Here is a 576,716-nt window from a genome sequence, read left to right on the forward strand (position 1 = left end):
GATCGATCCAAGAAGAAGATATAACAATTGTAAATATTTATGCACCAAACATAGGAGCACCTCAATACATAAGGCAAATACTAACAGCCATAAAAGGAGAAATTGACAGTAACACAATCATAGTAGGGGACTTTAACACCCCACTTTCACCAATGGACAGGTCATCCAAAATGAAAATAAATAAGGAAACACAAGCTTTAAATGATACATTAAACAAGATGGACTTAATTGATATTTATAGGACATTCCATCCAAAAACAACAGAATACACATTTTTCTCAAGTGCTCATGGAACATTCTCCAGGATAGATCATATCTTGGGTCATAAATCAAGCCTTGGTAAATTTAAGAAAATTGAAATTGTATCAAGTATCTTTTCCGACCACAATGCTATGAGACTAGATATCAATTACAGGAAAAGAGCTGTAAAAAATACAAACACATAGAGGCTAAACAATACACTACTTAATAACGAAGTGATCACTGAAGAAATCAAAGAGGAAATTAAAAAATACCTAGAAACAAATGACAATGGAGACACGACGACCCAAAACCTATGGGATGCAGCAAAAGCAGTTCTAAGAGGGAAGTTTATAGCAATACAATCCCACCTTAAGAAACAAGAAACATCTCGAATAAACAACCTAACCTTGCACCTAAAACAATTAGAGAAAGAAGAACAAAAACATCCCAAACTCAGCAGAAGGAAAGAAATCATAAAAATCAGATCAGAAATAAATGAAAAAGAAATGAAGGAAACGATAACAAAGATCAATAAAACTAAAAGCTGGTTCTTTGAGAAGATAAACAAAATTGATAAACCATTAGCCAGACTCATCAAGAAAAAAAGGGAGAAGACTCAAATCAATAGAATTAGAAATGAAAAAGGAGAAGTAACAACTGACACTGCAGAAATACAAAAGATCATGAGAGATTACTATAAGCAACTCTATGCCAATAAAATGGACAACCTGGAAGAAATGGACAAATTCTTAGAAATGAACAACCTGCCAAGACTGAATCTGGAAGAAATAGAAAATATGAACAGACCAATCACAAGCACTGAAATTGAAACTGTGATAAAAAATCTCCCAACAAACAAAAGCCCAGGACCAGATGGCTTCACAGGCGAATTCTGTCAAGCATTTAGAGAAGAGCTAACACCTATCCTTCTGAAACTCTTCCAAAATATAGCAGAGGGAGGAACACTCACAAACTCATTCTACGAGGCCACCATCACCTTGATACCAAAACCAGACAAGGATGTCACAAAGAAAGAAAACTACAGGCCAATATCACTGATGAACATAGATGCAAAGATCCTCAACAAAATACTAGCAAACAGAATCCAACAGCACATTAAAAGGATCATACACCATGATCAAGTGGGGTTTATTCCAGGAATGCAAGGATTCTTCAATATACGCAAATCAATCAACGTGATACACCATATTAACAAATTGAAGGAGAAAAACCATATGATCATCTCAATAGATGCAGAGAAAGCTTTCGACAAAATTCAACACCCATTTATGATAAAAACCCTGCAGAAAGTAGGCATAGAGGGAACTTTCCTCAACATAATAAAGGCCATATATGACAAACCCACAGCCAGCATCGTCCTCAACGGTGAAAAACGAAACCATTTCCACTAAGATCAGGAACAAGACAAGGTTGCCCACTCTCACCACTCTTATTCAACCTAGTTTTGGAAGTTTTAGCCACAGCAATCAGAGAAGAAAAGGAAATAAAAGGAATCCAAATTGGAAAAGAAGAAGTAAAGCTGTCACTGTTTGCAGATGACATGATACTATACATAGAGAATCCTAAAGATGCTACCAGAAAACTACTAGAGCTAATCAATGAATTTGGTACAGTTGCAGGATACAAAATTAATGCACAGAAATCTCTGGCATTCCTATATACTAATGATGAAAAATCTGAAAGTGAAATCAAGGAAACACTCCCATTTACCATGCAACCAAAAGAATAAAATATCTAGGAATAAACCTACCTAAGGAGACAAAAGACCTGTATGCAAAAAATTATAAGACACTGATGAAAGAAATTAAAGATGATACAAATAGATGGAGAGATGTACCATGTTCTTGGATTGGAAGAATCAACATTGTGAAAATGACTCTACTACCCAAAGCAATCTACAGATTCAATGCAATCCCTATCAAACTACCACTGGCATTTTTCACAGAACTAGAACAAAAAATTTCACAATTTGTATGGAAACACAAAAGACCCCGAATAGCCAAAGCAATCTTGAGAACAAAAAATGGAGCTGGAGGAATCAGGCTCCCTGACTTCAGACTATACTACAAAGCTACAGTAATCAAGACAGTATGGTACTGGCACAAAAACAGAAAGATAGATCAATGGAACAGGATAGAAAGCCCAGAGTTAAACCCATGGACATATGGTCACCTTATCTTTGATAAAGGAGGCAGGAATGTACAGTGGAGAAAGGACAGTCTCTTCAATAAGTGGTGCTGGGAAAACTGGATAGGGACATGTAAAAGTATGAGATTAGATCACTCCCTAACACCATACACAAAAATAAGCTCAAAATGGATTAAAGACCTAAATGTAAGGCCAGACACTATCAAACTCTTAGAGGAAAACATAGGCAGAACACTCTATGACATAAATCACAGCAAGATCCTTTTTGACCCACCTCCTAGAGAAATGGAAATAAAGACAAAAATAAACACATGGGACCTAATGAAACTTAAAAGCTTTTGCATAGCAAAGGAAACCATAAACAAGACCAAAAGACAACCCTCAGAATGGGAGAAAATATTTGCAAATGAAGCAACTGACAAAGGATTAATCTCCAAAATTTATAAGCAGCTCATGCAGCTCAATAGCAAAAAAACAAACAACCCAATCCAAAAATGGGCAGAAGACCTAAATAGACATTTCTCCACAGAAGATATACAGACTGCCAACAAACACATGAAACGATGCTCAACATCTTTACTCATTAGAGAAATGCAACTCAAAACTACAATGAGATATCATCTCACACCAGTCAGAATGGCCATCATCAAAAAATCTAGAAACAATAAATGCTGGAGAGGGTGTGGATAAAAGGGAACACTCTTGCACTGCTGGCGGGAATGTGAATTGGTACAGCCCCTATGGAGAACGGTATGGAGGTTCCTTAAAAAACTACAAATAGAACTACCATATGACCCAGCAACCCTACTACTGGGCATATACCCTGAGAAAACCATAATTCAAAAAGAGACATGTACCAAAATGTTCATAGCAGCCCTATTTACAATAGCCTGGAGATGGAAACAACCTAAGTGTCCATCATCGGATGAATGGATAAAGAAGATGTGGCACATATATACAATGGAATATTACTCAGCCATAAAAAGAAATGAAATTGAGCTATTTGTAATGAGGTGGATAGACCTAGAGTCTGTCATACAGAGTGAAGTAAGTCAGAAAGAGAAAGACAAATACTGTATGCTAACACATATATATGGAATTTAAGAAAAAAAAACGTCATGAAGAACATAGGGGTAAGACAGGAATAAAGACACAGACCTACTAGAGAATGGACTTGAGGATATGGGGAGGGGGAAGGGTAAGCTGTGACAAAGTGAAAGAGCGGCATGGACATATATACACTACCAAACGTAAGGTAGATAGCTAGTGGGAAGCAGCCGCATAGCACAGGGAGATCAGCTCGGTGCTTTGTGACCGCCTGGAGGGGTGGGATAAGGAGGGTGGGAGGGAGACGCAAAAGGGAGGGGATATGTTAACATATGTATATGTATAACTGATTAAATTTGTTATAAGGCAAAAAATTTTAAAAAAAAATAAATAAAATATATATTAAAAAAAAAAAAGGTCTCTTTCTACTCAGTTTTGCCTGAGTAGACAACCTAAACTTAAGAAATTAGGATTTAATGTTTAAGGCCATGATTTCTGTACTGTAGGAAGAATAAAATGCATGACAATCCCCTAAAAGTAAGATACTTCCTAACCTCAGCAAAGTAAAGAGATACTATTTACAACAAAATTTTAAATCTTTACATAATGTTATTATATATTTAAAACCTCGAAAGCCTTGTTATTTATGTTGCCTTATATAATTGAAAAGTAGTAAGAGAGAATGGCATGGATAAACCTACCAAATACTGCACCTGCTGAAGTTCACCTACCAATTTAAAGTAGTATAGCTCCCCCAAAAGAAGCCAGTTCTCTATATGTAATCCACCAAAGGAATATAATCTTAAAATTTTATTCCCTAAGGATTGCATCAGGGATAAAAAGAAAACTTTCAGCAAAAGATACTATTTCTACTGATCCCATGCACTGTTATATTAAAACAGGTGGAACAAAGGTAAATTCTGCATTTTATACTTATCACCTTTGTTTTTAAATTGAAGTACAGTTGATTTACAAGGTTATGTTAATTTCTTCTGTACAGCAAACTGACTCAGTTATACAGATATATACATTCCTTTTTATATTCTTTTCCATTAATGGTATATCCCAGGATATTGAACATAGTTCCCTGTGCTATACAGTAGGGATATATCCATCCATTCTATATATAATAGTTTGCATCTACTAACCCCAAACTCCCAGTCCATCCCTCCCCCAACCCCCTCCTCCTTGGCAACCACAAGTCTATTCTCTATATGTCTGTGAGTCTGTTTGCATTTTATACTTTTTTTTTGTTTTAATGTCGACTGACTGACTGGCTGACTGTGTTTTTTTTTTTTAATTTTATTTATTTTTGTCTGCATCGGTTCTTCGTTGCTGTGCATGGGCCTTCTCTAGTTGCGGCAAGCAGGGGCTACTCTTTGATGCAGTGCACAGGCTTCTCATTGCTGTGGCTTCTCTTGTTGTGAAGTATGGTCTCTAGGTGCATGAGCTTCAGTAGTTGTGGCACATGGGCTCAGTAGTTGTGGTTCACAGGCTCTAGAGCGCAGGCTCAGTAGTTGTGGCACGTGGACTTAGTTGCTCCATAGCATGTGGGGTCTTCCTGGACCAGGGCTCGAATCCGTGTCCCCTGCATTGGCAGGTGGATTCTTAATCACTGTGCCACTAGGTAAGTCCACATTTTATACTTACCAAATCTAGAAATGAAGATTAAATTCTATCTGACACAAAAGTAAGCAAAATTTTCTTTAATTCTTAAGACCTAGTAATCTAATAAGCCTTCTAAATAGAGAAGTTAAGCAAATCTAGAATGTAAGTTTAATATAGTAGAATAAAATGCAGAAAAATCAACTGAGTACATGAAAATCTGAAACAATATTTTCAATGCAAAAATAAATCACTATGCATTTAAATTCCATTTTCATTTACATATTGGATAAGTAGGAGCTTCAGAGACAGGAAATACTAGACCATTATTGCCCAAAGGCAACAGATAGACCCTTCAAGTAGCTTGTGGTTCTACTGTTCTAAGAACACATGTGATGTCTGAATTCTATTTGGGAAACACTGTGGTCTTGGAGGTGATATTTAGAAAGAAATATAATCTGGACAGACCTAGAGATTATCACACTACGTGAAGTAAGCCAGACAGAGAAAGACAAATATATGATATCGCTTATTTGTGGAATCTTAAAAAAAATGATACAAATGAACTTATTTACAAAACAGAATAGACCCACAGACATAGAAAACAAACCTATGGCTACCAAAGGGGGAAGGGGGGGGGACAGATAAATTAGGAGTTTGGAATTAACATATACACACTACTGTATATAAAATAGAAAACCAACAAGGACCTACTGAATAGCATAGGGAACTACATTCAATATTTTATAATAACCTATAAGGGAAAAGAATCTAAAAAAGAATATATGTGTGTGTGTGTGTGTGTGTGTATATATATATATATATATATATATAGCTGAATCACTGTGACATACACCTGAAACTAACATAACATTATAAATCAACTATACTTCAATTTTAAAAAAAAGAAAGAGGGCTTCCCTGGTGGCGCAGTGGTTGAAAGTCCGCCTGCCGATGCAGGGGACACGGGTTCGTGCCCCGGTCTGGGAGGATCCCACATGCCGCGGAGCGGCTGGGCCCGTGAGCCATGGCTGCTGAGCCTGCACGTCCGGAGCCTGTGCTCCGCAACAGGAGAGGCCACAACAGTGGGAGGCCCGCATAACGCAAAAAAAAAAAAAAAAAAAAAAAAGAAAGAAATATAATCCAACAATAACTACATAGTCATTTAGTTTTACTTACTGGTTTACTGCTTGTTGTTTCAATGTTTAAGAAAGGAATGTTTCAGAAGGCATCATTGATTATAAACAGAAAAGCATGTCAGTCTATCTATTTAAAATCTAAATGTAACACTAACTACAAATGGTGGTTAGATAAACGGTAACAACCAGATTTGTCTTTTCACCATTTAGTTCTGGTCTCAGTTCTGCCACTAATTAGATCATTAGATATGTAACCTTGGATGAGTCATCTAACCTGTGTGAGCTTGAATTTCCTAATATGTAAAATGAGGATATTGGACTAGATGATTCCAGATGAACTTCTAGCTATAAATACGATAATCTTATAACTATAGTCCATTCACTTATCAGACATTCACTGAACATCAGTTATGTTCTAGGCACCAGGCTAAATGTTGACTCTCAAAAACCAGTTCTACCATTTATTAAGGGTTTATATGACAGGCACTGTAGTAAATGTTTAACATATATTTTCTCATTTATTTTAATCTCTACAATAGTCTTAGAAAGTAGATGTTATTATAACCTACTTTAGCAAAAAAAAAAAGAGAGAGAGAGAGAGATCTAGAGGGTTTAAATAATATTGTGTTGGCCAAAAAGTGCCTTTGGTTTTTAAGTAAAAATAAAAGACACATTTTTCATTTTCGCCAAGAACTTTATTGAACAATGTATTCACCCTTTTGTTCCACTACCATCTGCCAATTTTCAGGCAACTTCATAACTCCTCCCTCCTAAAATTTTTTATCTTTTTGAGCACAGAACTGTTCCAGGTGCCCTTTACAGTCTTCCAGCGAATTGAAATTTTTTCCATTAAGAGAATTTTTGAAGACCAAAATAAATGGAAATCCAAAGGTGCCATGTCTGGTGAATATGGCAGATGAATCAGAATGTCCCAGCCAAGCTGTAACAGTTTTTGCCTGGTCTTTAAAGAAACATGCGGTCTTGTGTTATCCTGATGGAAGATTATGCGTTTTCTGTTGACTAATTCAGGATGCTTTTCATCAAGTGCTGCTTTCAGTTGGTCTAATTGGGAGCAGTACTTGTTGGAATAAATCGTTTCATTTTCCGGAAGGAGGTCATAATAGAGGACTCCCTTCCAATCCCACCATATACACGACATCACCTTCTTTGGATGAAGACTGGCCTTTGGTGTGGTTGGTGGTGGTTCATTTCATTTGCCCCATAATCTCTTCTGTTCCACATATCGTACAGTATCCACCGTCACAATTTGTTTTAAAAACAGAACATTTTTGTTAGGTTTCAGTAGAGAATCACATGCAGAAATATGGTCAAGAAGGTTTTTTTCACTTAACTTATGAGGAACCCAAACATCAAAGTGATTAACATAACCAAGCTGGGGCAAATGATTTTCAAAGCTTCATTTGGATACTTTGAGCATGTCGACTATCTCCCGAGTGGTATAATGTTGATTGTTCTCTATTAATGTCTCGATTTTGATCACTATCAGCTTCAGCTGGTCTACCCGACCACGAAGCATCATCCAGTGAGAAATCTCCAGCACGAAACTTCACAAACCACTTTTTTTTGTGTGTGTGTGGACCATTTTTTTAAAGTCTTTATTAAATTTGTGACAATATTCCCTCTGTTTTTTTTTTTTTTTTTTTGGCCACAAGGCATGTGGGATTTTAACTCCCCAACCAGGGATCAAAGTCACACTCCGTGCATTGGAAGGCGAAGTCTTAACCACTGGACCACCAGGGAAGTCCCACGCAAACCACTTTCTACATGCTCCATCAACTCATAGCACCTTCTCCACAAATCAGTTTTTGCGTTTCAGTTGCATTTTTACCTTTCTTGAAATAATAAAGCATAATATGCCAAAACTGTTGCTTTTTCCCCTCCATCTTCAATATTAAAATGGCTACACAAAAATTCACCAATTTTGATGTCCTTTTTTAAATGCATGCTGATATGACAGCTGTCACGTACAATCTAACACAATTGTTTCAAATGAAGTTAAAGACAACTAAGTGCTACTAGAGCCATCTTATGGGAAAAAATGAACAAACTTTTTGGTCAACCCAATAGCTAGTAAGTATAAGAGCCAAGATTCAAATCCAGGAAACTGTGACTCCCAAACGCATGTTTAACCAGAACATCATGCTGCCACCAAGGAGCTTACAGTCTAATATTTCTCAAAAAGTAATCCGCAAATCACCTGCACCAGAATTACTTGGGGTGCTTATTTAAAATCCAGATTTTTGGGCTCTATTCAAGTTCTATTGAAATCAGTATATCTGAAGTGAAGCCTATATATTTTTTAAAGTGATTATGCTCAGATGATTTTTTGTTGTTGTTGTTGTTATTGTCGTGCTGGGTCTTAGTTGCTGCATGTGGGGTCTTTAGTTGCAACATGGCGGCTTTTTTTTTTTTTTCAGTTGCAGTATGCGAACTCTTAGTTGCAGCATGTGGGATCTAGTTCCCTGACCAGGGATCGAACCCAGGACCCCAGAATTGGGAGCACAGAGTTTTAGCCACTGGACCACCAGGGAAGTCCCTCAGATGATTCTTATACATACTAATTCTAAGCCTACTCTATCGTTGATAATGTCTACATTCATTAATTAAATATTTAATGAATGTCTACTATGTATAAGTGCTAGGTGTTCATTAGATATATAATACATTGCTAAGAAACATTTGTGTCCAATTGCAAGCAAGGGACTTGAGAATGAGAGACATACAAATACCTAGAGTACAGAAGCTTTGTGGAATCTTTGCCATCTTGCCTTAACAGCTTCAATTGCTGCTCTGTATTTGCTTTATATTGTTTTATTTATGCATGTACTATCTTCATCAAACAAAATGTGTATCCTTTGGAGGCTTCTATTCATCTTTTATTTTCATTTTTCTTCTGACAAATATTTATTAACTACCTACTGAGTGCCAAACATTATGTAGACACTAGGACTATACTGATAAGCAAATATCAGACTCAGTTCCTTCATAAGAGTTTTTGGTCTAGTATGGGGAAATCCATTAATCAAACAATCAGACAAATGTAGTAAATGTAAATTACTACAATAATGCATGATATAAAGAAAAGGTACACTTAGCTAAAAGAACTTATTAAAAAGGGAATTTGGTCTGGTCAGAGAAGTCAGGGAAATCTTCCCAAAAGAAGAAACTTTTGAATTAAGATCTGAAAGATATGTAAGCACTAATTAGGTGAAAGGGGAGGAAAGAGAAGGAAGCATCCAGGAAAAGGATACAGCATGTGAAAAGGCATTTGTGGCAGATAGGTACATGGCAAGAACAAAGGGCTGATAAGCTGCAAGTAAAATTGGAGTGAAGAGAATGAAAAGATACTGATCTGGTCATCAAGGGTGAAACTGTGTAGGGCATTGTAGGCCATGTAAAGAATTTTGTCTTTATCTTGGAAACAATGGCAAAGCAATGAAGGGATGTACTGTTTATTCTCCATTTGCTCTGCCCCACCACGGACCCATTTTCCACCTGGAGCCCTGTTTGGCTGAAACCACAGACTGTATCACCCGGGCTCCTTGTCAGATGGTTTCTGCTTATTATTTGGTCAGTAAGAAGCACCAGCAGGAGATTGGCAGGAAGAAAGAAAAGAAAGTCCGGGTACTCCTCCATTCTCATCCTGCTATGGGGCCCCAATTCCAGTAGTGGTTGCATACCTAAACAATGCTTCCTGCCCAGCAGATCCTCCTCTAGGGCTCTGGGCTCCAATAACACTGTTTCATCTTTTGGTACCTTCAGGCCTGAGGATGTTAATGGCATCCTCCTGTTGCTGGTCTCTGGGAGCCTCAGCATTTCTTATGGTTTTCTTAACCCTGCCAACAATCTGAAGGTGATCATTTAATTAAAGCCTTTTCCTCTGAGTGGAATTGTTTCATGGAAGAACCACAGTGAGATATTCAGTCCCTAAGGCCTGGTAAAAAATCTGTACAAAGTGACAACAAATATCTAGCAACCAAATAACCAGACTAACTTACTCCAGTCTTAGGATACTCTATGGAATTTTCTTTTGCCTCTTCATAGTGGCAAAAGGCATTGCAGCCTTCCTCTAGCCCCTACTCTGCATTTCCACTGATTACTTTTTCTTAGTAATTGGTCTTCTTAATTACTAAAAGATTCCTGGAGGACTGTAACCATTGCCACTCACACAAACAGGTTTCCTGCCATCCAAAGGAATTAGGGTAAATAAGACCTTCATAGTACAGCCATTAAAAAAAAAAGTGGACTTGGGTCAGAGAGGCCTGGATTTAGTTCTTCACTCTGCCACTTAATAGTGGTATGCCCTTTGGCATGTTTCATAAACACTCTAAATCTCTGTTTGCTATGTAAAATGGGAATGTTAATACTTATATTGAAGAATTCTTGTGAATATTAAGTAAAATAATGTGAAGGGACTGGTAGAGACGAGGCACTTAATAAGTGGTAGCTACTATTACTATTACATCTATTTAATATGGATGAAAAGGAAATGACAAGTTCTTAAAATTGACATATATTCAGGTATTTAAAAAACAGTATGGAAGAATATAAAATAAAAGCCCCCATTTCTTTCCCTCACTTCCCAATTCCACCACTCAGAGTGCTGTTAAAAGCTGGATATGGGGACTTCCGTGGTGGCACAGTGGTTAAGAATCTGCCTGTCAATGCAGGGGACATGGGTTCGAGCCCTGGTCTGGGAAGATCCCACATGCCGCAGAGCAACTAAGCCTGTGCGCCACAACTACTGAGCCTGTGCTCTAGACCCTGCAAGCCACAACTACTGAGCCCACGTGCCACAACTACTGAAGCCCGGGTGCCTAGAACCCGTGCTCCGCAACAAGAGAAGCCACCACAACAAGAAGCCCCTGCACCGCCATGAAGAGTAGCCCCCACTCGCCACAGCTGGAGAAAGCCCACGCACAGCAACGAAGACCCAACCCAGACCCACCCCAAAATAAATAAATAAATAAATTTATATTTTTTAAAAAGCTGGATATGTATCTTTATAGTCATTTCTATACATATACACTGCATATGGAGAATGAAGAAGACAAAATCACACATGTTGGGAAGAGGAACAATCAGCACACCTCCTTTCTTATTGAGATATTCAGAGAAGTGTGTGCATCACAACAATCCTACAAAATTCAGACACCACCCTAATATCAATTCAGTTCACAAAAATGTAAAATTTTGAAAATAGAGTGAGCAAATTGTTATTTCTATTTCTATGGCTGGATAATCACTTGGACTAATTTAGGACAGGATGGTAAACACTTCTGATTCTCTTTTTTTTTTTGCAGTATGCGGGCCTCTCACTGTTGTGGCCTCTCCCGTTGCGGAGCACAGGCTCCGGACCCGCAGGCTCAGCGGCCATAGCTCACGGGCCCAGCCGCTCCGCAGCATGTGGGACCTTTGCAGACCATGGCACGAACCCGCGTCCCCTGCATCGGCAGGCGGACTCTCAACCACTGCGTCACCAGGGAAGCCCACTTCTGATTCTTAATACCAACACTACAGGGAGCTGAAGGAAATAAAAGGAGACTGTCCCAAGAGTACTGAGACAATAGGGAAAACACACTGTCAAGAATGGTTCTGATCATTCTACTCAGAACCTAGAGACTCAAGTATATCTTATCAGCCTATAGAAAATTTCCAATCGCTTACTATAGAAAAAGTAAAGCATCGACTTGCCATGAGTCAATACATATATTTAAGGCAATGTTTTTCAAAGTGTAGTCTGCAGACCACATCTGCATCATAATCATTCAGCATGCTTATAAAAAAAGACACACCTCTAAATCAGAATCTCTGGAAAGAAGGCCCAGGGATCTCCCCTTTAACATAAGCCCTAGATCCTTAAGCAGTCTAAAAGACTGCAAATGAATTCTTTAAGATAAATAAGAAATAGTAGGGGTGTAGCAAATACCACATACACATATACTTCTTTGAATGTTTAGAACAAAAAGAAAAATTCTCTCCCTTCTCCCCACCACTTTAATTCCTCCCTCTTCCATAGGATACAAACTAATCATTAATCATATTTTATTGTTTCTTTCTAGTCGATTATAAATCTATGCCTTCATTTCCACTCCTACTGCCATATGCCAAGTCCTTGTCATCTATAATTTGGATTACCTTTTCCTTTCTAATATCTTTTCCTCTTCCAAGTCATTCTGTATACTGGATTGATGTTTGTAAAATCCCACTGTTACCATATCTTTCCTTTGTACAAAAGCTTTCAACAGCACGCAAATGATTATAAAGTTCATGATGCTTAGACTGTCGGTCAAAGTCTCCCAAAATGTGACCCCATGCTAAATTTCCAGGCTTACTTCTCATTGCTCTCCCACACTAACCCTCCAAATCAGCCAAACTAGATTTATTGGCTTCCTGTGTATGAGAAAGGCTGCTAGGTGATCACAAAATATCCTTCCTGAGCACAGTTAGACTACATTTCCTAGCCTCCTCTGCTGTTTGGAGTATGTAACTAACCACATAACTGATCCTAGCCAATGGAATGTAAGCAGAAGTGATAAAGCCCATTTCTAGGACAAAACTTTAATTACTAGATATACTGTTCCACACTCTCCCCTTCTGCCTGATCTAAGGAATGGTTGAGCCACAAAAGAGCCTAGATTCCTGAATCACTACATGAAAGAAAGCCACTCACCAACCAGGACCAACCAGACCAGGACTTAAGACTGTTTTACGAAAAATCAGTTTCTATTGTGGTTGAGATATTGGGCATTTTTGGAAATAAAGGCAGTTACTCATAACCCCCTGGAAAGGAAGAATCTACAGAATACAGGATTAATTAGCTAAGGGAAGTAAGGAAGAGGAAGGAATCAAATATGGTAGAGAGAAAAGCAGGCAAAGGGGCAGAACTCTTTTGTTCTAGACTTCAGAGGAATGTGTGAGTGTGTGTGCTATTTGTTACACAGCCTAGCCTAGCCTCATTAATACAGTATCCAAACATACCTGTTGATTCGTACATATGATCTTTGGCTCATAGAATCTCCTTACTAGAAAGTTCTTTCTAACATACCCAATCTCAGCTCAAGTCCCTTTCCTCCTTAACTTCTTCAACCACTCAAGCTCACAGATCTCTACTTCTATTGAACTTCTACAATGCATACGGTGCTATACCATTTATTACACATTTAACCCATATTATCTTGCATTTTTTGAGTTGTAAGGATGTAATTTTTAAAAAATATTTTTCATTGAAGTACCATTTATGTATAATATTATATAAATTACAGATGTACTATATAGTGATTCACAATTTTTAAAGATTATACTCCATTTATAGTTATTATAAAATATTGGCTATATCCCCTGTGTTGTACAATGTATCTTTGTGGCTTATTTTATATAGAACTTGATTCTACCTCTTAATCCCCTATCCTGTATTGCCCCTACTGCTTCCTTCTCCCCACTGGTAACCACTAGTTTGTTCTCTGTATCTGTGAGTCTGTTTTTTTTTTGTTGTTATATTCACTAGTTTGTTGTATTTTTTAGATTCCACATATAAGTGATATCATAAAGTATTTGTCTTTCTCTATCTGACTTATTTCACTTAGCATAATACCTCTGAGTCCATCCACATTGTTGCAAATGGCAAAGTTTCATTCTTTTTTATGGCTGAGTAGTATAACATTCTGTGTCTGTGTGTGTGAATAATATATCACATCTTCTTTATCCATTCATCTGTTGATGGACACTTAGCTTGCTTCCATATCTTGGCAATTGTAAATAATGATGCTATGAACATTGGGATGCATGTATTTTTTCAAATTAATGTTTTTGGGTTTTTTGGATATTCCCAGGAGTGGAATTGCTGGGTCATATGGTAGTTCTATTTTTAGTTTTTTGAGAAAACTCTATACTGTTTTCCACACTGGTTGCACTAATTCACATTCCCACCGACAGTGTACAAGGGTGCCCATTGCTCCACATCCTCGCCAACATTTGTTATTTGTGTTCTTTTTGATGATAGCCATTCTGACAGGTGTGAGGCAATAGCTCACTGTGGTTTTGATTTGCATTTCCCTGATGATAAGTGATGTTGAGAATCTTTTTATGTGCCTGTTGACCATCTGCATGTCCTCTTTGGAAAAACATCTATTCAGGTCTTCTGTACATTTTTTAATTGGGTTGTTTGTTTTTTTTAATGTTGAGTTGTACGAGCTGTTTATATATTTTGGATATTAACCTCTTATCAGTCATATCACTTGCAAATATTTTCTCCCATTCAGTAGGTTATCTTTTCATTTTAATAAAGGTCATATATGACAAACCTACCACTAACATCATACTCAACAGTGAAAAGCTGAAAGCATTTCCTCTATGATGAGGAAGAAGACAAGGATGCCCACTCTCTCCGCTTTTATTCAACATAGTATTGGAAATCCTAGCCACAGCAATAATACAATAAAAAGAAATAAAAGGAATCCAAATCGGAAAGGAAGAAGTAAAACTGTCACTGTTTGCAGATGACATGATACTATACATAGAAAATCCTAAAGGCACCACCAGAAAACTACTAGAACTCATCAGTGAATTTGATAAAGTTGAAGGATACAAAATTAATACACCAAAATCTGTTGCATTTCTATATGCTAACAATGAACTATCAGAAAGAGAAATTAAGAAAACAATCCCATTTATCATCACACCAAAAAAAGTAGGATACCTAGGAATAAACCTACTTAAGGAGGTAAAAGATCTGTACTCGGAAAACTATGAGATACTGATGAAAGAAATTGAAGACAACAGAAACAGATGGAAAGATACATTGTGTTTCTAGATTGGAAGAATTAATATTGTTAAAAAGGCCATACTTCCCAAGGCAATCTACAGATTCGATGCAATCCCTATCAAAATACCAATGGCATTTTTCACAGAACTGGAACAAATAATCTTAAAATTTGTATGAAAACACAAAAGATCCCAAATAGCCAAAACAATATTGAGAAAGAAGAAAAGAACTGAAGGAATCATGCTCCCTGGCTTCAGACTATACTACAAAACTACAGTAATCAAAACAGTATGGTATGGGCACAAAAACAGACACAGATCAATAGAACAGAATGGAGAGCCCAGAAATAAACCCATACACTTATGGTCAATTAATCTATGACAAGGAGGCAAGAAAATACAATAGAGAAAAGACAGTCTCTTCAATAAGTGGTGCTGGGAACACTGGGCAGCTACATGTCAAAGAATATTAGATCATTCTCTAACACCATATACAAAAATAAACTCAAAATGGATTAAAGACCTAAATGTAAGACTGGATACTATAAAACTCCTAGAAGAAAACATAGGCAGGCCACTCTTTGACATAAATCATAGCAATATTTTCTTGGATCTGTCTCCTAAAGCAAAGGAAACAAAGCAAAAATAAACAGGACCTAATTAAAATTATCTTCCATTTTTAAGCTTTTCATGTAAAAATATCTTTTTTTCCTATTCATATTACAAACTCATTAATGGCAGAAATTGTTCTTCAAAGACCTGAACATTTCCCAGAGTTTCTATATCCAGCTGAGCATTAGCGCTTAATAAATATATGTTGAATAGACCTAACTGATTCACCTTGAAGAAAATAACAGAAAAATATTCTAAGGAGAAGTTGCCCTAAATCATTATTAGAACAAGGTAGGAGTATATACAAACTTAAAAATAAAATAAAATACAAACATAAATATATAATATACATATACTTCCAAAAGGAAGTCTAGTTTGATCTGAATTTCTCCGTCCCAACCAACCCATGGTCTTTCCTTAGCATATAAGAATTCAAGGCATTTCCCCCAAACTAATAAATACTGGGAGTTCTCTGGACTGGTAGCACTAGCCCCAAGCCCAAAAATAATCCATTTGACCAAAGCAGATATCAACTTACATGCCTGTGATAGAATGATATACAGTAGGAAATCTGGATTATAGGTTATACCTATAATGTCCCTTGACCACTAGAGAAATCAAGACCATTTGAGCACCTAGATTAGTGCTGTACAATAGAACTTTCTGCCATGATGGAAATGTTCTATATCTGTCTAGCCACTAGCCACTTGTGACTATTGAGAATTTGAAACATGGTTAAGTGAGACTAAGAAACTAAATTCTGAATTTTATTTAATATTTGTTAATTTAAATAGAAATTTAAATAGCCAGATGTGGTTAGTGGCAACCAAATTGGAGAGCATATACCTAGATGCTTTGATTTCCTTGAAAAAAATTTTGATTTTTTTATAAACTTGATTGTGAGAGTTTTCTAACTTTGTACACTATTATTCACTTTCAATTAATTACTCATTATGCTGTAGCTTTTAGTGTGAAGTTTACTTTAAAAACACAGCATTCCTCAAAAACCTAACCAACTAAAACTGAGACCTAGAGAGTTACTTCCCTAATGTAGAGCAAAGACAAAAACCTATGTCTTCTATTACAATTTCAGAGCACTTCAAACTATATCATACTATGTTATCATCTTCTACATTATAAATTCTAAATAGAGAATATACTTTTCAGATGTGACATATTTTTTCCCCTATTGTTGACTTTAAAACACACTTTTCTAGTTCCTGGAGTTAGTCTAAATTTAAATATTTAAAGAATTTAATTATTTTAAAGTGTTTATGAAATGAAGAAAATAGTTTATTAATAATTTGAGAAAATTCACAAATTATTTACAAACTAATAAAAGAATTGATGGATTATCTGTCTAATTGTATTTTTTATTATAAAATATCAATTACGTATGCTAATGTTCATGCAATTTTGCTAGCCACTATACATATTTAAAACAAACTCCCAAATTCTTATCATCTAAGACTTTATATTCTAAAGAAAAGCTTCCATGTATTTTTTAAAAACACTATGCTGGTGTTTATTAGAAGAGATAATTTCTCTGAAGTGCTTTAACCCTTCTATGAAATAGAGCCTATATCCCTGTACCAGCAATTAATTAATGAGTATGCTACTTGAGGAAAACACATTGACTATGTAAACTGTTAAATTTACTCTATATGACTTTCTGAGTCAGACCATTGGAAAACACTTCTACAAACATCGGAACCTTCCTCTTACAGACCTTTTTCCAGTCCAAGGACACTGGCTAGCTCTGAAGTTCAATCACTTTTTTCCACTAGTATCCTTCATTCCCTCTAGGCATGGAGAATTTGGACGATTCCCTATTCCAAGCCCACTGGCCAGCCTTCTTGTTTTCCTGAGTCCCCAATCTTCTGAAGGTGTTTGATGTCCCAGACACCTTCAGAAAGCCTGTGTTGTACTGTAATATTTTATGAACAAGGAAAGAAAAATCCTGAATGTTGGATTTTACATCTCAACTGAAACAGTCCATGTCAAAGAAACTACCTATGCAATAAACATATATATAAAATTCTTCTCCATACATCTGTTTAAGGAATAGGTTTCCCTTGAATGTTTAGCAAATAAATAAATAATAAATAAAACAATTATTATAAGGTCACAAATGGCATGAAATTTGAATTTACTTTCCTGCAACATTAAAAATGTACCTTATTTGCCTATACTTTAATAAGTTACAGAGTGTGTCCATAGAATGTGTTACTACATGATCAAATCACACTGATCAGTGTAATATAATACATGGAAAATATATAATTCACAAATATGGATTAATGACCATGAGGGTGTCACAAAATATTTCATATGTTAATGTTAAATGATTAAATTATACTTGTAAGCTGGTCATTGTAAGATTTTCTGAACACCTGGTAATGAAACATTTAATTATTTTATAACTGCCAGAAACATTTTTTTAAATTTTGTTTGATTAAAAAAATGGCTAGTGAATATTTTTTATGAAAAAAATTATTCAAGATAGAAAGAGACCTCTGTGCCAGGTTCCAGCCCAGAGGAATTTTTAACTACAAAGACTTATTTAAATTACGAAGGCCTTTTTCACTTTTGAGTTTCTCAAAGTGTTTCATAATAATATAAAACTAGAAATATAAGCTGGAAAGTAGAGGGGAATGCAAATGGAAAGCTTGAGTGCTATAAAATAAACTTGATATATGTTTTGCTTTTACTTCTCTCCCCATCAAAAACAAACTTACTTTAAAAAATGTATTTGTGCTTAGTTGTTTATTTCATCTTTTTTATAACGTGCTCAAATCTGATAGCTTATGCTTTAAAATTTTACCCACGGAGCATCACTTGTGAATTATAACACAGAGGAATTTTTATTTTGCTCAAAAGTATCACTCTGTGATACACCTTGCAAATAGCTGTCATACAACTATAATTTGTCTCTTTTTCTCTCACAGCAGGTACTCAGTAAACACTTGTTGAATGAATGAATAAATCTCAATGAAGTGCCTTAACTTCTCTTGCCAATTATAGAACTTCCACTTTCACCTCCCACCTTTAAACAGTTCCATGTCAAACAAACAAGTCTAATTTGCTATGGAAGGAACCATCAATTTTACTCAGATTGAAAGGAAATAAACAAGTTGTAATACTGAAGAATAGGAAGAGAAGATCCCAGAATCTCAGATAACCTACAATCTATATGTATCCTTAAATTCCTACCACTTGAAAAGGTAAAATAAGAGAAATCTTATAAGCATGAGTGCTTAGATAATAAAGAATTCATTAAAACTCTGACTCTAATCCAACTAATATCTTCAATTTTACATAGATAGAAAAAGGGGGTAACATTTAGATAACATTACATTGTTTAAAAGTACAACTCTGTAACCCAGACTGATCACCTAACTTCAATAAACTAAATTCAGCCCCTTATTTCTATAGATAAGGCTCAGATATAGCATGTACTTTGTTTTTCTAAAATTATAAACTTTAAATTGTTTTAAATTAAACCAATGAAACATTTTATTCTTTTTGATAAATTATTTAGCTGTTTTAAAATACTTTTTCTATTCTTTCAATTTATAACATACCATTATAAAACCATTTTTTTCCTACTACACCTGGGTGACCATAATTAATTATTCCAGGCAAAAATCCTCTTGTCTGTGCATTGATTCTTTGTCAACCTCACTGTCATTCCTTTTTCCACATTACTGGTTTATTTTGCTTCTGGGTTTTTTTAGTTTCAGAAAGACAAAATACACATTGGTGAACAAATGTATCTTTCCATAGACTATTACCACTTTAAAAAAACAAAACAATTCAATAAAAGATGGTTCTTCGTGTTTACATCCCAGTTCCTTACTCTTTCTCAGTACTGCAAAATAAATGCTAAATGAAATCCTTAATTTGGAATTTCAATTTAAACACTCACAAATTGCACAAAGTGAGTGTTTTACTTAAAGTAAGTCACTTTTTCCATTTTTTGTTTCTGCCCTAAGAAACGAGATATAGTTAATTTTAAATGTAAAACGTTGTGCACTATGCAAATCATGTCTGTGTGTCTAAGAAAATAACAAACTTAATGAGGAATGTTAAAAAAAATCAGAACCCATTAGTTTAAAGATACATAGAAGCAGCCAAAGATGACAAACACGCATAAAATTCAAAACAGTGGGAAAAGGGAATAGGCACTGAAACACATAAATCAGTGTTTTGAATTCTTTTTCTCTGTGGGTATAATTGTACCTTAGTTTCTTATAATGATTTATTGAGGTAAATATTCTGTATGGTTTAACAGCTACAGCTTCAAAGTGTCAGGCACAGGCTCTCCTTTATTCATGAGGCAGCTGAGTATTGGGATGTGAATTCACTTCTGTATTCTGGGACTTGGCAAAGTTTGTTTTTATGGTCCTTATAAAGAATTCATGTTGATGCAGTCTATTCAAATGTGAAAAACACTGTGTTGTAATGAGTGAAATAGAAAATCTTTACAGTAATTCTGGAGAAAAAAGTAAATAAATTGAAATAAGCCACACAGAATTACTTTCAGCAAAGTAAAAAATGCCCCTGAGTTCATTTCAACCATTTTTTCAGGTTTAGGGATGCCTATAAACCCCATCATTGGATGGGCTACTAACCTAGATACTAAATCTAATGTCATACAAAAAGAAAATGGTCAGAGAGAAATAAACATTTAAGTCTCAGTTTGTAATATTCACGTAAGGAAGTCTTGAGGGTTGATTTTCAATTTTCACATGCTATTGCTCTGGGATTAAGGTCTAAACAACAGAAATCAGTAATAACAGTTGCACAGTAGATTATTAAAGTTACCATATAGCAACTTTGTAGTTTGGAGGGGGAAATGAATAATTTACCAAATATATTTCTTTTGAAAGCATCATGCCAAAAGAAGTTACACCTGGATATTTAAGGCACAGAGCCCTATCTTGGAACTCATTGATCTTATGCTTGTCTATGCCAAGATTTTGGCAGGAAATTCAGATTTTTGCCAAGAAATACATGTGCCTTAGATGTATAAGTTCAGCGTGCAGTGGAAATTCAACCTTCCTGGACAGTGGTTCTCTGGTACATGCATACTCCTACCCAGAGTGGCTTTATGATTCCCCACAAGATTGTTTCCCAGTTTAGGGGTTTAGATGTCAACTAAAAGAAAATTTTAAAAAACTTTTTTTTTTGTAATAAGATTTTCTCATTTCCAGTTAATATAAACTAGGCTTTCAAATTTTGTTCACTTGAGAGAACATTTCACATTATTAGAGAGAGATGACACTAAAAAGTGGCTTTGCTTTTTCACGATTTTTCCTTTAAAATTAAGAATTACCTAAAAATTCTGCCTGCTAAAAGCCACTCATTAAATTATAAACTTTTTAGTTATCCTCACAGAGTCTAACATAGCCATGCCTGGGGTAGATGATCAGTAAATAAGGACTTAAATCAGACAGTAGCTTATTAGTTTAAAATGGCTCTAAAAAAGTGTTATTTTTCAAATGACATCTTTTTTTTCCCAGAATAACTTTTTCACCCAAAAACACACTAAATAAATATACCATAAGACGTGATATTTTGATATTACACTTTCAGGCAAAAATACTCACTAGTTTACCAAACTTAACAATTTCTAGTCAGACAATATCATCTGGAAAATTCTGCATTTTGTACCATGACCCAAAATGTTCTGCCTTGCTAATGAACAATGAAGATGTAGCATCTTGCAAAACTCTAAAAGTGTGCCATATGTTCATATTAAATTCATGTGAAGACAAGATAATTATGAGCCCCTAAAAGGCTAAAAAGTTGATGGGGAAATGGTACAGAAAGAACATACCTTCCAAAGAATGAATACCTCCTCTTCCACCAGCCACCATCCATTATCCATTCTTCTTCTCCTCCTTCAACAAATACAATAAAACTTTATTATTTTATAGTTTATGTATAATCTACATTTATTTGCTTTCAAATGTTATCATTTATACAAACTTGCTTTCATTGTTCCTCAAATAATATATATTTTCTATCTGTAAAGAGCCTGGGTATCTTGGGTTGGGATAATACATATCATAATTTTTACCATTAAAATTAATGGAAATATTTTTTATTTTATGGCTTTTCACTAAACAGCAGAATTTTCAGAAACAAATTAACATCTTTAAGCAAGGTATAGGTATGCTCTATTTAAATTTTCAAAAGGCATCACACACCTAGAGAAGAAAGAAATTAGTATCAACTGAGCATCCCAGATTTGTCAGGCACAACTCCAGGTAGACATGTTAGTTCATCATGTACTTTACAAGAGCTGTGTGAGAGAAGTATTGTTATTCCCCTTTCCAAAGAAAATTGAGACTCGATAATATGAAATGAAGTGTTCAAGTTCACACAGATAGAAAGTAGCAGAGCCAGAATTCAAATCAAATGTTGCCAAATCCAGTGGTCATTTCTCTGTGCTCATCTTACTTGCATTTCTCATCAGCATTCAACACAATCAACACCTCCTTCCTTCTTGAAACACTGACCTCTTCACCTATGAATACCATACTCTCCTGGTTTATTTCATCCTCGCTAACCACTACCTCTTAGTCTCCACTGCTGAATCTACCTCTTCTACCTGACTTGTAAGTTCTAGGGTTCCTCAGACCCAGGCCAAAGTCCCCTGAGACTTGTCTCTTTTCTTGGAATAGTTCACCCATTCCCATGGATTTAAATACTATCCTTATGCTGATGACTTCCACATATGTATGTCTAGCTCTGACTTATATGAATTTCATATTTGAATATTTAATTACCTACTCTGTTTCTTGACATCATCACCTAAACATGTCAAAGACATTGAAAACTTATTGTGTCCAACAAAGAAATAGAAAAAGAAATCATGATACCTACTCACCCAAATCTGTTCATCTTCCCCCATCTGAGTAAAGAGAAATTCTGTCTACCAATTATTCAAGTCAGAAACCTAAGAATCATCTTGTATTCCTTCCTTTCCATCATCCCCAATGTCCAATTCATCAGAAAGTTCTACGGTTTCTAATTCTAAAATATATCTTAAATTTTTCTACATCTCTCCATCTACACCATACCACCTTAACTCAGGTCCTTGTTATTTCTCAACTGGACTGTGCAAAAGCTTCACTTCTACTCAAACCTCCTTTAATCTATTCTTTATATTGTAATAAGAGTTAGTTTCTTAAAACATCAAATCAATCACTCTTCTGCTAAAAACCCTGCAAAGGCTTAGGATAAAATCCAAACTCCATAACATGATCTACAAAACCCTGCCTATCCTTCCAACCTCATCTTATGCCATTCTCCTATCTTTTCACTACACTCTAATTCACAATGCTCTTCTTTCAGCACCCAGAACACACTAGGTTCTTCCCAGCCTCAAGGCCTTTTCAGATGCTGTTCCCTCTACCTAAAACACTTCCCTATTAATTCTAGCTCCTTTTCCTCCTTAGCCACAACCTCAAAGAAACAGTCCCAAACCACACTGTCAAGAATCCCTTGTTTGTTTCCTTATGGTACTTATTAAATTTTGTAATTGTTTTATGTACTTGTCTTTTTGTTGTCTACCAAAACAGAACATAAGCTCTATAAAGATAGAGACTAATTAGTTGATTGATTTATATTGTTAATTAGTATTTCCAGTGCCTGGCACAATATAGCTCTCAATAAATACTTGCTGAATGAATGAAAACCAAATGTGTCTGATTCTAAAACCAATATTCTTTTCACTATATCATGCTGTCATCTTAATGGATCTTAGAAATTATCTAGTCCAAACTTCTCTTTTTACACAAGTAAAAACTGTGATCCAGAAAGACAATTTATTTACCCAAGATCACACCATAATAAGTGACAGAACCACAATAACTCTAGGCTTTCTTACTTCTGATTCAGGCTTTTTCTTCTAGACCACACTGCTTTATGCTGATAGCCCCATCCAAAAATATGACTAAGAAGTTTTCCACAAGGTGGCCAAAAATACCACTAAAAACTTTTGCAACCATTTACAACATCAGATAATACAAGAAAGGAATAGATATACATCTATATATTTGTACATACACATACGTATATAAAATAGTGGTACACAAAACATTGATTGTCCAAATCTTTTACATAATTGTTTTTGTTTTTAAAGAAAAATTTGAAAATATAGACAAATGGTTCTCTATTTTACATTACATAAATCATTTACTTCACAATATAAATAAAAAGTTTTATTTCATATGGATAATACATCTAGAATAAACTTTCTTAGGGAATCATACTTTGTCCCTTAAAATTTACTGTAAGTTTCCCCAATAGCCAGTAACTCTCTAAAATTCCTGCAAAATATAAAATTCATGTAATTTTGAAACTAAACAAGAAACTAAGCAAAATATCCACAGTTAGTAATAACCACAGATAAAAGAAGAAACAATCAAACCCAGGAATCCTATACTGCCTACTTCTGGAATCTAATTTCTGGTTTGTAAAGCATTTAGCCATATGTCTACCTACTCAGTTCATGAATCAATGCAGTTGACACAATGCATTATGTGCAGTATGTCACAACTATATACTACCTCCGCTCCTTCCACTCCTCCAGAACCCAAATCAAATAGCTACTAAACCATCTCAAGCTGCGATTGTCACCTGGAGACTGATGGAGAAAACTTTGATCCAACTTTCCTCACCAACAACTTTTACTTCCCTACTAAACACAGAGTATCAATACTCACTATTCTGTTTACTTGTGTATATATATTTAAATTTCCATGATAAAAATTTAGAAAAATTAAGCTCTATCATTAACCATTTAGTCCTTAAAAACAGCTTTGTCATCATCTACCTCCTTCCTCATCTTCTAAAGAATTCTACATATGGGCTTCCCTGGTGGCGCGGTGGTTGAGAATCTGCCTGCTAATGCAGGGGACACGGGTTCGAGCCCTGGTCTGGGAGGATCCCACATGCCGCGGGGCAACTGGGCCCGTGAGCCACAACTACTGAGCCTGCGCGTCTGGAGCCTGTGCTCCACAACAAGAGAGGCCGCAATAGTGAGAGGCCCACGCACCGCGATGAAGAGTGGCCCCTACTTGCCACAACTAGAGAAAGCCCTCGCACAGAAACGAAGACCCAACACAGCAAAAATAAAATTAATTAATTAATAAACTCCTACCCCCAACATCTTCTTTAAAAAAAAAAAAAGAATTCTACATAATTTTTCAAAAGTATTAAAAACTATAAAATATAAATCTTTTACTTTTAGCATTATAATAGTATTTATTACTGCAAATGATAAAATATTACAGTTAAGATAGATTTATGTAGGCTATCCTAGTGAACAAGACATTATTTATAGCATTGTTCTCAAAAAAAAAATCTGCTTCTATGGAAATTTTGTTTGAGCTCCAACTTCCCTAAAGTTACTATGCTAAACTTTCAAAGTTTCTCTTAGTCCATTTGGACTGCTATAACAAAAATACCATAGACTCGGTGACTTAAAAAACAAACATTTATTTCTACCAGTTCTGGAGGTTGGGAAGTCCAAGATCAAGGCCCCGGCAGACTGGTGTCTGGTGAGAACCCACTTCCTAGTTCATAGATGGCTGTCTTTTTGCTGTGTCCTCACATGGTGGAAGGGTCAAGGGAGCTCTGCCCTCATAACCTAATCATCTCCCAAAGGCCTTACCTCCAAATACCATCACACTGGGGATTAGGTTTCAGCATATGAATTTGAGGCGACATAAACATTCAGTTTACAGCAAAGTTATTTTCATATAGTTAGTCATGTCTATTGTTTTTCCCTCATTAAAATTTCACAGTTATTATATAACCTTTGTTATTTACCTTCCAGTTGCTCTGAATGTTGTGTCTCTTAGTCTTCTTTTTTTTTTTTGGCAGCGTTGGGTCTTTGTTGCTGCACTTGGGCTTCCTCTAGTTGCTGCAAGTGGGGGCTACTCTTCGTTGCAGTGCACGGGTTTCTCATTGCGGTGGCTTCTCTTGTTGCGGAGCACTGACTCTAGGCACGTGGGCTTTAGTAGTTGCAGTGCACAGGCTCAGTAGTTGTGGCGCATGGGCTTAGTTGCTCCACAGCATGTGGGATCTTCCCAGACCAGGGCTCCAACCCGTGTCCCCTGCATTGGCAGGCGGATTCTTAACCACTGTGCCACCAGGGAAGTGCCTGTGTCACTTAATTTTCATTAGGTCTTTTAAGTCCACCAAATGTCTCTCTTGCTGCTGCTCATTCGTATGCAAATTACTTCAGAATATACTGGACTCCTATAGGTTCAAGGTTCTGATTTAAGAGTTGTCATTTAAACTCTGGCAAAATAGTCCTGTTGGAAAAGTTTCAAAAAATAAATTTCAGTGGTAGAGTTCAGAGCTCTTTCTTATTCACTTTAGAAACTCAAAATCCTATATCTCAAACATAAACTAACAACCCACTATTAGTATACATTATAGTGCAATATAGCCAAAAGCATGAGTTAATAATATCAAGTTTGTACAGCACTGAGCACTCTCCGATTCTATCATGGAAAGCCCCAAACCTGTGCTGTCCAATATAGTAGCCAATAGCAACCTGTGGCTTATTGGGCTACTGGAAATGTGACTACCCCTAACTGAGATGTGCTGTAGTATAAAGTACACACTGGGGACTTCCCTGGCAGTGCAGTGGTTAAGAATCTACCTGCCAAGGCAGAGGACACGGGTTCAAGCCCTGGTCAGGGAAGATCCCACATGCTGCAGAGCAACTAAGCCCATGCACCACAGCTACTGAGCCTGTGCTCTAGAGCCTTCGAGCCACAACTACTGAGCCCACATGCCACAACTATTGAAGCCCATGCGCCTAGAGCCTGTGCTCTGCAACAATAGAAGCCACCGCAATGAGAAGCCTGCACACCACAACAAAGAGTAGCCCCTGTTCACCACAACTATAGAAAGCTGGCACTCATCAACGAAGACCCAACGCAGCCAAAAATTAATTAATTAATTAATTAATTAATTTTAAAAAATAAAGTACACACTGGATTTTTGAAGACTTAGTATAAATAAATAATGTTAACTATCTCAATAGTTTTTATATTGATTGCATGTTGAAACAGTAATATTTTGGATATGTTGATTTTCATAAAATACATTATTAACGTTGTTTCTTTCTACTTTTTTTAGTGTGACTACTAAAAATTTTAAATTACATACATGACTCATATTTGTGACTACTTTTTATTTCTATAGTACAGCACTGGCCCAACTGTAATAAACAGAGTTCTACTGTACCTAAACTGTTTATCCCTCCTCCTCTTACAAAAAACTAAATTCTCCTTATGGTGATGATGATCATGATCATGATCATGGTAACACCTTAAATTTTACCATGTACTTTCAAATACAACATTGTATAAAAGAAGCTAGATATAAAATTATACATACTGGATGGTTCTATTTAAATAAAACTCAAAAACAGGGAAAATTAATTTATGCTCTTAAAAGTCAAGACAGCTATCTTTGGGAAGGAAGAGAAGGTAGTAAGTGGGAGGGAAGACTTAAGGGGCACTTAAAATATTTTATCTTTTTTCTTTTTTAAGTTTACCATTTTATTTATTTATTTATTTTTGCTGTGCTGGGTCTTCGTTGCTGCGTGTGGGCTTTCTCTAGTTGCAGTGAGCAGGGGCTACTCTTCATTGCAGTGCACGGGCTTCTCATTGTGGTGGCTTCTCTTGTTGCGGAGCACGGGCTCTGGGCGTGCAGGCTTCAGTAGTTGTGGCACACGGGCTCAGTAGTTGTGGCACACAGGCTCAGTAGTTGTGGCTCACAGGATTTAGAGTGCAGGCTCCATAGTTGTGGCACACGGGTTTAGTTGCTCTGTGGCATGTGGGATCTTCCTGGGCCAGGGATCGAACCTGTGTCCCCTGCATTGGCAGGCAGATTCTTAACCACTGCACCACCAGGGAAGTCCCAAAATGTTTTATATCTTGACCTGGGCAGTGATCACATAGATATGTTCATTTTGTGATAACTGAATTATATACTTAGAATTTGTACACTTTTCTGTATATCTATAGTATTTCTATAAAAAAAATTCAAAAAATAAAATTCTGTGGTCACACTAAAATTTCATTTTATATTACTAGTTAAATTAAGACATCATCTGAAACTTAGGAATCTTTTTTTTAATTGAGATTTGCTTTTTAAAGAGGATTTTATCCTTAACAATGCTTTCACAGGTTTTAAATTCACAGAATTACAGAGCTTTGCAGATGGAAGAAAAATAAACTAGTTTGGCTCTAAGAGAGTTTAGGTGACATGGCCGTGATTAAATTGATAGCAGTGATAGGACTAAAATTCAGAACTTCCATATTACATGGAAGGACTTTAAAAGTTTTTAAGTAGAGTTAGACTCCATTAGAGAGACTTAAGAGTCCCTCTATAATCTTGATGGTTTATAATGCTAAAACAACAAATACTACAAGTCGGTCATTCATTCTTCCATTTCTGTTATAATAAAATAATGAATAAATCATAAAACAAGGAAGGAACGTCATACTCAGCCTTCTGGTGAGGAACTTTATAAGAATTAGCAATCCATGTCCTTTGAACATTTTTTTAAAACTTACTCTTTATGAAAACATACAGAACATTTGTGTTCAACCAAATACTGTATTAAAAACAGAATAGTCTCAATGCACATTGCCTCTTTCTCTTTCACTTTTGTAACTTGTACATAAACCAGTTTAGTAGCAACAAAATCAAAAAGTGTTGATTCCTGCTGGAAATGCAGCTACATTTGAGCTACCAGCAATTCACAAGATTCAAGGCTATAACCACTTATTCTCTTTGTTTCCTTCAGACTTTGAAGCAATTCTTCGTCTTTGTTCTTTCTTTCTTTTCTTTTTCTTTCTTTCTTTCTCTTTCTTTCTTTCTTTCTGTCTTAAGAAGAAGCCATTCTTCTGGCTCAGAAATTTAAAATAAGCTATGGTAACATCATTTATGTCTGGTCTTTTCCTGTTTAATCTCTTTTATTTTTTAAAACTATTTTGTTTTGGGGGAAGGGAAGGAAGGAGAGTTCTAAGAAAAGCTTTCATAACAGGTTCAAAAGTATAAAAGCCATTTCAAGCTCCAGACATTTGTAGCCTTTATTTCTATAGTCATTGAAAGGGCTTTTTAAATGTTAACAGCTAGGATAGGACTGCTTTACTACACTGATTTTCCAGCCTTCATTTCCTTTGTAGTCTTGGGTTCTTCCCCACCCTTAAAATCCCCCAATAACTTCCATGCCAGCTTCTTTTCTAAAATAAAACAAAAACAATTTTTAAAAAAAGATTTCATTCATCATGGTAATGTGGATAGGCAGACTTCTGAGATCCCATACAGAGTGACCATCTCTCAAATATAGAGTATTAAAATATTTTTGCTTTAATTTCTTCTGTATTTGGTGCTTTTATGTGCCTACTTAACATCCTTTCATTTCTAACATAATGACATGTCACCTGCAAAGTTATTAGAACTAAAATTGCTGACAAGAAGCTTTGTTAGCTCCCTCTCCTTAGAAATGCTGAAATACAATCTTCAAAAACTAAATGCTAAAAAGGTGCTCATTTATATACTCTTAAGTTAAAAAAAAAAAAGGCTTAAATCATTTAAATCAATAAGGGATACAGGGCTTCCCTGGTGGTGCGGTGGTTGAGAGTCCGCCTGCCGATGCAGGGGACACGGGTTCGTGCCCTGGTCCGGGAGGATTCCACGTGCCACGGAGCGGCTGGGCCAGTGAGCCATGGCCGCTGAGCCTGCGCGTCAGGAGCCTGTGCTCCGCAGCAGGAGGGGCCACGACAGTGAGAGGCCTGCGTACCGCAAAAATAAAAAATAAAAAAAATAAGGGATACAATCTTTTTTTTTTTTTTTTTTTTTTTTTTTTTTTTTTTTTTGCTGTACGCGGGCCTCTCACTGCTGTGGCCTCTCCCGTTGTGGAGCACAGGCTCCGGACACACAGGCTCCACGGCCATGGCTCGCGGGCCCAGCCGCTCCACGGCATGTGGGATCTTCCGGGATCGGGGCACGAACCCTAGTCCCCTGCATCGGCAGGCGGACTCTCAACCACTGCGCCACCAGGGAAGCCCAAGGGATACAATCTTATCCAATTTTAGAAAAAAAATTAAATAAACACAAAATATAAGTCTGAAACACTGAATTCCAAGGTCATAACAGTTATTATTTCTGGGTGGTGAGATCATAAATGTTTTTATTTTTTAATTTTCTTCTTGCTTATGAATATGTTTTAATTTATCTTAAGTGTACATGCATTGTTTGTAATAAGGGAAAATGCTGCTCTTAGTTTAAAAAATAAGAGCTGTTTTAATACTTCCAGCACATATGAATCCTTCTTAAAAATTCATATACATATATGCGTACATTTAACTAATTACATGTGCATTTTATAAGTAGTTAAAAATTCTAAAGTATGATATCCAAAAGGGTAAAATCATGACTCTCATATGAATACAAACAACAAGAACAGCAATCATGAGTTAAAATGTTAAGTGCCAGGGATTTTATTTAACATATTAACGAGGAAACCAGTAAGAAGTGAAAATCAAAATCCAAAGCTGAGACCCGGGAGCTGTGAGAACAAAGAAGAGAAAGGGAAATCTCTCCCAGCAGCCTCAAAAGCAGTGGATTAAAGCTCCACAATCAACTTGATGTACCCTGCATCTGTGGAATACATGAATAGACAACAAATCATCCCAAATTGAGGAGCCAGGAGTGCTGTGCCTCTGAGGGGGGAGAGCCAACTTCAGGACACGGGTCCACAAGAGACCTCCCAGCTCCACATAATATCAAACAGTGAAAATCTTCCAGAGATCTCCATCTCAACACCAGCACCCAGCTTCAGTCAACGACCAGCAAACTACAGTGCTGGACACCCTATGCCAAACAACTAGCAAGACAGGAACACAACACCACCCATTAGCAGAGAGGCTGCCTAAAATCATAAAAAGTCCGCAGATACCCCAAAACACACCACCAGACGTGGACCTGACCACCAGAAAGACAAGATCCAGCCTCATCCACCAGAACACAGGCACTAATCCCCTCCACCAGGAAGCCTACACAACCCACTAAACCAACCTTAGCCACTGGGGACAGACACCAAAAACAATGGGAACTACGAACCTGCAGCCTGCAAAACGGAGACCCCAAACACAGTAACATAAGCAAAATGAGGAGACAGAAAAACACACAGCAGGAGAAGGAGCAAGATAAAAACCCACCAGATCTAACAAATGAAGAGGAAATAGGCAGTCTACCTGAAAAAGAATTCAGAATAATGATAGTAAAGCTGATCCAAGATTCTATTTCCAAGATCCAAAATCTTGGAAATAGAATAGACAAAATGCAAGAAACAGTTAACAAGGACCTAGAAGAACTAAAGATGAATCAAGCATCAATTAAAAACACAATAAATGAAATGAAAAATACTCTAGATGAGATCAATAGCAGAATAACTGAGGCAGAAGAACGGATAAGTGAGGTGGAAGATAAAATAGTGGAAATAACTGATGCAGAGCAAAATAAAGAAAAAAGAATGAAAAGAATAGAGCCCAGTCTCAGAGACCTCTGGGACAACATTAAACACACCAACATTCGAATTATAGGGGTTCCAGAAGAAGAAGAGAAAAAGAAAGGGACTGAGAAAATATTTGAAGAGATTATAGTTGAAAACTTACCTAATATGGGAAAGGAAATAGTTAATCAAGTCCAGGAGGCACAGAGAGTCCCATACAGAATAAATCCAAGGAGAAATACGCCAAGACACACATTATCAAACTGTCAAAAATTAAACACAAAGAAATCATATTAAAAGCAGCAAGGCAAAAACAACAAATAACACACAAGGGAATCCCCATCAGGATAACAGCTGATCTCTCAGCAGAAACTCTACAAGCCAGAAGGGAGTGGCAGGACATAATTAAAGTGATGAAGGAGAAAAACCTGCAACCAAGATTATTCTACCCAGCAAGGATCTCATTCAGATTTGATGGAGAAATTAAAACCTTTACAGACAAGCAAAAGCTGAGAGAGTTCAGCACCACCAAACCAGCTTTACAACAAATGCTAAAGGAACTTCTCTAGGCAAGAAACACAACAGAAGGAAAAGACCTACAATAACGAACCCAAAACAACTAAGAAAATGGGAATAGGAACATACATATCGATAATTACCTTAAATGTGAATGGACTAAATGCTCCCACCAAAAGACACAGATTGGCTGAATGGATACAAAAACAAGACCCATATATATGCTGTCTACAAGAGACCCACTTCAGACCTAGAGACACATACAGACTGAAAGTAAGGGGATGGAAAAAGATATTCCATGCAAATGGAAACCAAAAGAAAGCTGGAGTAGCAATTCTCATATCACGCAAAATAGACTTTAAAATAAAGACTACTAGAAGAGACAAAGAAGGACACTACATAATGATCAAGGGACTGATCCAAGAAGAAGATATAACAATTGTAAATATTTATGCACCCAACATAGGAGCACCTCAATACATAAGGCAAATACTAACAGCCATAGAAGGAGAAATCAACAGTAACACAATCATAGTAGGGGACTTTAACACCCCACTTTCACCAATCGACAGATCATCCAAAATGAAAATAAATAAGGAAACACAAGCTTTAAATGATATATTAAACAAGATGGACTTAATTGATATTTATAGGACATTCCATCCAAAAACAACAGAATACACATTTTTCTCAAGTGCTCATGGAACATTCTCCAGGATAGATTATATCTTGGGTCACAAATCAAACCTTGGTAAATTTAAGAAAATTGAAATTGTATCAAGTATCTTTTCTGACCACAATGCTATGAGACTAGATACCAATTACAGGAAAAGAGCTGTAAAAAATACAAACACATGGAGGCTAAACAATACACTACTTAATAACGAAGTGATCACTGAAGAAATCAAAAAGGAAATTAAAAAATACCTAGAAACAAATGACAATGGAGACACGACGACCCAAAACCTATGGGATGCAGCAAAAGCAGTTCTAAGAGGGAAGTTCATAGCAATACAATCCTACCTTAAGAAACAGGAAACATCTCGAATAAACAACCTAACCTTGCACCTAAAGCAATTAGAGAAAGAAGAACAAAAACATCCCAAAGTTAGCAGAAGGAAAGAAATCATAAAAATCAGATCAGAAATAAATGAAAAAGAAATGAAGGAAACGATAGCAAAGATTAATAAAACTAAAAGCTGGTTCTTTGAGAAGATAAGCAAAATTGATAAACCATTAGCCAGACTCATCAAGAAAAAAAGGGAGAAGACTCAAATCAATAGAATTAGAAATGAAAAAGGAGAAGTAACAACTGACACTGCAGAAATACAAAAGATCATGAGAGATTACTACAAGCAACTCTAGGCCAATAAAATGGACAACCTGGAAGAAATGGACAAATTCTGAGAAATGCACAACCTGCCAAGACTGAATCAAGAAGAAATAGAAAATATGAACAGACCAATCACAAGCACTGAAATTGAAACTGTGATAAAAAAATCTTCCAACAAACAAAAGCCCAGGACCAGATGGCTTCACAGGCAAATTTTATCAAGCATTTAGAGAAGAGCTAACACCTATCCTTCTCAAACTCTTCCAAAATATAGCAGAGGGAGGAACACTCCCAAACTCATTCTGCGAGGCCACCATCACCTTGATACCAAAACCAGACAAGGATGTCACAAAGAAAGAAAACTACAGGCCAATATCACTGATGAACATAGATGCAAAAATCCTCAACAAAATACTAGCAAACAGAATCCAACAGCACATTTAAAGGATCATACACCATGATCAAGTGGGGTTTATTCCAGGAATGCGAGGATTCTTCAATATACGCAAATCAATCAACGTGATACACCATACTAACAAATTGAAGGAGAAAAACCATATGATCATCTCAACAGATGCAGAGAAAGCTTTTGACAAAATTCAACACCCATTTATGATAAAAAAAAAAAACCCTGCAGAAGGTAGGCATAGAGGGAACTTTCCTCAACATAATAAAGGCAATATATGACAAACCCACAGCCAGCATCATCCTCAATGGTGAAAAATGAAACCATTTCCACTAAGATCAGGAACAAGACAAGGTTGCCCACTCTCACCACTCTTCTTCAACATAGTTTTGGAAGTTTTAGCCACAGAAATCAGAGAAGAAAAGGAAATAAAAGGAATGCAAATCAGAAAAGAAGAAGTAAAGCTGTAACTGCTTGCAGATGACATGATACTATACATAGAGAATCCTAAAGATGCTACCAGAAAACTACTAGAGCTAATCAATGAATTTGGTAAAGTTGCAGGATACAAAATTAATGCACAGAAATCTCTGGCATTCCTATATACTAATGATGAAAAATCTGAAAGTGAAATCAAGGAAACACTCCCATTTACCACTGCAACCAAAAGAATAAAATATCTAGGAATAAACCTACCTAAGGAGACAAAAGACATGTATGCAGAAAATTATAAGACACTGATGAAAGAAATTAAAGATGATACAAATAGATGGAGAGATGTACCATGTTCTTGGATTGGAAGAATCAACATTGTGAAAATGACTCTACTACCCAAAGCAATCTACAGATTCAATGCAATCCCTATCAAACTACCACTGGCATTTTTCACAGAACTAGAACAAAAAATTTCACAATTTGTATGGAAACACAAAAGACCCCGAATAGCCAAAGCAATCTTGAGAACGAAAAATGGAGCTGGAGGAATCAGGCTCCCTGACTTCAGACTATACTACAAAGCTACAGTAATCAAGACAATGTGGTACTGGCACAAAAACAGAAAGATAGATAAATAGAGCAGGATAGAAAGCCCAGAGATAAACCCATGCACATATGGTCACCTTATCTTTGATAAAGGAGGCAGGAATGTACAGTGGAGAAAGGACAGTCTCTTCAATAAGTGGTGCTGGGAAAACTGGACAGGGACATGTAAAAGTATGAGATTAGATCACTCTCTAACACCATACACAAAAATAAGCTCAAAATGGATTAAAGACCTAAATGTAAGGCCAGACACTATCAAACTCTTAGAGGAAAACATAGGCAGAACACTCTATGACATAAACCACAGCAAGATCCTTTTGGACCCACCTCCTAGAGAAATGGAAATAAAGACAAAAATAAACACATGGGACCTAATGAAACTTAAAAGCTTTTGCACAGCAAAGGAAACCATAAACAAGACCAAAAGACAACCCTCAGAATGGGAGAAAATATTTGCAAATGAAGCAACTGACAAAGGATTAATCTCCAAAATTTATAAGCAGCTCATGCAGCTCAATAACAAAAAAACAAACAACCCAATCCAAAAATGGGCAGAAGACCTAAATAGACATTTCTCCACAGAAGATATACAGACTGCCAACAAACACATGAAAGGATGCTCAACATCTTTACTCATTAGAGAAATGCAAATCAAAACTACAATGAGATATCATCTCACACCAGTCAGAATGGCCATCATCAAAAAATCTAGAAACAATAAATGCTGGAGAGGTTGTGGAAAAAAGGGAACACTCTTGCACTGTTGGTGGGAATGTGAATTGGTACAGCCACTATGGAGAACGGTATGGAGGTTCCTTAAAAAACTACAAATAGAACTACCATATGACCCAGCAATCCCACTACTGGGCATATACCCTGAGAAAACCATAATTCAAAAAGAGTCATGTACCAAAATGTTCATAGCAGCCCTATTTACAATAGCCCGGAGATGGAAACAACCTAAGTGTCCATCATCAGATGAATGGATAAAGAAGATGTGGCACATATATACAATGGAATATTACTCAGCCATAAAAAGAAATGAAATTGAGCTATTTGTAATGAGGTGGATGGACCTAGAGTCTGTCATACAGAGTGAAGTAAGTCAGAAAGAGAAAGACAAATACTGTATGCTGACACATATATATGGAATTTAAGAAAAAAAAATGTCATGAAGAACATGGGGTAAGACAGGAATAAAGACACAGACCTACTAGAGAATGGACTTGAGGATACGGGGAGGGGGAAGGGTAAGTTGTGACAAAGCGAAAGAGCGGCAGGACATATATACACTACTGAACGTAAGGTAGATAGCTAGTGGGAAGCAGCCGCATAGCACAGGGAGATCAGCTCGGTGCTTTGTGACTGCCTGGAGGGGTGGGATAGGGAGGGTGGGAGGGAGATGCAAAAGGGAGGGGATATGGGAACATATGTATATGTATAACTGATTAAATTTGTTATAAAGCAGAAAAAAAAGTGAAAATCAATTCATAATAGAATCTGACTTACAGAGATTTATATTCTCTACTGGAAAAAAATTGTTTTGCATTGCCAAGAATAGGAATCAATTACATTGTTATGGGCAGGAAACATTTGCATTGTTTTCAGTTTTCTACAATTTAACTTTTATCCCTACAGAGCTGTCAAACATGACAAAAAGTACACACTCATATAGAATCAGATAAACCCTCTAGGGCCCCTAACGTTCAGCATTCCCTTGAAAAGAAACTCAGTGATTTTTTTTTTTGTCCATTTCCAAGTCTTCGACAAATTTTTCTGAAACATTTTACTAATCAGTAAACTAAATTAAAACTATCACAATTAAAATTTTAATTTATTTAATTCTCTTTCTTATGCATCCCCTAGAAATGTTTAGTAAAGTGTGCTGAATTTAATTTGTACATGGTCAAGGTATATCACAAAATATTTGAGGTAGTACAAGCTTTAGAAACTTCAGACCAGTCTAAATGATAAAACATTAATAAATTATAAAACATCATGAAATACTGATATACAAAATGGGAAAAACTGTATAAAGAAATGATGAGTAATTCAATATAAAATCATAGTCCCAAACACAAATGTCCATAGAGAAACAAGCTGTCAAATAAAGCATGATCAACTCTGTTTTTCCATCGGTAACTTTTCTAAAGTTGAGAAAATTTTAAGGGAGAAAATCTTAAAACTGAGAAAATTCCATCTGCTGAACTAAATTCCCCTTCTCAACTAAAAAATGATTGTCATCATCTGAGTATTACAATGGAACAACTAAATCCAAATCATAGAAGCATAGTTTGACTAAGAAACTGAAACCCGAAGTATTTCAGTGACACTCCAAGGTCATATAACTACTTAGATATTCAACAATACTTGCTGTTATAAAAATTATAATTCACAGTAGTCCTACCTTACATAAAACATAAAATATCATAAAAACATAAACACAAAAATATTTTAATAATTACTCGACAGGGTAATGAATGAAGTGATTAACTACTAGACACAAGCACATTGAAGGAATCCTTGATTTTTTAGATTATTGTCTTGAAAGAGAACAATTATTTCTCGGAATTGAGCATCACAAATTTGTAGGAAATTGATTATTTGCAAGTTTTCATTCAATAAATATCCTGTATGCCATGTGTGAATTAACTCTACATGTAGCAGCATAACATAGTGATTAAGAACATAAACATTACAGCCAGAGCAAGCCATCAGCTCTACTGTTTTTAGATACATGATCTTGAGCACATTATTAACCTTTATATGCCTCCATTTCCTTGGCAAGTTACTTAATCTGTATATGCCTCAATTTCCTCACCTGTAAAATGAGATATTAACATATATAGAACACTTAAGGAAGAAACTGGGCACAAAGGAAGCATTACCAACATGTTTGTCAAATCACTGGTTCTAAACATGTGGTCCTCAGACCAGCAGCAGCATCCAGAAACTTGTTACAAAATCTTCTGATACATCACAGTCCTAACTGATTAAGAAACTCAGGTAGGGCCCAACAATATAAACTTTCACAAAAAATCTTCCAGGTGATTCCAATGCGCACTAAAGTTTGAAAGCCATTGGTGTAAATTAATAAGATTTTATCTCTTTCTCTCTGGACTTTAATACAATGTCATTAGTATACATAGCCATTGGTATACTTGGTGTTTTGCACACCTCATTTTTTACCACAAAACATCTCAAAGATTTGGTTTCAAAACTGAAGGTAACTTCACATCTACTATGATAGCTATAATTAAAAAAAACAGATAATAACAAGTATTGCCCAGGCTGTGGAGAAACTGGACCCTTCAAACATTGTTGGTGAGAATGTAAAATGGTGCAGTCACTTTGGAAAACAATCTGACAGTTCTTCAAAAAGATAACCACTGAGTAACCTCATGACGCAGCAATTCCACTCCTAGACATATACCTATGAGAACTGAAAACATGTTCACACAAAAACTTGTACATAAATGTTCATAACAGCATTATTTATAATAGCCAAATAGTGGAAGCAACCCAAATGCACATGAAGTGATGAATGAATAAACAAAATGTGGTATATGACACAATGGAATCCTATTCAGCTATAAAAAGGAATAAAGTACTGATACATGCCACAATATGAATGAACCCTGAAAACGTTATGCTAAGTCAAACTTAATCCCAAGAGACCACATATTGTATGATTCCATTTATATGAAATGGCTAGAATAGGCAAATCTATAGATTCAGAAAGTAGATTAGTGGTTGCCTAGGGCTTGGGGAAGTGGAAGGAAAAGCTGCTGATGGATACATGGTTTCTTTAGAAGATGATAAAATTGATTTTGGTGATAATTGCACAACTCTGTGACTATATTACAAAAATATTTAATTGTGTACTTTAAATAGGTGAATTATGTGGTATGTGAATTATATCTCAATAAACCTGTTATTTAAAAAGCCTAAAGGCTATGCCAAAATATTATTGATGGAAAATATCTGTAAAATAAAAACTGATGCAATAACAAAAATCTGTACCTAAATCGTAAATTATATTATCCTAAAAGTGAGGGAGGGAAGAAAAGGGCAAAAGGAAAAGTGTTAAATTCTTCACACATTTGACAGGGGAGTCAGGAGACGCTGAGATATTGTTTTAATCTTGATTAGAGTAAAAACTAAAGTATAACCATTAATAATATTGAAAACAAAATGTATATCCTCCAAATTAATAGAAAAAAGAAACTAGAAGGATTTACATTTAGATGTTAACTAGTTACCTCACACCTATGGCACTATGAGTGATTTTTATTTCCTCTTCATTTTCCACATTTTCTACAAAGGGTTGTTTTATCTTCGTGTAAGTCTGCTTACCTTTGTGACTCTGACTTTTTTAAAATCTAATTTTATTTACTTATGTATTCACTTATGGTTAATTTTTAATATGCTAATAGATTCAGGTAATTTAAAATTCAAAAGATACAAAACGGATGGTGAAAAGTCTTGCTGCTACCAGTGCACTCAGCCCCCAGCCACCACCACAAGCATGGAGTCTACAAATATTAGCAGTTTACTTCTTGGGTATCTTTGTTGACATATTTGATACATATATATCAATTGTTTTCTATCTTTTTAATACAAATACAGTGTAACATATACACCGTTTTGTACCTTCCTTTTTTCATTCAACAATGTATCTTAGAGATTGTCCCATATCAGTACCTGCAGAGCTTCCTCTTTCTTTTTAATGGCTACATGGTAGTTCACTGTATGGATTACCATAATTTATTGAGCCTCATATTCACATACTACTTTTATAAATGTCAAGAACAGCAAAGTGATTTTGGAGAAAAAACTATCTTTTAATCTCAGGCTCTTTTTCCTCATTCTACTTTTTTTTTTTTCCTTTTCCAAGTAACTGTCTTCTACATGTTCACTGGGTGAATGCAATCACTCTACTAGTTTGCCCAGCATATCTAGATGGGTGATTTCCACATTTTTGGCTCTCTCCGAACTTTGAAGCCCATATTTCTAACCGTCTACTAGACAACTTCACTCGGTATTCCACTAATACTTTAAATTTAACATGTCTAAAATTAAAAACTTCTTACCACATAAACCTGCTCCTCTCTCACCACATCCATTCATATATTAATACAATAAAATTTTATTGAATCATGGTTTATACACAAGACATGATGCTAATCTTAGATCCTATCCAAAAGAATCTTAAAGCCTAGAATAGCCAGCAAGACATATATCTTTGTTCATACCTCTGTGATAGCACATATATTTTTGTTGTAAACAGTGATGACAGACTAACCAAGATAAATAAAAGGTAGTAGTAGAAAATAAAATTGGAATGGATGTTGAGGTCAGAATATAGACCCTTAATTATAGGCTTAATTATATCAACTTAAATCTGTATAAAGTGGAAAGCTCCACAAGTTTTTGAGCAGGAGAGTGTCTACATTCCATTTTCAGATGATGGATCCGGCCATGATGTGTAAAATGGATTTAACTGGGGAACTATTCAAGGATGAGAGAAGGATATAATAAATCTATTAAACAGATGATTTGAACCTGAACAGACATAGTGGAAGACTGAAACTCAAGGCTTTGATCAGGCTGGCTTTGATCAGGCTACAGAGTTTTGCCTCAGAATATGATACTTTTGCGCTTATCAGGTTTCAGTCACACAAGACACTAACCATTCCCAAATACATGCCCCACCCTGCCTCCACTGTTTTCAAGGCCTACCTCAAAAACTTTGGGGGAGGAATTTCTACTTTTCCCTCAGCTAAAATGAACTGCTGTAACTAACTGGTGCCACTTAACCATTCTTCCCCCACCAAGCTGTAAACTCCTTGAGGTAAGGGATTACCCATTATTTATTCTGGTTTTCCAGAAATTTAGCACACTGCCTGACACATACTAAGCACCCTATATAAATGTTGAGTTATACTGGCACAGTGGAAAGTGCATGGGTTTTTGGAGTTTGACAGACTTAAGGACTCGATCACAGCTGAGCCACTCGCTTGGTAGCTCTATGATTATGGGCAAGTATTTAACATTTCTGAAGCTTCATTATCTATAAAATAAAAAGGCTTGCAAATTGTTGTGAAGCTTTGAGATCAGTTATTTAAAAAGCACCTAACAAAGTATATAGCACATAGTGGATATTCAATATATAATAGTTATAATAATGGCTTCAGGAATTTTTTTTAGTCTCAGGTAGAACAGCAGATTTTTTTGTAGAGAGCTTTTATTTCTTCTTTAGGTTTGTTAACTATGCTCAGTTATGACTCCCCTTAGTTGAGGGATATCAATGTATGCACTCAACAAACATTTATGAATGCCTCCTACATGCTAAGCATTGAGTATATAAAACTGAGGAAGGCATGGTCTCTATACTCAGGAAAATTATTTTAAAATCCTATTAGTAACAGGGTCTCCTCTCCTTGTCTTTACTACCCAAGAAAGAAGGACACTGCAGAGTTTCTGGGCCTTATATGAGATACAACTCTGTTATATTGTATAATTTCATATTTCCCATATTAATTTAAAAAATAGGGCTTCCCTGGTGGCGCAGTGCTTGAGAGTCTGCCTGCTGATGCAGGGGACACGGGTTCGTGCCCCGGGCCGGGAAGATCCCACATGCCGTGGAGTGGCTGGGCCCGTGAGCCATGGCTGCTGAGCCTGCGCGTCTGGAGCCTGTGCTCCGCCACGGGAGAGGCCACAACAGTGAGAGGCCAGCGAAATGCAAAACAAACAAACAAACAAACAAAAACAAAAAAAATATTAACTACCCTGTGGCAGGCATTGTTCTGTAAGATACAGAAACAAAAAAAACTGAAGACGGAACAGTTCCAATCCTGAAGAAGGTATTTTAGAGTAGATTCTTCTTGTTTTGAAAAACAGGGAAGAATGCACCCAACATAGGACCACTTCAATACATAAGGCAAATACTAACAGCCATAAAGGGGGAAATCGACAGTAACACATTCATAGTAGGGGACTTTAACACCCCACTTTCACCAATCGACAGATCATCCAAAATGAAAATAAATAAGGAAACACAAGCTTTAAATGATACATTAAACAAGATGGACTTAATTGATATTTATAGGACATTCCATCCAAAAAAAACAGAATACACATTTTTCTCAAGTGCTCATGGAACATTCTCCAGGATAGATCATATCTTGAGTAACAAATCAAGCCTTGGTAAATTTAAGAAAATTGAAATTGTATCAAGTATCTTTTCCGACCACAATGCTATGAGACTAGATATCAATTACAGGAAAAGATCAGTAAAAAATACAAACACACGGAGGCTAAACAATACACTACTTAATAACAAAGTGATCACTGAAGAAATCAAAGAGGAAATCAAAAAATACCTAGAAACAAATGACAATGGAGACACGACGACCCAAAACCTATGGGATGCAGCAAAAGCAGTTCTAAGAGGGAAGTTTATAGCTATACAATCCTACCTTAAGAAACAGGAAACATCTCGAGTAAACAACCTAACCTTGTACCTAAAGCAATTAGAGAAAGAAGAACAAAAAAACCCCAAAGATAGTAGAAGGAAAGAAATCATAAAGATCAGATCAGAAATAAATGAAAAAGAAATGAAGGAAACGATAGCAAAGATCAATAAAACTAAAAGCTGGTTCTTTGAGAAGATAAACAAAATTGACAAACCATTAGCCAGACTCATCAAGAAAAGAAGGGAGAAGACTCAAATCAATAGAATTAGAAATGAAAAAGGAGAAGTAACAACTGACACTGCAGAAATAGAAAGGATCATGAGAGATTACTATAAGCAACTCTAGGCCAATAAAATGGACAACCTGGAAGAAATGGACAAATTCTTAGAAAAGCACAACCTGCCAAGACTGAACCAGGAAGAAATAGAAAATATGAACAGACCAATTACAAGCACTGAAATTGAAACTGTGATAAAAAATCTTCCAACAAACAAAAGCCCAGGACCAGATGGCTTCACAGGCGAATTCTATCAAGCATTTAGAGAAGAGCTAACACCTATCCTTCTCAAACTCTTCCAAAATATAGCAGAGGGAGGAACACTCCCAAACTCATTCTGCGAGGCCACCATCACCTTGATACCAAAACCAGACAAGGATGTCACAAAGAAAGAAAACTACAGGCCAATATCACTGATGAACATAGATGCAAAAATCCTCAACAAAATACTAGCAAACAGAATCCAACAGCACATTAAAAGGATCATACACCATGATCAAGTGGGGTTTATTCCAGGAATGCGAGGATTCTTCAATATACGCAAATCAATCAACGTGATACACCATACTAACAAATTGAAGGAGAAAAACCATATGATCATCTCAATAGATGCAGAGAAAGCTTTTGACAAAATTCAACAGCCATTTATGATAAAAAAAAAACCCTGCAGAAAGTAGGCATAGAGGGAACTTTCCTCAACATAATAAAGGCCATAAATGACAAACCCACAGTCAACATTGTCCTCAATGGTGAAAAACTGAAACCATTTCCACTAAGATCAGGAACAAGACAAGGTTGCCCACTCTCACCACTCTTCTTCAACATAGTTTTGGAAGTTTTAGCCACAGCAATCAGAGAAGAAAAAGAAATAAAAGGAATCCAAATCAGAAAAGAAGTAAAGCTGTCACTGTTTGCAGATGGCATGATACTGTACATAGAGAATCCTAAAGATGCTACCAGAAAACTACTAGAGCTAATCAGTGAATTTGGTAAAGTAGCAGGATACAAAATTAATGCACAGAAATCTCTGGCATTCCTATATACTAATGATGAAAAACCTGAAAGTGAAATTAAGAAAACACTACCATTTACCATTGCAACAAAAAGAATAAAGTATCTAGGAATAAACCTACCTAAGGAGACAAAAGACCTGTATGCAAAAAATTATAAGACACTGATGAAAGAAATTAAAGATGATACAAATAGATGGAGAGATGTACCATGTTCTTGGATTGGAAGAATCAACATTGTGAAAATGACTCTTCTACCAAAAGCAATCTACAGATTCAATGCAATCCCTATCAAACTACCACTGGCATTTTTCACAGAACTAGAACAAAAAATTTCACAATTTGTATGGAAACACAAAAGACCCCGAATAGCCAAAGCAATCTTGAGAATGAAAAATGGAGCTGGAGGAATCCAGCCCCCTGACTTCAGACTATACTACAAAGCTACAGTAATCAAGACAGTATGGTACTGGCACAAAAACAGAAATATAGATAAATAGAGCAGGATAGAAAGCCCAGAGATAAACCCACGCACATATGGTCACCTTATCTTTGATAAAGGAGGCAAGAATATACAGTGGAGAAAAGACAGCCTCTTCAATAAGTGGTGCTGGGAAAACTGGACAGGTACATGTAAAAGTATGAGATTAGAACCCTCCCTAACACCATACACAAAAATAAACTCAAAATGGATTAAAGACCTTTATGTAAGGCCAGACACTATAAAAGTCTTACAGGAAAACATAGGCAGAACACTCTATGACATAAATCACAGCAAGATCCTTTTTGACCCACGTCCTAGAGAAATGGAAATAAAAACAAAAATAAACACATGGGACCTAATGAAACTTAAAGGCTTTTGCACAGCAAAGGAAACCATAATCAAGACCAAAAAACAACCCTCAGAATGGGAGAAAATATTTGCAAATGAAGCAACTGACAAAGGATTAATCTCCAAAATTTACAAGCAGCTCATGCAGCTCAATATCAAAAAAACAAACAACCCAATCCAAAAATGGGCAGAAGACTTAAATAGACATTTCTCCAAAGAAGATATACAGATTGCCAACAAACACATGAAGGAATGCTCAACATCATTAGTCATTAGAGAAATGCAAATCAAAACTACAATGAGATATCATCTCACACTGGTCAGAATGGCCATCATCAAAATATCTACAAAGAATAAATGCTGGAGAGGGTTTGGAGAAAAGAGAACCCTCTTGCACTGTTGGTGGGAATGTAAATTGATACAGCCACTATGGAGAACAGTATGGAGGTCCCTTAAAAAACTAAAAATAGAACTACCATACGACCCAGCAATCCCACTACTAGGCATATACCCTGAGAAAACCATAATTCAAAAAGAGTCATGTATCAAAATGTTCATTGCAGCTCTATTTATAATAGCCAGGACATGGAAGCAACCTAAGTGTCCATCATCAGATGAATGGATATGAAGATGTGGCAGATATATACAATGGAACATTATTCGGCCATAAATATAAACGAAATTGAGTTATTTGTAGTGACATGGATGGACCTAGAGTCTGTCATACAGAGTGAAGTAAGTCAGAAAGAGAAAAACAAATACCATATGCTAACACATATATATGGAATCTAAGAAAAAAAAAAAGGTCATGAAGAACCTAGGGGTAAGACGGGAATGAAGACACAGACCTACTAGAGAATGGACTTGAGGATGTGGGGAGGGCGAAGGGTAGGCTGTGACAAAGTGAGAGAGTGGCATGGACATATATATACTACCAAACGCAGAATAGCTAGTGGGAAGCAGCCGCATAGCACAGGGAGATCAGCTCGGTGCTTTGTGACCACCTAGAGGGGTGGGATAGGGAGGGTGGGAGGGAGGGAGATGCAAGAGGGAAGAGATATGGGAACATGTGTATATGTATAACTGATTCACTGTTATAAAGCAGAAACTAACACACCACTGTAAAGCAATTATACTCCAATAAAGATGTTAAAAAAAAAACAAGGAAGAAGAGTATTACCGAGTTTTTCTGCCACATATGCAGTTCCATTACACTGCATAATTTCATCCTTACCTATAGCCTTCTGTATATGAAACTGAATAAAATCTGATGAAACGATCCAGACTATTATCTCCTACGTTACTTCTTGGATTTTAATCTTGTTTTATGATAACTTGAAAATTTAGCCATCCAGGTACCAACAATTCTGGTGAAGAAATAAAGGTCACTAGCTCATTAAACTTTTCTGGACTTTCATCAATTAGTAAAGTTAGAATTATTTACTAACTACTAACCTTATTGACGGCCGTTTATTTCAGAATTCTTTCAGAAGTCTACATTACCTATTCAGCCATCCTATTTGTTTATTGATAACAAAAGTAAGGATTCTAAATTATATATATTATAGTCCGTCAAACCCTTTCAGTATGAACTGTAGTCCATCCTAGAAAATTCTGTAACTTAACTGTATTTCATTGTAGTTATGATAATAGAAACTTGGTAGAATCATGGAGTTAAGCAAAATATTATAAATAATTTAATTAATAGTAAAGAGCAAGCAACCACTTCCCAAAAATACCTTTTCTCCTCATGGGTTTACTCTTCTCCTCCTTGATTTAAAGTTTATTCTTACCACAGAACTAATTGATAAAGATACCCTTGCTTGGTTATAAAATATGACCCTACCTTAGATTTTTAAAAATATTACCCTAATTAGAATTGTTATTCCTTTGCTTCCAAAATAAAAGAACAAAATTTGAATACATGACTGCATAAATTAAAGAAGTGTCTTCCACTAGTCACAGTTCTATAAAAGATTCAGTCATCATCTGAAATCTAGGAAAGTAATACTATTTCTGCACAGGCAGTCAAACTAGAGTAATTGCTGAGATCAGAAGCTAATAGTTAAGTAGTTTCACAGGCTGCTCTCAGTACCAAAACGCACTCTTCATCTGTATTGTCTGTACAGACTGTACTTACTTTTGTTTTAAAACAAAATTAAAATTCTGAACAAGGTCAGAAAGCTTCAGAATAAGTAAGGAAAAAGGAGGTTCATGTTCAGGCCTAGTTAAAACTTCAGATACTTTGACACTCCATGAATTAAACTCCAGTATCCTAGTAACACCTATAGATTCAGTGCTTTCTTTCTGACAGTGGTTGGTGGGGAGAGGGGAGAAGGGGGAAGGTCTGCTTAATGGGTATTGACAGTTCCTTTTGGGGTGATGAAAATGTCTTGGAACTAGGAAGAGGTAACGGTTGCACAGCACTGTTTATGTATTAAGTGCTACTTAACTGCACACTTTAAAATGGTTAATTTTGTATAATGAGAATTTCACCTCAATTTTTTTTAAAGTAAATATTTCTTAAAAAGAAAAGAAAAAGATACAGGGCTTGTTCGCAGAGTTGGACTTCACTTTGCTAAGGCCCCCAAATTACAAAGCCTACATACCAGCAGCGAGGTTGAAGAGGGTCACTCCCACTTCACATAAAGCCGCGTGGAAAGCTTACAGGATTCCCTCGTATGAACCCTAGTTACAATAATGGCCAATTAATTGGCATTTAACACCAATATGAACTCATTTAAGTGAAAATGAGAAAGCGGGAAAACGTTTGTCGGGAGTGTGTTAAAAGCTGCCCCACCGATTTAGAAATCACCTACGAGCAATAGAGAACACCACGGTGGAAACGGTAGGAGCCATATTTTTTTCTGAAAGGTTTTTGTCTTGCGGTGACTGTACTCGTGAGGATTCAATAAGCATTAAACATTACTTTTAAACCTAGGTGCTTAACTATAACGAATGCATTTGTCAGTGGGGCAGCGTCTCACAGGGAAATGCGAAAACCCAGCCTGAGCCTCTTTCTGTAGCGACGAAGCTTGAGCCCCAGGCTCACCGCCATATCCACCCGCGGAAAAGCTCCCTCCACCAGCCGAGGAAGACGCAGCTTCGGCGGGCACTCCCGCCACACAGCGCGAGCTGCGCCGCTGGGCTTCCTGGGATTTGTAGTTTTAGTCAACCCTCCGTCTCCTTTGTTCAGGCGGTATGTGGTGAACCAGAAAACTACAACTCCCAGAGCGCTCCGGGGTGGAGAGCGCACGCGGCGGTGACGACAGTGGCGGAGAAGACCCGGAGAGGCTCTGCGTTGTGGAGTGGCGCTGCTTGTGCTGGTGGCAGACTGCAGGCTGCTGGCGCCGCGGCTGAGGAGAACGGCGAGTGGGTTCGGCATTTCCCGTTGGGGTCTCCGCAACGATGAGTGCTGCCAGAGAGTCCCATCCACACGGGGTGAAGCGTTCAGCCTCCCCAGACGACGATGTAAATAACAATGGCGGAGTGGTGGAGGGTTGAGGCCTACTAAAGGCTGGGGTAGGCCGGGAAGGGTGGATGAAGACGGAGGAAGCGCCTGAGGTGACCTGAAGGGGGAGGGCCGAGGGGGAGGACCCAGAAGAATGGGAAATATACCTTTTTCTTAATTTGAGTTGGAATGTTTGAAGAGGTCCGCACGCTAAGAGCCGGAGGCCTGCGTAGGAAGGGGAATCGAGGAAGGAAATCCTGAATGGTTGAGAAGTGGAAGAGCTTAGTCAAGGGACCATGTTTGCCTGTTCGGGGGCTGATGAAGCTTCTTTATGGGGCCTTTCTATTCAGTAGAAACGGCAGGATTCCTGTTTTAGGCTTAAAATGATCCTGTGATAAAGTCAAGATGTTCATGCAAATTTGGACAGATTTTTCTGGCCGGGATTATTTTTGCAATGTACTATTAAGAGTTAAACTTAATTGTACTATTAAGAGTAAACCAAGAAAATATTGAACGGAAAAATGGTACCAGGGGAATAATTTGGTACTGGCGCACCATGCTGAGGCCTAAGACGTTGAGACGTAGAAGCCCGTTTCGATGTCAAGTACCTCTCTTCCCTCTCCTCCCTCCCCCTACAGTTGCCAGTTTAAATTGCAAAGCATTCATTCCTTAAAGTAAACCATTAAATATTTACTGCTGTGCCAGGTGTTGGGAATTCAAAGATGAATAACTGGTGTTTATCCTAGGCCTTTTGTGTATTTGTACTAGCTCCTAGCGCGGTGTCATGGACGCTGCAGTAACCAGTAAACGTAAAACTAGGTCCTTCATACAATGGATAAATGCCATGGAAACGTTGATGGGGAAATGGGGGGGGGGGGCGATGGAGAGGTCATAGTTAAGAGTGATGAAAGGAGGACATCTAGTTTTCTTTAGGTTGTTTAAAGTGCTGTCAATTTCTGAATGTGTAGAGTTTATTTTCTGTAGTGCAGTTGAGTGCCTTTCATAATATTTTACTTTGCGAACCATAAAAAGCTCACAACACTGTTAGTGCATCAGTTGTAGCAATGAGATGATGTTAAGACTCATCCCTCTTTGGGTAAGTGGTGGGGTTAGGTCCAGAATAGTAAGGCTCTTTACTGAAATTGATTTTAGCTGTGCAGAAAGATTAGTAATCAGTAAAGATTTGGAGATAAATAGTTATATAGTGAGATTTATTCATTCCCGCTGTTCCTCCCTACAACTGGCTTTGAGAACTTTCTTGTTAATATGGTAGGCCAGTACCTACCAGGAATGTATCTAGACTTTTGAGTAACCTGGGTGCCCTTTTAAAAGCTATTACATTGTTTTCCTCCTGGTATTTAACTGTGACTTGATTGCTAGAATGTCAAGCACCTGTTTTGCTAGAATCAAAAAAATAATCTTTTAGTTTGACACAAAACTGTAGGTGATAGTAGGTAATTTAACAAAGTTAAAGGGATTAAGTAATTAAATCTCTACAGCTTTTGATGGGATCACTTTAAACTAGATGACCTTTAAGACCTTTTCCAATCCTATAAGCATTCTCTTTGAAAGAGGTGGTTACAGTTGCAATTCAAGATTAGGTCCTAGGACCTTCACACATTATCTGAAAAGGATTATGTTGCTAATTCTATATTTTAGTGCAATACAGTAGTAACTTGTCCCTTGACAGTGATTTTATTTTTTTAGTCAGTTTCTTTAATATTAATTTTATTTTTGTTGGTAATTGGGAGTTATCTTTAAGTGCTTGTGTTTTTAATCTTTTAAGTATAATATATATTTTTTAATAGATTTTATTGATTGATTGATTGGCTACGTTGGGTCTTCGTTGCTGTGCGCGGGCTTTCTCTAGTTGTGGCGAGCTTTGCGGTGCAAGGGCTTCTCATTGCAGTGGCTTCTCTTGTTGCAGAGCACAGGCTCTAAGGGGCGCAGGCTTCAGTAGTTGTGGCTCACGAGCTCTAGAGCGCAGGCTCAGTAGTTGTGGTGCACGGGCTTACTTGCCCCACAGCATGTGGGATCTTCCCAGACCAGGGTTCGAACCCGTGTCCCCTACATTGGCAGGCGGATTCTTAACCACTGCGCCACCAGGGAAGCCCCAGAATATTATATATTTAAGTTTTTTAAATATATGTCTACGTTTAGAAAATCAACCAATTATAGTGTGTACTTGGTCAGCAATTTCTAATGAACCTCTGCATGTAAAAGATAATCAAAGTTTTCTTTGCCCACTGACCTCACACATTTAATGGGGGTAACAAATCATTGAATCCAGTTGTAGGAAAATGCTGACAATGGTAGAAATAAATTCTAATAGTTGCTACAGTGTGTATTGAGGAGGAGGTAAATTGACTGTTTCTATAATAAGAAACAATAAGCTGTTCTATAATAAGGGTATTAAGGATGAAGCCAACTCAAAAATGGTTTCATTGGTTTGATTGGAGGAGAGAATTGAAAGCTATCTTTCAGGAAGTAAGAGGAATGGGGAGGTTAATTTTAGTAACTGGTGGAGAATCTCTAAGAATGTATCAGGCACCCATGTGCTTTTTAGAATGCAGCACTTGAGCAAGGTACTTGCTACGCTATGCCAGGTCCAGGGAACAGTGATTTAGTGAGAATCAGAACTTAAGCTTCACTGGTACTTTGTTTTTTGGTTTTTTGTTTTGTTTTGTTTTAACTGTATTGAGCCAGAAACAGTTAAGAACTAACTAGTCTATGAAAAAATATGAACTGTCAGATGGAAAGAAGTAGAGATTTGGAACTTAGGTAGACAAAAGGAATAACCATAAATGGGTGTCCAGTATGGTACAAATACTTCAACTCTCATATGCCCAGGAGGGATGGTCATCATTGTTTGATATATATATTATTCTATTAGTCTTTTATGAATAATATTCAGAAGAACAAAAGGATAGTAAAAACAACTTTATTAGAAATTTTGATATGAACTTAACCATAGCAAACCTAGTTTTCTTGATTTCTCTCTCTCTCTCTCTCTCTATATATATATATATATATCCAAAATGTTTAGCATTCTCTGAATATAGCTAACAGCTTATCAGTTGTCATGTGTGAAACTGAAACATATAATTTCAGATTTCAAGTCTGTTTCTAATAGATTTTAGCTTTATTTTACTTCTTGGATTTGCATCATCAAAATATGATACTTGAAGAATTTTTTTGAAGCGTTTTCATTGCTCATTGTTTTGTGTCAAACGGGGTTTGTCTTCTTTGCTCTATAATTGCAAAACATTTTCATTTTTAGATTATAAACTCAATTAGAATGATCAATCCAATGAATGTTTTCATTTCTATATTCCTTCTAGTCACCTGCCCTCAGCACTTGTCCACTTAAAAACCATATCAAGTAAATTTTGGTGTACAAATATCATAAAAGATGATATTAAATAGTCACATACCTCTTTAGAAAAACGGGATGGTCCAGGCTGTTGTAGCAATATTGCAAAATATTGCAAGATGAAGTTCTTCCTGTTGAATGGCTTTCTAGATGAAAGTACCATATTTTTTTGTTTTTTTGTCTCTCATTGACTCCCGGTTGGAGAAGTTATCTAGTATTTCATCATCCAAAAACTCATAGTTTAATTGCAGTTAAGTTTGCCATTATCATTAGTTTAGACAGTACCTGTCATTTTGCATTCACCTTGTTATTCGTCTAATAATTGTGAAATGCCTCCTGTCAGTTTTCAGTTTTTTACTCGGTTGTCATTATGAGTAGAAATTAAAAATTTCAACTGGGTCCAAAGAGAGCTAGAAGCATACAACGGAGGGGTGATGTCTTCTTGAAAGATGATGCAGCACTTTGGACAACACGATGAGAAAACTTTTCTGCCACTTTTTCTATCTTATTATTTTAGTCATTTTTAGCATATTTGGGAATGATTAATGGATTATAATGAAATAATTCTTAAATTTGTTTCAATATGTAGGGGGAAATATCACTAGGATTCCATAATATATATTAGATTTATAAAAGGGTTCAATAGACCCATTTGATAATTACAAGATAGAATGAGCTTTAGTCTATTCTTTTTTTTAAAAAAAATTAGTAAATTTTCTCTTTATTCTTTGGAAGACCTTTAAGTAAGAATAAAAGTCCTAACAGGGACTTCTCTGGTGGCACAGTGGTTAAGACTCTGCGCTCCCGGTGCCCGGGGCCTGGGTTTAATCCCTGGTCAGGGAACTAGATTCCACATGCATGCCACAACTAAGAGTTTGCATGCAGTAGCTAAGGAGGCAGCCTGCCACAACTAAGACTGGGCCCAACCAAATAAATATTAAAAAAAAAAAAAAAAAAAAAAGTGCTCACACATCAGTCCTTACAATAAGGAAACTGTTCAAAAAAGAAACTAAAATTGGGTCCAGTTGACTCTGATATTGTACTGTTCTTTAGAATATCAATATAGCCAGAGTTTTAAGTTCAGTTAACAGCTGTAGCAGCCTTCTGGGTGCAAAGTTTTAGGTACCCTAGGGCCCTGCAAGGCTCTAAGGCAGTAGGTCTCGAAGTGTGGTACCCTACATCAGCAGCATCAGCATCTCTTAGGAATTTGTTAGAAGTGAAATAAATCTTCAAGCCCCACCCCAGACCTGCTAAGTCTGAAACTCTTGAGGTGTAGCTCAGCAGTTTGTGTTTTAACCAGCCCTCCAGGTAATTCTTATAGTATAAACATTTGAAAACCAGATCTCTGGCTGCAAAAGAACTACAGGACTTTCCCTCAAGGTAACAGAAAAGGAGTATATTCTAATTCGGATATTATTCATATGCTTAACTTCCTAAGCAAGAGTGAGTCCAGTTTATAGTGAAAACTGACGGGGAAAAAGCTTGGGATTTACTGGTAGACTTTAAATTTTTAAATATTTGTTACTATACAAAAAAGATTAATTGGCTAATTTCTTTTCCAGCTTGGATCTAGCAATTGGGAGGCAGCAGACTTAGGTAATGAAGAAAGAAAACAAAAGTTCTTGAGACTTATGGGTGCAGGAAAGGTAAGCATCAGACAGAATACGTTTTTATCTTTTCTGTGCAAATAATGCCCTTTTTTATGTATGTTAAGTGAGAAGGAGTTAATACACTTGGATCCCATTTTACCGTTCTGCATGACTACTTTAGGCTTTCGGAAATATAGCTGACCTCACTGAGCTGCTTCTAGGATTCTCCGTGCCACTGGGTGGTAATATTTAGAGACTGCATAGAGAAAAAATTTGGTTTGAGGAGACTCCTGTGGAAGAAAGAAAACGTGAAAGTTCATGATTTGCCATCTGTTAGCCTGATAATTTGATACAAGGTACTTCTGGAAAGACCATTTGGTAGGTCTTTCATATTTTATAGCTCCTTCCAGCCCTTGAAGTAGTAGCCAAGGGAATAGCCTTTGTCAAAAACTTAATTTTAAAAATGTTCAATATATTCTGAAATCTTTTTCAGTTCGATTAACGTAACAGAAGATATAAAATATAGGTACCAGGAAACATCACCTGTTGGAAAAAACTCTTGTTCCTAGCAATTAATTTTTACATGCAAATACAGTGATCTCTAAATACTGATTTTTTTTGTAAGCAAGTACATTTATTTTCCTAACACTGTCCCAGTAATCTTTCTGCAGACCTGATGTGGAAGAAAAAGGAAAACTTTTTTCTCTTTTAAGCTCTTTAGAAATAAGTTCTGCCCTTTGTTTTTGTTATTTATATGGGAATGCATTTTACCAACAGCTATTGACTATCTACTACATGCCAGGCACGGTACTAGGTCCTGGGTAGGTGGTCACATAGATCAGTAACATAAGTTTGGAGCTATCATGTGCTGGAGGAAACCAGATAATAACAATATAGAATTATAATTGCTATGGAAGAGCTATGCACATAATGCTGTGGAATCAACAGGCAAGGGAAGCTCACTCTGGCTTAGCAGCACAAGAAAGCTTCCCAGAAATAGAATTGATCTGAATCTGAGGGGATTAAGAGTTAGCCAGACTAGAACAGTGGATTTGGGCATAGGGAGAGATCATCTAAGATGTTAAGACCTATACAAAGGAAGCATTTGTATAATATCACATTAATCCAGATTTCCCAATAATTTGTGATTTGTCATAGAAAGTAGTCTGAAGTTTCTCTTGGTTCATGCAAATAAAAGATTTTGCTAAGGATATATAAAGTAATAGTTTAAGGGTATGCTCAACGTAGTAGGATCACATTTAAGTACCTAGGAAGAACACCCTAACAAAAATGTATGAAATTTAGCTACCAGTAGTCAATTATATCTCAATAAAACAGGGTGGGGGTGGGTGGAGAACAAATTGAACAATTAAAAAAAATGTGGCTGCCGATAAATGGGCCTAGCATATGTTAAATTCTTTGCTAACAAGGGCAAAGATCATAGCTTTGATCTTTTACGTAGGCTGTTTAGATTTATGCTATTTTGTGGCCCCAAAGTACATTCCTAATCCTAGCCACTGAGTATTTTATTGGTCACAGGGAGAACCAACTGAGAAAGTATGATAGACCAGTATAATACTATCATCTTAGAATAACTTGATGCCATTATGTATATTCAGATCTTGTTATGAGGTGTCTTCTGCAATCTAAAGGAACAAACTACTGAATTATTGATTTGCTTTTGTGCTAATAACATGTAAGGCAATAAGCATTAATGCTTGAACCTTTTCAGGAGTATCATCTTTGGGTATGGAGAATGCGTCATGATTTCACAATAGGGTGATTTGTTATTTACTGTATACACAGATAATTGGTTAAGATTGCTTTGCGAAGTCAAATTTAATCTCACTTTCACTCAGTTTTAGTGAACAATTTCCCTTTTTTTCAGTTTTTTTTTTTTCTCAATTGAGGTATAACTGATTTACAATGTTGTATTAGTTTCAGGTATACAGCGAAGTGATTCAGTTATGCATATATATAGATAGATAGATATTCTTTTTCAGATTCTTTTCCATTATAGTTTATTATAAGATCTTGAATATAGTTCCCTGTGCTATATAGTAGGACCTTGTTGTTTATCTATTTTATATATATATATATATATATAGTAGTTTGTCTCTGTTAACCCAAAATTCCAAATTTATCCCTCCCACCTCCTTTCCCCTTTGGTAACCATAAGTTTGTTTTCTATGTCTGTAAGTCTGTTTCTGTTTTGTAAATAAGTTCATTTGTATCATAATTTTTAGATTTCACATATAAGTGATATCACAATATTTGTGTCTTTCTGTCTGAGTTCACTTAGTATGATACTCTCTAGGTCCATCCATGTTGCTGCAAACGGCATTATTTCATTCCTTTTTATGGCTGAGTAGTATTTCATTGTGTGTGTGTGTGTGTGTGCGTGTGCGTGCGTGTGTACCGCTTCTTCTTTATCCATTCACCTGTTGATGGACATTTAGGTTGCTTCCATGTCTTGGCTGTTGTAAATACTGCTGCTATGAACATTGGGATGCATATATCTTTTTGAGTTAGTTTTCTCTAGATATACCGCCAGAAATGGGATGGCTGGATCATGTGGTAACTCAGGGGTTTTTTTGTTTTTTTTTTTTGCGGTACGCGGGCCTCTCACCGCTGTGGCCTCTCCCGTCGCGGAGCACAGGCCCCGGACGCGCAGGCCCAGCGGCCATGGCTCACAGGCCCAGCCGCTCCGCGGCACATGGGATCCTCCCGGACCGGGGCACGAACCCGCACCCCCTGCATCGGCAGGTGGACTCCCAACCACTGCGCCACCAGGGAAGCCCAACTCTTAGTTTTCTAAGGAACATCCATACTGTTTGCCATAGTAGCCGCACCAATTTACATTCACACCAACAGCATCGGAGGGATCCTTGTTCTCCACACCCCGCTCCAGCATTTATTATTTGTAGACTTTTTGGTGATGACCATTCTGATCAGTGTGAGGTGATACCTCCTTGTAGTTTTGATTTGCATTTCTCTAGTAATTAGTGATGTTGAGCATTGTTTCATGTGCCTGTTGGCCATCTGTTTGTCTTCTTTGGAGAAATGTCTATTTAGGTCTTCTGCTTGTATGTTGATTGGGTTGGGTTGTTTTTGTTCGTTTTGTTTTGGGTATTGAGCTATATGAACTATTTGTATATTTTGGAAATTAATGCCTTGTTGGTTGCATCATTTTCAAATATTTTCTCTCATTCCATAGGTTGTCTTTTCATTCTGCTTATGGTTTCCTTTGCTCTGCAAAAGCTTTTAAGTTCAATTAGGTTCCATTTGTGTATTTTTTTATTTCCATTACTCTAGGAGACAAATCCAAAAAAGTAATGCTGCGATTTGTGTCAAAGAGTGTTTGGCCTGTGTTTTCCTCTAGGGGTTTTGTAGTATATGGTCTTACATTTATGTCTTTAATGCATTTTGAGTTTATATTTGCATATGGTGTTAGAGGATGTCCTAATTTCATTCTTATGCATGTAGTCCAGTTTTCCAAGCACCACTTCTTGAAATTAGTGGTCTTTTCTCCATTGTATATTCTTGCCTCTTTCATCGTAGATTAATTGACCATAAGTGCATGGGGTTATTTCTGGGCTTTCTATCCCATTCCATTAATCTCTGTCTGTTTTTATGCCAGTACCATACAGATTTGATTACTGTAGCTTTGTAGTATAGTCTGAAGCCAGGGACTGTGATTCCTCCAGCTCTGTTCTTAAAATTGTTTTGGCTATTTGGGGCCATACAAATTTTAAAATTATTTGTTCTAGTTCTGTGAAAAATGACATTGGTGATTTGATAGGGACTGCATTGAATCTGTAGATGGCCTTGGGAAGTATAGTCACTTTAACAATACAGAGTCTTCCACTTCAAGAACACGGTGTATCTTTCCATCTGTTTGTGTCATCTTCAGTTTCTTCTATTAGCATCTTATAGTTTTCACAGTACAGTTCTTTTGCCACCTTAGGTAGGTTTATTCCTAGGTATTTTATTCTTTCTGATGTGATGGTAAATGGGATTGTTTCTTTAATTTCTCTTTCTCATATTTCATTGTTACTGTATAGAAATGCAGCCAATTTCTGTATATTAATTTTGTATCCTGCAACTTTACTGAATTCACTGATGAGCTCTGGTAGTCTTCTGGTGGCATCTTTAGGATTTTCTATGTATAGTGTCATGTCATCTGCAAACAGTGACGGTTTTACTTCTTCCTTTCCAATTTGGATTTCTTTTATTTCTTTTTCTTGTCTGATTGCTGTGCCTAGGATTTCCAATACTATGCTGAATAAAAGTGGCAAGAGTGGACAGCTTTGTCTTGTTCCTGATCTTAGAGGGAATGGTTTTAGCTCTTCACCATTAAGTATGATGTTAGCTGTAGGTTTGTCGTATATGGCCGTTATTATGTTGAGGTAGGTTCCCTCTATGCCCACTTTCTGGAGAGTTTTTATCATAAATGGATGTTGAATTTCATCAAAAGCTTTTTCTGCATTTATTGAGATTGTCAACTGAAAAAGTGCACAACCTAGAAGTTGAGAATTATGTTTTATTTGGCGGATTTTCTGAGGACTTAAGCCTAGAAGACAGCCTCTCAGATTGCTCTGAGGGACTGCTCCAAAGAGGTAAGGGAGGAACCAGGATGTATAGGAGTTTTGCAATAAAAACCGGATAGTTGGAACATCAAAAGATTACTGTTAATTAATGGAACTGTTAAGGGAAACCAGACATGTCAAGTTAATGAATTTAACACTTTTCTACATGTAGGAAGATGCAAGACTGGACTCATTGAAATCATTCCTTTGATTTGCACCTTAACTATCTAGGGCCAGTATCCTTCTTTTCTCCATTCTGAATCCCCACCGGGTGCCCGGTTGGGGGTAGCTGCAATGGCTGCTGGTTTGATGGCTGCAACATCCTTTGTTTACTGATAGGGCAGCATTTTTCATTCACAGTGCTTCCCCTTGATCATAAATTCAACCAACGTTTGGGAGGCATTTCATGACCAATTTTGTCCCACAGTGCTAGGAAGGCTCATTCCTAGATCAGGCAAAGATTCTGTTGATAGGCCACTCAAATTTTTGGATTAGGACCTGTTAAAAATCTAGAACTCTCTGGATCACCTATCTTACTAGTCTGCTATGATCTAGAAAATGTTTTCTCTTGTTGCTTCTTTCCATACCGAGAGTTGTACTGTTACAGTTATCCTGTGTAGAGTCTTTTATATACATATATATATATTTGTGTGTGTGTGTGTGTGTGTGTGTGTGTGTGAGTATGAGTATGATCAACTGTTTCAGGACCTTTAGCCGTCATTAATTTTTTTGGAGACCTGGTTACACATTGGGTAAGAGACAATCTTATAAACTAGACAGGATAATTAATATAGTCAGTAACATTAATAAGGTCATAGTACAGCAGAGAGAGACACAGAGCATAAACAATTCAGGAACAAAGAGAACAAATTAAAACAATGATTAATGGAACCTGCTGTATAAAAAAATAAATAAAATTCAAAAAAAACCAGTGATTAGTATAACTAGTTGTAATCTGGTCCCAGTAAACCATCAAGTCCATAGGAGAGCCAGGTGGAGAAGCCAAATATGGAAGGATCAGGTAGAGAGGAAAAAATATGTTTTATTTTTGTTTATAAAAGAATACTTGATCAACTTGTAGGTCATAGCATAATAGAGGAAACGTTTTTCTGGAAAACAAAGAGGAAAAGCCAATATATTTCCCTGAAAAAGTCATAAAGTTATAAATCATATTTACAAATTCATTCAGTCCCGTGTAATTCCTGTTGATTTGGATGAAGTAGTCAGGTTTTGCATTAGAGTTTTGTCATTTCTTACCCAGTTCAGTGGTATGATCTAAAAGTTATCAGAAACTTATACTTGTTAAAAAGTCCTTTTTATGAATCTTCTTGAAGATCTTCCTTTTATAAAAGCATCAGAATAAAACAATGACTATTTATAAATGACAGGACTTAAAATGCCATGGTTAAAGATCTGATTACAATGCAGTTGACAAGGAACTTGGATATTTCGATAATAACTAGAATTATGATTGATAACATTATATCAGCGTTATCTCAGATTTTAGTAATTTCATATAAATTTTGGAATATCTGTATTAATGACATTTATACATACAATATAACATAAGGTTCATCACTAGTTACTTGGCAGTGCTTTGCAAGTATTGGGTTGGCCAAAAAGTTCGTTTGGTTTTTCCATAAGCTGTCTCTAGTAGCACTTAGTTGTCTTTAACTTCATTCGAAACAATTTTCTTAGATTGTATTGTGACAGTTGTCATATCAGTATGCATTTAAAAAAAACTTTATCAAAACTGGTGAATTTTTGTGTAGCCATTTTAATACTGAAGATGGAAGAAAAAAAGCAACAACTTCGGCATATTATGCTTTATTATTTCAAGAAAGGTAGAAACGCAACTAAAACGCAAAAAAAGATTTGTGCAGTGTATGGAGAAGGTACTGTGACTGACTGAATGTGTCAAAAGTGGTTTGCAAAGTTTTGTGCTTGAGATTTCTCGCTGTACGGTGCTCCGTGGTCAGGTAGACCATTTGAAGTTGACAGCAATCAAATCAAGACATTGATTGAGAACAGTCAACGTTACACCACATGGAAGATAGCCTACATAGCCAGAATATCCAAATCAAGCGCTGAAAATCATTTCCACCAGTTTCGTTATGTTCATCGCTTTGATGTTTGGGTTCCTCATAAGTTAGTAGTAGCTTTAGTAGCTTTAATTTCATATTTAAATTAGAATTCTCAACCCTTAAAAACTTTGATTTCTAGTGAATACTAAGTAAGCAATTATGAACTGTCTTTTACATTAGCATTCTGTAGATTGGTGAACATAAATACCAATTTTTATAAACTTTCATCTCAATTCTGCCAACTTTTACACCTTTGATGTTAGTTTCTCTTAGGACCCAATCAACGAGTCTCGGTATTACAAGGAGTCCTAGAAGCTTTCCTTTCTTTTTTTCTCTTGACCATTTTATCTATTTCGTATAAAAGGCTCTGGGGTCCCCAGTGAGGGGTTGAGCCAACTGACTCAGGCCCTTTTGTAAACTTGATTAATTGGCCTAATTGTTGCCCCAAGTAATTGTTGGTCAGGTACCTCAGTGTAATTTTCTTCCACCATTTAAATATATATATTTTAAACGGGTAAATAGAGCGGACTTGCTTGGGGTCCTTTAATGTTGGGTACCAGTACAATGGAGAGGGGTTTCCATTTGGCCCATTGAACCTTAGGTAATGTATCAAAACGTTTTGTTTTAATCCCATTAACATTCATTTTATTTATCGCATTTTAAAGTAATCATTTATCTTAAGATTTCTTTATCCATTTGGGATATGTTCCTTTAAAAAGTTTACCTTGTGGGGAAAGAGTCTCTAGACTTTAGGTTTTTCTCTTATTTTTCTGTTAATCAACCTAATTAATATTAATTATTCTGATGTTTTTATTAGCATCTGTAAGATCTATTGAGGGGAAGCAGAAACCACAATAAGGTTTCCCAAACCAGTTTTTTTGGTTTGTTTTAAACTAAGGGAGTTCTTAAGTTAACCATTATATATTTTTTTCCCACCTTTAATTTTTTTTTCCCATAGATATCAATAAAACACCTGTTTATAATGAGAGTTCTCTAAAAATTTACCAATTTAGAAGTTTCTCGAATTTAAAGGCTCTGTCATCTGGCCATTAATGAGATATATGTTAATAGTGACTTAAACCAATAGGATGCAAGAGGCTTCCCCACAGGAGAGTGTGAAGGATGTGACCTAAACAGATCCAGAAAGTTTACTCCCAAAAATAGTCTAAGAAAGTAAAGGCCCTCACTAAACAGGCTGACGCAATGAAGGTTAAGATGGCAAAAATTCAGACAAAAGCCTGCTCAGAATCTCAGTCTATTCGATTGGCTGCTAAATGTACACCATATGTGTACCTTTTGGATGACAGAGACCAAGAACTTAAAACACACAAACACTCAAAAGGCCTGAAGATCAGACAAAACATTTACATCTCAAAGACACAGGAGGAGGAATGCAGCTTCCCCCTAGAAGGGCTTTTGTTTTTTTTAACATTAGAATTCTGAAAATATGTTTTTATGAAGCCAACTTTTTCTTTTCTTTTTTTTTTTTTTTTTTTTTATTATTAGCCAAACACATGCAGGGTACTAAGACCTTCATCGCACTTAACTCTTTTTTTTTTTTTTTTTAGATGTTGGGGGTAGGAGTTTATTAATTAATTTATTTATTTTTGCTGTGTTGGGTCTTCGTTTCTGTGCGAGGGCTTTCTCTAGTTGTGGCAAGCGGGGGCCACTCTTCATCGCGGTGCGCGGGCCTCTCACTGTCGTGGCCTCTCTTGTTGCGGAGCACAGGCTCCAGATGCGCAGGCTCAGTAGTTGTGGCTCACGGGCCCAGCCGCTCTGTGGCATGTGGGATCCTCCCAGACCAGGGCTCGAACCCGCGTCCCCTGCATTAGCAGGCAGATTCTCAACCACTGCGCCACCAGGGAAGCCCCCCAACTTTTTCTAACATAGCTGCGTATACAATAAAAGAGCTCCATTTAGTCATTTTCAGGGCAAGATTTCCTTTATTTACTTGCAGGTATGAGCTCTGTACGTACATGAATCTGGCTGGAGAGTTAGTTGGAGGTTGGCTTTCTGACACCCCTCATTTCTCTGAGAGAATCTGTTTCCCATTTGAACTTGAATTTCTCAGGCATAAAATTTTATTCGTGTACTTTTATCCCGACACATTCTTGTCAAGATAGCCAATTTGAGGAAAATGTCAGGTAAACCTCTTACCTAACCAACCGTTCAGCTGAGACTGCTCAGTATCTTTCAAACTGAGGAAATCCTGGTGTCTTTCAATTGAGTTACCCTAGTATCTTTCAGGTAGGGGACACTTTCTCCCAGTGTCTGTCAACTGGGCTCCCCTAGTATCTTTCAACTAGCAGGGGCCACTCCCCAATATCTTTCAACTGGGGAGCCAGGTACCTGTTAGACACCGCCAAATAAAACTCAGGATCATCAGCCAGTAATCGGGAGATCCAAGAACCAGGAGGGACTCACCCAAATTCATCTGGACTCTCTGCGGAGCCGGATGGGCACAACAGGCCTCTGCTGGTACCAAGGCCCCAGTTCCTTTTAGAGTTCAGGCAAAGGAGAGGTGTCTGCTCTGAGTCCCTTCCTGGTCACCAAAACTGTCAACTGAAAAAAATACACAACCTAAAAGTTGAGAATTATGTTTTATTTGGCGGATTTCCCGAGGACTTAAGTCAGCCTCTCATATTGCTCTGAGGCACTGCTCCAAAGAGGTAAAGGAGGAGCCAGGATATATACGCATTTGGCATCAAAAACTAGGTAGTTGAAACATCAACGGATTACTGTTAATTAAAGAAACTGTTAATTATGGAAAACCAAACATGTCAAGTTAATGAATTTAACACTTCCACGTGTGGGAAGATTCAAGAGTCTGGACTCATTGAAATCATTCCTTTGATATACACCCTAACTATCTAGGGCCAGTTTCATGCTTTTCACCATCCTGAATCCCCTCAGGGTGCACAGTTGGGGGTGGCTGCTGGCTTGATGGCCACAGTATCCTTCGTTTACTGATACAGCAGGCCACATTCCTCATTCACAAGATGATCATTTGGTTTTTATTATTCAGTTTGTTAACGTGGTGTATCACACATTGATTTGCAGATATTGAAAAATCCATGCATCCCTGGGATAAATCCCACTTGATGATGGTGTATGATCTTTTTAATGTTTTGTTGGATTCGGTTTGCTAGTATTTTGTTGAGGATTTGTGTGTCTGTGTTCATCAGTGATATTGGCCTGTAATTTTCTTTTTTTGTGTTATCTTTGTCTGGTTTTGGTATCAGGGTGATGGTGGCCTCATAAAATGATTTTGGGAGTGTTCCTTCCTCTGCAGGAAGTTTTAGAAGGATAGGTGTGAACTCATCTCTAAATGTTTGATGGAATTCCCCTGTGAAGCCATCTGGTCCTTGTCTTTTGTCCGTTGGAAGTTTTTAAATTACCATTTCAACTTCAATACTTGTTATTAGTCCCTTCATATTTTCTATTTCTTCTTGGTTCAGTCTTGGGAGATGGTACCTTTCTAAGAATTTGTCCATTTTTCCTAGGTTGTCCATTTTACTAGTGTATAATTGGTTGTAGTAGTAGTCTCTTATGATCCTTTGTATTTCTGTGATGTCAGTTGTAACTTCTCCTTTTTCATTTTTAATATTGATTTGAGCCCTTATTTTCTTGATGAGTCTGGCTAAAGGTTTATCAATTTTGTTTATTTTTTCAAAGGATAAGCTTTTAGTTTCATTGATCTTTTCTATTGTTTTCTTATTTCTGCTCTGGTCTTTATGATTTCTTTCCTTCTATTAACTTTGGGTTTTATTTGTTCTTCTTTCTCTAGTTGCTTTAGGTGTAAGATTAGGTTGTTTGAGATTTATCTTCTTTCCTGAGGTAAGCTTGTATTGCTATTAACTTTCCTCTTATAACTGCTTTTGTTTTCTGTTTTTTCTCATTTTGTTTGCTTATATATTTTTTATTGAAATATAGTTCAATTACAGTGTGGTGTTACTTTCTGGCATTTTTCTTACAGCAAAATGATACTTTGCTGTACTTTATATATATTCTTTTTCATATTATTTTCCATTATAGTTTACTACAAGATATTGAATATAGTTCCTGTACTATACACTAGGACTTTGTTGTTTATTTTATTTTAATTTAATTTTTATATTATATTAGAGTAAGGTTGATTTACAGTGTTGTGTTAGTTTCGGGTGTACAGCAAACTGATTCAGTTATAGATATACATATATCTATTCTTTTTCAGGTTCTTCTCCCATATAGTTTATTACAGAATATTGAGTAGAGTTCCCTGTGCTATACAGTAGGTCCTTGTTGATTATCTATTTTTATATATAGTAGCATGTATATATATTAATCCCAAATTCCTAATTTATCCCTCCCCTCCCACCTTTCCCCTTTGGAAACCATATGTTTGTTTTCAAAGTCTGAGAGTCTGTTTCTGTTTTGTAAATAAGTTCATTTGTATCATTTTTTTTAGATTCCACATATAAGTGATAGCATATGATATTTGTCTTTTTCTGTCTGGCTTACTTCACTTAGTATGATATTCTCTAGGTCCATCCATATTGCTGCAAATGGCATTATTCTATTCTTTTTTATGGCTGAGTAATACTCCATTGTATATGTGTACCACATTGCAGTATCATATGAGATTTCTCTTTCTCTGTCTGACTTAACTTCACTCAGTATGACAGTCTCTAGGTCCATCCATGTTGCTGAATAGGGCATTATTTCCTTCTTTTTAATGGCTGAGTAATACTCCATTGTTTACATGTACCACATCTTCTTTATCCATTCCTCTGTCGATGGGCATTAGGTTGCTTCCCTGTCTTGGCTATTGTAAATAGTGCTGCAATGAACATTGGGGTGCATGTATCCTTTCGGACCATGTTTTTCTCTGGATATATGCCCAGGAGTGGGATTGCAGGGTCATATGGTAGCTCTATTTTTAGTTTTTTAAGGAACCTCCATACTGTTCTCCATAGTGGCTGTACCAGTTTACATTCCCACCAACAGCGTAGAAGGGTTCCCTTCTCTCCACACCCTCTCCAGCATTTACTGTTTGTGGGGTTTTTGATGATAGCTGTTTTGACTGGTGTGAGGTAATCCCTCACTGTAGTTTTGATTTGCATTTCTCTAATAATTAGCGATGTTAAACATCTTTTCATATTGGCCATCTGTATGTCTTCTTAGGAGAAATGTCTGTTTAGGTTTTGTATTGCTGTATTCTTTTAGTTTTCACTTGTCTGGGAAATTCTTTATCTCTCCTTCTATTCTAAATGATAATCTTGCTGCATAGAGTATTCCTAGGTTGCAGGTTTTTCCCTTTTAGGACTTTGAATATATCTTGCCACTCCCTTTTGTCCTGCAGTGTTTCTATAGAGAAGTCAGCTGATAGACTTATGAGGGTTTCCTTGGAAGTAACTCTTTTTCTCTTGCTGCCATTAGAATCCTCACTTTAACTTTTGCCATTTTAATTATAATATGTCATGGTGTCATGGTGTAGGTTTGCTTGGGTTCATCTTGTTTCGGACTCTCTGTTCTTCTTGTACCTGGATATCTGTTTCCTTTTGATTTGGGAAGTTTTCAGCCATAATTTCTTCAAACGCATTTTCAATCCCCTTTTTTCTTTCTTCTCCTTCTGGGATCCTGTTATGTGTAGATTGACTCGCTCTATTTTATCCCACAAGTCTCGTATATTGCTTTCTTTTTTTTTTTTTACTTGTCTTTTTGTCTGCTCTTCTGATTGGGTGATTTCCATTATTCTGTCTTCCAGACCACTTATTTGTTCTTCTGCGTTATTTAGTTTGCTATTTATTGCCTTTAGCTCAAGTTTGTCTCCACAGATGAGTTTTCTATATTAATTGGCTCCTCTTTATAGTTCTAGTTTCTTGTTACAGTGATCTGCATTTCTTTTGATAGTCTTTGTTAATTCCTTTAGTATTTTTATTACCTTCTGTTTGGACTCGGGGTCTAGTAGACTGGAGAGGCGTTTCATCGTTTGTACTTCCAGGGGATTTCTCTTGTTCTTTTAGTTGGGAGCAGTTCCTGTGTTTCTTCATTTTACTTATGTTTCTCTGACTCTATGACTTTAGGAGAAACAGTTATCTACTGTGGTCTTAAAGGGCTGTTTTTATGTGGGAATGTCCCTGTGTAGCCTAAATGAGTCTAATATTTTTGGTGCAAAAGCTGTTTTTAGTATGGATGACTGCCATGTCTTTCCTCAATGTGTGCTTGCCCTTATGATAGGGGGTGTGATTGGTGTTGTGGTGACTGGAGCCTGCACTGGATGTTGAACAGGGGCCTCCACTTTGCTCTGTAGCTGTCACAGCCCTGCCAGGGGCAGGGTTTGCTCCCCAGGTGTTGGAGTAAAAGCTCTCAGATCCGTTGCTAAACTGCAGTGTGAGGTAGATGGGACTAGAGTGCTCCCACTGGGAGAGGAGCCACTGGGTATTCCTCCCAGGAGCTGTCCACTGGAAAGTATGCTCTGTGGTGTCTCCTGTCACCTGTCATGAGTACTCACAAAGTACACTGTGGTTGGCACTGCTCTCGGCCCCGCTTCAGCTGTGGGAATGCAGTCAGTTGGCCCAGATGCCCCTCAGGCGCAGTTATCAGAAAGCAACCAGTGCTCATCTGCCAAAGTCAGGCACCATGACCCACCATGGGAGCTATGGAATTAGCCCTGGACCCTCCCTAATCACAGAAACACCAATAATCTGCTTGGATATCCCCCAGGTGCCAAGCTTACAAAGGCACCAGAGGCATAAATCTGCCAAAGTCTCAAAGCTGCTGGCTGGACACAGCTCATATTTCAGCCCCACCTCTGTGTGTAGGCAACCACCAGGGCTTGTCTACTAGCAGAGCTCATAGAGTCAAGAGTCGTGCCCACTGTGAGCACAAGGAGAATGAGGCTGCTGTGGTGGGGTCCTGACCCTCCCTTCATGAGCACATTACCAGTGGGGCTTCTGTGGTGGACCCAGGCATTATCCTCCCCACACCTTGTGGCCCGGGCCATACTCCAATACATTTTGGCTGTCTCCGTGCAGTCAACCCCAGTCCTCTCCCCAGGTCTGTCCCCTAAAGCCTGAGTTTTAGCACCCAGCCCCCTCGCACCAGCCGACACACATCTCAGGCTGGGGAGTAAGTAGAGCGAGGTGGCCAGGACTATCAGTGCTGGTCTCTCTTTGTTCTGCCTGCCTAGAGCCGGTTGCTGCACTCCTCTGAGCTAGTGAAGCTCACTTTCTGTCCTGGCTGATTTTTCCCAGGTGGTGAAGGGGGTTCCCATGGTTAGAGAACCTTTCCTCTTACACAGCTCCCTCTCCCAAAATTGTTTTCGATTTGTTTTTGTAGGTCTTTCACCTTTTGTTCTCTTCTCTTGTGATTTGATGACTATCTCTAGTGTTGTGGATAATTTTGTGTGTATATCTATTACAGATTTTTAGTTTGTGGTTACCATGAGGTTTTTGTAGAGCAGTCTATATGTATACGTGATTGTTTTAAGTTGCTGCTCTCTTAATTACAAATGCATTTTTGAAATCCTGCGTTTGTACTCTCCTCCCCTCACAATTACTGTTTTTTTTTTTTTTCTTTTTTCTTTTTGCGGTATGCGGGCCTCTCACTGTTGTGGCCTCTCCCGTTGCGGAGCACAGGCTCCGGATGCGCAGGCCCAGCGGCCATGGCTCACGGGCCCAGCCGCTCCGCGGCATATGGGATCCTCCCAGACCAGGGCACGAACCCGTATCCCCTGCATCGGCAGGCGGACTCTCAACCACTGCGCCACCAGGGAGGCCCCACAATTACTGTTTTTGATATCATATTTTATATCTAATTGCTTTGTGTATCCCTTAACTGCTTATTGTAGATACAGATAATTTTTCTACTTTTGTCAGTCAACCTCCCTACTAGTTTGCATGTGGATTATTTCCTACCTTTATGTTTGCCTTTATCTGTGAGCTTTTTCATTTCTTAATTTTCTTGTTTCTAGTTGTGGCCTTTTCTTTTTCACCTAGATAAGTTCCTTTAGCATTTGTTCTAAAGCTAGCTTGGTGATGCTGAATTCTTTTAGCTTTTATTTGTCTGTAAAAGTTTTGATTTCTCCATCAAATCTGAACAGGAGCTCTGCTAGGTAGAGTATTCTTGCTTGTAGGTTTTTCCCTTTCATCACTTTAAATATATCGTGGCACTCCTTTCTAGTTTGCAGTTTCTGTTGAAAAATCAGCTGATAGCCTTATGGAATTCCCTTGTATGTTATTTATTGCTTTTCCCTTGCTGCTTTTAATATTCTCTCTTTTATCTTTAATTTTTGTCATCTTGATTACAGTGTGTCTTGGTGTGTTCCTTGATTCTTTGTACTTCCTGGACTTGAGTGACTGTTTCCTTTCCCAGGTTAAGGAATATTTCAGCTATTATCTCTTCAAATATTTTCTCAGGCTTTTTCTTTCTGTTTTCTCTTTCTGGGACCTCTTTAATGCTAATATTAGTGTGCTTGATGTTGTCCCAGAGGTCTTTGAAACTGTCCTCATTTCTTTTCATTCTTTTTTCTTTTTTCTGTTCAGTGGCAGTGATTTCCAGTACTCTGTCTTCCAGCTCACTGATCCATTCTTCTGTATCACTCAGACTGCTATTTATTCCTTCCAGTGTATTTTTCACTTCAGTTATTGTATTTTTCATCTCTGTTTGGTTGTTCTTTAAATTTTCTAACTCTTTGTTAAAAACTTCTACCTTCTTGCTCTGGCATCCATTCTCCTCCCAAATTCTTTGGTCATCTTTACAATCATTATTCTGAACTCCTTCTCAGGTAGATTGCCTATCTCCAGTTAGTTCTTCTGGGGTTTTATCTTGCTCCTTCATCTGGAACATATTCCTCTGCCACATCATTTTGTCTAAGTTGTTATTTGTATTTTTATGTATGTGGTAGGTTAGTTACATTTCTTGATTTTGGAGAAGTGGCCCTCTAGGATGTGTCCTATGCATCCCAGCAGTGCACTCCCTTCTCGCCACCCAAGCTATATGCTCTAGAGTTTCCTCCTAAGAGGGCTGTGTGGGTCCTTCTGTTGTGGTGGCCTGACTGTGTGAGTGATCTGGTGGGCTTGGTTGGCCCCTAGTCTGGTTGGTTGCCAGGCCCTGCCTCATGCGGATGCTGCTGGCTGCTGTTCAGCAGGCCCTGGTCATGAAGTGGCTGCTTGCACAACCCTAGGGGGCCCCAAGGCTAGTGCTGGCTGCGTGGTCAGAGTCAGGTTCATGAAGACTCTGGGGCTGTTGCCCACCCATTGGCAGGTTAAGCCAGATTCTGGGGGCAAGTGGGCAGTCAGAGCTAGTTCCTGGAGTCTGGCTGCAGGGCCCCTGGATCCCAGAGCACATATAAGATTTGGGGTTAGGAGGTCGTTCTTGACACAGTTGATTATGGGGTCCAGGGTGTCCTGAAGGTTGTGTTGGCCTGCTAGTGGGTACGGTCTGGCCTGCTGTGGGCAGGCTTGGTCTGTAGTCTGCGGGAATCATATTTTTCTTGCATCTGGTGTCTGCCCCCTGGGTGGTGAGGCTGCTCTAGAGGCTTGTGCAGGCTTCCTGGAGGGAGGGGCTAGTGTCTGCCCACTAGTGGGTGGAGCTGGGTCTCAGTCCTCTCATGGGCAGAGCCATGTCTAGGGGGCATATCTTGAGGTGGCTGTGGGCTCAGTAAGTCTCTAGGCAGCCTGTCTGCTGAGGGGTGGGGCAGTGTCCCTGCCCAGTTAGTTGTTTAGCCTGAGGCGTCCCAGCACTAGCACCTACAGACTGTTGGGTGGGATAAGGTCTTGGAACTAACGAGCCAAGGTGTCAGCCACCAATAGTGTTCCCCAGTATTCTGCCATCAGTGTCTGTGTCCCTAGGGTGAGCCGCAGTCCCCCCACCACCCCGCGTCTCCAGGAGACTCTCCAAGACTAGGAGGTAGGTCTGGCCCAGGTGCCTATCAAATTACTGCTTTTGCCCTGTGTCTGGGTGCATGTGAGATTTTGTGTGCTCCCTCGAAGAGTGAAGTGTATTTCCCCCAGTCCTGTGGAGCTCCTGCAGTTAAGACCCAGTGGCCTTCAAAGCCAAATGCTCTGGGGGCTCATCTTCCTGGTACCAGACCCCTGGGCTGGGGAGCCTGATGTCGGACTCAGAACTCTCACTCCTGTAGGAGAACCTCTGCAGTGTAATTATTCTCCAGTTTGTGGATCACCCACCCCAAGGGGTATGGAATTTGATTATATCCAGGTTGTTGTGGTTCCTTCTTCATGTCTTTAGTTGTAGAAGATCTTTCCTGGTGGGTTCCAGTCTTTTTCATTGATAGCTGTTCTGCAGATAGTTGTGGTTTTTGTGTGCTCGTGAGAGGAGGTGAGCTCAAGATCTTTCTGCTCTGCCATCTTGGCCAGTCTCCCGAACAATTTATTTCTTTACCTTGTGAAACTGATGCCGAAAACTCGGCCTCTGTGCACCAGTATGGAATTGAATCTCAGAGACAGAGTTTGGGATGAAGTAGAAGAGAACAGCTTTATTGCTCTGCCAGGCAAAGGGGGACACAGCAGGCTCAGTGCCTCTCAAAACTGTGTGTCCCGACCCGGAGGGATTTGGTGAGGAGTTTTATAGCAGTGGTTCAAAGGAAGAGTTGCTGATAAGGATCAGGGTGTGTGCAGGGCCTGGCTTCAGGTGGTCTGATGAGTTTCTGTGACTCCTTAAATCTGGCCTCAGATGGTCTCTTGAAGAGCTCCTCTGGTTCCTTTAATCTGGAATAAAGAATGCTAATATCTTACATTTGTTGGGGGTTTTCATTCTGTAAAGAACTCATTGTTACCTGTATCCCTTCAGGCAGAACCAGGACCCTATCCAAAGGCTACCCTGTTGTTTCTTGACTGCTCCTCCCTTGTCTCTGCATCACCTCCCTTCCCTGTTAAGCAACAGTTCGAATCTGCCCTTTGGAACTCAGGGAGTGTCATGGAGGCTGGAGTCTGTTCCCTATAAACAAGAAACTGGGGACACGGAAAGGCTTCCATGCCCAGGAGCCCCATGGGCTCATGCTCGGTTTCAAAACTAAATATGAACCATGAAGAGTGGATTGGAACTGATAAATTGAGAGTAATTATGTAAGCTGATCAGTTGGTAACTTTGAGTCAGATTTATTTTTATGTTTTATAGAACTAGATTGTTTTAAGTTCTGTGCTTTTTGATAGTTTGAAAGTGGGTGTTTATTGTAGTCAAAAGTAATGAGCTAGCTATTTGTGGTATGTTAAATAGTAATGGTTATTTTTATGTTCTATATTTTAAATTTCGATCACTTTGTTCATTATAAATCTCATTTTTATTCAGTTAAATAATCTCATTTGCTTTCTTTCCATGATATATGCCTGAGACATCAGAAAGAGAAGGTGGAAAAATTAAAGCAACTCATTTAACTGGCATTTTAGGAAAGAAAATGTTTAGATTGATCCACTTTTCTAGCTATCTATCCCATTTAAAATTCCAGCTTGAACTCTACATACTTTCTATCCCCTTCCTCTGCTTGGTTTATTGTAATTACACTGCCTTCACACATACTATAATTTACTTACTGATTTTGTGTCCCCTCCCTATCCCTATCCATGCAAGAATGTAAGTTCCATAAAGACAGGGATCTTAATTTAGTTCTTTTTCTTCACTGTATCCCATAAGCCTGGAATATTGTCAGGCACATAGTAGACACTTAATAATTATGTTGAATTAGTGGTCTCAAATTCTAATAAATTTCCTGCCTTCTTACAGAAAGAACATACTGGTCGTCTTGTTATAGGAGATCACAAATCCACATCTCACTTCCGAACAGGTAAGAAAGTAAAATATAATTAAAGTGGAGGTGCTAAATTTGGAATATGAAATATTTGTACATATTTTGGGATATTCTAACTTCCGTGTATAATTGTTGATTAGTTCTAGTGATTAACAAATATTAGAAATATATGTAGTATATGTAAACATGTTACGTATATCATTTAACAGTATATACTTTCATAAAAGATTTGAGTATATATACATCAATGATATTCTAACCAAGAAACTGACCAGTTTCTGTCTTCATTTTTACTAACTCACAACATGTAGTATTTTAATTGTAGTGAGGTTTTATGCCTCATCTTGCCAACTATAGTATCTAGAGTTTACATGTATTTTGTAAATTATTTAATATACAGTGTTATAGTTGGCATATTATACTGGTTTTTAGTTTATTCACTGAGTTTTGCTCTGATATCTTTGAAGAGTATAGACTCATTGGAAAGCCTGAAGAAATTAATTTTTCTTTTAATTTTTTGGGGAAAAACTTTAAAAGTAAAAACTGAAAATGAATTAGAATTTGGATTTGAATTCAGTCTGCTGAAAAGTAAAGTTTTATCCCATTTAAAATTGGCTCTGGGGCTTCCCTGGTGGCGCAGTGGTTGAGAGTCCGCCTGCCGATGCAGGGGACACGGGTTCGTGCCCCAGTCCGGGAAGATCCCACATGCCGCGGAGCGGCTGGGCCCATGTAGCCGTGGCCGCTGAGCCTGCGCGTCTGGAGCCTGTGCTCCACAACGGGAGAGGCCCGCGTACTGCAAAAATAAATAAATAAATAAAAATTAAAAAATAAAATAAAATTGGCCCTGATGATAGACATTAGAAATTAATAGGCGTTTCATATTTCTGGTGTTGAACAGTTATTTCAAATTGATTTGCACTGCTACAAAAGGCAAGAGTCCCTGAGCTTTGGCAGAATGGAAATACATTTAACTGTTGCATTCATTCTTTTAAAATATGAAATTTTTCTTGTATTTACAAATTAAAATGTCATGTACAGAAAGCTTCAATGGTATTGGTAATGTTCTACTTCTTGGGTGTTAAGTTTATAGGTGGTTGTTTAGTATTCTGCTTCATAACATATATAACAGAATATATGTTAACATAATTTATATATCAAATGTTGCATGATAAAATTACAAATAAGTTTATGTTGGTGCAGTAAACTGATATGCAAAGAAAGGCATAAAGGGAAGCCATTCCAGGGTCATTTTATTTAGCCATTCTCTGAACAGAATTTTGTGCCTTTTCATTATTTCTGTTCAAAGACAGAAGCTTTTGTTTGTTGGAGGATTTTTTCTACATGGCTAGGAGGAAACTTTCAGGAGAACCATCATTAGACTATAAATAAACTAAAACATGATGCCCAAAGTTCTTAGTAATTAATATTTACAATATGTAAATTTAAGCAGTTCTGAGATTCCTGTATCTGGTTTGAATTATTACATGGGAAAAATTAAGTTTTTCATCTTTAATAAACAACTTGTGCTTCAGGGGGTTGGTTACTAAAGAAGTAATCATGAATACATCCTTCAATTATTTTATCTGTTGGGTAACTACCTATGGTTTATAAACCCATCCACAAAATTCACTGTAAAATTAGTCACAGTTAGAGAAATCAGCCCTGAATATAATAGCATCTGTATTGTGGGTTTTTTGTGTAATCAAATATTTTTATTAATTTGACTGAAACATAATCAAAGTACACTGGACATACAGGGGAAGAAGACAAGAAAATTAATGAAGAACTGGAGTCTCAATATCAACAAAGTATGGACAGTAAATTATCAGGAAGATATCGACGACATTGTGGACTTGGCTTCAGTGAGGTAGTAATTATGTATTTTCATTAAGTGGGAAGATAATTTCCAATTTGATTATCATTTATTTGTGTTAAATTACTCTAGCAATCAAGAATCCTATGTAGAAAGCTTTCTTTATGCAGTTACTTAAAATATTTTTACATTCCAAACTAGGTCTTTGTAGATAATGAGAATAGATATTTTTGAGAATTTTAGAAATATGTTTTCTGATACTAGCTTAATGTAAATTCTGCTTAGATAATCATTAGGGCACACCTTAATTAGGCATGAACAACATACAAGTTACATGAAATATTTCATGTAAATACCGGTTCAGGAGAGTTTTCTTGGTTGTTTCCTACGTCATCTCTTTTCATATAATAACTATTGGTCCATTACTCCAAAGTAATGTAATATGCAAAAAACATTGATAACTGTTTAAGTATTCCCATGGATCAGTGGTTAACTTGCCTTATTTACTTAAAATCATACTGTTTCCATCAGGAAGATAATAATATATTATTTTCAAACTAGGGGGGAGGGGAGAAGGTGAGTGGTCTTCAGAGCCCTTTCTTAAACCCAAATCCTGCTCAAGTCCCAGTGTATAAAACACATGGAGGTGCCTGAGTCCTCATTTCTTCCCTAGGCAGCCTCTGATCTTAAACTGTTAATTTAATGGCTAGGGAGTGAGACAAAAATTTTAGGGTCTTTTCCAGTTTTTGTACTGGATAATGTATTTTAATAGCTGTTGATTGATGTTTTTAGGTAGACGATCATGATGGAGAAGGTGATGTGGCTGGAGATGATGATGATGATGATGATTCACCTGATCCTGAAAGTCCAGATGACTCTGAAAGTGATTCAGAGTCAGAGAAAGAAGAATCTGCTGAAGAACTCCAAGCTACTGAGCACCCTGATGAAGTGGAGGATCCCAAAAACAAAAAAGATGCAAAAAGCAACTATAAGATGATGTTTGTTAAATCCAGTGGCTCATAACTCCCAAACACTTAGTCTTTGTATTAAAAGTAAGCCTTATTGTTATAATGCACAGTGGAGGACTGCTTATAGAGCACAGACCTTTGTATTATAATTTTTAAAAAGGCCCTTTTAAATAATTACAAAGAGTGTTTGCTTTCAGATGCCATGGGTTACACTTTTATGGGCATGACTATAACCATTTTTGTAAACAGTAAGAGTTGTATAAAATAAGAAATAAATACAATACTCAACTTCCTTTCATGTTAGCATCATCAAACTTCTAATACTACCTTTTTACCCCTTCAAATACAGTTACGGGGGAAACTATTTTTTGTGTGGTAGCTGTTTATCTTTTTTTGTTCCTTCATGTTTCTCTCTTATAAAAGTTTATCTGGTACTGTGATGTGTTCATAAAAATATTCTTTTATTATACTCTCTTACAGTAGAACTATTCAACATGGATATTTCTGCTGCCAGTAACAATCTAAGTTAATGCTGGCAAAAGATGAGGTACTTCGTTTACTCTTACTGAATCAGCTCTACTCTTTTGGACCAAAGCAACATGAGAGCAAATACTTCTCACGCCGGTTAGGATGGAGTTGCAGTTGTCATATATTTGGAATGTTATGATCCCAAGCAGTCTTTACATAATTTGAATGACACTGTATGTTAGATTTTTGATAAAATTGGCCAATTTTTACAGAAGAAATTTTTTCTCTGAACATTTGGTCCTATCTATTTAGGAATATGTAAAACTGGACTTTTTTTTTTTAAGGTAATATGTGACCAAAGTTAATTTTCTTCCTAACACCTAAATAAAGAGAAAGCAGTTTCTCATACGTGGTTGTGATACCTTTATCCTCATTATCTGAAAATGAGGAATAGGCTTATTGAACAAAAAGCTGAAACAAGAAATTCTCTTCATTTTATCCCAGTGCTGTTATCCTGATTATCTAATTACAAAAAGGAGTATTGTTGTATGATTTTATCGCCACTTCTGTTGGAGTAAGATCTGACTGTTGTTATGTGGTTAGTTTGTACAGCAGATTAACACAAACTGCATTATGGGCTAGTCAGTGATCTTTGAGTAACTGGGTTCAAAATCTTAATGTTTAAGTGACATGTTCAAAGGCTTTGAGTTAAACCTTTTTGTTTGCTGAACTGTTACACATCTAGATACTTAAGTATGTGTTTAATGTGTTGGATTTTTTTTTTTTAATTCCTGTGTCGTTTTGAAGTTTAGAATGTTCAAGGAATGTAGCAAATAGAACAAGTGATTTCTGGATTATGCAGTCCATCCTGAAATTTTTTTCATACATCAGACCCCCAACATTTCATTTTTTCTTATTTCTCACATTGTTTTATAATAGGTGCTACCCTATATAGTAAAATACTGAGTCAGTGACTAGTAGACAGAATGTGTAACATTTAACAAACAGTATCTGGTTTAAACAAGTTTGGCTTTGTTTAAATTTCAGTTTGGCCACTGATTGTCAAATAGCTAGTCTGTAGGGTTGCTTATTACAACTAATTTAAGTAGAAAGTGAAGACTGATACATGTTTAAGAATGGAGGAGGGAGAGACCAGTATTATGTTTCAGAAGGTATTTTCATCAATTTATTTAAATATGCTCGGTTATTTATAAGTCTTGGTTCTTATATGTAAATAGGAGAGCCTCCTTCTAAAATAACTACACTGGAAGACCTTTTTTCTTCATCTTCAGAGAGAGAAATTCTCATTCCAATTCATATATTATTGGACATTAACAAAATTCAGGCTTGGAATAAATTTAGGTCTGTTGGTCCATGTGGCCTAGTGTCCCAGCACCACATTAAATATCATGGCTGTCTTTTAAGCATGAACATTGGGTTGGTTTTTGCTTTTTTTTTCCTTATCAAATTGTGTGTGTGTGATGGGTGGATTAAACGAGGAGAGATGCCATGGCATTTTTATATCCCTACTGAAGTACCAGAAGGGAAAACAATTTTTTTCGTGCAGTGAAACATGGTATTGACGGGAAAGTTGAGTGGCAACTTTTTCTTACTATTGATAATTTCTTACCTGAAATACACTTCTCCCAAGTGCTTGACTATACCAGTGATCCAATGATCTTTCTATTGTAAAGGTCTTCAGGAACACAGATTCCAATTTTGTGTGTATTGATAGGTAAAAATCCTCTTCTCAAATCTAATTTCTTAAATCCGGATGAATTGCAGGTACAGAAGAAAGTCTGAAGTGATTGCTGTTCTGATTAAACAACAGTTTGAGAGCAGAAAGATAGGTCATATTCTTTGAGTAAATTTTGAGGAAATAAATTGCAACTACCTGGTTGACATCAGTGGCCACTTATGGGGCTTTAGTTCCATTACTGTTGTCTCCACAGCAGCCACATCTTGGCTACTTTCAATATCCCAAAACAACTTTACCTCTGAAATCACAAATGTAGAAACCTCACCTCTGACCATAACAGTTGTATCCTTTACACAAGTTCAAATCAGGTCATTATCAGTCTGTTTTCACCGGTTCCATAAGCCCTGTCGACTTTTAAGTGATCTGTCAATTCAGTGATGTTGTCAGTGTCCCAAATAACCCTCCCCAGTGTCATAACCTTTCTGGAAAATACAGCCCTAGATGTATCCAATTTCCTGTGGATTATTTCTGGAGAAAGGCCACCAACTGTACAAATCAATATTACTAAGTGTTAATTAACAACACTGCATGTTATCCTGTTATCTCTCGTCAACTCTTCCTGTTCTTAACTGTTGAAAACCCCTGTTCTCAAATTGTGACCCTGTCTTTTCTCCTTCACTCTTACAACATGTCCTTGCTTTCTGGCTTACATTAAAGAGATTTTATCAGGCAGAAATTCCCTGACTACCAACTTAGTGATAAACTCAGTGACCTTGGGCATAACTAAATCTGAGTCTCCTTTCCTCATCTGTAAAATGAGAATATCAACAGCAACCACGTTGCATGGTTATTGTGAGAATTAGTTGAAACAGGTAAAAAGCTTTAGCACACTGATAGAAAAACAGCTCAGTAAATGCCAACTACTGTTAACCCTTTGCATCATCTTGTGAACCTAGTACTTTTGATTATCTTGTTTTAGGAGTCTTCAACCTCTCCCTTAGTCTGTTGATGCTTTTTTTGTCAACATTTCTCCCCAAGTCCCTAGGTTATTTTACATCTTTTTAAAAAGATTTTTCGGGCCTCCCTGGTGGCGCAGTGGTTGAGAGTCCGCCTGCCGATGCAGGGGATGCGGGTTCGTGCCCCGGTCTGGGAGGATCCCATATGCCGCGGAGCGGCTGGGCCCGTGAGCCATGGCCGCTGGGCCTGCGCGTCCGGAGCCTGTGCTCCGCAACGGGAGAGGCCACAACAGTGAGAGGCCCGCATACCGCAAAAAGAAAAAAAAAAAAAAAAAAGATTTTTCCTAGATACCATATACTTCAGCTATAATCCTATCTCCACGTTTTCAATATTCAGCTTTAATAACATTTCTATTACTGTCTGCTTCAGTACCATCCCCTTCCCCCTCAACCCACTCCAATATAGCTTCTACCCAACTTTTTTTTTTTGTTTTTGGCTGCGTTGGGTCTTCATTGCTGTGTGCAGGCTTTCTCTAATTGCGGTGAGCAGGGGCTACTCTTTGTTGCGGTGCACATGCTTCTCATTGCGGTGGCTCCTCTTGTTGTGGAGCACGGGCTGTAGGTGCTCGGGCTCAGTAGTTGTGGCTCGCGGGCCCTAGAACGCAGGCTCGGTAGTTGTGGTACAGAGGCTTAGCTGTTCCATGGCATGTAGGATCTTCCCGGACCAGGGCTCGAACCTGTGTCCCCTGCATGGCAGGTGGATTCTTAACCACTGCGCCACCAGGGAAGCCCTACCAACTTTAATACAGCTGTATTGAAAACTAGTTTGATCAAATCAACAATTCTTATTTTCCTAAACCGTATTTTAATTCATTCCTTGCTTGACCTGATATAGCAGTGCTTGGCATTGTTAGCCAGTAGTCTTCAAATGAATATACACTCCTGGGATACATGAAGGGGTTCAACAGAATCAATTTCCCGACACTGTACATTCATATGTACTTGTTCTAAATTGATCTCTGAAAACTACTATTCCTTTCACTGTAACCCTTCACCCGTTAGAAAAAAGGAAATACCTCTCATCCATTCCAGAACTCACTGTGTTTATCAGTAAAGCCTCCAAACAAAGGGACAATTTGAAACGTTGATGTTAAGGTCTGAATGACTCCTTTTGCAAGTCAGGTAGTTTCCAGTTACATGCCCTCAATAAAATTGGTAGAGAACTGAATTGTCAGCTGATTCATCAGACATACAATTTGAAGAAAGATCACTATGATATTTGGCCTAAATTCCAAGAGTTCAGAGGATTAAGTGATGTTTCTAAAATCTATTACTTCATGTGAGCAAGGTTTCTCAGTGCTTTTCATCTATAAAAATAGAAAATAGAAATTTTCTCCTTTAGAAGCTCCAATTATGTGCATGTTACATCTCCTATCTCCATGTCATTTTTCTTTATTTTTATGTTTTCTCATCGTGATTGAGCACTGTATACTCTATCATTCCAATTTTGTACTTTTATGATTATGTAATTTTTTCCCTTGAATTCTGCCAGCTCATGTTTCTTCTGTTGTATTTCTCCTCTTGTATTTCTGATGTCGGCACTTTATCGAGATGTTACGATATTAAGGTTGTCATGAGATCTTTGATTATAGTTTTCAACCATCTCTTGAGGCAACATGTTTCTGGTCAGTGCTCTTCACCTGCCATGTATTTTTCTTGATCCTTTTCTATTTTAATCTCCTCCTCCAAACCCTGTGCCAGTTTTTTTTATTGTTTGGTCAACTGCAAATATTTTCTCAGCACCTACTATGTGCCAGGCACTGTTCTAACCACGGGGAATACAGCAGTAAACAAAATCAGTCCCTCCTTTAATGACGCTTTTACACTCTGGTGGAGGGGAGACAAACAATAAACAAATATATATCATTTGTGATAAATATTAAGAAAACAAGGTAAAGGGATACAATGAATAATAAAGCTGGGGCAGCAGAGGGTTGTGAGATGAGTTCAAAGAGGTAGCAGGAATAAGATCATTAGAGTTGTGACATGAACTTCGGATTTTATGCTAAGGAGAGTGAGAAGACTGGAGAGTTTTTATTAGAGTGACATGCTCTAACAAAGCTTAGGCAGCTGTAGGGAGTCAACTATAAAAATGGAGAGCACAATTATGAAATTATTGCAAGATTCTAGGTGAGCACAGGGGCTCGGACTAGGGTAGTCATAGTGGAAGTAATGAGAACTAGATTCTAGATTGGATGTAGCATATGAGAGGAGTCAGAAATGAGCTCTTGGAAGAAAGGAATTTCTGTTTACCTGGATGGGGAAACAGATGACTTGTCTTTAAATGAAGTTCTTCCCGGGTGTTGCAGGGTTTTCATGTAGGGGAAAGGTCAAGCTGGCAGAAAAATTTATCATGGTCCAGAGTTATGTGTGTGAACCATTGTAGCCCTGCCAGTGAAGATCAGATGCCAAAGGGCTTTTCACATCGCAGGGGCCCTCTTCCCTGCTGCTCTCACAGACCTGTCCCACAAATAGCCTCACGTTAAAGAAGACACTAGCTAGGTTTCTCAGATCCTGCAGAGGCAAGCATATCCCCCGTACTCTCCTTTGACATTTACTACTTTTTCAACTCTTTCACCCATTTTAGAGTTAAGAGTTTCAGATGTCTCCTAGTTTCGTTGAAGCTGAAGTCAACTTCCTTTTCTCATTCTCCTTACTGCTTCTGGGTGATTTTCAAGAGAGGAGAGAAAGGACTTAACTCTCCTGTCTCCGAACTTGGAAGTACACATTAACTTTGAATACCCAAATTACTATGCCTTGAACCCCTACTCATCTGATTTCTGAACTTCAGCTACTTACCCCACTCTCAGACAGCATTCCACAATTATTGCGGGCCTGAGAAAAAGCAAAGGAATACCTCCCATATGCTCCCCACAAGATATGCCACCCACAGTTACCCAACAATGCCTTCCCCCTCCTCCCCAACTCCCAAAACCTGCCCTCAAAGCTGGCCTCAAGTAGCCTAACTTGCACTACTGCAAATGGTGCCTCTTGTGCCATTACCAGTACCAAGATGTTGCCTGCTAAGGCTTTTTCATATGGAGACACTTTACCTGCTGGTCTTTTCAAATTATGTGAAGCCATTTCCTAAAAGATTGTTAAGTTAGAAATAAGATCACCCTAACACCATACACAAAAATAAGCTCAAAATGGATTAAAGACCTAAATGTAAGGCCAGACACTATCAAACTCTTAGAGGAAAACATAGGCAGAACACTCTATGACATAAATCACAGCAAGATCCGTTTGACCCACCTCCTAGAGAAATGGAAATAAAAACAAAAATAAACACATGGGACCTAATGAAACTTAAAAGCTTTTGCACAACAAAGGAAACCATAAACAAGACCAAAAGACCCATTCTCAGAATGGGAGAAAATATTTGCAAATGAAGCAACTGACAAAGGATTAACCTCCAAAATTTACAAGCAGCTCATGCAGCTCAATTAAAAAAAAACCAAACAACCCAATCCAAAAATGGGCAGAAGACCTAAATAGACATTTCTCCAAAGAAGATATACAGATTGCCAACAAACACATGAAAGAATGCTCAACATCATTAATCATTAGAGAAATGCAAATCAAAACTACAATGAGATATCTCACACCGGTCAGAATGGCCATGATCAAAAAATCTAGAAACAATAAATGCTGGAGAGGGTGTGGAGAAAAGGGAACCCTCTTGCACTGCTGGTGGGAATGTGAATTGGTACAGCCACTAAGGAGAACGGTATGGAGGTTGCTTAAAAAACTACAAATAGAACTACCATATGACCCAGCAATCCCACTACTGGGCATATACCCTGAGAAAACCATAATTCAAAAAGAGTCATGTACCAAAATGTTCATTGCAGCTCTATTTACAATACCCAGGAGATGGAAACAACCTAAATGTCCATCATCGGATGAATGGATAAAGATGTGGCACATATATACAATGGAATATTACTCAGCCATAAAAAGAAACAAAATTGAGCTATTTGTAATGAGGTGGATGGACTTTTAGAGTCTGTCATACAGAGTGAAGTAAGTCAGAAAGTGAAAGACAAATACCGTATGCTAACACATATATATGGAATTTAAGAAAAAAAAATGTCATGAAGAACCTAGGGGTAAGACGGGAATAAAGACACAGACCTACTAGGGAATGGTCTTGAGGATATGGGGAAGGGGAAGGGTAAGCTGTGACAAAGCGAGAGTGCCATGGACATATATACACTACGAAACGTAAAATAGATAGCTAGTGGGAAGCAGCTGCATAGCACAGGGAGATCAGCTCGGTGCTTTGTGACCACCTAGAGGGGTGGGATAGGGAGGGTGGGAGGGAGACGCAAGAGGGAAGAGATATGGGAACATATGTATATGTATAACTGATTCACTTCGTTATAAAGCAGAAACTAGCACACCATTGTAAAGCAATTATACTCCAATAAAGATGTTAAAAAAAAAAAAAAAGAAAAATGATCAGTCCTGAAAACTGAGGCTCACAGTTAATGTAGTAAATTAGAAACTTAGCTTTGAGCTTCCAAACAGCCAAAGTCAAAGGAACACACAGCTATGTCTCTAGTTTAACCGGTGATGTGCTTTCTTTCACAAAGCAGGCCATTGATATTGTTTGAAGTGGGTCTTTCTCGTCTGGAGTACCATCCTTAGACTAATGGTTGTCAACCAGGAGGGGTTTTGCCCCACCAGGGAACATTTGGCAATATCTGGAGATATTTTTGCTTGTCACACTGGGAGGTGCTACTGATATGTACAGGGTAGAGGCCAGGTATGCTGCTAAATATGCTACCATGCACAGGACAGACCTTCACAACAAAGAATTATTTTGCCCAAAATATCAGTAGTGTTGAGATTGAGAAACCCTACCTTTAGACCCAGGTAAGATGGGCTCCTGCCTTGGGGCCTATGTGTTAGAGGTCCCTGCATATCACAAATAGATTTTTATCAAAGAGCATGTGGGTGTCTCAGTCACTCAGAATTTGCCACTGAGGACTAGCATAATGCAGCCTATAACCTTAAATATTTAACCTTTAACCAGGAAAATCCTCCATGCCTTTTGCCCTATATCCTTGAAACAAAAAGTGGCCATGTCCCAATTCCATGAAGGTTTGTGGGTTATGTCAGAGACAGACACTGCTTCTTAGTACAGGGAAATTAGAGTGGCAAAAGCATTTCAGTAAGAGAAATGCTAGTTGATTTGTCAAATCCTTTTCACATGGATGTAATGGATTCTTGCATAATAAGATATTGTTTCCCAGGAATGGAAAAAGAGAGTAAAAAGGGTTAGAATTCATATAATTGGAGTCCCTGAAAGAGAAAAGAGAGAGTATGGAGAAAACCAATTTTCAAAGAGATAAAGGTTAAGAATCTTCCAAAAATGACAAAAGATACCCACACATAGATTTGAGACCTACAAATCCTAAGCTGGATAAAGACAAAACCACATCTAGGCATATTACAGTGAAAGTGCTGCGACCCAAAGAAAAGAAGAAAACAAGTACAGACAGAGAAAAAAAAAAAAAAGGACACATTAACTTTAGGGGTGCAAGAATAAGACATTTAACTTCTCAACATAAGCCAAAGAAGCCCGAAGACAATGTAATGATATCCTCAAAGCACTGAAAAAAATAATCACCAATTTACAATCCTATCCCGGTGAAAATATCCTTCACGAATAAAGGTGAAGAAATCCGTGGTGGCCAACCCATATAGGGCTTCTAGTCATTGAAAGGGAAGCACACGCAATGAGTCCCACATTCCACCCAGATTTCTCCCTGAGGTCATTTTTCAACCACAGTAAAGGAAACAAGCACAAACAGGTGGCAGACTCGCTGGGTGGAAGAAACAGACAAGCACACGGGGCTGACAAGAGATTGCAATTTGGAGGGAAGAGTACCAGAGGCGAGAAAGCTGTAGAGCCCCCAAATCTACATAAAGATACTCCCCTGGGTCCTTGACTGACTCCTAAGCTGTACACAAACATAGTGAGACTAGGACAGTCTATCAAAAAACAGCTCAGGCTCTCACAGCCAACAGCTTTTGGAATGGACAATTCACTTCAGGAGGAAAAGTGATACCAAATGTTGACCTCATGCTTCCTATTTTTCCTCCTTTCCTCTGGATCTTGGCTCAATAAATTTTCACAGCTTTAATAGCTCTCCATTGCCTTCAAATACGTATTTTCAAAAATATTTTAGCCTCCTTTTCCATTTGTTCTCAGTAGGAAAGTTGGTTCAAAGCATCCTTGTCTACCATTGCTAGAAGCAGAATTCTTTTCTTTTTTTCTATAAAATATTTTGGAGAGAAATATTTAAAGGTTTAAATAAATGAATTTATCATATTCATAATTAGTACACTCATATTGTAGAGATGTAATTCTCTCCAAAGTAATCTATATGCAATGTAGTCTCAATAGAAGAAAAAATCCAATGGAGGATGGGGAGTAAAACTTGACATGTTTGTTCTAAAATTTACAAGGAAAGGCAAAGACCAAAAATAGCCAGGATAGTTGTGAAAAATAAGAAGAGAGACACATTGCTTTTCTGTGTGTCAACACTTACTATAAAGCTCCACTAATTAAAATAGTGCGATATTGGCACAATGATAGACAAACAATGGAACAGAAAAAGAGATTCATACGTATACAGATACTCGATTATGACAAAATGGCACTGTACAGCAGTGGGAAGGAAATGATAGATTCTTCAATAAGTTGGGCATCTATGTGGAAAAATGAAACCTGATGCCCACTTCACACCTTACTTAAAAACCAGTTCCAGGGGCTTCCCTGGTGGCGCAGTGGTTGGGAGTCCGCCTGCGGATGCAGGGGACACGGGTTCGTGCCCTGGTCCAGGAAGATCCCACATGCCACAGAGCGGCTGGGCCCGAGAGCCATGGCCACTGAGCCTGTGCGTCCGGAGCCTGTGCTGCGCAATGGGAGAGGCCACAACAGTGAGAGAGGCCTGCGAACCCAAAAAAAAAAAAAAAAAAAAAACCAGTTCCAGGTAGCTTGTAGATCTGTGAAAGGCCAAACAAGAAAGCTCCCAGAAAATACGAGAGGAGAAGATTTTTATGACTTAAGTACAGGAAGACTTTTTGAATAAGATGCAAATCACCACAAACTACAAAGGAAAAGACTTACACACTTGCTTACCTTAAAATTAGTAATGTCTATTCATTGAAAGTCACTGTGAAAAGGCAAGCCCGAATGGGAAAAGACATTTGCAATGCATATCATCTATAAGAGGCTATGTGTCAGATATTCCTTGTGCTCCACTGCACATCCTCTTGGCACCCATTTTATTCTAGATATTACTGCAGTAGGATCTCATTTTAGCCACACCTCTCACGTGATGCCCCAGGGCTTCTTAGTTGCCCCAGTGTGGGCTTCCTATGGGAATCACTCACACGTGTGGGATCTGGAGATGTGAAGGATTTAACACCCCATGGGGAGCCCTTGGTCAAGGGGGGGCCCTGAGCTAGAAGATAAATGCGCTTCTCTTTTATAACACAGGTGGATAATTTTGAGGAACATTTTACATGGCTCTTCAGAAGGTCCCAATGAGAATGAGCCCAAGTTTCCCACAACAGTGACCAACTTGAGAAGGCGTGCTTCTATTGGTTTCCCCTCCTTTCCTTTCTACTTCTGTTCCTTGGATCATTTCCCAAATTAACTCTCTGCCTGCAAGCCCTTGCCTCAGGCTCTGCTTTCTAGGGGTAGCCCAGGCTAAGACAGGCTTACATCTAGAACCCCTACAAATCAACAAGAAAAAGATATATAACCCAACGGAATAATGATAAGAGTCCTGACAGGTACTTCACAAAAAAGGAAATCCAAAAGGTCAACAAACATTTGAAATGGTGCTCAATATCAATAATGTCAGGAAGATGCTAATAAACCTAATTCATACACACTGAAAATGGCTACAATAAAAAAAAAGTCTTGTTGAGTATATTAATTATCTATTGTCATGTAACAAATTACCCCCAAAACTTAACAGCTTAAAACAATAAACATTTATCTCAGTTTCCATGAATCAGGAATCTGGGCTCTGCTGGATGCTTCTGGCTGAAGGTCTCTTACAAGGTTGTAATCAAGGTGTCAGACAGGGCTACAATCATCTCAGGGGTTAACTGGAGGCTGGGAGGACCCATTTCCAAGCTCATTCATGTGAGTTCTCAGGTCCTCACTGGCTGTTGGTCAGAGACATCTGTTCCTTGCCCTGTGGGCCTCCCCACAGGTTAGCTCACAACATGGTCCTCACAGTAAGCAAGTGAGAAAGCAGAGGACGCCCAAGACAGAAGCTATAGTCTCTTTGTAACTTCATCTTGAGAGTGCCATCCTGAACTTTGCTGTACAGAGCACAACATTGTAAAACAACTATACTACAATAAAAAAGAAAGAAAGAAAGCAACACCCTGTTATGTTCTGTCACATCCTATTCATTAGAAGGGAAGTGCTAGCTCCAGCCCACACTTAGTGGGAAGGGGCTTACAGAGGGTGTGAATGCAAGAAGGCGGGGATCACTGTCTCAGAGGCTGCCACCAGAACGAGGATGTGAAGCAACTCACATGTTCATGGTAGGAGTATAAATTAGTACTACTTTGGAAAACAGTTTGGCATTTTCTACCTAAGTTGAAGATATGCTTACCTTATAACCTAGCAACTCTACACGTAGGTATATACCAAAAGAAATATGAGTGCACGTGGATCAGAGATATGTTTAAAAATGTACATAGCAGCATTATTTGTAATAGCTCCAAACTGGAAACATCCAAATGTCCTTTAACAGTAGAATGGATAAATACTCCTCGAATATTCCTACAGTGGATACTATACAACAGCAAAATGAATGAAACAGTTACATGGATGAATATCATAAACAATGTTCAGTGAAAAAAAGCCTGGCACAAAGGAATGCATTATTATTCCATTCTATTATTCCATTTGTACACATTTCAGAGAATAAATAAAACAAAGAGTATCTGATGATGCCTGATTAGATAGAAAAACTATAAAGAAAAAGCAAGTAAGGGACTTCCCTGCTGGCGCAGTGGTTAAGAATCCGCCTGCCAGTGCACGGGACATGGGTTCGAGCCCCGTCCAGGAAGATCCCACATGCCACGGAACAACTAAGCCCGTGTGCGACAACTACTGAAGCCCGCGCACCTAGAGCCCATGCTCCGCAACTAGAGAAGCCACCGCAATGAGAAGCCCGTGTACCGCAACGAAGAGTAGCCCCCGCTCGCCACAACTAGAGAAAACCCAGGCGCAGCAACGAAGACCCAATACAGCCATAAATAAATAAATAAATAAATAAATAAATAAATAAATAAATTTATTTTTTAAGAAAAGGCAAATAAGCAGTAGCAACAAAAGTCAGGAGGGTGGTTATCCTTCGTGGGAGAGGGAGGGCCTACTGAGCAGGAAGGGGCACCAGCAGGGCTTCCTGCATCCTAGCAAACTTGAATTTCTTAACTAAGGTGGTGACTGCAGAGGTGTTTGTTTTCTGATCATTTACTGAGCTGTGTGCTGTTATCTTATATACCTTCTACATGTATGTTACATTTTACCGTGAAGAAAGCTTTCACAAAACTACACACATACCCACATCCTATTATTGAATTGCGCACAAAAGGGGGCCCAGCAGAGGGCCTGGCCTGAGGTAAGCGCTCAGTGTATGTGAGCCAGTATCCACTTCCGGGACCCCTTCGGGTGGGAAATCCTGTCTGCCCCCTCTCTTTGACCATGCCAGGCCCTGGAAGGAAAGAAAGGCAACAGGGCTGTGCCTCCTGGAAGCCCCGCCATGTGCAGCAGGGTTGGGCCTGGAGGGGCCGAGGCCCCTCTACCTGTTAGAGGGCCCAATCTTCTCCCACGTTCCCAGCAGGAGGCAGGAGTGGGGCTGGCTGGGGGGACCTCGGGCCAGGGGTCAGGGACCAGGAGCCCTTTTGGAGCAGTCACTGGAGCTCAGCTCTAAGACAACCTGCCTGCCCCATGTGACTTCAGCGAGAAGACGCAAAAACCCTCTCTCACCACCTCCCCACCCCCGCCCCCAAACACACACACACAGGACTTCAATGAAAAGGTCAAGGGAATTTTCCTCCCCTGTAAGTGGAACGAATCTTTCTTGGGCCCAGAAAGAATTATTTATCAGGTGTTCATGGCATTCCGAGTGCCTTTACAGGGCCCGGCTGTGCTCTGAGGCACAATAGACAACTTTCTTCCTGAAAGCTCGGTTTACAGGCCAACTTCAAAGCCCATGTCCTCAGGGCAGGGCACGAGGCTCCAGTGTGGGAACTGACATCAAAGGCCCCCGCAGCACAGGTTGATCTGATGTCGGGTGGACAGCCGCAGGGCTGCCAGGGGAGGCCCCAGAGGACTCGCCTGTCCTCAGCCCCTGGAGAATTCAGGGAGGCAGCCTGGTGGTGGCACGGTCCTGTGAGCCCAAACTTCAAAAGCCCTGGGCCATTGCTTTACTTGCTGCAGGCAACTGTCTAAAATGGCAGACGGATGGTGGAGGGCAGAAGACTGGGGTGGGCGAGAGCAGCTGGCCGCAAACCCGTTTATCCTGCCGAGCCGGGGAGAGGAGACAGGCTTTAAGTGTGGAAGGACTGCCTGGAGCCTTGCTGTTTGTAAGGATCATACATGAGGGCAAAGCAGCATGGTGACCACTGGCTGGGTGTCCCTGCCAGGGATGGCGCTTAAAGATGATCTCCTTTAGTCCTCACATCACCCACGTAAGGTAGGTGCCGTTATTCCCATCTTTCAGAGAAGGAAACTAAAGCTTAGGGAGGTTCAGGGACTTGCCTAAGGTCAGAGTTAATAAGAGTGGATTTGCATTCCACAGCTCCTGCTCTTACCGACTACTCAAGGAACTTAAAAATAGGGTACTAGGGATGCTCTCTGGGGGCTAGAGTATAAAAAATGCAACAGAGCAGAGAGAGGCAGAATCATCTGAAAAAGAGAAGCCTCCCTGGGCAACAGCCCTTGACTTCTTTCTTTCTCTCATTCATTCAACGAATTCTTTCTCTTAGCAAGCTCATATTCTTGTGAGGGAGACAGGCAATAAACAAGTAAACAAAGAATGAGAATGTGGTATGTGTTAAGTAATTATAACTTAAGTGTAGGTAAATGAGAACTTATATGCCATATTTTTTCTAGTGCTTCCTATGGGGCCAGGAACCATGCTTAGCATTTTCTTTAAAAAAAAAAAAAATTCTTTCTTTCTTTCTTTCTTTTGGCTGCGCCAGGTCTCCTTTCTATGGGGTCAATCTCCTAAAAAGGGACTGGCCAGTCATGGTCACAGAGAAAGGCAGCACCTGAGGGTCAGTGCCATCTTATTCTATCCTGAGAGAGGAAGCCCTGGCCTGGAAATGTGGGCCCCAGGTCTGTGGAATGGGGGCATCCTGCAGTGGAGGTGGGACCTCGGGCTGCTCAGTGTGCTGCTCAGTGACACCAGGATTCTTCAAGACTGGTCCCGAGACTGCCAGGCCACCTTCCAGGGAAGACTTGGCCCCTGGAGCAACAGGGGTGGGGGCAGCGTGTATGGCAGTGAACACAGTAACTTGGCAGTTGGGCTCTCACTCAGTTTCCTCCATGTGTCTCCCGAGCCCAGTCACTGTGAACACAGCCCTGAGAGACAGCCCTGCTCTTGGTGGTGACAAATCCAGTTTCTGAGCTGCAAAGCCCGGGGACCAATGGCCGGGTTAAGTGAGCCGAAGTAATGCCCCTTCATGGGATCCCCAGGCTGTCAAATCATGGCTGTGGGCACAGCTTACCTTCGCTGAGCTGAGCACCTCCTGCTCACCAGGCACTGTGTTAGGCGCTTCCCTGTGGGTGTCTCTTCATGCTGTCCATGAGCTCACTGTCCTCACCACAGACAATGCTATTTCAAGTGACCCAGAATCCAGACCCACAGGACTGTCCTCCCCCACCATCTCCTCTTCCCAGGGTAACAGCAGCCAATGCAGTGGTTAAAGGCTCTCTGGAGTCAGATACAAGCTCCAGCTTCAACTCAGTCTCTGACTAGTCACGGAACCAACATGCCTCAGTTTTCTCATATGTAGTACGGGGATAATGATACCTACAACCTGGGTAGGCTAGATTATGCAACAGTAGAAAATGAAGCCTAAAGTCCCAGGGGATGAATACGTCAAAGTTTATTTCTCACTCATGCGAAGTGAGCCGTGGGCCTCGGGGCCTCTGCTGGGTAGTCCCCTTCCAAGTGGAGATTTAGGACCAGTCGGCGTGCATCCTGTGGTTACTCCATCCAGAATATGTGGCTCCCAGGTGTCCACTACAGGGGAAGAGAAAGCTGGGGCGACTGCACTGGCTGTTAAATGCTTCAGTGGCTGTAGGAGAATGAGGGTGGAGTCCTGTGGTAGACAGTCTCCAAGACGGCCACCGTCCATCCCCTCCGTCTGCACGTGCATGCCACTCCACCCATCAAGGGGTAGAATCTATTTCCTTCCCCTTTAAGCTGGCTGGCCTGTGCCTGGCCTTGGTCAAGAGAATGTGGAGGAAGTCACCCTGTGCCAATTCCAGATCTACGCTTCAAAGGGCCTGGCAGCTTTGCTGCCCTTGGAAGCCAGCTCAGGTAAAAAGTCCAACTACCCTGAGACCTTCACGCTGTAAGACGGAGCAGCCACGTGGGGAGGCTGTGTGGAAAGACAAGAGATGCCCAGCCAGCTCCCAGCTCCCCAAGCCATCCCAGCTGGGGTGCCAGACATGTGAGCGAGGAAACCACCCTGGACACCCCAGTCCCCCCTCACCACATGGAGCAGAAGGCCTGCCCAGCTGAGCCCAGCTCAGATTGCAGAATCATAAGAAATAACAAATTGTTATTTGGGGTGAGGGAGGAGGAAACAGAGAGAAGGTGCCTGAGCCCCACAGACAGGGGACCTGAGCAGAAGCTTGAAGAAGTGGCTCTCCCCAGGGCTCTGGGTGAACCAGAGCACACAAAACCTGCTCTGGGACCTGAGAGACACAGAATTAGGGAGCACAAGTTCTCCTACGTGCATGCAGACTGCGGCCTGGGCTCGGCCAGGGAGGACTTGCGGTGAGACACACTCATCAGGCACTTCGAGGGTCTGCAGCACCGGGAGAGGGCTGTGACCTGGGCAGGGACGGTCCCCCTGGGGCACAGGCAGTGGCTTCATGGCTTGACGACATCCAGGAGCTGCAAGTGGAAGAACTGCAGCTTGAGAGGACTGTGGTGAGCTCACGTAAGATATGCCTGGGGACCCCAGAAATGACTGGGGAGACATGGGCACAGGACCTGGACCCTGATTGTGAGCAGAAGGGGGCAGCGGCCATGAAACCTGAGTTTTTACTGTCAGTGGAACTTCACTGGTGTCCACTGGGTAGTGTGGCCTCAGGAAACACAGACAACAGCAGGAAGGCCCGAAAGTGTCAGCCAAAAACACTAATTTCAGAATGTATGTGAGACACCCTTGGGGGCTCCCACAAGAGGGAGGAGGAATCTGAATGGGGCTGGTGTCCCCAGTTGTGGGCAGAGAAGACTGGGTATCTTCTACCATTTGTTACTGCGATTCTGACACCCCATTTTGACCTTCCCAGGCCAATCTTCTAGGCTGGAGATTTGGCAAGGACACTGAAAGGATTTTGCTGAGATGCCCAAGTCCTGGGTTCTTCCAGTGTAGGACCTGCTTTTCCAGCTCCTCCCTGGGAGGATTCTGCCTCTGATCTCAAATTCTGGGTCTAGAAAGGAGGTGCTTTCTAGATCCAAGAGGCCTCCGGAGGCAAACAGACCCTTGAAACTCATTCAAAGGCGGCGGCTGTGTGCCTTCAGTGGGCCAGGAGAGGCCCCTTGTGTGGAGGGAAAATGCGACTCTGGATGCTTCCAAGGGCCCAGGCCAGGATGGCAAGAGGGACCACTGCTGTGGCCCACACAATCAGCAAAACGTCCTAAGACGTCAAATCAGTTGAGGATTGGGATGCAGCTCAGGGCTCAGCAGGAAAGCAAGCACCTGCAATTGTTAAGTGATGTCAAGGGCTGAGGACAGTGGCAGCTGCTTTTCTGGCCCTGTGACCTCAGCCAAGGGGCTGTGCCTCTTATTCCTTCTCAGTTCTAAAACACAGTGTAAGAGAAAGCGAGTGGCTGAGTAAGGAGCCCCTTATTCCCAAGGACAAAACCCTCGCCCATCAGAAGGGGCCCCTAGCATGTACTTCTCAGCTCTCCACATAAAGCCTTTGAGAAGCTCAGCTGGGAACCTCTTCCTGTCTCCTAAGCTGTCCCCAGTGAGCTCAGAGAGATCCTTTCTGGGGTCTGTGTGTGCTGCCCCGCAGGCTCGGCCTCTCTTCCCAAAGCTTAGCCCTTCCTGGGCTGGCCTGCACCCTCCAACCACGACCTGCACCCTCCGCTGTGTGGGCACGTCCACCCCACGGGTGCCCTCGCTCCATCCTCATCTACATTTAACATCCCGTGTTGGGCTGTGGCAGAGAATACTCAACAGACTCGTATTAAAAATGCCCTTTAAAATTCAAAAGCTTTGAACTAAAGAAATACCTCGAGAAGTTTTCATGGAAAGTTCAGTTCCGCTGGTTCAATTCACTACACTTAGATGCACCTTTTCAAATAATAGGAAAAAAATGTAACAAGGTCAGACCCAATCAATATGCTTGTTCAAACAGAATTGCGGGGACTGTGATGTGTGCACATTTTGTACTCTGCCTTTGTACCCTGCCACTCGCTCTGAAGAAAGGTTTCTTTGCTCGGTGAGCAATGAAAGTGGTAGCCTTTGGAGTGGGGATGGCAAAGCAATGGCGTGTTTACTGGGCCGGGAGGGGCTGCCATTTTTCACCTCCCCCCCAGCCTCGTCTCTTTGTTCTTTTCGTAACGGCACGCAACCCACATGGGCAAAGTCCCTCATGTGCCCTGGTGTCTGATGCTGAATTGGAAGCCGAGGGCTCCCAGCATTTGCCTGCCTCATCTCAGAGATGTGATCTGTGGATGAGACAAATAATTTGCCGCTTCTTTCCCGCCCTTGGTGCGAACACAAAAGGATTTGCCATAGAGTTCTGTACCATAGCCGGGGGAAACTCCCAAAGCCTAAAATGGGCTCTTGTCCAGCTGAGTCAGGGTCCACATCCACTCCACCCCCCATGCCTTCTATCTCCAAGCTGACCTTGGGCAGATGGAGGTTTCCCTGGCCTTAGGCTGCAACTTACAACAGCCAGGAGAATTCTGGAGAACCCAGCTTAAGCGAAGGTGGCCAAGGGGTCAGAGGGAGAAGGGACTAGTTGCAGATCCCATCCCCCCAGCCAGACACACAAAGGCGGGCAGAAAAGTGAATGAAAGGGAGCAAACAAAAGGCCTGCTTTCCACATCCGCATCAGTCTGGGCACATCTGCCTCACATGCACTCACAAATGTACACACATCTCAACTTCAATCATTTAAACAACACCCTGGACATGTTGAGAATCTGGGCAGTTCAGAAGGGTCAAGTGGGCATTAGGAAACGATTATTCCCAACCCCTGTTAATACTAGATCCTAAAATCTTCTTGTTGGTTCTTGCTAAAATAAGATAGACATCCTGGGCTCGACTGGGACCTGGGTTAGAGTTAAAGTCAGGAATGGATGTCAGCAAGGGTGCAGAAGCATGCTCACGCCCCCTCTGCTGACTGAAATCCCATCGTTTCAAACTCTGCTCAGGCTCCGTGGGTCCCGGAAAAGAAGCAAAGCCGAATCGTTGGGCCACGTGGGGTTTCCCAGTGGCCCCCCACCTGGAGGGTCCCTGGTCAGCCAGTCCTTCCGCAGATGGCATCTTACCTCAGGTAACGAGTCCTCTCCAGGGGGCGGAGAAGGGGGCCGGGACATGCGCCTGCTCACACGTGACATAGCCGGAGGGTGCCTTTTCCAGATCACGCGTGCTCTCCGTGAAGTCTGAGGTGAGGGCCTGTCACGCTCTCTGTTTGAAATTTGGGCCACGATTCTTACAGAACAGGCTACCCCTCCTCCCGGCTGGAGTGGAGAGAACAGTCAGGAGTCACCCTGTGGGCTGGGCCGGGGGGGCCTCCTGTACCTTTTTTCTTGCCTTGCACTCAGTTATGGACAAACCCTCCTCCCCACCGCCCCTGCCTCCCTTTCATCGGTTATGGAGATAGCTCCAAGTAATGCTTAAAACCAGAGAGTATTTTTCATTTTAAAATTCAAAAAGAGAGCAGTAGCTAAAAAAGCAGCAGCGTTCCCTCTTTGGAATGCCTGGGTATCTATTTTCTCCAGTTTAACTAGTTGGAAAGTCACTCTAAACTGAGGGCGCCCTTCTTGGCAACAGAGAAAAACTGCCATAGCAACAAACTTGGAAGCGCACGCATCCCTAAACTGAACTGGCTCTTGCCTTCTGTTTTAAGCACATATCACAAGTCAAAACGAATTAAACACAAGGCCAGTTTGCAATGGTCCGTCACTAACCCGCCTCATTGGAACGAGACGGAGGCGTGTGGGCTGGAAGAGGGCCTGCGGAGTCCCTCCCTTTGTCTGGGATTGCAGACCGCCTGCCAGACCAGCCCTGCACAGGAGTCCACAGCCTGGCGGCCCCTCAGCCGGGCGGGGGTGAGGTGGGGGGCCGTCCTGAGCGGCTGCTGAAACCCAGCCAAAGGCCCAAGTGCGCAGGCCTTCCTCCCTCAGGCCTCCAGAGTCAATCACGTGTCACGGAACTGTCATCAGGAGAGACTTCATAGGTGAACATCGCAGGATCCAGGGCTGACACTGGGGGTTTTCCAAAGAAACGGAAAAAAAACGAACACAGGCCACTCAGGAGAATATAGCCAGCAAAAAGCAGGAAGCATATCAGGTTAATAGTTTAATCTGTACATCACATTTTTTTTTTTTTGCAAACCATTACAGTTTTATTTAAATTAACTTTTTCTTGCAAAATAGTCATTTCATTTTTTCCAACAAAATCTTATAAAGGCAAAAATAAAATCTTATTTTGGCAAATGTCATGAAGTTGATACTGGCAGCATATGGAGTTAGTTAAAAATAGACGGCAACTTCTAAATATATTCAAGATTATTTTTCTGACCATAGTCAAAGACAAATTTTCATTTAAAGTGTGGCTCCACCCAATGGAGTTGTTTTATGTTTTTTTTTTTTTTAACTTCGTTTTCCGAACGCAGAATATCATGAGCTCATGACTTACATAAAGGGCCACAAACACTGCACCTGGCTTAACAGAGCCCTCCCCATTTTAGGCTGGAAGTCAAGTCATAGTCCTGTCATCATGGCCCTGCTGGCCATCAGGGAGGGTAGGGGTCCGCTGCCTGCCCACCTGCCACCTGACCCAAGTCCTGGGTAGGCTGACCTGTGTTCTCAGGGGCCAGCCACAACAAGCCCAGGATACCTATCACAGCCTAGTGCGGACTCGGGGAGTTGTAGGTAGATGCCACCCAGTGTGACGTTTATTGCTTATGATACAAATCAAAGGTGTTTCTTCTCACCTTTTCTGTATTTCAAAGTGTATTTTTTTTTTTTTTAATTACAGCGAACTGTTTTTGTTTTGTTTTTTTTTGAAGAGCCCTTTGCTGAGAGAACCTCATGGGCAGGTTGGGAACCAAAGTTCTTGGACACACCTTTGGGCCTAAGCCAGACCCAAGGCCGAGGCTCCACGTGCCAGCTCGGTGGAGTTTCACCCTACAGAGCTGGTCATCAGGCCAGGTCAGGGTCCGCTGATCACTGCCCTGGACAACACACCAATGAGCCCAACACTGGAATCCACTGGAAGTACATCTCCAGTCCAACCTCACCTGAGTTCAGCAGATGCTGGACTGGCCTCTGCTCACCCTGCCCTTCGGCTCCCACCCACACCCACCACCCAAACGGTACCTGAATCTGTATGTGCAGCTCCAAACTCCTGCATCCTCACCTTCTCAGCCACTCAGCCCTTGAGGTGAACAGTATAAAACATAACCTGATTCTAAAATACAGAGTCAGTATTTTACAGTGTGTATGAAAAGTGCCTTTGTCACATGTACAAAGGAGTCTGCACTACACCAAGCGTGGGTGTTCGGCCCCAGCCCTGTGGGGGATGCCCCACCGCTGGCGGCGCTCTGTCCTCCAGCCTGAGCCCCGGCTCAGCTGGAAGGGGAAGGAGGATCAATCTTCTCGGAGGAAACTGGTTCCACTGGCCCCTGGCTCCAGACTTCTCTGCACGCTGGATCACGGGTCAGTCACTGCCTGGGCTGGCAAAAAGCACAGGAGACAATGAGAGGCTGGCAGGACCCCAGCCCACGTCTGGGGAGCAGGCGGTGGGCATGTCTGTGCACACGTGACAGGGAAAGGCAGGCTGACAAGACAGAGAACAGCAGAGCCGGGGGCTGGGGCAATGCGGCCGCTGCTGGGGGACCCTCGGCTTCAAGGACTAACGGGTGTCCCACCTTTCCTCCACCCTCACCACTTCTAGGAAGTTTGCCAGACACATGCTGGCCCCTAGACTGGGTCCCTGCTCTGATAGGGCAGAAGGCCTGAGCAAAGAGGACTCTGGGGTCTAGTTCTGGCCCTGCCCTTCATTTGCTGAGGGACTCTGGGTAACTCTCTCAGCCTTCATGGGCCTCGTTTTCTTAATCTAAAAACAGGGTGACTGTACCAATCTCCTAATGAGGGTGCTGGAAGGGTACAAGGAAGTGTGTGTGTGCTCTGAGAAGAGCATTAGAGGCCTATCTCATGACCACAGGGGCACCAAAGCAGAGAGGAACAGAGCCTCTCCTCTGCCTCTCTGTGGCCTGGGGTGGTGTCACCACACTCGGATCTCCAGGAGAAAACCGTACACCATCCCATGGCCCCAGAAGACCCTGCAGCCTTTACAAAAGACCTGGCTGGAGCATTCCCTGGGGTTCCTCAGTCACGGGGTCCCTACTGCACATCTCCCGAGAGCCTGGCCCAACAGGCCGACCTCCTCCTGCCACCCTCAGGACAGCGAAGCGCCCAGGCGGGTGGACACTTGCCCAAGTCCATGCCTCCGTCCCAACCACACACCGCCATCCCTCACTGCACTCCCTTCTCCAAACATCTAGAGCCCCGGGAGTGGCCCAGGTGGGCCAATGGAGGTGGCCCAGGTGGGCCCAGGGTGGCGATGGAGAACGGAGGCTCTGAACTCGTACAGAAGGGGTTCGAACCCTGGCTCTGACACAGCCGCAACTCCTTGGGCAAGTCCCTCAGGGTCTCTGAGCTGTGCTTCCTCATCTGTAAAGTGGGGTGAATATCTCCATTGGGTTGTTGTCAAAGGAGATGATTAGCGTGATGCCTGGCACGGAGTAGGCGCTCAGCAACGTGCGTACAGAGGGATGAGAGGAGAAGCCCTACACAGTCGTACGAAGTGGAACATCAGGGAAAGGGCTGCTGAGACTCCTGATCCGCCCTCCCCGTCCAGGTGAGGCAACAGCCAAGAACTCAGAACAACAGCCTGGACTTGGCCCCGGCCTCCCGACTCTGGTCCAGCACTCCCTCCCTACTCCCACGCTGCCTCCTCTCACCAGTAAATGCCCTCGTGGGGAGAACTCAGAAGGGCTGGTGCTGGAATGTTCTGCAGGGGTGAGGGCCATCACCCCGGGGCAGCCTCCTCCTGAAGCTTCCCTTGTGACTGGAATGAGCCCCCATCCCTCACAGAGCCCATGTCCTCATCTGCAAAACTGGTTTTTCTAGGCTTCTTCAATTTCTTTGGTCAAAGCCCTGACGGGGAGAGGCCATGATCTAATTCTTCCTTCCCAGCCAACGCCCCCCTTCCCAAGCTGGCCGTCTGGCCTGCCCTGGTCCCCTGGGGCACTGGGCCGCCTGCAGGAAGGACAGCGGGGCGGGAAGGGGCGCAGCTCTGCCTCCTGAGATTTCAGGGAGCCAGGGGGCTTGGAGCACACAGTCCCTACTGTATCGGAGCCGCCGAACACTGAGTTCCTAAAAATCATCAGCCCCCCACCTGCCTACCAGTCCAGGAGGGGTCTCCCCAGCGGCCGCTTTGCCCATGGAAGGAAGCGTCAGCAGGTGGCACTGCAATCATCTCAGCAGCAGAGAGGAGGGGACATGCTCAGCGCCAGGTGAGGGGCCACGCCAGGAGGGGGCTCTTACTTGGAAGGTGTTAGACAAAGGTGTAGTGGAGTCCGTTGCTTAAGGGGGGGTAAGGTGGCACCGTCCTGGAGGACAGGGGGGCTTTAGGCGGGAGGAGGGCCAGATGCTGCGCTAGACGGGCAGACAGGAATTAAGTGGTGTGTTAGGTTCCTCGTCTGCCCCTGCAGCACCAGACGCCCTGCGCGGCAGGACCAGGGTGCCGTGGGCCCCACTGCCCACCACTACCGGCCTGGGCTTGCGGGGGCATATCCATGGGGCCTGGCCAGGGGCCTGACCTGCAGTTCCCAGAAATGTCTCTGAGCTGGAGAGAGGGAGCAAAAGTGAGGAAAGGTGGCCCCTGAGCAAAGGTGGCCACTGAGCAGGGACGTGACTGCGGGGTGTCAGGGTGTCAGGTCTGGGGCATGCTCGCCTGCTGGTGGTTAAGGAAGCCGAGGACAGTAGGTCCACATAGGTAGAGCAAGCACAGGCCAGAGAGGAGGGCACTTTATGGCAGGGAAGGTGCCCCTGCTAGAGCCCTGGACATGGGAAGGAATTCAAAATCGCCACGATGGGCTCAGGGAGCCCCAGGATCGTTACGAGGAGGGGCCCGGGAAAGCCATCTGCTGTCTCCCCAAGGAAGACCCCCTCTCGGCCCACGCACACGTCCTCAGGGGAGTCAGAACAGCAGGGACTTCAGTGACTCTGTACGGGATCCGAGCTGGGAGACAGAACAGGCTGCCCCTTGTCCTCGGTCATACCCATGGTTCTGCTTCCCAGGGCCAGCCACTTCAAGGTCCAGCAGGCCCCACCCGTGGTCACTTCTAGACCCTTTGGCCAGGGTTGGAGGACTGGTGGGGACTGTGACCCCACTTCAGGCTCTATGACCACCCCTCTCACACCTGGCCAAGGGCACCACCTAGACATGCAGTGGCGGCTGCATCTGGGGAGAAACAGCACTAGGTGAACTGTGAGAGCTCACACAGGGAGGGCACATGTGGGTGGGGAGAGGAGCCAGGAGTCTCTTTCCTGGCACGCACGCACGCACGCACACACACACACACACACACACCCATCCCATGGTGCTGTTTTTTTCCCACTGGACAGCAAAGTCCCACTTCCCAAGTCCTGCTTTCTGGCACAGGCCACTCTGATAGGTGAACAGTGACTTTGATTTGGGAACCAAAGCAGGGACCCCAGGGAGGGTTAGAGGGGCCCCATTCTGCCTTGTCCCAGTAAGAAATCCAAGCACTAAAAGGCTTTCCTGCCCCTTCCTCGTGAGGCCAGAAACCTTAGCCTTGACCCCTTAGCTCAGGAGAACAGGAAAAACCTGTTCTCAACCCACAATCTCAGAGAAAGCGGAATAGCAGTACCACTCCCAAGATTTAAGAATGAGCTATACACCCTCTCCTGGGACACTCCTGAGCCCCAGTCCCCCTCGCAAGCCCTGTAGTGCGCCTGGGACAGGGGAACATACCACTGTCCCTCAACTACCGAGCCTGACGCCTGCTTTTCCACTGACCCCGACAGGCCATGCCAGGCCCTGAGCCCAAGGAGCAGGGGGTGGGGCCCAGCCTCAGAGGCTGTCCCCAGGGCCTCACCTGCCACCTGCTTGCTGCGCTGGGAGGCCTCTGAGGCCAGGGCGTAGGAGATGTTGATGATGCGCTCCTGCGCCTGCAGCTGCGAGTCCAGGTCGGCCACACCATCCCGGTCCTGGCTGGACACCGGCTGCAGGTTGCACATGCTGTGGGAAAGCCAGAAAGCAGGCTGTGGGCCTCGCCACCCCCAGGCACCTGCCTCAGGAGAGCAGGGTCTCCCTGGCCGGAGGATCTCACCCTTTTGGGGGCATCAGATAAAAACGGTGCACCTTCTCTCCAAAGGGGCACATGCTTCTCCCCAAACACCTAGTCACAGCTTTGTTCCTCCTTTGGCGAATCACAGACCTCAAGATAAGAGTTCCAGCTCTAAGCTCCTATTAAATCCAGACGGGAAAAGGGTAACCAGTCTCTGAAAGGGAGGCCCCCAAATAGTCAGTTTATGTTTCTGAGGCTACAGAGTCTGATGCGACAGGAAAGCCACTTCCCGGGGTCCCATCCCGGCCTCCAGGGATGTGGGCAAGGCCTCTGGCACCTCAGGACAAGGCTGGGCCCCTGGCTCTGGTCTGGGGATCTGTGTGAGGAAACATGGGCCCTAAGGCTGGGAGGGCCGTCCTTGGGGCCTATCTCCAGCTGTGTCCACTTCACCACCACACTTGGCTCCACTCCCCACGCTTGCCAGGGCCATGGGACACAGATTTGGGGCCAAGGGCCTAGGATGGCCCTCTGAGTGCTTTAGGACCTCCCAGATGACCTGGGCAAGCTTCTTGGCTGATCTGCAGCTGATGCGCTGAGAGCTGGCCTGCTCCTTGCCATGAGCGGCGCTGGTCTGAGACGGAGGCCTGACAAAACACATTCCCCGGCCAGCCCAGCCCAGGGCCCATTCAGTTGCGACACCCCTGGGGTCAGCCTAGCCGGTCATCAGGGCTCAGGCAGCATGAGGGCTGACCTGGACCGGGCAAGGATGTTACGGATCTTCTCGGCCTTGCGGTACCGCGCCTCCAGCTCCTCCAGGCTGGGCGGCTCTTCAGGATCCAGCTCCACATAACGCTCGGGGATGGAGACCTTCTCTGGTTTGGAGAGCTGAGGAAAGGTGGTGGGAGGCACAGATGTTGGGTTTGGGACCTGCTCCCCCCATCCTGTCCCCAGCCATGAGGTAGGCGGAGGAGCCCGCAGACTTCAGCGATTTGCTAAGATCACAGTGGCAGTTCACTGTGCAGTCCCGATCTGAATCTGGGTCTGACTCCAAAGCCCGTGTTCTATCTACTGTACCAGGCAACCTCCTACAGGCCAAGGGAAGGGAAGGGGGAAGGCAAAATAACTAGACCAGTAAGCCCTGAGGATACAAATGATCACCCTAAAAGCTACCCTTGATGTGATCTGACCTCTCCAGCCACACTGACCCACCTCGGCCCCTGCTCTTTCCTCTGCCTGGGATGCTCCTTCCTTGGGCTCCATGGCCTCTTTCTCATCCTCCCAACCTCACCTCCAGAAGGCTTCCCTGACCCTCCTTCTCCCAGCCACCCACCCCTGCCACTCCCTCCCATTTCCCATTTGTTTCTCCACTGTCTAGAGCAGGGACTTGGTACTTAGCAGCCCTTCAGCAAACACTCCTTGGATGGGTGGCTGGGGGGCTGGGTGGAGGGATGAAAGAAAGTGATAGTGCTTTCTGCCCCTACAAAAGACCCAGACAGGAGGCAGCCACATTGAATCTACTGCTCTCAAGAGGAAAATGACCCCAGCTCCTCCCCTCACCAGGCCCTCACACACACCCAACAGCAACCTCAGCTTGGTGAACCTTTACGTGGGCCAAGAACGCTAAAGGTAACTTTTGCACACACCTCAGGGAATATTTTTCTTCCTTGAACTACATTAAAATGGGGTTGGTTGAAACTTCCAAAAACAAGCTAAATCCAATCCCAGGGCAAATCTGGACTTGAATTTAAGCCCATGCAGACCTTTCATTCTGGTGAAAGATGGCAAGAAATAAGTTCTTTTCTGTCATTTCCCATGAGGGCAGATGCAGAGGAAGGAAGCAGATTACATTGTAGCAGGAGGGATTTAGGTTAGAGATAAGGAAGAACTTTTTCCCCTGGCTGGCAGGCCAATTAGGACACCGCAAAATGCACTTCCATTGCCAAGGCAGTGTGTAGAAGCTTCTTTTGTGGACCTGAGAAAGCACGGACCTTTGGCTGTTTCAGAGGTGCCAAAGGGAAAAGGTCTGAAGGCAAGGGACTAACCTCGTTAAACCCTGGAGCCCCAGCTGATCCCAGAACCCAGCAGCTCCACAGGCGTCCATTTGCCCCCATCCTGTCTCATCTATCCTTCATGTGGTGAGAGCATTTCCTCTCATGCAGTTTCAGGCCAGGCCAAGTCCTCATACAAATATGTTTGGGATATCTGTGGGCCACTGTGCACTTCATTCAACAGTCGTCATTCAGCAAATATTTACAGAGCATCTACTGTGTGCCAGGCCTGGTGCTGGGTGCACAAAGGTGAACCAAACAGCCAAAGACACTGCTCTACAGAGCTTACAAATGGCACAACATAGGCCACAGGAGACCACCCTATGTCTTGAAGACCCTAAGTCTGTCACGCTCTGACTCCCTTTCTCTTCCCTTGGGTAAGACACGGTCCTGACTGAGGTTACTTGCTTTTCTGGGCCCGCCCGGCCATGACGCGTTTGAGCCACCAGAGGGCGAAAGAACCCAGACCAGACCTATCCAGGTCTCCTAGCTCTGCCATGGCTGGATATTTCACCTGTGATTTCTAAACCTGCCCTGCCTTTTCCCCAAGTCTGACTGCCCAAATTGGCCTGACTGGCCAGATGCAAGACCAACCCCTGGTTTTCCAGGGAACATATCCTAACAATAACAACTACCTCATCACATGCCTACTATGTGCCAGGCCCTGTGCTCACAGCTTTCTGATCATTGCTAATTGTTCGGGCAATGTGCTGAGTCACTTAACCCTCCCCACAACCCACATTACTGCTGAGGAAACTGAGGCACAGAGAAGTTAAATGACTTGCCACAAATTACAAAGAGAGACAGATCTGAAACTGCATCAAAATGCCTGGTCTCCTCTTACTACCTCCAGGTGCTGTTCATCTATCCTCCTGGGCCACACTGAAACCGAGCCTGTCCCCATTCAGGGCAACAACCCCCAACCCCACCCCAATGCCCCTGGGAGGGTTGGTCAGGCTGGCGTCTGAAGGCTGGGCCTCCTGGGGGCAGCGTGAAGGAAGCCCCTGCCCTCACCTCTCTGCTGATGTCCACGTCATAGTCTTGTGGTTCCAGGTCCAACTCAGTGACAGGCATAGCCTGAACCTTCAGCCAGCCATTCTCCTCCTTGTCCTTTCTGTCCCCTTGTACGGCCCGTTCCAGCAGCTGCAGGTCAAAGTCCTGCTCGCGCTTCCACTGGTAACAGAACAAGAGGGTGAAATGTAGTCACTTCCTGGCTATCCCTTTTGGGTAGGTCTTGCAGGCACTGGGGTCCTTGGGAAGATGGGCCTGTGACTCATTAGGGAAAAGCTGTGTGACCATGGACCTCAACCTCATCTCTAAAACAAGGCAGCAGCAATCCTGGGACACGGATGGTCTCTGCTGTGTTCTGAAACTCTGTGACAGAGAGAACAAGACCTCTGCCCCTTTGATGCAGCCGGTCTCCAGACCGCTGATTTCTCTCTGATATGGGCCCCAAAGTGTCCAAACCTCCCGGGCACGGGTCTAAGATCCACGACTTTAGACTCACAATGGTCCCCAGGGATACAGGAGGCTCCCAGGTCCAAGGAGGTGACCCTAAAACAGAAGCTGGGACAGAGCTCAAGAGAAGAGGTTTGCCGTTTCTGTCGCATGACAGATCACGGAAGCCCTCCTGGTTCAGGAGCCATGTTGTTCCAGCTCAGAAACAATGGGCGAAACAAACCCTCTGAGGCCCTGGTAAGCAAGTGGAATAGCCAAGAGCCTCTCTAGCGGGCAGTCCCAGCAGGACACAGTTAAGGGCAGGGAATAATGCCTCCACGGTGGGACTGGGGAGGTGCAAGCAGGAGCAGCTTGCGGCCAGGAAGGCAGATAAGCTGCTGCGTATCACGCAGCTATTTGGGGCAGATGTTTTAAGTTAGAAAAACCAAACACATGTAAAATTTAAATGCTAAATCAAATGCAACATTTCCAACTCTGTAACAAGCAGGCTTCACAGAGGGAAACTCTAACCCAGCCACTTTAAGATCCCAGCACAATGGTTTGGCTCCGCCGCAGCCTTCCTAAATCACCTGTGGCCTGCATCCCCACAGGTCTCGACGCTGAGCAGGTTGTTGAGAGGAGGGAACGGGCCCAAAGCCTCCCTTTTCTTGAGCAGAAGCCAAGCAGACACTTCTCCATCCCAGGTTGTTTTCTCCTTCCCACCCCACCCACCTCACAGCGCCCCAAGTGGTCACCGTTGTCTTTAATGCCCCCTCAAGCCCGCACTCACCCAAGCCCCAAACCCACGGCCATAGCAGCACATTTCACCCATTCGTGCACAAGCTCTCCATACTGACTCTACGTCAACATAATTGCTTTTAGGTGATGGTTTCCAATTAAAGTGTAAAAGGATTAGGCAGTTGAAAATTCAGGGATGAAAAATTAATTTCATGATTCACAAAGAAAACACACATTTTCTTACACGCTCACCAGTGCCCCAAAGAGAGACAAGACCTCACATAAACCCAGCCTGATTGTTTCCACAAACAGAAAAAGTTCACTGGACTCTACAATGTATCCTGGGGAAGAACCACGCCAATCCATTATCATTAAGCAACACGTTTATTGGCGCTGAGGCAGAGACTTACAGAAGTCTTTTTTCTTAAAGAGAAAAATTACAAGGTATTCAAGTTACGATTTTTAGATCATTTTTCTACATTTGAGACATCAGGTTGTGAAAAGTCAGTTTTACCTCATATGACATTTACTTATAAAGTTTAAAAGTTACTGGCTTTGCAGCTTTTCAGGATATGAGTATCCTGGGTCTTACCCCTTTGGTGTCTGAGCTAACAGCTGCAGAGAGGCCCTCTGAATACAGATCATAATGTATCTTGCTACCCGTTCAAGTTATTAAATACTAGAAACACAAAAAGTTTTCCGTAAGAAATTGTGCCGATGGGGCCGGAGGAATTAAAACTGAACCACCTCAGACTTGGCAGAATTTATTCCAACATGCAATCTCTGAAGTCTGTGTCTACTGTCCAGATGTGAGGCGTGGACTTTGATAAATTCATCATGCCCAGACCTCTGACAATGACCACGGCCCTCAGGCAGTGGGGCTGGCTCAAACTTTTGGGGCAGCTTTTGGGATAAGGGAATTATGAGTCAGTAAGCCTGCATAAAGGGGGCAGCAGAAAGGTGAGTCACACATGGGAGTGCTCGCTAGGCTATGGAGAAAAGAGCTGCTATTATAAGCCTGGTAACAAGAGCACAGGCCAGTTAGAGAATGGTTGATGCAAATTAGAAGCGTCTGTAGACACAATCAGGCAGGATTAGAGAGGCAATGAGCGGTAACGCTAAAAGCAGAAGAGCTTGTGCAATGAATTAGGGGAAGAGCAGTCAGGCTAGAGGTCTAGGGAAACATTTGATTTCAAACAACAGGGAAAAGTCAAATGGAATGTTTCCAAAAGGGACCTAAGGCGACTGTGGGCAGGGTGCCGTGCCTGGAAGCACCACCAGGGGGCAGCAGACGCCCCCGGCTCTCCTGGGGCAGGGGGAGGCCCGTCAGCACCGCGGCAGTGGGAGAGCCCCAGTCCTCGGAGGTGAGGGCCACCACCCTCTGCTCCGCTGCCCCACAGGGCACCCGCTTGGAGGTCTGGGAGGCTGGTTGGCTTGCACTCCTCCTCAAATCACAGCACCATCTTTCTCCTCCACTCCTTGAACCCTGTACTTCCCAAGTCCTTGGTTCAGCTGAGAGACTCCGAATGCTTACAAAGGCCTCCCTCAAGCTCGACTGCAGAACTGACTGTGGACGTTCTCTCTGGCTCCTGGGCTCCTGCAGTGACATCCTCGTTCCTGCTCTAGTTCCGGGGCGCCCTCTGACCAAGTCACACATGCGTCCCGGCTTGTGGACACACAGCCCGTGGGGTGTTCTCTGAGCCATCCAGGTGGACAGCCTCTCTCGGGGCTGAGAAGTGCTCGTGTCTGGGGGACTCGGGGAAGCTCTGCTCCCTGTCCCAGCCCCGCCTGCCTGGACCCTCCTAACATACTGAGCCGAGATCTCCAGGGAGCGGTTGGCTGAGGTAGCGGGACGAGGGCAGACCCGTCCTCTCTCCTTGGCTCAGCGTCCTCTTGCGCTCCCGGACCAGCGCCTTCTGGTGCCGCTTCATGCGCTCCAGCTGCTCCTCTGCGCTCATCTTGCCCCGCTGGTGGTCCCCTGAGTACAGGCGCTCCAAGGCACTCCTGGGTCTCTGAGGGGCAGGAGGGACAGACAGGGCAGCTGGGCTGGGAACACAGAGGGCAGCCGCCCCGCTGGCTTCATCCTCCTCTCTCTCTCTCTCACTCTCTCTCTCTCTCTCTCTCTCTCTCTCTCTCACACACACACACACACACACACACCACACACACACTCTCTCCAGATGGGCTCCTCCTGGCCACTGACAAGCACCTCCTCTAAGCACACTCGTGGACATGATACCGCTGGCCCTCGTGGGCTCTCTGGGCAGCACCCAATTCTGCAGATGCAGACACTGAGGCCCAGGCCTGTCCAGTTGGGCAGAAGCACATCATGGGCCACAACTCAGGGTGTGACTCACTGGGCGAGACTGGGGAGAAAGGTGGGAGCCCCTTGGGAAATGGGGAGGGCAGTGTGATGCCCTTCTTGGTGGGCAGTGGTGAAGGCATCATGAGCACCTGGTGACACGGAATCTGAGCTCTGGAGGGGTCACCTGGCAGGATCACCAGTTACCGTCTACCTCGGGGCCCTTCCCTCTGTGCATGAGGGAGCAGTGAGCCCCTCAAGAACTTCTCAAGGCCACTCACAGGGTAGGTCACCTTGCTGCTTTCGGCATCTAGACCCCTCCGAAGCGTGACGTAGGGAGCAATGGTGGACGATTGCTGGAGCCTTGATGTGGACCCCGAGAGCCCTTAGTGAGGAAAGAGAAATGCAAGTGGATTTGTGGTGAGGAGGACAGGCTACCAGCCCCTTCTTGATCATCTCCCACTCCCGTGAGGGGACCACGAGGGTCCAGCCAACAACCCACGCTTCTTCCTCCCCAGGGCCTGGAAGAGCAAGGCCCCAGGTAGGGAATAAGGGGCCAGCCCATGGGTGCCCTCTGTCCCCAAAGGAAGATCTGGGGACTACCCTCGTCTTCCCTCACATGCAGAAGACCTGGGCTGCTTGGCAGGAGGAAGGGATGGAGGGCGAGGAATGCCCTGCATCACTTCCTCCTGATGAACTCCTATGCATCCTGTGTGACCCAACTTGGGTGCCTGCCTGTGAGAAGCCTTCTCAAATGCTCCAGGCAGAATCAGTTATTCCCTGTATTCTTCAGTATATTCACTGGATACTGCACTGACCACAGTGTCAACATGCCTGTCTACAAATTCAACAATGCCTGGTTGAATGAATAAATGACTGAATGAATAAATGAAGAATGGAAAGAAGAAGGCACCAAGCATTTACTGAGTACTTACTATATAATAGGCAGGCATCGTGCCAGGCATTTCATATAGATTTTGTCCCGCTGGCCCTACAAAGTAGCATTACCTAACCACTGTGGAGATACACAATCTAAAGCTCAGAGAGGTTAAGCAACTTGTCCAAGGTCACATGGAACCTCAGCCCGTGCTTTCTCCACTAGCAACATTCTTATCAAGGCTGGTCCCTGACATCTGGAAACGGGCATCACACTGAGGACTCCACCAGCATTTAGTACATAGGAAAAAGAATGATAAACGTCCTGCAACGCCAGAGACTCCTAAGCAACAAAGAACTGTCCTGCCCACAGGCCACTAACACTGCCATTGACGAACACCTCTAGGCTGTAATGAATGAAGGGAAAAGGGTCCCCAGGCACAGTGCCAAGGGTTGTGTGGCCCAACTCAGCAAAAGCCAGTCCCCTCCAGGGACCAGCTCAGGACACAGCAAGCCTACACAGCATCGTGGGCTGGGAGTCACATAACCCCATAGGAGTCCAAATCATGGCGGTGTGGCCTCCTGTCTTCACACCCTGTCAACGGGGGAAAGCACCTGACCTCCCACCAAATGAGGGAGTGTGGTCAGGCTGCTCTGGGGTTCCAGATGGCCTCCTTTTAAAAGGATTTCAGAAAGAGGATCTGGCTATGGGGGAAAATAGGGCATGGGTGAGCCTAATGGCCTAAATCAGTTCCCACCCCCATCTCAAAGGGATAGGGGAGGAGAGTGAGAAGACCTAACTGAGGAGAAAGGTGTGTTTGTTTCAATAAAGGACTCATTGAGTCTTAGAGTGACACAGAAGAGGAGAAAAGCCTCTGGAAGGCATGAGATGGGATGGCCAAGCTGATGACAGTCACCCAACATCCCAGCCTGCAGGGTGGGATTCTGGCTCTATCACTTATTGGCTAATTGGCAAGTTGTTTCATTTCTCTGGGCCTTGGTTTTCTTATCTCTAAAATGGGGATAACAATAGTACTTCCCTCACGGGATTATCATGAATCTTAACTAAGTGAATATAATAAAGTGCTTAAAACAGCACTGGGCTTTATAGTAACTGCTATTATCATTGTTCCCGGGGGCAGATGTAATAAAAGAGGATGAAATCAGGATGTGAGCCAGAGGCAGGAAGGACAGGCCCTCCCTACAGCCCAGAGTCCGCTGACAGCTGCTACCCAGGCTGAGGCCCCAAGCTGCAGGCAGAAGGGTGTGAGGACGGGTTAGGGCTGTGGAGCAGTGGTGGGGATGCCCAGGAAGACTCCATGGAAAGTCTCGCCTTACCTCTGCCTGGCAACGTCTGGTACCTGCTCTCAGAGCCCACGAGTCCCAGGGAGGGAGGGGCCATGTCCCCACTGAAGGTCGCCAGCTCAGGCTCGCTGACGTACGACCGGAGTTCCACCTGTGGGCAGAGTCTGAGGCCGTCACACCTGCCCCACCGCCGTCCCTCTCCCCACACACATTGGGGCAACCCCAGAGGTCCCCCCTGCTCACCCTTGAGTCCCCGTTCAAACACTGCCCCTGCTCCCGGTCTCGCTTCCTCTCGTCTGACTGCCGCTTGAGGCCCCTCACTGAAGTGTGCCGGATGATGGTGGCCTCCCTCGGTAGAGGTGGCACGGCCGGGGGCTGGTCCTCCGGGCTGTAGAGCTCAGGGAGCGGGGGCCTGGGAGGTGCCTCGTCTTCCTGCTCAGAAACAAAACCAGAACCAGTGCCCGGTGAGAGAATGCTCAGTGGCACCATCACAGTGGTGGCCCAAAGGGAAGGAGCAGGCCATCTTGGGTCTGCAGGGAGTGACCACTTCAGCCCAAAGATGCCAACGTTTCCCCTGGTTGAGCTGTGAGGTCGGGAGACGTCTCTGCTCCAACCCCATCCTTCCCTTTGATTCACACATCTTCCATTTTTCAAAGTGTGATCTAGACACAATCCAGAACTCAGGACACGGGTCCACACTCTCATTCCACTGGCTCGGAGTGCACCGTCAGGGGAGGCAGGCTGGTAACTCTGTGTTTACCTGTATGTTTATGACAGCACCCCACCACCGCCACCCCATCCCACCATGCTCAGACGGAGCCAGCCCGCGGTCCCTGCACCGTCTCTGGATCCTTCAGCAGGCTGGGGATCTGAGCAAGGACCATCTACATCCTCCTGCCCTTTCTATCAGAAATGCACATGGTTACAAAATATTTCCTCCTTCCTGACTCAGGCACAGAATAGGCAGTCAGGATGGGTGACTCACTGCCTTCTCCACAGCCCACTCCCTGGGCTGGGATGAATGTAACTATTTTCCTTGAACCCCCCTGTCCACAATGCTCTCTGAGGGCTGTGGCCTCTCTACAGACTGACAGCCTGGCCCCTGACTGCCATGAACACCCACTCCTGGCACAAATGACCATCCAGACTCCTTCCTCCTAACCACCCCCTTTCTTAGCCTCATTTTGCTTTGTTTTTCAGAGTTCAGGAAAGGGTGCTGTAAGCTTGTTTTGCAAAAGTTTATCAGCACTCTTCTAAAGCAACACATTTCATTATTGTGTGAAGTTTAAGCTGCCTACCTAAGATACCCAGAGGCTCTCTGAGCATCAGTGGTTTCCAAACCCTGACAAGATCTTGGAATCACCAATTCCTAAAAAAGCCCCCCAGAAAGATAAACGCAAACCACTGACTGCCTTTGATTGAAGGGAATAGAATGTCTGGAGACAGAGGGTGGAAGGGAGACATTTTATTACATACTTTTTTATATCCTTTGATTTTGTACCCTTTCAGAGTATTGTTTAATTTTAAAAATGACATTAAATTTAAGAAAAGCCAAATAAAAATGAAAGAACTGGGCTTCCCTGGTGGCACAGTGTTTGAGGGTCCGCCTGCCGTTGCTGGGGACACGGGTTCGTGCCCCAGACCGGGAAGATCCCACATGCCGCGGAGCGGCTGGGCCCGTGAGCCATGGCCGCTGAGCCTGCGCGTCCGGAGCCTGTGCTCCGCAACGGGAGAGGCCACAACAGTGAGAGGCCCGCATACCACCAAAAAAAAAAAAAAAAAAAAAAAAAGAAAGAACTATAGCTACATGCAACAATATGGGTGAATCTCACAAACATACTGTTGAAAGGACGCAAAATATGAAAGAATAAATATAGTATTATATATGGGCAAAATAGAAGTGTTTCGGATGCAAATATAGGTAGTGAAACAAAACAAAACAAAAAAGCAAGGAAATTATCAAAAAAGTCAAGATAGTGGTTACCTCTGGGAGAAAGAGAAAGGGCCTACACTGGGAAGGGACCCACAGGCCCAAGGGCTCCTGATTGCTGGCAAAGTCCTATTACTTAGTCACAGATGTAGAGAACAAATGTATGGATACCATGGGGGAAAGGGGGTGGGGTGGGAGGAATTGGGAGACTGGGATCGACACATATACATTATTGATACTATGCATAAAATAGACAACTGATGGGAACATACTGTATAGCACAGGGAACTCTACCTAATGCACTGTGGTAACCTAATGGGAGGGAAGTCCAAAAGGGAGGGGATATCTGTATGTATCTGGCTGATTCATTTTGTTGTGCAGTGCAGGATAACAACATTGTAAAGCAACCATACTCCAGTAAAAATTAATTAAAAAAAAAAAAGTCCTATTTCTTGGTCTGAGTGTTGGTATGAAATGGGTAGTCTCTTTATTATTATTTACTAAATTATATGTCCATGTTTTTTTGTTTGTTTGTTTTTTGCGGTACGCGGGCCTCTCACTGTTGTGGCCTCTCCCGTTGCAGAGCACAGGCTCCAGACGCGCAGGCTCAGTGGCCATGGCTCACGGGCCCAGCCGCTCCGTGGCATGTGGGATATTCCCAGACCGGGGCATGAACCTGTGTCCCCTGCATCGGCAGGCGGACTCTCAACCACTGCACCACCAGGGAAGCCCAATATCCATGTTTTATGTCAATTTCAGGATGGATATCATTGTTTCACAGAAAAAAAATATAAAACAAGTAACCAACAATAAAAATGGTAAAACTGGTGAACATATATACAACTAGGAGGGGAGAGAAGACCCACCCACCTTGGTGACCCTGATGCTCAACCAAGTTGAAAAGCCCTGCTTCTGAGCCACAGCAACCAAGCTATGAAGAGGAGCCTCTGTCTTCATCTATTTCAAGCTGCTTGTTCTGCACAAGGGGAAACTGAGGATGCTCAGAGAGGGTATGGGCCTTGCCTGAAGACCCAGAGACAGACAAGGGCTGGAATCCAGGCAGTCCTGCTCACAGGCCTTTTTCCCTTTGCTCCTCGTCCCAGGGGGCAGGCATCTTGCATTATATTAGCACCTGTCTGTCCCAGCCATTCCTGCTACTTGTTTTGCTATTTTCTACCTCCTGTTTTGTGGCTGGTGCTCCATGACTCTTAGATCTGGGAGTGGGAAGGAAATCTCAAGATAAAGAAGTTCACAATGACCCTGGTTCCCTGCACCTGTCTTCCAGCTCTGGGCTCTAGACCATGGCTGGAAGCAGGTGAACAGTGAAGACCAGGTATAGGAACTCGTGTGTTTTAGCCAGCACTGTGCACTGATCTCGTCAGACGTCCTAAGCATACACGGTGCCCAGGCAAAGCTCCTTCAAGCCCTTGTTGGCAAAAACCTAGAGGTCTCCATTCCAAGGTCCCCTCTGCTATAGCTTCCCTGTCACTTGGACCAGGCCCCTCATGCTTTCCAGCCAAAGCTGGCCTGCCCTGGAAACATGAGCTATCACAGTACCTGACCACATCTTTTATTTCCTTAGAACCTTCTGTGCTCCCAGACTCAGCCAAGGGCTTGGCCCCTCTCTATGCCAGGCAAGCCAAGGTGTTGGCCCAGGCAACCACATGGGGCACATACCTAACCTGAGGACCAGGGCTGAATGTCCAGTTACATGTCGGACGGCACAAAGAATGGTCAGGAGATGTGGATTGGATTCACTAACTAATATGGAGACCTTATGCAAATTTTAACACCTTGGGCCTCAGTTCTCTTATCTGTGGGAGGGAGATGCTGACCTTCCTGTCTATACTCCAAGAGGTTACTGTGAAGATCACATGTATCCTCACAACCCAGCACAATCCTCAGCTGCAGATGGAGATATGGATACTCTTCTGCTAAGATGAGCTCACTGCCCAAACCGCAGGTTTGCACGGAGCCCTGCGTGGGGCAGCCACACACTTCTCTGCACGATACAGATCACAAGTTCTGCCCTACTCAGCGCAGTCACTGCCTCTTGCTAGGCTTCAGTTTTCCCAGCTGCAAAATGGGAGAGATGGGCTAGATCGCCTCTAAAGGCCCTTCCAGTTGTGGGAGACTAAGCACAATAATGGCAGGAGCCCCTACCTCTCCTTAACTGCTTATGGCTCAGGAACCCCTCAGGACTCTGGTTGGTCTGTCTCCCCAAGCTTCCCTAAAAGCTTCTCTCCCAAGAGAAGAGGACCTGAGGACAGAGAAGGACAATCATCTGCCAGAGAGGAAACGACAGCGCCCAGCTCCTGGTCATCAATACTCACAACTTTGGGCTTCGTCTTGGTTGGTGACTGAAGGGGAGACGTCACCTTCCTCAGCTGGGGCAGGTGAGGTCGGTACGGCACGTAGGTTTGCAGCTGGGGGAAGAGTCGAACCTCCAGAGGGGTCCGCATGGGGCTGATGGGTGGGCTGTGGGGCAGGAACGGCTTGCTCTCAGAAGAGGAGATTGAAGGCACAGGCGGGTGAAGAAGCAAAGGCACTGTTTTTCTCTCTGAGGGGTGTGGAGAGAAGCAAAGGGTGCGATGAAACAAGGAGGACAAGGGGAGTGACTGAGGCCACGAAGACCCGACCTCCCCAGGGGCCATCCCCCAGGCTCCAGACGCTGGCCTCCACCACCCCCACCCCCAGGAAGATGGCCCGCTCACCCGGATTTTTGACCGATTCCACCAGGATTCTGAAGTTCTCTTTATTTGCACTCAGGCCTGCAATGACATCTTCGATCCTCCAGAGATCCTTCTGTATCTGCGATTTCTCCTGAGGAAGATGAGGCAGTGGGTTCACTTCCTTCTTACCTCCTCACCAGAAGTTTCTTCTTAGGACTTCTGCTGTCATTCAGACAGAGCCCCTCACCCTGGGGGGGAGTATCCCCTTGGAAACCCCACCAGGTCTAGAGCCAAGCCTGCTTCACGGCTTCCTGGGCAAGTGCAGACATGAAAGATGCCCAAGGTCCAGGGGAGAAGCTTCAGAGAAGCTCTCACAGTCTACCTTTCCTGTTTCCACCTCATTTAAAAATAGACTCCCTTAAATACTGTATGATTCCACTTATATGAGGTTATCTAAAGTAGCCAAATTCAGAGACAGAAAAATAGCAGGGTGGTTGCCAGAGGCTGGGACCAGGGGGAATAGGGATTGTTTTTTTAATGGGTACAGAGCTCCAGTTTTGGCTGGGGGGAGGGGGGAATGCAGATTGTTGTTTAATGTGTACAGAGTTGCAGTTTTTCAAGACGAAAAAAATTTCTGGAGATTGGCTGTACAACAATGTGAATACACTTAACAGGACCAAACTGTACACTTAAAAATGGTTAGGTAAATTTTTGTGCTACATACATTTTACAATTTAAAAAAAGACTGTCTTAGGCAACCATGGCAGAAGGGAAGAGAAGGCAAGGCCTAGAGGTTATACCATCCCTGGAATATAAAGAGCATCTTTTTGAAGACAGAGCTGAATCTTGGGATTTGGGATTTAGTATAAGGGGCAGTGGATATTATTTGGCAGTAAAAAGGAATGAAGTACTATGTCTGCTACAACATGGATGAACCTTGGAAATATTATGCTAAGTGAAAGAAGCCAGACACAAAGTGCCACATACTGGGCTTCCCTGGTGGCGCAGTGGTTGAGAGTCTGCCTGCCGATGCAGGGGACACGGGTTCGTGCCCCGGTCCGGGAAGATCCCACATGCCGCGGAGCAGCTGGGCCTATGAGCCATGGCCGCTGAGCCTGTGCTCCGCAACAGGAGAGGCCACAACAGTGAGAGGCCCGCGCACCGCAAAAAAAAAAAAAAAAGTGCCACATACTGTATGATTTCATTCATACGAAATGTCCAGAATAGATTAAGTCCATAAAGACAGAAAGTAGATTAGTCGTTGGCTAGAGCAGGGGTAGAAAGTTGGGGTGGGGATGGGGAGTGACTGTAAATGGGTACCAGGTTGCTTTTGGGGCTTGATGGAAATGTTACACAACTGACTGTGGGGATGGTTACCCAACTCTGTGAATGTGCTAAAAAAAAAAAAAAAATCAGTGAATTACATACTTTAAAATAGTGAATTTTATGGTATGTGAATTACACGATAAAGCTGTTATTTTTTTTTTTAAAGTACGATGGGAAAAGAGGCAGGCTACACAACCATGCGCAAACTCTGAGAAGCTACACCCAAACCACCAGGGAAGAGGCCCTAGAAAGAGGTGAGCAGGGTCTGCTGTGATTAAAGGGTCGTGGGCACCTTTTTTTTTTTTTTTTTTTTTTTTTTTTTTTTTTTTTTTTGCTGTACGCGGGCCTCTCACTGCTGTGGCCTCTCCCGTTGCGGAGCACAGGCTCCGGACACACAGGCTCCGCGGCCATGGCTCGCGGGCCCAGCCGCTCCGCGGCATGTGGGATCCTCCGGGATCGGGGCACGAACCCGTGTCCCCTGCATCGGCAGGCGGACTCTCAACCACTGCGCCACCAGGGAGGCCCTCGTGGGCACCTTTTAATCGAGTTGTGTAAACATCAGATATGGTATTCTTTTTTTAAAAATTATCATGGTCCCACCCCATGGACTTAAAAAGGAGGCTCCACACCCCTATCTCCTTTCCAGGTACATCGCCGGCCTCAATTGGAAGAGTCCTCACGTGTGTGATATTTATGGACCACTGCTCCTGGATACATCCCCACAGGGCTGGGCAGTGAGCAGGTTCTCAGGACATGTACGCTGAATAAATAAAGGACCAATCACATAAAATTCCCTGATCAAATACTATCTAACAGGCATAACAACAGACATCTGAAGCCTCCCTCCTAAGGGGAGCTCACACTCTCATACTCTCTCCACCCTTCCAACACCAGTACACATCCTCAGGGCTGATAAGCAAGTAACAGGCTTAATGTTCAGTTCCCCACTAAAGAACGAGTGTCCTAAAACAGACACGTTACTGAGCTAACAGGATTATCTCTAGAGCTGAGGTCCCCAAGCAGAGTGCTGGGAACAGGTAAAGAAGGAACACGGGGTTAAGATCCTCTCTCCCTCTCTCTCTTTCCTCCCCTGGCAGTCTACCTGGCGTACTTCTACCTGTCGGTTCACAATCCTGCCCCCATTTTGCCTGTCACCTCAACATGTAAGAGAAGAGCAGAGAGAAGCAAAGGCCAGAGAACTTCAATCCAAGGACGATGGAATTTCAGAACTTAACGACAAGGTGAAGGAAGCTTTTGGGGAACACGAGAGTGGGGTTTCATACCTGTATCCTCACATCACACCAAGCAGGAAGGCTCCAATGTACTACATTCAGCAAAGGCTTGAACTCACTGTCCAGAAGTAGGGACACCTACACATAGCCTCATCTCTCACTGACTCTCAGGGTTACCTGGAAGTTCTTTTATCCTCTGGTTTCCCTGCTTGGGTGGCCATGAGGATCTTCATAAATAAAGCTACTCATCTTTACTCAAAAGGCTATGGGTTTTCTCACAGCCAACCCTGGCTAAAGAGGGGTGAGTTTCCAAGCCCCATTACTGAGAATTTGCATATGGGGCTGCAAGCCTATCTCCAGCGTCAATGATTTATTCAGGACTCTAACAGCTTGCCTGGCCTAGAATTACACCAAAGAAGTTAGCACAGAGCCTGCTCAATGAAAGGCTTTGTGAGCTTCCCAGGTCATTGTGGCACTCAGGGAAGGCATAAGCAACGCCACTAGGCTAGGTGGAAATCAAGCTGCAGGGACCAGGCTTCAAACTGGCCTATCTCCTAGTAACTTATAGGGCTAAGTTCTCTAGGAAGTCTGTGACAAGACCTATACATGGCACCCATTTGTTTTTTGGAGGGAAAAGAAGGATTCTGGGCCTGCTGTATGTTAAATTACCACGAAATAAGGCACAGTAGAAATACAAATAGCCAATAATCATTTAAAAAGATGTTTAACCTACTAGTAATTAAATGAATGCTAATAAAAACATGATGTCCTTTTTCAGCACACAGACTAGCAAAAACTAAGAAGACTGATAACATCAAGTGCTGGCAAGGATGTGGGTAAACAGGTTCAGTACTCTCATGCACTATGGGTGGGAGGGCAAATGAGTGCAGCCTTTCAGAGGGTGATTTGGTGGTATATGCCAACATTTAAGATGTACACTCATGTCAACCCAACAAGGAGCCTATCTTAGATAAATGCTCATAAACAAGCTCTAAAGGCAGTTACATAGATGCTCACTGTGATACCATTTATAAAAGCAAAACACTGAAAATAACTTAAATGCCCATCAGAAGAGGAATGGCTAAATAAAGTATGGGATATCCACACTATGAAATCTGTAGCATCAAGACCAACAATGTCTAATACAATTTCTGAGATTATGTAAATCTTCCATAATCTGTGCTGTCCAATACAGAAAGCCAGTAGCCACATGAAATAATTCTGGTGTGACTAAGGAATATATTTTTAATTTAGTTAATTTTAATTAATTTATGTTTAAATTTAAATAGCTACCATACAGGGCAGCATAAACTTGGGGGTATCTTTCTTGGAAAGATTTCCATTACATAAAGTTATGACAAAAAAAGCAAGTTACCAAACAATGTGTAAGTATGATTCCTGTTTAAGTAAGCCCAACTCCCTCTCCCAAATAAATTATATGATACTATGTACGTGCATACATTTGGAAATGCACAGAAAATGGTCTGGAAGGCAACACTGCAAACCGGTGGCACTGATTACATGCTGGGAAGGTGAGGGACTGGGCAGAGAAGGGAAGGAGGGAGGAGGATCTTTTGTGTCCTGTTTTGGTTTTGCTTCTCATTGTTTGGACTTTTCAGGGAGATGCATTTATGTGTTTTCTGTATAATTAAAGAAACATAAGGAATGAAAAGCTAAAAAAAAAATTATGGCTGAAATTAATGTGGATGGTTGAAGTCCAAGAAGATAAGTCTAATGAGACCGAACAGTTCAAGGAACTAGTAACTAGAAACAATTGTTTAAAGGACTTTGCCAACAATATTCACTTATTTATTTTCAAGCCACTATGCTAAATACTGGGGATACAAAAAGAAGAGGAAAATGTTAGCTCAAATTAAGGGAAATTATGGGAAAAACCCAACAGCCAAAGGAGACAGACAAGTTCTGGGTGACCTCACAGGCCAACCCTGAACTACAGGCAAGAGTCTCCTCCACATGCTCCTAGACCAGGCTCTCTAGGACCAGCTCTAAAGCAGTGAGTGGAGGTGAGTGGAAGCATAGCAGGGCCTGGGAAAAGCCTTCTAGTCCACAAACCTAAACCTCCTCCCGAATTCCTTCGGTTTTCTGGGGTGATGCTGATGTGAAGAGAGTCAACACATTCATTAAATCACTTGAATGAAGAGGCCTGGCTAGAACTAGTTCATCAATTAGCAAGCCTAGCCCCCAGACTGGCCCAACAGGCTGCCTTGTACACAAGAACCCTCAGTTAATGCTTGCTGAATTCAAATAAATAGAATCTATGTCAGGGTCCTGAAAGAAGAGATACAGATCTGAAGTTAGGTTCAAAAGCAGGTTATTTTCCATTTTCAAAACTTTGAGGGTGGGGTAGAAGCCTGGTTGGGCACCCAATGGGGGAACACTGGCAGCTGGAGGACCCAACCTGCAAGAAGGAAAACCACACAGGGCCTTTCTTCCTCTCAGCTTTGGAGGCAGAGGAAGCCACCAACGGGGCAGCCTGGTTTTAGGGCAGAGAAGGCAGGGCTCTAAGGCTGCCTTTCCCGAGTGAGGCAGGGGCCACAGCAATGGGTATCACCCCACCTGGCCTGAATTCACACTACTGATCAGGTGAAGGCCTGATAACATCTATCCTCAGGAGTCCGGAAGGGAAGGAGGCGTGGCTTCCTGCTGCTAAGTGAGTAGCTAGGAACCCAAGGCAGGGCCAAGAACCAGGAACACAGATCACCCTCAAGTATCTGCAAGGTTAGGTCACTACTGTCTCCCCTTGGGGCTGTTTCCCCAAATGACCAGTAGTAAAACCCTTAGAAAAATGCCCAGGAGCTTGTCTTTGAGAGCAGAGAGGCAGGGGGAGCTGAGGTGAGGCTTCTCACGACAGCCTGGCTGGGGCAAGGGTTTCCCAAGGGAGCGCTTGGGGTGGTGAGCAGGCTGAGTCCGGGTGCAAAAAGAGAAGGCCCCTGGGTAGGGCTAACATCCCCCACAGGTGAAGACTCCAAGAAGAAATCAGAGCTCAGAAGGGATGAAGAACCCTTGGGTCACCTGGAAAAAGAAGGCTCTTCTGTGTTGCTCCTGCAGGGTCTGCTTCAGCTGCTCCACATCTCTCTCTAACTTCAGGTATTCATTCCAGGCATTTTCCATCTCCTGTTGGCCAAGGAAATGCTTCTGATTCTGCGTTATGACATGCCCACCCCTCAGAAGGCCCCACGAGCACCTGTGCTCCTGACCACTGCTGACCCGACAGGGGAAGAGGGAAGGGGAGCCTGGTGGGTCTCAGGCAGGCCTGGGGAGAGAGACAGGCCACCTGCACCATCCCCTCTCCCACCCTTGGGGATGCTTTGGTTCCCAGCTCTGGCAGAAAGGGCCTGTACCACATCAGACAGACAAATAAAAGAGCAGAAATTCTGACGTCTCAGAGTTAACTGCGCACAGAGCAGGGGAACAGCCTTGCAGGCTCTGCTCTCAGACATCTGACCCCTTGGGTGTCACTGTAGCCACCCAGGAGCCACTGAAAGAAAGCACCTTAAGGCACCGGTAGAGACAAGGTAAGCTACTGTGAGGAGGCAGCCTGGAGGCGTTCTGCTCTGCCAAGACTCTCGCCCCCGGCCACCAACTCCACTACAGCTTGGGACGTGAGGAAAGCAGCCCCCCGGCCAGCCCATGCTGGGGGGTCAGGGGAGCGTCTGCCACCCTCCACACCCTCCACGCACAGTGGACTCTCTGGAGAGCTCTGCCCGGATGTGGACAAGGTCCTCCTGCAGCAGCCTCTGCTGGTAGGCAATCTTCTCCAGGTGCTGGGGCTGGTCTCGGTACTGCTCCATCTGTCTGTGCAACACCTCCAGCACGGATTCCAGCTGATCCTGCACCAGAGAGACCGGGGCCAAAGAGCCAGAGAATGGCAGAACATTCCCGGGAGGCTGTCCCCTCCAACCCCGCCCCGCCACACCAGGAACTAAGCAAACCTGCTGGATCTAACCGAGGCTGAAGGGGCCAGTGCCCAGCTAGGGGCCTGAGAGTCAAGGCCTCTGATTCCAGCTCTGACTCTGTCCGTTGGGTGGCCTCCTGGGACAAATCACCTAACAGCTCTGTGCCTGTTTCCTCATCTATAAACTAGGCATTAGGCCATCCACTCCTTAGGGGATAAACTATGAGGCTAAATCAAAGAACAGATGGAAAACTCTGTAAGCACTTGAATAAAAAGGCCATGTTAGGGCTTCCCTGGTGGCGCAGTGGTTGAGAGTCCACCTGCCAATGCAGGGGACGCGGGTTCGTGTCGCAGTCCGGGAGGATCCCACGTGCCGCGAAGCGGCTGGGCCCGTGGGCCATGGCCGCTGAGCCTGCGCGTCCGGAGCCTGTGCTCCACAACGGGAGAGGCCACAACAGTGAGAGGCCCGCGTACCGCAAAAAGCAAAACAACAACAAAAAAGACCATGTTATTTATAAACCTTGAGCATCACAAATATAATGCCTTGTTAAAATGTGGAAAAGACAAAATTCACACCAAGTGTCTAAGAGACCAAACATCAGTGGCTACCAGCCCATTCGTCCCCTCCCAACCAGACTTGCTTCACCTAAGGCCCAGATCCTTAGAGGAAAGGAGCTTTAGGAAGTGAGAGCCTCTGCCCTGCTACGACTCTGGCCACTTTCTCCAAGGCAGCCGCCACTTCCCTGGGGTTCAGGAGCCTGGGGTCGTCACGGCAAGCCAGTGGAGCCGCCCTCTCCCAGGCTCACCTCACAGGGCTTCCACGGAGAGGTGGGGGTGGCCCAGAGCAGAATTAAGGTCAGGGAGGTAGTACTTGGAATAAGTAGGCTGAGGTCTCCCTGGAAGGTTTCCTCTGGGTTCAGACAGAAACCCCACAAGAAATACCCTTTAAATTCAAAGACATTGTTCTGAATAAACTAACAGACATCTGTTGTCCAGTACTAACATGAGAGTCCAGTCTATACTGAGGAAACACAGGATGACAAAACCCCTGCCACCCAGCCCAAGACTACGCAAAACCGATACATACTTTGTTCTCCTTAAGGGCTCGTATCTTGTCTTCCAAGTCCTGGAGGATCCTGTCTTGTTCACAGAAGACGCTCAGTTTAACCTGTGAACAAGAACAGGTTGGAGAGGGCTCCCCTAGTGGCACAGCAGGGGACACGGGTTCGTGCCCCGGTCCGGGAAGATCCCACATGCCGCGGAGCGGCTGGGCCCGTGAGCCATGGCTGCTAAGCCTGCGCGTCCGGAGCCTGTGCCCCGCAACGGGAGAGGCCACAACAGTGAGAGGCCCGCATACCGCAAAAAAAAAAAAAAAAAAAACCCAACATGTTGGAGAGGGCCTGGGATGATGAGAAAAGGCCATGGCTTTGGAGCACGATCCAAAAGCCTTTGGCTATAGATCCATCCAAACCCTGCCTGAAGTTGTGGGTCTGGAGGCAGCAGGCAGGTGCGGGGTCAGCCTGTCACTCTGCTCACTCACGTCAATGTCACTCTCGGCAATCTTCACTGGCTTCAGACTTCGGTCCTTGAGAAGATCCCGGCCTGTCATCTGGGAGGTGAACAATTTAAAGAAGGTTTAACCAAGGGGTTCGGAATCAGATGTCAAGAAGGAAAGTTACCCCTACAACGGACAGGTGTGGAAGTCTCGTCAGTGGCAGGTAGGGTCACGGCATGGAAAGGGCAAAAACTTGGGCAATACCTGCTTTTTTATGCTTATTTCATTTCAGGGAAAAAAGAAAACCTCTGAGATCTTTTAGTAGTACTTGTAAATTTCTCAAATTGAAGAAAACACAGACTTTCAAGTTACAGTATCATCAACTGTAAAGGCTTAAATTTGCTCCAAGTGAGTTCAGTATGAATCTTGGAAGATTTGCCACTGATAAGAGAGTTTTGCTACTAAACCTGGGGTCAAACATAATTAACAGAAGTCCACGACCCCGCCCAGGGCCATAGGATGGGTGGACCAAGAAGAACTAGCAAATCCCTTGGGCATCGTTGAGCCTTACTTCAAGGAAGTCTGAACAGCCCACCTCCCCATGACTAAGATCAGCCTTCCTCACTCTTCTGCTATTTGGGAAGAGGATCTGGTCAAGAGAAGAAACCTGGATTGTTCCTGGCTGAGGTTTTCAACTGATCCCTGAATAGCTGTACTTGCAATACAAGTTACAAGCTACCCTGTCCTCTCAAGAAAGGAAACCACAAAGCAGTAGACAAAAATCACCCAAACTTAGAAGCCAGTGGAATTTCACAACATTTGCCATCTTTCCCTAGACCCAGCATGGGCGACACGTTGCCCATCTCTCACTGACCCCTACGAAGTTAAACACTAACTCTTTTAGTCCATGTTTTCATTTCCTCCAAATCTTCTTCGTCAAAAACTGTGCAGGGGCAGGGGAACCATTTTCACAGATGTACCCCCGTGGCCAAACCATAGCCAGGTCAAACGTGCCCCTTGTAGGGGAGGCCGTCTGGCTGAACTCCATTTTGCAGATCTGACCAGAGAAATGGAGGATGGAGCTCGCCATGGCAGAGTCACTATGCAGAGGGTCCCAGTATGGAGGGACACACAGCTGCTGGAGAAATGGCCCTCACTTTCTCCCTACTCCATTAAGTTTGTGAGTGTGAATCAGAAGCAGAGATATATTAGCAAACATTCCCCTCAAAACTCAAGCCAACCATGTGCCCAAATCTAAAGGTCAAGGTGAAGGTCAAGGGAGAAGCCCTCTCCACGCCTTGAGCTGAAGGCTGAGCCTGGGCTGCAGACCTGCCCCCACTCATTCCCCTGCTCCCTTTGGCGGCACAGTAGAGGACAGGGACCACTGTCTTCTTTATCTTGGTAAAGTCAGCCCCGAACGGAAGGCCTGGCACACTAGAATGCACTCGGCAAATTGCTTATTGCCTCACAGGTAGGTGAAAGGGAAATACATGTAGGTCAGTCCTAGAAAAAGTAGAACTCCAGCCAAATTCTGCTCTTCAAACTGGCAAATTATGTGTACATACAACCATACACACAGTCACAGAACACACTGACCACAGCAACAATCCACAAAAAATGATGGCTCCTGCAAGGGTAGGGGGCGCAGTGGGGGAAGCGAGGAAGGGGAATTAATCCTGGTGAACCACCAACACCAGGCAGGTGTTGAATTTCCCAGGCAGGACTTGGGACCCTAGCAGGTAGAGGGAGGGGAGTCTTCACTCTGTGTCACAGTCCTTTGCCAAAGTGAGGAGCCATAAGCTTGTCTACTCTCCAAGGGGCTGACCCTTGCCTCACTTCCTAGGAAGAAATCATTTTCAAATTGAGATAATTCTTTGGGGACTTCTCCTCTTAGCAAAACTCTTCCCTTTATGTTACTGAAGCTTCTTCCAGATGATATGTTTTTGATACTGAAATAGCAAGGCAGAGAGTCTAACAGCAATGCCTCATTTATCCAGCACCATCAGGCAACGAATGAGGTATTTCTGCACAAAAAGGGCACTTTCAGAAAGCTGTCTTTTAAACTTTTTGATGGAAAGCTTTCTAAAAGTATGTCCTTTACTACCTTCACAGAACACTGAATATAAATTCAACCTTTTGGGGGATGAATCAGAGTCATTACAAAAATCAGTAATATAGAATTTCTTAGAAGTTCCTGTTTAGGACTATTTGCCTATCTAGCTAAATGCTCCCAAATTTCTGCGCTTTCATTTCCATTTCAGATTGACTTATGTTTCTTCTCTCTCTCAGGATATGAGCACTCCCTCTTTCCTAAGAAGTAACTTTGTCTTTGTCCCCTTTTAATGTGCTGCTTTTAAGGTGCTATGAATTAGGAGCTCAAATGACTGAGTCTATGAGGATTAGAAACTCAGCAGAAGGGACACACTTGCTGCTCTTCCCTGTCTCCCTCCCTCCATCTGGGCTTGGTACCCACCAAGGGACATCCTCCCACCCCTTGTGTCTGCCACTATTATGGGCCTTAGTAGATGATCTGTTCTGTCTTCCCTCACTTGACAAGAACCTAATTAGGAAGGACTGTGGGGACTGTGATGCGTTTTCTCTGTACCCTCAAAGCCCAGCCCAGGGCCCGGCGTGAGAAGCGTTTGCTTAGTGAGTCTGGGAATGTGACAAAACGAGGTGAGCTGGCTGTGCTCAGGGCCTGAGACCTCTTTCGGTGGAGTAAAGGTCACAGGGTTTAGAGCAGGGGCTTCGTGACAGTGTTTACACAACTCACAGGCCCTTTAAGCTTCTGAATTTAGCTTTGTTCCAGAGAGCTGAGGCTTCTAAGACACAGCCACAAACAGTATATTACATCTCATTTTCCTTTTAAAATTGCACTTTGTGATAGCAATGTTTAAATCCATTCAAAACATCAACTATGGGTCCCTAGCACCTCTGTCACCAGAAAAAGTGAAAGTTAGTGGGTACTCATCCATTTGAATGAGTCTCCACATCGGAAGGCAATTAAAGGCCTCCCAGGCATCTTACTCCCCCCTCCAGCACATCCCAAGACACCTATATGCAGGGCTCAAGATGACTGGACACAGCTCCTGCTTTCCAACCTGCAGCCTCCCTTGGAATGCTATAAAAGCTGGTCACGTTTCAGGCACTACCTCTGCATCTCTCAAAGGGGTGGATGGTGGGGAGGTGGGTGTTTTGTTCTAGTCCAGCTCCAGAATGTTTTCAAACATCAACACCCTGCCCTGAAGAAGAGCCACCCTAATCCCAGGGTCACGGTGGAATCTCAGGACACCCCAGCTCCTCCAAGGTGACCAGGAACTGCTGCTCCCTCCCAAGGAACCCAGGCTCTAGGGCAGCCCTCACCATGAAGGCAGACGAGCGAGAATGGGGACACAACACAAGCTGGTGGCAAGCTAGGCAAGCCCCACCACCCCCGCCCCCAATGGCAGCACAAAAGATGGAGTCACAAAACACTACGGATGAGAGGCTCAGCCTGGTGCACCAGCCAAAACGCTGAGGGAGCTTCAATAGACAGAAAATAAACCGAAATGACTCGCGGGAAGCCTGGAGGCGGTCAGGAGAGCCCCTGGTGAAGCAAGTGATGGAGTCGGCACTGAGCCAGAAGCAATGGAATGGCCCCGCCTGGAGATGCAGATCAGATCATCTTACGCTTCTCCGGGGCCGACAGCCCCGTGCTGACTTCTTCAGCACTTTGTAAAGCACGTTGATCAAAGGTTCATTATTTTTTATCTGTTCCAAACAAAAAGGCAAATACAACAAATCGTAACAGGTAAGACATCAAATGACATTTGAAGGAGCCAGAATTTGGAGAACTGGCAAGGGGAAACCTTAAGGAGGATGTGTGTTGTGCAGTTCAAATGAGTGTGTCTCAGTCTGGTTATGCGGCTTCCCAGCCGGTGGACCTTTCCAGACTTCAGTTCCCTCATCCGTAAATGGGGGATCGTAAGTGCTGCCTGATCTTCGTGCAGGCTAGTTTACGTGGGAGTGCTGATTTCAGTGCCCATGTCCTTCCTGGTTCTGCCACAGAAGGCGAGAGGGGACTGCTTCTTCCTCTGTCCTCCCCCCATCACATAGTGTAAGATACTGAACCTGTAGTTTAGAGTGGAGCCATGCATTAGTCTCAGCCCCACCCACCTTTGGTCCCTCAGACTCTCGCCTCCACACCTAAACCATTATGTCTTACCCATGATGCCAAATGCCTCCAGCTCCTTTGAGAAGGAACTGTCCCCACCCACTAAGACACTGGATCTCAACCCTGCCTCCACCACTGAGATCACCCAGGAGCTTTAAAAGACTGATGCCTGAGTCCCACTCCAAGAAAACTTGGATATAATTGGTCTGGGGTGGGGCCTAGGTACTGGGATTCTTAAAAGCCCTCCTGGGTGAGTCTGATGTGCAGCCAGGAGTGGGAATCACTCCACTGAAAAATGGTTCTCACACTTGAGCATGCTTCAGAATCATCTGGAGGGCTGTGAATATACAGACTTGCTGGGCCCCACCTCCAGCAGCTCTGGGGTGGGAGCCAAGATTGCTCATTTCTAACAAAGCCCCAGGAATTGCTGACACTGTTCATCTGGGATCACACTTTGAGGACCATTGCTTTTAAACCACGTTTCTCAGCCATACCTACACATTAGAACACCTAGGGAGTGTCTTTCTTTCTTCAAGAGTAATACCTGAGTATTACCAGTTAAATCAGAGTCTCTAAGGGGTAAGACCCAAGCATCCACATTCATTGCTCTAGTTCACAACCAGCGTTAACAATCTCTCTTCAGAATAAAAGACCTCCGCTTACTGTGCACAAGAATCACCCCAGAGCTTGATTTTAAAAACACAGAATTCTGGGCATCATTTCCAGTGGTTCTAATTCAACAGAACCCTCCAGATTTGCAATTTTATATCAAGCTCCCAGATCATTCTGAGATAGATGGTGTTCCAGACCATGACTTAAGAACTCTGTTCCAGAAGCTAACTGGAAACAGACTGCGAACAGAGAAGCCTAGATCTCAGGCTCTGTCAGGAAAAGTCCAGAGGCCAGGCACCTGGAGCCACTGATGACGTCCCTCACTAGGGACAAGAGCCCCTTTGGGGCTGACGTCAATCTGCTCCACCTAAAAGGCACCACCTGTGTGGTTGCAGGTGCCCTCCCCCCCACCTCACTTTACCAGCTGTGCTTCCCAGATGCATAAAAACAATTCAAGCCGTAAACAACAGCGAAACTTCATACCCCCTTTTCAGACCTGGCTCTGGTGTAGGGTTCTGAAGAGCAGAGCATTAATGCCAGAAATACAACTCAGCGAATGCAACTTCAGGGCAGATGAGGTACATGGCACACGGAAGAAAGGAGGCAGGTGTGAAGTTAGTTACAGGGTTCGAATCTCAGCTTTGCAGAAGTTACCTCTCTGATACACGGGTTCCTGATTAGTAAGGTGGGGATAATAATTCTTATTTGCTCAAAGGTGCTGAGAGGATTAAGTGAGATAATGAACAACAGGTGCCCCCAAATTGCCAGGCAAGAACAGGTGCTTAATCAGCGTGAAATCCTTTCCACCCTGGCACTGCCAAGTAAAATGCCAGGAAAGTAAACATTTCCAAAGAGAACACTAACACAGAGCATCTTTTAAGAGTGCGGCGTCTGCTTTTATTTGCTCATTTGGCACCCCAGCAGGAATGCTCACTTCAGGAGACCAAGCTCCACAGCATGTGGGCAAACACCACCAACGGGTTCTGGAACCCAAGCATCAGCTGATGGAGGCGGAGGGGACATGGGCTCTGGATCCTTAAGTCTGTGGCCTTTGGGACAGGGACGCAGGGGACTCTGTGCCAACCTGGTGGGGGCAGGGAGACCATCCTTCTCCAGAGAGGCTTACCTCTCCCCACAAGGACCAAGGAGGGACCTCTCACAAGAAGCTGGTCACAGCGGGGCTGTGCTTGGCGCCATCTCCACGACCAGGCTGGGCTACACCGCCCATTCAATTGTGTCTTCCGAGGCCCTCGTCTCAGGGACCCCCACTGGGCTCGCGGCAGCTCATCTTGTCTAGCACGTCACAGGATCTCAAGAGTCAACGGGCCTGAGGGTTTTCCTGATCCAGTCGCTCATCCCACTCAGTGCTCACCTGGCCTCAGCTGCACCCCAGTGATGGGGAGGTCACTGTGACCTGTGGTGGCCCTTTTAGAGAAGTCTTTCTTCTACTCAACTAAAACCTGTCCTTATAGCTGTGATCCACTTGTCTTAATCGCCCCTCAGAGCCACGGAAGACACATGGTGCCATTTTAGAGCTTTATAGACAGTCTCTATGTCTTGCCTGCATTGCCTCTTCCTCCTTCAACCAACCACACTGTAGCTGGGCTGCCTGCTGCTGTGTTTCTTGTTCCTGTCCAGTCTGCTTTCCATCAGGGAATCCCCCACCCTTCACTCCACAGGGAGGCTCGGCTGGGATGAAGCCAACATGAGTGTGCAAGTGGCCACCTTTCTTCCCTGGCCATGTGGAAAGTAGAACAGTTGGTGGCATGGCCTGAGCTCCTGGAACACAAGCCCTGGCTACGTGAACCAGTATATTCCCCTTGTGGCTCAGCAGGCTGATCTGGGTTTCAGATACCTGCCAACAAAAGCATCCGCCTGATACACTCCTCAGCCACAGTTCTTGCAGCCCCTCATCACCTCTCCTTTGATTCCAGCCCTTCCCTCGTCTGGATCCTGAAGTGAAACGTCCATCTGGGAACTCTACACCCCAGCTGGGTCTGAGCAGAGCAGGCCCACTGCCTTCCTGATTTGGAGGGAGGCCAAGGTGATGTCAGCCTTTCTGAATGATGACTCACACACAACACAAACCCCAGCATCTTTTCCCACCCATGTTGCTGGTAAGCCAAGTGTCTCTCACCTGCTGGTGCTGTTATAGGGGGACTGGTTCTCTAAGAGGAGCTTAGCAACTGGAGTAGCAGCTATGAGACCAGGGAAATTCTGGTATCAACACAGCTGTTTTTCAAGATAAACAGTGACAACTTCCAATCACTAGTTAATGTTTTGGTCACATACGGCTCCTAGCTGGTGAAACACCCCAAGGATGCAACCTTGTCTCTATCACAGCATAAACATTTCCTGGCAGAAGGACCCCAGTTCAGCTCCATAAAAAACTTAATACCTTTGGGTCCACAGTAGTAGAAGCAGCACTGTAAGAGCGGCTGGGAGGCAGGGTGATTAAGAGCACCAGCTTCAGGGCTTCCCTGGTGGCGCAGTGGTTGAGAGTCCGCCTGCCGATGCAGGGGACACGGGTTCGTGCCCTGGTCCAGGAAGATCCCACATGCCGCGGAGCGGCTGGGCCCGTGAGCCATGGCCGCCGAGCCTGCGCGTCCGGAGCCTGTGCTCCGCAACGGGAGAGGCCACAACAGTGAGAGGCCCGCGTACCGCAAAAAAAAAAAAAAAAAAAAAAGAGCACCAGCTTCAGAGTCAGCACTGCTCCCAAGAACTGGCTCCCCGGTAACTACTTACATGGCCTTGGGAGGGTCATTTACTTCTTTGAGCCTCAGTCAGTGAAAAAAAGATAACACCACCTCCCTTATAGGGCTACTGCCGCGGGTACATAATTTAACAGAAGTAAAACATGGTGACTGACACACATTTTACCCTCTGTTGTTATTCCACTTCTGTTGGCAGTCAGGACACAGACTCCTGGCTCCACTCTGCTACCCTATGCCTCAGTTTTTCTCTCTCTCTAAATCCCTTTTATTGAGCTCAAGTTCTATAATCTTTAAAAAGACCAACCTGAGCTGGATCTTCTCTCCAGGACCAACTGTGAGGTCGGCTATCTCACACAAACAGGAATCAGAAGACAGCTATTTCCTGTTACCCTGGCTCAGGCACTTTATTAAGTTCCCTCGCACCATGCACCAAGCACTCTGAAGAGTGTTTTTTGGTACACCTGTGCTGCTGTGAGCCACACCTCTCCCACAGGCCTAGGTACATCGTGGATGCTCTACAAATACTTCTGTGTCACCTGCATGGCCCCGGGCATGGTAAGGCCGGGGAACAGGGACATGGTGGTACACAGGGCAGGTGGAGGCCGGGGGCTGCTCCAGGTCAGATGGGGGAGGTGGGCATGGTGGAAGGACCTACCCAGGTTCAGAGTGCAGGAGGGAGGGCTGGGCTGCACATCTGGCCCACACCACCACGTCTGGGCACTGAGGCCTGACTACCATACTCACTCACTCATGCTCTACGTGACCTGAATACCATGTAAGCTAGAAAACGTCCTGGTTTTGAGAGAACCCTCCTTGTTTTGCTCATGTCTGAAAGCCAAGTCTGACTTTTCTTCACTACACCTTCCTTCCTAAAGCCTAGAAAGACTCCAGAACCTGGACAATCTGCCCCCAGTTTTCCAGCCACACCACCCTCACCCTGGCTCTCCCTGGCTCCCACAGTTCCCTTCCCTTTAACGTCAACCAACCTAAACCCTTGGCTCTTCAAGGCTCTGGACACACGCCACCTCCTCCAGAAGCCTTCCCAGCACTGCAGCCACAGTCATCCTCACTATCTCAGCTCTAAGCACTGGGCCAGACAAATCTTTATACGCTCATTGCAGAAAAGTCTGTGTTATTTCAGGACGCTTTCTTTCCCCGACCCAGAACATCTGGAAGTTTCTCAAGGCCAGAGAGCCTCGATTTTTCTCTTCCATCCCCCCTAGCTTCTCCAGAGCTGGATACAGCACAAGTGCTCATTACCAGATACATTAAGTTAACTGAGGGGTTCCTAATCAAAGGTCTTGATCTTGCCTCAGAGTGGGGAGGCCCCTCCTCTGCTGCCTTAGGACCTAATGTTCATACCCCTGCTTCTACAAGGCTGGGTGACAACCCCCAAGTTAAAAATATCTCAAGCCAGGTACACTGGGGACCGAGGGAGGCATGCCCCCCGCCCCAGTCACCTGGGTGTCCTCCCGCAGGGCCCGCTGCCCGTCCTCTCACACCCGCAGTTAATTAAAGGTCACATTCCTTCAGTCTAAGTCATGGCTCAGGCATAAGAAGTGCTTTTCACAGTGGGAGCTTTCAGAGAGCTGTGGGAACAGAACAATAGCAGCTCTCTTCCAGGCAGAATGCCTCTCGCTTCTCTAGCAGCTTTCCCGGCTGTCTGTGCTGTGGAGGCTGATTTAGAGCCTGAACTTCATCACCTACAGGGAGGGGCCCGACGTTCATCTCCTAAACACGGATGGGAGGGATGGGAGGCTCTGGTACCCCTCAGAGCCACATGATTCCATGTGGCACTTGCTCCCCCCCCACTACAAAACCAGACAATCCACCAAACTGCTTGTGCCTGAAAACCCACATCAGTGGCACCCTGTGAACCAAACCCATCCCCGCCCCACTGGAGGCTCTGAAGAAGCAACTGGTTATTATTTGGAGGAACCTTGTGGCTCTAACCAAGGACAGGAAGAAAGCAAGATCTCGTGCCCTCATTCTGTAAGCCAGAGACCTTACAGCAGAATTCACAAGAAACTGAGAAGAGCCCAGAGTCTGAGGCTACAAGAAATAAGACTCTTCTAAAAGGTACAAACTTCCAGTTATAAAATAAATAAATCATGAGGATGTAATGTACAGCATAGTGACTATAGTTAACAATACTGTATTGCATATTTGAATGCTGCTAAGAGAGTAGATCTTAAAAGTTCTCATCATAAGGAAAAAAAAAATTCGTAACCAAGAATGGTGATGGATGTTAATTAGATTTGTGATCATTTCCCAATATATACAAATATCATTAAGTTGTACACCTGGAACTAATACAATGTTATATGCCAATTATATTCCATTTAAAAATGAAATTTCCAAAAGCCACAGCAACCAAAGAAAAAAATCAAAAATCCCAAAACAAAAAAAATCCCCCTTCTGATTCAGACAGGAGACATCTTCATTTGAAACCTAGATTTGTAAGACCTGCAAGGCCTTTTTGGCTTTGGGGCTGGTCTCCAATGAGGCTGACACTCTCAGAAAGGTAAGTGTCGCAGGAAAGCAAGACCCCTGAGGCCACTCACCTTTAGGTCCAGATACTCCAGGTCTTTCTTCAGCTGGAGGTAGGTATCGTCAGCCTTCAAATGAAGCAGAGAGAGAGAAAAAAGCCAGTTATGAACACCAAAGGTGTCCACAACTCAGGGCTTCACGCGTGACTCATTTACACCTGTGCAGCTTCGGGGACAAGAGACCACAGCAGACCAACACATCCAGGCCACAGAGGAAGCACAAATGTCTCGGTGCAGCTCAGAGCTCTCTCAGCATGGTGGATCTCCCAGGTCTACCATGTGGGGAAAGCCAGCTTGTTCCCCCCATTGGCTGAGGACAGTTTGATGAGGAGGACGGAGACAGCACACATCCCACCAGGGGACCAGGACAGCAGAGCAGCTGAGGCAGAGGCGAGCTCCTGAGACAGAACTAGAGAGGTCTACCTGGAAGAGGACATGCCACACTCCAAACCTTTGCACTGGGCCACTTCACATGCATGAGGGAAAATGACCCCCTGATGGGTGTGGATGGATGCCTGGAAGAGGCATGGAGATGACCTAGGTGACCCAGGGAGGTTCCCTTTTGACCTTGGGTTCTAGAACGATAAGCACCAGTAGCTGCAGAAAGTTTCCTGGAAGTTTTGGCTCCGTTTGCTGAGCGTGGGGCCAAGGTGGCTGGGTCAGGAGCCAGATAAGGAAGGTCCAGGCAGACCTGTCTGCTTGTGTCATCTCTGACAGTCTGTTGAGTTCTTCAGTATAATTACCAGAAACAGTGAGCATAAGGAAAAGACTCTTTGATGTCCTAGAACTTGTGCTTCCTATGTAATGGATCACAGAAGCTAACTGTGAGGGAGAGGGGCTACGAAAGCTTAAGAAAAACAGTCCGGGCACTTTCTCAGCCAACGAAGAGGCCTCTCAGCAAGCCAAAGCAAGCCAGGGCTAGGAAGGTGGTCCAAGTTTAGAGCTCTGGTGTAAAACAAACAAAAATAAATAATGCAAAACGTTCAGGCAGTGCTTTTAAGCATGAGAAGGCCTGAAGGACCACTGCCAGGGACACCAGTGGTTTGCAAGATCTTATTTCTGTCCCTAAACTGTCTCTTTACCCATCCCTACTTCCACAATCAGCCCAGTCCCGCAGTAAGAGGGACAGAGAAATGTTATTAAAAATCACCCAAATTCACAAATTAGGATTTTGCACGTGCTCCCTTATATTCATTTTTCCAAATACATTTCCTGTATCTCTCAGGTCCCACTAAAATAGGACAGGTAAGGATAGTGACAATTCCCTCAACCTCCTCATCTGTCCTCTGCCTACTTCTGTGCAGCTCGGGGGACCAGGCTCGTGTGGACCAGCATCTTCTTTAAGATGCTCGGGATGCCCAGGAGAACGACTGTCTGGCTACTCCTCGAGGAGCTTGCCTGCAACCCTTCATGTCTCGGAAACAGTTTAGAACACTGTGCCAGACAGGACCTGGAATCTGGCTCCAGCCTGCAGGCCACTAGCTGAGGGATCCTGGGGAAGCCACTTTCCCACCTGTCCTACCTAACCTCTCCCAGGCTACTGTGAAATTCACTGGGATAAGGGGTGTGAAGATGCTCTGACAGTCAGCAGGGCACTGTCCAGATGAGAGGGCACCATGCCTTCTCCCTCCAGGCTGACACACACCTCTCAGCATCCCAAGGAGTACCCAAGGTGGCAACAGGATGACAGCTAGCACAGCCCTTGGACACGACCACACACCAGCCTTGCAGTCATTGCTCACAGGCAGAGAAGGCACAGTTCAGGTCCCTCACACTACATGCAGCCTCCACCCCAGCAACAGGGGCGTGGGCCCCATGACGGCTGCACCGTGTCTGGCAGTAGCATCCAGAAGCAAACAGGCAGGAACAAGGGAGAGAGCCAGATAGCAGGACAGACTAGAGCACGGGCACGAGGGAGCACAGGCCAGCATGTCACTCCCCTGTCCCCGGGGTGGCCCCCAGCCCTGAGAGCCCACCAGCGCTGACCTGGCAGGTGGGAAAGGTCAGCTCGTGCTGCAGTAACTGGCCGATGGCGAAATTTCGCACCCTGGCCAACTTGGCCTGGTGCCGCCGTAACCGGGTGAGAAGCAGTGAGAGCTCCTCCAGCTGCAGGTGTGTAGACACATCATGAGGAAATTAGCCACCGCAGGAGCACGACGCTATAATTACTCTTCACCCCGGTGCCGGCACAGCACTGATGTGACACCATTAAGTAATTATTGCATTAATTCTGTCATTAGGACAAGTAAAGGCACCGGCAGAGAAGGGGCTGCAGGAAGTAGTTTTTATCAGGAAACAGCCACCAGCAGTGCAACCTCACCCAGACTCGAGTTTTGAAGACAGTGAACTAATCAAAGCAAAGACCAGGAAGAAAGGAGAGGAGTTAACCGGAGAAAAAGGCAGGTGGCTGGAAAATGCTGCAGACTAAATGCTGCCCAAGAGAATAAACACCACAGTCTCCTCCACTTCCCCCCACCAGGCTCTTCCGCTGACCTCAGGAGGTCCCAATGCCAGCGGGATGGGCCTGAGCAAGTCATTCGACTTCTCTGAGCCTCAGTTTCCTCACCTCTAAAATGGGGATTGCATCTGACTGGCTCAGGGAAGAACTCTGATGAGATTAGCCCTTTGAAAGCTGGATAAGATCAGTCACCTGGAGGGGGAGAGGAGGTGCTGCTTACCGATTTTCCATGTAAACTGGGAGCACTGACAGTGTGGGTCATGTAACCCATGGAGGGCATGGAGCGTCGGTCCACATGAGAGGAGTTCTGCAGGAGGGGAGACATGAAGTCACACCGAGAGCTGGGTGTGGAGGGGGGCGGGGGCCAGAGCCTCTGCCACTCACTACCAGGGCAGCCAAGCACAGGGCATGGCACCTCCCTCAGCCTCAGACTCTTCATCTGTCAAATTAGGATACACATCTTTCTCACCAGGTTATGACGATGACAAACTGTGAGAGCCCCTCCGGATTTAAAACGTAAGTCAGGTTATTATAAATAATTGAACTAGTTAAACACAGACATCTTTCCCTGCCTTCCAAGCTGCAAGGAAGCAGACTTCTAGTTGTGTGACCATGTGCAAGTAACTTCATCCCTTAATGCCTAAGAGTTCTCATGTGTGAAATGGGCACACGGGTATCCCCTGCTTTACAAAAGTTCGCTTTATGCCACTTTGATTTTACAAAAGACCTACCTTTAGCCCCTGTTTTTGATAACCGAAATCCAAAGGCGATTTTCACTTTCACAGAAAATGTAATTGCTTCTTCGCTTTATGCCACTTTGGCTTACTAAAGGTTTCATAGGAACACTCTACCTTCAGATAGCGGGGAAAACCTGAAATAATAGCACCTACCTCATAGGGGTGTTGTAAGAATTAAAGCCTTTAGCGCTACACCCAGCACTGAAGTACAGTACTATGTAAGTGTTACCTATCATTATCCTACATTGCTCAAGTTTGTGTTCAAACCATGTGAGGCTCCTAACGCCCTAATGCTGGGCTCCAGCAGTCTGGCAGAGCCTCCGGAGTCTCACCTTGGTGGTGTGGCCCCACGCCTTCCTGGGAGAACCGCTCAGCGAGATGTCCACACTCCTTCTCTGGTCCGGGGGCTTCACAGTGACCCGCTCTGCTGGCGTGTGTGGCCGCCGGGGTGGGAAGGCCCTCAGGGGTCCCAGGGGAGGGATGTCCGAGGGAGATGGAGGCACGGAGATGGAGCGGGGCACCTCTAGCATGCTCCTGCTTCGGCCCTGGTCGGTGAGCTCTGGGGAGCCGGCACAGATGGGCGCCGTGGGGCTGCCGTGCCGGAACTGCTGGCGCTGCTGCCACTCGTAGAGCTGCCACACGGTGCCATCCCGGTGTGCCCGGCGCTCCTCACTCGACATCTTCAGGTGGCTGGCTCGGTCCTGCGCGTACTTGTAGTCACTCGGCAGGTTGCGGGGAGGGGGTGAAGAGCCCCCTGAGGGGCGTCGGCTGCTCTTGGGAAGAGTCTGGTAGTTTTCTGGGAAGGACAGGGATTGGCTGGGACCCTGGCGAGGAAGGGTCTGGTCCAGGGGCAGGCTGAGGAGAAAGGAGAGGACAGGTAAGAGGACCAGCAAGGGGTCTGCTGGGCTTCTGGAAACACAGCTAGACAAAGCCACAAAGCCAGGCACGTGAGGGAGCTCTGTATGAGCCCCAAAGAACAATCAATGCAGACACCCAGGACTTCAGTCACTTCTTCCCTTTGCAGAGGATTCCTAAACCACTTTATCCATCAACTTTGGAGTGTCAACCCCGCTACCAGGACGACTTGGCTGCCCCACTCCAAGTACAGCATGATTAAACCTGCCTCTCTCTCTCTTGCCATCAGTCAGCTTTTCCATCAGGTGTGCACATCTCTAGGAGATGTCTCACGGTCACCAAGACGTTCCCCAGCACCAAGTCCTGGAGGTTCTTAAAGGAAGTGGCTGGCATCAGTTCTTTTCTTTCCCTATTACTTTTTTTTTTTTTTTTTTTTTTGCGGTTCGTGGACCTCTCACTGTTGTGGCCTCTCCTGTTGCGGAGCACAGGCTCCGGACGCGCAGGCTCAGTGGCCATAGCTCACGGGCCCAGCTGCTCCGCGGCATGTGGGATCTTCCCGGACCGGGGCACGAACCCGTGTCCCCTGTATCAGCAAGCGGACTCTCAATCACTGCGCCACCAGGGAAGCCCTATTACTTTAATCCAGATCCTGATTAACTACCTCCACCCAGACAACTCTGAGACCTTCCTAACTAGTTTCCATGCTGTACAGAGCCAACTGCTTGGATCTAATCACTCCTGTGCTCCAAAACCATCAATGGCTCCCTAATGCTTATGAAATAAAATGTAACCCCCTTCTCCTGATACTCACAGCTCTCCAGCACCTGACCTCAACCCACCTTCCCTTCCTGCTGTTTTCTCACTGCTCCACCTACCCGGGCCAGGATCAAATTGGGGCAAGTTGGCTGTCAAGGGTCCAACATTTAAGGAGGCACCCCCCTCTCAGGTGCACCCTTGCACTTGCTGGAGCCTGAGTGTGAGGGCCTCACCCTAATATTGCCTGGCCTCCTACACACTTGGACAACTTTCTGCAGTAGAAAAAGCAGAGGAAGTCTGACCTAGGGTTGAATCCACTGGCTGTGTGACCTTAGGCAGCTTACCTGACTGCTCTGAGCCTCAGCTTCCTTACCTATAACATGAGGACAGAACTACCTGCCTCCTAAGGCTGCCTTGAAGAATAAATGAGACAGGAAGAGAACACAGGCTCCTTGCCTAATACACAGGCGGTACCTTCACCAGTGGGTGCTCCCTTCCCACTTCTCTCTCCTTATTCTCATAATACTGTTCCTCCTTCCCCTACCTGTATGGGCTCACCTTGCCCTATCACCAAATCTCACTCATTCTCCAGGACACTGTCCCATGCCTCTTCCACAGAGGCCTTCTGCAATGCCACAGCCCTCAGGGTTCCTGCCCTGCTCTGACCTAGTTACTGTACAGTCCGTAACTTTTCCAAGGTCCTGTATTGATGTAACCTTTTCCTACTCGTAAGCTGTCTCTTCCCCAGCCAAGCTGTAAATCCTTGCGGGGCAGCAACTCTGTCTTACATTCTGCGGTGATGTCCGCGGTCTGAGAAAGTGCTGACACATAACCAGCCCTTCAACAAATACTCCGGCACACAAAGCTGGATGGGATGGTGAAAACTACTACCGACCAGCCATCTTATTTTCTGAAAGAAACATTCAGCAAGGGCCAACTACCGTTTTATTAAGTTTAAAAAGTCTAACCTGAGAGGCAGCAGGATGTAAAACGGACAGGTTCTGGAGTCAGGCCTGGGCTGGAATCCTGACTCTGCCTTTACCTAGCAATTTTATCTAACAAATCTTTATACAGCGGCACTCACCAGACCTTGTTCTAAGCTCCAAGTGTAGTCCAGCAGCATCAGCACCACCTGGGAGCTTGTCAGAAATGCAGGTTATCAGGCCCCACCTGAAATCAGGAACCCTGGGGGTGGGGCCCAGCCACCTGTGGTTTAACAAGCCCTCCAGGTGGTTGATGTTTGAGAAGTGCTGTTCTAATTGTTTTTAAACTCATTGTATCACTCTCCTTACGGTAAAATGGGGCTACTAAGAACCATTTAATAGATTGTTGTGAGGACTAAAAGTAGTTGTCATTCAAAAAATGGTGACTTTCTTCTCCCTTTTTATCTTATCTTTGCAATTACGGGAGGTAATTTTAAGATCTCTTCAGCTTGCCCAGCTTGTCTCCTTGCCACCAGGTGGCAGGGTTTGCTATGGATTTCCCAGAGTCAGAGGGGAATGTGTCTCTGAGGAAGGGCAGTGCCTGAACCCTCAAACAGCAGTGGTGGCAATGGCAGAAACCAGGCTGGGGACTTACCCCGGGGAGTTCATGACTTTACTAACCATGGCTCACTCTGCCTGAAGCAAAATGCAAACGATGCAAAGCACGTTCCAGCCATGCTCGCTCTATACATCCCTTCAGTCTGGCTCTGCAGCCCACTCCCCATGCCTGCCTGTGGTGTTCAGATGGTCAGAGCCCACCGCCGCCAGGGCAGTGCCCCAAAGCCCTCAGCTTATCCTCTAGCCTGTGCCCTCTGCTTATGCACTGCTGGCCATCCCCCCAGGGCTGGCCATTTGGGGGTGACCCCAAAGACCCCAGGGCAATGGTGAGTCCTGGTGCCAGAGGCCAAACCACAGTAACCAACGGATGGTGGAGGGAGGGACACAGGAGGTAGGGTTGTAAGATGAGGTAAAGGTCACCCGGGAGCAGGCAGGAACGCGCAGAGCAGCTCTGTCCTAAGAGCAGATCCATTTGCTGGCCCCCAACCCCAGCTTTATCCAAAAGAAGCCTCGAGGTCTCCTGCCCTCAAATCCCGCTCTGTGCCACTGGGGGCTCCCTTTCCAAAAGGCACCTATATATGCTGATATAGCCCCTATAAAATGGTCATATCGAAACGTGAAATCAAGTTGTATAACCAATTACTTATGCAGCAGGCAGTCCTCACCTGAGCTTCCACATCGGCTGTGCAGGACTTCCACGTTTTACTCTGTTCCTCGTGGTAATGTTTGCACCCCTGACTCGACACCCCTGCTATTTTATTTTACAAGTATGCATTACTTTAAACACCAGGGAAAAAATGGAAGGCTAGAATTTCGAAACAACCTCATTGAATGTGGTAAGATTCTAAGGGTGTATCAGTCTGTGTTGCAAACCATCATTCTAAAGGAGTTTAAAAAAGTGAAATATAATATACATCTCCAAGTACTAAAAGAACAATTAGAAATAATTCCCTGTGTTGGTCTAGAGCTGAGAATATGAGATCATATTAACAGTTCAAAGAACCCTCCTTCCAATGTCTAACGTGCTCCATCTAACGAGATTAGCACAGTCTCAATCATACACAGAGCAGGGATATCCCTCTTCTGTATTATCAACAGGAGGAGGTTCCTTTATTAAGCAGCCAGAACTACTTATTACTTGACTGTAAGAGATTACAAACACATCTTTAAGGAAAAAAAAAAAAAGATAACTCTGATATGCAATATGCAGTCCTTCCCAGCTACAGGTGAACGATCCGACGTTGAGCACTCTGCTTACGCAGAGGCAGACAGCTTTCTTCTCAAAGGGTCGTCTTCAATCCCTCACGTTTACTTTTCAGCCCCCTGAGAACTACTTCTGTCATTAGACTGAGATTCCTCTTACTGAGTGCTCAATGACCTCCAAGGCCAACAAACTGTTTTCATTTAGACCTAATGTCTCCCTGCCCCTTAGATAAGAAGGGCTCGAACTCCCCCCTCACGTTCTAGGGACAGTCCGACGCCTTCCCCAACCACCTCTTATCTCCTTGCAGTTGACTTCTCATCCTTTAGCTTCCCATGTGCCCCCAGCCCCCATTATGTGTAGCAGAATAACGTAGGTCTGTGGGCTGCCAGAGTTATGTAGAGACATTTCACAACCACAGCTTATAACTTACATAACGTACAACTTACACCAGCGGTACAGCTTTGCAAAGTCCTTTCTGCACCCCTGCCACGAAGCGTTTCTCAATGGCCACGCCTTCCTTCTGGTTCCCTTTGGCCTTCCCCTCGCATTACTCTGCCTCTTGACTTAACTTCAAAATTCTAGTTCTATTAAGGTCTACTCATCTAAGCCCATCAAGAAGCTCAGTGGAACCAAAGGTCTCTGCTACTGAGCATGAGACCAGCAGAGAGACCCTGACATTCCAGATTCTCCTTCCGTGGTACCCAGCCTCCTCAGAAGGCACCACATCCAGGGAGCAGTCTCATGCTGCCAACTGGACTCCTTCCAAATGAAACTTCCCTCACCACACTCCGGTTTTCCTCCTCCATCTTCTGCTAGACTTCTTTATGCAGACTCTGCTTTTGCCCACCCCCTTGGACTGGAGATCCTCAGGGTTCTGCCTTTGGCCCTCTGCTATTGTTCTAAGCTAGTTATTCTCAACCCTGATTACATGCTACAGTCACCAGGGGTAGGGGGGATTTTGAAAACTCCTGATGTCCAGGCTGAAATTCGGATCATCAGAATCAGATTCTCCAGCATGGGACCCAGGCCTCAGTAAATGTCAAACCTCTCTCATATACTGGTATCACCTGGAGAGCTTTTATTTATTTATTATTATTTTTTTTACATCTTCATTGGAGTATAATTGCTTCACAATGGTGTGTTAGTTTCTGCTTTATAACAAAGTGAATCAGTTATACATATACATATGTTCCCATATCTCTTCCCTCTTGCGTCTCCCTCCACCTGGAGAGCTTTTAAAACAGACTGATGCCCTCACCTTGCCCCAGACCAAATAAGGCAAAATCTCTTGAGCAGGGCCTCAAATGACCAAATTGTGCGGCCACGATTAAGAACCACTGCTCTAGGGCTTCCCTGGTGGCACAGTGGTTGAGAGTCCGCCTGCCGATACAGGGGACACGGGTTCGTGCCCTGGTCTGGGAGGATCCCACATGCCGCGGAGCAGCTGGGCCCGTGAGCCATGGTCGCTGAGCCTGCGTATCCAGAGCCTGTGCTCCGCAACGGGAGAGGCCACAACAGTGAGAAGCCCGCGTACCGCAAAAAAAAAAAAAAAATCACTGCTCTAAGCGTTCAACCCTCAGTGATTTTGACTACTGCCAGGGCATCAGTTACCACCTCTAGGGCAATGACTTCCAAATCTCTCCCTAAGCTGAACCCACATTCCCTATAACCTACTGCTTATCTCCACCTGGCCACTCCACAGGTACCACATTCCTCTTCAAGCTCATTTCTTTCTCCCATGCTCACATCTTGTGCACAGCGCCACATGCACCTATTAACCAAGTCAAACTTGAATGTTAACCTCAACTCCACCTGTGGCCCTCCTCACCTTCCAGCCCTGGATGAATCAGTTTCCCAAGCCCTATACCTACCCAATCTCAATGTCTAGGTATCCTACCCATCCCCTCCTCACAATCCTCACCATCTTTACCACTTTTGTTTAGGTCTTCCTCGCCTCCTACCCAAAATATGACCACCTCACACTTGGTCATGTTCTTTCCAGACTCTTCTCCATTTAACCATCTTCTATATGGTCACCAGAGCAAGCAGTTAACCTAAAATAGTAGTTTTCAGAGATGATGTGGGGTGGGGAAACAGGGACACTTGGTGGGGTATAAACTCAAACAGCATTGCTGAAGGTCAATTTTGTAATATCAATCAAAATTAAAATCACATATATCCTCTGACCTAGTTATTCCACTTCAAGTAATTTGTTCTTCAAGTGTAACTGCAGTTGTTTGCAAAGACAATTAAGCACGGATATTCACTGCAGCACAGTTTGTAATAGTAAATGTTTATAACCAACCTAATTAGCCATCAATAGGGAAATTGTATAAAGATCACTGTAGATGCATACAATGCAATACTCTGCAGCATTTCAAATTAATGTCTATATGTGCTGATATAGATAGCCAAGATATCTTAAAATATCTATCGATATATTTATTGATATATTAAGTGGAACAAAGCAAGATGAAGAACATGGATTTTAGTTTTGTTTTTAATATAGTGGTTGGTCTTTGGGGAGTAGATCTAGGTTTCTGAAATAAAATAGGAGGACATTTATTTTTCAGGATTTACCCATTGGTCTTATTTGGGTGTTTTACCTTGTAAGTAGATTACTGATTATTTGAGGGTACTGAGCAAAGAGAGATTTACACATCTAGCTATGAATTTGGTGATGAATTAATAATGGGTACAGAGAAAACTAAGCAAGCTATAAGCCTGAAAATTATCAACACCAGAAAATAAAAAATTGTACCACAAATGAAATTTAATTATTGTATACTACATGGCCCAGCTGTGAATATTTATACTTCACATTATACAATTAATGTAAAAACTGACTAGTGATCTAAACAAAAATTATGCTATAACTATATTATGAAGCTGGGATAAGGCTAAGTGTGTCTTTGGAAAGGAAAGGTAGAGGGGGGGAATAAGAGACTTGAATCTTTATCATCTAGAGTAGAATGTCGATAGATAACTAAAACTGAAAACATACTGCTGTTTCTTTAGTTATCTTATTTGGAAATATAGAGATAAATACATAAAACTACTAAAAGAATTGAAAGTGGTTGCCTCAAAGGTGGTGGAATCAGGAATAGGGATGGATGGGGTCATACTACTTAAATTCTTAAAACTATATAGAGGTATTACTTTAATTAAAAAAAGTTTTTTAAACAAGGGGTAATTAAAACTGCCATTCTCATTTTGGGTGGGGTACATCAGAAGAGCCTGGGAAATTTCTTCACCATATTCATGGACCTGCTGTGTGAGAACTGAGATGAGGTAAGGAATATCTAGTCTGAAAAATCTCCTGAGGCCTCTTCCCTGCCGACACCCTTCAAACCACCCTCCTAAATATTAGAAACTATCATGCCATGCTCCTGTTTTAAGTCCATCAATGGCTTTCATGGGCCTTCAAGATTAAATCCAGACTCTTCAGTAGGAAACACAGGCTTATCAGGGCCAAACTCATGCCCTTTCTATCTGCTTCTATTTCTGGTTTCTCCTGCTTTTACCTGCCCTAGTCAGCCCCATACCGACTTCAGTTCCTAAGAGTTGCTATCAATACATATAAAAGGAAACAGCTAACTTATCACGAGTAGCTTCTCTCTGACACACTGTCTCCTCTACTGGATCCCCCTTCTGTTGCTAACATCCAAGCTGGGATACCACTTATGCACTGATTGCTCCCAATCAGCATGTCCAACCAAATGTCAAACCTCCACACCACAATCCATATCCAAGTGCCTAACCTAACACCTCCCTCACTGGATAGTTAATAGGTTTCTCAAACTTAAAAGTCCCCAAAATGGAAACCCCGATTTGCCCCCAAAACTTGTTCCTAAGCCTTCCCCATCTCAACAACCACCCGGTTGTTAAGTCAACATTTAAGGGGTCATCCTTGTTCCTCTTCCCTTTCTCTCATCCTGCACATCCAATTCACTGACAAGCTTTTCTGTTTCAACCTCCAAAATGTACCTCAAATCTATTTCTTTCTATTTCCATTGGCACCATGCTGGACTACTGCAACAGCCTCTCCCCTAGGCTCTTATCTTCTTTGTGAATCAGATCACATCATTTACCTGTTTAAAACCTTCCAGTGGCTCTCCCTATTGCTTTTTCAAATAAAATCCAAATTCCTTACCTTAGACTATAAGGACCTGCACGATACAACCCCTGCCAGCTTTCCAATCTCACTCAGCAGTAAGGTCACTTAGAACTACCTCCTAGGAGGTCCACCTAGCCCAGCACCAAGAATAGCAGCTTCCCTCCTTTGTGTTTTTGGGCAGTAGCTATTTTCAATAAAACACAAAATCTGATCAAACAGAACTGACACCTGGTCCGTCCCAGGAGGGAATGGGAAGGTATCTTAGCTACAACACAAAGGGCCTTCCTTCTCCTAGTCTGACCCACAGCAATGTCTACCAACTGCTTAGGGAGTTTCCATTAACTCCCAGTGAGTTCTCCACCACCTAACCTCACAATAGCCCACCTGGACCAGATTAAAGAAGCTACACAACCCACACATGCATACGACACCCACATATTCACAACAGCCCCACCCACCTAAAAAGAGGCCTAGCCTATTCCCCTTGGAGCACCGCCGCCTCCAGACCCCACAGTGGAAAGTGTGGGCCTCACAGCAGGGAGAATGGAGAGCGGCACTTTAAACCATGTGTATCAGGCCTGTGGCAGACTTGGCCTGAGCTCTGACACATCCACTGTGGCCCCTCCAGCCCTTGGCGGGCTTTCTGAATGCACCACGACTTTGCTATCTCGTCTCCAGTCTGAGGTTTGTTTTAGAAGCCTGAGGATGGCGAGGGAGATTTGCTGTCTTCAAGGTGAAGACAACACACAGTGGCTTCTAAGGACAATGTGGAAACTGAGTGACCCTGAATTCTTCACATTCATAAATGTGTCCTAATTAATCTAAAGTTATAATAAAATACAGATAGTGCTTTGCAAATAGCAAGAGATGCATTCCCTCTAAATAATTAAAACCACTTCTTGAAGGAATGGGTATAATAATGCTTAATGTCAACAGTGCCTGAGCACTTCTCTACGTGCCTGGAATTAAACATGGATCTGTATTTACTCTAGCTGCTACAGATATTTCCCGGATGCAGAGAAGTAGCTAAGTAAGAGGAGAAGATCAGTTACTGTCTACATGCCGACAGTCTCAAGGCACGCTCCCTGGGGAATGGGAAACCCCTACCCCCGATATAATCTCGTGTGCACATGGGAGGCTCACGGACTGAGTCTAAGCTCTGTCTTTGCTGCTTATCTGTGTGCCCTGGGCAGGTTCCCTCACTTCTCCAAGCCCCAATTTCTTTGTTTATAAATTGAGGCTATCGCCCCTCCTTGCAAGGCTGTTGCAGGGATTTATGGAGATAACAGAGGTAGAGTTTAAGGCCGGCATGTACCAGCATGTGCTGGGTAAGTGATAGCTACTCTTATGACATTTTTATGCTCATTAGCGGCAGTGATCCTGAGTCCATTACTGACCTCCTGCCGTCCACCTTCTGGGCCTTTGCCCACTGCTCCACGTGCGCCAGGCTGCTCTTCCTCTGGCTGTGCTTCTCAGCGTTGGTCCTGGAAGGGAAGGCCCGCTGGTACCCGCCAGTCCCGTTCTGCTCTCCTGGGCCAGATGTGCCAGGCAGCACACCGTTCCTCTCTGCCCTTTGGGGCTGAGCCTGCTGGCCTCTCGGGCCACAGGGTAAATCCACGAACAAGGCATCCTCTTCAGCGGGCGAGTATGGGGACCTGGCCTTGCTCCTGTCCCGCTTGCCCTCCAGTGGGTCCCTCTGGGAGCGGTACCGGTCTTCCTCCTGCTCCCGCCTCTCGAATCCAAAGGAATCCTCATGGTTGCGATGAGAACAATCCCTTGCATGTCCGGGTCCCACGCGGCCACATTCTCGACAGGACTCTGTGTGGTTGGCCTGGGGGACCGCCTGCCGCTCCACCTTCTCCATGTCCCTGCAATGACAGCAGCACGTTCAGCCCGATCCAGACTGGAACCCCCAGCCAAGACTTCCCAAAGGATACACTTTACACTCCAATTACCTCCAGGCCTTTGCATGGGCTCTTCCCTCTGCCTGGAGCTCCTTTCATACCTATTCCCTTACTCTGCGGGCCTAACTTCTACTCCTCTGGGATCTGGCTTAAACATCACCTCCTCCAGGAAGCCACCATACACACACACACCCCCAGTCTAGATCAGGATCTCAGCTGACCCCACTATCACACTAATCACACTGGACCATAACTGCATGTTTACTCATCTAGCGCCCAAGTAGACTATGAGTTCCTTCAGGCCAGAGGCCCAGCTGGCCATTCATTGTATGCCCAGACCTTCCATGAAATAACAGTACAGAATAGGAGCTCTATAAATACCAATGAACAAATAAATGGTACATGTGGTATTCTCATGCCTTTCCCTTTTGCTGTTTGTCCACCTGCCTGTCAGGGGCAGGTCAGCTTGGATAGAAGGCTCCTGAGCCCAGGGTCTCTCCCACTGGCATCCAGCACAGCCCAAAGTACAATTAGCAGCATAATTAACATTCTTCCAAGATGGTGAGTAGAGAACTGGCACAGCAATCTTTTTTTTTTTCTTTTTTCTTTTTTTGTGGTACACGGGCCTCTCAGTGTTGTGGCCTCTCCCATTGCGGAGCACAGGCTCCGGACACGCAGGCTCAGCAGCCATGGCTCACGGGCCTAGCCGCTCCGCGGCATGTGGGATCTTCCCAGACTGGGGCACGAACCCGTGTCCCCTGCATCGGCAGGCGGACTCTCAACCACTGCGCCACCAGGGAAGCCCAGCAATCTCTTTATATGACTACTTATCTATCTTGTCGGGGAACTGCTCAAACAGGAACGCAAGAACACTGACCTGACAACAGTTCTCTGAAGAATTATTAGTCAGATTTCAGAGATAAGGAAACTGAGGCACAGAGAAGATAAATGATTTGCCCAAGACCATACTGTTGGGAAAGAGAGACACCGGGGCTTAATCCCAGGCAGACTGCAGAGCCCATGTGCTGTAGCCACTGCTCTCTACTGCCTCGCCAAATGCACGTCCATGATTTGCACGTACGCAGACCTGGAAGCTGCAAAGGAGAACGGGGTGGGGATGACAGGGGAGGACGTGAACCGAGGCTAAAGAGCTTCTGAGGCATAGAGAAGGGCAGGTTTCTTTCATGGCCCACCTCGCACCGGAAGCTGCCTTTCTCCCCACCTCCTTGGGTCCTAGTTCTGTCTGCCTCCTCATTACTTGACACCAGAGAGACAACAGCAGCAGCTCCATGAGCTCAGCAGAGCTTAGACTGGGGAGGCGGGGGGACCCACTCCAGCCTAGCTCAGAAGGACCAGGAAAATTACCAGGGAGCCTTGAATGGGCAGCTGGTCGACTTGTGCTCCGTGGTAAAAAGGTCCTGGTCTAGACATCCATCACTCCTTGAAATGGCCAAGCCTGAGGGTTCTCCACTTCAACAGGAGAACGAACAATGGAAATGCTGCTGCATTTACATCTCCGTGGCCAGACCTCAGGTGTCCCTGCAACATACCTCAGAACCTCAGCTACCAATAATCAGCACTGATTCAGGGCAGATCAATCCAGTCAGGGAGCTGGTTAAAATGTCAATGTAAAGTGAAAATACAAACCCTAACACAGGTCTGCTTCTTAGTGTGTGCAGGCTGAACTGTTGGCCTTAACTTAGGCATGGAAACTGAGAAAAGCGATCTCACATCTCATGTCCATGTACTCGTGACTTCTCCATGAAAACCCAAAGCTTTGGGGTGGGGGGGAAGCTTGTTTGGACCTCCTTCTATCCCTCACTAGGGGACATCTTCCCCCCCATCTCCCACCCCTTCTTCTAACAGTGTTTCAGTTTTCATTTGGGGATCACCCTCCCCCACGCTCAGTCCTTGTGGTTTAAAAGGTGCTGCTGACTCTACAAGTCCTTGTGGAGCTGAGGCTCCAAAGTCTCAGTGACTGGCTCAGAGGCTGACACATCACCCAATCCAGGCCAATCAGAGTGAGCTCTAGGACTCTGGTTGGAGCTGGTCTTGAGCTGCTACGACTACATGGGAAGCAGCTACTTGAGAGTGAAACCAACACCAAGAAAAGCAGACGGAGAGAAATAGAATCTTAAAGACTTGACCTGAACTCCTAGATTTAGCCATACCTAAACCAGATATATCCTTGGACTTTTTGGTTGGGCATCAATATATTCTGTTTCTCACTTAAGCTAGTCTGAGTTTGGTCTCCATTACTTACAGCAGAAGGAGTCCTATTACATCATTTTATAATGACATATTTAGATGGTGATCTCCAAGGACCCTTCCATTCCTAAAGTCCAGTGAGTCTATAAGCTCAAATAGTAGAACATATGGGAAATATTCAGGGACCTGCACTTTAAGAAAAAGCAATTCTTACCGTAAGTTTTTAAAGGGACAACTCCGTTCCACAATGAACACATTACAGGTTTTAACTTTGTCTTTCTTTTCTTCCTTTAATCCTCCCTCCCATCACCACATCAGTGTAACCCCAGCCTTCAAGTCATCTAAGTTGGCCTTTATCTTCTCTACTGTTTCTCAAATTCAGGAAACCACCCCTTAGTGGTGTGCTTAGGCTGCTGTCTAGAAGATTAAAGCTCTGGCTGCCCTCTGGGTCACACCCCAGCCAAGATACTGAAGCTTTATAACCTGCTTACTCCAATTGTGAGACCGAAGTAACTGTACCTCCTTGTTATTCCCACCACAAAGATAAACAGCCCCTTGTCATAAAAGCCATGTAGTAAAACGAGTATGCACCTAAATGGATGACATTAGAATTGAAGGGAAAAGAGGGTTTCTTCAATCGACAGATGAATGGATAAAGAAGATGTGGTACATATATACAATGAAATGTTACTTAGCCATTAAAAAGAATGAAATAATGCCATTTGCAGCAACATGGATGGACCTGGAGATTAGCATACTAAGTGAAGTCATTCAGAAAGAGAAAGACAAATACCATATAATATCACTGATATGTAGAATCTAAAATATGACACAAATGAACTTATCTATGAAACAGACCCACAGACATAGAGAACAGACTTATGGTTGCAGGGGGTGGGGAGGTGTGGGGATGGATTGGGAGTTTAGGATTAGCAGATGCAAACTATTACATATAGAATGGATAACCAACAAGGTCCTACTGTATAGCACAGGGAACTATATTCAATATCCTGTGATAAACCAGAATGGAAAAGAATATGAAAATGAATGTATATATAACTGAGTCACTTTGCTGTGCAGCAGAAATTAACACAACATTGTAAACCAACTGTACTTCAATAAAATAAATTTTAAAATAAAATAAAATAAAATAAGATTTCTTCAACCTTAGAACCCGGGGGTCGTGGGTACCATGTCTTAGCCAAACCAACTGTAACGGGGATTTTTCTTTCTTTACCAATCAACTTCCATGTATTTATTGAGAACCTATATATCCCCACCGGTACAGGCACTAGGGGATATAAGAAAGTAGTAGAGAAAATAGCCTCTGCCGTCAAACCCAGACAATCCTAAAGCCTGATTTAATCATGGTAACCACATTTAATACTGTTTTCATAAACTGACCCCAAATCATGGAGTTTGCCAGTCTTTACTAACCTTGGAATTAACTTGTAACTATAAATATTAGTCCCTACTGTGTGTGTACATATGAGTGTACACACTCCAATACATGCCAACACGTCCTGAATATAAAGTTGATTGAGAAAGATAAACCCTTTTCTCAGATTGACACCAGCATTTACTGCAAAACAAACCTTTAGAGGATGGCTAAAAGAATGGTAGTCTGGGGCCTCCCTGGTGGCGCAGTGGTTAAGAGTCCGCCTGCCGATGCAGGGGATATGGGTTCGTGCCCCGGTCTGGGAGGATCCCATATGCTGCGGAGCGGCTGGGCCCGTGAGCCATGGCCGCTGGGCCTGCGCATCCGGAGCCTGTGCTCCACAACGGGAGAGGCCACAACAGTGAGAGGCCCACATACCGCAAAAAGAAAAAAAAAAAAAAAAAAAAAAAAAAAGAATGGTAGTCTGCTTGCTACCTGGCAGCTTTCTAGGCCCTAATACTCGGGGTTATGAACAGCTTCTATTTCCACAGCTGCTGGGACTCACCTCAGAGAGTATGCCTTTGTGTCCAAAACGTTCAGGCTCTGGCTGCAGGTAAGAAAGGTGAAGGGAATGTTCCCGACTCCCCCACCTTACCTGACAAACATTTAACTTAGTAAGTTACAGGATTTAAGGCAAAAGTGTCTTTTGGTCTTCTCCCTTTCTCCTTGCATTCCCACCAATGTAACACATGACTTCTCAAATCAGGAGATCTGTCACAACAGATTTGCAATGCTCAATTTAGCACAGTGGTGGGAAAGGATGAAGTATTCCTTGGCTTTCAGCGACGGTTTCAACTTCAGAGAAGCTGGCCATGCAGGACACAGATGTTCAGCTAAGATGACACAAGCCTTTCTTGTGCAGGTCATTACTATCGTTGTGAGCACCCGGAATCAGTGACTATTCAAAGACACAGGGAATTCCTGACATTTGGTGACCATTTTGGCCACGTGTGTCACTTCTCAAGCTTGACAAACCCAGAGTGCATAGGATTAGAGCCAGTCAGACCTGGATTCAAGAGCTGGCTCTGGCCCATAGAAGCTGGGTGACCTTGGGCAAGTCCCTGACCTCTCTGGTCTGAGGTTCCTCATCTGCAAAATGGGGACAACCCCTGCCTCCTTGGGTCGTTTTGAGGATTAAAGGAGACAATGCACAGAAAGAGCACCGCACCGGGGCTGGCACATAGCGTGTCCTCAAATGCAAATGTCTTGGCTTCCAATATCTATTCCCTCCTTCTTCCTTGCCCCAGTTTTTTCAAAGTGGCAATGTACCCAGCAAAAAACTTACATTTCCTAACCTCCCTTGGAGCTGACGGTGTAACATAAATCTGGCCAATAAGATGTGCACAGAAATTGCTGGATGGGTCTTCCAGGAAAGCCTTTAAAAGAAGGAACGCTTAGCTCTCTTAGCTAACCCTTCCCTTCTTCCTGCCTGGAATTTAGACTCTATGCTGGATTGCAAGGTGACAAAAATGAGGATGAAAGCCACCTGCCAAAATCTGGGTAGAAAGTGAGAAAGAGCCTGGGTCCCTGACAGCATCATGGAGCTACTATATTAGCCCAAATTAACTGACTCTGGATCCCTGCTAGTGAGAAAACTAAAACCCAATTTGATTACGCCACCCTAAATTGGGTTGTTCTATTACTGGTAACCAAACACAATCCCTAACTGATACAAGGGGCTGAGCCCATCATTGGCAGGGACTAGGCACCCCCATTTTCAGCACATCACAGCAATGCTTTATGTCTGCTTAGAGAAAATCCTTGTTTTCTCCTGCAAGTGGGAAGAGCACCTATCTCAGACTGAGGATACTTCTATCTTATTCCTGTCCCTCACAAGAACTTGGAAGTAAACAGATCATACCAAGCAGTTGTACGCTATTATTTTATTCTGCCTACAAACCCTTTATCTCACCAGGAAATAAGGAACAATATTTACTTCTATCTTAATGTTAAACACACACACACCTGAAATCTCATTCAAAGACTTGGGTGAGAAAAGGAACAACAGCTTGTAGGAGCTTGGCTGGACCTTGGTCCTGTTGGCAGACACAGTCTTTCTGTTGCAATCCCACTGGAGGATCCCTCCCTACTCACCATACCTAAATGACCAAACTAATAGCCCAAGAACAAGGGTCAGGCCACTGATATCCTTAGAGAGTTTGGTCTGAGCCAGGTAAAGGGCAGAAGTTCCTGAGCACTGACCCCAAGGCTCAGGACAGTGGGCTCAAAAGCTAGAACCCACCCTGAGCACAGTCCATACACTTGTATAAAAGGCTGAAGAGAATGGGTCCAAAGTCTCTAGGGAGCATGAAGGCAGGCGTGCTCAGTTGAATTAGTTCCTAGATTTGAGGAAGGAAATAGCTGGAGAGAAATGGAGACAGGAATTGGTTTCTACTTTTCCCCAGAGTTAAATAGGGCAGTTCCCCTGGGATGGGGGAAGATAACTTGCTGCCTTTCACGCTCTGCTCTAAATAAACAAGAAGAGGGCCTGTCCTCCCCCAGAGAAGAGTGAGACTGAAGGATAAATGAAACACCAGACTCCTACCTGAGGCTGTCACTTGCCTCAGCAGAGTGGCTATTGGCAAAGTCCCCTGTGAAGTTTTAAGAACCTGACAAACCAGACGAAGAAGAAAGGAAAGATATATAATGGCTGCCAGGTGGCCTCACTTTGTTCATTCCTGCCCGGAGAATCCTTCCCTCTTCCTTCTAGCTGGGTAAGTAACGCTCAACTGTCACAGCCCAACCCGAGCCCGTCTGGAGCTCTGGCACGCACCAAGCTCACTCACTTCCCATCTCTCTACGGCAGTTACAGTCTGGGTCATTCATTTTTTGTGGCCAATGCTTGGTTATTATATGCTGCGTCCCACTGTGTGCCAGGAACCTGACATAGCCATCTCTAATCCCTACAACAATCTTGCAAGGTCAGTACTGTCAAGCCCAGAGAGGCTGAGGGCACTCACATGAGCACCAGGTTACTTACAATAAATTGTCGCTACTGAAAGAGAGGGACTATGGTGAGCACTTACTAACTGCAAAAGTAAGTTAAGCTAAGCACTTTAAATACATTATCTCTTCTTATCATTGCACAAAGCTAGAGATATTATTGTTTCATTATAGGTAATGAACGTGAAACTCAGAGAGGTTAAGCAACTTGCTCTGAATCATGCAACCAGTGACATAAGCAGGACTCAAATTCCATCTGATCCAACCCCAAAGCCCTGCACCTGGGCTGAAAACATGTCTATAAATTACTTCTGTCAAGGGTCCAAGGGGCTTGTCCAACCTCAGGTGTTGTCCTGCCACACTTTAACCAAAGTGATCAGAGTTTGGAAGGCCAAAGATTCCATGCTCTGAAGAGAGTGTAGATAGCCAGAAACGTGTGGGCCACTTCTGAGCAGGCTGATTCCCCACAATCAATCACACAGCAGAGCTCAGACTGCTCTCAGACACCCCAAGTTCTTATCTGAACATCTTACAGGTAGAAGTTTTCTTCATCCATCCAACCACCCACGTGCCCAGCCAGCCAAACATCCACACACCCATCCATTAACTGAACGCTTACTATGTGCCAGGACTATTCTCATTTTCAAGGAGCGTACAGTCTAGCAGGGTGACGGTGAGAAAGCAGGTCAACATAACTTTAACATGAAAGTTCTATGCATAAGGAACGAAAGAGTGCTATAAGCAGAGGCATCTGACACACTGAGGGTCAAAGAAGGAAGAAATATGCATAGGCTAGGACCTGAAGGCTGTGCTGAATTGTCCTAATAAGGGTGAGGGCCAGGGCAGCAGATGAGCAGGGCCCAGAGGGATCCTGGGCCTCACGATACGGACCTCCATCTACCTGCCAGAGCTCACCACAGTCTCTTCTCCCCCTAGCTCGCTTTGATTCGGCCCCAACTCCCTAGCTTTCTGTTCCTTGAATAAACTGGGCTCATTCCTGCCTCAGGGCATTTGTAAGTGCCATACCTTCTGCCCAGAACACTCTTCTTCGAAGTTTTACATATGCAACTTTCTTGCATCAATCAGGCCTCACCTCCACACCTTCCCCATATGGAGGCCTCCCCCGACCCCCCAAACAAAAGTGGCTACTCCCTGCCCCTTAGTCCTTCCCCATCTCATCACTCCATTTTACTGCCTTCATGCATAGATCATGACAGAAAATCATCTTGTTGATTTGTTTGCCTGGATACGGTCTCTCTCCCCCTCACCCACCCAAGAATGCATGGGACTTTGCCTCTCTATTGAAGACTGCTGTATTTCTCAGTATCCTTAACGGTGTCTGTCGCACAATATGCCCTCAATAAATAACTGTAGAATTAAAGACTAAGTGGACAAAAGTACAGACAAATGCACCCAATTCAATAATTTGAGTATGGTTGGGGCCGAGAGGATAAGGAATAGCATAATGTGAGCCAAAGGCATCTGCAGGGACCAGACTCAGGCAGGGATCCTACTAAGGAGATTGGATGTTATGCCAAAGGTGACTAGGCTATAAGTTCCTTCAGTCCCAAGACAGGACTATAGTTACACCACAGACCACCACAGAGAGGTTTGGAAACTGATAAAAAGAGATAAGTTGTCTTCCGATAGCCCCTCCTGTCTGAATTGCTTGTCAGTTTTGTGAACTGTAACGACAAGCTGACCTCCTTGCTTAGTGCTTTAGCTTACTGGAAAGAACAAGACATCCTTAGACAAGAGAAGAATAACCAGTTCAACAGGGGGGAACTCAGAAGACGAATTTCAAGGAGGCTGTAGAGAATCAAAAACCAGAATCCAAAGTCTGGTAAGTGGAAGAACATGGAAATAGGGGAGAAGAAATTATGGACAGAAGGAGGTAGAGGGGAGGCTCTGGTAGCAGTGCTCGGTGCTCCTTACAGCATAGGGCTGGGGTCTCAAGAATACTTGTCTATCAAGAGACCCTGAAGCCTGTGTAGGAAACAAGAGGACAAAGGCAGGAGGTGCAGCAAGGGTGCTCAGCGCCCTCTGTGGTTAGAGGATGTAGGAGGAGGCTGGAGGAGGAGAGCGGCGAGGGGCAGGCTGAGGGACAGCGCTGGAGGCAGCCTGGATTGCTGAGCCACAGCTCACACTGCTAGGGGACGGGCACATCCTGGCAAGGGAGAGAGTATGATTTGCTCACAGGCGATTCATCATCAATGTAATCCAGAGGGTTAACGATGAACCTGGAAGGGTGCAAAGGAAAAAGACCCAATGACATTGTTAAACCAAACCCTATGGAAGCTAGCATAGCTGAGATGGAGTATCAGCTATGTCTTAGGCAACGTGCGAAGTAAGCACTTTATACACTCATTTAATTTAATCTTTGCAAAAATCCGATAACTTAGAAAAACTGAGGTTTAAAAAGCATACCGAAAAAAAATAAATAAATAAATAAATAAATAATAAATAAATAAATAAATAAAAAGCATACCGAAATTGCACAAGTGACACAGCTAGAAAGTAGTAAAGCTGGGATTTAAACCCCGGTCTACCCAACTTCAGAGACTAAACTCTGGGAGGAGTTAGTACTTAAGGCAAGAGAAATTGATACAGTAGGAGGTGGCCTGGATATTGGTTGCCTGCATCTCGTTTACCACATCCCATCAAGTCATTTCTCCTTCCTCTGCCCATAACTCTAGTATTACTTGGAAATCCACCCCTACATGGCTCTCAGTCCCCATGGTCTAGTTCTCAGAAGTGAAGCATGTATCCCAGGTCTGTGCCAATCAGTACATGCATTCCCTAGCCACAGTATGTGATTTTGGGAATCAATGTGACCTAAGCCTGTCTAATCAGAATAAGACCTCAGAGCTTCTGGATAAGACTCTGGCTCTTTCCTGCTGAACTTAACTTGGACAATACAAGTCTGGGGCTACTGCAGCTATCTAGCCACCAGGTCCTAGATATGCCAGGGAACTCCACATGGAGTTTAAGAATGAATCCAGCCCAGGCAGGCAGAGCCTGAGAGAATTACTTGTAATGATACTGTCTGAGCCTTGAACCCAACTGTTTCTAAAGCTAGAAGCTATCCTGAACTTTTCATTGACATGAATCAATAAATTCCTCCCCCTTTAAGGTAAATTTGCATTTTCTTTTACCTACAGTCAGAAGTCCTACTGTACCACATTCATAAAGAAAGCGTTTGCCTGTATGAATAAGGATAGAAGCTTTTGGGTGAGAAACAAGGAGGGAGAGAACAAAAAGCTATGGTTGGGGCCACCCACGTAACAGAGATGGAGGTTTTGCAGAGCAGATCACCAAAGTGGAGGAGAGGCAAGATGTAGTCCTGCATGATGAATACTTCTAACTAACCAAATGTCTGAACGTCTTATTCTGGTAAAATAGAACATTTAATAAGTCTGAACTTCCTTGGCTGACAATTTCATCTCCAGAAAATTAAGAGGAAATGTTATTCTGCTTTTCATCTGCGTCAGAAGGTATAACAAGTTGTTTTTTTTTAAATGGGGAAGAAACCTTGGGCAAAGATGATTATGGGATTTTAAGAGTTTATTAAGAGCATAGTAAGAACACATTTTAAAAGTTCAGAAGAAAGCTAGGGGGCTTCCCTGGTGGTGCAGTGGTTGAGAGCCCGCCTGCCGATGCAGGGGACACGGGTTCGTGCCCCGGTCCGGGAAGATCCCACATGCCGTGGAGCGGCTGGGCCTGTGAGCCATGGCCGCTGAGCCTGCGTGTCCGGAGCCTGTGCGCTGCAATGGGAGAGGCCACAACAGTGAGAGGCCCGCGTACCGCAAAAAAAAAGCTAGGGACAATAAAAATGGCCTGAGATCTGGAAGGCAGCCCAGTGGAAAAGGGAAGGAGCCCCTCTAAAACAAAAATCTGATAGTTAATTACAAAATCTTCAGGTAGGAAAAAGTAAAAAAACAACAACAAAAAAATCCTAATCTCAGCTAGCAAATTCATCCTGAACGGTTCAAGGCAGACATCACTTATCAATCACAGCACTTTTTCCTATTAAGCCTGATCTCATTCTCAAGTTATCTTTGACCCAGTGCCCTAGTCAGGCACGAAGAACTGAGCAAAGCTGGGACACAAGAATGAACCCATTTAACATTGCTGGTAGAAAGAAACCAATGTAAAAACACAGGGAGCTCTCAGAGCTCACGTTATAAAAGGACACAAGAAATGCATCAAGCAGAGATAAAATACAAATCCAGTGGAATGGGCCTACATGAATGCCTACAGAAACGGTAAAGTCTAGAAGGGACTGAGGTTTGTTTATTTAAAGCAAAGTAAAATAAAACAGAATTTTCTATTTTCTAAGAATTAAAATAAAGAAGGAGAGAACTTTAAAAAAAATATGAGACATAGGTATCTCTGCTTGGGAAGATGACCACAGCACAAATAAAGTTGAATTCTTCAACTTCTGGATTTAGTTCCTTATCTTCATCAAGATGAATGAACTTCATCATGAATAAGAGAACAACCTTGGTTAAGAGAGACTGAAAGACCAAGGTGGGGAGGAAGATGGAAAAGGCCCAGCTGTTAGCACACCAGGGCCCTAAGGAAACTCGGAGATGGGCTCAAGAAACCTCTCAGGTGATCTCTGAGGAATCCAAGAGAACAAGGAAAATGCCAGAATATTACAGACTAAATAACAAGACTGGAGAGCCTAAAACCAACCTCTGCAATAGGCTAAGCTGCATTCCTAACTGGGCAGATATCAGCACATGTAGGAAAGGAAGCACCGAGGAAAAGCAAGCAACTCGGTAGAAAAATGGGCGGAGAATAGGTACCAGCAATTCAGTGCAGAGGAAATACAAGTGGTCAATAAATATAAAAGGTCCCTACCATCATGAAAATACACATTAAAATAACCAGATACCATTTATCTACACAGCAGCTCAGCAAAAATGAAAAAGATTGATAATATCAACTGTTGGCAAAGATGTGGGGAAATGAGCGCTCTCACTAGTGGAATATACAGCTTTCTTTAAAGGGCAGTTTGGTGGTATTGATTAAAATTAAAAATGCATTGTATATTGACCTAGCAATCTGAAAGCCTCACACATGCAGAGGCTTGTAGAAAGTTTTTCATTACACAACTACCTACAACAGTAAAAGAGGACAAAAAATAAACTATCCAAGATATGGCACATGCTTAACTACATTATGGTACCTCTGCCTTATGAAGTATCATACAACAGTCAAAAACAAAGGTAGCCCATATACACCGAAACCGAATGATTTTCAAGATCAATATCATTCATGCTATAAAAAAAGCACAAAAAAACCCTCTATATTTATATAAGCACATATATGAATAGAAAACAGTTTAAAAGGATCCCTGTTAACTTGGTAACAGAGGTAACCCTGGGAAGGTGACCAAGGATATTTCTCTTTATTTTCTGCATCTTTTTTTAATTGTTAATTTTTCTTGCCTTTATTGTGTTGATTTTTTTTTTCTTTTGGCCGCGCCACGTGGTATGTGGTATCTTAGTTCCCTGACCAGGGATCAAACCTGTGCCCCCTGTATTGGCAGTGTGGAGTCTTAACCACTGGACCGCCAGGGAATGTCTTCACTTATTGTATGTATGTACGTATGTATGTATAAATAAATAAATAAATAAATTTTTTTTTAAAAAAGAATGAACAACAAAAACTAGGAAACACTGAGCATGTACACTAGGAGTAAGTCGTGTCAAACCTGCCCAGTTTCCTTCTCCTAGGATGAAGGTGGAAATGCCAATGTCACTCCGAACAGAGTGCCTGCAGGTTAATGGCACAGGCTTTCATATCATCATTATGGACACAACAGAAAAATTCAGGCAGGATGACAATGCTAAGAAGCAGAGGCAAACCTGACTGAATACCTGTAGTTAAGAGTTACTGATTCAGGGCCCACAGGGAAACCTCCAGGACAGTCTTTGGTCCTGTTCTGTTCAACATATTCATTCATTCTTCCAATCTCTCACTTACTCACTCAACAGACACTTGAGAGCTTACTATATGTCAGGCGTGCAGAATATACAAAGATGATTCCCACCTGAAGCCTAGGATACTGAAAAATAGACAGAAAAAAAAAAAAACCCAGCATGACAAACGCTTGACTGAGTTTCTAGGAAGCTCCAAGGGTAAAGCCTGACCCAAACCTGGTCTCTTGAGGGAGGTCACTATCTATATCAAAGGTCTGATCGTCTCAGGAAAGATATCATGAAGCTAGGAAGTACCACTGACACCAAAAATCGCATACACAGGAGTTGGAAAAGGTGGACAATATAAAAACATCCATGTGAAACCCATTTGCAGTTACTGAAGAATCTTGTCTTTAGGTTGCTGGAGGACACTACTCTTGTTTTGAGGCCTCACTAACAGATCTTTTTCAAAGAGGCCTCTAAGCAGAGCAAGGTGTCCAGAGAGTGAAGAACGGGGCTCATGTCAGATGAGGACTGGCCAAAGGCACCCTGACTTTCCAGGACTACCCCACCTTCTCCAAGCCCATGACTCCACTCATGTTTCTCCTCTGCTTTCTCACAGGGAATCACCCACAGTCAACAGACTCAGGAACTTCAAGATCCCTGATGGTACCCTGGTTGGCCCACTCGAGGGAAGAGGCAGCTGGAAGACAGCTCCCAAGTCAGCTCCCAACCACGAGGTGGGCCGTCGGTGGCATGTTTCCAGTTTGCAAGATCTTTCTTGTCTGTCCGCTCCCTCCTCCCCAATCTTAGCCCCAAGGGTTTCCTTTCCACCACACTCAAGAGAAGAAAGACTGAGAAACATACAACCAGGTACCAAGGCTGTGTATCCCAGGCAGTCATTTCACCCTCCCAGCCCTTCCTGTTTCTCTGTTTAATGAGGACAGTGGACTAGATAATTCCTAGGGGACCTTCCAGCTCTGCCGGCAGCATGTGCTGGCCCTGTAAACAGTCTCCTCCTGGAAGAAGTCACCATTTAAAAGGTCTTCAAAGAGAGGGCAATGCTTAATAAGAGTGAGTGAACGGTGGAATTCTGGGCATCCTAGAGTTCTTATTTGGGTTCCCCCACCTGTGCAGGAAGCGCTCTGGCAGGGACCCTCCATGGGGACTGACCTCTTCAGTGACGATCGAGATAGCACCTGTGCAGCCTGGTTCATGGCCCTGACCCAAGCGTTCATGTCCTCCTGGGTGTCGGCACTGAAGTAGTAGGTCCTCATGCCTGACTGCTCGGCCTGAGAGCCCCTGGTGGAGCTATTATAGATGAGTGCTCGCATCCCCATGTGCACGGCCTGGAGGGAGAAGACGGAAACCCAGGTCAGAGAGGTTAGTGCGCGTCTCACTTCCAGGAGCAAAAACCAGAAACGCCCCGGCCAGGTTCTCCCTTCTTCCAGACTAAAAGCCCATGCACCACCCAGCTTATTTCCACACCTGGAAAAAACGTCACGGGCTGGATTCCCTTTTCTTGGTGAAGCCAGGCCTAGGAACAGCTGTGTCTGTTCCCCCACAGCAAAAGCCCCGTAGCTGTACCTGTTTCCTACTTATCTTACTCCCACTTAGGGAGGGGCACACAGTCAATTCAAGTTTTGAGAAAGAGATTTTTTTTAAAAACCCTCATTCCATAGAAGCAGACTCTCGGGAATCCCTGTTTTGGTTCTTCTGAAGCACCTGCTGACTGGAATTGATTCAAAAATCAGCTGCTCAACAGCAGGCAGCTCGGTGCAGATATTCACTCTGCTTCCTGCATGGGCATGAAACATGACGTACAACCATCAAGGAAGCTGCTCTTTTGTCTCGCCAAAGAGGCAATACAAAGTTCAGCTGAGCAGTCTAACACTTGACTGAAGACCCTGGCACACCTACTATACGTCAGGAAGCCTCAAGGTGCTTTCACATGTTCCACAGGTACTGGGAAAAGCAACTGCAATGGACTGCGAACAAGAGGTTTTCCCCCTTGTGCTCTGATAAGCAAGGTCCTTTAAATTTGCAAGGAGAAAGCTCACCAAATCCACATAGGAAAATGATGTGGAAATAGGAAGATTTACAGAGTGCCTACTATGTGTCTCCTAGGTACTTCCGTGAGTTTAATCTCATTTTAATCCCAACAGCCTTATAAGGAAGGAACAGAATCTCTTTTACAGATGTGGTAAGTGAAGCTCTGAGAAGTTAAGTAACTTTCCTAGATTTCCACGCTTGGTCACAGATTCTTCACAGCACCTATTACCTGGTATTTTTTATTTTACATGCTTGTTTATCATCTGTCTCTTCCCTGCAGAATATAAACTCGATGAGAGCAGGGACTCTGTCTATTTTGTTCACTACTATATCCCCAGGAACAGTGCCTGGTACATAGTAGGTGCCCAATGAATATTTTTGGAATGAATGAAAAGTTGGAGGCAGGATTCACACCTAGGAACGTCTGACTCTGAGTCCAAGCTTCTCTGTACAGTGCTCTCAGGCTCTATCCAGAAATGAGTCTGATACAGATCACTAGTCTGATAATCTGGATCCAGAATGACAGACAGACGCCATGCAAGGACCAGACAGAGAAAGCAAAATGAGAGAACTAAACAGAATCTGGAAAATGACATGTTTCTAAAATCACCAATGGTCATGGATAAAACCTCTCAGATGAACTGTCAGCATTCACTTCTCCACTCACATGCCTAACATCCAGGTCCAAAAACGATATTAAATACAGGCCTGCTTGTGACATTCACATATCTGAATCCATCTAGCCCAGTGCCAAGGGAGTCCAGGCAAACTCGGCCTGCAGCTAAGGGCTCCACAGCGGGTTCTGGGGCAGGCGTTTACTTGAGTAAGCTAAGGTGATTCAGTGAACAATCACTGACTTACAGAGGACTAAACATGAAACAGAAGTAAGCCTGAACTGACCTTAACTTGGGAAGTATAAGGAGTGTCATTCACCACAACTCCTACTACACATGACTGCTCCATGTTATCTGTTTGCAGAATGGGACTAGCCCCATCTACCCTGGCAGAACTAGCTGATGGTTAGTTTTCCTGGAGAAAGCTCTGAACGGGTAATCAACCATTTATAGTGCAGTGATACCAGACCTGTGGATGTTCAGAAGAAAAGTACCTAACCCGAGGACTCAAGGAAGGCTTCCTGGAGGAGGTGGCCCCTGAGCAGACACCTAAAGGACAAGTAAGTAAGAGTTGGGGAACTCTTCAGGGCATTCCAGGCTGTGACTAAAGCTCAAGGGGGGTGGGGGTGGGGAACGACGGCTCCTAAAGGCCACCGAGAGCCCTGCTTGGCTCGTCCTGCAGACCTAGCGGAGCCTCAGGGTGCATCTAGCGCCCTGGCTCCCTGACAATGCCTAGGAGCTGCCTGGCTGTGAGTACAGTTAGAGAAGACAGACAAGAGAGGCCCACATGACCCTTTAGGCTCTGCCTATGTACCACTACAGATACTCTGAACAATCTCAGGCAAGGTGCCCTAGCAACAGTCACAGAATTTCAGCTCTGCAAACTGAGAAGAACTGACATCAGAGGCAAGCATAAGGCCCAGGACACAAAATACTGCACACTCCTCAGGATGCCCAAGAACATGGATCCTGAACTGTCCCAGGGCCCATCCTCAGGTTCCTAAAAGAATGACACTGCAGCCCGAAGGGAAGGGAACCCTTTCACACTCAGGAAACCACAGCCCTGTCTGGAGGACCACCTGAACATCACCCATTCTGTCTACAATAGCTTTTCTCCCTTCTCAGACCCTGAAGACCCCAACCATCCCCCCAAACATGCATGCCTTCTGTCTCACAGAAAATATATTTAGGGAACACTCTTGGTGAAGCCTATTTAAAAAAAAAAAAAAGAAGAATGTACGACACATAAAAGATGTTTTCCTAGAATGTATTTTCACACCTCCCAATGAAGTGTTAAGATGAACTATATATAGTTATTATAATCAGTTACTCTGAGGATATCCCAAACGCTGTCCACCCCACCCCCCCAAATTCACATGCAACAGCGTTATCCCAATTGTTTGCCCAGTAGCAACACTAAACCCTAGAAAGGAAGGTTTTTCTGAGGAAGGCTTTCAGGCTGCAAAAGACCAGTGTGACACCCATCGAACAAAATATTTTCAGAGCCAACAATAAGCAAGAGAGGCTCTGAACAATTTAATAGAACAGTATTCCTAAAATGATAACAATAAACATTAATTGAAACCACCTCCCACCTCCTGCAATGTGTATACGGGTGACCAGAGTAAGACATGGAAGAAAAGCAAAGAAGAAGAGAAAGAAATTGTCCTCCCTCCCTGTAATGCAACTGAAAGAGGACAGAGTTCAGGGTGGAGATCTGCCTCCATCATCTTCCAACTTTGAGACTGTGGGCAAGTTTTTTCAGCTCTCGGATCCTCGTGTTCCTAATCTATAAAATGAAGCTAATGATCCTGACCTCATAGGCTCCCGACAAGCACCAAATGAGGTAACATGGGCAAAAGTAGTTCTCAGTCGCAAAAGGTTTTACAGAAATAAGGCAATACCATATCATGCAACATGAAGCGAAGGAGGATCCAGAATCTTCAACCCACAGCAACTCTGGAGTCACCGAGGACAGCGACAGTGGTAAGAAAGCATGAGGAGGGCTGTGCTGATACTAGTCACAGAAATAGCAACAGGAAAAGAGGGGTCTAAATACTTAAGCTAGGCTGGAGGACTCAAAAGCTAAGATACAAATGAAAGTACTGTGATGTGATATTGTTTGTTCAAAGAACTTATAACTTTGTTAACATGAGTCTGAAACGCTCAACCTCTTAACTTCTTCCCCCCAACCCCCAACAGAAACAACTGCTTTTGTGAAGCCATTCTGGGGAACACAACATTTCTTAGGATGGAATTGCTGCACTGGAGGAGCGGGGGCAGTACCTTAAAGGAATACTTGCGACTTATGCGATCCTCGGGGCCCACTGTTGAGATCACGTAGCTGGGCAGAGGGATGCTCCCAAGGACCACTTCTTCTCGGCTGTCTTTGAACGGAAATACAAATCAGAATAACCTTCTGTGGCACCTTCCTTGGGCTGGTCCATCCCACTGCCCTAGTTCAAGGCTCCTTATCTCTCCCAGGATGACTGCAATCACGGATCGCCCATTCAGGTGCTCTGGGGACCTTTGTGCTAGTGCTGGAACTACACAGGTGAATCAGACAGGGCCCTCTCCCCGAGGAGGGGGACAGGCATGTAAACACGCTCAGCTCGACCTGCTAACTCCTGAAATACAGAGGTATACCAAGTGCTGCGGGAACACACAGACAGGAGTGGCACACAGCCTGGGGAAGTGGAGAAGGCTTCAGAGGGTGATATTTAAACTTTTGTAAAGGATGGGGAAGGGAATTCTGGGTGGTACACACCTCATAGGCAATGTTAGAGCAGGTGTGAAATATCCTACCTTTGATGTCTATTCTCTTCCTCCCCCAAACCGTCTCCGTTACCAGAGGTAACTTCCTAACGACAGAATTGGTCCCACTGCTCTCCCACCCAAAGGCACTTGCTGACTGTCCACTGGATACAGAATGAAGCCCAACTTCCTCTGCCTAGTGTCACAGCCCTTTTGCATTTTGGCTCTTACCCACCTCCTGAGCCTTATCTCCTAGTGTGTGCTCCATGCAAGACTCACTCTGGCTTTGTAGGTCTGTCATTCCACTTTCTTCTGCTTCTAGAACTTTAATCAAGTTGTTTCTTCTGCCTAAATGCCCATCTTCCCCCTACACATGGGCAAAGCTCTACCCATCCTAAAAAGCCCAACTCGAGCCCTAATTCTTCTGAGGAGCCTGCCCAAGTTCTCCAATATGGAATTGGCTTCTTGTTCCTCTTGAACTGCCTAAGCACTCTGGATGTCTTCCAAAACCTAGTCTTGTCTTAAAATTAGGCTATCTCTTCCTCCATATTTTGAGCCTTACTTCCTTCTCACCTTTGCACAGCCCCTAATTCTATGTACTGGGGCTCCACAAATGTTCATATGGCCAATTCAATTCACCAGTTGCCCATCCAATAACAGGGGATAAATCCAGATAACAGGTTACAAAATATAATGTTCACCTATTCTTCCCATCTCTCCAGATTGAATCAAACGTGTGCCTGTGCCCCAAGTGGGGCAGAAGCTGGAAAACCTCCAGATCTTGAGACCTTAAGTAGAAGGCAAACCGGATTCTATTATTTTAACTCAACAAATGGCACTTCCAGTGCTGGGACTGGTAAAAATGAAATCACCAACCATGCACATATGTAAAAGTGAACACTTTGGCAGGTTAACAGGTTATCAATTAGCTCAGGCCACTGGTCCATTCACTGGATTTGAGAAGACCACCATTTGCATCACCTCACCACCCACTTTGGCACAAAGACCCCTCGGTGACCTGAGCCTCAGCTCACCTTTATAGTAAAACAAGCAATAATCAGCAAGCACAAACCACCTCCTCTTCCACAGCCTCATCCCAGAACTGTCCTGCAAAGCAAAGGAAACTAATCAGGGCAATATCTGAGCATACTGTTCCCCCTCCCCAGTCATGTACAACCTGATTCTGGAACCGAGACTTGCCCATATTCACTTTTTCTTTCAATAAATTAATAAGGGGCTTCCCTGGTGGCGCAGTGGTTGGGAGTCCGCCTGCCGATGCAGGGGACGCGGGTTCGTGCCCCTAAGTTTTGGGGTTCTTTTTGCGGTAGGCGGGCCTCTCACTGCTGTGGCCCCTCCCGTTGCGGAGCACAGGCTCCGGACGCGCAGGCTCAGCGGCCATGGCTCAGGGGCCCAGCCGCTCCACGGCATACGGGATCCTCCCGGACCGGGGCACGAACCCGCGTCCCCTGCATCGGCAGGCGGACTCCCAACCACTGCGCCACCAGGGAAGCCCAAAATAAATTAATAAGTTTTTACTGCATAGCCATTCTTTGAATAGGACATCAAAATTTAGATCCAATGATGGCTTATCCCCAGGAAGTTTTGTTTCCTATAAACAGACTAGTATATCATAAGCATCCTCCTTTTAGAAAGGAAGATATGAATTCACAAATACAGTTCTTGGGCTTCCCTGGCAGTCCAGTGGTTAAGATTCCATGCTTCCACTAACAGGGGCACGGGTTTGATCCCTGGTTGGGGAACTCCCACATGTCACGCAGTGTGGCCCACAAAACCCCAAAATACAGTTCATCCATTAAGAAAGAAATCAGTTTTTAACAAAAGGGAAGTTATTTATTTATTCCTTCCTTCCTTCATTCACTGATTCAGGTGCTACACTGTAAAATACTTTCACTTATACTGATTAGAAAATTGGTTTACATAGTATGAAACAAAGAGTTTAAGTTAGCTAATTCATCAATGAGGCAAAGTTCTCATTTGACTAAGTTCAGTTATCTACCACAAAGGACTGATTTTGCTGTGTTTTTCCTTCCTTTCAACAGAAAAAGACCTGGATTTTCTTGTGAAAATTTTTTAAAAATATGGCTAGGGTAGGAAAATAGTAGTTTTAGGGTCCCTTTTCTCCCAAACCTAGGAAAATTCCAGAGCCATTTTTAGCTGTTAAAATTGTCTTCCTTCTGCAAAAGTTTTTGAGAGGCTTAAGTTTAAAAAAAATTTTATTCATTCTCCATTTACTAAAGTGTTAAAAACTTGCTAAGCTCCTGCATTTCTTGGTTTTATCTTCTGCATTAACCAGGTGATCTGGCATATGATACTTGCTTTGTTTGAAAAGCTCTTCTCCATCCTTCCACATCTGCTTCAAATGTCACTTCCTCTGGAAAGCCTTTCAGGACTCCCCCAAGCATAGCTACATTCTCTCTGCTGTGTGCCCACAGCACTGTACACAGACCTTGGTTACAGCTACAGCACAGCCAAGGAGCCGAGGGGCCTGGGCCAGGGGGTGTCTGTTGGGGAGAATGATTATTTACAATACCTTCCCTCTACCTCCACATTTCAAAGGAGCATCCTTTTGTTTAACGGAGACGGGGATGCAAGTGGGAAAAGTCAGAGGGTTAGATTACTCAGGTAAGAAAAGAGAATGAGAACAGAGCTGTGAGGGAAGAGGGAATCATTAAGAGAGGGTGGTGCCAGAGGAGTACCGGCCAGAAGAGGCTGGAGAGCTGTGGGAGATTTCAAGGGGACATTTAGGAATTTATTCTGTGTGGTGTGAAAGGTAATGTCTTCCTCTGTTTTCCCACAAAGTCTTTAGTAAAAATGTACATCATTGCTCTCAGAATTTGTGTTTTTTTGGATAATATGCTATGTGAGAGACTGTGCTGGATGATGACATGACACGTGAGAGGTGTTTCTATGTTTCCCCCTGCAGACTATGACATGAGTTTCTCAAGGGCAGGAACCACATGTTACTCATCTCTTTGTCATTGCTGTGAGAGCACTTAGAACACGGCAGGCACTTGGTGGGTGGGTGGGTAGATGAATGGATGGATGGCAAAAAGAGAAGGAAGGAGACAAAAGGGACGTGTTCTCTGACGCTGGGAGCTCACAGCCTATCCAAGGCCAGAGGACCAGAGGCAGAACAACTGCCTCTGGTGAAGCTGTGGTGAAGTGTGGTGAAGCTAGAGATGAAGGATGGCCTGTGGGAGAAGGAGCTGGTGATGGTGCTGAAGCTTCTAACCTGGGTGCCTGGGAGAATGGTGGTACCCCCACCAAGATCCAGAAAAAACAGTTTAGGGGAAAAAGACAGGTAAGGGGTGAGGAGACAATGAGCTGAGTTTGGCTGATTTGGAACCTGAGGTGCTAGGATGCTAGGTATGTGTGTTAGACTGGGGGAAAGGAAAAGATGGGATTTTTCAGGCAAATGATAACAAAGGCTCTTTCACATCAGGAAGGCAAGTGCTGGCAGAGAATTGGCGCTAAGGCTGGATTCATACTGACCCACCCACACTTGGGCCCGAGTCCCAGGACAGCCAAGAGCACTGGGAACCAAAGCGGTTAAGTGGGTTTGGGGAAGGAAACTGCAGCCACTGAGCAGACTGCCGACTCACAAAAACGAACAGCAAGTCGCTTAGCACAGGGGGCAGAATCTACTGGCCTCAGACAAACTCAGGAACAGAAAGCTTATTATGAGCCTGTTCCCAGTTCCCGGGGGTCAGGGTAAGGAAGGAATTCAGCAAGAACTACCTCCCTGCCACCCCTCCCTCCTCAGTCTCCTCACCTGCTTGTGCAACCAGCCCCTCACCACCACTGGAACATTGGGGTTCCTCCGAATGGCTTGGTCCCTCTTCCCAAAGCTGTGGACTTTACTGCTGGACTTTATGATCTAGGAAAGAGCAGACTTGAACTCTAGCAGCAGGGGGGATTTGGGGAGGCCCCAAAAGCATTTGCATGATAGGAGGGCTGTAGGCTCCCTGTGCCTTCATCTATGCAGCAGTGCCCTCTGATCAAAAGAACAGCAAGAAGACAGAGAATGGGCGTGCACACGGCCGCAGCATCCTAATTAAAAGGCGGGTGCAAGAGCTAGCAAGCTTCCTGTTTGGGTCACAGAGGAAAAAAAACGTAAAGGGATTTTTCAATCAACTTTCACCAGCAGCTGCTGGCCCTAATATGTCCTATGGCTTTCTGGAGCAATGCTACACTCTGGTCACAGCATTTGCCAATTTCCAGATATTTACCCCTCCTACCTGGTTCACTCCTCAGCACCCTCCCCTTCTCTACAATGCTGGTTCTCTTCCCTGCTCCTCAGTCGGTGCTTCCATATGGTGGGCACAGAAACCTCTGGGCCCTTCTGTTGTGAATCTCACCATGCGGTCTTTGACACACATGTGAACAGAGGTGTGGCCCTCCAAAGACACGACAGGAAAATGAAGAATGCGGCCAAGGCCGTAGATGTCAGTCCTGGTTCTGTCAGCAATCACCTGTTTTCTTGGACATGTGACATACCCCAATTGGCCTCAATTTTCTGATCTGTCATCTGGGGAGAATACTTATTACATGTCTCCCTCACAAAACTATGGTGAAGATCAAACGGGTTTCTGGCTACAAAGGGGCCTGGCAAAATACAGAAGAGGGGAAGTGGCCAGGAGTTCACCTTGGGGCCAGGCTTGGCCTCCACGGTAGAAGGGGTCCCGGCCGTGGACGTTTCACTGACCATGCTGGACGGTCTTTGGTTTCTCTCTTGCTTTGACATAGGTGGATTTGGCCTGTGGGGAGACAGAAGGGAATCCAGTGATTAAGTGGCCAGGCTGCAATGGGAAGTGGAATCTGAGATTTATTTCAGGTTAGAACTGGTTGATGGACCTTAAACAGCCCAGGACAGATCTTCTAGACACCACCTAACTCCAGACTACCGTTAGAGGGCCACAACACCCAGCCTACCCACGTGCTTCAGGGAATCAAGAGCATGACAGATGGGCAATCTCCACAGCCTGACACCCTACGAAGGGGCCAGGTCACTGCTGCCTGCTGTCCCAAGGTCCCCACCTTTATTTTCTTACTCGGGTGTTTGTGGCAACTGCCCCATCAGATGGGCACACACGGTTTACCCCACTCTTTACAGCAAAAACAATCCACACTCCTTACACACAACACACACACACACACATACACACACACACACACACACACACACACACCTCCATTTCCCCTGGCTCCCAAAAGAAGCTGTTTCTAATTAGTAACAAGAAACCACGTGCGCACACATCCACACCCCCCAGATACACAGAATCGCTTACATAAATGCCAGTGGGGCTTGCCTCCCAAAATAGATTACTCAACAAAGAGTCTTATTCTAGGAACACTCCATTAGCCCCAAAATAGAGCCCCTGAAGATATTAACCCCTTGTGCCATGCCTGGAGAGCACGAAGAAATGAAGCATGCCTGCATCCTCAGTGAAGTTCCCCTTGATGTGTCCCCATCAGCATCCAGCAACATCATGCGTCCCACCAAGAAGGTCCACCTGCCCTGGGAGGGCCAGCGCCCTGGGAACATCGTGGTATAGCACTTAAGAGCCATCACAGAGAACCCTTCTTACCTGCCTCCACGGAGCCCCAGCATTTGCCAGTTTTTCAAAGCAGCAGCGGCAGCAGATGACTACACAATCCAATCCCTATCCTTAAACAGCTCAATGCTTGATTCCCAGACCCTCCTAACTCTAGGATCTGTAAGCCTTCCTCAAAGTGTAAGTCCCAGCATGCTGTGGCTGGGTTGTCTGCTGCTCTGATGGGCAACAGGATCCAGGTAGCTGCAGTAAACTGAGGCTTTTGGCTTGAGGAGTGGAGAAAATCCGATTTGGAGGCCTGGGCCAGGGCCCTGAGGAGATGGAGATGGAGAATCCAGGCAAGACACAGCTGAGGAGGACACACTCTGGATGTCTGTTCGCCAGGCTCACTTTTACACAGGTGCTATGAGGGAAAATCCTAGTTTCCACCCTGGAGACATGCTGCTTCCTTCAAAACCACTGCTGCTCAAAGGATAAGTGATCCTTCCCACACCCCAAGACAGAGACCTGACACCCTGTACCACTAGGGAAGTCCTTGGCGGAAGTAGCTGTGACTCCCGTGCTCTCTGAGTTGTGCCAGCAGCAGGACCACTGCAGCGGGCACCAGCTTCCCAAGCGGCTGGGCCCTGCTGGATGCTTGGCAGCTGGAGGTGCAAGTCCCACCAGGCAGAAAGATCGCTGGCTCCTTGTCAGCTCAGGCACTCACTCCAGATTCCCCGCCCCCGGCCTCCATCCCAGCCAGACTTTTGTTACTGCTCCCCACTCAGAGAATGTCACCACACTTAGAGTCCGCTCACTGTTGGCAGAAGCTGTGTGCAGCAGAGATAATCGCCAACTGGGGGTGGGAAGGAGCTCTGAGAGGCTGCCTTGTCCAGCCCCTGCCCCCAGACAGAACTATGCCCGAAACGTCTTCCTGGAACCTGGTCTTGCCTGACTTCAGACTTACAGAGGTTGAGACAAGGAAGAAGAGTTCTCAGGTTATCTCAGTCACGGCAGCTGTATCTCTAAGCCAAAATTCAGGACACAAAGTCCAACAGTAAGAGAGGTTTGTTTGCGATTTTATCAAGTTTAATTGGCTCCCATTTAAGACACTGATATGACGGTTATTACAGAATACTTGAGAAATATAAGAAAAAAGCTAAAACAAAAGAAAAAAATCACCATAGTCCTGTTACCCACAGAAAAATCATTTTTAATACCTGGTATATTTACTTTCATTCTTTTTTATATGCCTGTGTTTTTTTTTGGGGGGGGGTGCTTTTTTGTTTTTATATAATTGTGATCATACTGTGTTTAGGATTTGGCATCTTGATTTTTAAACTTATTGTAATATAAACATCTTCTCCTTTCTTCTTCTTCTTCTTCTTTTTTTAAAAATATTTATTTATTTATTTGGCTGCACCAGGTCTTAGGTGCGGCATGTGGGATCTTTAGTTGCAGCATGCGGGCCCTTAGGTGCAGCATGGGGGATCTAGTACCCTGACCAGGGATTGAACCCGGGCCCCCTGCATTGGGAGCATGGAGTCTTACCCACTGGACCACCAGGAAAGCCCCTCTCCTTTCTTTTAAACTCATCCATGTCATTTTAAATGACTGCATCACATTCCATCAACTAGATATGCCATCACTACTCTGTGGGACAAAGAAGAGACTATCTGGATTTGTGATTGCTCAGGAAATCCAGGACAGATGCCCACCACTTTTGCCATTTCTGCACCTTACAATCTTGAGCTCTAACTGTAGTCATTTTCCTGTATTCTAACCCCATGTCCCCTCCCTACACTAGCTTCTGGGATGCTGGCTGGCCGGGAAGCTCCTCCAGCCACAAGTGCAGGAAGAAAGATGACTTCCTTGCAGCCTTGGGTAGGTGAGGAAAGAAGGTACGACTACCACCTGGAGAGCCAAGTATGAACAGATTTCAGCTGGAAAAGGACTGTTTGTGGCCCCAACACTGAACATTAGTGAGGGACGGGACAGGGGTGGCGGGGTGAGGACAGGGAGAAACACATGAAGACAACTTCATTCTCCATGGCTATAGAGACCTCTGCTCAGCAACATCCAGAGAAAGCTGCCTTATTAGCAGACACGACTAAAGTCCAAACTAAATCTGCCCCACAGAGGGGACCATGTCATCTCTACAAACAGGGAGCATGTCTTCACCAGGACTTCCCACTCAAGCAAAAGACTCAACCATTACCTAGCAGTCCCTAACCTGACTCTTTGAAAGAACAAGGCACACACAGCTACCCACTTGGCCAAGTAACAAGATCTGCATTCAGAGGATGTTCCTCTGAATCTCTTCAGCATGGGCAATGGTCTCTTAGGTCCCTCCAAGGGTGACTATCACTTCTGGAAATCACTAGAAGTTACCTGGAATTTCAACTGGTTTAAAACCAAAAAAACCCCCCCAAACGATGGTGGTCACGCTTGGGACACCATTTGGTATTCAAAAATGAGGATATGAAAAATGTCTCAAAAACAATTTTCTCACTTGGCTGAAAAGCTGGCTCTGATGGAAACTTCTAGAGGTCATTTACCACATTATTTTGAGCAGTGGGGACATCAATGGAGCATGTGTGTAGCCTCCTGAAGAGACAACTCTGAAAGGAGCAACAGTCACTTGGATGTGGGCATTCTGGCGCATTTGCTTCAGCCAGTTACGTCTTACAGGTGTGTTCCCCACTTACAAGTCTGACAGGGCAGACACTGATTTGTCCTCAACTCCCCAGACTCCTGACAGGTCTTACTCAAGAACAGTGCCCTCCCCCAGAGAAGAGAAGAAGAAGAGCCTGTGCCCCTGAGCTGAGCAGCTGTGAAGGTGGTTCAGTTCCCAGCAGCATGCCCTCAGGCACATGAGTCACACAGATGCCGGCAGAGGCGACAAAAAACTGCACACACTAGGGGAAGGCAGACTCTTAGTGTCATTCAATAAAATCTATTACCTTAAAAGCCTGTTTGCCAGGTTTCTGTGCTATCGTGAATCCCAAAGTACAGTGGGATGATTTGAACAAAGACTTCTCTTTCCTGGACTTGGGCTACATGAATGCTGATTATTCTGCTGGAGGGATGTGGGCTGAAGTTCAAAACAGTGAGCTAAAGTTTTAACTCAATTGCCTCCCCTCTGAAAAGAACAAAAGAAGTCAGAACCACACAAAAATCAGTCTGGAGAAGCCCAGGAGGAAAGTGACCTTCATTCTACTCTGAACTTCCTCAAGGATGTGTCAGGTGAACCTGGGCAGGAAGTCATTTTCTCTGTCCCTCAATTTACCCGTCTACAAAAGGAGCTGCTTCTGCTTCCTACATTTCCAGGAGCAAATGCATATAACACTGTCAGACGTAGTAAGAGAGAGAAGTTATAAATTCAGAAGCCACTCCTTTCTGCTGGGTCTGAATTTAGGTGAGTTTGGTTAATGGGCTCCTCAGCTGCCTCTCAGTCAACATCAGGAACTGGAGCAGACTGAAGCGGCGGCACAGCAAGACCCTATTGCTGTTGCAACAGGTAGGTCACCAGGCCAAGTATCACCAACCCTTAGGGACGGGTACACAAGGTCAAGCAAGCCCAGGGACCAGGCTATATTTGTCCAGTACCTGCTGTGTCAGGCACTTTGCCTGCATTATCTCACTTACCCTTGCAAAGCCAGTTTTACCTTCTCCATTTTGTCAAAGAGGAAACTGAGGCTCAGAGAGATTAATGACTTGCCCAAGAGAGAAGCTGGACTCCAAAACCTAGGCTTCGCCACAGAGATACCATCCCACGGCAAGTCCCAAGGTCTGACAGAAACAGGCTTTTGCTCTTCTCAACCCCAAGAGCAACCCCCAAACCAAGAAGATCCTGGGGTGGTGGAAAGACCATGAGCCCAGAATAACGGGATCTCAACAAAGCTCTGCAGCTTACTGACTCTCCAAGAGTCACGTCACTATTCTGGGCCTCAATTTCCATTTTTGCAAAATGAGGTGAAAAGAACTCTCGTCTCACAAGGTTATGGTTATGTAGACTGAAATGACACTTTGAAAACCACGAAGCACGGCACTCAACGAAAAGCACCGTTTGTCCCTGTTACCAGTGGAGACTCCAGCATTTAAATCTCAGGTATACTTTATTTTTATTTCTAAGGCACTTCTCTCCAGAAAGCTGAAGGTACCAGACCATTAACTTCTGAACAGCAATCATTTCCTATAAACAGCCCTATAAACACCTTCGCTGGGGCTTCTTTAATGTGTAATGACCCTGTGGCTGGGGGGTTGGCCTCCCTTTCTTTCTCCAGGAGAAAGATAATGTCAAGAGTCTTCAAGGCTATGATGGGAGGTTAGGAAGCTATGAGAAATCAGGAATCTCTTACGAAGAAGATATCATTAGATGACATCTGTGTCCCATTAATTCCTAGAAAAATAGGTACCCCGGGCTTCCCTGGTGGCACAGTGGTTGAGAATCTGCCTGCTAATGCAGGGGACACGGGTTCGAGCCCTGGTCTGGGAAGATCCCACATGCCGCGGAGCAACTAGGCCTGTGAGCCACAACTACTGAGCCTGCGCGTCTGGAGCCTGTGCTCTGCAACAAGAGAGGCCGCGATAGTGAGAGGCCCGCGCACCGCGATGAAGAGTGGCCCCCGCTTGCCACAACTAGAGAAAGCCCTCACACAGAAACAAAGACCCAGCACAGCCAAAAAAAAAAAAAAAAAAAGCCAAGCATTTGAAGCCCTTTTTGAAAAAAAAGAAAAATAGGCACCCAAATTCATGCTGTATCCTCAAGGACTCTACATGGAGAACTCAGCTGAGATTACTGGGTGCGTGAGAACAGGCACACTCACAAACAACCAGCACAACCAGCATTTTTTAAGGCGCTCACACCCACTACCCTAAGGGCTTTGGGGAGAGCAATACACAATGAAAAGCAGGAATAAAACAAAGTTCTTGTCCCAAACAGGCAGACACCTCCACACCCCCTCTTCCCAGAGAAAGAGACACACAGACGGACCACCAACGCTCCCTGTACACACTCCCAACACCCCGGGGGAGGCTGTCTGACAGGGGTTTTCATTCAGCGACTGTGGCCTCATTACTCAGCTAAGGCCTTCTGCATTCCTTCCCCTTCACCCCCAGCTCCTCTCTTGAAGCTCCTCTCACAAGCTCCCATTCCTCCCCCGACTCCACACCATCTCAGGGGCTGGAAACCAGCCCAAACGGCAGCCCTCACCCAGCACAACAACAACCCAGCGAGCTTCGAGGGCTCCTCTCTCCCACCTTCAAACCCAAGCACTGTCCTGAACTTGGCCTGAGTCCCGCTCTGCCGTATGAGCCTGGTCCAGTCTCTTCTGCTGTCCAGGCTCCATGTCTCTGTCTATGCCGAGGGAGAACCAGACTTTGACCTCTATTGTCCTCTTCACCTCTGTTCTGCTGTTTCAGAGATGCTACAATTCTAACCCCGGCCTTTGGCAAGCCCATTTCTAGCATATCCGCTCCTCCTGGATTACCAGGCAGCCACTTTACACATTAGAAAATAGCCTTTTCTAATGGAGATCTGGGTACTTCCAAGACCAGGAGGAGGTAAAAGAAGAGGACAAGGAGGGCAGTCACAGGAAGACAAAATCACTGTGCAAGCAGCAGCTTCCTTTCCACACACAGCAAAGCCACCACTGCAGCATCTTCCTCAGCACAGACAGCCGGAGACGTGCTTGCTGTGTGGCAACGACTACATCCCCAGCACCAATGCCCTTCGAAACATCAACATCAAAAGCCAAGCCAACACCCAGGTGTCTGAATGAACTAAGGACACCATCATCACCTCTTCCCTTACCTGTGACTGTCACCAACACCGTCTCTTAGACCAGGAAGGAAAACTGAACAGTCAAGTTTCTGCATCTGCTTGCCAGGTGTTCCCATTTTTCCTCATTTTTCTGCTGCCATGGCAACCAAAAGCAACAGGCAAAGCTAGCCCAAGACTGCCAGTCTGGAAAGACAAGGTGCTGGCTGTATCAGCCGCAGACAGCAACACATCAGCCTCACAGCCCAGGGCTCAGCAGGTGAGCTACAGGACAGACTCCTTCTCCAAGCTCAGAGTTGTAGTGCACCCCCTCTGCCAACCTGGGCTCTTAATCTCTCACTTCGAGCTTTCACCAACTTGAAACTGCAGGAAGAACGGGAGACAGCCATCTCTAGCAGCAGGAGATACCCCACCCCCAGGCATAATCAGCATATGCCTTGGAGAGTCTTGCCCTGCAACCTGCAGCGTGAACCCCCAAAGAGGTCAAAGGTCAGGAAGGTAAGTCTAACCTTCAGCAAGATAGTATCTTTTAAAGTCTTATCCTCCAAACACCACTCATGAAATTCTAGGCAATTCCAACTGTGGTTTTTCTCTAAGCAGTCCAATGAGAAAATGAAGGGCTGCTCAGACCTCAATGGAAGGAACAAGCTAAACTTCCTAGGTTGCCCAGAAAGACAGGCCAGGCAAGGGTCCTCTCCCCTAGTTAGGAAACTCCAAGGTGATCCTGGGGGCCTAACAGCTGGCTTCTGAGCAGAGCAGGCTTCTGAACTTCCAGAGCGCATACTCTCTCAACTAGGCCCCACCTCGTCATCAAATGTTTAACAGAGCCTGGGGATCAGTGTACACAGCCTGCTATCAGTCAGCTGCCAGCCTCCCGGCTCCGGAATGCTTCTCTCCTCTTCCCCAAGAGCTGCAGAGGCGTCTGTCAGCGGCTTCCTGGGCATCCCAGCACTGAGGAGTAAATGCTCCTGCGCACAGCACCAACCACAAAAACCAAAGCCTGGGAGTTCTCTGTGCCAAGGCTTCCGCCTTTATGAGGGCCCCTGGGTGTGGCCCTTTAAGCCACAAGCTCCCAATTCAAGAAAATCACTGAGAATCAGGAAAGAGGCCTTCAGAAGAAGAGACCAAATGATCCAATCACTGTAACTGAAGCCCTGTAAAAAGGCTTGAGGATGTTTTCTGAAGAAGAGACTACAGAGGAAGCTGGCGCCTTTCAAGCAAGCGTGAAGTTATTAGATCACATTTCATTACTGCAAATACAATTACAATTAAAACTTCTAAGGAGCAGTAGCCTACTTAGTCAACACATTAACGCCTAAGTACAGCCAAGGAAGGGGAATGTCTCCTGAAGACCACTGAAATGAGAGGCAGTAGGTGTAGTAGTTAGAGGCATAGCATCTGCGGCCAGACTACCTGGTTTCAAATCCTAACTCTGCCACTTATTAGCTGTGTGACTTCTGGCAAGACCCTTAACCTCTCTGTGCCTCAGTAGCCATGATAATAACATTATCTTCCTCAAAGGACTGTTGTGGAAATTAATATATGGAAAGCACTTAGAGAAGTACCTGATAATAAATCATAAGGACTCTAAGTATTAGCTATACAAATAATAATAATATCAATATTATTATTAGTGGAAAAAGCCAACTCTTATTCTAAGAAGTAGACTACTTCATTTAATGTTAAAGATGAAATTCTAGATCTTGAAACAAGGGATGATAGAAAATCTCCTTCCTAGAAAATTAGAGACTGAGCTGAAATTTGCCTGTCTTTTACTTTTACTCATTGATCTGATGCCTGCCTTTGGCAGCCACGTGATAAACATACCCCACTTCCACCTGCCAGCCCTTCTTGAAGACTTACAGCACATCCTCCTTCATCTTCTCTCCTACAGACTAAACATGATCGGCCATAGGACAGGGTTTCCAGACCCCTTTTCATAAGGGGATTCCCCTCCTCAGGGATATTTCAATTGCTCAACATCCCTCTTGAAATTTAGTACCCAGATCAGAGCGTCTGGGGCTTGGCATGTCCTTGGGGCTCCATAAACTCAGAATGAATTAATGAAGTAGCCCACAAACACCATGGTATACCAGAACTATTCTCCCCCTTTCTCTACACATTATATTTTTATTAATGCAGCCTGGGCTTATATCAGCTCTTCCAAGAGGGATTTCCACACGCTTGTTGGCTTGGGTATGCAGGGGTCTCCCCTGGGGGTCAAGGCTGCAGGACCTGTTGACTGATACCCACCTGCCTTGGGGGTTCTGACAAAGAACTCAGTAGCATAACAGAAAAGGTGAAATGAAAAAACAAACACTAGTCATGCAACAAAAGATGCTCGTCGGGCTTCCCTGGTGGCGCAGTGGTTGAGAGTCCGCCTGCCGATGCAGGGGACACGGGTTCGTGCCCCGTTCCGGGAAGAGCCATGGCCGCTGAGCCTGCGCGTCCGGAGCCTGTGCTCCGCAACAGGAGAGGCCACAGCAGTGAGAGGCCCGCGTACCGCAAAAAAAAAAAAAGATGCTCGTCAGCGACAGTCTCAAAAGGTCCTGCTTCCCTTAATAAATATGCACTGTGGGTTATTAAGCATAGTCATTAGTGCTGACCAACAAATATTTCTGATTCCCTTCCCAGATGCCTGGTAGAAAAGCACTTCCCTGACACCTTGGAGTTAGCAGTGGTCATGTGACTCGCTTTAGCCAATGAGATGTGAGTGAAAGAGCCAGTGCACAATTCACCAAGTTTCCCTTTTCTGGCCTTTGGCAATCATGGAAGCACAGAGATGCAGGTCCTTCAGTAAAGGTGACAGAGCTGAACCCCTCAGGGGACCTATGATGGACACATGGGGCAAAAGTGAGAACCTTAATTGTTCTAAGTCACTGAGATTTTATTTTTCGTTGTTATTACCAGAGCAGACCCTAGACTATCCTGACTGAACCTGTATTACTGAAACAGAAACTGGAACATTCAGAGTTTATGTCCTCTAGATCCACCAGATCATAGCTTTCACATTATTTCTCTTCTCCATGCTTCTAATCAGTAAGATGGGAAACAATCTTTTGGTGGGCATGCACCTGGTACACCAAACAGCTGAGGTGAGCCCCACCTGCCAGCTGTGCGGGAGATGGGTTATCTGTTCACATCAGTAATGCTCTAAAGGAAGTCACCATGAAGAATGTTTTTTTTCTTCTCACAGGATAAGGAATCCCAAGATTATCTGACTAAAATCCATGAGATTGCCACTGCAGCCCAAAGAATGATGGGTTATCTGGAGGAGACTTAAGGATAAATAGAAGAATCTGGGAGTAATTCAGAAGGGATGGGAACAGCAGGTTGTTTAAATCAGTGGTTCTCAAACTCTTACCAGAATCAGAATCACCTGAAGGCTCGTTAAAACACAGTTTATGGGGGTCCTACCTCCAGAATCTCTGATTCAGTAGATCTGGGGTGGGGCTTGAGAATTGCATCCCTAACAAGTTCCCAGGGGATGCTGGTTCAGAGACCACACTTTGAGAATCACCGCTCTAGAAGTGGTGAAACCGAGGCAGAGGCTCTGGCTAGAGGAGTCAATGTGACCGTAACAGACCTTTGGAGAAGGAAAAGAAAAAAGCCAGTTTTCCTTTTTCTACCCAACACATTAATCTGAGAGCTGATATAAAGACACAAACGGGGGCTTCCCTGGTGGTGCAGTGGTTGAGAATCCGCCTGCCGATGCAGGGGATGTGGGTTCGTGCCCCGGTCTGGGAAGATCCCACATGCCGTGGAGCAGCTAGGCCCGTGAGCCATGGCTGTTGAGCCTGCGCGTCCGGAGCCTGTGCTCCACAACGGGTGAGACCACAACACTGAGAGGCCCACATACCTCAAAAAAAAAAAAAAAAAAAAAAGACACAAACGGTCACCTCAGCCATTTTTTTTCTCACCACATAATACACTACACAACAAAATTAAGCTCCTCTAAGGGAACAAAGTGGAAATCATATTCCTTAGCACAGTTTTAAAAAATGGTTCCTGGGAAGGCAAATAATGCCTCACTCACCCTCCAGAGCTCCCCCAGGATTTACCTGGAGGAAAAGCCAAGTCTATTTCAGGAGGAAGCCATTTGGATAATTGGCTGCAACCTCCCTCTCCAACCTTATCTCTCCTTCACAAACCTCCATTACATGTCAGTCTTCTTCTGGAAGACTGCCTATCTCCACTTTATTGAGTTGTTTTGCTGGGGTTTTATCTTGCTCCTTCATCTGGTACATAGTCCTCTGCCTTTTCATTTTGTCTATCTTTCTGTGAATGTGGTTCTCGGTCCACAGGCTGCAGGACTGTAGTTCTTCCTGCTTCCGCTGTCTGCCCTCTGGTGGATGTACAGGGTAATGCCTTATTTCTGCTAGTGTTGGAGGGTCTCCTGCAGAGGCGGGAGGCAGCTGTGGCTCACGGTGGGGACAAGGACACTGGCAGCAGAAGTTCTGGGAAGTGGCATGTCAGTCTTCTTGCCAAGGCTGGTCACACGTCCCTCAGCTGTGAATGACCCTCACACTCGTGCACACTTATCTTCTCTTATCTAAATCTTCCCCCTTCCTCCAGTTTAGGGCCAGACACCTCAAGAAAGTCTTCCCTCTCTTTCCTCCCCATCACAGCCAATCAATCACCAAGTCCTGTCAGTTTTACCTCCCAAGTATCTCCAGAATCCACTTGGTGCTCTTCGTTTTTCATTCTAACTCAACTAGTATAGATCCCCCATGCTCTCCCCTCTCCGTCTTTGCACAAGTTGTTCACCTTAACTGGTCAGGTCTCAATTTAAACAACATCCTTTCCCAGCATGGAGAGGCCTTCCACAATCCCTGAGCCAGGTTAGAACCCTCTTTTATCAACTCCCATTGAACCCTATACTCCCTCTATCCTGAACATTTATCACATTTGTGATATCTTGTTTAATTATCTTCCCTACTCAACCGTAAGCTCTTCACAGACAGGACCACATTTGTCTTGTTTGCTGCTATAACTGCAGAGTCTGGCATAGCCCCTGACACATGGAGGCACTGACTAAGTATTCAATGAATAAGTGCAGCAATCACCACATCAGTTCATAGGAATCATCCTTTTCTCTCAATGCCTAAAGCACATTCTGTCTGCTTCAAGGAATGTCTGGCCATACAGTTGTACCCATCATCTGAAATGAGCAAGCACCCCTTATGACATTCAGGAAACGGGATCTAGAGGGAAAAAGTGACCCTTGAAAAGAAGGAATATCTTTTCCTTGGAAACTGGATGGAATTGAGATTAGCTGCAGAGATATTTTGGTAGGATAAAGAGGCTACCTTCTCAGAAGTGGTCAAGGGATAAAGTCTTCTGTTAACAATGAGAAAAAGGATGTATGTGACAGAGGTGTTTAGTGATGGAAAGTGTGCATTTCTCCAGAAGCTCTTATTAAAGTTGGTAACTTCTCAAGCTAAATGTTCTGATGGATTCTACATCCAGACCTTTAATAATGACAGGCGCCTGTGTCTCCTGGATGCCTAAGGAGGGGGGCTGAACTCAATAACCTCCCAAGAGCTTCTAACCTTCAGGATTCTATAAACAAACTCATTCCAACCTGGAATTCGGAGAATCCACATTCTGGCTTTGTCTTTACACAGCAGGTCTTTTTCAATGTAGGAGATAAGACAATCTTTACCTTGCATCCCCTCTTTCTCTAATAGTATTAATGTTTTCAAAGTCAAACATCCCCAACCCCCCACAAGCCCCACAGTCTGGCTGTCATGTCCTGTGGGCCACGAGCACCAAAATAACTGAGTAAACAGCTTCTGACTAGGGCAAGGGTTAAACCTGACCAAAAAGAGATCAGGCTGGGATGACATCCTGGCTTTTCTACTTCTAGCCAGGCAACTTTGGGCAAGTGACGTGACTTCTTTGGGTCTTAGTATCTTCGTCTCTAAGATGGTGATGATGGTCTACCTCTCAGGATTATTGTATTAAATGAGATATGCATATAAAATCCCCAGCACAGAGTAAACATGCAAGGAATGTCAGTATGATCACAATTACAGATTTCTAGATTTAAAAGTTCTGTTGGATAATGATTCTAAGTTGAAAACACTATTGAGATGAAATAATATGTTCGGAATTTGCTTCAAAATAATCCAGGGGTGAGGGGGAGGGTACAGATAAAATAAAATCAGTCATGTTTGGAAACTGTTGAAGATGGGTAATGAATATATCGGATTTATTACTGTATCTCTCTACTTTTGTATATGTTTGAAATTTTCCATGTTAGTTTAAAAGTTTAAGTACTGAGAGAGGGAAATGTTGTAAAAATATAAATACTGATAATTTAAGATTATATTTGAACATATCTAGGTGATTGAACAGAAGAAAAGTGATTTGAAGGGGGAAAAAAAATCTTTGGGAATTCCCTGGCGGTCCAGTGGTTAGGATTCCGCATTTTCACTGCCGAGGGATTGGGTTCAATCCCTGGTCAGGGAACTAAGATCCCACAAGCTGTGTATCGCGGCCAAAAATATATATATACACATATATACACACACACACACACACACACATTATACATATATATGTATGTGTGTGTATATTTTTTTAAAGAAAAAAAAGAAAAACGCTTAAAGCCAATGTCTCTATTAGTTTCTCAGACAGAATTGTTTTCTTCAAACAGAACTGTCTCAAATGATCAGAAGGGAACACAGACACTTGCACACATTTCTCTGCCTTCATTTTTGGCAGAACACCTCCCCAAAATGTATGCGTGGGCTGTACCTGCATTTTTAAGCAGACAAGCCCTGGGTGGTACAACCTACCTCTGAGCACCCCAGAGGCCCTGGTGAAATGGGACTGAGGGGCAAGACGGTGCCCGTGTTAGGGAAAGCAAGCAGAAAGGACTCAAAATGTTCAGGGACAATGGGTGCCACCAGCCCTCCTCTCTTCTAAGCCCTGGCTTTGGGCTCTTATATGAGGCCTCCTCAGGAGGTTGGTTCAGCTGGACCTGAGGCTGTATTTAAGGTACTCTCACAACAGGTGAGTGGGTCCTCTCAGAGCACAGCTAGTGTGTTAGGTGATGCTTGAGGGGAAAGGGATCATTCGGGGAAAGGGAGCTATGAAGAGGCTCAATAACCATCACGGCATATCCCCATATCATCTCCCCGCTTCCACATCTACCCGCTGAAAGAAGTCTAGAGATTGACAAACAAAATTCTCGAGTTTCACCTTGAATCAAACAATCCATGCCAAGCCCCTATGTCTGAGAGAGAAAATAGTCCAACAAGCTTTGTTTTAAGCAAATGCCTTTAAGCTCCCAAGCTCTGCCTGGAAAAGGAGAATATACAAATGTACTTACTCTTCTTGAAGAATAAATTCGCTATTTTCTGGAGAAAACTGCCCACTCACAGGATGCCTGAAGGCTGTGGTCTGCTGGTTATGGCTAAAGAGAGAGAGAGATAATGAATGAGAAGTCCTGTGAATGGAAAGGCTCACAGACACAACAATAGGTCATTAATGTCTGAGGATCCCTGGTCAACACAGACTCCTCCCAGGGTAAGACCACTCCAGAACCCAGCTGCACTGAAAAACCAAAAACTTCCAGCTCAGGCGCCAAAGCCCACCTAAGATGTGGGGATTTCAATTCTAGGCAAGTCTTGCCTCCAAGACAGCACTGTATCTTAGAGAGACAGTCCATGAAGGGCTAACTCCAACAAACTGACTCACTCAGCGAAAGTTACCTTAAGATGGCACGAGCTGAAAACAAGAATGAAGGAAAGCAGAAGGCACTTTCAACAGCTTCCAAAACCCATGAACCAGGGAAAGAATCCTAAGAATTAACATCCACCCAGAAAAATCTATCTTCTTAAAATTCTTCTCCCTACTACAAAATGTCTTCACTTCAGTGATGGGATATAAATGTATGGGCATGTCTCTGCAACGTGACCTGTACAATTTCAACACTGTGGAGTTTCTATCACCCTTTTGAAGTGAGAAGGGATCAGCTTCCACGCCGAGTTGACAGACACAACTGAAGTGTGTAGGTGTTTTGTGTATTCATAAAGGCTGCCTGGTTCTTTGAAAGGAAGGAGGAGTTGGCTCTAGAGGCTGCTGCTCTGATCCACGAATAAACTAACCTAACCTCCTTTTTCTATTCTTTAAAGAATATGATTTGTGTTAAAATGTTTTTCTCAACCGCGAAATCATAGTTATTTTAGAAATTTTAGAAAATATAGAAAGAAAAAAGGTCACCCATGATCTCACCACCTAGAGATATACCTGGGTATCTTCTCCTTCCTAGTTTTCTTTTTTTTTAATCATTTTATTTAAAAAAATATGATTTTACTATATTTAGAAATCTGTATCCTGCTTTTTTCACATCAAATTAACATAGACAATTTCCTATGTCATTAAGATGTCTTCATTTGAAATAGGTGAATAATAAATAGTCTTATCATACAGATGTAAAATTTTTTTCATATAACTGTTCAAAGAATGTTTACTGGCCATCTGTGTGCCAGGTACTGCCTGAGGTGCTAGAGATACAGAGCGAACAAAAAAGTCCTTACCCCGCAGTGCTTACATTCTAGAAAGATTTACATTCTTCTAATGCTGGACATTTTAGGTGCTTCCCCTACCCCACCCCCACTATTATAGTCAATATATCTTTGCATATATGGGCTTTTTCTTCAATTCGAATTATTTCCTTGGGTTAAAGTCCCAGAAGTAAAATTACTAAATCAAAGGGCATGGTCATTTTTTAAGGCTCCTTATACAGACGGTTAAAATGCTTTTTCTTGTCAGAGTCAACATATCATCTCAGTTCGATAGTGCTAAGATATCAGCCCCGTCCCCAAACTGAGCCCTGACTCACCCCAGAGATTAGTAGGCTTAAATGAGCATAGCATAAAGGTTAAAAAATAAAAAACCTCTAAGCCTACAAAGTTTGTCTTACTTTGCCCTGGGGCTGTCAGAGCGTCCTGCATTCTGGTGTCTGGGTAAAGCTGGCACTGAGGTCTGAGCAGCCTGAATCCTAATAAGCCCTATGTGAAATAGGCAGAGCTATCAGGCCAGTCTGCTCCCTGGCCCTGCAACTGCACACCACCCCTAGCACCCTCTCAACCCTCCCAACCACTGCCAGCCTCCGAATTCCCAGCTCCTGGTTCCAGGCAAAGCCCTTGGAATCCTATGACCTCATCTGGCAGGCAGCAGACTGTTCTTCCCCAAAAAATAGAGTTGAGGAATGAGCATCTGGATAAGGATGAGAAGCAGGCCCCCATAACACCTATTTCAGAAATCCTTGCATTGTGTTCATGGGTTAGGCTTTATTTGCACCCAGTTTCTTTTAGCCATCTCCATTCACCAGGGAATTTGAAAACACTCTACCTAAGCCTGCCTCATTTCTACCTAGAGAAAAAAAAAAAAAAATGCTCTGCTCATAATGGGAATAACAATAATTCCTAATCACGATTACCTCTACAAAGCCTTTTCTTACACATCTTAACTATCAACACCGTCGACCCCTGTTTTATGAATGAGGAAATGGCTCAGAGAGGTTGAGACTTGCTCAAGATAACTTTGTCAATAAGTGATAAGACTGGGACATGAATCCAGGTCTTCAATTTCTAAATTCGATGCTCTTTGCATGATAACCTGCTGTCCCCTTCCCTTAGGAGTCTGTGGGGCTGGCAGCTTCCTGGTCAAGATCAGAAGTCCCTAAAGTCAAGGCACCTGAAAAACAGCAGCATCTACTGCTACTCCCTCTCCCTCCCCTTATGCCCAGGGCCAAATTTCTGAATGACACTACCTGTGTGGCACTCAGTAGCCCCCAAACAGCCTTTGGTCCTATCCCAAGGTCAGCCTGGTGAATCTCTGGTAGATGTGAGCAAAGAGCAAATCTTCTATGTGCTTGGAGCAGCATCCGGCATCCAGCAATGCCTTCATATACACTGTACAACCTGAATAGCAACTCCTGGGCTCCCCACACCCAACCTGTACCAGCTTAAACAAGCCCAGGGTCTTGGGTAAATGAATCCTGAGCTGGAAGGTGCAGGCACTGCGATGATTTTCACATTCTAACATTAGAAGAAAGATAGTGTTTTAAAGTGGGCAAAAATATAGCTGTCACTTGATCAGACCTAGAGGCAGCTCCTCAACCTTCCTTCCCTAATATGGATGCTGCCCTTGTTGCTAAAAACAGTTATCAACCACAGCACCATCACCACCATTTCCTGCATTTACATGAAGTTTTAAGTGTGGTCACATTCATTATTGTATTTGACCCTCCCGAGTACCCACTGAGGTAGGCAGCACAGATATTTTTATTCCTATATTATGCAAAAAGAAATGAAGATGTGGGTTACGGGATGTTATTGGAAGACTAAGTTAAAAAAAAAAAAAAGGACTCAATACATTGAGAAAAGAGATGAATCAAAGCATTGCCTCCTGGGGGACTTCCCTGGTGGTCCAGTGGCTAAGACTTCGAGCTCCCAGTGCAGGGGGCCCAGGTTCGATCTATGGTCAGGGAACTAGATCCCACATGCCACAACTAAGAGTCCGCATGCTGCAACTAAATATCCCACGTGCCGCAACGAAGATCCCATGTGCAGCAATGAAGACCCGATGCAGCCAAATTAATAATAATTAAATAAAAATTTTAAAAAGTAGTAATGCCTCCTGAATACTGAGGTCTTAAAATTCGATGGTTTCTGGATCAAACTCGCCCAGCTTGTTAATGGCAGAGCTTCTGGTTCAGCACTTTTTGGCAAAGGAAGAAGAGTTAGGTCCTTGGACTATTTCATTCAATCTGCCTAAACACCCAGGAGGGCAGGCTGTGTTTCGTTACATCAAGCCACAGGTGAGGAAAGGCCCAGAAAGGGGAAATGACGTGCCCACAACAGTCAGCTCCTGTGTTCCTGCACCCACCACCTTTCTGATCTCTTTCTACCACTCCAGGCTCACCTTCACCAAATGGAGGTTGTCTATTGAACGCTGGATTCCCCCACCCATTGGGAGATTGCAAAGTCCTCGGACTTTTCCTGCTGTCCTCAACCCCTCAGCCCAAAAGCCCCCAGCCTGCCCCATTTCCTGACTTTTGATTTTCTAAAACCCATGAAGAATCTCATGTCCTATCACCCTATCTTAAGATGAAGTTAGCAGGCAAAGACAAATCCCCTGAAATACCTGTTCTTAAACCTGAATTGCCACCTTGCTCCCTGGCAGTGATGTAGGTGACCCGGCCGGGAGCCAGGTGGCTGGTTTCAACTGAGCACAGAAACTCTCGCTCCTCCATACAAGGGCTTCTGTTGCATTTCAGACTACTGAGAAAGTAACTCGGCAGATGAGGTGGAGCAGAACCTAGCCTTTATCTTCGGATCCCACTCTTCCTGCCAGGAGCAGCCCTCCAGGCTGAAGGGCAGCCAGTCTCGCCTGTGAGAGGACCAGGGAGCACGGGTGGAAGATGGCAGGGAAGGACAAGCCCCATAAAGGGGGGCCATGGGTAACCATCCATGTAAACAAGGACGTCTTCACAAGCCCTGGGCTGGAAGGACTTGGGTTAGGCCCTAAAGAAGTAGGACAGCCCACACAGGAGACTTGGTAAGAGAACAGAGTGAGGACCAGGGAGAACCGGAGACTGATTTGAGCTCACTAGAAGGAAGAGCCCCACCTACAGCCACAGACAGGGCTAGTCAAAATGTAAATGAGTCCTACAGGTTCTTGCAACATTTTTGCAAGATTAATTCTTCCATTCATACAGATTCTGACTATAATGTGAACAGTGACTCTGGTTGGTTAAACATAAAGGTTCCAATTTACTTAGCACAGCCATTTTTTTTGGCATGGCAAGAAGTTCTGGAGTTATGTGAATGGTGCTCAAGAGTGGAGGTCGGAGCAGCCTGATAAATCTGCTTTTCTGATGTGGTGGTATTGGTATGCCGAGAGTGTGACAGATCTGCTCTATCAGCACGAGCTCTTATCTGGCCCCTGCTATAAAGAGGAGAAGAAACAACTTAAAATGTAAGGAAAGTATCCGGCCTTGAAGCCCACGGAGGGACTCTATCAAGGCTCTTCTCATTGGTATGCTTGGCGGCAGCTGCCACTCTGGGCCTTCTGGCTCCTCAATACAGCTCTCAGAATGCTGTAAAAGAGTCACCCTACAGACCTCAAGCCACAGTCTGCACTGCCTCCAGACTTGTTAAGGCACTTACTATCTCTGTTCTAAATCCCAGTGTCTCCAGAAAGCCAAGGTTCCAGGTAACCTACTAATACTCCTAGTTAGGTCCCCAAATTAATAATCCAAACTCCAAAAACACAAGAAATTGCCTCCCCCCTTCAGCTCCCATGTGGGCTGCAGAGTAAAGAGGTAGCGGCCAACAGTCGAAATGGCATCTCTACATTCCCCCAACACTTCTTAAGAAACTTTTGTTTTATTTTACTTAACACTTTTACAAAATTGCTCATTTAGTACAAAGTGTCACCGCTATTCGTGTGGCATTTCCTAAGGGGGCTGAGGACGTTACTGAAGTGGTCTTTGGAGCTTGCACTATTTGTAAATGTCAAGCAGCTCGCTGCACACTGGCATTACTCTGACAGGTCTTTCTTCCAGAAGCATGGGAATCAGGCCTTGGCGAGACAACATATGGTTCCCATCCTCTCTCCAAGTGAGTGCCATCAACACAGTATTAAGCAGCCTCCTTCAATATCCACCCTGGGCAACAAGTCAGCCCAGAGTCCTGGGGTCAGAAGATCTGGGTTCAAACCAGAACAAGCCACCTCAGGTCTCTGAGCCTCATTTCTTCCATTGGCAAATAGGAAATAATAATAATATACTTCCAAAAGGTTGTTGTGAGGATATATGAAAGGGCATCACACAACACCTAGCATACAGAAGGTACTCAATTCATGTTTGTTGAACCTGGCTGTGTCTTTTTTTTTGTTTTGTTTTGTTTTTTGGTTGTGTTTGGTCTTCGTTGCTGCATACGGGCTTTCTCCAGTTGCAGTGAGCGGGGGCTACTCTTCGTTGCGGTGCCTGGGCTCTAGGCGCACAGCCTTCAGTAGTTGTGGCTCGAGGGCTCTAGAGCGCAGGCTCAGTCGTTGTGGCCCACAGGCTTAGCTGCTCTGTGGCATGTGGGATCTTCCCGGACCAGGGATCGAACCCGTGTCCCCTGCATTTGCAGGTGGATTCTTAACCACTGCGCCACCAGGGAAGTCCCCTGGCTATGTCTCGGCAATGGCAATGACCAAAAGCCATCTAAATTTTAACAGGGCAAAACTAGAATGAATCTCCTCCCCTCACTCCCACCAAATCCAATTCTCCTCCTCCAGGTTTCCCTATGTCCGTTATCAGCATCGCTATCCAACAACCTAGGAGTCATCCTCCACTCCTTTACCTTAACCGCTACACATCATATGTTCACAAGTCCTGTTGCCTCCATCTAAAAAACATACTCTGGGGGCTTCCCTGGTGGCGCAGTGGTTGAGAGTCCGCCTGCCGATACAGGGGACGCAGGTTTGTGCCCCAGTCCGGGAGGATCCCACATGCCGCGGAGCGGCTAAGCCCGTGAGCCATGGCCACTGAGCCTGCGTGTCCAGAGCCTGTGCTCCACAATGGGAGAGGCCACAACGGTGAGGGGCCCACGTACCGCAAAAATAAATACATAAATAAATTTTAAAAATATAAAAAATAAATACATACTCTGAACTCATACGCTTCTTTTCATGTCTACAGCCAGCACACTAGTCATCACAACAGCCACCTAACTGCTCTTCCTGCTTCCACCCTGGCCTCTGTACCACCCATCTTCCTCATCAAAAGCCTGATGGATCTTTTAAAATGTCAGTTAGATCACACACACTCCTCCTTTCAACCCTACAACAGCTCCACATCACACATAGAGTAAAATTCAAGCTCTTACCTTGGCTTACAAGATCCTAGATGATCTGACCCCTGCCTAGCTCCATCCTCTTCTTGCACCACTCTCCTCCTTCCCCATCCTGCTCTGGCCACATCGGTCTCCTTTCTGCTCCCTGAATACCAAGCTCTCTCTTACTTAACAACCTTTGTACTGGATGCTCTTCCCCATACTCTCTAACTGGTTCCTTGTCATTCAGACCTCAGCAGAATTATCATCTCAGAGCCCTTCCCAACTACCCACTGAAGTAGGCTCCCAGTCACTTCATATCACATCACCCTATTTTAATTGCTACTGTTATTTTTCTTACTTAAGTCTGTGTTTGATGATCATCAGAACCCCAGGCTAACAGTGTATTCCAGGAGAGCAAGGACCTTGCCTGTCTTTTTACTGCTACTATCAGCTTGTAACAGAGTCTGGCTCTGTGATACGTGCTGAATGAATGAATGAGAAATAATGATTAAGGAGACTCCTACTTTAAAGCGAGGCCATGCTTCCAAATAGGCTAGCTAACCCTACCGAAGTCTGGACTTGGGTCACAAAGAGACAAAAACAAGGGTCATAAGCCATCAAAAGGCAGTGGCTTCTGCTCTTACTACCTGAGGAAGGAAGCATCAGACACCAACATGGTAAGAATGCTTAATCCCTGTGACAAAGCGAGAGAGTGGCATGGACATGTATACACTACCAAACGTAAAACAGATAGCTAGTGGGAAGCAGTCGCATAGCACAGGGAGATCAGCTCAGTGCTTTGTGACCACCTAGAGGGGTGGGATAGGGAGGGTGGGAGGGAGGGAGATGCAAGAGGGAAGAGATATGGGAACATATGTATATGTATAACTGATTCACTTTGTTATAAAGCAGAAACTAACACACCATTGTAAAGCAATTATACTCCAATAAAGATGTAAAAAAAAAAAAAAAAAAAGAATGCTTAATCCTTGGCTCTCTCCCAACTGTGTTACAATATAATTTGGAGAAATTAACCTTCCCCTGCAACTCCCCTCCCCCTCACTGCTGCAAAGGAGAGGTAGTACACTCGGCAGAGAGAATCAAAGAATGGAATGCAAACACCCTAGAGGCAATTACTGAGTGATTAAAAACACACAGGAGGGGCTTCCCTTGTGGCCCAGTGGTTGAGAGTCCGCCTGCCTATATAGTGGACACAGGTTCGTGCCCCGGTCTGGGAAGATCCCACATGCCGCGGAGCCTGCGCGTCTGGAGCCTGTGCTCCGCAACAGGAGAGGCCACAACAGTGAGAGGCCCGCGTACCGCAAAAAAAAAAAAAAAACCAACACACAGGAGGATAATACAAACATCACCTGTATCTCCTTTTTGTGAACTTGGCAAACATCACCTGTATCTCCTTTTTGTGAACTTGGAGAGTATTTGGTGTGAAACCTACGATTTGGTGACTGGCTATATGCTCTCACATTGCTCTCTACTGTTGCATGTGTGTTTGCTCTCCTCCCCCTCTCCCCCTACCTCCAGTAAGATCCTAAGTTCCCACAGGGCTGGGGGCAGTCATTCACTGATTTCTCATGTATCTCCTGCAGCACAGAACAGCAATACCATGGAGCAGGCACTTGAAGTCCTTTCTCAACAGCCTGAGCACAAACACACGCCACCTTCAGGGATAGGTTGTGCAGAACCACTCTCATTTTCTGATTTCAGCAGCCCAAGTATCACACATGCCCCAGAGAGAGTTGGGGAGGCAGGGGCCCCCAGGTCCTGATAAAGGATCCTATACCCAGGCTAGGAGACTCCACCAGGCCTGGGGAGCACGGTGCAGACCAAGGAAGGGCCTTCCCCACTTCCACACTGTCCACAGCTGACTCACTCACACACCCAACTAGGCAAAGACACTGAAATCCAGCCAAACCTCAGACCCGCCACCCAGAGGGGCAGTCAGTACCTGTTCTCCTTGCCCAAAGGTGCCAAAAGGGGCTGAGCCTGGCAGAGACAGAGCTGGGCTCAAGGGAGTCACAGAATTAACTGAGTGAACTGGAAGCTCTAACGTCTTGCAAGAGGGAGGTCTCTCCTTTCCAAACACTGAATTTAACAGACGGAAATCTTCCATCATGATCTGAAAAGATCTATGTTTCATTAGGCTCTCCACTCAGTGGCCAACTCATTTCATAAATTACCTCTTCTGACCCAGTAACCCACACTGCAAGCCTCTCTTCTCCCCAAGCCCCAACATGGGGCTCCAACACTTAGGATTGATAGTTAATAGGAAGTTTTAATTGTGGCTCCACAGGACTTCAATAACCATGAAAAGACTAAAGCCAAACTCCTGACTGAATGAGGAAAGCAAACCCAGAGAGCCTCCCCTCCCCTAACTTTTTTTTTTTTAAAGGAAGTTGGCAGAGAAGCAATGTAACAGGAGCTGAGGTACCAGCTCTGTTACTACCAACTAGGTTTCACACCCCTGAGCAAATACACAACCTCTCTGGGTCTTAGTTTCCTCATCTGTCCAATGAGGGGGTTAGACTCTGCATCAAGGCCACACGCAGGCTTCAAAGCATGAAGCCCAGGCTATTCAGTCATACAGGCTGCATGCAGTTCAAAGCCCAGCTCTGCCGCACGCTGGCGGTACCCGACCTTGAAAGAGTTAATGACCTTTCTGAGTGTTGGTTTCCTTATCTGTAAAAAGAGGAGACAATTCCAACCCTGCAAGAGTACCGATAATGTGCCTGGCCTATGGCAGACACTCAACCTTCAGTGTCTGTTATATTTTTCTTTTGCTAGCTCTAAAACTCCACTCTAATAGAGTTGTTTTGTCTTTTTCTATGTTGCAAACTCCCATATTATTAGCCTGGCTCAAGAACACATTTTCTTCCCTTTGAGTTAAGGCAAAACACTCAGCCTCTTGTTTAAACTTAGAACTCGCCTGCCAGGCAAAGTAGTTTCAGATCAATAAACACCTTCCTTCAGCCACACTTCTGTGCCTCATTGGGTCGAGGCCCATGGTTCAGAAAGTGCAGCCCAAGAAAAAACAGCCTTCCCAGCAGGCTGTGCTGAGCCAGGGACACACACTCTTCAGAAGTTTTAAAACTTCATGGAAACATTTTCGACCTCTGAGAACACCCAGTTTTATGCTTCTCTTTAATGCTCTTCAATAAGTCAGGTTCCTCAAGTGTAAAATGAGAAGGCTAGACCAGGTGATGTTCTAGGGATCTTCCAGCTGTAACATCCTGAGACACTGAGGTTCACCTCAGACTACTGCTGGAGCCACAGACTGAAATGTAACAACACTGCACATAATTGAAAACACAAAGGAAGGAGGCAGAACAGCTGTCCTCCCCAGTCTCACTTGCCAACAGAATATCCTTTGTAATGACACCGGGGAGGTGTAGTTAATGATACTTTTGTCCTGTTTATTCCCAATTAAATTGGGTTCTTCTTTTTTTTAAACTGCAGACGCTCCCAGCCAACCCATCAAAAACTCCCTTTCTTTGTCATTACTTGACTTTCATGAATCGGAATACATCACGGCAAACTGAATCCCAGTATAGTAACCAGTATAGGACTAACCTGCTCTCCAGCTCTGTTCTCGCTGGGAAAGGAGGCAGACACACTCACTCTCTCCTCGAGCTCCCTGCTGTGTCTTCCCAGCACGGGGCCTTATGAAAGACCCAGTTCAGGTCAGACTGGGAGGGAGGGCCCGGCCACCTGCAGAGGTGAAGCAGAGGCTCCCAGCCCGCCTGTTGTCTTTCAATTTCGGTTCTGGAGCAGCTGCCTCCCAAGGTGTTACAAATCCAGCAGCCACTTGCTCCTACTCATTCATTCCCCTTTCTCCTCGCCCACCCCCACGCAAAACCTGGCAACTACGCAGGAGCGCAGTTCCAGCTGTGAGTCACTGCCGCGCTGTGGCCAAGTGGAGCACTGGCTGGAGGTAAACACTGAGGCAGGCACTTTGTGTCTCCAGGCCCCAATTCTTCTGTTCTTTGAGACCATGGGGTTGGCTGCCCCTCTGGTAGCAGAATATAAGAAACACCTCCACTTGTGAGCCCCGGAGTCAGAATGAATTGCTCACTCAGTTCTGCTCTGTCACACTGTGGCTGAAATCAACCCCAAAGCAGAGAGCCTTTGGTGGAGAAATGAAGGCTCCTCTATCACTGTCTCTCACGGTCATGGCCAGGAAGAGGCTGAGCAGTTACAAGCCATCATACTCACTCCCAAGTCTATGATTCTTTCATCACTGCTCGGGATGGCTACCAAGAAGGGCAGGGGGTTAGAAAGGCAGAACTAAGGTATCCAACTTCCTTTATCTCCACGGCCTCAGAGCAACACTGTGGCTCTTCACTGCATCTATGTAGGTCTACAAGTCACGATGCAGGTGACAAGGATTTCTTTTTTCACAGCTATGTTCCAATGCCTACATATGCCTGGCGCATAGTAGGTGCTCAATAGATATTTGCTGAATGAAAAAAAAACCCAAAAAACATAAAACAATGGGGTTTTGTTCTGAGTCTACTTGGAATGACAGCGTTACTAAAACTTGTATCCATTAACATCATTTTTTCCCTTTTAGAAACTTCCATATCCTTCACAACTCCCACCCCTGCCTGTAGGGAGTATTCTATAAATCTTTAAATGCAGAGATGATTTATTGTGAAACTAAGGAATTTCAAGTATTAGGGCCCCTCACTTTCACAAGCCCCTTCCAAGGCCCTAGAAAGGGGCCTAGCAACGTGTGTACATGCTTTCTACAATTGCTTATATTTTTAAAGAAGACCTCCCAAATTTTATAAACATCAAGCCCCACAAAACAGATCTGCCACTGTAGAATGAAAGAATGAAGGACTCAACAAGCCATCCTGACATATCATCCTAACAAAGGCATTTGAATTGACAAAACTTGTTTCAACCACAGAGAAGTTAGGCTCTCAACTACAGATACACCCTAGTTGATCCCAAGTCAACTGTTTGTAAAGGCTGGAGTAGGTTTAAGAGCACAAACTCCATTCAGCCAACACACTACTATGTGTTCTGCACTGAGTGTTTTGGGCTAAAACAGTGATTAGAACATAATTATTCCCACTGAACTGGAGCTTACAATCCAAAAGAACAGACTGATATAGTCATAAATAGATGCAGTATTTTATAATATTAAACATAAATAATATAAATATACATAACTGCAGATCAGAGTGAGTACCACAGTGTAAAAGTACAGCAAGGCCCACCAACTTGCTATGTGTCAATCTGCTGGGTACAACGACCCTAGAAGGTAAATCGTTTTATCCCCATTTTGCAAACATGAATATGGAAGCCCAAAGGGGTCAAGTGCCACCTCAAGGTCACATAACCAGTAGGTGACAAAGTCAGACTTCAAGCCCATATCTGCCTGACTCCAAAGTATGGGCTTGTTCTTAGCGGCTACACTTCAGTCAATGGCCAGTTGCTCCACAGAACCTCCAAAATGTCTGGGGAGACATGCTGGCAGCAGAGGTACAGGAACCACATCGAGCACCAGCAGAGGCTGGCCAACTACCAAAGCCCACACTCCTGAGAGTGGAGAAACGGGAAGTTCCATGAGCTTATTCACCAGGTATACAGCTATAACCTTCATTCACCAGGCAACTCCCTGGCAGGGATCAGTGACAGCTACCTGGGAGCCCAAAGAGGCCACATGAGAGGCTCCCACCCTGTAGTCCTGCCTCCAGACTCCCTCGTCCTCACTGCCAGACTGATCATGCTGGAGCACCACTCTCGTTCCATTATCGCCTGGCACACACCCTCCGTGGCTCATCACTGCTAAAGCCTCCTTCTCTCTCACCACTTCCCTAGACCCTCAGTTCCTACCAAATTTAAGTGTTTATCAGTCCCCACATCACCCCGTCTTTCCCACCCCTGGGCTTTATCTCCCGCAGTCTTCTTCCCTAACGAATTCTACCCAATCTTCAAGGCCGCTTCTCTTCCCAGTAGTCCTTCCTGATCACTCCAGACCACTCTGTCTTCTTCCTTCCTTGTACTCTCAGCACTGAAGGCTTACACCCTTTTTTTGCGGTACGGGGGCCTCTCGCTGTTGTGGCCCTCCCGCTGCGGAACACAGGCTCCGGATGCGCAGGCCCAGCGGCCATGGCTCACAGGCCCAGCCGCTCCACAGCGTGTGGGATCTTCCCGGACCGGGGCACGAACTCGTGTCCCCTGCATCGGCAGGCGGATGCTCAACCACTGCGCCAGCAGGGAAGCCCTAGGCTTACACTCTTTATACGGCAATTATGCTTCCCAACAACTCTTTTCATTTTACCCCACAAAAATTAAGTACAATTGTCCCTTGGCATCTGTGGGGGATTGGTTCTAGGACCCTCCCCAATTCCAAAACCCACAGATGATTGGGTCCCTTATATAAAATGGCTAGTACAGTGAGCCCTCCTTATCTGTGGGTTCTGCATTTGCGGATACAGAGGGTCAACTGTATTCCGTGTTACAGACAGGTATAAACTAAAAAGCAGAAGTTCCCTTTCTTGCCTTGAATTCAGTGTCAATCTCAGAGGCAACACCTTTACCAGTTTCTTGTGTATTCTTTGTTTTTGTTTTTCGCCTTTATGAAATGTTTATACATTTAAAATTTATATACACATCTTTTTAGAAAAAAATTTACATAAACAGAATAAAACTGTACACATTATTCTTTAACTTGCTTTTTACTCTACGTATCTTCAATTCCTTCATATCCACATGCAAGGATGAACATAAGCGGCCCCCTCCACACACAGCTCCGCTAGGACCCCCCACCACCAAACCAGACCAACCCAGAGATGACCCAGGAGCCCATCCCATATGCCAATCTGTCCCAACATGTAGAAGAGGTTTCAAATTGATTACCTGCAAACCAATTTGCCCCCAGAATTCATTGTATTTGAACCACACATTTTTAAAAAATTGAGCCCAAGTTTAACAACAGGAAATTTTCATACAAAAACCCAGCTCATCTTGGAAAACCAAACACTGTGGCAACAGCGGGCCCCCATGAGAGGTGGGATGGCCCTTCTAGTTCACTGCAGTCCCCACTACTCCCTACTGCTTCCTGATGTTGAGGGTGTACGCCTTGTGCTATTTGTCATCACACCTTTATTTCTAATTTCCCTACAGGACAGAAATTTCTTCATACCCATATCTCAACCAGAATTAGGGAAACAAAAGATAAACAGAGAGGATAGAGTATTCCTAAAACAAATTGGAGAGCATACACACAGTCTGGTGTTTTGTTATCTGCTAAGCCTCTACAGACATTTGAGTTTGCAACACCTATCTTGTACCAACACCATTGATTCTAGAGAAGCTCCTCCTTTTACGAAGGCGATCTGTTTCAAAGAATAGAGATTTCTTACATAAGAGTAAGAATGGAAAGAAGACAGCAAAAATAGGCCAAAAAATTTCCCTCTCACAAAAACACTTAGAAGAATCTTCCCAACAATAATGGCAAGTGGACTCGCCTTTAGCCTTCCCTGACTGGTCTCCTGAAAAGGTGAACCCCATGACAGCCAGCAGACTGTTTCTTGCACAGAGTGAAAAATCCAGAGAGGCACTGCCAACAGTCTGACCCTAAAAAATGCACAAGAAGAGTGGTGTCAGTGGCTGCAGCTCCTTACAGAGACACACAAGGGCCACTGAAGGCAAGCAGGGCCTCCTGCAACAGAAAAGCATCTGGCCAGGTTCTGTCTGGAGCAAGATCACAGACCTACCCCAAGCTGAAAAAGGCAGTCTCCTGTGGTGTTTAGAGCACAGGCACTGGAGTCCAGCCCTCACAGCCGCCTATTTCACAGATAAGGAAACTGCTCCAGAAAGCAACTTCGAAACACTGCCACCATCTTTTAAAAATAATTGCTTCTGGGTTGGGGGGAGGAAAGAAATAGGTGAGGGAGATTAAGAAGTACAAATTTCCACTTGCAAAATGAATGAGTCATGGGTATGAAATGTACAGTGTGGGGAATACAGTCAATAACTAAGTAATTCCTTTATATGGTGACATATCGTAATTACACTTATCATGTTGATCATTTTGAAACGTAAAGAAAAAAATCACTATGTTGTGTAACAGGAACTAAGGTAGCACTGTAGGTCAATTATACTTCAAAAACAAACAAAAGCAAAAATACAAACAAACCTACAGAGAAAGAGATCAGGTTTGTGGTTACCAGAGGCGGGGGTGGGAGTGGTAACAGTAGGGTGAGTGAGTTGGGGGTGGGGGAATTGGATGAAGGTAGTCAAAAGTTACTATGGGGCTTCCCTGGTAGCGCAGTGGTTGAGAAACTGCCTGCCAATGCAGGGGACACAGGTTCGAGCCCTGGTCTGGGAAGGTCCCACATGCCGCGGAGCAACTAAGCCCGTGTGCCACAACTACTGAGCCTGCACTCTAGAGCCCGCGAGCCACAACTACTGAGCCTGTGCACTGCAACTACTGAAGCCTGCGCGCCTAGAGCCCATGCTCCTCAACAAGGGAAGCCACCGCAATGAGAAGCCCGCGCACCGCAACGAAGGGTAGCCCTCGCTCGTTGCCAACTAGAGAGAGCCCACATGCAGCAACGAAGACCCAATGCAGCCAAAAATAAATAAATAAATTTATTTTAAAAAAAAAAAGTTACTATGAACTTCAGTTATAATATAAATAAGTACTAAAGATGTAACGTACAACATGATAAATATAACTAGCACCGCTATATGTTATATATGAAACTTGTTAAGAGAGTAAATCCTAAGAGTTCTCATTACAAAAAAAATTTTTCTATTTCTCTAATTTGTATCTAGAAGAGATGATGAATGTTCACTAAACTTATTGTGATAATCATTTCATGATGTATGTAAGTCAAATCACTATGCTGCACACCTTAAAATTATAGAATGTTATATGTCAATTATATCTCAATACAACTGGAATATAAATAAATAAAAATAATTGCTTCTGCTAGGAATACACTCGGGAGGAATCTTAACAGGCCCACAATTACTAGATGATCAGACCTGAATGATACTGCATTACTTGCTCCCAATAATGATACATAAGTATATTCGTTCACTCATGCAACAAATATTTAAGAGCCAACTAGATGCCAATCCTGTAGAGTCTCATACTACATGAGTAATCGAGAAGAGGGAGGGGGTGTGTCACAGCTCAGACTCTATATCCTGTCAAAGGTGAACAGAAGGACAGGGTTTTTCGGATTTTCAGATTCATGAATGATTGTCTTCTTAGTCAAGAGCTGTAAATTCTCAATCCGTTTAGTAAGGCAACTTGAGCCCTTTTATCACCAAGGGTAACCCTTGCTTTCCAGAAATCACTGTATTAAGAATTTTAGAGTTGAAAATGACCCAGAGGTCACTCACCTCATCCAATCTCTTTGTTTTACACATGAGGAAACTGAGGTCAGGGAAGGTTAGAGAATTGCTCAAGGTCCTAGCTATTACTAACCATAAATTAACACTAGGTTCCTGAAAACAAGGATTATGGAAAGAAAAAAAAACAAAAAACAAAAATCATCATCACCACCCTGTTTTAAAATTTACTTCCTGCCTTAAAAAAAAAATCCATCTTCCAGTGACTAATTTCTGCTATCAAACATGAAAAATATATTTTAGAGAGCTGGGAATCCTCGTGTCCAGTCAAAAGAAGTTGCACAGAAATCCAGTGCCACTGGTCTGGATTTAAGTGGCACATAAAACACATGCAGGGAGAGATGGTCATGTGAAGCCAGAGGCCAAGAGTGAAGCGATACATCTACAAGCCAAGAAATGCCAAGAATTGCCAGCAACCACCAGAAGCAAAGAGAGAGGCATGGAATGGATTCTCCCTCAGAGCCTCCAAAAGGAACCAAGGCTGCAGATGCTGTGATTTCAGACTTCTGGCCTCCAGAACTGTAAGAGGATAACTTTCTGTTGTTTTAAGCTACCAGGTTTATAGTAACTTGTTACGGTAGCTCTAGGAAATAATACAGAACTTGTATTAGTTTAGTGATTTACCACAAACCCAATTAGTATGGAAAAGCTGTCACAAAGCCACTAAGACCTTGGGACTCACTCAATAGTAGTACAGAGTCTAAGACAAAGGAGGTAAAAAATGTTCTATTTTTGAGGGCTTCCCTGGTGGCGCAGTGGTTGAGAGTCCACCTGCCGATGCAAGGGACACGGGTTCGTGCCCCGGTCCGGGAAGATCCCACATGCCGCGGAGTGGCTGGGCCCGTGAGCCATGGCCGCTGAGCCTGCGCGTCCGGAGCCTGTGCTCCGCAACGGGAGAGGCCACGGCAGTGAGAGGCCCGCGAACCGCAAAAAAAAAAAAAAAAAAAAAAAAAAAACAGTTCTATTTTTAACTGATCCAAATATTGTATTCACTTCTGGTAACCACACCTACAGGCCAGAAGTGGAAAGCTGGAGCATGTCCACGAGCGAGAAGCCAGGGCTGTGAAGGGTCAAAGCCACATCACTGAAGGAACTGGAGTTTTATGGCCTGGGAAGACTCAGGGCACGTGACCGTTGTCATTGCCTCTGAAAGGCTGTCATGAGGAAGAGTAATTTGATTTGTTCCCTGAGGTCCAAGACGGCAGAACTAAGATCAGTGGGTGGAGTCACTGGGAGGCGTATTTTTCAAGGAATCAAGTGTCAACAATGTCACAGTCAGAGTGGCCTCTGAACACCAGACTGGCTGGCTGGCTCCTGTTGGTGGATGTTTTCGAGCCCAGGCCAAAAAACCCATTTGGCAACATGTTGCTAAGGGAAGAACATAAACCCCAAGCCTGCAATCTGCCAAGATGACCTTATGTTCCTCTCTAGCTCTGTGAATCTATTAATTCATGAAACACACCATTTAGCAATTATGTGAGTCAAGAGATTGCTGAAATACATGGGTAGGATGACGAGATTCTGAGCATGAGGAGATACTTTGGTGGGAAAACAAAGAAACAAGGCCCTGTACGGAGCTATGGCTGAGAACCTATGCCCAACTCCCAGGAACCTGGCCACAGGAGCAGGTGGTCACAGTCCTATAGTGGAGGCTGGGTTAGGTTCCTTAGCCCCTTCTCACAGGAAGCTTACACTGAGATTGACAATACCTATGTCAAGCTTTTTCTTTCAGATCCACAGCTTGCATAGTTCAGTACAGCCAGTATCCATTAACAAACCTACTGGGGCTATATTCAAAGTAACCGTCACCTTTTCCTGAATACCTACCACTGTGAGTAACTGCCTGAGATGCTTGCATGTATTACCTCTAACGGTCATTTTAACACTGCAAGGTATTATCATCTCAGGCTGAGGTTAAGAGGGGTTAAGTCATTTGTCCAAGGCCACACATTTCAGGATTTAGGATTCCCGCTGGAATCCAGGTCCAGAAGCCAAACTCTTTTCCTGCATCATGATGATGTCTTCTCTGCATCCTGCTTCAGGCATTTAATTTGTTCAAGGTAAACAACAATACCACGCAAGGGGGAAGCAAGCAGGTAGCTTTCCCTCTCTGGGCCTCAGGCCTCTCGTCTGTAAAATGGGAAAAGGTTGGAAATGATGAGGAGAGGGAGCCCTTCCAGCTCTTGACACCTGGTGCTGCTCGACTAGATTCCTTTACCCCATGTACCCTTCCAGGCTGCGAAAGTGGTGACGGGCGAGGCGGTTAATCTCTGGTACTCACAACAAGGGGGACGTGGCTAGCAATGTTGTTTTGCATGCTGCCTGGAGGTCAGTGCACTGATGGAAGGAGGAAACCAAGAACAGGCCCATAGTCAGTTGTATGAGCTCATGCGCAGGTGTGCAGTGAAGAATGGCCCACATAAATCTTGACATTTAGCACTTCATTCCATAAACCAGGGCTGTCCTGTAAAGTATCAGCACACAGATCTGAGGGCTATCTGTGCCAGGACCCAGGGGATGTCCATGAAGAATTAAAGCCCAGGGTCTTTGTTTGGAAGTTGTTGGTGGGGGGTGAGAGTTAAAGTAGTCCAGCCACATTCCAGGGGGAGGGGCCTCCTGCAGCTGCTCTGCACAGCACAGCCTCCATGGATGCTGTCCTGAATCAGGTTAGGACGCCCGTCCACCCTCCACAGCTGCTTCCTCACATGCCCGCTCAGGACAGCCTAAGGCCACCTATTTCCCAGCTGTCCCTCTGGGGTCTTCTGGCAGTGGTATTAACAGAGCCAAGGGACTCCGGACACCTAATCACACAGCGTGACTGGCCCAGCATCCCTCCATGACCCAGGGAGGGGGGACCATCCCAACTTCAGTGCTGGAGTCGGGGGCAGGGGGAAGGACTTCAGACATCCGGTCAGGGAGGGGCTCTGTCTGTCTATCTCACTTCTAGAAACCCCCCACCCAAACCCATTTCCTTCTCAATTTCCTAGTGATGCCCATTCAGGAAGGGAGTGGAGCCTCAGGTCAAGAAGCATAGCAGGAAGAAGGCACCTAACCCACAGGACCCCGAGTACTCAGACTTTCCAGTAAGCACACCACGGAGCCCAGACAGAATATCCTGACAGGCCTTTCTGGTTCTATTCTACTGTTTATTTATTGCTTTTCTTTTTTGGGGGGGGTGGGGGGAGGGGGCAGGGGCAAAGCAGGCCTGAAAGGGGAGAGGGCAGGGGAGAGACATCCAAGTCAGTGGAAGACTGTGGATTTGGAGTCAGAACGGGTTCCAGTTCCAGTCCCACACTGCCAGTGTAGGTTCTGTGAAAGACCTTCTAAATGGTGTCTGACATCAGGAGGTGAACAATAGGGTAGCTGGTCTTATCGAGGTCCCCTCTCCCTAAAGAAAACCTACTAGCTCTCCACATCCCCAAACAGAGGACTCACCATGCCGAAGGGCCAGGTTTCTGCAGATAGCCAAAAAAGTGTGCGGAGGGGAGGGGGGTGGGAGAGGGTTGTAGATAAAGAACCACATAAGATGAGAGAGATCCGTAACAGTAACTGCAACAAGTATATCATATATCATATCATATGTTCCAGGCACTCTGCAGGTATTCTATATCTCATGCCTTATTACAATCCTAGGAGGTAGGTATTATTATCTTCATTTTATAGATGTGGAAACTGAGGATGAGAAAAATTAAGGGGTTTGTGTTAAGATTACACAGTTAGGTAGGGGCAGAGCCAGGATTCAAACCTAGGTCCTCTGACTCCACTCTGGAGAGGTGGATGACGAGGGGTCCACCAACTGAAGTGGACCCTGGAGTGGAAGGACGGACTATTCCCCACGAAGGCAACATGGCAAAACTGGCTCCTTATATTTCCGAGGGAAGAAGAAAACTTTGGTATAGGGTAAGAGCTTACTAGAAGCCAATCTTACTAGAATCTTCACACTCTGAAAATAAATCACCAGCCCTCCACATCCCGGTCTGAAGTCCCAACCCCCTGGCATGGGTACTGGCTGAAGGCCTGAAGGTTAGAGCCCAGAACTTGTTATCTTTAACCTGGAATGACTCCTACATTTGAAGAAGGTAATGTAAAGGAAATGGGAGTGCAAAGCCTCTTGGACCCCTTACCATCCAGCTCTCTAAGCACCCCTACTTCGGAGACAGCTGCACATCACTGAGTCTGAATCACACATTTAAACTGTGTTTTGCCAGATTCAGACTCAATCCCCCAACATCAAACTATGGCAGCAGGGAGGGATGCAGACATCAGAGAAAGAGCTCAGTGAATCATTTTCTCTGCTAGCGATGGTATCTGATGCATGTTAAACATCTCCCTGCAATTCCTCAAGTGTCTATTAATCAGTGAACCAAGAACACAGAAGGCACCAAGGAAAAATCTGCCATTGCAGGGAAAAAAGCAAATCATGAGAAGCCGCCTTACTAACGCACAAAGACTTCTAAACCCAAGGTGAGGCAGTGATAGTAACAGCCCGGTCACTGAGACGCTTGGACCAACTGGCCACAAAGGAAGACATCAAAGAGTCCTTCAAAGCCAAGGGGCAAAATCCACTTCTCCCCAGCCTCATCTGGACACTGGCTGGGCCAAGGGAGAGAATCTGCCAAAATTGATAAAAAGAGAAACTTGGAAATGTCATTTGCTCTTGCAGAGCTTCAGTTTCCTCTTCCCTGTAGACCCTGGAATACTATCTGTCCTCTCCAGCACACAAGATTAAACAAGATACATGATGGTCCCTGAAGTCCTGCCATCCACCTGCCCCTTCTCATGGTAAGTATCCTCCCTGGGAAGCTCCTCGGCTGCCATGGGTATGACTCCTGAAGCTGTACTTCTAGTGCTGTCCACTCTCTTGTGCCCTGGATCGCTCGATCCAACTGCTTACACTTCTACCAACATGTAAATCAAACATAAAATCAACATACTCCACAATGGAACTCTTCCCACCCTATTTCTCCTCTTTTACTCCCCATGTTGGTGAAACCACCATTTCATGGTTTTGAACCAGGGGCATTTGGAAAAACTACAGTGACATTTTTGCTGCCACAACAACTAGGGAGCATTTAGTGGGCAGGGAACCCAGGATGCTGAATGATACTGTCCGGCACAATGAAAATCTGTCCCTCCCAAAATGCCATCATCAACACCATTTAGAAATGCTGAAAGTCATCCTACAGCTTTCCCTCATGCCCTCTCAGTCAGAGACTTGTCAAGTTCACTTCCTGTTTCACCAATCCAGTCCATCTTCTCCATCCCCATGGCCACTCTCACTGGGATGACTGCAGTGGCCTCTAAGGTCATTATCCTATCTCTGTACTCACCCACCTATTCCCAATTAACTTTCAATAATCCTCCACACAGCTACCAGTTGTATTTCTAAACTTACAATTGTGTCACTCCTTGTCTTAAGATAATCTATCAGCTCCCCCCACCTCTGGATAAACACCAGCCTTTATCTGTTCCCTGCCTCATGGTTCACTGCTCGCTAGGCTCCAGTGGTGCCTCCGTGTCTTTGCACATACTGTTCCTTCTTCTTGAAGGCTGTCTCCCCGTCTCTCTGGCTAACTTATACCCATCCTTCAAGACTCAGTGCAAGGGTCACCTCCACCTAGAAGCCTTCCCTGACACCAAGCAGAGTTAAGTGCCTGCTGGTGCACACTGGAATCACACATTTCCATCTTATTCTTTTTTTTTTTTTTTTTTTTTTGGCTGTGCCGCACAGCTTGCGTGATCTTAGTTCCCCAACCAGGGATTGAACTCAGGCCACGGCAGTGAAAGTGCTGAGTCTTAATCATTGGAATGCCAGGGAAGTCCCCCCCATCTTATTCTGATTGTTGTTCTCACCCTGCCTCTCTGTCGACTCTGATTCTCCAGCACAGAGCCTAGTGTACAATATGACCTTAATGAATTAGAATGTACAGCTTATACAGCACATACAGCTGACAAAGCATCATCTCAAGCAATACAATGACCTGGAGAGGGAGTTACTGTCAATGCTACAGTTTTCTGGAAGAGGAAACCAAAGTTAAGCTCTTGCCCAGGTTCACGGGGCTAGCTAAGAGGTGGAGCTAAGACTTGAACCAGGTTCTCTGATGGCAAATTCTTTGCTCTTTGTCACAACACCACTCTACGTGACAGGTTATAGAAGAGCTGTCCAGTTGGGGGTGGGAGGTGTCACAATCCTGTCTTCTTCACACCTGCAGACAGAACTCTGGAAAATCCATCCATATTACCCAACCCCCCAACATCATTCTTCCCTACCTCCCCTTCCTACCCCCCAATCACACAGTGCAGAAACCCCAAAGCCAGTAAAAGAGCCTGGTTTTACTGTCAGAAACAGCCACACTCTGCCTGCATGCAGCCTGATGGCTCCAGTGTGCCGGCTGGGTGCAGGGCGGGGAGGACCGGTGGTAAATGGCAGCATTTAAAGTTGCCAGGCATTAAGCACAAGCCTCGTTCAATGGGCTGTCCACAGAGAAGGTGTGTCAGGCAAGACTTCTGAGTGCCTGGAGGGGGGCAGGAGGGCTGGGACAGGGAGGAAACCTCCCAAGCTGTTCTGCTGTGCCACGTGAAAGGCTGGTAGCTCCTGATTACTTTCTGAGAGTTTTCATGAGCACCTCACATATGCCATTTTGCTTCAGGAGCACAAAGTAATTAGAAATGGGGTTTCAGACTTTACGACTCTAACCATGGCTACAAGCAGAGCTCATTCCCTCACATGCGCGCATGCACGCACGCATGCACACAGCTGGCTCAAATTCAAATTTAAGGCGATTAAGGAACTGTGCAGTTTGGTTCTGCAGGCCTCTCAGGGGGCAGGGAAAATGATAAATGCTCATTTCAGGGCTCTGGATGGCAATCACTACCCACTTTCAGCAATGTCATTCAGACATCACCATGACAACCACCGAAAGGCTTCCTTCCTCTGTGGCAAAGACAATAGAAATTTTAATTAAGGCCATTCTTTTTTTTCTTCTGACCAATGGATGAAAAACATCAACAAAATGTTACGCAGAAATACATGACCAAGAACACTTTCTGAATTCAAAATTCCTTCTGCTTTCCACAGAGTCACAGGATCTCCATCCCCAAAGCTGCCCTCCTGCCCTCTCAACAACTCACATTTTATAATCTCATAAATTCCAACTTGCCTGGATCTTTTATCAAACATTATAAAACTAGGTAAACATTCCAGTTTAATTTTCTGACTATGACTGCAAACAGTATTTTCATCACTTTTATTTCAGTCATAAAATTCAAAAGGTCTAGCACATTTCCATGAAGTACGTCCAATGAACTCTGAAACAACCCGAGATTACACAAGTGTTCAGTGGCCTTCCGACAGGAGCAAATCTAGATGTGAACGAGCTTGGTTCCCCTGGGTGACCTTGGGTTAGTTACTTAACTTCTCTGATATTTAGTTTCCTCACCTGGAGGATAGAAGTAATAATGCCTACTCTGGAGCTTTGTGAGGAGAAGTCATGAAGACGGTAACACACCAGCACTTTGCTTGGTACACAGTGAGTTATCAACAAATGGCAGCAAGTGTTATCTTCTTCTGCCTTCTTCTGCCCTGAAAGAATTAAGAAGGCCCCGTCCGCTCTTCCTAGGAGATGTCACTGGCATGTCTTGGCTCCTCTCCCTTCTCACAGTCCTAAATCCAAGCTTTCGTCTTATCTCACCTCTTCATTGACTTCCCTGCTTCTAGACTCTGCTCTCTCTTGGCCTCATGGCCACCCAACCAATATCCTTTGGTCTGTGAATCTCTGATAGGACTTTCACGGAGAAAATATGGGTTTACTGAAAAACATGTTAAAAGGCCTAAGTGAAAGGAGAGCTGGAGAACCCCAATGTCATAACGATGTTGCTTCTTCCCTGAATTAATCTATAAATTCAATGTGAAACCAATCAAGATCTCACAGGGTTTTTCATGGATCCTCACAAACCGATCTTAAAATCTAAGTGAAAGAGTAAAAGGACAAGAATAGCCAAGAACATTTCATTATCATAGAAACTTCTACTGGACAGGTTAATCTAGAGTAAACTATTTTTTGTTTCAATGGGTTTTATTTTGGAGAAATGTGTTCAATATAGACTAAAATTTAGCACAAAAATAGGTAGGTGGGGGAGAAAATATTTTAATAATACTGACAGGGGGCCTCTGGAGGTGGAGAAAACTGGGTTACTTTCTCTGCCAACCCAGTGTAGGAATCAGGTGAGGGAAAGGGGAGACAAAGAAGAAAAGTGGATTAGGAAAGAGGTAATGATCATTAAAGGCTTAATGTGTCTCAGGCACTGTGCTATGCATTTTCCATATGATTTTCATTTAATATAGGCATACCTCGTTTTATTTCACTTCACAAATATTGCATCTCTACAAACTGAAGGTTTGTGGCAACCCTGCACTGAACAAGTCTATCAGAACCATTTTTCCAACAGCATTATTTTTAAATTAAGGTATGTACATTGTTTAAGACCTAATGCTATTGCACACTTAACTGACTACAGTACAGTGTAAACATAACTTTTATATGCACTGGGAAGCCAAAAAACTCGTAAGATTCTCTTTATCGCAATATTCGCTTTATTGCAGTGATCTGAAATTGAACCCGCAGTATCTCTAAGGTGTGCCTGCATCTGCCATGAGCATGGAAGGTTAGGTGGCACTATTTCTATTAAAGATTAGGAAAAGCTTAAAAAGGATAAGTGATTTGTCCAAAGGCAAAGAGCTCTTGTAAGTGGTAGAGTGAGGACCCAAACCCTACTCTCTGGGATTTCTCTTTCTACCATACTTATGAGCTATTCCATGCCTGCTCTTAAAGGTCCCAGGTGTCTGCAGGAAAAGAGAGAGCCTGGGTGCCAGGGGGTGTGCCGAAAAGTGCTGGCAGGTTCACTGGGTAAGGTGGGGGTCAGGTGCCTAGCAGACCTGCTCCCACTACCCTTACTCCTCACACCCCTTTTACCTGGAAGGCACCGGGACCTTACTTGCAGACAAACACACGTGCACACAGTAAACGAGAAGACCTCAGGGCCCAAAGCTTGCCACTTCTAGCCTGAGAAATCCAGGTCATGTTCCAAGTTGCCTACTTAATGTGTAATGGGAAAAGAACTCTCCATTTAAGCCTCTCATGGGTTGTAAATCCTCAGCTTTACTCTGATTGCTTGACAGCAAATTCTGCCCTCAAACATACAGCTGGATCTCAATACATTTCACTTCACTGATCCATAAATCCTGTTAAAAAACAAAACAAAACATACCATGGTCTTATTAGCTCACGTAGAAAGGAGGGGGCTACAGTGAATTCCCCTTCTGTGAAGGCCTTGTAACTTTCATGAGGTATTTTACTGGGTTACGAGTAGACTATGAAATGCTGGCATCAGCAATGGAACAAATTACCTAAGGGCCCAGACCCCACTACATTTCTTCCTTTTACTCATATTCAATTTGACCATCCATCACCACCACTCCTCCCCCCTCTCCCCCAATCATCTTTCCCTTGTAAGGAAAGTTGTGCACAAAACTGTATACAACACTGTGATCATCAACAACTTGGTGGTCCTTGGACAGGCACAAAGAGCAAGTGAGAAATGAGAGGGTGAAAGGCAGGAGGCTTTGAGGAGTGACTGGATCCTGATACCAGCTCAATTCAGGGACACACACTTGTGGTACCTCTCACTTTTTTTTTCCCCAAAAATACTTTTTCTAGGACAAAAATAATCAAACTAGTTCAAGTGGCACAACATGTAGAAGTCATGATGTTCTTTTTGCATAACCCAATGGAATACATATTTCATGACATACTTTATTTTGGTTTCCTACTTATAAAAAGTAATACATATGCCTTACGGACTTCCCTGGTGGCACAGTGGTTAAGAATCTGCCTGCCAATGCAAGGGACACGGGTTTGAGCCCTGATCTGGGAAGATCCCACATGCCGCAGAGCAACTAGGCCCGTGAGTCACAACTACTGAGCCTGCGCCCTAGAGCCTGCGAGCCACAACTACTGAGCCCGCATGCCACAACTACTGAAGCCCGCATGCCTAGAGCCCATACTCCGCAACAAGAGAAGCCACCACAATGAGAAGCCTGCGCACCGCAACTAAGAGTAGCCTTGCGCACAGCAGTGAAGACCCAATGCAGCCAAAAATTAATTAATTAATTATTATTTTTTTAAAAGTAATACATACGCCTTAGAGAAAAACTGAAAAACCCAGAAAAGTAGACAGCTGAGGAAAAAACCACCTCTAGGGTCCACCAACCAGACAATCAACTGGGAACTAAATATTTAAGTTTGAGCTAAATTCCACCATTAGCAATTTGTTTCTTTGGGTACGAACTGTCCTTCCCAGCTTTTCTTCTTTTTTTTGGTTTGGTAACAACTTAGTGAGACATAATTCACATGTCAAACAATTCACCCATTTAAAGTGTACAATGCAATGGCTTTTAGTATAGTCACGGTTGTGTAACCATAAGCCCACTCAATTTTACAACATTTTCATCACTCTAAAAAGAAACCCCATACCCTTTAGCCATCATCCCTCCCAGCCCTAGAAAGTAGATTAGGCAACCACTAATCTCCTTTCTACCTCTACAGATTTCCCTGTTCTGGACATTTCATATAAATGAAATAATACACTATGTTATTTTTGTGACTGGTTTCTTTCATTAGCATAATGTTTTCAAGGTTCATCTTTATAGCATATATCAGTACTTCACTCCTTTTTTTTTCTTCACTGCCAAATAATATTCCATTGCATGGATATACCAGATTTAATTTATCCATTCATTGGTTGGTGGACATTTGGGTTATTTCCACTTTGGGGATATTATGAATAATGCTTCTATGATCATTCACATATGAGTCTTTATACAGATATATATGCTTTCATTTCTCTTGGGTATATACCTAGGAGTAGAGTTCATGAGTCATATGTGGCTCTATGTTCAAACTTTTGAGGACCTGCAAACTGGTTTCCAAAGTGGTTGCACATTCTCACCAGCAGTGTATTAGTGTTCTAATTAGTGTATTAGTATCTCCACATCTTTACCAGCACTTTTAAAATATCTGTCCTTATACTACAAAGCTACAGTAATCAAGACAGTATGGTACTGGCACAAAAACAGAAATGTAGATCAATGGAACAGGATAGAAAGCCCAGAGATAAACCCACACACATATGGTCACCTTATCTTTGACAAAGGAGGCAAGAATATACAGTGGAGAAGACAGCCTCTTCAGTAAGTGGTGCTGGAAAAACTGGACAGCTACATATAAAAGAATGAAATTAGAACACTCCCTAACACCATACACAAAAATAAACTCAAAATGGATTCAAGACCTAAATGTAAGGCCAGACACTATCAAACTCTTAGAGGAAAACATAGGCAGAACACTCTATGACATAAATCACAGCAAGATCCTTTTTGACCCACCTCCTAGAGGAATGGAAATAAAAACAAAAATAAACAAATGGGACCTAATGAAACTTAAAAGCTTTTGCACAGCAAAGGAAACCATAAACAAGACCAAAAGACAACCCTCAGACTGGGAGAAAATATTTGCAAGCGAAGCAACTGACAAAGGATTAATCTCCTAAATATACAAGCAGCTCATGCAGCTCAATATCAAAAAAAAAAAAAAAAAAAAACCAAACAACCCAATCCAAAAAGGGAAGACCTAAATAGACATTTCTCTAAAGAACACATACAGATTGCCAACAAACACATGAAAAGATGCTCAACATCACTAATCATTAGAGAAATGCAAATCAAAACCACAATGAGGCACCACCTCACACTGGTCAGAACAGCCATCATCAAAATATCTAGAAGCAATAAATGCTGGAGAGGGTGTGTGGAGAAAAGGGAACCCCCCTGCACCACTGGTGGAAATGTAAATTGATACAGCCACTATGGAGAACAGTATGGTAGGTCCTTAAAAAACTACAAATAGAAATACCATATGACCCAGCAATCCCACTGCTGAGCATATACCCTAAGAAAACCATAATTCAAAAAGATACGTGTACCGCAATGTTCACTGCGGCACTATTTACAATAGCCAGGACATGGAAGCAACCTAAGTGTCCATCCACAGATGAATGGATAAAGTAGATGTGGCACATATATATACAATGGAATATTACTCAGCCATAAAAAGAAACAAAATTGAGTTATTTGTAGTGAGGTAGAGGGACCTAGAGTCTGTCATAGAGAGTGAAGTAAGTCAGAAAGAGAAAAATAAATACTGTATGCTAACGCATATATACAGAATCTAAAAAAACGGTACTGATGAACCTAGTGGCAGGGCAGGAATAATGATGCAGACATAGAGAACGGATTTGAGGACACGGGGGAAGGGGAAGCTGGAACGAAGTGAGAGAATAGCACTGACATACACACACTACCAAATGTAAAATGGGTGGCTAGTGGAAGCTGCTGCATAACACAGGGAGATCAGCTCGGTGCTTTATGATGACCTAGAGGGGTGGGATAGGGAGGGTGGGAGGGAGGCTCAAGAGGGAGGGGATATGGGGATATTTGTATACATATAGCTGATTCACTTTGTTGTACAGCAGAAACTAATACAACATTGTAAACCAATTATACTCCAATAAAGATGTGGAAAGAGGGCTTCCCTGGTGGCGCAGTGGTTGAGAGTCCGCCTGCCGATGCAGGGGACACGGGTTCGTGCCCTGATCCCGGAAGATCCCACATGCCGCGGAGCGGCTGGGCCCGCGAGCCATGGCCGCGGAGCCTGTGTGTCCGGAGCCTGTGCTCCGCAACGGGAGAGGCCACAGCAGTGAGAGGCCCGCGTACAGCAAAAAAAAAAAAAAAAAAGATGTGGAAAGAAAAAAAGAACTACCATATGATCCAGCAATCCCACTTCTGGGTATACATCCAAAGGAAATGAAATCTGGATCTCGCATAGATATGGATACTCCCGTGTTCACTGCAGCATTATTCAAAATAGCCAAGATATGGAAATATGGAACAATTTAAGTGTCCATCAACAGATGAATGGATAAAGGAAATGAGGTTTTATATATATGTGAATATTATTCAGCCTTCAAAAAGCAGGCAATTTGGCCTTGAAAAGAAAGCAATCCTGCTATTTGCAACAACACAGATGAACCTGGAGGACATTATATGCTAAGTTAAATAAGCCAGACACAGAAAGACAAATACTGCCTGATTTCACTTATGTGGAATCTACACGAGTCAAACTCATAAAAGAAGAGAGTAGAATGATGGTTGGCAGGGGATGGGGAAAATTAGAAGATGTTGGCCAAAGAGTACAAAGTTTCAATTATACAGTGTGAATAAGATCTGGATATCTAATATACAACATGGTGACTATAGTTAATAATACTGTATTGTATACTTGAAATTTGCTGAGAGAGCAGATCTTAAGTATCCTTACCACAAAAAAACAAAAAAGGTAACTATGTTAGGTGATGTGTGGCCATTCTTTCACAATGTATACGTATATCAAAACATCATGTTGTATACCTTAAATGCATACAATTCTTACTGGTCCATTATATCTCAATAAATCTGGGGGAAAATAAAAAGTCAAGGTCTTTGCTATAAAAAGCACAGCAGGGCCTCCCTGGTGGCGCAGTGGTTGAGAGTCCGCCTGCCGATGCAGGGGATACGGGTTCGTGCCCCGATCTGGGAGGATCCCATATGCCGCGGAGCGGCTGGGCCCGTGAGCCATGGCCGCTGGGCCTGCGCATCCGGAGCCTGTGCTCCGCAACGGGAGAGACCACGACAGTGAGAGGCCCGCATACCGCAAAAAGAAAAAAAAAAAAAAAAAAAAAAAAAAGCACAGCAAATAAACTTAAAAATAAATAAAGGTGTATGATCCAAAATAATGTAAAAAAAATAAAATATTTGTCTTTTTGAATATAGACATCCTAGTGTGTGTGAAGTAGTATCTCATTATGGTTTTGATTTGCATTTCCTTGCTGTCTAGTGATGTTGAGCAGCTTTTCATGTGCTTATTGGCCATCTGTATATGCTCTTTGGCCCAGCTTTTGTTTTAAACTGCAAGTATCTCTGGACAGGGATACTGCCTGAATTCAAATGTACTTATTCGCTGAATCATCTTGGGTAAGTCACTTAACTCTTATTAACTTCAGGTTCCTTATCTGTAATGTGGAGGTAATACTACTAAGCATGTAATAGAGGATGTGAGAATTGAGAGAAGGCATATAAAGGACTTAGCACACAGCTGGGCACTAAGTAAAAGGGCAGCAAATAACAGCTATTATTATTAACAATGGACTCGACCATTAACACTTCACAATCCATTAATCGCAGAAAGGAACAGTCTAAAATCTGGGACAGAGAAGTTGGGAGCAGGGAGCAAGGGGAGTTCAAAAGAGGGAGAAAAAGGAAAAAGAAAATGTTACTCGTGAACCATTTTCAGAGTCTTGCTTTAGGAGCCACTTCCACAGGCCAGCTTAGATCCTGCTCCTCCACCCTCCCAATAATGATGTAAGCACCTAATCCACTGTATTCAATCCATGTCTGTTTCGAAGAGCTAGTTTCTCATTACTGCCATTGAACCCTGACTGAAACAGGAAGGAAGTCTTAGTCACAGCTGTGTCACTGCAGCCTTGACACTGCATGACGTATAACATTAGGTGATCGATAACTAAAGTGAACCAAATAGAATAAATGAGTGAACGGAATGACTAAATGGACAAACAGAACATGTACGGGATGTATGCTCGGCCAGGTGAATGAGGACTCCCTTCCCCAGAGGGTCCTAGGAAAGGCTAAGAAACAGCACAATAGGACCCAGCAGCCGAGCTTCTCCCTGCCCATCCACAGCCCATCACCACCACACAGATGTCTACATGAGAATAATTTTCATTTCTTTGTTGCCAACACTCAGGGATTATAGAATCTAAAGAATGCTGCTTTCCTTTATTTCTTGAAGTCGTAAGTGAGAAGGTGGAAAGGCCTCCACTTGTGCTTTCTGGCATATAAATAGCTCACAGTGTAAAGAAAAGGGGAGTCAGTTGTTCCAAATTCAAAATAAAGACAGGCTGTTCTGACAAGGTCCAAATTACAGAGCGCTCCAGGCACAAATAGAGACACTTTTTAGAGAAATTCTATTTTCCTATCCAATTCCAAAAGAGAGAGTTAAGCCAGGAAAACCGTCGCAGCCTTCCACAACTGATTTGGTTTCAGCAGCCATTTGGGCAGCACACAGTCAGACAACAAACCATCTTTAGGCTTTTGTCCTTCTTGGCATGTTCCCTTCCTTCAGAAACTGGAAAAGTATCAGTGTCACTTGATCCTTCAACGTGGCGCAAAGACAGAGCAGCTCTACATTCCGACTGTACAATTTTGCAAATCACTGTCTTCCCCCAATTCATTTCATGGCTGAAATTGCAGAACCCTCTCAAAAATCTTGAAGCTATCAGGATATGACAGGTTTGGATTTTGCAGTCCATCCTGAGGTCCCTCTTGACAGGCCTTCACTGCTGTAAAACATTCTTTATTCTTTCATGTTATCATTTATTGAAATCATTTATAGAACACTCCTTCACTCATGTCCCCTCATTCACTAAGCACAAGCAACTGCTGCGTGCCTGCTGCATACCCATCCATTGGATGATGAATTTTTTTTTCCAATTTTTTTTTACTGTGGTTAAGTACACATAATATAAAATTCACTGTCTTAACTTTTTTTTTTTTCCTTCCCACTTTTGGCCATGCCGTGTGGCTTGTGGGATTTTAGTGCCCCGACCAGGGATCAAACCCAGGTTTTCAGCACTGAAAGCATGGAGTCCTAAGCACTGGACTGCCAGGGAATTTCCATGAGTACCCATCCACTGGGAATAGAATTCCTCTAATCTCTGGACTGATTTTTTCAGGGTTGACACTTCCAAATGCTGTATTTACTTAGTTGTTCATCCTGGCATTATTTTAACAGTGAAAACTGGAAGTTACTTAACTGTCCAATCATAAGGGAATGATTAAATAAAAGTGTTTCTACTTGATAAAATAGTCTACGGTTATTAAAAACAAAGTTTATGAATAATTTAAGCTTAATAAATGCTTATGTTAAATGAAAACCAAGTAGGACCCACAACAATATAAAATATAATCTCAACTATGTTTATAAAATGCAAAGACTAAATAGTCAATAAAAACAGGCCAAAATATTAGTTCTAAGATTATGGACAATATCTACTCAGCATACTTCTCTGACTATTCCTGCTCATTGTAGAAAATTTAGAAATAAAAGCATAAAAAATAAAAATAAATATGTCCAGACAAAACTATAATTCAAAAAGATACATGCACCCCTATGTTCACAGCAGCACTATCTGCAATAGCCAAGACATGGAAACAACCTAAATGTCCATTGATAGATGAATGGATAAAGAGGATGTGGTACATATATATAATGGAATATTACTTGGCCACAAAAAAGAATGAAATAATGCCATTTTCAGCAACATAGATGGACCTAGAGATTATCATAATAAGTGAAGTCAGAAAGAGAAAGACAAATACCATATGATATCACTTATACAACATAAATGAACTTACCTATGAAACAGAAACAGACTCACAGACATAGAGAACAGACTTGTGGTTGCCAAGGGGGAAGGTGGGTGGGGGAGGGATGGATGAGGAGTTTGGGATTAGCAGATGCAAACTATTACATATAGAATGGATAAATAACAAGGCCCTGTTGTATAGCACAGGGAACTATATTCAATATCCTATGATAAACAAAATGGAAAAGAATATGAAAAAGAATGTGCATATATATATATATATATATATATATATAACTGAATCACTTTGCTGTACAGCAGAAATTAACACAGCAATATAAATCAACTATACTTCAATAAAATAAATTTAAAAAAATTTTTAATAAATAAAAATGAAAGTCACCTGTGACATGTCACCACTGTTACAATTTGGTATTTTGCTGTCCACTTACGTAAGAATAAAAATTTTATGTATATTTTTGCACATATTGCTTGCAAAATTTTTAAAACCTTTAAAATGGGGAAGAATAAGACATTTAGACATGTGAAGATCAAGTAATGTTGACTGAAAGAGTCAAAATCATATGTATGGGGACTTCCCTGGCAGTCCAGTGGTTAAGACTCCGCGCTCCCAATGCAGGGGTCACAGGATCGATCCCTAGTCGAGGAACTAAGATCCCACATGCCACACAGCACACCCCTCCCCTCCCCGCAAAAAAAAAAAAAAAAATCATATGTATGAAATGACTAAAACCACGTTCTATAAAGACTTAATTTCACTGCTTTGTACCCTGTCGAATGTGTGCCATGTTACATATACCTATTAAAATAAATGAAAATTATTATTCCTCCACCTCCCCGCAAAAATCCAGAAGAAATACATTACGGTGAAATGAATATGAGTGCTTTTTACCTTCTTCTCTATTATCCAATTTTTAAGGTAATGTAGTTATACTACCTTCGTGATGAAAAAAATTTTTTTTAATTTTCTGCTTTCCTCTAGGTCACCATAATCCAAAGTATCTATTAGCAATTTCCCTTTAAACAACCCAAGTCCGCCCCCAAGCAGCCCTCTCTACCCCAGGGAAAAGCAGGGTGGGCCCCGTGGCGAGTATCTGCAGGGGGACCTACAGGAGCCCCTAGTCCTCCAACAGTGCCTGTGATCACTTCCTCCAGAGCAGGTAGGGAAGCAGAAACACATCCACACAGGGTGCACTGGCAATGCATGAAGCAGGAAGGCTGGGTGAGAAGGCCTTTAAAACGGCTGGCAAATGGAGATTAGCTTGCTTCTTCTTCCCCAAAGTGTCCCTATATTTCATTCCCTTGAACATTCTCCCCCAGGCTCCCACTCGCCTCTCCTCTGGAATCATGATGGTGATGCACCAGGTGCTGAGTAATCATTAGTCTCACAATCCCACCTAAACCCAGAGTTTATAAACACTTTCAATATGAAGTGTCTAACACTCTCAAAAAAAAAAAAAAGAAAATTGTGAGACAGGAATTGCCTCCACTTTATAACCAAGGGAGATGAGGCTCCAGAAGGTTAAGGGAACCATCCAACCAAAATCCAGGCCTTAGTCTCTAAAGGTTGTGCCTCCCTTGCCAGCTGGCCTCTAGGTTCCTGAGTCAGGGACAGCTCTTTTCATTCAGACTCTTGGCACAGCCTGAGAGGGAATGCTCGGGGGGCAGGTGGAGAGCCACTCAGTCAGGGCAGCTCTAGAGGTTCATACTGGCCATCTGAAGCAGGTCCTCGAAGGCCTCGACGCTGGCTAGAGAGGAGGAGCGGGCTGGTGGGGTTCACAGTAACTGCCCCCAAGGGAGTCAGGAACTACAGATCAGGAACGAGCCTATTCAGGTTTCATCAGTTGGAAGGGTTTGAATCTCAGCTCACCCTCCCACTCTGTGAGCTTGAGTAAGTTCCTTAATCCGTTTCCCATTTATAAACAGAGACAGTTATAGTACCCTCTCAGTCGAGTTTTTGGTTGGATCAACCGAGATGTGCATTGTGGTAAACACTTCACAGGCACTGGCATACAGGAGACACTCAATAAACAGCAGCAAGTATTAATAACACTAACAATTAATATCAGCAGTGATGATGATATAGGAGCACATCATAGTGGGAGAATATGTATAGCCAAGGGATGGTGTTCGAAGTGGCTGAAGAAACAAGCGGGGCTTCAGTTTCTCAGTCTTCTTCGTCTTCAATATGTTTACAGTGAAACTGGTGCCTTTTGCCCTCAAGATGTACTGCCGTAAGAATCAGCAGAAATCATGCTGTGTACTGTGTTGAATTCCGGTGAAGTTCCATCCATAAGCTACTGAGCTAAAAGAGGTGATCTCACAAGACCTATCAGGCAATATCTGAAGTAAAACAGAGGGCAGCCACAGCACCCTGGATATGGCGTGGGGCCTGCTCCCCCCACACCATCCAATCAGCAGCCTGGACACGTGTGAACATGTGCCGAGAGCCTCGGCCGGCACCTGGAAAGCCTGGACCACAATCTTATTCTGCCCCTGTGACACCTCAGACATGTTCCCTCTCTGGAATCAGTTTCCTTGTCTGCAAAATAAAGTGCTGGACTAGCAGCTTTGCTGTGACAACAGCTCAGAGACCTTTAATCTCCAAGTTCATTTGCATGCAACTCTTTACAGACTGATGCTGGCTTCACTGCCTGCATTCAGGCTTCATGTACCAATTACTATGGACTTCCCTGGGTGCTGGCCATGAGGGAAAGGAAGGTGACACTGGTTTTGATTTTCATAAACTATTTGACGGCCCTTCTGAAACCTTACCATGAAAAGAACCCGGCTTGGGCTTCGCTGGTGGCGCAGTGATTGAGAGTCCGCCTGCCAACGGGTTCGTGCCCCAGTCCGGGAAGATCCCACATGCCGCGGAGCGGCTGGGCCCGTGAGCCATGGCCGCTGAGCCTGCGCGTCTGGAGCCTGTGCTCTGCAACAGGAGAGGCCGCAGTGGTGAGAGGCCGCGTACCGCAAAAAAAAAAAAAAAAAAAAAAAAGAACCCGGCTCTTGCCAGTCACAGGTAATAAACTAACAACCAATCTTGCAGAGGCAATGACCCAAAAGAGGTATTTCAACGGCCAGTAAGAGGAAGGAGATTAAATTTAAAGTGAGAGGGGGAAGATTAACTTTATGGGCAGAAACACGACAAGGGTAACATACTTGGCCAAATACAAGTCTAGAATTGATTGCTGTGCTGAGTTCCGCACTCTTGAATTTGAGAAAACCTCAAGTGCTCGTAATTAGACCTGAATCTTATCATCATCACTTAATATATGAATAATGTTTTATAAACACTTCCACATTCAAGGTGTCACTTAATTTTCATTCAAAACAAACATTTATTTCTATCATAATCAGATGAGGAAAGGGGCTCAAGACGGCAAGCGACTTTCCCCAAGATCCCACAGCTAGGACATGCAGGGCTGGCAGGCAAACCATAGACTAGAGTCCAAATTCAGTGGTCCTTCCAAGCTTATTTATGTCTTTCCTCTGCAGGCCAAAACAGAGGAGGAAAGAGCTTATATTCAGCGTGACTTCATTAATGTGTGCAATTCAGCACAGTAGCCAAGTCGGGTAGAAGCCAGCTATGCAAATTTAAAAAGTGAATCCCTAGATATAAAAATAAATGCTGTAGGATGCTTTTAGGGAACATCCCTGACACACAGCTTTTGCAGCTAAAGCTGTGGTTCTCACCTGGGGTGATTTTGCCCTGCAAGGACATTTGGTAATGCCTGGAGACATTTTTAATTATCACAACTGGGGGATGCTACTGGGATCCAGGGGGCAGAAGCAAGAAAATGCTGCTAAAAAATCCTACAATGCACGGGACAGCTCCCCACAGCAAAAAGTAATCTGGTTCAAAACAGACGATGAATGACACTTTCCATCTTAGCAAACTAGAGGGGCAGAAAGATGGGCTACGATTTCAAAGAACAAAGGTCTATACAACTATGAGGTGATGTTAACATTCTGGACTTGGCTTAGGTTCTTCCAGCTTGGCTCCCAGCCCAAATTCATTGAGTGATCCTGGGCAAGTCACTTAACCACTCTGTGTCATATTTCCCCTGTAAAACAAAAGGGATGACTTTTTTTTTTTTAATTTTATTTATTTATTTATATTTTTGGCTGTGTTGGGTCTTTGTTTCTGTGCGTGGGCTTTCTCTAGTTGCGGCGAGCGGGGGTCACTCTTCATCGCGGTGCGCGGGCCTCTCACTGTCGCGGCCTCTCTTGTTGCGGAGCACAAGCTCCAGATGCACAGGCTCAGTAGTTGTGGCTCACAGGCCTAGTTGCTCCGCGGCATGTGGGATCTTCCCAGACCAGGGCTCGAACCCGTGTCCCCTGCATTGGCAGATTCTCAACCACTGCGCCACCAGGGAAGCCCTTTTTTTTTTTTTTTTTAACAAAGTGATTCTCAAACATTCCTGTACCTGATAATGGCCTGGAATTCTAGCTAAAATGCAAATTCCTAGGTTCTAGTCCCAGAGATTCTGCATTTTTAACAGGCACCCCAGGGGAATCTGTTATAGACAGCTAGCAAAGCTGCAGTTTGAATAGCATGAGAAAACTAAAAATAAATAAATAAAATGTGTGTAGCTTTTTCTAAGCAGGATTTGTAAGTTTGAGGAACAGTGCCATCAGCACCCCAGGGGTTAATCTAGAGGCCACCTCACCTCTGATAAAACTACACGGGGCTCTCTTAAGGGAGCTCCAACTTCTCTAAGGATGAGAGGGCCTGGCAGTGGCCAAACCATGAAACAGAAGTCAAGGAGCAGCTGAAACCACAAAAGCAGCCCCTCAATCTGAGAGGATGCTCATGGAACAAAGCCCCAACCACAAACACCACAAAAAGGGTAAGGGAAGGTACAGGACTTAAGACGTCAAGTCAAATGCATTAGTCAACAGGGGCATAACCATCCTCGAATCACGTAAAGGAACCCACAGGCAAACCCAAATACCCTTGGTGAAGGGGCTCATTCACTCATGGCAATAACTTGGTATCCTATTATCTCCTCTGGGAAGAGGTATCTACAACATTCAAAAGGAAATTAGCATAAGTGAGGCCTTAGGGATCCCAGCCTGCAATAGGTAACAGAGAACCATGAAGGGTTGAACATTCACTGCAGGAACCCACTGCTTTGACCTCTCTGTCCTCTAGCCTGAAACTGAACGCCATCTTCTGCCATTCACTCACAGCCCTGTTCCCCATCCATCCCGTTTGCCCCATGTTCCAAACGTTTGAGAAGAAGGTGAATCCAGGCCCTGGCTAATGAACTGAATATAAACAGGCTCATTGCCTGTTTGTTCCTTTTTATCTTCCACCTTAACTAAAACATCCTCCTCCTACCCAGGTCCCCTGCTTAATTACCAGGCAGACTGACAGCCAGAGCACATCTTGGTAACAGAAAGGGATGCTAGGTACATCCACAGGGACTTCCCATCAAGCTAATACCACCCACGAAAGCCTGTCACAATCCTCTCATTCATCATGTTATCCTTTCTGCTTCCATAAAGGATGTGAGCAGCCTACTGCTGCAGATATCACAGGCTTCTAACACATCTTTCCATAAAGTGAAACTGCTGACAGGACAGAGCAGGAATGAACATCTTACTCCTTATTCTGGGAAAATTACTGAACACTAGAATCACCTGTGGAATGTTTTTTAAAACGATGGTGCCACAAAAACAGAAATATAGATCAATGGAACAGGATAGAAAGCCCAGAGACAAACCCACGCACATATGGTCACCTTATCTTTGATAAAGGAGGCAAGAATATACAGTGGAGAAAAGACAGCCTCTTCAATAAGTGGCGCTGGGAAAACTGGACAGCTACATGTAAAAGAATGTAATTAGAACACTCCCTAACACCATACACAAAAATAAACTCAAAATGCATTAAAGACCTAAATGTAAGGCCAGACACTCTCAAACTCTTAGAGGAAAACATAGGCAGAACACTCTATGACATAAATCACAGCAAGATCCTTTTGGACCCACCTCCTAGAGAAATGGAAATAAAAACAAAAATAAACAAATGGGACCTAATGAAACTTAAACGCTTTTGCACAGCAAAGGAAACCATAAACAAGACCAAAAGACAACCCTCAGAATGGGAGAAAGTATTTGCAAATGAAGCAACTGACAGAGGATTAATCTCCAAAATTTACAAGCAGCTCATGCAGCTCAATATCAAAAAAACAAACAACCCAATCCAAAAATGGGTAGAAGACCTAAATAGACGTTTCTCCAAAGAAGATATACAGATTGCCAACAAACACATGAAGCAATGCTCAACATCATTAATCATTAGAGAAATGCAACTCAAAACTACAATGAGATACCATCTCACACCGGTCAGAATGGCCATCATCAAAATATCTACAAAGAATAAATGCTGGAGAGGGTGTGGAGAAAAGGGAACCCTCTTGCACTGTTGGTGGGAATGTAAATTGATACAGCCACTTGGAGCACAGTATGGAGGTTCCTTAAAAAACTAAAAATAGAACTACCATACGACCCAGCAATCCCACTACTAGGCATATACCCTGAGAAAACCATAATTCAAAAAGAGTCATGTACCAAAATGTTCATTGCAGCTCTATTTACAATAGCCAGGACATGGAAGCAACCTAAGTGTCCATCCACAGATGAATGGATAAAGAAGACGTGGCACATATATACAATGGAATATTACTCAGCCATAAAAAGAAACAAAATTGAGTTATTTGTAGTGAGGTGGATGAGTCTGTCATACAGAGTGAAGTGAGTCAGAAAGAGAAAAACAAATACCGTATGCTAACACATATATATGGAATCTCAAAAAAAAATGGTGACAAAGAACCTAGAGGCAAGACGTGAATAAAGACACAGACCTACTAGAGAATGGACTTGAGGATACGGGGAGGGGGAAGGGTAAGCTGGGACAAAGTGAGAGAGTGGCATTGACATATATACACTACCAAATGTAAAATAGATAGCTAGTGGGAAGCAGCCGCATAGCCCAGGGAGATCAGCTCAGTGCTTTGTGACCACCTAGAGGGGTAGGATAGGGAGGCTGAGAGGGAGGGAGATGCAAGAGGGAAGGGATATGGGGACATATGTATATGTATCGCTGATTCACTTTGTTATATAGCAGAAGCTAACACACCATTGTAAAGCAATTATACTCTAATAAAGATGTTAAAAAAAAAATGATGGTGCCAGAGCCCCAACTGAGACTAAATAAATCAGAATCTCTGGCGTTGGGTCCCAGGCATCAGTATTTTTAAAAAGCTCTCCAAGGGATTCTAACAGGCAGCCAGGGATGGCATTCACTGGGCTAAGGCCTCACAGTGGGGACACTGGGCTCCAACTTGTCAAGGTAAAAGTACCAGCAATATTCAGCTCCAAAGTGCACAAGGGATAACAATAAGGTGAGGCGGGGAAAAAACGCTCCCCCTCTTCAAAAGGAAGAAAAACCATCTGACATGGAATTTTCAATGGGGGCTGAAGAGCAGAGAACTAGCTTTTTTACTGAGTGCATAACACCACTGGGTTTTGCCTCATAAATGCTTCTTTCATTTCAGTCAAGCACTAGCACTGTACCAGGCACTAAAGGAAGGAACAGCAAACAGGAAACAAAGCATCTCATCTTAAGAGTGCAGACCTTCTGAGGAGGTAAAGCTGGAACATCAAGCAGTTCGTACTGAGGCAGGATCTCCTGGTGCTGACAGGGAAGGGACGGCAAGGAGCTGGAGGAGGTCAGCCAGCCTGGGCCGGGCCCCAGGGACACTTCAGGCTCCAGCCATGCTCAGATACTCCCACAGGTGCTGCAGGACTCAATCCCCAGTCTGTTTCCTGTACGACTTGGTCCACTCTGCTGGCCTATTGCCAGCCAGCTCTAAAAGGCCTAAGTGAGGGACACAAGGGGCCTCTTGCTACCCATGAAGTTGCAGCTATATTCATTTCCCTTCCAAATTAACATCCTACTGCCCCATAAGAAAGCTGTCAGCTCTCAACAAAGGACTCTGGCTAAGAAAGGTAGCCGAGGCTCTTCAGGTGGAGGGCACAGCAGTTACTTGATGCCAAAGGTGGGAGGCCCAGGGTGGGACCCTACCCTTTCCACACTGACAGCGGGCTCCCTCATCACCAGAATGCACTCAAATGCCCCTCCCTGCCTGGCTGAACTCCTTCACTGCAGTTACCACTTGGCCAATGCACTTGGGACTGAAACACAATTAATCCCTGCTTTAGCCACATTTCTTTTTTCCCCGAGAATGAATCTGATAGACCCGCAGTGTCAATAGGAGAGCACCACTCTGAATGCTAATTGCCCCCACGAGTTCTGCAGAGGGCACGGGAGAGGCCGGGATGCTGGCCTCCACGCCATGGGCACTCCCAGGTTTGGAAACCCTACCTGGTGTTATCGGCAGCAACTCGATGCAGGGACCGCCCTCCTAGTCGTGACAGCAGTAGCCAGAGACCTTCAAGTTTCCTCCAGGGTAACATAAGGCTGGTGGCCGGAGCCGCGGTGGTCAGGCAGTGGGGAGAGAGGCGAGTGGGCTGCCTGCAGAAGGTGCACAGATCCGCTCCACTTTGCTCCACTCCCACTGAGGGGAGTCAGCAGCGGGTGAGGATTTTAAATGCAGCAGATGAGATTTAGGTTAGATTCACAGATGAACTTCCTGACAGAGAGGGAAGCACTGGAGAAGCTGACCGATTACTTAAATTTCACTGGGGAGCTACAAGGGGCTGATTGTACTGTCTGCCAGGAAGTGAGTGAGCAGTGAGGAGGCAGCCTCCTGTGCACAATGGTCAGAAGCAGGGACCTCACCCAGCTGGCCCACAGCCGCCTGACACGCCATAATGTTTTTGCTTTAAATATAAGGTAAACAGAACAGTCCGATAATCCCCACCAATATGTACTTTTAAATGTACTGATTCTTTGGTCTAGGAATTTCCAGTTCTAGGAATCTAAGAAGATAGTTTAAAAAAAAAAAAACCAACCATAGTCAAATATTTTTACATATTTTAGGGGAAAATACGTATTTATGTATTTCAGTAGTTGCAATCTAAATGCCCAACCTCTGAATGGGGAATGATTAAGAAAATTATGGTACATGTACCCAACAGACTATTATGCAGCAAATTAAGATGTTTCTAAGGAATACGTAATAATCTGGGAAATGCACATGATATAATGTTAAGTGAATAAAGCATATTCAACTCTGTATCTTGAGAAAAAGTATATGTTCATTTCAAAAAGAATGGAGGGAAATACACTAAAATGTTAGCAGTAATCATCTCTGGGTGTGGAAGTAAATGTTTTTATTTAAAAAAAATAATTTCCAAATATTCTAAAATAACCACTACCTTAATAACCAGAAGATGTAGACATTCAAAAAAAAAAAAAAAAAAAAAGGAACAGTCTATTCTTTGAAATACCTCAGCGCCATAAATCTACTTTATCTGCACGGCCATTATTCCCAGAAAGCAAAACAGTGACACTCAATCCTGTACTTGGCAAGATGAACACAGTCTCGCTTCCAAAATGGCCCAGCAGACCCACTGCAGCCACCTGAAAACCACCTGTCACCATTTCTCGCTGGGAAGCACAGGGTCTTCCCCATCAAAGAGTCATGGGTCTCTCATTCTGTGGCCAGACCTCCGTTCACATCCAATTACAATGTGCCTAAGTGAGTCTGAAAGGCAAGGGAGAAAAGTGGAATTTCTGCAAAGAACTGGAATCTGTTGGATTAACCCTGAGAAGTCTCAAACTGCCAGCTTTACAGATGGTCCCTATTTACTGAATGTCCGCTCTATGCCAGGAACTGGGCAGGATGCTTTCACATACTTTGCAAAGTAGGAATCATTAGCTCTATTTTACACATGAAGAGACTGAGGCTCCAGAACTCACATCAACTTGCCTCAAATCACTAAATGTTGCTCACCCAACTTCCAAGTCAGGAAAATTTCCCCCTCAGTCACCTCTAGCGTTGGTATCTTTGCAGGGAACACAATGCAGACTACACTTCTTCCTTCCAGACTTACATTCCCACTCTCGGTACCCTGAGACAGGCCACTCCCTGTCTCTTGCCCACTTTCTATCTCTACCACCACCCACAGATGCCAACACTCTAGCCCCATGTGGACACGTCAATGATCCACTGTGGCCAAATTCCCCAACCTGCCTCATGACCCTTAAGGATGACTAGTAGTGCAAGATAGGGCTCACTAACAAGGACCTTTCTGGAGGTGTCTGAAACTCTGGTGAGAGGAGAGGAGTTCACAGCGAGAACACATTCCTTCAGCATCTCCTTTAGGCTCACAACATCTCTGAAGCAGGCAGGCCTCTTATCCCCTTTTACAGATGGAAATACTGAGGTTGAAGAGTAGATTGACCTAAATCTAGTAAGAAGCACAGCTAGCACTAGATCTCAGCTCCTCTGATTGCTGACCCAGTGATCTTCCTACCACAGAGGAGAATACTAAGAACGTGAGCTCGAAGGCCTGAAGGCCTGGATTCAAATCTCAGCCCCACTACTTACCAGTTATGTGGTCTTGGGCCCATTACTTAACCTCAATTTTCCTCAGTTGCAACATGAAGAAAATAATAGTCCCTACCTCTCACAGTTGTTGTGTGGATTAAATGGGAAAATATATGTGAAAGACCTAGCAGGTGCCCAAGATGGTGTTAGGTCTATCATCACACAACCCTGAAGGCGTAGCACCAGGACTTTTCCATTTTAGTTCCCACTGTGCAAGGCTTTAGTCTGAAAACAGGGCCATGAGGACCTGCACCAACTTAAACCAGCTTTCTGCCTTGGAAGGCCTGGCCAGTCGCCTCCATCTAGTTTTCAGATCTTATTGAGATGACCTTGAATATGCTCTTCTTTCTCCATAAAAGCTCTTCCCAGCCTCCTTCATCCCCTAACTCCAACTCTCCTTCAGTGGCACCTCTGAGGTCAGCTCATCCAAGAAGGTTTTCCCCAGGCTGAATTCCCTTATCTCCCACAGATTCCAGAACTTACAGCCCTAACGGGATACTTATCACTGTTATCAAAATTGGCTCTGTACTTGCCTGTCTCCCCCACTGGACTGAGCACCACTGAAGGCAGGCAAGGACTGTGCTATGTTCATTGTTTGATCTTCAGTACCCATCTGGTATCAGTTTGTATTATATTTGTGGTGTAACAAATTACCACAAATTTAGCAGCTTAAAACAACACACATTTACCATCTTACAGTTGTGAAGGTCAGAAGTCCAAAATCAGTTTCACTGGGCTAAAATCAAAGTGTCAACAGGGCTGCATTCCTTCTGGAGAACCCATTCCTTGCCTTTTTCAGCTTCTACATTCCTTCCTCACAGGCCTGCATCACTCCAACCTCTACTATAGTCATCACATTTCCTTCTTTTCACTCTGACCCTCCTATAAGGATTCCTCTGATTACACTGGGCTCACCCAGATAATCCAGCATAATCTCCCCATTCCTCACTTAATTACACCTGCAAAATCCCTTTTACCACATAAGGTAACACTGACAGGTTCCGGGGATCAGAACATGGACCCCTTTTGGGGAGGGAGCCATCTTTCAGCCTACCCCACTATCACAGCTCTTAGCGCATAACAGATGGGCAGTGACTGACTGCCTCCTGCAAGAAACCAGGCTCCATGTGGTCCTAAACCACTGAGACGTAGAAGCTTCTCGACAGGTTTAGGAGGGACCCAAAGCCTATAGAGCCCCTGTTCTAGCCAAAATCTCCCAAAGGAGGTCTTCTCTTCATAACCTGCAACTCTTGAGTCTCTTCAGCTAATGTGGAAGCAGCCCACACACCTCTACCCTAGGTAAAAACCTACTGGTTGATTCTCTGAACTCTGAAAATATGGATAAATGAATCAGTCTCAAAAATCATTCGGTAATTGCCCTTTAGATAGACTGACAGGCACAGTCTGTCTTCCGGGAGCTCACAATCCACACGGCGTCATCATAATGTGTACAGAAGCCAAAAGGCAGCAGGATAAGGATTTTACCACTTACCAGCATGAGTCAGATTTGATAAATACACATATTATAGATACAGCACATTCTGTGAAATTCTATCAAAATCAAGCTTTAAATTAGCAGGCTACAGCAGCAACCTAGCAACCCAATCACATTCATTTCCACTTGAGCCTGGTGCCTGAACAAGAAAGTGTCAGAACCCTGGACAAGGGCAGGCTGGGTGCAGGGCGCACCCACCTTGTAGAATGTGGCAGGTGTCAAGGAGGGGCAAGGGAAGGAGCCCAAGCTGGGATCTGAACTCTCACTCTCCAGTCTACCCTGTGTGACCATGGGCTTGTTAATCAACCTCTCAGAGCTTTCTCAATATACAATATACACACAATGAACCCATTCATACTGACCGACAGGTAAAATACCTAGTAGGTAATATGCTTCCACTAGGGTCTGGCCCCCTTCTTCCTGCTCCTAAAAGAATCAAGTTGATAGGGCAAGTAAATCCTCTCAGAGAGTACAACTTGGTGTATCCGCGCTGTTTCCCTAATGTCATCCACGCATTGCCCTCACACTGCCTCCATGATTCTGCCACCTCGCTGTCCAACCTGTACGTCCACTTTTTCCTTTAAACAGACAGCACAGACTTTAGACACATCCTAAGCAACAGTAGCTGCCAAATGATGAGTTCAATATTCCAGTCATATTTCACATGAAAAAATCATATACTCAGGTGTAAAACTATTAAAATTTTAAATACTCACCCCTGTATTATCCCATATCCTGTTACATTTTGGGAAACTCTGGTGAAAAAGCCTGAGTTCTGGTCCTGACTGCGCTAACAACTACTAGGTATGCCCACGTCAGGTCCCTTCTCTGAGACTCAGTTTCCCCCAAGTAAGAAAAGAAAGAGAATGATGTAGACAACCTTTCCATTTCCTCCAGTTCTGAGGTTATGAAATTTATTATCAAGTGGTCCAGATAAGCAAAAGAATCCAAGCAGGGAATTTTCGGAAAAGGTAATGAACACCACTCAAAATAATTAGAATCATTTATCATAAAAGATGACAGAAGAAAAAGATGAGAGAGAATGACAAAGAGATAAATGCCATACCTTCCCTCATCTTGAAAGACTCAGACTTTGTGCTTCTCTTTTAAGGGATTTTCAAAAGAGAGGGCCCTTGGTCTTAAAATGGGACAACCTGGATTTGAATGTCAGCTTGGATGGTTGTTAGTTTTATCACCTTAGGCAGGCCATTTAACCTCACAGTTTTTCTACAACTGTAAAATGGGTAACACCCCCTTCACAAGGTTGTCTGGGGATTAAATGTGAATTACTTGTCTAAAGCACCTGGAACAGAGCTGGATACAGTCGCTGTTTGCTATTACTATTACACCTGGACTAACTGGTGGAGTACACATCTGCCTCTCCCACTTAATGATAAACTCTCTAAGGGCAGGAATGCCTTGCTCATCTTTCTCTCCCCCACCGTGCCTAGCACGGTGTTTCACATAAAATAAAGAACTTGGCCTGAATTTGTAGGGAATCAAAGCTCACAGAAAGTGCCTGCTCCAAGGCAGGAAACTGGAGATGCCCAGAGATGTGTAAATAACAAGCAATTCTTCCCTGACAAAGACAAACGTTCCCTTCTTCCTAAAACAAAAGTCTTTAGAATTCACCAAGATGTACACAATGCTTGGGCCATGATTCCCTGCTTCGATCTTCCTTTATAATATTCTACATTTTCCATCATGTGTCCATAATAGAAAAATTATTAAAATTGTTACAAGGATAAATGAGACTGCTTGCCTCTGACTCAGAAACTCAGAGACCTGGGGTCCGGTCTCCAGCATGACATTATCTGGCTACCTGACCTCAGAAAAGTTACTCCATTTTCCAGTAAAATGACAGGAACAATACCCCTCTGATGACATCACCAGGCTGCTGTGGGAACTAAGGCACCCAGGTCCGTGCTGTGAAAAATCTCTGCTAACGAGAACTCTGGAATCTTCTGAGTATGCCCGGAGTCCCACCAGTTGCTTTTCACTTTTTATTCCTAACAAGACCTTTATTCCTTTATTTGTGTTATACGCCCATAAATGTTATTCCTGTCATAAAAAGAAAGAATAACCCCCAAAGCTGCAGCCTTTTTCTTATCATATAAACGTGCTACAAAAGTAATGAGAATAAATTTGAGGCTGTGATCATAACTCTCTGTTAATGAGCACCACCCGTGTTTGAAACACCACCAGCCGTGAGTCCTTATTTTCACAGGGTGTTTGTTTCTTTCTTCCCTTTTTTTTTTCCCTAACACATTTAAAACTTCAGACCTGAGTGCTCACTGGCAGCTGGTTTGGAGCAGAGGGAAGGACTCAAAATAGCTAACCAGAACCAGTAGAAAGAAAGATGGGACCTTGAAAACTCCAAGCCTAATGGTTGGCTCTAAACCAAACATTTCCTCTGCCTAAAGTCAAATCAAGCTAGCAAACTCTTTCTTTCTTTCTTTCTTTTTTTTATATCCACAAACATTTAGTTTATTTACATGAATTACACTCAAGTCAGAGGAGATACAACTGATCCTCAGTACCTAAGTGTGGCCCAGCATTAAGGCAAGCTGATGTACAATCCTTTTTATATATCTTGTATTACTATCCTAATATCAACTATCTTTGATCCACCAGCAACCTCGTTCTTAAAAGGTACCACTAAGTGAGTGAGCCCAAGAGGGTTACAGTCCCACACAAATGACACTTAAAAGTAACAGCCAAGAAGGTGCTGTGTCTATAAGCTCCACAGAGCCTACGGATGAAAGGCAGAGGGAACAAGAGAGGGGCACCGAAAAACCAAAATGACCACTAAGGACCTCTTTTACTCATTTTACAAACATAGCCAGAGCTAGCTGGAGATGTTAGAATAGGTGGATGGAAGAAAGGCAGTATGCAAATGTACTTGCAGAAACTTCAGTTTATTCTTACTCTGGGAGGCAGAGATCTTCAGACGCATGATTTCCACAAGGTCAACCACACAACAGTAACAATTCCTAATAGTCAACTTCCTCATCAATAAAATGCGGGCAATAATTAACTGCACCATAAATTGTTGTGAGGATTAAATGAGATAATATACGAAAGCACTTAGAACAGTGTCTGGTACATAGTAAGCTGCATTACATTACTGCATTACACTTTTGCATACACTATTCCATTTAATCATAAGAGGCAGGCTTTATTACTCTCACAGAATACCGGTTCAAAGAGACAAAAGGACTCGTCCAGAGTTACAGAGATAAAAAGTGCCAGGTGTCTGGTTGTTCTTGGGACTAACAATCCACAATCATGGCTGGACCAGAGATGGCTGCATTAGCAAGAGTTTGAGGCTGCTACCCTTCCAGCTCAATTATGCTCTGTGCCTGCAGTCAGGGATTCACAGGTCTCCAAGGCCTCTTTGAATAATTTGAGACTGGAAAACAGACTTACTGTGAAGGTCAGAAGAAACTCTTCCAGGACAGTTCTCATATCTGACCCTAGGAGCCCAGGTATGGCCTCTGGGGTGGACACAAAATGATATTTCTGACATTCTCATCTTCTGTAAAATAAAACAACCCTCTCAGCTGCTGCTCCAAGGATCCTCTAGTTACCTTTAATTAAAAAAAAAAAAAACCGGGCCTCCCTGGTGGCGCAGTGGTTAAGAGTCCGCCTGCCGATGCAGGGGATACGGGTTCGTGCCCCGGTCTGGGAGGATCCCATATGCCGCGGAGCGGCTGGGCCCGTGAGCCATGGCCGCTGGGCCTGCGCATCCGGAGCCTGTGCTCCGCAACGGGAGAGGCCACAACAGTGAGAGGCCCGCATACCGCAAAAAGAAAAAAAAAAAAAAAAAAAAAAAAAACCTACCAATTAACAAGCACTGTGTTCAATCCTTTACAAACGTCTTGTATAATCGTTACAATTATCTTACTGGGGGGAGGGGGTGAAGAGAGGTACCCTTATCCCTGTTTAACAGGCAAAGAAACAGACTCAGAGAGGTCCACAAACACAAAGCTAGTAAACAGCAGAGACTGAGTTTGAACCCAAGTGGGCAGAGAAAGTGCCACAAACCATATGCCTCAACTAACTCCTCATCATTCTCTCTCCCCTCACCTGGAGACGCAGGGGGCCTAGGCCTGGAATAACTAGCCTCTTTTCTCTTCACCAGAGACAGTACAAACCCTAGGGAGGAATTTTGTATTTTACAAACCAAGACTGCAGAGACTGCCAGGGTCTTTACTGTTTCTCCTCTTGATCTTCTGTGATTCAGAACAAGTCTTCAGGGCACCCTTCTCTCTCTCTCTCTCTCTCTTTTTTTTTTTTTTTTGCGGTACGCGGGCCTCTCACTGTTGTGGCCTCTCCCGTTGCGGAGCACAGGCTCCGGACGCGCAGGCTCGGCAGCCATGGCTCATGGGCCCAGCCGCTCCACAGCATGTGGGATCTTCCCGGACCGGGGCACGAACCCGTGTCCCCTGCATCGGCAGGCGGACTCTCAACCACTGCGCCACCAGGGAAGCCCCCAGAGCATCTCTCTCTTAAACTGGGTACCTTCTCCAGCTGCCCGTCCCAGGAAGAGGCTCCCTGCCAGAGCTGGGGCTGAGGAACACAGTAACAGCCACCATTAAACCCAGCACCTCTGTTAAGAGGGAAGGGAGAAGTCTAGGAGCTGCTGTACAGAGAGAAAGACTGACCCTTTTCCCAGGTGGCAGTGGCAGTCAGGTCCCAGAACAGAGGCCTCAGCTGATGCTGGACTCTCCACAGCCCGCTGTGCCCAGCATGGACATTAGGAACAGGACACATGGGGGAATCTCCAAACCAGCCCTGCTCAGCCCTCTGACCCTACCACTCACAGTGACTCTGATCTCCTCCCGTTCACCCCACAATTCCCACAGCCTTTATAACAGCTGCCTCACTTTCCCCACAACATCACAATCCCTGATGACCTCCTGTTCGTTTCAGAGTGCCCCCAGGGACCCACCTACTCTTTACAGAATCACCTTGAGTAGCTTCCCAGGCAGTGGCCAGGCCATTATCAATGAGTATTCAGCTATGACCAGTAGGCTGCAAGTGAGCAAACATTAGATGGCAGACTTCCCATAATCTAAAAAAAAATTGTTCTTAATCAGGAACATCTCCAAATCCTTAACTCGCAGAGTGCCAGCAGATCACCAGCAGCTCAGGGCACTGCTGGAGAAGGTGGCACTCTAAAAGCATGTGAGTTGGGGGAGGGGTGCCACTGAGTGCACATACCACAAACCCAGTGGGAAGACAGGTGGCACAGACTCCCCAGTAACCCAGGGTGTCAGGATCAGAGGCCTCTCCGAAGCCAAGCCCTCCTCCACTCATTTCCTCCCCAGAAGGCTGGGGTGAGATGGGGACTAGGTGTCCCTGGGCAGCCATCAGAACAGTCCAGCCCTGGAGACCAGAGCCAGAAGGAACCCAGTAAGCCAAGCCACTGAGGTAGGGGACAGACAACTGAAGGGAGGAATGTAGGTACTACAGCAGCCTGTCAGCGAACAGGCTCTGATACAATTCACAGCCCACAGTTAGAGCTAAAATCCCCTTCCCTGCACTGCTCACCCCTATGAGCCCATCCTCCTCCCCACATTCCTCTCCCCCCCCACTGCCATAAGCCCAGCCCTCAAGTTGACACCCTCAAGAGTGTCAACTTCCAAGGCAAGCTCATCTTCTCATCACAGATCTGCCAACCCTTCAGTTTACAAGGCTGAGTCCTCTATCCTAAACTGACAAAGAAAAAGCAGTGTCCCAGGTCTCGAAGGCACAATGCTGCCAGGAGGGCTGAGTTTGACAATCCTCCTCAGGCTCCAGCTGGGGCAAAATCTCAGCCCTCCAGCCAGCCCAATCTGCCAAGCCAAGCCTCATCCACAGCCGTCCACTGAAACCTGGGCCCTCCCATTCTTATTCAATAGCACACACAGAGCACACCTGGTGAGACTACCAGTTTTAGAATCCACCTTCTCCCAGCCAGCTGGGAGGGAAACTGAAACCAGAGCAAGAACTCCGCCCTCAGCTCTTCCCCAACCTTGACCTCCTCCTTCCTCTTGGAGCTGAGGGAACTGGGAGAGGCAGGTCAGGTGACCACCTGACAGACACTTTTGCCTCGGCCCATAGTCCTACAGAGCAGGGGCCTGAAAATATACCCCAGGGCACTTGTTGAACAGGGCGGAGGCACTGAGGCTGGGACACGGCAGCTCTTTTCAGAAGGCTTCAGACTACCGGCTGAGGGCTCAGGTCTCACACACCTGAGCCTGGAAGCTGCTCTGAGGCAGGGGGCGGGAATGAGGTTGGTTTCAGAAGGCAAAGGAGGTAAGGTATGGGCCGGTTCCAAAGTAGATAAAAAAACAAGAGCTGCTCCCTCTGTGCCCTCCGGGGGGAGATGGGGCTGTCCCACAGATGGGGAAAGGGGGTCCCTTTCGCAGAGTGCCGGTCACTGGGGGAATGCCAGCATCCTTCTCAGGAAATAGGCTGCAATACCCTGGGCTTAAACCTTGATGGCCAACGCCAAAAAAGGGAAAGAAAAACCTGCAACCCACCAATCTCATTTCCAGATTCCCTCCCTGCAGCCTAGACACATTAATAATTAACTTGCCTACCCGGGAGCTCGCCGGCGTTGCTGTAAAAGATGAGTAATGGCACTGGAGTCCCGGCCCGATGCCCGCGGGCTTCTGGGCTCGGGGCTGGGACGGGCGCTGAAACAAAGCCTCCGCATTCCTCCGGGAAGGTGTGTCTGAAACTAGACCTGTCAATGGCGAGAAGCTGACCCCCTGCCTCCCCCATAGCCGGCTCCCTGCGAGAAGGGGTGGGGGGAGGGGCCCGCGCCCCGGCGCGCGGGGCGGAACGGGTGGACCGGTCTCCTTTGCCCACTCCCCTCCCCCGCACCCCGACCGACCGGTGCCCCCAACCACAGCCGATTTCGGGAAGCCGCGCTGTCTGCTGAGAGATAATCCCGTTACCATGAATGCAGTCTGTACTTGGAGACCAATTCTCAAAACAACAAGGCAGCTCCCTCGGCGCCCTTCCCGATGAGTAACCCAAAGCCGGTCGCCGGCTCAATGAATTCTCTCGCTGAAACTCCAGCGGCGAGCTGCGGCTCCCACGCGGATGGCCGGCCGGGGACGAACCGGCTCCCAACACGCCAGCGCCCAGACACAAAAGCACCCCTAAATGCTGCCCGGGCACCCTGAGCCCTACCCGCCCAACAGCCCGCAGCCCCCCGAAAGTTACGGCGCGTGGACACACCTGCAGGCCCCCCGCGGCGGCCCCCTCCAGCCCCCCAGGGCGGCGGGGCACGCGTCCCCGGACTGGCAGCGCCGCGGCTCCATGAGCCCGCTCCTGGAGCCGGGGCCGGCTACCGGTCAGCAGCGCGGGGCGGCGGAGCGCGCTGGGGCCTCAGCGCGCCCGCGGCGCATCTCGCTCCCTCCTCGTCCTCGCCCGGCCTTCCCTAAGAGCCCACACCCACTTGACATCAGCGCGCATCAAAGCACTTGGCGCAGCGCCAGACGGCAGACCCCGGCGGTCCAGAGTGCGACCGGGGTGCCGCCGCTCGGCCAGGACAGCGCGTCCGAGCGCGGCACGTTCCTCTCCTTGCAGAGGATGCTGCAAGCAGGAGTGGGCAGGGAGACGGAGGAGGGGGAGGAAAACCGGCGGAGGGGGCAGGACCTGCAGCCTAACAGCAGCGCTGCTCTGGCGCCCAGCCAGCCACCAGCAGACCTTACAGCCGTTGCCGCAAGCGCCCAAGACTGTGAAGACCAGGTCGCAGGTGACCTGGGTTGCTGTCCTCTCCCCGCCAAGGTGAGTCCTGACCTTGAATTCTCTTCCTCAGAATGACTCAAGGAGGCTCCTCTCCAACCACCTCTACGAAATTGCCGGGCTGATTCTGCCAAGCCAGTAGTAAATGCTTGATTGGATGTGGGTGCTGACCCCACCACCCAGGAGGCCGCAATGGGGCACCCAGGGAAGCAGACCATACCCTCTGGCTTGTGGCTATACCAGCAGCCTCAACTGGGTCTCCTTTTTCTCTCTCTCTCTTCTCTCATTGCCTTTGGCAATAAGGGTCAGCTCTCCTGGTTCTGCAGGCAATCAAAAACAGCACCACGCAGCAGCTCACACACACTTCTAATTCACTCATTAGCATCCATCCAAACAGTCAAACATTCGAGCACTTATTAAGGCTTAGTATATGCCAGGACCAACAGAAGATAAAACAGCATTCCTACACTCATAGAGCCCTACACTCATAGAGAAGATAATCTAGTCACCGAGAGAGATATTAAAAATAAAGCAAGGTAATTACAATTGTGACAAGGATATTAAAGGTAAGAGGTGCTACAAGAATGTACACAGGGACCCTAAACTATCTTGGCAATCAGGAAAGGCTTCCCTAAGGAAGTGACAGTTGAGCTGATGAGGAATGAAGAGAAGTTATCCAGGGGAAGGCAAAGTTCAGGCAAAGACCCTGGTTATTAAAGTGTAGGTCTGCTCCCATTCACAGGTGGAGATAATCAAGCAGACAGTGAAATGCCACGCCCGAGACACCTAAGTCTTTGTCCAGGAGGGGCGTGAGGCAGCTCCCAGGCCCTGGAAGAGAGCCTGGCCATCTGTCCAAAGAGGCCCTATGTCTGCTTTCTCATCTCCCCCTGAACCAGGCTGGCCCACCTCATCATTGAGCTCTGAACAGGTAGTCGGGAGCCTTTACTCTGGCTCCAACTCCATCATCAATTTGCTGTGTGGCTCTAAAGAAATCCCTTCCAACTCTCTAGTTTCAGTTTCTCTATCTGAAATGAGGGTTTGGATTAGAGCAGTGTTTCTACACTTTTTTTTTTTTAAACCATACTCCCTTTTGGATAAACATAGAACTGTCGTTCCTGTTCTGTAGTATCTATGATGACAAGACATCAAATCATTTTCCAAATCAAAAATTATAATATTGAATGTGCTTTTAAAGCTATATATTCCCTTTAAGTATTCACCATTAAAAGATCTCTGCTGAAGATAACTTGGAAGCAGGATTAAAGAAATGGTCTCCAAGCTCCCCCTTTTCCTGTTATCTGTCCCCATTCCTCCAACATGAACCTAGCCACAAGCACTTATCATCTCCAGCCTCGTTTCTTTTATTCTTTCCAGGATAAATTGGCCAGGCGATGAACAGAAGCCGTGGGTCATCCAAAAGGCATGCTGTGGAAGGCTCTTTTGAATGATAATTTCCAGTGATGCTGGGAAATAGACACTTTGAAGGAAGCACATAATGTTCCTGGGGACAGATTAGCTATATGATTTAAAAGCCTTAAAAATGTACTATCCTTTGAACCATCAATTCTCCATCTAAGAATTTATCCTCAAGACATAATTATGGATGAACACAAAAATTTATACACAAGGATTTTTATAACAGCAAATGATCGGTTAATAAACTGTGGTACATCTTTGCAACTGAATATATGCAACTTTAAACCTAATATATAGAATATTTGCTGTTGAATAAAACAAAATGAAGGTTACAAGACAAAGGATCCCAATTGTGTGTGCATGTGTCTGTGTATAGGTTTGAGAGGGGTGGTAAGCACCTATGGTGGAATGGTACTGTGTTCATTTTTCTTAGGATGACTCAGAACCTACCCCTTGGACCAAAACGTGACATCACTATAGCTTGTCATCCTCACAAGTAAATCTATTAACCCATATGAAAGTTATAGAAGTTTAATATTAAAACAGAACAGAATAAACCTTACAGACAGGCAAGAACACAGTTAAATTCTCCACCGCCATCCACTTACCATTAGGGATTTGATAGTAATCTTAAAGGTAGAATGGTTTTTCCCCCAGACTTTTCATTTCATATAGATTTGTTTTAAGTTTTTCTTTCCTTGAGTCTAGTTCAATAGTTTCCAAATTTCAGAGTGCATAAAATTTACTATCCATGGTGGTTGTAGGGTAATCTTGACTTTGGGATTCTTTTCCCTTATATTCTGAGTTTAGAACCTCATCACTGTATGACAGTTCAGAAAAAAAGACTACCAGAAGGATATTTAGCAAAATGTTAAAATATTGGAATTAGAGTTGGTTTTTATTTCCTTCCTTGGGATTTTCTGTGTTTTCCAAGTGGTCTGACAATAAATATATATTACCTTCATAATCAGAAAATAAAATGCTGCTTAAGTGGGTTAAAACCCCTCCAAAAGATAAAAGAAACTATGCCTTGACTTTAAAAGGGGTGACTCTGACCATGCCTTTCACATGCCTTCTCTCTGCCAAGTTCTCGTACTGCCCCAGTTGGTGCCCCAATACCCAAGGACAGACAGTACATTGTCGCTAGGATACCACGCAGGAAAAACTGGCAAGAAAATTATTTTTACATTTACCTCCTGGGGTGTGCTTATAATAATGCTTAGAAGCTTAGACTAAAGGGTCCAAAATGAAGCAGCCACGACCATCCACTAATGGATCTCCTACCCATGAAACTCTCTACCAAATAGTCTAGGTTCTTAATAAGCTGAGAACATATAAGGCATATAACCTTTGGTCCCAAGGACCAAAAACTATTCAGCTTGCTTTTCCCAGACCTGACGGTGCCACCAAGCACACTGGCAAGGACCAGCAGAAAAAGGACAGGCCATAAATCAGACTGGGCTCAGCCAGTAACCGATGAGTGATCTGTGCCTCAGTTTCCCCTCTGTTAAATAGCCTAATAAAGGCTCCACTTTTCTTTTAAGGGGTGGATATAAAAGCATTAGGATAAAGTGAACAGTAGTATCTCAGTGTAGCATGTTATTATTTAATGAAAGTATATGCTAGGGCTTTTGGGAGGAGAAGGAGCTGGCTAGTTGTGAGTTCTTTGGCATAAGGGCAGTAAACTGCAATTTGCCTCATATGTCAAGCTTTCTGAGAACCTAGAGTGCTCACAAACCAGATTAAGGACGTGAGGTGGGAAACATAACTGTGCTGACTTTCTCTTGTGGCATAACTCATGAACTCCTGAGTCAAGGACAGAAGGTGAGCTAGATGAAAAATCCAAGCTGGAGGCCCAGGTTTCTCAATACACAATAGCCAAAAACCATCAGGGCAGCATCTAAAGATGAGGAATGCTCATATTATTTGGCCACTTTAATTCAATAATCACTAAATCCCCCACCAGGTTCAGCAACTGCATTCTCTGCTCAAAATGAAGCACATGACTTCCAAGCCAGACAGAGATGCCATTAGGTTACATTTTAAATCCATCTAGAGTCTAATAAAGTTAATTTTACTGTTATGGCATCTATTAAAACATGGGGCCTTTGTTTAGAGAGTAAACAGAGGGAAGGGAAGCACAGATGTGAAGATCTGGGAATTTTGATTATTCCAGAATCGTTTCTGGAAAGGAGGTAACAAGAACAAACTTGATTTTAAAAAATAATTTTAATGGGACCAAGTGTGTAAGAAGGGCTGCTCTCGTACAACTATCCAGCCCCCTTGAGAACAGACCAGCCTCCCCCACCACACACAGCCAGGCAACAGCTCAGGGACAAAAATGAGGCACCCTGCTTCACCCAAGCAGGAAACACTGAACACACTGACCACGGTAGCCAACTTGGGTCTGGAACTTGCAGCCTAGGAGTCATTAAGAATGGGAAAAATGCTCCATGGTCAGAGACTAAAAGCCATGCAAATGAGTTTTGATAAAATGAATAATTAATAAGCAAATATACAGCTTTACACATCTTTTAAAAATCAAGAACAAAACCAAATCACAAAACACCTAATTAGTTAGAATACATGTCTATGACCAGTGATCCTCATACATCCATTTAAATCAAAATAACCTTGGTTGATTGTAAAAAAGCAGATGCCAGGGGTCCACCCCTAGAGAATGTCATGCAACAAGTCTAGGGTGAGCCCAAGAATGTGCATTTTAGCAAACAACCCAGGTGATGTCACTGTTTGTGGTCTAGAGACCACACTTTGAGAAATGTGAAGCTACAAGGCCAGGAGGGCCTAATGCACCTGGCTCCACTTACCTTCTAGCAGGTGTCACCCTCCTGGACATGAACCCTCCTGGACTTGAATCAATTCATAATGGAAGCTGAATGAATACAACTGATACATCTTGTGAAACCTCAACAAAATTGCAACAAAACTAGGGCATGATGAAGAAGGCCAGAAAAAAAGAAAATAGGAAGCACTTAGCACATAGGAAGTGCTCTAAAACTGTTACCTTTTAGAAGAATGAGGATAGTGAAATTTTGATACCTGTTTAGTCTCACCTTGTACTCATAAGCCAGGTAAAAATCCCCTAAATTCACTAGTGTTATCACCAAAAAACTGCACAGACTCAGCCAGACATGAGTTAAAAATCCGGGCTCACCCACTTGCCAGCTGGGTGGCCCTGGATAAGTTTTTTCTTCTCTGAGTCACTCTATCTGCTCAACTCTAAAATGGGTTTAAAACAAAATCTATCCCCTTAATGTTATGAGGAAGAAATAAAGAATTGTGAAAGTGCGTGGGACATAGTAGGTACTAAATAATTGGCAGCTATCATTACTTAGTCAATGGATAAACATTCATTAGGGCCTTTTATAAATCAGGCACTGTCAGCACAGGTGATACAGTAGTGACAAAAGAGACAGAGGGACAAAAATACAGATAACAAACAAATAATTTCAGAGATTGATGTCTGCTGTGAAGAAAAGAAAACAGTGATGTGACAGAGTGAAATGGTGGTTCACAGTATGTATCAGGAAAGGCCTAAGATGTGGCATTTAAACTAAGATCTTGTGGAGGAGCACTTCCGGCACAAGACCAGGTGGGAACAAACCAAGCGCATTCCTGGGAAGGAAGGACAGTAAAGCTAGAACTCAGTGACCAGTGGGATGGGCGGTAAAAGAGGAAACTAGGGAGTCAGAGAGTGAAGGTTATGGAGGCCGTGTAATACCTAGTGAGAGTTTAGATCCTCTTCCAAATGGCAATAGGAACCATAGAAGAATTTAAAAGAAAAGATTCTGCCAGGGAAGAGGCATGATCTGATTTGCCTTTTTAAAAGACTTTTGTAGCTGCTATTTGGAGAATGGCTTGGGGGTTGGGGACAAGCCATTAGAACTGTCTTAAGAATGTTACATGTATGATCTCTTTTAATCCTCATGAAAACTTAAAAATATATTTTTTTTATTTTTGGCTGCATTGGGTCTTCATTGCTGTGCACGGGCTTTCTCTAGTTGAGGCGACCGGGGTCCACTCTTCGTTGCAGTGCACGGGCTTCTCATTGCAGTGGCTTCTCTTGTTGCGGAGCACGGGCTCTAGGCACGTGGGCTTCAGTAGTTGCAGCACGTGGGCTCAGTAGTGTGGCTCGTGGGCTCTAGAGCACAGGCTCAGTAGTTGTGGCGCACGGGCTTAGTTGCTCCGTGGTATGTGGGATCTTCCCGGACCACGGCTTGAACCCGTGTCCCCTGCATTGGCAGGCGGATTCTTAACCACACTGCTACCAGGAAAGTCCCATGAAAACTTTTTGTATGAGTACTATTATCATCCCGATTTTACAGATACCAAACCCAGGCATAGAAAGATTAGGTAACTTGCTCATCACAGTAAGTGGAGGATCCAGTATGCAAACCCAGATGGTTTGACTGCAGTGCCTCTCTACTGCCTTTGAAAAGAAGTAGGGAGAACTAGCAACACTAGGTAAAGAGACTACTGCAGGAGTACAGGCAAGAGAGGGTGGGGGCTGACCAAGATAGCAACAGAGAAAATGCTGAGGGGGATTCAGCTGTGCAAAATGTCTTGGTAGCAGAGCCAACAGAACTCACTGATGGGATTTATGACAGGGGTACAGCAAACAGACAAGCAAAAAAGACTCCCAAGTTTTTGATCTGAGCAACAGAGTACATGGCAGTGCAGTTTCCTGAGATGATTAAGACTGGGGAAGAAAAAAAATCAGAGAGGGGAGGCATTAAAATCAACCAAGAACTCAGTTTTGTACTTGTTAGGTTTGAGGTGTCTATTAGACATCTGAGTGGAGAAGTCCTGAAGGCAGTGAGCTGTGTCAGTCTCCACTCAGGGGAAAGGTCAGGGCTGGAATTGTAATCAGAGGTATCTCATCATCACGTGACTCCTTACTTAGTGTATGTGTATTTGTGAGGGTAGGAAGAGGAGGGCTCTTCCAACTACGGACCTCTGGTTTGTTGTAATAAGCCAGGGCAGAGCTGCATCTCAACACAGGACTACAACTTGCTCTGAGGCTGAAAGCACCCTGCCCAGCCTGCCCTCTGTGATCCAGTAAAGTCTGCATCCCAGCCCCATCCTCTAAACTAGCTTCCTGGGAGCCTATGTAGACAGAATTCTTTCAAGATGACCTCCAGCATGCCAGATCCCCGGAAGGCAACAGAGGCTGGAGGTACTAGAGGAGAGGCTGGAAATAGGAGCTGTGGAAGGAAGTTTATCGGGCATCCTGCCAGCTTGTGAGAAAATGACTTCTGCCTCCCTCTTCCACTTCAACACTCCTTTTTTCGGTCCTCCTATCATCGAAGCCCATACGGGTGTGAGTCCCTGGAATTGCTCACAAGGGCCAGGGTGTGATAATAATAAAAGGGTTTCCAAAATAGCCTCCCACATTCAGGCTTCCCAAATGCCCAGCTGACCTCCAGGCTACACCATTTCCAGAAATACAGCAACCTCTTTTGATAAAATACTTTCAGTACTGACACCACCTTGGCTCAGAGGAAGTGGGTGTGTGCTAGAGGTCAGATAGAGGTTGGAAGGAGAAGAAAGGCAATTTTTAAAGTTCAGCTGAAATGTCAGTAACACGAAGCTGCCCATGTTTACACAGAGCTTTCCAAAACTGTGAGCAGCTTCCAAGCAGCTTTAAAAAAAATGGCTACACTAACCTGTCCAATGAAGTGGCTTTTTAGCTTAACAGAAATAGTACCAGGCTGTTCTCATTCTCCTGTCTCCTTAGGCTTGATCTCCTAGTATAATTTATATTCTTGCTGTTGCTGATTGTTTTCTTTTTCATTAATATTTTATGCCTTTCTCATAAGCTGCTTCGAATCCACTGTGTAACAGGATAAAGCAACAGATGAATAGACAAATAGTGCACAGTCTTGACATTCCTGGATACTAAACTTTCAGATTTATGTAATCAATAAAGGTCGTTTACCATGGACATTAACTGGAGCTTAGGGGGAGGAAATGCCCTAATTAATATGTAAAACCCTTAAAAAATTTGATCTCTTGTTAAAAAAAAGAGTGAGAGAGAATCTAGTAATAATTAGCACCTACATTTTTCATATTTTTTGTCCCTAATTGCCTGACCAATAATTTATAGGGCAAGTGGGTGAAATCTTATGTCCTGTATCTGTATGGATGATTTTGTGGCTCTTATCATTCAAACTAGGAACAACAGGATGCTAGTTCAATAACTGTGCTACTTCATCTTCCAAATAAGACTTGTCAAAGCCACTGAAGGAAATCAGAATAAGACTCAATCTAAACCTAACCACAAACAAAGCTGGAATCTGTCAGTCCTTTTCTGGCATAGAGAGGTAAAGGCATGTCAATGCCCACTGCTGTTCTCTCGTGTCCTTCTAAATGCAGAAACAAGCTTTAGAATATGAAATAGCCAGCAGCATGGGAACACAACTTTGGAGACATAAAAATTATTAGGTTTTCTAAATCACTGACACAAGCCAAAATCCTTACTGAGACTAGTGGGACAAAGATAGAACCAAAAGCCGCGTCACATTTACAAGCATCCCCTTAAATGCCTTCTTCAGGAACACTCTCTAACATAAACCCGAATATAACAATTATTCAGATCCCCAAGTGCAGGCAGCAAATGTTTTTGAGGAGGCTCATCCTCAAGGGAGCAAAGGAACAGTGCTATTTTTTTAATCACCAGAAGTCACTGGAACCAGTATGTTGGCACTCTAGAGCACACAGTGATGACAGATGCTTATAAGGAGCACGCTGAGGACTTGTAACCTTGTGGAAGAACAGACATCAAATTATGCCTTGTTGCAGTTTGAAATGTGTTTTACTGCCTTCTAATTTTCTGAAGATTGACACTCCATGCAGTACACGGTAGGTGGCAACACTGAGCTATGAGAATCTCCCATTTGCCAGCCTTGCAGAATAGACAAAGTTTAATATAATAATAAATCCCATTCTAAAAATTAGGTCTCTATTAAAAGAATGACAACAGGCACAAAGTAATTAAAAATACATGCCTGACAAATTTGGAATCAAATGCACCATCAAACGTTATGTCCTGGCATATTGTCACTTCCTGCCTCTACTCTCCCAATCACTGGGCAAATCCAATTATTCCTGAGACAACCGAATTGTGCCTCTCTTCTCCCTGTCTCCCTAGTGACTTTTATGAAAATAATATTCAACTTTAATGCGCCTGCACTTCAGGAGACACTGTGACAAGAGCAATAAACACATTCTCTGTGTGCAAAAGCCAGGACAAATGAGTTCTGAGACTGCCTTGGCCAACACTAGGTGTGGGCTTTCTTTCTCCAACTCAAGAGAGACCGAAATGTAACAGCTGTCAGAAAGCAGCAATGGCCTGTGCCAGAAATACCTTGCTGTGCAGCTCTAATTGCCAAGAGATAAGAACCCATAACTCACACAGACACTTGTGGCTCAGGCTCAGACACAGCAGGCAGAAAGGAAACAGCATGCACTTGAGTCAGAGAGACCTACACTCTGACTTTTTACCAGCTATGTGACCTTGGGCAAGCCCTCCACCTCCCCTGAACCTCAGTTTCCCTCATCTCGGAGGACAAGCATCAACGTGTACCAAATGCCTACTACAGGATTGGACTTATAGCGGGTGCACAATGCCCTGGAGTTATTATTATTAACAATCTCTAAAGGATACAGTGGAGTAAAATGAACTTGGAGAAACTGCGAGAACTACGGTAGTCAAGCTCTCTGGACAAGAGATAGTTTGTACCTCTGAAAGAACCTTGATTTTCTGTGAGAGCTCTATAAGAATCACATAAAACCCCTGGCTGCTTTTGCCTATTCATTTGTTCAAACAAGTATGTACCGAGGGCTCACAGTGTGCCAGGATTATGCCAAGCACTGAAGACAACATGGCCCTGGCCTCATGGGACTTAAAACCTAATGGAGAAGACAAGCTTTCAAAATAATCTGATTAGTAGATGTAAATGTACATCTGTGATAAGTACCACAAAGGAGAGTCCCATGGCCATCTGTAACATGGCCACCTCAAATGAGAAAATTAGCCCAGTCTGAGGAGCTGCAGGATGACGAAGACTTAATAAGACAAAGAAGAAAGCTAGAGGACACTGTTCTCCATAACCTCAGTGGGCCCGACGTAAGAAATTTAACTTAAAGGAACAAACCAGGAGGCATTTAGCTTCCTCTTAATGACTAGGGTGTTTTTCTTCTCTAACAGTAAAATCCAGAAAACCTACCCTGTCCCCTTTTTTGTTTTGGCTACCAGGAAGCTCCAAGTCAAATGTGAAGCTCAGCAGTAATGCAGACCCTTAATGCATGCATATTAACACTCTCCCCATCCCCCTTGGTTTGTCTTCTTCTTTTTACTTATATTTTCCCTAGTCCTGATTTCAAATTCCTATTTCTATTTTATCATTGTATCTATTATTCATGAATCCTTGGTGAAAGGAGACAGGACACAAATAGAGACTTATTAATACTCTTTCTAAGGCTAAGGGGCTGAGCTGGAAAGAATTAACAAGGGTGCCCTTTGTGTCCCCGCCTGGTGTGTTACCCCAGAGGCAGAGAAAGACATGTGGTTTGGTCCACTTTTATATAAGCAGTGCATTCCTTGTGGTTTGAGTGATCTAGCACAATAGTGCTTTTTTCCAGAGACACTTTATCATGTTATATTTCTACCCTAACAAGCAGCTTTCCTTTTGCTCATTTTTCTCTGAAACATTCAGTGACCTATATTTACAGTGAACCTACATTCTGGATATTCCAGGATAGGTGCCCCCTCCCTTTTTAAAAACTTTTTTTTTTTTTGCAATTTTCTGTTTAATAAAGGCAACTCATGAAATATATAACTGGAGTTTTCCTTTTATACCTCTGAAAGGCATGATATATACACATAGATTCTTCATCAGACCATATGTCATGATTTTTGGATCAGAAAATAGTCACTCTCCTCTTAATGATGAATTAACATTCACACGGTGAAGGCTGAAAACAGGATAGAGATGAGGAGGAGATGTGGGAGAGGCCATTACCATTTTTCAGTTTTCAGTTTATCTGCACCTCATTAAAAAAAAAAAAAAACAGGATGTTTTATGTGCAGAAAGTCCATTTTTTGTAGAAAACTATTCCGCTTCCTGGGAAGGTGAAATCTTTGTAAATGAAAATTAGGCATAATTCCAAGAACTGCAAACTGTGGCTCTTCTCCTTATTTGGTCCTGGCCCCCTTTTACATGATGAAAACTTGAACTGTCTCCCCCAGGAAAAAAAGACATAAACACAATTTTGGCCAGTTTTAGGGGATTTCAAAAAGCTTCTGAAAGTCCATTCATGAACTTCGTAGGCAGAATTTCCCCAAGAATGGAGCAAATACCTGAGGGTACCTGAGATGGCAGTGCGGCAAGAACACTTGAAAAAATATAAATGCTATAAATAATAGTTATACATAATGTAGCTAAGAACTATGAAGGCTAATAAAGATGAATATAAAATTATTTTTTTAATCACTTATTTGGTTTTTTTTAAGTGAGTCAATTTTATATGGCTATTATAAAAATGCAGAGGTGGAACAGGAATGCCTAAAGTATGAACGCCTGAAGTTTAGGGAACATTGCACGGAGGATTCACAAAATCTAAATTTATAACACTGCAGATACATTCTGAAATTCATTAAACATTTGTCCAAACCCATAGAATGGACAGCACCAAGAGTAAGCCCCAATGTAAACTATGGACTTCAGGTCATAATGATGTGACAATGCAGGTTCATCAATCATAACAAATGTACCACTCAGGCGGGGGATGTTGATAACGGGGGAGGCTGTGCACATGTGGAGGTGGGGGGGGGTATGGGAAATCTCTGTACCTTCTCCTCAGTTATGCTGTGAACCTAAAACTGCTCTAAAAAACAAAGTCTATTTTTTTAAAAAAAAGTCACTCTCATAAAGCAGCTCCTTCAAGGACACTGGTTTTTCCTTTTCTCTCTCCTCATGTTCTCTCAGACCAGCTGGCTTGGCAACACATACCCCATGTCACTCTTAGCCCTCCTCCCGGCTTTCCTTCTGTTCCCAGCCAGAGGATTCCCACACTGCTGCAAAGATTATGAAGAGTTAAAGGCTGCTCTGGCACAGGAGGCGTGTATGGGGTGAAGGGTAGGGATTTCCCTGAGCTGCCTGTACAGAGGTAACTGACCAGGGTGAGGCGACAAAGACCAGCTGCATTTCACTGACACCCGGGATCTGATGAGACCCAGACTTCGCCATAGGAAGTGAGTCAGAGACCAAGGAGCTCAGACGATGTGCCAACAGAAGCCAGGGCCACTGGATGCTGGGACAAGAAGGGAAGGGAAGAGCCACCATTCAGACAGCCTGCGTGGGTCTGTCTCCCCTTCGCAATCACGACCTTAGAACTACTCACTCAATGCCCCTCTCCCCTTCTGGGCTATAACTTCCAAGAGAAGGACCACTTATATCTTTGCTCAGCCCCGTATCTCCAGGCCCTCGCGCAGTGCCTGGCACACAGTAGGCACTTTGAAGGAACGGAAGAACAGTGGCTAGCAGGTGCTTTGTACCAGTAGATGCTCAGGAAATGGTTCTGTTAAAGCAAATAAACTGCTTATCATTAAAAAAAGAAAAGAGCAAATGAATTCAGAGAACACAGTCCCTTTGCTTTTTCACTTCCTGTAGGCAAGTCCAAGGTAGCAAACAAAATGGAGTGATTGAAACCAAAATTAAAAGCTGGCTGTGGCTTCCCCAGAGCTGGCCGAGTGGTCCAGACATAGGTGTGCTCCTCCACTAGCCACTTGGCTCTGAAGTCATTTCAATCTACTCCATTCCCAGAAAAGGGAATTTAAGGATAAGTATGGCACTGAGATTCAGGTACCCCACTCTCCGGATAAATGTGGTAAAGGAGTGACATGCCTCTCTCCGACTCAACCCTAGCACCTGTGTCCAAGAAATAAATACACTCAGAAAAAGAAGTATTAGCTGCAATGTCAGGGCGAGTGCCCCTCCTGGCTGGGTGGGGCAGCAAGTCTCTTGAAGTCACAGCTGCCCTTTAGAAACGGGCGCCCCAAGGTGTTGGGATGATCGGGTACCCCTTCCTAGGGTTTCCTTACCTAGCTGGACCAAATGTTGATGACCAAACAAAGGCTCCATCAACTCAGCTGGAAGCAGTCTTCAAAAACAACGAACCCTGGGGCTTCCCTGGTGGCGCAGTGGTTGAGAGTCCGCCTGCCGATGCAGGGGACACAGGTTTGTGCCCCGGTCTGGGAGGATCCCACATGCCGCGGAGCGGCTGGGCCCGTGAGCCATGGCCGCTGAGCCTGCGCGTTCGGAGCCTGTGCTCCGCAACGGGAGAGGCCACAACAGTGAGAGGCCCGCGTACCGCAAAAAAAAAAAAAAAAAAAAAAAAAGATAGTATAACTTTTTTATACATGAGGAGATGAAGCCTTAGAGAGTTAATATAACTTGCCCAAGGTCACACAGTGAAGAGGTAGGTGAGCTAGGAATGAAACCCAGGGTTTTGTATTTGCTTTGTTTTGTTTTGTTTAGCAGTAGAAAACTTTAAAAAAATAGACTCATTGTCAAAACCCAATAAATAGGGTGATTGGGATTGACATGTATACACTGATGCGTATAAAACTGATGACTAGTAAGAACCTGCTGTATAAAAAAGTAAATAAAATCAAATTTAAAAATTAAAAATAAAAATCTGGCTCAGTTTTGGCTTCTAACAATTAAAGCTGCGCAGTAATGAAATCAGTTGTCTCACAAAAAAGTGGTGAGATCACTGTAAATGGAAATATACAGGCAGGTGCTAAAAACTGTGAACTGTAGGACTGTCAGTCTCTTTCAACCCTAAAAAAACAAAATAAAGTTAAAAACCTAATAAATAAAATAAAGCAGCACTGTGCATGCAGGTCCCTAAGGTAGTGACATACTCTGATTATAATTAATAAATATACCTTGAATTCCTCCTAAAAGTACCTCTCTCAAAGAGAGTTTTACTACTTTGTTCACTGCTGTGGCTAATGCTTAGAACAGCACCTGGCACGTAAAAGGCACTCAAAAAATATTGTTGACTGAATAAATCCAACGTTCATAGAGTATTTACTACCTTCCAGGCAGGTCCTGTTCTAAGGACCTTCCAGGTATTAGCTCAATTAACCTCACAACAGATCCTATTGTCCCCATTTTATAGATAAGGAAACTGAGGTACAGAGAGGTCAAGTAGCTTTCCCAAAGTCACACAGCTAGCAGGTAGCAGAACTGGTATTCAATCTGGGGTGAGACTTTGTGTCATTTTAACTATATTGAACTCTTCTATTCCCTTAGTTTATAATAGGAGAAAGATCTGAGGCCTACAGAAGGGAGACAGTTTGCCACAGAAACAGTTAATGGCAGGGGACCTGGATCTTCCAGGCTTTTACTGTTAACTATTTGTGTACCCTGGACATCCTGCACCCCCCTCCTTTTTTTTTTTTTTTTTTTTTTGCCATGCTGCGGGGCACATGAGATCTTAGTTCCCCGACCAGGGATCAAAACCACACCCCCTTCCTTGGAAGCTCGGAGTCTTAATCAAGGACCACCAGGGAAGTCACGTGGACATCCTGCCTTTTAATTTCTTCTTTTTACTTCTCATAATCCCACCATGAGGTAGACACAAGAGCTTTTAGCATTGCCACTTTGGTGATGAAGAAAATGGTCTGAATTCCCAGGAAGGCTGCCATTTAGGGAGAAATTCAGTGACCAGTGCCCACTCCAACTTGGCCATTGCTTAGGAGCTAAATCTGCTTTTCTTAGTCCCGCTGTGTGAATGCCTGGCTGGGCCTCACACACTGTAATCACCAAACAATATCAGGGGAAAAGAAAGAAAGCGGAGGGCTAGAGAAAGGCCAAAAATGATTAGGGAAAAGGGTAAGCAGTGCTTCTATTGCTATTTCATAGCAGTTTCATCCCAAGTCCACAGTTAAAAAATGAACTACAATGTCCACTATAAACTGCGGTCTTCTGGCTTTGCAGCTCTGCAATAAAAATCCAATCTGAGCAAAGCAATTTCTCGCTTAGGTTTCCTTCTTGTCCCTCCTAGAGATGTTAGAAGACTCTCTTTTAAAACAGTAGATAAGCCACAAATGCCTTCAGACCAAATTTCATGAAATTCCCACTACAAAAAAAAAAAAAAAAAAAAGCACCAGTGATAATAATACTGCAAAATATTCAAGGTTGAATTAAATGGTTCAGAATAACTGTTCTGGATGGTCACCTCAAATATAAAACATGGGGCTTTCCCGGCAGTCGAGTGGTTAAGACTCCACGCTTCCACTGCAGGGGGTGTAGGTTCGATCCCTGGTCAGGGAACTAATATCCTGCCTGCCACGCAGCGTGGCCAAAAAGAAAAAAAAAGAAGTAAAACCCAGCTTTTGAATTTGCAGGGTAAAGACCATGAACTTTTTGAACTGGCCCCCAACACTGACTTAAAACCTAAAGCAACAGTGTCTGATGAAATATAATGCGAGCCACATATGCAATTTTAAACTTTCTAGCAGTCATATTAAAAAGGGTAAAAAGAAACCGGTACAATTAATTTTAATAATATACCTTAACTCAATATATCCAAAATATTATCATTTTCAACATGTAATTAGTATAAAAGTTATTACTGATATATTTCACTTTTTTTTTTAGTATTAAAAATAAATCTGTTATGTATTTCAAATTCACAGTACATCTCAATCCAGACTAGAACTTCAAGTCCTAACCAGCCACATGCAGCTAGTGGCTACCTTTTTAGTATAGCACAGACCTCAAGCTTTCAAGTCTCAATCATAAATGCCTGGCATGGTCTCCCCTCCTCAGACAGACCAAAGCTCAGAAGCAGAGGCTTTTTAACGGCAAAGAATTTGCTCTTACACCAAAGCACAGGCCTTTGTTACTTATTTTACAACATTAAATCCTATCAGAATCAACTGCAGGCTTAAAAGATCTGTTGTACTGCAGTGGTAACTCTGATTCAATCATTAGGAGTGGTACTGGGAAAAAGGGATTATTATAATGAATAAATAGGAATGATAATCCCTTACTTTTACTGAGCCCACATAGAAGTGTTCTCACCCACCATCTCATAAGATGCGCATGCCTGATAACCCTGGGACTACCAGAGCCTTAGTGACCAGGAGGTCACCCAAGTAGACAGAGGCAGCACCAGGAAAAACTAAGCTCAGGGCTTAGCCTCAGAGTCCTGATTCTGTCCTGGGTTCCCTAACTGAGCCCCAAAGGAGAATTACCTGGAGGTACTTATTTAAAACACAGACTTGCAGGCCCTGTCCAGATATACTGGAGCAGTTTGGGATAGGGCAGAAAGGCAGAACCCAAGGGTCTGTATTTTAAAGACATTTCCCAGGTGATTCTGATGTTGCCTGTCTTTGGGAACAACTGCACCAAATCACCTTACAAGTATTAAAATGCCTCTCCTTTAAAAAAAAAAAAAAAATCCAGTGTGCAAAATCCATACTTGATAAAACAGCGTGTTACCCTTCACCCAGTAGGCTCCTTTCACTGATGAATTGAACTGCTGGAGTTATTCCTTTCACTTATGCTGAGGCGTGTTACAACAGACAGGTTCATAAGACTTGTTGGATTCACGCTGAGCAAATTGTTGGAGATGTTTTTCTGGGCATTTTCAGTGACTTCCTTCCAAGGATCCTGGAGAAATTTTCTTCTCTGACTTTGATAATTGATAACAATTACAAAAGCCAATATTTCTTTTTTTTAATTAATTTATTTTATATTTATTTTTGGCTGCGTTGGGTCTTTGTTGCTGCACACGGGCTTTCTCTAGCTGTGGCGAGAGGAGGCTACTCTTCGTTGCAGTGCGTGGGCTTCTCATTGTGGTGGCTTCTCTTGTTGCAGAGCACTAGCTCTAGGCGCGCAGGCTTCAATAGTTGCAGCACGTGGGCTCAGTAGTTGTGGCTCGAGGGCTCTAGAGCACAGGCTCAGTAGTTGTGGTGCACGGGCTTAGTTGCTCCGCGGCATGTGGGATCTTCCCAGACCAGGGCTCGAACCCGTGTCCCCTGCATTGGCAGGCGGATTCTTAACCACTGTGCCACCAGGGAAGTCCCAAAAGCCAATATTTATTGAACAGTTACTATGTTACACAAATATACATTATTTCATTTAAACCTAAACAACAATACTATTAGGTTGGTGCTATTATTATGCCTCACCCAATTTACAGATGAGGAAGTTGAGGCTCAGAAGAGTTCATACTTCTAATCAAGCTTAGTTTGAAGTAGGTCTGTATAATGCAAAAGCTTCATTATCATTATTCTTCCTAATACTAAAAATCACTAGATCTCTTCCCAGCATCTAGTGTGTTCTGACCTTACAAACATTGGCTGGCCATTAACAGATTCAGCTCACCTTTACACAGGTGCTCCTCCTGTTATCCCACAGTTCACCAAACTTGCCTCTGTACTTGACTCTTCTGAGAGTTCCTTAAGGATTATACACCTGTCACACGTATCTCTGTACCCTTGAACTTCACAAAGCCCTATAGTACTTGGTAAGTGTAGGATGGATGGATGGATACAAGCCTGATAGGAGAAGAGGGAGATCTAGATCACTGGACTTTATCAGCTGAATAAACGGAAGCTCCATACAGTTTCTAAGAAGGCGACAGGATGAAAACTTTGGTCCAGGAGTATCTGGCCCTAACTGGACGTGAGGGGCTGTGTGGGGACATGTGGCAGCAGGGAGTGGGGTTGGCCCTACAAACAGCATATCTGAAGGGAAGAGGGCTTGCTTCAGCAAAGGTCATATTAAAGGCAATTTCAAAGGAATCAGGGTTCTGGGCCTAGGAAAAGGCTGGACCATGGGCCCAGTAGGGACGTAAGCAGGAGCAAAAGTCCTACAAAGTCTTGTACTTTCACTCTGGCTCAAAGGACATCCCTACTTTGCTCTCTCATTTAGTTCATGGGTGTATTTGGTTTTATTTTTAAGGGAACATGCTTAAGGGCCATCCCTGTCTGCTTATGACCAAGCCACAGACAAGAACCAGCCTGATTCTTTCCCCGGTGGCTTCCTTGGCCTCCTCATTTACAGGACAGCCAGAACCTCCACCACCAGGAAGTCGCTCGCTTTCCAGAGTCCTCCTCACGGGGGCAGCAGGAACCGTCTGTGGCACCACCCACACTCTCCACCTTGGGGTGCATCAGCTGCTGGCTCCTGCCAGAGACCAGAAGGGAACTGGCACCCACTCGAGCCACAGTCCAGTGGGCCCAAAGCTGAGGCTTCCAGGTTTTCTCCCAGGACCTTCTCCCAAACAGTACCGCCGCTGGATAACCAGCCTGAAGAGGACTGGACGCCCGCTGGGGCCAAAATTCTGAAAACCAAGCCCCCCTACACCGCACCTCTTAAAGTGTGAAACCCTCCTTCCTTACTTCACATCACAAGGCAGGATCAACCTCAAAGTGAGGATGGACAGGAACTTTGAAATTGAACACTGAATATTTTTAAGGGTTAGGAATCACTGGGATTTTTGTTTGTTTGTGTTGACGTTTTTGATGTGTTCAAAGAATTTCACTTCAAGTGTCTCCCAAGAGGTTCACAGCATCGGGATGCACAGAGGGCGCCACAAACCTGCCCAAAAGCCTGACTTCAGTGCCTAATTAGAAAGGCAAATCAGGGTATTTGAAGGCAAATCAGTTTGTGAAGTGAAATTTCTGTAGAAAACAGCAAAGAGTACTCATTACTGACAGGCCCCAACTTGCTGTGGGTCTTAATGAGCATTCTGTTAGACTCAGGCTCTGGCAACACACACCCACCATGCAGAGGAGACCTGGGGGAACATTCCCTCAGCCAGACTTGGACTGCTCTGTGATGGACTTTCCTCTCTGCTGATCAAAGTGGAGAAAGAAGGAGTCATTCTCAAGTTAAAAAAAAAACCCATCCCAGCTGAGGAATTCGCAGGCCCTTAATCCCTTGGTAAAAGGGCAAAGTTACTGCGTCATCTGCGCTGATGGTTCCAAAATGCAGCTACATCAGCATCAACAAGCTCCCCTGGGAGCTTGTAAAGAATACAGATGCCAGAGCCCCACAGGACCTGAGGAGCTGTAGCATCTGTAAGCCCCGGTGGTGACCACTGAAGAGGCGACTGTATTTTCAAGTAGCTGGCTGTAAAAATGTATCTGAATGTATCGCACTGCCTCGCCGTCTATTTCCCTCACACCAGGAAGGTGACAGCAGTCACAGCAATGAGAAGAAGGGAAAACAGTAAGACAGCATCTGCACAAATACATATATATACATACACACACACACACACACACACACACACACACACACGGCTGGGTGAGCTGTGAGGCAGGATGAAGGACACACACACACACCAGCCTCTAGCAAGTTCAGAGGAGTTGGAGAAGATTAAAAACAAAGCACAGACACTTGAAACAAGAAGATACACTTTCACATTAAACATGGATCACACCTCTCAGAATGGCCATCATCAGAAAATCTACAAACAATAAATGCTAGAGGATGTGGAGAAAAGGGAACCCTCTTGCACTGTTGGTAGGAATGTAAATTGATACAGCCACTATGGAGAACAGTATGGAGGTTCCTTAAAAAACTAAAAATAGAACTACCATATGACCCAGCGACACATGTACCACAATGTTCATTACAACACTATTTACAATAGCCAGGACTTGGAAACAACTTAAATGTCCATCGACAGATGAATGGACAAAGAAGATGTGGTACATATATATAATGGAATATTACTCAGCCATAAAAATAAATGAAATTGGGCCATTTGTAGACACACGGATGGACCTTGAGTCTGTCATACAGAGTGAAGTAAGTCAGAAAGAGAGAAACAAATATTGTATATTAATGCATATATGTGGAATCTAGAAAAATGGTACAGATGAACCTATCTGCAGGGAAGGAATAGAAAGGCAGACGTAGAGAACGGACGTGTGGACATGGGGGGAAGGGGAGGGTGAGATGAATTGGGAGATTAGGTTTGACATAAATACAGTACCACGTGTAAAATAGATAGCTAGTGGGAACCTGCTGTATAGCACAGGGAGCTCAGCTCAGTGCTCTGTGAGGACCTAGATGGGTGGGATGGGGGGGGTGGGAGGGAGGTCCAAGAGGGAGGGGATATAGGTATACATATAGCTGATTTACTTCACTGTACAGCAGAAACTAACACAACATTGTAAAGCAACTATACTCCAAATAAGTAAATAAGAATAAAAATAAATAAATAAATAAATAAATAAACCATGGATTGAAGTGTTTTAGGACTTGATCATGAGCTGTTTTCCACAGCCCTCTCCACGAAGCCCTTTCCCAACGTTCCTCCACTCCACAGTCCCCAGGGATATCCTCAACACAGAGGGAGAAAGGCAGGCCCTGCAGGTGACCGGTCCACACAGATACTGACACTCCCGCTTCCTCAGCATCACCTTTAGGGTAGGAAGTCACCACTCCTCAGTATGGTGTTCAAGCCCTCATGACCTGAGTCTTTCATGTGCTTCCCTTCATATATTTCCATCCAGCCAACCCAGATCCCTTGTCATTTCCACACTCTGGATTTCTCACCTCCATGCCTTGCTCATGCTGGTTCCTCCTCCCAGAAAGCCCCCAAGCCCCCTTCTCGTTACCTTCTCCCCATCTCTACTTAGCAAGCCTTATCTGTCCATCTGGTTCAGGGTAACCCCCTCACCTCCTTTGTGCTCCCCTCCCATTCATCGCTTTCCAAAGCCATGCGTTCCACCCAAGCCTCAACGCCCCCACAGGTGGGAAGGAGCGGACAGGATCATGCTCACCTTCCAGACTTCATCTAGAAGACATTTCATGCTTAGCAGCTAAAATGCATTTAAGATTGGCTCACTGTACATTAAACCAGGAGTTCTCAAATTTCAATATGAATAAACTCACCTAGGAGGGGGTTAAAAATGCAGGCTGCAGAACCATACTCCCAGTGATTCTGGTTCAGTAAATCTGGATAAGGCCCTAAAAACCTGCATTTAAAAAAATACCTCATTATACACACATGAATCTGATGTAGACGGTCTGTGGAAAACACTTTGAGAGACATGCCTATGCAGTTAACTTACAACAAATCCCCCCAAAATTGTTTGTTCATTCATGTATTCCAATGTCTGACTGCCCACTGTATGCCTGTCCTCGGCACATGGTGGGAGTAAAGAAGAGAATTAAGGATCAGATCTTGCCCTGAGAGTCTGGCACAGGAGTTAAAAGATAAATATAAATCACCAAAGTAAACCAAAGTACAAGAAAGAAAGCAGCAAATGCCATCAAAGTACGGAGATCATAAGCCACAAAAATTCAGGAGAGAAAGCAACCAAACTGGAGATAGAGAGTAAAGGAAGGTGACCATTCAGAATGATCAGCAAGGGCTTCCCTGGTGGCGCAGTGGTTGAGAGTCCGCCTGCCGATGCAGGGGACACGGGTTCCTGCCCCGGTCTGGGAAGATCCCACATGCCGCGGAGCGGCTGGGCCCGCGAGCCATGGCCGCTGAGCCTGCACGTCCGGAGCCTGTGCTCCGCAACGGGAGAGGCCACAGCAGTGAGAGGCCCACGTAATGCAGAAAAAAAAAAAAAAAAAAAAGAATGATCAGCAAAATGAGGTTCTGAGAAAGGCAGTCTGGTCACTAAAGTCAAACTCTATAAAGACTTGGGGGAATTAGGCCTGACAATAGCCTTTGGACTTGGTGAGTAGGAAGCCAAGCAGATCTCAAAGAGTGGAGGGTGAAAGCCAGACAGCAAATGGTTAAGAGTGAGTGAGTGGAAGCAGAGGAGGGCCACAGAGAAGGGAGGGAGGGAGGGAGAGCAGAGAACTAAGAATGATTTTCCAGGTGCTGAGAAGGGTTTTTCCTTTTGCTATAGGCCATGCCTTAGCATCTGTGAGGTGAGACAATGGAAAACAAGTGGGCATGGCCCTGACCTCCATTACAGGTGAAATCTCAGGTTAAGGCAGAGTAGCCCTCAAAGGGATGGAGAAGAACTCCCACACCAATGATGCGAAGAGATGCCCACTCTGGAGAAGGTTCCAGGGATCCATTTCTTCCTGGTAAAAAGATTTCCCCTGATGTTCCTAAAGACACAACTCTGTGTGTTTGGGGTGGGGGTGGGTAGGAAGGTGATCCTATCCCCTGTTTTCTGGAATACAGACAGGATGGCTGGAGCTCAAGCAGCCATCTTGAGCTTTGAGATGAAAGCCATGTACTAGGGATGGCAGAGCAGACTAGAGCAAAATTAGAATTCTTGGGGACCAGGAGATTTTTGAGGCCAATCTAACAGATCCGAGATGACTACCTCCAGACTTCAGTGTAAAATAGAAATAAATTTCTTTAAGTAAGTCTCTGTTATGTCAGGTTTTCTATCATTTGCAACTAAACATAACCCTAACTAAAACAAGTAAGAATAATGATTTTTAACTTTAAAAAAGTCATAGACCTCCATTGTAACAGTTATACCTTTAGTATTTTTTACTGTAAAAATACAAAAGGACAAAGAGCTACTATGAATTCAGTAAGGCATTTTAATTAATTAAATTTAAATATTTTAATTTCATTTTTCACAATGGCATCTAAATACATTTGAAAAATAATATTTTTAACAAATGACATATTGTTTATTCAGTCTGCAGATGTTTAGTATCCATGTGAATTTGCTGAACCACTGAAATAATTCTGAGGTTCCTTTCTAGGAATCTACAGCCAAGGTTGGGGGATCCACTGCCCTGAACAAGACAGGGAGGTTTGAGCTATGCCTTGAAGGCTAAGGATTAAGTTACCACATGCACAAGAGGGGACAAACAAAGGGCACTCCAGGCAGAGGGAACAGCTTATGTAGAGGCATGGAGATGATACTATTAGATCCCACTGGATTATACAGTCTCATAGACTATTCTTAAACCTTGGTCTTCATCATAGTAATCACCTAAATGCCTTGTATTGGTTAAATGACTAAATGAATGTAAGAACATATGAGTATGAAGAAATCAAAGAGGGACTTCCCTGGTGGCACAGTGGTTAAGAATCCGTCTGCCAATGCAGGGGACACAGGTTTCATCCCTGGTCCGGGAAGATCCCACATGCCGCGGAGCAACTAAGCCCATGCGCTACAACTACTGAGCCTGTACTCTAGAGCCCACGAGCCACAACTACTGAGCCCATGTGCTGCAACTACTGAAGCCCATGCGCCTAGAGCCCGTGCTCTGCAACAAGAGAAGCCACTGCAATGAGAAGCCTGCGCTCCGCAACGAAGAGTAGCCCTCGCTCTCCGCAACTAGAGAAAGCCCGTGTGCAGCAACGAAAACCCAACACAGCCAATAAATAAATAAATAAATAAAAATTTTAAAGAGAAATCAAAGAAAATTATCAGAAAGGTCTTGTGAGTTCTAGAGTCACTGTAATCTACAGGAAGCCTGACAGTTCAAAAAAAAAAAAAAAAAAAAAAGAATAAGAGCAATTACACACACCACCCCAATTTAAAAATTAAATAAGCTAGACCAAATGGTGAGGACCAGGGCTCTTCAGAAGGGTAATAAACTAAGACCTTTGGTCACATGATTGAAATATAAGATTTCATTTTATGTTCTATTTTTGCACCAAAATAGAATGTACACTGACAAAGTTTGCATCAGAGCTCTTTACTGGTTAACTTTTAGTGTTTGAATAAATAGTACTGCATTTAAGGGCACAACTTAAGTTACCTCCTAAAGATAAATTTACCTGGTTGATTAGACAATGTTTTTCTAATTTGTGTTTATTTTATTTTACTTTTTTTGTTCAAATAAATGAAAAGTCTATTACTTACTCTGCAGGAACATGCAAAGCAGATTTAGAGGGTGCTTACTTTTCTTTCTCTTCCTCCTCAAGAAACTGGAAAGACGGGAATGTGACAAATGACAAAGGTTTATAAAAGAATAATTTGGCCTTTATCATGATTAGAAAGTTGACTCACCAAACATAAACTTATATAAAGTTCAGAAAATAACCTCTCAGACCCACAAGAAGCTAAACTGAATGGAGAAGTCAGAAAGGAAGTTCTGGGCTTCAGTAGGTAAGAAGCAAACTTAACACAAAGACGAGGGACCTCCACAAGTTAAGAGGGATTGGTAGGGTTTCTCGCCCTATATATTTTGTTGAACAAAATAATCATTAAATAAAATAAAAACATCACCATAAATGTTCTTTTATCCAGCACTATCAGAGCACAGAATAAAAAAACTAATAATTATAGAATGCCATAGTTACTTGAAAGGTCACAGAAATCCTCCAAATAAATTTCTTGGGAAGAGAACAAAATAAAAACAGCTAACAAGAGAGGTAGATATTATGTACACAGCTTATAGTTGTCTCATGCTTTATTTCCATATACATTGTTTCACTTGAAATTCAGTTTCTGCAAATGTCAGAGTAATTTTTACTTCCCTTACCTATCAGATGGATTTTAACCTACTCAAATATTTCCCAAACAACTGTTGTATACAAAGCACTATGCTAGACACCCTAGAGAATATAAAGAAGAAAATCTAAACTAACAAACTTGGTGCCGAACTGTGGCAGACTAGAAGGAGAGACTTGCTGAACAAATGAATGGAATGAAAGTTTTTTTCCAGAATACTCTTCCCCTACCCATCCATATGGCAACATCCTACCCATCCTTTGAGGCCCAGTTCAATGTTGCTTCCTATTGAGTCTATCCATGGAATGAACTGCCCTCCCCTCTGTGTTCCTGTTGCATTCTATACAAATCCACAAGAGGACACTTGTCCCATTGCAGGTGTTTATGTATCTGCTCATCCCCACTGGACTGGGGCATCTTGAGGGATCATGATTTACTTATCTTTGATTCCCTAGCATCTAGTATAGTGTGTGGCACACAGCAGAGGTTCAGTTAATGTTTGCATTAATTGAATAAGTCAGTCGTTTACAGACTATTAGAGAAGACAATGTATACACTTAAGCTCAGAATCAATAAAGCTTAAAGAAAGTTACTGATCTACATAGATTCGGAGGTTTTTTTCCTCCAAGCTGTGTCAAACATGAGCCAGCAGTCTATAATGGCCATAAAAGACAGTCAAGACTACCTCTAGAAAGCTCTAGAATGGTGGGCAGGGAGCAGGATGCAGCCATAAGGACTGCTCCCAGTTATATCAAGTGAAGGTAGGCCTAGTGAGCCCACACAAGGGATCTAAAGTGACTGAGGCATGGTTAGAGACCCGGTCATCTAGCAAAGGGAAGATTTCAGAGTACACAGCCACTTAGAAAGCAGAGTGGGGGGAAAACCATACCCAGTGATCTAATTTGTAGGAATATATTCTTTTTGGATAATTTCCATAGGGACCAGGCAAATAGGCACATTCTATCATCATAACGGAGTAGCTCAGAGGAATGTGTGTGTGTGTGTGTGTGTGCGTGTGCACATGTGTGTGCCCAAACTTGTTCATGTTGAGGCTCACTCTGCCCCAGGCCCTGTATGCTAGGCTTGGAGGGAAGAGTCATCAAGGATGGTCTAGCAGGTGCAATTCTGAAGGGGGGGGCTAATGCCCAGGGCAAGTCAACACCCACCTAAAGTACAGATAACCTGATTCCTAGAGGGTAGCATGTCTTGCCCAACGTCACACAGCTAATTAATGGCACAGCAAAGCTTAGATCTCACTTCGGTGCTTCTCCCATCAGCTCGTTCTGTGTTGTACACTCACTCTCGCTCTCTCTCTCTCTCTCTCTCCCCACAGAATCAGCCAAGGACCCTTCAATGATCCCATGCTCACAATGCCACAGGAAGAGTCAAAAGTAGCTCACATTTTAATAACACCTAATCCAGGTCTGTGACAGGGATAAAGGAACATCCTGCCAGTCTTGGATTTTGCAGGAGATCTGAAGTCTCTCCATGAAGTCTGCTCCTGGCTAAGCCCTAATCCACAATCTATCTACACAGAGCATCTCAGAGCCAGGCTTACGCTGGCACTTCTTGCACCTGGATGAGAGACAGGAAACAACAGCTTTTACCTGAGGTCTCTGGCAGCTACAGGTTCCACAAGCACTGGCCAGCCCTGTCAACTAAATCTAAAGCAGTTTAACCAGTCTCTGCAAAAGTTACGTTGCCCTTGGGGCTTCCCTGGTGGCGCAGTGGTTGAGAGTCCGCCTGCCGATGCAGGGGACATGGGTTCGTGCCCCAGTCCGGGAAGATGCCACATGCCGCGGAGCGGCTGGGCCCGTGAGCCATGGCCACTGAGCCTGCGCATCCGGAGCCTGTGCTCCGCAACGGGGAGAGGCCACAACAGTGAGAGGCCCGCGTACCGCAAAAAAAAAAAAAAAAAAGTTACGTTGCCCTTGAAGAACAGAAAGATTCAGCAAAAACCTTTGTGTAATGTGAGGCTTTGTGTAATGTGAGGTATTATCACCTTGCACGGTTTAAAGCAGCATTAGTCACACTTACAAAAGAATGGCTTTGATGGAAGATATAAAACTGTCAAAAAAACAACAGGCAGACCGAAGGTTAGAGACTAGAGTCTTTCATTCGAGGAGACAAAAAAAAGAGTTTCTTTCATAACCATTTTCAAACTAAATTACATGGGATATTCGAGAATGTGTGTCCTTGCTAATCTGAAATTTTTAAAAAGGTTTAGGCAAAAAGATGTTCAACACATTCTTACTTGTAGGCATTAAAAAAATGGAAACAACATCAGTGTCCACAGATAAGGATTAGATAAATTATGGTATATCCATATGACAGAATTCCAGCTCCCTGATGATGACACCTTACACTGAAGACCAAGGGCCTGTTCAAATAGATCCATACAAGCATACTATGAGCCTATAAAAATCAACTCTCGTGTATGATTCCATTTACATGAAATATCCTGAACAGATAAATCTATAGAGACAGAATGCAGATTGGCTGGTTGCCAGAGGCTGGGGGAAATGGGGAGAAACTGCTTAATGGTAAGGAGATTTACTTTAGAGGATGGAAATGTTTTGAAACTAGATAGAGGTGCTGGTTGCACAACACTGTGAATGTACTAAATACTACTGAGTTGCTCCCTTTAAAATGGTTAATTTTATATTACATAAATTTCACATAAACAAATAATTTTTTAAAAATCATGTCTCAAAGCAAAACTTCATGTCATGATACACATTCATGGGATATTTTTAAGTAAAAAGGGAAAAGAAAGGATGTCTGTATATGCATGACCCCAATTTGTGGTGAGAGATAATGTGTGTATATGCTTGAGAAAAGAAAGACTGAGGGCTTCCCTGGTGGCGCAGTGGTTGAGAGTCTGCCTGCCGATGCAGGAGACACGGGTTCGTGCTCCGGTCCGGGAAGATCCCACATGACGCGGAGTGGCTAGGCCCGTGAGCCATGGCCCACGTCCAGAGCCTGTGCTCCACAACGGGAGAGGCCACAACAGTGAGAGGCCCGCGTACCGCAAAAAAAAAAAAAAAAAAAAGAAAGACTGGCAGTGTACACATATAGACAGTCACAAAGAGTGGTTCTCTCTGGATGGAAAAAATAATCAGTGCAATTTTTATTTTTCCTCTCTGTGCTTTTCCTCTGTATTTTCCAAATTTTCTACAATCAAATATGAATTGTTTCTATAATAATAAAAAGAAATAACTATCCTGCAAGTGCAAGATATATAGACTTATGTATGAAGAGTGTAAGACCACAATAATATTTTTAAATGCCCCCCAAAATCTAGAAGGAACTATGCTAAGATCTTAAGTGCCATTATCTTGGGGTGGCAGGATACTGGGTAACATATTTTCTTATTTGCTAATTCCTTAATTACACAGCAGATATAACCAGAGAAAAAATATTGAAAAGAAAAAGAATAATGAAGTCTCTCACCCAGAAGCACAAGCAGTGTCTACCGCAAGAATGGAAGCCTCACGGCTGGGGGATGGGGGGATGGGTCTGGGGGCCCAAACCCCTGCCTGAGCCAGGAAGCTCCCTGTCTTTACACTTGATGACCCGCTGCCAGCCATGGCAGCCTTTCTTTCCAACTTTCAGCCTGGCTTCCCTTCCACCATTGTCTGATTCCTTTCCAGTCTGTCTTTACTGTCTCCATACAGTAAGAACTGTTGGAATTATTCATAAATGACAACTGGAAAGAACTTTTGAAGCCCATCTTGTTTGTGCCAGATTACCTCGGGAAACTGAAGAAAACACGTTTGTAAATGTTTAATAAAATTCAGAGAGCCAAGAAAACGTGCCTACATTCTTGAGTTATCTTTTTCCAGGCTCAGCACCCTATGAGGGTGATACCTGAGAGAGATGCCAGGCCAGTAGTTAAATCGAGTTTGAAAAACTGGACCCAGTGGGGCCATAAGTAATAACATCAGGGCTGAATACCTGGGGTGGTAACAGGCCAAAGTAATGAACCTGAATTGGCTCAGTGAAACCGTAGCAGTATTGAAACTACGGTGATTAGAAAGCCTCCTGCAACAAAAGGCCCACTCAGTTGAAATCTAATCTGTGTTAATTAACGCCCCCGAGAATGAAAACACTTTTTTATCAGGGTGCAGTTCCTGGCTCCAGCTTTCCCATAAAACATGGCTCCTGGGTGAAGGGGCCCTTCCGAGCCACACAGGCCTGCACCTCATATGTGGCTCACCCCAGGCCAAGCTCAGGGGGAGGAGCCCAGGTGACACTGGTGGATTTTTAGGGCTGAAACCTACTGCCCCCAAGGCACCCACTGATGACAAGGAGATGAGTGACGGCCTGGGTTCCGGGTTCCTGAGCACCCCATGCCCCAGGCCTCTACTCTCCAGCCCAGATCAAACTCATGTACACACCCTCACCCCTCACATCCATCCCCCCCCAAGGCTCCACCAACCATAACACTTGCTGTGAACCGGCTTCTCTGTCCACCTTGGGCCACACGTCCTTTCAGTTTCCTTCACTCCTGGACGCTGGCTCCTGTTTCCTTTTGTCCCGTATGCAGCCACTGGCAGCCCCCCAGCCCCACTCCTGCAGCCATCACAGTCTTAAGTCCCACCAGTCCTGGAGAAGCCGGCACAGCCACCAAGTGGCACCCAGGGCAGAAGGCATGGGCACCCAGGGCCTGATCTGAGCCAGGAAACAGTAATGAGATGAGAAGCCACTGAAGATCTAGATTCCACACACAACCCCCCACACCCCGTCTGTTTACTCAAATGTTTCCTGAGACCTGGGTGTCAGGAGAGTGAGGATCAGGCCAGTCCCTGGTGAGGGGGGAGAAGAACAGAAGGCAGGGAGAGGGGGACATGCACAGCCACACTGCAGAAACAAGCGCTGCCGGGGTCCACAAGAGGAGGGAAGAGCTGCCCTGGGGATTCCCGGAAGGCCCCCTGGCCTCCATCCCTAACCCATGTGAAGCATCTGGTGCAGTTCCGGTAAGCAGTAGGTACTAACTACAAACAGGTGATTGCAGGGTCCAGCGGAGAAAGGGTTCCCACAGCCCAAGGTGATACTCCACTCACAGGCCCCTGGTCAGCCACAGGAGAGGTGCTTAAATAATAAACAACGACAACAACAACTGTGTAACAGCTACACCCCTGAGGCTGAGGCCTCCCGATGCTCCAGGGGATTTCACCCCCAATGTACAAATGGGGACACTGAGGAACACAGAGGGCTGGCCCAGGGCAGGGAAGAAGCTCTCACTCGTCAACTCCTTGAACCAAAACTTGTCCTGAAACTTTGGCTTCCTTTCATCACTCAGTCCCCGCTGCCCAGCTCTGCAGTCTGTCCTCCCCAGGAACAGACCCAGCCAGCAGCTCCCCTCTGCACTCCTGCAGGACCCACTGCCGGTTGTTGCCTTTGGGGGGGTCTCAGGCTGAAGAGCCTGATTTTCTGAAACATATTCCTCCTCACTTCTGGGTTACAGCTTTTTCCAAACCCAAAACACAAAGCCCTCAAGTTTTAGAAAAATCAGGTCATCGAGCAAAGTTTCCTCAGGACTGTCCCCAAACTACCCCCGCCCCAGGCTGGTTTCTCTGACACTCACCAGGATGCCCGAGGCTCCTAAAGAGATGACAGAATCTCAGCAGCTCAGCTAGAAAGGGCTGCAGAAAGGCCGCCAGCTCCTTCAGGTAATCCTGATTCCAGGCTCCACAGCTCATGGGAGGACAAGTCTCAGAGGCAGAAGAGCACCTGCTTCTCACACCTGTCCTGGCCCCTCAAAAGCACTGACCCTGCCGCGGCTTCCAACCGGCAGCCAAGAGCTCCTTCCAGAGAGTTTACAGTTACGGCTACAGGCAACCTGAGAAGTGGCCCAGAAAAGAGGCCCTTAGCCCTGCACCCACCCCTGGCCGTGCCCAAAGGGGGCATCCTAGCTGTTACTCTCCCCGGGGCAGGATCTGCAGGACACCGGGGGGAAGCATGAGGACCCTCCTCACCCACCTCTACCCGCAGCATCTCTCCCAGAAAGGGCATGTGTTGTTTCAACCTCAGCCCTCAGACCTACCCTGGCATCATCAAAGCCAGAGATAGGCAGAGCCAGGAGGATGGAAGGTCACAGCAGCCCCACTGCACCCTCCTGGAAGAGGGTGGAAAGGTCAGAGATTTTTTTAATCAGATGGTCTTGAGATCAAACTGAGGTTCTGCCATTAATTAGCTATTTAACTTGGGCAAGTGGTTCACCTCTCTGAACCTCAGCTTTCTCACCTGTAAATTGGGAGCAGTAATACCTAACTTACCGGCTGTTGGGAGATACTATGAGTGAAGTGCCTAACATAGGGCCTGGCACATAGTAGGTGTCTGATAAATATGTCCATGGTAGGCATGACCAAATGCAAAATGCAGAAAGCAGGAGCCTGCATGCCACAGTCAGGCTGACATCACCCCCCATCCAGCAGGGGAGCAAACGGGGAGAACGGAGCAACTTTTATTCTGTCCTTTTTCCCAAAAAAGGAGGCTGTGGGAGGAGGAGCAAAGCCCTGAGTCCTGATACTGTGCCCCAGGTGAGGAGGCAGCCCTGTGGCTTTGACAGAAATGACTGACTCACACGTAGCGAGATGCACAGGCCCTGGAGACAGACTGCATGGGTTCAAATCCATCTTTACCTCTTGCTGCCTGTGTAGCCCTGAGCAGGATACTTAGCCTAAGTTTTCTCACTCTAAATGGGCATGATCACAATATCCACCTCATGAGGTTGTCTGCATAAAGACCCCTGGAGACAGGCCCAAAATGCAGTAAGTTACCCAGTATTTTTCACTATTATTATTGTTATTATTGTCTCCATGTAACACTCACCTCCTGAAACAACTATAAGTCCTGCAAACTCAAGTTCTATCTGTGGGAACAGGCACCTTGATGTTGCCCTTGTGCATCCTCCCTTGAACCTATGTTTCTAAGAATCTTTCATGCACCTGGTCTGCCCAGTGCCCAGGACCAACAACAACAAAAAAATCAAGTGCCCAAGATGTGGCACTTGGCTGCTGGAGCCTTGGGAACTAGGTGGCACCAAGGGTGTTTCTGAGTTAAAGGCAGCCCTCCCCAGGAGATCCAAGAGCTAAACAGGCATTCTGAGAGAGGGGGTAATGAGGAGAAGGGGCAGCCACTGTGACCCGGCAGACATTTGCCAGTTGCCTCCCCACCCCAGGGACAACTCATCATGAAAGACAAGGCCTTGTACACAGTCCATTCCTCCGGGACGAGGGTGACGTTGTCTCTGTACAGCTGCAGTACTGGGACAGGGTGACGAAAACAGAAAAGCAGAGAAGCAAGCACCTGAACAAGAAGCCATATTTGGTATTTTCCAGATTTCAGCACCTTTTATTTTTAGAGGTACTTATTCCAATTTGGTTGAAGTATCTTCAGGTTCCATGTACCCTGCTTAATTTAGGACATTTTTTTTTCTTTTTTGGTGGTGCGATAGTTGTTAAATACAGCTTCTCCCTGCCACCCCTGGATTCTAAGCCCTAAATTTAACTCCAAAGAAACCTGTCTGCCCTACTTCATGATTCCAGCCCTCAGAGAAGAACCATTACCTGCTTCTGAAAATCTGAGAGCTCTCACAATGGAACACCCAGAAAGGTGTGTCCTCGATCACAGGGTGCTGGGCTGCAGTACCAAAGCTGTCATCAGCTGACTAGGGAGAGGGCAAAGAAGGGGGACAAATGGCCCTACTTCATGGCCTAAATCTTGATGACCATTCCCCTGGGGGGCCTGGAGAGCTACCTGTACAGCCAGGGCGTGGCCACGGGTATCCCATTCTAGCAGCCCTAACGCCAGGCACAGGTGCCTACAGGGAAAGGGACAGCCTGGCATCTGATCGGCAGTGGTAACACATTCAGACGAGGAATTAACTGCCTGTCTCTCCACCCCAGCCCCCAGCCTCCTCTCCTTACTTATTCTTTTTTTTTAAGTTTTTTTCCTTATTTTATTATATGTACAGTGTTGCATAACTGTCACCATTATTTATTTCTAAAACATATTCATTACCCCAAACAGAAACATTATAATCGTTCATTAGCAATAACTCCCCATTCCTCCCTGCCCCCAGCCCCTGAAAACCTCTCATCCTTCTGTTTCTCTGTATTTGTATGTGTCTATCCTAGGTACCCTGTGTATGGAATCATACAATATTTGCCCATTTGTATGTGTCTATCCTAGGTACCCCGTGTATGGGGTACATACAATATTTGCCCATTTGTGTCTAGCAGCATGATGTCTTCGAGTTTCATCCATGATGAATGAATATATCAGAATTTCATTTCTTCTTATGGCTGAATTATATTCCATTGTATACATATCACATTTTATTAATCCATTCGTCTATTTAGATAGACACCTGAGTTATTTCTACCTTTTGGTTACTGCAAATAATGCTTCAATTAACATTGGCGTACAAGTATCTGTTCCTGCTTTCAATTCCTTTGGGTATATACCTCGAAGTAGAATTGCTGAATCATATGGTAATTCTATTTAGATTTTTGAGGAACTGCCAAACTGTTTGCCACAGTGGCTGCACCAGTTTACGTTCCCAGCAGCAATGCACAAGAGTTCCAGTTTCTCCACATCCTCACCAACCCTTGGGCTATACCCAAGCCCCCCGAAAACAGCCTTCCCTTGTACCCTAGGACGTCTGAAAGCTAGTGGGGACTGAATGAGGGGCTCAGGAATAACAGCAAAGGACTGCAGCCACAGAAGCATCTAGGAGAGTCTCCCCCTTAGCTCTAGGCAATTTGGTAAGAATTTAAGCAAAAACCATGAGGGCTGGAAGGGCTGTGCCTGCCTGTTTTGTTTCTGAAAATCAGAGCACCTAAAAATGGAAGGTCTAGGTAGATATGCCCTCTCTCACAGGGCACTGGACTACAGTAGCAGAGCATTTATCAGATAACTGGCAGGATGCAGGGGTCTCTATAGGGGGGCACACTCAACCCTGAGGTGCTCAAATGACCCACTTCAGTTCAGGAAGAAAATATTAGAACATCTATTCATGTTTATTTTTATATCATCCTTTGAAGTGTGCATGTGTATGTCTTATAGGTACATTATCACAGCAGTTTATGAATATAATTTATGAGTATGCATATATTAGGGTACATGCTAATTTATTAATAGGATATGCATGATCAAAAAAGTTTGAAGACACCAATCCCTCCTTTGTTGCCTTTTTTCCGTCCTGATTTTTATAGTATATTGTACCAACAGCAATAATAATGACAACGGGGGAAATAAACTCACAAAATCCACCACCCCAGCCCCTCGGAGCCTGAAACTGTCCTACTGCCAACTCATCGTCAGGGAGCTCCTACTCCAGGGGTAAGTGAGACAGCGGAGCAGAGGGGAGGGGAGAATGGGCAGCATCCGTTCTCCCTGAGCACTCACTCACTCCAGCTCAAAGCCCAGAAAAGGAAGAACTGTAGCCCACATGTTAGGAACTCAGCTTTTTTTTTTTTTTTTTGCCGTACGCGGGCCTCTCACTGTTGTGGCCTCTCCCGTTGTGGAGCACAGGCTCCGGACGCGCAGGCTCAGCGGCCATGGCTCACAGGCCCAGCCGCTCCGCAGCATATGGGATCTTCCCGGACCAGGGCACGAACTCGTGTCCCCTGCATCGGCAGGCGGATTCTCAACCACTGTGTCACCAGGGAAGCCCAAGAACTCAGCTTTTGAATCAGGGATGCCTGTGGGTGAGCAGCAGTAACACCATTAACTTCTGTGGCAAATTAGTTAATCTCTCTTGACCTTGACTTTCTCATCTGTAAAATGGCAACATAATACTAGCATCTACTTCATAGAGTGGCTATGGGGAGTCAATGAGACAGCTGACATAAAGCACGAGTGCAACACCTGCCTGGCATATACTAGGTCTTCTAATAAAACAAGTAGGAGTGAAGACACACAAGAGGCAAAAGAAAGAGAACTCAGGTTGGAGCTGGGAAAGTGAGGACATACAAGGACAGGACCGAAGGGGTGTGTGTGTCTGTGTGTGTGTCTGTGTGTGTGTGTGTACATCACACAAACATCCACTGAGTAACCACTGGTGTCGGGCACCTTGAGGGATATAGGTACGAGGCAGGCAGAGTCCACTCTCTGAGCTCATTTCTGGGTGCCACACTGTGAACCACAAGCCCACCAGGGTACCAGAGAGAGTGAGCAGGGCACAGGGACGCCTGGAGTAACTAGCCAGGGTGTGAACGTGAAATCAGAAGCCTAAACTAGGGAGGGCCTTAGATCCAGGGCCTCTAACAAAAGGTACCAATCTCCTGCAGTAACACACACCACTCGGAATCCAAGAGGAGCCTCCGTTTCAGTTTCCCTAAATTTTCCATTCAGAGATTTTTTAAAAACCTCTTCTCTTTTCCAAAGCAAACTCTGCAGAGGGACTTTGTCATCTCAGATACCGGACTCCCTGCTTTATTCCTTGCATCAGCCCCACCCCTGTTCAGCCATGAGGGTTTTATCCACCCTTGTGTGCCTGAGGCATCTGCCTGCATCATGATTTGGGTCTCCCTTTCCTGCTGCAGCCACCTTCACTGGGCTACCCTCTTCCCACCAGGGGAAGAGCTGCCCCAGCTCTGCGGTTTTACATAGTGGTGAAATGGCCTCCTGGTTCATCTGCTAATGGGCAGCACAGTAGATTACTTTTCAGGGCCAGGGAGCCTGGCATCAGGGCCTCCTGGAAAGGCCACTAACGATAACAGGGGCATGGAAACCCTTCCAGTTAGCACAAAACCACTTATTCCAACAGAAACATTGAAATCATTCCAGGACACACATGTTCTCAATGTCCTGTTTTTAAAATTCCCTACCTTGTTTTTTAAATTGGCTGTTAAACTTCAGCTCAACAACTCACCAGGTACATTATTAACTGCAAACACTGCTATGGCTTTGCTAGTTAAAGTTTAGTAAAGAACATTCCCATTAAAATATAATTTCACCAGCAACCCCCAAGAATAGCCTAGAGTGCATTTCATTAGGGCAAATCTCAAGGAGCACCCCTGCTTCCTCCCACAGGATTTCCCCAAACTGGCTTCTGTTCTCCTTATAGCAGAGATAAGGGAAAATCTGGACAATTCAAATTGACCCTTGGCTGGGTATCTGAGGTCTGGGCAGTGCTGATCAAGGACAAGCACTAAAGAGACACTCATGTATGTCTCTCTACCCAGCTGGGGAAAGGGAAGGGAGAAACAGCTCTGCTTAATGCCAGGCGGCCCTCCATGCCTGGGTCCACCCTTTACGAGCCACAGTGTGAACACGAGTCACCTCTTGCCAGGAGAGAACGGCCGCCAGCAATCACGTCTACTCTGCCTCACTCCACTAGCGCCCCTTCTCCAACGCACAGGTGCTCTCCAAACTAGGTTCTTCTGGTGTGACAGGCTAGGAGCCCAGAATGAGACCCAGACAAGCATTTGTCGTGGGCCCTCCAGGCACCAGCGTGAGTCGAGCATCCGCACTAGACACGCAGACTTGCCAGGCTGCTGACTCAAGCCCCAACCCCTCAGCAGTCAAGCACAGCACTGGACTCTAGATCCTTCTTTGGACCAACTGCCCAGGAAGAGGGGCTCATCTAAATACTAGAACAGTGTTCCCTGTCTAACCAAGCCCTAAGCTCCCCTGGGGTAGAATGGGGGCTCAGGGCATGCAGGAAAAGGGGAAGGAAGTGATGCAGACAAGGAAGGAGAGAGAGAAAGGGAGTGGGGAGAGAGGGAGAGGCAGAGACAGAGGACAAGCGGAGAGAATCCCATTCAGCCCAAGCCAAAATAAAAAGTCCAACGGGAATCTGGTGCAGGCAGAGGAAATAGAGAGCTACTGGGCTCTACCCATAGGAAGTCGTCTGGATGTCAAAAGACAGGCTTCCAAAGCATTGAGCGGTTTGGCCAACCCACCCCAAGGTGAGGAGGCCTCAGGTACCCCTAATGCTCATCAGCAGAGAGACTTGCCGCCCTCTTCTCCCCAGCAACCACTAGGGAAACTGCTCCCAGACTCAGATCTCGACACAAAGACACACACAGCATACATGAGGCTCCATCAGACCCACAGGGCGACATGCGAAAGGCCACTCTCCAGTCTCATTCCTGCCCAACTCACAGGCGAGCCAGTGCCTACATCAGGCCTCCTCCTGCCATCGTCTGTGGTCTCAAGGCCTTCCAGGGCAAGGCTCCCCCCGACTACGCTCTGTTCCCCAGGGCTCCTCCGGATGCTGCTGTCCAACTCTGCTTCTGCCAGGCCATGTGGGGCGGTTCGCCCTGTGCTGCATCAGATGAGTGTGACACTCTGCCAGAACTGCTGCACGGCCACCCGCCCTCTCTGAAGGGCTGCTTTGTGTTTCTTGCTAGCAAAGGAAGAAAACTGTTTTTGCAGCTGAACAACACAGTTTGGAGTCTTCAGTAGAAGGATGGAGGCCAAAAGCCACCCGGCACACCCATGTCACGCCCCCAGCTACCAAGACTGCCCACAAGCAGGGGCTGGCACGCTCGACCAGCAAAACGCCCAAAGGGCTCACAGGGACTTCCAGTCCCCTACTAGCCACCTTACAGCACTGCAGACTTCTCAGGAACCTGCTAATGCCTGAAAGCCTCTGGAAGTGGACGTACCACGTTCTCTAGAATACCTTCCCTACCCACCCATGACACGAAGTGAGTAAAGTCTAACCTAGATCCTTCCGATTTCAACTTAAGTCCATTCGGGGCCTCGGTAGAAAAGCAGACTGCACGATGTCCTTCTGCCCTTCCTGGTGACCTCTGACACACTATGAACCCAGAAGGCTGACCTCATGGGCCAGGAAAAGGGAACTTTAGAGGTTTGTGGGGACAGGGGAAGGCAGGAGAAGATTCTGGCTCTTTTGATGCAGGTGATTACCTGGCGCTATCTCATTCCCTCATCCCTCCCCCGCCCCTCACCAATTGTCTATCACCTGATTGCAGAGAGCACTGAGCTGGGAGGGAGACCAGTGTGCCTCATCACAGAATTAGAGCTAAAGGATCTCAACAGGCTGATCCTCTGGACCCAATACAGCCGTAGGAAATCTACAGGGATAAGCTTAAAGACCTAACATGAGTCCAAAATCTCCCAGCAGACGTAGCACAAGAAGGGAGAGACAGACTGAGCACTAGCCCTTGATGTAATATGGTTGCATAGTAAAAGGGAAACCATTTTGATTTTAGGCTACATTACTAAGAAGTATAATGTTGAGAAAAAGAGAGATGATGAACCCACACTCTCTGAGCTGGCCAGACACCAGCTGGCACACAGTTCGATTCTACATATCACAATACAATGGGTTTGCATTGCTCACACGCATCCCTTCCTTAGGAAAAGCCATACCTCCCCATCCTGTCGTGTTGCAACTGTCAACCAGCATGTGCCACTCCTAGGGGTGGGCCCCTGATCTGAGCAGGGACAATGAGAACCTTCTCTAAGAAGTGATCTAGAGATCCTGAGAGAGTGAACATCTCTCTGACAAGGGGGTTAGAAGAATTGAAAGGAGAGAGAACAACGCTGTCAAAATGCCCTTTGAGCACTGGGGTCCAACAGTGCCAAGACCAGGTCAGACGTACCCTTGAAGTTTCCAATTACTGGAGCCAATATATTTCCTTTTCTGTTTAAGCTGGTTTGAGTTGGGTTTCTTTCTGTCACTTCCAACCTGAAGAGTTGACTAATACACACACTTCAAGATGATTACTGATAAAGTGGAATATGCCCAGAGTGGCATCAAAGACAGTAAGTTAGTAAAAAAACATGTTTCCTAAAAGAACAAGGACGATTTAATTTGGAAAAGGGAAAGCTTAGAGCCACATGGGAGCCTCTTCAAATACTGAAAGGAAGAAGACTGGTTCTATGACGGGCCAGAGGGCAGACCCAAGACATCAGTGGAAGTCACAGAAAGTGGAATTTCTAGGAAGTCTGAATAATACAACAAAACTGATGAATCTGAACCCATCTCCTACTCTATTCCCTCAGACTCACTGGATTAAAGCAGTTCCCTTCACCATTCCAAAGTAGTTTCTTATCTTGAGCAAACCGCAGCTTTTATAAACCTCAGCTTCGCATGTGTACAATGGGGATGATAATCCCTCCAGTACCAGCTTCAGGGTGTTATTTTAGGGATCAAAGGAGAAGATGTAAATGAAGGGTGCATTATCACAGGCAGATATCCTAGGACCCATCAATGACTCTTCTAAGAATTTATCCTGAGGAAACAACCGGATGCTAATAAAGACGAGGGTATTTATAACAGCATTATTCATAATAATGAAAAAAATCAATTAACAACCTAGTGTCCAATAATTCAGAATCACTCATAAAAACTAGATACTGTACAGCCTCTGGAAATCATGTTGTAGAAGAACAATTACTGACAGGGAGAAGGATCTAAAACAGATTAGTAAAAGAAGCAAGAATTAAAACAAGGGACTTCCCTGGAGGTCCAATGGTTAACACTCCACGCTTCCACTGCAGGGGGCATGGGTTTGATCCCGCATGCTGCATGGCGCAGCAAAAGACAAACAAACAAAAACACATATGTACAACATGGTCCCAAGTTTATAAAATTTATAATATATCTGCAATGAGAAAAGACAGGAAGGGGACTTCCTTGGTGGTCCAGTGGTTAAGACTCTGCATTCCCAATGCAGGGGGCCTGGGTTTGATCCCTGGTCAGGGAACTAGATCCTACATGCCACAACTAAGAACCTGCATGCCGCAACTAAGACCCGGCGCAGATAGATAGATAGATAGATAGATAGATAAATGGAGGGAGGGTGGAGGAAGGGAGGGGGGAGAGAAAGAGAGAAAGAAAAGACAGGAAGAAAAAATGTTAATAGTCATTATCCCTGAGGGATTATAAATATTTTTTCCTTCTCTGGGGTTTTCCCTACTTTCCTAATTATATAATAAATATGTATTTTAAAAAAATTCTTTTGCCGTTGTTGAAGTATAGTTGTGTACAGCAAAGTGATTCAGCTATACACACATATGCATATAACTCTATTCTTTTTTTTTTATCCTTTTCCATTATAGGTTATTACAAGATACTGAATATAGATCTCTGTGCTATATAGTAAATCCTTGTTGTATATCTAAATAACTATTCCTTTGAAACTCAGAAAAAAAGTTATTTACAAGTGCTTTATTAACTGTAAAGAGCTACAGAAACAAAGTAACATGGTTGTCAAACAGGTCTCTGCCTCACTTGTCTTTTTTGCGCTAAACATAGCAACTAGCCCTTGATTATAAAATGTCTTACTCTCTATTTTTTTTTTTAATAACAGAAACATATAAGGATGGTGAGAAGCACACTGGATTCTTATAAAAGACCCACATCCAAAATTCTGTGACCTTTAGGCAAGTCAATTTCCTTACCAAGAAAATGAGGGGGGTGATAGTACTGCTTTGTACGTTTGTGGATTTAAACTTTCATTGAGAACCTCCAGATGCCAACATATTTCATAATTTTCTTTTATCTGCTAGGGCACAGGGAACATTTTCCATATCACTGGTGGATATTTTACAGCACCATTTTATTTATTTATTTATTCATTTTAAAAATAAATTTATTCATTTATTTAATTTTTGGCTGCACTGGGTCTTCGCTGCTGCACGCAGGTTTTCTCTAGTTGCTGAGAGCAGGGGCTACTCATTGTTGTGGAGCACGGGCTTCTCAGGGCAGTGGCTTCTTGTTTCAGAGCACAGGCTCTAGGCACGTGGGCTTCAGTAGCTGTGGCTCCCGGGCTCTAGAGCGCAGGCTCAGTAGTTGTGGTGTACGGGCTTAGTTGCTCCACGGTATGTGGGATCTTCCCCAACCAGGGCTCGAACCCGTGTCCCCTGCATTGGTAGGCAGATTCTTAACTACTGCACCACCAGGGAAGCCCTATAGCACCATTTTAAATAGATGCATAGCAATTCATTGTATGAAAGTATCATGACTAATAAAACCAAGAAGTAGGGCTTCCCTGGTGGCACAGTGGTTGAGAGTCCGCCTGCCGATGCAGGGGACACGGGTTCCAGCTCTGGTCCGGGAAGATCCCACATGCCACAGAGCGGCTAGGCCCGTGAGACATGGCCGCTGAGCCTGCGCGTCCGGAGCCTGTGCTCCGCAACGGGAGAGGCCACAACAGTGAGAGGCCCGCGTACCGCAAAAAAAAAAAAAAAAAACAACACCAAGAAGTGGTAAGTTTTTTTCCTTGGTTTGATTTCTGAAATAGAAATAATCTCCTCAGCAACCCTTTAAGCTTAGGTATTCCAAAGTGCCACAATGCAGTGTGCACTCAATAAATGTAAGCCATTATTACTACCATAGTCACTATTACTATTACCACTCAGGTTCCAGTCAGTTATCCAAGTTCTGTTGACTATCTTAGGTTTTTACAAATGATTCTCTGGAAGCCAGGAAAAAATGCTGTTATAGGTATATTTTAAAATCACTTCCTTGTTTTCCAAACACCTCCAAACATTCTGATGAACAGGTATTAACATATCAGTACACATGTGCTGTCACTCAGCAGCTAGTTTTCATAAATGCCTGAAAAATTAGAAACCTTCTGGCCAGTAACCATACACCTTGCTATAATAAAACAAAGGGTTTCCCAAAGAGGCATAAACCCAAGGTCTCTAGCAAATCCACGGACCCAGATGGTTTTGCGGAAAAAAAGTAGACTGATAGTCAAAAGAGAGAGGTCCAACTCTGACTCACTCCTTTGAATCAAAGACCCTCTACCCGCTCAGAGCCTCCGTTTCCCCAACTATAAAACAGGAGTAAGACTGCCTGGGCCATCTGCCCCATAGGCTGGATGGGAGGATTGGGTGATCCCATGTCTGAGGCACGCTGTGACCTAAAAAGCACCAGGGATATGTAAAGAATATCACAGTCTCCCTCTGATCCCCCAGACACTTACCAGGCCCCACATCTGCTCTCTTCTAGTCCTCACCAGCCCCTCCTTCCCTCTGGGTGGGCAAGGGCTTTGGCCACATAAACATCGATTGCAATGTTCAAAATGAGCAATCATCTCCACACGAGGTAAAGAGACATGGGGACTGGAATCCCAGTTAAAGGGTCACCAGAATACAAACATCAGACTCAGCAGGGACCATAGCAGGGAGCCCCCAGGTCAACCACCTTTACACTAGCCTCAAACTCACCTGATGACAGCATGGAGGTGAAGTGAGATGTTTCTCTTCATGCATCTCCTAAATGCCCTGCACTGTGCTGAGTCCTGGGGTAAAAGAACCAACTTAAGTGTTTATGGTCTCACCACATGGTTCTCAACCCTGGCTGTACACTAAAATCACTGGGAGCTTAAAGAAAATACTGCCAGGGACACAGCCTCAGAGATTCTAATTCATGTATTTATTTTATGATCAGCTACCACAGAAAGATACACCCTTTTAGAAAACAACCCCCCAAAATCTCATCCATTACTAGTTAGGTAAATCACAATACAACTGTATAAGGACATACTATGCAGCCATTAAAACTGATGAGGTAAATGTTAATTAATGATATGGAATATATACCATTATTAAAAAATACGAAATACTTTAAACTGTATTATCCTAGTTTTCTTAAAACACACACACATAGATATACAACAAAATGTTAACAGTGATTATCTCTGGGTGACAGGATTACGAGAGATTTTTACTCTCTTCCTGTTGCTCGTGTACATTGTCTAAATTTACAACAATGAACGTGAACAACTTTATAATACAAAAAGTAATTTTTTTAAATGCTTGGAGTAAAGCTCCAGTTTTGCCACCATTAAAGGTTCTAGCCAAAATTTTGTCCTCCCACTAGCAAAGTATGTTGGGTGGGTCTCCATTCTAGGACACATTCCATTCACAGGTGCAGTACAGCTGCTTGTTGGCTTGCCCATCCCACCTGGGGCAGGGGCTGCACTGCCAGCTGCCTCCCTGGGCCCCGGGGCCAGCCCTTGAGGGGGTGGGGCACTGGTACTCAAGAAGGACCTGAGGCTGCAACCACAGCAGGGTCTGTTTGGCCAGAGCCCCAAGGCTCAAGGGAAAGCCTCTGGAATTTCGGCAAGGTATCTGGCCTTCTGAAGTGAGTGACATCTTGGGCCCCGCCACCTAAGCCTTCAGAAATAAGGCCTTCAGTAATGAGTTACCGAACCGCAGGCAAGGTGCAGATCTGAGCCCAGCAGAAGCCTCTCTGAATCCCTGATTTGGGGCTTCACAGAGGAAGTGAGAGTGTTCCTCCAGAGCTTGTCCTGTTTGAAGTATTCTCTTTGTTTCATTCTAATGTCCATCCTATCCCCTTTTTCTCCTCCAGCTCCTCCTCCGATCCAAGGGCAGAATCCAGCCTGGAAAGACAGGCTCAGCCAGAGAAGAGCCAGCGTGGTTTGGGCAGGAGTGCTGGGAAGCAAGGATGGACAGAATGTGCTGTATAGCTCCGAGGAATTCCCCCAACGTCTGGGAGACCCCATTGTTCAACTCACCTCTAAGAAAAGGGAGCTGCTGTCTAAAACCTCACCCTCTGGGCAAGCTCTATCCAGGAGCTTCCTCTATAAGATCTCATCTCTGCAGTGAGAAGCAATGTTTTCACTCTGGTGGAACAACCAGGCTATGGAGCACACTGTTTTCTTAGAGCAGCTCAGGTTTTTTTTTCCTGTCATGTTTTTTTTCTCACATGACATATACTTTCAAAGCCAGACCCAAGGAGAGGATCAGGTCTGTTTCACTCACTATCATATGCCTAGCTTAAGTGCCATGGTAGACACTCAATAAATAATTGTTCAATGAATGCACACATGCACACCAACCGTTCCTTAAGCTGAGCACCTGGCAGGATGTGGTCACAACCCTCCCACCCCCTGGACCAGTGCACACACAGCTATCTGTTTCCTTCTACTGTCAGGACCATCACACACCCATGTCAAAGCGGACCTGATAGCCCCAGTCCACCTCAGCTGGGGCATCCCCACCCCTCCCCATCACTACTCCTACAGATGAGTAAACATTCTAGAGAGGTGAAGCAACTCCTCCTCCCCGCCTCCATCACCCACACTTTACAGGAGGGCCAGGTACATCACCCTAGAGTTGTTTCCCTCCATGTCAACTCCCCGATCAACAGCCTTCAGTGGCTCCCCATGACCCAGAGAATCAGGCGATGCTCCTCGGTCCAGCATCCAAGGCCTCCCAACCCACCACCCTCCTTGCTTCCCAACGAAGCTCACACTCACTCCTCACCTCCAAGAAACCTCCACTTCAGCCCAGAGCCGCCATCTTCACACCATAGCTCACGCCTCCCCCTCTTCTCCCCAGCCGCTCAGTCCTGCTGGTTGCTCCTCTTCAGACTTCCTCCACCTCTTGTTTTCTGTGCCCCTATTCATCCCTCACCACCCATTGCTGTAGCTCTCCGTGTTAGAAAGAGTGACTTCAACCAGATGGTAGACAAGGACAGTGTCATCCTGGCCTCTTCTCTGTGTCCCCTCAGGGTTCAGCATCATGCTGCATACACAGTAGATATGAAATACACACCTGACTGGTTAATCCTCACGCTGCTCCAAACTCAGAGCCTTCCACCCTTCACTCAGCGTCCAAGGCCAAACGTGGTGACACTGCCTAACTGCCCAGACTGTGGCCCAGTCCCTGCTCTAGGACCACTGGCACCTAAGGCAAAGCACAGGGTCTTGAGGGCAGACAGACCTGTGGTCAAATCCTGGCTCTACCAATTCCTAGCTGGGCAAACTAAGCAAATTATTCAACCTCTCTGAGCCTTGGTATCTTTGTCTGCAAACTTCCCTTCTAGTTCAGGCTGCTGTGAGGACGAAACAAGATAATATATGGTGCTAGCACCCAGTAGAGGTAAGGCAAAGCTTTCCCCTCCCCCTTTGCCACCCCAACAAAAGCACACCAGCTCAGATGTGCATGAAACCTCATCTCCCCTCACCTCTAGTTGGCTCCCTAAGACAGGAAACAAAGCCTGAATTTACTCTCACCCACCCCCTGCCCCCAAAGCAGGGAGGTCTCTGGAAGAGGTCTTTGTTAACACAACCTTAGTTTAAAGGCTTCTTTATGGGCCAGATACACTGTTTCCGTTTGTAAGAGGGAGGGAGAAAAAAAGGGGGGTAAGGGAGAATCAGCCTACAGCTTAACATCACTTAATGCTGATAACAGGCCCTTTGTTCACATCCCTCAATTAAATTCTGCAGTAATTAGCGGCCACCTACTCCTGTTGCTTGAGGGAAACAAGGGACCAAGAACAAGGCATGGTCCTTGTTCACAGAGACCCAGACACAAAACAGTTATCAAGTAACATAAGACAGAAAGTCACACACAGGGAAAAAGAGCAAACCCAACCTTGACCGTCACTGACGAGTCATGGAGAATAATGGCAAAGCGCTAGCAGGCAAAATGCTGCGCATATGTTCTTCTGTTCTTTCAGTTGATATATGTGCGTACCTTGCTGTGTTCAGAAAAAAAAGACCCACGGCATCATTTTGGGGATGCATGGCTCCATAATTTAGTTATCTGGTACCTAACTGTTGGACAGCTAGGTTGTTTTCAATTTCCTAGTCTTATATACAAGGCTACAAGGAACATCCCTGTACATGAACCTCTGCGATTTTGTCTACTTACCCTGGAAGGACAGACCCACTGTGATGGAACTGCTGAGTGTCTGTATTTTTGATTATCTCGTTAAACAACAAAACTATCCTATGTGCATACAGAGGGTTTTACCCTTTCCCAGAACATATAAACATGCACACACACACACAAATGTGCTTCGTGTCCTCCTCTGTGCCCAGTTCAGGCCCATATCATCTCTCACTTAGATCATCACAGGAGTCCCGTAGCAGGTCTCCCTGCCATTCATCAAGTCACGCCCTGACACGGACACCAGAATGAGGTTTGTAAACTACTGACCAGATTCTGCTCTCTGTTGCCTCAAGTCACTCTACCCCAGGCCAACACCCTCAGGGTGAAACCCCAAAACACCTAGCTCACCTCCTGCCTGGTCCACAGGGCAGCCTCTCCCCCACATGCCCACAACCCTACCTTCACCCCTTGGCACAGTCCTACAATGCCAAGGTGTGTCTGCCTCTAGCTGGCGCCTCTACCTTATACCCCTACCTTTCTTACCTCTGCCCCACTCAAGTGTCACCAGTTCTGGGAAGCCACCCCTGACCTCCCAGAGTTGAGTACCAATATACCTTCTGGGTGCTTTTAGCAAAGCACTTGCCAGACTGCCATGTTCACGATATCCATCCACTCACACATCCCTCCACCATCACCTCCATCTCTGGGCTCCACGAGGAAGGAGACTACATTCTATCCATCTTTAGATGCCTGGCTCTGGGACACAGTAGATCTAACAGAGGTTGGTTGGTTAAATGAATAAATATGAATGCACAAGAGCACGTGATCTTTAACTCCTAAAAACAACTCTGGGAGGCAGGCAAAGCTAGATGGTTACTCCCATTTTACAGACATGGAATTTGAGGCCAGCATGCTCAAGGTCACATAGTCAGTCAGTGACAGAACCAGGATAAAGCCCCAACTCTCCTGACTATTGAGCCCAATAATCAGAGGACTGAGGTGACACAAACCATACATCACCATAGCTCGCTGAAATTAAATCTTCCATTCTTTTCTCTTTCTAAGGCCTTTCAATCATTATCATTGTTTTCAATGAGAGGTATTTGCAGAATATTCAAGTCTCTGAGAACTTGGCCCTAATAAACTCAGCAACATGAAAGGAAGACATATTCATTCTCCCCTTCTTTTTTTTTTTTTTTTTTTCCGGTATGCAGGCTTCTCACTGTTGTGGCCTCTCCCGCTGCGGAGCACAGGCTCCGGACGCGCAGGCTCAGTGGCCATGGCTCACGGGCCCAGCTGCTCCGCGGCATGTGGGATCTTCCCGGACTGGGGCACGAACCCGTGTCCCCTGCATCGGCAGGCGGACTCTCAACCACTGCGCCACCAGGGAAGCCCCATTCTCCCCTTCTTGACCAGAGATTGGTTATCTGGATAATCTCAAATCAGAGCAATTTTTTTTTTTGTCTATAAATAATTCCCATTCGGCTACCAAGTATCCCATTCATAGGCAGGCAGGTCTATCTGTAAGCAGTTTGTGTACATGGGGTCTCTACATCTTGTGAGGCTACCCTGTGTCTGTTACCCAGCTGCCACCACAAGGAGTGGCTACATCAATGAGCTAAGTCAGTGGCTGAGAAGCAAGGGATCCTGCCAGGGACAGACTGAAGCGAGGCAGGAAGTGCCAGGCAGGACAAGGAACCCCTGGGACCTCCCTGATCCACTGTATGTCTTCGATTCCTGTTACCCCCAAAGAAATCGGTCCAGTGCTGAGCCTACAAAGAGAAATACTCCACACAGAAAAATGCTGTATCAGACCTTTGGAAAGAGTTGCAATGGCCAAAACAGCTAACACGTGTTGAACACTCACAGTACATCAGACATTGTTCTAACGCTTTATGTGGATTAACTTTTTGCAAGAAACCTATGAGGCAGGTGCTATTCTTAGGGCATGTCTAGGGCCACACAGTTAGTGGTGGAGCCAGGATTCAACCAGAGTCAGCCTGGGTCCTCAGAGGATGGTGGTTAGGGAATTCCCAAACTCTCCCCTGGTGTGGTCTATTCCCCTGGACCACAACCACCACCCACAGGGCATTCCTGGCAGAAGGCAGAATGTACACAAAGGCATGGAGGATGAAAGCCAACGAGACAGCAGGGAGGAAAACTGTTCTCTGAGGTAGCGTTATGCTTTTCTTTGGCTTGGTTTTGCGGGGCAGGGGGGAAAAGACAGGCAAGATAGAGCCAATTGATGAAGGGTCTTACACAGGCTTTGCACTTAATCTAAATGAGTAGAGGTGCACCAAGTGCCCAGGACTTAGCCACAGTAGGCCTTCAATAAACAAAAGTTCCTTTCTTCTTGTGCAGAGAGATCAATGGGGACTCACTTAGGTTTTCTAAGCCAAGGAGTGACAAAATCAAATTTGCATTTTAGAAAGAATGTTGCTCTGTTCATCTTGTAGTCTCAGATGAAGCCTTGAAGGGTGAACGCAATATTGATGATGATGAGAACACAATAGTAAAATGACATAGGGCTTCCCTGGTGGCGCAGTGGTTAAGAATCCGTCTGCCAATGCAGCGGACACGGGTTCGAGCCCTGGTCTGGGATGATCCCACATGCCGCAGAGCAACTGAGCCCATGCGCCACAACTACTGAGCCTGCGCTCTAGAGCCTGCGAGCCACAACTACTGAGCCCGCATGCTACAACTACGGAAGCCTGCGTGCCTAGAGCCCGTGCTCCACAACAAGAGAAGCCACTGCAATGAACAGCTCACGCACCACAACGAAGACCCTACGCAGCCAAAAATAAATAAGTTAATTAATTTTTTAAAAAAATAGGGGCTTCCCTGGTGGCGCAGTGGTTGAGAGTGCACCTGCCAATGCAGGGGACACGGGTTCGTGCCCTGGTCCAGGAGGATCCCACATGCCGCGGAGCAGCTGGGCCCGTGAGCCATGGCCACTGAGCCTGTGCATCCAGAGCCTGTGCTCAGCAATGGGAGAGGCCACAACAGTGAGAGGCCCCCATACCGCAAAAAATAAATACATAAATAAATAAAATGACATAATATAATGATAAATGCATTTCCGTGGTATTTACTATGTGCCAGGTATTATCTTTATTACATTATGAGTGTTAAATTAATTTAATTCTCATAACAATCCTGTGAGTTAGACACTATTCTTATCCCCATTTTGCAAATGGGGAAACTGAGGCCCAGAATGGGAAGTGTTACCACTGGGATTCCAACCCAGCTGGTCTGACATTATAGCCAGTCCTCCTAAGGTCCAGGCAGCCCTGTCCAAGGGGAGGAAGAGCTTCTTATATATAGCACCTGTGATGATACTCCAGCCTAGGTTACAGGGATGTCTCCCAGCCACCTCCAGCCCCTCACCCCAGCACTCCTCTCTCTCACCATCGCCAAGTTAGCCAAATGCAAACCACACCCCAGGCTGGAAACACCATTTTCCCACAAGAGGCTGGTAATATTAGAGGGGGAAAAAGGAGCTGCAATAAGTTGGCTCTTGAGACACAAAGAGAAAATGAAGGAATGAAGAAGAGTGGGCCACCAGATCCCCTAGATTTCAGGGTAGAAAGTGTTCAATTAAAATGCATTCTGCCCGAGCTCAGCAGCAGCATCTCAACAGAGCCTCCATTGTTCCTGTCTAAGCTGCTGCTGCCCACAGCCCACACGCGGCAACGGAACAGGCTGTCGTCATGGAACCGGAATGTGGGGTCCTGGCCCTCAGACAGCACCAGAAACACCACTCTGTTTACCCACGTTGCCCCTATTTAAAAACAAAACAAAAAACCCCACTCCACCCTTGGACCTTCAGCATCCAAGACCCCGGGGAAGGACAGACGGTGGTGGGAGGACACTCCTTATGCCGGCTGTGCACGGCGGGTCTGCCAGAAGATTCCCAGTGAGCCAGCCAGGCTGAGAGAGACAGGCCTCCCCCAGGGTGCTCAGAAAGTACCTTTGGGAATATATAAAAATCAGATACAAACAGCCATCTGTGTGGGGCGTAAACTTCCCTGGAAGGGTCTCAGGCCCCTTCAAAAAATCTTTATGCCTGAAGAATCTGGAATGTTTGGCCAAGGGCTCGGAGTCCAGGCGCTGTTCATGCAGGCTCCCTGCATAAAGAGAAACCCTGCAGGGCAGAGACAGGGCTGTGTGTCCAGCCAACTCTGGGACAGAGGCAAGCTGAGGCCGGCCGCTGGCCAGGGTTACAGTGTCCCAGCCTCCACCCCAACCCAGGTAAGGGGTGCTCCAGAGGCAAGGGCCTGAAGCCAGGCTCACCCAGTGCGTTGAGCTCAGAAGCATGATGTCAAGGGTGACTGGCACATTCAAGGTGCTAACTTGTCCCCGCTCTGCTCTACAGAGGTCCCAAGGACAGGTTTAATCAGTAACTCCAGACAAGAGCAAGAAAGAGAGTTTGAGGTACTCAGAAACCCATTCATCAGTTCTAGGAGAATGTGAAACCTGTGCTACCTGGGCCCCCCAATAAACCCATTTTTAAAACCCATTCTCCTAGGTAGCCCTCTGACTTCAGGTTTGTGACCCTTGGCAGGTCACAGGTGGCCCTTCACGCTCTGGCTCTGGCCTACCTCTCAGGCTTCACCTCCCTTATGATCCCCCCACCCCACCCCCACCCCCACCCCCACTCCCTATCGCTCCTGTGATATGAACTACCTAGAGTTCCTGGACTCTACATACTATTAGAAGACACTGCCTTACCTTCTGCCTAAAGGCTTTTCTCCCCTTCCTCACCTGGCTAACTCCTCACCCTCAGGACCCCACTCCAACATCATGTACTCTACAAAGCTTTCCTTCACCTTCCCAACTAGCGGATCACTCTGAGTAATAGAGCAAGAACTACAAAGAGCCTCTTGGGACACTAGTAAACTTTTTCCTAATTGGGAGGAAGCGAGGGGTAAGGGATAAAAGGGGTGAGAGAGAATACAACTAACTCCCTGTATTTCAGAACTAAAAGCAATGAGGGAAGTCAGGACATAGAAGATTTCAACTCAACCTAAAAGGGAACTTTCTAACAGTGAGGATGTGACAATTAAAGGAGGGGCTGCTTGGACGGGTAGCAGGCTCTTCCTGTTATTCAAAGGAATCCATCAGAGGCAATTTGATCAGCACTGCTGCTGAAGGGATCATTGTATGGGGTGAGTGGATAAACTGCATCAGAGACCACATCAGCATCCCAAGACCTCTCCATAAAGGCCTGAGATTTTGGGGGTGGAGAGAGGGAGGAGAGACGCTCATGAATGAATGAACGCTCCTACAAGGTAGGTGTTCTTACTAGCCCTATTACAAATGTGGAAACAGAAGCTCAGAAAAGTTGACTCACTTGTCCAAGGTCAAACAGTCAGCAAGGGACAAGATGGGATTAAAAATCAGTCCTTTCTGAAGGAAGCAACCTAAATGTCCATCGACAGATGAACAGATAAAGAAGATGTGGTATATATATATATATATACATATATATATATATATATATATATATATATACAATGGAACACTACTCAGCCATATAGAAGAATGAAATAATGCCATGTGTAACAACATGGATGGACCTAGACAGTACCATACTAAGTGAAGTAAGTCAGAAAGAGAAAGACAAATACCATATGATATCACTTATATGTGGAATCTAAAATATGACACAAATGAACTTATCTACGAAACAGAAACAGACCCACAGACATAGAGAACAGACTTGTTGTCAAGGGGGAGAAAGGGTTGGGGAGGAATGGATTGGGAGTTTGGGATTAGCAGATGGAAACGATTATATACAGAATGGATAAACAAGGTCCTACTGTATAGCACAGGGAACTATATTCAATACCTTGTGATAAACCGTAATGGAAAAGAATATATATATGTATAACTGAATCACTTTGCTGTATACCAGAAACTAACACATTATAAATCAACAATACTTTAAAAAAAAAAAAAAAAAAAAGGAGGGTCTGACACCCTCCTGAACTCAGTGATGCCATCTTCTTTGACCAAAAGAAGTGTCTGGGCATCCTACACCACAAATATTCTGGGTGCCAGCAGACTGGGCACCTCCTCACCCTGTCTACATTTTCCTCCGTCTGGGCTCCTCAAGGCAGATGTCTCTGCCCCATTCACCTAGGAATGCCCAGCACCTGGCCCAGGGCTGGCACACAGCAGGTGCCCACCAGACATCTGTGAATACATCAACCCACTTCGAAGCCCTTGGTCTGTCCTTATATTTTTATTTCTTTATGCACCGCTTCAAATACTGCTCTTCATTTTACTGGATATGAGAAAGGGCAGCAGTACATAAAAATTGAAATAGAAATGGACCTTGCCTTGAAGAAATCTATAACCAGGTGAAGGAGAGAAATGTCGACACAAAAAGTAATATGAAGCAGGACAGTCCCGTGAGCAGCACAGACAGTGCCAGAAGTGTGAGGGGGAAGAGTGCGGCAGGGGGTGGCAGGGCTGCACATAGGCAGATATGGGCAGGTTAGAAGGGAGAGGGAAGTGCGAAGCCTGCTCATTCCCTCATTTATTCAACATTAACTTTTAAGGTTTTCTTTGCCAGACGCTGTGCTGAGTGCTAAGAATACAGAGATGAATGAATAAAACATGAGGAGAGCTCACAGGTTAATGTGGAGACAGAGAAACATTAGTGTAAACTAAGGTGATAGGTAGCTGGAGAGGATGCTAGGGTATAAGCTCCATGAGCACAGACACCTTTGCTTCATTCACTGCTGTACTCCCCGGCACTTATAACGCTGCAGGCTCATAAAGGCTTCTCATGACATACTTGTTGAATAAATGAATGAAAGCACCAATATGGGCTTCCCTGGTGGCGCAGTGGTTGGGAGTCCGCCTGCTGATGCAGGGGACACGGGTTCGTGCCCCGGTCCGGGAGGATCCCACATGCCGCGGAGCGGCTGGGCCCGTGAGCCATGGCCGCTGGGCCTGCGCGTCCGGAGCCTGTGCTCCGCAACGGGAGAGGCCACAACAGTGAGAGGCCCGCGTAACGCAAAAAAAAAAAAAAAAAAAAAAAGCACCAATAAAGGGATGTCACAAAACCTCAGTGGAGGCGGGTCAGGGAAGGTTTCCTGAGGGAATGTCTGAGTCTTAAGGATGCATAGGAGTTACCTGGATAGAAAGGGGGCATTGCTGGTGCTGGGAACTGCAAAAGCAAAGGCACAGAAGGAAGAAAGTGCTACAAACACTACGATGCTGTTGGGTTTGTGCTCAGGCCAAGGCAAACACTGTGATCCGACAGGACACAGATCACATATATAGAAGCCCCAAGTTAAGAACACCTTGGAAGGCCCTGATCTGGAGGCACGTTAGGATGAGGTCTTTGGGCCCCTGGAGAGAGGACAGGACCAAAGCAGGACAACCATTCAGGACCAACTGCACCAGTCCAAGTTTGAGCTGGTGACGGCAGGGCCCTCAGTAGGCACCAGAGCAAGGCACTGTGCGGGAACCTTCGCCAACCACAGGTGACAGACCCCACTGGGGAGGCAGATGGTCAAAATGAGCCACAAAACACCGTAAGCATGCGGGAGAAGGGCAGCCCCATCACAGCCCCCATAGGAATGCTGCAAAACTGCTTGGGGGAGGTGGGAGCAGAACCATGTCACATCTTGTACACAAACCAAAGCAGGGACCCCTGTGACTGGCTGGGGGCAAGGAGGAAGTCAGGGAGAGAAACCAGAAAAAAAGCCCACGATTTATTGCACTTGCACTTTGAACACACGAGAACTGGGAAGACACCCTGGCCCAAGAGTGGAGAAACCTGGCTGCAGTCCCAACTATCACCAATGACCTGAGTGACCTTGGACAGGTAACCTCACCCCTGGAGCTCAGCTTCCCCATCTATAAACCGAGCTGCCACCATGGGCCCCTGCCCATCCCACCCCTAACAGCATCCTGGAAAGGCTCTAATAAATAAATACCAGCTCTGTACAGTACTTTATAAAGCACCTACTGTGTGTTCTTCCTTGTACCAGAGGGGAGGCAGGAAAAGGACATGCCCAGCCCCTGCCCCCAGGAAAGGTTTTAACAAGGGGCCCAAGCCGGGAGAGAGCATTCTCAGGACGTTCTCCGGCCAGTCTGACTGCCCATTCCAGCCCAGGGAGGGGGAGAGGAAGTAGTGAGCTGTTTTACAATCCATCAAATTAATTGCCCCAAATGGGAAATTTACAGGCCTCCCTACAGCCTCCCGTGTATCCCATAATCTCCCACAGCCCTAATCTCCTGAGAAAGAATGTGTGGGCTGTAATCTTTCCAGCCCACTGTTCTCAGGGGCAATGCCTTGGAAAAACCTCAATCCCTACCAGTGGTCACCCCCAACCAAAAGTCCCCCAGCTGGGGGCCGGCCAGGGCCTGACTCCACCCACCAGGAGCCAGCTCAATTGACCTTGACCTAAGACTCTGGCCTCAGCAAGGAGACCTGCCCAAGCAGCCCCTTTGGTAAATACAACTTTGCTTTCTCCTCCTTTACCTTCTTGAGAGGAATAGCCTGCCGGGAGGCAGAACCAGAAAAAATGGCAACGGGCCGACTCATCCATGGAGTAAGGTGAAAACCTGGAGGAGGTGTCAGGCGTTGGTTCTAACCTCAGCTCACCCTAAACCTGCTAGGAAACCCTCTTCCCATCTGGGCTTTACCTTCATCTGAGAAATGAAAAGAATGTAAAACAGCCTCCCCAAAAGTTCTCACCCTGCCTCTTCCTGCCCCACGTTCCACCAGCAAACTGCAGTAAACCCGGACCCCTTTCAACCACGAGACAGCTTCGTGCTCTATTTCCAGGAAGGGAAGAGTCTTCCAGCTGGCAGGCAACACCCCACCCCAATAAGGAGACTCCCTACCTACCCCAGCATCTGATTCTCTCCCTCCATGTCATTTATACCCCCCACACGCCTTTGACTCCTCCAGGCCCTTGCCCCCTTCCCTGCATAATGAAATCTTTGTCTAGGCCCTACTCACATGTCACTTCCTCCATGAAGGCTTCCTGGATCTCTCCTTTCTCAACACCCATCCCAGTCTCTCCTTCTGCCTCCACTCACGGGCCTTGAAGGCAGGGGACTCTCTTGCTCATCGCTAGTGATGGGGAATTCACTTTATCACAAAATATTACACAGGGCTCCGCACAAACCTGGAGTCAGTGCTCCAAAGCACCTCACCTAACAAGTCCTCGATCACCACTGTGTGAAGTTTCCTAGACATGGAACGGCCAAGCTCCTTGAAGTTGATTACACTCCTGGTGGCCAGAGCTGCACCCATTAACAACCAGTGTTTGAACCCTCTCTCCTTGACAAAGCATTTTCTCACTCACTACCTGATAAAAGGCCAACAGGTGAGGGCCTGACATGATCCCCTTTACAGAGAGCAAATGCATGCTCAAGGTCACACAGCCATAAGGGGCTGAGCCTAGGTTCAAACCCAGGTCTTCTAATTCTGATTCTAACCCTGTGTTTCCTCCCCCACCCCTGGAGGCACATACAACCCTGGAGTCTGCTGAGGAGATCTGGGTTTGGGAGAGATACAATCTAAACCCTTCCCTTCTGTACCCCCTCCAGGACCCATACCCAGAATAGCAGAGACACAGCCACAGTCAGGGGCTCTAGGCAGAGGAATGATAGAGGGCATTTAGTCCATACTCTCCACGGCTTCCATCTGTGCTTGATTACCTCTGGTGACAGTATCTCACTATATCCTAAGATACGTTAGAAGGTTCTGTTATAAACCTGGAGCCAAAACCTTTCTCTGTAGCTTTCCCAGAGAATAAGACTCTTCTACGTGACAGCCCTTCAGATATTTGCAGCCAGCCCCCATTTTCCTGTGGGTCTCCTCTTCCCCACATGAAACGCCCCCAGTTCCTGCAGATGTTCTTCAGGAGACAAGGTTTCCAGTGCCCATCACAGCCAGAAGGGCTTAATCTAGTCACATCCCTCTTAAAAGGGTGATCTCAGAAGGGACCCCAATACTCCATCTGTGATCTCCCCCAAGCAGGGCAGCACCACCATCTCCCATGTCATGAGCACTATACTTCCATTAATGCAGGCTAAAACAAAATTAGCATTCTGGCTGGTCACATCATCCCGTAGACTCCTATGGAGTCCACGGTCAATAAACCCCTTTGCCTAGAGCTGCATCTCCAAGAGGACCCTGGCTGTGCTGGGGCATGGACGAAACTCATTCTCCTCAGCTGGATAGAGCAGAAAGCGCAGGAACTTTGGAGTCAGACCTGGGTTGGAATCCTGGTCCTGCCACTTATTTACTAAGTGACCCAGACAAATGACTCACCCTCTCCAAATTTCAATTTCCTCAGCTACAAAATGGAGGAATATTTTTACCTCAGCAGGCCGATTTTAGGAATAAATAAGATAAAGTATGTAAGCACCTAGCCAAGAACAAGAGCTTGCCCAAGGTCAAGTAACTGGTTGGGTCAAACCAAGCCTGCCAACCCAAAGCTTTGTGGCCTTAGTCACCATGCTCCAGCCTCACCCTGTTTTCTTTGTCCCACAGCCTTCCCATGCTGATTATCATCCTTGGTTTGTCTTCCTCCCTGCACTGGACTGTAAATTCCTTGACAACATCCTTGTCTTTGTAGCCCCAGAATCTCGCATGGTGCCACCTGGTACAGAGTAGGAGCTAATAAATGCTGATAAATGAATGATTACATGAACAAATTAATTGAACTAATATCAAGAAGACAGGGCTTCCTTGGTGGCGCAGTGGTTGAGAGTCCGCCTACCAATGCAGGGGACACGGGTTCGTGCCCCGGTCTGGGAAGATCCCACATGCCGTGGGGCGGCTGGGCCCGTGAGCCATGGCCGCTGGGCCTGCGTGTCCAGAGTCTGTGCTCCGCAACGGGAGAGGCCACAGCAGTGAGAGGCCCGCGTACCACAAAAGGAAAAAAAAAAAAAGAAGACAGGCCCTTTCTCTAATCTCACCAGCATGGGCTGGGTAGCAAGAAGCGTTTATTTCATAAGGGCTTTAATCATGCCAGCACTACCCACTCCCCCGAAAACAGGGAAGCCCATTTCACAGTCCCCATTCTTTCCTCAGGCTCCTCCCCTACCCAGGATATAACAAAGTTCTGCCTTCCCAACCACAAAATCTCAAAGACTGGTGAGGTTTGCTCTAAGCTGCTCCCAGAGCCAGGCTGAGCTGCATGTACTCATATGGGTATTGTTTGGGATGGTCCCTGGTGACGCCAGGATGCACAGGTCCTATGTGGGGGGAAGGCTGGTGCCAGGGTTTCTCCAGACCCAGATTGCTGGGGTTTCATTAAAAACATCTTCTCCCTATTCTCAGGTAATTAATAATGGGAGAAAAACAATCTGTTCATATTCAACAGGCTGTCTTAAAACCATCCAAGCCACACCTGATAGAGCATTCCTGTCTCTCCATCTGTGCCACTGCTTGATGTCACACTGCCCCTGTGACTCATATACTAACAGTTCTTTACAGCCTGGTTGTGAGTTCCCCTTTAGAGCCTTTCCTAGTTATTCCCAAGGCTCTGGAGTCAGTGAGAGCCTTGATTACATCACTTCTGAGCCTTAATTTCCCCCATCCATCATAGAGGCACTCAATCATCAACCTCAAGGTTGGAACATGGTTAAGAGTGAAATAACCATTGCGACCACGTGCTACAAACAACAGGTGTTCACTGAACCTCGGTTCCTTTCCTTCCAGTCTATTACATCCTGAGCCCTGAATCAGACTGTTGTCCTGGGCATAGCTCAGCTCCAACTCTGCAGGGAGAACCTCGAGAGATGGACACCATCTCCTCTGGCCACCACAAGTATTTGTATGGCTTTGAGAACTCAAAGGGCATTCAAATACCCCTCATGGTTAGTTGGTAAGCCAACCCATTTTAATTCCCTGTGGTCAATGTGGACAGGCATGATAGAAAATGTCTGTTTTCAGATGATTCCCCAGAAGGGGTGACTGGAAGCCAGCATGGAGACAAATAAGGACGCCATGTAGTCCCCACACTGGAGAGGAGTCTCTGGGGACACCCGAGACAGAGGACCCAAGGCCTGTGCCTCTCAGGCCACAGCAGGGAGGCACCACTCAGTGGCTGACGGGCTTCTCAGGCAGAGTCCCAAGGAAAGACTACCACAGAGTTCAGTGAACCATTTAATAAATTCATCCAACAGTTATTTTCTCTCACCACACACACAAGAAAAAGTAACCATGTGAAGTGATGCATGTGTTAACTACCTCGATTGTGGTGATCATTTCACAATGTGCATGTATATCAAAATGCCAAGTAATACATCTTAAATATATACAATTTTTATTTGTCAATCATACCTCATCAAGCTAAAAAAACTATTTTCTGAACACCTACTTGTTCCAACCACTATTCTAGGCACTAGAGGTACAGCCTTGAACAAAACAGGCACTATTCTGTGTCATCACGGACGTCAAATTCTAGTGGGACTACTGGGCATATACCCTGAGAAAACCATAATTCAGAAAGAGTCATGTACCACACAATGCTCACTGCAGCTCTACTTACAATAGCCAGGACATGGAAACAACCTAAGTGTCCATTGACAGATGAATGGATAAAGAAGATGTGGCACATATGTACAGTGGAATATTACTCAGCCATAAGAAGAAACGAAATTGAGTTATTTTATTTGTAGTGAGGGGGGTGGACCCAGAGTCTGTCATACAGAGTGAAGTAAGTCAGAGAGAGAAAAACAAATACCGTATGCTAACACATATATATGGAATCTAAAAAAAAAAAAAAAAAAAAAAAAAAAGGTTCTGAAGAACCTAGGGGCAGGACAGGAATAAAGATGCAGATGTAGAGAATGGACTTGAGGACAAGGGGAGGGGGAAGGGTAAGCTGGGATGAAGTGAGAGAGTGGCATGGACATATATACACTACCAAATGTAAAACAGAAGCAGCCACATAGCACAGGGAGATCAGCTGGGTGTTTTGTGACCACCTAGAGGGGTGGGATAGGGAGGGTGGGAGGGAGACGCAAGAGGGAAGAGATATGGGGATACATGTATATGTATAGCTGATTCACTCTGTTATACAGCAGAAACTAAAACACCACTGTAAAGCAATTATACTCCAATAAAGATGTTAAAAAAAAAATTCTAGTGGGAGGCAACTAAACAAGTTAAAATTGTAATATGTCTGGGTCGAGTTGAGAATTCTAAAAAAAGAAATAAAGAAAGTAGGGTTAAGGAAATAGATTGTGCTGGGGGAGAGGAGTCAAGAAAGGGCACCTTGGGGCTTCCCTGGTGACGCAGTGGTTGGGAGTCCGCCTGCCGATGCAGGGGACGCAGGTTCGTGCCCCGGTCCAGGAGGATCCCGCATGCCGCAGAGCGGCTGGGCCCGTGAGCCATGGCCGCTGGGCCTGCGCGTCCGGAGCCTGTGCTCTGTGGCGGGAGAGGCCACAACAGTGAGAGGCCCGCATACCGCAAAAGAAAAAAAAACAAAACAAAACAAAACAAAAAAAAGAAAGGCCACCTGGCGCAGTGTTTAAGAATCCGCCTGCCAATGCGGAGGACACAGGTTTGATCCCTGGTACGGAAAGATCCCACATGCCGTGGACCAACTAAGCCCATGCGCCACAACTACTGAACCTGCGCTCTAGAGCCCGGGAACCACAACTACTGAGCCTGTGTGCCACAACTACTGAAGCCCGTGTGCCTACAGCCTGTGCTCCACAACCAGAGAAGCCACTGCAGTGAGAAGTCCACGCACCGTAATGAAGAGTAGCCCCTGCTCGACATAACTAGAGAAAGCTTGTGCACAGCAACAAAGACCCAATGCTACCAAAGATAAAATAAATTAAAAAAAAAAAAAAAGGCCACCTTGAAGGGGTGACACCTGAGCAGAGACTTGAAAAAAGTGAGGGAGCAGTAGGCTGTGGGAACATCTGAAGGAAAACATCCCAAACAGAGGGAACAGTGAGTGCAAAGGCCCTACGGCTGGTTGTGCTCACGTGTTTGAGGAACAGCAAGGAGGCCAACGTGGCTGGAACAGGGTGTCGGGGAGAACAGGAGGAAACGAGGTGATGGGGTTCGGAGGGGAGCAAGTGACACAGGGCCTCAAGGGTCACTGTGAGGGCCCGGGATTCTCTGTGTGAGATGGGAACCCTTAGGTGGTTTGAGGTGATCCTACTTCCTTGGCTCTCACTCCCTCGTGCCACGTTCCTGTCGGGCTCTGAGTACCGGGAACTCCTACAGGACCAAAGTGCCCAGCAATTTTAAACGTGGCCTCGGGCTCCAATTCACCAGAAACAGCCAGCACCTGTGGGTCAACCAGAGAGGCTTTTGCTCTCTCAGTTCTTGAGGTTCTCGCTGCTGGTGGCATGGACCTCCCAGAGCCATTCAGATGAAGGACCAGTGAGCACACAGTAGGTGCCGAAGAAGTGGTTGTTCTGTGGTTACAGAAACAAGCCTGGGGCACCCTCCTGACTCAGGATTGCAGACCCGAAAAACAACACCAGGGGCCACGGTTAGACGGTTCCACCTCACATGCCTGCAATGTCATTTCCACACAATTTCCATCGTACCCACAACCTCAGTTAAAGTTTAAAAGTCCTGCGCAAGGACCTTCAGCAGATCCTGCATATAAATCATCAACCACAGAAATAAGTCCTGAAGGCCTCAGAGAAATCAGGACGGACCAAAGAAAACTGAGGCAGAGGGCCGAAGAGAAAAGTGAAAGCCTTCTCCATTTTACTCTTTTCTACTATCTCTGGGCGGGATTTAAGGAAGTTGGGAGGGAGAAGGAATGAGGGAGTAAAGGGTGTTACTGTCTGTCAGATAATTAAGTCTGTGAAGAATTATGATGCACTGTGGGGAACAAAAGCCTAAATATAAAGAGTTTTTCCTCAAAGTCTTCTTCATTTGGAGTTACATTTAGTTCCATTAACCTGAGTCCACTAACCTATTTTCATCCCCTTACTTCTCTTACTCTCAGCCCCCCCTACCGTTTCCCAGAAGCACACGGGCCTGCGAACCGGACTTCCTCTGTCGGTGGGATGGGGCCGAGGCCACCTGGCAACAGGACTTCTGCACACAGCACAGGCTGAGGAGGGACGAGGCAAGGAGGGCAAGGCCGCCCTTGGCAGCTGCCCCTTAGAAGGCTCCGGCATTTGAGCGAGGGTGAGGGTGGCTCTCGCGCTTCCAGGGGGTCAGGTTTTAACTAGGTCACCCCTTGGACACTCACACCACCACTCACTCTTTATCTCCATCTCTTTCTATTTTAAGGCAGGAGTGCTGCCAGGCAGTGGTGTGGGTTTCCCAGCTTCTCCTCCTCTGGAGGCCAAGCCCTCACCTGCCAGGTGGGATGTCTTGCAGGCTTCAACCTACTTCCTCCAGCCCCACCTCTCTGGACTCCTGAGCCAGAGTTTGGGAGAGTGACCAGCACACCCAGGATACCTCACCTTCCTCCCTCACAACCCCGGGGGCTCCGTCGCACCCCTCCTTAAGCCCAGGTTCACACCACCCTCACGATGAAGCCCCAGCTCCTCTAAGCAGCCCTTCCCGCAGCCTCCTTCCTCTCTCAATGTCCTTGAACATGCCACGTTCTCACCTAGCTCTGCCCGTGCTGCTTCCTCTCCCTTGAACATCCAAACTCTTTCACCACCCAACAAATCCCTGCTTGTTTTCCAAGGTCCAGCTCAGGCTCCTCCCACCCCCCCAGGAAGCCTTCCCTGGCCACCCCTCTCTGTGCCCCTCTAATCCCCATGCTTCCCTTATCAAGTCATTTGCACAGTATCCTCTAGTTGTTGACGTCTGTGTCCCCACCAGAGAACAGGCTCCTGAGCTCCTTGAGGACACCAACGGCACTTTGATTCCTTAACTGAATGCCTACCAAGTACCGGATACCTTCTGAGAGCCAGCGATCTACCAGTGAACACGACAGAGAAAATGCCTGCCCTCATGGAGCTCATATTCTAGTGACAGTAACAGTGAACACTCAAGAGTACTTTACTCAAGGGACTTCCCTGCTGGCGCAGTGGTTAAGAATCCACCTGCCAACGCAGGGAACATGGGTTAGAGCCCTGGTCCGGGAAGATCCCACATGCCACGGAGCAACTAAGCCCGTGCGTCACAACTTCTGAGCTTGCGCTCTAGAGCCCGCGAGCCACGACTACTGAAGCCTGCACGCTTAGAGCTCGTGCTCTGCAACGAGAAGCCACAGCAATGAGAAGCCCGCGCACCACAACAAAGAGTAGTCCCCGCTCGCCGCAACTAGAGAAGCCCGCGCGCAGCAACGAAGACCCAATGCAGCCAAAAATAAATAAATAAATAAAAATAAATTTATTAAAAAAAGAGTACTTTATTCAAGACCATCCTGAGTACTTAATGTTAATTCATTCAATCTCCACCACAATTATTATTATCCCCATTTCACAGAGGAAGAAACTGAGGCTCCATATTACATAATTTGCTCAGGATCCACAAGCTAGTAAGTGGTAGGGCTGGGATTCAAACCCAGGCAATCTTGTGCTAGACCATGCTCCCAACCACTGGGCCTTTCTGCCTCCCAAAACTGTTTTCTCTACTCTGCTTTACCCATTTTGGTATCCACAGTGCCCAGGCTGGTGCTTGGCACACACTGATAGCTCAGTAAAGGTCTGCTAAATGAAGGGACCGCCCCCCCAATAATGAATGCTGGTCCACCTGCCTAAGGCACCCACTCCTCCTCTCATCCCCACCCAGTTCAGCTCACAAGACCCCTCAGTCTTCCCTGACTCATCCAGCCACTGAATTATTTCCTCCTGGATGCTCCTCTCCATGCTGTACCTGTACTACTTACCTGACACTTAATCACACACCACCTGACCATCCTATGGCCTGAAACTGTGTGGACATCTTGTTTCGCCAGCTCCCTGATATCCCCCAGAGTACAACAAATATGGTGCCAGGCACACAGCAAAAATGGACACAGAAATACTAAACTGAATCTTGCCTCCCCTCTCCATTTTTCCATTATCACGGGAGCTATTTTTCCCCTTGCCCTGGGGAAGCAAGCCAGGGTCCGGGTCAGACACAACCTTTGCTGCAACTATATCTGAATTGCCTAAACCCATAAGCTGTAACAGCCACAGTCATAATTAGGGTGCAGCTATGGTTAAAACCAGCAAGTAGAGTGGGCCATTTTCAACCCCTTGGGCAAAATACATCAAGCTGTTCAATGCCCTCTATTAGAAAATGCCCATAACTGAGAATCTGAGCTAGGCAGTACCCACAGGTACCCTCTGTGTATATCACAAGACAAGAGTCCCTGCGGGATGTAAGTCAAGGAATCGCCCAAATACTCTTGGACCAGTGCAGCCACTATAGAAAAAAAGACAAAATACCCACTGTTAATGGCAATACTTGCTAAAATTGATCGAACTCTAAAATGTTCCGAGGATTGAGTACTTTACATGTATTATTCTCATGCAACCAGTGCAAAAAGCCCATGGGGCAGATGCCAGCGCTTGCTCCATTTTATTTAGAGGTTAAATAAAACGACGTGGCCACAAAGCTGGGCTGCCTGTGCGCTCGCCCACAACCCCAGAGCTGCCCTATCTAAAGTCTGGAGTGGAACAGCTGAACTGTATGTGAGCCTGAGTCCAAACGGAAGCGCTCAGCACGCAGGGAGGTGGTCCCTCCACCTATCCCACCTGCTAACAACACCCCAGGCAGGTTCAGCCAGGGCTGGCAGGGGGATAGGCCTGAGGCCACATCCAGCTCCAGAAAGGTTCAGAGGGGCAGGGATGGGTGGGGGGTAGGGGGAAGGGGGAGGTATCAATCTTCAGCAGGAAGTAGGCCGAGCTACCAGGCCCTTTTCTCACGTCACACAAGCATGGGTCCGTTGTGGATCTGTCAGAACCCAGTGAGATTGCCCTGCCCGGAGGCTCTGCTTGTGAGCCAAGGACATTTCTGCTCCCTCCCCCAGGTGGCCAGTGCTCCCATCACCACCCCCCTTACAATAACCCTGAGGCGACTATGGGGACAGAAAAGCCAGCCACCTTCTCCTTGCTTCAGCCCACAGACTGCCTCCCTCTCCTCCCACCAGGAATGTCCGAGGACAGGGGCCTGAGCAATAACCCGGAGGCTGCAGGAAAGTACTAGATGTGAGGTTTTCATGCTAACTCTCCTCAAGAGGCCAAACCTTTTCATATGAAGAGGAGTTGATTTTCAAAATCTTCTTTCCACTTTGGGTGGGACTAGGGGAGGGAGGTGTCCATCCCTAAAAGGAGTCAGGTCCAAAGGAAAGGCTTTTGGTTAAAAGGATCTGTTTCCTCTCCTAGACCCCATGCTCCTGCAAGATAGGAGAGGCGGAGTGGCTCAGGGAGCAGGGGAACCTAACCAGCCCGTGGCTTTCCTCTGTCACTGCCACTCTGGGCAGAGAAAGATGGTGAAGACCTGGGGGCCTGCCTCAGCCAGTCTCTGAGCTCAGGATATGGTCCTCTGGTCAGAGTCTGTAAGAGCCATTTCCAGGCACACCCTCTCTGGGAGGGACCACTGCAAAGTCCAGGGGGTTCTCTACAATTGGATGTACGTGTGTTAGGGCAGGGGGGTGATAATTCATACCAGACCAGCCAGGGCTCTGTCCAGGAGCTGACGCAACAGAAGGCCTGACACGGTTTGCTCCCAGTGAGTCCTAGGCCAACAGCCCAGACCACATCCTGGCCTCTCTCTCCCCGGCCACAGCCCCTCAGTGACGTGTGTGAAGCTAGAGCTTTTCCCTGAAACAAAATGGAGCCAGTCTCCACAGCATGGCCCACCAGGGAATGTGGTGGAGACAGGCCAAGCAGGGCACAAAGGGACCATGAGGACCCCAAATAAGGACAGCTGGGGTTGATCCCACCCCTGCCACCTAACACCTGTGCCGAGAGTTCCGTAACCTCCCTCATCTATAAAGTGAGGATCATAACAGGACCTGCCTCATAGGGTTGGTACGAGGGTTACATGAGCCCACATTTGTTAAGCCCCTAGAACAGCGCACATAGTGTACACTAGATAAACATTTATAAAACCAACAAGTAAATAAGGACTCAACAAAAGCAACTGGCTTCTCACTGTAACAGTCCCCCTGCCCCAGCACTCAGCTTACTGCCCCCGAAAACCAAGGAGAATCCAACAAAGGCCTTAAAGAAAAAAAGAATTCTCACCCCCTTCCACGAACTCAAGGAGGCAATCCAGCACCAACCAGGTCCTCCCTGCCCCAAGGAGCAGCCTCAAAAGGCCCAGCAAGATCACTGCACAACATGATTATTATATCTTAAATCACTGTGCTCCTCAGACACATGGAGTTTTTGAAATAAAAAGAGTGTGCTCTGGATTCTAATTTAAATTATCTATCCATTCACAGACTAGGAAGCCAATTATTCTTCCCTCCCGCAAAGAACTAATATCACCCACCCAGAGTTTTAGGAACCATATGGTGCCAAACACGCCAACACATCCATGCATTTTCAGGTGAGGAGGGCCAGGGGGAAGTTGAAGCAGAGGCCGAGTGAGCTCTCTCCAGCTCCCACCTACACACCAGGGCTAAAAAAGAATGTAATTATTCAAAGCCTCGGCAAATGGATGTAATTTCAGGCACCGCCAATTCTGCTTAGAAATACATTAATGGGTACAGGGATTATAGATATTTAGCTTCACAGCATCCATGTGTCTATTTTTTTAAAATCCCCAGGTCAAAATGTGTTGAGAAATCTTTCCAAACACTTTCATGGGCAGGGAAGGGAGTGATTTGCCCTCCCTGGGACCCTGACCACTGACTCTGTGTCCCTCCTCACCCCTTCAGCTTACAACCCCAATTTACTCCTAACTCCAGTAAAGCCTCTCTCCTTGTGTGCCTGCCAGTGTCAAGAGGGTCACGCCAAATGTCAGATCAACAAACCCACACTGATTTGGCTGAGCAGCCACTCTGTGCCTGACACCGTCCCCAGGGAGTTGGTGAGCCGTTCACGGCACTGAGTCACAATCCTGCCCCCACCCCATCTTCCCCAGGACCAGCTCAGGAAAGACTGCAACACCAGACTCCTCTAAGACTCATCATCACAACTGTCTGCCGGGACACATTTATTCTTCTCCCACACAGAAGAAGCATTCCCATTTCTCAACTTAATTGCGGCTGCCTGCCTGCTCTGGCTATCAATGTCAATCACTCAGAACAACCCTCCCCTCACCCCAGCCCCTCCTCTGCCCTCAGGAGAATCTCTAAGTGGTCATGGGGTTCTGAGATGCGTAATGGCTAGCCCACCCCTCAGGCAGACACAGTCCCCACTCAACAGTCACCCAAAAGACCAGCCACAATGCCAACTTGGGGGCTGACAGCATCGTCTGGGCATAGGGGAGGAGAGCGAATTCCCAGCCTCCATGGAGGAAACCAGAGGTCCCAGGGAGCCTGGCTCTCCAGGATCTAACTGGGGTCACGGGCTGGGCATTACTGATAGCTATACCCACTGACGCTCTCTCAAGGCCTTTCTCGAAGCTCCATCCAATGAATCCTGACAGACGTCCTCTCTAAATGAAAGGGCTCACGAGGCCTAAGCACCTATTATGTGCTAAACAGCATGCTAGGAGCTTCAGATGGGCCATCACATTTAATTCTCACATAACACTTGGGAGGAAAGTAGCACAGCCATCACCGCACAGATCGAGAAGCTGAAGCTCCGAGACGTTTTCATTTTCAGGGTCCATAAGAATCACCCATGGAGCCTGTAATAACACTGATTCCCAGTCCACCCCCTATAAGTTATGCCTCAGCACAGAACACAGCTTCTACTTCGTGTCTACCCTCCCCGCTCCCTCATCAAGTGTTTTAAGACAGATACCAGGGTTATTGCTTCCAAAACAAAGAGCTCAGACACCCAGCCAGGCAGTGCAAACACTAATACTAACACCTGGGAACCCTCTCCCTGGTGATGGTGGTGGCAGCAGGGGATGGATGGGAAGGAAATCAAAACAGCCCATTTGGAAAATGTGTCAAACACAAGTACAAGAAAAATACTCATTTTCTCTCAGGTTGGACACAGCCAGACAGGGCTTCGAGGAATCATTTCTTTGACATTTAGCAACAACCATTTAGTGCCCAGCTTCCTTTTAAAGACAAGTCTCAACAAGAAAGCACAATTCTGCCTCCTGTTAGCCTGATCTCAGGAGACTTCCCCCAAGAGAAAGAGCTCCTTTGATTGGGCCACATTTCCCCACGGGAGGAGGCTCCCTTTATGGGAGCGGCAATGGTTAATAGTTAAAAGCTAGTTATTATATACCATGGAGGATTTGCCAGGCACTGTTCTAAGTTGGCAATACAGTCACTGCCCCCATTTTACAGATGAAGACACAGAGAGGTTTAAGTGACCTGCCCAAGCTGGCAGCAGAGCCAAGATTTCACCCCAGGTGCCCAGACTCCAGAATCTGTGTTCTGTAACCCCCACGCAGCACCACCCCTCACACGTAGAATTTGGGGAACCCCTAGGCAAAATCCCCGATTATGTCACTCTCCTAAAGCCCAGCTACTAGTCAAGCGCGGTATCCAGGTCAAGTTCCTACTACTCAACTGGGTGCCAGCCTCTGCAGGACACAGACAGGCACACACATACCCTCAGCCCCAGCTCCTTCGCATTTCCTCCAATGGCCTCTCCTGCCTCGGGCTGCCCACCACTCCGCTCCACAGCTGCCTGGCCTTCCTCACACTCACCCTCTGAAGCTCCCTAGAGCGCCCTCCTCAGGCTGAGAGCCCCAGTCACCCACACTGAAACTGCCCAGTATCCCTCTCCTCTCTTGGACTGGGCACTGCTGGAGGGCAGAGACAGTGACCTCCATTCCTCTCCACATCGCCCAGTGGGGAGATTGGCATATAGTAGATGTTCATCAGAGTCTAGATGAAACCTGGATCAAAAGCCATCCAGCCTGTGGTTAAATGCTCCTCCAGCAAGGTGCTATCTGTGGACACACACAGAACCTATCCTCTCCAAACTCGGTTTGGAGAGCACAGGCTTATTGCAGACGTAACTGCGTTAACCTACAATACTACTCTGCTTCCACACCTCCCGGCTCAGAGATAGTCTCATCTCTCACTTCACCCAAGGGGAGAGAACACAAGAGGCTGTGCAGCCTGGGCCCAGGCACAGGGCTGGAATGGGATCTCTGCCCCCTTCATCCCCCAAGCACACTGCCCACCTCCCCCCAACCCCTTCCCCGTGCTGCAGTGTTCCAAGGAAGCACAGGAGGTAGCCAGCAGCCCCTGGAAGAGAATGCATGCTAACCTCACGCTGTCAGACCTCAAGAGGGTGAGGGCTCTGCCTTGGCAGGAAAAGCCCCTGAAAAACCCTGAGAACACTGACTGTGACGTTGGAAACACTCTCCTGGCAGAACCTTGAAAGAGACAGCCTGGCTCTAAGTAGGCTTAAGAGGCTCATCAGCCCCTAAGCTGTGGTCAGCTGACATCTGGGGGGAGGTCGGGGGATCTACTTCCCCAGAGCACCAGGGACCCAACCCACTGCCCTGCCTGGGAACCATCTACCCTGACCATCATTCTTCTATCCTGCGGGGGACTTACTGAGGGAGGCCCAAGGGGGCGTCTGCCTCAGGGTCATCAGGGAAGGTACAGAGGACCATTCTGGGGGAACAGACTGTAAAGGGAGGATTCAGGACAGAAGGAAAGGCGCGATGGGAGCCAGAAGATACCTCGCACCATGATAGAAACAGTACACAAACTTGTAGCCAAAAGGACCCGGGTTCAAGTCCCAGCTCCTCCACTGATGCTCTGGCCTTGAAAAGATCTTTTAACCCCTTCTCCCATCCTCAAATGCTTGCTTGCTTGATCTGTAAAATGAGGACAATAAAATAATAAAAATACCTGCTTCTAAAAAGAACGTACGTGTATTTCAACAATCAAGCACCACGGAGATTATTACTGTTGACATCTGTGGCCCAGGCAGCAACAGACAATGTCTGTCCTTCAGCTGTCAGAGCCGATAACCAGGTGGCCACCCAGATTAAGGATCAGACATCTGTGCAGCCCTCTAAATGCCCAGGAAAGAGACAAACCAGGAGCCGTTTTCACACCTCATTACCTAGGGCTCTTGGTCCCCAGGTCCCGACAGCCTGGACAAGGTACCCATGGCCTTGGAACAGCATAGTTGTTGTTGGACAAGGTTATACTGTGGGGCTTTTTGTTTTTAATTAATTTATTTTTGGCTGCATTGGGTCTTCGTTGCTGTGAAAATCGAGAAATAAATGTTTTGACAGCCACTTGAAAACAACAGACAAATAGAACCATATTCCCCCATGCTTTTCCCTCTGCCAATATTTACTTAAGACACCCTGCCAGTCTGCTGAGATGCTGCTGTCTTACACTGATCAAAAAAGACTCAAACCCATGCTCTTTTCTGAAGACACAGAAAACTAGAGTAAGCACCTCACTAAATCACCAAATAGTTCACATCATGAAGTGCTTTCTTAAATAAGCTCTTTTTCCCAAAGTCCTCGATTTAGGAAGCCCAAAATTTACTCCCATAAATATCAGGAGAATGATACCTACACCCACCGTCTTCACATACACACTGCACTGCAAATCAGGGGTCACATTCTCACCACCCACCCACTGTCCTTTCTCTGAAAAAAAGAGCCTTAAGAAGCCACTTGCCACCATTCGTCTTAAAGAGGTTTTCCCAGATCTTTGCTAGGTTGGTTTTGAGACCGTGGCACAAATCATGGCTCTTAGTCCTCCCTCCGGCTCTCTACACAACACCGCTCTTGTTCCTTTTGCACAGAATCTAACATTTCAATCCATGAGCCAGTTTTCACCCTTGACAAAACAAGCAGGAAATGAAATATAAAGTGTGGGATTAGGCCAAGGCTTGCCAAGCTGGGAGAACCTTTTCTTAACCTTCAACAAGAAGAGGTTTCAGAATTTCCCTTCTAAATAGATGTAAGCTGTTAGTTTCCCAGAAATTCTTTGTGGAACTGTTGCTTTCTGGTTTGAAATAAAGTTGCTGGGACTGCTGTTCCCAGCAACACCTCAATGAGAAAGATGACAAATACTCGAATTAGCAGGCTGGCACGCTACAAGACAAATCTCACTACCATGAAGCTCAACATTTGTCTGGGGAGGAACATGTGGCAGACAGGACAGATTTCTTCCTGGGGTGCCCTGGAAGACTGTCCCTTGGATGATGGCTTAATTAAACCTCAGGAGGGCAGCTTCCTGGGCCATCCAGTATTCACAGGCTTCTACACCTGGTACCTATGGCCATCTGGGGTCCCCACCTGGACATTCTGTCGCCCCTGGTTCAGGCTTCACTCCCTAACTCCTCTTCTCTCCCTTTCAGACTGAACGATAGGTTTTTAGAATAAAAAAACACACACTCTAGATATTTAGCATTATTCCAGAGGACTAATCCTTCTGAAGGAGGCTTGAAGCCTTGGTTCATGCCTGGTCTCCACTCCCTGCCTCCATAAGATGGGTCCTTAACTGCCCACTCCCAGCCCCCTGGAGCACCAAGCCCTGCCCAGCACTGCTGCTCCTCACTCCTGTCCAGGGGGCCTGAGCACTGGCACTCTCACCCTGTGGTGTCTCGTAGTGAGACATGATGGTGGTGATTCAGCCTATGAGGTCAATGCCCTGATGTTTTTTTGGTTGTTTTTTTTTTTTTTTTTTTTGCGGTACGCGGGCCTCTCACTGTTGTGTCCTCTCACTGTTGTGGCCTCTCCTGTTGCGGAGCACAGGCTCCGGACACTCAGGCCCAGCAGCCATGGCTCACGGGCCCAGCCGCTCCGCGGCACGTGGGATCTTCCCGGACCAGGACACGAACCCGTGTCCCCTGAATCGGCAGGTGGACTCTTAACCACTGCGCCACCAGGGAAGCCCAATGCCCTGATGTTTGCATTTAAAGCTTTATATTCCACAGAACAGAGATGAACCATAAGATTTATGCTAATAATTTAAATTTCTAATTTTTTAAACTTAGAATGACATTAAATAGCAAATAGAAATGCCATAACAAGTTGAGGGAAAGCCAGCAGAAGAAAGGAAAGCGCTTTATACTTTAATACTTTTTTTTTTTTTAATTTATTTTTGGCTGCATTGGGTCTTCGTTGCTGCACGCGGGCTTTCTCTAGTTAGGGCGAGCAGGCTTCTTACTGCGGTGGCTTCTCTTGTTGCTGAGCACAGGCTCTAGGCTCGCGGGCTCAGTAGTTGTGGCTCACAGGCTCTAGAGCACAGGCTCAGTAGTTGTGGCGCACGGGCTTAGTTGCTCTGTGGCATGTGGGATCTTTCCAGACCAGGGCTCGAACCCGTGTCCACTGCATTGGCAGGTGGATTCTTAACCACTGTGCCACCAGGGAAGCCCTACTTTAATACCTTTAATGGCACTTTTTTTTTTTTGAACAGGAGACCCTGCACTTTCATTTTGCACAGGGTCCTGCAAATCAGGTTGCCAGTCCTGCCCCAGGATCTGCTGCGATCCAAAGGGCTGGGAAGGGGAAACTGGCCTTACTCCAAGCCTTACTCCAGCACCCACAAAGAGAATGGCACCTACACAGCATGGCTTGAAAGGCTCCAAAGCTAAAACTGAGGGGGGCTTAAAGTTAGAAGAGACCTTGTGCAATCAGCTGTTTCCCACCAGGACCCTGGAGTCAAGTTACAGCAGACACCAAGGCCTGGCAACCAGAGAGGAAGGGAGGCCTGGTCCAAAGGCTAACAGATGTCCCGTTACCCAGACGCAGAGGATGAGGTTATGAGGTGAAGAAGACAAAGGAGGCCAGGTTCCTGCTTTGAGTGCTGTTCTTGACACCAAGCAACTACATCCAAGAAGCCTGAGGGCCAGGCACCAGCCTTGACAGGTGTGGTTCCTGGCCGCTTTGCTTCCTTCACCTTGCCCCGTTTCCCCTATACCCCTGATCTACTTCAATAAATACCAAATGCCTACTCAGTGCCCAGTGCTGGGCTGGGCACCAAAGTCTCAGAGGAGGCAAGACCTTTCCTCTCTGCCATTCGTCCTCCTTATTGACTCAAGATCTATTCAAAGCCGGCTGAAGGGAGGACCCAACCCACAGGGTTTCATGAAACCCTGAAGCCCAGCCCCCTGTAACACTCTAGCTCCCAAGGCCTCTTCTATAACTTTTCCCTCATGGGTTTCGTGTTTGAAAAGGCTGTGTCTGCCAAACTGTTTTTACTAAGTAATAATGGGGAATTCCCTGGAGGTCTAGTTGTTAGGACTCCATGCTTCCAACTGCAGGGGGCACGGGTTTGATCCCTGGTCAGGAAACTAAGTTCCTGATAGCCACGCGGTGCAAAAAAAAAAAAAAATTAATGTCTTCCACTTCTTACTAATCAGAGACATGCACCACCATCAGACAGCATAGGACACCAGGGCTGCTGTCCTTCCAAGGCACTTCAGTCCCCAGCAAAACAAAGAAGAGGTGCGGCCACGTGAGCCCTGGGCAGCTTGACTCAGAGCAGTGGCACATGGCACACAAGGCTCCTTCAAGTATCAACGCTGGCTCTCACCTGTGATCTGGAGTAGGAGCCACCACCACTACCACGGTGACCATGAAGACCTACGGTCTAGTCCCAGCTCTAACACTTCGGCCAAATCACTGAACCTTCGTGAACCTGAGTTTCATCATCTGAAAAATGGGTAATCCCCGATCTGCTGCTTCTAGGGACTGTTAGAAGGATCAGATAAGAAAAGGAACCGGAGAAAGCCAACTGCCCTTTGCTGCCCGAATGCCCAGGATTATACAAGATTCCACATCGGTAAAATGGGACTAGTAACAGTTCCTACCTCATCAAGTTGTTGTGAGAATTAAGTCAGATAATAGCTATAAAACAGTTCCTGGCATTCTTCAAGGACTCAGAAAGATGAAGCTATTACATAATCGCTACTACTATTATAGTTGTTGCTGTTAATGACACTATTATCACAATTATTATTATATATATATATTTTTTGCAGTACGTGGGCCTCTCACTGCTGTGGCCTCTCCCGCTCCAGACGCGCAGGCCCAGTGGCCATGGCTCATGGGCCCAGCCGCTCCGTGGCACGTGGGATCTTCCTGGACCAGGGCACGCACCCATGTCCCCTGCATCGGCAGGTGGACTCCCATCCACTGCGCCACCAGGGAAGCCCCACAATTATTATCATAACTTGTTACCTGGCTAAGAGACTCATGGGAAAGTAAAGAAGTTTTAAAGTACAGGAAGTCTTCTTAGGAGATATCAGCATCACCTAGTCTAGAATTAGGAGAACCACGCTTTGTCCCAAGTTAATCCAAAAATGAACCAAAAGTTCAGAAATCAAAACTAAAATCCACCTGCCTTAGCTCAAGGTTTTCTGCTTCAAGAAATTTTTCTCTGGAAAGTATTCAAACACCTGCTAAATATCAGGAGCAACTGATGCATCCTGAAAACCTCACACAACTCTCTGGTCTGAGGATCCACTGGGGAAAATAAAAGCAGCTGTGCCAATGCTTTGTCCCTCTAACTGAGCCCTATTAGAGGAGGACCAAAAAAAAAAAAAAAAAAAAAATTGAACACTCAGAAATGCTCATAGCAAATCTAAGAAAGCAGAGTGAAGCAAAACATTTTTTATGTAGGGAAAAGGAGAACGATTACTCCCAAACCCTTAAGTTTCTCAAGAAATTGTCACAGGAGGTAGGAAATATAATCAGCTGCCACAGGGTCTCAGCTTCCCCACATGGTTCACCTTTGAGCGTGGGGACATTGTCACATACTGCTTTCCCCTAGGCCTGGGAGGACACAGCCAGAGCTTGCTGTAAGATGATCACCAGGGACTTGACATACAGTTACCATAAAAGAGTCAGCAAAAGACAGGAAGGTTGGGAGGCTGTGACTAAGGCCTATAGAGTCCTACACACCCCTCAAGTCCCCCAGCCCAAGACTTTGCCTAGTACCTCATGAAAAAGACCGAAACTATCAGACAGGAACACCCACCTCTCCCTTCACCAACCTTATCAACCTCCTTACATCAGCTCTGGCACTCAGCCCTTCCTTTCCACAAATGGATGAAATGCCCTGTTCCCATCTGAGACCAGTGAGACTTAAGCCCTGGATGCCTTCCCTCCTACCTTCTCTGAAACACTGCTCCAGTAATTGTCCCATCTCTTTCCTGCATCATCTATTTCTCCATCTCTTCTGGATCATTCCCATCCAAACAAAACATTCTCTACAATCTCCCTCTAAAGTAAGACACCCCCCTCCAAATGTACATCCTCTCCAGTTCTCAGCTAGTTCCTCAATTCCACTCTGTAACAAAACCACCTGAAATATTCACCTATACTTACTGACTCCATTTCCTTACCCCATGTGTTCTCTTCCACCTGTTCCACTCAGGATTTGTCCTTCAGGCTTCTGGGAGCCCTCATTCTCCTGGGTTTTCTCCTACCTTCTCAGTCCTTCTCTTTTGCCAATCTCCAAATGCTGCTCTGTCCCAAGGCTTAGGTCATCTTTTCTGTCTACACTCTTTTCTTAGGTGATTTCATCTAATCCTGTGGCCTTGAATAACACCTATAAAACCCAAATGTATATCTCCAGTCCTCTCTCTTTCCTGGGCTCAGATTCACACATCTGACTAATTGATATATTCACATCTCAATGTAACATGGCACAACAGGATCTCACACTTTCCCCCACCCCAAACCTGCTCCTCCTGGCCTTCCCATCTCAATATGAGCACCATCCACTCAGGTGCTCAAGCCCCTGGGAGTCATCTCTGACCCTTTTCCTTCTCTCGCAGACTGCAACCCAGTCACCAAGCCTGAATCTGACCACTTCTCTCCAGCTCCAATGCTACCTACCACCCTCAGTCAGGCCATCAATGATGCTTGCCTGGACTACAGCAATAGCCTCCTACTACTATCCCTACAGTTGTCCACCTACAGCCCACTCTAGAACAGGCAGAGAGACCATTCTGAAAATATAAATCAGGTAATTCCCTGCCGGTCCAGTGGTTAGGACTCAGAGCTTTCACTGCCGGGGGTTCGATCCCTGGTCGGGGAACTAAGATCCTGCAAGCCACCAAAAAAAAAATTAAAAAGTAAATCATTCGTGTCACTCCTTACCTTGGCTCACAAAGCTCTGTACCATTCAGCTCTCTCTTGTCTGTAACCTCTTCTCCTGCCACCTTCTCCCTTGTTCACCACATTCCAGACACACCAGCCTCTCTGCTCCTTGAACTCAAAGCTCTTTCGTGCCTTAAAGCCCTTCCACTGGCAGTTTCTCTCTTCCGGAAATTCTCTGCCACCTCATCTACACAAGGATGGCTCTTTCTCATCATTCAAATTTTACCTTAAATCTCACCCATTCAGAAACACCAACACTAACTTCCCAATCCAACCAAATCACCCAGTTACTTATCACATCATCTTATTTAAATTTTCTGCATAGTAGTTACCACTATCTGACATTATTTTTGTTTGTTTTTTCCCTTATTTTTCTTCCTCCCCTCCCCCCCCCACTCAATTGCAAGCTCCCTGAGCACCCGACCAGTGTCTGCCTCTTCACTTCTGTAGTCCCAATGCTTACAACAATGTGCGATACACAGGAGAAATCTAATAACATCAACGGATGCAGTTATGAGCCAGAGAGGCCCACTGACCAAGAGGTTTGAGGTCCCAGCCAGCTCCCTAACTTCTCTCTCAAATACAAATGTGAGGTATGAGAGCAGAACCACAGTCACAAGGCTAGTGCTCATTTCTATAAATCTCATCCATCAGGATTTCAACCATCTGTCAGAGCCCAAACCGGAAGGGAGGCTCTGGGATGTTCTGGGACCATCCGAGCTTCGAATATGCTGCTCCACTACTGACTAGCAGTGTTTTAGTTGGTGAAGAAAAGAATTCTAACTCACAGTCTCCCAAAATACACCAACCTCTATCCTTTGCTTAGTTTATTCATTCAGTGAACAAACATTTACCGAGTGCCTACTCTGTGCCAGGCACTGGGGCAAAGGATCAAAAGCAGTTTCTGACTTCATGGAGCTCACCTGCGAGCAAGCAGAGGGTTGCAGAGAAATGCTGCAACCCAGGTACATGCCCAGAGTGGGAAATTAAAGACTATACCAGTGTTAGCGTCAGAACGGCGCCTTAACTCACTGCCCCTCGATTTCATTTCTACAGACCTAGGTCTAGGGTACCTGACGACTGGGGCAAGGCTCCTGAGCTACTGCGGAAAAGCCACTGATTGACTAGCAGAGGCAGGAGTGATAGTTCCCGGTAAAGCGCCAGCTGAAGACACCTAGTGTTCGAGGAATGCTATTGGCTGACCGGTTCCCCTCCCCAGCCCCACCGCTCCCCCGCAGGCCCGCGCTTTGGAGAAGTGGGGCTGCGGTGCCCGCTTTCCACCACCATCCCGGACAACGTGGCCGAAGAGGAAGTCCCCCAGACGAGATGCCGTTTGTCTCTTTCCCCACCCCACCCCCTCCCCAACCCCAGTTGCTGGACCCGGGTCAGAACCCCTACTTCTGCTCTCCCCACCCCGGGCCATCCCGGCCCCGGCACCCGCCAGACTCCGCGCAGCCCAAGACCCCAGAGCGGAGGTGTGTCCAACCCCTCACACCAGCGCCCCAATCCCGCCCAATCGCCGCGTCCCGGGCGCAGTTTGAAGCCCCGGCGCCCGCATCGGGCCGGTTACCGGACCCCCGCCCGGGTCCCCCTGCGGAGATGCGGCCCCCGCCTCGCCTCCGCCTGGAGCCCGCCACACAACTCAGGCACAAAATAGCCCACATGAGTGCGGCCGCGGCGCAGTGCGCGCCAACTCGCCGGACCCGCGCGGGAGCGGGTGGGGGGGCGGCGGCTCGGCGGGAAACGGGTCGGACCCCGAGGCACAGGTGAAGGCGCGGCGCCCCCGTCACTCACTCGATGAAGTAACTGGCGCCCTCCTCCGTGAAGCCCTCCTCCCAGCCGCGGGGCAGGTCTGTGGAAACGCGAGAAAAGTCCAGTCAAACTTGGGCCACCCAGGCGCACGACCCCCTCCCCCGAGCGCCCCACCCCGCCGGCCCGGCGCCCACCTGAGCGGATCATGTGGCCGGAGTTGACGGGTTCCCCAGTGCGCGGGTGTAGCCAGGTCGTGCAGCGGAGCTGGTCGCTGCGGAGAGAGAGATGCACCTGTTAGCGCCGCCGCCGCTCTGGGGGCGCTCGCCCGGCCCCGCACCCCCGCCCGGCCCGCGCCCCAGCCCGCGTCCCCGCTTTCCCGCGCCGCACTTGATGAAGAAGACGCGGCCGTCCCGGCACACGCCGTAGGACCAGTGCTCAGGTAAAGTGTCCCGCCCGACCGCCGCCGCCGCCGCCATGTTCGCCGCGCACTGAGTAGCCGCGGCCGCCGCGGGGAGAGAGGGCGGGGGAGGGGGCGGAGGCGGGGGAGGGGGCGGTGCGGGCGGCGTGCCGGCGGGCTCGGCCCGCGCGGGCCCGGACTGCGCCACCGGGCGCTCCATTGCGGCGCTGGCTCCTCGGGGCGCGGGCGTGCGGCGGCCAGGGCCCGGGCTGGCAGAGTCCCGGCACCGCCGCAGGAGTTCGCCGCTGCACCCGCCCGGCCCAGCGCGGTAGCCGCGGCCTTTGTCCCCGCGCCTTCCCCGCCCCCAGCCCGCCGCGCGCCCCTTGGCCCCTGAGGCCGCGAGACTCGAGCAGGGCGGGGGCCGCCTTCGGGGCGCGGCGGACCAACTCCTGAGACAGGGTGCTTCCTGAATGCGCCGGTAAACCCCACTGGACCCCCACGACACAACTCTCTCCAGGAACTGTACTTCTTTCTGAACCATGTAAACCTCAACAGGTTACTTCCATATTCCCTCTGAGCCTCGGTTTCTTCCTTTGTAAAATAAAGTTAGTAATAAATACTACATGGGATTGTTCTGTAGATTAAATGAAATAACAGTGGTGTAAAGTACTTAACTGGACCCGGGCACGTATAGGTGCTCTGTTTATCCCAGGTCAGCCATGATTTCATTTTCCCAAGTTTGCAGCTGGCGTATGAAGCAGGAGGGTGCAGATCCTCCCCCGCCACACCAACACATAGCCCTGAAGTTGGAAGGAATAACAGGTCTCTGCCTTCAATTCTTGTCAAGTGACAGGTGCTAAGAGCTGTGCTGCTTCTCATCCATCTTTAGAAGAACAGACCCTCCAGGCGGGGGTGGGGGTGGGGGGGTCTGTAGTGGGGGCTCTGGAAGCTTCTTTGCATGGCTGGAGCCTTCTCAATCTTTGGTCTCATCTCAGATCCTGGGGGATCCCTCCCCTGACCTCACTGTCTAAAGGAGACCCTTCCCCTCCTCCACTCACTATTCCTTTACTTCTGTGCAATTAATTGACATTATTTGTATTTATTGCCTTTTTGTTGTACATTATCAGACATACACAAACACACCAGTAAAATGTCAGCTGGATGAGAGGAGGGGCCTTGTTCTGTCTCTCTCACTGCCACATCCCCAGTGCCTGAAACAGTGCCTGACTCATATATATAGTCAATAAATGCGGCTTGAGTGCATGAAAAACACTCCACCCTGAACATCCTTGCACACTGAGCGTGGACAGAGAGGAAGCTGGGCTCTGGGAGATGTCAGCTTCAGCCTTTGAGGGACATAGGAGGTAGTTGGTGGGATGCAGCTCACATGAAAGTGAGACTGTAGGCTAGATTCAGAAAGGCGCCCCACTAATAAGAACCTACTGTATAGCACTTTACTCAATACTCTGTAATGACCTATATTGGGAAAAGTATCTAAAAAAGAGTGGATATATGTATAACTGATTCACTTTCCTGTACAGCAAAAACTAACACAACATTGTGAATCAACTATAGAGGAAAGAAAGGAAAGAAAGGAAGGAAGGAATATGCCCTAGACACGTGGAATTTGGCTGGACCCTGAAGGACTGGTCAGATTTGACTGTGAAGAACGCATCCCAGAGGAGAGGGATGAGAGAGCAAACATGGGATTGTGGAGGGGGTATGGGATGTTGAGGAGACCATAAAGGTGCCCTTCCTTAGGAACAGACAGTGGTGTTCGGGAAGGAGGCCCATGTGAGTTAAAAAGAGGGAGCTGGGCTTTCCTGGTGGCACAGTGGTTGAGAGTCCGCCTGCCGATGCAGGGGACACGGGTTCGTGCCTCGGTCCGGGAAGATCCCACATGCCGCGGAGCGGCTGGGCCCGTGAGCCATGGCCGCTGAGCCTGCGTGTCCGGAGCCTGTGCTCCGCAACGGGAGAGGCCACAACAGTGAGAGGCCCGCGTACAGCAAAAAAAAAAAAAAAAAAAAAGAGGGAGCTGTGATTATGGAGGACCTTGAACCTGTCCAAGAGGGCCTCCTCCCTTTGAGGAGATTCTTGAGCAGATTACAAAAGGAGAGTAGTGTCTTTGTTGTTAAACATTAATTTAAAAGAATGCATTAAGTGGGCAAAGGACATGAAGACACAGTTCATAGAAAAGTAATACTTTTTTTTTTATAAATTTAGTTTATTTTTGGCTGCACAGCTGATTGCTGCAAGTGGGCTTTCTCTAGTTGTGGCGAGTGGGCTTCTTACTGTGGTGGCTCCTCTTGTTGTGGAGCATGGGCTCTAGGTGCCTGGGTTTCAGTAGTTGCAGCATGCAGGTTCAGTAGTTGTGGCGCACGGGCTTAGTTGCTCTGTGGCATGTGGGATCTTCCCGGACCAGGGATGGAACCCATGTCCCCTGCATTGGCAGGTGGATTCTCAACGAATGCACCACCAGGGAAGCCCAGAAAAGTGATATTTTTAAACAAATGAAAGAATATTCAACCCCCTCATAACAAGAGGAATGAAGATTAAAATTAAGATTTTTTAGTATCAGATTGGCAAAAATCACTTTGTAGAGAAAGACATTCTTGTTCATTGTTGGTAGGACTATAAAATAGTTGTCTCATTGAAGGCAATTTGGCAACAGCTATTATAATTTAAATGCATATATCTTTTGACCTAGCAATTCTTCTACTAGAAATTTATCCTACGTTAATGCTCACACAGGGGCACAAAGACATGTGTACAAGAGTATTCACTGCAACACTGTCAATAGTTACAAAAGACCAGAAACAACCTAAGTGTCTATCCCCCCAAAATGGATTTGTATGGTGACAGATGTTATCTAGATTTACTGTGGTGATGTTTTGCAATATATACAAATATTGAATCATTATATTGTACGCCTGGAACTAATATAATGTTATATGTCAATTACACCTCAATTTTTTAAAATGGGTTAAATTATGTCATACTCCTACAATGGGTTGCTATGCAGCTATTAAAAAGAATGAGACAGATCTCTATGTACTGGTATGGAATACTCTCTGAGATATTAAGTGAAATGCAAAACGCAGAACTGTGTATGTGGTATGCTGCTATTAATATATAGGTGCATCATGGCTGAATAAGATACCCTTAATTTGTGTCCTGCCTTCAACAACAACAATATGGCATCCATCCATGGACAAGAGTGTTTTTTTTTTGCGGTACGCGGGCCTCTCACCGTTGTGGCCTCTCCCGTTGTGGAGCACAGGCTCAGCGGCCATGGCTCACGGGCCCAGCCGCTCCGCGGCATGTGGGATCCTCCCAGACCGGGGCACGAACCCGTATCCCCTGCATCGGCAGGCGGACTCTCAACCACTGCGCCACCAGGGAGGCCCTACAAGAGTGTTTTTATGGGAGCTGTGGGATCCAGCACCATATGCCAAGGGACCCAGGAGGAGTCTCACCCACACATATTTCAGGCAATAGACGTACAAACCTTGGTCCCAGCTGTGGACCCTGAGGGGCCCACGAACCAACTGCAGCCCCTCTCAGACACAGTCTAGGGGCCATGACAAACACTGTCTTAGAAAATCACCCACAGACAAGAGGGTCTTTGTGGAAGTCCAGGTTTGGTGTAAAGTTCCAGCACACCACTGGAGCAAAAAAATACAAGTTTGGATGCATTGAAAAGGGTAGTTAGTAAAAACTAGAGGAGGGAGCTGCTCTTTCAAATGCAAAGACAGCAACACAAAACTTCAAGGAACATGAAAATTCAGTGAAACATGACACCACCAAAGGATCACAATAATCTTCCAGTTACCAATCCCAAAGACATGGAGATATGCAATTTACCCAGTAAATCATTCAAAATAGCTCTGTTTTGGGACTTCCCTGGTGGTGGAGTGGTCAAGGATCTGCCTGCCAATGCAGGGGACACGGGTTCAAGCCCTGGTCTGGGAAGATCCCACATGCTGAGGAGCAACTAAGCCCGTGCACCACAACTACTGAGCCCACGTGCCACAACTGCTGAAGCCTGCACACCTAGAGCCCGTGCTCTGCAACAAGAGAAGCCACCTCAATAAGAAGCCTACACACTGCAACGAAGAGTAGCCCCTGCTCACCACAACTAGAGAAAGCCTGCATGCAGCAATGAAGACCCAACGCAGTCAAAAATAAATAAATAAATAAAATAAATTTATTTTTTAAAAATAGCCCTGTTTTAAGGAAACTTAATGAGCTACAAATAATAAATGCTGGAGAGGGTGTGGAGAAAAGAGAAACCTCTTACACTGTTGGAATGTAAATTGGTACAGCCACTATGGAAAACAGTATGTACATTCCTCAAAGAACTAAAAATAGAGTTGACATATGATTCAGCAATCCCACTCCTGGGCACATACCCTGATAAAACTATAATTCGAAAAGATACATACACCCCTATGTTCATAGCAACACTATTTACAATAGCCAAGACTTGGAAACAACCTAAATGTCCATTGACAGATGAATGGATAAAGAAGATGTGGTGTTTCTATGTAATGGAATGTTAATCAGCCATTAAAAAGAATGAAATAATGCCATATGCAGCAACATGGATGGGCCCAGAGATTATCATACTAAGCAAAGTAAGTAAGAAAGAGAAAGACAAATACCATATGATATCACTTATATGTAGAATCTAAAATAAGACACAAGTGAACCAATCTATGAAACAGAAACAGAATCAGGGACATAGAGAACAGACTGGTGGTTGCCAGGGGGAGGGGGAGGGGGAGAGGATAGGAGTGGGAGTTTGGGATTAGCAGATGCAAACTGGTATATATAGAATGAATAAACAAGGTCCTACTGTATAGCACAGGGAACTATATTCAATATCCTGTGATAAACCATAATGGAAAAGAATATGAAAAAGAATATATATATATATATATGTATAACTGAGTCACTCTGCTATACAGCAGTAATTAACACAACATTGTAATTCAACTACACTTCTATAAAATAAATTAAAAAAAGAAAATATTCAAAAAAAGTTAAAAATAAAATTCATATGGGGACTTCCCTGGTGGTCCAGCAGTAAAGAATCTGCCTTCCAATGCAAGGGACATGGACTCGATCCCTGATTGGGGAATTAAGATCCCACATGCCACGGGGCAACTAAGCCCACACACCACAACTACTGAGCTCGTGCCCCTCAATGAGAGAGCCCACATACCGCAAACTATAGAGCCCATGCTCTCTGGAGCCCGTGCACCACAACTACAGAGCCCGTGCACCCTGGAGCCCGCACGCCACAACTAGAGAGAGAAAACCCACACGCCACAACTAGAGAGAAGCCCAAGTGCTGCAACAAAGAGACTGGGCGTGCCGCAACAAAAGATCCTGCATGCTGCAACTAAGACCCGATGCAGCCAAAAAAAATAATAATAATAAAATAAAATTCATATGGTGCCAAAAAAGACCCTGACTAGCCGAAGTCATCCTGAGAAAGAAGAACAAAGCTAGAGGCATCACACTTTCTGATTTCAAACTATACTACAAAGCTACAGTAATCAAAACAGTATGGTACTGGCATAAAAATAGATATGTAAACCAGTGGAACAGAATAGAGAGCCCAGAAATAAACCCTCACATAAGCTATCAACTGATAGTTGACAAGGGAGCCAAGAATACTCAATGGGGAAAGGATAGTCTCTTCAATAAATGGGAAAACTGGATGGTCACACCCAGAAAAATGTAATTGGACCCCTATCTTACACCACTCACAAAAATTAACTCAAATGGATTAAAGACTTAAACGTAAGACCTGAAAACATAAAACTAGAAGAGAACATAGGAAAAAAGCTCCTTGACACTGGTCTTGGCAATGATTTTTTAGATATGACACCAAATCCATAAGCAACAGAAGCAAAAATAAATGAGACTACATTAAACTAAAAGCTTCTGCAAAGAAACAGTCAAAAAAGTGAAAAGGCAACCTACAGAATGGAAGAAAATATTTGCAAATCATACATCTGGTAAAGGGTTAATATCCAAAATATGTAAGGAACTCCTACAACTCGGTAACTAAAAACAATCCAATTAAAAATGGGCAGAGGAGGGCTTCCCTGGTGGTGCAGCGGTTAAGAATCCGCCTGCCAATGCAGGGGACATGGGTTTGAGCCCTGGGCTGGGAAGATCCCACATACTGCGGAGCAGCTCAGCCCATGTGCCACAACTGAGCCTGCGTTCTAGAGCCCACGAGCCACAACTACTGAGCCCGCATGCCACAACTACTGAAGCCTGTGTGCCTAGAGCCCATGCTCCGCAATGAGAAGCCACCACAGTGAGAAGCCTGTGCACCACAATAAAGTGTAGCCCCCACTCGCCCCAACTAGAGGAAGCCCGTGTGCAGCAACGAAGACCCAATGCAGCCAAAAATTAAAAAAAAAAAAAAAGGGCAGAGTGGGACTTCCCTGGTGGTCCAGTGGTTAAGACTCCCCGCTTCCACTGCAGGAGGCATGGGTTTGATCCCTGGTCAGGGAACTAAGATCCCACATGCTGCGGGGCAACGAAGCCCACGTGCCACAACTATAGAAGGCTGCGCACCTCAATGAAAGATCCTGCATGCCACAATGAATATACCATGTGCCGCAACTAGACCCGGCACAGCCAAAATAAATAAATATTTAAAAAACAAAAAAAAGCCCCTAGAGCTCAGTTGGGATTTCAAATCTCAGTAGGAAGGGCCTGCCAGCAAGGTATCTTCATCTCCAAGGTGATTTCTGACTCTGATGTACACTGAGCAGGACTTCAGAAAGGGGACCAAGTCCTAGATGTGAACAATGTAGATTTCCAAGATATCAAGCACAGCAAGGCTATTGAGATCCTGAAGACAGCTGGCGAAATCATGCATGTCTGCTTTTTTTCTGTACAATTATCAACATCAAAAAGAGATTGGGCTTCCCTGGTGGCGCAGTGGTTGAGAGTCCGCCTGCCGATGCAGGGGACACGGGTTCGTGCCCCTATCCCGGAAGATCCCACATGCTGCGGAGCGGCTGGGCCCGCGAGCCATGGCCGCGGAGCCTGTGTGTCCGGAGCCTGTGCTCCGCAACGGGAGAGGCCACAGCAGTGAGAGGCCCGCGTACAGCAAAAAAAAAAAAAAAAAAAAAGAGATGACCATGAATTAGAGCATTGCAGCCCACAGCCCTCCACATGAATCTGCTAGGACAAGCTGGCGAGTCCCCTGCACAGCCACTGGGGAAACTGTACTCTTAGCCCCTCCCTGGCCCAGTAGAGTGGAGAGGATGGGGAGACAGACCACACACTGAGCCAGCCAGCCAACTGCATTACCCAAACTGTGCTGTGCTTTTAATTGCCTAGTTTTCTAGGTGACCTTCATTACCTGAAAGGAAAAAGATGATGGTGTCTAGGTACAGCCTAGCCTGTAGAGAACCCTGCTAGAAAAGGCAACTGACATTTATTGAATACCATGTGCTAGGCAATTACATATGTCATATTTTCATTAGATTACAGAAATCAGTAGAAAAAAGAATCTTGGGGGCCTTCTATCTAATCTGCCTGGCCATCTCATCCCATTCTTATACTACTAGTTTCATACACTTTGGAGACTCCAGTGGGACCTTGCTTTCTTCCCCTTACACCTCCTATCCTCTCCCCCCAAAAATAAAATGCAACGTTGAGAGGAAAATATATATGTATATTTATGGATAAGATAATATAGTTCATCAAGAGATCCAATAAGAGATACCATGAAATTATCTCAATAAATGCCAAAAGGTGTATTTGAGAAAACCATCACTCATTTTAAAAATTATGTTAGAATCTAAAATGAAAAATAGTGACAATATCAAATGCTGGTGAGTGTTCAGAGAAGTTGTCTCTCTCACACATTGCTAGTGGGAATGTGAAATGGTACAGCCATTCTGGAAAACAGTTTGGCAGTTTCTTAAAGAAGTTAACATTCACTTACCGTATTTCCCAGCATTCCCACTCCTGGACATTCCAGAGAAATGAAACATGTTCACATAAAAACTTATACATGATTGTTCATAGCAGCTTTTTGTAATAGCCCCAAACTGGAAACAAACAAAATGTCCTATAGTAGCTGAATGGTTTTAAAAACTGTGGCACATCTATACCATGGAATACACTTGGTAATAAAAAGGAACATACTGTTGATATATACAACAACTTGAGTGGATCTCAAGGAATTATGCTGAGTGAAAAAAGCCAATCTGAAAAGGTCACATTATATGATTCTGTAACATTCTCAAATTTTAAAAATTACAGAGATGGAGAACTCATCAGTGGTTGCAAGGGGTGAGGGATGATGATGGGAAGGGGAAAGATGGCTAAAAGAGTGGCATGAAGGAGATCTTTGTAGTGATGAAATAGTTCTGTATCTTGATTGCAATGGTGGTTACACAAATCAGTAAAATGACTACAGAATGATATAGTCTGTATTCTGTAAACTATAGAATGATTTACACATACATTATACCAATGCTAATTTTCTTTTTTTTTTTTTGGCCGCGCCATGTGGGCATGCAGGATCTTAGTTCCCCGACCAGGGATCGAGCCCACACCCCCTGCAGTGGAAGAGGGGAGTCTTAACCACCAGACCGCCAGGGAAGTCCCTGTACCAATGCTAATTTTCTAATTTTGATATGATATTGTCCTGTAGTTATGTAAGATGTAACCATTGGTGAAATGGGTGGAGGGTAAATAGGGACCTCTTTACTATCTTTGCAAACTTCTGTTTGCAATCTATAATTATCTCAAAATAAAAAGTTTAAGAAATGTATTAGAAAATTAAAAATAACCAGATGTTTCTTTTGAGAGTATATCTCTCAGACATACATTCTTTAACAATGAAACATTTAAAAATATTCTCATTAAAGTAAACATTTTTTAAAAAAAGAACAAGCATATCTATAGTGATGCTATTATTTAAGGTTGTTTTAGAAGTTCTTGCCAATACAATCAGACCTGAAACAGAAATAAAGGACTTAAGTATTGGGAAGGAAATAAAATTATCTTCATTTGCAGACAATAAAAATATGGCATAATGCCTTAAAATATGGAGAACAACCCTAAACTCTTAGAATTAATAAGGAAACTCAGGACCAAGATAATATCACAAAATTAATAGTTTAATAATCAGTTGAACTCTTTCCCCCATAATAATAGCAGCAAAAATATAAACAATTTAGGAATAACCCTGATGAAAAAATATATACAAAACATATGTGTAAAACCTATATGATGAAAACCACAAAGCTTTACTGAGAGATAGTCAATGTCATAACAACTTGGTTTCAAATTTAAACCTGCAAATGTAAAAACAATAATAAAAGCAATGCATGCATTCTAATCATTTTTGTAAGATTTAGAAATTCTTGCAATTACTAGTAATATTATCCAATGAATTACTAGCAAAAATGTTTATATTATCTAGCTCTGCATCACCCCAAACAGCCATTGGCCATGGGAATTATGGCTAGCCTACATTGTCTGAATTGATATGTACTCTAAATATAAAATATAGAGCAGATTTTGAAGATTTAGTATAAAAAATGTAAAATACCTCATTCATAATTGTTCATAATGATTACATGTTGATATAATATTTTGGATACATTAAGTTATGTAAAATATATTATTAAAATAGTGGTTACTACCAAATTCAAAGCTACATATATTGGCTCACCTTTGCGGCTCACATTATATTTCAATTGGACAGCTAGTGCTGTTCGAGCATTTTCCTTTTTTTTCTTCCAGCTTTATTGAGATATAATTGACATACAGCACTGTATAAGTTTAAGGTGTACAGCATAATGATTTGACTTACATACATCATGAAGTAATTATCACAATAAGTTTAGTGAACATCCATCATCTCATAGAGACACAAAATAAAATAGAAAAAAGTATTTCCCTTTGTGATGAGAACTCTTAGGTTTTACTCCCAATTTTCATATATAACATACAGCAGTGTTTATTATCTTTATCATGTTGTACATTACATCCCTAGTACTTATTTACCTTATAACTGGAAGTTTGTACCTTTTTTTTTTTTTCTGGCTGTGCCACGTGGCTTACAGGATCCTAGTTCCCAGACCAGCAAGCCAACTCGGGCCCTCGGCAGTGAAAGCATGGAGTGCTAACCACTGGAAATCTGTACCTTTTTTTTTTTTTTTTTTGCGGTACGCGGGCCTCTCACTGCTGTGGCTTCTCTCGTTGCGGAGCACAGGCTCCGTACGTGCAAGCTCAGCAGCCATGGCTCACGGGCCCAGCCGCTCCGCGGCATATGGGATCCTCCCGGACCGGGGCACAAACCCGTGTCCCCTGCATCGGCAGGCGGACTCTCAACCACTGCGCCACCAGGGAAGCCCTGGAAGTCTGTTCCTTTTGATCACCTTCATCCAGTTCCCCTTTGTGCCTCTGGTAAACACAAATCTGATCTCTTTTCTATGAGGCTGTTTCTAAAGTATAATTGACCTACAACACTATGTTAGTTCCTGTTATACAGTATAGTGATTCAGTATTTCTATACATTTCAAAATGAATATCACAGGGCCTCCCTGGTGGCGCAGTGGTTGAGAGTCCGCCTGCCGATGCAGGGGATACGGGTTCGTGCCCCGGTCTGGGAGGATCCCATATGCCGCGGAGCGGCTGGGCCCGTGAGCCATGGCCGCTGGGCCTGCGTGTCCGGAGCCTGTGCTCCGCAAAGGGAGAGGCCACAACAGTGAGAGGCCCGCATACCGCAAAAAAAAAAAAAAAAAAAATGAATATCACAATAAGTCTAGTTACCGTCTGTCACCATACAAAGATATTACGTAATTATTCACTATATTCCCCACAATGTACATTTCATACTTGTGACCCATTTATTTTGCAACTGGAAATTTCTACCTGTTTATCTCCCTTATTTCTCTCCTCCCTTGCTCCCCTTCCCTCTGGCAGCCACCTGTTTGTTTTCTGTATTTGTAACTGTTTCTGTTTTGTTATATTTGTTCATTTGTTTTTTAGATTCCACATATAAATGAAATCATATAGGATTTGTCTTTCCCTGTCTGACTTATTTCATTTAACTTAATACCCTATAGGTCCATCCATTTTGACAATAATGGCAAGATTTCATTCCTTTTTATGACTGAGTAGCATTCCATTGTGTGTGTGTATATATATATATGTATGTATCATATATACATATATATATCACATCTTCTTTATCCATTCATCTATTGATGGGGACTTAGGTTGCTTCTCGGCTATTGTAAATAATGCTACAATGAACATAGGGGTTCATATATCTTTTCTAATTAGTGTTTTCATTGGATAAATGCCCAGGAGTGGTATGTACTTACTGCCATTTTGTTAATTTTGGGGTTGTTTTTGTAGTTCTTTTTTGTTCCTTTTTTCTTCTTTTGCTCCCTTCCCTTGTGATTTGATGACTATCTTTAGTGTTATGTTTGGATTCCTTTCTCTTGTGTTTGTGCATATATCTGTTACAGATTTTTGGTTTGTGGTTACCATGAGGTTTATATATAGCAATCTTTATATATACGTGATTATTTTAAGTTGCTGATCTCTTAAGTTTTAATGCATTTTTACAACTCTGCATTTTTACTCCATTCCCCCTCCATGTTTACCGTTTCTAACATCACATTTTACATCTTTTTGTTTTGTGGATCCCTTAACTACTTATTGCAGACATAGATGAGTCTACTACTTTTGTCTTTTAACCTTCCTCTAGCTTTATACATGGTTGATTACTATCTTTACTGTATATTTGCCTTTACCAATGAGATTTTTCCTTTCATACGTTTCATATTTTTAGTTGTGGCCTTTTCTTTTCTGCTTAGAGAGGTCCTTTTAACATTTCTCATAGAGCTGGTTTCATGGTGCTACACTCTTAGCTTTTGCTTGTCTGTCAAACTTTGTGTGATTTTGTGTGCACCCTTTAAGAGTGGAGTCTCTTTCCAAAGACAGCCTCTTCAATAAGTGGTGCTGGGAAAACTGGACAGCTACATGTAAAAGAATGAAATTAGAACACTCCCTAACACCATATACAAAAATAAACTCAAAATGGATTAAAGGCCTAAATGTAAGGCCAGACACTATCAAACTCTTAGAGGAAAACATAGGCAGAACACTCCATGACATAAATCACAGCAAGATCCTTTTTGACCCACCTCTTAGAGAAATGGAAATAAAAACAAAGATAAACAAATGGGACCTAATGAAACTTCAAAGCTTTTGCACAGCAAAGGAAACCATAAACAAGACGAAAAGACAACCCTCGGAATGGGAGAAAATATTTGCAAATGAAGCAACTGACAAAGAATTAATCTCCAAAATTTACAAGCAGCTCATGCAGCTCAATATCCAAAAAAAAAAACCCAATCCAAAAATGGGCAGAAGACCTAAACAGACATTTCTCCGAAGAAGATACACAGATTGCCAACAAACACATGAAGGAATGCTCAACATCATTAATCATTAGAGAAATGCAAATCAAAACCACAATGAGGCATCACCTCACACTGGTCAGAATGGCCATCATCAAAATATCTAGAAACAATAAATGCTGGAGAGGGTGTAGAGAAAAGGGAGCACCCCTTCACCGTTGGTGGAAATGTAAATTGATACAGCCACTATGGAGAACAGTATGGAGGTTCCTTAAAAAACTAAAAATAGAACTACCATATGACCCAGCAATCTACTACTGGGCATATACCCTGAGAAAACCATAATTCAAAAAGAGTCATGTACCACAATGTTCATTGCAGCTCTATTTACAATAGCCAGGACATGGAAGCACCCTAAGTGTCCATCAACAGATGAATGGATAAAGAAGATGTGGCACATATATACAGTGGAATATTAGCCATAAAAAGAAACGAAATTGAGTTATTTGTAGTGAGGTGGATGGACCTAGAGTCTGTCATACAGAGTGAAGTAAGTCAGAAAGAGAAAAACAAATACCGTATGCTAACACATATATATGGAATCTAAAAAAAAAAAAAAATGGTTCTGAATAACCTAGAGTCAGGACATGAATAAAGATGCAGACATAGAGAATGGACTTGAGGACACAGGAGGAATAGTAAGCTGGGACGAAGTGAGAGAGTGGCATGGACATATATACACTACCAAATGTAAAATACATAGCTAGTGGGAAGCAGCTGCATAGCACAGGGAGTTCAGCTCGGTGCTTTGTGACCACCTAGAGGGATGGGATAGGGAGGCTGGGAGGGAGATGCAAGAGGGAGGAGATATGGGAACATATGTCTATGTATAACTGATTCACTTTGTTATAAAGCAGAAACTAACACACCATTGTAAAGCAATTATACTCCAATAAAGATGTTAAAAAAAAAAAGAGTGGAGTCTCTTTCCTACAGCCCTCTGGCTCTTCTGAAAGCAAGCCCTGCTGGCTTTCAAAGCCAAATGTTCTGGTGTCTTGTCTTCCTGGTGCAAGACCCCCGGTCTGGGGATCCTCATGAGGGGCTCAGACCCCTCACTCCTTAAGGAGAACATGTGCAATTGTAATTATCCTCCTGTTTGGGGGTCGCCCACCTGGGGGTCTTGTCTGTACTGTGTCGCCACCCCTCCTACCCATCTTGTTATGGTTCCTTCTTTATATCTTTGGTTGTAGAAGATCTTTCCTGCTAGACTTCGGGCCTTTCTTATCAATAGTTGCTCTGTAAACAGCTGTAATTTTGCTGTGCACGAGGGAGGAGGTGAGCTCAGGGTCTTCCTACGCTGCCACCTTGGCCACTCCCCCATTTTACCTTTTCCGTGTCACACTTTCATGTACCTATAGACCTTACTACCCATTAGAATTACTTGGAAGCTGTAACAAAATGCCTGCGCCCTATCCCAAGTAATACAATTGGTGTTGGTGGCATTGGTATGACCTTAAATCTCCCCAGGTGATTCTAATATACACCCAAAATAAATAAGCACCACTACTGACCCCAAGCTATCAGGCCCTAGAGAATTCTTTTTCGCATTTTTCATTTTATATAATTAAGAAAAGGCACTCTGCAGGCTAAGAAGTAACATTTGAATGTGAGTGCAAATATGTGGTGCCAGTTCCATTCTGGATCGATACCTCCTGTGATTGATCAAAGCAAGATGTGAATTTTTCCCAATCATTGCCTAGTCACGGCAAATGTTTCAGTTTATAAAAACAAAGTAATGAATTTTTTTTAAGTTCTACATGATCCTCGGCTGAGTACAATTACAAATATTTGTGTTGGATGGAATTTAAAACACAGAAGGTTTGTGTGCTTTCTCCCCTTTTCTGATCATAGCATCTCTAGGAGGTGAGCAGAGCAAGAGTTTTTATCCCCATTTCTAAAGGAGGACACAGAGGCCCACAGAGGGCAAGTGGGTCTCCTAAGGTTGTGTGGCTAGTAATGTAAGGTAGCCTAGACTCCAACACGCCTCTCTGTATCTGCCCAAGGCCCTTTCCAACCTAATTATCAGGACAAATCACCACCACCCGTGACAAAAGGAGATTTGTCCAGAGGATCTTGCCCTTGATTGGCCCTCGGGAAGGACTTTAGTTTATACTAGACAGTCCTGCTGAAGTACATGGCACTAAGCCATCAACTTAAATGCAAAATAGTTCATGTTCAAAGATGAGTCAAAATATGATTCACTCAACGAAACATGTGCCCAAGAATTTTCAGCTTCCAAGAAACCAATAATGCATTATTCTCCAGTAAAAAGTCTGCTTTACGGGCTTCCCTGGTGGCGCAGTGGTTGAGAGTCCGCCTGCCGATGCAGCGGACACGGGTTCGTGCCCCGGTCCAGGAAGATCCCACATGCCGCGGAGTGGCGGGGCCCGTGAGCCATGGCCGCTGAGCCTGCACGTCCGGAGCCTGTGCTCCGCAGTGGGAGAGGCCACAGCGGTGAGAGGCCCGCGTACCGAAAAAAAAAAAAAAAAAAAAAAAAAAAAGTCTGCTTTACTATCAAGGAGACAGTATGTAGGAGCATGAACTTTGGGGTCTAACAGATCTGCATTTGCCTCCGGGTGGTGTGCCCCTCACTAAGCTGTGTGAACCTGGGCATCCCACTTCTCTTATTATTGAATGTAATAACTTTCTATTGGCAGTAGACACTGCAAAGTCCTTGAGCTTCTATAGAACATACATCATGGTCCCTCCCCTCAAGAATTCTCAGTATTTCGGAGAAGTGGGTCTTTAAATACCAGAAAACCAGAGCTGCTCTGAAGCTGCTGGGAGAGCACTGCAGGAGCCTGAAGACCCTGGTTCAGGAAAAAATTATATAGATTTATAGAGAAAGATAAAGCAAATGTGGCAAAAGTTTAACAACTGGTGAATCTAGGTATATGGGTATTCATTGTATATTTTGCAACTTTTCTATAGGTTGGAAAATTTTCCAGATAAAAAGGTGACGGTGTAAAAGTTAAAAAAAATTAAATATTAAAATATTTAGTAATAAACTAGTGAGAAATATGAAAGTTTATTATGAAGAAAACTCCTAAATATTACTGAGGTTTATAAAGCATGACTTGAATAAATAGGAGAGACACGCCTTGGGTAGGAAGACTCTAAATTGGGGGTGGGGACAGGAATAAGAAGTATTATGGATTGAATTGTGTCTCTGTGCCCCAAAATTCATATGTAGGAGCCCTAATCCCCAATGTGACTGTATTTGGAGATAGGGCCTTTAAAGAAGCAATTAAGGTTAAATGAGGTCATAAGGGTGGGGTCCTAATCCATTAGGACTGGTGTCCTTGTGAGAAGAGGGAGACCAGAGCTCATTCTCTTTACACCCACAGAGGAAAGACATATGAAGACTCATCAAGAAGACAGCTGTCTGCAAGTAAGGAAGAGAGGCCTCACCAGAAACTAACCCTGTTTGCACTTGGATCTGGGACTTACAGCCTCCAGACTTCAGGAAATAAATTTCTGTTGTTTAAGCCACCCAAGCCTGTGGCACTTTGTTAAGGCAGCCCAAGCCCACTAAGACAAGAAGTAAAGTGCTTCACCCAGGGCCAAGGTCCCACAGTGAGGAAATAGTGGAGCCTAGATTTGTACCCAGAGCTATCTGGGCCCTCTCTCCATGAAGTGATTGTGTGAGTCAGGTCAGTGCTTCTCAAATGTTAGTGGATATCAAAATTGCCTGGGGCAGAAAATCAGGGATTTTTCCTTACCCTGATTCTAGGGGGTCTATGTGAAGCCCGAAATTCTGCATTTTAATAAGCGATGTCCCCACCAGGTGATTCTGTTGAAGGTGGTCCCAGACCACATTTTGAGAAATGCTGCTCTAATCTGAGCCTGGAGGTGCAGAAAGATGCAGGAGGGAGCAGATGACCCTCAAGGGACATGCATGTAATATTTCTACAAAGATATGCAAAAAATATTGTTAGCCTCTGAGAAGAAGGCTTATGGGTCTGATATGAGAGTGAAACTGACTTTAAAATTCTTGTTTTGTTTCATATTTTTTAACCTTAAGCATGTGTTGTTTTTCAGTCAGAAAACTAACTTGAGGGACTTCCCTGGTGGCGCAGTGGTTGAGAAACCACCTGCCAATGCAGGGGACATGGGTTCGATCCCTGGTCTGGGAAGATCCCACATGCTGCAGAGCAACTAAGCCCGTGTGCCACAACTACTGAGCCTGCGCTCTAGAGCCCACAAGCCACAACTACTGAGCCCACAAGCCACAACTACTGAAGCCCACGCTCCTAGAGCCTGTGCTCTGCAACAAGAGAAGCCACCGCAATGAGAAGCCTGTATACCGCCAACAAAGAGTAGCCGCCCCTGCTCGCTGCAACTAGAGAAAGCCCGCATGCAGTAAAGAAGATCCACCACAGCTAAAAATAAAAAATAAAAAAACAATGGGCTTCCCTGGTGGTGCAGTGGTTGAGAATCCACCTGCCAATGCAGCGGAAATGGGTTCGAGCCCTGGTCCGGGAGGATCCCACATGCCGCAGAGCGACTAAGCCTGTGCGCCACAACTACTGAGCCTGTGCTAAGAGCCCGCGAGCAACAACTACAGAGCCCGTGTGCCACAGCCACTGAAGCCCGCGCACCTGGAGACCGTGCTCCGCAACGAGAAGCCACTGCGATAAGCCCACGCACCACAACGAGGAGTGGCCCCTGCTCACCGCAACTAGAGAAAGCCCGCACACAGCAACGAAGACCCAATGCAGCCAAAAATAAATAAATAAAATAAATTAATTTTTAAAAAACCCCAAAAACTAACTTGAAAAAAGAGATCATGAGTTTAAAGAGCTTATTATTAGGGTACTGCCCAACATACAGTAGGTGCTCAATAAGTAAAAATTCCTTTCTTTTTTGTCTTCCACTCAAAACATTTGCTGTTCCTTCACTTCCCTCCCTTGTCCCTTCCAACAGTATCTCCATTTGTGCATTTGATCAATATATATTAATTTAATGCATATTATATGCCAGACATGGGTCTAAGAGTATAGGTGGTTGCATAAAACAGACACAGTCCCTTCCTGCCTGAAAGGAGCATCTAGTCCCCATCCTCACCTCTGGCAATTTTTTTTTTTTTGGGGGCAGTACGCAGGCCTCTCACTGTTGTGGACTCTCCCATTTTGGAGCACAGGCTCCGGACGCGCAGGCTCAGCGGCCATGGCTCACGGGCCCAGCCGCTCCACGGCATGTGGGATCTTCCCGGACCGGGGCACGAACCCGTGTCCCCTGCATCGGCAGGCGGACTCTCAACCACTGCGCCACCAGGGAAGCCCACCTCTGGCAATTTTGACTTCTTAACTCCTGCCTACCTAGCTCTATACAGGCCATCCCTCCACACAAGCCTAAAGTAGCTTTCCCACTCTCTTCCTTCAGAATCTGACCTAAATTCTTCTCCATGGCGCCTCTGGACCCCCAGTGACATTCTCAGCAGAGGGACTCACTGGAGCCTAGGGCCAGCTTCCTGCTGCCCTCTGGTGGGGCTCCCTGGGGCTCACAGTACCTCTAAATTTCTAGGACCCAGGGACTTCCCTGGTGGTGCAGTGTTAAGAATGCCCCTGCCAATGCAGGGGACATGGGTTGGAGCCCTGGTCTGGGAAGATCCCACATGCCGCGGAGCAACTAAGTCTGTGCGCCACAAGCCACAACTACCGAGCTTGCGCTCTAGAGCCCACGTGCCACAACTACTGAAGCCCGCGCACCTAGAGCCCGTGCTCTGCAACAAGAGAAGCCACTACAATGAGAAGCCCACGCACTGCAATGAAGAGTAGCCCCAGCTCAACGCAACTAAAGAAAGCCCGCGTGCAGCAACGACGACCCAATGCAGCCATAAATAAATTCATTGAAAAATTAAAATTAAAAATATAGTAAATCTCTAGGACCTGCTGTTTCCTAGAACCCATGCTCCGCAATAAGAGAAGCCACTGCAATGAGAAGCCCGCACACCGCAACGAAGAATAGCCCCCACTCGCCGCAACCAGAGAAAGCCCGTGTGCAGCAATGAAGACCCAACGCAGCCAAAAATAAATAGATAAAAAAAATTATTAAAAAATAAATCTCTAGGACCTGCCATTACCCACTGGCATCTGCTTCCCCTTAGGTGGTCAGGCCCCAAGGGATCTGTGTACCCATGACATACTGGCTTTCCCTGGACCCTGTGGCTCAAAGCTGGGATCTGTGTGACCCCAAGTTCGAGCCAGAATGTCCCAAAGGCCACTGTCTTTGGAGCAGCAGTGCTATATGCGAGGGCAGTAGTACTACCCTGCGTGTGTGTGTGTGTGTGTGTGTGTGTGTGCGTGTCAGGGTTGGGTGGGGACTTCAGGTGAAATACCTTTAATAGAACTCTTTCATTCTTTCTTTTACTGTTCGTTTTTTATCTTGTGCCACTGGCTGGTTTCCAGAGCACCCGTGCATGGCCTCTGCGTGTGGCCTCCGCTCTCTCACAGCTTGGAGGCTCAGGGTCAGCCTTCCTACCCCGAGCATGAGTGATCCAGGTAACAAGGCCTTTTCTGCCCTAGCTTCAAAAGTCCTAAAGTCACTTTTTTTTAATTCTAATATTTATAAGCAAGTCACAGGCCTGGCAGATTGATAGGGAGGACGATTAGACCCCACCTCTTGAGTGGAGGACAAACAGAGTTTGATATAGACAATCTCCCACACCCAGGGTGGATCCAGGCACTCCACTTACTGCCCAGCACAGGACAGTGGGCCTGAGCAGAGCCCAGCTAGAAATGGGGTGGAGGTAAGATGGGAGAGAAGGTGGACTCATCTCTCCTCGGACAATTTCACTTGACCATGGCTTCAGGTCCTACTCCTCCCTGAAGATGCTACATCTCCTGCCTAGAGCTTTTTTCTCTGAGCTTCAGACCAGTCTGTCCAACTGCCTGCCTGCTTTCCCTTTCTGTGCCTTGTGTCCTTCGGAAAATGGAGATGCTGATGCTCTCTACTCACAGTGACTATCAGAATTAAATGAGATAATACTGATAATGCCCTTAGTGTAATGTCTCGCACGTGTAAGTGCTCAGTGTTACTTATTATTATTTGACCTAATTGGATATCTTATAATAGACAGTTCAAACTCAACATCTCCAAAACTGAACTCATAATGTACGGCCCACACCTGCCCGCCTCCACCCAGTGTTCCCTGTCTTCATGAATGACTGCCACCCCTGCTTCTGCCCGTGCCAGAGACTGGCAGTCATCTTTCTTTTTTTTTTTTTTTTGCAGTACGTGGGCCTCTTACTGTTGCGGCCTCTCCCATTGCGGAGCACAGGCTCAGTGGCCATGGCTCACGGGCCCAGCCGCTCCGCGGCATGTGGGATCTTCCCAGACCGGGGCATGAACCCGTGTCCCCTGCATCGGCAGGCGGACTCTCAACCACTGCGCCACCAGGGAAGCCCGGCAGTCATCTTTCATACCTCTCTTTCACTCCCCACATCCAACCCAACGCCAAGTCTTGACAGGTTTATTGTCTAGATGTTTCTCTAACTTCTCCACTCTTCTCCACCTCTACCCTGACACCTTAGTCCGAGCTGCAGTCATCTCTCCTTTGGACTCTGGCCTCCTCTCTGGTCTCCCAAATTCACTAGGTCCAGTTCATCTTCCACTCACCCTCATCCATTCTTCACCCAGCGGGCAGCCAGAATATTTTAAAAATGTAAAGCTTATCATGTCACTCGCCCTAATTAAAACCCTTCATCCTTATTGCTCTAAAGAAAAGACCGTCGCTTTCAAAGGCCTACAAAGTCCTGTGGGTCTGGCCCCTGCCTCCCTCCCCCACTCACTGGGCTCCCTCTGCCACAAGGCCTTTGTACGGGCCATTTCCTGTGCCTGGAATGCCCACTGCATCTCCCCACTTCACTCCCCCTTACGTCAGACAGCTCAAGAGTCACATCCTCAGAGAAGCCTTCTCTACCCACCTTGGTGAGATTCCTCCACCAGACCACCCGACCACCCATAGGCTCTTGTAGCACCAGACCCATCTCCTTTGTAGAACTTGTTACCATTTCCATCTGCATTTGTATGGTGATCATTTAATTAGTATCTCTCCCCTCCAAAACCCTGTAGGCTCCATGAGGGCAGGGACCGTGTCTAGTTTTGCTCACTACTGTATCTCAAAGCCTAAAATAGCAGCTGACACACAGTTCAATAAACATTTGTTGATTGGATGGATGGATGGATGAGAGAGGAGAGGAGAGGGGCCAGGGCCATTGTAAGCATCTAGAGAATGTTGCTGAATGAAGAAATAAATGGGCAGGTTTGGCAGAGTCCAGGAAATGACTCACAGCCGATTTTCCATCCTTCAGGCACGTGCACAGCCAGAAAGGAATGTTATGATGTAAGAAAAAGTGATTTAATCAGGACTGGAAACACATCCTCCCTGCCCCAGGGCCTCTCTTCTGGAGGTGCTGGAGACTTGAATAGTTTCACCTGCTTCCAGAACTTAGCATGGCATTGCCTGGGCGGGGGGGCGGGGGGGCGGTGGTGGCTTCCAGTCTACCTGGTCCAATCTCCTTCTTTTCTAGTAAGGATCAGCCAGGCAGTGAGACTTGCCAAAGTTCACACAGCACCTCTGGGGGCCAGTGCAGGGATGGAGAAAACAGGGCTCAGGCACCGACAGCCTGGGTTCCATTCTGGCTGTGCTATTCACAGACGCCCCGTCCCAGGCTCTTTCCCCAGTGGTAGGGGGGGACCTAAGTCTTATCACCTGAATGGCTAACTGACCACATCCCCAAATCCCAGTTCAGCTTCCTCGGTGACCCTCCTGCCATGCATTCTGGGTGGCATCCCACCCAAATGACTACTTGACTTTCCTTTCCAGCCCTACCCAATCTTTATCTTGCTTTCAAACGTCAGAGACCTACCCCAGTCAGACAATAATCCTTGCACATGTAGAGTGTGTCACACCCCAAGCTGCTTTGAAAAAATAGGAAGAAATAAGACCTTGTTTCTAAAATCTAGTGTCCAGTCTCTGTGGCCTCATATTGGTCATGTGACCTTGGGCAAGGGATTTTACTTCCATTTTACAAGAGGAAGCTGAGGCAAAGAGAAGTTTAATAATTTCTGTGGTACAGGGTTGCTGTAAAGGTCCAGTGAGATTACAGAGACAAAAGTGTTTGTGACCATAAGTTCCTGATCCTGAGTTAGAGGTGGTTAGAGCTCGGGGTGACTTGCATGAATAATAGCACTTTAGTTAGTGTAGGGCTTTACAGTTACAAAAGGCAATCAGGCCCTTCGAATCTTTGTGAATTTGTTAATAGATAACTGTGTTCGAGTAGGCTCTCAAGTAATGTGCCAGACCCTCTAGGAAATGTATGTGTCCAATGATGAGACTTCAGACACTGCAGTTAAGTTAGCTGGAGAGATTTAGGGCAAGTGGGGGTGGGGGGTGTCTAATGACCCTCAGAGGGTAGGGTACCAAATCAGTCTTCCAAGAAGACCAGTCTGGCCCCAATCTTTGAGCCAAAAGCCATGCTGGAGGGGTGTGAGGGCCAGTGCTGATGGCCCATGCTGAGAAACTCCCGGATCAGTCGAAAGCCCTTTCCCTGGACTAGAAGAGTGGATGCTGGCAGAGCAGGACCCCCAGTGACACAGGACCATCCCATACCTCCAGCACTAGATGGTCTCTGTCCCAAGTCCCCCTTGCATTCCAGACCCAGGACCATGGCATCCCCACAGAGGCACCACAAAGGCAACCCAGAACCTCCAACCTCCAGCCTGTTGGTCAGTCAGTGCCTGAGTGGAGAAGAGCACAGCCTCAAAGCAGCCCTTCCCCCCTTGGATCCCCCAGCCCGGCTCCTCCTCACCCACTGACTGCCAGAAGCAAAGAGGACAGTGCCCTCACAGAGAGAGCATGCTTTGTGCTTTTCCAAGTTCTTCCTCCTCTTCCATCTCCTCCCCCCTCACCACGGCCCTGTGAAGTAGAGCTCCATGTGAGACCCAGAAAGACACATGGGGAACTGCTACCCAGCAGTCAAAACCATACTCCTTTTGAGTGATGAGCTTCCCATCCCTGGAGGAGTTCAAGCAGAAACTGAACAGCCACCTGTAATGATCCCAATCCAAAGGAAAAGTAGGTCCTGTGGACTCTCCTGTTGTGATCTCCCACCTGCTCCCACCTGCTCCTGCCTCTCCAGGTCCTGTCTGTGACCACCCAAGCTCTATGAGCAAACTGCCACTCCCCTGCCCTCCTGGCCTTACAGCAAATAGCTCTATGTCTCCTGCCAGCAGCTTGGCCTGGACCTGGGCCCTCTGGGAGTTGACCTAACTTCTTTCCTAGACTTTTCAGTCCCTACCACTCAGTTCATCAGCCGAACTAGAATACTCACTGGACCCTCACACTGCACACGCTCCTACCTCATACTTTGCTCGTGCCATCTCCTCTGCAGAGGCCCTTTGCCTGGACTGCATCCCTCCCCTTTCCCAGAATGGCTTTCAAAATGCAGCTCATCTGCCATCTCCTCTGTGAAGCCCTCCCAAATTCTCTGTGATTTTTCCTTACCACTTTATCTGCACCTCTCTTCTGAAGTTAACTTCAACCTTGTGAGATTTGTATGCTTAATGACTAATGTGCCCTACCTCACACTAGTCTAAAACTTTTTTAAGGTGCAGGATCAGGTGTGAGTCATCTTATTAACATCTGGCATAGCACATGCATGTTGAATGAATTAGTGAATCCAGACCCTAAATTGCTGTTCACCGCTGTCTAGAATGCTTGTCACAAAAGTGCTCAATAAATATTTGTGGAGTGAATGAACTGCGTTTATAACTCTAGACCCTGTAGAGACTTTTACTTTTTTTTTTTTTTTTTTTTTTTTTTTTTGCGGTACACGGGACTCTCTTTGTTGTGGCCTCTCCCGTTGCGGAGCACAGGCTCCGGACGCACAGGCTCAGCGGCCATGGCTCACGGGCCTAGCCGCTCCGCGGCATGTGGGATCTTCCCGGACCGGGGCACGAACCCGCGTCTCCTGCATCGGCAGGCGGACTCTCAACCACTGCGCCACCAGGGAAGCCCATAGACCCTGTAGAGACTTTTAAAATGAATTACGTTGGGCATACAAAAAGAATATAACAAAACCCCTTGTACCTATCACCTAGCTTATGAAATAAAACCTGACAGACACAGTTGAAACTCTCCGTGTAGCCCTGCCCAATCTTGCCCACCTCCTTCCCCCGGAGGAATCACTATCTTGATTTGGAGATTTATCATTCCCAAGCTGCTGCTACACGTCACAGCAACAGGTAACAGTGTAGGAAGCAGTCTGACTGCAGGTGAGACTGGGAGCCGGGAACAGCACTAGCTTAGACCTGAAAGACAACTCTTATCCTTAGCTTAAGAGAACTCTAATTTCTATTCATAGGTAAGAAAACAAGACAGAGGGAATTCCCTGGAGGTCAGTGATTAGGACTCCGTGCTTTCACTGCAGAGGTTGTGGGTTCACTCCCCGGTCGGGGAATTAAGATCCCGCAAGCCTTGTGGCACGGCCAAAAAAAAAGAAAAAAAGAAAAGAAAATGAGAGAGAAATAATAGTAAAAACTGCTTATACTCACTGAGACTTCTGAAGATTTAAATTTTTGATTTCTCTAATGGATATATTGTCATACATTAGGCATTAGCTAAAATATTACTCAATTTTTTAATTGGTTTGTCTAGAACACAGGTCTTTATTATTTGCACTTCTCTTTAAAAAAAAAAAAAAAAAGAACAAAACCTGACAAAATGGATAAGAGGCATCAGTTGTAGTGATAGGAACACCAGGCATCTGAATGGCCTTAGTTTGAGTTACCTTTTCTGAGCCTCAATTTCCCCATCTTTAAAATGGGGGTAATTTTCTCACATAAATGAATTTATGCCAAACCTCCTTCCAAAAAAATCTAGAATCAACTTTTTGGGAAGTTGTGAAAATCAAAGAAATAACAAATGAGAGAGTACTTTTAAATAAGAAGCTGCAGGTATAGGGTACTGTTAACACACACACGCACACACACACCCCCACCCCCGGTGGTAGAAAGAGTAATTCTATCTGGACACAATTCCATACTGTCTATATACTATACTGTATAGTGAGCATCCCAATTCAGATCCTTACAAGGATTACTGGACATTTGAGGAAAGCCTTTAACATAAAAGACAAACAAACAAAAAAGGATCTCAAAGAAAACGACAATGTAGAGGCAGAAAAAGTTTATCTGTGAAACAATAGGTTTCTATGAAAAGCAAGTTCAGGGAACAAAGATGAGCTCTGAGCAGTGATGAGCTGGATCTGGCTCATAAGGGCTAACAATACCCAACTGTTATTTTCTGAGGAATTCTGAAAGCTAGCTATGCACAGGGCATCACTCAAAATTAAATTATATAAACTCAAAGGTAAATAAATTATTTTTAAAACAATGTAAGAAATAAAGCTCATCACTTCCTAATTATTTTACATCATTTTATTATCATCTATGGTCTTGAAGTCATTTATGTTTACTGTTTCTGTATAGGCAAAATACTATATAGTTGGTCTACTGCCAAGTATCTCTTCCCAGCTCCATCCCACTGGTAGCTTGAAATTGGCCATCATGGGATTTTTTACATCATAGAATAGGTAAACACTACAAATCAGTGCCCCCGCCCCGAGATTTAAACATTCACCAACATACATATATGTAAATATTATATATATATATATACACACACATACACACACGCCCTCCAGCATACATATAACATATTATACCACTGGCTCTGGGAAATTAAAAATATAAAGGTAGAAATGGAAAAACTTAGTAAGACTGGAAGATAAAGTTGAAACCTCTCAGAAGGAAAAGCGATGGACAACAGTTGGTAAAAGATGAAAAAAATTAGAGGATCAGTCCAGAAATCTAATGTGCAAATGAGTTCCAGAAAAAGAACATAGAAAACAGTGTGGAAGAAATATTAGAGGAGTAATTCCAGAAAATTTCCCAGAACTGCAAGACAATTTTGAAATAGCTGAGTACCTTGCAGAACAAATGAAAAAAGATAAAACCAAGGCATTATTGCACATCTCAGAACACTAAGCAATAAAGAGACAATCCTAAAAGCATCAGGTCAAGAAAAGAAAAAAAAACCCAAAAGAAAAAAAAAAGGTTATAAACAAAGGTGTGGGATACAGAATGACATCTGACTTCTCAACAACAGTTTTTGTTCATTTTTAGTTTAAAACAATAAGCAGTGCTAAAACTCTTTAGGAAAAATTATTTCCAATCTAGAGTCTACTCCCAGTCAAATTCTATCAGTCAACCATGAGAGTTGAAAAGACTTTTTCCAAGATCTCAAGTTTTTTCATCTCTGGTGTGCATTTATTTAACCAATATTTGAAAACCTACTATGTGCCAGACACTATTTTAAATTCTAGGGATATAGCAGTGAACAAACAAGGTCCTTGCTCTATGGGGCTTTCTTATAATCTGAAAAGATCAACACAGCATGTCAGGTAGTAATCAGTACTCTGAAGAACAGCAGGACTAGGGGGATGGAGTGCTGGGTAGGAGGGAGCTCTTTTAGACAGGGCCTCTGGTTGAGGTTACAGTTGAACAGAGACCTCAATGAAGGAGCAAGCCATGCAGATGTCTGGGGGAAGAACCTTCCAGGCAGAGGAATGAATAAGGGCAACGGCCCAGGGAGGAGTGTTTGTGAAACCAGGCCAGTGTGACTGGGAAAGGAGGCAGGAGATGAACGCAGAGGCCACACCACAGGGGCCCTTTGAGTTGGATACTTCCCTTTTGTCCCCCCACACCCACTTGCCACCCTGTTCTGCCGCCTGGGAAGCTGATGTTTATGGCCCGTATCAACAAGCTCCCTTGACCTCTGGCTTCCTATTGAGATTTGGCCAATGGGAGGGACCTGCAAGAAATCAGAGGGCAGGAGTCATCTTTACCCAGATGACCTTCAGCAGCTTGGAGTTTGCCTGTGCACTTCAGCTTGGGGATGGGTGTCCCTAATGCCTCTCCAGGGTTGCCAGCTCCAGGAAACCACAGATAGCGTGCCTTGTGGCTTCCCTAAACCCCACTGGCACCTCCGTAAAGAGTTCCTTTAGTACACACTCTCCAAATTCCTCAATTTCAGTGTGACATCCACCTGTTTTCCTGCCAGGATCCTAATACTCCCTTGTAAGGCAAGATAAGGATTTTATTCTTAAGGAGATGGGAAACCACTGGAGGTTTTTAAGCATGCGGGACACCGTGTGACTTAGATTTTAAAAGATCACTCTAGATGGATGCAGTAAACTTTGGTGGGGAGTCACAGGTGGTAAAGAATAGTTAGGAGGAGGCTTTTACGAAGTAAGGGTAAGAGAAGGTGACTCAGACTAGGGTGTTTGTAGTAGAGGTGGTAAGTGGTCAAATTTGGGGATAGGTTGTTAAGATCAAGCCAAGAGGATATGGTGACCAAGTGGATATATGGTGTAAGAGAGAAAAAGGCGAGGCTGATTCAGGTTTTTGGTCCAAGGATGAAATCAAGTTGCCATTTATTAAGACGTAAATGTCTTGGGAGAGAGCAGGTTTGGGCTGCAAAAGTCAAGAGTTCGGTTTGGGAATAAATAAAAGTCCACATACGTATTAGAGATCCAAGTGGGGATGCTGAATTAGTGGTTGCATATCTAAGACTGCTGGAGTTCAGAGAAGGTCTGCGCTGGAGATAGGAATTTTAGTGTACTTAACATCAAAGAGAGCATTTAAAGCCAGAAACTCGATGAAATTACCTCGCAGTTGGTATAAACAGGGAAGAAATGAGGTTCAAGGATTGAGCTCTTTCTTCAGGAGCTACCAGAGGATGTTTCACCAAAAGGAAGGCGTAAACCAAGAGGAAGATATATGATATAGAAATAGGAACTCTGACACTTGAGGCAGAAAGAATCCCATATTGACGGCAAAAGGAGACCCCAGAACTATAGGTCTGAAGAGTAATTTACCTGAGTTGGAGCTAGCTGGTGAGTGCCCTGGGAGGGATATCACCAAAAAACGAGAACAAGAGTAAACTTGATTGGACATGTTGAGATTTAAACTATGGTTCAACATTTGGGGGTGAATTAGAGATAGGAACACAGAACACTAAGCAGATGGAAGAACAAGTTAATTACTAACATTTTCTGTAAATATATGTATTTACGGGAAATGTTAAGTACAGAATTATACATATTCTATATAAACATTGTATGAGACATCCAGATGAAGAGGTATAAACTAAAAATCAAGAAATCATAGTAGGGAGTTCCCTGGTGGCCTAGTGGTTAGGATTCTGGGTTTTCACGACCATGGCCTGGTTCAATCCCTGGTCAGGGAACTGAGATCCCGCAAACCATGCAGCACTGCCACCAAAAAAAAAAAAAAAAAAAAAAAAAAAATCACAGTATAAGAATGGTGCTTAGAGCAATTCCATATACATCCAAAAGAACTGAAAACAAGTACATGCACATAAATGTTCATAACATCACTATTCAAAACAGCCAAAAGGTGGAAGCAATCCAAATATCCATCAACTGATGAATGCATAAACGAATTATGGTATATACATACAGTGGGATATTATTCAGCCATAAAAATGAATAACATAGATAAATGCTACAATGTGAACGAGCTCCCAAAACATCATGCCAAGTGAAAACCAGACATTAAAGGCCATACATAGTATGATTCCATTTATATGAAATATCCAGAATAGGTAAACCCTTAGGAACAGAAAGCAGATTGGTGGTTGCCAGGGGCTGGGGGGAGGGGACAATGAGGCATAACTGCTTTATGAGTACAGTGTTTTATTTTGGGGTGATGAAAATGTTTTGGAACTAGGTAAGGATGGTGGTTGCACAATGTACTAGATGCCACCGAATTGTTCACTTTTAAATGATGAGTTTTATGTAAATTTCACCTCAATTTTTTAAAAAAATCACGTTATTTAAAAATAAGGCATATTACATGTCAAAAAAACAGCTGAGTTGCAAGTGGTTGCCCTAGATTTAGGCTGCAAAACAGAAGGCACTGTTTTTAGTTAAGCCTCATAAAATAATCACGACTTTTAAAACCAGATATATGCATAACTTCCAGTTAAAAAATAATAAGATGAACACGTGTCACTTGAAGAAAAGATGATTTTTAAATGAAAAGAACAGTTGTTGAAGGAAACCTTCAGATACTAAGAGCTCACATATGGGTAGATCCGGACAAATTATATGCATATGCTGCTTCCAACTCAATCAATATAGATGTTACAAAGAAAAAGCATATGGGAACTTTTCTTTGAAAAGAAAGAATAAATGTCCAAGTCTGGAAGACAGATGAAGACAGACCATACTATATTTAACCAAAGGGAGAAACAGAAAAAAATTTTTTTAAATTTAAACAGACTAATCCATTTAAAAAAGAAAAAGATGATGAGGGAAAAACATCAGGGACAGTATCAATAAAGTTCTTAAAACTTCTATAGCAAAAGTACCATAAACAAGATCAAAAGACAGAATAAACTGGGGAAAATATTTGTAACACATGATAAAGGGTTAATAACAATGTCCCAAAGAGAAACTGGAACAGAGCATAAATAGGCAATTCACAAAAAGTAAACATAAGATACTCATTACTCATCAAAGAGGTAAAGCAGAATATCAGTCTCTCTTAACAAAGATTTATAAACAAAAACAATTTTCAAAGGACGTAAAGAAATGACATTCTCATACACCTTTTGGGTACTTATCAGTACACATTTGAAAGGCAGTTTGGGGACTTCGCTGGCGGTCCAGTGGTTACAACTCCGGGCTCCCAATGCAGGGGGCACGGGTTCAATCCTTGGTTGGGGAACTAAGATCCTGCATAAGACTTTAGCAGTCCCAAGCCCTGAAAAAAATGAGTGGAAAACACACACACACCCCCCACACCCCTTGCCCATGTGTAATCCAAAATAAAATGTTATTTTAAAAATAGGCAGTTTTACAAAATATAAAATATACACACCGAGAGATCCTATTTCTGGGAATTTATCTCAAGATAACTACTAGGCAAATTAGAGTACAGTCTATGGAATACTAAGCTCCCACAACCCGTAACAAGTAAAAAGATTATGGGATGATATATGCAGTATATCATCATATATGCAGCATGATATGATGACGCCCATGTCCAAAAAGTGTCGGCCATTATATAGGGATCTGGAGAGACTTAAGGTTTTCTCTGAAAGGTTCAACTACTGCCACATATTAAGAACATCATGTGATCCTCACAGTAATTGAGATTCTTGAGATTTGACCCCCAAACCACACGGCCTTTGAGTAGCAGGGCTGTTTCTGAAAGCCAAGTTTGAACCCTCTGCCTAAAGGACTGCAGATGGCTTTTACATTAATATATTATTTTTTAAGGTATAAAAAAACCTCCCAGTATGTAGTCCGATTTAGTATTTGCAGTAATTCTGTTGGCTTGATGGCAAAATTATAAATAGGTAAATACTTCTCCTAATTAAAATAAACCTAGAGATGTTTGGAAACATCAAATGTTCCATGTACTACTGACTAGCTTTTGGTCCAGAACCATCAATACCCAACATTTGCCTAGCTTACCTGGGGTTTGCAAAGGATCTTGCTGTTACCTTGTTTTACTTGTTCATCACTCTTGGAGATGTTTGCCTTATTACAGTAAATTTATTTCTTGGTTTATGAGTTACCCACTTTTAAGACCTGAACACAAAAGCACAGGGATTAGAAACTTACATCTAACACCACGTAAGAATTGGGTAAAATTTCCACACCTGTTTCCCATGTTTGTGAGCCCATTAGGATGTGGGGCTGAGTCAGTTTGCACACCCAGCAGAGCACAGAGAGCTGCATACCCAGCAGAGCTGGGGAGGCAAATATACGCAGTGTCCTGAAGAACAAGGGAAGTGAAGGGGGTGTCTGTGCCCCCAGAGCAGCATCCCACAGGGACATCAATGCTACTTACGTACTGGTCTCTTGAAAACAAGGGACTTTGCCTGAGTGTGATTTCGACCACAACCTTGATTACTGCTTGGGGAAAGCTTACTGCATGGGGAAAGCTTAAGGAAAAAGATTAAACATTTATTCAAATGATAAACACTTAGAAAAAAATGTGGTACATACACATGGCTTGCTTGAATTTTCTGAGTTCTGAAGGAGTAAACCAGCCAGACGTGCAGCTTCTCATTTACTGGTTTTACAGCCTTGAACACCTCACTCCAGCTGTTCAAGACTTGCCTCTTTCAAACAGGGTTACCCATGTACCTCATTAAGTTTTAAGAATTAATTAAATGAATATTCTGACAACACCAGCTAAGTAAGTTTTGTCCTAACCTATCCAAAAGTTGCAAGGCTCAGGGAGCTAAGCTCATCTCATAGTTCTTCCTGTTCCCTGAAGCCCTTCTTCATCTTTAAGCCTCACCCACAGGATTGGGATCAAATATTGCTTCCAAAGTCCCTCCATACTAAAGATGCCCTCCCCTCCAGGCGCTTTCATGTGTATTTCTGGTATTTCAATGTAGATAACATCACAGATCTACCTCAAATACATCAAATGTATCAAAATTACTTAGAAACATTTTTGCCATGACATCAAAACAGTAAGTCACCACCTCCTAGTCTCTTCCAATACCTACCCACTTTGTACACAGAAATCACCATGAAGTTATGAACTGCTCAACTAGTTTGAGCAGTGAAGGGATGTAATGGATAGATGCTATCTTATTTCTCCCTGTGGAATCACCCAGTTCTAATTCTGCTAACACACATCCACGTCAAAAACATAAACACAGAAACCACTGAATTTTTTTACGGAAAGAAATACAAAACATGTTTCTAGTTAAACAATGATTTTATTGCTTGAGTACAACAGACAAATTTATGCAACCAGGGCAGAGGCTGTGGATGACTCGCTGAAAAGGAAAAAAAAAAGGAGGGCGCGGGGATGAGAAGAGCTAGATTAATGAAAGTCCTCCATATTCATTCCAAGAATCTCCAAAAACTGAGAGCTATTTCCTAACAGCTAAAATAAACCCCCAATATATAAATGCACCAAACAGCTCAGTTCCTGAATCAGTTCATTATGATCAAGCATAATATGAAGATGATCACTTAAACATCCAAAGAACTGGCCAACATAAGGAAAAACCTTTCTGGTGGAAACTCCAAATGTCTGGAAATTAGTCATTATTAGTGAGCAATCTAAGCAAAAATTAAGACAACATAAGCACCCGGGAGCAGAAGTAAGAACTGAAACTTTACCCACAATCTAAAAGCTATTTCAAAGGGCTTGCTTGTGTTCTAAATCAGTGGTCTACAGAATCATGGCCCTTTGTCTTTGTAAATAGTTTCAATGGAGCACAGCCATGTCCACCTGTTTATGTATTGTCTATGGCTGGTTTCTTGCTATAATCAGAGTTGAAAGAGTAGTTAACCATAGGGCCACAGTCTAACACATTTACTGTCAGGCCTTTTACTATAATTATTACTATTTAATATCTGGCCAACTCCTGTTCTTGTTAACAAAAGGGGTCAATACTTACTATTTCCAATTGGGGGGGAGGACTCGTTTGGTCTTGTAATATCGAGCCAACCGGTGAATACGGCTCTCAATCAGAATCAGACGGAATTTGGCATCTTTATCCTAAAAATAAAAATTGACAGAATTCAGTAAAACCATTCAAAACTAAACATTATTTTAACAGTAGAATGTATAGACACCACGTACTTTAATGAGAAGTTACCCAGTGTCCCTTAACAGAACCACAGGCTAGGGTTCATGTGGCTAGATTAAGTCCTTAAGGGAATTTAGGGAGCCAAAGCTCCCCCTGCAAATCTCTTCCGGTGGAACTCTTATTTCAAAGCAAACAGTGTGACTTGTTTGTGCCCTAACCCACCTTGGATAATTCAAATCACATGCATTATATTTTACTGAAATGAATTAGTACAAACAGTCCTCTTCTCTTACCTTTCTGTTTCTCTCGAGATGCTTTCGAACAGCAACAGCTTTCTTAATTAAATGATAGAGATCCTCAGGAAGATCAGGAGCAAGTCCTTTGGACTTAAGAATTCTCAAGATTTTATTGCCTGTCACAAAACGTACTTGTGCAACACCATGTGAGTCTCTCAGGATTACACCTGAAAAGGGAATAATATAAATTCCCACACCAAACATACAAATTGGAGCATGTGACGTCAAGGCTCTGAGATCAAGTCATTTTCCAAGTTTCCCATCTGTAAAACAAGGCTTACTTTTATACATCAGACACCGACGTTAGACTGCGTGCAAAGCTCAGTCAGACAGCTAAGGACGGTTTACCCAACACTAAGGAAAACCCTCCTGGTGGAAACTGCGAATGCTGTAAGACCATCATCATAGGGAGCTGTTGGATTACAGGCCACCAAAGGAATCAAGGAGATTCTTCAAAACAGCACCATCTGGGGCCTCCCTGGTGGCGCAGTGGTTAAGAGTCCGCCTGCCGATGCAGGGGATACGGGTTCGTGCCCCGGTCTGGGAGGATCCCATATGCCGCGGAGCGGCTGGGCCCGTGAGCCATGGCCGCTGGGCCTGCGCATCCGGAGCCTGTGCTCCGCAACGGGAGAGGCCACAACAGTGAGAGGCCCACATACCGCAAAAAGAAAAAAAAAAAAAAAAAAACAGCACCATCTGACTACTTGACAGTCTATTATATTATGTATCTCCTATTGTGTGCAATACCTCCACTAGTCTGTAAACTCCAGAAGACTAAGTTGCCCTTTTTATGATTACTTTATTCTCAGGATCCAGAATCACACAGCAGGCAAACATTCACTGAATGAAGCCATTTGCACAAAGTCACACACAGCTGAGGTTCAAACCACCTCTAACTGTGAGAAAGTGATGAGCTCTCTGAGTAGCCAATCCCAACTCTTCCATTAACACCTGTGTGATTTGGGGCGTGTTACACAGCTGCAATGTGCCTCAGTTTCCTCAGCTTAAAGAAAACTAGTATTTATTTGAAAGTATGGCTGTCAGAATTACACAACGTCAGCATATGTAAAGTGCTTAGAACCATGCACCTAGGAGAGTGCCTAGCCCAAAGAAAATACTCATCAAATTTTGGAGCACATTTTACTCACTTTACCGTCTTCCAAGTAAGAACCTGAGAGTTCAGCAAATGAAGACTAGGCCTCGGTCATCAACAGTAAAGCAAGGAAAACGAGCAAAAGATTTTCAAGCCACGTGTGAGACATTTACCTCCCCCCCCCGAGTCTTCTTCCGCAGGTTACACGAGGGCAAGCGGAAGGGGCTGCATTAAACAAAAACACTCACCTATTTGCGAGGGAGTCAGGCCCTTCTTGGCCAGTTTGTAGATCTGCTCCTTCACGTCGTCAGACGTCAGCTTCAGCCACTGTTAATGGTAAAGAAAGCGGCTTTAAGACGAGAAACCAGGGATGGTACCGAAACACAGCGGTCCCCTCCAGCTTCAAAACCGCGCTCCTGGGCTTCCCCGGTGGCGCAGTGGTTGGAAGTCCGCCTGCCGATGCAGGGGACACGGGTTCGTGCCCCGGTCCGGGAGGATTCCAAATGCCGCGGAGCGGCTAGGCCCTTGAGCCATGGCCGCTGAGCCTGCGCGTCCGGAGCCTGTGCTCCGCAACGGGAGAGGCCGCAACAGTGAGGCCCGCGTACCGCAAACAAACAAACAAAAAAACCGCGCTCCTCATGCACACGTGGTCCCTATCCCCGCTCCGCTTCCCCCAAGCAACGAATGGCACCCCCTCCCGGCCTCTCCCCGATCCCGCGCGCTACTTACGGTGGGGACGCTGCGGCGGTAGGGTAGAGCCGACTGGGACAGGCCCTTCCTGGGGAGAGAAGCAGTCTCGGGGTTAGGATGGCTGCCATAGCAGCCCAGAAGCTAACCCCCTCGACCCGCTGCCCACACTCCCTCTTTCCCCCCAATCCCCGGGCTCAGCCCTAGCAACCCGTTCACAAACCCAAGCTCACCCGGGAGCATGCATGCGACCCATGATGGCGGCGGTGTGGTAGCGAAAAGGAGAGAGAGGGTTGGAGCGCCGTAGGAAGCCGCCCTGCACGCCGGAAGTGACCTCACACGTCCTCGCTTCCTCGCCGGCAGGAGGCGGAGCTGCGCGGCGTGTTTCCCGGCGACCGCCTGACTACATATCCCGAAAAGCACTTCAACGTGGACTACACATCCCGGCATGCATCGGTGTTTGAGGCGGTGCTAGGCTAGAGAGGGGGAAAAAGAGTCCGCCTCCAGCCTGGGCTGTGGGCTCGTTAGAAGTGCTTTTGCGCCGAGGTGTTTCAGGTTCGGAAGCCGGACTGGGAGTGCGAATGGAACAGATACGGCTGCAGAGGTTGGTAGACTTGGTCCCCGCCCTTAAAGAAGGCCGTTATGTGCGCCCCCACCGCCCAGCGAATTTGGGCGTCAGAAGTTCAGCCCTACACAATTGTTCATCCACTCACCAGTGCCAGGCTTTGCCTTGGCACTGGATACCTCAAAGTCTGTCCCTGCCCTTAAAACATTCACATGGGGGAATTCCCTGGTGGTCCAGTGGTTAGGACACCGCCCCCTCACTGCCAAGGGCCTGGGTTTGGTACCTGGTCGTGGAGCTAAGATCTCACAAGCTGCGCCGCGGAGCCAGAAAAATACATACATACAAAAAATTCGCAGGTACAATACCATGGTGATAAGTGCTACATTGGAAGTAATGGTAGTGGCTGCCTCCTAGCCAAGAGTAACATTTCTTATTTCTAATGCTAATCTTTCAGGGGAGGGGTCACTGACTACAGAGAAGTCAGATCCTGGCCTCTGTGTCATCTCAATGAGGCCCTCCCTGAGGAAAACCGTTCCCTTTAAAGTAGTTCTTTTCCCTCCCAACACAGTAGCCTATTGATTATCCTCATAACACATAGTCTCTTGTCATTTTCCTTTATTTATTTATTTATTTTTAAAATCCCATACTCCTTCCCTCTGCCTTCGCTATTGGTAACCATGTTTGTTTTCTATGTCTGTGTTTCTGTTTTGTAAATAAGTTCATTTGTACTATTTTTTAGATTCCACATAAAAGTGATACCATGTAATATTTGTCTTTCTGTCTGACTTAGTATGATAATCTCTGGGTCCATCCATGTTGCTGAAATGGCATTATTTCATTCTTTTTTATGGCTAACATTCGATTGCATATATAGATATATATATATAGATATAAAAACATCTTTATCCATTCATCTGTTGATGGACACTTAGGTTGCTTCCATGTCTTGGCTACTGTAAATAGTGCCACTATGAACATTAGGATGCATGTATCTTTTCAAATTAGAGCTTTTGTCTTTTCCGGATATATACCCGGGAGTGGGATTGCTGATCATATGGTAACTCTATTAATTTTTTAAGGAACCTCCATCCTGTTTTCCACAGTGGCTGCACCAATTTACATTCCTATCAACAGTGTGGGAGGAATCCCTTTTCTCCGCACCCTCTCCAGCATGTTTTATTTGTAGACTTTTTGATGATGGCTATTCTAACCGATGTGAAGTGATACTTAATAGTTTTAATATGCATTTCTTTAATAATTAGTGGTGTTGAGCATCTTTTCATGTGCCTGTTGGCCATCTGCATGTCTTCTTTGGAGAAATGTCTGTTTAGGTCTTCTGCCCATTTTTTGATTGGACTGTTTGTTTTCGTTAGAGTTGTATGAGCTGTTTGTATATTTTGGAAATTAAGCCCGTGTTGGCTGCATCATTTGCAAATATTTTCTCCCATAGGTTGTCTTTTGATTTGGTTTATGGTTTCCTTTGCTATGCAAGAGCTTATGTTTGATTAGGTCCCTTTTGTTTATTTCTATTGCCTTGGGAGACTGACCTAAGAAAACACTGCTATGATTTATGTCAGAGAATGTTTTGCCTATGTTCTCTTCTAGGAGTTTTATGGTGTCATGTCTGATATGTAAGTCTTTAAGCCATTTTGAGTTTTTGTGTACAGTGTGAGGGTGTATTCTAACTTCACTGATTTACATGCAGCTGTCCAGCTTTCCCAACACCACTTGATGAAGAGACTCTTCTCCATTGTATATTCTTCCCTCCTTTGTCGAAGATTAATTGACTGTAGGTGTGTGGGTTTATTTCTGGGCTCTCTGTTCTGTTCCATTGATCTGTATGTTTGTTTTTGTGCTTTCATTTTTCCTTTCTAGTTGCTTGTTTGGTTGCCTCCCTCCAATAAATTTGAACTCTTAGATTGTTCATTGCTTTCACCTCCAGCACCAAGAACAGTGCCTAACTATGCAGTCAAAAATATTTTGAAAGAATGAATCTAAAGAAGTAATTTTTTCCTCAGGAAGATTACACTGTAGACTACAAACTTTATTTCAGGAGGCACAGTGGGAAGAGTAAGATTTGGCAATATGAATCTAAAGAAGTAATTTTTTCCTCATGAAGATGTGTAGACTACAAACTTTATTTCAGGAGGCACAGTGGGAAGAGTAAGATTTGGCAATCTAGACCTGGATTACCATACATCTGTGTGTGATTTGGATCAAATCACTTTCTTAGTTATACATGAGGTTTTTGAGTACTCAAGCACTGCCAGAATGATTTGCCCTCAGCCTGCTAACTTATCACACTTATGTCTTGTAGTAGAATGATTTGAAGGATATCTGTGATACAACCAATACTAGGACTGGATTATTTTGAGAATACCACTCTGGTTTAAAAAAAATCATTAAAAAAAATCAGTTGTTAAAAAGACCATACAACTTTTCTAATAAGGATATAGGAATGTTGACTCAAATATTTATTATAACTATTATTTCAGGGTTTTTTGTTTTAGTCATGTTTAAGCCCTCCACTAGTTTTCAATTCTTTATCTGGCCATGTTTGCATATTCAGTAATAATAAAGATAAAATATGATGTGTATAAATTTTAATTAAATGATATTTACCTTCTATTGCCTTTAAATGTGGCATGTTTTTTGGAGAACTTTTTGTTAATTAAAACCTTCTGATTTTTCAAAGACAAAAAAGGGGAAATTATAATTTCACTATCTAAAAAAAGTCAGTGTTAACACATTTATTAAAGGCAGAGGTTCCATGATCAAATGGTTTCTAAAAATTGATTGTATGAGCTTCTAAACATTTTATTGAGGTAAAATTCACACACCATAAAATCCACTATAGTAACCATTTTAAAGTGTATAATCCAGTACCTATTAGCACATTTACAGTGTTGTGCAACCATCACCACTAATTCCAGGAATTTTCATTAAAAAGCTTTCTGGGCTTCCCTGGTGGCACAGTGGTTAAGAATCCACCTGCCAATGCAGGGGACGCAAGTTCGAGCCCTGGTCCGGGAAGATCCCACATGCCGCAGAGCAACTAAGCCCGTGCGCCACAACTACTAAGCCTGCACTCTAGAGCCTGCGTGCTACAGCTACTGAAGCCTGCGCACCTACAGCCTGTGCTCTGCAACAAGAGAAGCCACCACAATGAGAAGCCCGCACACCCCAAGGAAGAGTAGACCCGGCTTGCTGCAACCAGAGGAGAGCCCGTGCGCAGCAACAGAGACCCAACGCAGCCAAAAAAATAAATTTTTTTAAAAAAGCTTTCTATTCTAGACAAATACCATATGATATCACTTATATGTGGAATCTAAAATATGACACAAATTAACCTATCTATGAAACAGAATCAGGGACACAGAGAATAGACTGGTGGCTGCCAAGGGGGAGGATAGGAGTGGGAGTTTGGGATTAACAGATGCAAACTGGTATATATAAAATGGATAAACAACAAGGTCCTACTGTATAGCACAGGGAACTATAGTCAATATCCTGTGATAAACTATAATGGAAAAGAATATGAAAAAGAATGTATATATATATATGTATATGTATAACTGAGTCACTTTGCTGTACAATAATTAACATTATAATTCAACTATACTTCAATAAAAAATAAATCTAAAAAAAAGCTTTCTGTTCTTTAAGCAATCACTCTTCAGTATCCCGTCCCCCACAGTCCCTGGCAACCACTAATCTGCTTTCTGTCACCTTGGATTTGCCTATTCTGGACTTTTCATATAAATTAAATCATACAATATTTGGCTTTTTATATGTTGTTTCTTCCATTAGCATGTTTTTAAGGTTCATCCATGTTGTAGTATGTATCAATGCTCCATATCTTTTAATGGCTGAATAATATTTCATCGTAGGGATATACCACATTTTGTTTTATCCATTCATCAGTTGATGGATATTTGGCTTGTTTCTACTATTTGACCACTATGAATAATGCTGCTATGGACATTTGTGCACAAGTATTTGAGTACCTGTTTTCAGTTCTCTTGGAGATTACATACCATATGAATTGCTGAGTCATAGGGGTAACTATGTTTGTATGTATGTATGTAGGTATGTTATTTTTGGCTGCGTTGGGTCTTCGTTGCTGCGCGCGGGCTTTCTCTAGTTGCGGCGAGTGGGGGCTACTCTTCGTTGCAGTGCGTGGGCTTCTCATTGCAGTGACTTCTCTTGTGGCAGAGCACGGGCTCTACACGCACAGGCTTCAGTAATTGTGGCACGTAGGCTCCAGTAGTTGTGGCTCACGGGCTTAGTTGCTCCGCGGCATGTGGGATCTTCCCGGACCAGGGGTCGAACCCGTGTCCCCTGCATTGGCAGGTGGATTCTTAACCACTGCACCACCAGGGAAGCTATGTTTAACTTTTTGAGAACTGCCAGTGTTTTCCACAGCAGCTGGCACCATTTTATATTCCTACCAGCAGTGTATGAGGGCACCAATTTCTCCATATCCTCACACTTAACTTTTTAAATTCTAGCTATCCTAGTGGGTGTGAATTGGTATCTCAATGTAGTTTTGTATTTCCCTAATGACTGAGATATTGAGCATCTTTTCATGTGATTGTCGGCCATTCTGGAATAACGTCTGTTCAAAAGTCCTTTGCCCATTTAAAATTTGAGTTTGCTTTCTCTTGAATTTTAAGAGTGCTTTATGTATTCCACATACCAGGTCCTTATCAGGTATATGTGAATATTCTCTCCCATTCTGTGAGTTGTCTTTTTTTACTTTATTAATAGTGTCCTTGATGCACAGAAGTTTTTAATTTTGATGAAAACCAATCTATTTTTCTGTTGTTGCTTCTGCTTTTTGTGACATAAGAAAAGAAACCCTGTCTAATTCTAGGTTACAAAGATGTACACCTATGTTTTCTTCTAAGAGTTTTATAATTTTAGTTATGTTTAGGTCTTTGATCCATTTTGAATTAATTTTTGTATATGTTGTAAGAGTCCTACTTCACTTTTTTGCATGTGGTTATCTAATTGTCTCAGCCCCATTTGTTGAAAAAGAACTATTCTTTCCACATTGATCCTGGCAGTCTTGTGTCTTTGCTGGATCATGATTCAAATAAACAGAAAAAAACCCCAAATAGAAGTGAAAAATACAATAACCCAAATTAAAAACTCAATGAATGGGTTAAACAGTTGAAGAGAGAAGTAGTGAATTGGAAAAGAAGTCATAAAAAATTATTCAGAACTGAAGAAAGTTACTGATCCATAGATTTAAGAATCCTAAATAGAAAAAAAAAATAAAGATATCTACACCTAGGCACATCATCATTAATATAGATCAAACAAGATTAGCCCTAAGGTAATAACTGTTGAAGGTGTGTGACAGGATTCATTCATGGAGTTCATTATACTGTTGTCTAACTTTGTCTAAAATTTGCGTGATAAAGTGTTTCAAAACAGTAAGGGTAAAATACAGTTGTTTTGTTTCTGACACAAACTGAGTTTATCAACCAAAGAAACTGGCTCTAATTAAGTTATTGCTCTTTCATGGTCTCTGGCCCTTTTACATGTTATCTCTAGGATCAGAGAACCACAGCCTCACTGGTATCATTCCAGGATGGAGGTATGGTATTAAGAATCTACATTCTCTGTTCTGAAGACAGTATAGTAATAGCCATGCTATAAACATACTTAATATTTAAGTAAATTACCAAAGGCCAGGGACCATACTCACAGAAGCATTTCACTTCTATGAAATGGTGATGGGGCTCTAACAAAGTGGCAATCCAGACCTTCCAAGAACCACACTTAGAAGTCAGACACTCTATTTGGACATTTTTAGGGGCAGATCACAGGCCAGTTCTGAAATTCAGGATTATCTGAAGCTAATAAACTCCTGGGTTGGATGCAAAGAACAGCAACAGTGAGCTCATATCAAAGTTTGGAACCAAAAATGTTAATATGTGGATGAGGAAAGAAATCATAGCATGGGGACTTCCCTGGTGGTCCAGTGGTTAAGACTTTGCCTTCCAATGTAGGGGGTGTGGGTTTGATCCCTGGTCAGGGAGCCAAGATCCCACATGCCTCGTGGCCAAAAAACCAAAACATAAAACAGAAGCAATAATGTAACAAATTCCATAAAGACTTTAAAAATGGTCCACATCAAAAAAAAAAAATCTTAAAAAAAAAGAAATGATAGCAGAGTTCCTTTGTTCCAGAAATATTTTAATACAATTGTAGTACAGTTATGAAGTCACATTCAATCCACTGAATATATTCAAGGTATTAATAAAAATATTATACATCTTTATTAACTACCTTAACATAATTAAAGTATTTGGTTCTTACAGATGAGACTAACTGCCACATTTATTCATATTTGCATTGCTAGTCAAACAGCATGTAAGTAAATCCATGGATTATGGTAGTGGGGCTTGATTCCTTTTTGATCTGAAGTCTAAGTATCAAATTTAATGTTTTCTTTTTTAAATGCCACATGAATCCTAGAAAGAACAGTCAACCAATTTAAGGCAAGATATTGAAACTTTTACACAACATTAATTTGAAAAGATAAAAGAATACTTTATCAAAGATCATACATGCCTTAACATTTAGATACCTACAGATTCTTATAAAGGCAGTAATAAAAACATCAGTGCAAGTTCTACATTGGGTTCCTCAGTAGAGAAAATAATAGATTCTTTGAGTAAACCATTATTTTCAAATCCCAAAACACTGCAAGGGGAAAAAATTCTTTTGGTGTACGACTTAAGCATAACTATTTTTACTCAGTAAAGATAGGTATAAAACACTGTGATTATACATAAAAATTAGTGTCTTGGCTAGTTTGTTTAAACTTTAGTTTCAGATTTACTTTAATGCAAGCTTTAAAAAAATGTTTAAAAAAACATTTAAAATTTTATTGATAGTAAGTAGTGCAAGAGGCGCCTCTGTCATTTTTTGTTTGTTTTTGGTAAGGGCTGAAGATTAGCGTTCACAAAGAAATAACTTATATTTAAAATATACTTAATGTATGTGTGTTTTTTTAATGACCAAAGAAGGCACATAATGAGTTAAATTAAGAGAAAGATTACCACTTGTTTTGAACTCTGGTTAACTATACAGAGTGTATAATATGTATTTTTGGATTAAAAATCCATTATTTCTTGCAATTGAAAAGTGACATCACATTTTCTAGCTCTACTATTTGTATAAAAGACACTGCTATAACAGATTGCAAACAGGCAGTATACACTGAGTCCAGGTAACAGTGACCTTTTACCAAGACAGTACTTTTTTTTCTTTTCTTTTCTTTTCTTTTCTTTTTTTAAACAGTGGCTAAGTGACAATTCATGGAATGGAATTAGGTCTTAAAAACAAGTGAAAATGTCTAGTACTTCTTCACATTTGCAAAGCTACTTACACACTTTAAGGAAATGTTAACTGTATGTGGAAAAAGCAAATAAACAGCGGTGTTTTGATCTGCCTTTTAATTAACTTATTAAATAGACAACACATTTTAATATAAAAAAAAGACATTCATATATCATATGGGGTTTCCTACAAGTGGACCATTAGTGTTAGGCACCAAAAATTTCAAGTTTTTTTTTTAACCTGTCCCACTGATACATTCTCAACTCTTCTTTGTCTGCTCTGCAGGTATCACCATTTACATTAAACATTTGCACAGTTTATAAAAATTCTGTTCTGGGCAACTGAATCGGAGATTGTCCTTCCTTTCTTGGTATTTTTCATTGAATGTTTTGTCAGTTATCCCACAGCAACTTGATTGCTACAGTCTCTTACCACTTAAAAGTGAATTCCTATTCTAGCCATGAGAATTAATATTATATATACCTATTTATCCAAACTAAACACAAAATTATGTGTGAAGTTGAATAACTAATAAAAGTGAACCCTGTTCTTAATGGTTACTATAGAATGATTTCAATCATGTCCCTTATGATTCTAAATCTCATTATATTAAGGAAAGTAATTCATGCAAATGTAAAATGTTTACAAAGGTAATAAGTAAGACAGTGTACAAGACGAACTGTGCCATAAAGGTCTACATTAAAATTTAGTCTGGACCCTAGAGTTCTTGTCCTGGGCCTCTTGTGAAGAGTCTGCCCTACTCATGGAGTTCTTCTACCGAACAGGAATGGACACTTGAGGGAATATTTTCTCTCGTTTAATGAGGGGGTGGAGTATAGATATATGGAGGTAAAATTACCAAACTTCAGTTCACCCTCCTGGGAATAAATGTAGAATTATAATGGAATGATGGAATATAGTGTACATCTACGTTGATGAATCTCATTCAGTTACTGGGCAACGAAAACATAAAACAAATGGCTGATGTTTAAATAACTAATAAGTCACACATCTGAAGTACAGAAAATGATCTATCTGTGGGGAAAGCATTAGTAAATTTACATAATTTCTTGTCTTTAGTAAAAAGGGAGTGAAAACTACTTACTATTAAGTCAGGAAAAAACTCAGAATGAAGTGCCAGAGAAGCATATGAAGTTAAGGCACCATTATTTACAACTTCAGTGATTGGCACTTATTCTGAAAAAGGTTTTAAAGACATGAATAATAAAAAGCAATGTTATTTTCCCCTACTTCTATAAACTACTTAGTAGTTCTTAACATAACTATTATTTGTGCTTTGCTTTTCAGCCCTGTGAATAGCAGCTGCATTTTATGGTAACATCCTGCACCTTTCCTCTCCTTTGGTGTTTGTGGACATACACAGTGGTAAAGGCTGTAAAAGGTGCAAAACAGGAAAACAAACATGCTATGTCTGTGTAAGAAACAATGCAAAATAGATGGTTGAACTGACAATACTATCAGACCACACTAAAGCTATTACTCTGAATTACTCAAGAAAGGATTAACTCCTTCACCAGCTCAAAGTCTTTTTCAGGACTTATTATATATTAAGTTTAGGATTTACAGCATTCTATACAATGACTTTAAAACAGCAATGGAGTCAACAAATTCATAAAAGTTAAGTAACTGTTGGTCCAACAGATGTGTTGAAATGCAGCAAGTACATTTACTTTATAATTTCTGTCCAGTATAAAAATATTATACAAAGTTCACGTGTGTCTGCACATGTTTATAACTATTCTTGCTTCCAAAGCTCAGAAATTCACTAGCTTACAAATAGGTTGCTGCAGTCAGCTGATACCACTTAACTGTCTCTTTGCTCAAGTTGAAATCTTTCAAAGGCAGGGTTATTCCACCCAAGAAAAAATTCTCCCGCAGAGATTCTGCACTGAGTACACTTAGCTGAAGTTCTCTCTGTCTTAGGGTTTCTTTGCTATATCCATTGTACACAAGCTATAGCAAAGGCAAAAAGAAACAGCAGATTACAAATTATTTATTTGTCCGGTTTCTAGGAGTATTTTACTTAAAAACATAAGTGAGATTATTAGTCAAAGAGTGACTACAACTAATGACATTGATTATGACATATCTGGTAGAATATGTCTCACACTTTAGATGCACATTTTGTATTTCAGGAGTCTTGGATTGTATTATCATTCCTCTGAGTGTCTGACAGGAATGCACAAAGCAGAAAATTATTATTAGCTAAAAACTAAAAACATGGTTTTTCTGAAATGGAGGTATGGGGAAGGGAAATTACATGGCAGCCTGCCTTAAGATAATTTAATAGATCATCTTTAAAAGAGAAATGGAAGGAAGAGAATGGAAGTAAAAGAGAGTAGAAGGAAGCAAGTTGGGATAGTGTAATTGTAACTATTTTACAAAAAGTGAGGGATTAAAATTTCCTTTTGTTGTCTTTATTCTGTTGGATTTTATATACCATGAAGTGATAATTTCTGATTATCCATAATTCAGTGCAAAATCACCAATTACAAATGTACTTTGTAGCAAATCTGGAGTGTTGTAAGGTTATTCTCTTTCAAACTCTGCATGCAACACCATTTTTTTCTTTTCAAGAAAGCCTCACCATAACTTCTGAGCAACATCTCCTTAATCTAGTTCTCACTGTTTGACTAAAAGAACTAAAAAAATGACCACATTTCAGTTTCTTGAAAGTATAACACTAACTAGAAGAAAAGCCTATACTATTTTTTGAGAATAATACCAATTGGTCTTCTCCAAACATTTTATATGCTTTGAAAAAGGGCTGAAAGGGTATTCTGTAGTTTTAATAAATTTATAACCTTGATGAAACTTCAGAATTATTTGCTTCCAAATCTCTATCCAGACATTTTTGTGTGGACATAATGTTAATGTACACAAATAATGTGGTTATTATCCCAAACTAGTAGTTGACTAAGGGTTAGCGCATTTTAATAGATTAGTAAATGTATAAGTTGACCATGAGTGGCTCAGCAAAGTCCCAGTTCTGCTCCCCACTGTTCAGCTGATGTTTTGCTTACTGCTTTCAGTTCAGATCACTCTATTTTACGAGGGTTGTTGACAGACTAAGACAAATTAGAAGGAGGATGATTTTGAAACTACCTCCTATCAAACCAAGGTAAAGGTCCTCAAGATGTTTCAACAGAATAAAGAGGAAGGGCATTTGAACTTCAGTTATCTCAAGGGCTGCCACGTAGAAGGAAGAACAGAGCATTTCTGTGTGGTTCCAAGAGGTACAACTGAGACATACAGGTGCAAACTAGAGGGAGTGAAGATCTCAGCTCAGTAAAGAAAATGATCTAAGAGTTGGAGCTGCCCAAAACAAACTGGATGGCCTGGAAGTATTTCAGCACAGATTAGACATCCACTTTTTGAAAGGGTTTAAGCACTAGAAGGGTAGTTGAATAATGGCCCCTAAGATCTTTTTAAAGCCTAAGGATCTATGACCAAAGGTTCAATTCTGCATCATTTTGTTAAATACCATTGGACTGCTAGTGGTTTGCCTTACTAGTACAATAAATAGTTCAGCTACTGATAGCTAAAAAGTTTTAATTTAAAGTGTTTAAAATTAAAAATCTTAAAACAACAAATCTAGGACATTTTTAGAAATGGTTTTAACTTACCATTTCATTGAATGTTGGATTCCTAGTTTTTCGTGAAATTTTGGTTTTACGTTTGGATGTTTTGTGGGTATCTGGAAGTAGGTACGTCTTGACATATGGATTTGGGTCAGCCCCATCTTCAGTAACCTATAAAGAAAAGCATTCCCTTAACAGTAATGTTTCCTACCAAGGTACAGGTTTCCTCTACAATCATCATTATTTGTAATCACTCACAAGATCTTTGATGTGCATCACCATGATGAAAAGAGTGCCATTTCGGTAAGAGACGGATAATTTCACTGCTCCTCCTATTTGGCCTGGAGTAGGACTGAAGGAACCTGCATCTGAAAATATAAATATGTTCATCTTTATTTTATGTTGCTTGCAGTGGTTCAAGCTGCAACAAAAGTTTTTGCTCTAATTACAGGACCATCACATGTTGGAGGAAAAAAGGTAAGAACCTTGGGCCTCCCTGGTGGCGCAGTGGTTAAGAGTCCGCCTGCCGATGCAGGGGATACGGGTTCGTGCCCTGGTCTGGGAGGATCCCATATGCCGCGGAGCGGCTGGGCCCGTGAGCCATGGCCGCTGGGCCTGCGCATCCGGAGCCTGTGCTCCGCAGCGGGAGAGGCCACAACAGTGAGAGGCCCGCATACCGGAGAAAAAAAAAAAAAAAAAAAGGTAAGAACCTGGTAGACCATTGATACACACTTCTTTAGTAATCACACTCCATTAGGAAAATTATGTTTATCCAGAAATCAACTGGCTTAGAAAGAATACCCTCCCCTCATTCGCACTGTTTACAGACAGTAACCCCACTGTCACTCTACCACATCCATCAAGAAGTTACAGACTTGCAGGTCATAGGGAGTCATGAATTATCAATAAAGAGAAAAATATTCTCACCGGCAGACCTAGCTATTCCTTCAGCTTTCTCATCACGAAGTAAAGGGTGGAAAAAGGTACAAACAAGATCACACTAAGGTGGAAGAGGAAAAAAAAAAAAGACTCATTAATTTAAATACTATGCAGCACAGAAAAAAATACGTTATTATTTTTCAGTTAGGATAGTCACCTCTGCTACATCCGTTGAAGCACTCATCAAACTCTGTAAATAACTGTTTAACTCAATTTTTCTTTTGGCTGCTACATCTTTTATGTGTGTTCTCCCTAGAACCATCCTATTAGGAAAGCTACAAAAGAAAAAAAGGAGTGGAATTTAAATTATTTCATCTGGGAGTATTTATAGAATCAAGTATAATACTTAGAAATATTCTTTTATACACTTAAATACAAAGTGAAGTCTTAATTCACTATAAAGTAATTTTTGGATTTCTTTTCCAAGTACTAGAGATGAAACAGTTCAAGTATATATTATCCTTTTATGATCTTGGTACAAAACGTACATTGCTTTGCTAATATGCATATTTATTACTTATTTCCTACTTATTTCTACTCAAGATTAATCATTCACAAATTTGCAGATCTTATCCTCCAAAATAATCATTATTCAATCAGCCGTAGCTATTATTGATACCAGTAAAATCCACAAATGCCATAGGGTTCAAATGAAGTTCATCTTAACTCTGCTTATTTTGGTGGCAGTGGAAAAATGAGACTGCACATGGAAATAAACTCTGATACCCACTATGCTGCCTCCTTATTTTCAAAATCTAGTCTTGAGAAGAATGGGAGCAATTCAACACAGGACATCTACTGGTCATTAGCTACCTTAAAAATTGAAGGTTTCCAAAGGGTATCAAATACAGACCTAAACACTAACATTTTGATTAGTGATCAGTGCCTCAGTTTATTGTTTTTCAGAGGAGCTCAATATGGCTGTAACAGATTATTCCTGCAGTGATTTAGAAAGCTAGAAAATCCCATATTTTAAGTTTAAGATCATAATCATTGAAGAAAAACTTAGTTCCTTGTTTATGTCTAGTACTGTGTCAGGCTCTTGTGATACAAAGGAAAATTAGCTACACACGGTCCATAGTACAGTATCTTACACCAACTTAACACAAAGCTTTTGACCTATATGTGATAATAAAGAAATTGTTTCCTATAAAACAAGATTAATGTACAAGGATGAGAACATACCCTGGTAACTTCCAAAGTGGAAAAATAATACTGAGCTTATTGTGAAGTTCCTGAAACTCGTCAAATGTCCGGAACACAAATGATGGCTCAAGCTGTCCTTCCCTCAAAATTCGGACTACGTAAATCTGAAAAGACATCACACCCCTAACACATTAGATTTATAATATAACCTTTCTTGATAGAAAATTTTCAGCTTGACCATTATATGTACCAAGTGCTTTTCACTTTGCAATATATATGTCACCAATAGGAAACAGCAAATATAAAGTCAAGGTATTTATAGCATATCTAACTACATTCTAAGAGTAAGCTTAACTATTGTCTAAATAAATAAGAACTGGAATGTGAAAGTCATTCTATTTCTAGGGTTAAATATAAATGTCCTTCCAAATTTATAAGTGTAGTGCATTTTCAGTGAAAATATTAGCAAGTTAATTCATTTAGGAGAGCAAATGAGAAGGCAAAACTTAGGGCGACTGGGAGATGGGAGAAAACCTGTCTTACTGGATATTTAAACTATCAATATATTATAAAGTACTTTAAAGAGTAAAATGCTGGTGCACAGAGAGTCAGATATATCTGCAGAAGACCAGAAATAAATTCAGGGATATAAACTTACTATATTTAAAGGTGGCATTATCAATCACTGGGGGTAAAGAATGGACTATTCAGTTAAATGGTATCCTAAAATACTCAGTAAACATAAAAATTTACTAAGAATAGGTAATCAAAATAGTGAAGTCACTTTTAAAATCTAGCAATTTGTCAAAAATTTAAAGGCTGACGGTGCTGTAAAGTTATACAACAAAAATATTAGCACAAAAATAACAGCAAAAAAGATGATAATGCTATACTATTGGGGGAGGAAGCACACTAAAGATCCTATTTTTGTTCAAAAAACTCAACTTTATGTGCATGTTTTATAATCACCCCTGAAGAGTGGAATGAGAACTTAGATTTTTACTTTACATGCTTCTATATTGGTTGAGTTTGTTACACTGAGCAAGGTTTACCTTTGAAATTAAAAACAAATTGAAGATAAGGAAGGAGAAAAGCAAAATAGCACCACCCTTTCAGTCTTCTCTCTGAAGAGAAGAGTATCATTTGTCCTTCATGCTTCTGGAGCAAATTTACCATGAAATAAACACCAAAAAACAATTAGGGATGCTCCAAGTATACTTAATTTTTGGACCATCCATGGAAGAAAGAAGCATGAAAAGAACAAATGCTTGAATTTTAGCAGAGTCAGTGAAGGAAGTAGGAAAGGACAAAAATAATGCACGCATGAGTGTCTACAGATACAGAACCAAACTTACGTAATGTTTATCTGGGTTGTACTTCTTATGGTAAGTGAAAACAGAGACTTCTTTGATTCGACCATCTTGTCTAAAGGAGTATGTTTTGGGTGAAAATGAAAGGATGGGCTCATCATTGGAAGGAAGACCAGAAAAACGCAACTGAGCAAGGTTGTGAATGAAGAAGTTAAACTTTGTGGCAATGCTTCCCAAACTTGATTCAATCAGCCTACGAGATAATCAGACAATGTGTTAACATTAAAGTTCATAGAAAACATTCTCAATTATTTTAACAATAAAAGATGAAAAACACTTTTATTCACTTAAAAATATTGAGTAGATTCTCACTCTGTCAAGGAGTGAGAATCAAAAAGAGAGTCAAAAAGTAAAGGTCAGGGAACCTCACATAAAGCTTTTTGCCTTGCTATGGGACTGAATGTTTGTGTCCCTCAAAATTCAAATGTTAAAGCCCCAACCCCACAGGGCCTTTATGGAGTTAGTGTCCTTATAAGAATGACCTTCTTCCTCCTTTTTCTTCTCCTCCCTCCTTCATCTTCAAGCTTGAACCCTCACCAGGAAGCAAATAGGCTGGCACCTTGATCTTGGACTTCCCAGCCTCCAGAACAATGAGAAGACTAATTTCCTTTGTTTAAGTCACCTTGTTTATGGTGTATTGTTATGGCAGGTCAAGCCGACTAATACTTACATGCCTGCTTTATAGTTTTGCCCAGGGGAGCCAACAAATCTCGAAAAACAAAAACAAAACCCATCAATACCTAAATTATCAGGATTAGTTTGGAAGGCTATATAAAACTCAGCTTCCTTCAATTCAATTCAGCCCAGACTCTTGAGACTAGGGAAGTCCAGTCCAGTGTTTTCTACCTCTTCTCCACGGAGAGGAAGAAGGCAAGAAAAAAAGGAAAGAAAAGAATATGAGCTCATGTGCTCCTCCCTGCTGTGGCGTTTAATGAGGTGGTACCACTAGTCTGTGACCAACCTGGTCACCAGACCTTTAGAACATATTTGCCAGGAAGATCTGCTTCTAAAGTAATAATCACAAGTTCAAACGCCACTCATTGGTACATGTGTTTCAAGTACTACATCATATAACAATTTACTACAGCAGTGATCCAGAGTTCACTGTTTTAAACACTTATGGTATCCATGAAAATTGTTATGACAGAATCCTGAAAAACACATTAGTAGAGAGATCATTTTAGAAAAAAACCTTGTATGTGATACTGTAGAAAATATGTTTTGCAGAAATGATTCATAAATGGGATGTTTAGAATTGAAATCATATACTAAATAAAACTTGAGATCATATTTTGAGAGAAGTAAATTTTTTTTTTTTTGGCCGTGCCACACGGCTTGCTGGATCTTAGTTCCCCAACCAGGGATTGAACCCAGGCCATGGCAGTGAAAGCGCCGAGTCCTAACCACTGGACTTCCAGGGAATTCCTGAAATAAATGTATTTTTTAAAGTGCTATTGCCGATGCTTCACATTTATTCAGTAAATAAACTTTTGATAAACCTATTTGCTAGTACTGTGAATCACAATTTTTTCCTATAAATCAGAATTTTGATATATAGCATTTGTTTAAACTAAGGAAAACAAATCAAGGTTAAACAGTGTGTGCCTTCTCTAATATACTTAAATATACCTTACCTAGTGAAGAAAATTGTAGCTTCTGCATCTGTAGTTTGGGGTTGAAGTGCATCTCTAACATATTTCAAATCTTGAATACTTGTAAGTTCTGGTAACCCTGAAGGAATCATCTTTAGAAAGGATAAAAGGTTTGTGAGTTAAATTTTTTTAAAGTCTGTTCCTCACCCCTCCCTAAAAGCTGGCCAAGTAATCAGAAATAAAGCAAACAAACCAAAACAATCACAGTTTTAAAGAGTTTGTTAGTGTTTTAGGGACTAAGTGATTCTCTCATAAATAAGAAAAATCTTGGCCAAGGAGATCAATTGTTGCAAGTCATAGCCAGTTTATGGAATAAACGCTGTGAAATCCAGGTCTTTTGTGTAGTCCTCTGTTTCTACATCAACTTCAGTCACAATAATCATAGGGTTTTTTTTTGGTTTGTTTTTACTTAATATACAAGCAGAAAAGCAAGGAAATCTTAAAAGCACAGCTTAATGAATGTCCAAAATTTGAACACATCCAGATTAAGAGATAAAACATTTACCAGCAACCCAGATGATACTCTCAGGGTCCCTTCCAGTTACTATTACTGCTCACCCCCAGGGTACCCACTCTATCTAGTGACTTATTTTTTTATTTTATATAAATGGTGTCTGGCATATTTCACATGGCAGCAATTTTAAAATATTTTGGTAATAATATGACACTTGAAACTACAATAAATTATATTCCAAAAATCACAAAATATTTTTAGACACTGAAACACAGAAGCATTAATATAAAATTAATTAAATGCTTGTAAAGAACAGAGTTACCAGTGAAAGAAGGTTAAGAAAGAGGTTTGTTTGCTTTCTTATCAAGTTGTAGGCTTGACAGCACAGGTCCACAAACAACTGGAAACGAATGGTGGGCTTTTCACCCCCATTAATGACATACGCCATATCAGAGGTCAGCACAAAAGGAGCCCGATCCCTATTTAACAAGAAAGTACAAACAAAATATTATTTACAGAAGATATTCAAATAAGTGCTATTGCTATTACATGGCTGTTGAACTAAAGCTATCTGAGCCATAGCAGTTTCTAAGTGGGTAACTTAGTGTCAGGCAGTTCTGAATTTGCATAATTCTTAAAAACTCACATTTCCCCAGGAAAGCCATCATATAATCTCATTATTTAGGTAGAATTTATATATATTTCCAAGGTGATATTTATCAATCCACCCACAGCCAAACAGAGATCAAATATTAGTTACAAACAAATATAGAGAACAAATTTGTACTCGTTGCCATTATATAAATGGGAACATTTCTAATAGGTACCACTAACTAGATAAAATAAAATACACCTCAACTCATTTCAAAGGTTACACACACATACTCATTCTTTCTGCTACATGGTAAAGTCATCTTTTAGAGCCTTTTTCATCCCTAGTTACGCTCAAAGGGAGCTACAAGGCAAAGAACAGCAAGAAAAAAAGCAAAGTTTGGGGCATTAACTTGGTTTTTTTTGAAGTCGATTTTTTAAAATTGTTGATACACAATATTATATGTTACACGTATAATATAGTGATTCACAATTTTTAAAGATTATACTCCATTTATAGTTATAAACCTGGCTATATTCCCTGTGTTGTATATGCTTGTAGCTTATTTTATATGTGTACAAGTATATCCTTGTAGCTTATTTTATATGTAATAGTTGGGGACATTAACTTGTGAAATAGGAAGTGCCTCTATTTTCTTTAGCAATAATAACAATATTAGTACCTTTTGAAGCTACCAAACATCTGTGCGTGGCCCAAGAACTTTCCAAAGTCAATGTGAAACATGTGTCCTGTGCTTCGAAGCATTATATTGTCATTGTGTCGATCACAGATACCTAAAACATAGGTGGCTACACAGCATCCAGCACAAGAATAGATAAAATTCTCAGAAGCCTATAATAAAGATACAAAATTATCTTAGGAAAAAGATTATTTTTAAAGGAGGCAGGGTAACAAAGATTAAAGTAATTTATCACTCGTTGAAAACACTATTATAATCCACTTTCTCAATAGCTTGTAAACTGGGTTATGGTAGCAGAAGCCAGTTTTTCAAAAGCAAACACCCTTCTAAAGGTGGTTATCGCCCCTTCTCTCTAGCTTTTGTCTTTCAACAAACAGGTAGAGATCCTGTCAGTCCCTACTTAGGGTACACTCTGCCTTTGAACGTCTTTTAAGCATCATGTTTGTGGAACCCTGCTCTTCACAGGCTCTGCTGCTTACCACAAGTGGAACACTGGGACAAAGATTAATCTAAATAAAGGAATATTTTTCCCCTTTTTTGGCTTGTAGGAATGGCATGTGTAAAGAAAGTAAGCTTATATCTTTAAACATCCAATAATATAATGAATGTGTCTTGTTTTCCATTTAGTGACTCCTTATGTGTCATCTGCAAGTTTCTCAAAGCTGGAAGACCTTCTTTCACTTTAGTCTTGCCTGTCCTGGGGATTAAATTAATAATATAATATCCCAAAGAAGGATACTAGTTGCATACAATGACTATTTGTAAAGCAAATACTAAAGCACATGCATCTAGTTTATTCTCAAGATACTACATTTCTGAACGGAACAGTCATACGGCTCTACAGGTCCATGTGATTAATTTTATTCCATAACCCCCTAGAAATCTTTAGTGGTGATGATGATGGTGACGATAACAGCATATGTTTACACAGCACTTAGCACAAAACCAGGCATTGCACTAGTCTCTCTCTACACACACACCAGAGTATATGTGTGTGGGTATGTACATATTAAACTCATTTAAAATGCCACAACAAAACAATGATGTAAATACTATTATTACTGCTATTTTATGTATGAGAGAAACAAAAACAGAGAGATTATTTGCCTGAGATCACATCATTGTTAAGTGGCAGAGCCAAGATTCAAACCCAGGCGATGAGATTCCACTATGTTATATTTCCTCTTACTTAGCAAAGCACACAGAAGAGCCAAGTGCATGAAAGCCATTCAAAGTATGTTACTTGACAATTATTTTGGGTCAAATAACTTATTCAGAATCACAGAGCCAATATTACTGTAAACAAATATTAGTTTCTTTCCCCAAACCACAAAGAATTAAGAAAAGGGAGAGCTCTTAAATAGTGTAAAAGACCAACAAAGAACAAAATTCCTCTACTTTACTTTCATAGGTCAACAGATAGCATTTGTACGTATCTATCTGTAAATACGATACATTAATGACTTGACATAAACTAGGATCTCATTAAAACTGAGAAAAATACTGTCTTCACAACTTAAACTAAATGACTAGTCACCAGAGCTGGAAAATGAAAGCACTTAAGACCTATGTAACACATTTTTGACAGTAATTTAGAATACAGAGGCTAGCTAATCACCTTTTCATATTCCTCTTCAGAGGGATTGTATTTCCTCAGCCACTCTGCAAGTGGTTTATCTTTAAAGGATCCAGTTACACCATATTCCACTTGGATTTTCCTGAGGGTATCTGAAGCAGGAACTAGCTCCACCATGCCTTTAACAACAAAACATTAGGATATGTGAAAATGTCTCCCCCCCAAATTTATAGCTTTTGATGTTTGACATAAGATACCAGCTAACAATCATCATTGAAAAACAAAATCAACACTGGCAGCCCATGCTAGAAAATGTGAGAAATCAAAATTCTTTTTTATTTTCATAAGTACCCAAGATGTAGGGCTTCCCTGGTGGCGCAGTGGTTGAGAGTCCGCCTGCCGATGCAGGGGACACGGGTTCGTGCCCCGGTCCGGGAAGATCCCACATGCCGTGGAGCGGCTAGGCCTGTGAGCCATGGTTGCTGAGCCTGCGCGTCCGGAGCCTGTGCTCCGCAACGGGAGAGGCCACAACAGTGAGAGGCCCGCATACCGCAAAAAAAAAAAAAAAAAAGTACCCAAGATATAAAACTGAATTTGACTATTTCAGACTTTGTACATCCATGTGCTACACACACAAAGAATAAGAATAACAATTTTAATTGCAAACTAGATAATACTGACCTCATCAATAAAGTTACTTACAAGATATATGCTGTCCCATTTTGCACAAAAAACTTTCTGTAGTCGTGTACTTGGGCAATATAAGAGTATTTCAGAGTACATTAAGCCCTTTCAAAGGGAAGAACAGATGAAGATTGTCTTTGGGATATGTTTGAGTCTCAAGTACATGTTTTGTCTTCCTTACTGAAATGTAAATGCTGTGCTTATGTAGAAAAATCTCAAAAATATGTTTTTTTTTATGTGTCCTCAGTTTATTTCCTAACCCACTCTTATTAAGTTTTATACATTTTTAAATAATTTTTTTTCTTTTTAACAGCAGACCCATTATATTTACTGATTCTGTTTTAAAACTGATCATCTACCAGGGACCTTTGTCTCTATTTTATTTTATTTATTTTATTTATTTATTTATTTATTTTTTGCTTTATAACAAATTTAATTCAAAAATATGTTTTTAAAGACAAAATCCACATAGAGAACTATACCTTTTGTTTAAAAGAAAGTATTATGCATGTTGGAATATATACAAAATAGTCTCAGAAAGGGAATTCCCTGGTGGTCCAGTGGTTAGGACTCTGCATTTCCACTGCAGGGGGCACGGGTTCGATCGCTGGTTGGGGAACGAAGATCCCGTGTGCTGTGTGGTGTGGCCAAAAAAATTTTTTAAAAACGAACAAAAAAACAGTCTCAGAAAGCTATGTAAGCAGTTATATTTTGGGAGCAGGCTGCCTAGGAGGTGTGGGAGAAAACTAAGATTTACATTCCAATTTATTCTATTACATGCTATATGGATATTTTACTATGTGCATATATTTTTTATATATTTTAAAAATTAGTTTTATATATTTTAACAAATCAAGGAGATGCACTGTTATCAAAATAAAAGATACAGACACAGAGACCTGCTTTGAAGAAAGGACTGGAAATAACCAAGAAGGCCAAGTCCTCCAGGCCATCCCAAAAGAAAGCATGCAGGATCAGGCTGTAATCCTAGTAGACTGGTCACACATGGCAGAGCGAACTCATTTGGATCCTTTATGTTGTTTTGGTTACATTATCTGGTTTATAGTTCACAGTGACATCCTTTTTCAATGAATACCTGCATCTTGATTCTATGAGTATGTTTAATCAAATTTTTAATATACATACAAATTTCTAATTTCATTATCAAACATACACATGTAGAAATTACTGTGTACAAAACAGTGGATAAATGTTCATAAATATACAAAGAACTACTATCCCCTGAGGGAACTTAAAATCAATCCAGAAGAGAAGACGTAATGTCTGGTAAGTATTAAAGACAACTGCTGAGTCTGGAGAAGGGAGGATTACTATAGACTAAGGTGCTTGTTAAAAACTTCACAGAGGGGGCTTCCCTGGTGGCGCAGTGGTTGGGAGTCCGCCTGCCGATGCAGGGGACACGGGTTCGTGCCCCGGTCCGGGAAGATCCCACGTGCCGTGGAACGGCTGGGCCCGTGAGCCATGGCCGCTGAGTCTGCGCGTCCGGAGCCTGTGCTCCGCGACGGGAGAGGCCACAACAGTGAGAGGCCCACAAAAACAAAAACAAAAACCCAACTTCACAGAGGGGCTTCCCTGGTGGCGCAGCGGTTGGGAGTCCGATGCAGGGGACGCGGGTTTGTGCCCTGGTCCGGGAGGATCCCACATGCCGCGGAGCGGCTGGGCCCGTGGGCCGTGGCCGCTGGGCCTGCACGTCTGGAGCCTGCGCTCTGTGACGGGAGAGGCCACAGCAGTGAGAGGCCCGCGTACCGGAAAAAAGAAAAAAACAAAAAACAAAAAAAACTTCACAGAGGATGTTTCCTTTGAAAAGTAAGGACACAGTGAGATAACACGAGTGAAAAGCTTTAGCACAGGGCAAATCACAAAGTAAGCACTCAACCATTAGAAACAACATAAAAAAAGAGGGAGTTGACTGCCTACAAAGTTACATAGGATTCCATAAGAAGAAAGAAGAGTTCAACTATATGAAATAAGTATAGTGACAGAAAAACTAATCCAGTGAAATGGTAGGCTCTTGTTGATGAATGAGGAATCTTGCTTGATAAAGTGACTTCCATCTTATAAAACTTATTGTCATGCAAGCATTTATTAGGGCCACTCATTGAGTTACTATATAAAATCAGCAAGAATTCTTAAACTGATTTGATTTCCCTTTTTTTGGCCATACCACGCAGCACGCGGAACTTCCCCGATGAGGGACGCATCCTATGCCCCCTGCAGTGGAAGCCTGGAATCTTAACCACTGCACCACCAGGGAAGTCCCTGACTTGATTTCATTTTGACAAGATAAAGTCTGCACATCCTTACCTACGAAAGGAAAGTGATAAGGCTGAGATCATAGTGTACCAGCACCAGGACCCTTAGAGCAGGTACACTCTGAGCTAAATTCAAGGGAAAAAAATAAGACATAGCTAACATATTTACCTCGATCTCTGCCAGTTGAGAGACATTTGAAAATTACCATCCTCAGATCTAGCCCTTCTTTAAGCCAGATCTTGTCCATAATCTTTATCATTTGTAAAGCTAACATATCTTGCCGAAGATCTTCACCAACCTTGAAATCAAGGAAACAAAATGAAACTTGTACATTTCCAAAAGACTTAATAGATTACATACAATAAAAGGGGGGGTGTGTGGGGAGGAGGGAATAGTGAAAAGAGTAAAGAATAAGATGAACAGAACCACATTTTTATTCTTCTGCAGCATTCTAGAGAAAGTTACTTAACCTCTTCATGTCTCAGTTTCCTGATCTGTACACTTTAAAAGGTTGGGTTTTATGGTATGTGAATTATGTTCAATTTTTTAAAAGGGCAATATGGAAGATCTTTGTGTTGATCGAAATATTTCATATCTTGACTGTATCAATGTCAACATCCTAACTGCAATACTGTAGAACAGTTTTGCAAGATGTTACCATTGGGGGAAACTGAGTAAAGGGTATACAGGATTTCTGTGTAATTTCTTAAAATGAACTACAGTGAACTGCAAACTTCAATCTACAATGATCTCAAATTAAAAGTTTACTTAAAAAAAAGTTAGCTCTCCCCAAATGAATTCTAACTGGATCACATCAAGTTTTCATTTTCTTTTTAAATTGGATAAAATAAGTTTAAAACACATAATGATGAATACATTTTTGAGACTGGCCAAGAAAATTATGGAAAAAAGGAGGTGATTTACCTTAACAAATATTACAACATATAAAATTACTGTATTCAAACAGATGATACTGTTTTAGGAAAAGGCAAATACATCAACACAATAAAATGGAATCTAAAACCAGATGTGAGTATATGGGAACTTGCTATATACATATGAAAGGTGGTTCAAGAGAAGCTATCTTGATGAACCTCCACTAAATGAACTCACTGAACTAACTGAAACTCTCCATTCTTTCTTAAAAATAATACTAATTGTGATCACAACACACAAAACTTTGACTGGTAATAGATTACTCTAAAGTACTCTACTCCTGCTGCTTCCCACAGGTAAGTTATACGTTTCCAAAAAGAGTGTCCCTCTCATAGTTTTGCAATATTGCCCTGCACGTCTCTAGGGCATACCATTTCACCTCCAGGTGAAAGGCATTACCTAGAGCTATGATGTACTAACACTTAACTAGCATGGCCATATACGGCAGCTCTAGCCCAGAGTTGCATTTATTACCAAATCCATTTGGGAACAGTTTATCTCAGTAATAATTTTTCACATAGTTATTCAATTTAATTAAATTCTAAGTAAACAAAATTACTGTTGCAATTTTGAAAAAGGAATTTGAGAAAAGAATTTTTAAATTACCAAAAAACAAAATCACCTTTCTCTGCTCACCTTAAACATGACGTTAATTTCTTCCCCCATTGGATCAGCATTCACCATTGTGACTTTCAAGGGCACGGCATTAGAACTGAAGAAGGAACATGACTACAAATACAATATGTTAAGCATTAGAATGATAACACTGAAATAAAAACTTAAAAAAAAATTTTTTTTTTGTCCAAGGCATTTCTCCTTTCACTTTTTCCTTTGAATTAGGGCAAATGAAATAACGCACGTGAACTGCTTCTTAGATTATCTGGCAGATAAGAGGTATATAAAGATACTTTTTGAAACTTAAACATAACACATTGTCTAAGCAGAGAAGCAATACCTTAAAAACTTGAGACAAAAACCATTAAAAGTTTGAAATATTATGACACTTCAAAAGTGTTATAATCCTTCAACAAAGCACAAAATTTTGTATACGCTTATCTTTCCTCTAAATCAGTAAGATTTGCAATGAGATCTCTACTTCTATTCATGGTACTAGTATAATAATTAGCCATGGGATCAAATAGTGACACTAAATTGAACAATTTCATTAGCAAAGATCAAGTCTAATATTAAAATTAAACTGGCTAAAAAACTAATTTAAGAGAGCGACAGCAATTTAAAGGAAACAGCAAACAAAATCTAAGGGGTAAATGTAACCCCCCCCCACCTCCAGTGACATAATTATACAGCTCAAGCACCCACTCTTATATTGAGTTGGCCAAAAAGTTCCTTCGGTTTTTAAATGAGGATGAGCTACTTGCTGATCCTTTAATTTTTTTTTAATTACTTTATTTATTTTGGGCTGTGTTGGGTCTTTGTTTCTGTGCAAGGGCCCCCTCTAGTTGTGGTAAGCGGGGGCCACTCTTCATCGCGATGCGCGGGCCTCTCACTATCGCGGCCTCTCTTGTTGCGGAGCACAGGCTCCAGATGCGCAGGCTCAGTAGTTGTGGCTCACGGGCCCAGCTGCTCCGCGGCATGTGGGATCTTCCCAGACCAGGGCTCGAACCCGTGTCCCCTGCATTAGCAGGCAGACTCTCAACCACTGCGCCACCAGGGAAGCCCTTCTTCGGTTTTTAAGTAAAGATAAAAGACACATTTTTCATTTTCACCAAGAACTTTTTGAACAACACATTCACCATTTTGTTCCACTACCTTCTGCCATTTTTCAGGCAACTATATATAATTCCATCTTCCCAAAACTTTTTATCTTCTTGAGCAAAGAACTGTTCCAGGTGCCTTTTTTTATACAATATTTCTTAATATAGATTTATTTATTTTATTTATTTTATCTTTGGCTGCGTTGGGTCTTCGTTGCTGTGCGCAGGCTTTCTCTACTTGTGGTGAGTGGGGGCTACTCTTCGTTGCAGTGCGCGGGCTTCTCACTGCGGTGGCTTCTCTTGTTGCAGAGCACAGGCTCTAGGCACCGGCTTCAGTAGCTGTGGCACTCGGGCTCAGTAGTTGTGGATTGCGGGCTCTAGAGCACAGGCTCAGTAGTTGTAGCACATGGGCTTAGTTGCTCCGTGGCATGTGGGATCTTCCCAGACCAGGGCTCGAACCTGTGTCCCCTGTATTGGCAGGCGGATTCTAAACCACTGTGCCACCAGGGAAGCCTCCAGGTGCCTTTTACAGTCTTCCAGGGAATTTAAATTTTTTCCACTCAGAGAATTTTGTAAAGACTGAAATAAATGGAAATCCGAAGGTGCAATGTCTGGTGAATAAGGCGGATGAATCAGAACTTCCCAGCCAAGCTGTAACAGTTTTTGCCTGGTCATCAAAGAAACATGTGGTCTTGCATAATCCTGATGGAAGATTACGCATTTTCTGTTGACTAATTCCGGATGCTTTTCATCGAGTACCACTTTCAGCTGGTCTAATTGGGAGTAGTACTTGTTGGAATTAATCATTTGGTTTTCCAGAAGGAGCTCATAATAGAGGACTCCCTTCCAATCCCACCATATATACAACATCACCTTCTTTGGATGAAGACTGGCCCTTGGTGTGGTTTGTGGTGGTTCATTTTGCTTACCCCACAATCTCTTCCATTCCACATTATTGTACAGTATCCACTTTTCATCTCCTGTCACAATTTGTTTTAAAAAAACAAATTGGGAAATGGGGATTGACATATATACACTAATATGTATAAAACAGATAACTAATAAGAACCTACTGGGCTTCCCTGGTGGCGCGGTGGTTGAGAATCCGCCTGCCGATGCAGGGAACGCGGGTTCGTGCCCCGGTCTGGGAGGATCCCACGTGCCGCGGAGCGGCTGGGCCTGCGAGCCATGGCCGTTGAGCCTGCACGTCCGGAGCCTGTGCTCCGCAATGGGAGAGGCCACAACAGTGAGAAGCCCACATACCGCAAAAAAAAAAAAAAAAAAAAAAAAAAAAAACCTACTGTATAAAAATTAATTAATTAATTTAATTAAATTTTTAAAATAGTTCATATAGTAAGGGCTTATTTTTATAAAAACATAGTTCATGTAACTAGAAAAAGCCTGAAAGCATATAAACCAAAGTGTATCCAGTCATTTTATGTGCATGGTGAGATTATAAATGATTTTTTTGTTAGAAAAAAAAATGGAACATTTTCATTACGTTTAAGCAGAGAATTGCATGCGGAAATACAGTCAGGGATTTTTTTCGGACTTCCCTGGTGGCACAGTGGTTAAGAATCTGCCTGCCAATGCAGGGAACACAGGTTCGAACCCTGGTCCAGGAAGATCACACATGCTGCGGAGCAACTAAGCCCGTGCGCCACAACTACTGAGCCTGTGCTCTAGAGCCCACAAGACACAACTACTGAGCCCGGGTGCCACAACTACTGAAGCCCGCGGGCCTAGAGCCCGTGCTCCGCAACAAGAGAAGCCACTGCAATGAGAAGCCTGCACACCACAATGAAGAGCAGCCCCTGCTCGCCACAACTAGAGAAAGGCCACGTGCAGCAACGAAGACCCAATGCAGCCAAAAATAAGTAAATAAATAAATGCATCTATTAAAAAAAAGATTTTTTTCGCTTAACTTAGGTGGAATCCAAACATCAAAGCGATGAACATAACCAGGCTGGTGCAAATGATTTTCAACGCTTGATTTGGATATTTTGAGTATGTCGGCTATATCCCACGTGGTATAACGTTGATTGTTCTCAGTTAAATGTCTTGATTTGATCGCTATCGACTTCAACTGGTCTACCCGACCATGAAGCATCATCCAGCGAGAATCTCTAGCATGAAACTCTGCAAACCACTTTTGACACATTCTATCAGTCACAGCACCTTCTCCATACACCATATAAATCTCTTTTTGCATTTCAGTTGTGTTTTTACCTTTCTTGAAATAATAAAGCATAATATGCCGAAAATGTTGCTTTTTTTCTTCCATCTTCAATATTAAAATGGCTACACAAAACTTCACCAATTTTGATGTTTGTTTTTTAAATGCTCACTGATATGACAGCTGTCACAATACAATCTAACAAAATTGTTTCACATGAAGTTAAAGACAACTAAGCGCTACTAGAGCCATCGTACGGAAGAAAACCAAATGAACTTTTTGGCCAACCCAGTATTTCAATGAAGAATAGCCGTATGTCAACTTAAAAAAATTAAATGTGAGACTCCTTTATGGATAGTTGTAACCTAGACTTTCAAAATCACAGACACTAATGGATGAATTAATTGGCTGCTTTTGCTGAACTCATGTTAGAGAAAAATCCACTATTTGTATTACTATTAGCCCAATTAAAAATATAGTTACTCAATTTTGATGATTACAACTACTTTTTGATGACTCTAAGAAGTGTTATAAACCTTGGAAGACTCCACCTGGCCATTCACAAGAGAGGAAAAAAACTGCCTACCTGTGACTGGGTACTTTTACCACTGGAATTACAACACATGCAGCTATTACACCATAGCAAAAGATAATTTATTTCAAGGCAGTAAATAATAGTACACTGTTTTTTCTTTCAGGAATGGTGATTAGATAAGAATATACTGAGATAAATATGGATCTTACACAAACATACATCCATAAGTACTTATAACCAACCTATGCAGATTTTATCTGCATTTGCCTTAAGCATACCTGCCCATCTGCCTTCTTCCTACACATTATTTGAAAATGTAATATGAATTTATAAGCATTGTATTTCACCTTAATATTTAATTCTTTTGCCACAAGACTTGGATTGAGAGGGAGACGGCATTTATTTCTTAGAAAAAAAGACTGTACTCGTTCCATACTCCTTTGGAGGACGACCTATGAAAAGAAACCGATACTGTAAGTACATAATGAAAATGAAGACCTATTTATAAGACAACAAAAATATGATATGGACCCAATTTTTTAAATGCCCAATTGTCAAATGGTTAAAAAAGTTGTTGCTAAAGAGAGTTAATTTTTACTATAAAAATAAAAATTATAGCAAAGGCTATAAACATAGGGGGGAATTACATATGGTCATATTTAACATATTAGTTAATACTCACTAACAAATAGAAATTAAGCAATAACGAGATGCCAATTTTTATCTAACAGACAAAAAATTTAAGATAACATCCAGTGCTGGCAACAAGGTGGGAAACAGATACTTTCATAATCTACTGGTGGGGAGGGAGGTGTATACAGGTAAGTTTTATTTTGTTATTGCAATCTAATATAAAATTATTATAACTAAAAATATACATAGCTCTTGATTCAATTATTTCATCTGTAGGAATATCCTACGAAGAAATACTAGCACTAGTGGGAAGCAGCTGCATAGCACAGGGAGATCAGCTTGGTGCTTTGTGACCACCTAGAGGGGTGGGATAGGGAGGGTGGGAGGGAGACGCAAGAGGGAGGGGATATGGGGATATATATATATATATATGTATAGCTGATTCACTTTGTTATACAGCAGAAACTAACACAACAATGTAAAGCAATTATACTCCGATAAAGATGTTTAAAAAAAAAGAAATACTAGCAAAGGGGCAAACACTTATATATTAAAATTCATCACAGAACTGTTTGGGAAAAGAAAAATGTATAAACAACCTACATAGAGGTAATAGTTCATAATTTATGCTAAGATACCTTGTAATACCATGTACTCATTAAGAAACATGAAGTGTAACTATATGTACTTACATGAATTCTCCAACATAAAGTAAAAAAAAAAGCAATTTACAAAAAAAAATCATTGCTGAAAGAAATTAAATAACTAAATAAATGGAAAGATATCCCATGTTCATGAACTGTAAGACTTAATATTATTAAGACTGCAACATTTCCCAAATCGATCTACAGATTCAACACAATCTTTATCAAAACTCCAACTGCCTTTATTGCAGAAATGGGCAGGCTGATACTAAAATACACATAGAATTGTAAGGGACTTCCAAACAGCCAAAACAATCTTGAAAAAGTAAAAGTTGGAGGACTCAAATTCCTGATTTCAAAACCTACTACAAAGCTATAGTAATGAAAGCAGTATAGCATAAGGAGGGACATACAGATCAATGGAATAGAATTCAGAGTCCAGAAATAAACCCATGTAACTATGGTCAACTGATTTTCAACTAGGGTGCCAAGATCATTCAATAGGAAAGAATAGTCTCTTCAGCAAATGGTGCAGCAACAACTGGATAACCACATGTAAAAGAATGAAGTTGGACCCTTAGCTCATAGAATATTTAAAAAAAAAAAAAAACTCAAAATGGATCAAAGACTTTTTAAGAGTGAACCTATAAAACTCCTAGAAGAGGGCTTCCCTGGTGGCACAGTGGTTGAGAGTCTGCCTGCCGATGCAGGGGACACGGGTTCGTGCCCCAGTCCGGGAAGATCCCACATGCCGTGGAGCGGCTGGGCCCAGAGAGCCATGGCAGCTGAGCCTGCGCGTCCGGAACCTGTGCTCCGCAACGGGAGAGGCCACAAGGGTGAGAGGCCCGCGTACCGCAAAACAAAACAAAACAAAAAAACAACAAAAAACTCCTAGAAGAAAACATAGGTGTACCTCATTGTGACCTTCGATTTGACAACAAATTCTTGGATACGCTAGTAAAAGCACAAGCAACAACAACAAAAAAATAAGTTAGACCATAAAATGTAAAATTTCTGTGCATCAAAGGACATTATGAAGCAAACAGAAAGATGATACACAGAAATGGAGAAAATATTTGCAAACAGTACATCTGATAGGGGTCTAGTATCTAGAATACATAAAGAACTCTAACAATTCAACAACAAAAAGACAAACCAATTAAAAAGGACTTAGAAATTTCTCCAAAGAAGATATACAAATGGTCAAAAAACACATGAAAATGTGCCCCAAATCATTAGTCATTAGGGAAATGCAAATCAAAACCACCATGAGATCCCACTTCACATCCACTAGGATGACTATAGTTTAAAAAAAATGGAAAATAACAAATTTTGGTGGCAATACAGAGAAACTGGAATCCTCATACATTACAAGTATTATACTGGAATTATAAAATGGTGCAGCTACTTTGGGTAATAGTTTCAAAAAACATAGAATTACTATATGATACACTAATTCTACTCTTAGGTAAAGTGAAAACAGATGTTCAAACAAAAACTTATACACAAATATTTATAGCAGCACTATTCATAATGGTCAAATAATAGAAACAAGCCCAATGTCCATCAACTGATGAATGGATAAACAAAATGTGGTATTATCTATACAATGGGACATTGTTCAGCCATAAATACACATGCTAGAATATGGATGACCCTTGAAAGTATTAGGTTAAGTGAAAGAAATCAGACACAAAAGGCCACATGTTGCATGATTCCATTTACATGAAATGTCCAGAATAGGTAAGTCCATAGAGATAGAAAGCAGATTAGTTCTCACCAGGTCCTGGGAGGAGAGGGGAATAAGAAGTAAAGGGTTAGTGGGTGCAGGCTTGCTTTCTGTTGTGATGAAAATGTTCTGGAATTAGACAGTGATGGTGGTTGCACAACACTGTGAATGTACTATCAATAAAAGCCAATGGACTATACACCTTAAAGTGGTTAAAATAATGAAGTCTAGTTAAAAAATAACATACATTTCTATAAAAAATTTTTAACTACAAACATTTGTATATATACGTGTGTTTATGTGTAAAGTCATATAAAATGACCAAGCAGGACATAAAACAAACTGTGAACAAGATACCTACAGGGAGAAAATGAAACTGGAAAAGTCCTAATTTTTTAATCCATAAACTTATTCATTTGGACTTCTTAAACATTAGCATCAATTCATACTTCTATTACCTTTACAATTACAAAAATGTTAAAAAGCAAAATAATGAAAAAGAAACTCAACAGAACAATTTTGATCAGAAAGGAATTAATAAGCATGGAAATGAAAGGGAACTGAGTTAGGACATAAAATCATTTCCGACAGGTTTTAAGCAACTTTTGAATTCAATCTGCCCAAACCAGCATAAGTGTGTTAGAGTTCTACTGGATGTCTATTGAAAAAGAATTACAACCGGGACTTCCCTGGTGGCGCACAGTGGTTAAGACTCCAGGCTCCCAACGCAGGGGGCCTGGGTTCGATCCCTGATCAGGGAACTAGATCCCACACCCATGCCACAACTAAAAGTTCACATACTGCAACTAAGGAGCCCATGTGCCGCAACTAAGGAGCTGGTGAGCTGCAACTAAGAAGCCAGCTTGCCATAACTAAGGAGCCCACGTGCCGCAACTAAGGAGCCCACAAGCCACAACTAAGACCCGGCACAACCAACCAGCCAAATAAATAAATAAATATTTTTAAAAAAAAGAGAGTAACAACTTGTCAGATGTAAAGATCCTTTAACATCTAAATATTTATGTTCTCTCTATGGTACATACCTGTCTGGCTGATCCACTAGCCTGCCTTACTTTTTCTGCTACTCCTCCTAAAAGCTGTACAAGTTTTGCCTGCTTCAGCAGTTCTTCTCTGAGTCCTCTTCCTCCTACTGAGAGGAGAGCACCCAAAACATGTTCATATCGGGCACCAAACTGTGCATCATGCAGGGCATCCTTGAGGAGCCTAATACAGCAAAATATTTATGTCAGCCACTTCTGAGAAATAGATTAATGTCTCTCAAAATCAATTTAACAAGTTTAATTTTTGGTATCCAGGAATTAATTTTAAGCTATATAAGCAAGTAAAAACTCAGTCATTATTATAGAGCTCTAACATGCCAAATAATTTTGCAATAGAGGGTTTTGTTATTTTCTGGTTTTATTTCTAAAAATATAAAAATTTAGCTTCTTTATAATCATGACTTCAGTGAAACAGCTGGTATCAACAGCAAATAGTCCGAGCATACAGTTTAGACTTTGAGTGTCATCTGTGTAAATAACAGAGACAGAAATAAAGTACTTAAGAAAATTGAAATCTTACCAATATAAATTGTGTGCTATCTGTATATTTCCCAATGCCCTGGACAGAAGGAAGCGCACTAATGAACTGTTCAAGTAAATTTCATATTTCAAAGCCTACATGCAAAGAAAAATAAGAATCACTAGTGGTCAAACCCATACTACGTTGTTAGGATAAAATTATCAAAAGATAAACTATATAAATCAAGGAAAGATGATACTGATAAAAATGAAACAGATGAATTAACTTAGGTGAAATTAATGAAATCAAGCAGAAAAGTATAGACCTGGGGATAACATTCATTAGCTATGTTTAAAAGGCCAATTAAAAAAAAATCAAAGAAAAGTTCAAGTCTGGTTTGTTCTGAGAATTATAACCCGAGAATTAAAAATCCAGGTACATATATATATAGTTAGTATTCAAGTAGGGCAGCTAATAATAGTGGAAAAAATTTCACACTAAATCCAAATGCAGTACACCTCAACATTCCCACACAACAAAAGTACTTTTAATCAAAACAGAAAGGGGATCCCTTAGCAAAGTCCCTACTCATACAAACTGGGGAGAGGGTAAGGAGGGTAGGTAACCTTGTAAAAAACTCACCTGCACAAACTGTGGAAGAAGATCTGTTAGCTCATCATCACTAATAGCCTCAATCCAGGTCACAGCTAGGGACCTCACTTCCTGATCAGCAAATCTAGAAGCATACCACAAAATCAAGATTTGACAGCGATTCCTTTCTAATGAAGCTGTTTTTCCTGAAAACACAATCTCAATCTATTCCTGACAAAGAATACTCAAATAGCTATTCAAAAGCAATGTGTTTCTTCTTTTTTTCTAGGAAGAAAATCTTATTGTCCTATACACAAATCCAATTTTGTGACTGTTTAGAAACCTTATGAAAATTAATTCTGGCCTACATCATAAAAAATATAACAAAGTATTCAAAATTTACAACCTCTCTAGATTAGTTTTAAATATGATATCCCTTTTTAATAACCTCAACACAAAAGATGTGTTTATAGAAATATGCATTTACACATTTATATTGAATCGAACTGCTTTCATGTTAAAACAAAGGGAACTAATCCTGCAACATAATATCTTACTGGAAAAACAATAAAACAGAGCAAATAAATTCAGCCACAGTTAACTTACTTTGAATCAAGAAGCTCCAACGCAGTCAGTGGGTGCAATGGAGGCCACTGCCGAAGCAATGAGTAAGTTTTGGCAAGATTAACCCATTTCCAGTTTGGGGCACTCGCTAGTACTTTAGGAAGACAATTTGGGTGTTTGAGGCAATAATAACGTTTCTCCCACAGAAAGGCTTTATCTTCTTTAGAAAGTCTGAATATGTAACAGAATTAAATCACTTCTCAGTGATATCATAATGACAGTTATAATCTTGATTAAAAATACAAAGAAGAAATTTATTCCTTTTAGGACAGCCACTTCTTGGTAGAATCATTAATACTAATTTGGAATAGAAAAATGCAATGTACAGCAAACACCACTAATTTACCCTAATTTGGGGGATGGAAAGAAATCATTCTGCCTTGATAAAAGAATCTTAGTTAAGAAAAAGAAGGATAATTTAGCACAATAAAACTTATTGAGCTCTAACCAGATGCCAGGCACTGGAAATCAGAGTTGGATATGCAGAACCTACCCTAAGAGACAGCAAGGATTTCATCATTTTATAAAAGTAAAATCAAATGCCATGCCAAAAACAAATGCTATTACAAAATTTTAGAAGATGAATATACAGCTCATTTGAGGAATATTCAAAATAAAAAGAACTTGTCTTGGAAATTCTAATTTACTGTTAATGACAGATGTTTATGTGAATGAAATATTTCACTATTTCACTACTCATCTATCTACCCTTGTGCATATAATCCATGCACTGAATTGAAATGTATTTATTTCACATGGAATACTAAAAAAAAAATCAAGTATTGCAAAAAGGTACACAATTAAGTTTCTCCTTCCAATTCCCCTCCCAGTGGCAACTGCCTAACCTCGTATATTCTTCCAGAGGTAGTCTATTCATATAGAAGCATACACAAAGGTGTATGTAGATTCTCTTTTTTTCCTATATGTTAATGGTAACACACTATACACACTATCCTGCTACTTATTTTCTTCATTTAATACCTTACATATTAGTACATATAGCTATAACTTCATTCTTAATAGTTACATAGTACTGTTGGATAAATGTACTGTAATTTAACCCATTAATGAACATTCCCTCTCAGTTTTACAATAACCCAAATAAACACTGCAATGAATATTCTTGTCTCCACAAGCAAATATAAAAGGGTTTTCTCTAAAATACACTAATACTAACTGGAAGTGGAATTGTTAGGTCACAGACTATGGACACTGTGACCTTTATAGATTTTGCCAAATTGCTCTCCAAAAGCTTTTAGAGTTCTGCAAACAGTATAATTCCCATTTTCTGTATCCCATCAATACCTTATATAATGAGACATTTTAATTTTCAACAATCTGATGTGTGAAATGATATCTTGTATTAATTTACAATTCCTTGATTATTGAGAGGTTGAACATCTTTTTTCAGATGTTTAAAAGGTACTGTATTTCTTTTCCAAAGAATTACCTATTCATATTCTTGTCTACCACTGTGTTGTCCGTTTTTCTACTTATATGAAAAGGTCCTTCATATATTAAGGATATAGATTATAGTTTCCAATCTATTGTTTGCCTTTTGATTATGTAAAAAAATTGACCTGTACAAATTTCTAAATTTTATGTAGTCATATAGTCTTTTTATACAATTAAAAACAGAAAAAAAAAACTTTCCACATCAGGAACATTGCTAAATCATGCACTAAATTAGGGCATTTAATAAACCATTAACTTGAACTTTACATTGTAAGAGATACCCAGGCAAAACAGAATCAAAGGAGTATACCCAAGTGATGAGTCTCTGTGAAGAATATCAAGAAGTTTCCCTTTTACATCATTCTCCAGTGTTTCTAAGTTGTGTTGCTGTATAATGCTTCTGTCAACTTGAGGAGTGGTATAAATGATATCAAATGTAGGAGAAGGAAAATCAACCTTAAAAATTAACAGAAGTTGATTAAATTATAGCTGAAAAGTCCACATATTTGCTACATTAACTTGTTTTTGATTTTTCTTAGCCATCAGGGTGATAATACCAAATATTAAATTAATGCTTCTGTCCTAGTGATTACCATTACTGGTAATTCTCAATAGCACATGTACTACTTGGGATTGGTATAAGTGCATACTGTTTCTCAGAAATAGGAAATGGTTTATTGACATTTAAATTAAATATAGATCTTAAGATCGAAACAAGATCAATTAGGCTTCTTTAGTAACAACCCAGATCATGGTACACATATACTTTTCATAAAGAGTTCAAATTTGAACCTTTCCACGTGTCAGGAAGTATTACCTGTAACACTATTCTTTCCATCACATATCCTTTTTTGGGGACTGTTCCAGGAACAGGATTTGTATGTGATGAAGTCCAAAGATACAGAAGTTTAGTTCCACATGTTAAAAACCTTCATGAATGTAAACAGAAGAATACTGTGGATTTCATTTTAAAAATTACTTCAAAACTCACAACACATGGTAATGAATTTGAAATGTTAATAATCAAATATTTATTAAGCATCCTCTATATAAAAAGAACATATCAGAAGGAGTCACTCTCCATAGTGTACTTTCACTTCAGTATTTAGGTACTGAAGTATGGGAGTTAGAACAAAACGAGGGAAGATGAAGCAACATTATCTTGGGAGAATCGGGGCTCAGGATAGAAGACAAGATGGGTAAAGTCTCAGAGTCACCTGTCCCCAAAACAACTTCTATAAATAGAAAGGTGAAGGATAGTCTTTGAAGATCATCTACAGAGCAACACATCTCAAGATGGAGGTTTGGATTTCATAACTGCTCCTTGACTTTTACCATAAGAACAAAAACACATGCCAAGAAAACCAGTATCTACTTTGTGTCAAAGCACTAGTCAATTGAGATGAGAAGTTTCATCTGTTTGTGACCAGGGGTCAGCAAATTTTTCTGTAAACGGCCAGACAGCAAATATTTGGGGCTTTCTGGCTATACAATCTCTGTCAGACTCAACTCTGCTAGTATAGTGCCAAAGCAGCCATGAACAATACATTTCAAAAAATGTGTGCTGTGTTCTAACAAAACTGTACGTACAAAAAACAGGCAGTGGTCCGGAGTATGCTGACCCTTGCCCTAGACTACCAATTTATTGTCTACTGAAATTAAAAACATTTACCAATAAAGATACTGATATATCTTTACACAGAAGAAATTTCTGAAAAATAACATGAGACATAAAAGCAGGAAACTATAAACTTCATCAAACTTTGCTCATTTTATGCAAACAGTAAATATCCTTTCCAAAACTAGACTCCAGTCTTAATGTTTTCTCTAGCAGGTTAACAGCCTTTGAATCTTTGGCACAGGAATTCCCTGGCAGTCCAGTGGTTAGGACTCCACGCTTCCACTGCAGGGGGCCTGGGTTCAATTTCGGGGAACTGAGATCCTGCAAGCTGCGCGAGGCGGCCAAAAAAAAAAAAAAATCTTTGACACATATATTCTATTTTAGAACCACCCTCACCCTCAACTAGATTTTTTGAAGGCAAATTCTGATATTATTTTATCTGCAAATACTTTTATGTATCTCTAAATGATAAACACTTTAATTTAAACATAATTGCAACAGGAACTTCCCTGGTGGCCCAGTGGCTAAGACTCCGCACTCCCAATGCAGGGGGCCCGGGTTCAATCCCTGGTTAGGGAACTAGATCCCACATGCTGCAACTAAGAGTTCGCATGCTGCAACTAAAGATCCTGCATGCCGCAACCAAAAGATACTGCGTGCCGCAACTAAGACCCGGCGCAGCCAAATAAATATTTAAACATAATTACAACAAAATAATTTAAAATAATTACTCAAAGTTATTAGCTATCTAGTCAGCACTCAGATTGCTCTGTCTCTAAAAAAATTTTTTTTAACAGTTGGTTTGTTTGAATAAGGATACAAGCAAGATCCAACATGTGCATTGGTTGATATGTCTTTTAAAGTATCTTTTAAATCAAGGGTCAACAAACTCCAGACTGTCACCTTGTTTTGTAAATAAACTTTTATTAAAATAAAGCCACACTCATTCATTTACATATTGCCTATCTATCACTGCTTTTGCCTTTGCTTTTACATCTGTGACAGAGACTACTTGACCTACAAAGCCTCAACTACTTCTATCTGGTCCTCTTAACAGAAAGTTTGCCAACTCTTGTTTTAATCCATACATTCTTCTTTTTTATCCCCCATTATTTGTTGAAGAATCCAGGTCTTCTGTTCTGAGAATTTTCTACATCCTGGATTTTACTGAGTGCATTCCTCTGGTATCATTTAGCATGTCCCTTTATCTCCTATATTTTCTGTAATAGACCTAAAGGTTTGATCTGATTCAGGGTTAGTTATGTGGCAAGAATACTTAATACTTTGTAGGTGGTATTGTATACCACTAGTTCCTGATGCATCAAATAAAGAAGCACACATTGGTATATCTCTCCTTCTGTGATGTGAAGATAATTGGTTTGTTCAAGTGCTATCAGTCTAAATCATCCATTATAAAGTTCCAGAAAACTTAATCACAATGGTTTTAAACAAGCATTAATAAATCACTGCTTAAATCAACGTCAACCAAGAATGCTTTTGACCCCAGTGGATATTTGGCAATGTCTGGAGACTTTTTTGTTGGCAACTAGGGGGTACGACTGGCATTTAGTGGGCAGACGCCAAGGATGCTGCCAAACATCCCACAGGGTACAGGACAGTCTCCCACAGCAAAGAATTACCTGGCCCAAAATGTCAACAGTGCCAAGACTGAGATTTCCTGGACTAAATCTACTATTTCAGGAGGGGCTGCAAAACTGTGATATTCTGTCATTCCTTCTGCATCTATTAGCTGGAATTTTTCTGTAAAAAACTTTCTCACATCAATTGTTTGGTAATCCTGAGACACAACTATAAAGGAACAGCAGCTTAAATGCTTGATTCAGTTTATTTAAAAATGAGTTAAGAACTCATTTATCATTGAGGTTGACTGAAATGCCTATAAATCATTTGGCTTTCATGATAGTAACTTCATCAGGCTGTATGCAGGTTATACCTTAAACATAAATTAATTTTAAAAGAATTTCAAGACCAGGATCTCTGATCACTATACTACAGTACGTTAACAGACTAAATAAATCATTAACACTTTCTCTATATGTATTAATATAAAATCATCTTCCCTCTTAATTTCTGAGCATTTTTTGAATGTTAAATCCTAACATTACCTAGCTTGACTACACTACTTGGCAAAGTCTCAAGATTAATGGCATCAGCTCACTGTTTTAAACAGTAGAGTTCTGGATGCAACTATTTAATTGTCTTAACAAAAGTCGGGGCTTGGGCCTCCCTGGTGGCGCAAGTGGTTGAGAGTCCGCCTGCCGATGCAGGGGATACGGGTTCGTGCCCCGGTCTGGGAGGATCCCATATGCCGCGGAAGCGGCTGGGCCCGTGAGCCATGGCCGCTGAGCCTGCGCGTCCGGAGCCTGCGCGTCCGGAGCCTGTGCTCCGCAACGGGGGAGGCCACAACAGTGAGAGGCCCGCATACCGCAAAAAAAAAAAAAAAAAAAAAAAAGTCGGGTCTTCCCTGGTGGCACAGTGGTTGGGAGTCCGCCTGCCGATGCAGGGGGGCGCGGGTTCGTGCCCCTGTCCGGGAGGATCCCGTGTGCCGCGGAGCGGCTGGTCTCGTGGGCCGTGGCCGCTGGGCCTGTGCGTCTGGAGCCTGTGCTCTGCGGTGGGAGGGGCCGCGGCGGTGGGAGGCCAGCGTACCGCATAAAAAAAAAAAAAGTCAACTGCCCTTCCCCTTACTCTTTGGAATTTTGAAAGAATGTCATTCATCCAACAAAAAACATTTATTAATTGTCAAAAAAAGTGGCAAAAAATGATAGTACTTCTCAAATGAAGTAAAGACTCCTGGTGCTTTCAAGAGCACAAAGGTTTTCAAAACTGACTCATTTATAAAAATTAATGATAATGTAATTACATTTAATTTTCTCACATAACTATTCTCTGACACTAATTTATCAAAGACAATTGAGGACTTCCCTGGTGGAGCCCTGGTTAAGAATCCACCTGCCAACGCAGGGGACACAGGTTCGACCCCTGGTCTGGGAAGATCCCACATGCCACGGAGCAACTAAGCTCGTGTGCCACAACTTCTGAGCCTGTGCTCTAGAGCCCACAAGCCACAACTACTGAGCCCGAGTGCCACAAATACTGAAGCCCACGCTCCTAGAGCCCGTGCTCCGCAACAAGAGAAGCCACCGCAATGAGAAGCCCGTGCACCGTAACGAAGAGCAGCTCCCACTCATCACAACTAGAGAAAGCCTACGCACAGCAACGAAGACCCAATGCAGCCATAAATAAATAAATAAATAAATTTATGGGGGGGGGGGAAGACAATTGAGAACACAATTCTCCTCCTTTATGTGGCCAATATTCTGTTTTAGAGTAGTCATGGATTATATTTAGCAAAGGGTTCTAAATATACATCATTAATAGCAATTTCTTTTTTTTTAATTTTTTTTTTTTTTTTTTTTTTGCGGTATGTGGGCCTCTCACTGTTGTGGCCTCTCCCGTTGTGGAGCACAGGCTCCGGACGCACAGGCTCAGCGGCCATGGCCCACGGGCCCAGCCACTCGGCGGCACGTGGGATCTTCCCAGAACGGGGCACGAACACGTGTCCCCTGCATCGGCAGGCGGACTCTCAACCACTGTGCCACCAGGGAAGCCCTTTTTTTTTAATTTTAAAATTTTTTGGCTGTGTTGGGTCTTGGTTGCAGTGTGCGGGCTTTCTCTAGTTGTGGCGAGCAGGGGCTACTCTTCGTTGCGGTGCGTGGACTTCTCACTGCAGTGGCTTCTCTTGTGAAACACGGGCTCTAGGCGCACGGGTTTCAGTAGTTGTGGCATGTGGGCTCAGCAGTTGTGGCTTGTGGGCTCTAGAGCGCAGGCTCAGTAGTTGTGACGCATGGGCTTAGCTGCTCTGTGGCATGTGGGATCTTCCTGGACTAGGGCTCGAACCCAGGTCCCCTGCATTGGCAGGTGGATTCTTAACCATTGCGCCACCAGGGGAGTCCTAATAGCAATTTCTTCAACTGCTTTTATCTAGCCTTTGGCAGTTCAGAATTATGTCAGGTGTCAAATAAAATTTGAGCCCAACAAAAGTTATAGAATAAAAAAATCTTAAACTGCCTCCTCACATATAGGGGGAGTGACTATAAGAAAAGAAAAATGTGTGAATAAATGCTGTATTTAAGTACACAAGAAAAGAATATTTCAAAAACAAAACTTATGAAGTCAGTGTTTCAAACACCACATGATTTTTAAAATGATTACTGGAAATTCAAACTGTGTTTGTCATTTAAGAGGAAAAAGGAAGTAGAACTAGATTAGCAGAATTTTTTAACTCTTATTTTTTAATTGTTTTATTGTAGGTTAAATAGATCAGTTATTAAGTCATTTCCCCAAAACTGTCCCGTGGGACACAATGTTTTAAAAGATGTATTCTAGAACAAAAAAAGTACCATGGTATCAAATAAGTCTGAGAATGGTAATATAGGATAATGTTAAGAACATAGATCCTGGGGCCAAACTGCCTATATTCAAATCGCACTTCTGCCACTTACTAGCTAAGTGCCCAAGGGCAAGGCACTTTGATTCTCCCCTCTGTAAAAAGGGATAATAATAATACCTACCTTCATAGGGTTGTTGTGAGGTATATAAGGCTATGTATACAGCACTCAGACTAATACCCAGCATACAGTAAATGCTATGTATTTGTAATTACAGTAATATTATTATTAAACACAGTAGGCTTCTTGACTGCAGAACTTTAGAGATACTTTAATATGCTAATGTCCATTATCATGCTCCAAAATGTTATCACGTGCTATATCAAACATTCCAAACTTATTCAATTAAGTTTTTTTTCATTTAGGAAAACGCTTGATGGTCTCATGGAACATATTATTACTTAAAACATAAATCAAAATAGTCAGCTGAAAGGCCAGCTACATTATCCCAATGGCTATTAGTAGACACAAAGCTCAAAAGGAATTCCTTTAACCCTAAGGATCAATAAATTTTGCATACATGTGGGACTTTTGAAGATTAAAGGCCAGGGGTCCATAGCAGTAAGGGTAGATCAGTCAGGTAAAAGGAATAATATGCAGTTGTAGACTCCCTTAAACTGGAGAAGGATGGGGAAGAGATGCGAAGAGGGAAAGTGGAGTTTGTGGGGTTTTTTAAATATATCAAAGGAACTTGTAAGACCACGAGTATTATGTCATAACATAATGCTTTCCATAAATTACAATTAAAGAATGAAATGGCTGCTGCTTTTCTTCTGGAATAGTGAGTGGCAAACAATTCTTTGAATACCCATATAGATATGTTCAAACTATAGCAGTACAACTTTGGTTTCCTCTGTGTCTCTGAAATGACCTCCTTTAATTACATCAGAAAAAATGAGGCAACTCATTATCTCATCACGTACGTCATTGTTCCCCACTCCACTCTCTAGCCAATTCTGATGCTGCAGGTGTGTCCACAGTAACTCACCATTACAACTCAGTAACACTTACCGTTTAAAGTCAAAAAGAGGTAAAGAAACTTTGCCCAAAGCTTCTGGCCCCTTTCTCTGCTTATTAGAATCAGGGGAACTTCCACTGCTCTGATTTAAAATTCCAAAAAGAGTAAGGTGAAGAAGTGATTCTAATGGCAATTGTGATATCTGGATGGGAAAAATGATTCTATGGGGGGAAAATGTATTAATAGAAAAAACAAATTAGATTGAATATGAAGTTTAAGGCTTTAACGAGACTGACAATCTTAGGTATTTTATTTGACTCATCAAATAATCTTTAATCCTGAGTAACCTTTACTTAAGCAGTAAGCTTCGATAACAAATACTATAAAAATCTTAAATAAATTTCATTAAAATTTCAAACACATAACATTTCTCTCTTCAAAAATTTGTTAATGCTTTTACTTAAGACTGACAATGTCAATTTCTAGGCAAAATAATAATCTTTTTTATTTCCTTTAGGAAAAGCTAGATGAATGTTTGAGTATTTCTGATTCGAGATTTATGTGTGCACATACATACACAGACAGACATATATGTTTACCAGTGTTTTGGTTTTGTTTTTGTTTTTTTTAAATCTGAAAGGACACATAAGGCCAACAGTGGTCACTCTGAGGAGCGATGAGATGGTTAAGAGTTGAAAATAAAGTGACACTTTTCACCTCACATGCATTTTTGTATTATTTGATTGCTTTGACAGATGTGTGCTATTTTTATAATTAAAAAATAAAATAAAAATAGGAAACCATTAAATAAATGCAGAATAAAAAGTAAAAAGTTCTGCAATTGCCTACTTGTCTAAATAATGAAGGCATTCCCTTAGCTTGAAGACAATATTTTAAAAATATTAACAGTGCAAAATATCATCTTGTACATGGATTTAAGATAATTTTAAAAATCCGTTAACCAAGAACTAGGCTTCCTATATACAGTGTTACAGAATAAATACTGAACTAAAGCAATGTTATAAAAAACCATTTTGTAGAATTATACGTAACTTTAACTTGACAAAGCCTAGGAAGAATTGATGGCACCTTCTGCAATTTAACAATATGAAGATTTAAAAGAATATTTCAGATTTTTAAATGAGAATTTCAGTCCATTCTATAGAATTGTATCTAGAAGAGACTTTAAGATATCAGTAAGAATTTAATGAATTTTAATGGAACTTGTAATTAAAAATGAAAGCTGTATGCATAAATGGATAAAAGTAAAGAACAGGGCATACTGAAAGAATAAAAAGCCAGAAATTTCACTTACAGTTCATCCCATTTAATAAGATAGAAGAAATTCTTATAAGTGCCAACCTTCTTTGATTGAATAGGTTTAAAAAGATCCTTTCCATTGTAAGTCAGGGAACATATCAAGAAGTATTTTTCATAACTGAGAAAAGAAAAGAGATTAATTTAATTTTTATTTGATAATACAAATTAGTTAACTAATCAAATATGTATCATTAGCCATTCTTACCTAAAAGTGACTATTATCTGAAATAATTTGGTTACCATTCACTTGAATTTATGGAAAAACATCTAAAATTTAACTACTGCAAATCCTACAAAAATAGAGGCATAGCAAAGGGAATACTGAAGGGAACATATATCACTAGGTGCCAGTCTAAAGGAGCCATATTGATACCAGCTGGAGAATTTATCTCAATTTTGCACTCAGTTAGTTATTAGCTTTAGATTTTAGTTAAATGACACTGAATAATTCTTCATTTCTAGGTAAATTCTAGGAAGTAATAGTACAAACATTTATCTCCCCTAGGTGCTATTTTCCTTTGCTAAGCCACTAAAATAGAGTCAGTTTAGCATATTAATGGTGCATGGGCCTGACTTGCACTGAGTCAGTCTTCCTAATCTATTAGGAGTCTTCCATCCAAGGGGACAGATGCTATTGTATTCTTTCACTGGACAGCAATGATTTAGCCCCTAACTGCTACAAGTACAGAGCCGGGTAATATAGTCAGGCAATCTTGTAGGGCAGGAGTTTTAGGTTAAATAAAACTGTATTCTACTAGTACTCTAACTTACTGCTAGGCTTACCCATTAACCATTTTGCTCATACAATCTGTTAATCATTCTAAATATATTTCAAATCTAATCTCACTGGTTCACATAGCTAACTCTTTAATTACTTTTCTCAACCTTCTCCTTTTTTTTTTTGGCCACGCCGCTCAGCTTGCATGATCTTATTTCCCCAACAAGGAATTGAACCCATGCCCTGGGCAATGCAAGCACGGAATCCTAACCACTGGAACCACCAGGGAATTCCCTCAACCTCTTTTTAAATCAGCATTGTATTGGGAGTTCCCTGGTGGGCTAGTGGTTAGGATTCCAAGCTTTCATTGCTGTGGCCCAGGTTCAATCCCTGGTGAGGGAACTGAGATCCCGCAAGCTGTGCGGGGTGGCCAAAAAAAAAAAAAAAAAAAAAAAAAAAATCAGCATTGTATTAACTTTCTTTCCATCTTAATTACCACTGTGTTGTTTTCTACTGAATATTTGTTCTCCTCATTAGTGTCCCTAAATTTATTTGTGTGTATACATGTTTTTGTATGGAGGATGTGGAGGGTATTATACCTGTAACTATTTAAAAGAATGAAATACGTTTAGAAACCAATAGTATCCATTTAAATGCAAGTTCCAAGAGGGCAAAGATTTTTTGCTGCCTTGTTTACTGCTGAATCCCTAGTACTAAGAACACTGACCACAGATGGTGCTGAGTAAATATTTACTGAATGAATTAATATACCACTTTCAAGTCATTATATTATATATTATCTAATGCTCAGTTTATGTTCTAAAGCAGAATTTATGTTTGGTATCTATAACTAGGCTTTATTTTATAGCTATTATATATATATAGCTATTATAAAACAATTTCATTAAAAATATTCAATTTGGGGGCTTCCCTGGTGGCACAGTGGTTGAGAGTCTGCCTGCCGATGCAGGGGACACGGGTTCGTGCCCCGGTCCAGGAAGTTCCCACATGCCATGGAGCGGCTGGGCCCGTGAGCCATGGCCGCTGAGCCTGCGCATCCGGAGCCTGTGCTCTGCAACGGGAGAGGCCACAGCAGTGAGAGGCCCGCGTACCGCAAAAAAAAAAAAAAAAAAAAAATTCAATTTGGGCTTTTCAGTTTATACTAGTCTTTTCCAAATAAGCTGAAGGTGGCAAATTTTTGGCACTGACAAAAAAAATCAAAAAGGAAAAACCCATATTAAAAATTCAATAGAAGAAATATGCTCTTGCATACTTCAAAGTCTAGCAAAGAGTAAACTTTAAACTACTAAAGAGGGGACAAAAGTGTGCTATAGTCCCATTACCCTGGTTCTAAAGGAAAGGCAGAAATAGCAGTCATAAATTGACTAATTTATTAACTAGCATTTGCCCTTGTAAGTTTAAACATATTTTCCTGCCTTTTCTGTATGTAGTGGGGGTGATACTTTTTATTGGAACAGCATCAAACATCTCTATAATTTTTAGGAAAACCACAAAGGTATCTGGTGGATCACGTATCATCCATTTAAATGCCAAGGTAACAGTGGATGCAGCCATTTTTCAAGATTAGATTAGCTTCTAGGTGAAGCTATACATATCTTCTTTTAAATAGTTACTTACTTTGATACCCAGTTACTCGAAATTCCATGTGCAGCAAAAATTGTAAACTGGAGCTGTTCCACTGTGGTCCATGCTTCCTTGATGTTCCTATTACTGTGGGCACAGTCTACAGAACCCCTACCAGAATTTGCATGGAGTCTGAGAAGATCATAAATTGCTGCAGTTAACTGGTCCATGCTTACTTGAACAGGATTTTCAGGATTCAGCGAGCCTAGGTTTAAAGAAATTGTTAATATAATTCTCTGAAAAAGCAACAATTACTCCTAAAATTTAAGGAACTTCAATACATACCTCTAGTTGAACTCTTGCTAGTGACTCCTCCTCCAGACAGTGAAGTCACCTGCTTACATACATACAAATTAGTGAGAAAATCGCCCATGATGTAATATAAAATGTTTACCTTTTATTTCAATACATTTATTAAATTCTATATCAAAGAAATCCTTCATAGGAGAAATTTCCCAAGTGTCCGCAGAATAAAACAATTTAAAAAAGACTGCAAAAAGAAAATGAATATCCCAAATCAAATAAAGAGATGATTTTTAATATGAAGAAAATGCATTTCCATTACTTGCTCTACTATTAGCATGATAAGCATATCCTTAAAGAAACTAAACTCTACTTATTACCATTTAGTGTCTCAAAAAAAGCTCTTATAATTATTTGAATTGAGCTCTCCTTCTACTCTCTGCTCCTTTATCCAGCAAATGAATATAATGAATAGAAGCCTCAGACAACATTAGGACCATGGCAGTTTATCACCTCCAAGAGATTTCAGACATATTTTTTAATTTATAAAAACAAGTACATAATAAGAAAGGAAAAAACAAACAAACAAAACACAAGAGACCCAAATTTCTATATACCATAAGAATAGGCTCTCTGTGAGAATGAATGGATTAAGCTAGCTCCTGAACACTTGTTGAGGAACATGCCATCAGTATAACTTTCCCTTTCTTTAAATTTATCATGTCTTGTGATCCTTCTCTCATTCTTCCAATCAAAGCTATGAACATCCCTCTGAAAACAGTTAATTAAATCCCCGTGGAAACATCACGGGGAGAACTTTTACTAAATGCAACAGTATGATGTCAAGTGAGGGCTCCTAACCTGGTTGCCTCTGAGGCAATTTAAGTCACTATTACTGAGGCTTCTGGGTCTTTCCAATAGGAAGGAGGTATAGTCCAAAGTACTTCCCCGTTGACAATCATGAACACTTCCATCCAGAGGGAGGGAAATGTTAGCTATTACCATCCAGGTCCTTCAAGCGTAGTATTACCTTAAAACCCCAAACCAACTCATTTTTGCCAGAGTTACTCCTCCACACACAAAAAGTTCAGTTGGGCATCCACCTATTCAGTGTCAACTCTCACAAAGTTCTTCAAGGCAGTCCATCTCCTCTTAGGAATTACCCACCTTACCAAGTAAGTGACCAAATCAGCTCAAAAGTAAAAGCCAAAGTTAAAACGGTAACACTTGGGCTTCCCTGATGGCGCAGTGGTTAAGAATTCCCCTGCCAATGCAGGAGACAAGGGTTCAAGCCCTGGTCCGGTTAGATCCCACATGCCACAGAGCAACTAAGCCCGTGCGCCACAACTACTGAGCCTGCGCTCTAGAGCCCACGAGCCACTACTACTGAAGCCTGCGTGCCTAGGGCCCATGCTCTGCAACAAGAGAAACCACCGCAATGAGAAGCCTGCGCACTACAACGAAGAGTAGCCCCCGCTCGCCGCAACTAGAGAAAGCCCGCGCGCAGCAAGGGAGACCTGACGCAGCCAATACGTACATACATATATATACATAAATAAATAAAATTTATTTAAAAAAAAAAAAAAACGGTTAACACTTTGTCTAGCAGTAGCAAAAATCTCCCAGTTTAAGTGATAGATGCTCACTTAGGTACATATTTGCGCGTGATAAAATGCTAATTACTAAAAAATACTCACTTTAGCACTTTTACTCCTTGGAAGATTAACTGCTCTCTTCAGCTTCTTTACCGATTCTGTAATGGCAAGAGTCTCCACACCATCTAAAGCACTGCAGATTTTTCTTACAGCTTTAATTACTTGATCTACCACTCTATGCTGGTTCTTTAAAAATAAAAAGTAAAATAAACATAAGCATGTGAAATTTAAAGGATCTATTTCAGAGATGAAGTAAAAAACCAGACATTTTAGATGTGCCTAAGAACAGATATCCTTTACTCTTTTGTGATGAAAAAGAAAAGAAACAAGATAGCTTTTCAATTACATAAGTTACTTTGAAACAGGAAAAAAGCAGGCCTGGTTAATTTTCACTTTGCCTGTACAATTATTCATATGCAAATGCCTTTAATTTCTTATTAGAATCAGGAGCAAAGGCAATAAATCACTAACAAATTATGAAATCACTTTAAAAAGCTAGAGTTCTTTTTAATTTTCATTTGGGAATAATTTCCACATTAAAAACATCAACACTTCTCGCTCTCCTGAAAAAATGTGGTATCAAAAACCAGGTTGTAAAGCAGAAACTAATTTAAAAAAATGCAAACAAAAAAACAAAACCAGGTTGTTCAGAGACTGGTCACAAATTAATAACACTGGGCAACAGTTACTAAAAGTGAGTCAAATTTCAGCATCATGTGCATCTATACAACCATCACTTTCTAAGTCTTGTCTGATGAAAAAACTTCCATGAGGACAATCCCTCCTTACTATTCAACTACAGCTCATTTCACCATGATTCATGAGTATACATGTACAAATATATTATAAAATAATTTACCTGATGAGCATGATTCAAAAATCCTTCTCCACTCCCCCATCATTTTAAAGTACATATCTCATTAAGAAACAAAAACATTCTATATAATGAATTAATTCATCAAATATTTACACCAAACTTAAATGCCAAGTACTGTTAGAATGGGCTGAAACTCAGTACTGTACCATCCCTTAAACATTTAAAATTTTCCACCTTTGAGGCTTGGCTACCATAAACCAAATGTTCTCTTCATCTTCACACGTAAATGAAACCACCTCATTTTCTCAAATACCCAATTACCTTGCAGTCTTCAGATCCCGAAGGTCCCAATTTTTGCTTACTTGACTTGTATATTTTTGCTCTTCCACCTTCATGCAAAAATCTTTCCAGTTTTGAGGCTCATGCCATTCTCCTATACTATTCTCCATCATTTTTTATGTGCCAGTTATCAATTTATTGTCTATCAGTTCCAAATCCACCCTTCTTTGCTCTACTTTGTGATACTAGAAGTTGACCTTACAAACATTTCTCCTTTGCCAGCTAGCACAATGTTAGGTTTTGTCAACAGAGGGCACTGAAAGGACACTCAAAGGCAATAACAGCAGGAAGGTACTTCTCATCAGGGTTCCAGTCCTCTATTTTTAAATTCAGTATGGAAGCCCAGTGGTCCTCAACAACCCGCTCCAGCTGTACCCTCAAGCCATGCTCCTCCAATCTGACAGCTCTACCAAATTTCTTTACCATAGGCAACTTGTGTGTTCCTGTGATAGCCATACCCTCTTCAAAGAGGCCAAATTTCAGCCTGGGGCTGAGGGAGAGGCTCTATCATAAGTCCTCAAAGTTCCTTCACTATCCACATTGCTCCTCTACGTAGAATTGATAATTGCGTTTCTTTGCACCTGTTACTTCTGGACCCCTCAGAGCAAGGCTGGCACTTTTTTAAGGCCTGACAGCAAATGTTTTAGGCTCTGTGGGTCAAACAGTGTGTCACAATTCAACTCTGCATGAAAACAGACACAGATAACATAAATGAATGAGTAAGGCTGTGTTCCAATAAAACTTCATTTACAAAAACGGGCCAGATTTGTCATGTGAGCCATAATGTGCCAACTCCTGCTTTAGTCCTCTTTTACCCCTTATGGTAATTACCTTTTACTAATTAACAATTCTTTAAATTTCCCTGTTCAAAAAACTACTATAGTTTCTGTTGCCTGACTTGGCCCCTGACTAACTGATCTGCCTTGCCACTGACATGTGGTCACTTCCCCTACTACATGCCTTATTTTTGCTCTGGACGTTTATCTCTATATTCTATAAGAAGCCTCAGTTACATAAATGTCCATGTTGGGCTTCCGTGGTGGTGCAGTGGTTGGGAGTCCTCCTGCCAATGCAGGGGACATGGGTTCGGGCCTTGGTCTGGGAAGATCCCACATGCCACGGAGCAACTAAGCCGTGAGCCACAACTACTGAAGCCCGTGCGCCTGGAGCCCGTGCTCTGCAACAGGAGAGGCCACCGCCGTGAGAGGCCCGTGCACGGCAACGAAGAGTGGCCCCCCGCTCGCCGCAACTATAGAGGGCCCACGCGCAGCAACGAAGACCCAACACAGCCAAAAGAAACTGTCCATGTGGAAAATTCACAGCATCTTCAACCCCATAATTGTACCCTATCAGAATCTTAACCACAATACCATATTCTGATCACAATCTCCTTTGCTTCCAGCCCTCACACCCTCATTCTGACCAAACCTGTTCTCTGAGCTCAGAGACTTCCCTGCTTCTTCTACCAGGCAGCTAATTCTTCTAAAGAAAATCTCACAGCCATAAAGATCCAACAGTCTTCAATTTCAGCAGGCATCTGCATGCCATTTAACATTCCTTTTACAAGCCCTTGGTCAGCTCTCTTTCCCATTCCCCTTAGAAGATGAAGCCAACCATTATTCCTTGCCTCAAAACCCCTACTTGCCACCCTAACTTCATTTTAGTGAAATAAATTAACATCTTATCCCTAGAAAACTAAGACCAGGAGGAATCAAAACTTTGCAACTTCCTGACCTCTCCCATAAACCTACCTAAGAGAAATCAAGACATACATCCACACAAAGACTTATACATGAATGTTTGTAACAGCATTATTCATAATAATCAAAAACTACAAACATTCAAAATGTCAGTTATTGGGTAACTGGATAAATAAAATGTGGTATATCCATAAAATGGAAGTATTCAGCAATAAAAAAAAATTGTGGATACATACTACATGGACAGAGCTTAAGAACAGTATGCTATGTAAAAGAAATCACATGTAAAAGATTACATAAGGTATGATTCCATTTATAGGAAATCTCCATTAAAGGCAAATCTACTGAGAGAGGAACCAGATCAGTAGTGGTTTGGGGCTGAGGATGGGAATGGGGAATGACTGGAAAGTAGTACACGGAAACTTTTGGGAGTGATGAAAATATCCTAAAAGTGGACTGTAGTGACAATTATACAACTCTATGCGTTTGCTAGACGAATCATTGAATTGTACACATCCAATGGGTAAATTTTATAGTATATAAATTATACCTCAATAAAGCTATATAAAATATGGGGAATAAATATGATAGAGAGTCACTACTATTTCTGATAAGATGGTCAGTGAAGAGCTCTCTGATGAGACAACATTTGAGCACAGACGTTAATAAACTGAAAGGGTAAGTCATGCAAGTATCTGGGGAAAGAGCATTAAAAGGAGGGATAAGCACAAGGGTCCCAGCTGGGGAGCATACCTGCAGATCAGCTAGAACAAAGGAAGAAAGGGGTAGGAAGCCAGATCAGAGAGGTAGTGGGTCAGAATGTGTAGGGCCTTGAAGCAACAATTAGGGATTTGAATTTTACCGACTGAGATGGTAAACAGTACTTTGAACAAAAGAGTGGCATGATTTAATATTTTTAAGGGTTTATAAATTTTATTAATCTTTTCAAAGAACCATCTTTTGGCTTTGATTTTCTCTTATTTTACATTTGCTTTCTGTAATTATATTCATTTTTTTAAATAATTTTTTAATTTTGGAACAATTTTAGATTTACAGAAAAGTTGCAAGAATAGTAAAGAGAGTTCTCACTCAACATTAAAGGAAACTGGGTTAAGTAACTTCTTACATAACCATGTTAAATTTGTCAAAACTAAAACATTAACACTCATTAAATTACTATTACCTAAACTGCAGGCTTTCTTCAGATTTCACCAGTTTTTCCACTAACGTATTTTTCCTCTTCTAAGATACAATCCAGGATACCACATTGCATTTAGTGATTTATTTTTAAAAGATAATTTCAGTTGCCTATTGAAGACAGGCTATAGAAGGACAGGTAGAAGCTGGAAGACCAGTAAGGAACTGCTGTTAACTACTATAGCTGACTAGGAGTATAGTTTTGGTAGTGATGAAGGGTGGTCACATTCTCAATGTATTTTCGAGGCAGAGCTGACAGGAATGAGACTGCATATGGGATGTGAAATATCTTTTTCTTGAGAAATAAAATATGACTACAAGATTTTGGCCTGAGCAAATGGAAGGACAGAGTTGCCATTTCTTAAGAAGGGGAAGACTGATGAAAAGATATGAAGGGTAGCATAAAAATTCAGGTTCATATATCTTAAATTTGAGATGTCAGACATTCATATAAAAAATATCAAGTAACAGACATTTGAATCTGAAGTGATGATCAACATATGTAGGGTATTTAAGGACATGAGATTAAATGAGATCACCTATGATGTGAATAGAGAGAGAAGAAAAGAGGTCCTAGAACTGAGCACCCTGAGCATTCTAATGTTATAGAGGTCAGGAAGATAAGGAGATCATAAGGAGCTCCAAAGCCACAAGTAACAGTGAAAACAGAGCAGACACTGGAAGTAGGAGAACCAAGAATGTGGTATCCCAGAAGCCATGTGAGTGTTTCAAGAAGGAAGAAACGATCAACTCTATCAAACACAATAGAACAGTTGAGAAAAAGAAAGACTAAGAACTTATTACTGGAATCATGATCATTGAAGTCCTTGATGATCTTAAGTGCAGTTTCAGAGACCCATTGAGAATGAAAGCCTGGTTGGAGTGGGTTCATAAGAGAATGAGAAGAGAGGAAGTGTAAGCAGAAAAAACAGATTAACTTTCAAGTTTTGCTATAAGGAGAATAGAGAAGTAGGATGATTGCTGCAGGGGGATGTGGATTTTTTGTTTTATTTTAAGATGGGAGTATACCCATGTCTCCATCCTTGAACTTTTTTTTTTCTCTACCTGCAGTGGTTTTCTTGGTGATCTCATCCAGTTTTATGGCTGCAAAGTATTTATATTCTGATGATTCCCCAGTTTATTATCTCCAGCCTGGATCTCCTCCATTAAATTCCAGACTCATATCCAACTGCCTACTCAATATCAGTACTTGGATGAATAATAGTCATCTCAAACATAATGTTCAAAACTGAGCTCAGATCTTCCCCACAAACCTGTTCTTCTCTGTTTTCTACATCTCACTAAAAGCAACTCCAAATTTCCAAATGCTCAGGTAGAAAACCTTGGAATTATGCTTCTCTCTCTCGCTCATGCTCCACATCCAACCTATTGGTAAATCCTCCTAGCATTAACTTCAAAATTATCACAGAATTCAACCCCGTCTCATCACTTCTGGTCCAAGCCATCATTCTCCCTCCTTTGACTAGCAAAAAATCTTCCTCATTGATTTGTTTCCACTCTTGCCCCCTTCCTCACTCTATTCTAGCCTAGCAGACCTTATATATACCAGGCACACTTCTCCCCCAGATAACCAGGTAGCTTCTTCCTCTCCTTCTCCAGTTCTTTACTCAAGTTCATTTTCTCAATGAGGCCTTCTCTGATTACCTTATTTGAAATTGCAACATTACCCTCCTCTATGTTTCTCTAATAGCACTTACCACCTGATATAACATATACCTTGCTAGTTTATTTTATTGTCTGTTTCCTCTAACTAGAATGTAAATTCTCTAAAGGGCAAGGATTACAGTTTCTTTTGTCCCCTGCCACATCCTCAGCACCTACAACAGTGCCTTGAGAGGAGATACTCAGTAATATTTATTGGATAAATCAACATAATTATATATTGATAAAAAGTATAACAGTAGCTAGAAATCTGGAAGTCATCCTACACTATTTCTTCTTCTCTTACATCTCATTACCTATCAAAATCTAACCAATTTTATCTACTAAATATTGTTAATCAGTCCCTCCTCTTTACCTGTACCATACTCACTGTCTTTTACCTGGACTACTATCAAAAACTTTCCAAATAGTGTCCCTGAAACCAATCCTGCCAAGCCTAAATTTAGCTTCCACAGTTTGGCCAGAGTGACTTCAGAGCTCAAGACTAAACAAGTCACCCACCCCACCCCACTCCACTTCCTACCCTCTGCTTAAAACACCTTGAATGGCTACAGGAGGGGTCAAGAAACTTTTCCCGTAAAATGAAAATAGTAAATAGTTCAGGCTTTGCAGGACATATGGTCTCTGTCCCAAATACTCAACTTTAGTATTAGAGCACAAATGCAGTCATAGAAAATATGCAAACCAATGGATGTGGCTGTGTCCCCCAAATTTTTCTTTACAAGAATGTAGAGTGGACTGGATATGGCCCCCAATCTGGAGAATAAAGTAAAACTCCTTCACATGAATTATATGCTGGTAATTTATATCTGGCTATCTCCAATTTCATCTTTGAACCTTCACTTCACACTTTGTATTAGAGAAGTGTTTACACTTCCACATATGTATCGTACCTATGTACTTTTGTTCACATGCCCTTCCCAACTATCTTCTAGCTAACTCATACTGTTTAAGACTTGGCTCTGGCAACATCCCTTCTTAGAGGCCTTCCTTGAACCTTCAAGTTGGGAGAAGTGCCCCTCATCAATCTCTCAAAGGACGCCAACACACACCTCTATTCTACATTTACTATATTGAAATTCTGTTTAAATCTTTCTTCGCTAGTTTTAAGTTCCTGGTAGGTGGGGATTAGGTCATTCATTTTCATAACTCCAGCATTTAGCATATAGCAAGCATTCAATAAATGCTTTTTGAATTGAAGGTTCCTCTTAGTAATAAAGCTCAGGTAACTCAAGCATTACTGAGAATTTTTGTTAATATGTTGGGTCAGAAAACAAGTTATCGAATGTCAACTTCAAGAATATAGTTTAAATAGTCCTTCTAAAATATTTAACCCAATTCCAACATTAGTATTTAAGAGTGTACAGAGAAAAGAATCTTTAAATCATCAAGCCAAAATGTGAATTAAGACTTACTTCAATTTGAAGAGCCAGTTCCACTTGGTTGTGATAAGAATCTAAAAGTTCTTCAACAGGATGTCTGAAATAAAGAACAGTTATTGTGGCTGAAAGATACCATATGCAAAAATGATCATTTTATTCACCAAAATAAGTGCATTCACAACCAAAAGTAACGTTTGAAAACCTGAAATTAATGTTTTAGATGCCACACCTTGTCATGACTTCTTTATAAGGTTTTTCTATTTGATGCAGGTGTTTGTTTAAATCCACAGGTGTTTCATCATCTTCTGCCTAAATAAACATACAGACAAATGTTTACCAAATAATGAAATCCATTCTTTGGTCTTTCTATTGCCAAATTAAATAAGGTTAAGCATATGATAAATTCTTGAAATGAAAGTGACTTTTGAGAACCGAGGCCTGTGCTATAGAGAGAGAATGGAGAGCTAAAAGCACTTTTTGTTTGTTTGTTTGTTTTTTCGGTACGCAGGCCTCTCACTGTTGTGGCCTCTCCCGTTGCGGAGCACAGGCTCCGGACGCGCAGGCTCAGCGGCCATGGCTCACAGGCCTAGCTGCTCCGCGGCATGTGGGATACTCCCGGACTGGGGCACGAACCCGCGTCCCCTGCATCGGCAGGCGGACTCTCAACCACTGAGCCACCAGGGAAGCCCTAAAAGCACTTTTAAAGATGGCTGACAGCCAAATGAAGGTGGGGTGGGAACCAGATGAGAAGAGATCACCTGAATTTCTGCATTTTTTATAATGATAATCAAATTTCCTTCTACCTTACCTTCAATAAATAAGGCACTGGTCTCTTCAACCATAACCCTTACTATTCAAAATACTCAAAAAAACATCATGCCTTAAGAAACTGAAAAGAGAAGTTACTAATGATTGCTAAAATGTACTGAGTTTTGTGAAATAGTTTCCACCCAAGTGAAATAAATTCTACCTAACATAGGAGCAAAACCTAGGAAAATAAAGAAAAGAGAAAGTAGAAAACATTGGTATTTTTCCTCCTAAAATTCTACCAAATGAATGATTATCTTTAGAGGTTAATCATCAAGTGTTTATACAGTAATAAAATGGCCTAATTTCTTGCATTCTATTTTGCTTTAACCTCAAAAGAAAGTACTATAGTTTTCATTTTGTGAAAAATAATGTATTTTTCTCAGTTTGGTGCAAAGGTCAACGTGGATCTTTTTCTCCCCAAAACCATATTTAGAATTCAAAATCTTTCTTCTTCCTCATTTCTCCTTGACTGACCCTGATGTTTTCATTGTGTAACTTGTGTAAAACTATTACAGGCCAAACTTTTATAATTCCTCCACTTTGATTTTCAAACATGCCTCCAACTCTGAGTAGTATGCTACCTAAACCAACATGATTGAAAGTCTCCCCCACGTCTGCTAAAACTCTCCCCACATCTGCTTTATCCTGTAGGGGATAAAGAGTGCCTCACTCCCAGTCAAACCCAAAACTCTCAGAGCACGTACAAATTGCAAATTGGCTGATTAGCAATTATTTAGAATTATATATTAATCTAAACTAATATTAATCTAAAATTAATATTTAATAATTAATATCTAAATTAATCTAAAATTATTTAGATTCAACCAAATGCAATTCAGTTATAGGGTACACACTTACTGTTCGGGCCAGATTTTGGCACATTGCGCTGAAGGTCAAAAGTTGTAGTTTAATCTCTGTGTCCCATTTTCGACAGTTTTGAATATGTTCATGACTTCCAAGACAATGATTACTGTTAAAATATATCAATTATTCATCAATGTTATTCTCCTCAAACTAGAAATTATACAGGTGAGAGTAAAATGTAAATTGTATCTGCATCAGGAATTGAAGAGAATGGTAAAATACAGAGATTTTTTTAACCAAGTGTGAGCATTTAAATAGAGAAATAATTCTACATGAGAAGAGTTAAAGCAAAAAAGAAAGAAGATGAAGACAAACACGGAAAAAAAACAGGGACAGAGCATTTCTAGTAGGTTCAGAAAAAGATTCATATAATGATTATTTCAGGCAACTAAAAGGAAATCACAGCTAAACACTGTATATAAAGTAATACTGCATGCTACAAAAGGAAAATGGAGTCCATAATGATGTAACTATTGCCTCTCTGCAGAAAGAAAAACAACTTTAAATTCACTTGTCAACCAACTGCCCACCATTCTTCCCATCTAAGACTATCAGCTTCTTAAGGGCAAGATGCTCTACTGTCTTAGACATGATGTCTTAGACAACGTATATCTTAATATAAGTTAACTGATCTAATAAACCAATTCACTAGGACCCAATGTGGTTTTAGATTATAAATTTAACTTGAAAATTTTCTAATTTAATCCATTAAAATGAAATTTCCAAAAATGTTGCTCAATAATTAAATGAACACTTACTTCTGTAGCACTTCCTCTTGACCACAAACTTTAAGAACATAGCTGCCAACATCTACTTGATTCAAGTCATCATGTACCCAGCAAAGGGCTTGCATTATTATGATTTCTACAGTAGAACTCACTGTAAAAGAGTTAGTCATCATTTTCATTTTACACATTCAACTCTAAGTATATACCTATTCAGACTGTATTTCTTATAATCTAAAACAGCACTATATAAGAGAACTATAAGGCAGGACACATATATAATTTAAAATTTTCTAGTAGCCATGTTGAAGAAAGTAAAAAGAAACAGATGAATCTAATTTCAATAATATATTTTATTTAACCTAATATATCCAAAATATCATTTCAATATATAATTGGTATTTCAAAATTACTAATGGGACATCTTACATTCTCTTTTCAAAGTAAGTCTTTGAAATCCAGTGTGTATTTTACACTTATAGCACATCTCAATCTATATTAGTCATATTTCAAGTAATCAATAGCCACATGTAGCTAGTGGTTATCGTATTAGACAGGACAGATCTAAGCTAAGAAAGCCACCTCTGTTTTACAGACTCCTCCAAAAAGGATGGCACTTAGCAGTGTCTAGCAAACAATTATTTAAACCAAATCATAAGGAAAAAGAATCACCATTTTAAACATTTGACATTTGCCTGGTAAATTATCCAATGAAGAATAAAAATATAGAAAGTAGGAAGTATTATTCAATTATCATTCTTCACAATAGCTGGATACTAAGATTACAAACCATTAAAAACTAAAGTAACCTATTTCTATACTTAGAGCTTTTATGTTCAACTTAGAAGACAGTGACTACATTCAGAATTCATGAAAATTAACAGCTTGGCAGAAAAGGCCATAAAACCTCTATCTAATACAATAGTTACATTTCTGAACACATTTATATGTATTGTAACAGTTATTATTTAAACACACAAAGCACTTCTACTATAATATGGTTACATTTCTTAAAAGAGATGTACACTATAAATGTGCACATTTATGAAGCACCAAACAATAGGCATTTGATATACTTTTAAATGAATCAGATCTTGATATATCAAGTCAAAATTTGATACGAATCAAAACATTTGCTATCAATGCTTATCCATGCTTATTTCAATCAAGAAGCTTATTGACCTTACTTTCCTTCAATTTTAGTATTAATTCTTACTGCATACGATTCCCCAAACCAAAATTTAAGGTATGTTTAAAAAGAATAAGTCTTCCTTTAGAATATAAAGAATAGGACTATAATTAGCCTTGCTAGCTAATGCTTTTGGGCTTTGGCCAAGAGCCACTGATTAACCAAATTACTTAGCATCTTTCAGAGAAATATGTAGTTATAAAAGTAAACTGGTTTTTCTCTAACCAAACCAGAAAACTATCCATATGAACACCAATTTCTGGAAAAGGATAACTAATGCATGTTAAGTATTTTAACACACACACACACACACACACACACACACACACAGATTTTTAAAGGATACCTAATGATAACAGAGTCAGTTTATTAAAAGAATGATAACATTAACATTTTAAACATTTTCTCCCTAATCAGAGCAAAACAAGATCGTTGGGGAACTATGAACCTACCATCGCATGTAAAGGTAACTGGTAGCTGAAATCCTTCAATTTCAATGGAGACCTTCACGCTAGCATTTTCTCCACATATGTTTCTTTGCACTGTGACTGGACTTAACAAATAGCCTGGATTTGTGCAGTGATTGGTATATGGAAAGCTGGCCTTCAATCTATTCACAAAAAACAAGAAATTAAATTCTTTTTTTGAAAGCTGCATTTGAGAGCCCTGAACAAGGCTTTGCATGCTTATAGCCATTCAATTCTGTGTTATTGTCCAATTCTAGAGCAGCTCAGGAGAAATACAATGAATGGACCCCTGTCAAAACTCCAAAACACCACCATTTGCCTTTTAAATAAACAGAATCCAAGGAAAGAGATTAAGTACTGCCAGGACAGCTCTGGTAACACTATCAACATCAACAAAACACACACTGGATACACAGCATTAAATGAGGTTCTCTTCTTCAGATTTTTGGCTAAACAGTATAATTTCACTAAATGTACATTTTTAATGAACCATTGACAATACAGGTGATAGCCCTAAATTGTAACTGCCAGAGGGATGAAAAGTTTGTTGTCTTTTTAAAATCTTTTTTTCTGACATCCTTTTTCCTACACACTGTTTTTGGTTGTCAGCATGATAGAAAAACATAGACAATGGGTTTTTACAGTGCTATGAGGCCTTTATTCCCTCAAAGTGATTTCTAAGACTTAGGGAATGGCAAAAAAATTGCCTGTGAAGTATTCTTGGTATTCATAGTAGCAAAATACTTTAAATTTAAATATATAAGCCAGGTGTATGGCTAAACTCCAGATAGCACTTCTATTATCTGAAGACAAAGGAGGATTTGATGCCTTCTTTAAACCTGTGGGCTTCCTTTAACTGACTTTCTTCTGGAAGTTAGAAGACAAATTCCACTTCTCCCATCTGCTTTTCACAGGGCTATAAAGGGAATGAATGCTGGAAGTTTTATCTATTCGCTTCTATAGAGATTAAAATAATCAAGTTATAGGAACAGAATAAAATAGTTTGAGTTGACAATAAGAAAGCTTCTGGAGAGGCAGGCAGCAAGTGTAACTATTTGTGCACTACCGCTAGAGTCAGACTTCCTAAGTTTAAATCCTGATTGTACTACTGACTAGCTGTGTAATCTTAGGCAAGTTATTGAATCTCCTTGTTGCTTCAGTTTCCTCTTCTATAAACTGGGGATAATACTACTACTAACTTCATGGGGTTGTGAGAATTATGTGAATTAAGTTTATAAGGACACTCAGAACAGTGTCTAGTACATGGTAAGCTTTATAAGCATCTCGTCAAATAAATGAATAAATGAATAAATCTGGTTTCTTCACTGTGATCTTAAGTGCCACAAAGGATCCAATATTAAAAAGAAATGTGATTGAAAAAAAAGGTAATATAAAGTAATAAACTTAAATTGATGTTGGAAATGCACCTTTAGATATGGACACATTATCTTCAAATATTTGATTGTTGCCAAGCTTACCCCTCTATAACACAATGACAAGACCTTCACAGGACCCAGCCTAAGATTTTTTATTGTTTCTCACATACTTGGTATTCTTGTTTCCTATGAAACAAGAAATACCATATGAAATAAGATACTTATAGCAAATCACATAGATAACTAATATATAAAACACTAAAGAACTTTATCTATATCCAAGGAAGCCTTCAATTTTCAGAAATCCTTAAGGATGGTAAAAGGAAAATCAGAAATTCCTGATGACAGTTCAGAAAACAAGAATTTACTGGACAAAAATTCTAGTGATAAAAAGTTACATATAAAAATGAGGGTTTGGGGCTTCCCTGGTGGCACAGTGGTTAAGAATCCACCTGCCAATGCAGGGGACACGGGTTCGAGCCCTGGCCCGGGAAGATCCCACATGCCATGGAGCAACTAAGCCCGTGCGCCACAATTACTGAGCCTGTGCTCTAGAGCCCGCGAGCCACAACTACTGAGCCCACGTGCCACACAACTACTGAGCCCGCATGCCACACAACTACTGAAGCCCGTGCACCCAGAGCCCATGCTCCGCAACAAGAGAAGCCACGGCAATGAGAAGACTGCGCACCACAACAAAGAGTAGCCCCCGCTCACCACAACTAGAGAAAGCCTGCACACAGCAACAAAGACCCAACGCAGCCAAAAATAAATAAAAAATAAAAATAAATAAATTTATTTTTAAAAATGAGGGTTTTTAATTGAATTGACACTACTTTATAAGAAACTTGAGTCAGCGTCATTTAGAATAAAATTAACTAAATGCAGAGGTGAAAACCTATAGGGAATCCTTGGGATCAAGACACTTTTGTAGAATATAAATATTAGATTGGAACCATATATGAGGAAAGGAAATTAAAGGCTATTCAGAATGACAAGTGTAAAGTGTAGTTTTTCATCTTACCCTAGGAGACCACAAATGAAGCAGCAAAAATTTCCACTGGTATCTAACATTCCTCTGAGAACTTTCTCTGGACCTATGTAACTAGTAGATACAGCAAGTTTTGTCAATTATGATGAGTGTGAAAGGAAAGAAAAAAAAAGAAATAAAAACAAAAAAAATGCAGTAATAATTAAATGTCCTAATTCAAAGTATTTTACAGAACTTTAAACTGAAAGTGACCCTTGAGATCACTAGTCCAACTCCCTGATTTCACAGAAGCAAAAAAAACAAGGCCTAGAAGTAGGCTTATCTGTAAACAAATATCGTCCTGACAATCTTACACTAATGTCATAGCTGAATTTAAATAATTAAATTAATCATTTTAGGAGATTTCAAAAAATGAAGCATTGACTAAGAGTATAAATACTTGTTTTTAAAATCTGCACACTGGAAAAAACAGAAAGTGACATTAATTTCTTCAAGACATCAAGACTTCTCCTGACTCCAATCTCCAAGGTCAGAGGGGAATGAAAGAATTTTCTAGAACATGGCTTCAAAAACACCTCTGCCTCTTACTTCTCTGAAACATTTGTTGCAATCCCACTCTAACAGAAATAAATTACAAAAAGAATTCATTCTCTCTAGTTCATCTGAGGTTTTAATTTTACATAAGCCATTTGTGTGTGTGTGTGCGTGCACGCGTGCACACATAAATAAAAATGATCATTTTAGCTTAGTGGCAGAGTTTGTGTAAATAACACTAAGATTCAAATGCAGAAAACAAGGCAGATCACAGAGAGCCTAATTTCTCAACATGCAAAGCTTAAATGCAATAGTCACTCAACACAGTCTAATAGACAAGGCTTGTTTGGAAAGAAAATTTTAAAAACTCGATGAACACATATCAGATTAATACCAAACCATTAAGATAAAATACATATCAGATTAATACCAAACCATTAAGATAAAAGATTATTTCTGAACTGTTAACCACACATACATAATGGTATAATGGAACAAAGGCACAGGTAATTTCTAATACATGCAATTTGCATTCTCAGTCACCTAAATGTCTCTTCTATTTTAAACGTCTACTGAAAAATATGAGTTTTAAAAACACAGTTAAGGGTAACCTTTTCAGGAAAGAAAAAGTGACTCTACTGATATTTTTCTTCTTTATTTTCCCCTAAGGTATCCTGAAGAAAAGGAATGCTGGTTAAAAGGTGACACACAGGAAGATAGAATTTTAATGAAATGTTACCAATAGTCTAGAAAGTCTAGTTAAATATTAATAAGTCCCATATCATAAAAATGATGAATATACTCGAAAATGATCTGGGAACCCCAAACTCTGCTTTGCTTAAACCACACTGGGGAAAATACTGGATTCAGAATAAATCTCCCAGTAGTGATCTACTTTTCCTTCTTTTTTTAAAAAATAAATTTGTTTGTTTTTGGCTGCATTGGGTCTTTGTTGTTGCACACGGGCTCTCTCTAGTTGCCGTGAGCGGGGGCTACTCTTTGTTGCGGTGGGTAAGCTTCTCATTGTGGTGGCTTCTCTTGTTGTGGAGCATGGGCTCTAGGTGTGTGGGCTTCAGTAGTTGTGGCATGCAGGCTCAGCAGTTGTGGCTCACAGCTTAGTTGCTCCGTGGCATGTGGGATCTTCCCGGACTAGGGATCAAACCTGTGTTCCCTGCATTGGCAGGCAGATTCTTAACCACTGTGCCACCAAGGAAGTCCCTGCTTTTCCTTCTTTTGATAACAGATCTCATCCAGTTGGCCACAATGTTTCTTGTTCCACTCCCTCCTTCCGTGGGATTTTTCTATCTGGTGCTGACTGAAAGGACTCTTTCCCTTCTGCTAACAAGACCATTAGAATATCAAAGTCTAAGCCATCAGTGGCTATATTCCCTGCCTTCAAAACTCCATCTGTAGTAGAAGCCAACATGCATGGTGAAAGGGCCCAGGGAGAAAAGGGAGGAAGAAGAAGAGTCCAAAGGGAGTAGGGATCAATTACAGTGTGTGAATTCCTGGATCTTGCTGTCACTGAGCTCTGCCCCATCCTCCCTCTTTCTGCTATACGGGTTTGTGAATCAATACATAACCTTCCTTGATTTATGCTAGTTTAAGATGGGTTTCTCGCACTCAGAACAGAAGTCCTCACTAATACAGTGATATGATGGAAAGAAAACACACCGAACCAGAGGTAATGGAGACCTGGCTCTGTTACAGACTAGCTGAGTAAACTTTGGTAGGTAACTTCTCTGAGTCTCAGTTTCTTCGTGTATTAAGAACACTGGACACATTTAGGATTAAAAGAACATTTTAGAAATGCATTTTTCTAACCTTCAGAAAATGTATTTGCTCCTCTAATCTTGCTTGTTATATCATCTCTTAATTCTAAGTAGGACAATATTTTGAATGCTAGAAAGCTTATGGCAAAACTAAGTTTCCCTATAAAGGAAAAAAAGGCAGGGACTTCCCTGGTGGTCCAGTGGTTAAGAATCCATCTGCCAACGCAGGGGATACGGGTTTGATCCCTGGTCCAGGAAGATCTCACATGCCGTGGAGCAACTAAGCCTGCACGCCACAACTACTGAGCCTGTGTGCCTAGAACCCGTGCTCCGCAACAAGAGAAGCCACTGCAGTGAGAAACCCACGCACCTCAACGTGTACAGCAATGAAGACCCAGCACAGCCAAAAAAAAAAAAAAAAAAAAAAAAAAAAGGCATTTTCTGGGCTTCCCTGGTGGCGCAGTGGTTGAGAGTCCGCCTGCCGATGCAGGGGACATGGGTTCGTGCCCCGGTCCGGGAAGATCCCACATGCCACGGAGCGGCTGGGCCCGTGAGCCATGGCTGCTGAGCCTGTGCATCCGGAGCCTGTGCTCCGCAACAGGAGAGGCCACAGCAGTGAGAGGCCCGCGTACCGCAAAAAAAAAAAAAGGCATTTTCTAATTCTAATGAAACTTCTATGTTTAAGCCATATTCTCCCTCAGTAATAGAGTATCAGAAATCTACTGTCTGACCTCAATTTTTTCTTCTAAATACTCAGAACACTAACAGGTTCAACTGTAGTTTGTGTTAATGTACCAATTAACTGATTGTTTTGACATTTTAGCCACAGGGAGAAAATAGTTAAAACTTAAAAATTTTTAGAATTAGTAGCACTAATCTGGTTAAGATAGATTTTTTAAAATTACTTAATAAAAAATAATCTTTATAAAGAAAAATTCCTTACTTTGTAATGGATTGACAAAAAGCTGCCACTTCCTCATTCTGTACTTCAATTTCTTGTAGAAGAGAACTTTCAGCTGGCAAAGTACTGGTCCCATTTGGGCCTTTCTGTAATGAAAAAGAGTGTTTTTATTTTAAAAGTAAACGATCCCCAAAACACTAAATAGCAATATAGCACAAACACATTTTTATGAAAATATGTACAAAAATATGGAGGTAAAATAAATCATATCAGTAACAAAGTTTTAAAGTATGGATTTCTATCTTTATAAAAGTAATGCCAACTAAGCCTTTTAATTTTGGCCAGGCTGCATGTCATGTGGGATCTTACTTCCCTGACCAGGGATTACCCCGCACCCCCTGCATTGGAAGCGCAATCTTTAACCACTGGACCGCCAGGGAAGTCCCAAGCCTTATTTTAAAGTTCATTGGTTTTACTTGCTCAGAAGTAGAAATAGGGCTGGGAGTCTGGACTACTACCCTGCGCAAGTCCTCCCGCTGCTTTCCCTGCTGTCCAGCCCTCTTGGCTCCGTGATGTCCGTGGACCTCAACAGGCGGTCCGGGCCTTTGAGCCTGCAGGAAGTGGATGAGAGGCCGCAGCACCCACTGCAGGTCAAATATGGCGAGGCGGAGGCTGATGAGCTGGGCAAAGTGCTGACACCCACCCAGGTGAAGAACCGGCCCACCAGCATTGCATGGGATGGCCTTCATCCAGGTAAATTGTATACCTTGGTCTTGACAGACCCGGATGCTCCCAGCAGGAAGGACCCCAAATACAGGAAATGGCACCATTCCCTAGTGGTCACCATGAAGGGCAACGACATCAGGAGTGGCACGGTCCTCTCCGATTATGTGGGCTCTGGGCCTCCCAAGGGCACAGGCCTTCACCACTATGTCTGGCTGGTTTATGAGCAGGACAGGCCACTGAAGTGTGATGAGCCCATTCTCAGCAACCGATCTGGAGACCACGGTGGCAGATTCAAGGTGGCGAATTTCTGCAAAAAGTATGAGCTCACAGGCTTCCCTGGTGGCGCAGTGGTTGGGAGTCCGCCTGCCAATGCAGGCGACACGGGTTCGTGCCCCGGTCCGGGAAGATCCCACATGCCGTGGAGCGGCTGGGCCCATGAGCCATGGCCGCTGAGCCTGCGCGTCCGGAGCCTGTGCTCCGCAACGGGAGAGGCCACAACAGTGAGAGGCCCACATACAGCAAAAAAAAAAAAAAAAGTATGAGCTCGGGGCTCCGGGGGCCGGCACGTGTTACCAGGCCGAATGGGATGACTATGTGCCCAAACTCTACGAGCAGCTGTCTGGGAAGCAGAGGAAAGCCAGGAGATGGACATCGTCCCAGAGTCCCCAAGCAGTGTTTCAGTTTAGTGGTGCATGTAGATTTCTTCCCTTCCCCCTGCCCCGAGGCCTGAGCAGTAAGATTTAGGTTTAGGGTGTCTTTTCCTTCTGCCTGTCCTCTATAATTCTAGGGGGTTTATGTTTTGATCAATTTTTTTTTTTTTTTTTTTCTGATATGCGGGCCTCTCACTGCTGTGGCCTCGCCCGTTGTGGAGCACAGGCTCCGGACGCGCAGGCTCAGCGGCCATGGCTCACGGGCCCAGCCGCTCCGCGGCATGTGGGATCCTCCCGGACCGGGGCACGAACCCGTGTCCCCTGCATCGGCAGGCGGACCCCCAACCACTGCGCCACCAGGGAAGCCCTGTTTTGATCAAATTTGAACTCCGTTTTGGTGGGGGATACTTTGGTACTAGGATGTGGTCATCAAAATGTTAATATAGGAATAACAACCCAGACGTTAAAGAGGAAAAAAATTCTGGTAAAAAGACCAGGTCTGCAGTATTAGAACAGAGCATCAAAGAATCTTTAAGGGAGGTTGAAAAAAAGAAAAGATTGATTGCCTCTGCCTTTGTGAGCCCAAGCCCAGCCAGGGCTGTGTGTGACGGCATCTTCTGGCATTTGTTTTCAGGGCCCTGTCTCTCACTAAGACAACCAGGGGCCACTAGCCCCCAACGTGATACATCTCAGGCTGGTTATTGGCTGTCAGTGTCCCGCTCTGGCTCCTTTAAAGAGCAATACTGGAAAAAGCAATAAGGAAAGAGTCACTTTGCTGTTAAAGCTTGGCCATCTAGATGAGCTGCGGGGCTGAGTGAGAGGTCATCAGAAATCCGAAAGTCTGTGCGTGTTAAATTGATCACTCGTCGGTGTAAGAAAAGCTGGTCTGGAGTTGCTGAATGTTGTGTTAATTCTGCTATTTGCTTATAGTTGAATAAAAATAAAAACATGTGTAGATGGAAAAAAAAAAGTGGAAATAGGCTGTAGTTTGTATCAGTCAATAAGAATGGAACGCTAAAGACATTTCCATTCAAAATCTTCCAGAAATGAACACTTCAGAAAGTTAACAGCTGAATGAAATTAAAGAACTAGGCTTTGTTTTAAGAAAATGAAGATATCAAGCCCATTTGGGACTCCTCTAATAAACCAGGAATTCTATATATTCAACTTAGGTCTCAAATTCCAAGACAGCATCTGGTTCTTTATGTAAGAGAATGAGTTTTAGGAGTTAGTGGGCATTTTCTATGTTAATAAACTTGCACAAACACCCTGACAGTCCTTCAAAAGTTAAGTTTATGTCTGATCAAAATTTGTGTGCAACATTTAGGAAGATAAATTCACTACCCAAGCACAGCCAAGCAGCAGAGTTCATTTAGAGGTGTTTTGACTTACTACATAAAAATACTTGATTTAGCACAAATTTCAAATGTAAATTTCCTTTAAAATTAAAATGGGAACATTCTCAATTAAAACTTGAGTGAATGAGAACACAGCGTATAAATTTCAAGAGTTGTAATGGATTTCTATAACCATGGCAAACAAGATTTTGTCAGAAAATTAAACTGAAAATTCAGGACAACAATTCCTTTATTAATTTACTGCTTTTATAATGTAGCAGAGCCCTTTCTGCTAGAATGTGATATGTACATGGGGAAGTGGCCAGCCCTGAGTTCTAGAAAAATCGCTACTACAAATAACAGAGCTCATGGGAAAAAGAGAGTTAAGGCAGACTACTCAAAAATCAGTGTAATCGGGCTTCCCTGGTGGCGCAGTGGTTGAGAGTCCACCTGCCGATGCAGGGGACACGGGTTCGTGCCCCAGTCTGGGAAGATCCCACATGCCGCGGAGCGGCTAGGCCCGTGAGCCATGGCCGCTGAGCCTGCGCATCTGGAGCCTGCGCTCTGCAACGGGAGAGGCCACAACAGTGAGAGGCCTGTGTACCACACACACACACAAAAATCAGTGTAATCAAAGCCCTAACTAAAACAATAAGAAGTCTTTACAGAAACACTAGTGCAGTTAAATCTCCACGTGAATTTGCACCTTGAATTATGGTCTTCGATCCTCTGAAGCCTCCTTAAACCCTGGAGCTGCTGCTTCCTAATTTGTTATATGGATTCTGAAGGGCATTTGCTTCTAGCGAAGACCAATTTCAATGAAGTTAAAAATATACCCCAGGATGTAGACTTCTTCACCAAAGTTCTTAATGCAAACAGAAATGTCTTCACAGCTTCTCTCTCTGCACTCACTGCTTCATCAGAATGCTTAACCCTGTGGAATGTGGAACTGTTCTTGTAGCCACCATTTTCACTTCTGCAGGACTTTCAGTGTTTTCCTAATATCTTCTTGTATTACTAAGACATTCCCTTTAATTATGAGTTTGTTCTAGATTGCTTTGAAATGCTAATATGTTGGGAAAGATTATTTTTGAACGAATGCTACCTTCCCATTATACTGACATCAATCCCATATTTACCAATTACAGAAGTTAATGTGTTACAGAAACAAGTATTGTAGCAAATAGACCATACTACCTGAAAAATGGATTTTTATATTTCTAAAGAAATCCTCTGGTTTGCCACTCCAAGTTTGCCACAATCTAATCCAGTAGTATTTCCCAGAACTTCCCAAGTGAATATTATGTCCAAGTTAGCTTGAATCATATCCTGTTCCTATGAAACACAAACTGAACTACCTTGCCTCTGAATCTTTGTCTTCAATGTCTTCCTCCTAACCTTCCCTCACAACACAAGTCAAACAAAGATCTATTAATTTTTTAAGGCCCAATGGAATGCCACTTCATCTACAATGTCTTTTATGAATATTCACTATGAAGCATTTCTTCCCTCCTAGCATTTCTAAGTACTTAGTCTGAACCAAACACCATTATCATTACATCCTGTTTTATATTTGTTCTAATGTGAAAGCTCCTTAAAGACAAGAATCAAATTTAACTGAATTTCATATTTTTGTAAAACTTTATATCCAGTTCATAAGGAACCCAACCATTGGTTCAATTTGTTAAATGTTCTGCTCCCTCTAAAAACAAGTTAAAATTTACTTCCATATAACCAATGAATTTGCCATAGCAATCATAAAACAATGAAAAAATATAAGGCACTATGTAGTTCCTTCAACTGTCTCCTAAAAAGAACAGCAGTAATTTTCATAATTAATATCTGATTCTATAAAATCTTTTTTCTAATTATTATTATTATTAAAAATAATATCTAAATTACAGTGAGATACCACCTCACACTTACTAGGATGGCTACTATTAAAAACAAAAAACAGAAAACAAATGTTGGCAAGGATGTGGAGACACTGGAACCCTTGGGCACTGTTGGTAGTAATGTAAAATGGTGCAGCCACTGTGTAAAATGATGTGGTGGTTTCTCAAACAATTAAAAATAGAATTACCATATGATCCAGCAATTCTACTTCTGGGTCTATACCCAAAAGAATTGAAAGCAGGTATCAAAGAGATATTTGTACATCCATGTTCATAGCAGCATTATTCACAATAGCTAAAACATGGAAGCGATCCAAGTATAAACCAACAGATGAATGGAAAAGCAAGCAAAATGAGGTATACAGTGGAATATTATTCAGCCTTAAAAAGAAAGAAAATTTTGCAATATGCTACAATATGGATGAATCTTGAGGACATTATGATAAGTGAAATAAGACTGTCACAAAATGACAATATTATATGATTCCACTTATATGAGGTACTTAGAGTATTCAAAATCATAAAGACAGAAAGTAGAATGGTGGTTGCCAGGAGCCAGGGGGAGGGGAGAATGGAGAGTTACTGCTTAATGGGTATAGAGTTTCAGTTTTACAAGATGAAAAGAGTTATGGGGATGGTTGGTGGTGATGGTTGCACAACAATGTGAATATATTTAATACCACTGAACTGTACACCTTAAAATGGTCAATCTGGTAACTTTGTTATATGTATTTTACCACACAAAAATATATCTAGCAATTACTGAGCATTTCTTAAATGTCAGGTTCTGCTGTAAGAAATTTACAGTTATGTATGTGTGTGTGTGTGTGTGTGTGTGTGTATATATATATGTATGTATATATTATTTATTTCTCACAAAGCTCTAGTAGGTGGTAACATTACTATTATCCCCATTTTACAGATTAAAAAAATGAGGCACAGAGAAGTTAATGAGGCACACGAGGTCACATGACTAATATAATCAGAGTTAGGATTTCAACCCAGGCAACCTAGCTTACTCACTATGCCATTCTAGTACCTCACAACAAAGTTTCCTGAAAAAAAAAACCTTTAAAACACAAGAGAAAAACAGCATTGTGACCTTTGCAGGAGGAATGCTATAAAAAATCCGTATTTTTGTTGACCTAGTAACCATCTTTCCTTCTTTAACTGTTTGTTTTTCATGTTCCACTTATTAATAGATTTTGAATCTCCTTAGTGGCATTTCTAGATGCTTTTTTTTGAAATCAAAAAAGTATTTTTTACAGTGTCTTTCATGTATTAGGTCCTTCCTTTCAAGCAAGTTATAAGTTTCAATTGATGGTGACAGAAATAGATTATAATAACTAATTATCTAGTCATACATCAAGGTAATAATAGAATCTGGAAAATTAACACAAATGTTCTGCTCACAAAGTAAAAAACAGCTGGGCTGCCAATGATTTCATCTTTACATTAACATTAGCATTTTTTTGTTTTTCTCCACTCTTTCTGGAACCAAAAACAATTTTTTTTAAATTTCACACCTACTCCCTCAACTCTTGCTCCTGATCCCTTCCTCAAACTCCAAACAACTTAAGCATCAAAATTATCTCTTTCCTCCACTGATCTTGCACAAACTTTTATGCAGCACTCACAGCTTTCTATTACATACTGCAGTTATATGCAGATATATCGTGTCTCCCCCTTCTAACCCGAGTTCTTTTTTGTTTGTTTGTTTGTTTGTTTTGTTTTGTTTTGCGGTACGCGGGCCTCTCACTGTTGTGGTCTTTCCCATTGCGGAGCACAGGCTCCAGACGCACAGGCCCAGCGGCCATGGCTCACGGGCCCAGCCGCTCCGCGGCATGTGGGATCTTCCCGGACCGGGGCACGAACCCGCGTCCCCTGCATCGGCAGGCGGACTCCCAACCACTGCACCACCAGGGAAGCCCCTAACCCGAGTTCTTTAAGGATGAGGTCTGTGAATGGTTAATATTTGTAGCCCACACATTTTGTCCTCAAATATATTTAAAAAATTTTTTAATAAGAGCCTTTAAAAAAATATATTTAAATATTTATTTAATATTTATTTAAGACTCAGCAAAGCCGGGTCTTAGTTGCAGCATGCAGGATCTTCATTATAGCATGCGGGATCTTTTAGTAGCAGCATGTGGGCTTCTTAGTTGTGGCATGCGGACTTCTTAGTTGCGGCATACAAACTCTTAGTTGTGGCATGTATTCAGGATCTAGTTCCCCAACCAGGGCCCCCTGCATTGGAAGTGCAGAGTCTTACCCACTGGACCACCAGGGAAGTCCCCTCAAATATTTTTCAATGAATGAAAGAGGCAAATGATAATAAGAAAAAATCACTAATGTCATTATCCAATATATGAAACAAAGAGGTTTGTGGGGGAAGATACTGAGTTCTCTAGTAAATATTTTGGGTTTGGAAATCCATGTAGATGTTTGGTCATCATCTAGAAATACTCTATTACAAGACTCTATTCCAGAGCTAAAGACAAAGAACTGGGAATCATCCAATTTCTGCACTTTTCTACAGGGAAATTTCTCACTGTTAATTGTTGTCAGCATCCATCAGGATCACTGACAGAGCAATATCCCAACCAAATGGACTTTGGGTCCAAGTTCCATCAACAGGAGACAGTCTCTTCAGGAGGCTGAGGGATACATAAGGGACTGCACCTACTGGACATCAAGCTGGGACATCTCTTTATACACATATGAATGAAGAGAGAGAGATTTATTATAAGAAATTGGCTCATGTGATTATAAAGGATGCCAAGTCTCAAGACCTGCAGTCAACAAACTGGAGACCCAAGAGAGCTGATGGTATAGTTCTAAGTCTGAGTATGGCAGGCTCAAGACCCAGGAAAAGCCAATGTTTCAGTCTGAGTCCAAAGTCAGGGAAAAAACCCCAATGTTCCAACTCAAAGGCAGTCAAGTTGAAGGAATTCCCCTTTTTTGGTGGTAGGGTCAGCCCTTTTGTTCTATTCAAGACTTCAACTGTTAGGGTGAGGCCCACCACTTTAGGGAGAGCAATCTGCCTTTACTCAGTCTACAAATTCAAATATTAATCTCATCCAGAAGCATCATTACAGACATACCCAGAATAACGTTTGACCAAATGTCAGAGCACCCCATAGCCCAGTCAAACTGACACATAAAATTAATCATCACTGCATCTCAACCATAGACAGCCAAGGATTCTAGATCAGTAGCTTTCAAACTCTATCTCAGAGCCTCAAGAATAAAGCACTGACCAAGAGAGAACAGATAAGATATACTAAAAACAACCAAAAACAAAACCTTGGGGGAATGCCTATGTTTAGAAACTAGACAAGGAAAACGATTCAAAGATTACAGGAGGAAAACTAGGAAGTAGATTTAACTAGGGCAACAGAAGAGAAGTTTCAAGAAAGGAACGTGGTCAATTGTTGCAAATGAAGCAATAAGGATGGACAGTGAGTATGGTTACTAGGCTGGCAATTAGTATTCATACTACCAGAAACAAGTTTCTGCAATATGATAGGATGTTGAGGGACTGGAAAAGCAGTAAGTACAAATTCCACTTTGAAGAATAATCGTAAAAAATACTTTGGGGAGACAGGAACAAGAAAAGAGGTGAAAGAGTTAAGTTTGGGAAAAGAGAAGGAATATCTCTTCCCTCCAAACCAGAAAGAAGAGGCAAATAAATCTGAGGTGGACAAGTACATACAAAGAATAACCTTGACTTCACTATTTAAAAAAAAAAAAAAAAAAAAAAGTAATTGGAAGTCCTAGCCAGAGCAATTAGACGAGAAAAAGAAAAGGAATCCAAACTGGAAAAGAAGAAGTAAAATTGTCACTGTTTGCATATGACATATGATACAGAGAAAATCCTAAAGATGCCACCAAAAAACTGTTAGACCTAATAAATGAATTCAGTAGGATACAAAATTAATATATAGAAATCTGTTGTATTTCTATACACTAACAAGAACTGGCAGAAGCAGAAATTAAGAAAACAATCCCATTTACAGTTGTGTCAAAAATATTATAATAAAATACCTAGGAATAAATCTAACCAATACAGATAAAAGACCTGTACTCAGGAAACTATAAGATACCGATGAAAGAAAGTGAAGATGACACAAGTGGAAATATATACTGTATTCATGGATTGGAAGAATTAATATTGTTAAAATAGCCATAATACCCAAAGCAATCTACAGATTCAATACAATCCTTAACAAAATACCAATGGCAGGACTTCCCTGGCAGTCCAGTGGTTAAGACTCTGAGCTTCCACTGCAGGTGGCACAGATTCGATCCCTGCTCAGGGAACTAAGATCCCGCATGCTGTGCAGCGCAGTCAAAAAAAAAAAAAAAAAAGTGGCATTCTTCACAGAACTAGAACAAACAATTCTAAAATGTGTATGGAAACACAAAAGACCCCCCCAACAGTCAAAACAATCCTGAGAAAGAAGAACAAAACTGGAGGTATCATGCTCCCTGATTTCAAACTACCCTACAAAGCTACAGTAATCAAAACAGTATGGTACCAGCACAAAAACAGAAACATCAATTAATGGACCAGAACAGACACCCCAGAAATAAACCCACACTTACATGGTGAATTAATCTATGACAAAGGAGGCAAGAATATATAATGGGGAAAAGGATAGCCTCTTCAATAAATGGTGCTGGGAAAACTGCACAGCTACATGAAAAAGGATCAAACTGGACTTTCTGTCACCATATACACAATTAATTTCAAAATGAATTAAAGAATTAAATATAAGACCTGAAACCATAAAACTTCTGGAAGAAATCAGGCAGTATGCTCTTTGACATCAATCTTAGCAATATTTTTTTGAATATGTCTCCTTAGGCAAGGGAAACAAAAGCAAAAATAAATAAATGGTACTACACTAAACTAATAAGCTTTTGTACAGCAAAGGAAACATCAACAAAATGAACGGGTGGTCTACTGAACGGGAGAAGATATTTGTAAAGCATATAGCTGATAAGGGGTTAATATTCAAAATATACAAAGAACTCATACAACTCAATATCAAAATAACAATTTGACTTTAAAAATGGCATTTTTCAAAAGAAGGTATAGTGGCCAACAGACACATGAAAAGATGCTCAACATCACTAATCATCAGGGAAATGCAAATCAAAACCACAATGAAGTATCACCTCACACCTGTCAGAATGGCTATTGTCAAAGAGACAACAAATAACAAGTGCTGGTGAGGATATGGAGAAAAGGGTACCCTAGTGCACTGCTGGCAGGATGTAAATTGATACAGCCACTATGGAAAACAGTATGGAGGTTACTCAAAAAATTAAAAATAGAACTACCATATGATCCAACAATTCCACTTCTGGGTATTTTTCTGAAGAAAACAGAAACAGTAATTTGACAAGATACATGCACCCCTATGTTCACTGCAGCATTATTTACAATAGCCAAGATATGGAAGCAACCTAAGTGTCTACTGACAGATTAATGGATAAAGAAGATGTGGTATATATATACAATGGAATATTACTCAACCATTAAAAAAAAAGAAAAGAGGGACTTCCCTGGTGGCACAGTGGTTGAGAGTCCACCTGCCGATGCAGGGGACACGGGTTTGTGCCCTGGTCCGGGAAGATCCCACATGCCGCGGAGCAGCTAGGCCCGTGAGCCATGGCCGTTGAGCCTGCACATCCGGAGCCTGTGCTCCGCAACGGGAGAGGCCACAACAGTGAGAGGCCCGCGTACCACCAAAAAAAAAAAAAAAAAAGGAAAGAAAAGACATCTCACCATTTGGGACAACATGGATGGACCTAGAGGTTATTATACTAAGTGAAATAAGTCAGACAGAGAAATACCATATGATTTCACTTATATGTGAAACCTAAGAAGGAATACAAACAAATAAATATAACAAAACAGAGACAGGTTCATAGATATAAAGAACAGAGGGGAGGAACTTCCCTGGTGGTCCAGTGGGTAAGACTCCATGCTCCCAGTGCAGGGGGCCCAGGTTCAATCCCTGGTCGGGGAACTAGATCCTGCATGCATGCTGCAACTAACGGTTCATATGCCATAACTAAGAAGTCCACATGCCACAACTACGTCCCAGCACAACCTAAATACATAAATATTTTTTTTAAAAAAAGAAGAAGAAAAAGAACAGAGGGGAGGTCGGGGCGGGGGGTGGGAGTGGGGGAATGAAATAGGTGAAGGAAATTAAGTGGTACAAACTTGCAGTTACTAAATAAATGAGTCATGGGGATAAATGTAAAGCATGAGGAATACTGTCAATAATATTGTAATAACTTTGCATAGTGACAAATGGTAACTAAACTTATCATGGTGATCATTTTGTAATGTACAGAAATGCCAAATCACTAAATTATGTTGTGCACCTGGAACTAACAGTGTTGTAGGTCAATTATAATTCAATTTTTTAAAAAGGTAGTGAGGTCAGGGAGAGGTGGAAAGGGTAAATTAAGGGTTTAAGGAAAGTGATGCAGGTTTGCAATAATTCACAAAAACTTATCAGTGCATACTCTATAAAGCAGTTATAAGAATATGGGAGGGGCTTCCCTGGTGGCGCAGTGGTTGAGAATCTGCCTGCTAATGCAGGGGACACGGGTTCGAGCCCTGGTCTGGGAGGATCCCACATGCTGCGGAGCAATTAGGCCCGTGAGCCACAACTACTGAGCCTGCGCTTCTGGAGCTTGTGCTCCGCAACTAGAGAGGTCGCGATAGAGAGAGGCCCGCACACCACGATGAAGAGTGGCCCCCGCTTGCCGCAACTAGAGAAAGCTCTGGCACAGAAACGAAGACCCAACACAGCCAAAAATTAATTAATTAATTAATTAATTAATTAATTAATTAATTTAAAAAAGAATATGGGAAAGCTTTACACCTAAACAAGTCCCAGGTTCATGCCATCTTACCCCAGAAATTAGATGAAACACCAAGTTTTCAATAAATGTATTTTAAGCATTAAATATAAACACATCAGTTGCTTTTCAGAACAAAGTTGGTTACTTCGTTACCAAAATTTTATAGAGACTTCATTAATCTACTCAACTAATGTACTATATTCAGCTAGACAATGAAAAAACACATTTTATTCAACTTTACCTCTTCTTTAAAATTAACGTTAGACATTGTGCTAATGGGGATATACATGTTTATAGTGTTAATATAATCAACTTTTAGAAAGAGTCAATAGCCACAGAACTTTGCAAAACCATTTCTATGAAAATAATTTCATTCATTACTAAAATCTTTGGGATCTATTCAAAGTAGCTAAATTATAGCTATTAACTAAAAGTGTGATTTAAACTTAAATGGCCAGAAGACAGTTTTAAGTACTATGCCTTTTCCTGGTTTTGGAAACAAAAATTTGAACTAAAGTATTTAGATTATTATGAACAAAAGACACTAGAAGGAAATAGGAAGTAAGACTGCTGAGTGAGAAGAAAAATACCCTTCAGAGTTTCTACCACAAAGCATAAAATTCTTACAGGAAATGAATACTTAAGTATGTAAAGTAATTATAAAGAATAGGCACTGCAATCTTATTTCCCAACAAAAAATATGAACCTCAGGGAAAAGTTTTTAAATAGAGATGAATGGTGTGTGAAAAATTTAAAGTTCCATGCCAATGTTTGTGCCACAGGCTTCTTAAATCAGCCTATTATTAGTGTTCTGTTTACCTCCCCCTTTTGGTCTAAATCAAACCAAACTTTATCTTCTTGTACACAAACAAAATGATGAAATTTTAGTGTTAATAAAAGGGCTTAGAACTTTTCTTTGAAAATAAAAATCCTTTTATAGCCTTTGTAACAAGTGCACACTAAACCTCTGATTAAAGACCTCCAATAACTATGCATTGACCACCTGAGAGGAACCATTACCAAATGGCTATTTATAAGTTCCTTTATTGATATTTAACTGTATACCTGCCTCTTTGAGTTTTATTCCCCATTAGTCCTTGTTCTACTTTTTGGGACAATGAATTTTAAACCTAAGTTACTAAACTGAATTTCTCAATTCATAAAGAAAAATATAAACAAATAGGATTTGTGTAATTTTAAGCTTTCTATGAAAGGTTATTTTAACTTTTACACCTGTTACCACTTGTCTATTAAAATCTAGCACAACGTACTACTTAATTTGCACAAAGCAACGCACTTAATGTATTGGAAAACTTAGAACATAACTATTTCACCTTTTTTTTTTTTACAAGAATACCATGATTTTCAGGTATTCTACTTCCTGAACTGCTTTGAGAACCTATGTCCCAAACAAAACTTTAATAGAAAAAAAGTCAACTTCCTCTTTTACAGGGCAACTTTCCAAACTTTAAATATTATTTCTTTTTTTGTTTTGTTTTGTTTTTTTTTTTTGGTGGTACGCGGGCCTCTCACTGCTGTGGCCTCTCCCGTCGCGGAGCACAGGCTCCGGACGTGCAGGCCCAGCAGCCATGGCTCACGGGCCCAGCCGCTCCGCGGCATGTGGGATCCTCCCAGAACGGGGCACGAACCCGCGTCCCCTGCATCGGCAGGCGGACTCTCAACCACTGCGCCACCAGGGAAGCCCCTAAATATTATTTCTGAAAGGATCTCAGAAATTATCTAGTCCAACGAACTTTATATCATAGATGAAGAAACTCAGATTCAGAGTGTGAATTAGCTCCAATTAATATTCTCTTCTTCAGGCAAAATATCTCCAATCGGGCTTCCCTGGTGGAGCAGTGGTTGAGAGTCCGCCTGCCGATGCAGGGGACACGGGTTCCTGCCCCGGTCTGGGAAGATCCCACATGCCGCGGAGCGGCTGGGCCCGCGAGCCATGGCCGCTGAGCCTGCACGTCCGGAGCCTGTGCTCCGCAACGGGAGAGGGCACAGCAGTGAGAGGCCCACGTAACGCAAAAAAAAAAAAAAAAAAAAAAAAAAAATATCTCCAATCTTTTCAACAGTTCCTTAAATAGCATAGCTTCTAGATCCTGAACACTGTAGTCTTCTCAAGACACACTCTAGCCTACCACTGGTCTCTTTTAGAATATGGTGCTCAAACATAATTATTACATGGGGTTTTAAAAGAGCAGAGGGGACTTCCCTGGTGGCGCAGTGGTTAAGAATCCGCCTGCCAATGCAGGGGACAAGGGTTCGAGCCCTGGTCTGGGAAGATGCCACATGCCACGGAGCAACTAAGTCCATGTGCCACAACTACTGAAGCCCACATGCCACAACTACTGAGCCTGCGTGCCTAGAGCCCATGCTCTGCAACAAAAGAAACCACCGCAATGAGAAGCCCGTGCACCACAACGAAGAGTAGCCCCCGCTCGCCGCAACTAGAGAAAGCCCGCGCACAGCAACGGAGACCCAACGCAGCCAAAAATAAATAAATTTATTAAAAAATAAAAAATAAATAAAAGAGCAGAGTATAACAGAATGATCAATAACTACATACCTCCTCAGCCATGCCACAGTTAGACTCCTTTAAGGAGCCTAAGCCACCTCAATTCAGACACTGTGCCATTTAGTAAAGCTACTGATGTACACTGTAGTAATCTAGCTCCCATCTCTGATTGATCAGCTGATCAAGTCATGTTATTTTTGCTTACCTGGCTTTGACTCATGTCTCTCGCAACCAATTTGATTACTCCTTGATCCTTCCCCCTGTACTTTAAACAAAATCTAAGAACATGTTTCTTCTAAAACTTGCCTAGAATCCTGATTCCTAGAGTCTGAGCAAGCAGTAATTCTCTGCAACTCCTATGTGATCTGATTTCCCAGATCTTGTTAGGGGAATTTTTTTCTATCTTTAGGAAACTACCTATCCTCATCAGTCCTGCAAGATGATTTCACCCCAAAGATGAAAGCACCCCAAATAGGGAAAATATCAAGATGATACTGTGACAAATATTAAAAATGAGTAGGAAAAGATGTATGCAGAGAGACAATGAAAGGGATATAAATGAGTATCACAGCCCTGCCCCCACCAAAGGAAAGGGTGGAGAAAACATCAGTTGAACCAGAAGTGACCAGTCTAAACTACAGAGGGCAACAGGGAAAGGAAGCAAGTGTTTTGCAGCAAAAGCATTGGCAATCTATTCTACAGGTTTTAAGTTACAAAGAAATTGAAGAAGAAAATATTAATTAGAGATAAGTCACCCTCTGGATCTAAGTTTCTTCATTCATGAAATAAAGTTGGTTAGACTAGATAACTGTGGTTATCATCTTAAATATCTCTAAAATATGAGTTCATTTAACTAATTACAATACAATTATTACATGAAAAAATTAATAATTCCTTAACTTCTTCACATTTCAGTTTCTTCAACTGTGAAATAGGTATGGGTCACTCTGATCTCATAGGATTCTTAGGAACTCTCTACTGTCTCAGTGATTATAAAAAAAAAAAAAAAAGAGTTGAGTTTGAACATTTACAGCACAGATAAAAAGCATGTAGCTCTTAGGTTCTGAGTCCAGTCTTGGACCATTGATAGCAAGTAATTCTGATCAACCCAGAAACCTCAACTTGTTTAAGATGATAACCAGAGTTCATCTGGAATGGTAATTTCAGCTCATCAGGAATAATCTATTTCCCTTAGTGAATAAATGAATTTCCACTGCTGGGAAAGTCAGAATTAGAGATAGAGATAATGAAATAAACCAAAGTCATTTATAAATATTTTATTAAATTCAAGATAATCTATGTATTGTGGCTACAATGCATATATTGTAGAGGTGCAAATGCATACCCATGAAGGTGTGATGCAAGGAGCAGGAGGATTATTTGAAAGTGACCTGGATGCTCACTCTGGGTTGCCTGGACAATCAGGGGCTCTGCCTTCTACCAATGGGAGGGCTGAGCCTAAACTCAGCTCCCTTTAGGACCAGGGGCTTCTTTTTCCCTGATAGCAGAGACTGCAATTTTCCCTAGCTCCTGAGATCTCCAGTTACTGGCAGCTGCCCTTCCCAAACTATTTCTGATGCCCCTAATCCAGACTACATGGTGTCAAAACACCATGCCCTCATGCTAAATCCATAAAAAGGAGATCCACAGTTAGAGAGGGATCTCTCTGTTGGAACAATGACCCAAATGTGAATCCAGCAGTAACCCGGCCTGAACAGGATGGGAGGATCAGAGGGACCACTGTCTTTCTTTAAAAAAATAAAAATAAATAAGGTAAAGTTCATAGAACATAAAAACTGCCATATTAACCATTTAAAAATGTACAATTTGTTGGCTCACAGTATGTTGATAATGGTATGTGACCATCACCACTATGGTAAGAACACTGAAATGTTCTAATTCCAGAACACTTTCATCCCCCGCCCCCAAAAAGATCCCTGTACCCATTAAGCAATCATTCCCCATTCCCTCTTTCCTCCAACCCCCTAGCAAACACTAATCTGTTTTCTTTCTCTATGGATTTGCCTTTTCTAGACATATCATATAAATTGAATCATACATGTTTTTTCGTGTCTGGCTTCTTCCACTTACAATGTTTTCAAGGTTCATCCATGTTGCAGCATATATCAGGGCTTCATTCCTTTGTATGGGCGAATAATATTCCATTGTACAGACATACCACTTTTGCTTTTACCCATTCATCAGCCGATGGACATTTTGGGTTGTTTCACTTTTTGGCTATTATGAATAAAGCTGCTATGAACAACCCAATTTTCAAAATGGGCAAATGACAAATAGACATTTCTTCGAAAAAGATACAGAAGTGGCCAATAATCATATGAAAAGATACTCAACACCACTAGTCAACAGAGAAACCCAAATCAAAATCACAATGAGATATCACTTCACATCCATCAGGATGGCTATAATCCAAAAAAATGTCAAATAACAAGTGTTGGCAAGCATGTGAAGAAACTGGAACTCTCTCATACACTGCTGGGGGCAATGTAAAATGATGCAGCCACTATGGAAAAGAGTTTGCTGGTTCCTCAAAAAGCTAAGCATAGAATAACCAGCAGCTCCACTACTAGGTATAAGCCCCCCGCCCACACTTCCTGATTTGGCTTAAAGTTTTCCCTTCTCCTTTCAAATACTTTAGGAAATGACTGTTATTTGTAAATACAAAGACAAAAGCCATGACAAGATGACACAGAATATTAAGAGTAAATAATCTGACATTAGAATAAATATTTATGATTCCAATTTAAACTGTGAAATTAACCTGTGACTTTTAAATTGAAAGGTGTTAAGAAATTCTGTTACTAAATTTGTAAACAGTACTGAAGAGCTTAAGAGACCTTAATAACAGGTATTTCTTAGTGGGGAGCTGTAGTCAAAATACATTTGGAAAACACTGCACTGGTTAAGATTTTTCTGGGTTCTGATCGTGTTATCCAAAGAAATCCTCATCCTTTTTTCTTAACCTTCTTAATATCTGCTTTTTTCTCCCAAGACATCTAAAATGGCTTTTAAGAATCAACAATTCAACATAAACCCATCCAAATCATGCAAAATTTGCTTATCCTCCCCTAAAGGCTAGTTGAATCTCAGTGCCTAAACAGTAGCCAAATGCTGATCTAATTAGCTGAATGATATGATTCACATTAAGGTAAGAATGAGGCTTAAACATTCCTAGAATCCACAGATACCATAAGAGCAAAATACAAGTCTTCAGTGGTATACTATACATGGAAAGGAAAAGTCTAAACCCTGCTGCCTCTCTTCTAAGAGAAGACATCCTGTCCCAGGCACCCTTAACTAATTTTTCCAGACAGTAAGACTATACGAACTCAGCAACTATGCTATATAGACTACAGTTCTTTTCTTCACTTATATCAATACAGGTGTTTAAAGAGAGTCCTTTAAATGGCTTTTCTCCCATCTCTCTGGGGCCTTTCTTCCTTCCTTCCTCCCTCCCTCCCTCCCTTTCTTCTACTCATTCATTCATTCATGGTTAAAAACAACAAAACAATATACATGAGAATTTCTATAATGGGGTTAAAAACCAAAATTCCTTATTTATCCTGAAAAATAAAGGCAATAAGGAAAATAAAGTAGGACCACATATAATGAATGGACAAGGAGAGACAGATAAAAATTATTTTTAATGCCTATCAGTGAAAGCCAGATCCTTGATTACAGGTTTTCAAAATTCACAATCCTAGAAAAGATAATATTAATAGTAAGCAATTTTTCAATCTGCCTGGGACTTCCCTGGTGGTGCAGTGGTTAAGAATCTGCCTGCCAATGCAGGGGACACGGGTTCGATCCCAGGTCTGGGAAGACCCCACATGCTGCAGAGCAACTACGCCCACAAGCCATAACTACTGAACCCTCGCACCGCAACTACTGAAGCCCGCACGCCCTACAGCCTGCGCGCCACAACTACTGAGCCCATGCGCCAAAATTACTGAAGCCCGTGCACTCTAGGGCCCACGTGCCGCAACTACTGAGCCCATACATTGCAACTACTGAAGCCTGCGTGCCTAGAGCCCAGGCTCTGCAACAAGAGAAGCCACCGCAATGAGAAGCCTGTGCACTGTGACAAAGAGTAGTCCCTGCTCACCGCAACTAGAGAAAGCCCACATGCAGCAACGAAGACCCACCACAGCCAAAAAATGGTTGTTTTTAATTTTTTTTTTTTTTTTTTTTTTTTTTTTGCGGTATGCGGGCCTCTCACTGTTGTGGCCTCTCCCGTTGCGGAGCACAGGCTCCGGACGCGCAGGCCCAGCGGCTATGGCCTACGGGCCCAGCCACCCCGCGGCATATGGGATCCTCCCAGACCGGGGCACGAACCCGCATCCCCTGCACCGGAAGGCGGACTCTCAACCGCTTGCGCCACCAGGGAGGCCCCTGTTTTTAATTTTTAATTAAAATTTTTTTTTCAATTTGCCTAAACACATTTAATCCTTTACCACACAACCTAACATTCACAGTATACTTAAGAAAACAAGGTTAACATAAAAAATATTTCTTTTACCAAATATATTATGTACACAAATATGAATTTTCTGTTACACTAAGTTTGAGAAGTTAGTAAGAAAAGACTATACCTGAGATATTTGGCCCTGGACTTTTGTAGGCTGAGTTGTTCGAATATTTAAAGACTGGCTTCTTGTTACTGTTGCCCCAGAAAGAGATTTTCCATTCACCTTTCTTTCAAGGTGACAACTTGCTGGTGATCTCTCTTCAAGAAGAACAGCATCCCAAGGATCGTCTGCTAGCAAACCTGGTATATTTTTCTCTTCTTCATGGTCCAATACCTCTACATTGTCCACCTTAGGCTTACTTAGAGGATCCAAGTCTAACCAGTCAAACTTACTGATATCTTCAGACTTTGGAGATACCTGTAGATTGCTGATAGTAGCTTTTGAATTTGTTATCTCCAAATCAGTCCTTGCTTTTCCATTTTTTAAAAATTCTGATGTACTAGCTATTTTGTCAAACAGCTTTGCCATGTCAGGACTGACTACTGGACGATAGATAGGTAAGCTTCCTTGTGGATGAAAGGGTGTGGTGGGTGTCAAAGGATATGAAAAATATGGAGACTGTCCTGGAAGTCTTAAATATATAGGTTCTGTGGATGGAAAACTAGGCATTCTTGGATTGAAGCCATTTTGGAATACAGTCTGTTTACTACTGTAAGTTGACTGGTAAACAGAAGGTAAAGAGTAACTGGAAGGCCCAGATAATCCAGGTGGCCACTGTCCTCTCTGAATAGCAGGTCTAAGATAGAGCTGTGCTGAAAATGAAGGGCTCAGAACAGGAGTAACTGGCAATACAGGTGTTTTTCTAGTCTCGAAACTGTCATCCAGCAATAGTTTCTCAAGTTCAGCTTGGGTAAGCTTTTCTACATCAATATCTACTGCTCTTTTTTGGGTATCTGATTCAGGAAACACCATGAGATCATAATCCTGTTTGCTATAAACTTGTGCTTTTTGTCTGGTGCTGCTTGACCACTCATAGCCTCTCTGGTTATCGGTCACCCGTCTATCCTTTTGCAGTTTTGCTAAAGCCTCTGCTTCCATCTGTAATGCTTCTTCTTTGCCCACATCTTTTGTTCTTGTTGGTTCCAGATGTGAAGATGAACATTGCTTAAACCCATTGTTGTTGGATATCTGAGCCATGTCCACTTAAAAGACCAAACCTCCTCCAATCTATTTTTTTTCTTGTAGCTTCCAAAATAGCAAGACCTGCATGTAAAAATAAATATAACACTCGATTAGATTTTTAAAACACGAATTTGTTTTGTTTGTAACCTACCACATATGATTTAGGATTTAATGCTACCTACAAACATACCACGAAATGAAATGAAATAGGGAAAATCTTGGTGAAGGAACACTTTTAAAACACCTTATACACTGTTGGGTTAAGAGAAATGTTTAGACATACATGACTTTATCCCATTCCCTGACCTAACAGGAAAGCTAACACAGTAAATGAACTCAAGAAGCTGTCACTTCAGCTGTCACACTGGCTGCCATTAACCAGTTGCACTTCTGGCAGAATTCTTGGCACAAAATGGCTTAAGTGCTAGTCACAAATTTTCAAGAGTTCAGACACGGTTTACTGTTATGCAAATAGCAAGTCAAAATGGTTTCAATCTTTTACTATTTGTAAAATTGCTCAAAAGCCAATTAGCAATAAAAGTATTCAACACCTAGTAAATAAAATCAAGTAACTATTATTTTATCAAATCATCATATGAAAAAGTAAGGGCTTATAATATTCTAGAAATTTTAAAAATGTCTACTATAACATAGATTAGAATAATATGATAAGTGTTAAGGCTATAAGAAACTGTAATACTCCACTCAAAGGTTAAATTATGGCTGAATTTGTCACATAGTTCTGATCACACTTCTATTCTGATTATCTGCAGTTAAATCAATAGTTATGATACTAAGATTTCTCCTTTTCCAATTGCTAAAGTATCTATTCATAAACTAGAAGATAGTTTATTAAACTTTCTCATGATCAGTTAATAAACATTTATACTCCTCTATTTAAAATAAACATTTAATTCAGATCAAGATTACCCTATGAAGCAAAATGACCAATTAAAGGGTTAGTTATCTACTGTGCAACAGAGGGCATATTTCCTGCTTCTAATCAATATGATACAGGGATTAAATGTGGGTTCTGGAGTCACATCACCTTTATTTATGATGCTGTAAGACCCTGGGCAAGTGATAACTTTTCCACATGCCTAGTTTCCTAACTTTTAAAATATGAAAAAGTATCTATTTCCTAAATTACAAAGGATTAAAAATGAAACAATGCAACTAAAAGTGTCTATCATTGGCCTTAAGCATAAGCATTAAATAAATGGCATCTACTGTTAATCTCCTCTGATTTGAGATATACCTAGTTTGAATATAAAGCAAGAGAGCTCCTGTTTACATCCTTTTTCTAGTACAGTGCTTATCTACAATATGTGCTCAATAAATGCTTAATGAAAGTATGTAGGGAAATGTCCAAAGTGAATTCAAATTAACGTAACACAAATGAAAATCCTAAGTGTTGAGGTATACTAAATGAAAAAATTATTAGTGATGAGGACATGAAGAAAAGTAGTCAAGAAAGACATCATCTGCAATTCTTTTATACAACTACAGTTGAATTTCTGAGGCGTTTCACTGAAAAGCTATTCCAAATTTTTCCCTTCCCTGGCAGGCTGCAAAACTAGGCATGATGTACACTTAAAGTTTGTACACGTCACTGTATGTAAATGTTTTATGAAAAGAAAAAACTGAATACTGACTTGCTAAATATGCATGAAGTACTTAGAGAAAAGTACTAACATCTACAATTTATTTTGAAATGCATCAAAAATAAGATAAATTGATAGAGGGATGATACATGGATAAATAATGATAAAGCAGGTATAGGAAAATGTTAATAGTAGAATCTAGGTGGTAGATATGTGGGTATTCACTTTGAAATTCTTTCAGCTTGGCCTCATGACTGAAAGTTTTCACAATAAAATGTTGGGTGGGGGGGAATGGGTATAAATTCTTCCCATTCCCGTATATACGGCAGCTCTGCAATGCAACTTTGTTGTTCCTCCCATAAAGAGGTGGGGTCTATTTCTCTACTTGATCTCAGCCGGCCTTGTGACCTGCTTTGACCAACAGAATGTGAAAGAATTGACATTGTGAGAGTTCTAAGCCTATCATAAGAGGCCCAAATGCTTCAGCTCTTCCTTCCCTGAGTGCAGCCACTGCCATGTAAATGCGCACATAGGATGAGAGAGCACAAAGAGAAAGAGATCCAGCCAAGAGCCAGCATCAACCACCAAGCATGTGAGTGCAGACACCATCTTAGACCATCTGTCCACAGTTGAGATGACCACAGCCACCTGAGTGACCCAAGGCAAGACCAGCAGAAGAAACCACCCAGCTTGAGTTCAAGTCAAACTGCTAACCCACAAAATCATTTTGGAATGGTCTGTTACATAGGAATAGATAACTGATAAACCTTTTCTTCTTACTTTTAGAAAATAAAACTGAAGCCACTTACATATTTAATAGAAAATTTCTGTTTTAACCTCCACAGTTACCACTACTACCTTCCTTCACACATCCTCAGAGAATGAACAGCCCCTTTTCCTTTCTAAGGATGCCCCCTCCACTTATATCCTTAATCCTACTGAATTCCCCTTCTTTATCAATGACTGCCTCCTTTGTATTATCAATTTCTCCTTTATTTGCTTCTGCTCCTCTACCATAAAAATGCTCAAGTTTTCTCCATACTGAGGGTAAAAAATCTGAACACTCCCCTTTAGACTCCAGTAGCTTTCATTTTAATTTTCTCCTTTCACTGCCAAACTTCTTGAATGAGTGACCTAGAAAGTCCTTTCTTTACTTACTCTGCCTTAGAAAAATTCTACTTGTCCTTCAGGGCCCAATTCAAAATACAGTCTCCTGTCTGAGGCTTTACTTAAGCAGCTCCTACCAGATTTTATCTTTTTAGCTCAACTAAACATTTTTATCTTTACTTTGTATGCTGTTTTTGCATGCTCAGCATCCTTTCTTCTGGTAGTAGAATCTATAACTTTTGGACACCACTTGTCTTTCTTTTGTTTCATCTACTTTGAATTGAGCTGGACCATCCTTACTCCCGTTCGACCCTACACCAACTCCAGAAAATCCAAGTCTGGCCAGAGTTAACTACAGAATTTCTGGAACTATTTGGAAAAGAAGCTTATCATTGAGGTTGCTAAACTGATAGGATGTAAGCCTGGAGCTGTTTTGGCCATCTTTGCCACCGCTTGAGGAGATATTACCTGAGAATGAACCCAAGCCAGAAGAAAGCAGAGATAAGATAAATTAGATAAATTCTAGATGTTACATTAAACATCTGGATCTAACCCATGTCCAAGGCCAGTCTTTTCATTTATGTAAGCCAATAAATCCCTCTCCTTGCAGTAAGCCGGTTTAAAATTACTTTTTTCCGTGATAACCAAAAGTATTTTGATTAACACAGAATCTGTAACCTGTATGTCTACCCAAACAGACTAGAATAAGCTTCTTAAGCAGGGAAGCCTAGTTTCTTCATTTTTCTCTTCCCCACTACATCTAAAAGCACCTTGCTTAATAAATATGGAACTTAATTTAATTAACATGTGTTTTAACAGGAGGGAATGAAGGCTATTGGAGTCTTGGAGAAGGGATTTCAGATGGCACAAGAGTATGGATATATGACGAGAGAAATGAGTCATTTCAGTTGTGGTGTTTTTATACATATTGGTGATGTTTTTATACATCACCAATACATTTGCTTGCTCTATCCCTAGTTCCAACTCAAAGTAGTATATGCTAAAGTAAATACAACTCTAAGTAGCCAGTAACTGCTGTCTGTTAGCAGCTAAATACCATATTTTAAAGTTTGGAGCCTTAAAAAAATACCGTATTTTAGTTTCCCAAAAGATTATTATGCATGTATACTCAGATAATAATAAAGGACTTAAACGGTTGTCCAAAAGTAACCCTGTGCCTCAGCTATTTTTCTAAGGCTGCTGCACTGACATGCTCCACTAATTTTTGAAAATAAAACTTCACTTGATGACAAACATTTAGCAGGAAATAACATCCAACATGCTCATTCAAAATGAAATGTTCCATGCTAATGTTCCCCCAATTCAAGCAGGGAAAGACAATATAACTTGTTTTTGAATGATGATTGTATACCATCTGCCAAAAATTTCCCAACATAAAGGAACTCAGTGCAGATCACAAGGCTGTAGCTGCTTTAAAATTCTTCAAAAGAGGTCAATTAAACTATTCAGTTAAACTTTTGGATACCATTTGCAGACCCAAGTGAATTAATTTAAAAGCTCTTGGCTTCTTCTAACATTCATTTACAATTTAAATTTAAATCTCAGACAAAAATAAAACAAGTCACTCCTGCTACCCATCTAAATGCTTTCTGATCTTAAAATTCAAGAACCTAAGAAAATGGAAAAACAATTATTTGAGTTCAACAATATAAATATTTTCCTTTAAAATGAAAATGAATCTCAAAGAAAAATAAATTATGGTGGTGCCTCCATGGATTGAATATTATGCCACTACTAAAAATAAAATTATGAAGACTGCAGTTAAATGTTTGTTAAAACTCTAGAAAATATCTACATCTCTCTACCTATACATAGACCTGTGTTTGGAGATATATAGATACTATATGCCAAAAATTGCTTTAAGCAATATTTTAACTAATTTAATCCTCACGAATTCTATTAAGTAGCTACTATTATTATCCCTAGTATACAAACATATAATCTGCCCAAGCTCATAGCAGCTAGCAAGTGGTGAAATTAGGACCCAAATCCAGGCAGTGCTAATTCACTACAATATATTTTTATGTTAACAGTAATGTGGAATCAATAAGTGAATAGACATATCTTATCCTTTATAAATACCAACTTTCTTCCTCAATCCTAGGGTTATTTCTGTCTGCATTAATAAATTTTCTTTTAATTCTATCATGAAGTAGTTAATACTGTTATTTAGCTATAATATGTATCAATTTATCAGTTAATTATCACCAGATGACTAGCAAATTTATAATTTCATTGCAGGCATGAATTCTTATTTTATTTACCCTCTACTCTCAAACTTATACTACAGTTGTTGAATGAATGCATAATGCATCAATGACTAGAGAACTCAAGACACCATTTCTTTTATCAGAGAAACTAAACTCTGAAACAGACTGAAAGAACTCATTTATTAATAATTCAACTAAAACTGAAAAATTGTTTCAGTTTAGAATAAACAAGTTGTTGTTTAGAATAAACACGTGGTGGGACTTCCCTGGTGGTCCAGTGGTTAAGAATCCACCTTCCAGTCCAGGGGACGAGGGTTCGATACCTGGTCCAGGAACTAAGATCCCACATGACACGGCGCAACTAAGCCTGCGTGCTCTAAAGCCCGCTCGCCACAGCTAGAGAGCCCACATGCCGCAACTACTGAGCCCATGCACCACAACTAGAGAGCCCGTGCGCTGCAACTACTGAGCCCACATGCCGCAATGAAAGATCCTGAATCCCGCAACGAAGATCCCATGTGCTGCAACTAAGACCCGACACAGCCAAATAAATAAATAAATAGCAAAAAAAAAAACCAAGTAGTGGGAGAAAATTACCTTGAAAACTAGCAGGGAGAGAGGTGGCAACAGAAAAGTAAAAATAGGAGAGAGGGGTTCCATCTGTGCTTAAAAACAAACAGACAGACAAACTGCGTTAGAAAAGCATATTCTATCTCTAATTGATTCATGGAGGGGGAAAAGAACTCATATGACCAAAAAAATAATAATAATCAAGTACTTTGTTATTAGGCAATATACAAATCTGTCAAAAAGACAAAAAAGAAGAATGTCCAGGTTTTGGATGAGATTAGGTTAGAGTAGCATTGTTCAACAGAAATAGAATGCAAGTCACATATGCAATTTAAAATTTTTTATAGCTACATTAATAGAAACAGATGAAATTAATTTTAACAATAAACTTTGTTTAATCCAATATATCCAAAATATTATAAAGAGGTAATCAATGTAAAAAAATGAATAGGATACTGTACTTTCATTTTTTTATACTAAGTCTTCAAAATCTGGTATATATTTTACACTAACCACATTTCAACTTAGACTAGCCACACACCAAGTGCTCAACAGTGGACAACACAAGGTTAGACTTTATGAGGAAAGAAACAAAAAGCACGGTGAACAAGCATCATTACTTTCTGGATGCTAAGGAAAAATTTATTTTACCAAAAGTTACCCCTTCCCTCAAGTCAATAACATATCTCAATTGTCCATTAGTTATCTTTCAGGAGAAGAAAATTTTTATTTTTTTATGCCCCATAGATAACATACGACCTTTTAACTAAGGCCTTATCATCCCTTGTAACTTTTGTATTTTTAAAGTACATAATTTCCAATTAATCTTTTTTAAATATTTATTTATTTGGCTGTGCCAGGTCTTAGCTGCACCATGCAGGATCTTCGTTGCAGCAGGCAGGATCTTCAGTTGTGGCATGCGGGATCTTTTAGTTGTTGCACACGGGACCTTTAGTTGTGGCGTGCAAACTCTTAGTTGTGGCATGCGGGATCTAGTTCCCTGACCAGGGATTGAACTTGGGGCCCCTTGCATTGGGAGTGCAGAGTCTTAGCCACTGTACCACCAGGGAAGTCCCTCCAATTAATCTTTTTACAATTAGAAAATTGTGAACATTTCATAGAGAAATGTGTTCACAATCGACGACACAGGATAAATTGCAGAGATTAAATATTAACTGTTAAAAAAAGAATCATAAAACCAAAGAAACAGAGAATTCCTACATAACACCAGCATAAAAAAGGCTGCTGTAATGTGATTCAAAAACCTAGAAGCCATAAGAGAATTCAAGTACATAAACATTTTAAAAAATAACTTTTGTTTGGCAAACAAGCACCATAGAATTTATTCATTTCCTCAGTAAATATTCATTGGGTGTATATTATGAATCAGGCACTGTTCTAGGTGCTGAAAAGTAAAATGAAAATAACTTGACCATTAAAAATGTCAATGAAAAAACAAACTGGGGAAAAATATTTGCTACTCATATCACAGAGAAAGAACTAATTTTAGTAATATATAACATAAAGCCCATAAAGGAAAACAACCCTATGGAAAGATGGACAAAGAGTTTGAATAAGCAGTTCACAAAAAAGTAAAGACACTTACCTTTACTCATGTTGAGGCAATAGCAATTTAAAAGTTATACTAAACCTAATTTTATACTCAACTGATAATAAACACACAGATAAAGGAAAAAATATTCATCATACCAAAATTTGCTGGATACATGCAACAGTAGATAAAGGAAAATTTAGAGTTTTAAATGATGCTAGAAAACTGGAAAGGTTGAAAACTTAATGAACTAAGCATCCATCTCATGAAAGTAGAAAAGTAACAGCAACATAAAAGTAGAAGAAAGGGAATAAAGACCACAGAAGAAATTAAGTGGCATAAAAAATATACAACAGAGCTTCCCTGGTGGCGCAGTGGTTGAGAGTCCGCCTGCCGATGCAGGGGACACGGGTTCGTGCCCCAGTCTGGGAAGATCCCACATGCCGCGGAGCGGCTGAGCCCGTGAGCCATGGCCGTTGAGCCTGCACGTCCAGAGCCTGTGCTCCGCAATGGGAGAGGCCACAACAGTGAGAGGCCCACATACCGCCAAAATATATATATATATATATATATATATATATATATATATATATACACAACAGAGGGATTCCCTGGCAGTCCAGTGGTTAGGACTCCAAGCTTCCACTGCAGGAGGCCCCGAGTTCGGGGAACTAAGATTCTGTAAGCCACGTGGTGCAGCAAAAGAAAAAAAAAAAAAAAACAACAACCCCAAAGCAAAGCAAAAGAAAACAAACCAAAACACCAAAGATATAAAACAGAGATCAACAAAACTGAAAGTTGGTTCTTTTGAAGACACTAAGAAGATATCTTGTGATGCTGATCAAGAAGAAAATAAGACAGGAATAAACAATATCAAGGGACTTCCCTGGTGGCACAGTGGTTAAGAATCCGCCTGCCAATGCAGGGGACACAGGTTCGAGCCCTGGTCCAGGAAGATCCCACATGCCACAGAGCAACTAAGCCCCTGTGCCACAACCTCTGAGCCTGTGTGCCACAACTACTGAAGCTCGTGCGCCTAGAGCACGTGCTCTGCAACAAGAGAAGCCACTGCAATGAGAAGCCTGCACACCACAAAGAAGAGTACTCGCTGCAACTAGAGAAAGCCCACACGCAGCAACAAAGACCCAATGCAACAGAAAAATAAATAAATAAATAAATATTTTTAAAAAACAGTATCAAGAATAAAAAAGGGACATCCAACACATGCAGCAGACATTAGAAAGATAACGAGGATACTATTAAGTTTAAGCAAATAAATTTTAAAATGTAGACAAATTCCTAGAGGATAGTAACTTACTGAAACTGACTCAAATAGAAAATCGAAAGTTGAATAATCTTATAACCATTAAAGAAATTGAATTAGTTGCCAAAAATTTTTTCATCAAAGAAAACTGCAAGGCCAGATGTCTTCACTGGCTTCATATAATAAACAATAACAACCTTTCACAAACCCTTCCAGAGAACAGACAAGAAGGTATGTTCCCCAAACATTTTATAAAATTACTCTAACTTTGGTAACAAAACCAGGCAAGGATGAGACATAATTAAAGAATTAAATTAGGAAAAGCATATATTCACCTCAACAGATATTCTTAGCCAACTATGAACAGAAGGGAAGTTCCTTATTTGATAAGTATCAACAAAAATCACAATTAATTGTAAAACCTTTAAAGCTTTCCCTCTGTCTATGAACAAAAACCAGGATGCCCACCACCATTTTTATTCAACGTTTTATAGACTCCTAGACAGCACAGAAATGCAAGAAAAAGAAATAAGATCTAGGATCACGTAGGAAGAAACAACATTACATACAGATAAAGTAAAAACTCCAAAGGATATGCAGATAATTAACAGAATTACAAGCCAGAGTTTAGCAAGATTGCTGGATATGATACAGTAATCAATTGTATTTCCATATACCCGCAAGGAATAGTTAGAAAAAGCAGTCTTCAAAAAAGCAATATTTACACTAACACATTCAAACACATGAAATCCACCAACTAATAATACATGTAATAAAAAATTCTGGGGCTTCCCTGGTGGCGCAGTGGTTAGGAGTCCGCCTGCCAATGCAGGAGACACAGGTTCAAGCCCTGGTCCAGGAAGATCCCACATGCCACAGAGCAACTAAGCCCGTGTGCCACAACTACTGAGCCTGTGCTCTAGAGCCTGCAAGCCACAACTACTGAGCCCGCGTGCCACAACTACTGAGCCTGCACTCCTATAGCCCGTGCTCCACAGCAAGAGAAGCCACCGCAATGAGAAGCCCGCACACTGCAACGAAGAGTGGCCCCCGCTCGCCGCAACTAGAGAAAGCCCACGTGCAGCAACGAAGACCCAACGCAGCCAAAAATAAAAATAAACAAAATAAATTAAAAAAAAAACCACAGTAAGATACCACAACACACATATAACCCTGGGGAAAAAAATTAAATCTTATAATACTAAGTGATAAGAATATGAAACAATGGGAAAATTTAAGTTGGTACAACTGTTTCAGAAAACACAGATCAGGGACTTCCCTGGTTGTCCAGTGATTAAGAATCCGCCTTCCAATTCAGGGGATGCAGGTTTGATCCCTGGTATGGGAACTAAGATTCCCACGTGCCGCGGGGCAATTAAGCATGCTTGTTGCAACTACTGAACCCGTGTGTTCTGGAGCCAGCTTGCCACAACTAGAGAGAATCCCGCATGCCGCGACGAAGAGCCCACATAGCACAACTAAGACTTGACACAGCCAAAAATAATAAATAAATAAATATTTTTAAAAAAGAAAGAAAACACGGATCATATATAGAAAAACTGAAGATACCCTTACTTTATGGCCCAGCAATTACATTCCATTTTATATACCCTAGAGAAATTCATGCATATGTGCACAAAATATGTACATAAGAATCTTCAAATAACATTGCACATATTACCCCAAATAGGAAATAACCCTAATCTTCACCTGTCCAAACACGGATGAAGGAGAATACGTTGATGGTCTGTTTCTACACACATCACTTCTGACACCAAATGTACAGGGTTTTCCACACTAAGAACCAGTTCTCCAACTCTCCCAGACACCAAATGGATGTTCACAATTCAATTCAATTCAGACACTACCCAGAGTTAATGTCAGACTCCACAGGTTTACAGGCGCAGTCCCGCAAGACTGCTCTCACTGCAGATGCCCGTCTCAAGTACTGGATACCCAGGTTACCCACACTTCTGTCCAACTTGGGTTCAAATCAGGGGCTCCCAGGATCCCACCTCAGGTTTGATAATTTGCTAGTAAGGTTTACAGAACACATGAAAACAGCTTACTTACCATTACCAGTTATTATAGAGTAAACAAGTCAGGAACAACCAATGGAAGAAATGTATAGGGCAAAGTTGGGGGTGGGAAACCGCAGTGTGTTCACTAACCTGGAAGCTCCCTGAACCCCATCATTTAAGAGTTTTTACAGAGATTTTATTATATAGGCACGGTTGATTAAAACACTAGTCATTGATTAAAAAGAATGAAATAATGCCATTTGCAGTAACATGGATGGACCTAGAAATTGTCATACTGAGTGAAGTAAGTCAGAGAGAGAAAGAGAAATATCACATGATATCCTCATATGTGGAATCTAAAAAGAAATGATACAAATGAACTTATTTGCAAAACAGAAACAGACTCACTGACCTAGAGAACAAACTTATGGTTACCGGGGGGAAGGGTGGAGGGAAAGTTAGGGAGTTTGGGATCAACTGTATACTCTCCTGTATTTAAAATGGATAACCAACAAGGACCTACTGTATAGCACAGGGAACTCTGCTCAATGTTATGTGGCAGCCTGGATGGGAGAGCAGTTTGGGAGAGAATGGATATATGTATACGTATGGCTGAGTCGCTTTGCTGTGCACTGAAACTATCATAACATTGTTAATCGGCTATATTCCAAGGACTTCCCTGGTGGTCCAGTGGTTAAGACTCCACGCTCCCAATGCAGGGAGCCCGGGTTCAATCCCCGGTCAGGGAACTAGGATCCCACATGAGGCAACTAAGAGTTCACATACCACAACTATAGATCCTGCATGCCACAACTAAGACAGGGCGCAGCCAAATAAATACTTTTTAAAAATCAGCTATATTCAAATATAAAATAACAAGTTTTTTAAAAAGAGTTTTTATGGAGATTTTATTACATAGGTATGGCTGATTAAATCACTGGTCATTGATTAGCTCAATCTCTAGCTCCTCTCCCTTCCCCAGAGGTCAGGGGGTAGGGTTTAAAGTTCCAAACCTGCAGTCACACCTTGGTCTTTCTGGCAACCAGCCCTCATCCAGAAACCATCTAGGGATCCCAGACAACAGTCATCTTATTAGCATACAAAAAGACAATGGTCTGGAGATTCCAAAAGTTTTAGGAGTTGCATGACAGGAACCAGGGACAAAGACCAAATGTTTATTTATTATATTGTAGTTCATTCAATGGAATTCTGTACATCAATGCCAATGAACGAATTAGAACCATAAAAAATGGATAAAACTTAGAAACATAATGTTAAGCAAATGGAGAGACAAAAATACATACAACGATTCCATTCACATAAAGTTCAAAAACATGAAAAACTAAACTACATTGTTTAAGAATGCTTACATAATGGTATAACTTCAAAGAAAAGGAAAGGATTATCAAAAGTTAGGATAGTGGTTACTCATGGAGGGAGGAGAGATTTATGACAAGGGAGAAGTACACTGGGGACTTCTGGAATACCAGCAACGTTCTAGTTTCTAACGTTGCGACTGGTTACACAAGTGTTGGTTTTACAATTATTTGTTAAACAATCATATACGATTTATGCACTTTTTTCTGTGTTATTTCACAATAAAAAAGAATCCACTCCCCACATATTTTAAATACATTTTCGTATCTATATTATACATGGTATGTGAAAAATAAAGAACACCTGCATTATGAACAGTATGTGGGGTTTTTCTTACCCACACGTGGCAAATTATGTGAACACAAGAAGTTCAACTTTTTAGTGATGCCATAAAAAAATACAAGAGCTATACTGCCCTTTGTCATTTGCCAATCTATAGGCTAACTTAAGGCCACTGCCCTAACTCATTAAGGGATATGGGGAAAGCATTAAGACTGTAAAAGAAAACAACAAACTATAAAATACGGTTTTTCAAATTTTCACCATCTGTGAATCACTTAATGGGCACTGCACATAACATGATCAATTTATGTAAAAAAAATATACATTGCATTTAAAAACACAAGTAAAACATTTAAAAATGAATAGTAAGATATTCCTATCACTGAGATAGATGACTGCATACTCTCACCATTGTATGTATACCCAGTTTATTTATTTTGCTTCTTATTTGAATTAAATTAGAAAATCTTAATTCAGTTATAGCTTGTCAGGAAGGCAGCAATGTTTGGTAATGGCTCTATGACAGTGGTCCCCAACCTTTTTGGCACCAGGGACCACTTTCCCGGAAGACAATTTTTCCACGGACGGGGTGGGGCGACGGCGGGGTAGGGAATGGTTCAGGTGGTAATGCGAATGATGGGGAGCAATGCGGAGCGGCAGATGAAGCTTTGCTCCCTTACCCACTGCTCACCTCCTGCTGTGCAGCCCAGTTCTTAACAGGCCACGGACCGGTACTAGTCCACGGCCTGGGGGTTGGGGACCCCTGCTCTATGAGATAGTTACGGATATGTACATAAAATCTTAGAGGCATTACCTTCAAATATTTCTGAATTTGAGCATTTCTTCATTGTATTCCTGCTACCATCCTAGACCAACCACCATCTCTTGCCTGGATTAGTGAAATAGCCTCCCAACCTGTCTCCAGCACCCCTCCATCCTGCCCCTTCACACTATTCTCAACACAGCAGCCAGAGTGATACTGAAAAAGATCATCTCACCCCTATGCTCAGAACTTGCAACAGCTCCTATCTCAGAGAAAAGATAAAATCTGTACAATAGTCCACGAGGCACTCTAATATCTGGTCCCCTATTTCTTCTCTCCTATAACTCTCCTCTCTGCTACCTTCACACGAGCCTCCTTGTTCCTCAAATACATCATGTTTCACACTCAGAGGCTTTGCTCTTCTGTTTTCTCTGACTGGACTGTTCTTCCCCTGGATAGCTGAATGACTCGCTTTCTTGCCTCCTTCAAGTCTTCATTGAGAAGGTAACATAGGAATAAAGTCCTCCCTGATAACCTAGTTATTCACAACTTTCTCTGCCTCAATTGCCTATGCACTTTACTTATTTTCTTCTTAGCATGCAGTACCATCCAAAATACTGTATATTTTACTTATTTATTTTATTGTCTATGTTTCCCCACTAGACTATAAAATTCATGAAGCTGGGATTTATCTGTTGGGTTCACCCTTGTATCCCCAAGCACCTAGAACAGTCCTGGAACAAGGAGGAAGCAGTTCTTCACTGTGAAGTGTCTTCGGTATTCTGTAACATACTCAAGAGTACACAAAAATAGACTCAAAATTAATATTTTAACCTAAGAGATACAACAGATTTTTAATCCACTCTTGTTGCATTCATTTTCATTTAAAGTACTTAGAAATCATCTTAAATGTGCCAAATAATAAACCATTAATTTCTTTCTCTGAGGGAAGAAAATCATGTGCATATATTTTCAGAATGGTTCTTCAGAGCCACGTTTTTTATTTTTTATTTATTTACTTATTATTATTTTTTTTTGCGGTACGCGGGCCTCTCACTGTTGTGGCCTCTCCCGTTGCGGAGCACAGGCTCCAGACGCGCAGGCTCAGAGGCCATGGCTCACGGGCCCAGCCGCTCTGAGGCATGTGGGATCTTCCTGGACCGGGGCACGAACCCGTGTCCCCTGCCTCGGCAGGCGGACTCTCAACCACTGCGCCACCAGGGAAGCCCCGCATGTTTTTTAGACAGACTGAAACACATTACTATTTTAAGTACTTGTGGGAAATACAGTTCATCTCTACTTGCTAATTTAAAATACTGGCCTTGGGCTCAACAGAGCGATTTGGCTAGAGATGAACCTTCTTATCTATGCAAAACTAAAGAACTGAATGAAGTCATAAAAGTAGAGACTGGGGCTTCCCTGGTGGCGCAGTGGTTGAGAGTCCGCCTGCCGATGCAGGGGACGTGGGTTCGTGCCCCTGTCCGGGAAGATCCCACATGCCGCGGAGCGGCTGGGCCCGCGAGCCATGGCCGCGGAGCCTGTGTGTCCGGAGCCTGTGCTCCGCAACGGAAGAGGCCACAGCAGTGAGAGGCCCGCGTACCGCAAAAAAAAAAAAAAAAAAAAAAAAAAAAAAAAAAAGTAGAGACTGAACTGGGATAATGCATAGAGCAAAGAGAGAAAAAAAGAAATCATGAGGGCCACAAATACTTAAACAGGAAACAAAAGGTCAAAGGAAAACAACAGATAAGTATAAAGACTGGTAACAGAAATAAGGAAATAGGATGTCCTAAAATGGAGATGTCACTATTGTCAGAAACTACAGAGATGACACAGGATGAGGACTGAAAAAACTCTAGATTTAAGACCTCATTTGTGATTATTTTAATAACTTTACTGAGATCTAATTAACTTATTATAAATTCATCCACTTAAAGTTTACCATTTAGTTGTTTTTGGTATATTCAGAATTGTGTGACCATCACCACTACCAGATTTCAGAACATTCTCATCACCCCCCAAAGTAAGTCCACCCATTAGCAGTCACTCCTCATTCCCCACCCCCAGACCCTCATTAGTGATTTAGATAAGTATGGAAAACTGAAAAAGTAAGGAATTAGAAGTAAAAAGGGCATATTCTTTGACAGTAAAAGGAACTAGGTAGACAGGAGGAGGTGTCAGGAATGGCTGTTTAAAATGGGAAAGGATTTCAACATGTGGTAGGTTGAAGAGAAGGATTCAGGGCACAAAGACTGAAAGGCACAAGAGACAGGAGATAAATACTAGCTCATATACTGGGTAGAGTTGAAAAAGAGAATCAGAAGCATAATTGGAAGGGTCTGACTTGGAAAGGAAGAGAAACCTTAGGAGACTAAGGTGATAGAGGTAAGAAACTACTAAGTCAATAACTAAAAATGGAGGACTGGGAAGAGCCAATGATGGAAAGCAGATTTACCTTTTTTTTAAAAAAATGTAAATTTATTTATTTATTTATTTTTGGCTGTGTTGGGTCTTTGTTGTTGTGCGCGGGCTTTCTCTAGTTGCGGTGAGCGGGGGCTACTCTTCGTTGTGGTGCGTGGGCTCTAGGCGTGCAGGCTTCAGTAGTTGTGGCACGTGGGCTCAGTTGTTGTGGCCTGTGGGCTCTAGAGAGCAGGCTCAGTAGTTGTGGCGCAAGGGCTTAGTTGCTCCACGACATGTGGGATCTTGCTGGACCAGGGCTCGAACCCGTGTCCCCTGTATTGGCAGGCGGATTCTTTACCATTGCACCACCAGGGAAGCCCAGATTTACTTTTCACTATCTAAACTTTGGTAGTTTTAAATATTTCATCATTTGCAGGCTATTTTAAAACAAAGGTGATAAATATGTAATACAGGGATTTTCTCTTACTAGGATATAGAAAGTGGCAAGAGACTGTCACTCTGATGCCAACAATGAAAAACAAGCTAAATAAGCTAAAATAAAAAAAATAGTTTTAAGATATCAGAGAGTAGAGGACATAAAAAAAAACAAATAAATTAAATTCCAGAAAGTGATAAACCCTTCACAGGAGAAGCAGTCCCATCACTACTCTCAACCCTGATACAGCAGGAGGAGGAGGAATGCACTGTAGACAGGAATAAGGAGAAATAAGCCAGACTTTTAACAGTCACATGTAGGCTAGCATGACAGATTACAATTCTGAGAAGTGATAGAGGCAAGTCTGAGTGGTCTAAAACACTAGATTAAGAATTACAAGGAACCCCAGACACAGAACAAGTCTGTACCCACCCACCAAATCTTTTCCATGGGTCTTCACTGAAGGCACAGCTAGCACAGTGAAAGCTGGGGACATGGCAGAAGAGCTGAAAGAGATCCCCTGGGAGGTTCGTGGGCCTCCCTGAAGTACAAGGCAGGCACCCCCCGCTAAAAAAGACCGGGGAGGTAAGCAGGGAGAAATCCATCAGAGCACTCCAAGCTTTCAGCTACCAATGGCTCAGGACATAGCAGGAGAGCTGAGAAAAAGCGCTCAAGGCATTCCAGGCCTTTACAGACTGTAAGACAGCAGCCCTCCAGAGGCTGTGGTAATGGAAGCAAGACAGAGATCTCATGAGACACAGAAAGCAGGACTAGAGAACAAAGAAACTTCCCAGCAACCTAAAAAGCTGGCAGCTAGGCTGCAAAACAAATCTCTGGAATCAAGTCAATGCTCAGATCCCAAATCCTGCTAAAGAGAAAGTTATAATTCTGCCCCAAAGTATTTCAATGTAGTGGTGAATCAAATCAAATTAAAGCTGCAACAAAGCACAGACCCATTTTACTTATAAATCAAACTTTCTCAATTTAATGGCCTGACAGAATAAAGGGCATTTTGGAGGCAAATATTAAGTAAATAATAAGTAAACTTCAGTATCTACTCTTGTTTTATATAAGTTGTCTGGCATATAATCAAAGATTATAAGACAAACAAGAAAATGTGGCCCATGGTAGAAGAAACAGTCAAAATAAGCAGACACAGAGATGGCACAAATGTTGAAATTGTCAAATAGGAATTTTAAAGTAATTAGCATGAAAATGCTAAATTTAGCACAAAAGGTAGATGATACACATGAAGCAGAGGAGGATTACAGCAGAGTAGTACAAATTATTAAAAAAAAGAACCAAAAAGAAACATTAGAAAGGAAAAATATATCAGAAATGAAGAATTAATTAGATGGACTTAACAACAAAGAAAAGACTGGTAAACTCAGAAACAAATCAAAAGAAAATATTCAAACTAAAAGAGAAAAAAAGAGGGGGAGAGGTAAAATAGCATGCCTGAGTTCTATGGGACAATTTCAAATGGTGTAACATACATGTATTTGGAGTCCCAGGAGAGGATACAGAGACTGAACAGAAGAAATATTTGAAGAGAAAATGGCCACAAACTTTCTATAAGTGAAGAAAGACATCACCAAACAAATCTTAAGTTGCGCGAAGACAAAATAAGATAAAAATATACCAGAGAATTAACCTAGTGGGGTTGCAGAGTAACACAGATTAAACAACTACCTGAAAGAAACGGCTTCAGGTTTTACTAACATTGGTGGAGTTAAGGTCAAATCAATATAATATCTAGGGACTTCCCTGGTGGCACACTGGTTAAGAATCCATCTGCTAATGTGGAGGACTCGGGTTGGAGCCCTAGTCCGGGAAGATCCCACATGCCGTGGAGCAACTAAGCCCATGTGCCACAACTACTGAGCCTGCGCTATAGAGCCCACAAGCCACAACTACTGAAGCCCGTGCGCCTAGAGCCCCTGCTCCACAACGAGAAGCCCGCACACTGCAACGAAGAGTAGACCCCACTCGCTACAACTAGAGAAAGCCTGCGCGCAACAATGAAGACCCAACGCAGCGAAAATAAATAAATAAAAATTTTTTAATATACATATAATATCTAGAGAGTCTGTTCCTAAAGAACCAGGGAGGTTTCTATAATAATTTCACTTGTACAATTTAATCAATTTTCTCCAAATTTAGATACGTTAAATGTGCAGAATTATATTTCTAGGTTTAGGGTTATGCCACAATAAAACTTCCTTATTTCAACCTAACGTAACTTTACTGTGTGGATTTTTAGTGAAATGTTTTTTGACAAGAATTAAGAATAAGTTAAACCACCAAGCTCAATTATCCAAAATCAAAAATCTTCTCTCAAAAAAATAATAATCCTAAAACCTCCATCTATCAATATGAACTTTTATAATTAAACTTAATATACCTCCGAGGAGGGGAAAACTAGTATATTCAATTATTAGGCGTAATAGGAAGCCAAAGTTGTGTTTTATGCAAAGACATTTACGTGATTTGCATTGTTCAAAGATCTCTATTTGCTCTATGGAAAACACATGTAAGAAAAACAAAAATGGAAATCAGGAGACCAGTTAACAAATAACTGAAATGGTACAGGAAAGAACCAGTAATAACTTGAATTAGTATGACAGCACTGGAAATGTTAAGTGGCTTGATTTAAACAAGCAAACAAAAAAGATAAGTTTAGACAGTAAATAAAATGTGGGGAAAAAAGTAATGTAATAGAGAATGATTTAGATTGGGGGTGATATTTTTAATAGTAGAATGAGGGAAAAGATGAAATTGGAACCATACCTGGACATGAGAAAAGAGTGAAGTCATGGGAAAAGCTAAGAAAAGAGCCTTCCCAAGGTTCTTTACAAGTTTAAAGATGTATGAGCCGAGCCTGGCTCTTGCATTCTTTAACCTCTATACCACACTTATAATTATGCTTTGCCCAATACTATAAGCAATTAATAAAGGGCTTAATTCTCCCATTTTGACAAAAATCAACAGCTACGCTGTAGTCTAATAAGCACTAGCAGTCATTATACCACCTTCAGCTCTTATGAGCAGCATTCTACACATAAGGGGTTCACAACCAGAGCATTCATCCAGAACAACTTTCTATATCTGCTTATACGTATCACTGTATGTGTCTGGGAATGGGACAAAGGGGGGGATACTGTCACAGCAAGAGGTTCCTGTTCAAAGACATTTTACTGACAAAGCAGTTTTCAATCTAACCCAGAATCCCAACAGTAGTACTGCTTTGTGAAGATAATTACTGAACTTTGGACTACTTTATTGTTCATTCGTTTAACATGAATCATTAAATATATTCTGACCTTACCCCAATTCCAACATGGCAAATAACAGTAAGCTTCTGTGCTGTTACGGTATATGCCTCCATTTCCAACATGGCTTAAGGTAGGAAAAAATAAAACTGGATTGCAACTGAGAATCACCAAATAGGGAATAATAATGAAAAACTGACATGAATACTGCTGGAATTTTTCTCCTAAACTCCATCAATTTCTATGGCTAACAAAATTCTATTTTCACATGACATCAAATGAATGAAATTACTAGTTTTATAGAACAGTGATAACAAAGAGAAGAAAATGAAGTAGCAGCAAGACCCAAGCTCAAATACCAGACCTTCCTCTTATTAACTGTGTATTTCTAAACAATTTACTTAATCTGCCTTTGTCTTAGTTTTCTCATCTGTAAAACACAGATATCTTACAGTGTAGTCAGGGTTAAATAAAATAATATACATATATTCTTAGTATATAACAGGCATAAAAAAATACATGTATTACGGGACTTCTCTGGTGGTGCAGTGGATAAGACTCTGCGCTCCCAATGCAGAGGGCCTGGGTTCGATCCCTGGTAAGGTAACTAGACCCCACACACATGCCGCAACTAAGAGTTTGCATGCCAAAACTAAGGAGCCCGCATGCCACAACTAAGGAGCTGGCAAACCACACTAAGGAACCCTGGGGTCGCAACTAAGGAGCTCACCTGACACAACTAAGGAGCCCATGTGCTGCAACTAAGGAGCCTGCCTGCTGCAACTAAGACCCCATGCAACCAAATAAATATTAAAAAAGACATGCATTACACCTGTTCAACTACTGGAACAACCATTAGTACGTTCCTACTTTTTTTTGGGGGGGGGGCTACATTGGGTCTTCATTGTTGCGCGTGGGCTTTCTCTAGTTGCAGCGAGAGGGGGCTACTCTTCCTACGGTGCATGGGCTTCTCACTGTGGTGTCTTCTCTTGTTGCAGAGCACAGGCTCTAGGTGCGCAGGCTTTAGTAGTTGTGGCTCACAGGCTCTAGAGCACAGGCTCAGTAGTTGTGGCGCACGGGCTTAGTTGCTCTGCTGCATGTGGGATCTTCCCAGACCAGGGCTCAAACCTGTGTCCCCTGCAGTGGCAGGCAGATTCTTAACCACTGCGCCACCAGGGAAGTCCCATTTTTTAAAAAATATTTATTTAGTTATTTTTGGCTGCGTGGGATCTTAGTTTCAGCATGCGGGATCTTTCAGTGCAGTGTGCAGGTTCCAGAGTGTGTGGGCTCAGTTGCCCTGCGGCATGTTGGATCTTAGTTCCCCAACCAGGGATCGAACCCGCATCCCCTGCATTGGAAGGCGGATTCTTAACCACTGGACCACCAGGGAAGTCCCTGTTCCTACCAATTAAAAAGGCAGCTTAGGGACTTCCCTGGCGGTCCAGTGGTTAAGACTCTGCGCTTCCACTGCAGGGGGCGCAGGTTAGATCCTTGGTTGGGGAACTAAGATCCCACAAGCCGCATGGCATGGCCATAAAAAAACAGGCAGCTTACTGCCAATAAGCACATAAAAAGATGCTTAACATTATTATTCATTAGGGAAATGCAAATCAAAACCACAATGAGATACCATTTCACGCCTACTAGAATGACTATAATTTTAAAAAAGGATAGGGACTTCCCTGGTGGCGCAGTGGTTAAGAATCTGCCTGCCAATGCAGTGGACAGGGGTTTGAGCCCTGGTCTGGGAAGATCCCACATGCCGCGGAGCAACTAAGCCCGTGCACCACAACTACTGAGCCTGCCACAACTACTGAAGCCCACATGCCTAGAGCCAGTGCTCTGCAACGAGAAGCCACCACAGTGAGAAACCCACACACCGCAACAAAGAGTAACCCCCACTTGCCACAACTAGAGAAAGCCTGCGCGCAGCAACGAAGACCCAATGCAGCCAAAAATAAATAAATTGGTTTAATCTTAAATAAATTAATAAATTAAATAATTTTTGGCCATGCCACACAGCCTGTTGGATCTTAGTTCCCCGACCAGGGATTGAACCCGGCCCCTCAGCAGTGAGAGCATGGAGTCCCAACCACTGGACCACCAGGGAATTCCCCACAATTTTTAAAGGTTACATTCCATTTATAGTTATTATAGACTATTGACTATATTCCCTGTATTGTATAATATATCCTTGTAGCTTATTTTATACATAATAGTTTGTACCTCTTAATCCCCTACCCCTATATTGCCCCTCTCCCCTTCCCTCTCCCCACTGGTAACCACTAATTTATTCTCTATATCTGTGAGTCTGTTTCTTTTTTTGTTATATTCATTAGTTTATTGTATTTTTAGATTCCACATTTAAGTGATATCATATAATATTTGTCTTTCTCTGTCTGACTTATTTCACCTAGCATAATATCCTCTAAGTCCACCCATATTGTTGCAAATGGCAAAATGTCCTTCTTTTTTATGGCTGAGTAGTATTCCACTGTGTGTGTGTGTGTGTGTGTGTGTGTGTGTGTGTGTGTGTGTGTGTACACTACATTTCTACCAATTCATCTGTTGATGGACCCTTAGCTTGCTTCCATATCTTGGCAATTAAGTAGAGTTATACAGACAGAAAGTAGATTAGCAATTACCAGGAGCTAGGATGAAGGGGAATGGGTAGTTACTGCTTAATGGGTACAGAGTTTCTGTTTGGAATGATGAAAACTTTTGGAAATAGTGGTGACGGTTGCATAACATTGTACATATAATGTCACTGAATTGTACACTTAAAATTGGTTAAATGACAAATTATTTTATAAATAATTTACAATAAGTCATTAGAAAGTCATCATGACAGAAACCGTCATACAATTTCCACACAAAAAACTTAATTCTAGAATCTTGTGTTTTTGACAATTAGCAAATATACTTTACACACATAAAAAAAATAATAAGGGAAGCCAGGTCCAGAGTTTATGGGACTTCTCTGTACTATCTTAACAATTTTTTCTGTAGTCTAAAACTGTTCTAAAAATTAGTTTGGTTTCTTTCTTTTAAAGGGTTTATTGAATCTCAAAACATTATGCTAAGTGAAAGAAGCCAGACTTAGAAGCCTATAGGTACCGTACGATGCCAATTTACATGACATTCTTGGAAGGCAAAACTATAGAAATGAAAAAGAAAAATCAGTTGTTGCCAGAGACTGGAGGGTGAGTGGGAGGGAACAATTACAAGGGGCAAAAGGACACTTTCTAAAGAGATTGAATTATTCCATATCTTAATTGTGGTGGTGGCAGTTACACACTGTCACTATTTCTCAAAATTTATAGAGCTGTACACCTAAAACAGATACATTTTACTATAAGTAAATTATATATCAATAAATCTGATTTAAACAAAACAAAACAAACAAACAAAAACATGACATGACGCTGTAACTGTTAAGGTTTTTTTTTTTTTTTTTTGGCTGCGTTGGGTCTTCGTTGCTGTGCGCAGGCTTTCTATAGTTGCAGCGAGCATGGGCTACTCTTCGTTGCAGTGCGTGGGCTTCTCACTGCCATGGCTTCTCTTGTTGTGGAGCACAGGCTCTAGGCACGTGGGCTTCAACAGTTGCGGCACACTGGCTCAGCAGCTGTGGTGCACGGGCTTAGCTGCTCTGCGGCATGTGGGATCTTCCCAGACCAGGGCTCGAACCTGTGTCCCCTGCATTGGCAGGCGGATTCTCAACCACTGTGCCACCAGGGAAGCCCCCATGTCATGTATTTTAATACAGGCAGAATTCCAGTCTGATAAATGTCATCATGAGATCCAGTCAGATGAAACCAGGCTATAGTCTCGAGACAAAGAGCACATTTCCCAACTCAGCGCTATAGTCTAAAAAACTTACAAACTAAACTAAAAAGAAGGGACTTCCCTGGTGGTACAGTGGTTAAGAATCCTCCTGCCAATGCAGGGGACACGGGTTCGAGCCCTGGTCTGGGAAGATCCCACATGCCACGGAGCAACTAAGCTTGCGCACCACAACTACTGAGCCTGCGTGCCACAACTTGCCACAACTCCTGAAGCCCGCATGCCTAGAGCCCGAGCTCCACAACAAACAGAAGCCACCACAATGAGAAGCTGGAGCACCGCAACCAAGAGTAGCCCCCTCTGGCCGCAACTAGAGAAAGCCCACGCTCAGCAATGAAGACCCAACGCAGCCAAAAATAAATTAAAAAAAAAAAAAAAACTAAAAAGAAGAGACAGAACAGTTATAAATTACATTATGAACACATACAAAGTGACGTAATAAATCAATCTGGTTATGGCTACTCATAGCACTATGGTTTTGTTTACAGGTAATTAGGTCTCCTTCAGAGTTTATGGGGGGTGGGGGATACCTGTTTTGCATAATTTCCAAAACTGCAAATAAAACATTTGAAAAAGTGTTTTCCTGTTCCCTAATTAGGCAGGTATTTAAGTGCACATATCTCTCCCATCAACATCCATGTTCTTTTCCCACCTCACCAGAAGGTAAGTACCTCTTACCTTTGATTTCCTTCTATTGTCTCCTCTCATATTCCCCACCCCTTTATCTAGAAGGACTGCCTTTGCTTTTTCCTCATTCCACAGTAGAACTTTAACAATACTTAACGTCTTCCTGCTTCTACTAGTATTTTCCGAAAGTAAACTGCCAATTTCAGTTTTTATAGGAAAATACTCTTTTAAAAGATGACCTGTTTCAATTAGAATTACCCATATTGCAAATTTTTTAACCAATTTTCCTTTATGAACACTGCCTATTCTTTTCTCATAGTAAAATTCTTACCAAATTCCTACTCATTTCACAACAGGAACTCACATTACTCTACTGCTCATTATAGTCAACAACCTCTCTTTCCGTACTCTTAGCCATGTCTTCCACACTACTCAAGCCACAAGTTCATAGCATGTGCTAAGATTTCCTGAATCATCCAAATAATATAAAAGTTCTGACCACTGGCCTCTAAATTTATATTGCAGATGTCTATTTATTCTCATTTCCTACTTCACCTGTTTTGCCTTTCTTTTAAAATAAGCTTTGCAAATCCTTCCTTAAAGCTATACTTTCTCTGTTATCTAAGTTTTTCCCCAAGTTGTTCCCTGTACACTGAAATAATTCTGTCCTTGACACTTCATCACCTTCTTCCTACAGTAACAGTTTAAGATCTAAACCCTCTACTCAAAAATCAAACATCTTGCCTAGTTAACTCATCTATTTTAAATGTAACTATACTATCCCTTACATTTTTTCTTTCCCATTAATAATTTTTTAATAACTAAACTACTTTCTGCTACAGGTATTGTAGTTGGTCTCTCCAATTTGGAATATAAATTCCTTAAAGGCAGGAAGTACTCATTAATACACACTCCAAAATCTGTTAAGTGCTATGTATCTAAACACTGAAGTACCATAGAAGAGATGCAATGAAAAGAACTCTAGGCTTAGCATTGTAAGACACTGTAAATTCAAGCAATACCTCTAATGTATTATCCTAAACAAGTCACAACTTCACAGGGTCTCATTTTCCTCTTCAAGAAAATGAGAAAAATACCTGCCCCATTTATTTCAGAGAATAAGGTTTGGGGGCGAGGGGAGCATTACTTACTCTATAATCATCAATCAATACAAATGTAAGGATATAATTTATCATTTTTTAAATGTTTTTATTTTATTTTATTTATTTATTTTTGGCTGCATTGGGTCTTTGTTGCTGTGCGCAGGCTTTCTCTAGCTGCGGCGAGTGGGGGCTACTCTTGGTTGCGGTGCTTGGGCTTCTCATTGCGGTGGCTTCTCTTGTTGCAGAGTACGGGCTCTAGGTATGCGGGCTTCAGTAGCTGTGGCTTCAGTAGTTGTGGCTCGCGGGCTCTAGAGCACAGGCTCAGTAGTTGTGGTTTATGGGCTTAGCTGCTCCACAGTATATGGGATCTTCCTGGACCAGGGCTTGAACCCGTGTCCCCTGCATTGCCAGGCGGATTCTTAACCACTGTGAACAGGGAAGCCCACTTTATCATTGTTAGTCATAGTTATCATGACTAAAATAAGCCTCTGGTTTTTTTTTAAACCAAACTCAATGCACAAGAAATTAAGTGAATCAGCACTGTACATCATTTATCAATAATGTAACTTTTGTACTATAAGACTAACAGAAAGCCATATGTTTAACAGTAGCGATGTTCATTTTATAGTATCTTAATTCATTCTCAAGGTTAAAAGATAAATACGCTGCTAAACCAATAATAACTGCCTTCTAATCTAATAAAATCAAGAGTGTTTAAAAACCCCATTCACTTTTTTTTTTTTTTTTTTTTGCGGTACACGGGCTTCTCACTGTTGTGGCCTCTCCCGTTGCGAAGCACAGGCTCCAGACGCGCAGGCTCAGCAGCCATGGCTCACGGGCCCAGCCGCTCTGCGGCATGTGGGATCTTCCCAGACCGGGGCACGAACCCGTGTCCCCTGCATCGGCAGGCGGACTCTCAACCACTGCGCCACCAGGGAAGCCCCTCTTTCACTTTTGTACCCAAATAGCTGAATTAAAAATTTTAAGAAATCCAAAATGTAGTTTAAAATTGTACAAATCTCCATTTTTAACTGACTAAAATGTCCATGTGCACTATCTCACTGTATTTTGAATCCATCACATGTTATAAATAACAGACTGCAGAGACAAGGAGAGATACAAAGTATATATAAAAACACAAAATAAAGATATTTCATAATGTGACTGCACCAGACACAGGGAAAACAAAGTTTCTTCTAGTCCCAACCAAAACCCTATGAACAACCTAAAAGATCTCCTACAGCAACATCATTTTCAGGTATGACTATAATTCCAATCAAAAGAACACCATGTATGACTACTATCAAAATGACTAGAAATTATAAATTACTACATTTATACATTTCTCATAGGAGTTGCTTTTCCTTTTCAAGCAGGAATCCAAGACAGAAAAGCAGAATTTTCATATGCTAGATCTGCATTGTCTAATATGGTATGTACTAACCACAAACACCTATTGAGTGCTTGACAAGTAGCTAGTCCAAAGTAAAATATGTTGTAAGTGTAAAATGTTCACCAGATTTCAAGATTTACCAAGAAAATGTACAGTATCTTACATACGTGGCTCTCACTTAATATTCTACTGGACATCATTGACTTAGATGCAGTCCAACCCTCAAATGAAAAAAACAAGATACCAGAGGTATTAAACAGCTTGGTAGTATCACAGCAGGGTCTGGAAGCCGATAACCTCTATCCTGCCCTCATTAATAAAAGGAATTCACCCTTTGAGACTCAACTTGAGCATCTCTGTCCTCATGAGATGCACTCATTCCCTCTCCATCTCTCAGCCCAGGTGATCACATTCTTTTTAATGTTTTGGATCCACAACCCTTATATGCCCCTATAACCATACTGTTATAATTTGTGTTTGTCTCCCCCAGATGGACTAGAGAACTTACTGAGGACAAGCACTATCTCATTCATTTTTCTATTACTAGAACCACTGCTGTACCAGGCACCTCCACAGGCCCTCTGAAAACAAGATCTTCCATACGGTCAATTCTTAGCCTTACTCAGGTACAACTAACAAATCACATCATGTACTGTGTGAATGAACTGCACTAAAACATTCACCTTTATCATTTACCTGTCTTAAATTATTTTTGGAATACGGCAAATAAAAACGGATAATTTATATTATCAAAGAAACACAAGTTACAAAGCATTAAAAAAAAAAGTGCTTCACCCTGCTGCTCTGAAAAGTTTGCTCTGATGCTCTGATAAGAACTCTGAACTCTTGGGAAATTCAATACTCTTGGTTAGGTATAAGTTCATTTATTGAATGTGCTTACTAAGTGCAAAAACATTGGGCTAGATAAAGAAGGATTCCTGGACATGGAAACTGATGCAGCAATCTCCAATTAATTGACAATTTTAGAACCATTTACAGAAGAGAAAAACAAAGAATCATATGCTTAACATACAACTAATTACATAAAGTTATAGTTTCTAGAATGCAAGCATGCCAACTTTTACATTCCATGAAATAGAAAAAGTTGTGAAACCTATGGACGAAAACACTATATTGCTTGCCAAGAAAAACTGCAAGTAACATGCATACAAAACACAAATCACAACAGAGATTTTCATAAGAAAAAATTGTTTTAGAATCTATTAATTGAGGCAAAATTACTTGAAGCAGCTCTATATATGCTTTGTACCTATATAAAATCACTCATGAATTAGGTTTGAGTTAAGTAATTCAGTTAAAATGCTTTTCAGTACTCAAAGGCTGTGGTAATATTCAACAAGCAGTTATCTTCGATGGTACAGACCTCAACCAAGGCACTTCGGTCTAATTTGCTACTATGAATAACAGCATCAGCCCCAGACCTGGCAGAGTTGCTGAGAGGTGTCTTATGTGGAAACTTAACCACAAGCCAAGGAGGCAAAGGTACAAAGTCTCTCCTGGAATCAGTGTTCCTGGAGCCCCCTACAGCCGTCCCTCTTTTTATACTACGTCTTCACCACTCTCCTAAGAATAGTTTTCTTTTTTCTGCATCTCTTCTAATCTGTGGCTTTGCTGCTCCAGTATGTTACACAATTTTCCCAACAGAACTTTTCTGCCTGACACCCACCTGGAAAGATTTTAGGGTACCTCTTTAACAAGTAATCTTGTTCACAGAGAAAGGCCTCCTTCCTTACACCCAATTCAACACCCACTGTTCAAAATAAAATTACAACCTGAACTTCCATCAGGCTAATATAGGGAAAGAACTACCACAGGCTCTCTCTTCCACGTTCTTTATCTCCAGACTTTATTCCTCACTTACTTTTCTCCTTCCTCATTTCCCTCCTCAATCCCTGCTCCCCCCAGAAAAAAATTCCACAGCTGGAGAATCTCGTTCTTAAAGCCAAACCATTTAGTGAGGAAAATAAGCATGCGCTTTTTCCCCTTCAATTATTTATTGTTCCTCCGTCATTCAGGAAGAGTTAAGCAAATATTTTTAATCTGACCGCCCTCCCAGAAAGATGATGCGCTAAATACACACTGAAATAATACTGTCTTCCCCGAAGCAAGTGGATTCGCGACAAAAAAAAAAAAAAAAAGGAACCGGGGTGGGGGTGGGGTTGGAGAAGAAGGATCGTTCGCCCCCAAAGCCGGAGATGGGACAAGGAGGAGAAAAGCAGCGGGGGTGGGGGTGTGCGGGTCACAGCTGAGAAGTGCAGCACACACAGTCGCCAGAATCCAACAATTCGACCAGAGGGTAGGACCGGCCATCGCGGCTCCGGCTGGGTCCCGAGAACCAGGGGGTGGCTTCTCCTCCCCCTTTGGGACAAAACTAACTCCCAGGAGCGCCCCCCCTCCGTCCCCGACGACAGGGTCCTGGTGGGACGCAGGCACCTTCGGAGGAGCAGCTGGCAACGGCCTGGATGGAAGCAAGGCCCGGAGGGAGGTAAGTCGATTAGGTCAGCGCCGAGAGTACGGGATGGAGGGTCAGAAGCGGGCACCCGGGGGACTGGGGGCCGCGGCAAGAGACCCTTCCAAGACCCCCGGGGCCCTTCGCCGCCTTTGCACAGCAGGGTCGCAGGTTCCGGCCCCCGCCGCACCTACCGCTCCTCACCTCACGCTGCCTGAGCCTCTGCCTCCACCGCAACCCAAGCCTGCACAGCCGCCACGGTCCGAGCCATTTTCCACTCAGCCGCCTCAGCCGCTGCCGAAAGCATCGGCGGACTCTGCGGCCAGCCAAGCAGAGACGTCACTTCCGGCCGGTTAAGCACCGCCTTCCGTGCCCAGGCTTCTTGTGGATTGGCTGGTGTGGACGGCCTACCTGAGGAGTGGGCGGGGCTTGGGCGCGTCGCTTGAGGCTCTAGCTGGGGGAGCGTGGGGGGTGACTCTGGCTCCCCGGCAGGAGTGCCCTGCGGGTTCAGGACGTCTCTCTGTGCAGCTCCAGACCAGTGGAGGGGGTCTCCGGGGACCCCAGTCGGCCCCTCTCAGGCCCGGCGTCCAAAGTCCCCCCGACTCCAACCACCGAACTGTTCTATTGTTCCCGTGCCCTCTCCTGGGACTCTGCACTCGCCTGCATCCGGGCTGCAGCTACCAGATTCGTGGTTTTGGCCCCAGGCCCGAGGAGATTAGTTTGTGATTGGAGGACTGAAGGGAACAGGCAAGATATAAAATCGTTCACTCCAACCAGCGTTTACCGAGTCCTCACAGTGGATCAGGTGCTGCGGGGTGTGTAATTAGTAGTCCGCCCATCACGTGGATCGTTTAAAGTGCTTTCACATCAGTGTCTCATCTAATTCTCAAGTGAAGGAGATGGCCCAATAACATAGCCAGACGGCTCTTTTCTACATTACGAAATATCTTCACATACAATCTCCATAATAATACCTTCCTCATGAGAATTGAATGAGATTATGCTTGTAAAGTATTTAGCCCTCAAATGTTAGATTAAAAAAATTACATGACCATGTTAAGCAGATAGGAAAATTAAACCCATTTACAGATGGTGAAGCTGGGGGCATGATTCAAACTCAGTTCTAATTCTAATCCATAGTATTTTTGTCCCTTAAGCAGTAAGAGAACAGCTCCTTCCAGAGGTTCCCAGTCTAATGTGATAGACTAGTATGGGCTGCAATTCTCCGACAGAAAAAAAAAAAAAAAAAAAGTGAGAAAGCTGTAAGAGAAGTAAAAACTCACTTCCAACAAATAGTGGAATATAAATCCGATTCTTCTTTCGTCTTTTTTTTTTTTTTTTTTTTTTTTTTTTGGAGGGAGGATTTGAAGTGGATGAAGCCCTCTAATCACTGTAATAAACATGCCTATGCCTCCCAGGAAATGAGACTGGCTGGAGTTGCTACTCTATAAAGTCTAGAAGCAACTATATGATTATTCCTTGTGGCTGTGGCTACCAACTCTTGTTCCACCCACCCTTCCTACTCCTAGTTTTCCACCAACTCCCCTCCTCCCCCCATGTACACACACTTCCAGGCAGGCTTTACACACCCTCGAAGAATGTCCCTTAGGAATCTGCTTAGTGCATTGTTCTGCTTTATCTTCTGATCAAAGGAGGAATTTCTAGAATTGGCAGCTCTTTCAGGGGATTAAAAAGGGAGGGGAAAACCAATTGTCTCGGGCTGGTTTCCTAGCTTCTGCCCCAGAATTGAGTGTGCCTTCCTTCAGAAAAGAAGGACCGGGACTTGAGAGAACACTGTGTCTTGAGGGAAGATTATCTGTTTGACTTTTTTGTATCCTTCTTATATTTTTCTTAGGAGAAATATTTTCTCTGGGTCCCAGCAGCAGAGGGCCCTTGCTTGAGTGATTTCCTTGTTGCAGTTCAGACTTCATTATTTTATTACTGTTTTATTATGGCTCTTGAATGGCCAATACTTCATAGGCTCTGATCAATCGGAAGGGTCCCAATAAGAAGAGGAAGAAAGGGAGCTTGATGGTTCTCTGGATTCCAAAAAAGCAGCATTCACAAACTACCAGGTGTCAAGAATCTGAAATGGTAGCTCTTGCTTAGCTTATCTCATCTCTCTGGCAATAGGCATATGAAGATGCACGTGTGAACAATAGAAACAGAAACTTCTAGGAGAAAGTGCAAACTGGTGCTGCTTTCATTTGGAACCAAATAGAACATAGCTGGCAGCTGTTTCTTCTCTTTCCCTTCTCCCACTGGCTTCAATATTAAGATTTAAAGGTAGAGAAAAGAATTGAGGAGGAGGCATTATACTTTTAAGTGTTCCAATCCTAACCTCCCACAGGGAACTTCACAGCACCACAAATATTCCCAAACTTCTTCCAGTACCAAATGAGAAATGGGCAACCTTGTTTTACCACAGGTAAAAATAGTAGCTGACATTTATTGAGCATTTCCTAAGGCCACTCCCTGTTCTTAGTGCTTTACAAGTCATGGAGAGGAATTTACAAGAATCCCTCCAACAACCTCATGAAACGGTACCATTATGATATCCTCATTTTATAGCTGAGGAATTTGAGGAACAGAGAACATGAGTAATTTGCCCAGAGTCACACAGCTACTAAGTACTGTAGCTGGGATCCAAAGCTGGGTGGGACTGCTTGCCTCATGCTCCTTTAACTTCACACTGCCCCCAACAGGCCAAAGAGATATTAACAGCAATAAAGTAGCTACAAAAGGCCGTTAATAAGTAATCCTATTCTCTTTCCTTTCCCAAAGCTGTATCCCCACCTCAGTAGGAGAACTCTGCTGGGTCCTATATGATACAACTTAAAAGCTGTGATCTCTACCTCTCAGAAGTCATTACCTAAGGTAGATAACACGGTCATAGAGGAATGACCCTCAGAAGGTTAAATGTGTAGATGATGAAAAGATTTGAAGAAGGAATAGGAAATGTTTGTCCTGTGTTTCATTTAGCAAAAAAGAAAAAGAAAAAAAAAGTATTGAGCCCTTATTTTCAATATGTCAGGCACTACGGTCTGTGCTGGGGATACAGTAGTGAACAAGACAAGGTGTCCCCTCCCTAACAGAGCTTAGAGTCCACCAGGGGAGACAAATATTAAACACCTAATTAAACAATCACTTAATCTCAATTGTGATAAGTGGTATGAAAGAAAACTATAGGGTTCTTTGATTTAGAATGGAAAGCAGAAAGGCATTCCCTGCGGAAATGACATTGAACTGAGATCTAAAGGATGAGTAGAAATTGAGTGAGGAGGAGGGGAAAAACATCCCAGGCAGAGGGAACAGTGTGAGCAAAGACAGTGAGGGAGGAAGGGGCATGGTTCAGCTGAGGAAATGAAAAACCAGTGTTGCTGTTGTGCTGGGAACAAAGCGGAAGTGGCTTTATATGTGATGATGGGGCAAGCAGACCATGCCAGGCCTGGGAGGCTGTATTAAAATTTTAGGTCTTTATCCTAAGAATGAGGAGAAGGATTTTAAGCTCTCAAATAACCCAAGTTGCATTTTAAAAAAGATTTCTTAGGGCTGGGTAGAGAATGGATCAGAGAGAGGCTAGAGGGGATTTGAGCAGCCCAGTTTGGAGGTTATTGCAAAAATCTAGGGAAGTGATGATGTTCTAGCTTGAACTTTGTGTAAGACACAGTAAATATAAAGCTAACTGGGCCAGGATTCCTGTCCTTGGAGATAGTCAAGTAGGGGAAAGAGACAGAAACAAGTATGATGTAGTGTTCTAAAAGCATTACTAGAGATATCTCTAAGAAACTTGGGAAGCTCAGGAAAAAGAGGAGAGGATGAAGGTATATTAGTTATCTATTGGTGCATATCAAATTATCCCAAAGCTTAACGGTTTACAGCAACAAAAATTTGCTATCTCACAGTTTCTTTGGTCAGGAATCCAGGAATGGCTTAGGTGGGTACTTTCCCCTCAAGGCTTTTCTCATGAGGTTACAGTCAAGCTATCTGTTAAAGGAAAAAGCCAGGTTGCAAATAATCTGTGGAATGCTAGTATTTATGTTTTAAAAAACAGAGTGTGTGAGGGCTTCCCTGGTGGCACATTGGTTAAGAATCTGCCTGCCACTGCAGGGGACACAGGTTCGAGCCCTGGTCTGGGAAGATCCCTCATGCTGCAGAGCAACTAAGCCCATGCACTACAACTACTGAGCCTGTGCTCTAGAGACTGTGAGCCATAACTACTGAGCCCTTGTGCCACAACTACTGAAGCCCACGTGCCTAGAGCCCGTGCACTGCAACACGAGAAGCCACCACAATGAGAAGCCTACGCGCCACAATGAAGAGTAGCCCCTACTTGCCGCAACTAGAGAAAGCCCTCACACAGCAACGAAGACCAAATGCAGCCAAAAATAAAAATAAGTAAAATAAATTTATTAAAATAAAAAACAGCGGAGTGTGTTGTAATAGCATAGGATACCTCTGGAAGGATACAAAAGAAGTTGGTAGTAGTGACTGTGTCTACAAAGAGGACGTGGGAGGCTGGGAGTCAGCAACAGAATGGAGCCTTCCTTTTAACTACATATTACTTTTATACAGATTGGCTTTGTTACCATGAGTGTGTATTCCTTTCAACTTAGAAGAGAAAAATATGAGAGCTTAATAATTTTGGCATGAAGTATAGTTAGACTGCACTGGATGCTAATACATTTTGATTAGAAGCTGAATGATCAAAAAAAAAGATTTTTTAAAAAGTTTATTGGGAAGTGTTGTAAAACAGCTCAGGAAGTATGTGGAATCGTGCAGACTCAGAGGGAGTGAGGAAGGATGGGGTCTTGAGTAGTTCTCATGTTATAAACCTGTTATAAGATTACGGTGGGGTGTTTAAGCTAGGTATCCGTCATTCAAGGACTTGTGTCCAGGATATTCCAGCATAGTCCTAGTATTAGATTCAGTTGGGTTCAATAGACATTGATTGAGATTGGCCAGAAGCTGGGCTGAGTGCAAGGGAAAAAACAGTGAATACAATCTTGACACTGCCTTTGGAAAGCCTGCAGTCTAGTAAACCCCAAAACAACAGAAAAAAACCGCAAAAGGTACACAAATACAAAATGTCAATACAGTGTGGTAAAAGCTATGGTAAAATTGTGCACAAGGTCCCAACACAGGAGCTCCCAGCCCCGCTGGAGGGGAGGGCAGGGCAAGGGAGGCTTCCCAGAGGAAGTAGCCCTGAAGAATGAGTAGGAGTTAGTCATGTAAAGGTGGGGAATGGTGTTTCAGGCAGAGGGAAAAGCAAGAGCACAGGTACAGAGGCCTCAAAATGGCTCAGGGTATTTGGGGATACATGGAACTTAAGTATCTCCAATATAGGCAATTGTTTAAGTAGGTGGCTGAAAGTTTTTTTAAATCTTAGACCTTTGCAAATTTGTTCACATAAATATATTGACAGATTTTTTTTAACCCACTGTCATATGATGGGTCCTGAGTTTTATCTGGGAAGTATGGTCGCTGTGGCTGACAGTAATCTCTCCATTTTCTAAAATCCTAACATTTAATTACTTACTCAGTTTAGTCCTTAATTACTGCCTATCTTAGAGTGCTTTCAAATTGTTTTGTAATTATAACTTCCATTTATTGAGTTCTTACTGTTAGGCATCGTGCTAAGCATTACAGATACTGCTTTATTTAATCCAAAGCCTAAATTTTTTGCTACTGCTATCCTCAACTCCTCCCAGATAAGATCATAAACTCCCTGAGGGCAGAAACCAAAGTTTAGACCTATATTTTCCTTTCTCACAACTTCCCTACCCAGCCCTCCTCATTTAACCCCCTTACACACATAACTTCCCTCTCTCCCTTGATCTTACACCACCTCCAGCTTCTGCCTGATTTTGGTGCCTCAAAAGAACTGTCTCATATTTGCCAACTCTACTTTCTCATCCCCCTGGACTTTCATCCCCCTCCACATACTGAAACATCTCCTATCAAGTCACTATTGACCCACATCTTGCCAAAGACAGGTCAATTCTCTGTCCTCATCCTTCTGCACCACTCAGCATTTTCTGACATTAGTTATCACTCCCCCCTGGAACACTTTGTTCTCAAAGCTTCCATGATGCCAGGTTCATCTTGTTTTCCTTCTATCTTCCTGCTTACTTCTTAGTTTCTTATCAGCTCCTTCCCCTTTATCAGAGCTCCAAAGTTAGGAGTGCCCCCAAGACCTAGTCTTCAACTCTTTTTTCTTTGTTTATACTGTCTAACTAGGTGAGCTCATCAAGTCCCGTGGTTTTAAATACCATTCCTAGGCCAATGATTCTTAAACTTATATTTCCAGCCCCTGCCTTCTCCCCTGAACTTAAAACTTGTGTAACTGTATATCTGATATCTCCATTTGGATGTTTGATAGGCAACTCAAAATTAAGATGAGCACTAAATGAGAAATTGCAACTCATTACCTCACATCTGTTCCCACTTCCTCATCCCCTCATTCCCCCAGGATTTATCCATCTCTATAATTGGCACCATCAGCCCAGTTACATAGGCCAAAAGGTCAGGAGTTATCCTTGATTCCTCTCACTTCTTCATGTCCCAATCAGTATTACTGGCTTTACCTCCAAAATATACTCTAACGCATAAACTGACCATCTTTGCCATCTCTCTGCTGTAATCCTGGTCTAAGCCACCATCCAACCAGTCTTCCCATATCTAGTCTTGCCCCAATAAATTCATTCCCCATGAGTAGGTGGACTTTATTTATTTTCAACTCTCCTTCCCTATCTCGGAGTGCTTTTAAATGGTATATCAGATCACCTCGCCTCTGACTAAAACTCTGTAGTAGCTTCCCATTGCACTGAAAATAAACCTTGCCTTTACTTGCAAAACCTCACAATATCTCATCCCTGAATGGCTCCACCCTTTGCACACTATGTTCCAGCAACAGCAGCCTTCTTTTCATTCCTAAAGAGATAAGAACAGGTAAGCTCAGTCCTGCTCTAATGAATTTGCACTAGCTCTTCCCTTTGCGTGGAATGTTGTCTCCTTATTGGCTAGCTCTGTTTTGTTATCCAGATCTCTGCTTAAATGTCACCTCTTTGGGGAGAACTTCCCTGACTACCCAATATAAAATAACCACCTAGTCCTTATGTATATAACATCACTTTATTTTAATGCTCTGTGAAGCACTGATCACCTCCTGATACTTTTAGTTCATTGTCCACACTAGAAAGTAAGCTCAGTGACAGCGGGGACTTTGTGTTGTTCATCACTAAGTCCTCAGCATTTAGAGCAGTGCCTGGCACAGAGCAGGAGTGTAATAATTGTTAAATGAATGAATGAATGAATCTACTTTCATTTATTTTTAATATTTTCTCCCCTTCAGTTAAAATGACATAGCCAAGATTCACCTCTTAAAGGGCTTAGAAAGGAGCATGAATTATGAAAGACTAATATTATTTAAATGGAAGCCCTGCTTTGTAAACCAAGGGCAGGGAGCATTTGTACAGCTATGGAAGCATTAAAAAAGATTCAGTTGGGACTTATTATATAAAACATAAAATTAAATTGGAAACTTTTCAAGGAAGAACTATGCGTGCTTTAAAAAAGGATATCAATTTTGTGCATCATAAAAGTAGTATGTGTAGGCTATGACTCATAAGAGGAAAGTCTAGCCTACTCTTTTCTCTCTTCCTCTCCCTTCCCTATAAATATCATAAAGAAACAGCTGTGACAGGCACTTGAAAGGGCAGCTAACATTTTCTGAGAGCTTACTATGTGCTAGACTCTAAGAGACTTAATGGATTAACTTGTTTATTCTTCACAATAACCCTATGAGGAAGGAAAAATTATAATTCCCATTTTACAGACATGAGGCACAGAGAGGTTAAGTAACTTGCCCTGGGTCACACAGTTACTAAGTGGTGGAGCAGGACAAGTTGACTCCAGTGCCCAGGCTCTTAATCACCTACCATGCTGTCCTAGGGGATGACATTTCAACGTGTCTGAGTGTTTGTCACCACTATAGTGCTCTTCAAGACTACAGAGGAGGGTGAGTAAGGAAAAGTACATGGGGGTGTGTAGTTAATGTCAAACCCAATAACCCAAAGATTTTTCTTTTTTGTACCATGGACCCTTTTGGCAGTCAGGTAAAGTCTATAGATTCCTTTCTCAGAACAATGTTTCTACATACAAACATTTGGAAGCCAATTATATTAAAATATAGTTCTCAGAATATTAAATCAGCATTTGCTATAGTAATATACATCCTTATTAATGTATGAAATAAGACAAAAGGGAGGACAATGGCAGATCTAGTGACTACCGTAATTTCATAGTAGTGTGAGCATAAATGCTATTTCAAAATATTTTAACTGCTATAATGTGACATAGAAATATCTATTGGTATATCTGTTGGTGACAGTCACAGGTACAGCTAATACTACTATAACTTGTTGCCTACATTAGTAATGAAGGAATTGCTAAATTTCTATTAGAGATTAGTAAAAAAAAGAAAATTATATATATATATATATATATATATATATATATATAATTTTTTTTTCCCCATCCAAGATCACAGGCCTCCTGAGTTCTGTCCATGGATATCCTGGGGATTATTTCAGCTGGGTAGGGAGGTCTGTGGGCCTCAGGTTAAAACTCCCTGTGAGCCAAAACTAGGAGCAGTTTTGGGGTAAACTGTGGTGACCCACTGTATGGACAAGAAGTGGGTTAAGAAGAGGCTCAGGCACCTCACTGAGAATTCCTGGATTCAGTGGTGTGGACTGTTTGCCCCTTCTTCTCATAAGCCTGTTGGTGGACAATGGAAAATTAAATGAATTAAAACTCGTTCTGTGATATCTGAGAATAATTCCTTAAATGTTTTTCTAATATTTTCTGAAACGCAGTATATTATTACACAAAGTTTAAAAATTAAAGCAAATTTGAGAAAAAACAGATACAGATGGATGGGAGTCTATTTTGGCGCTTTGAGGGTTTCTAGCTTTGGGACAGAGGAGAGGCAGTACACCGTGACGGCAAGCCGTCCTCATTCTCCCACCCCCTACTTCCCAGTAACTTCAAAAGTGGTTAGCAGGGCTTCCCTGGTGGCGCAGTGGTTGAGAGTCTGCCTGCCGATGCAGGGGACACAGGTTTGTGCCCCGGTCCGGGAAGATCCCACATGCCGTGGAGCGGCTGGGCCCGTGAGCCATGGCCGCTGAGCCTGCGCGTCCGGAGCCTGTGCTCCGCAACAGGAGAGGCCACAACAGTGAGAGGCCCGCATACCGGAAAAAAAAAAAAAAAAAAAAAGTGGTTAGCAGACAACAAAATGGAGATCAGAGAATAATTTCAGAGCATGTATGGGACAACCCAAGGTGACCAAGAAATGTACTGGAATTCTGCAGTGATTGGGGCACAGATCAGCACAGTGCAGATAATAACATGGATGTGACATCACTTGTTACTACAGTCTGAATAGTCAGAGGAAATTTGAGTTATATGGAACTTAATTCTACTAGGAAGATTTGTACTATTGTAATAACCATAATAGTTAACATGAATTGAATGTCTACTATGTGCTAGGCACTGTTGGAAGCATTAACATGAATTAACACATTTAATTCTTAGAGCAAATTTAGGAGGTAAGTGCTATTAAAATCTACATTTACGGTTAAGGAAACTGAGGTACAGAGAGGTAGAAGCATATTCTTGACTTGATTTAAATGTTGTATTGACTGTACACTAGCTGCTGTAACAACAAACTTTGATATCTCAATGGCTTAATGCAATATAAAGTTATTTCTCTCACACATATGCCCAATAAGAGCTTGGGTGTTGAGTGACCCAGACTGATGGAAAGGTCTATCGTCTTCGGTACACTACACCCAAAGTCACTCTGAGGTTTCTTGCACCATCCTGAAGGTGAAATACATCCAATTCAACTGGCCAGAATTCTCTTGCCTACACCTAACTGCAAGGGAGGCTGGGAAATTTAGTTGAACTGTGGGCCCAGAGGGAAACAAAACCAGTTTGGCAACCAGCTAGCCAGTCTCGGTCAAACTAACAGATCAGATAACTCTACTGGTTCAAGCAGAAAGCTTCCCCTTTTTCTTTCAAAATGTGCTCCTTAAAGAACTAAAACCACTTTTTTCCCCCCGGCCGTGTCGCAGGGCATGTGGGATCTTAGTTCCCCAGCCAGGGATGGAGCCCGTGCCCCATGCAGTGGAAGCACGAGGTCTTAACCACTGGACCACCAGAGAAGCCCCTTAAAGGCACTTTTAGATGAGCTTAGTGCATGGCTTTTTTTTTTTTTTTTTAAAGAAGGGAAAGATAATTATTTGCCTCTATGCTGAGGATATTACACTAAGCAGGCTCTGAATCTTTCTACATAATTATCGTCAGAAAGCATGGCTTGAGATCAACTCTTTTTATATTCAAATATTGTTTTAGGTCGCTGTCCTCCAACATTTAATTGATTTATTGACAAAAAATTTATACAGCACACGCACTATGCAGTTACCTGGAAAGTAAAAATTTTTAACTAATTTTATTGAGTTCTCTTGACTAATAGAGGCTAGAATGATCTTGACCACATGTGTGTGGAAGAACTTTGGGGCCTGAGGCATTATCTGTCCATGTGATTATGTGAGTTAAGATCTATTTTTTGAGGAAAGTTTTAAGTCCACTTCCAAATGGCAGTAGGATAGCCTTTTTTCAAGCTATCATACTGTTAGACCCCTTACTTCTCTAAAAGATTGTTAGTCCTATCTTCAGTGCTGTTGATTTTCAAAACAATTATTAATTAGCAGCAAGATCATTTCCACTCTAGTTTCTTGCCAGAGAAATGACTTCAGTCCTCTACTACACATTATTCATCAAAAGCTCAGCTGAAAGAAGTAATATTCATTGAGGATTACCTGAAGGATAAGTAATCCATCCATTTCTCTAGACATTCTAAATGTTATCCCTGATTCACAGCTGCTAGTATAAGCTCTGTAGCTGGATTGCCTCTGGCCCCTTATAGAACTGCTTTTACTGAGCTGCGCTTTGGTTTTATGCACTGAAGCTAGTTCTGAGAGATGGCCCTGGGAATCTTGCTGTTGTGTTTACTGCAGGGATATTGTTGAGGACTTTGGCCATTATGTCACAGAGTGACTCATGATGAAGGAGTATTTCTCTCAGATCTTAATACCAGGAAGCTATATTTCTCTTAAGAACTACTTCATTTTTTTTTATTATGGGCACACTGAATTTCATAATTGTTCGTATTTCCCTATTGCTCTGTTCCTGGAAGCTCAGAATCAAATATACAGCCCAGATCTAGTTACTGTTTAGAACTGTATAATATGCACTTTTGTATGTCAGTCCTAACTATTGACTTCATTTTCCTTCCTCTGTTTGTCTTTACTTTTCTTTTTTTTTTTTTAACATCTTTATTGGAGTATAATTGCTTTACATTGTTGTGTTAGTTGCTGCTGTATAACAAAGTGAATAAGCTATACGTATACATATATCCCCATATCCCCTCCCTCTTGCATCTCCCTCCCACTCTCCCTATCCCACCCCTCTAGGTGGACACAAAGCACCGAGCTGATCTCTCTGTGATTTGCGGCTGCTTAAAAATATGGAACGCTTCACAAATTTGCGTGTCATCCTTGCACAGGGGCCATGCTAATCTTCTCAGTATCGTTCCAATTTTAGTATATGTGCTGCCGAAGGGAGCACTGTCTACTTTTCACCTTCATCCCAATTTCTGAATTATTTCCTGTTATATTTCTATAAGTTGCTTCAAATCCTTTTGGGAACATATAAACTATTTACATGTTTCAGAACGTATTTGCATGTGTATGTTTTTATATGAAGTAATGCTCAAATATTTGGAATAACAAAAGATTTTGAGCTAGATATTTGCTTAAACACAAGTTTTACCTTGGAGTTCATGTTTGTTTCTTTCCTTGTACTTCACTGATTCTAACATCTGTCCTCCAGTTCATGCTTTAAACCCCTCCCACCCTTACTTTTTCTCAAGCTCCTTCCTGATGGCTCCTCAGAGAGGCTTTCTGACCCCCGTTCTCTCTAAAGCTGATGTTTGTCCCTTACCTACCTCACCTCATTATTCTCCCTCCCAGCACCCTGCCTTTTTCTTCATAGCACCATCTTTTAAGTTCACTTTATTAATTCACTTGATAGTTACCTGTCTCCTCCACTAGAGAGTGAACAAGTGAGAGGAAGTACTGTGTTGTTTGCTTCATCTAGGTCTTAAAATGAATGAATCAACGTTTCAGCCCCAAAACTGCAGAAAATCTCTTCTCACTCTTTTATACCCTAAGGATAGCTCCCTTTTCTGAACTCCTGAATTTACTCCTGTCTGACCACAATCACCCACCACATTTAAAGGCTTTGATTCCTCTTTGTTTCTTGTTTCAGGATGGATTTCCTCAATTACATTGTGAGTTTTTAATTATTTGGCTAATGGATTAGAGGAACACTGGAGGTACAGTCAGTAGTATCTAGATTTCAGCAAGGGATTTAAATAGTCTCTTGTGATATTCATGAGGGCGATGATGCCAGAAGGGCATGAAGGGGAGGTAGAAAAAGAGCTTACATTTATTGAGAACTATTTAGATTAGGGAAGAGAAGAATCAGTGAATGCAAGTGACAGGGAGGTAGATTTCAGCTCACTTCTTTAACAATGAGGCTAAGCCAAAAATAGAATGAATTTTCTTGGAAGATCATTCACTCAACAAAATGTATTGAGCACATTTCATGTGCCAGGCATGGTCCTGGTTACTGGGGATGGAGCATGAATAAGACCTGGTCCCTATTCTCATGGCACTGACAATCTAGGCAATCTAGACAATCTAGATGGGAAGAATCCATCTCAGAAAATGCTCCATCAGGCCTGGAATCAGGGATTCTAGCCCTGGGCAGAAGCCAGATTCAAAGGTGGAAGAAGGAAGTGAATGTATGTTTTTTGAAGACTTAAAACTATATCAGACACCATTCGAAGCACCATACACAGCCTCCACGTTCCCTTAAGACACACAGATCCTTGAGGGGAGGAACATTATACTGCTCTTGGGTTCCTCAGGGCCCTGAGTGTTGCACATAGGACACATTTGGTATTCAGTTGACAACTGATATCATTCAAGTGCTTCAATGGCAATGAGATGCTAGAAGCATTCTTGTGCCCGTCACACAGACAGTAAAATAAAAATTAACAATGCCATAAAAAACAAGTTAAATTATTTGCCAGAGACTAATTTTTGCAGTTCTTGTCAAAGTTGGATATACACTCAGGACTTCCTGGCCTGCCGTCCTGGGCTTAGATTTCAAAGCCACACCTCTCCCTCCAAATACATGAGGTAACCGTAATTGTTATGTAGCCAGTCATTATGGGGATGCTGGAATGCCATAGCTACAACTATGCCATCTGTAATAAGAGCCTTGATGAAAGCTCTAGATACTATTTTAAATATGCTATGAGTTTTGTTTCCTCTGCCTTTACAGAAATGAATTGATTTTTTAAATTTAAGTATGGTTGATGTACAATATTATACAAGTTTCAGGTATACAACATAGTGATTCACAATTTTTAAATGTTATATACTTCATTTATAGCTATTATAAAATATTGGCTATATTCTCTGTGCTCTACAATATATTCTTTTTTGTTGTTGTTGTTAAAGGAGAAAGGTCCCAAATCAGTTTTTTTTTAATAAATTTTTTATTTTTTTCTTTTTTTTTTTTGGCTGCCTTGGGTCTTCATTGCTGCGCACAGGCTTTCTCTAGTTGCGGCGAGCGGGGGCTACTCTTCACTGCAGTGCACAAGCTTCTCATTGCGGTAGCTTCTCTTGTTGCAGAGCACAGGCTGTAGGTGTACGGGCTTCAGCAGTTGTGGCTCATGGGCTCTAGAGTGCAGGCTCAGTAGGGTGGCGCACGGGTTTAGTTGCTCCTCAGCATGTGGGATCTTCCCGGACCGGGGCACGAACACGTGTCCCCTGCATCGGCAGGCGGACTCAACCACTGCGCCACCAGGGAAGCCCTGTAGCTTACTTTGTTTTAAGTATTTATTTATTTATTTAGGCTGTGCTGGTCTTAGTTGTGGCATGTGGGATCTTTAGTTGCAGCATGCAGGATCTTTTAGCTGCGGCATGCATGGCGGATCTAGTTCCCCGACCAGGGATCAAACCCGGGCCTCCTGCATTGGGAGCGTGGAGTCTTATGCACTGAACCACCAGGTAAGTCCCTGTAGCTTATTTATTTTATACATAGTAGTTTGTATCTCTTAATCCCCTACCCCTATCTTGCCCCTCCCCCCTTCCCGCTCCCTGACAGTAATCATGTTTGTTCTCTATATCTGTGAGTCTATTTCCTTTTTGCTATATTCACTAGTTTGTTTTATTTTTTAGATTCCACATATAAGTGATATCATATAGTATTTGTCTTTGACATTTCACTAAGTATAATACTCTCCAAGTCCACCCATGTTTTACTCTAGATCCAGCAGGGGGAGCCAGGTCCATGTTGATTAAAGGCAAAAACCAAACCAAAACAACACCCCCCCCAAAAAAAACACTAAAAAAAAAACCCCTTCTAATTTCCAAAGTATTCTATTTCTACCTTCCATTAAGTGTCCGTGAACAGCTCTTTCTTTCCTCTCTGTCTGAGAATTTAGGGCATAAAAATGAACTTGATACATGTCACAACAGAAAACTTACACTTTTTTGAATTCCCTTGAAAACGTCAGTATTCCATTTACCCATTTATTTCCACAAGCACGAATTGTTGCCTGCTCTGCCTGCTGGTCTGAGGCAGGACAAGAGGCAGTGAAAGTAGGGGAGGGTCAGACTAGAGATCTGTGATGGGGCAGCTAATAGGAGAGAGCAGCCACCTTCAGGGAGGAAGAGATCATTGAATTGTATCTTGAAGGACAGTTAAGCATTCTTCAGTCAGTCATGGTTGGAATTGGCATTCCAGACTGTGAGAATAATATGAGCAAATAACAGATGTAGTGTATTTGTAGAATTACAGATAGGAGAGGATCAAGGTTGAGGGTAGGTAAGATAATTCTGAAAAGTAACCTAAGTAGAGTTTATTTCAACAGTGTTGGATTATAGCTAACCATAATAACTAATATTTGTGTTAAATAAATATCTAATATTCAGCAAATACTTATATAGCACTTAATATATTCCAAATGCAGTTGTAACTAATTTAATCTTCACACAATCTGACTATTCTCCCGATTTCCAAATGAAGAAACTGAGGAAAAGTGAGGTTGAATAATTTGCCCAAGGTCACACAACCTGGGAGGGGTGGAGCTGTCATTTGAGACCTGAAAGTCTTGCTCCAGTCTCTGCCACTGATCTAAATATTTGACCCTTGGGCTTTCCTGGTGGCACAGTGGTTAAGAATCCGCCTGCCAATGCAAGGAACACGGGTTCAAGCCCTGGTCCGGGAAGATCCCACCTGCCGCGGAGGAACTAAGCCCATGTGCCACAACTACTGAGCCTGCACTCTAGAGCCCGCGAGCCACAACTACTGAAGCCCACCCTCCTAGAGCCCATGCTTCACAACAAGAGAAGACACAGCAATGAGAAGCCTGCGCACTGCAACAAAGAGTGGCCCCCCCTTCGCCACAACTAGAGAAAGTCCGCGCACAACAACAAAGATCCAATGCAACCAAAAATAAAAATACTAAATAAATAAATTTAAATAAATAAATATTTGACTTGCGTGATCTCCTTTAATTCTCACAACAACTCTCTGAAATCAGTGCTATCATTATACCCATTTTGTAGATGTAGAAAGAAACATAAAGTTAAGTAATTTGCCTGAGGTCACACAACCAGTAACTGATGGAGAAAGGTTTAAACCCAGGCAGCCTGATACCAGAGCCCATGTTTTTGTGGTTGGTTTGTTTGCTTGTTGTTGTTGTTTAAATTTTGATTTACATTCAAAATGATTCCAAAGGTGTAAAATAGTATACAATGAAATGTCTCTTTCCATTACTGTTACCAGCTACCTAGTTCTCTCCTTAAAAACCAATGCTATTGGCTTCTTATGTATCCTTCTATATACAAACAAAAAATATATATGTTATTTCCCCATATTATCTCACAAACTGTGTATACAGTACATATTTTTCCACATTTACTTTATTTTTTATTTTATTTTATTTTTTATTTTTGGCTGTGTTAGGTCTTCGTTCCTGCATGTGGGCTTTCTCTAGTTGGGGTGAGCGGGGGCTACTCTTTGTTGCAGTGTGCAGGCTTCTCATTGTGGTGGCTTCTCTTGTTGTAGAGCACGGGCTCTAGGCACGCGGGTTTCAGTAGTTGTGGCGCATGGGCTTCAGTAGTTGTGGCACACAAGCGTAGCTGCTCCACGGCATGTGGGATCTTCCAGGACCAGGACTCGAATCCATATCCCCTGCATTGGCAGGCAGATTCTTAACCACTGCACCACCAGGGAAGCCCCACATTTGCTTTTAAAACATAATGATATATCTTCTGAATGGCTGCACAGTATTTCTGTGTATGGATGTGTTGTATTTTTGTTTTACCAGTCCATAACTGTTAGATGGTTTCCAATCTTTTGCTATTATAAGCAATGAATGGGGGACTTCGCTGGTGGTCCAGTGGCTAAGGCTCTGCACTCCCAATGCAGGGGGCCCAGGTTCGATCCCTGGTCAAGGGACTAGATCCCACATGCCACAACTAAGAGTTCACATGTCACAACTAAAGATCCTGCATGCCGCAACTGAGACCCAGCACAGTCAGATAAATAAATATTTAAAAATTAAGAAAAAAAAACAATGAATTGCAAGGAATAAAGACTTGTGTATCTGTCATTTCGCACAGGTGTGGGCCTATATGCAGGATAAATTCCTAGAATGTATTTACTGGTCAAAGATACCTGAATCTGTAATTTTTTTTTTAATCTGGCTGTGCCAGATCTTAGTTGCAGCACTCAGGATCTTCGCTGCCGCGTGCAGGATCTTTCAGTTGCAGCACGCGGGATCTAGTTCCCTGACCAGGGATCAAACCCAGGCCTCCTGCATTGGGAGCACGGAGTCTTAACCACTGGGCAACCAGGGAAGTCCCTGAATCTGTAATTTTGATTGAAGTTGTGAAATTGCTCTCTGTAGAGGCAGTACCAGTATATATGTCCTCCTACAATAGGAGTATCTGTTTCCCCATTCCTTTAGGATCACAGTGTGTTAAGTGAAAAATTGTTATCTTCGTGCAGGTTTAATTTGCATTTCTCTTATAAGTGAGATTGAACATCATTCCATGTATTTAAGAATCATTTAACATTGCTTCTTCTGTGTGGACCATTTGATCATAATCGTTGTCCATTTCTCTATTGGGTTGTAGAGGAAGAGAGATATATTCCAGCTCCTGGCCAAAAACCCACGTGTAATTTTTTCAGGCCCAGGTGTAGGCAATTACAAAGGCTTTACTTGGCAAGTCTCACAGGTGAATACTGCCCCCACTAGAATTGCACAGACAGTACGCTGCAGCCTCTGAAGGGAGTTTTACTCAAGGACTCAGGACCCCCTGACCTCCCATGGTCTTACATATCTGCATTTCTAGACCAGGAGCCTTCACTTGGAGGTCTCTTTCATTAGGACTTTCCTCGGGGCCTCTGCTTAGGCTTCCTTATTGGTGGGAGAGGAGGGAGGGAGAGGTCATGAAGACACTTTCTCCCTTCTCACTCAGTACTAGTACTTTTCCACTCTGACTCAGTACTCAGTACTTTACCACTCCTAGCCCTCCTATAAACCCCCTTACCCCCCCCACCCCGACCCCATATCTGTGCTGATCCACCTGACCTGCAATGTTCCATGAGGGAAAATGCAAGGAGATGGAGTCAAAACTTTCTCTGTTTTAGCCTCTTGCTTATACTATCACAGTAAGTGATGAAAGGCTTGACTCTTACTTTCATTTTAGCCTGTTGCTTTAATCGGGCACTCTGAACATCTGGCAGCTCAGCTCTCTCCCGCTCTGCTGAGCCCTTGACTTTATATAAATGTATCAACACAAGATCAAGATAGACAATGAGAAGAGAAAGCTGAGAGTTAGGATGACCCCAACCTCAGGACCAAGGGGGTTCCCAGAACATGGAACTTAAACTGCTAAAAGTGAGTTTGCCAAGTACTTTCTCGGTTTTAAAACGGAATCATATAATGATTTGACAGCTGTTCCAATATCCACATCTCTGGAAGAAGATTCCACATGGGAGTTTCTCAGACTGATTCTTTCTTCCTTCCTTTCTTTCTTTCTTTATGGCTGCATTGGGTCTTCGTTGCTGTGCGTGGGCTTTCTCTAGTTACAGCGAGCGGGGGCTACTCTTTGCTGCTGTGTACGGGCTTCTCACTGCAGTGGCTTCTCTTGTTGCGGATCACGGGCTCTAGGTGCTCGGGCTTCAGTAATTGTGGCTCCTGGGCTCTAGAGCGCAGGCTCAGTAGCTGTGGCGCATGGGCTTAGTTGTTCTGTGGCATGTGAGATCCTCCAGGACCAGGGCTCAAACCCGTGTGCCCTGCATTGGCAGGCGGATCCTTAACCACTGCGCCACGAGGGAAGGCCCATCTCAGGTTGATTCTTGACCTCTCAATGAAAGTGTTGAAACAGGATGGGAAATATTTTACACAGGGGAACTGTTTCAATTTGACGGAAGCCCTGTCACTCTATGAAGAACAGCTGGGGTATCTGTATTGTTCTGTGGAATTCTCAAAGGAGATTGTCTATGTCCCTTCATACTTGGAGTTGTGGGTATTTTACACTGTTTGGAAGAAACCTAAACCTTGAAAATCAATTTCCCCTAACCATGTGCGCTGCAAATAGCCTTCCTGACCTTCGTAGGCTGTACATGACATCGAAACGAGTCAGGAAATTGATTGTGTGAATCCCTTCAAGTTTTCTTTTTTTTAATTATTTTTTTAATTTAAAAATCAAATGGAAAATGTACATTTTGATGAGCTAGGCTGTTATTTTTTTGAAAGTCAGCTGAAGGATGATTAGACAGCACAGTGAAGGCTGCTAAATGCACTGAACCCCTAGAATGTGATTTTTGTTTTTGTTTTTGTTTTTCTGTGTGGGCTTTTTTTGTTTGTTTGTTTCTGTTTTGGTAGACTTTGAATTTGGTTGTTTGGAGGAATGAACACCATTGTTTTCTTCTGGAGAGAAGTTCTTGATGGAGTTTCTTTCCCCCCAAAATTGACATAGATATTAAAATTTGGTGCTTATAAGGAAAGTCTTTTAAAAATGAATAGCAATGCTTCGATTAAAATTACAAATGAGAAAAAAAACCCCAAAAAACTGAATCACAACCCGAGAATCTGTTCAGTCCTGGGGCAAACTGGAACAGTTAGTTGGTCTGTGTGAGATCAGACACTTGTAGTGAACACATCAACCCCGACCCCTGCAATCCAGTGGGAATATGAAAAGGAGACTCAAAACTATAGAGCAGAAAATTGTGAAAAAGAATGTGTAAACATTGGGCTATGGGAATTCAGGAGGAGCTGGGGTGGGAATTGCAAAGAAAAGTTATTAAAGCAGAAATTGTCAACTAGAAAGGTTTTAAAGTAAATGTGATTTGAAAGATGGGGTATACTTACATATGTATTCTTCAATAATACACAAATCCATTCTATGTTGGCTGGAAAAAATATCATAGACATTCAGGATGCTTATTTCATAAAAGTGATTGGCTTACAGTTTGACAGCTAATAAAAAACACACCATGGTGTGCAGCTTAGTGGAGATAATGTGTATAAAGATGGCATAGGGACTTCCCTGGTGGTCCAGTGGTAAAGAATCTGCCATGCAATGCAGGGGACGGGGTTCGATCCCTGGTCAGGGAACTAAGATCCCGCATGCCGCAGGGGAACTAAGCCCGTGCACCTCAGCTAGAGAGAGAAACCCGCACGCCACAACTTCTGAGCTTGCGTGCCTCAACTAGAGAGAGAAAAACCCACATGCCACAACTAGAGAGAAGCCCGTGCACCAAAATGAAGATCCCATATGCCTCAACAAAGATCCCATGTGCTGCAACTAAGACCCAATGCAGCCAAAAATAAAATAAAATAAATAATAAATAAGTCTTAAAAAAAAATAAAGCTGGCATAGTGCTTGGTACCCAGTAGGGGCTCAGACTCTGCTCTTCCTGACTTAATCCCTTTCTCTTTCTGAAGTTGGCTCATGAATTACAAGGTACTTTCATTGTCCAGTACAGTGCCTGGCACATAGTCAGTGCTCAGTTAACACTTGCTGAATAAATATGGAATGTATACATCAATTAATTTGACAATGATTTTGGCTGGATGTCAAGCCAGTTTCTAGGCAGTAGTTAGGATGACCAAAACTACCTCCTTTTATATTCTAAATTTAGTCAGGTGTTGTAAGCTGTACTCATCACTTAATCTTAAAAGGAAAAATATATTATGTTCTCCTGGGCTATGTTTATCATTTCTTGATATCTTAAGATGTGCAGTTGCATTGCAGAGCTCAGCTAAAGATTATTACACTCCACAAGAGAGTATAATAGCAGAGCACATACCATAGTCATATGTAGTCTGAATTCCAACTACTTTGGTTAATTTATAATTTTTTTAAATTGTAGTAAAATACACAGAACATGAAATTTACCATCTTAACCATTTTTTAAATAAAGTTATCTATTTATTTATTTATGGCTGCGTTGGGTCTTCGTTGCTGTGCACAGGCTTTCTCTAGTTGAGGCGAGTGGGGGCTACTCTTCGTTGCCGTGCACGGGCTTCTCATTGTCTTGGCTGCATTGGCAGGTGGATTCTTAACCACTGCACCACCAGGGAAGTCCCCATCTTAACCATTTTTAAGTATATAGGTCAGTGGCATTAAGTATATTCACACTGTTGTGCAACCAACCTCCAGAACTCTTTTCACCTTGCAAAACTGAAACTCTATATTCATTAAACAACAACTTCCCATTCCTCTTCCTTCCAGCTCCTATCAACCACCTTTCTGCTTTCCATCTCTATGAATTTGATTACTCTAGGAACCTCATATAAGTGTAATCATACAAAAGTGTTTATCGTTTTGTGACTGGCTTATTTCACTTAGTATAATGCCATCGAGATTCATCCATGTTGTAGCATGTGTCAGAATTCCTTTGCTTTTTAAGGCTGAATAACATACAATTGTATGTATGTAGCACATTTTGTTTATCCCTTCATCTATTCATGGACACATGGGTTGCTTCCCTCATTTGGCTATTGTGAATACTGCTGCTATGAACATGTATATACAAATATCTCTTTGAGACCATGCTTTAAATTCTTTCGGGTATATACCCAGAAGTAGAATTGCTGGATCATATGGTAGTTCTATTTTTAATTTTTTGGAGGAACTGTCATACTGTTTTCCATAGTGCTGCACTATTTTACATTCCTACCAACAGTGCACAAGGATTCCAATTTCTCCACATCCTCATCAACACTTGTTATTTTATTTATTTATTTATTTATTTGGTTGCGTCAGGTCTCAGTTGTGGCTCCCAGGCTCCTTAGTTGTGGCATGTGAACTCTTAGTTTCAGCATGCATGTGGGATCTAGTTCCCTGACCAGGGATTGAATCCAGGCCCCCTGCATTGGGAGCAAGGAGTCTTAACCACTGCGCCACCAGGAAAGTCCCAACACTTGTTATTTTCTGATTTTGTTTTTGTTCATTTTACAGTAGCCATCATAATGAGTATGAGGTAATATCTCATCATGGTTTTGTGGTTAATTAAAAAATCAAAATAAAACCTTTTTAATAATGGCTGCATGAGGTTAAAAAGTCAAATAATGAAATTCTAAAAGGGTTATAATGTCCTCATTCCTATCCCGTCCCTCTTTGCTCCCCAATCCTGCTCCTCAGAGCAGCTTTTTTTCCCAACTATTTTAGTTGTTCTTCTGGTCCTCCACTTCATAGTCCTAAATAATATGCTAAGATTGTTATTTCTCGATTTATCTGTTTCAGTCATTATTATTTTGTAATTATGGCAGACAGAGATTCAGCATTCTTCAACCATTCTCTTCTTCCACTCTTCCCATCCTTTCAATATAGTTACGTAAGCAAGTTTAGTTAATTCAATATGACTAAGCATAATTTACTATTGAATCATATATCATACATAAATTATGTTTCCTTTCTTACATATATTTCTGTTTCTTCCAGATTTAATAATTGTCTCATCTTTTAATATGCTCAATTTTCTATATATCTATTGCTAATTCTTCCCATATACTCCAACAGCTTCTTAGTATAGGCTTCTATAGAGTCAAACATATCAGACAATGCACGGTCTCCATGCTTTCCTAGAGATACCCCTTCTGGAGCCCTCTGTTCTCATACACCTCCAATCTAGTTGTGTTGTTTTATAAGCCTGCTACATAGTTGTTGTCTAGGGACTTCCCTTCCAACTTCCATCTGGAAGTTGGAGTTACAGTAACTTTAAAAAATTCTAAGCAAATTAAAATTTCACATGAAAAACAATGTCTGACATTAGTTAGCTTTGGATGCATCCTACTTGAGTTCTTAGGATGGTGAGTTCTAGTCTCTGTTTCTTTAGTATTGTACTCGCTCCTCCACAGCACAGCTCCTTGAGGGTGCTATTGCTCAGGGCTCTAAGAATTATGTAAGGATAATAAGAACAGATGAAGAAACATCAAGAGGAAAATATAGTGTGCTCGTTACAAAAAAGTTGCAAAAATACCAACATGTGGAAAGAATGAGGGGCAGTAATCTCAGCCCTCTCATACTCCCACAACCGAAAACAACCCCTATTAACATTTTTGTCTATTTCCTTCTCATCTTTTTTTTAAAGCCTAGATTTGGTTGTTGTTGTTGTTGGACTGTATTGTATATCCTATTTTATTTTCTGCATTTTATTATTTTTTAAAATTTTTAATTAATTAATTAATTGATTAATTTTTTTTTGCCACGTTGGGTCTTTGTTGCTGTACGCGGGCTTTCTCTAGTTGCGGCAAGCAGGGGCTACTCTTCGTTGCAGTGCGCGGGCTTCTCATTGCAGTGGCTTCTCTTGTTGTGGAGCACAGGGTCTAGGTGCACAGGCTTCAGTAGTTGTGGCACGTGGGCCCAGTAGTTGTGGCTCGCGGGCTCTAGAGCACAGGCTCAGTAGTTGTGGCGCACGGGCTTAGTTGCTCCACGGCATGTAGGATCTTCACAGACCAGGGCTCGAACCCGTGTCCCCTGCATTGGCAGGTGGATTCTTAACCACTGTGCCACCAGGAAGACTTATTTTCTGCATTTTAAACAAAAATTTTATGTAAACACTTTTCTAGGGGCTTATAAATTATTCAGAAATATCATTTTAAAAAATGACTGCATAGTAGCCCATCCAGTTGAAGTACCGTAATTAATAGATCTTCTACTGTTGTGTCTTTAGATTGTTACCAATTTTCCACCATTATAAATAATGTTTTGGTAAATATTTCGTCATAAAAGCTTTTGCATAATTGGAATTCTTTCCTTCAGATAGATTCTTATTAAGTCAAAGGATATGACATTTTTAAGGCTGAAAGAAGATTTTTTTTTTCTTGACAAGCTTTCTTCAAGGATGTATATTCAGGGACTGACACTCTTATACTTAAATGGTCATGATGTATTTTGTACTCTTCACTGGCTACATTTGAATGCAGCTAGGATTAGAGGATTAGATGGCCAGACATCCAGATTTAATTATGTACAGTTCAGGACAGAAAGAAAAAGATCAAAAGTCTTAGAAGATGCCCAAGATAAAGTGGTTCAGAAATGCTACAGGTAGGATCAAATAAATGTTTATCAGTCCTTACAGCTCAGAAGTGCTTTGTCCTCTGGCACATCATGAAGAAAATCCATCTCTGGGCTTGTGTTTATAGTCTCCCTCCCTCCTTTCTCCTCCTTCCCTCCCTCCCTTCCTCCCTCCCTCCTTCTCTCTCTTTCTTTCTTTCAACAACACATCATTACAACTTACAACAGCACATCATGTAAGTTCTAGTAGCTATTGGACCTCAAGGGTATGCTAAACTGTTGTTAATCAGAATACTGATGTTTATGTTGTACACTTAAAATGAATACAATGTTATATGTCAATTATGTCTCAGTAAAACTGGAATAAAAAGAATCCTGCATCCATAATTTCCCTGAGTCTTAAACTCTTCACCTTTCAGGCTGCATTGCTGGCTCTAAAAAAACGCTGAACTCCTCCTTGTGTTATAAAGCTTCTCTCCTGATTGCCCCCAACAGTATAGGCACTCAATAAATGGAGTATCATACAACAGGATGAAATCTAACAGACCCTCATAAGACAGGATTTCGTTTTATTTCCTAGACCAGGAGAAACAACTTATCTGACCCAGAAAGTCTATCTCTATGGTGACAGATGATTTTTTTTTGAGTATGCACTATATCCGTGTAACATGTTGGACTCTTTACAAACATTATCTCATTTAAATATTAACCCTATATAGTAGGTATCCCCAGTTTACAGGGGAGGTAACTGAAGTATAAGAGGTCAAGCTACTTGGGTGAAAGTACATAGTAAGAGGAACAGATGGAATCTGAGGAAGTAGAAGTCTGTCCTGCCATTCACCAAGCTGGCAGGCAAGTTGAGGGTTGGGGGGGACAGACACAGATAAAGCTAGCTGCAAAGTTGGCAAGAACTATTGTTTCTCCTAAGGATACATGGTAACCATAAAGTGTTAGAAATGATCCCCTTTTGGAGGGACCACTGCTTTCGTACTCACTGAAAAACCTTGTTTTCTAAAATCACAGAGTATCAAAAAGGTCGTTGTTTGAAATTATACCAGTAAAAAAGAAACACCCTACTTTTGCCTAGAGGTTCTTAGTCGCTTTGATACAGAGAGACTGCCTTGATTTTCAACCTAGGTGAGAGTTTCAGATGAGTTCTGGACACAACATTCCATATCTACCTTAACTTTGTAATATCCAAGGAAACAGGACCCTTGGTCCATTAGCGGTCCTAAACTGATGTTAACCCATTTATAAATAGCCCTGTTTCACTCTAAGCCTAATCAGAACAATGCTTCCCTCAGTTACACCTAAAATTCTGCCCTTTCCTCAAATCCTACAATAATTCTATATTTTCCTGCCCCATAGCTCCTTTGGTGTGCAGTCTCCCTCATAGTAAGGAGTCATTTTACCTGACTTTGTCACCTGCATGCTTGTCCCTGGTGGTTTGGGGCTGACTGGGCTAGTGACAGGTTTGAATCCACGTTTGCCTGTAGTAGAGTCTCGTGTAAATGCCAGGCTAAACTGGAGATTATTTAATCTTTATTCATATATTTTGTCAAATGCTCTTCAGCCAAATACCATCAAGAACACTCCTGTAGTTGAACAAGTTTGGTTTATAACTCATTGCAGCAGGAGAGAACATATACCATGGGGAACTGCAGGGCATCTCAGTAAGAGGGTGTTAGAAAGGACTCATTTAGGACCTGAGCTTTGGTTGGATGATTTTGAGGAGGGTACAAAGAAGACAGGGTTCACCCAGGCTGTTAGAAAGTGGGGACAATTCTGTCACTGAGTATCTCAGTAAATCTTATTTATTAGAAGGACAGATTACAGCAAAGCTAAAGCAGCATCATTCACATTAGTCGGGATAGGCGGATGTGTGGCATTTTATGGCTTGCATACTGTTAGCGTTTTGTCTGTGTTCAGACATGATTATGAAGTGCTCTTGTTTTTGTGTTGATGTATCATGGTCACAGAGTGGCCTCGTCTGATGTTGATGGTCTGTGAAATAGTTCATGTCCAACAGGAGAACATTAAGACCTAGCTGTCAGGCCAGCTCATAGCAGTAGTACCAGTAGTAGTAGTACCAATAGTACTACCAGCTGGTAGTACCAGGTCAGTTCCTGGATGTCAAAGGATGCTTTTTTTCCCTCTCAGTACCTACATATATATATGCATGTGTGTGTGCTCATGTGTGCATATGCATACATGCATAACTCTATTAAAATCATCTAAAATTCCAACTATAAAATTCAAACAAAAACTGACATTTGAGATGTTTTCCATTTTATTAGGGGTGGCATATATATTTATGACTTAGGCATGGGTTATATATTTTTTTCTGGGAGTGTGCTTATATATTTACTTTATTGAATATGTAATACATTCACATGATTTGAAAAAATTTTTGAAGTCCAGAAAAAATCTTCTTTCTGTCCCTCCCTTATCTGTTCAACTTCCACACTCTCCCAATAGGTAACTACTATTATTAGCTAATTGTATATACTTCCAGAGATAGTCTTTATGTTGATAATACATAGGAATGTGAAATATCTCCTGGTGTTTCTTTTTTAAACTTAAAACAGATAACCATGCAGTTTTGCCTCTTCCTTTTCTATTAATCCATCTAGGAAATACTTCTGTTTTAGTACATAAAAGCTTCCGCATTCCTAGGGAATTTTTGTTTGAATTTTATATAATGATGTACATTTTATCTGTTTTCAATCTTTGCTAGCACAAAAATCATTGCAATGAATACCTTTGTCCATCGTCATTTCACACATTGAGGAGTACAGCCTTACAATAAGTTCCCCAAAATGAAACTATTGTCTCAAAGGGTGCACTCACTTGTAATTTTTTTTGTTTGAATTTTTAAATTAAATTAAATTTATTTATTTTTATACAGCAGGTACTTATTAGTCATCCATTTTATACACATCAGTGTATACGTGTCAATCCCAATCTCCCAATTCATCCCACTATCACCCCCACCCGCTGCCGCTTTCCCCCATTGGTGTCCATACGTTTCTTCTCTACATCTGTGTCTCAATTTCTGCCCTGCAAACCGGTTCATCTGTACAATTTTTCTAGGTTCCACATATATGTGTTAATATACGATATTTGTTTTTCTCTTTTGACTTACTTCACTGTGTATGACAGTCTCTAGATTCATCCATGTCTCTACAAATAACCCAGTTTCATTCCTTTTTATGGCTGAGTAATATTCCATTGTATATATGTACCACAACTTCTTTATCCATTCGTCTGTCGATGGGCAGTTAGGTTGCTTCCATGACCTGGCTATTGTAAACAGTGCTGCAATGAACATTGGGGTGCATGTGTCTTTTTGAATTATGGTTTTCTCCAGGTATATGCCCAGTAGTGGGATTGCTGGGTCATATGGTAATTCCATTTTTAGTTTTTTAAGGAACCTCCATACAGTTCTCCATAGTGGCTGTATCAATTTACATTCCCACCAACAGTACAAGAGGGTTCCCTTTTCTCCACACCCTCTCCAGCATTTGTCGTTTGTAGATTTTCTGATGATGCCCATTCTAACTGGTGTGAGGTGATACCTCATTGTGGTTTTGATTTGCATTTCTCTAATAATTAGTGATGTTGAGCAGCTTTTTATGTGCTTCCTGGCCATCTGTATGTCTTCTTTGGAGAAATGTCTATTTAGGTGTTCTGCGCATTTTTGGATTGGGTTGTTTGTTTTTTTAATATTGAGCTGCATGAGCTGTTTATATACTTTGGAGATTAATCCTTTGTCTGTTGATTCATTTGCAAATATTTTCTCCCATTCTGAGGGTTGTCTTTCATCTTGTTTGTAGTTTCCTTTGCTTTGTAAAAGCTTCTAAATTTCCTTAGGTCCCATTTGTTTATTTTTGTTTTTCTTTCCATTACTCTAGGAGGTGGATCAAAAAAGATCTTGCTGTGATTTATGTCAAAGAGTGTTCTTCCGATATTTTCGTCTAAGAGCTTTAGAGTGTCTGGTCTTACATTTAGGTCTCTACTCCATTTTGAGGTTTATTTTATTTTATTTTATTTTATTTTGCGGTACGCGGGCTTCTCACTGTTGTGGCCTCTCCCATTGCGGAGCACAGGCTCTGGACGCGCAGGCTCAGTGGCCATGGCTCACGGGCCCAGCCGCTCCGCGGCATGTGGGATCCTCCCAGACCGGGGCACGAACCCGTGTCCCCTGCATCGGCAGGCGGACTCTCAACCACTGCGTCACCAGGGAAGCCCCTTGAGTTTATTTTTGTGTATGGTGTTAGGGAATGTTCTAATTTCATTCTTTTACATGTAACTGTCCAGTTTTCCCAGCACCACTTATTGAACAGACTGTCTTTTCTCCATTGTATATCCTTGCCTCCTTTGTCATAGATTAGTTGGCCATAAGTGCATGGGTTTATCTCTGGGCTTTCTATCCTGTTCCATTGATCTACATTTCTGTTTTTGTGTCAGTACCATATTGTCTTGATTACTGTAGCTTTGTAGTATAGTCTGAATTCAGGGAGTCTGATTCCTCCAGCTCCGGCTTTTTCCCTCAAGACTGCTTTGGCTATTCGGGGTCTTTTGTGTCTCCATACAAATTTTAAGATTTTTTGTTCTAGCTCTGTAAAAACTGCTATTGGTAATTTGATAAGGATTACATTGAATCTGTAGATTGCTTTGGGTAGTATAGTCATTTTCACAATATTGATTCTTCCAATCCAAGAACATGGTATATCTCTCCATCTGTTCATATCATCTTTAATTTCTTTCATCAGTGTCTTATAGTTTTCTGCATACAGGTCTTTTGTCTGCTTAGGTAGGTTTATTCCTAGGTATTTCATTCTTTTTGTTGCAGTGGTAAATGGGAGTGTTTCCTTAATTTCTCTTTCAGATTTTTCATCATTAGTGTATAGGAATGCAAGAGAAGTCTGGGAAGTCCTGCCTCAGTTTATTAATTTAGAGAAAATGCAACTGAAACTGAAGAAAATTCCTTTATTCAAAACTGACTTTGGGGGACTTCCCTGGTGGTGCAGTGATTAAGAACCCACCTGCCAATGCAGGGGACACAGGTTTGAGCCCTAGTCCGGGAAGATCCCATGTGCCACGGAGCAACTAAGCCCGTGCACCACAACTACTGAGCCTGCTCTCTAGAGCCCACGAGCCACAACTACTGAGCCCACACACCTAGACCCAATGCTCCGCAACAAGAGAAGCCACCGCGATGAGAAGCCCACGCACCACAACGAAGAGTAGCCCCCACTCACCACACTTGAGAAAGCCCACGCGCAGCAACAAAGACCCAATGCAGCCAGAAATAAATAAATAAATTTATATATTAAAAAAAAATCAGGGGCTTCCCTGGTGGTGCAGTGGTTAAGAATCTGCCTGCCAGTGAAGTGGCCACAGGTTTGAGCCCTGGCCCAGGAAAATCCAACATGCCACAGAGCAACTAAGCCCATGTGCCACAACTACTGAGTCTGTGCTCTAGAGCTCGCGTGCCACAACTACTGAGCTTGCGTGCCACAACTACTGAAGCCTGCATGCCTAGAGCCCGTGCTCCGCAACAAGAGAAGCCACTGCAATGAGAAGCCTGTGCACTGCAATGAAGAGTAGCCCCTGCTCTCCACAACCAGAGAAAGCTGGCGCACAGCAACAAAGACCGAATGCAGCCAAAAATAAAAATTAAAAAAAAATAAATTAATTAAAAAAAAATTTTACTTTCATCCTGGTGCATTCCTGTTTGATTAATTTAGGATTTCATATTTTATATACCAGTGAGGTCAAGCCTTCTTTTGATTTTTTCTTTTGTGTTGAAAAAACAAAATATTTGAGATGATTTTATTTTCATTACTATTTTTTAAAATATTTAGTTAGGGCTTCCCTGGTAGCGCAGTGGTTGGGAGTCCACCTGCCGATGCAGGGGACACGGGTTCGTGCCCCGGTCCAGTAAGATCCCACATGCCGTGGAGCGGCTGGGCCTGTGAGCCATGGCCACTGAGCCTGCGTGTCTGGAGCCTGTGCTCCGCAACGGGAGAGGCCACAGCAGTGAGAGGCCCGCCTACCGCAAAAAAAAAAAAAAATTTTTTTTATTTTATTTACTTATTTTCTTTATCTTTTTTGGCCGTGTCAGGTCTTAGTTGCAGCATGCAGGATCTTCATTGAGGCACGTGGGATCTTTCATTGCAGCGCGGGCTCTTCGTTGTGGCGCACGGACTTCTCTTTAGTTGTGGCACGCAGGTTTTCTCTTCTTTAGTTGTGGCGCGGGCTCCAGGGTGCGTGGCCTCTGTAGTTTGTGGCATGCAATTGAGGTGTGTGAGCTTAGTGGTTGCCACGCACAGGCTTAGTTGCCCCGCAGCATGTGGGATCTTAGTTCCCCGACCAGGGGTCAAACCCACGTCCCCTGCATTGCGAGGTCAATTCTTTACCACTGGACCACCAGGGAAGTCCCTTGAGGTGATTTTAAAGAAAAAAAAAGAATGAATGAAAATAAAGAAGAGCCCCAGATTTTAAACTCCACTCTCACACAGCTGTTATATTCTTAGACATTTCTTTTACTCCCTTTCTATCTCTGCCAGTATTTGTCTGTAGGCATAGTATTATTTCTGTGTTTGAAATAATGGTATATATTCATTTTCATAGTCTGCTCTTTTTATGTGATTTTACATCATAAGACTTTTCCTTGGGTTAAAGTATAATTTTCAGACTTAAAAGCATGACTTTTGTGCAAATGTGTTGTGGTGCAGCCTCTAAAATGGCCCCAATGATTTCTGCCTCCTACTTGTCATGACCTTGTGTAGTCCCCTCACGTTGAGCAGGGCTGCTCTTATTGACTGGCTTCTAAGTGTCAGGAAGGAAAAACTTTTCCTCCACTCTCTTAGGTTTACTAATTGGGAGCGTATGACTTAAACTGATAAAAAAACTGATATTAACAGGAGAAAAGACAAATTTTAAATCCACGTATGTTTGCAGGGGCACACAGAAAAATGTGACTCAAGGGGGCAGTTAGAATTTGGAGCTTATATACCATCTTAATAGGGAAAGGGGAGATGGAGAAAGAGCACTTACGGGAAAACAAATGACTTTTAGAAAAGATAAATGGCCCTTAGGGGAATAGGTGGGAGATAGACTAGTTTTGTTTAGGTAATGTCTTATCCTGGTGCTGACAGCCCTTTCTGGTGATAGGGTCAATCTTCCCTGGTTAAGAAACTCCTTGGAAGAAGATGTATGACAGTTGAGCTTCTTTTGGGAGGCTCTGCTTTTAGGCAGATAAAGGGAGTTCGGGGTGGGGAAAAACCTCTTCTTGCATCTGTCTGTTATCAAATGCCTTCAGCTCAAAATAATTTTTAGCTGGACCCTTTATAAGGAATAGAATATGGCAGAAATGATGATGTCATATCTGATACTAGGTTATAAAAAGACTGTTGCTTCCACATGGCTATTCTCTCTCTGTCTTGGATTGCTCAGTTCTGGGAGAAGCCAGTTGCCATGTCATGAGACAGCCCTGTGAAGATGCCCACGTGAGTGAGTTTAGAAGCAGATCTTCTGGGACCTGTCAACAAGCACATGAGTGAGCTTGGAAGAAAATCCTTTTTCAGTCGAGCCTTGAGAAGACTGCAGTCTCATGAGAGACCCTGACCCAGACCCAGCTAAGCTACTTGCAGATTCCTAGCTCACAGAAATTGTGACATAATAAGTGTCTGCTGTTTTAGCCACTAAGTTTGGGGGTTATTTGGTAAGAAGCAATGAGTAACTAATGCAGGTGCTAAGGATTTTTCACCTAGTTAATTAATATGGGAATCAGTAAGATATTAAGACCAATTCAAAGGAGAATTTGAAGAATAGATAAATAGAGGCAATTAGGAATGATGAAATAAATTTGCTAAGAGATGCAAATCTGATTAATATCTTATAGGACAATATAATGTAATATTTGGGGTCATCTTTTTACAGAGTAGAAATTAATTATATTTCTATCAGACAAAATTCACATGTATTTTTGTGGACAAAGATCTTTTGCATTACTATCAGTTTTCTACAATTTAACTTCCTGAAGAATTGTAAAACAGCCTAGTTAGAAGAAAGAAAATCTGAAGTGCACATCCGTATAGAATCAGTTTATCCTCAGTTGGTCCGCTAGATAACGTCTAGCATTCCACAGAAAGGACACCAGTAATCTCTTCTGCCTATTTTAAAATCTTTGACAATTTTTCTAGACACTTGTTTATACAAAGGCTTTACAATTACTGTGTTTAATGGTTGTGTATTCTAGCAATTTAAAGCACCCTAATTTTTAATATTTTTCTATTATTGAAATTTCAATTGTTTCCAGTTTTTTCTTAGTTACAATATTAGATAGTATTGTATTATTTTATGTAGATATTTTAGTGCTGTAAATAATGATTATATTAATCTTTCCTTAAGATAAATTTCTAGGGGTGGGATCCAAGTGTAAGAACAGTGGGCAGTGTGCTCCATAGACTAGTTACCACTCTGCCTCTCTGGTCTGATTCCCTGTTTCCTTACAAGCACTAGGCCATCCAGCAGATGGTTCCGCTCACCTTTCTGCAACTAATAGTACTGTGACCTCTGCCGGGAATATCCTCCCCCCTCTTAGCTAGGCCAGGGATTCTCAGATGACTTTCAGGGAATTCACAAGCCTCTTGAAATCAAATGCAAAATTTTGTGTGTGTATGTATATGTGTGCTTTTTCTGGGGAAGAAAGTCCAGAGATTTATCACCTTCTCAAAGGCGGTCTGTGGGATGCTGAAGCTCCAGGTCCAAAAGGGTTTTTCTTACTCCTTCAAGGCTTACTGATCTCTTCCCCTCTGAGAAATATAATATTCCTGATCAATACTCCTTAATTGTTAACTAATGACTTCAAGGAAATTATTTTGTTTCTCCAACTTTTAGGACAGATTTTTTTTTTTTTTTTTGCAGTACGCGGGCCTCTCACTGCTGTGGCCTCTCCCGTTGCGGAGCACAGGCTCCGGACGTGCAGGCTCAGCGGCCATGGCTCACGGGCCCAGCCGCTCCACGGCATGTGGGATCTTCCCGGACCGTGGCACGAACCCGTGGCCCCTGTATCGGCAGGTGGACTCTCAACCACTGCGCCACCAGGGAAGCCCTAGGACAGATACTTTTAAACAGTAGGCATAAGGAGTAAAAGGAAAAAAATGAACAGATCAGAGATAAAGTAGAGCAGACATTTAGGATGATGCCTAGTATGTTTGGAACACAAAAATGGCAGCTATTATTGGCTATTACTCAAATGCTTATCAAATGAGAGGCAATGTAGCATGGGCTCTGGAGGTCAACTAAGGTTTGAATCTGATTTTGGTACTTATTAGCTGCGTGACCTCAGATGAGTTGCTTAAATTCTGTGTCTCTTTTTCCTCATCCCTAAAATGCAGATAATAACAATTACCTAATTCATGCAAGTGTTGTGATAATTAAATGAAATAATGTATGTAAAGTGTTCTGAATGGCATATAGCACACAGTAAACGCTTGAAAAGTGGTTGCTATTATTCCAGACTAAAGCACTTTCACATATATTTTCTAATATTCACAAAGACCTATGAGGATTTTTTTTCATTCTTTTAATTGAAATTTTTCAAACATATACAAAAGTAGAGAGAATAGTATAATGAATCCCTAGGTACCCATCACCCTGTGTCAACAATTAACATATTAGCTAGTTTTGTTTCAACTATACACCCACCCAACTTTCCCCCTACATTTGGATTATTTTGAAGCAAATCCCATCCATCACATCATTTCATTCAGTATGTATCTCTAAAAGATAAGAACTCTTAAGAGTTTATTCACCTCTTTCAGGAATTCCCTGGTGGTCCAATGGTTAGGAATCCCTGCTTTCACTGCTGAGGGTCCAGGTTCAATCCCCGGTTGGGGAACTAAAATCCCGCAGTGGTGTGGTGAGGCCAAAAAAAAGAAAAAAAATTATTAACCTCTTTCAATAGGTTGATTAACTGAGGCTCAGCAAAGTGAAGTAACATTCCCAAAGGGACCGAACTGGTAAGTGTATTAACGAAAATTCAAATATAAGCCTGACTTCCTTTACATTGCCATTTACTGACTGATATAAATATTCACAGTCTGAAGGTTAGGCATTAAAACTCTAAGCTTCAATAGTAAATCTTAGCATTTTAAAATTTAAAAAGAGAATAGACTTGTGGTTGCCAAGGGGGAGTGGAGGAGGGAGAAGGATGGACTGGGAGTTTGGGGTTAGTAGATGCAAACTATTACATTTAGATGGATAAACAACAAGGTCCTACTCTCTGGCACACAGAACTGTATTCAGTCTCCTGGGATAAACCATGATGGAAAAGAATATAAAAAAAGAATGTATGTATGTGTGTAACTGAGTCACTTTGCTGTACAGCAGAAATTAGCACAACATTGTAAATCAACTATACTTCAATAAAAAAATAGAGAATAAAAATAAGATAAAATGTCTTGGGAAAAAAATAAAATAAAATTTAAGAAGAAATCATATAGCACAGGGAACTCTACTTAATATTTTGTAATGGCCTACATGGGAAAAGAATCTTAAAAAGAGTGGATATATGTACATGTATAACTAATTCACTTTGCTGTATACCTGAAACCAACACAACATTGTAAATCAACTCCAATAAAAATTTTAAAAAAATAAAAAGAAATCAGAATAGAATAAAAGCATAGGTGTTCAACACTGAGCAGTGACAGACCACAGATTAAGCTCTTATGGATTTATTTTTCCTCTGGTTGAAAGAATTTTTCTTGATCTTTGAAGCCATCAAGCATGAAGTGTGAAAGCAGACATCAATTGTTCAGATTTTGTACATAGTGAATAACTGAGCAAATTTTTTCTCCAGCTTTCAGCACTAAAACAAATGCCTGCGGAAACTACAAGCACCTGCTTGTAGTTTTCACACTTTCAAAAGAAAATATTCCTAGCAATGTGATTATTTAAAAGGAAGAGTATACAGGCAGAAACTACATGCAGGGAATTAAAATTATAGTGCCCAGCACCATGACAGCTTTCAACAAATGTTAATGGATGATGATAAAAATGATAGTAATCATAGTGAGGTTGGCACATGACACATGACCACACGAACGAGCAGGAAGACAAGTCATATGTCTGTAAATAACAGCTTGCAAGCATCTTTGGAGCTTGTCTGAGGAAAAGGCCAAAGAGGTGGTTGTGTATGTTCCAGGTGCTAAAACCACCGGCTTTGGGGCCAGCAAGAATTCTGATCCCCTACTATTACATGTATGACCTTGAACATGTTACTTAACATCTCTGAGCCTCAGTTTCTGCATTTGTAAAATGGGGATACTAGTACCTACTGCATAGTTGTTATGAGGATTAGATGAGGTTGTGTGACTGACTTATGATTATCAAAATTGTTTGGGAGGGCTTCCCTGGTGGCGCAGTGGTTGAGAGTCCACCTGCCGATGCAGGGGACACGGGTTCGTGCCCCGGTCCGGGAAGATCCCACATGCCGCGGAGTGGCTGGGCCCGTGAGCCATGGCCCCTGAGCCTGCGCGTCCGGAGCCTGTGCTCCGCAACGGGAGAGGCCGCAACAGTGAGAGGCCCATGTACTGCAAAAAAAAAAAAAAAAAAAAATTGTCTGGGAGTTACTAGGAGATGTCCCCCAAGCTTGAGAAAATGAGGCAAGTAAAATTGCTTTTCAGAACTGGAAGAAGGAGACTGAAGTGTGCTTAGGCTGGCAATAATGTATTTGGAGAAACACTGAATTATTTAGAAGGGGAGAGTAAATATCCCAGGTTCTCCTGGTAACCTGATGAGGATCTAGCCTCCTGGGTTAAGGTTGCCGATAGGGAAGGAAATGAGCAGGCATTCAGCCTTCAAGTATGTAAACCCTGTGGCAGCGAGTCTCTCTGTGGATGACTAGGTTAGCATTTGGCTCCTGTGAATTTTGGGGTGCCCAAGTCTGTCTCTCAGGCCCTGGACACTCTGAGGCCTTTCACAGGAAAGGACAGATCAAGCCAGACTCACCTTAGACAGTGTGCACACAAATCACCTACAGGTCTTACTAAATAAAATGCATATTCAGATTTGGTAGATCTGGGGTGGGGCCTGAGATGCTCCCAGGTGATGCTGAGTCTGCTGGTCCCTAGGTCACACTTTGAATAACAGAGCTGCAGACAATGCATGCACCCCCACTTTCAGTTACCCCTCTACTTTCCACAAGGATTCACCAATAGTATTTATCGTCCTCTCTTTCTTCTGGGGGTCATAAGTGTCCAACTAAGAACCTAATGCTTGCTGCCCAAGCACTCTACATCCGAGGACTAGAGCAAGTCTTTGACTTGCTTCCTTTGTTTTGTTCGTTCATACTTAGAGGTCAGCATGGGGCAATAATGGGTGTCTAAATCTTCCTCTCTCTAATCCAGGGCAGGTCCAGCAAGGGCACTGGCTAAGGCTGCTTAGCTGTATCCTGCCTGAGGTGGACTGAAGCTGAGAGAAAAGACTGATTGAACACGGGTCCTACAGGAAGCCCAAAGGCAAACCAGGGGAAGCTGAAGCAAAATTAGCTGGGTGAATGGGAAGAGCACCCGAGAGTGGAGTGAAGAGATGGTGGTGGATGATTGCTTTGGGGCCAGCAGATCTCAGCTTATCTGGCAAACCCTGAACTTGAGGCTTGCATGATGGAATCCCTGTAACAGGCAAAGCTAAATTTGAATCAAGCCATATCCAGACTTGAGTTGTTAAAATAAGAAACAGGCATTGCAGGGCTTTTGAGAGTATCTTATTTTTGAAAATTTTGATTTGCTCATCTGAAAACTGAGAGAAATAAATTAAAATAAATGGGTTATAGATAAACCATAATGGAAAAGAATATAAAAAAAGAATATATATGTGTGCATAACTGAGTCACTTTGCTGTACAGCAGAAATTAGCACAACATTGCAAATCAGCTATACTTCAATAAAAAATAAAAAATATATAAATGGGTTATATAAAACTTAAGTATAGACATGATTAAAACTCATCTATAATCTTTATTTTTTTAAATATTTATTTATTTATTGGCTGCGTTGGGTCTTCATTGTTGCACGCAGGCTTTCTCTAGTTGAGGCGAGCGGGGGCTACTCTTCGTTGACGTACGCGGGCTTCTCATTGCGGTGGCTTCTCTTGTTGCGGAGCATGGGCTCTAGGTGCACGGGCTTCAGTAGCTGTGGCACACGGGCTCAGTAGTTGTGGCTCATGGGCTCTAGAGCACAGGCTCAGTAGTTGTGTTGCATGAGCTTTGTTGCTCTGCGGCATGCGGGATCTTCCTGGACCAGGGCTCGAACCTGTGTCCCCTGCATTGGCAGGCGGATTCCTAACCACTGCTCCACCAGGGAAGTCCAAAACTCATCTATAATCTTTAGATGAATGGTGTTACACAGGAATAAAGTGCAAGATGTCAGAGGAAAATTAATTACCGCTGCATTAACTATCAAAAAACCTTCAAGTCTTTCAAACTTGTCCCTTTGTTTTTTTCTCACAAGGGAAATCCTGTTATAATTCTTCTGTCCAAATAAAGGCACTTTAATATCCCATTTTTTTTCTGCATGCTGTCTTGCTGAATTACAAAATTAGACATTTTTCATCTTTCAGAAACTTTTACTTAATTTTTTTGTATCCTATGATTAATGTTTTAAAGCTATTCAAAGTTTTAATTATTACAACCAAAAACATAAGATAAAAGCTTGTCATCCTTCAAAGTACATCACAACGAATGCAAGAACTTTATTTCCTTCAAAGGGAACTGTCTAAATAAAGGAAGAAAACTGTGTTTTAAGCTAAGCATAATATTGTTTGCTGCTACATAATAACCAACAGGCACACTGTGGCTTGGGGTCTAGCAAATAACAGAGAACAATTCTTCATCACACAGTCTTGACTTTGATCTCAATTAGATTTCTGACCTTGGTAAGCCACTTTATCAGTATTAGCCTCATTTTATCCTCTGTAAAATGAGAGATTAGACTAGTTGGTATCCAGTCCCAGTGCTCCACTGATTCCCCAGAAGCTTGCTTTTGATTGTGAGAGCATCAAAAAGCATTTGCTGTTTCCTTTACTACTGAATGTTTTAGTAAGTGGGGACCCAGAGAGGTGAAGCAACTCACCCCCAGTGCTAAAAGGGAAGAGCTAGGATTAAACTCCAAAAGCCTGACTTCTAGCTCAGGATACTTTCTATAATGTCAAGCAACTTAAAATCTTTTTCAGAGATGAACTTCCCTGCTATTAAAATAAAAATGCACCAGGAAAAAAAAAAACACAGAAGACGTTGGTCTAACATAATTTCCTCTAAGGAAGTGGTTATTTTTCTGGGTGGCTTAATATAAGACATAACTGACTGATTACGGTCGGACGTGTGGATGTAAATCATGCTAGAGAACCACATGAAAGCAGGTCAAGTTCTCACATACAGCCAAAATGGCTAGTTTCAATATTACACAGTACTGATCCTCTTGGTCTGTGAGTGACCTGAAGGCAGAGGCCATGTCTGGTCCATCTGTGTGGTTAGCAAGGCAGGCATTCTGCATCTAGGAGATTCTCCCACTAGTTCAGGGCTGTGGGGGCAGGACTGGGGCAAAGGAGCAGATCTGCAGCATTAGGGAGAGGAACTGAAAGGAACGGTTCTTTCAGGAGGACAAAGCATGCTACGGAAGGAGATCTTGCAATGGAACCGAACAAGAGTCTGTCCTCTGCACAAATACGCGAGTAGGGATGTCAAGTGTCTTCGAAGAAAGTTCCTCACAAACAGGGAATATAGAAGGGATGATGGTGAAAGAAGAATAAACCACATCTGTTTTTTTGTAGATTTACCTTGTCCCTCCCCACTCCTTTTCCTCTGAGAAAGTTTTAACATTATCATGTACATAGCATTAGAGTACCTGAACATATTACTTGAAAATAGATAAACGAGATAGCAAATTATTCACATATCTTTATGTAATATTTATATAACACTGAATATGTGCTAGGCACTGTTATAAGTACTTTCCAAATAAATATTAGGTCATTTAATCCTTGTAACAACTCTATGAAATAACACTATTGAAATCCTCATTTTACAAATGAGGAAACTGGAGCACAGAGAAGATGAGTAACTTGCCCAAGGTCACAGAGCTAGTAAGTGGTAGAGCCCAGGTAGTCTTCTCCCAAGTCCACGCTTTGCTTTATCTTTAAGAAAGGACTACAAGCAAGCAGTGAGAGTGTGAAACCGTGCAACTCTGATTGGGACTTGAACCCACATGTGTTGAAGCAGGAGGGAAGGGGGCAGGGCACAATCTTTAAAAGAATGACATAGCCCAAGGACACGACATAAACTGATTAGAACCAAACAGGTCCAAGATGGCGGAGTCACCTTCCACTAGACCTTGAGCCTCAGTATATGCTCATTGTAACACATCAGCAAGCTAAATGACACACCCACAGGTGCCGTGACAGTTCCAAGGCTGACCATAGAGGTCAAAAAGTGGGCAGTGGCACAATTCCTGGAAATCCCCATCCCTTCCCCCAAATAGCTGGAATACTCCTCCCACTCATTAGCCTACGAAATTACCCACCTCTCTAAAAACTGACAACCCCATACCCTGGTGTCACTCTCACCTTCTGAGATGGCCCAGACTCTTGTCTGTGGAGTGTGTTTCTCCCAAGGCTGCTCTCGCCTTCTGAGCGGCCCACGCTGTCTGTGGAGTGTATTTCTCTCTAAATAAATCCACTTCTTAGGTATCATTTTGTCACTTCACTGAATTCTTTCTGTGATGAGACATCAAGAACTTGAGTTTCATTAAGTCCTGAAACCAGGTGTGTGATCTCAGTTGGAAGGCTGTGGGTTTTGGCTGGGTTGGAGTCCCAGCCGTGTGGGTTCAAGTTCCAATCAGGGTTTTGGCCAGGTTCGAGTCCCAGCCGTGTGGGTTCAAGTCCCAATCTGGGTTTAGGCTGGGTTCGAGTCCTGGCACGTGGGTTCAAGTCCCAATCTGAGGTGCATGGTTTCAAAAGGGCCAGGTATGTTACATACCTGGAGAAGGAACCTCATGGGTGTCTTAAACCCAGCCACTTATTTTTTGGCTCCTACAGGTGAATGCTAAGTGGCAACAGAACTTTGCTGACACTATGTGAAACTGAGCAGGACCCTGTGGGGCCCTCCTCAGTAGAAATCCTTTTGGATACAAATCCTTTGTGTGTCCCCCATTCTTGTTTGTAGGAAAGAAGCTTCAGCCTCCTAGACCTTCCCTGAGTACCAACGGGTAGATTCAAACAGTTGCTTATCAGGGAAGAGAGGGAATGCAGAAACAAAGGAGAAGCAGTCAGGAAACCATAGTGCAATAATAAAGCAGGGTCCTGGTTCTTCCTCAAGGAATATACATAACAGTATCTTTGAGTTCTTCTGTAGGAACTAAGGCCCCCACCCAGGTGGAGTATGCTAACTTCAGGCTGGGTATGATTCCTAGAGCATCACCCTGTTACCTCACCATCAACCAGTCAGAAGAAAATCTGCACACAGTGGAAATTAAAGACTCTGACCCCCTCCCCAAATGATTAACTGTGATTAACTTCCCTTTTCTCCCTCTAAAAAACTTTCATGGTCAAGCAGAATCTTGGGAGTTGGTTCTTGGCTACAAGTCCTATTTCTCCCCATGTTGCTGGCCTCCTGAATAAAGCAATCTTTCCTTTCCAGTCAACACTTCTCTCTTGAGTATTGGCTTGAGTGGCAAACAACCAAATCTGAGTTAGGTAATATATGTTTCTCTAGTTTCTTGTCATGACTACTAATTCTGTGCTTTTTTTTTTTTGGTTTGTTTCAGGATTGCTTATGGCTGATAAGTTATTCCCCAAGTTTTGTTAGTCATATTTGTTTCTCTATTTGTCCATCTTAAGACCGTGCAAACCAGGAAGGAGAACAGACTGTTACTTGGACAGGAAACAGCTCTTTGATATGCAAACTAGTAAGTTTTTGTGTTTCTGTTTTTACTCTTGACTTGCAGCTGAAATTGTAGATTTAAAGCTATAAATCTATATCTCTGTGTAATTTAGAAAGGCCTTTACCTCTCCGTGTATGAGTGTGAAATTGTAACTGAGCAAAGGGCTCATGGGCCAGCAGTACAGAAAGCCAAACTCTAGCAGTGGGAATCTGCAGCGAAGTAAGGATTTATTGCCGGGCACCAAGCAAGGGAGTGGGAGACAAGTCTCCACTCCAACTTGGTCTTTGAGTTAGGAGTTTTTTCAAGGGGGAGAACAAAGAGGCTGGGGTTAATCATCTTCTTGTGACATTTCTTAATTGTAGTTTTGGGAATCAGGATGTCTCTGGTTTGTGATTCTCTGGCCAAGTGGTCCATGGCTCAGAGGCCTATTAGCTCATCTTGCCCTGGAGAAACCACCTGAGTTTGTTTAAGTTAATAATGATATCTACAACAGCAATTTTAGTACATTAATGATGTTATCAACAACATCAGTTTTAGTCATCTGACTCTGGTTGATTAGTGTTTAGTTAGCACAGGATTGAGGTCAGAGAAGAAAGAAAGGAAATAAAGTTTGGGATAGAAAGAAAATCGAAAATTGGGTAAGGGAACTCGGCTTTAGGGGGACTCAGTTGCAGAATGTCTACCTATCTCCAGATGATATTAATAAATTAGATTATAGGGACTTCCCTAGTGGTGCAGTGGTTAAGAATTCGCCTGCCAATGTAGGGGGACACAGGTTTGATCCTTGGTTCAGGAAGATCCCACATGCCACAGAGCAAATAAGCCCTTGTGCCACAACTACTGAGCCTGCACTCTAGAACCCGTGTGCCACAACTACTGAAGCCCGCATACCTAAAGCCCATGCTCTGCAACAAGAGAAGCCACAGCAATGAGAAGCCCACGCACTGCAATGAAGAGTAGCCCCTGTTCGCCACAACTAGAGAAAGCCCGCACGCAGCAACGAAGGCCCAATGCAGCAATAAATAAATAAATAAATAACAATTTTAAAAATAAATAAATAAATAAATTAGATTATAATGACTTCTAAATTAAAGGAGCTCTGCTCTGATTGGCTTATAGAGATAACTAAGCACACACATAAATCAAGTATTCCTAAAATTCTCTTAAAATAAGGAAACCAAGCATCTAATACTTTAAATGTGCTAAACTAAAAAAATTCTAACAGAATATATGGGGAGGCTCAAGGAAAATAGGGTTCTTCTAACAAGGTACAGATTCTTTGTGGCCTCCATTCCCTGTCTCTGGTGATAAGGACGTCCTTTTCTTCCAGGGGCAAAGAGGGCATCTTTCACATGGGAGTTTTACCTCTTGCTTTCAAGAAGAAAGGGGAGGTCACAGTGCCCTTCTTGCATCTGCTGTTTTACAAGTGCCTTTAGCTCAAAATAATCAGTAGGCCAAATCAGCATATTTTGAGGTGGCATGTTCTGAACCCCTTCAAGACTCATTTAACAATTTTGTTTTAAGAAATAGCTCTCTCTTCTCTGATTTATCAGTGTTAAGTATAATACAAATCTACATTTTGTTCTATTTGTATTTGTTTTTCCTAAACGTATGGAGGTTTACTGACCAAATAAGCTAACATTACTTCTACATAATGTTAATACAGAAAAAAAGCAGACCCTGACATCCAGGAGCTGGCCTGGTGCTATCTACTGCTGGGCCTTGGTGTTGCTATGAGCTGGCTTGTCACTCACAGCTAGGTCTTAATGTTCTCATGTTGGACATGAACTATTTCACAGAACATCAACATCAGACAAGGCCACTCTGTGACCATGACAGATTAATACAAAAACAAGCTCACTCCAATAATCATATCTGAACATAGACAAAACAAGAACATTGTCCAAGCCATAAAATACCAAATATCTCTCTAGACCAGCTAGTATGTGACTCATACTGCTTTACCAATTATAGCTCTATGCTTGCATTAGTGTGCCCTCCCTATGAATAAGATGTATTGAGATAATCATAGATTGTCCCCGCTTTCACCTAGAGTAAACCCTCTCTTCCTGTACCTTCTCCAAAATCACCCAACCAAATCCCTAGTTGTATAAGTCCTTTCTAACATCCTATTACTGAGCCGCCCCACAGTTCCCTGTGGTGTACGTTCTCTCCTGCTACAAAACCAAACTTGTTCAACTACAGGAGTGTTCCTGGTGGTCTTTGGCTGAAGGGCATTAACAATATTTAAGATTATGAAATGTAAATTTGTGCTCAACTAAATTGAATCATTATACTGACAACATTTTAATTTCAATAATAATTATATTTTGTAGTATGTATGTTTTGTAGTAATCTGAAGTTAATTTTCAAGTTCTTTAACTTAAAACATTGGACTGGGAATTCTCTGACAGTCCAGTGGTTAGGACTCTGTGCTTCCACTGCAGGGCAGCATGGGTTCAATCCCTGGTCAGGGAACTAAGAGCCCGCAAGCTGAGTGGCTTGGCCAAAAACAAAAAACAAAAAAACCCAACACTGGACTGATATTAGGTTAATTACTAGATAATCACTGAATACCTAGATAACTTCTAAGTAATGTAGAATACTGTATTGTCGATTATTACTAAGCATAGTTTTAAGTATACATAGTTTTGCTTCTTACTTTTATGTGTTATAGAGAGGCTATAACTTGGGTCATGGTAATAAACATGTTCTCTTTGCCGCTTTAAGAAGCTGAAAGAGATGTATGTGGCTGTAGAAAGGTGTAGTATATGTGTTCATCAGCTTTGCTAGTCTGCTAAAATGCTCCTGTACAACAAGCAATTCTCATTTATCCATCTGCCAGTTTTCTCTGTACAATAGAAGTTAGTTGCTTTGGTTAAAGATAGTCCAACATAAATGGCTGAGACTATTCCAGGAGCAATAGTAATAGAGAAATAAAACTATGTATGTCTTTTTTTTTCCAAGGGAAAAAAAAAAAGCTTTTGTCCTAAAGCAGAAATCCTCTGGTTTTCTCATCTCCAGATTTCTTAACACTTACATTGGAAATGGAACCAAAGAAAATTTAAAGACTTTTTTTATTGATTTATTTAAAGTTAGCAATGATGACTCCATTGATGTTAACATAAATAACATCTTAGTATTATTATGAAATAGCTGTGATCTCATGGATCCAAGAGAGAACCACTGTCCTAAACATCAGTAGAGTGTCAGTTTGTTCCAGAATATTAAAGAGCATAATTCCGGGCAAAACTTAAAAGTTAATTTTATTTGCCTGTGCGTTTGGCTGTTATAACAAAATACCACAGACTGGGTAGCTTACAAACAACAGAAATTTATTGCTCACAGCTCTAGAGGCTAGAAAGTCCAAGATCAACGTGCCAGCATGGTCACTTTCTGGTGATGGCCCTCTTTCTGGTTCATTAGCAGGCACCTTCTCCCTGTGTCCTCACATGGTGGAAGGGGCCAGGGATCTCTGTGGAGTCTCTTTTATAAGGCACTCATCCCATTCTAAGCAACTCCCAAAGTTCCCATCTCTTAATATATTATCATCTTTGGGGGTTAGGTTTTTAACATATGAATTTTTGGAGGGGGGAGTGATCATTTAGACCATAGCACCTCGATTTATACTACCTGAGTTTGAAAAGAAGCTATGAAATTGGTGAGTGCTTTAGTGAAGTTCACTCTGTCTTGAACAGCTTGCTTTTAGGACATTATTCCCCCAAGAGAGCAGTCAGCCACTCTGTGGCAAGTTGAGTACGTCAGGCCTCTTCTATCCACTTGAGCACCTCCTAGAATTCTTTTGATCCATTATAACTATGAATGTTTACATGTAGCAAACCTGGACTGAGAAGGGTATGATTATCAATGGGTTCAGACTCCTCAGAGATAAAAGTTTGAGTTGCACTATCAGGTAAGCCATGCAGATCTGCTGGGGTAGTAGCTGAGGGTGAGGGGAATTTAGAATGCATAGTGGAAACCATAAGCAAGACTAAAAGACAATCCTCAGAATGGGAGAAAATATTTGCAAATGAAACAATGGACAAAGGATTAATCTCCAAATTATACAAAGAGCTCATGGAGCTCAATATCAAAAAAACCAAACAATTCAATTAAAAAATAGGCGGAAGACCTAAATAGACATTTCACCAAAGAAGACATACAGATGGCCAAGAGGCACATGAAAAGATGCTCAACATCACTAATTATTAGAGAAATGCAAATCAAAACTACAATGAGGTATCACCTCACACCGGTCAGAATGGCCATTATCAAAAAATCTAGAAACAATAAATGTTGGAAAGGGTGTGGTAAAAAGGGAACCCTCTTGCACTGGTGGTGGGAATGTAAACTGATACAGCCACTATGGAGAACAGTATGGAGGTTCCTTAAAAAACTAAAAATAGAACTACCATATGACCCAGCAATCCCACTACTGGGCATATACCCTGAGAAAACCATAATTCAAAAGGATACACATACCCCAGTGTTCATTGCAGCACTATTTACAATAGCCAGGACATGGAACCAACCTAAATGTCCATCAACAGATGAATGGATAAAGATGTGGCATATATACAATGGAATATTACTCAGCCATAAAAAGAAACAAAATTGAGTTATCTGTAGTGAGGTGGATGGAACTAGAGATGGCCATATAGAGTGAAGTAAGTCAGAAAGAGAAAAATAAATACCGTATGTTAACACATATATATGGAATCTAAAAAAAAAAAATGGTACTGATGAACCTAGTGGCAGAGCAGGAATAAAGACGTCGACGAAGAGAATGGACTTGAGGACATGGTTAGGAGAGGGGGAAGCTGGGGCAAAGTGAGACTAGCATCGACATATATACACTACTGAATGTAAAATAGCTAGTGGGAAGCAGCAGCATAGCACAGGGAGATCAGTTCAGTGCTTTGCAATGACCTAGAGGGGGGATAGGGAGGATGTGAGGGAGGCTCAAGAGGAAGGGGATATGGGGACATATGTATGCATATGGCTGATTCACTTTGGTGTACGACAGAAACTAACACAGTATTGTGAAGCAATTATACTACAATAAAGATTTTTTTTTTTAAAAAAAGAATGTATGTGGGCTTCCCTGGTGGCGCAGTGGTTGAGAGTCCGCCTGCCGATGCAGGGGACACAGGTTCGTGTCGCGGTCTGGGAAGATCCCACGTGCCGCGGAGCGGCTGGGCCCGTGAGCCATGGCCCCGGAGCCTGCGCATCCGGAGCCTGTGCTCCGCAATGGGAGAGGCCACAACAGTGAGAGGCCCATGTACGGCAAAAAAAAAAAAAAAAGAATGCATAGTGGAGGAAGGAGAGGATGAGTACTAAATGAAGCCTTCAGATCAAATGCAGCAATAGATGCTGTAGTTTTTCCAACACACCTCCCTCAGGAAGCAAGTTTCCCCTCAGAAAGAGAGGCCCATAAGCAGCATGGAGGAGGTGCTCCCTGAACCTGTACAGTACAGAGAAGTAGGTCTGCATGGCAAAAAAGGTGGACTATGGCAGCTATGAGAAAGTGCCTCTCAGGTCTCTGACTCCAGGGACCATAACTGACTGTAGGCCTCTGCTGCTGTGCTTGGAAATTCATCCTTATGTTTGTGCCAAGGCCATGCTTCCCTAGCCAGTGACTGAGCACAGCAAGGATACTAAGGTAGGCCCCTTCCTGGGAGACTTGTTGCTCTTCTTATGGAGACTTCAGCTGGAAGGCTACCTGATAGCCTGGAAAAGTTTTCTTAGAACTGCATGGCTGTCTAAGCATTCCCCCCTTCCTCCCTTCCTCCCTTTCTCCCTCCCTCCCATCCTTCCTTCCTCCCTCCCTCCCTCCCTCCCTCCCTCTCTCCTTTCCTTCTTTCCTTCCTTCTTCCCTTCTTTCCTCCCTTCCTTCCTTCCTTCTCTCCTTCACTCAGGGTCAGAGTTGTACTGCAGTCTGACGGGTATCCCAGCCTTCTCTGGCTCCCTACCCATTTTCTCTCTCAAAGACATTTCCCTTAATAAATTCCTTGCACATTTAATCCTGTCTTGATGTCTGCTTTTCAGAGGACCCAGGAAATGAACTAACTATCAATCAGCCATCCATTCATCTATGTGTATAGAACCATGAGTTTATACTGATTCCCTCAATTTTACTCTATTACCATAGGGTTCATTCTAGCCTTCTTCCTTTCCATATTTGAACTCATTTCTGACAGTGAGAAATCTAGAAATTATTCACGTATGTTTACTAAGTTTCTCTGTCTTAGAATGCACAAAAGGTAGTTTCAGAATTACTAACTAGCTCCATGGCAAAAAGCAAACCAACAAACTAAAGTTTAAAACTTGCTTACAGATATTTTGGATTTAACACCAAATGCAAAGGCAATAAGCACAAAAGTAAACAAGTGGGACTACATCAAACTAAAAAGCTTCTGCACAGAAAATGAAACCATCAACAAAATGAAAAGACAACCTATGGAGTAGGAGAAAATATTTGCAAATCATATATCTGACAAGGGGTTAATATTGAAAAAATATAAGGAACTCATCAAACTCAATAGCAAAAAAACAAATAACCCAAATTAAAAAATGGGCAAAGGGGCAAACTATTATATATAGAATGGATAAACAACAAGGTCCTACTGTACACATACGGAACTGTATTTAATATCCCGTGATAAACCATAATGGAAAAGAATGTATATATATGTATAACTGTCACTTAGCTGTATAGCAGAAATTAATACAACATTGTAAATCAACCATACTTCAATAAAAAAATGGGCAAAGGTTCTGAATAGATATTTCTCCAAAGAAAACATACAAATGACCATCAAGTACTTGAAAAGGTGCTCAACATTATTAATCATCAGAGAAATGCAAATCAAAACCACAATGAGATATCAACTCATACCTGTTATTTAGTTCATGATTTCAGTTATGGGCTAATTCCATTGCCAAGGAAAGTGCCAGACTGATCCATAGCCTAAACTGGAACCCAAATCCAAGGTTAGACCTGCTGACCAATCCTATTTCAGTATATGTGCTGCCAAAGCAAGCACTGACCAATCCTAGCATATCAGTTCAGAAACCAGTTTACAATCCAGCTAGAATCCCAGCCAGTACCATCTCAGTATAATGTTGTACCCAGAGTTGTGTTGACACAGATAGACAAACATGTCCTCAGCTAAGAGATCAGCCCAACTCAAAACATAGTTATGTGCCAGTCCACCTTGACATAGAAACCAAACAACTCCTGACTAACCCAGATTAGGGCCAAGGCCTGGTTTCTGATGGCCCAGAACCCAAAATATGCTAGCTCATTCCCAGACCCATTCACTCATCAATTTATTCCACAAGCCTTTAGTGCAGGCCTACCAGGCTTCAGGAACTGTGTGTTCACGCTTATCTGGGCCTGGGAGGATTCCAGAGAGGCTTGCATCAATCACCCTAGTGGTGTAAATGCAGGGTCCAGCTCCTCTTCCTGTTGTGGTCAACACTTCCAGACTAGTGTCATCAGATAAATTCTCACAGATTTTTCTCATGACATCATATTCTGCTTAATCCCCTTATGGCAATTTTTAAGAAACGATTTTTTATTTATTTGGTTGCACTAGGTCTTAGTTGTGGCAGGCAGTCTTCTTAGTTGCGGCAGGCAGGCTTCTTAGTTGCGGCTCACTGGCTCCTTAGTTGTGGCATGAGAACTCTTAGTTGCAGCATGCATGTGGGATCTAGTTCCCTGACCAGGGATCGAACCCAGGCCCCCTGCATTGGGCATACGGAGTCTTAACCACTGCGCCACCAGGGAAGTCCCCCCCATAACCTTTTGACCTAGTAGATTTCTATACTTGCTTATAACCATTCATTCAACACATTTATTAAATGTCTTTAGATTGCTAGGCCCTGGAGACACGAAAATACTGCCTTTAAGTAACTCACAGTCTTTAATTCTACCCAAGGAGATTAATAAATTAAAAAAAAAACTACTGCCGTTCTAAAATAAAGGTATAAGTTCTTTAATAAAGGTATCTTCAAAATTCTATGAGAGCCTAATAGATGAGTTGTTTCTTTTCTTTTCTTTTCTTTTTTTTTTGGCCATGCCACGTGGCATGTGGGATCTTAATTCCCCAACCAGGGATTGAACCCATGATCCCCCTTTATTGGAAGCATGGAATCTTAACTGCTGCACCACCAGGGAAGTCCCAGAGTTTTTTTTAATGCTAGGAAGGTGTAGTTAGAGAAAGTGATTTCTCTACTGTTCTTTGAAAAATGACTAGGAGTTTAGTGAGAGAGAAAAACGTTACAAGAAAAGCAGCAGTCTGTGCCAAGGCATGCAGGGAGTAAGAAGAATAGGATGCTCCAAGGACAAATAGTTGGTGATGTTATGGAATGTCTTATTCTTTGGAGACATGATGGTCTGTACCACTTAGGGATAATGAGATTTGTTCTAAACTTGACCCATGGATGTTTGACACAAAGGACACTCGACAATATACAAACATATAATAAAAATTATGTCAACATTAGTGAATTTGGGAGGAAAGTATCTTATGAATTAAATTCCATCGATCCAGCTTAATTCCTTGATTAATCCATAGACTGCATAATGGAGGCAAAATCCTCTGAGGTCAGAGTGGCAGAATCAGAAAGAATATTATTGGGATTAAAATGGCAGGATATAAACATCCTGCTGCTTCTACTCTTGTCACAATGAATTTTCCAAGGTCTCTATACCTTATGTCATAGATTACCTTCCCCTCCTACAACATTGACTCACCTCTTTATTATATGGAATTCCCCAAACTAGTGTCACAAACTTAAATGCCTACAAGTTCGAGGTGGATAATATGAGTAAAGCTGGCTAAGTGGGATTGTAAACTAATAAGTATCTGCCTTGTCCAAAGAGGGAAGCTGTTACTTTGCTCCAGCCAGTTGTTGCTATGTAGGAATACAGGCTAAGGACTGTCAGAACTCCAATATTTTCAAGAGAGAAGCCAGAAGTCCTGATTTTTATTATGGGAACTTGTGATTTGGTAACTAGTTGGAAAAAACCCCAACCCTATAAGCAGGTCAAACAACATGTCTATGGGTCTGATTCTACCCCTGGGCACCAGTTGATTAACTTTTCTAGTTTTCTATGATATCATACTTAAAGGAATGAAGGACTGTTCCATCTCCTAACATTACTGGCTTCCCAAATAAGGACTCAACCTCTTCCTCTTGTGAAGAACTATTTTGTACCACCCTCTAGTAATTGCAGTTTGCCCATTCCTTTAAGCATCAAGTTTTATGCTTAAAACCTCTCTTGTGATAACATGAACTATACCAACAATCTTCCCCTCCATTCTTGAATTTCCCTGGCCACACCCTACCATTTATGACCTCACGAATTGCCCTACCACCTTGGAATGACAACCCATGCCTCCATACCATTGCAATCATTTGCCTCTTTCTTTGTATCATGCCCCATGATATCATGTATTAACCTCATTCAGGACTGCAACATAGGATGGGAAGTGGGAAGATAAAATCTGTATGGCATCACAAAAGCATGAGGTTGCTTGGGAAACTTCATGATGTCATAAGAAAAGTTCTACATTAAAAGGATCATGGGGGGCTTCCCTGCTGGCGCAGTGGTTGAGAGTCTGCCTGCCAATGCAGGGGACATGGGTTCGAGCCCTGGTTTGGGAGGATCCCACATGCCGTGGAGCAACTAAGCCTGTGTGCCACAACTACTGAGCCTGCGCTCTAGAGCCCGTGAGCCACAACTACTGAGCCCGCGTGCCACAACTACTGAAGCCCGAGTGCCTAGAGCCCGTGCTCCACAACAAGAGAAGCCACAACAACGAGAAGCCCACACACCGCAATGAAGAGTAGCCCCCACTCTCCACAACTAGAGAAAGCCCATGTGCAGCAACAAAGACCCAACAGAGCCAAAAATAAATAAATAAATAAATAAATTTAAAAATAAAATAAAATAAAATAAAATAAAATGGGCAAAGGCCTTGAATAAACGTCTCTCTAAAAAAAAACAAGGATCATAAAAGTTAGAGAAGGATGTGTAAATACTGTGATTTAGATCTCTTTAGAGTGAGTAAAAAGTATAAACTCAGTTTTCCAAGTATTTCAGGCAAACATCTATCACAGTGAAGTTTTATAGGAGATCTCTAAAGAGATTCTGCTTTCTGGATATACTGTCTGGATATTCCTTAGGGGGAGTGAGAGGTTATCTCTTTTTTAACTTCATAAAATGAAAATCTAGTGATTGGGAATAAGATTTATATGACTACAGTCATTGCACATTATAAGGTTTTTTGCTGAACAGAAACAAAAATTATGAATGTAGCACACAATATTTATTTGATAATATTCCTTACGGCAGCATGACTGAATTTTTTTCTCACTAAATTCTTGTAATCTATGGAACAAATACTTCATACTACTTTGTTTCTAGTTTCTTCTTCTTTTTTTTTTTTAGGATTCCTAAGTGGGAGTAAAATTATCATTCTTAGGATGCTATAAAAACTTTTTGGGTAGAGATAGTCTAATTTTTAAAGTATGGGACTCTTTAAATTATTGTCATCGTAACATGCATCTAGATATTGTTTTTACCGTCTATTGATATACTCTTATTAATATTTGTCTCCTATGCGATGATCACTAATATCAACAGGCAGAGGACACAATTTCCATTCTCCTTCTAAAGGAAAAAAAGATAAAAACAAGAATCAAATCCCTTTGTCAAAATACTGAGAAAAAACATCCCCAACAACATGAATACCTAAGATAATTAGGTGATTGTCCTTTCATTCACTCATTCATTCAACAAATATGTATTGATTGCCTACTATATGTATCAGACACTGTGCTAGGCTCTGGGTAAATGGTGAAAAACAAATCAAATATGGTTTATACTCTCATGGATCTTCTGGTCTAGTGAAAGAGACAGACAAAAAACAATTAAGGAAAGAAGCACATATATATGTATACCTATATATGTAAACGAATTTCACATATATGTAAATGTATATATACATATTATTATGGAGAATAATGGGAAGGAGGAGAGGAAAATTACTTTAGGTTGAGTAGTCAGAGTGGGTTTTTCTGAGGCAATGGCAAGCTGAGTACAAGTGAAGAAGCATCTGGCCATGTAAAATGTAGGGGAAATAGTGGTCTACTGAAGGGGGTGTACTTGAGCAAAGGCCTTAGCTGGGAAGGGTTTCTAAGAACAACAACAATAAAAAATCAACATGGCTAGAGCAGAAGCAAAAAGAACTACAAGTCTGCAACCTGTGGAACGAAAACTGCATCCACAGAAAGATAGACAAAATGAAAAGGCAGAGGACTATGTACCAGAGGAAGGAACAAGACAAAACCCCAGAAAAAAAACTAAATGAAGCGGAGATAGGCAACCACCCAGAAAAAGAATTCAGAATAATGATAGTGAAGATGATCCATATCCTTGGAAAAAGAATGGAGGCAAAGATTGAGAAGATGCAAGAAATGTTTAACAAAGACCTAGAAGAATTAAAGAACAAACACCTAGAAGAATTAAAGAACAAACAGAGATGAACAATACAATAATTGAAATAAAAAATACACTGGAAGGAATCAATAGCAGAATAACTGCGGCAGAAGAAAGGATAAGTGACCTGGAAGACAGAATGGTGGAATTCACTACTGTGGAACAGAATGAAGAAAAAAGGATGAAAAGAAATGAAGACAGTCTAAGAGACCTCTGGGACAACATTAAACGCACCAATATTTGCATTATAGGGGTCCTAGAAGGAGGAGAGAGAGAGAAAGGACTGATAAAATATTTGAAGAGATGACAGTCAAAAACTTCCCTAACATGGGAAAGGAAATAGCCACCCAAGTTCAGGAAGCACAGAGAGTCCCAGGCAAGATAAACCCAAGGAGAAACACGCCGAGACACATAGTAATCAAATTGACAAAAATTAAGGACAAAGAAAATTATTGAAAGCAACAAGGGAAATATGACAAATAACATACAAGGGAACTTCCATAAGGTTAACAGCTGATTTCTCAGCAGAAACTCTACAAGCCAGAAGGGACTGGCATGATATACTTAAAGTGATGAGAGGGAAGAACCTACAACCAAGATTACTCTACCTGGCAAGGATCTCATTCAGATTCGATGGAGAAATCAAAAGCTTTAAGACAAGCAAAAGCTAAGAGAATTCAGGACCACCAAACCACCTCTGCAACAAATGCTAAAGGAACTTCTCTAAGTGGGAACACAAGAGAAGAAAAGGACCTACAAAAACAAACCCAAAACAATTAAGAAAATGGTAATAGGAACATACATATTGATAATCACCTTAAATGTGAGTGGATTAAATGCTCCAACCAAAAGACACATGCTTGCTGAATGCATACAAAAACAAGACCCATATATGTGCTGTCTACAAGAGACCCACTTCAGAACTAGGGACACATACAGACTGAAAGTGTGGGGATGGAAAATGATATTCCATGCAAATGGAAATCACAAGAAAGCTGGAGTAGCAATTCTCATATCAGACAAAATAGACTTTAAAATAAAGACTATAATAAGAGAAAAAGGACACTACATAATGATCAATGGATCAATCCAAGAAGAAGATATAAAATTATAAATATATATGCACCCAACATAGGAGCACCTCAATACATAAGGCAACTGCTAACAGCTATAAAAGAGGAAATTGTCAGTAACACAATAATAGTGGGGGACTTTAACATCTCACTTACACCAATGGACGTATCATCCAGACTGAAAATTAATAAGGAAAAACAAGCTTTAAATGACACAATAGATAGATTTAATGGATATTTATAGGACATTCCATCCAAAAACAGCAGATTACATTTTCTTCTCAAGTGCACATGGAACATTCTCCAGGATAGATCACATCTTGGGTCACAAATCAAGCCTCAGTAAATTTAAGAAAATTGAAATCATATCAAGCATCTCTTCTGACCAGAGCGCTATGAGATTAGAAATAAACTACAGGGAAAACAATGTAAAAAACACAAACATAGGGAGGCTAAAAAATACGTTACTAAATAACCAAGAGATCACTGAAGAAATCAGAGAGGAAATCATCAACACCTAGAGACAAATGACAACAAAAACACGATGATCCAAAACCTATGGGATGCAGCAAAAGCAGTTCTAAGAGGGAAGTTTATAGCAATACAAGCCTACTTCAAGAAATAAGAAAAATCTCAAATAAACAATCTAACCCTACACCTAAAGGAACTAGAGAAAGAAGAACAAATAAAACCCAAAGTTAGTAGAAGGAAAGAAATCATAAAGATCAGAGCAAAAATAAATGAAATAGAAACAAAGAAAACAATAGCAAAGATCAATAAAACTAAAAGCTGGTTCTTTGAGAAGATAAATAAAACTGATAACCCTTTAGCCAGACTCATCAAGAAAAAGAGGGAGAGGACTCAAATCAATAAGATTAGAAATGAAAAAGAAGTTACAATGGACACCACAGAAATACAAAGCTTCATAAGAGACTACTACAAGCAACTCTACGCCAATAAAATGGACAACCAGGAAGAAACGGACAAATTCTTAGAAAGGTATAACCTTCCAAGACTGAACCAGGAAGAAACAGAAAATATGAACAGACCAATCACAAGTAATGAAATTGAAACTGTGATTAAAATTCATCCAACAAACAGAAGTCCAGGCCTCGTGGCTTCATAGGTGAATTCTATCAAACATTTAGAGAGGAGCTAACACCCATCCTTCTCAAACTCTTCCAAAAAATTGCAGAGGAAGGAACACTCCCAAACTCATTCTACAAGGCCACCATCACCCTGATACTAAAACCAGACAAAGATACTACAAAAAAAGAAAATTACAGATCGATATCGCTGATTAATATAGATGCAAAAATCCTCAGCAAAATACTAGCAAACAGAATCCAACAACACATTAAAAGGATCATACACCATGATCAAGTGGGATTTATCCCAGGGATGCAAGGATTCTTCACTATATGCAAGTCAATCAATGTGATACACCATATTAGCATATTGAAGAATAAAAACCATACGATCATCTCAATAGATGTAGAAAAAGCTTTTTTTTTTTTTTTTTTTTTTTTTTGCGGTACACGGGCCTCTCACTTTTGTGGCCTCTCCCGTTACGGAGCACAGGTTCCAGATGCGCAGGCTCAGCTGCCACGGCTCATGGGCCCAGCCGCTCTGTGGTATGGTGGTATGTGGGATCTTCCTGGACCGGGGCACGAACCTGCGTCCCCTGCATCGGCAGGCGGACTCTCAACCACTGCGCCACCAGGGAAGCCCTAGAAAAAGCTTTTGACAAAATTCAACACCCATTCATGATAAAAACTCTCCAGAAAGTGGGCACGGAGGGAACCTACCTCAACATAATACAGGCCATATATGACAAACCCACAGCAAACATCATTCTCAATGGTGAAAATCTGAAAGCATTTCCTCTAAGATCAGGAACAAGACAAGGATGTCCACTCTCACCGCTATTATGAAACATAGTTTTGGAAGCCCTAGTTACGGCAATCAGAGAAGAAAAAGAAATAAAAAGAATACAAATTGAAAAAGAAGAAGTAAAACTGTCATTGTTTGCAGATGACATGATACTATACACAGAAAATCCTAAAGATGCCACCAGAAAACTACTAGAGCTAATCAATGAATTTGGTAAAGTTGCAGGATACAAAATTAATGCACAGAAGTCTCTTGCATTCCTATACACTAAGAATGAAAGATCAGAAAGAGAAATTAAGGAAACACTCCCATTTACCATTGCAACAAAAAGAATGAAATACCTAGGAATAAACCTACCTAAGCAGACAAAAGACCTGTACTCAGAAAACTATAAGACACTGATGAAAGAAATCAAAGATGACACAAACAGATTGAGAGATACACCATGTTCTTGGATTGGAAGAATCAATACTTTGAAAATGACTATACTACCCAAAGCAATCTACAGATTCAATGCAATCCATATCAAATTACCAGTGGCAATTTTTACAGAACTAGAACAAAAAATCTTAAAATTTGTATGGAGACACAAAAAACCCCTAATAGCCAAAGCAATCTTGAGGGAAAAAAATGCAGCTGGAGGAATCAGGCTCCCTGACTTCAAACTATACTACAAAGTTACAGTAATGAAGACAATATGGTACTGACACAAAAACAGAAATATAGATGAATGGAACAGGATAGAAAGCCCAGAGATAAACCCACGCACCTATGGTCAACTAATCTATGACAAAGGAGGCAAGGATATACAATGGAGAAATGACAGTCTCTTAATAAGTAGTACCGGGAAAACTGGATAGCTATATGTAAAAGAATGAAATTAGAACATTCCCTAACACCATACACAAAAATAAACTCAAAATGGATTAAAGACCTAAATGTAAGATCGAACACTATAAAACTCTTAAAGGAAAGCATAGGAAGAACACTCTTTGACATAAATCACAGCAAGATCTTTTCTGACCCACCTCCTAGTAATGGAAATAAAAACAAAAGTAAACAAATGGGACCTAACGAAACTTAAAAGCTTTTTCACAGAAAAGGAAACTATAAACAAGATGAAAAGACAACCCTCAGAATGGGAGAAAATATTTGCAAATGAATCGACGGACAAAGGATTAATCTCGAAAATATATAAACAGCTCGTTTAGCTCAATATTAAAAAAACAAACAACCCAATCTGAAAATGGGCAGAAGACCTAAATAGACATTTCTCCAAAGAAGACATCCAGATGGCCAAGAAGCACATGAAAAGCTGCTCGACATCACTAATTATTAGAGAAATGCAAATCAAAACTACAATGAGGTATCACCTCACACCAGTTAGAATGGGCATCATCAGAAAATCTACAAACAACAAATGCTGGAGAGGGTGTGGAGAAAAGGGAACCCTCTTGTACTGTTGGTGGGAATGTAAACTGATACAGCCACGATGGAGGACAGTATGGAGGTTCCTTAAAAAACTAAAAATAGAATTATAGTATGACCCAGCAATCCCACTACTGGGCATATACCCAGAGAAAACCATAACTCAAAAAGACACATGCACCTAAATGTTCATTGCAGCACTATTTACAATAGCCAGGTCATGGAAGCAACCTAAATGCCCATCGACAGATGAATGGATAAAGAAGTTGCGGTATATATATACAATGGAATATTACTCAGCCATAAAAAGGAATGAAATTGGGTTATTTGTAGAGACATGGATGAATCTAGAGACTGTCATACACAGTGAAGTAAGTCAAAAGAGAAAAACAAATATCATATATTAACACATATATATGGAACCTAGAAAAATGGTACAGATGACCAGTTTGCAAGGCAGAAATAATAGACACAGATGTAGAGAACAAACATATGGACACCAAGGAGGGAAAGTGGGGTGTGGGTGTGGTGGTGGGATGAATTGGGAGATTGGGATTGACATATATATACTAATATGTATAAAATAGATAAGTTATAGGAGCCTGCTGTATAAAAAATAAATAAAATTCAAAAATCAAACAAAAAAATCAACATGGCTAGAGTACAGTGATTGAGAAGGATGGTAGTGAGAAATAAGGTTGAATGGAGAGCTAGGAGACCTCATGAAGAAGCTTGATAGATACAGCAAGGAGTTTGGAATAGAAGCCACTGTTTTCAAGTAGATCAGTGCTATGTTTTAAAGATCACCCCAACTGCTGTGTGGAGAATGGAATATAGGGGATCGGCGTGGGTGTAGGACACTACTTTAGAGGCTATCTGCAGTATTCCAGTGAGAAATGATGACTTGGACTGGGTTGGTAGCAGGAGAGAGAGAAGTAGATTATGTATTTCGGAGTAGAGTCAACAGAACTTGCTGATGAATTAGATACGTAATATGAAGGAACATTAAGAACCAGGAATGACTCATAGGGTTTGGCTTGAACAACAGGTGCATTCCATTTACTGAAATGAAAAAGATAGACAGAGTGGTAATAGGTTCTCTGGGAAGCAGATGCTGACACAGAGTTAGGTGTGCAAAACGTTTCTCAGGGAATAACACTTGTAAAAGGAAAAGAGGCAGAAGCATAGTTGTATAGAGAGAGGTTGCAAGCATGATGCAAACCTGACAAAGTCTCTGCCAGCCCAGTGGGGAGTACCAGAGCACAGACTGCTAGTTAGTAGAGTTCTGTGTTGGACTAGGTCCTTGTACTACCACCTTGCTCATTCATTGGCTAGGAGCCTCCCCAAGAACAGTATGCCATTAGTTATACCCCAAGAAGAGTGTAACTTTGGCTCTAAAGGTGAGGTGGACCCTGAAGCAGGTAAGAGCTGGAAGCTGTGAGTTAACCACATTCCTCACAGCTGGGCAGGCAGTCCTTCCTTGAAGGGGAATGTAAGTAAGCACATCTCCATGTCCACCACAGGGAACAACAGGTAGGAAAAGATGAAGAATTTAGTTTTCGATAGGAGCGGGGCTAAGACAGTTAATTGGATCATTCATTCATCACATATTTATTGAGCTTCTATAATAGACCACTCAAATGGAAATGTCAGGCACATAGTTGGAAGTAGTAGCGAGTTCACAAGAGATGTTTGGGCCAGAGATATTTGAGAATTAGCATATATATGATATTTAAGGTCACAGATTGGTTGGCATCACCTACTAAGAGACAAAATGTTTTTTAACCCTGAGAAACATCACTTCTCTAGGGACTGTTTGGAGGCAATTTGGGTCATCACACTGACTAAGGGGACAAGGGGGACACTACTAGCATTTAGTGGGTAGGGTCTAGGAGTGTAAAACATCCTGAAGTACATGGGAAATTCTACTCAATGAAGAAGTGTCCAACATAAAATGCCAATAGTGCCTGTGTGGAAAAATTGGCTGTAGACAGAGAAGTGGTCCCAGAACCAACCCTTGGGACATTCTAACTCTTAGAAGTTGGGTAATGGAGAAGAAGCGGGCAAAGGAGACCAAAAAAGGAGTACCTAGAAAGGTAGAAAGAAAACTAGAAGTGAGTGGTGTCAGATGCCAAGAGTGCAGAGTGTTTCAAGGAGAGAGGCAGGTCAGCAGCAAAGAATGTTGCTGAGCAGTTGAATATGATGAGGACAGAAAAGTGTCCACTCAAAGGAGAGCTTAATACTGTAAGAGCCATCTCAGAGGAGTGGTGGAGATGGAAGCCAGATGGGCACAAGCTGAGAGTAAAGGGAGGGGAGCCAGCAGAGAAAGGAAGTTTTTAAAGGAATTTGAATAAATAATAAGCAGAGAAACAAGTTGGAGGATGACTTGGGGTCAAGGGAAGGATTTTATTTCAAATATTTTATTATCAAAGTTTTATTAAACATGCAGGAAGTTGATAGAATATTGCAGTAAATCTCACTAAGTTCTATCATTAACATTTTACTATGCTTGCTTTATCATATATATATATTTTTTATGTGGACTCTTTTTAAAGTCTTTATTGAATTTGTTGCAATATTGCTTCTGTTTTATGTTTGGTGTTTTGGCCATGAGGCATATGGGATCTTAGCTCCCTGACCAGGGATCGAACCCACACCGCCTGTGTTGGAAGGCGAGGTCTTAACCACTGGACTGCCAGGGACGTCCCTATCATATCTTTCCATATCTATCCATAAGGAAGGAATTTCTAAAGATGAAAAACACTCCTAGAGCATGTTTGTATGCCTACAGTGTGATTCAACAGGTACAGAAGATTAATGAAAAAAGAAAGAAAGGGAATAACCAAGTGAGAAATGAAGCCCTTGAGAACTGAGGGAGGGGAACAGGATTCAGAGTACAGGTAAAGGGATTGCCTTTTGTTGTTACAGAGGGAAAAAAGAGCAAATGGTTACAGAATCATGTAGGTTTGTGGATTTAACTCAAAATGGATTAAAGACATGAACATAAGACCTGAAACCATAAAACTCCTAGAAGAACTTCAACATAGGTGGTAAGTTCCTGAACATCAATCTTATTGATGATTTTTTGGATTTGACAACAAAAGCAAAGGTAATAAAAGCAAAAATAAACAAGTGGGACTACATCAAGTTAAAAAGTTTTTGCATTGCAAAGTAAAACATCAACAAAATGAAAAGGCAACCTACGGAATGGGGGAAAATATTTGCCAATCCTATATCTGATAAGGGGTTAATATCCAAAAATATAAAGAACTCATACAACTCAATAACAAAAAATCAAATAATCCAATTTAAAAATGGGCAAAGGATCAGAATAAACATTTTTCCAAAGAAGGTATTCAAATGGCCAACAGGTACATGAAAAGGTGCTCAACATCACTAATCTTCAGGGAAATGCAAATCAAAACCATAATGAGATATCACCTCACACCTGTTAGAATGGCTGTTATCAAAAAGACAAGAAATAAGTGTTGGTTCAGTATCCTATGATAAACCATAATGGAAAATGATATATATATACATAAAAGAATGTATATGTATGGGTAACTGAATCACTTTGCTGTACAGCAGAAATTAACACAACATTGTAAATCAACTGTACTTCAATAAAAAATAAAAAAGAAATGTGTTGATATGGATGTGGAAAAAAGGGAACCCTAGTGCACTGTTGGTGGGAATGTAAGTTCATACAGCCACTACGGAAAATGGTATGGAGTTTCCTCAAAAAATTAAAAATAGAATTACCATATGATCCAGCAATTCCACTTCTGGATATTTATCCAAAGGAAATGAAAATCCTAACTTGAAAAGATACCTGCATCCCTGTGTTCACTGCAGCATTGTTTACAATAACCATGACATAGAAGCAACCTAAGTGTCCATCAGTGAATGAATGGATAATGAAAATGTTATATATATCTATATATCTACATCACATTTTCATAATATATATATAATTATGATATATATAATATATGATATATTATATCATATATGTTATATCACATTTGCATTATATATATATATATATGCATATGCAAGATGGAAGCCATCTGGCTTCCATCTCTACCACTCCTCTGAGATGGCTCTTACAGTATTAAGCTCTCCTTTGAGTGGACACTTTTCTGTCCTCATCTTATTCAACTGCTAAGCAGCATTCTTTGCTGCTGACCTGTCTCTCTCCTTGAAAGACTTTGCACTCTTGGCATATATATATGAATATTATTTAGCCATTAGAAAAAGAAGAAAATCCTGCCATTTGTGACAACACTGATGAATGCTGATGGCATTATGCTAAGTGAAATAAGTCAGAAAAAGACAAATACCATGTGATCTCACTATATATGGTATCTAAAAAACAAAAATAAAAACATGAACTCATAGATACAGAGAACAGACTGGTGGTTGCCAGAGGCAGTGGGTGGACAGTGGGTGAAATGGGTGAAGGTGGTCAAAAGGTATAAACTTCCAATTATAAAATAAATAAGTCCTAGGGATGTAAAGTACAGCATGGTGACTATATGGTTTATTATATTTTAATTTAATTAAAATTTTAAAAAATTGTGGTATAGTTGATTTACAATGTTGTGTTAGTTTCAGGTGTACAGCAAAGTGAATCTGTTATACATATACATATATCCAGTCTTTTTCAGATTTTTTCCCATGTAGGCCATTACAGAGTATTGAGTAGGGTTCCCTGTGCTATACAGTAGGTTATTAGTTACCTATTTTATATATAGTAGTGTGTATATGTCAATCCCAATCTTCCAATTTATCCCTTCCCCCCCTTACACCCTGGTAACCATAAGTTTATTTTCTACATCTGTAACTCTTATTTGTTTTGTAGATAAGTTCATTTGTACCCTTTTTTTAGATTCCACATATAAGTGATATCATATGATGTTTGTCTTTCTCCATCTGCCTTACTTCACTTAGTATGACAATCTCTAGGTCCATCCATGTTGCTGCAAGTGGCATTATTTCGTTCTTTTTTTTTTTTTTTTTTTTTTTTGTGGTACACGGGCCTCTCACAGTTGTGGCCTCTCCCGTTGTGGAGCACAGGCTCTGGACACGCAGGCTCAGCGGCCGTGGCTCACGGGCCCAGCCACTCCACGGCATGTGGGATCTTCCTGGACCAGGGCACGAACCCGTGTCCCCTGCATCGGCAGGCGGACTCTCAACCACTGCGCCACCAGGGAAGCCCCTATTTCGTTCTTTTTTATAGCTGAGTAATATTCCATTGTATATTTGTACCACATCTTCTTTATCCATTCCTCTGTTGACGGACATTTAGGTTGCTTCCATGTCCTGGCTATTGTAAATAGTGCTGCAATGAACACTGGGGTGCATGTATCTTTTCAAATTATGGTTTTCTCTGGATATATGCCCAGGAGTAGGATTGCTGGATCATATGGTAGCTCTACTTTTAGTTTTTTAAGGAACCTCCATACTATTCTCCATAGTGGCTGTACTGGTTTACATTCCCACCAGCAGTATAGGAGGGTTCCCTTTTCTCCACACCCTCTCCAGCATTTATCATTTGTAGATTTTTTTGATGGTGGCCATTCTGACCGCTGTGAGTGATACCTCACTGTAGTTCTGATTTGCATTTCTCTAATAACTTGTGATGTTGAAGCATCTTTTCATGTGCTTTTTAACCATTTGTATGTTTTCTTTGGAGAAGCGTCTATTTAGATCTTCTGCCCATTTTTTTAAATTAATTAATTTATTTATTAAAAAAAATTTTTTTTATTAGTTTCTGCTTTATAACAAAGTGAATCAGTCATACATATACATCCGTTCCCACATCCCTTCCTTCATGCATCTCCCTCCCTCCCACCCTCCCCATCCCACCCCTCCAGGCAGTCACAAAGCACCGAGCTGATCTCCCCGTGCTCTGTGGCTGCTTCCCACTATCTATCTACCTCACGTTTGGTAGTGTATACATGTCCATGCCTCTCTTTCACTTTGTCACAGCTTACACTTCCCCCTCCCCATATCCTCAAGTCCATTCTCAAGTAGGTCTGTGTCTTTATTCCCGTTTTACCCCTAGGTTCGTCATGACATTTTTTTTTAAATTCCATATATATGTGTTAGCATACGGTATTTGTCTTTCTCTTTCTGACTGACTTCACTCTGTATGACAGACTCTAGGTCTATCCACCTCATTACAAATAGCTCAGTTTCGTTTCTTTTTATGGCTGAGTAATATTCCATTGTGTATATGTGCCACATCTTCTTTATCCATTCATCCGATGATGGACATTTAGGTTGTTTCCAGCTCCGGGCTATTGTGAATAGAGCTGCAATGAACATTTTGGTACATGACTCTTTTTGAATTATGGTTTTCTCAGGGTATATGCCTAGTAGTGGGATTGCTGGGTCATATGGTAGTTCTATTTTTAGTTTTTTAAGGAACCTCCATACTGTTCTCCATAGTGGCTGTACCAATTCACATTCCCACCAGCAGTGCAAGAGTGTTCCCTTTTCTCCACACCCTCTCCAGCATTTATTGTTTCTAGATTTCTTGATGCTGGCCATTCTGACTGGTGTGAGATGATATCTCATTGTAGTTTTGATTTGCATTTCTCTAACGATTAATGATGTTGAGCATTCTTTCATGTGTTTGTTGGCAGTCTGTATATCTTCTTTGGAGAAATGCCTATTTAAGTCTTCTGCCCATTTTTTTGATTGGGTTGTTTGTTTTTTTGATACTGAGCTGCATTTGATGTTTGTATATTTTGGAGATTCATCCCTTGTAGGTTGCTTTGCTTGCAAATATTTTCTCCTATTCTAATGGTTGTTTTTTCATTTTGTTTATGGTTTCCTTTGCTGTGCAAAAGCTTTTAAGTTTAATTAGGTTTTTAAAAAATTTTTATTGGAGTATAGTTGATTTACAATGTTGTGTTAGTTTTACGTGTACAGCAAAGTGAATCAGTTATACATATACATATATCCATCTTTTTTAGATTCTTTTCCCATATAGGTCATTACAGAGTATTGAGGAGAGTTCCCTGTGCTATACAGCTGGTCCTTTATGTAGTTTGAAATACTGTATTTCACATTTGAAAGTTGCTAAAGAGAGTAAATCTTAAGCCTCAGCACAAGAAAAAAAATTGTATCTATGTGTGGTGATGGACATTAACTAGACATATTGTGGTGATCATTTTGCAATATATACATATTAAATATGTAATATTGAAACATTATGTTGTATACTTGAAACTAATCTAATGATATATGTCAATTATATCTCAATAAAATAAAGAAAAAAAAGGCTGATGGGATGAAGTTTGATCTAGGGACTAGCAATACTGCTAGTATTGCTAGTACTGCTAGTATTGCAACACTAGGGTATCACCCTAGTGTTTGTTAGAAATGCAGGCTGATGGGATGAAGTTTGATCTAGGGACTAGCAATACTGCTGGTATTGCTAGTACTGCTAGTATTGCAACACTAGGGTATCACCCTAGTGTTTGTTAGAAATGCAGAATCTCAGGCCTCATTGTAGATCTACTGAATCAGAATCTGCATTTTAATAAGACCCCCCAGGTAATTTGTATGCACATTAAAGTTTGAGAAGCAATGGATTAGGGGATTTGACGAAGGTGAACATTTTTGCAGTCGAGATATTGACAAATGATTCTGGGTGAATTATCAAGATCAAAGGTTAGCAATTTTTTTTCTGTAAAGAGTCAGGTAGTAAATATATTTGGCTTTGAGGGCCATAGATTCTCCATTACAACCACTCAACCTTGCCCTTGTAATTCAAAAGCAATCAGAGACAATACATAGGCAAATAAGTGTGGCTGTTGAGAATGGCTGTGTTCCAATAAAACTATTTACAAAAACAGGCAGTTGGGTGATTTGGCCCAAGGGCCTAGTTTGCTGACCACTGACCTAGATCGTAATAAAACTGTTAAGTCTTGGTGCCCATGTACAGTGTACTGTTGTTTTCCTCTTTCTGATTACTTACTGTCTCTTGTAAGTACTCCTGTCTCCCTCTCCCCCATTCTGAACACAGTGAAGAACTTGGCCAGGTGATGTCCTGTAGGATCCTAGAAGTGAGAAGGGGAAAATTGAAGTGCTAAAAAGCCAGAATCTCCCTGACACCTTTTTTTTTTTTTTTCCTGGAAGACCAAGGTATGGGGCAGGCTTCACAACAGCTGGGTCTCTGGAGTTGTTTCCCTTTTATTTTCTCCTGGCCTTCAGTAAATTCATTTTGAACTTTTCATCTGAGCCAAGAAAAATCAAGCAAAGATATTTTATCCTTGCTTAGACCAGGTTGAGCAGTAGCCCCCTGATGGCAGTGGCAGTGTTAATCAGAAAGGAGTTCAGAGGTAACAGGCTGGGGGCTTGCAGGGGTGGAGGGGGCAGAGAAATAATATTTACTGAGCATCTCTAACAGTTTATATACACCCTTTAAACCCTTACAGTAAGTTCAATATTATGCTCCCAGGTTACAGATGGAGAAACTGAGATCAATATTGTATCAGACATTAATATAGCACTTACTATGTGCCAGGCACTGCTCTGCTTTACAAATATTAACACATTGAATCCTCACAAGTCTATGAGGTGGGAACTATTATTGCCTCCATGTTATAGGTGAGGAAGCTATGCTATGGAGAGAGGTTAAGTAACTTGCCAGAAGATACTCTACTAATAAAGATAGAACTGAGTTTTTAATCCAGGCAGGGCTGGGACCCAGGTCTGACTCCAAAGTCTTGTTTTTTCCCTCTCCAAGTTTGGGGTTTTACCTATTAAGTAATAACATTTCCTTATAAGTCCGTCACATGAGCTCATAGTTCCAGGGCTCACTATCAACATTCCTATTTTTCTCTACCACAAAATAGTCTTTACTAGTATAAGAGATGCTGTTGCCTGCTTTACAGGCACACGACATTCTGAAATACCTTCCTCAGTGATCTCTCCTAATCCTGAGTCTTGCTGTTTCATCTTTGTTTTCCTGTCTTTCTTGTTTTCTTCTTCTTTCACCCCAGAATATTGCTGAGAATACTGCCAGCATCTCAGTCACCAAGCTAGTGTTATCTTTTTCTTTTCATTGTGTTGTTGGACTAATCCAATTTCTCATTTTCCATTCTTCTTCTCCATTGGATTACTAGATAATAGTAATAAATAATATTTATCTAGATAAATAATCTAGATAGATTATTACAAGATCTTTCAGGGTCTCCCCTTAAAAGGTTTATCCCAATTTTTAGGGCCTAGATCAGGCACAGTGTGCTTGGCCCTTTGGTAGATAATGGGTAATAAAAATGTGGAAGATAGCTCCTGCCTTTGATGTATTTACAGTTTAGTGTTTTCCACAGTGATGGGATGTGGTATTGTCTCCTGACCTAACAGTAACATTGCTTACTAATGGTACATAACCAATATCCCCGTATTAGTATTTCTCATGTTTTTCAAATAGAAATTTAGTCCTCCTATACCCTAACCTCTTGAATATACTTTCTTTCTCTAGTGTTCTCACTTTTCAATCTCTCCATCAGAACCGAATATGATTATTTTCCTCACATTTGTCTCTGCTATTAAACCCTTAATGAAGGCAGAGTCATAACATTCTAGGACTTTCATGATGATAAGGGAGATAGTTTGAGATTTTAAGAAAATGGACAAGTGTTTCCTCCTGAACCTTCAAAAAAGCTTAACCTCCAGGCACTGTTGTAAGTATACAGATGAGAGGTGTGTAAGAGTAAAGATTGCTGGTCTTGGAATCCAGAGACCTGAATTATAGTCGTAGCTCAGCCACTAAAGTGAGAAGGGCTAACATTTACTGAGCACTTACTATGTGCCTGTCACTTTTCTATTAACTTATGCTGTAAGGAGGAGGGTACTATTATTCTCATTTTACAGACAAAGTGAGGCACAGAGCACTTAAGTAACGCTGAGAGTCAAGGAATTGGTTTGACATAGGCCGTCTGGCTCCAAATTTGTGACTTACCTACTATTCTCTATTACTTCCTGATAAAAAGAAGCTACCATTACTAACATATATGCAACAGGTTCTATACTGGTTTTCTGGAATCTTATCTAATCTTCACTAACAACTCGGAGGTATATACTATTTTTCACAAGGGAGAAAACTAAGGCTCGGAGAAAGTGGCAGACTTAAATTTCGAAACCAGCCTTGAGGCTCCAAAAGCTTCTCTAACCCTCGAGCCACTAATATCTTTGAAGCTGAGTTTTCCTATCTTTAAAATGCGGGTTGTGGAGTAGATGTCTCAGTTCCATGAGAAGGGTGTGAAGAAAAGACAGATGTCCGCAGATGGGTGTGAGACAAGGTGAAATAAAAGCAATCAAGCCATAGTGGCCCAGGGCCCAGCAAAACGGGGGTGGGTGAGGTTACAAATATGAGTAAGATTCCCGCCATGGAGGAGGCCCGGGGTGTTAGACCCAAGCGAGGCCTGTGGGCGTAAACGAGCCTAACAGCCTGTCTCTGACCAGTCCGGGAGCTGCCGGCGCGGACCAGCGGCCGAAGGGGAGGAGATACCTGGGTTTTTGTCCGCGTCCCGGGTAAGCACCTCACCCACCCAAATCCTGCTCCACAGGACTCTCCATGAAAGCCAGAGAAGGAAGGGGCGCGGCTTCTCAGCCCGCGCCGCAGAGCGCCACGTCCCTCCTGGCTCACCCTCCCCGGGGCTCCTACGCGTTAGCTTTCCACACCGCCCGCCTCCAAGCCCTCCGGCGCGGCCTGGTCTCCGCCCTTGCCAATCGGCGCCTTCCACTCTCCGGGTAGGACCAATTAGCGGCTGCTGGGGCCCGGGGAGGTCGCCATGGCAGCAAGGAGGCGGGAGCGCGCGGTGGGTAGAAGTACAGAGCAGAGCTGCCGGCTGCGGGCTGGAGAGGCAGGTCTGTACGCTGCAAGCTTTCAGCAGGCGGGGCTTCGCGTGCGGAGACGCGGCTTCGTAAGGCCGGCGGTCTCGAGGTGGGTGAGGATCTGCACCGCGGGAGACTGGGATGGGTCTTGAGATAAAGCTCAGGGCTTCCCCTACCCTGCCCCGGCAGTAAGGATGGTGGGAGCTCCACGGTTGGGCGGGCACGGTGGAGAGTGGCTTCCAGCCCGAGCTTGAGAAGCGGGGTCTCTTTCTCCGTTCCACTCGCTGCCGGGCACCCATGCTTTCTTTGCGGTCGATGAAAGTGGCAGGCTCTTGGCGAGGAGCAGGCGGGGGGTGAGTGCAGGACCAAGTCCCAGGCTGGGCTCCAGCCCGGCCTTGGCAGGTTGATGGGCGAGGGAGGTGCCCCCTGGTGAGACTGATGCTCACCACCGGCTGAGGCGCAGAGCTAAGATAGGCCGGTGAATCCTGCTCTTCTGCCGGTTCTGTTCAGCCGGCAACCAATGACATTAGGGGAGGAGAAAGTTTGTGCCAGGTGTGGTATTGTTTTCCCTAAGTGACAAATCGTTAGGTGTGAGATGATGGTACAGGGTTTGAGAAGGATGGTACTTCCTTGTTGCACCTGCTAAATAGTGACTGAGTGAGTAAATGTGGTTATTGTTGTGGTTGGTGCTGGCAGTGGTTTTGGGTGGCAATTATTTTATAATGTCAAGTAAGAAAATATGAACATAAACCATTGAACCATTACTCTCATTTCTGGGAGACAGAACCTCTTGAAAGTCTCAAAGTGTCCACTAAACTCCTAAATTGGATAATGTCCATTTACACAATTGAATAAGTAAGTGCTGCCGTCTAAGCCTTTTACTAAGGCTATTAAATTCATGAGTGAATATGAACACCAAACTATATATTACCTGGGTTAAAGAAGGGGGGAGGAGGGAGAAGGGAGGTTCAATGCAATTATATCTGATAGTCAATGTTGTCTGAAGGAGATTGTGGACTTTCCTTATAAGAACTGAGAATTGATGAGATATTTGCTTTAAGGAATTCATTAAAAGTAGTATGACTAGTGGTATAATAGATTTGGATCCGTTAACTTATAGCTTCTTTTACAGCCTACTTAAATTACTTGTTTCTTAAGACCTTCCCTGGTAAATTCTGTTGAATAGTGTCAGCCAATATCCAGATTCTCGCATCTTGTTCCTCATAGATATTGCCTCGGGACTCATTCTGATTTAAGCCGAGTGTTAGTTCTTGTTTTACAAAACTTGAAAACCAAGTTCAACAAACGTTGAACAAACAGATGTTTCAACAATTCTTCCTCAGTTAGTAGAGTCAAAATTTTAAGAAAAAACATGGAAATTAGAATTAGAAATAAAATCTCAAATAATATCCCTCTTGTTATTAGGGTAAACATAGGAACTTCTGTTTCTCATCTTGGTCTTTAAATTCTCCATGATCTGGTCCAGCTTTTCAAGATAAGTGAAAAATTCATTTGTCTCCTTGTGGTTACCTATGTTATTCTCCTTCTATTCTAGTTTTACTCATTTTGCAAGGGTGAAGTCCATGTTGTGTTTACCTTTCTCTGATCTCCCGAGGTACTTATTGTTCATACCACACATTTTGTATATACCCTTTCAGTATGCTTTTTGCCAAGTTGGTTTGTGCTCTGTAAATACCAGTTAAAATGAAATGCACAATTAAGGCAATAAGGGTACCTTTCAAAACACTAGTTATTGATTATGAGCACTAATATAGAGTATCATAACATGATCAATACCAGTGTCTTTTTATTTTGGGATATGTTATGTATCTCTATAGACATACCAAACTAATTTTGTGTTATTTAGAATAATATTTAAATTGCTTTCCACTTTCTAAGGAGCCTTTAGATGACTGAAGTGTGCAAAATACCCTTTTAAGTATTGGGTAGCTGGAGGAATCAAGTGTAGGATTTCAAAATGTACTGAAAATAATTCTTAAAGTCAATAATCTTTTAGGTATTGTAATTGAGTTGACTATATTTGGCATGATAGATGATTAACTTTTTCTAAATAATTGAAGGTCTAGAAAGGGGAAATTGTTATTTTTATGTTTAATACATGCAATTAGTTTATAGACTTTAAAAAACAGGCTCCTAACAATTTAAAATAATTTATTCAAGGAAAAATGTTGATCACTTTAATGATTTTCAATCTAAAAATTTTAAAAACCACCACAATATGGTAAAAAGTACATTTAATTAGAATTAAATGGCCAGATTCCAATTCTGGCTCTGCCAAATGATCTTGGCCAACTCAGTTAACCTCCCTGTGCCTTATAACCTTTTATAAAAGTAGGGTCTGAACCGAACAACCTCTAAGATCATTTCTGGTCCCAGCATTCTCTGATTTTAAAAATTTAAAGCAGCCTAATGGAAAATGAGATAGCAGTTGCATGCTTTTACTTTTGGCAGAGTTTTTTGTTTGTTTGTTATTTCTTTTTTTTTGGCAGAGCTTCTTGTCATACTGTATTTTAGTTATTGATGTACAGTATGTGTAAATAATGAAGACATTGTAATTTTAATAAATTTAAAATTCTTACTGTTGCTCATATGTTTATTGAGTATACATATGAGCAACAGTGTCTGCTTTTCAGAAGCTTATCATCAAGGATACTGTAGGGGAGAGGGAGAGATAAATTAGGAGTGTGAGATTAACATATACACACTACTATATATAAAATAAACAACAAGGACCTACTGTATCGCATAGGAAACTATATTCAATATCCTGTAATAACCTATAGTGGAAAAGAATCTGAAAAAGAATAAATATAAATATATATATAACTGAATCACTTTGCTGTACACCTGCAAGTAACACAACATTGTAAATTAACTATACTTCAATTAAAAGAATGGTTAATTTAAAAAAAAGAATACTGTAACTGTCTTTTAAGGTTGGAAAAAAAAGGCAATATACTGGTTTTCTTGATTGGTGTCCTTTTCTACAGATATGAGCAGCAGAGAGACTAAGATCTATGCTGATATCCTGATACAGGGAAGGGCTGGAGTCCAGCTCAGCTGGTCATACATCTGATGTTTTATTTTAAAAAAATTTTTTATTTTAGAAAGTTTCTTTTTTTCATATATATTTTTTATTTTTAATTGTATTTATTTAGTTATTTATTTTGGCTGCGTTGGGTCTTTGCTGCTGCTCGCGGGCTTTTCTCTCGTTGCGGCGAGCAGGGGCTACTGTTCGTTGAGGTGCGCGGGCTTCTCATTGCGGTGGCTTCTCTTGTTGCGGAGCACGGGCTCTAGATGTGTGGGCTTCAGTACTTGCGGCATGCTGCACTCAGTAGTTGTGGCTCGTGAGCTCTAGAGCGTAGGCTTAGTAGTTGTGGCGCGTGGGCTTAGTTGCTGCACAGCATGTGGGATATTCCTGGACTAGGGCTCGAACCTATGTCCCCTGCACTGGCAGGCGGAGTCTTAACTACCGCGCCACCAGGGAAGCCCAGAAGCTCTGTTTTAATTCCAGGGAGGAAGAGATTGTGTTCTTCTTTTGTTGGATGTATTCTTTTCATTGGCCTACAGCTGCATCAGGACTTTGGCTATGGCAATGCTCAGAGGAGAGCTCTAACATGGCCTTTCAAAAAATGACATTTAAGGTTGTATGTCAAACTGGTTTATTGCTTTTTAAGTTCAATGCTTTGGGTGTTTACAGCACAGATTTAAATTATTTAAATATATAGATATTAAATTTTCAAGACAGGAAGGGCATTACTGTTTATGGAGCATTTACTATTGCCAGTACTGTGCTAGTTACATTGTATTCATTCTTATTTTCATCCAGTCAAAAACTTATGGAGAAGTATTAGTTCAATTTTATAGATAGGAAAATCGAGACTCAGAGAGTCAAATAGCTTGCCAGTAAATGGGAGTGTTTAGGATTAAATCTGCTGTTTATTTTTATTTTTATTTTTTTTGCGGTACGCGGGCCTCTCACTGTTGTGGCCTCTCCCGTTGCGGAGCACAGGCTCCGGACGCGCAGGCTCAGCGGCCATGGCTCACGGGCCTAGCCGCTCCGCGGCATGTGGGATCTTCCCGGACCAGGGCACGAACCCGTGTCTCCTGCATTGGCAGGCGGACTCTCAACCACTGTGCCACCAGGGAAGCCCTGCTGTTTATTTTTGACCATGCTGTGTTAATAAAAGTCATGTGCCTTTCCGACATATTACATGCATATGATTACTCTCCTGCTTAGATAATTTTATGTTAAATATAGTACCATGAAAAGAATTAAGTCTGTGTTCTTAAAACTTGAAGATATTTTATTTCCTTATTTTCTTTACATACTGCTTAGAAATAATTATGTTCACTGGTGAGTTTGCACATGAGCTAACTGCCTTGTATTTTACAGTTAGGTGGTGTATTTCAAAAAAGACTTTGAGATGTTTTGCTTTATTACTGATCACTATGTCTGAGGCTGGGACCAAGGTTAATTTTTAAAAATGGTGGTAAGAGTAAAAAAAGATTCCAGATAAAGATTTTAAGAAAAATTCCAGTTAAGGATTTAATGGGGAAACTTACCCTATATATTGAAGTCTCGTTGCAGAGGAAAATAAGCTTTTAATTTGAACTTTTCTTAGTTATTTAAAAGAGGAGCAACATGGTAAAACCTGGGTACAATAAATGAGTATCTTTGCTTATTCTGGTCTTTGATTCTGCTTAGTTAATATATTTCTTTCCCTTCCCCCACTGGAATATGATACAGTCTCATTCCACTTTATAGAAATTTGGCACCTTTTCTTATCACAGGATTTGACAAATGTTTACACTGTCATGTGCCATTACCACTGTAATAAGGCTAAATTTATGTTTATTTTTAATTTTTTTTTTACACATATTTAGAACCTGTTAAGAGTCAGTTCTTGGCGGAAAAGCATTGAGCCAGGAGCCAGACCCACCTCTTCACTAACTGATCTTGCACAAGTCATCTTACCTCTCTGGATCTCAGTTGCCTGATCTGTAAAAAGGAGATAAAAATTCTTTACCTGTTTGAAGGTAAGTGATCAGTTAAGAAAGCAAAAATGAAAACAGACTTAGTGGTGGCTTCAACATAAAATATTTATTTTCTCATGTAAAGTAATTCTTGAAGTAAGCAGCCTAGGATAGGTGTAGTAGCTTCATAAAGTCACCAGGGACCTAAACTTTTTCCAGTTCTTTGATCTGCTATTCCTAAGATGTGGCCCTGGTCCTCGTAGTCCAAAATAGCTGCCAGAGCTCTAACTGTCAAAGCAGAGTTCCAGGCAGCAAGGCAAAGACAAAGAAGGATGCATCCTCTCCCTTTAAGGAGATTATCCTGAACCAAAGCTCAGGCTACCAGGGAAGCAGGGAAATGTAGCTGGATACATGGCTGCCCTGAATAAAATTGGGCTTTTGTTATTGAAGAGGAAGGGAAGATTTGGATATTGGCTGGGAAATAGAAGTATTTGCCACAATATGGATCTTTTTCTCTTTCAGCTCTGATATCTGTAAGCTGTGTTAACCACTCAAAGAAGCTTCAGTAATTTGCCATGGCAGAGCTCTAAGTCTGACCGTTGTGTCTAGAAGGAAATAACTTTCATCTAATACATTGTTTTTCTTTTGTTATGTTTATCCCATGATTCATTATAGAAGGCTTTCTGTATTGATTGGGTATTTGTTCTGGTTATTAAAAAAAAATTACCCATAGATATTCAATAGTAGATGTTGGTTGTGTGGCTAACAGTTATTGAGCCACTTGCTTTCTGCAAAGTACTAAAAAGACAGAGATAAGTTATCCTAAGAGTATCACATAATAAGTCATCAGGAAGTAAATTTATGTTGAAAAGTGTAATCCACCTTAAGATACATTTAAATTCAATGTTGTCACGCAATGAACATTTTTACCTTTCTTTTTGGTTAAAAGTTGTGGTTTTTTTAAAACAACTTAACTGTTAACCGTCTTGAAATTTCCTCTTACTTAACTACTAGCCCTTGCTTAACTTACTTAGGTATACCAATATTTTATTTCCTTCCAGACTTTTTTGGGTAAATATTATGTAAATATACCCTATACTTGTCACATGAAATGATTCAATTGCCGTTATATCTGTAAATAAAGCGAATTGAAATAAAGTTTTGAGAAAAGGAAACTGAAATTTAGGAAATGGAAATTGGATGGGGGAAGAACCTAAAGATTCAGTCAATCTTTTAGGGATATTAGAAGGAATATAAGGAGCAAATTAAGACATTTAGCATTGTAAGTCACCTGACTGAAAATGTCTTATTTGCTGAATACTATTTTAATGCCTTAATTTTTTTTCAATTAACAGAAAGGATCATGCTACATGTTGCTTTGTAAGCAGCTTTTTTCAAATTGCAATTGTTTACTTAAAAGGCTGCCTTCCACAGTAGATTGAAAACTCTGTGAGGGTAGGGACCATGTCTATCTCACTTACCTTTGTATCCAGCATAATGGCTGGAATATAGTGAGTACTTAGTAAATATTTGTTAAATTAATAAATAGCACACAACAGATTAAAGAAAACATACTTCAATTCAGTCTTAAATTTAAGAGGAATAGGAGTAAAAGAGGAGGGTTGAGGGAGGGAGAAAGATGGATGAGGGAGGAAGAAGAGAAACAAAAGGAAAGAAAGACAAACTAGTTTCATTTTTTTGTACTCTTCACACTTCTCACCCATGACCATGCTTTTTAATCACTTCCAGGGTTTTTCTCCTTACAGACAAGCAAAACAGGAAACTCTTGAGAAACACACACACACATACACACCCCAAGTAAACTTAATCTGGATAATTACTGGTACGAATCAGTAGTTGAGAAATGTGCCTCTGTTTATGAATGGAAATTTTGATTTGGTGGAGACAGGGAAGGAGAGTTAAACTTACTTTTAGGACTTGGACATTTAGGGAAATTATTTTGTATCTACTGCATGTTAGGAGAGGCTTAAGAACTCTGCTTTTTTTTTTTTTTTAATTTTGGCTGTGCTGGGTCTTCACTGTGGTGCATGGGCTTCTCTCTCCTTGCGGTGCACAGGGTTAGTTGCCCCATGGCATGTGGGATCTTAGTTCCCCAACCAGGGATTGAATCTGTGTCCCCTGCATTGGAAGGCGGATTCTTAACCACTGGACCACCAGGGAAGTCCCAAGAACTCTGCTTATTTTGTAATTTTTCTTGAGGCTCTAATGCCTTTGGGATCAGTGCTTTCCATGCTGTCTTTTTTTTTTTTAATTTATTTTTTGGCTGTGTTGTGTCTTTGCTGTGCGCGTGCTTTCTTTAGTTGCGGTGAGTGGGGGCTACTCTTCCTTGTGTTGCACAGGCTTCTCATTGTGGTGGCTTTTCTTGTTGTGGAGCACAGGCTATAGGCATGCGTGCTTCAGTAGTTGTGGTGCATGAGCTCAGTAGTTGTGGCTCGCAGCCTCTAGAGCGCAGGCTCAGTAGTCATGCGGCAGGGGCTTAGTTGCTCTGCGGCATGTGGGATCTTCCCGGACCAGGGATCAAACCCATGTCCCCTGCATTGGCAGGTGGATTCTTAACCACTGCGCCACCAGGGAAATCCCTCCATGCTGTCTTGAGATAACTGCCTGATTTAGAATTTCACATTATCCTACTTCAGAGCGTTAATTTTCAGTCTATCCTGGTTTGGATCAATCTGCTGTGTCAGCCAGCTAGTTTGGCCCAGTATTTCCTCTTTAGGACTCTGTTCTTATGGAAGAAGAGAGTGATAAAAGAAAGGAGAAGGCCATTCTTACTAACCTGATAGTGGAAGAGAAGTAAATTAGTCTCCCTTTCTTTCCATTGCCTCTCCTTATCGTTCATCTCTCCTTCTTTTGTATGGACATTTGTATATTATTGGGTTAATGAAAATCTGTAAACCTATCTCTGACACATTTGACATTATCTTGGTATTTAAAGACGTCTTTGTATCGTTACTTTTCTACCTAATGAGCTAGAAAAATTTTCATTTCTTTTATTATAACAGTTAACATTTATTCAGCTCTTATTAAGGAGTAAATGTTTTAATTAGCTTTAGACTTCAGTAAGTTAATTGTCCTAATTATTTCTAGAATAAACAGTAAAAGATTAGAAACTAATAGAAGGGGAAAATGTATTTTAAAAATTCCTCATCAATCAAAAACAAAATTAAAAAAAAACAGGCAAGAAAGGAGAGGAGATAAATATTAAAGAGGCAGGATAAATAGAAAGCCCGAAAGAATATGGTGTTTCATCAACTCTAAGACTCCATTGATATTAAGACACCAGTTTATACTATATAGAACACATACTGCCAGTTAAACTATTACACTGTGCTTTATCACTTATAATTTCATTTTGTGTTTACCGAAAGTGCTTTTTAAGATTCATTTAAACATATAGATTTTTCTCACATCACTTTTGCAGATACATAAAGAAATTACAAGTTAAACAAATTGGTTAAGGTATTCCTAAGACTTTTTCACATTCATAGTCTGAGTCTTTTGAAATGCTTTCTTGATTCAGAATTGTGAATGTTTGTGTTTTCCCACACAACATTGTTCTCTCTACTATGAAGAGTGAGGGTAATTTTATTCTGGGAATTTCTTTAATACCATTTGCCTGGAATTTTCTTCCAAGCCTCTGACATTCATTTTGCAAGCTTTGATGCCAGTGCTTTCCTAAAGATGATACTCATTTTGCAAGTTTTGGTGCTAGTGCTTTTCAAAAGATGACAATGGAAAGTTGTCAGATTCATCTTCTTTCCTCAACCTCTCCTTCAGTGGTTTATTGACTAAAATGTTGAGGGGTTATAGTTTGTCTAGACATGGCATCAGGAATAACATCAAGTTGTGATAACTTTCCAGCAACCTATTCTTTAAATATGCAGGTACGCAGCCTCAGAATGCATCAAGAACTAAACTCATACTCTTGGCAGACCACGAAAGGCTCTTGGACATTCAAACCAGATTTAGCTAGCCTTCCTTTAACTCAGCCATAATCCCTCTTTTACATATATAGTAACGTTTTTGGGAAATGCTTTTGTATTTTAAAATTTAATATGGCAGCAACTTTTGGCCATACGTGCTTATGCTAGTGTTTCAGTGATATGCTATTCCCTGTGTAACCCATTCTCAGGATATCAATCTCTTTAGTACCTTTAGCATTAGTATATCATTTTGAGGCCTGTAAAGAACATCAGGATTTTTTCAGCATTTCCTATTGACTAAATTTAGCTTTGTTTCTTCATCAGATTACATGGAAATTATGCAGCTTCTGTCCAGTCTTGATAGGAAGTCTCTGACAAATTAACGTTTGCCTTAATGATTCATGAATCCATCAAATCAGCCTCATGTTCTATAATTTTTTTTTTTAATTGGAGGCATTGTCAGTTTCTACTGCCTTCATTTGCATTGTTTGGCTGCTCATAGATAATCTTGTTGTGTCTCAAAATGTAAGGCAGCTTTGTCTATTTGTTGGTATCTTCCTGTCTAAAGTCAGGTGAAGCACTTAAATGTTCCTTTACAAGAAAATGTAAAGTTACTGTTATTCCTTTAACATCAAATATTTGCTTCACTAATAGCAGCTGCTTCATTTCTATGTTTACAAAATATATATTTTTTTTGGCCGCGACTCATTTCCCGACCAGGGATTGAACCTGGGCCACGGCATTGAAAGCCCAGAATCCTAACCACTAGGCCACCAGGGAATTCCCCAGAATAGCTTTTCATTTCAATGCCAAATCACAATTTAATCCTTTTGAAGATATTTTAAATGGCAATTAACTTCAATTTGTGAAGTACCCAAAATGCAAAAACTCAGTCTGAAGTGATGGCAGTAGGAATAGCTATAATAAAAGTTCATGCATGTGCAGGCAGTAAAGATTATGTTGCTATTGCCACTTAGTCAACCACATTTTAACGTTCCATTAACTGAAAAACACTCTGATTTCTGAGACGTTAAAGTGGGGAATTAAGTACAATGTCAGTAATTTGATTAAATATAAACAGAGAAAATACTCTAGTTGGAAAGATTATTAGGCTGAATTAAAAAAAAAAAAAGTGAGAACTGCTATGTTTAAAATGGATAACCAACAAGGAACTACTGTATAGCACAGGGGACTCTGCTCAATGTTATGTGGCTGCCTGGATGGAAGGGGAGTTTGGGGGAGAATGGATATACATGCATATGTATGGCTGAGTCCCTTTGCTGTGCACCTGAAACTATCACAACATTGTTAATCGGCTCTACTCCAATATAAAATAAAAAGTTATAAAAATAAAAATATGAGCTAGGAAGATTTTATCCTTACCAAGTATACTTCAAAATAACCAAAAAACCCAAAATATGACACTTATTTTTTATATATAACTGGTCTTTATCATACAAATAAAAGAAAATTTATTAGAGAATGTAAAAAATAAATAAAATAAAGTAAGTGTGTGAGAATGTGTGTGTTTGTGTGTATCTACACACTAATCAAAAGAGAACTGGTTTACCTATATTACTGTCAGAATAGACCTTAAGGCAAATTGGGGTATAAAGGTCACTCAAATGTGAAAAAGATTAAATCCACCAGAAACCTAGAAAATCTTAAATTTGTGTACATTTTATAACATAGCCTCAAAATATTTAAAGGGAAATGGACAGAATTATAAGGAAAAACAGATAAATCCAAAATTAAAGTGCAAGATTTTCACTTTTCTAGTATGATAGGACAAGCAGACAAAAATCATTAAGAATGTAAAAATTGGATAATTATGAAAAGTTATAGAGCATGGCTAGTTCTAAAACCTCTATACTTTTGTAGGTAAATGATATTTGTAAATTGTATTTGTTCCTTTTTTAATGTTCACATTTCATTTTATAAGCTCAGATTTTTTGCTCTATTTTTCATTACTTTAAAAAAAGTTGAAATATGATTCACATATCATAAAATTCACTCTTTTTAAAGTGTACAGTGTCTCACACTCTGTATCGAAAGTGTGAAACATTCCTGGCTTTACTTCATTCTTATTTTATCTAGATAGAAACTTTCTTTGGTAGTTGATTTTTGTATTCTTTGTATCCCAGCACCCAGATCTTCTATTTGATCTACCAAGGTAATTTTCAGCTGGCTGAATAAGCAATGTTTGGTTTAAAGACATTTATAAATCATATAATTTAATTTCTTACAATTGGTGTGAGTACAATTTTAGTAGTATTTCTGATAATGTAACAGAAAAGATGTACACATTATTCAAAAGAATAAACTGATAATAGAATCTAAGAGCTTAAAGAATACTGAGGTCTAGTTAAAGTCTCTTTAAAAAAATTCGTTATTTTAAAAAATGAGGAAACAAGCAGGGAAAGTTAATTGACTGACCTATGATCACATAGCAAGTGAATGGTACAGCTGGAATTAGAATATAGACCTAAATTTAGTTTTGCCTTACCCTTCTTAGATGTAACACCTGATTTTCGTTTCCTTGAGGATCCAAATTTACTTTTCAGATACGCATTCTCTTTGTCTCTCATAGTAGAAGAGGTTTGTGAATAACAGAGCTAAGGAGAGGCAGTATGTCCTCAAATGTTAGCATGCCTCAGAATCACCTATAGGGCTTGTTAAAACAGATTTTGACCCCCCTCTTCTCTTCCTCACCCCCCTCAAAGATTCTTTGATTTAGAAGATCTGGAGTAAGCCCTGATAATTTGCATTTCTAACAAATTCCCAGGTGGTGCTGATGCTGCTCGTTCAGGGACCACACTTTGAGAACCAGTGCTTAAAAGCAGACATACTCTTTGAAGTCAGTCACTCCCAGGTCCAAACTCTGGATCTACGATTTACTGCTGTGTGACCCAGATCAAGTTTTTTAACTGATATGTTTCAGATTCCTGTACTATAAAGTGGGAATAATAATATTTATTTCACAGGGCCATTATAAGAAATAGATTAGTTAATATAATAAAAAAGTTTGGCATATTGCTTGCTACATAATAGACATTCAATAGATGGTTTTTATTGTTATTTATAATAAGCCTGGGACGCAGTGAAATGTTTATGAACCATAAATTCAGTCAGTGTTTTAGAGTAGATGCCCAGAGACTTTCTGTCACTTTGAGATGCTGTCAGGACACAGACACATAGACACATTCGTATATACAAACGCATTCTTACTCTCTTGACTCTCTTCGTATTTATGGTAGACTTGAAAGAAGAGTGAGAGAGCAGAAGTGACAAATTGGTAAAGAGATTCCACTTCCAAGATTGGATTTATCTATAGTTTATTTTTATTACTCTCAGCTTCTATTGTGTATTGAAGTAAAGGTGGACACTATAAAAAAAAAGAGTATATTCCAAGGTATGTGACATAGCTGCCAATTGCTAAGACAGAACTGCTTATTAATGTGTACGTGTGTTGTATGGTGGGAAAAGGAGAGCCTAAGAGACATCGGAGATGACACAGGTGGAGGGGAGAAGTCTGTATGAAAGATTCTTTTAATGTATTTTTTTAAATTTTATTTATTTTTTGGCTGTGTTGTGTCTTCATTGCTGCACAAGGGCTTTCTCTAGTGGCGGCGAGCAGGGGCTACTCTTCGTAGTAGTGCACAGTCTTCTCATTATGGTGGCTTCTCTTGTTGCTCTAGGCATGCTGGCTTCAGTAGTTGCGGCACACAGGCTCAGTAGTTGTGTCCCGTGGGCTCTAGAGCACAGGCTCAGTAGCTGTGGTGCACAGGCTCAGCTGCTCCGTGGCATGTGGGATCTTCCCAGATCAGGGATTGAACCTGTGTCCCCTGCATTGGCAGGCGGATTCTTAACCACTGCACCACCAGGGAAGTCCTGAAAGATTCTTTTGAACTCTGGATTGACCACATCAAGGGATAGTCACAGTTCCTGATGGGGTCTGCAAAATGAAGTTATGGAGGTATATCCCTGATCTGACTTTCTCTGTGTACATTATAGAGAGACTATTCAAACCATTTTAGCAATTATTCATTTTCTAACTGTACAGGTACCATGTTAGGGGCTGCGGAGACTTAATTAAGCTCCAGAAGTGTGTGTAGAAGACATCAAAATTGACTTGAGCAGTTAAGTCATAACTTGGGCCTTTCAACCATGATTACACTTAAAACTTTTACATTGTTTAATGGTCATTTGGTCAGCCTGTTTACAGTGGCATATGGGACTTGCAAAGGTAAACAAAAGTTTCAATTCAGAGTTTTTAAAAAAACAACTAACTTAATATTTTTAAATTAATTTTTTAAAAGGTAAAAGGTATAGCTAATAAATACTTGAAAAGATGCTCAACATTATTAGCTAGTGAAATGCAAATCAAAATCATAGTGAGATACCGCTTCACACCCAGTAGGGTGGCTATAATAAAAAAGATAGACAATAGCATGTGTTGGTTAGGATGTGGAAAATTAGAATCCTCATATATTGCTGGTGGTAGTAGAAAAAGGTACAGCTGCTATGGAAAACAGTTTGGCAGGTCCTCAAAAAATTAAATATGGAGTTATGGAATTGACCTAGCAATTCTACTCCTAGGTATACAACCTAAAGAATTCAAAATATGCTAACACAATAACCTGAACACAAATGTTCATAGTAGCATTATTCATACGAGCCAAAAAAGTAGAAATAACCCAAATGTCCATCAACTGATGAATTGATAAACAAAATGTGGAATATCCATACAATGGCAAATCTATTCAGCTGTAAAAAAGTATGAAGTGCTGAGACTTCCCTGGTGGCACAGTGATTAAGAATCTGCCTGCCAATGCAGGGACACGGGTTCGATCCCTGGTCCAGGAAGGTCCCACATGCCTCAGAGAAACTAAGCCTGTGTGCCACAACTACTGAGCCCACGCTCTAGAGCCCGCGAGCCACAACTACTGAGCTCACGCGCCACAACTACTGAAGCTTGCATACCCTAGGGCCCGCGTGCCTCAACTACTGAGCCCACGTGCTACAGTTACTGAAGCCCGCGCGCCTAGAGCCTGTGCTCTGCAACAAGAGAAGCCACTGCAATGAGAAGCCTGCACACCCCAATGAAGAGTAGCCCTCGTTCCCTGCAACTAGAGAAAGCCTGTGCGCAGCAACGAGACCCAATGCAGCCAAAAGAAAGAATGAAGTACTGATTCGTGTTACAACATGGTTATACCTTGAAAACAATGCTAAATGAAAAAAGCCAGATATAAAAGGCCACATGTTTTATGATTTCATTTATATGAAATGTCCAGAATAGGCAAATCTATATAGACTGAAAGTAGATTCATGGTTGCTAGAGACCGAGAGAGTAGGGGGAGTGCGGAGTGACTACTAATGGGTATGGGGTTTCTTTTTAGAGTGATGAAAATGTTCTAAAATTAGATAATGGTGATAATTGCACAGCCTTGTGAATATACTAAAAACCACTGAATTGTACAATTGAAAAGGATAATTTTTATAACATGTAAATTGTATCTCAAAAGAGCAAAAACAAAACATGTACCTACAGTGGGCATGAAGCATGAATGAGAAGTAAACTTTGTTGTCATAAAAAATAATTGTGGGAAGAGGAGGTAATTCATGGTTAGGAAAAGATTCTGTGGAGAAACAAACCATCCTTCTATTAGGGATTCATAATGCAGAGTAGCCGATCTGAAGTTCTGAAAGTCTTACGAAGATGGAAACTTATTTAGCTTCATTGAGCCAGTATCTCCCAAACATTTCATTATAAAAAACATTTATTCACGGCAATCATGTTGAACTAGTGTCCTAGAGAAGAGTGAATCTTGGTCTTGAGCATACATATATAGGGGGATCACCTGGATTGTTTGTTAAAACAGATTCTGGGTTCCCACCCCAGAGATTCTGATTTCAGAGGTCTTGGGTGCAGGCTGAAAATTTGCATTTCTGACAAGCTCCCAGATGATTTTATCCTTCAGGTTTGAGAACTAAACTTTGAGTAGCATCTTTATAGAATAGTCAAATCCTGTACCTTAAATGGGTGAATTTTATGGCATGTGAATAATATCTCAATAAAGATGCTAAAAAATTTAATATACTAGAAATAGCACTAAAATGTGGATTCTAGTGATTTTGTTAATGCAAGACAATGCTCTATGAGTGATTTGTTTCCATTAAAAATTTCTTCATCTATAAAATGAGTCACTGTTCTATGTATTACGTAGGGTTGTGGTGAAAATGAGGGAATGTACTCGTCCAGATTGTGTTCTGTAGATAAAAACATGTTACTTAAAAAAAAAAGGTCCATGGCCAGCTAAGTTTGGGAGTCTCTAAATTAATAATGCATATTCCAGATTGATGGTCAGACCATTATTTTTGACTTGGATCCTAATATCACTCTCTCTATATAAAATCAATTAAGTATGAGCTTCTTATTCATTCTAATTCTTGTAGTAGATACTCTGGAGCTACAAAGATCCTTATGAAGTAGAAACTGAATAAGCAAGGTTTGAAAATACTGAGGGACCAGCAATAGTTGTTCCTCTTTTGCTTCAACGCTGTTACATCCTGCTTGATATTTTATTGACCTATTTATCTGAAAAATTATTGGCCAAACAGAATTTTAACATAAGACTATTGGCTATGATAAAATAATGTATAGGAAGGTTAAGAGAATACTTGTAGCCAGTTATTTGTCTCTTTTAATCAATTTATGTTCATAGAGCAACTTATTTTCAAAATTCGATTGAAGCTAATTTAAATATTATATCCAGAAATAATTTTGGCTCTTTAGTATTTTAATAGAGAAAAAAATAAATAGTTTTCCCTTCTCCCTTTTTCTTTTTTAAAATATTTATTTATTTATTTGGTTGTGCCAGGTCTTAGTTTTGGCAGGCGGGCTCCTAGTTACAGCTCACCAGCTCCTTAGTTGTGACATGTGGACTCCTTAGTTGCAGCATGCGAACTTTTAGTTGCAGCATGCATGTGGGATCTAGTTCCTTGACCAGGGATCAAACCCGGGCCCCCTGCATTGGGAGCGTGGAGTCTTAACCACTGTGCTACCAGGGAAGTCCCCCTTCTCCCTTTCTTAAACTTGGACTATTTATTTAAAAAAAAATTGAGTCCCTCATTACCGTCTTTATTTGAAGCTTTTATAATTAACCAAATGGTTTCTTATATTATATAAGCAGTTTAAACTTTAAAATTTTGTTTACTTGTCATTTTAATTTTAGCTGAAAAGCATTTCTTTCCTGATTTTCTTTAGTGATCTATTTTAAGCATTATTTTTGATGTTATAATCTATTTTTAACCCCTTTCCTAGAATTCTTTTGTTGAATTAAACTTCCTGAAATTAAATATATTATTAATGTGGCATTGGGAATGCATGTATATATAGTTTGAAAACATCTTTTTAGAACCTTAATATAAATGTACCTTTATTTCAGATGAAGTGGAGGACCATCCTATTACAATATTGTTTTCTCTTGGTTACATGTATACTTACTGCTCTTGAAGCTGTGCCTATAGACATAGACAAGACAAAAGTAGAAAATGCTCAACCTGTGGACAGTGCAAAGATAGAACCACCAGTAAGTGAATGCTAAAGATAACCTTGTGGGAAGAATTTTAACTAAAATATTGCTAAGAATTTATTACTTATAAAATTGGACATTTAGGAACTATTTCTGAAATAGCAGTAAAAAGAATATTGGATAAGCATATGTTCTTTAATATCAGACAAAGTTTTTTTAATGTAGTTATATTAGATATATATATCTAATTAGTATATTAGATAGTGTATAGAAGAATTAATCATAATACATTTCCAATGTAGAGATAACCAACCAAGAAAACATATTATATTCAGAGAAGAGACAGATAACAATGAGGAGAGACAGGTGACAAGGGGGTAAAACCAATTAGTATATTGGTTAAGTATTCATTGTCTAAGCCATATAGAAAATCTACCTTTATGTAAGAGTAAAACATGACATTGGTTCTGATACAGCTCTCTTCATTTGAGAAATACAACTTTTAACTTTGACTGCCCAAACTATCAAAGTAGGTATGTCTCAATGCCATTTTGCTAGACGGTTTTTTTGTTTTTGTTTTTGTTTTTTTAGGATTGAAATCTTTAGATACAGGAAAGGAAAAACTTTCAGAAGAGTTACTGTTTGTTTCTTAATTTGAAGGATACTGGACTTTATTATGATGAATACCTCAAGCAAGTGATTGATGTGCTGGAAACAGATAATCATTTCAGAGAAAAGCTCCAGAAAGCAGACATAGAGGAAATAAAGGTAAATGTAATTAAATAATTATTTGACAAACACTTGAGCATGCCAGACACTGAACTAAGTATTGGGATTACAAAGATAAGACTTGGGACTTCCCTGGTGGCACAGTGGTTAAGAATCCACCTGCCAGTGCAAGGGACACGGGTTCGAGCCCTGGTCTTGGAAGATCCCACATGCCATGGAGCAACTAAGCCTGTTTGCCACAACTACTGAGCCTGTGCTCTAGAGCCCGTGAGCCACAACTAGTGAGCCCGCGTGCCACAACTACTGAAGCCCACGCACCTAGAGCCCGTCCTCCGCAGCAAGAGAAGCCACTGCAATGAGAAGCCCGCGCACTGCAAGGAAGAGTAGCCCCCGCTTGCTGCAACTAGAGAAAGCCCGCGCGTAGCAATGAAGACCCAACGCAACCAAAAATAAAAAATAATTAAAACAAACAAACAAAAAAAAAACAAAGACTCATTCTTAGCCCTTAAAGAACCCTCAAGGGAGACTAATATCCAGAAAAAGATTACTAAGATAAATATACGCTGAGTGTATAATACATTTTGGAGATACAGAGGATGGACACCTAATTCAGTAGGAAGCAGTGGGGGAAGGTGGGAAGTCTTTCTTCCTGGTAGAGATTATGCCTGTGCTTAAATATGTGGCTGAGAAAAGGAGAAAGACTGGGAGACATGCTAGGCCAAGGTACAAGGGAACAGAGACAGGAATATATAGGAACCTGGAAGGAGTAACTGTTGCTGGAACTTGGCCTGGGAAGTGGAGGCCATGACTGGCCAAAAGATGAGGTTGGAAAGAGTCATGGGCTAGATGACAGAGGGCCTTGTACATCATGGTAAGGGGCTTGAATCATGATGTGAGGACAGCAGGAAGCTATTCAAAGGTTTAGCACAGGTTTAGTTCTGGTGTTTTAATCAGGTCCAGATTAATAGAAGATGTAACAGGCCATATCTTATCTCAATAGGGCAGGTTTAATTATTTGTCTCTGTCCTAAGAACCCTATTTATTTGACATTATCCTAGCCCTAGACATCTCCTTAGTATTCACAATAAAGAAAGAAGGTTGTAAAAACCAAGATCTGACATGAGAGATTCTTTTAAAGCCCACCCTTGAAGGGTAATGAATCCACTTAGTTGGGTTTATCTAATGAATCCACTTAGTTGGGTTTATCTTAGAGTCAGCAGTAAAAAAATTTATCTTAGAGTCAGCAGTAAAAAAAAAAAATTCCAATGATTTAATTTTAAACTTTCAGTTATATCTCTCAAGATAGTTTTATTGGTTTGCTTATGTTATTTTTGTTTATCTGTTTTTAACTTTCGTAAAAAGTTATCTTACCTGGAGCTTTGTTTGAAGGAAACTTTCTGAATCAAACATCCTTATTTTAGTCTCTGTCCCTGGTCTGGGCCCCTGTGAAAGTCTGACCCGCATTAGGTTGTGGTCACTATCAGAACCTGTGTGTGGCTTTTATTTATTTTATTTTATTATTATTTTTTAAAATAAATTTATTTATTTTTGGCTGTGTTGGGTCTTCGTTGCTGCACGTGGGCTTTCTCTAGTTGCCGTGAGTGGGGGCTACTCTTTGTTGCGATGTGTGGGCTTTATATTGCGGTGGCTTCTCTTGCTGCAGAGCATGGGCTCTAGGCACTCGGGCTTCAGTAGTTGTGGCACTCAGGCTCAATAGTTGTGGTTCACGGGCTCTAGAGCGCAGGCTCAGTAGCTGTGGCGCACGGCCTTAGTTGCTCCGTGGCATGTGGGATCTTCCCAGACCAGGGCTCAAACCCGTGTCCCCTGCATTGGCAGGTGGATTCTTAACCACTGCACCACCAGGGAAATCTCTGTGTGTGGCTTTTAGTTCACAGCTGTCCTCTTGGAGGCTGTGTATTTTTCTGGGAGAATGGTAACAGCCTTATGCCAATAATTCCCTTGAATTATCTTTATTTTATTTTATTTTATTTTTGAATTATCTTTTTTTAATTGAAGTATATTTGACATACAGTATTATATTAGTTTCATATGTACAACATAGTGATTTGACATTTGTATACATTGTGAAATGATCACCACACTAAGTCTAGTAACCATCTGTCACCATACAAAGTTAATACAATATTATTGACTTCATTCCTCATGCTGTACATTATATCCCCATGACTTATTTATTTTATACCTGGAAGTTTGTACCTCTTGATCCCCTTCACCCATTTCACTCCTCCCCCAACCTCCCTCCACTCTGGCAACCACCAATTTGTTCTCCCTATCTATGAGTCTGTTTTTTGTTTGGTTTAGTTGGTTTGTTTGTTCTGTTTTTTTAGATTCCACATATGTCATGCGGTATTTGTCTTTCTCTGTCTGACTTATTTCACTTAGCATAATATCTACAGTCCCCTGAATTGTTTTGAGAATAATCTCATGTTTCCTTGAAAAATTCATTTGAGCTGTGGAACTAATTTCCTGGGATGAATGATATTTAATGTAGAACTTTCAATGTCTCTTATTTACTTCAGTTAGGACTAAGAGTGTTATTTGGGGGCTAACAGACAATGTGGGTAATGGGAGTTACTATATAGAGATAATCAGGGAAAAGAATACAACAAGCTTGCCTTCTTTGGTATAGGAGAATACTTTTATAACTGTCTTCCTTTCACAGTCAATTCCTATTCCCTATGGGGTTGTGTGGGGGGAGACAAAATGAAGTAAGTTAAACAGTTGTTTAATGAAAAAGAAATTGGGTAAAAATAGACAATAAAAATCAAGCCAACAGAATCATTACAAACAGCTGAGCAAAGACTCCTGTCTCAGGAAAAACTGGAAAAAAAAAAGTTAGAAGTTGTCCTTTGTTGTCAGCTAAGCATTTTGAAAGGAGAATCATACTATGTTTCTTCACTTACCAAACATTGCTAACTGGGAAGATTATGGCTTCACCCTTCACCACTTCCATGAATGTACTTTTGTGAAGGATGTCAGTTGACTTCCTTATTTTTTTTTACTTAAAAAAAATATATAGTTATTTATTTATTTGACTGCACCGGGTCTTAGTTGCGGCAAGTGGGATCTTTAATTGTGACATGCGGGATCTTTAGTTGCAGCATGCAGGATCTTTAGTTGCAGCATGCGGGACCTAGTTCCCTGATCAGGGATCAAACCCAGGTCCCATGCACTGGGAGCGTGGAGTCTTAACCACTGGACCACTAGGGAAGTACCTGTCAGTGATTTCTTAATTGCCAGATCTAGTGAGCACCTTTTATTCCTCTTCTTACTGGACTCCTTTATTTTATCTCAGTGGTTCTCAGATTTTAAATTGTTAAAACAGATTTCTGGGCCCCACCTCCTGACTTTCTGATTCAGTAAGTCTAGGGCCTCCATCTAAAGTTCCCAGGTGATGCTGATGCTTCCACTTTGGGACCACACTTGAGAACTATTGTTTTATCTAATAATAATGACCATTCTCTCCTTGAAATGTACTACACTTTTTGCTTCTGTAACAGCGTATTCTCTTAGCTCTCCTTCTCCTTCTCTGAACATTCTTTCTTGGTCTTGCTTGAGGCGTTTCTTTTCCTTCCCTTCCTCCCCCTTGACTCAGTCCTGAAGGGTCTGTGTGCCTGATTGCTAGTTAGACTTGCAGTTTCTAATTGAAAATGCATTTTTAAACAAGAGAAGGTAAACCACTAGCTATTTTGTCTCTTAAATTTTGGAACACGTATAGAATTACTCATCTATGAAAAAAAAGTAATCAAAGGAGACAACCTAAAAAAGATGAATTTTGAAAAGTTATTTATATATAGAATGACTAAAGCTTAAGGAGGCCACATTACTTTAAAAAACTTTATTGAAATATAATTCATATACCATAAAATTTGCCCCTTTAATGTATGCAATTCAGTGGTTTTATTATATGTACAGAGTCATGTAACCATCACCACTATCTAATTTTAGAACAATTTTATTTCCCCCAAGAAGGAACCCTGTACCCATTAAGCAATCACTCCCCCTTTCCTTTCTCTCCTCAGTCCCTGGAAACCATTAATCTACTTTCTATATCTGTGGATTTGCCTATTCTGGACATTTCATATAAATGGAATCATACAAAATTTGGCCTTTTGTGCCTGGCTTCTTTGACTTAGCATAATGTTTTCAATGTTCATCACGTTGTAGCATGTATCAGTGTATTCATTCCTTTTAATGGCTGAATAATATCCCACTGTATGGATATTCCATATTTTATCAATTCATCAGTTGATGGACATTTGGGTTATTTCTACTTTTTTGGCTTGTATGAATAATGCTGCTATGAATATTCATATTTAAGACTTTATGTGAGGACTTCCCTGGTGGTGCAGTGGTTAAGAATTCTCCTGCTAATGCAGGGGACACGGGTTCAAGCCCTGGTCCGGGAAGATCCCACATGCTGCGGAGCACCTAAGCCCGTGCACCACAACTACCGAGCCTGTGCTCTGGAGCCAGTGAGCCACAACTACTGAGCCTGGGTGCCACAACTACTGAAGCCCACGCGCCTAGAGCCCGTGCTCCACAACAAGAAAAGCCACCGCAATGAGAAGCTTGCGCACTGCAACAAAGAGTAACCCCTGCTCACCGCAACTAGAGAAAGCCTGAGTGCAGCAACGAAGACCCAATGCAGCCAAAAACAAAACATAAATTAATTAATTAATTAATTAAAAAAATACTTTATGTGAACATATGTTTCAACTCTTTAGGTATATACCTAGGAATGGAATTGTGGGGTCATATGGTAACTGTGGGTTTAACTTTTTGAGGAACTGTCAAAATTGTTTTCCAAAGTGGCTGCACCATTTTACAATTTAAGTTACTTTTTGAATTTCTTCTTTGTGCTTTAATTATGCTTTTCTAAATTATATGGTTTTTAGACACCTTGATTTTAGAGTTACAAACTGAATATCTTCTGAAAGAAATGCTGTTTGTAATGTCAAATTTATCTAAAATAGTCAAAATATCACTACTTTATTATAACCCTATTTTTAATATATTGTGTCTTATCTAAAAATGCAATGGAATAGATAAAATTAATTTATTATTTTTGTTAACAGAGTGGTAGGCTAAGCAAAGAACTGGATTTAGTAAGTCACCATGTGAGGACAAAACTTGATGAACTGAAAAGGCAAGAAGTGGCAAGGTTAAGAATGCTGATTAAAGCTAAATTGGATTCCCTTCAAGGTAAGTGCTAAAGAAAAGGCAGGAAAATTCCAATATTTGATTGTTCAGTTCAGTTTACAGACCATGTTCCTATAGTCAAAATTTAATGTTAGTATTGATTTGGCTTCTCTTATTTTTTTTTTAATTTAGTTATTTATTAATTAATTATTTATTTATTTAGGCTGCGCCAGGTCTTAGTTGCGGCACTCGGGATCTTCACTGTGGCATGCAGACTTCTTAGTTGCTGCATGTATGTGGGATCTAGTTCCCTGACCAGGGATCAGACCCAGGCCCCCTGCATTGGGAACATGGAGTCTTACCCATTGGACCACCAGGGAAGTCCCACCTTCTCTTAATTTTTAAAATTTAATTTTTTGAATAGGTTATATATTCATGTCATTCAAAAATCAAAATGATTAGCCTGAAATAATTATATCAGTAAAAAGGAAGAATGAAAAATAATGAATTAAGCCACTGATTTAAAAGAGGAAAAATAACATCAAAGCAAACCAAAAGAAAGTAGAGAGAGAAAATCTAATTAGAACAATTTCCATAGATGAAGTAGAACAATTGTCAGAGCTAGCTCCACGGAAACACCAGGTTCAGAGAGTGCCAAAGGGAATTCCACCAAACCATTAAAGATCAGATTGTCAGTGCTATTCCAGAGCATAGATTAAGAAGGAAACTTCCACACTCTTATTATGTGTTGATGCCAAAACCAAAATTATTGGACGTTAAAAGAATATTCTATCATAGCAAGTGGATTTATTTCAGGAATGCAAGATTAACTTAATTTTAGGAAATCTAATACTGTAAATTATCATATGAATAGATATAAGAAGAAAGAAATTTTTGGTGTGACAAAAGAAATTGTAAAGTCAAAGGACAAATAATGAATCGGAATAAATCTTTGAAATTTGTATTTTTTTAAAATTAAGACAATTTTTTTAGTGCAATATAAGGTTCACAGCAAGATTGAGGGTAAGATACAGAGATTTCCTATACACCCCTGTCCCCAAACGTTCATAGCCTCCCCCAATACCAACATCTTCCAACAGTGTGGTACATTTGTTACAATTGATGAACCTACACTGACACATCATAATTACCCCAAATCCATAGTTTATATTAGAGTTCACTCTTGGTGTTGTACATTCTATGGGTTTAGGCAAATTTATAATGACATGTATCAACTGTTATAGTATCATACAGAGTAGTTTCACTGCCCTAAAAATCCTCTGTGCTCTGCCTATTTGTCTTTCTATATTCTTTTAATTTTAGACTATGAGAAGATTAAATAGCTATGAAGCAGAGTTTTTGAAATGTGAAGATATCTTAAAGTAATCTCATTGTTCATATGATCACCTCCATATATTCAGAAAAGGCATTTGACAAAAATTAACACCCCTTCTTAATTTTAAAAAAGTAATAAAATAGTAATCAATAAATACTTCTGTAACATGATCAGATATGTCCAACTCAGCTACACAATGGGGAGATACAAATATATTTTCTCACTACAATCAGAAACAAAACAATGATGCTCACTGTCACCACTACTATTTAATATTGTTTTGGAGGTACTAGCCAAAGCAATTATACAAATGAAAAAATTGGAGGTAAAATAATTGGAAAGTAGGGGATAAAACCATCTCTATTTGCAGGTAATATAATTATTCACTTGGAAAACCCAAAGAACTTGTCTGAAAAACTTAGTATATACAAAAGGAAAATTCAGCAAGGTAAACAATATACAGAAATCAGTGTTTTTCATATGTACAAACAACAGCCAGTTAGGAGATATAATGGAAGAAAAGATTCCATTTATGATACCAACAAAGATAAAACACCCAGAATAAACCTGTTAAGAAATGTGCAAAACTTACAGATAAAAACTTTAAAATGCTCCTGAAGGACACAAAAGTAGACTTGAAGAAAGGGGAAGACATAACATCTTTTTGATACAAAGACTCAACATTATGAACATGTCAGTTCTTCTTAGGTTAATTTACAAATTTAACATGATCCAAATAAAAAGATGTACTTTTTTCCCCTGGTACTAGCCAAGTTAATTTTAAAGTTCATATGAGAAGGGAAATGAGCAAGAAAAGTGATGTGCCTCTGAAGAAGAACAAAGAAGGACTAGATATATTAGATATTAAAATATATCACTAAGCCTCTGACATTAGAACTCTATGGTTTTGTCATGTAAGTAGAAAGACCAGTGGAACAATATAGAAATTCCAGAAATAAAATTAAATACATATGGAATTTAGTTTGAATTAAAGGTGGTATCTCATTATTAGTGAGATAAAAATTTTTTTAAAAAGTAGCCTTGGGCCTCCCTGGTGGCGCAAGTGGTTGAGAGTCCGCCTGCCGATGCAGGGGATGCGGGTTCGTGCCCCGGTCTGGGAGGATCCCATATGCCGCGGAGCGGCTGGGCCCGTGAGCCATGGCCGCTGAGCCTGCGCGTCCGGAGCCTGCGCGTCCGGAGCCTGTGCTCCGCGACTGGGGAGGCCACAACAGTGAGAGGCCCGCATACCGCAAAAGGAAAAAAAAAAAAGTAGCCTTAATAGAGTTGGATAGCCATTTGGAAAAAGGTACAGTTAGATTTATATCTAATATACATCAGAATAAGTGCTTATATAAATCAAAGATTTAAGTGTAGAAAATAAAACCATAAAAGCAACAGTTGACAACATAAGTGAATTCCTTTATTGTCTTGGAATGGCCTTTCTAATTAGGAATCAAAATCCAAGGGCCAGCTTTGGCAACTGGGAGACCCTTCAAGCTGGCTCCTGTGTCCTTGTAATGTGCCCCCCATAGGTTGGTTATCTGGGTGGTTCATTGTCATCAATAAATATCTGAATACTTACTAAGGGTGGAATAGCAGTTCTTAAACTTCAGATTGCATAAAAATCACCTTAGGGAGCTAGTTAAAAATGTAGATTACTGGATCTCACCTCCAGATACTCTGATTCTAGGGATGAGTAATCTGCATTTTATCTATTTTTTAAAAAAACATAGTTATTTATTATTTATTTTCTTATTTTTATTTTGGCTGTGCCGGGTCTTAGTTGCGGCATGCGGGCTTCTTAGTTGCTGCATGCGAACTCTTAGTTGTAGCATACATGCAGGATCTAGCTCCCCGACCGGGAATCAAACCTGGGCCCCTGCATTGGGAGCATAGAGTCTTACCCACTGGACCACCAGGGAAGTTCCTGCATTTTAAACATGTACATCTGGTCAATGGATCATATTGGAGAAATTGTGTAGAGCAGTAAACTCTCTGCTGGTGAATAGACTTAGAAAACAAGTACCAAATACTCTTTATCCTGAAACTAAGGATATCAATGAGAGGTAAATTAACTCATACCATCCTACTTCAGCTGGTCAGACACACAAGGTAATTCCATCCTTGAAGCCAGGCCTAAGGTGGTTTGAGATTTCTTTGCCCTTAGACAACTTCCATCCCCTTAATCTTGGCAACATTTTCTTTATTCCAAGACAGTGGCTGAATTTCATTATCTAAAGTAAACTGTTTTATATGCTTAGAAAAGTTATGAGTATTTTCTCATTGATTCAAAATTTATGAATTAAAATTTCTGATAATTTGAAGAAGGGCTTAAAGCGTCTTAATTTTGCGGGGTGTGTGTGTGTAATTTTTAAAGTAGGCAATACATTCACATGGTTTGAAAAAAGAAAGTATAAGGGGCTTCCCTGGTGGCACAGTGGTTGAGAGTCCGCCTGCCAATGCAGGGGACACAGGTTCGTGTCCCGGTCTGGGAAGATCCCACATGCCGCAGAGCGGCTAGGCCCGTGAGCCATGGCCGCTGAACCTGCGCGTCCGGAGCCTGTGCTCCGCAACGGGTGAGGCCACAACAGTGAGAGGCCCGCGTAACGCAAAAAAAAAAAAAAAAAAAAAAAGAAAGAAAGTATATAGCAAAAATTCCCAGATATTTTTGTACTTTATCAGTTCCCACTGCCCCCTAATACCATCCTTCCTGAGTTTCTTTACTCATATATAAACAAATACAAATAAAAGTTCTTATTTGTCCTCTCTTTTATACAAAAGATACATGCAATACACGTTTGTAGCTTGTATTTTTCCTTTACTCATATATTTTGGAGATCTTTCTGTATTAGTACATAGAGACCATCATTTTTGTTAAGCAACTGCGCAGATTTCCATTATATAGGTATACCATAATTTATTTACCAGACCCCTGTTGATGGATATTTGGGTTATTTCTAGTGAACACTCTTGTATACATACCACTATGTATCCATGTAAGATTATCTGTAGGATAAGTTCCCCACAATAAAACTGTTAAACCAAAGGATATATGTATTTGTAATTTTGGTAGATACTGCCACCTCCACAGAAGGTGATCAATACCCATTCCCACCAGCAATAATTTCTCACAGCCTTGCTAATTATAAGTATCATCAAACTTTAGGAATTTTGCCACTCTGTTAGATGGTATAATTGTGCAGGTTTAATATGTATTTCTCTTATTTTGAGTGAGGCTAAGTGTCTTTTCATGTATTTCAGTGACGGGTCGTATCCTTTAGGGCTAGGTTTTGTAACAGATCTTTTCTTCATGAGCAAAACTTCTAGTACAGGGCCATACTGAGAATTCAGTGAAAGCTTAGTTGACCTAAATTTAGCTGTTTCTTACTTTTTGGCATAACAATATGTTCCAGGCTCATCTTGTACTTTATACCCTGCCCTAGCCCTGGAATTAGCCATTTCTCTGAGGATTCCTGGTTCTTAATTTTAGTGCGAAATGATGTTACAGACTAAGAGATGGCACTAGGTGTGCTCAGTACTCCTGGGATGTATTTTCTTCTTGACACTTCCATAGGACAGAGATAGGAAATACAGACATGTCTATACACATATGCATGCACACACACATATATAAATATATATTCATACACATGCATATACGTGTAAAACATACATGCATATATGTGTACACATTATATATGTTAGTTTTAGAAATAATAAGTTCACACAGTTAGTACTAATTACCCTCCCTTTCCCCAAGTTTCTTTCTTGCCTTCCATCATTTTCATGTTTGTATGTTCTTTTTTCCTAAGTGAGAACCCTGACTTCTAACAAATCAACACATGTACATATTTTGCTCAGTTCTATAATACAACTGAAATCGTCCAGAATTGCTTCACTCATTCAACTACAATACACTGTAGCTTTTTTTTTTTTAAGTTCTTTACAAAGAAAACAGTTGATGTTTCTTTAAAAATCAGTCATAGGGGCTTCCCTGGTGGCGCAGTGGTTGAGAGTCCGCCTGCCGATGCAGGGGACACGGGTTCGTGCCCCAGTCCGGGGAAATCCCACATGCCGCGGAGCGACTGGGCCCGTGAGCCATGGCTGCTGAGCCTGCGCGTCCGGAGCCTGTGCTCCGCAACGGGAGAGGCCACAACAGTGAGAGGCCCGTGTAGCGAAAAAAAAAAAAAAAAAAAAAACCTAAGAAGTTTAGCTATAAACCCTGGCCCTCTTTAAAAAAAAAAAAAATCAGTCATAATCAGGGACTTCCCTGGTGGTCCAGTGGTTAAGACTCTGTGCTTCCAGTGTAGGGGGCGAGGGTTCGATCCCTGGTGGGGGAACTAAGATCCCACATGCTGTGCTATACAGCCAAAAAAAAAAGTCATAATCAATTGAATTTACTGAATTAGATTTTTATTGTTCCATAAAGGATTAATTGGAGCAGCATACAAATAGTTCCTTCATATAAATTTTAGAGCAATTCTTTTTAGAAATTCTTCTTAGGACTTCCCTGGTGGTCCAGTGGGTAATACTCTGTGCTCCCAATGCAGGGGGCCCGGGTTCGATCCCTGGTCGGAAACTAGATCCTGCATGCATGCCGCAGCTAAGAAGTCTGCATGCCTCAACTAAATAGTCCGCATGCCACAACTAAGAAGCCCACATGCTGCAAGTAAGCATCCGCATGCTGCAACTAAGAAGTCCATATGCTGCAAATAAAAGATCCCACATGCTGCAGTTAAGACCCGGTGCAGCCAAAAAAAAAAAAAATTCTTATAAAAAAAAAAAGAGATTCTTCTTAGACCTTTGGTGAGGGTAGTATATTAGAGTTTAATTAAAAGTAGGAAATGTGGTACTTTTACAATAATGAAAAAGTTTTTACTGTAAATTATACTGTAAAAGATAGCTAACTAGTCTTTCTTGAAATAACATTAAAATGTACACATTAAATTGTATTCCATTCTAGATTCAAGGGCATTACCTTTGCCTAGAATAATATGTACAATATTCTAAAAGAAAATATGAACTTTTAAATCTAAAACTTTGAATTTTCTTATAAAATCCTATAGGAATTAATATGAATGCTTATTCTTATATATTATTTATATTAATGTTTCTAGCTTCTAATAATTTATTGTTTACAGTTTTCTCATTTTCTTTCAGATACAGGCATAGACCACCATGCTCTTCTAAAACAATTTGATCATCTAAATCACCTGAATCCTGAGAAGTTTGAATCTACAGATTTAGATATGCTAATCAAAGCAGTGAGACTCATTTCAAAATGTGTTGTCTTTGTTGTGCCTTTGAGGTTTTGTAATTTGACAAGTAAATTCCATGAAGTGGTAGTATAACTTTTACATACTCTCTAGAATATCTTTAAAGGGAGATAGCTTAACTCTTATTAGTATAGATAATAATGTGGACATACAGGTCTGTAATCCCTTGCCAACAATTCCAAAATCCAAACTACTATAAAAATGGAAACCTGGCTTGAATTATAGTAAGGCTATTTATAGGTTTTATTTAGCTTACTTAGTGTATTTATAGATTTTCATAAGGAATCTGTTTGATTACAAACTCTTCAGGGGTGTTAAATGATATGGCATATATGCCATATGTCTTTTCTAAAATCTAGAAAATTCTTAAACACACCCTGCCTCAGGGATTTTAGATTATAATTTATAGACCTCTCGTGTTGTACTGTATGAAGTTAGCAAATTAGATGTTCTAGCCTGGGTGTTACTAGATTTAGTTAAGTCGTTAGGAACTGTTCTAGTTCTCTATACTGTACAGATTTGATACAGTCTCTTCCTTTTTCTTCTTTTTAAAATAAATTTATATATTACTTGCTTATAAGGAACTTCCTAAAGTTGAAGCTAGCTTTGAACTTTTCGTTTTTTTTGAATGCCTACATCTCTGAGAATAATAATGACTAAAATAGAAGGGTAAAATTTAAAACAGAAGTCAAATATGTTTTGGCTCTCCTATGCTACCTTCTGTTAGAGAGTATGCTATATGCAAGAAAGCCTTTATGTATATTTTTCAAACATATCTTCTTATTTAATTTAAAAATTGCATTATAGGCTACAAGTGATCTGGAACACTATGATAAGGCTCGACATGAAGAATTTAAAAAATATGAAATGATGAAGGAACATGAAAGGAGAGAATATTTAAAAACACTGAATGAAGAAAAGAGAAAAGAAGAAGAATCTAAATTTGAAGAAATGAAGAGAAAGCATGAACATCATCCCAAAGTTAATCATCCAGTAAGGATTATGACTTTGTAAAACCATAGTTAAATGAAGATACTTCTTTGTGCCAGATAGTAGAATTTTATAAGTTATTAGTACTTAAAATCTTGAATCTTAATTCTGCAAAGTTTTTCAATTTTATATTTTATTTTGAGCCTATATACATAGATTATAGTTTGTTTTGAGTGCCTTTTTTAAAATTGATTCACAGGGAAGCAAAGATCAACTAAAAGAAGTGTGGGAAGAGACTGATGGATTGGATCCTAATGACTTTGACCCCAAGACATTTTTCAAATTACATGGTAACAGATTTGATACAATATTAATATTTATATCTTTTGTTTGAAAAATTATAGATGCTTTACTCTTAATTGATTTCTGCCAAGGTTTGCTAATCGAGTCCTATTGATAGTAAACATTTAGAGTTTTCCTCTAGGGTAGTATAGTAGTCTTTATTGCTGGTCTGCAGTATAAAGTATTTTAGGTCAGTAGCTATGTCTTTATACTTGCTTTTACTTTGGAGTCATTTTATGACTTATTACAAGTTTCTCTGTAAAATGAAGGCATTTCTGTGACTAGCTAGGTTATATCTAATGGACTTTATGCTGTAATATTAAAATTTACTTTTAGTCTTATAGCATATTGCTTCACTTTATATTTTGGTTAGTATATATATTTTTCTAAATAACTATGAAGAATTATGAATAAGTAGTGAATTGTTATCAGTTGGACTGATCTGAGGCTTCATAAAAAAGAAAGGCACCTTTTTCTGTAGCATGTTGATGCTTCATGTTAAGTAATACTTTTGCAAACCATTTGTAATTAGTTGTATTTTAACTATTAATTTTCTAAGGCATTAAAATCAGTTTTTGCATTTGTAACTTTTAAACTTTAGATGTCAATAGTGATGGCTTCCTAGATGAACAAGAATTAGAAGCCCTATTTACTAAAGAGGTAAATGAGTTCATTAAGTATTCAGTGGTTTTGCTCTGTCTTTTTTCCTTCTATTATCTTCCTTTCTTTTATGTTGGTTTTAAATTTTTCTTTTTAGTTGGAGAAAGTATATGACCCCAAAAATGAAGAGGATGATATGATAGAAATGGAGGAAGAAAGGCTTAGAATGAGGGAACATGTAATGAATGAGGTATGTTTGAAAAGTTTATCTTTTCAAAAAATCCACAGAAGTATTTCTGTGGATTTTTCAAGTTCTTGCAATAAATCTTATTGTAAAATGGAAAATAAATATACATAATAGATATTTAATTGGATTTTGCATTTTTGATCCAGAACAGTCAGTAGGTTCCCTTAGTGTAAATAAAATTATTTTGTAACTGCTTTAAAATATTAAGATGCTGCTGCATATAAAAGAATGCTGTAAAACATTATTTTAGAAGTAAAAAATAATGTAGTCCATTATTTGATATTTTAAATGCTGTATTAGTTTTTGCTAAGAAATTAAAAAACTCAATACCTTAATGGTTTATAACAACAAGTATTTATTTCTTGTTCACATTACTAAGCTGAAAACTCTGAAATAGCTATCATAGGCAGGGTAGCTTAAGCCCACTTTTTTGTTGTTTTGTTTTGTTTTATTTGTTTATTTGTTTTCGGCTGCACCACATGCAGGGATCAAACCAGGGTCCTTGGCAGTGAAAGCATAGAGTCCTAACCACTGGAACACCAGGGAATTCCCCAAGCCCACTGTTTTGCTTCAGTGATTTTCACCTGATATTTGAGCTATTTATGGTAAATTGGGATTTTTGTTGAGTGCTGGCTTCCAAGTACCAAATGAATTTCTTTGGCCATCATAGAATTCACTTTTGTAACTGAATTTGCCATAGTCTATAAGAGCCATTAAACAGGGTTTGGAAAGGTTGTCAACTTTAGCTTTGATTTAGTTAGTTGTTTGTTTTTAGGAAAACAATGTTGAGAGCATTTTAACTCAAACTCCTTTACTCTTGGCTAAAACAGTCTTCTTTCTGGAAAGATTGTTTTTCTTGCCCAAGCACTTGGCTTTGAAAGGAGGTGTGGTAAGGAAAACAATACTAGTCTACCCAGTCATATCAGCAGACTCAAACTTGGTGATCTTTGGGGGTATCAGTTATTTTCAAATTTGAATTATATAGAAGAGAAAGTTATCTATTTTCTGATTCTAGGATAATGTGGAGTGTCCTGTTTTGATTTTTTTCCCTCAGTTTCTCTGGATGTTAGGCTAGCCCTAATTGCTGTATGTTTGTGTAGTAGCATCTATTAGAAGAATTTCTAGTATCTAAATAATGTGAAAGAGTTATTTTATTTTACATGTACCTTTTCCTTTAATCAGGTTGATACTAACAAAGACCGATTGGTGACTCTAGAAGAGTTTTTGAAAGCTACAGAAAAAAAGGAATTCTTGGAGCCAGATAGCTGGGAGGTAATAGAACCTACATGAAATGGGATGTATGGTTCAAGAAATTCTACATCAGTCTATTCTGCTTTTAACTTTTATTCACCATTATGTTTGCATGTATAGTTTTACCATCTTGGCTTTTCATATAAAATGTCACTATAAAATAACGAACTTGATTTCTTGCAAAGCTGGGACAATTGATCTCTATTGGTAATCACATTGCATGTAATTATGTCTTTCTCAAATCGTACTTTTTTTTTTTTTTGCGGTACGCGGGCCTCTCACTGTTGTGGCCTCTCCCGTTGTGGAGCACAGGCTCCGGACGCGCAGGCTCAGTGGCCATGGCTCATGGGCCCAGCCGCTCCACGGCATGTGGGATCTTCCCAGACCAGGGCACGAACCCATGTCCCCTGCATTGGCAGGTGGACTCTCAACCACTGCGCCACCAGGGAAGCCCTAAAATTGTACTGTTTTTATGTGTAAAATAATGTTCATTCTTGAAAATTAAAAATATGGATACAGTTAAAGTATGAATTAGAGGTTACATGTAATTCTACCATCCGGAGGTAGGCACTTAACTTATGCATTGTGTTATGCCAGTTTGGAAATCGTTTGTATATTTAGTATATGCATATATAGCATACAGTGAATAAATAGTGTACTGTCCCATTTTTAGCTTACATATACACATAAATTCATATCTATATATTTTTTTAAATGGCTTCATATATTCACTATATAAATGACTTTGTATGTTTGTGAAATTCTGTTTTTTTAAAATATAACAGTATTTCATGAACATTTTCCAATGCCATGTCTCAAAATCTCGATTTAAAAAATGACCACTTAGCATGCAGTTGTGCGGTTGTAGCATAATTTATATAGCCATTCTTCCAGATTCGGACATTATGGGTCAATTCTAATTTTTTTTACTGTGATAAATAACATTGTGATGACCATCCATTTGTTCATGCATTTGGGGGCATCTGTGATGATTTCCCTGGGATTAATTCCTAGGAATAGAACTATTCTCAAGTTTTATGAACATTTTTTAGTTTCTAAATATATCTGTCAAATTGCTCCTGAAAAGTATTTTAATTTATACCATGGTTTACTGTGTATAAGTGAGTGCATACACATCTTGAACAGAATGGTTGAGAGGTACCAAACAAAGTAGATTGAAAACAGAACATTGTCAACAGGCGCAAGCCGCGGCTATCAGCGTGGACACCAGCGACAGGCATGAAACGCTAAGGCTGCTACTGCAGCCACCAAGAAGCCTGTGTGCAAGCACAGGTCACTATCCACACCACCCCAGGAGCCTGTGCAGCCCGCCACTGCCAGGGTCCAGTGATCCAGAGACAACTTTCCCAGGAGAACACACAGCATGCCTCAGGCTATTGCAAAGTCATGTCAGCCTCTGCCGCCACAGACTCACCCCACATTCTGTACCTTCCCTCCCCACCGGCCTGAGTGAGCCAGAGCCCCCTAATCAGCTGCTACTTTAACCCCATCCTGACTGGGCAAAGAACAGACGCCCTCAGGCGACCTGTATGCAGAGGCGGGGCCAAATCCAAAGATGAACCCCAGGAGCTGTGCGAACAAAGAAGAGAAAGGGAAATTTCTTCCAGCAGCCTCAGGAGCAGCGGATTAAATCTCCACAATCAACTTGATGTACCCTGCATCTGTGTGATACCTGAATAGACAACGAATCATCCCAAAATTGAGCTGGTGGATTTTGGGAGTAACTGTAGACTTGGGGTTTGCTTTCTGCATCTAATTTATTTCTGGTTTTATATTTATCTTAGTTTAGTAATTAGTGTTTATTATCATTGGTAGATTTGTTTATTGATTTGGTTACTCTCTTCCTTTTTTTTATATAGATATATATAGATATATATTTTTTTTTTCCTTTTTCTCTTTTTGTGAGTGTGTATGTGTATGCTTCTTTGTGTGATTTTCTCTGTATAGCTTTGCTTTTACCATTTGTCCTAGGTAATCTTTTTTTGTTGTTGTTTTTAGTATAGTTTTTATTGCTTGTTATCATTGATGGATTTGTTTTTTGGTTTGGTTGCTCTCTTCTTTGTTTCTTTCTTTTTTAATTACTTTTTAATTTATTTTATTTTTAATAATTAAAAAAAAATTTTTATTTTAATTATTTCCTTCCTTCCTTCCTCCCTCCCTCCCTCCCTTCCTTCCTTCCTACAGATGTCAGGCCTGTGTCTCTGAGATGGGAGAGCTGAGTTCAGGACAACTGGTCCACCAGAGACCTCCCATCTTCACATAATATCAAATGGTGAAAGCTCTCCCAGAGATCTCCATCTCAACACTAAGACCCAGCTCCACTAAACGACCAGCAAGCTACAGTGCTGGACACCCTATGCCAAACAACTAGCAAGACAGGAACACAACCCCACCCATTAGCAGAGAGGCTGCCTAAAATCATAATAAGGTCACAGACACCCCAAAACACACCACCAGACATCGTCCTGCCCACCAGAAAGACAAGATCCAGCCTCATCCACCAGAACACAGGCACCAGTCCCCTTGACCTGAATGGCTACACAACCCACTGAACCAACCTTAGCCACTGGGGGCAGACACCAAAAACAACAGGAACTACGAACCTGCAACCTGCAAAAAGAAGACCCCAAACACAGTAAGTTAAGCAAAATGAGAAGACAGAGAAACACACAGCAGATGAAGGAGCAAGGTAAAAACCCACCAGACCAAACAAATGAAGAGGAAATAGGCAGTCTACCTGAAAAACAATTCAGAGTAATGATAGTAAAGATGATCCAAAATCTTGGAAATAGAATGGAGAAAATACAAGAAACGTTTAACAAGGACCTAGAAGAACTAAAGAGCAAACAAACAATGATGAACAACAAAATAAATTAAATTAAAAATTCTCTAGAAGGGGGCTTCCCTGGTGGCGCAGTGGTTGAGGGTCCACCTGCCGATGCAGGGGAGGCAGGTTCATGCCCCGGTCCGGGAAGATCCCACATGCTGCGGAGTGGCTAGGCCCGTGAGCCATGGCCGCTGAGCCAGCGTGTCCGGAGCCTGTGCTCCACAACGGGAGAGGCCACAACAGTGAGAGGCCCGCGTAGTGCAAAAAAAAAAAAAAAAAAAAAAAAAAAAAAAAAAAAATTCTCTAGAAGGAATAAATAGCAGAATAACTGAGGCAGAAGAACAGATAAGTGACCTGGAAGATAAAATAGTGGAAATAACTACCGCAGAGCGGAATAAAGAAAAAAGAATGAAAACAATTGAGGACAGTCTCAGAAACCTCTGGGACAACATTAAATGCACTAACATTCAAATTATAGGAGTCCCAGAAGAAGAAGAGAACAAGAAAGGGACTGAGAAAATATTTGAAGAGATTATGGTTGAAAACTTCCCTAATATGGGAAAGGAAATAGTCAATCAAGTCCAGGAAGCACAGAGAGTCCAATACAGGATAAATCCAAGGAGGAACATGCCAACACACATATTAATCAAATGATCAAAATTTAAATACAAAGAAAAATATTAAAAACAGTAAGGGAAAGCAACAAATAACATACAAGGGAATCCCCATAAAGTTAACAGCTGATCTTTCAGGAGGAACTCTGCAAGCCAGAAGGGAGTGGCAGGACATATTTAAAGTGATGATAGGGAAAAACCTACAACCAACATTACGCCACCCAGCAAGGAACTCATTCAGATTCGACGGAGAAATTAAAACCTTTATAGACAAGCAAAAGCTAAGAGAATTCAGCACCACCAAATCAGCTTTACAACAAATGCTAAAGGAACTTCTCTAGGCTGGAAACACAAGAGAAGGAAAAGACCTACAATAACAAACCCAAAACAATTAAGAAAATGGTAATAAGAACATACATATTGAAAACTGCCATAAATGTAAATGGATTAAATGCTCCAACCAAAAGACATAGACTGGCTGAATGGATACAAAAACAAGACCTGTATATATGCTGTCTACAAGAGACCTACTTCAGGCCTAGGGACACATACAGACTGAAAGTGAAGGGATGGAAAAAGATATTCCATGCAAATGGAAATCAAAAGAAAGCTGGAGTAACAATTCTCATATCATAAAACAGACTTTAAAATAAAGACTATTACAAGAGACAAAGAGGGACACTACATAATGATCAAGGGATCAATCCAAGAAGAAGATATAACAATTGTAAATATTTATGCACCCAATATAGGAGCACCCCAATACATAAGGCAAATGCTAACAGCCATAAAAGGGGAAATCAACAGTAACACAATCATAGTAGGGGGCTTTAACACCCCACTTTCACCAATGGACAGATCATCCAAAATGAAAATACATAAGGAAACAGAAACTTGAAATGATACATTAAACAAGATGGACTTAATCAATATTTATAGGACATTCTATCCAAAACCAACAGAATACACTTTCTTCTCCAGTGCTCATAGAACATTCTCCAGGATAGATCCTATCTTGGGCCACAAATCAAGCCTTGGTAAATTTAAGAAAATTGAAATTGTATCAGGTATCTTTTCCAACCACAATGCTATGAGACTAGATATCAATTACAGGAAAAAATCTGTAAAAAGTGCAAACACATGGAGGCTAAACAATACACTACTAAAGAACCAAGATATCACTGAAGAAATCAAAGAGGAAATCAAGCAATACCTAGAGACAAATGACAATGAAAACACGACCACCCAAAACCTATGGGATGCAGCAAAAGCAGTTCTAAGGGGGAAGTTTATAGCAATACAATCCTACCTCAAGAAACAAGAAACATCTCAAATAAAGCAACCTAACCTTACACCTAAAGCAGTTAGAGAAAGAATGACAAAAAAACCCAAAGTTAGCAGAAGGAAAGAAATCATAAACATCAGATCAGAAATAAATGAAAAAGAAGTGAAAGAAACAGTAGCAAAGATCAAGAAAACTAAAAGCTGATTCTTTGAGAAGATAAACAAAATTGACAAACCATTAGGCAGACTCATCAAGAAAAAAAGGGAGAAAGCTCAAATCAATAGAATTAGAAATGAAAAAGGAGAAGTAACAACTGACACTGCAGAAATAGAAAGGATCGTGAGAGATTACTATAAGCAACTATATGCCAATAAAATGGACAACCTGGAAGAAATGGACAAATTCTTAGAAAAGCACAACATTCCGAGACTGAACCAGGAAGATAGAAAATATAAACAGACCAATCACAAGCACTGAAATTGAGGCTGTGATTAAAAATCTTCCAACAAACAAAAGCCCAAGACCAGATGGCTTCACAGGCGAATTCTATAAAACATATAGAGAAGAGCTAACACCTATCCTTCTCAAACTCTTCCAAGATATAGCAGAGGGAGGAAAACTCCCAAACTCATTCTATGAGGCCACCATCACCCTGAGACCAAAACCAGATAAAGATGTCACAAAGAAAACTACAGGCCAATATCACTGATGAACATACATGCAAAAATCCTCAACAAAATACTAGCAAACAGAATCCAACAGCACATTAAAAGGATCATACACCATGATCAAGTGGGGTTTATCCCAGGAATACAAGGATTCTTCAATATTCGCAAATCAATGTGATAAAATATATTAACAACTTGAACGAGATAAACCATATGATCATCTCAATAGTTGCAGAAAAAGCTTTTGACAAAATTCAACACCCATTTATGATAAAAACCCTCCAGAAAGTAAGCACAGAGGGAACTTACCTCAACTTAATAATGGCCATATATTACAAACCCACAGCCAACATCGTTCTCAATGGTGAAAAACTGAAACCATTTCCTCTAAGATCAGGAACAAGACAAGGTTGTCCACTCTCACCACTATTATTCAACATAGTTTTGGAAGTTTTAGCCACAGCAATCAGAGAAGAAAAATAAAAGGAATCCAAATTGGAAAAGAAGTAAAACTGTCACTGTTTGCAGATGACATGGTAGTATACACAGAAAATCCTAAAGATGCCACCAGAAAACTACTAAAGCTAATCAATGAATTTGGTAAAGTATCAGGATACAAAATTAATGCACAGCAATCTCTTGCATTCTTATACTCTAATGATGAAAAATCTGAAAGAGAAATTAAGGAAACACTCCCATTTACCATTGCAACAAGAAGAATGAAATACCTAGGAATAAACCTACCTAAGCAGACAAAAGACCTGTACTCAGAAAACTATAAGACACTGATGAAAAAAACTAAAGATGATACAAACAGACAGAGATATACCATGTTCTTGGATTGGAAGAATCAACATTGTGAAAATGACTATACTACCCAAAGCAATCTATAGATTCAGTGCAATCCCTATCAAACTACCAATGGCATTTTTCACAGAACTAGAACAAAAATTTCGCAATTTGTATGGAAACACAAAATACCCCGAAGAGCCAAAGCAATCTTGAGAAAGAAAAAAAGAGCTGGAGGAATCAGGCTCCTAGACTTCAGACTATACTACAAAGCTACAGTAATCAACAAGTATGGTACTGGCACAAAAACAGAAATATAGATCAATGGAACAGGACAGAAGCTCAGAGATAAACCCACGCACATATGGCCACCTTATTTTTGATAAAGGAGGCAAGAATATACACTGGAGAAAAGACAGCCTCTTCAATAAGTGGTGCTGGGAAAATTGGACAACTACATATAAAAGAATGAAATTAGAGGGGCTTCCCTGGTGGCACAGTGGTTGGAGTCCGCCTACCGATGCAGGGGACGCAGGTTCGTGCCCCGGTCTGGGAGGATCCCGCATGCCGTGGAGCGGCTGGGCCCGTGAGCCATGGCTGCCGAGACTGTGCGTCCGGGGCCTGTGCTCCTCAACAGGAGAGGCCACAGTGGTGAGAGGACCGTGTACCGTAAAAAAAAAAAAAAGAAAAAAAAGAATAAAAGAATGAAATTAGAATACTCTCTAACACCATACACAAAAATAAACTCAAAATGGATTAAAGACCTAAGTGTAAGGCCAGACACTATAAAATTTTTAGAGGAAAACATAGGCAGAACACTCTATGACATAAATCAGAGCAAGATCCTTTTTGACCCACCTCCTAGAGAAATTGAAATAAAAACAAAAATAAATGGTACCTAATGAAAATTAAAAGCTTTTGCACAGCAAAGGAAACCATAAACAAGACGAAAGACAACCCTCAGAATGGGAGAAAATATTTGCAAATGAAGCATCTGGCAAAGGATTAATCTCCAAAATTTACATGCAGCTCAATATCAAAAAAACAAACACCCCAGTCCAAACATGGCCAGAAGACCTAAATAGACATTTCTCCAAAGAAGATATACAGATTGCCAACAAACACATGAAAGGATGCTCAACATCACTAATCATTAGAGAAATGCAAATCAAAACTACAATAAGGTATCACCTCACACCAGTCAGAATGGCCATCATCAAAAAATTTACAAACAGTAAATGCTGGAGTGGGTGTGGAGAAAAGGAAACCTTCTTGCACTGTTGGTGGGAATGTAAATTGATACAGCCAGTTTGGAGAACAGTATGGAGGTTCCTTAAAAAACTAAAAATAGAAATACCGTAAGACCCAGCAATCCCACTACTAGACATATATCCTGAGAAAACCATAATTCAAAAAGAGTCATGTACCCCAATATTCATTGCAGCTCTATTTACAACAGCCAGGACATGGAAGCAACCTAAGTGTCTATCGACAGATGAATGGATAAATAAGATGTGGCACATATATACAATGGAATATTACTCAGCCATAAAAGGAAACGAAATTGAGTTATTTGTAGTGAGGTGGATGGACCTAGAGTCTGTCATACAGAGTGAACTAAGAAAGAGAAAAACATATACCGTATGCTAACACACATATATGGAATCTAAAAAAATATATATATGGTCCTGAAGAACCTAGGGGCAGGACAGGAATAAAGACACAGATGTAGAGAATGGACTTGAGGACACGGGGGTGGGGGAAGGGTAAGCTGGGACGAAGTGAGAGAGTGACGTGGACATATATACACTACCAAATGTAAAATAGGTAGCTAGTGGGAAGCAGCTGCATAGCACAGGGAGAGCAGCTTGGTGCTTTGTGACCACCTAGAGGGCTGGGATAGGGAGGGTGGGAGGGAGACACAAGAGGGAGGAGATATGGGGATATATGTATATGTATAGCTGATTCACTTTGTTATAAAGCAGAAACTAACACCATTGTAAAGCAATTATGCTCCAATAATGATGTTAAAAAAAAAAGAACATTGTCTTTTTCTATATAAAATAAAAAGATTACCTTTTTAATTAGTTTGAGATAGGGTGGCCAACTGTCCTGGTTTACCCGGACTGTGGAGTTTCCCAGGATGCGGAACTTTTCAGTGTTACAACCTGGACAGTCCTGGACTAATTGGGACGATTGGTCATCTTAGTTTGAGGTTAAAGAAATCAGCTTCTTTTTTGTTGTAGGTTTTTGTCTAATATTTGAACTATTTCTGGACATTGGTGAAGAAAAAGAATGCTAAGATTATTTGAACATGAATTCCCTTGAGTGCTTCTGGTGAACTGGATCAATAGATAATTACATACCTTTTTCACTTTGGCATAATTTCAGATTTACAAAAAAGTTGCAAGAATGAACAAGGAATTCCTGAATACCTTTCACCCAGATTTCCCATTTTACTACATTTGCTTTCTCCCTCTCCTTTTCTCTCTTTCTCTATTTTTAATCTGTGTGTGTGTGTATTTATATATAACATATATAATTACTTTTGAGAGTAAGTTGCACACAATGCTGCTTTAACCTTAAATACTTGAGTGTGTATTTTTTGCAAACAAAGATTTATCTTACATAATCACAATAAGATTATCAATGCTACACACACAATACTATAATCTCTAGATTTTATTGAGAATTTTGTCAATTTTTCCTGTATTGGTCTTTATAGCAAAAGAAACTCCAAGATCATGCATTGGATTTAGTTGTAATGTCTTTCTAGTCTACTTTAATCTGAAACAGTTCCTGAGTCTTTGTATCTCATAGCATTGATATTTCTAAAAATTACAGATCATTTATTTTGTAGAATGTCCCTCATTTTGAATTCGTCTGCTGTTTCCTTATGATTCCTGCTTTTGGTAGGAATATCACTGAAGTGATGCTAAGTGCATCATATGAAGAATCATATGCTGCTGATTATTTCCATAACTGGCAATGTTAACTTTGATTATTTGGTTAAGGCGGTGTCTACCAGGTTTTCTCACTGTAAAATTACTATTTTACCTTTTGTAATTTGAAAAGTATCTTGTCTATCCCGCCATACTGCCAGAATCAGAAGTCAGCTTAAAAAAAAAAAAATCACTCAACATCATATCAAAAGTATTTCCAAATACTATTTGTAAGCGTTGTTTTAATAACTATGGAGGTGCTTAATTGTTTTCTGAGGGTTAGACATTTAGGTTATTTCCAGTCTTTTATTGTTATTTTAAAAGATAGGGCTTCCCTGGTGGCGCAGTGGTTGAGAGTCCGCCTGCCGATGCAGGGGACGCGGGTTCGTGCCCCGGTCCGGGAAGATCCCACATGCCGCAGAGCGGCTGGGCCCGTGAGCCATGGCCACTGAGCCTGCGCGTCCGGAGCCTGGGCTCCGCAACGGGAGAGGCCACAAAAGTGAGAAGCCCGCGTATCGCAAAAAAATAAATAAATAAATAAAATAAAATAAATAAAAGATAGTGCTGCTATAAACACATTTTTATATAAAGTTTTTATGGGTTCAGGGTTATTTTCTAAGATAATTCTCAGTGTAGCATTACCGGGACCAAGGGAATATTTTTAAGGTTGTTGATATACTTTGTAAAAGTGCTTTTCAAAAGAATTGTACCAATTTACATTTCCACCAATAAAAAATGAGATTGCTCTACTTTTTAAAAAGGTATTGTCTTTGGGGATATACTTTGAGACTCATTATCTACGGGGTTTAGCATTCATTGATGAATCTAGCTAGAATAACTTGTTACTGTGACTGTTGACAAATGGTAATTTTCTAATCATCATTCCTTAGTTGGCTTTCCGCTGTAGGTGGAAAAAGCCAATATTCCCTTGGCTTTCCACTGTAGCTGTTCCTTCTCCCTTCTCTAGTTGTTTGTATCAACATAGACTCTTGGCTTCTTATTTTATTATTATTATTATTTTTAATTTATTTATTTATTTTTGGCTGTGTTGGGTCTTCGTTTCCGTGTGAGGGCGTCTCTAGTTGCGGAGAGCAGGGGCCACTCTTCATCGCGGTGCGTGGGCCTCTCACTGTCGCGGCCTTTCGTTGTGGAGCACAGGCTCCAGACGCACAGACTCAGTAGCTGTGGCTCACGGGCCTAGTTGCTCCGTGGCATGTGGGATCCTCCCAGACCAGGGCTCAAACCCGTGTCCCCTGCATTGGCAGGCAGATTCTTAACCACTGCGCCACCAGGGAAGCCCTTGGCTTCTTATTTTATTCAGTAAACTTGAATTCTTACTATCATTTGTTTTCAATGCTCAAATTGTCCCTGATTCGGCTAGTAGGAGTTTCCTCAGACTGGCTTTTGTGTCCTTCAGGCATGTCCCTATCATTCTTTGAGGACTTCCTTACTTTTTAGCGTAATAAGGTGTCCAAGGCTCATCTTATTCTTTCTCTGCCTTACCTCTGGAATCAGACATTTTTCTGAGGAGCACTGGTTCCTTTTAGTGGAGATCGATATTACAGCCCAGGATCTGGACACTGGATTTGCACCTTGCTACTGGAGTGCCATTGCTTCTAGGCCTTATCAAGTAACAGAGCTGAGGGATTAAAAAAAAAAAATATATATATATATATATATATATATATATATATATAAAATATATATTTATAGTATGTGTATGTGTGTATATATATACACGCATGCATGCACATATGTATATAGACACATCTACACATTTATATTCATTTTTGTATATTTAGCTATCAAGATGTATTAAAACTCATGAGTTCACACTGATATCTCCTTAAATTTCAATCTAACACTTCTATTTGCAATACAACATTCTTTTTCTCTTTCCATATTTCATACAAAGCCTGGCTCTCATGTTCCACAATAATATTGTATTTATTTGTTCAATCCTAAGATGTACAAAGAGTTTCAGAATTGCTAATCGATGCCTCTGCAAAGCCAGACTTTAATATTTGTTTACAGTTTTTGTTGTTGTTTTAGCCTAAGGGCATATAGTCCAAATGCTGTGATCAAAAGTTTCTTGGGTTAGTTCTTTTTTCCTTCCCCCTTCTGTGGATTATTTTATTCACTTAAAATAAAAGTATTATTTGTTTCTATTTGTATTCAATTTGCAGAGGTTTTCTGTCCTTGTGGATTTTTATTTATTTTCTTTTTTTCTTTGAGTATGTGAAACATTGATATGTTTCCAACAATCAAATCTGTGCAAAAAAAGGCATATTCAAAGGAGTGTGATTTTTTTTCCCACGTTGTCTTTGTCCTTTCCACCCAGTTCTCCCCTTATTCTGTAGGTAACCAATCTCATTAGTTTCTGGATTTTCCTTCCTGTTATATCTTTTGCCCAAATAAGTACAAGTGTATATATTCTTATTTCCCCTTCTTTCTTACCCAAAAGATGTAATACTATAGATATTCTTTTGTACTTTGCTAAGCATAGAATTTTAAAGCTGAATCAGACCTTTTTGTTTTCTTTCTAAGGTTATTCTTTTCTCATTTTTTTGTCTTTTAGACATTGGATCAACAACAGTTCTTCACAGAGGAAGAACTGAAGCAATATGAAAATCTTATCTCCCTACAAGAAACTGAACTTAAGAAAAAGGCAGATGAGCTTCAGAAACAAAAAGAAGAGCTACAACATCAGCATGACCAACTTGAGGCTCAGAAACTGGAATATCATCAGGTGATATTTTGTAAAAAGGCTTGTGGCATTAAAAATTATTTTAGGGGCTTTGCTACAAGCCTGTGTTTTTGTAATATATTTCAATTAGCTGTCGTATTTTAAATTTTAGTATTTTTTAAACTGCATTTTTTAAACTTCCTTGTTGAATATTAATCTAAATTATAGAATGTGAATATCCAATTTTGGAAAGCAATTTTCAGTTAGTTTGTTGTGCATTGTCAAAGGTCATACATATCAGAGAAAATCAAATAACGCTTACTTTTAAGGCATTCTTTTTCCATACACTAGGTTTTACAGCAGATGGAACAAAAAAAATTACAACAAGAAATTTCCCCATCAGTGCCTGGTGGGGAATCAAAGATCCAGCCACGTATGTAATTTTGTTTATTTGTTTGTTTGTTTGAGGAAATTAAAAAATTGAATAAATAGAAATTCACATTTATTAGAAATATAGTTTCAAATCATTAATATCTGTGCTATTTTATGTTTATTTGTCGAAATAGAGCAATTTGTGTTACAGAAAAATGAAAAAGCCTCTAAAATGTTTATACATCAGTACATTTCAAAAGCTATATAATTTGATAGCCATATGCATGGTGAAATGATTTTTTTCAGTATTATTCATAATTCTTCCTAATCAATTATTGATATTATCAGAGAACATGTTTTTTAATTGTAATCGATGATTAACTAAACATAGTTAAAAAGCAAATACTCAATATATCTAAGTATAAAAGAATACTCAGAATAAAGGAAGATACCTTTAAAATGAGGGCATATCTTTTTTTTTTGAACAGGTATTTAAAGTCCAAAGTCCACCAGAACTTAGAATAAAATCGTTACATCATCATGTGTGTCATCTTTTTACCTCCCTTCCTTTTCCTCTGCTCAATAAATATTTTAAACCATATATGGAATAAAGGAAGACACTTTTTAAATGAGAACTTTTTTTTTTTTTTTTTTTTTTTGGACACAGATGTTTAAGGATTGAAGTCTACCAGAACCAGGAAGGAAACAAACTCAATACCTGCTCTCATTTTCATACCTCTTTTCTTTTTCCTTTGTTCTCCTTTAGTGATTTAATTAAGTGGCTTTATGCCATAATTTAATGAAACTATTAGTAACTATTTAAGTGAGAAAGTGCCACCCACTGCTTTTAAAATAAATTGTTTTCTCTTATTCATAAAGGTAAATACTCTTTTATGGGTGCTTATCATCCCCTTTCTCAATAAAAGCTCTTTGATATTAATAATTCTTCTCCTGAGAAGACCATAGTATTCCCCAGTGTGTGTTGGTAACTTTTTCCTACTTTCAGCAATCTTAACTGCTAGAAAGTCTTCTACCGAACAGCTCTTGCTACCACTTAAGATCATTTTTCATTTACATTTTTGCTTTATACTCTATCATTCAAGATCAGGTTTTGCTACATATAACAGAAAACCCAAAGATAATCGTGGTTTAAACTGAATAAGAACTTTTGCCTTTTACATAGAAGAAATCTGGAAGTAGGTGGTGTACAGGTTCCTATCTTTCTCCTCTGCTCTCCCCAGTGCATAGTTTTTTTTCTCGAGTTATTTCATTCTCAGGGTCCAAGATGGCTCTTGGAGGCAGTGGGGAAGGGCAACAAAAGGAACGTCCCCCAGTTGAATCAGCTTCCTTGATGCAATTTTCCCAGAGAACCACATAGCATTCGAATTTACATCTCATTGGCCAGAGCTGTGTCACATGGCCATCTAGCTGCTAGGGAAGCTGAGAAATCCATGTGGCAATGGGACCAGCTAAAAGTTAGGATTCTTTTAGGAAGGATTCCCTTTAAGAAGGGAAGAGGGAATGTTTGGTAGGCAACTTACAGCTTTAATTTAAACAGCCTTTTGGTTACCTAAATATCTATGTACATTATTCCGAAACAGAAAACGCTCACTTCCCCCACCTCAAAAGGAAACCACCAAAACCCAATCTATTATTGCATGTAGTTCAAAGCCCATGACATCTGAGTATAGTCCCCTCCGTCAGGTTAGGATGTGGTTTTTTAATGTTCTGGTCATCTGCAAACTAAAAAGCAACATGTCTGCCCCCTGAGCACCATATGCATAATGGGATAGATACAGGATAACTGCAATAAAATCAACCTTTTAGAAAAGGGGAAAACAGGAAACATAGCAGTCATCTTTCCATAACAATTAAAAAAATACTGCTTGGCAAAAATAGCAAGGTCTCTCTGCTCTGTCCATAAATATATTCTTTGGTTTTTCTATTAGGCAACCCCTGCTTCACCTTTCTGGGAGGAACTCCCTTGTCTAATGTCCTCAGGGGCCTTTGGCATTGCCCTCTAGGATGTTTCTATTGCCCATTAACCTTCAAGGACGCAAGTGGGCGTTGGAAAGTGTCCTCTTCTTGAAGCCTGGACAGTCTTCGTACTTCATTTCCTGTTATTGTGGGTTTGGGGCCTCGGGATTGTTTCAGATAGTTACAGGCTGTTTCAGGCCAGGTTTAGGGTTTTATTTGTTTTTGTTTTGTTTTGCTTTTTGGCAAAACAGTTCCCTAAAAAGTTGTAAGTTTCTGGTCTGTTTTCTTCAATTATTACCACAAAGATCTTGTCAAGACGTATTTAACAAAGAACCTCATCTTTTACTTGCTGGCCTCTGTGTTCTTTTCTCCCCTTGAGTCTTAAATGACTGGTACCCACTTGGGATTGTTTTAAACTATAGGCTTGGATGGGATAACAACAGTCTTAATCTGATCTTTTTCCTTAGGATGGCTCCCATTATTCGGCAGAAAATTCTTAAGGGAAGTTTCTTGGAAAGGTTGTGAAAGCTTTAGCAGCTTCCTCAGAACCTTTACTTATAACTGTTTCAGTTTGGAATACGGTAGTACAGTAGTTGACTTTTTCAATTCCTCAGGGCTCCAGATTTGGGACTTTATCAATTAATTTGGTAGATAGAGAGCAGTTCTCTCGGCAAAGCTATATTGCCTTCCATCTCTGCAGACTTGCTCACCTTAGCCCGAGCCACATCTCTCCTGTAGGACTTTTCTGAAGGAGGCAAGGCGCAGCCCACACATGCTAGCATTCTGAAATTCTACCACCATTTTCTCTGATACCTTAAACTCAGTTGGCATGAAGTATCACTGCCCCAAACCCTACCTTCTTAACTAAGCCAGTGCCATTTTTCAGATCCTTTTACTTGCTGCACTTTACTTCTAGCTACCAAATTCTGTATAGGTTAAGATTCTTCATTGTAAGTAATAGAATCATCTTCAGCTACTAAACAGAATGGGATTGATGGGTGGGGGGCAGTGTATAGATAGCTCACAGAATCTTTGGGAGGGCTGAAAGAACAGAACTTAGGCTGAGCTTCTAGGAACTGCATCATGAGACTGGGCTGCCAAAGAAGCTGCTGCTTTTGGAACAATCAAGAAGCTGCCTGCTAAATCAGGAAGCCACCTGCCAGATTAGGAAGTCATGAAGTTGCCAGCTCCAGAACCACACCACCTCTGCCTTGCTTTGTGTCAGCAAAAATGGATATTTCATGTCCTGCTTCTGTCCCCATGTAACTCAGTTCTGAGTAAAAGTTTCAAGTGAGTACATCTGATTGTTTGGACCAGTCATATCTGGAACCCTAGCTGCAAGGGAGGTTGGGAAATAATATTTAATTTCCTACCCCTGTAGTACAGGAATGCATGTTTAAAGCTGTTGAGTGAACAAATCCACTGTAATACCTCAAAATTTTACATTGTTTCTTTTAACATTAATAATTTTTAAAACTCTTAGTTCTCATTTTACAAATTTTAAAATAATCATTGTATACTCCTCCAAACACTTCAGATTTTTTCCCTTAAATCATGGATCCCAAAATTAAATATAGCAATCTAGAAAAGTTCTGCTTATATGTAGCTTAAAAAAACCCACAGAAATCACTCAGCAGAGTAATGCTATGTTTCTTTAGAGATAGAGAAGAATTCCTATCTCTGTTGTTTAAATTGTAGGAAATATTTTAAAATGATCTGGGATATCCTTTTGTTGATGACTCTATCTGTAAGTGGTATTGTGATAAGACAGGGATTCACCTAGGATAAATTTTTTTAGATGGTGGACTGGGGTCAAATCAGAAAGTAATTGGAGACAATAATATTGTACTTTTATGAAATGTGACAAATATCAATACAACAGCAGTCATATTACAATATATTAAATATATCAAAGTAACACATCTTGCACCTTAAATTTACACAGTGGTATATGTCAAATATATTCAAGTAAAAAATTAGTAATTGGAGGAGAACTTAGAGAAAATTTTTAAAATGCTTTTTTGGCATGAGTAGATAACGGATGGATATTAATGTAGACATACCTCACAGTTTCCAGCAAATTATTCATTTATATTAGTAAAAAAAGAATTGTTGGCCTAAGATTATTTATGGACATAAGGAATCCCAGTTCTTATGAGTACTGGGCATTTGTGAGTAAAGATTGTTTCTTAAAGAGTTGCTAATAGTATTTTTTCCAGCTCTGTTAGAAAGTATTCATCCTGTGTTTGATTTATCCCATTCTTCTTCATATTCTTAGATATTAAGAAGTCTTTGGTTTAGTTGACTTAGTGGTATGTATAAGTAATTTGGAACTTTGTTTCACATATGAATTTTCATGAAGCATGTACGTTTTATAGTATACTTAGATATATATAATTAAAATTATATTTTAAAAGACAGTGGTCCTCTAGAATATTTGACTCTCACTAAAGGAAACTGCAATTTAGAAGTAGTGGTAAAAAATCCTTTGAGATATGGCTCTACTTTTTTTTTTTTTAACCAAGATTTGTTTACAATGGCATTTTTTTCATGCTAATTGAACAAATTTGTATTACCATAAGCCTAAATGCAAATCTGTTTTTCACATGAGGAAAAATTTAAAGGAAATTTTAGTATTTGTGATAATGTGACTTTTAAGATAGTCTAGCTAATAAAAGAGGGGGTAAGAAATGTATTTCCTTTAGGGAGAAATATTGACAAGTCTAGTTCTGGTTAGTGTCTAAAGTTTAATTTTTGTTTTATAGCTGTGCAATGGATCAAGAAGAAATTGATAAAGAGGCAGAGTTAGATGATGACCTTCATCATTTTCATGCAAGATTTTTGTCGCCTGAAAAAGCTGCTAGAGAAGATCATCTTTACCCTTAACCACTGGTGTCTCAAGTTGATACTTGAATAATTCATTTGTTTTTTGTTGGAATTGAGAAACTAAGTGTATTAGGTAAAATGCAGAGTTCCTATGGGTGATACAATGGAAGACTCTAATTACAGCTTGTTTTCAAGGTATGAGATTTGAAGGAAATTGGATCTTTTCCTTGCTTTTTGTTTTTTTAACACAATATCATTAGCAGGATTTCAGTCTTTCCCTACCCATGTTTTAATTAGTTAATTAATCAATTAATTAATTAAAATCCAACAATTTAGATCTAATAGGTGACTTTTTTTCAGTTTTTAAAATTTTGTATTGAACTATAGTTAATTAACAATATTATGTTAGTGTACAGTAAAGTGATTCATATATATTTATATATGTATATATACTTTTCAGATTCTTTTTCATTATAGGTTATTATAAGATATTGAATATAGTTCCCTGTGCTATACAGTAAATCCTTGCTGTTTATCTATTTTGTACATAGTGTTGTATCTTTTAATCCCATATTCCTAGTTTATCCCTCTACCCCCCTTTTCCCTTTGATAACCATGTTTGTTTTCTATGTCTGTGAGTCTGTTTCTGTTTTGTGAATAAATTTATTTGTATTATTTTTTAGATTTCACACATAAGTGATATCATGTAATATTTTCTCTGACTTGTTTCACTGAATATGATAATCTCTAGGTCCATCCATGTTGCTGCAAATGGCAATATTTCATTCTTTTTTATGACTGAGTAACATTCCATTGTAGTATATATATACCACATCTTCTTTATCCATTCATCTGTTAATGGACACGTAGGTTGCTTGGCTATTATAAATAGTGATGCCAAAAATCTTGGCTGTCTGTGCACCGATGCCGGAAAGAAATACGGAGACAGAGTTTTGGAGAAACAAGAAAAATGGCCTTAGCCTTTTCCTGACAAAGGGGAAAACACAGCAGGCTAGTGCCTCCAGAACTGTGCCCCCCCCCCCGCCCTTCCCTGGGGAATAGGGAAAGGTTATATAGCCTGGGGCTCGCAGTCTGGGGTAGGTGATAAGGCTCAAAGTAATTAAGGTCTTGCATTTCTTTTCTTCTGCAAATTCATGGCCAAAGCTGGCATCAGGCAGCTCAGCAACCACGGTCTGGTGGCCCTGAAGTTATCAGCCAGTGATGTTCTTTTTGAAATGAAGAGTGCTACAAGGGAGTGTGGGGGAGAAGAAATGCTAAGTGCAAAGGGTAATTCGTATGGAATCAGAGTAATCAGCTTTGTGAAGGACAGGTCTAGCTACAGGTGTTTGTTAGTAGTAATAGCTAAAGAATAACCAAGATTGCTTAACTCTTTCAGGCCTGTTTATGTTGTTTCCCCAGCCTGTTCGTTTCCTTATTTTCCTTGTTTATCAGAAAAGAAAAGTCTCATTTCTATTTTGTTTTGTAAATTTATTAATCCTGGCTGCGTTGTGTCTTTGTTGCTGCATGCGGGCTTTCTCTAATTGCGGCGAGTGGGGGCTACTCTTCGTTGCAGTGTGCGGGCTTGTCATTGCAGTGGCTTCTCTTTTTGCAGAGCACAGGCTCTAGGCACGTGGGCTTCAGTAGTTGTGGCACACGGGCACAGTAGTTGTGGCTCGCGGGCTCTAGAGTGCAGGCTCAGTAGTTGTGGTGCACGGGCTTAGTTGCTCCATGGCATGTGGGATCTTCCCGGACCAGGGCTCAAATCCGTGTCCCCCGCATTGGCAGACAGATCCTTGAACTACTGCACCACCAGGGAATTCCCTCATTTCTATTTTTGCTGCAACAAATTCCCCACTGCTAGTTCATTCCCTCCATATCAATGGAGGAAGGGAAACGGGCATCATTCTTGTCTGGCTGAGCACAAAACTTCAGTTTTGCTCCATTTGATAAAACACCAGCTGTCCAGCCCAGGGGCCCATCTATTTCCTACTTCAATAATGCTATAATTTATTTATTTATTTATGTCATTAAAAAAATTTTTTTTATTGGAGTATAGTTAGTTGACTTACAGTGTTGTGTTAGTTTCAGGTGTACAGCAAAGTGAATCAGTTATATACATATACATATATCCACTCTTTTTAAGATTCTTTTCCCATATAGGCCATAACAGAGTACAGAGTAGAGTTCCCTGTGCTATACAGTAGGTCCTTATTAGTTATCTATTTTATATATAGTAGTGTGTATATGTCAATCCCAATCTCCCAATTTATCCCTCCCCCCACTTACCCCCAATAACCATAGTTTGTTTTCTACATCTGTAAATATTTCTGTTTTGTAGATAAGTTCATTTGTACCCTTTTTATAGATCCCACATATAAGTGATAATCATATATTTGCCTTTCTCTCTCTGACTTACTTCACTTAGTATGACAATCTCTAGGTCCATCCATATTGCTGCATATGGCATTATTTTGTTCTTTTTTATGGCTGAGTAGTTAGTTATGCATTAGCAACCTTGCTTTAAAAAATTCAAGAACTGAGCCAGAACAAGCAGCAGCAGCAAGTGGTGAAGACACCAAATTGAAAATTTTGGATTTATGGTTACCAGCACTACCAAAGTGTTCATTGAGATAAAAGCAAAGCAAAACAAAACCAATAAAACCTTTTATTTAATTTCAGAAATTCAGGGATTTTTCCAAATATTGCCTATAGAGTTATGTAGGAAAAAATTTACATTTCACATTTACAGATATCTACAATTTTCACAAATTTAGTTTATATTTTAATTGATATTAGTCATGTTCTTGATGATGAATGCCATGTACCATCTTGGTTGTCAGTCAGCCCTTGACAGTGTATTTTTACTTATAGGCTCGCCCTTCCAGTTGCCTTCCAAGCTCTGCCTGCCTATTAACAAGTTGTTTTGTTTTTTAACAATTTTTTAACTAGTTTTTTTAATAATTTGTTTACAATCTATTGTAAGCAATAGATATGACTTTTGCTGTGCAAATTTTCTTACCTCTTTTTTTTTTTTGGCCACGCCACACAGCTTGTGGGATCTTAGTTCCCCCACCAGGGATCAAATCCAGGCCCGTGGCAGTGAAAGCACCGAGTCCTAACCACTGGACTGCCAGGGAATTCCTGCTCCTTTTGTTTTATCCTTAGTAATAAGTATGTTTCCTAAGACTGTCCAGGATTATGAACATATATCTTGTAATTAAAGTGTTAAAATATTTCATTTTAGGGCTTCCCTGGTGGCGCAGTGGTTGAGAGTCTGCTTGCCGATGCAGGGGACACGGGTTCGTGCCCCGGTCCGGGAGGATCCCCCATGCCGCGGAGCGGCTGGGCCCGTGAGCCATGGCCGCTGAGCTTGCGCGTCCGGAGCCTGTGCTCCGCAACGGGAGCGGCCACAACAGTGAGAGGCCCGCGTACCCGCCCCCCCCCAAAAAAATCATTTTACAATTCTTATAATTTTGCTACTCCATGAAATTTTTTCATGAATAATGACTTATTTTTATGAATAATGATTTTAAAGTTATAACTTGTCTGAGTGTTTTAAAAATAAGGGAGGAAAAAAAAAATTCCATCTACTAGCTCTCTTTGCCATCTCCTATGAATCATTGTATTAAAATGTTATTTTTTAATTTTAGTCCATTTAACATCTCCTTTTTAGTGATATGAAAATATGTGTCATTTAATTAAATCCTCACCCTCACTTTAGATTCCCTGTGTATGGAGTAAGTAACACATGTACGGCTTATGCCATTCTATATTTGTTTTGTACCATGTGACTTTACCTATTTTGCTGTCCACTATTACTCTTCACTTGTTAAAGTGATTTGAGTTTGCTTTACTTTTGAACTTTATCCTTTCTTTTCTTGGTGTTGCTACTTCATAAATATGTCCTTATTAGAGTAGCGATATGTTATAGATTATTTCTTTTTTGAGACATATTTGCCATGCCCCTTAATGTTTTAAACATTTTTGTGGTAGTATTGAAGCATCTTCCTCAAACACAACAATTTAAAACTCCTATATCTTTGTGTAGTGATTCCTTCTTGTTCTATAGCATTGAGTAATGTGTATTAGAATCTGTATTTTAACTTTTTCCTGACTAAATCTCAGTTCTAATCCTGTATTCATTTCTTGTTTCCTTTTATGTGTATGTGTTTTCACTCTCTGATGTTTCTAGTATGTTTCATTGAGAGTCAAGGTTGATCTTGGGGAAAAGAAAACTATGTCTGCAGAAAAGTCAGGTTTTCTAGAGCTTGTTAGGCAAGAAGGCAGTCCTTCCTAGAGTGGTTTCTGAGCACTGTGGAGAGTGCTTCTAACCCTGAAAAAAGTTTCTGACTCATGAGTAGAGATTTGCTGACTCCTTCCCTTTAACAGAGTGAAACAGCTTACAGAGCAAAAGCGTCCAGATTGTGGTGAATGTCCGTTGTCCAATTCTTTAGCTTTTTTATACCCTCCTTAAATAATAATAGTATTTAAAAATACTTTGTGCATCCCAACAGACATTTTCCATCTTACAGTTGTTAATAAAGGAAAATAAGTATTTTTTGGAACAGAAAGACCAGGACATGAATTTGGCAATCTCTGATTAGAAGAGAAGTAGCATATTTTATTGTTTCATCATGACTTTTGCTTGGATGATCTGAGTTTTAATTAAGTTCCTCTCTAAGTACCCTCCCATTTTTCTACTGTTGTATTGACTTTTCCACTA

The 576,716-nt window shown here is 42.1% G+C and overlaps 6 protein-coding genes and 1 non-coding gene across 17 annotated transcripts; 3 read left to right on the forward strand and 4 right to left on the reverse strand.

Annotated features, from left to right (window-relative positions):
• Positions 1 to 47,310: 47,310 nt before the first annotated feature.
• C7H11orf58 (chromosome 7 C11orf58 homolog) lies at positions 47,311 to 73,956 on the forward strand. The gene is made up of 5 exons (XM_060105093.1): positions 47,311 to 47,522; positions 52,438 to 52,521; positions 70,859 to 70,919; positions 72,641 to 72,750; positions 73,489 to 73,956. The coding sequence occupies exons 1-5, from the start codon at positions 47,460 to 47,462 to the stop codon at positions 73,717 to 73,719; spliced, it is 549 nt and encodes a 182-aa protein (XP_059961076.1). The 5' UTR covers positions 47,311 to 47,459; the 3' UTR covers positions 73,720 to 73,956.
• A 19,859-nt stretch (positions 73,957 to 93,815) lies between these two features.
• PLEKHA7 (pleckstrin homology domain containing A7) lies at positions 93,816 to 308,184 on the reverse strand. 2 transcript variants are annotated; one of them, XM_060104315.1, is made up of 27 exons: positions 308,095 to 308,184; positions 307,902 to 307,978; positions 307,750 to 307,807; positions 180,193 to 180,276; positions 166,183 to 166,294; positions 165,310 to 165,414; positions 162,551 to 162,623; positions 161,049 to 161,149; positions 157,270 to 157,445; positions 143,071 to 143,541; positions 133,533 to 134,055; positions 132,684 to 132,770; positions 130,021 to 130,074; positions 120,023 to 120,091; positions 119,570 to 119,650; positions 118,268 to 118,417; positions 117,600 to 117,701; positions 112,051 to 112,159; positions 111,670 to 111,896; positions 107,650 to 107,838; positions 107,440 to 107,557; positions 105,507 to 105,610; positions 104,735 to 104,935; positions 101,763 to 101,921; positions 99,452 to 99,585; positions 98,509 to 98,651; positions 93,816 to 95,055 (listed from the first exon to the last, which is right to left on the reverse strand). In XM_060104315.1, exons 1-27 carry the CDS (start codon positions 308,181 to 308,183, stop codon positions 95,033 to 95,035), a joined length of 3,819 nt encoding a protein of 1,272 aa, XP_059960298.1. In that variant the 5' UTR covers position 308,184; the 3' UTR covers positions 93,816 to 95,032. The 2 variants fall into 2 exon arrangements, with proteins under 2 accessions (XP_059960298.1, XP_059960297.1); XM_060104314.1 differs by lacking the exon at positions 93,816 to 95,055 and adding an exon at positions 96,942 to 97,042.
• A 31,226-nt stretch (positions 308,185 to 339,410) lies between these two features.
• RPS13 (ribosomal protein S13) lies at positions 339,411 to 342,664 on the reverse strand. The gene is made up of 6 exons (XM_060103287.1): positions 342,562 to 342,664; positions 342,371 to 342,419; positions 341,890 to 341,968; positions 340,546 to 340,715; positions 340,121 to 340,221; positions 339,411 to 339,490 (listed from the first exon to the last, which is right to left on the reverse strand). Exons 1-6 carry the CDS (start codon positions 342,582 to 342,584, stop codon positions 339,457 to 339,459), a joined length of 456 nt encoding a protein of 151 aa, XP_059959270.1. The 5' UTR covers positions 342,585 to 342,664; the 3' UTR covers positions 339,411 to 339,456.
• A 6,424-nt stretch (positions 342,665 to 349,088) lies between these two features.
• PIK3C2A (phosphatidylinositol-4-phosphate 3-kinase catalytic subunit type 2 alpha) lies at positions 349,089 to 522,408 on the reverse strand. Of its 4 annotated transcripts, XM_060105069.1 has the most exons (34): positions 522,310 to 522,408; positions 519,772 to 519,853; positions 425,809 to 426,948; positions 407,215 to 407,318; positions 401,584 to 401,741; positions 399,976 to 400,096; positions 399,212 to 399,323; positions 397,773 to 397,852; positions 397,577 to 397,640; positions 390,468 to 390,611; positions 388,813 to 388,861; positions 388,522 to 388,732; positions 386,161 to 386,283; positions 384,899 to 385,066; positions 378,615 to 378,726; positions 378,108 to 378,253; positions 376,325 to 376,513; positions 375,770 to 375,863; positions 375,188 to 375,282; positions 374,650 to 374,830; positions 370,948 to 371,052; positions 366,811 to 366,903; positions 365,407 to 365,536; positions 362,323 to 362,459; positions 360,687 to 360,856; positions 359,735 to 359,891; positions 358,941 to 359,050; positions 357,292 to 357,499; positions 355,976 to 356,100; positions 354,948 to 355,065; positions 354,779 to 354,851; positions 354,110 to 354,219; positions 353,897 to 354,022; positions 349,089 to 352,223 (listed from the first exon to the last, which is right to left on the reverse strand). In XM_060105069.1, the coding sequence occupies exons 3-34, from the start codon at positions 426,880 to 426,882 to the stop codon at positions 352,041 to 352,043; spliced, it is 5,070 nt and encodes a 1,689-aa protein (XP_059961052.1). In that variant the 5' UTR covers positions 426,883 to 426,948; positions 519,772 to 519,853; positions 522,310 to 522,408; the 3' UTR covers positions 349,089 to 352,040. The 4 variants fall into 4 exon arrangements, with proteins under 4 accessions (XP_059961052.1, XP_059961053.1, XP_059961054.1 ...); XM_060105070.1 differs by lacking the exons at positions 519,772 to 519,853; positions 522,310 to 522,408 and adding an exon at positions 455,591 to 455,832; XM_060105071.1 differs by lacking the exons at positions 519,772 to 519,853; positions 522,310 to 522,408 and adding an exon at positions 455,384 to 455,520 and having other exon boundaries at positions 349,089 to 349,378.
• LOC132493215 (phosphatidylethanolamine-binding protein 1-like) lies at positions 407,745 to 409,362 on the forward strand. Its single transcript, XM_060103536.1, has 3 exons — positions 407,745 to 408,225; positions 408,446 to 408,592; positions 409,202 to 409,362. The coding sequence occupies exons 1-3, from the start codon at positions 407,745 to 407,747 to the stop codon at positions 409,360 to 409,362; spliced, it is 789 nt and encodes a 262-aa protein (XP_059959519.1).
• Positions 454,994 to 568,113, forward strand: NUCB2 (nucleobindin 2). Of its 7 annotated transcripts, XM_060105077.1 has the most exons (16): positions 454,994 to 455,215; positions 495,756 to 495,896; positions 514,707 to 514,828; positions 527,544 to 527,696; positions 539,026 to 539,169; positions 539,773 to 539,880; positions 544,941 to 545,067; positions 551,501 to 551,604; positions 552,424 to 552,609; positions 552,806 to 552,896; positions 553,490 to 553,548; positions 553,646 to 553,738; positions 554,918 to 555,007; positions 566,711 to 566,881; positions 567,170 to 567,251; positions 567,679 to 567,791. In XM_060105077.1, the coding sequence occupies exons 5-16, from the start codon at positions 539,026 to 539,028 to the stop codon at positions 567,684 to 567,686; spliced, it is 1,263 nt and encodes a 420-aa protein (XP_059961060.1). In that variant the 5' UTR covers positions 454,994 to 455,215; positions 495,756 to 495,896; positions 514,707 to 514,828; positions 527,544 to 527,696; the 3' UTR covers positions 567,687 to 567,791. The 7 variants fall into 7 exon arrangements, with proteins under 7 accessions (XP_059961060.1, XP_059961059.1, XP_059961061.1 ...); XM_060105076.1 differs by lacking the exon at positions 514,707 to 514,828; XM_060105078.1 differs by lacking the exon at positions 514,707 to 514,828 and having other exon boundaries at positions 495,829 to 495,896.
• Positions 466,764 to 466,870, reverse strand: LOC132494537 (U6 spliceosomal RNA). Its single transcript, XR_009533114.1, has one exon. It is a non-coding gene; the product is annotated as a U6 spliceosomal RNA (small nuclear RNA).
• Positions 568,114 to 576,716: the final 8,603 nt, after the last annotated feature.

This window comes from Mesoplodon densirostris, chromosome 7 (assembly GCF_025265405.1).
Source record: "Mesoplodon densirostris isolate mMesDen1 chromosome 7, mMesDen1 primary haplotype, whole genome shotgun sequence".
NCBI classification, from domain to species: Eukaryota; Metazoa; Chordata; class Mammalia; order Artiodactyla; family Ziphiidae; genus Mesoplodon; species Mesoplodon densirostris.

Coding starts and splice junctions, on each gene's coding strand:
- NUCB2 (XM_060105077.1), top strand. CDS start 539,026: ATGAAGTGGAGGACCATCCTATTACAATATTGTTTTCTCTTGGTTACA. Junction 552,610..552,805: donor ATCCCAAAGTTAATCATCCA/GTAAGGATTATG, acceptor ATTGATTCACAG/GGAAGCAAAGATCAACTAAA. Junction 566,882..567,169: donor AGAAACTGGAATATCATCAG/GTGATATTTTGT, acceptor TCCATACACTAG/GTTTTACAGCAGATGGAACA.
- PIK3C2A (XM_060105069.1), bottom strand. CDS start 426,882: ATGGCTCAGATATCCAACAACAATGGGTTTAAGCAATGTTCATCTTCA. Junction 385,067..386,160: donor CTTATTAAATGGGATGAACT/GTAAGTGAAATT, acceptor TTCCCCCCATAG/AATCATTTTTCCCATCCAGA. Junction 357,500..358,940: donor GCTACAATTTTCTTCACTAG/GTAAGGTATATT, acceptor ATTATCTCGTAG/GCTGATTGAATCAAGTTTGG.
- PLEKHA7 (XM_060104314.1), bottom strand. CDS start 308,183: ATGGCGGCGGCGGCGGCGGTCGGGCGGGACACTTTACCTGAGCACTGG. Junction 166,295..180,192: donor GAATTTATTCTTCAAGAAGA/GTAAGTACATTT, acceptor GTCTCCCCACAG/GCCAAATCCACCTATGTCAA. Junction 107,558..107,649: donor GTTTGAACGGGGACTCAAGG/GTGAGCAGGGGG, acceptor CTCTGCCCACAG/GTGGAACTCCGGTCGTACGT.
- C7H11orf58 (XM_060105093.1), top strand. CDS start 47,460: ATGAGTGCTGCCAGAGAGTCCCATCCACACGGGGTGAAGCGTTCAGCC. Junction 47,523..52,437: donor CAGCCTCCCCAGACGACGAT/GTAAATAACAAT, acceptor TTTCTTTTCCAG/CTTGGATCTAGCAATTGGGA. Junction 70,920..72,640: donor CACATCTCACTTCCGAACAG/GTAAGAAAGTAA, acceptor CTGGACATACAG/GGGAAGAAGACAAGAAAATT.
- LOC132493215 (XM_060103536.1), top strand. CDS start 407,745: ATGTCCGTGGACCTCAACAGGCGGTCCGGGCCTTTGAGCCTGCAGGAA. Junction 408,226..408,445: donor CTGCAAAAAGTATGAGCTCA/CAGGCTTCCCTG, acceptor AGTATGAGCTCG/GGGCTCCGGGGGCCGGCACG. Junction 408,593..409,201: donor GTTTCAGTTTAGTGGTGCAT/GTAGATTTCTTC, acceptor TCTCTCACTAAG/ACAACCAGGGGCCACTAGCC.
- RPS13 (XM_060103287.1), bottom strand. CDS start 342,584: ATGGGTCGCATGCATGCTCCCGG. Junction 342,420..342,561: donor GGTCGCATGCATGCTCCCGG/GTGAGCTTGGGT, acceptor TTCTCTCCCCAG/GAAGGGCCTGTCCCAGTCGG. Junction 340,222..340,545: donor ATCTCGAGAGAAACAGAAAG/GTAAGAGAAGAG, acceptor TTTTATTTTTAG/GATAAAGATGCCAAATTCCG.